Source organism: Cricetulus griseus, chromosome 2, assembly GCF_003668045.3.
Source record: "Cricetulus griseus strain 17A/GY chromosome 2, alternate assembly CriGri-PICRH-1.0, whole genome shotgun sequence".
NCBI classification, from domain to species: domain Eukaryota; kingdom Metazoa; phylum Chordata; class Mammalia; order Rodentia; family Cricetidae; genus Cricetulus; species Cricetulus griseus.
In genome coordinates this window covers 199,584,136-200,142,947 of record NC_048595.1, presented here as the reverse complement: position 1 = coordinate 200,142,947, position 558,812 = coordinate 199,584,136, and the positions used below count along the sequence as shown (strand labels likewise).

At 43.6% G+C, this 558,812-nt stretch overlaps 27 protein-coding genes, 1 long non-coding RNA gene and 1 pseudogene across 60 annotated transcripts; 23 read left to right on the top strand and 6 right to left on the bottom strand.

Annotated features, from left to right (window-relative positions):
• Positions 1-4,280: 4,280 nt before the first annotated feature.
• On the top strand, positions 4,281-6,742 carry LOC107977069 (protocadherin beta-18-like). The gene has a single exon (XM_027398078.2). It carries the CDS (start codon positions 4,358-4,360, stop codon positions 6,740-6,742), a length of 2,385 nt encoding a protein of 794 aa, XP_027253879.1. The 5' UTR covers positions 4,281-4,357.
• Positions 6,743-8,947: 2,205 nt separating this feature from the next.
• LOC113833704 (protocadherin beta-15-like) lies at positions 8,948-12,974 on the top strand. Its single transcript, XM_027398080.2, has one exon. The coding sequence runs from the start codon at positions 9,070-9,072 to the stop codon at positions 11,398-11,400; it is 2,331 nt and encodes a 776-aa protein (XP_027253881.1). The 5' UTR covers positions 8,948-9,069; the 3' UTR covers positions 11,401-12,974.
• A 113,920-nt stretch (positions 12,975-126,894) lies between these two features.
• Positions 126,895-127,707, bottom strand: LOC100758204 (mitochondrial ornithine transporter 2). Its single transcript, XM_027397979.2, has one exon. The coding sequence runs from the start codon at positions 127,702-127,704 to the stop codon at positions 126,895-126,897; it is 810 nt and encodes a 269-aa protein (XP_027253780.1). The 5' UTR covers positions 127,705-127,707.
• A 4,926-nt stretch (positions 127,708-132,633) lies between these two features.
• Taf7 (TATA-box binding protein associated factor 7) lies at positions 132,634-134,510 on the bottom strand. The gene is given in 2 exon segments (NM_001246724.1): positions 132,634-133,717; positions 134,283-134,510. A coding segment is annotated over 1 exon segment (1,026 nt). The 5' UTR covers positions 133,660-133,717; positions 134,283-134,510.
• A 10,682-nt stretch (positions 134,511-145,192) lies between these two features.
• On the top strand, positions 145,193-151,205 carry LOC113833703 (protocadherin gamma-A1-like). The gene has a single exon (XM_027398077.2). It carries the CDS (start codon positions 148,400-148,402, stop codon positions 150,830-150,832), a length of 2,433 nt encoding a protein of 810 aa, XP_027253878.1. The 5' UTR covers positions 145,193-148,399; the 3' UTR covers positions 150,833-151,205.
• Positions 151,206-156,211: 5,006 nt separating this feature from the next.
• LOC100757622 (protocadherin gamma-A2-like) lies at positions 156,212-158,688 on the top strand. The gene has a single exon (XM_027398076.2). It carries the CDS (start codon positions 156,212-156,214, stop codon positions 158,669-158,671), a length of 2,460 nt encoding a protein of 819 aa, XP_027253877.1. The 3' UTR covers positions 158,672-158,688.
• A 2,658-nt stretch (positions 158,689-161,346) lies between these two features.
• On the top strand, positions 161,347-163,785 carry LOC107976989 (protocadherin gamma-A3-like). Its single transcript, XM_027398075.2, has one exon. It carries the CDS (start codon positions 161,347-161,349, stop codon positions 163,783-163,785), a length of 2,439 nt encoding a protein of 812 aa, XP_027253876.1.
• A 3,918-nt stretch (positions 163,786-167,703) lies between these two features.
• On the top strand, positions 167,704-170,199 carry LOC100757337 (protocadherin gamma-B1-like). The gene has a single exon (XM_027398074.2). It carries the CDS (start codon positions 167,791-167,793, stop codon positions 170,197-170,199), a length of 2,409 nt encoding a protein of 802 aa, XP_027253875.1. The 5' UTR covers positions 167,704-167,790.
• Positions 170,200-172,693: 2,494 nt separating this feature from the next.
• Positions 172,694-175,147, top strand: LOC100757045 (protocadherin gamma-A4). Its single transcript, XM_027398073.2, has one exon. It carries the CDS (start codon positions 172,709-172,711, stop codon positions 175,145-175,147), a length of 2,439 nt encoding a protein of 812 aa, XP_027253874.1. The 5' UTR covers positions 172,694-172,708.
• Positions 175,148-178,209: 3,062 nt separating this feature from the next.
• On the top strand, positions 178,210-339,976 carry LOC100753238 (protocadherin gamma-C5). 5 transcript variants are annotated; one of them, XM_035440175.1, is made up of 4 exons: positions 178,210-180,621; positions 322,650-322,708; positions 331,672-331,760; positions 338,029-339,976. In XM_035440175.1, exons 1-4 carry the CDS (start codon positions 178,210-178,212, stop codon positions 338,253-338,255), a joined length of 2,787 nt encoding a protein of 928 aa, XP_035296066.1. In that variant the 3' UTR covers positions 338,256-339,976. The 5 variants fall into 5 exon arrangements, with proteins under 5 accessions (XP_035296066.1, XP_027253860.1, XP_035296065.1 ...); XM_027398059.2 differs by lacking the exon at positions 178,210-180,621 and adding an exon at positions 246,734-249,178; XM_035440174.1 differs by lacking the exon at positions 178,210-180,621 and adding an exon at positions 251,453-254,318.
• On the top strand, positions 182,769-185,213 carry LOC100756758 (protocadherin gamma-A5-like). Its single transcript, XM_027398070.2, has one exon. It carries the CDS (start codon positions 182,769-182,771, stop codon positions 185,211-185,213), a length of 2,445 nt encoding a protein of 814 aa, XP_027253871.1.
• On the top strand, positions 200,098-205,874 carry LOC100756460 (protocadherin gamma-A6). Its single transcript, XM_027398069.2, has 2 exons — positions 200,098-202,521; positions 205,863-205,874. The coding sequence occupies exons 1-2, from the start codon at positions 200,098-200,100 to the stop codon at positions 205,872-205,874; spliced, it is 2,436 nt and encodes an 811-aa protein (XP_027253870.2).
• On the top strand, positions 206,122-211,865 carry LOC100756169 (protocadherin gamma-A7). Its single transcript, XM_035439552.1, has 3 exons — positions 206,122-208,545; positions 208,769-208,848; positions 211,682-211,865. The coding sequence occupies exons 1-3, from the start codon at positions 206,122-206,124 to the stop codon at positions 211,863-211,865; spliced, it is 2,688 nt and encodes an 895-aa protein (XP_035295443.1).
• LOC100755880 (protocadherin gamma-B4) lies at positions 211,911-214,301 on the top strand. The gene has a single exon (XM_027398072.2). The coding sequence runs from the start codon at positions 211,911-211,913 to the stop codon at positions 214,299-214,301; it is 2,391 nt and encodes a 796-aa protein (XP_027253873.1).
• On the top strand, positions 217,318-222,482 carry LOC100755587 (protocadherin gamma-A8). Its single transcript, XM_027398071.2, has 2 exons — positions 217,318-219,741; positions 222,303-222,482. The coding sequence occupies exons 1-2, from the start codon at positions 217,318-217,320 to the stop codon at positions 222,480-222,482; spliced, it is 2,604 nt and encodes an 867-aa protein (XP_027253872.2).
• LOC100755294 (protocadherin gamma-B5-like) lies at positions 222,528-228,017 on the top strand. Its single transcript, XM_035439516.1, has 2 exons — positions 222,528-224,933; positions 227,817-228,017. Exons 1-2 carry the CDS (start codon positions 222,528-222,530, stop codon positions 228,015-228,017), a joined length of 2,607 nt encoding a protein of 868 aa, XP_035295407.1.
• On the top strand, positions 228,069-233,289 carry LOC100755009 (protocadherin gamma-A9). The gene is made up of 2 exons (XM_035439507.1): positions 228,069-230,480; positions 233,161-233,289. The coding sequence occupies exons 1-2, from the start codon at positions 228,069-228,071 to the stop codon at positions 233,287-233,289; spliced, it is 2,541 nt and encodes an 846-aa protein (XP_035295398.1).
• LOC118238284 (protocadherin gamma-B6-like) lies at positions 233,412-235,964 on the top strand. Its single transcript, XM_035439502.1, has one exon. It carries the CDS (start codon positions 233,412-233,414, stop codon positions 235,962-235,964), a length of 2,553 nt encoding a protein of 850 aa, XP_035295393.1.
• On the top strand, positions 238,431-240,902 carry LOC103164182 (protocadherin gamma-A10-like). The gene has a single exon (XM_035439476.1). It carries the CDS (start codon positions 238,431-238,433, stop codon positions 240,900-240,902), a length of 2,472 nt encoding a protein of 823 aa, XP_035295367.1.
• LOC118238281 (protocadherin gamma-B7-like) lies at positions 242,772-246,678 on the top strand. Its single transcript, XM_035439454.1, has 3 exons — positions 242,772-245,289; positions 246,381-246,417; positions 246,512-246,678. The coding sequence occupies exons 1-3, from the start codon at positions 242,863-242,865 to the stop codon at positions 246,676-246,678; spliced, it is 2,631 nt and encodes an 876-aa protein (XP_035295345.1). The 5' UTR covers positions 242,772-242,862.
• Positions 254,589-260,010, top strand: LOC118238342 (protocadherin gamma-A12-like). Its single transcript, XM_035440178.1, has one exon. The coding sequence runs from the start codon at positions 256,214-256,216 to the stop codon at positions 258,650-258,652; it is 2,439 nt and encodes an 812-aa protein (XP_035296069.1). The 5' UTR covers positions 254,589-256,213; the 3' UTR covers positions 258,653-260,010.
• Positions 311,543-317,144, top strand: Pcdhgc4 (protocadherin gamma subfamily C, 4). Its single transcript, XM_035440176.1, has one exon. It carries the CDS (start codon positions 313,406-313,408, stop codon positions 316,004-316,006), a length of 2,601 nt encoding a protein of 866 aa, XP_035296067.1. The 5' UTR covers positions 311,543-313,405; the 3' UTR covers positions 316,007-317,144.
• A 1,802-nt stretch (positions 339,977-341,778) lies between the features above and the next one.
• Positions 341,779-434,751, bottom strand: Diaph1 (diaphanous related formin 1). 4 transcript variants are annotated; one of them, XM_027398054.1, is made up of 28 exons: positions 434,509-434,625; positions 403,048-403,074; positions 401,413-401,568; positions 400,190-400,291; positions 399,723-399,853; positions 399,462-399,548; positions 398,432-398,495; positions 397,146-397,285; positions 394,259-394,367; positions 392,978-393,088; positions 392,700-392,818; positions 391,871-391,987; positions 390,880-390,995; positions 389,766-389,830; positions 387,879-388,058; positions 386,593-387,243; positions 385,806-385,920; positions 385,378-385,386; positions 358,655-358,753; positions 354,650-354,744; positions 354,282-354,383; positions 353,795-354,034; positions 353,554-353,683; positions 352,408-352,532; positions 351,695-351,859; positions 351,459-351,594; positions 349,507-349,593; positions 341,779-343,683 (listed from the first exon to the last, which is right to left on the bottom strand). In XM_027398054.1, the coding sequence occupies exons 1-28, from the start codon at positions 434,623-434,625 to the stop codon at positions 343,526-343,528; spliced, it is 3,753 nt and encodes a 1,250-aa protein (XP_027253855.1). In that variant the 3' UTR covers positions 341,779-343,525. The 4 variants fall into 4 exon arrangements, with proteins under 4 accessions (XP_027253855.1, XP_035296063.1, XP_027253856.1 ...); XM_035440172.1 differs by lacking the exon at positions 434,509-434,625 and adding an exon at positions 407,480-407,498 and having other exon boundaries at positions 343,526-343,683; XM_035440173.1 differs by lacking the exon at positions 341,779-343,683 and adding an exon at positions 347,244-347,384.
• On the top strand, positions 363,559-365,949 carry LOC118238280 (annotated as a pseudogene).
• A 1,909-nt stretch (positions 434,752-436,660) lies between the features above and the next one.
• Hdac3 (histone deacetylase 3) lies at positions 436,661-453,296 on the bottom strand. The gene is made up of 15 exons (XM_027398050.2): positions 453,136-453,296; positions 452,958-453,040; positions 450,671-450,813; positions 446,988-447,069; positions 446,796-446,852; positions 446,630-446,685; positions 446,121-446,254; positions 444,660-444,740; positions 444,208-444,281; positions 443,996-444,060; positions 441,627-441,716; positions 441,480-441,538; positions 441,146-441,225; positions 440,720-440,877; positions 436,661-437,275 (listed from the first exon to the last, which is right to left on the bottom strand). The coding sequence occupies exons 1-15, from the start codon at positions 453,188-453,190 to the stop codon at positions 437,206-437,208; spliced, it is 1,287 nt and encodes a 428-aa protein (XP_027253851.1). The 5' UTR covers positions 453,191-453,296; the 3' UTR covers positions 436,661-437,205.
• A 66-nt stretch (positions 453,297-453,362) lies between these two features.
• Rell2 (RELT like 2) lies at positions 453,363-457,458 on the top strand. 3 transcript variants are annotated; one of them, XM_027398051.2, is made up of 8 exons: positions 453,363-454,201; positions 454,616-454,855; positions 455,216-455,281; positions 455,377-455,443; positions 455,860-456,045; positions 456,296-456,671; positions 456,789-456,848; positions 457,052-457,458. In XM_027398051.2, the coding sequence occupies exons 2-7, from the start codon at positions 454,672-454,674 to the stop codon at positions 456,819-456,821; spliced, it is 912 nt and encodes a 303-aa protein (XP_027253852.1). In that variant the 5' UTR covers positions 453,363-454,201; positions 454,616-454,671; the 3' UTR covers positions 456,822-456,848; positions 457,052-457,458. The 3 variants fall into 3 exon arrangements, with proteins under 3 accessions (XP_027253852.1, XP_027253854.1, XP_027253853.1); XM_027398053.2 differs by having other exon boundaries at positions 456,931-457,458; XM_027398052.2 differs by having other exon boundaries at positions 453,363-454,208.
• Positions 455,702-467,982, bottom strand: Fchsd1 (FCH and double SH3 domains 1). 5 transcript variants are annotated; one of them, XM_035440170.1, is made up of 20 exons: positions 467,896-467,982; positions 467,551-467,648; positions 466,958-467,003; positions 466,418-466,485; positions 465,967-466,123; positions 465,740-465,876; positions 465,567-465,630; positions 464,636-464,764; positions 464,093-464,215; positions 463,853-463,948; positions 462,921-463,040; positions 462,462-462,566; positions 462,164-462,325; positions 461,314-461,442; positions 461,148-461,231; positions 460,877-460,994; positions 460,523-460,743; positions 459,682-459,769; positions 458,085-458,140; positions 455,702-457,950 (listed from the first exon to the last, which is right to left on the bottom strand). In XM_035440170.1, exons 1-20 carry the CDS (start codon positions 467,914-467,916, stop codon positions 457,885-457,887), a joined length of 2,088 nt encoding a protein of 695 aa, XP_035296061.1. In that variant the 5' UTR covers positions 467,917-467,982; the 3' UTR covers positions 455,702-457,884. The 5 variants fall into 5 exon arrangements, 4 of the variants coding, with proteins under 4 accessions (XP_035296061.1, XP_027253850.1, XP_027253849.1 ...); XM_027398049.2 differs by having other exon boundaries at positions 465,967-466,108; XM_027398048.2 differs by having other exon boundaries at positions 465,967-466,102.
• Positions 467,983-470,750: 2,768 nt separating this feature from the next.
• Positions 470,751-499,874, bottom strand: Arap3 (ArfGAP with RhoGAP domain, ankyrin repeat and PH domain 3). 16 transcript variants are annotated; one of them, XM_027398045.2, is made up of 33 exons: positions 499,759-499,837; positions 497,398-497,900; positions 497,232-497,293; positions 497,021-497,132; positions 492,106-492,300; positions 491,864-491,933; positions 491,504-491,624; positions 491,230-491,414; positions 491,040-491,146; positions 490,364-490,563; positions 490,175-490,260; positions 489,870-490,052; positions 489,572-489,707; positions 488,844-488,960; positions 488,257-488,404; positions 488,058-488,160; positions 484,903-485,122; positions 484,203-484,266; positions 483,834-483,997; positions 480,535-480,747; positions 479,623-479,728; positions 478,416-478,563; positions 478,066-478,134; positions 476,553-476,627; positions 476,348-476,462; positions 474,002-474,130; positions 473,788-473,921; positions 473,472-473,554; positions 473,343-473,378; positions 472,622-472,685; positions 472,378-472,515; positions 472,117-472,155; positions 470,751-471,696 (listed from the first exon to the last, which is right to left on the bottom strand). In XM_027398045.2, exons 2-33 carry the CDS (start codon positions 497,682-497,684, stop codon positions 471,223-471,225), a joined length of 4,383 nt encoding a protein of 1,460 aa, XP_027253846.1. In that variant the 5' UTR covers positions 497,685-497,900; positions 499,759-499,837; the 3' UTR covers positions 470,751-471,222. The 16 variants fall into 16 exon arrangements, 15 of the variants coding, with proteins under 15 accessions (XP_027253846.1, XP_027253845.1, XP_027253840.1 ...); XM_027398044.2 differs by having other exon boundaries at positions 492,106-492,303; positions 499,759-499,836; XM_027398039.2 differs by lacking the exon at positions 499,759-499,837 and adding an exon at positions 499,045-499,506 and having other exon boundaries at positions 492,106-492,303; positions 497,398-497,932.
• Positions 499,763-508,490, top strand: LOC103162550. Of its 5 annotated transcripts, none has more exons than XR_004768353.1 (5): positions 499,763-499,920; positions 500,969-501,060; positions 501,534-501,707; positions 502,074-502,217; positions 508,071-508,490. It is a non-coding gene; the product is annotated as an uncharacterized LOC103162550 (long non-coding RNA). The 5 variants fall into 5 exon arrangements; XR_004768350.1 differs by having other exon boundaries at positions 499,884-500,187; XR_004768351.1 differs by having other exon boundaries at positions 499,885-500,058.
• The last annotated feature ends 50,322 nt before the right edge of the window (positions 508,491-558,812 follow it).

The following is a 558,812-nucleotide window of genomic DNA, read 5'->3' as shown; positions in this document are numbered from 1 at the left end:
CTATTGCTTTGCATTTTAATACTTGACAACTGCTTATCCTAGGAAACATGAAACCATGAATGAGAGTCATCAGGAAACAAAACAACGATAAAGATACCTGGAAAGAATGTAAAATTATTATCATTATCAGGCAATCTATAATATACTAAGCATGTTAACTGAAATAGAAGTTAACCCTGAAAATGTACAGGTAACAAAAAATCCTGTAAAATATGACAGATAGGGAGGCTAGAGAGATTGACTCTAGCACTAAGAGTGGAAATTCCATTCCCACTACCCATGCCTGGTTGCTCAACTGCAACTCTAGCTCCAGGGAAACTGACCCCCTTTCCTTACTTCTGCCAGCACCTGTGCTCACACACATCAACACTAACATGACATGTTTGATAAGGACAAAATTAAATTTCCATAACATAAAACACATTAGTCAAAAAAATTAAAGCAGTATAGAAAACAATAAAAGCACAGCAAAATGTTTAGCCACATAAAAAATGTTCAAATACAATTCATACATTATGTAGCTCAGAAAGTTAATACAATGAAAACACAAGAAGAGATTTTTAAAAACATGAGATAGAGTAAAAAGGACATACAAAGGGAGAGATGCAGTTTTCTTTCTTTTTTGTTTTTTTTTTTTTTTTGAGACATAATTTCTCTGTGAAGACCAAGTCATCCTGGAATTCAGTCTATAGACCAGGCTGGCCTTGAACTCAGAGATCTGCCCGCCTCAGCCTTCTGAGTACTGAGGTTAAAGTTGTCTACTATCACTGCCCAGCAAGACAGATGAGCAAATTTTAGCCAGAACAGTATTTGAAGAAATAAAGTCTGGGGGACTTCTAGAATTAGTGAAACATCAGCAAACAAATCTAAGAGATTGCTGTAAATCTAAAAGAAAACATTACAGAGATACTTGTGTGTATAAATATCATAGTGGAATTTCATAAAAACAAAGAAAAAGAGAAATTTTATTTAGAAAAAAACACAGGAAAGAGAAATTTAACTTCAATACATGACAATTACACTGTCTAATCTGATCCATGTTTCTCGGTAGAATCAATGGAAAATAAGAAATCTTAAATGTGCTAACTGAAATTAGCAAAACATTCTATCTGGTCTTTTTATAGAGTCATCAAAGGAGAAAAATCAAACAAACTTGATATCATTTTAGTTTTAACTAATAAAGATCACAGGAAAGAAGTAGTATAAATACATTTCCTTTTTATTGACGCATACCTAGTCACAATTGTGGTCTAGAAATTTGACCTTCTCTCTTTTTAGCCTCTAGTCACATTCTTTCTCTCCTCTTCTCTGGATAAAGAGAAGTGTGGTCTAGACCAGCTACAAACTGGTTATTCCCATGCCTCAGCTTCTCCAGTACAAGAATTATGTGTGGTGATATCTTGCTTGTACAAATAAAGCCTGTCTGAAGGTCAGAGAATGGAGCTTGCTACTAGCTAACCATAGAGGTCTGGAGGTCTGTACAGACAGACAGGAAGTGAGCTTCCTGGTCATAAACAGGATAGAAACAGGAGGAAACAGGAACTCTCTTCTCTGCTGAGATTCAAAGGCCGTAAAGTGTGGAGGTGGCTTGCTCCTTCTCTCTGATCTCTCAGTATTTTTCTCTTTATCTAAATATTGGCTTTTATTATCTAGACCAATTAAAAACTCCATTTACAATTATGAGTATCATCATGCCTGATTCCACATTCATTTCTACTCTAGAATGTCACCACAGGACCACAAGTACATTCCGGAAGTGGTAGTCTCTTATGGCTGGATAGTCTCTCCTCTCTTCCTTCTCACGGCCCCACTCCACCAATAGGTCTTTCCAGATGTGAGCACAAGTACAACAAAAGGCCTTTGTACTTGCAAAGAACGTGCAGTGCCACAGCAATACATCCCCCAAATCAGAAATTCAATCATCCTTAAGTTGTGTTTTATTATTTTTCTTGGAGGGTTTCAAGCACTATTTATGTCAATAAATCCCAAATTTGTCTCTTGTGTTGATACATTATTTATGATTTATTAAAGCTTGCCTGAGGATTCAGAAAGCAAAGTCAGCCACAAGCCGTAGAAGCTAGACAACACCTTTAATCTCAGCAGCCAGAAGCTAAGAAGTGGTGGTACATACCTTTAATCCTAGGGTTTGGGATTAAGAGGTAGTTGGATCTCTCTGAGTTCAAAGTCACCCAGGGATACATGAGACTGAATAAGTCTAAAAGAGTAACAGACCACATGCCTTTAATCCCAGCACTAGATGGGTATAAAAACATAGAAGCAGAGTCATTAGTACTCAGTGGGGGCATTCATGCTTCAGTCACATTGAGAATTGAGAATAGGAGTGCCCCAGCCCTGTTAGAGGTAAGAGCTCTAGGTAGTTTGGCTACTTTGCTTTTCTGTTCTTCAGCTTGAAGTTTGAACCCCAATATCAGTCTCTGGGTCTTTTATTTTTTTCTGTTTTAGTCACTGAAGCTCACTTCTTTCCTCGGTGTTGTTTATATGATGGAAGATCATGTATGTGACTGTAGGTATGTTCCATGGTCAACTTAAAATTTTTAATACCCTACATAGGTTTTAAGTTAAAATTTCCCCTTCCCCTAAACTGAAAGAGTATTTCCCCTCTAGCTCCATGAATATCCCTCTTCCTTGTCTTCTTTCTGTGTTAACACCATCAGTTAACAGCACTAATATCATTTAATACTTAAATCTTGTAAATGGAATAATTTTCCTTATTATAACACCCCCATATGAGTTATCTATCACTTCATCCCATATTATCTCCTAGTTTGGGTGCAATTGAGGCCAGTATCATCATCTACCTCTATTATTGAAACCAGCTCTTACCTGTGCCCAGTTTTTATATTATTCTTTCCTAGTTTATTCACACATGTTTTTCTTAAAAATAAAATTTGATTATATTATATTACTTTTCTGGTCGGAACTCTTTAACAGTCTTGTATTTCTACTGACATGCCTTATAAACTCTTTGCTTGCTTTTCTAATTTCAGCTTTTACCAAACCTGTCTTGCTCTGTGCCATTGCCATGATCTTATTTCAGTTCTTTTGAAACAAGCCTCTCAGTTTAGATTTGCAGCATCGTGTTTCTACTTTCCTAGAGACCAGGGCTTCACTGCTGTCTTAACCACTGAGCTATGCCTCCAGCCCTCATTTTTTTTCAGATTGCTTCCATTTATTTTGCATGTATCAGTTAGATAGAATATACTTTCTCCAGAAAGCCTTTCTCCACCTCCAAATTTTGGTTAGTTGATCCTCAACTATAATCTTATATTAGCATGAGCCTTTCTCATCAAGGCAGCCATTCTGCTTCATGTTAAGTGTTCATTTTATTTCTCCCCTTTTCAGGGCAGAAACCGTTTCTTCCTGATTAGCATTCATTCTCTAATTCTTACCACCAATACTAGCTCAAGTATATGCTTAATAAACATTCACTGAGCAAATCAGGAAATGGATAAATAAAATACTCAGAACCATGCCTTTGGAAACCCTGGATTGCAAAATAGTGAAGGTCAGTCTACAGCTTATTGTTGTAAGAATCTGAACACATCATACACTATTCTCTAGTGAGCATTTACTTTCTACTGCAGCCAGGGAAGTCTCCTATGGAGTGTTCCTATGGAAATGGTACTATTACCCAGCCCCAAATATCCAACTTCCACCAAACAACTATTTGCACATACAGACTCAACTTCAAGGGCATTAAAACACCCTTCCAGCCTTCTCTGAGAGCATGTAATAATGGCTAGGGGAGAGCTCTATGTTTCCATTTTCAATTTTCCTAAGAATCTCTTGCTCATCTTTGTAAAAATCAATGGCATGTGGGCCCTTTGACCTATCTTTAGTTTTGCAGTTGTCTTCAAGGAGAGACCATGAACTGTTAGAAACAAGGATTCTCTTGTAAACCATTTCGCCAACTCAGCTCTATCATATAGCAATTTATTGTGTTACTCACAAAAGCTACAACTCAGAAATGGAGATGGGAATAAAAGAGAAAATATAATTCTGGCTCATTAACAAATGCATTCGATAAATTAGTGTTTTGTCTCAAACTTACTCCGCTTTGTCTGAAACCTGACAACCTGCATAGTCACATGGTGGCGCTGCAGGATAAGATGGGAAACTGTTTTCCTAATAGCAGCTCAGTGTTCCCTTAACCAGCGGAAGGGAAAGCACCAGATCAAACAGCATTCAGGCTGTCTGAAAAGGCAGGGCACTGACAAGACCCTCCAGAAAGGAGTGCAAATCTATCAATTCCTAAAGGTCCAGACGAGCGGAGCCACTCTCTGAGCTGCCAGAGACTGAGTTGAAACAGAACAGCAGAAAGCCTCTAGTCTAGCGAATGATGGAGCCAGGAGTGACAGCTGCCCAGCAAATAAGGCAAGTGCTGATCTTTCTTGCTTTTCTGGGAGGGCCTTCGGTTCTTTCTGAGACCTGGAACTATTCTGTGGCAGAAGAAATGGAGACTGGCTCCTCTATAGCCAATATAATTAAAGATATGGGTGTGGGTGACCTGACTGCACGGGGTGCCAGAGTTATATTTGATGACTATCAGCCTTATTTGCGGTTAGAACTTGAGACTGGCAACTTGCTCTTGAACAAAAAACTGGACAGGGAGGAACTTTGTGGCACCAGGGAACCCTGTATATTGCATTTCCAGGTGTTACTGGAAAATCCTCTGCAATTTTTTCAGGCTGAGCTTTTGGTTGAAGACATAAATGACCATCCTCCCACATTCCTAGAGAAACTCATATTTCTAAATATCTCAGAAGGTGCTACTCCAGGGACCTCATTCCAAATGGATAATGCTCAGGACTTAGATGTAGGAATTAATGGGGTCCAAAACTATACAATAAGCCCCAACCCCTATTTCTACCTTAAGTTAAAAGATGGTGGTAAAGGAAGGAAATACCCAGAGTTGGTACTGGATGGACCTCTGGACAGAGAAAGGGAGCCTTCAGTTAGCTTGATACTAACAGCCACAGATGGTGGGTCCCTGCCCAGGTCAGCAACTGCACTGATTCAAGTTGTGGTTGTAGATGTCAATGACAATGCTCCTAAGTTTGAAAGAACGCTGTATGAGGTTCAAGTTCCAGAGAACAGCCCTGTGGACTCGCTGGTGATCAAGGTGTCTGCTACAGATTTGGACACAGGGATGAATGGAGAAATATCATACTCATTTTCTCATGTCTCTAGAGATGTACGGAAAACATTCAAAATCCATCCAACTTCTGGTGAAGTCCATTTGAAAGCACCCCTAGATTTTGAGGTAATTCAGTCTTATACAATAAATGTTCAAGCCGTTGATGGTGGGAGTCTCTCTGGAAAATCAGCCATTATTGTTCAAGTTACAGATGTGAATGACAACCCACCAGAAATAGTCTTTACCTCTGTTATTAGTCCTATCCCAGAAAACGGCTTGTCGGAAATGGTGGTTGCTGTTTTCAGTGTACGAGACCAAGACTCAGGAGACAACAGCAGAATGATGTGCTCAATTCCAGACAACCTTCCTTTTCTCTTGAAACCCACTTTCAAAAATTTCTACACTCTAGTAACAGAGAGTTCACTGGACAGAGAGAGCAGAGCTGAGTACAACATCACCATCACAGTCACCGACCTGGGCACACCCAGGCTCACAACCCAGCACACCATAACAGTGCAGGTCTCAGACGTCAACGACAACGCCCCCGCCTTCACACAAACCTCCTACACCCTGTTTGTCCAGGAGAACAACAGCCCCGCCCTGCACATAGGCACCATCAGCGCCACAGACTCAGACTCAGGCTCCAATGCCCACATCACCTACTCGCTGCTGCCCACCCACGACCCGCAGCTGGCCCTCTCCTCGCTCATCTCCATCAATGCAGACAATGGGCAGCTGTTCGCGCTCAGGGCGCTGGACTATGAGGCCCTGCAGACCTTCGAGTTCCGCGTGGGCGCCACAGATCAAGGCTTGCCCGCGCTCAGCAGCCAGGCTCTGGTGCGCGTGCTCGTGCTGGATGCCAATGACAATGATCCCTTCGTGCTCTACCCGACGCAGAACGCGTCTGCTCCCTGTACAGAGCTGCTGCCCAGGGCGGCAGAGCCAGGCTACCTGGTCACCAAGGTGGTGGCAGTGGACCGCGACTCAGGCCAGAATGCCTGGCTGTCCTTCCAGCTGCTCAAGGCCACGGAGCCTGGGCTGTTCACCGTGTGGGCTCACAATGGCGAGGTGCGCACCTCCAGGCTGCTGAGTGAGCGCGATGCTCCCAAGCACAGGCTGCTGCTGCTGGTCAAGGACAATGGCGACCCTCCTAGGTCTGCCAGTGTCACTCTGCATGTGCTGGTGGTGGATGGCTTCTCTCAGCCCTACCTGCCTCTGCCCGAGGTGGGACAGGAACCTGCACAAGACGAGGATGCACTTACGCTGTACCTGGTCATCGCCTTGGCATCTGTGTCTTCGCTTTTCTTTTTGTCTGTGCTGCTGTTTGTGGGGGTGAGGCTGTGCAGGAGGGCTAGGGCGGCCTCTTTGGGTGGCTGCTCTGTGCCTGAGGCACACTTTCCTGGCCACCTGATGGACTTCAGTGGCAGGGAAACCTTGTCCCAGAGCTACCAGTATGAGGTGTGTCTGACTGGAGTATCAGATACCAAAGATTTTCAGTTCCTAAAGCCTGTGTCTCCCGACCATCAGGTTGTGACTTGCGTGGAGGAGAATTCCACCTCTATGAATGGTTTTGGATACAATTAACAATTTGTTGACTTTTCGGATGGTTCCAGATAAACGTTTATTCTTTCTAAACATTCTTGTTTTCCGTTGATTTATCTTCGTAAGGAATTTCTAACTTTTTGCCTTTATTTTCCTAATTCAAGAGATGATAAATTCTGTGCATACCCTTACAGCGTAGTCTCTTTTAAAAAATCACTTTTTGATGAAGACAGAGAGCATTACTCATTCATGACAAGTGAGTATTTTTTTCAACTTGCCAGATTGTCAAAATGAATCATCATTGATTTGGAAATACCTTCATTTTATTGATTGTTGTCCAGAAACATTATCGAAAAGTTTGAAATGTTACAGATGTCATGAATTATCAGTGTATCTTCTGTCCAATATTGTGCTTTCCTGTCTCAGAGTATCTGAAAAATGCATGATTTTGTTGTATAGCAGTATTAATTGGGAAAGACAATTTCTCTGAATTTCTAAGGCTTTTATTGTCTTCATAGGAACATCCAGCATGTAATAATATGAATATTGTTAAAACGTTTTAGATTATCTCAAAACTTCTAAAAAACCAGATCCCTCCTGTGATATCTGGCTAGCCAGATATCTGAAAATAACTCTCTTCTGCATAGGTACAGGATCAAAGCTTTGTACAACTCAGGTCCCTCTATGATTTCAGACAATTGGACCTAGTGATGGGTATTGCTAACCTAAGCTGAGCCAGTCTGATCCTGTTTACTTTTAAAATCACCATAGAAACCAAATGTATTCTGGTCTTTCTGTTAGGATTGCTACAAGTAATTGATGCCATCTCAGACCTCTGAGAGAGGAAAGGAAAGATAACATATGAGTGGTCCTATAGAGGACATTCTTGTCAGTAATCCCTGAGTCACTATTGGGTGGGACTGGGAACAGAGAACTAAAATGTGTTCTTGTAACCGTTCCTAGTCCAGCTCAGTAATGGTTGGTTTGCTTGTTTTCATTAAAAGCATGCTTAGATATTCTTGCCTAGAATGATGAATTATTCCTGTTAATTTCATATTTTCATTAAACCATTCATGCTACTATAACACAAATCAAAAGGTTTGTAAACTACTGCATTAACATGGGAAGGAACTGTGAACCTTTTGTCTAAATGGGTAATTTTGAAGACAGGAGTGATGGTAATCTCAGGCAGCTGAGGTGAGATCTTGAGTTCAAGGCTAGGCCTCAAGACCCTCTTTAGTTAGGACAAGGCACAGTGTTTTTTCCTTTAATGAAAAGATGGTTTAGACACTCCATATTATTTCAAGTGACTACTGAAGAAGTATAGAGAACTGCTACCTAGGGAAATACCATCTTGTTTATCCAGCTTATTATAAAAAATGAGTTAGGATTCCAACAAAACAAGAAGCATCTACAATAGGAGGAAAATGCACACAATTTTGTGTTTTATTCTATGATGGATTAAGCAAATATTTACTGAGCATCTTCTCTGTCCCAATGATTATTTGAGATATTGGGGTGCAGCAGTGACGCAAACAACACTGAAGTACTTTACAGGTTACACAAATACATATGTTCATCTATGGTACATGTGATGAAAAACACCAGAGAGAAAATATGGGATAATAGGTGCTTTCATATGAGTTCTCCCACGGGTGAAAACTTTTATAAAATTTTAAGTTCCTGACCATATATATGTACAATGTGTATCATAAACTGGAACCTACATGTAGAATATTTTCCCTTATGAAACTCAACCAATGGGCACCACAACCTGGAAGACATAAAATTATAAAGAAGCCCCAGAAGTATTGACCCCACTTTATGCTGAATTTTAAATTGCATGGATACGTGTCTCTAATTTTACAAGATGACTGGTCAATCAGTCCTATGTCTTCTTTCATTTCTCGGTTTCCCCTAGAGTGCCCCCAACACAGACTGCAGGCACTCTGGTAGGCAGCTGGTCTGGGTTGTTTTCTTGTGTATTTTTCACACATAAACAACAAGAATTCTCATTTTTAAATGAGAGACTATATATAATCAGAATTCAAAGTAGCGTTGTTTCGTGATTGGATTTATTTCCAAACCCTAACAACCAAATAGACAAAAAAGAATGCAATCAAGTAGCGATCTGTTGTGAAGCAAAATCAACGCATGGTGGCGCTGCAGGCTAAGGCTTAAAAAGCGATGACCGCAGAAAGAAAGAAAAAAAAAAGGCTTCTTCAGATCTCCGGCTAGAAAAGACCTGAGACAGAGCTCAAACCATTAAATCTCCAGAAACTGCTGCTAACCTACACTTCGAAACAGGCTATAAACCGACAGATCGACCATTGTCTGGGTGCCCTTGCATCCTGGGTGTGGAAGCAAAGATGAAGACTGGAAGGGAGCGCAGACCAAGGCAAGTTCTTTTTATCTTTTTTTTACTGGGAGTGGCTGGGGCGGGCTGGGAGCCCCGCCGCCGTTACTTTGTGTTGGAGGAAACACCTGGAGGCACGGTTTTGGCTGATCTAGTCAAGGACCTCGGGCTGGGAGTTGCAGAGCTAGCTGCTCGAGGAGCCCAGGTGGTCTCTGAGGATAATGAATCACGATTGCAGCTTGATCCTCAGACTGGGAAGCTAATAGTAAATGAAAAACTGGATCGGGAGGAGCTGTGTGGCCCCACTGAGCCCTGTGTCACTCATTTCCAAGTGTTACTGAAAAAACCACTGGAAATATTTCGAGCTGAGCTACGAGTGGGAGACATAAATGATCATTCTCCCGAGTTTGCTGAAAGAGAAATGACCGTGAAAATCATAGAGAACAGCCCTGTTGGTGCCGTGTTTCTACTTAAAAGCGCTCAGGACTTGGATGTGGGCAACAACAGCATTCAGAACTATAGCCTTAGTTCCAATTCTCATTTCCACGTTTCCTTCCGCAACCGAGGTGATGGGAGGAAATACCCAGAGCTCGTGCTGGACAAAGAGCTTGATCGCGAGGAGCAGGCAGAGTTCAGGCTGACTCTGACAGCGCTGGATGGCGGTTCTCCGCCCAGGACTGGCACCTCGCAAATACGGATTATTCTCGTGGATGTCAATGACAACGCCCCTGAGTTTGTGCAGGCGCTCTATCAGGTGCAAATTCTAGAGAACAGCCCGGTGGGTTCCCTGGTTGCTAAGGTCTGGGCCAAGGATTTAGACACTGGGACAAACGGAGAAGTATCATACTCTCTTTTACGTAGCTCTCAGGAGATGAGCAAAACTTTTGAGCTAAATGCCATGTCAGGAGAAATTCGGCTGATTAAAACACTCGACTTTGAGACAGCATCTTCATATGAAGTAGACATAGAGGCATCAGATGGCGGGGGACTTTCTGGAAAATGCTCTGTTTATATTCAGGTGGTGGATGTCAATGATAATTACCCAGAACTAACTATTTCATCGCTCACCAATCCCATCCCAGAAAATTCACCAGAGACAGAAGTGGCTCTGTTTCGGATTAGAGACCGAGATTCTGGGGAAAATGGAAGGACAGTTTGTTCCATCCAGGATGGTGTTCCCTTCACACTGGAACCTTCTGTTGAGAACTTCTATAGACTGATGACTGAAGGTGCGCTGGACAGGGAGAGCAGAGCTGAGTACAATATCACCATCACAGTCACCGACCTGGGCACACCCAGACTTAAAACCCAGCACACCTTAACAGTGCAGGTCTCTGACGTCAACGACAATGCTCCAGCCTTCACACAAACCTCCTACACCCTGTTTGTCCAGGAGAACAACAGCCCGGCCCTGCACATAGGCACCATCAGCGCCACAGACTCAGACTCAGGCTCCAATGCCCACATCACCTACTCGCTGCTGCCCACCCACGACCCGCAGCTGGCCCTCTCCTCGATCATCTCCATCAATGCAGACAACGGGCAGCTGTTCGCGCTCAGGGCGCTGGACTATGAGGCCCTGCAGACCTTCGAGTTCCGCGTGGGCGCCACAGACCAAGGCTCGCCTGCGCTCAGCAGTCAGGCGCTGGTGCGCGTGCGCGTACTGGACTCCAATGACAATGCGCCCTTCGTGCTCTACCCTCTGCAGAACGCGTCTGCGCCCTACACAGAGCTGCTGCCCAGGGCGGCGGAGCCAGGCTACCTGGTCACCAAGGTGGTGGCTGTGGACCGCGACTCAGGCCAGAATGCCTGGCTGTCCTTCCAGCTGCTCAAGGCCACAGAGCCAGGGCTGTTCACCGTGTGGGCTCACAATGGCGAGGTGCGCACCTCCAGGCTGCTGAGTGAGCGCGATGCTCCCAAGCACAGGCTGCTGCTGCTGGTCAAGGACAATGGTGATCCTCCTAGGTCTGCCAGTGTCACTCTTCAAGTGCTGGTGGTGGATGGCTTCTCTCAACCCTACCTGCCTCTGCCCGAGGAGGAGCGTGAACCTGCACAAGAGGAGGACACTCTTACTCTGTACCTGGTCATCGCCTTGGCGTCTGTGTCTTCGCTTTTCCTCTTATCTGTGCTGCTGTTCGTGGGGGTGAGACTGTGCAGGAGGGCCAGGGCATCCTCTCTGGGTGGCTGCTCTGTGCCTGAGGGCCACTTTCCTGGCCACCTGGTCGATGTCAGTGGGGCGGGAACCCTGTCTCAGAGCTACCAGTATGAGGTGTGTCTATCCGGAGACTCTCAAAGTAATGAGTTCAGATTCTTGAAGCCCATGTTTTCCAATATTCTAGACTAAAACTGTGGTGGGCAGTCAGGAGATAATCCATTCTTCCCAAGTATTTTAGAATGTGAAATTTCACTTGATGTGTAATTCTGACTCTTTAGATTTTGTGGGGGTGTTTTCAAAAATTGGTAGCAATGTTTACTTGTATTTGTTTTTCCTTTTCTCTACTAGTTTAAATAGTATTGTTTGTTTAGTAGTTTGCTAACTGTAAAAGTATTTTTCCAGTTCTGTTCTTACTGAACTGTTACATTAGGAAGCTCCATGTTCCTGATTGAATTTGCAGTACTCTCTCCCAAAGAATATGAATTTTTTCTAATGCACCCAATTCTAATTTGAAAAGTACATTTCCTGGTCTACGGGAACAGATAAAGTTTATAGAGTGCTGTGTTGTTTGGAGGCCCTAGTTTGGGTCACCCTGTAATTCCAGAACTTAGAGATGGAGGCAGGCTATCAGGAATTCAAGATTATCAACTACAATAGAGAATTCAAGCTTAGTCTGGGCTATATGATGAAAAGAGCATATTTTCTCAACAAAAAGATACATTCTTGAATGTGTAATGCCACACAAGAATTTCTGATTTCTTTTCAATCACACTTCATTTTAGAATTGGAAGCCCTTAGTTTTGTTTTCTTTTTTGTTTTTGTTTTCGTTGTTTTGCACAGCTAAGACTTTGGTCGCTGTGTGTGTGTGTGTGTGTGTGTGTGTGTGTGTGTGTGTGTGTTTGGAAGCATTTCATATTCATTAATTCCAAGTTTCTTCCAGATTATGTTTTCTATTTTCCAACAGGAAGTAACAAAGTAATTTCAATCTTTTCAAAGATATCACTGTAAGTATTGTCTCATGAAAAATATATCCACATCACCTATTCTTCCTTGTCTAAATTAACATAGAAAATAATAAAAATCTTCTTCATTGTCTTTAGTTGATGGGAGTGCTTGGCATGTTGCTTCAAGACTGTGTTCAAGAAGCTTCTGTAAAGCCAGTACAGTCCAGGAACAATGATATATTTTTTGTTGTTATCACTTATTGCAGTGAATAAATCTTGACGTAAACCCCAACTTCTGGACTCAGATTAGCTTCTGGTGGTATAGCATGCCAATATCTACTTGTTTTGGTTGATGGCATTGCTCTGATTGATAAGGAATTTGGAAGAAAGTGCATTATAGAATTAACATTAATTATCCAAATTTTAATAGTGGTTACATTAATGTAATATTGAATGATTTGGAGAAATTGTTCAGAAAAAAAATGTTGACCTCAAAGATGTTCAGTCCTGTTTCCTAGCACCTATAAATATTCCGTTAGATTGGAAAGATAAACTACAAATTAAAGTTGTCAATAAACTAAATTTAAAGTAGAGAGTATATCCTAAATCATTTGAATGGGTCTGATAGGAGCAGTGAAAGACTTTAAAAGCAAAGGTGAGTCTACCTTGAGATGAACAGCCAGGCATTGTGGCACATGCTTTTAATCCTGGCACTTGGAAGACAGAGTTAGGCAGAGTCCAAGGCAAACCTTGTCTAGTGAGTTCTAGGACAGCCAAAGCTATATAGTGAGACCCTGTGTTGAGAGAGAGAGAGAGAGAGAGAGAGAGAGAGAGAGAGAGAGAGAGAAGAAGAAGAGAAGAAGAAGAAGAAGAAGAAGAGGAAGAAGAGGAAGAAGAGGAAGAAGAGGAAGAAGAAGAAGAAGAAGAAGAAGAAGAAGAAGAAGAAGAAGAAGAAGAAGAAGAAGAAGAAGAAGAAGAAGAAGAAGAAGAAATTTCCTAAGGACTGTAGATGTAACTGCAACAGATGCAACTGAAGGAAAGATTTTAAAATTATGGAAGTGGGGCCATCAGTGGTGTCACACATCTTTTAATCCCAACACTGGTGAGGCAGAGACAGGCAGATCTCTGAGTTCAAGGCCAGCCTTGTCTACAGAGTGAGTTCTAGGACAGCCACGGCTATGTAGAGAAACACTGTGTCAAAGAGAAAGCAAATATATCATATTTGGCTGTGGTCAGATGACAGAAGTCATCTGTGTCTTGCAGACACAGAATAGAAAAAGTGCAGATAATTTCTAAGTACAAACTTGATAGAAATGCAATAGTAACAAGTCTATTAATGAAGATACAAAAGGAAGTGAGAAATGTGGTGCTTATAGGAACATATTGGCTTATAGAACTTATAAATCATTTAAAGCAAACTATGGTGAAAATATGGGCATTAAAGTTACTAATAGAAACATTCTACACAAGGAGAACACTATTGAAAATTAGAGGAAAATTAATACTTTCATTGTTATATAGTGACAGAAACCTTAGCTGGATTGTGACCTGTTATATGAGGAAAAGAATTAATGCATTTGGATGTTTGGCTGAGGGAATTTCCAGGAAAAGTATTGAAAGTACAGCCTGATTTCTTCTCACTGTTTGTGGTAAAATATGAGATGAATGGATGGAGGAAATTTTCTTCCTGATTGCATTGTAATGTATGTTAAAATCAGGATATTCACTGCCAGGGATGCATGTGTTGGAGGGAAAATCATAGGTTCAACAGGGAAGCCTTTCATTAGTGCCTGGGAAATTCCAGAGTAGTTATAATGTAAGAGGTTTTCTATTAACATGTTTTAATGACTTTTCTCTCATGTACATAGATAGCTATAATGTGACACAGATTGCAGTGATTGCATTTTCCATACTCCGTGACTTACAGAACTTTCAGAAAGTTGGTCTCATCTTTCCCATCTCCATTATGCCTGGTAATGGGTTAGAAAATAGGAAGTATTATTTTTCTCCAGATTACTGTTATTAACAGCTAATCAGTAGGAGTATTTTCTTTCCTTTGGAAACACTTATGACAAATTTCAAAATAATGTTGATTTGAATACAAAATGAGAGAAGGAAGTTTATTAGTGTTCATTTAGATTTGGTCTTTCTCTTGATCTTTCTAACTATCACTCTTGGGTTAATCCTGACAGTCTTCTCTAACAATCCTCACATCTTTTTACATAGGCCCAGAATACCTATTCAAACTTGTTAGGTCAGTTCATTCAAGTTTCCTTTGTCTCACAAATTGTTTAGCAATTGTTTCTTCCTCTTCTTTATAATGAAGGTTTATATGAGTTATTTGTGTTGGTTTAAATTAAACTTGTCTCCTGCAGGCTCATATGTTCAAACACTTGGTGCCCAGCTGGGGAGACAGTGTGGGACTGCTGGAGAAAGTACCTCATAGGGTTGGGCTTCGAGAGTTCGTAGTATTGTCTAACATCCAGTTGCCTCTATCTGCTTGATTTTTGTGGTTGAAGATGTGATTTGTCAGCTTTTTGCTCTGGTGGCTGCTTCCATAACTCCCCAACTATTATGGTCTTCCCCTCTGGAAACAAGCAAAAATAAACTCTTTCTTCCCTCAGTCTCATTTGGGTATGATATTTTATCACATGAAGAAAAGAATAACAAACAAAGTTTTATTATTTTTCTTTATTTTATGAAATTGATATAATTTAACATTAAAATAATTCCATGGGTAATTTTTTCATCTGGGAAGACGACATTGCAATCTCAACTTCTTATGTCAAAATTTATTCAAGGTATGGAATATTGGAAAGATATTATTTATAATATGATGGGGGATGTCCTTCTGTATATATGTTTCTCTTATTGGTTGATGAATAAAACACTGATTGGCCAGTATCCAGGCAGGAAGCATAGGTGGGACTACCACACCAGGAGAAGGCTGGGAAGAGGAAGGCAGAGAGGAGCCACCAAGAGTTGCCATGCAGTCAATGAAGGAATAACATGCTGGAGCCTTCTCTGGTAAGACCACGTGGTAATACTTAGATTAATAGAAATTGGTTAATAATTAAGACAGAGCTACCCAGAAAGAAGCCCTAGCCATTAGCCAAACAATTTATAAAATAATATATATCTTTGTGTGTTTATTTGGAGCTAATCAGTTGTGGGACCAAGAGGAACAGAAACTCCAGCTACAATAATATTTATCTTTTCATGTATTTAGGCTATATAATTATGCCCTTCTTTTCATTCTAGATATTAGCAATATGTGTTTTGTCCCATCTTATCATGAACATTAATATGAGGATAACACCTTCATTAATTTTAAAAGTAAGTCAGCATTCCCTTTGATACATTGCCTATTTCTATTTTCTGTTTCATGTAATTCTACTATCATGTCATAATTACTCATATCTCCTTTGTGTTTAACTTTCTCTTTTGTTAGCTTTCTTATTTACTCTATTCCTGACTTTTCTAATTTAAATCAAAGCACATAAAATATAAATAAGTTGTACATTTTTCCCTGTGTGGTACTCTTGTTTTTAAGGATATTCAATTGAATTTGTCATTTGCCATCTTCTTTGACAGGTAGGCCAATTATAAGGGTATTGCTTGATTTGAGAATATATTATGTGTAACTGCAGCCCTTGAAAACTGTTTGAATTATTTTATCCAAAGTATCCAATATATTGGTAAAAATCCCATGTCCATTTGAAAGAAATGCATATTCTATAGTTGGTTGGAATGAAGATTCATAAATATTAGTTAAAAGTTGCTTAAGAAATTTAAATGTTAGTTATGCATAATTTCCTATATGTCTAATAATTTACTAGGAGAATGTGCTAATTTCTTAAAGTTTGATAGCATATTTATTTGCCTGTCTCTCTGTTCAAGTCTAGTATTTTAAAACTTTATCACTTTGAATCAGTTATTTGATTCACACAGGTAGGGAGTTTTTGTTATCTGTTTTGTTTTAGTGTGATGAGTTTACATTTGTCATTGTGAAATATGCCTTTTTTGGTTTCTAGTTAATATGTGTCTGATGTAGCTTCCCATAGCTATATTTTTTGAGTTACAAATATTTCTTTACTAAACTATACAAAAGTGGGAAGATAATGGGCTAAGTTGTCAGGCTTGCTGAACCATGGTCCCAACTTGCCCAGCACTGTCTGAGAGGAGGAGGCCTGAGGGAGACTGAAGAGTCAAGCAAGAGCTGGGTGGGACAGGACAAGAGACTTGGGTACAGACTGTGTTATGGGATGGCTAACGTAGGAGTGCCAGGAAAATGTAACTGTGGAGGGAGGCAAGAAGGAAGCAAAGAAGTGGAAAGGGGCAAGTAGAGGCAGCTGGGGAGCTCAGATGGAGCAGGTCATGAGTTGGAACAATGGCGATGAGGGTAGAGGGGCTGTTTCTGGAGACATGTAATTGGCAAGTCAGGGAGGAGCAAGACGGCATCAGCTCTGGGGCAGGGCGATAGCAGATACCCAGGAAAGGTGGCTATACTCATCTGTTCCCACACTAACTCCAGACCCCAAGGGGCCCCACAACTAGCCCAATAGCACTCAACCTAAAGCCACACTGTTCTACTTTGCTCCACTGATGCTATGTTAAAAGACTGATCAATAATAACTTGGGAAGGAAATAATTAACTCTAGCTCCTGAGTCACAACCCAGAATTGAGGGAATCAAAGGAACAGGGCTGCAAGACCTGAAGCAGAGACCATGGAGGAACATTAGGCTGGCTTTTCTTTTGATTGCTCAACTACTTTTCTTACACAACCCAGACCCTCCGGCCTAGGGATGGCAACACCTCCTATATCACCTATTAATAAAGAAAATATCTCAAAGATTGAGCACAAGTCAGTCCAATGAAAGCTTTCCTCAATATAGGCTTTGAGGGACTCCGGTTTGTGTCAAGATGACAAACTGTCTTCTGATGCTTAGAATCTGCAATGTTCTCCACTTTATAGCACAATCTCTTTGTTTCCTCTTCTTCCTCCTCCTCATCTTCGTCACCTTCAAACTCCCTTCTACATATTCATTTATCTTCCTCCTGAGGTATGGTCTCCTCCTCCAATCCCTTTCTTTCTTTCCAGTTTGCCATCTCCATTTTCTTCTTCTCATTTAGGTCCTTGCCATTCAACATACCCATTGCTTCAATGCTCTCCTCCAACTTTGCTCTGGAGCTAGAGCCAGACTATGGCTGCTGGGGAACTGAGTTCCTACGGCTGAGATGGAGAGATCCTAGACAGTGGAAAGTTGTCATAACCAGAACCTGTTGTAATAGGTGCTAGGTAAGGTGGTTCTCTTGAGGATGTGGCAAGAGTATAAGGGGTAAGACAGGAGTTAGTCCAGATCAGAGACCTGCAGAGCTCAAGTCGTATGAAGGGTGGACAGAAAGGCAATAGGGCAGTGGCTGGTGGGCCCAGTTTGCAGTGCTAGGTCCTCGGCTTTCTGCCCTAGTGCCAAGCACTCAGTTTCATAGTTCTTATAATTTTGGTTTTGCATGATATATCTTCTCCATAATTTTATGTTCAACCTGCATTTATACTTAATGGAAATATTATGTAAACAACAGAGTTGCTTTTTAAATTCAACATTATTGGTTCTGTCTTAAAATTGAAAAGATCACTCCATTTATATGTAATATGCAATACTTCTATGACTGGGTCTATTTATTTTGTATTCAAACCATCTGTTTTCAGTCCTCTGTTTATAATTTCTGTTTCCGTTTGCTTATGAATTTTTAGTATTCACTTATAGCTTCAGTTGCTTTTAGCTATAAAATTGATATGGGTATTTACTTAAATGATCAAAATAATCATTCCTTACACAACTTATGTTAAGGTTACATTAGACTAATTCACATAAAATAAAAAATGACTTTAACTATTTGATCTTCATCTATTTTTCATGGCACAGAAGATCAATACAAGACAGGGAAATTTGAGAATTCATATGGTAGAAAAACTCTGTGTATATAATCAAATTGGAAAATTCTCAAAAAGACTTTTATATCTATTATATAGAGTATATTTTAACTGGAAAGAAGTAAAATGAAAGTAATAAAAAGAAATGGGCCTTCATCCAGCTTCCGTGCCAAAATGTTTACTAGAGAACTCATACTGGAGAGAAATTAATAGAAAATCAATGAATGTCAGAATGCATTTATTGACTTCTCAATTAAGACACATAAGAGATAACACATTTGTCATAAACACAATCAATATGAGGTTTACAGGGAACCTTTAAGATATCACTTGAATCTTAGGACTCATGTAGAGAACACATTAGAGGCAAATGCTGTGAGGATACAAAATGTAGAAAGCATTACTATTTCACCCACCATATGTTACAACCACAGTGAAGAAAGTTCTCATGAATATATGAATAGTGAAGATTCCTTCCAAAATTTTTAATGCCAATTAAATTCTGAGTGTAAAAATTGGGAGGAAACTTTATTTGTTAAATTTCTATTAGGGTATAAGTGAGAACTCATATCGACTTTCTAACCCATAGATGTAATACAGTGTGATAACGTATTTATTTCTTATATTTGAATGCGCATGTAAGAATTATCATTGAAGTGAAGACTTATGGATATGAATGTGAGAAAATCTTCATTTAATCTTCCTTGAAATTTGTACAAGTGAGAAAAATTGAAGCATTCTACAATTATAAAAATATGTAGGTTCTGGTCTTCCATTCATAACTATGTAGGTACAAATATGAAGCAAGTCTCTATGATTTGAACAATATGAAAAGTCTTTCAGTTATTCTTCATATTTTATTACATATTATATTATACATTTGTGTATTTAAGAGCCAACTTGACTGGATTAAGGAATATATAAAGAGCTGATAAAGCATTATTACTGGGTGTGTCCAGATACAGAAGAGCCACTTTCACCCAAGAGAAACAGGTACCAGCTGTCTTCTGCATCTGTAACACCAACTTTCTCCTGCCTCTGAATAACAAAACTCCAGTTTGGATTCCAGGAATTTCAAAAGCCAGATCACATAGTCTCAGGCTTTTGAATTAGAATGTAGGTTTACTAGTAGTTTAGCTGTCACCCCATTGATTGCCAGGGTTGATTTGGCTCATCTGACTGGCAATGCAGGTGTCCCCCTTCCTCCCTCACTGTTCCATGTGTATCCCTAAAAGAGGACGACTCTCCACAAATAGAGTAGAAGCAGTCTTTGTTCAAGGGTATATGAGTAACTACTAGTTTAGCTGGTTTCCTAGATCGCATGTAACATATTGTTGGGCTTCACAATATCCATAATCATGTGAAAGAAATAAATACTCTTTCTTCCTGTCTCTTTTACTCTCTTTTTATTTGTATGGGTGCTCTACCTGTATGTATTTCTGTGTGCCATATAAAGTAAGTGCTGCCAACAGAAGCCAAAGGGAATCAGATCGCATGCAACTGAAGTTACAGATGATTGTGAGCTGCCATGTGGGTAGAAGGAATAGAACCCAGGTCCTCTGGAAAAGAAGACAGGCACTGATAAATCTCCTCAGACCCTCTATCTGTTTCTCAATAGAGAGAAAAAACATGGAAAAAATATCATAAGAACTCACACTACATGGAAATAATTTTAATATAATATATATACACATATATACAGATATATGTAATTATCTTGTAGCTATATGAAGGTACATGCTACAGAGAAGTTATATAATCATAAGAAATGTGATGAAGTGTGTTTGCTCTTTAATACATATGTGAGAACTCATACAAACAGGAAACATGTAAAACTTTAAATGTTTCATATTCTTTAGTCATAGAGTAAGAATCAATAGTCAAATACCTACCAAGATTATGCAAAATCCTCCAGCCAAACCTGGGCCTGAATTGGAAATGGATACAGAGAGTGCCCTTCTAAGACTCTCAGGTCTGCAGAGGCACATTCAAACAGGAGGCACCACCAACCTAGGCCTAAATAGGTAATAGACAGAACACAGCTGAGTGGGCGCACAGGATCCTAACCCTGGCCTGTAGTGGAACTCCAGTCAAGTTCCCACCCCATACCATGTGGGTAGGGTGCTTGGAACATAGCTTTGCCATAAGTGCTAGGTGGTTGGGCACTATAATGATCTCCTTGTGATGGCTCATTCCTGTGTCACAGTGACCTGAGTGAGACAGGAAGGCATACACACACAAGCCTGGGCCTGCCCACCCCAAGCTCTAAAGAGAAAATATGGGCCCACCCAGTACCTAGCAGCACCATCCAGAAGGCTGAGATATGATATGGTGTGTGTGGGGAGGAGAGAATGGTTCAGGTTTTGTGGACAGAGGCAAACCTCAAGAGATGATAGAGGAAGAGAGTACACTGAGATGTTGAGGGAGCTGACCTCCTTGACCAGCAGCAGCACACAGGAAAGTGAGCCCTACACTTTGCCTGGACAGCACAGCAGAGATCACTGTTGATGAAAGCACAGGTGATCCATCCCTGAGGATGGGAGTATGAGAGACTGAGTCCCATCCCTCATCTGCCACATAATGACATGGGCTGGAGAGAGATTCCCTTTCCCCCATCAATGTCTAGGACAGATGGTAGAGCTGGCCCAGTGGTCATAAGAACAGGAAAGCTGTTCCTAGTCCAAACCAGCTGCAACACTCGGAAGAACAGGCCCTGCACCTTACCGAGGCAGCACAATAGAGACAACTCTGTTAATGCATGTGTGGTTTCATGTTTGTGACAGCATAGGCGAGGAAAAGATGACCCCCCTCCACTCAGCTGCCACACCCACTCCAGTGGAGTCTGTGTGACATGAAGCAAATATCACTAAAGACATGTCCAGGCCTGAGACATGTGCTTGCTGTAGCCAAGTCTCCTGGAGGTCACTGGCAGGATCCCAAAAGAACAAGATGGTCTCTGTGTCTCACCATCTGTGGGAGGTTGTTTTCTGCTTTTTCCTTTTTCCTATGGCTGGTCTGACTTTCTCAGCATCAGCAGATTATCAGATGTTGGTTACTTTGGAGAAAGATTGAGTACCTCTAGATATTTTGGTTCCAGGAACTGAAAGCACCTCACCAGCAATTTCTGTACAAAATGCTACCACTGAAGTTCTGTTTGTGCCCACCACTCCTTTGGATGTGGTTCCTTGTTAGGGCCGCTCAGGATATAAACATATCTACTGGAAGGCCCCGTTAATAAAAACTCTATTTGAAATGTTTAAAACAGAAAATAAAAGGTTCAGATCAATTATGAATCAATTCCAGCAAGCAGAGTTTTCTTACCAGATGTCTAGGAAAAGTAAAAGAGAAGCTCAAGGAGATGATTCAGAAAACTTAGGGGAACTTGGAATTCCTATAAAGGTTAAATCAGTCAAAACTTATTACAAGACTGATGGTGATGGCAACCCCTAAGGTACAAAGGTCCATATTTTTATAAGACAACAGCTGCCCCTTTGTTGTACATAGGAGCTCATGATAAAGAGTTTAATCACTGGGTTGTCATTGGGGATGAAAAGAGATTTTATATATCATTAAGCTGGTGGCAGAGACCAAAAAGAGCAAGGCCACCTTGGTGTGCCATGCCTTTAGTTGATAAAAGAGATATTTTATGGCAAGTGTATGGATATTTACATTACCAATCAGAAGACTTTGCATGGAGACATGCAGGGGATAAAAAGGATTTTATTAATTGCTTCATGAAGTTTATAAATTGGCCTGAAGGACCTTGAAGTTCAGCAAGTTCAAATTCTCAAAATCGCAGCCAGCTCAGTCTGACAACTTAACCACGGTCTGGGGCCAAGATAATTCTGACTTTTAACATTTACTTAGAGCTAATAATATCTATGATACACATCTTTCGTATTCAAGCTAAAAAATGAAGTTCCTGTATTGCTTGTGTAAATCACAGTGATGAAGTAAAGATTTTTGCAGCAGCATCAAACCTCTCGTATGTTTGTGTCTGTCTGTCACGCCGAATCTGTCCCTACCTGAGTACCAAGACCCTGATTCTCCCGCAGTGTGGTTCTCTCCCTGAGCAGTCTGTGGCACTCAGCAACACCTGAGGCAAGTGAGAGAGTTGGCCCTGAGGTCACAAGAGCAAGAGAGTTGTCTACTTCCCCTCACCAGCTGCAGCACTGGGGAGAGCAGGCCCTACTGCAACACAACAGAGCCAACTCTGTTGGTGGAAGTGTGGGTAAACCAGGCCCGAATCAGCAAACAAGGAAAAGCTGTCCCATTACTCATCTATTATGAGATGGCATGTGCAGCGTAGGATTGCCCTCTCCCCCTGCGGATCAAAGCCTGGGGCAGATAAAAGAGCTGGCCTGTGATCATAAGAACAGGAGGGCTGTCTCTAACCCCTAGTAGCTGCAACATTCAAGACAGCAAGCCCTGCACCTTACTAGGGCAGCAAAATAGAGCCAATCCTGTTAGCAGAGGTGTGGGTGAGCCAGCCCTGAAATCATGAGCATGGGGCAGCTGCGGAGGCATGGGCAGAGGAGTGTTGCCTCCTGCCCATCAGTACCTGGGGCAGGTGGGAGAACTGGCCCTGTGGTCATAAGTGTGGGAGATCCATCCCTGGACCTTACCAACTGCAGCACCTGGGAGAGCAGGCCCTGCATCTTGCCATGAAGCACAATTGAACCACCACTGTTAGCACAGGGGTGGGAGAGCCAGCCCCAAAACTGTGCCCATGGGAGAGCTGCCCTCATTTCCTGTCTGGCAGACCATCCCTACAGCTACCCAGGCACGGACCCTGGATTATGACTTGGTCTGCTCCAGTATACACCCCATCTATGATCTGCTGGAGCACATGAAGGGATCTGACATGCAGACCCAAAGCTGCAGAATCTCCACAACACACGGCAGCATTGGGATGGCCAGGAAGAGTCCTAGTGGAGACCCAGCTTTGAATGTGTAGAGGAGACCAGGGACCTTGAACCAGACCAACGACACTTTGCAATGAACACGTGCAAGCAGAAATGTATGAACAAAGAGGTATATGGTATGACTTGTTGGGTTGCACTGAAGCTTCCACGAAGAGATTTTTAATTCCTTCCCTTTTTTATTTTTCTCATTTTATTTTGTTCCTTTTTTCTCTTGAATTTTGTTTTATTTGGAGGGAGTGTAGGAGCAGAGGGAAGATAAGAACAGACAGGGAATGGATAGGACCAAGATACATGATGTGAAAAACACATAAAATAAATAATAAATAAATATTTTAAAATGTTATGGAAGAAGGAGCTCCCTGCTCCCTGAATCTGCTAGCACCCCACTCTTCAATCCTTTCCGAGACCGACCCAGGAACTAGGTGAGTGAGTCTCTGCCCTTACCCAACCTCAGCCCAAACCATCATTCACCTCGACCACCCCCACCCGCCTGTGCCTGCAGGCTTGGAGTAGACATGTCCAGGCAGGGAGGACCTCCTTGCTCCCTGAATCTGGTAGCACCCCACTCTTCTTTGTTAGATATTAGGATTGCTACCCCATCTTGTTTCTTGAGCCCATTTGATTGGAAAATCTTTTCCCATCCTTTTACTCTGAGGTATCGCCTGTCTTTGAAGTTGAGGTGTGTTTCTTGTAAACAGCAGAAGGATGGATTCTGTCTTCGTATCCATTCTGTTAGCCTATATCTTTTTATGGGTAAGTTAAGACCATTGACATTTAGGGATATTAATGTCCATTGTTCATTGGTTCTTCTTTGTTTGGGATTTATTGTTGGTGGTATCATTGTGTGTGGATTTTGCCCTCCTGTTTCTTTTTTGTGTTTGGTAAAATTAAATTATCTATTGCCAGTGTTTTTGTGAGTGTAGTTATGTTCGTTGGGTTGGAGTTTTCCTTCCAGAACCTTCTGTAATGCTGGATTTGTGGATATGTATTGTTTAAATCTATTTTTGTCGTGGAATATCTTGTTTTCTCCATCTATAGTGATTGAAAGTTTTGCTGGGTACAGTAGTCTGGGTTGACATCCATGCTCCCTTAGTGCTTGTAGGGTATCTATCCAAGACCTTCTGGCTTTCAGAGTTTCCATTGAGAAGTCGGGTGTGATTCTGATTGGTTTGCCTTTATATGTTACTTGGCCTTTTTCCTTTGCTGCTCTTAATATTTTCTCTTTATTCTGTAGATTTGGTGTTTTGATTATTATGTGTCTGGGGGACTTCTTTTTGTGGTCCAGTCTGTTTGGTGTCCTGTAAGCTTCTTGTACTTTCATAGGCATATCCTTCTGTAGGTTGGGGAAGTTTTCTTCTATGATTTTGTTGAATATGTTTTCTGTACCTTTGAGCAGTGTTTCTTCACCTTCTTCTACACCTATTATTCTTAGGTTTGGCCTTTTTACGTATTTCCTGGATATTTTGTGTTAGGGATTTGTTGGACTTGAGGTTTTCTTTGGTTGATGAATGTATATCCTCTAACGAGTCTTCAGTAGCTGAGATTCTCTCTTCCATCTCTTGAATTCTATTGGATATACTCACATCTTTAGTTCCTGATCATTTATCCAGCCTTTTCATTTCCAGCATGGTCTCATTCTGTGTTTTCTTTATTGTGTGTATTTCAGCTTTCATGCTTTGAACTGTTTCAAGAGCTTCCTTCACTTGTTTGGATGTTTTTTCTTGGCTTTCTTTAGATTCTTTAAGAGATTTATTTATTTCTTGAATTTTTTGGTTTGTCTTTTCCTCCAATTCATTTAATTTTTTGTTTGCTTTTTCTTCTATTTCTTTAAGGGATTTTTTTGTTTCCTCTTTAAAGGTCTCTATCATCTTGCTGAGATAATTTTTGAGGTCCATCTCATCTTCATTCTCTGGGTTGGGCTTTTCAGATCCTGCTGGAGTGGTGTCCCTAGGTTCTTGTGGTGTCATATTGGTCTTTCTGTTGTTGAGTGAAATCTTATTCTACCTTCTTCCCATATCTTCTTTTAGTGGGTGCAGGTGGGGTCTCTCTATCGCCTCTTGTGACTCAGTGGTGTGTGGGGGCCAGGAATTCAATGTCCGCAACTCTGGATGGTCTTGACGTTCCTGGTAGTCTCCTCACTAGTTCCTAGTTCCTCTGTCGGTCGGCGGTGATCGGGGTGTATGATGTTTTGGGCTGGAGTCGGGAGCGGGCAGAGACTCACTTACCTAGTTCCTGGGTCAGTCGGTGGTGGAATGGAAGATTGGGGTGCTAGCAGATTCGGGGCGCAGGGAGCTCCTCCCTGCCTGGGCGTGTCTAGCCCAAGCCCGCAGGCACAGGCGGGGGTGGGGCGTGGGGGTGGTTGGGGTGTATGGTGTTTTGGGCTGGAGTCAGGAGCGGGCAGAGACTCACTCACCTAGTTCCTTGGTCGGTTGGCGCCGGAATGGAAGAGTGGGGTGCTAGCAGATTCAGGGTGCAGGGAGCTCCTCCCTCGGGTCATAACTTCTGTTAGTTCTTTTGTTTCTCTGTTAAGTGTCTGTCTGGTGATCCTGTCTCATGGTGAGAGTGTGGTGTTAAAGTTTCCTACTATAAGTGTGTGAGGTTTTATGTGTGATTTGAGTCTTAATAATGTTTCTTTTATGAACATTGGTGCCTTTGTATTTGGAGCATAGATGTTCAGAATTGAGACTTCATCTTGATGGATTTTTCCTGTGATGAACCTTCTTCATCTCTTTTGATTGATTTTAAAGTCTAATTTTTAGATATTAGGATAGCTACACCACCTTGTTTCTTGCATCCATTTGATTGGAAAATCTTATCCCAACCCTTTACTCTGAGGTAACATCTGCTTTTGAAGTTGATGTATGTTTCTTTTTTGCAGCAGAAGGATGGATTTTGACTTCATATCCATTCTGTTAGCCTGTGTCTTTTTATACGTGAGTTAAAAACATTAATGTTGAGGGAAATTAAGGACCATTAAATGTTAATTCTTGTTTGTTTTGGATTTGTTGTTGGTGTTGTTGTGTGTGGATTTACCCCACTTTTTCTTTTGGATTTTGGTAAAGTGGGATTATCTATTGTCTATGTTTTTGTGAGTGTAGTTAACTTACTTAGGTTGGAGTTTTCCTTCCAGAATTTTCTGTAGGGATGTATTAGTGGATATGTATTGCATAAATCTGGTTTTGTCATGGAATATCTTGCTTTCTCTATCTATAGTGATTGAAAGCTTTGCTGGGTAGAGTAGTCTTGACTGGCATCCATGGTCTCTTAGTGTTTGTAGAATATGTATCCAGAACCTTCTGGCTTTCAGAGTTTCCATGGAAAAGTCAGGTGTAATTCTGATAGCATTGACTTTATACGTTACTTGGCCTTTTTACTTTGCTGCTCTTAATATTCTTTATTCTGTATATTTGGGCTTTTGATTATTATGTGCCAGGGTACTTTTTGTGGTCCACTCTATTTGGTGCTCTGTAGGCTTCTTGTATTTTCATTGCCATGTCTTTCTTTAGGTTGGGAAAGTTTTCCTCTATGATTTTGTTGAATATGTTTTCTGCACCTTTGAGTTGGGTTTCTTCACCTACTTCTATACCTATTATTCTTAGGTTTGGTCTTTACATGGTGTTCCATATTTCCTGGATATTTTTGTTAGGGATTGATGGACTTTAGATTTTCTTTGGTCGATGAATCTATTTCTCCTCATGTATCTTCAATGCCTGAGATTCTGTCTTCCATCTCTTATATCCTGTTGGTTATGCTTGCATCTGTAGTTCCTGGTTGTTTACCCAGCTTTTCTAATTCATGCATTCCCTCAGACTGTGTTTTTTTTTTATTGTCTGTATTTCAGATTTCAAACCTTCCACTGTTTTAATTGTTTCTTGCAATTTGTGGTTTGTCTTTTCCTCCATTTCTTGATATTTTTGTTTGTTTTTTCTTCCATTTCTTTAAAGGATTTTTCTCATTTTCTCTTTTAGGGTCTCTATCATCTTCATGAAGTTGTTTTTAAGGTCATTCTCTTCTGCTTCATCTGTGTTGGGATGTTCAGGTCTTGCTGGTGTAGAGTTCCTAGATTGTGGTGGCATCATATTGGTTTTTCTGTTGTTGAATGTATTCTTATATTGTCATCTTCCCATCCCTTCTTGCAGTGGGTGCAGGTGCGGTCTCCTCCTCTCCTGGTAGGTACTGGTCCAAGGTTCTCTTCCAGTGAGTGCAAGCAGGTCCAATACTCAAATGGGTCTCACAATGGGTGCAGGCAGTTCTAAGACACTCCCTCTCCTGGTGGGTGGAGGTCGGACTAGCAACTCGATGTCAGCAAATTCTGCATGGCTTGGTTTGCCTGGGACCAGTCAACCTGCCTGCAGTCCCCAGGCCAGGAGATCCCAAAGAGGACAATCAGAAGTCCCAAGCTATCATTCTTAATAAGAAGTTGCCCTGTCATTATTTGGGGGCTGGTGGTTCAAAGAATGACCCTTTACAAATGGGATGTAAAAAGACACCAATAACATCTGCTATATTGGTATGGTCACTTCTATCTCTTGACAAAGAATGGTGCACAATATATATTAAGATGGAGCTATAAATTCTTAATATTTCAATTCTAGTAGGACCAACAGCTAGATATAGTGACCCAAAATCAAGGCACAATGCTTTGGGTTCTGAGAAATGTCAATAGCAATAGTGGCCTACCAACACCTATATCATAGACATATATGTGTTCTTGAAAACCAATATCCTCTAAAGTCCCACTTGTCTACACCACCCAATGATGTTGCAAATATCTAATCATGTATATTAAGTACTTTTTTGCCTTACCTATCTTGAGTTGCTTCTGTTATGTACTCTGTCTGGGCCCAGAAAAAGTGTGGCTTGAGTGAGAAGAGTTTGCAAGCAATGGATATTCAACAATGGAATTTAGTCTATATTGTATCATCTGACTAGATTTGAAGGCAATAATCATCTCATGTCCTGAAGAAATTGGGACATTGGTAGTCCATAGCAAGCAAAAAACAAAATTGTTTACTCTGTTGTTCACCTATAGTGAATTTATTGTGGAAAGTCAGTCTCTATTAAGAAAAGTAGATAGTTGCTAACCCATTGTGAAAATGAGGAAGATACATATGGGAAGTCACTACGTGTAACTGTGCTGTAAAGTTTAAATAAAATAACAAATGAAGTTTTAAAATTATCAGTTTAGTGCATAATCTGAAAAGCAACCATTCTTAGGATTTCTCTAAAAAGTTTTCTTAATCCTAGATCTATCAACAAGATCTACAGATAATACTCCAATACAGAAATCTAATTCGTTAGATTGACTAATTATTGCAGCTATTAGATTTATAATTACTGTATTTTTAAAATGTTAGAGTTTGGGTTAAGAAAAGTACATATCTTTGAAATTAGAATGAGAATATTTAAGCTTATTCAAACCTAACTATATCATAGATTTTCATACTAAGTCTTTTTTCCAGAAAAAAGAAAATTCACCTTCTTTCTTAGTGGTATTGTTCCAACATTTGTACTCTGTAATGACCTTAACCAATACAACTGCACTGTGAAAGGATAGACTCCACCTACCAACTCTTCATGCTACTAATCATATAAAGTCATATATTAGTATGTCCTGCTTTAGAAGATATCCATATTAAAACAATTGCAAGAACTTATTGAACACATCACCAAGACTTTAGAAATATTTTAAAATATACAAATGGCCAATAAATAGATGAAAGAAAAGTTTAGTGTCATCAGAGAAGTGTAAATGAAAACCATTTTGAGATCCCATATTATCCCAATTACAATGGCTGTCATCAATAATAAATCTGATCAAATATTTGGTGGAAAGTAACTGCTATACACTGTTGGAGGGAAGGTAAGCTAGAGAAGCTGCAATAGAAAGCAGTCGAAAGATTCCTCCCCAAAATTAAAACCAGAACTGTCAGACTCTCCAGCTATATCTTTATTAGGCTTATACCCAAAGAAATCAAAGGCATTCTGCAATGGATATATCTATATACTCATGTTTACTTCTGAACTATTCACAATATCTGTGATGTTTTGAATGAGAATGGCCCTAATATGCTCATGTGTTTTAATACTTGGTCCCCAGTTGACAGAGCTATCTGGGAAGGATTAGAAGATGTGACCTTACTTGAGGAGATATGTCACTGGGGAAAGCTTCAAGGTTTTAAATACCCATGTCATTACCAATGTTACCCTCTCTCTGCCTCCTGGTTGTGGACCAAGATGTAAGCTCTCACCAACTGCTTCAGTGCCATAACTACCTGCTGTCATGTTTCAAACCATAATGGTCATGGAATGCAACTGTGAGTCCTAAATCAGACACTTTCTTTTATAAGTTGTCTTGGTGATGTTGTCTTATTACAACAATAAACCATAACTAAGACAATATCTGCACTGACTGACTGTGTGTCAACTTGACATAAACTATAGTCATCAGAGAAGAAGGATCTTCAACTGAGGATATGCCTCCATGAGATCCAGTTGTAAGACATTTTCTCAATTGTTGATCAATTAGGGAAGGCCCAGCCCATTGCGATTAGTGCCATCCCTGGACTGATGGACCTGGGTTCAATAATAAAGCAGGCAGAGCAAGCCATAGGAAGCAAGCCAGTAAGTAGCACCCTCCATGGCCTTTGCATCAGCTCCTGCCTCCAGGATTCTGTACTGTTTGAGTTCCTGTTCTGACCTCCTTCAGTGATGAACAATGCTGTAGAAGTGTAACCTGAATACACCCTTTTCTTCCCAACATGCTTTTTGGTCATGGTGCTTCATTGAAACAATAAAAACCCCAACTAAGACAATATCCAAGTCATGAAATCATTGTAGTTACCTATCAGTGGATGAATAGACCAAAAACATGTGGTAACAGTTACTAAGCCTGCCTGCTCTTCTGAGTTCTAACTTATAAAGGATAAGTTTTACACATTTCTTTCTTTGGATACAGACAAAAATCCTCACTGTGGTTGTCCAGACACTCTGAGCACTCTTCCTTGTACTCTGAACCACACTATGGCATACAGCTACTCACACATCTTTATTGGGGAACCTACTTGCTCTCTTAGACCCTAACTACAAAGGTGTGGCCACATTTTCTTCTCCATGTCCTTCTTCCCAGTATTTATTAACCTTTTCTCATAGCAATAAGGATTCCACACTAACCTAACACAGGAGCCTTTCATTAAAAAGGAGTGACTACACTTGGGTGATATTTCTGGGTATCCTTATTGCTATGTGATATGGTTATTGGCTTTTGTGTATGAGAAATCCATAATGGTTTCCTTGTTCTTGAGACAAATTTCACCAAATGTACTAACTAACTGATCTCTCAGGGGAACATGGAGTTTCTCCTCCAGGCATGAGCCTCCAACACATTGCCAACAAAAAGCAGTTCTTTCTTTTTGGATTTTCTTCTGATCACTACAGATCTCTACATGAAGGAAATTAATGCTATATCCAAGACAGACAATTGCATATTTACTATGTAAAATAAAGGAGGGGAATTTAAGGTCAATCCCAATCAATCAAGCAACCTTTCAGTCTTGGCCTTTGCCAGCCAGGAAACGTAGTTCCTACCAACCAAGGTAAATCTTTGAATTCCCAGGAACATGTTGAGCCTTGGTTCTCCTCAACCAAAGTGGACATGGAATTGATAAAGTCATATTCCTTATTTCCAGGTAGTGTGTTGGCCCTGACCTCCATCAACTAAGGTAACTCCCAATTCCTAGGCTTCTTATCATATCTCACCTTTGGTTACTACTAATTTGCCTCTCATATATAGTCCCCATAATTAAGGTGAATTATATTCCTAAGTCTTAAAAAGAGGTTAAATTGGCCTTTTACAGTGTTGCCAGAAAGGTTAAGTACTCGTTAGAATGACCCATTTAAGCTTTAGTACCATCCTTCAAATAGATCTGGTTTATAAAAAGTAAAAAGTAAGTAGATATGTTCTATATCTAAGGTTTTTCAAGACTGATGTAACTGACTATCTTAGTTACTGTTTCATTGCTGTGAAAAGACGAAATGACCAAAGCAACTTGCAGAAGACAGCACATAATTGGGGGATTTCCTATAGCTTCAGAGGGTTGTCACAGCAAGGAGCATGGTAACAAGCAGTCAGACATGGTCCTGGAGAAGTAGCTGAGAATTGCATCCTGATTCACAGAGAGCAAGTGCAGAGAGAGAGGGGGAAGGAGAGAGAGACTTTGCTTGGCAGGGGTTTTGAAACCTTAAAGCACACCCTCAGTGGCACACCTCCAACAAGGTCCCACCTCCTAATTCTTGCAAAACAGTTCCACTAACTGGGGACCAAGCATTCAGACATATGAGCCTATGAGGGCTTTCCTCATTCGAATCACCACACTGACCTTCTAAATTGAGTAAGTTGAGTAAGCATACCTGGAGGTAAAATCCAGTAAGGATATAGTGTCTAAAACAGCAGCCAACACTTTGACTAGTGCTTTCATGCCAGCCAGGCCTCAGAGGATGATAGGGCACCTCTGTCAGAATCTTAAAGCTCTGAAAGGTCACTTGTCCTCTTGATCACAAAGACCACAAAGATCCTAAATATAGCCAGTGTACATTCCAAATGAGGTGGACCAATTACAGAAGGAAATGTCTCAATCTGTCCAAGAGAAGTCGAATAGCAAATAACTTTGACCCTTCCCAACAGAGTGCACAGTGGGTTAGGAAAGCACTGAAGAGAGGCAGGCATAGTGAAGCACACACTTAATCCTGGCACTTGAAAGTTGGAGAGTGCCTTTCTGAGAGCTTGAAGCCAGCCAGATCTACAAACACAGCAAGATCCCAGACAGCAGGAGCTATACAATGAGACCCGACATCAAAAGAAAGAGGAAAGAAGGAATGAATGAAGGAAGGAAGGAAGGAAGGAAGGAGAGAGGGAAGACAGGAAGAAGAGAAGGAAGAAGCAAGAAGAGGCTCCTTTGAAGACTCTAAAAGTAACACCTAAAGAACCCAAATTGATTTTTCCAACAAAAAGGAAAATGGTAAACTTTTGGCCACCTAAATTACCTTAAACACACAATAGGAAAGTACAACCAAAAAGTGAAGTAATAGATAACAGTACAAAATAAAAAGAACTAGGCTCTACTTTTTAAAAGAATAAAAAATGATTCAGGTTATACAGGTTTCCTCATTAACCCACAAGTATTTATTGCTAACATGTCATATAGGATACTCACAGATACCCAGCTCCAACAAGGTCAAAGAACTCATGGTTTTCCTCACTGTTTCATGGACTGGGATGTGTGTGTGTGTGTGTGTGTGTGTGTGTGTGTGTGTGTGTGTGTGTGTGTGTGTGTGTGGTCACACTTCAACACTTCAGCTATGTCAGACAGTACCGTCCCTTTTGACAAACTGTTTTGGAACTGAATGACTCTCTGGATCTTTTGGGGGGAAATGAATTACACCTTTATAATATTAGTAGCAATTCTATTAACCATAAAACATGTGTGCTTAGCTGCTCTCTTAATTTTATTTTTTCTCTTACAATGGATTCACCCTTTGATGGTCTTGCCACAATCTAACTCAAGCTCTCTTGTTGATCATTCTCCAAGGCTAGAAAGTCAACAAAAGTAGAGACCTTATAGTTGTCTATACCCCCATTTTAGCCATAAGTGGCCACATTACCTTGGATTGGTACTCATATTCTAAAGTATCTTAAGGTCTCAACTCTTGAGAAATGATGTTAAGCAGCAAGTCAGTCATTAGTGGGCTTGGGTCATTGAGGATAGGCTCCTCTATCATAATTAGTTTTGGAATCCACCTTGTGTTTCCATAGTAGCACATAAGAAAAGAAAGTAACGTAAGTCCTATTCCTTGGGATTTAAAATACTATAAAGACAAAGTGTAATGGTGGACACTTTTAATCTCAACACTCAGAAGACAGAGGCAGGTAGATCTTTATTAGTTCAAGGCTAGCCTGGTCTACATAGTGGCTTCTAGGTTAGCCAAGGGTACATAGTAAGACCCTGTCTCAGAAAATATTGCATAACAGGAAGATGGTATCTATGATTTACTGAGGTCCATTAAGAGAAAACTACTTCCTCTTAGTCAAAAGAATGGACTTTGAAATCCACATCTAGAGACATAACAGTCTAAACTATCCAATGTGTCTAACATTACATATTATTAGTCTCTTCCTTAAGAGTTTATCCAACTGGGCTTGTTTACCAGCTGGCCTCAGCAAAATCGATCCACCTTAACATATGTTTAGGAAGCGAGAGGAATAATTTTCCTGTTCATGAGTCCTAACCCAAAAAGCACTACTTTTCCTTTTCTACATCTCCATCTCTCTTTTGAATGCTGGCCAGAGTCCTAAGAATGCTTGGGTTAGCGCTTAGTATTCTCTTTATTTGTGTACCATTCTACATAAAGGTGCTTGTAGTCTTCCATTGCTGAATCTTCCTGCTTTGGCTTCTAACTCAAAAATTGCTTCCATTCTCCAACTCCCTCCCCCCAGTAGATGCCAAGATTTATAACTTACCTTCTCTGTTTTGTTTTTTATCTAATGTTATTCAAAAGTCAACACAGAAGGCCAGTATGATACTTCATCCAGTAAAGTGCTCGCCTTATAAACATGAGAACCTGAAAACAATTGCTCAGAATCTTAGTTTAAAAGAGAAATCTGAGTGTGGTGATGGCGTCACTTGTAACCCCAGCACTGAGGAAGCAGAAACATAGATTAATGTGATTTGCTGAACAGCCAGCCTAGCTTACTTGGTGAGTTCCAGGCAACTGAATGACCCTGTCCGAAGAAAATAAAATAAGTAATATCTGATCAATGACAACTGAGGTTGTCCCCTCACCTCCAATATTCATACAAAGGCATGGGTATATTCATCTGCACACATGTGCACTTACACAAACACATATACACAGTAAGGGGAGCGAGGGAGAAAATCTGGTTCTGGACAGATGACTCACTAGTTAAGAACGCTAGATGCTCTTCCAGAAAAACCCAGGTTCAGTTACCAGTACTCACATGGAGGCTAACAGTTCATAACTCCAATTACAGGTGATGTGATATGATATATGATATGACAGGCCCTCCTCTGTCCTGCACAGCACACAGATGCTGTACAGGCATACATGCAGACAAAATACCAATACATATAAAATGCACATCCATGAACAAAAGCAGAGGTATAAAAGGAGAAAGAAGACCAAATGGGAACATGTCAACTGAACTAAGGATATGTGAGAAACTTTACAAAAACCCACTATGTTCTAAACTAATTAAAACAAATTTAAGACAGCAATGCATGGTGACACACACCTTTAATCCCAGCACTTGGGAGGCAGAGGCAAGTGGATCTCTGAGTTCTAGGCCAACTTGATTGACAGGGTAAGTTCCAGAACAGTCAGGCTACACAAAGAAACCCTGATTCAAAAAAGATGTTAAGGCATTTTGACTGGAGGTAGCCTGCATGGGCGGGTAATATGCCACCAGAAGCCATGAAAATACACATGCCAGATGTATGATACTTCCTTATGAGTGATTGGTCATGGAAGGGTCAGAGACATACAACACAAGGCAGACCATTTCCATTGCTCTTGGTTGCCTACCAGAACTAAATAGTAAGACCCTATTGCTGAAGACACCCTTGTAATTTGATTGAAGCACACAGAACAATCGATATGGACTGACTTGGAAACTTCCTTCCTGATGGATAGCTCTCATTGTGCCAGAAGTTACCAAGGAAGCTACAGTAGAGGAAAACTCACCACTGGTACATTCAAAACTGGGCCCTACATAGTACATCACTGACTAGCTGAGTAAGATACACATACTGGTGCAATTATGACAATCCACTCTATTGTAGGATTTGAGGCATGCTACAAAAGAAGGAATTCATGTCTAGTACTGTAAACCTTGTCAAAAGCCTATGTATAGGGAAGCACTTGGTGCTCAGGGGAGAACTACTATTATTATTTTGCTGAGTGGACATGTTTTCAACCTGCCCTCTGAATATTTATGGGTATGCCCATTGACTAGTGATGCTCTCAATCTATGTGAGAGAAGCTTCTTTGTGCAGGGAGCAGGAGTTAATACAGAGACTCAGATCTGGCCAAAGTGATGAGAATAAATAGCTGTTGGGCTCAGGCTTGAAAGGGGCATAAATCTTTACCTGTATAATTCCCTCCCTCTTACGAAAGAATTGAAATAACCCCCTGTATCTTATCAGATCTCCATGCTTTAAAGCTAGAATTCAACAGCAATTCAAATTGCAGAAAACCTGCACATTCATGGAAATTGAATAACACCCAATTGCACCATTCCTGGGTTGAGGAAGAAATAAAAAAGAAATTAAAGACTTCCTAGAATTTAATGAGAATGTAGACACAACATACCCAAACTTATGGGACACTCTGAAAGCAGTGCTAAGAGGGAAGTTCATAGCACTAAGTGCCCACATGAAGAAACTGGAGAAAAGTCACATTAGAGAATTGACAGAATAACTGAAAGCTTTAGAGCAAAAAGAAGCAAACACATGAAGGAGGAGTAGACACCAGGAAATAATCAAACTGAGAGCTGAAATCAATCAAGTAGAAACTAGGAAAACAGTACAAAGAATCAATGAAACAAAGAGTTGGTTCTTTGACAAGATCAACAAGATAGACAAACCTCTAGCCAAACTAACCAAAAGGCAGAGAGAGAGAGCATGCTAATTAACAAAATCAGAAATGAAAAGGGGATATAACAATGGACACTGAGGAAATCCAAAGAATCTTCAGGTCATACTTTGAAAACCTGTACTCCACAAAATTGGAAAATCTAAAAGAAATGGACAGTTTTCTGGATAGATATCACTTACCAAAATTAAAGCAAGAACAAATAAGCAGTTTAAATCGACCTATAACACCTAATGAAATAGAAGCAGTCATCAAAAGCCTCCCAACCAAAAAAAAAGCCCAGGGCCAGATGGCTTCACTGCAGAATTCTACCAGAAATTCAAACAAGAGCTAATACCAGTACTCCTCAAACTGTTCCACACAATAGAAGCAGATGGGTTATTGCCAAACTCTTTCTATGAGGCTACAATCACTTTGATACCCAAGCCACACAAAGATATGACTAAGAAAGAAAATTACAGACCGATATCACTCATGAACATCTATGCTAAAATACTCAATAAAATATTGGCAAATAGAATCCAAGAACACATCAGAAAAATCATCCACCATGATCAAGTAGGCTTCATCCCAGGGATGCAAGGATGGTTCAACATACGAAAATTCATCCATGTAATCCACCATATAAACAATCTGAAAAAGAAAAACCACATGATCATCTCACTAGACACTGAAAAAGCCTTTGACAAAATCCAACATCCCTTCTTGATAAAGATCTTGGAGAGATCAGGAATAACAGGAACATATCTAAACATGATAAACGCAATATACATCAAACCAAAGCCAACATCAAACTAAATGGAAAGAAACTCAAAGCATTTCCTCTAAAACCAGGAACAAGACAAGGCTGTCCACTCTCTCCATACCTCTTCAATATTGTCCTTGAAGTTCTAGCTAGAGCAATAAGACAAGAAAAGGGAATCAAAGAGATACAAATTGGAAAGGAAAAAGTCAAACTTTCACTATTTGCAGACGACATGATAGTCTACATTAGTGACCCAAAAAACTCTACCAGGGATAAACACCTTCAGCAAGGTAGCAGGATACAAAATTAACTCAAAAAATCAGTAACCCTACTATATACAGATGATAATCCAATGAGAAAGAAATCATGGAAACATCACCTTTCACAATATCCACAAGCAACATAAAATATCTTGGGGTAACACTAACCAAAACAGTGAAAGACCTGTACAATAAGAACTTTGAGACTTTAAAGAAAGAAATGAAAGAAGATACCAGAAAATGGAAAGATCTCCCATGCTCTTGGATAGGTAGAATCAACATAGTAAAAATGGCAATCATGCCAAAAGCAATCTACAGATTCAATGCAATCCCCATCAAAATCCCAACACAGTTCTTCACAGACATTGAAAGAACAATACTCAACTTTATATGGAAAAATAAAAAACCCAAACAACTCTTTACAATAAAGGATCTTCTGGGGGCATCACCATCCCTGACTTCAAGCTCTACTATAGAGCCATAGTTCTGAAAACAGCTTGGTATTGGCACAAAATAGACAGATAGACCAATGGAATAGAATTGAAAACCCTGATATTAACCCACACACCTACGAACATCTTATTTTTGACAAAGGTGCTAAATCTATACAATGGGAAAAAAAGATAGCATCTTCAACAAATGGTGCTGGCACAATTGGATTTGGACATGCAGAAGATTGCAGATTGATCCATATCTGTCACCATGCACGAAACTTAAGTGAAAATGGATCAAAGATCTCACCATAAATCCAGCCACACTGAATCTTCTAGAAGAGAAAGTGGGAATTACCCTTGAACAAATTGGCAGAGGAGACCGCTTCCTAAACATTATGCCAGTAGCACAGACATTGAGGTCTGCAATTAATAAATGGGACCTCCTGAACCTGAGAAGCTTCTGCAAGGCAAAGGACACAGTCAGTAAGACAAAACAACCACCCACAGAATAGGAAAAGATCTTCACCGACCCCACATCTGACAGAGGACTGATTTCCGAAATATACAATGAACTCAAGAAGCTAGCCACCGAAACACCAAACAATGAATTAAAAAGTGGGGTGCAGAACTAAATAGAGAATTCTCAACAGAGGAATCTGAAATGGCTGAAAGACACTTAAGAAAGTGATCAAAATCCTTGGCCATCAGAGAAATGTAACTCAAAACAACTCTGAGATACCACCTCACACCTGTCAGAATGGCTAAAATCAAAAATACCAATGACAATCTTTGCTGGAGAGGATGTGGAGAAAAAAAGAACACTCCTCCATTGCTGGTGGGAGTGAGAACTTGTAAGACCACTCTGGAAATCAGTATGGCGGTTGCTCAGAAAAATGGAAATCAGTCTACCTCAAGATACAGCCATTCCTCTCTTGGGTATATACCCAAAAAGTGCATGTTCACACAACAAGGACATATGTTCAACCATGTTCATAGCAGCATTGTTTGTAATAGCTAGAACCTGGAAGCAGCATAGATGCCCCTCAACTGAAGAATGGATTGAGAAAATATGGTACATTTATACAATGGTGTACTACTCAGCGGAAAAAAAGCAATGAAATCTTGAAATTTGCAAGCTAATGGATGGAACTAGAAGAAACCATCCTGAGTGAGGTAACCCAATCACAAAAAGACAAACATTGTATGTACTCACTGATATATGAATTTTAGACATAGAGCAAAGGTTTACCAGCCTATAATTCTCTTCACCAAAGAAACTAGGAAACATAAAGGACTCTAAGGGATAAATGGTCCCCAGAAATGGAAATGGCATGAACTCCTGAGCTAATTTTGAGCATGAGGGTAGGGGAGAGGAAGCTGCCAGAATGAGAGCAGGAGAAGAGGAGTAGAGGAGAGGAAATGGAGGGGCAGAAATATTGAGTTGGGGGAAGAATAGATGAGAGAGCAGGATGAGAGATACCATATCAGAGGGAGCCACTATATGTCCGAGGAGAGATCTGGAACCAGGGAGATTTCCAGAGACCTACAAGGATGACACAATCTGACAATCCAGGCAATGGTGGAGAGGATACCCTAAACGCCCTTCCCCTAAAATGAGATTGATGACTTCTCTTTATGCCACCCTAGAGCCTTCATCCAGTGGCTGATGGAAGCAGAGACAGACATCCATGGATATACACTGAGCTGAAATCGGGAATTTAGTTGAAGAGAGGGAGGAATAAAGATCTAAGGGGTTGGTTCCAGGTTGGAGAAACCCACACAAACAGTTGGCCTGAACAAGGGGAAACACATCGACCCCAGATGCTGTCTGGGAGGCCAGTACAGAACTGATCCAGACCCCTGAACATGGATGTCAATGAGGAGGCCTCTGCACTCCAGGGAGCCACTGGTAGTGGATTAGTAATTTTCCCTGGTGTAAGAAGTGACTTTGAGAGCCCATCCCACATGAAGGGATGCACTCTTGTCCTGGACACATAGGGAAAGGCCCAGGCCCAGTCCAGGAAGATTTGGTGGACTTTGCAGAGCCCCTGTTGAGGGCCCTACCCTGCCTGGGGAGTGGAGGGTGGATGGGGTGAGGAGTAGGTCGGGGGTGGGGGAGGAGATATGGGGGTGAGGGGAGGGAGAGGGAGAAGAGATTAACATGTGAAACAAGCTTGTTCCTAACTTGAACTAATAAAAAAAAACAGAAAAAAATTCCCTCCCTCCTCAGAATCCCAGGAAACATCATGGAAGAAGAGACAGAAAGGGTGTACATGATCAAAATGCACTGTGTGTGTATGAATTTGTAAAACTCATTATATAAAGATAAAAATATTGAAAGTTTCTTTAGACACTAAAGAGAATACAATAGAACAACAACTGGTTATTAGTATGTTAGGCCAGAAAGAAATGAATAAATCTTTAGATAAGGCTGAATTTAGATGAATACATGACAGAGATTCTAAATTTGATGTTCAGACTTTAATGCCATTGATACAGATGATTTAAGTTCAACAAAATTAAGAGAAATATAAATGCTATTAATACCTTAGAAGAATCTAAACAAAAACTAATAACAAAACACTCCAGGCAAGGAAGCAACTGGACTAATTGCAGACCACCCACCTCTCCTTCTGCTCATTTATATCAAATCCCCCAGTCTCAGTCTCTGCTCTGCAGCAGCCTCCCCTCACACTCCCATCTCTAGTGAACCCCACAAATCTTCCCCTCCTAATGTCTCCCCCCATTTGTTGCTTTATCCTAGCACCCATCTCCAGCAGGCACAAACCCACAGGCTACTCCTGCCAGGGAAGCAAGCAGACTACAGATCTTCACACCTCCTTCCATTTCTCCAAAGCCAATCCCCCAGGCTTATCCTCAGCTCTGTAGAAGACCTGATGTTGTGCCTTCTTCTCAATACCTACTCCCATTCCCGGAGGACTAACTAAGCAGATCCTAGTGAAACACCCAGCTTACCTCTCTTCCAAAGGCCCTCCACTGCCTCCATCCTATCTCCCTTCCTGACTCACAGATCCCAATACGCAGAAACATATTTTGTCTGGAACCCCCAGTAGCCACACCTATGAATACCCCAGAAGATTTTCATACCAGACAACACACAGCCAACACAACCCCCTAATAACCAGAAAGGAAACTGAAACCAAAGAACAAAACACCTATTCAGCAAAGATAAAAACAGATATCAGCACCTAGAATTATAATCTTCCCAATCTCAGATGCTATGTATGCCAACATAAAATACACAATCAATGACAGCCAGAATAGTATGTCTCCACTAGAGCCCAGCAACTCTACCAGAGCATGCTCTGAGTGTGCAAACATATTTGAAGCACAGGTAAAAGGCAATAAAACAGCCTTTATGAATATGACTGAGGTCCTTAACAAGGACATGACTAAATCCCTTAAAGAAATCTATGTAAACACAAACAAAAATTGGAAGGAAATAACACCATTCAAAACATGAAAAATGGAATTGAATCAATAAAAACAAAAATAAGGGAAATCTGGTAAAGAAAAGTTTAGGAATTTAAACAACCACAGAGTTAAGCTTCGCCAACAAAAAATAAGAGATGGAAGAATCTCAGGCCTTGAAGATGTGATGGAAGAAATGTATGCATCAGCCAAAGAAAATGTTACATCTAGAAAATTCCTGGCACAAAACTTCTAGGAAATCCGAGACATTATGAAAAGACCAAATCTAAGAATAATAGGAATGAAGGAAGTGGGATAAACACAAGACAAAGGCACAGAAAATATTTTCAGCAAAATAATACAAGAAAATTTTCCTAACCTAGAGGAGTTGCCTATCAAAGTATAAGAAGCATACAGAATACCAACTAGACTAAACAAGAAAAGAAAGTCCCCTCAGCACATAATAATCAAACTCTAAAAGTACAAAACAAAGAAAGAGAATTAAAATCTACAAGGGGAAAAAGTCCACGTAACATATATAGGCAGACCTATCAGAATCACAACTGACTTCTCAATGGAGACTCTAAAAGCCAGAAAGCCTGAAAACATGTGTAGCAGACTCTAAGAGACCATCAATACCAGAACAGATTACTATAATCAGAAAAACTTTCAATCACAATAATGGGGAAATAAGATATTCTATAATAAAAACAAATTTAAACATCTACCTAAAAATCCAGCCCTACAGAAGGTGCTAGAGGGTAAACTCTAACCTAAAGAGGTTAACTGCATACAGGAAAACAAACTAAGGGAATAAATAATCTGAGACCAACAAAGTCAAAAGAGAGACTGTCTCTCTAACACACACACACACAAACAACAACAAAAGGACAGGAACCAACAATCATCAGTCATTGATATCTCTCTACATCAGTGATCTCAATTTCCCAATAAAAAGGTAAAGACTAACACAATTGGTGAAAAACAGGACCCATCCCTCTGCTGCATCTAAAAAACATATCTTAACATCAATGATTGATGTCACCTCAGAGTAGAGGGTTGGAAAAAGATGTTCTAAAAAAATGAATCTAAAAAACAAGCTGTTGTGGCCATTTTAATATCTGACAAAAATACAGATAAACCCAAACAGAAGAGATATAGAAGAACACTGCATCCTTTTTAAAGGAAAAAATCCATCAAAATGGCATTTCAATTCTTAACATCTATGCTCCAAACACAAGAACACCCAAGTTTGTAAAAGAAACACCACTACATCTTAAATCACATATTAACTCTCACACACTGATAGTGAGATGCTTCAACACCCACACACACTAATAGACAGGTCATCCAGAAAAAAAGATAAAAACTAAACAGAGAGATGTGAGAGCTAACTGAAGTTTTAAACCAAATGGACCTGGGAGATATTTACAAAACATCTCACCCAAACACAAAAGAATGAACCTTCTCCTTAGAACTTCATGGCGACAGCCACCTTGGAAGTCATTTAGTGGTTTCTCAGAAAACTGGGACTCAATCTACAGGAACACCCAGCTATACCACCCTTGGGTATATACCCAAAAGATGCTCAATCATATCCCAAAAACACTTGCTCAACTATGTTCATGGCAGCTTTATTTGTAATAGCCAGAACCTAGAAACAATTTAGACATCCTTTAACCAAGGGATGGATAAAGAAAATGTGGTACATTTACACAATGGATTAGTATCCAGCTGTTAAAAACAAAGACACTAAGAAATTTGAAGGCAAATGGATGGAACTACAAAAAATCATCCTGAGTGAGGTAACCCAGACACAGAAAAACAAACATGGTATGTACTCACTCATCAGTGGATATGAGCTGTAAAATAAAGGATAACTATGCTACAGTCCACAGACCCAGACAGATTAGTTAATAAGCAGGGTTTAATGGAGGGGGGACAGCTGGCTCTCCCTGGAAAGGGGAAATAGAAGAGATTTTGTGAACAGACTGTGCTCAGGTGGGGATGGGATCGTGGGTGATCAGCTTGGGGTGAGGGCATATGGGAAGAGTACTGAAAGGACTACTGGCAAGGGGGAATATTTTGGGGTCAGATAAAAACATGCTTCAAGGGAATCTCCCAGGAATCTAAATTGATGATCCCAGCTGACTCCTAGAAATAGGGGATATGTAACCTGAAATTGTCATCTTCTGTGACCAGATTATTGCCTAGCCCAATTGTCACCAGAGAGGCTTCATCCAGCAACTCACAGAAACAGATGCAGACCCACAGCCAACATTAGGCAGAGTTCAGGAAATCCTACAGAAGACGAGGACAACTCCTTGTAGGAGCCAGAAGGGTCGAGAACACCACAAGAAAACCCACAGAATCAACTAACCTGGGCTTACAGGGGGTCACAGGTACTGAACCAACAACCAGAGAGCCTGCATGGGGCTGACCTAGGCACTCTGCATATATGTTACAATTGTGTAACTTAGTCCTCTTATGGAACTCCTAAAAAATGGGAGCAGGGGTTGTCTCTGACTCTTTTACTGGCTTTGGGAACCCTGTTCCTCATAATGGGTCACCTTGCCCAGCCTTAATACAAGTAGAGATGTTTCCTCTTACTGCAACCTGATATGCCATGTTTGGTTGACATTCGTGGGAGGCCTGCCCTTTTCTGAAAGGAAATGGAAGAGGAGTGGATTGGGGGGACAGATGGGAGGTAGGGGAGAGAATAGAAGGAGAGAAAGGAAGGCAAACTCTGGTCAGGATATAAAATAAATAAATTTATTTTACAAATAAAGAAATAACTTATTCTCAAAGCATCTTTCTGTATTTTGCACAGGTTTTGTTATATTTATTAATTATATAACAGAAAGAGTAACTTTACAATGAAGACAAAGTCTTGTTCAAATCAAGATTAGTATTGACAGCATTGAAACATTAATAGTTACATTTTCTGATACTAAACACAGAAAATCATTTCTGTAATTGCCAAATGTGTACAACCAAAAGTTAATCTTGAGGAAGTATCTAGACAAATGAAAATTAAGAGACATTTAAATAACAAACCAGTGCTCTTTTTATTAGATCACATAAAATAAAGACTTGATAATCACCCCAGGTTGGAAGAAATAAAGGCGATGTGTCAACTAGAAGCAATGTAGAATTCTGGCTTGATTTCCAAACCATATGAAAGAGCTCAGCAGAACAAAATCTGAGTTACCAATGTAGATTTGACTTAAAAGTGTCAGTAGTTTAGTGACTTGGTAATGTCAGTTTCCTTTCCCATGGTAACATAAAATGTTAACATTTGAAGAAGTTAAATAAATGATTAATGGAACCTCTTTGTACTATACGTATAAATGTTTTGTGTCAGAAGTTACTTCACAATAAAACACATTTAAAATATTTTTAATGAGCTTTAGAGACGTGTTGCTCCATTTGCTTTCAAGGATTACCTTTTCAGCTTGGGTCCTGAGCAAACAAGGTTCAACTGCAAGACCCTCAGGGTTTTACTCAGTTCTACATATGTCATGCTCTTCATGCAATATCCCACTTTAATGTTAGACCAAAATATAAAGTCTGAACCATGTGTGGCCAAAGGTGAAATAACTCTGAAGGTCAAGTTTAGTTTCTGAACTGTTGTTGGTGGGGTTAGCTAGTCTATTGTAAAGATCATGTCATAGTTGTGTTTTCTCCTCCTTCTACTTCACAGATAGAAATCCCAAGATCACAACCTAACAAACATCCTTCACCAAAGTCCATCTCAGAGTTTGGATCCCAGAAACATACATGATGATGGTACTCTTGTGAAACTGATGATAATATACAGTTCTCAAACTGGATCACTATTTGCCAAGCAGGTGAATAAAGTAGCATGATAGGAAGAATACAGATCCTGACCCAATGCAAGAAAAGTCAATTGTTAAGGTGCCCAAAGGCCATGCTATTGCCCAGGCCATGCTGATCTGGGCTGCCTATGCTGCCACCCGGAGCCATGATCATGCCCATGCCTGAGCTGCTTGCCTAGAGCCATGTTTGTGTCTGTGGCCATGCAGCAGCCAGGGTCTCGGTTTATGTCCATGGCTGTGTTACCATAGTGGTCCATAGGAACCATGTGGGTTGAAGTCTGAGGGCTATGGTGAGCCCAACCCTCCCTTTGCTAGCCTTGGGATAGCTGTTCTTGCCCCTCTCTGGACACTGCAGCAAGAGTGCTTGTTCCTGCACTTGGGAGAAATAGCCCCCATCCCTTACCATGGGTGTGGAAGAGCTGACCCCAATAGCCCCAATGGACTCTACAGTATTGCTTCCACTGCCATTAGTGAGCCTAATTCTATAATGGAGTCTCTTACTGTCAACCCTGATCAATGGATTCCTTGATAATATCTTTGCCCTTATTATATTGGCCTTACTTACTGATATGGGACTAGCTGACCCTTGGGTCATCTAATGGGTCATAATCATCTGGCAGACCTTCTTGTTACATACAAGTGATGATTCATCTTACCTATTAACTTTTTAAAGCTAGAGGTTGACAAAAGTTGGCAAGATATGATTTGGGGGCATGCATATGAGATGTTTCTGGAAAATGTCAGCATTTTGATCAGTAGATCGAGTAAAGAGAATCTATACTCACCAATGTGGGTAAGCATTCTGTTATCTGAGGGTTGGTACAGAACAAAAAGGTAGAGGAAGAATGAATTCTCTGTCTCTGTCATACATATACACATTCTATTTTCTGCTGTTGGACAGACATCAGAACCTCTAATTTTGGGGACTTAGAAATCTAGGACTTACATCACTGGCTTCCTTGTGTCTTAGCTGGCACATCAGGAAATGGAACTTTTCAGCTCCTATAATTGCATTGTTGTAAATATATGTAGGATGTTGATTATGAGGCTATGTACTTATGCTGGATAGTTTTATGCCAACTCGGCACAAGCTAAAGTCATCTGAGAGGAGGGAACCACAATTAAGAAAATGCCTCCATAAGATCAAGCTGTAGCCGGGCGTTGGTGGTGCACGCCATAAGCAGCATCCCTCCATGGTCTCTGCATCAGCTCCTCCAGGTTCCTGCTCTGTTTGTGGTCCTGTCCTGACTTCCTTCAGCGATGAAATATAATGTGTAAATACAATAAACTAAATAAATAAGCCAAATAAGCCCTTTGTGTCTATGTTGCTTTGGTCATATTGTTTCATCATGAAAATAGCACCCTTAACTAAGATAATATTTCTAGAATTTTTGATAGATTGAAATAGTTAATATATTCTTTTCCAGTATCAGAAATTACAATTTGAATTTATCACTAGTTAAAGTTTTAACAATTGATTTTTTTAAGATTCTAATTTTTATCCATATTATGATTACAAAACAATGTTTTAAATTAATTTCCTCTATGTTAGGAAGATTCATATATCTACTTTTATTACATAACTATTTATTGATTCTTTGGAAATTTCACATCATGCACTCTAATCCCACTCACTTGCCAGTCCCTCCAAATCCACCCCTAGCCCCCGAAACATCCCTCCCCCAAGAAACCCCAAAAAGAAAAAAATTAATTAAAAGCAAAAGAAACAAAAAAATCCACTTCACTTCTCCATCTTCCCCAAGTCTTCAACACTTCTTCATTCATCCTAGTGGCATTGAGAGCTGCAGTGTGTCAAATGCTGACATTTTCCAGAAACATCTCATGTGCATGCCTGCAACTTTTGTCAACCCCTAGCTTACAAAAGTTAATAGGTAAGATGAACCATCACTTCTATATAACAAGAAGGTCTGCCAGATGATTATGACCCATTAGATGACTCAAGGGTCAGCTAGTCCCAAATCAGTAAGTAAGGCAAATATAAAAAGGGCAAAGATATTATCAAGGAATCCATAGATCAGGGTTGACAGTAAGAGACTCCATTATAGAATTAGGCTCACTGATGGCAGTGGAAACAATATTGTAGAGTCAAGTAACAGCAATCATCAAAACTCAGAGTTCAGGTGACATCTATGGGTTCTTTAATTTTAGTGGATTATAGAGATCATTATGTCTTATGAGAGTTGTGTAATAGACAACTTGAACTCTTAAACAGAAGAAAGAAAATGGATAATTTTTAGGCTTAAAGGTTACTGTAACAAAAGTCATATCTGCTTTCCCAGTTTCCTTCTTTCAGCTTGTTTTCATATCAAAACCCATCTTTTGAAGAGGGACTATACTTTAAGAAAATGGTGTCTATTAACTATAGACATTATGATGAGTGAACATACAAAAAAGTCCCTTAGTCTTTCCTGCCAAAGAACCTAAAACAATTTACTTTTGAAAAAAATCCACAAAGAAAAATGGAATATCTAAACATTTCAAGGACTATTAGACATAAAGCCAATTAACACTGAGATAGACGTCTAAAGTTTCTTAGATCCTTTTATAAGAGTCATCACAGATCAGGCAAAAAGTGAATTTCTATTCAAAGTCCGGTTCATAGTATATCCAGAGAGTATAAGGCTTGCATAATAGCCATTTTCTTGATCTCCAAAACTGTAATTTTAATATCCATTCTTTCTTAATATATCTATTTTTAATTTGTGTATGAGTGCTTAGCTGCATGTATTTTGTGTACTGTACAAATGTCTGATACACATAAAGCTAGAAGAAGGCATCAGAACCTCTGGAATTATAGTTACAGATAGTTGTGAACCACCATATAGATGCTGAGAACCAAATTCAGGTCCCCTGTAAGAACAGTAAGTGCTCTTAACTGCTGATCCATCTCTCTGCGCCCTGGAGTAGACATTCCTTGTGGGAGGTACAGAGGTTCTTGTGCCCACAGATAAGAACTACAGCAACCAAGCTTGTTAAATACACGGTGTTGCACTTTCAAAGAGAGCTGTGTATAACCTGTTATCCACCCAAGGGGCTGGGAGCCAATTTGTTTAATGGCCTGGTGACTTTTGCACTATCCATGTGGCAAAGACCATAACAGCTCATCCCCCAGATCTTTATCATGAGTTAGTCAACCTATAGAAATCATCTTTATGGAAGATGTCACATGTACTTTAAAAAATTTCAATGTAGTCACTCTGAAGTTTATTGTACACATGAGATTGAGTTAATTATCACCAGGAACGTTTTCACCATACTGTGCTATGCTTAAATATGCAAATAAACTACTTGGGGTCAGATTCCCAAAGTTTGAACCAAATCTGGCTTCTGAGTCCTGTTGAATCAAAGTACCTTCTTGCCCCCCACTTTTTTAATCATTTTTCTGCTTAGCATGGCAGTCATAGAGACACTCATAAATCTTAACAAACAAAAATACTCCACTTGTCTAAATTAAAAGCTTTCATGATGGGGGGCAAATAGAAGTCTCTGAAATCTCCTCAACTGGAAAAAATAGTAAATAAAAATTGATATTATGTTAGACATAGAGCAAAGGATTACCAGGCTATAATCCTCTTCACCAAAGAAACTAAGAAATATGAAGGACTCTAAGGGATAAATGGTCCCCAGGAATGGAAGTGGCATGAAATCCTGAACTAATTGGGAGCATGAGGGTAGGAGGGAGGGAGCTGCTACAATAAGAGCAAGAGAAGAGGAGTAGAGGAGAGGAAATGGAGGAGCAGCAATATTGAGTTGGGGGAAGAATAGAGGAGAGAGAGCAGGATGAGTGATACCATATCAGAGGGAGCCACTATAGGTCCAAGAAGAGATCTGGAACCAGGGAGATCTCCAGAGACCTACAAGGAGGGCACGATCTGACAATCCAGGCAATGGTGGAGAGGATAACCTAAAAGCCCTTCCCCTAAAATGAGATTGATGACTTCTCTTTATGCCATCCTAGAGCCCTCATCCAGTGGCTGATGGAAGCAGAGACAGACATCCACAGATATACACTGAGCTGAAATCGAGAATTTAGTTGAAGAGAGGGAGGAATGAAGAGCGAAGGGGTCTGTACCAGGTTGGAGAAACCCACAGGAACAGTTGGCCTGAACAAAGGAGAGAACATCGACCCCAGATGCTGTCAGGGAGGCCAGTACAAGACTGATCCAGACCCCTGAACATGGATGTCAATAAGGAGGCCTCTGCACTCCAGGGAGCCTCTGGTGGTGGATTAGTACTTTTCCCTGGTTGCAAGAAGGGACTTTGAGAGCCCATCCCATGTGAGGGGTTACACTCTGGCCCTGGACACATGAGGAAGGGCCCAGGACCAGCACAGGAAGATTTGGTGAACTTTGCAGAGCCCCTGTTGAAGGCCCTACCCTGCCTGGGGAGTGGTGGGTGGATGGGGTGGGGGGTGGCTGGGGGTGGGGGATGAGGGATGGGGTTGAGGGGAGGGAGAGGGAGGAGGGACTTAAATGTAAAACAAGCTTGTTCCCTAAATAGAACTAATAAATAAATTAAAAAATGAAATGCTCCTGGAAGCAGATGGGAGGTGGGGTGACTGGGAGGAGGGGAGGGATGGGGAACTTGGATTGATGTGTAAAAAAATAAATTTAAAAAAAGAAAGCTTTGTCCTGCCTGAATGAGATGATGGGACAGACTTAGTAGACTTCCTAGAAGATGACTTACCCTCTCCGAGGAGCAGATGGGAGGTGAGGGAGGACATGGGAGGAGAGGAAGGAGGGGGAACTGGGATTGGAATGTAAAAAATAAATTAATAAAAAAAAATGAGGACTCATCACAGACCAGGTGAGTGACCACCTGCTTTTACCCAACTCCTGTCCAAAGCGCCATTCACCCAGATCTCCCCCGCCCCGGGCTTGTCCCTGCTTGAAATAGACACGCCCAGGCAGGGAGGAGCTCCCTGTATCTGGGTACAGGCCACTCTTTCTTCCCTTCCCGGCGACCGATCTGCCAGGAGGTGAGTGATCCACCGCTCTTACCCAACTACCTATCAAAGCCCCATTCATCCTGATCTCCCCGGGCCTGCTTCAGCTTGGGGTAGACCTGCCCAGGCAGTGAGGAACCCCCAGAGCCTGGAAACTCCCCACTCTTACATCATGTCCCATCCACACACACCCGATCCCTATGGAGGCCTAACTCCTTCAGAGTGAGGAGACCACAAGGAGAGGCAAGACCATCCAGAGCTTCAGACATTGAATTCCTGGCCCATACACACTTCAGCATAACAAGAGGAGATAGAGAAATCCTACCTGCACTCTCTGGAATAAGATATGGGAAGAAGACAGGATAAGAACTCGCTCAACAACAGAAAGACCAATATGACACCACCAAAATCTAGGGACTCCACTCCAGCAAGATCTGAAAAGCCCAACATAGTGCATGAAGAAGAGATGGACCTCAAAAATTATCTCAGCAAGATGATAGAGACCTTCAAAGAGGAAACAAGAAAATCCCTTAAAGAAATAGAAGAAAAAGCAAGCAAAAAATTACACGAAATGGAGGAAAAGACAAACCAAAAAATTCAAGAAATAAACAAATCTCTTAAAGAAGCTAAAGAAACCCAAGATAAAACAACCAAACAAGTGAAGGAAGCTCTTGAAACAGTTCAAAGCATGAAAGCTGAATTAGACACAATAAAGAAAACACAGAATGAGGCGATGCTGGAAATGGAAAGACTGGATAAACGATCAGGATCTAAAGACGTGAGTATAACTAATAGAATCCAAGAGACAGAAGAGAGAATCTCAGCTATTGAAGACTCACTAGAGGATATACATTCATCAACCAAAGAAAACCTCAAGTCCAACAAATCCCTAACACAAAATATCCAGGAAATATGGGACACCGTGAAAAGACCAAACCTAAGAATAATAGGTGTAGAAGAAGGTGAAGAAACACTGCTCAAAGGTACAGAAAACATATTCAACAAAATCATAGAAGAAAACTTCCCCAACCTACAGAAAGATATGCCTATGAAAGTACAAGAAGCTTATAGGACACCAAACAGACTGGACCACAAAAAAAGTCCCCCTGACACATAATAATCAAAACTCCAAATCTACAGAATAAAGAGAAAATATTAAGAGCTGCAAAGGAAAAAGGCCAAGTAACATATAAAGGCAAACCAATCAGAATCACACCCGACTTCTCAATGGAAACTCTGAAAGCCAGAAGGTCTTGGATAGATACCCTACAAGCACTAAGGGAGCATGGATGTCAACCCAGACTACTGTACCCAGCAAAACTTTCAATCACTATAGATGGAGAAAACAAGATTTTCCATGACAAAAACAGATTTAAACAATACATATCCACAAATCCAGCACTACAGAAGGTTCTGGAAGGAAAACTCCAACTCAAGGAACATAACTACATGCACAAAAACACAGGCAATAGATAATCTAATATTGCCAAACACAAAAAGAAGCAGGAGAGCAAAATCCACACACAATGACACCACCAACAATAAATCCAAACCAAGCAAGAACCAACGAACAATGGACATTAATATCCCTAAATGTCAATGGCCTTAACTTACCCGTAAAAAGATATAGGCTAACAGAATGGATACGAAGACAGAATCCATCTTTCTGCTGTTTACAAGAAACACACCTCAACTTCAAAGACAGGCGATACCTCAGAGTAAAAGGATGGGAAAAGATTTTCCAATCAAATGGCCTCAAGAAACAAGCAGGTGTAGCAATCCTAATATCTAACAAAATGGACTTTAAACTAAAATCAATCAAAAGAGATGAAGAAGGGCATTTCATACTCATCACAGGAAAAGTCCATCAAGATGAAATCTCAATCCTGAACATCTATGCTCCAAATACGAAGGCACCCACATTTGTGAAAGAAACATTACTAAAGCTCAAACCACACATAAAACCACGCACACTTATAGGAGACTTCAACACCCCCCTTACGCCACTAGACAGGACCACCAGACAGAAACTTAACAAAGAAACAAAGCATCTGAAAGAAGTTATGACCCAACTGGGGTTAACGGATATCTATAGAGCATTCCATCCAAACTCTAAAGAATATACCTTCTTCTCAGCACCACATGGCACCTTCTCTAAAATTGACCACATAGTAGGCAACAAAGCAAACCTCCATAGTTACAAAAGAATTGAAATAACCCCCTGTATCTTATCAGACCACCATGCATTAAAGCTAGAATTCAGAAAACCTGCAAACCTTTGAAAATGAATAACACCCAATTGCACCATTCCTGGGTTGAGGAAGAAATAAAAAAACAAATTAAGGACTCCCTAGAATCTAATGAGAATGCAGACACAACATACCTAAACTTATGGGACACTCTGAAAGCAGTGCTAAGAGGGAAGTTCATAGCACTAAGTGCCCACATGAAGAAACTAGAGAAAAGTCACATTAGAGAACTGACAGAACAACTGAAAGCACTAGAGCAAAAATAAGCAAACTCACCAAGGAGGAGTAGACGCCAGGAAATAATCAACCTGAGAGCTGAAATCAATAAAGTAGAAACTAGGAAAACATTACAAAGAATCAATGAAACAGAGTTGGTTCTTTGAGAACCAACCTCTAGCCAAACTAACCAAAAGGCAGAGAGGGAGCATGCTAATTAACAAAATCAGAAATGAAAAGGGGGATATAACAACGGACACTGTGGAAATCTAGAGAATTTTTAGGTCATACTTTGAAAATCTGTACTCCACAAAATTCGAAAACCTAATGGAAATGGACAGTTTCTTGGATAAATATCACTTACCAAAATTAAATCAAGATCAGATAAACAGTTTAAATCGACCCATAACCCCTAATGAAATAGAAGCAGTCATCAAAAGCCTCCCAACCAAAAAAAGCCCAGGGCCAGATGGCTTCACTGCAGAATTCTACCAGAAATTCAAACAAGAGCTGATACCAGTACTCCTCAAACTGTTCCGCACAATAGAAGCAGATGGGTTATTGCCAAACTCTTTCTACAAGGCTACAATAACTTTGATACCCAAGCCACACAAAGATAAGACTAAGAAAGAGAACTACAGACCGATATCCCTCATGAACATCGATCCTAAAATACTCAATAAAATATTGGCAAACCGAATCCAAGAACATATCAGAAAAATCATCCACCACGATCAAGTAGGCTTCATCCCAGGGATGCAAGGATGGTTCAACATACAAAAAACCATCAATCTAATCCACCATATAAACAAACTGAAAAAGAAAAACCACATGATCATCTCACTAGATGCTGAAAAAGCCTTTGACAAAATCTAACATCCCTTCATGATAAAGATCTTGGAGAGAACAGGAATAACAGGAACATATCTAAACATGATAAACACGATATACACCAAACCAATAGCCAACATCAAACTAAATGGAGAGAAACTCGAAGCGTTTCCACTAAAATCAGGAACAAGACAAGGCTGTCCACTCTCTCCATACCCCTTCAATATTGTACTTGAAGTTCTAGCTAGAGCAATAAGACAAGAAAAGGGGATCAAAGGGATACAAATTGGAAAGGACGAAGTCAAACTTTCACTATTTGCAGATGACATGATAGTCTACATAAGTGACCTGAAAAACTCTACCAGGAAACTCCTACAGCTGATAAACACCTTCAGCAAGGTAGCAGGATACAAAATTAACTCAAAAAAATCTGTAGCCCTACTGTATACAGATGATAAACTCAATGAGAAAGAAATCATGGAAACATCACCTTTCACAATATCCACAAGCAACATAAAATATCTGGGGGTAACACTAACCAAAACAGTGAAAGACCTGTACAATAAGAACTTTGAGACTTTAAAGAAAGAAATGAAAGAAGATACCAGAAAGTGGAAAGATCTCCCAAGCTCTTGGATAGGCAGAATTAACATAGTAAAAATGGCAATCCTACCAAAAGCAATCTACAGATTCAACGCAATCCCCATCAAAATCCCAACAAAGTTTTTCACAGACATTGAAAGAACAATACTCAACTTTATACGGAAAAATAAAAAACCCAGGATAGCCAAAACAACTCTTTACAATAAAAGATCTTCTGGAGGCATCAGCATCCCTGACTTCAAGCTCTACTCTAGAGCCATAGTTCTGAAAACACCTTGGTATTGGCACAAGAATAGACAGATAGACCAATGGAATCGAATTGAAGACCCAGATATTAATCCACGCACCTACGAACACCTTATTTTTGACAAAGGTGATAAATCTATACAATGGAAAAAAGATAGCATCTTCAACAAATGGTGCCAGCACAATTGGATTCGGACATGCAGAAAATTGCAGATTGATCCATACCTGTCACCATGCACGAAACTTAAGTGCAAATGGATCAAAGATCTCTCCATAAATCCAGCCACACTGAATCTTCTAGAAGAGAAAGTGGGAATAACCCTTGAACAAATTGGCACAGGAGAACGATTCCTGAACATCACGGCAGAAGCACAGACACTGAGGTCTGCAATTAATAAATGGGATCTCCTGAAACTGAGAAGCTTCTGCAAGGCAAAGGACACAGTCAGTAAGACAAAATGACCACCCACAGAATGGGAAAAGATCTTCACTGATCCCACATCTGACAGAGGACTGATTTCCAAAATATATAAGGAGCTCAAGAAGCTAGCCACCAAAACACCAAACAATGAAATTAAAAAGTGGGGTGCAGAACTAAATAGAGAATTCTCAACAGAGGAATCTGAAATGGCTGAAAGACACTTAAGAAAGTGCTCAAAATCTTGGCCATCAGAGAAATGCAACTCAAAACAACTCTGAGATACCACCTCACACCTGTCAGAATGGCTAAAATCAAAAATACCAATGACAATCTATGCTGGAGAGGATGTGGAGAAGAAGGAACACTCCTCCATTGCTGGTGGGAGTGTGAACTTGTAAGACCACTCTGGAAATCAGTATGGCGGTTGCTCAGAAAAATGGGAATCAATCTACCTCAAGATACAGCCATTCCTCTTTTGGGTATATACCCAAAAAGTGCATGTTCATACAACAAGGACATATGTTTAACCATGTTCATAGCAGCATTGTTTGTAATAGCCAGAACCTGGAAGCAACCTAGATGCCCCTCAACTGAAGAATGGAAAGAGAAAATGTGGTACATTTATACAATGGAGTACTACTCAGCAGAAAAAAGCAATGGAATCTTGAAATTCGCAGGCAAATGGATGGAACTAGAAGAAACCATCCTGAGTGAGGTAACCCAATCACAAAAAGACAAACATGGTATGTACTCACTCATATATGAATTTTAGACATAGAGCAAAGGTTTACCAGCCTATAATCCTCTTCCCCAAAGAAACTAGAAATCATGAATGACTCTGAATGACTCTAAGGGATAAATAGACCCCAGGAATGGGAAGTAGCATGAACTCCCGAGCTAATTGAGAGCATGAGGGTAGGGGAGTGGGTGCTGCCACAATAAGAGCACAAGAAGAAGAGTAGAGGAGAAGAAATGGAGAAGCAGAGATATTGAGTTGAGGGAAGAATAGAGGAGAGTGAGCAGGATGAGAGATACCATATCAGAGGGAGCCACTATAGGTCCGAGAAGAGATCTGGAACTAGGGAGATCTCCGGAGACCTACAAGGATGGCACGATCTGACAATCCGGGCAGTGGAGGAGAGGATGGCCTAGAAGCCCTTCCCCTAAAATGAGATTGATGACTACTCTCTATGCTATCCTAGAGTCCTCATCCAATGGCTGATGGAAGCAGAGACAGACATCCACAGAAATACACTGAGCTGAAATCTGGAACCTAGTTGAAGAGAGGGAGGAATGAAGAAGGAAGGGGTCTGTACCAGGTTGGAGAAACCCACAGAAACAGTTGGCCTGAAAAAGGGAAAGCATATCGACCCCAGACGCTCTTTGTGAGGCCAGTGCGGGACTGATCCAGCCCCCTGATCATGGATGCCAATGGGGAGGCCCCTGCACTCCTGGGAGCCTCCGGAGGTAGACTGGCGTTTTGCCCTGGTGTGTGGGGGGGACTTTGAGAGCCCATCCCACTTGAAGGGATGCGCTCTGTCTCTGGACACATGGGGAGGGGCCTAGGCCCAGCACAGGAAGATTTGGTGGACTTGGTGGAGCCCCTGTTGGGGGCCCTACCCTGCCTGGGGAGTGGTGGGTGGATGGGGTGGGGGGTAGGTTGGAGGTGGAGGAGGAGGGATGGGGGTGAGGGGAGGGAGAGGGGACTTACATGTGAAACAAGCCTGTTCCCTATCTTGAATTAATAATAATAATAAAAAGAGAAAAAATAGAAGCTATAATATCTAGCCCTTAGTTAGTTCAGTTCAGTTTCTCCTAAAAATATATTGTATATTGAAGGTGGTGAGTTGTCAGTTTAAGTCTTCCATTGTGTTTTTGTACTCTTGCATCATATCTTGGCTCCCAAAGCTTGCAGAAAGGAGAAATACATTTCCAGTACTAACATGAAATGTGACCCTATTTGCTTCTCCAGGTAATAATTTCCTGGCTAGCTCTTAGTCTCTGGTACACTAGTTGAACTAGAATTTACTTATCAGTGTAAGATTGAAAAAATACAAATGGTTAATAAAACGAATGATAAAATAAAAAATGAAAAAAAAGAAAAAAAAACAAACTGCTACAAACTGAACTGAGTGTTAGCCCCAACACAGCTTTCAGGGCATATATAGTACCTTTGCTAGTTATATGGTACATAGCCACTGACTTGGGAGATGAATTATTTTCCTATCAGAAATGAGGATCAAAATCAGCTTGCATCTACATGAAATGAACAATAGTACACAATCCCAATTTGCCTGTTACTGTCTTTTCCCTTTAGTAATTACCATCCAAAGATATCTGGATATTATTAAGATTAATTTATTGTTACAATTATCAGCAAGTGATAATTGGTCTAGATAAACGGGTGTAGTTAGCATATTAGATGTCTTGGGAAGATACAGGAATTTGTGATAAAGAGCTGTATTAGTTTTCTGTCACTGGGATAAAATACCGTGATCAAGAGCAACTTGTAGAAAAAATAAAAGTTTACTTTGGTTTGTGGTTAGAGAGGGTTAGATTCCATTATGGCAGTGAAGCAAGAGCAAGAATTGAGTGATCACATCTCAACTGCACATAGGAATCAGAGAGAACAAACTAGAAGCGGGGTAAGATTAGGAACTCAAAGTCCATCCCCAATGTTGCACTTCCTCTAGCAAGACTACACCACCTCCCCCAAATAGCACCACCAACTGAGTACTGAGTTTTCAAACACGTGGGCTCATGAGGGACATTTTTATTAAAACCACCACAAGAGTTAAGTGCATTAATAACCAGGAGCATACCATAATGGCAATTTCTAGGGATCCAGTGATTAAAAGTAGGATTCAAAGTAAAGTATCAATTTTGCTGAAATTTTTCATTTTCCAACAAAAATGGAAGCATACTACTTGATAATAGTGTTCTTCACCCGAAAATGCTCTGTGGCCCTTTATATCATGTGTCACAAAAGGCTGCCAATTTTGGAAGGGTCTCAAGTAGTACAGGGCTCTGAGGAAGATCCAGACTGTGAGGTAAGCATCCTTCTCCCTTGGAATTATCAGTGTTAGTCCTAAGAGTTGTGAGAAAAGACGCTGTGTTAAGCTTATGGGAATTCCTAGGAGAAAATTTAGAATTCAGATCCTGATGTATTAAATCAAGACCATTCCAAAGCAGAAACAAAGTGTGGTGTATTATTTGCCTGCTAAAGACAAAGCCTGATCAGGAGACACCAAACAGCTACGGGAGTAAAATTACCTACCATGACCTGGGTTTAGTCAGAACTGTCAAGTCATAAGATTGGTCAAGAAACAATCCAATGTATGTATGGTACAAGTGGAATTGAGCACAGAAGAAGCAAAGGACACAATAAGGTCATTGTATTGTTGCACTGGCACTTTTCCTCGGCCCATCCCTTACCTCATATCTCCCTGTGTAAGGGAACCTTTGTGACCAGATGACATTGAAGAGGAGAACAATTAAATTTATGAGTGGATCAGTTGTGTGTGTGAGTACAAACTGAAAATTTCACTGGCTGGTAAATCCCCATGAAGCTGAGCAGAACCCCATGAAGCTGGGCAGAGTCCATGATGAGCTTGTGTGGACCAAAGCATATGGGGTTGCAATGTAAGTAGTGGTAAGTGACTTCAGTGCCTGGTAAAGGCTCTAGAATGCTGGAAATATGTCTTATATTCCAGTTTAGAAATGTGTTAGTCAACATGAGTATCAATACAAAACACGAGGACATTTATATGGTAAATTAATGTCCACTAGAAGTTATACATGTAACACTAACCAAAGTGGACATGATGGCTTGTTTAGTTGGAGTTGGATTAAACAGACCACTAATGGTTTGATGAATATGTGAACAAAGAGTGCACAGTGAAGAAACAGAAGCTATGTGCATGCCTGGCTTACCACAGTTGAGCCAGCTGCTTCCTCTGTCATGAAGGGTGAGATGCCTTTGCAGCATCTTTAAGAGCACTCCAACTCAACTAGAAAAATTATACAAGGAAATGTATATGCATTACATTATTTAATATGCTCAGGGGTTCTAAAAAGAAAGGTACAGAGTTACATGAAGGACACCAAAAGGAGTGCTGAAGGGACATGTTTGCAATGCTTTTATTGGCGGTCAGAGAGGAGCATACGAGCAACACGTGGGAAAGGATTTCACTGGGGTGTTTGTAACTAAGTCACATACAGAGGGGAGCAAGAAGGGTAGCTTGTAACATGGACTAGCCTTATACTAAAGTACCTGATAGTATGGCAGGGTGCACAGAGTCTGTGTACTGGGATGTTGAAGCAAAGAATTTTTGGAATTCTGAAAAGACGCAATACATTCCCATAGCCAGGTGTCGATCCTGTCAGCAGTAGAAAAGGGTATTAAACCCTTCAAATGGCAGGAATGGCCCCCATTGCCTATAATCCCAATGACGCATTTGAGGAAGTTGTGAATTTTATCTCTGCAACTCTTCACAGAATTAGAAATCTTAACTCCTAAAGGAAAACAGTTTTCATGGAGACAGCCAAATACCCAATATAGGATGAGCTAATGCAGTGACCTCAGTTCTTTGGGATTCACATAGTTAGAGTGGCAGGAGAAAAAAGGACTCAGCATTTTGGCAGGAGGACTGATCTTGATTATCAGGAAGAAGTAGGGCTGCCATTAAACAAATAGAAGTATAACATTCAACTGACCCACCTAGCAAATGCTTGCCACTTGGTTCACAAACGGATGAATGTAACAACCCCAAATTGAGAAGGGCATAACACATGATAGCCAGGACTCAGGTCTCTCAACAATGAAGGTGTTGGCTGCAAAATCAGATAAGCCACTCTGTCCAGAAGACTTGCTAAGGAACATTAAGAAGAAATAGACTAGGTGACAGAAAGAGAATTGTTGGTTTTAACGCTGAGACCAGTGGGGGTGTCCTAACCACACTATTTCTTCTAAGTTTCTCCAGGAAGGAAGATCAATGAGAATCATGATGAAATTGTTTCCTGAATAGATATGAAGAGGATGAGTGTCAGGGAATGTGGACATGGAGATGCACCACTTAGATCTTCCTCCAATGCCGAGCCGTTTCAGAGAGGGCAGTTAAAAGTACCAGCAGTACTGTCAGCATGCACCATTCAGCTGCTGACTGTGGGATCTCTCAAATCACATCCTTCTTAGGGGCAGACCACACCCAATAGCTGTTATAGTAGAAATATAAAGAGTGAGCTGATGATGGGATATTGCCAAACTCTTACTACAAGGCTAAAATCAATTTGATACCCAAGCCACACAAAGATATGACTAAGAAAGAGAACTACAGACCGATATCCCTCATGAACATCGATCCTAAAATACTCAATAAAATATTGGCGAACCGAATCCAAGAACATATCAGAAAAATCATCCACCATGATCAAGTAGGCTTCATCCCAGGGATGCAAGGATGGTTCAACATACGAAAATCCATCAATGTAATCCACCATATAAACAAACTGAAAAAGAAAAAACACATGATCATCTCACTAGACACTGAAAAAGCCTTTGACAAAATCCAACATCCCTTCATGATAAAGATCTTGGAGAGAACAGGAATAACAGGAACATATCTAAACATGATAAACGCAGTATACATCAAACCAATAGCCAACATCAAACTAAATGGAGAGAAACTCAAAGCATTTCCTCTAAAATCAGGAACAAGTCAAGGCTGTCCACTCTCTCCATATCTCTTCAATATTGTACTTGAAGTTCTGGCTATAGCAATAAGACAAGAAAAGGGGATCAAAGGGATACAAATTGGAAAGGATGAAGTTAAACTTTCACTATTTGCAGACGACATGATAGTCTACATTAGTGACCTGAAAAACTCTACCAGGGAACTCCTACGGCTGATAAACACCTTCAGCAAGGTAGCAGGATACAAAATTAACTCAAAAAATCAGTAGCCCTACTATATACAGATGATAAATCCAATGAGAAAGAAATCATGGAAACATCACCTTTCACAATATCCACAAGCAACATAAAATATCTTGGGGTAACACTAACAAAAACAGTGAAAGACCTGTACAATAAGAACTTTGAGACTTTAAAGAAAGAAATGAAAGAAGATACCAGAAAATGGAAAGATCTCCCATGCTCTTGAGTAGGTAGAATTCACATAGTAAAAATGGCAATCTTGCCAAAAGCAATCTACAGATTCAATGCAATCCCCATCAAAATCCCAACACAGTTTTTCACAGACATTGAAAGAACAATACTCAACTTTATATGGAAAAATAAAAAACCCAGGATAGCCAAAACAACACTTTACAATAAAGGATCTTCTGGAGGCATCACCATCCCTGACTTCAAGCTCTACTATAGAGCCATAGTTCTGAAAACAGCTTGGTATTGGCATAAAAATAGACAGATAGGCCAATGGAATCAAATTGAAAACCCTGATATTGACCCACGCACCTACGAATACCTTATTTTTGACAAAGGTGCAAAATCTATACAATGGAAAAAAGATAGCATCTTCAACAAATGGTGCTGGTACAATAGGATTCGGACATGCAGAAAATTGCAGATAGATCCATACCTGTCACCATGCACAAAACTTAAGTGAAAATGGATCAAAGATCTCAGCATAAATCCAGCCACACTGAATCTTCTAGAAGAGAAAGTGGGAATAACCCTTGAACAAATTGGAACAGGAGACTGCTTACATTACGCCAGTAGCACAGACATTGAGGTCTGCAATTAATAAATGGGACCTCCTGAAACTGAGAAGCTTCTGCAAGGCAAAGGAAACAGTCAGTAGGACAAAACAACCACCCACAGAATGGGAAAAGATCTTCACTGATCCCACATCTGACAGAGGACTGATTTCCAAAATATATAAGGAGCTCAAGAAGCTAGCCACCAAAACACCAAACAATGAAATTAAAAAGTGGGGTGCAGAACTAAATAGAGAATTCTCAACAGAGGAATCTGAAATGGCTGAAAGACACTTAAGAAAGTGCTCAAAATCCTTGGCCATCAGAGAAATGCAACTCAAAACAACTCTGAGATACCACCTCACACCTGTCAGAATGGCTAAAATCAAAAATACCAATGACAATCTATGCTGGAGAGGATGTGGAGAAAAAGGAACACTCCTCCATTGCTGGTGGGAGTGTGAACTTGTAAGACCACTCTGGAAATCAGTATGGCGGTTGCTCAGAAAAATGGGAATCAGTCTACCTCAAGATCCAGCCATTCCTCTCTTGGGTATATACCCAAATAGTGCATGTTCATACAACAAGGACATATGTTCAACCATGTTCATAGCAGCATTGTTTGTAATAGCCAGAACCTGGAAGCAACCTAGATGCCCCTCAACTGAAGAATGGATTGAGAAAATGTGGTACATTTATACAATGGAGTACTACTCAGCAGAAAAAAGCAATGGAATCTTGAAATTCGCAGGCAAATGGATGGAACTAGAAGAAACCATCCTGAGTGAGGTAACCCAGTCACAAAAAGACAAACATGGTATGTACTCACTCATATATGAATTTTAGACATAGAGCAAAGGATTACCAGCCTATAATCCTCTTCACCAAAGAAACTAGGAAACATGAAGGACTCTAAGGGATAAATGGTCCCCAGGAATGGAAGTGGCATGAACTCCTGAACTAATTGGGAGCATGAGGGTAGGGGGAGGGAGCTGCTACAATAAGAGCAAGAGAAGAGGAGGAGAGGAGAGGAAATGGAGGGGCAGAAATATTGAGTTGGGGGAAGAATAGAGGAGAGAGAGTAGGATGAGAGATACCATATCAGAGGGAGCCACTATAGGTCCAAGAAGAGATCTGGAACCAGGGAGATCTCCAGAGACCTACAAGGAGGGCACGATCTGACAATCCAGGCAATGGTGGAGAGGATACCCTAAAAGCCCTTCCCCTAAAATGAGATTGATGACTTCTCTTTATGCCATCCTAGAGTCCTCATCCAGTGGCTGAAGGAAGCAGAGACAGACATCCACAGATATACACTGAGCTGAAATCGGGAATTTAGTTGAAGAGAGGGAGGAATGAAGAGTGAAGGGGTCTGTACCAGGTTGGAGAAACCCACAGGAACAATTGGCCTGAACAAAGGAGAGAACATCGACCCCAGATGCTGTCGGGGAGGCCAGTACAAGACTGATCCAGACTCCTGAACATGGATGTCAATAAGGAGGCCTCTGCACTCCAGGGAGCCTCTGGTAGTGGATTAGTACTTTTCCCTGGTGCAAGAAGGGACTTTGAGAGCCCATCCCATGTGAAGGGTTACACTCTGGCCCTGGACACATGGGGAAGGGCCCAGGACCAGCACAGGAAGATTTGGTGGACTTTGCAGAGCCCCTGTTGAGGGCCCTACCCTGCCTGGGGAGTGGTGGGTGGATGGTGGGGGGTAGGCTGGGTGGGGGAGGAGGGATGGGGGTGAGGGAGGGAGAGGGAGAAGGGACTTACATGTGAAACAAGCTTGTTCCCTAACTAGAACTAATAAATAAATTTAATAATAATAATAATAATAATAATAATAATAATAATAATAATGTAAAAAAAAGAGTGAGCTGCTCTTACAGTCTCATGCAACACAAATCAAGGGATCACTTTTGCTCTAGAGTGCCCACTGCTGTCTGGCTGAATGTTGTCTGTCACATCCAAACCACAAAAGTTCTTGATATATTTTCGTTGCTGTGTTAAAAAAAAAAATCCTGACAAAAAGCCACTCGGAGAGAAAGAGCTTCTTTGGATTATAATTCTAGGTTACATCCCATTGTTGAATGGAAGTCAAGGTGAGAGCATAAAGCATTACATCCACAGGCAAGAGTGTACAGGGAATAAATGCATAGATCCTAGCTTGCTTACTCTACTTATTCTCAGATTCCACCCTCACTCTTATACAGTTCAGTGCCCAGCCCATAAAACGGTACTACCCACATTCAGAGTGGGTCTCCATATCTCAGGCAACAATCAAAATAACCCCCATAGACATGCCTGCAGGCCAATATGATATAGACAATTCTTCAGTAAGACTCTCTTCCACAGGGCCAGAGAAATGACTTGGTGGTTAGGAGTACGTGTTACTCTTGCAGAAAACCAAGGTTCTATCCCCAGAACCCACATTTAATTCCAGTTCTAGTGGATCCAATGCTTCCTTCTGACCATTGGAGACATCAAGCATGTACATGGTGCACATACATATATTCAGGCAAAACACTCACACATAAAATAAACGGAATACATATAATTTTTAAAAAAAATGTAAATAATCTCTTCCAAGGGAATTCTAGGGTGTATCAAGTTGACAGTTAAATACCCTATATATTATCTCAGAATTTGCTTCCTGGAGATAGGAGCCCTATGACATAGCCCCTGGCTTAATATTGGGCCATGGTGGAGCTTGAACATCTGATTATGGAAAGCCAAATGATCATATGATCTGAGCTACCTGCAAGGCTCTAGATGTTATATGACTCATCTAAACTTGATTGTGTGGCAGATACTTCATCTTCAACTAGAAATAACTGTGTTATAAGGTCTGAAAAACCTAAGAATGTTATCTACATGACTGGGTAGTTTACATGCTAGCAATATTCCTGCTGCTGATGCATTATTGTCTTTCTTGAGTTGTGACTAAACTCACTAAGTTTCTTGGGAGCAGATAATGAAATAAAGAAAACTAGATCCTGATTGAGAAACAGTATCCCATGAAAACTCTAGCATACATCATAAAGAGTCTGCTAGTTTATGGCATCCCACAGCACTGGCACAGAACAGAAGGGAGAAAGGCCCCTCTGACAGAAAATAACACATTGTCCATGTTTCCTGGAAGGAAGCTATGCCACAAGAGTTCATTTACTAAAGTTGCCTTACAGAGCACCACAAACTGAGTTACTGCATGAGTTAAACAACAGAAATCATCTCACAGGTCTATAGTTAGAAATCCAAAATCCAAGCATTGGCACAATTCATTCTTTTTGAAGGCTATGAAGAGGACTCTGTCCTGGGCCTCTGTCCTTGGGTCATAGGTGGCCATCATCTCCCTGTGTACCTTTGCATAATCTCTCCTCTATTCACGTAGGTCTGGGTGCCCAAACTTCCTGTTGTGGTTTGTTATTTTAAGTCAGGCTCTCACTATGTAGCTCTCACTGGCCTGGAACTCACTTAAACATATAGCAATCCTCGTGCTTTTGCCTCCTTAGTGTTGGGTTAGGCATGCGCCACCATGCCTGGCTCCCAGTTTTCTTTCCCCACTCAATCAAACTAGACTAAGTCCCATCTCAATGATCTCAGTTTAACTTGGTTATTTCTATTAAGGCTCTCACCCACTGCTAACATCACATGTTGAGATACTGGGAAGTTAGAACAACATTACTTATTTGGGGAGATCACATTTCCTTGCAAAGACTTGTTTATTCTTGAACAGTTGCTAATTGTTTGTCTTATTAGTCATGTAATTAAAAGGCAAAACAAGGCCAAGTGTGGTGGCACATTCCTTAAATCCCAGCACTCTCAAGAGATAGAAGCAAGCTCATATCTGTGAGGTCAAGGCTGTCCTGATCATCATAGCTCCAAATAGGCCAGGACTACATAATGAGACCCTGTCTCAGACAAACAAAGGAACAGACAAACAAGGAAATTAACTAAAAATTATGTTACCATGTATGGAAGACAAAGAAACAAAATATCATTTAATAAGCCATGTTTCATTTATTTGGGCTTCGTTTTCTCATTCAGGAGTTTCCCTGATCCTTTGCTTGCACAATAAAGCTCTTTCCCTACAGAAGACTTTGTGTCCTGTCTCTTTGTTCAGAACACTAAAACAGGAAAATTGCCATAATCCTTTTCAAGGGTATGCCCCCTAATAACCTAACTTTCTCCTAGCAGACTCTTTTTAGAGATTCCATTCCAAATAACACTATCAGCGAATAACAAAGACTTCAACAGAAAGATCTAAACCACCAGACCATGGGAAACTTCAAGATGAAGGAATGTGGTGGTTTGAATAAGATGTACCCAATATTATTGGGCATTTGAATGCTTGACCCCCTGACTGAATAGGCTTAGGATGTATGATTTTGCTGAACTGGATATGTTCCTGGGTGCAGGCTTTGAGGTTTCAAAAGACTTGAGACATTTACAGTTTTGCTTTTTCTGTTGCCTGCTTGAGATTTAAAATACGTACTCTCAGCCTGTTGTTCCAGCTGTCAGACTTCCCCACCATAATGGCAATGGACTCAACTCTCTGGATCTGTAAGCCCAAATAAACCCTTCCTTCTGTAAGTTTCCTTGGCCATGGAGTTTTAATACAGCAAGAGAAAATTAAATAAGTCAGGGAGGGTGCATCACAGAAGCTGTGATCACTCTACCTAGTCCTGACAGACCAGACTCTGCTGAGACAGACATCCAGCTCCATAAACTGAATAATTACTGGATTCTTGACCTTCCCACCAGGAGACAGTTCTGTTGGACTAGCAAGAAGACAACCTTTAAGCCATACTAATAAATACCATTTTAATGTATATAGATTCATTCTGCCAGTTTTGTTCCTCTAAAGAACCCTGACTAATACATCTTATCACATTAGACACCTTTTCTAACCCAAAGTTCCAAACTGTTAATTTCTTCTATAAAACCAGTTCTTAAGGCCTAAGAATGTGGTCAGATTTATCACAGCAGTGGCCTCACTTTTCTGTACCAATTCCCCATGTTAGTTATATCTCTAGTTGCTGTGAAAAAAACACCTGACAATAAACAACTTAATAAAGAAACAGTATGCTTAGGCTTAGAGTTTGAAGGGATACAGTTCATCACAGGAGAGAAAGAATGACTGCAGCATGGGAGAAAACTGGCCACCATGAATTTCCAGGCAGGAAGCAGAGGATGAACAGGAATTATGTCTGGGCTACAAAGTATCAAACCCATGCCTACTTACCCACTTCTTCCATTAAGGCTCTGCTTCAAGGTTCCACAAATTCCCAAATGGTGCCAGCAGCTACAGATCAAATACTCAAGCACAGGAACCCACCAGGCACATTTCACATTCAACCCACAACACAAGGGTCTACCGGGCTCCATCACAGTGAGGAAGTCATGGCAGCAGTAACTTCAGCCAGCTGATAACTTGTGCTCAGCTGTCTCTCGCATTTTTTCAACCCGGGACCCCAGGCCATGGAATGTGCCAACCACATCTACAGTTTGTCTACACACCACAATTAACCTGACATAGAAACTCTTAAATACACTCTCAGATGTTTCCATAGTGGTTCAAATTCCCATAATTTGACAATCATTCTTGACCTTCACATGATCTGATCACTTCTGAAAAGTTTATAACCAGCCACGTAAGTTTTAAACACATGACAGCTTTATGGAAACACTGACATCAAAGCTCCATAATAGGGGTCAGAGAGATGTTTCAGAGGTGAAGAGCATTTTATGTTCTTGAAAATGGCTCAGTATTGGTTCCCAACTCCACATTATGGCTAACTATTGCCCATAACTCCAGCTCTGGGGCTTCTTATCTCCACAAGCACCAGGCATGTATATAGTACACATGCACATAAATATAACCAAAATACTCATATAGCGTTATATATGAGTCCCGTGACATGAGGGCTGAAGAAGTGGTCCAGCAGTTAAGAGTATTTGCTACAACCAGTCGATGAATGACTCACCTGCCAGCTGGACTGCCACCACCTCCTGGATTTTGATCCCCCAAGACCCACTCTGCCACCCAACCCCTCCCATCTCATTATCCTCCCCACAACTCCAGTAGACTCAATAGGCCCAGGTACAGTTCACACCAGTCAGGTAAATGACCTATCTCCCAGCAGAGTTGCCCCACTCTCCAGAACCTGATCCCCAGGGCTCATTCTCTGGCCCTCTCCCTCCCATCTCAGTCTCTGCTGGGCCCTAGCCCTAATTCCAGTGGCATTCCACTGCTCTGGTACAGTCTTCACCAGTCAACACAAGAAAGCAAGTGACCTGCCTTCCAGCTGGACTGCCACAACCCTCTGGATTCTGTTCACAAGACCCATTCCATTGCCCAACCCCTATTACCTCGTCATACTCCCCATGGCCAGCCCTTCCCCACAACCCCAGCAGGCTCCATGGGCCTAAGTACAGTCCACAGATCTGTCAGAAGAACAGGTAAGTGACCTACATCCCAGCTGAGCTGCCCACTCCCTATACCCTGGTCCCCAGGGTACATCCTGGGGCCCACACCATTGCCCATAGCACCAGCCAGGCAACTCCTAGGTACCCCAGGTAAAACACTGCCCACTGCTGGCTAACATTCCTTAAAACCCACCCAACAACCCTAGACTGCACCCACTCCTCTGGGCCTCATATTCCTGCCTACAACTTCAGAGAAGAATCAGGCTTTACTAGAGGCCAGGTTGGATCTAGAGACCCAAGAAGACTTTGATTTTACTGGCATTACCAGAGACCAGACAGGATCCAGGGACCCAAGGCCTCCCAAACCCCAGAAGAGAGGCCTACTGAACCTGAAGAATTGCCAGTCACAAGAACCCTTGGCCACTTAGGACAGAAGACCAGAGAGAAAACAGAAACCAAGAAAAAAAATACCTATCCAACAAAGAAAAATACAGGGATTAACACCTATACCTATAATCGCCCCATATACAGATGCCCAAATGTCACTATAAGAATGCAATCAAGCCAGGAAGTGGTAGTGCACACCTTTAATCCCAGCACTTGCAAGGCAGAGGCAGATGGGTCTCTGTGAGTTCGAGACCAGCCTGGTCTACAAGAGTGAGTTTCAGGAAAGGCTCTAAAGCTACAGAGAAACCGTGTCTCAGAAAAACAAAAACAAAACACAAAAAACAAAAAGAGACTATAATCAATAACAGAAAAGGTAATGTGGCACCACCAGGACCCAGCTATCCTATGACAGCAAGACCTGAACATTCCAATGCAGATGTAGCACAGGAAAATGACCTTAAAATGACTTTATAAAGATGACAGAGATCCTTAAAGAGGAAATAAAAACATCCCTTAAAGAAATTGAGGAAAGGGTGGGAAAGATGGTTCGAGGTTAAGAGCACTGGCTGCTCTTCCAGAGGACTTGGGCTAAATTCCCAGCACCTACATGGCAGCTCACAACTGTCTGTAACTCCAACTCTAAGGGTTCCAACACCCTCACACAGATATACATGCAGACAAAAAAACAAATGCACACAAAAATGAATAAATCTTTTAAAAATAAATTGAAGAAAAGACAAACAAAAAATGGAGAAAATCAATAAATCTCTTAAAGAATGCTAAGAAAGTGAAGAAAAATCAAAGAGGTGAAGGAAGCAGTTCAAGACTTGAAAATTGAAATAGAAACAATAAAGGGTGCCACATTACCTTTTCTGTTGCAGGGCTATTTAAACACAACCTGGGGGAATTCTGGAAGTGGAAAATCTGGGTAAGGATGCAGGAACTATAGATGCAATCATCACCAAAGAATACAAGAAAGAATCTTAGGCATTGAAAGTACAATAGAGGAAATAGACTTATCAGTCAAAGAAAATTTTAAATTTAAAAAATTCCTAACACAAAACATCCAGGAAATCTTGGACACTATATAAAGACTAAACCTAAGAATAACAGGAATAGGAGAAGGAGAAAATTCCCAGCTCAAAAGCCAAGAAAATATATTGAACAAAATCATAGGAGAAAAATGTCATAACCTATAGAAGGACATGCCTATAAAAGGATAAGAAGCTTATAGAACACCAAATAGACTAGACTAGAAAAAAAAGGGAAGATTCTCTCACCGCATAATAATCAAACACTAAACATGCAGAATAAAGAAAATAAAAACTTCAAAAGAAAAGGGTCAAATAGCATACAAAGGCAGACCTATTAGAATTACACCCAAATTCTCAGTGGACTTTCTAAAAGCCAGATGAGCCTGAACAGACATCTTGCATACTCTAAGAGACCATGGGTACCAGCCCAAACCACTATAGCCAGAAAATCTTTCAGTCACCCTAAGTGGAGGAAACAAGATATTTCATCACAAAGTCAAATTTAAACAATACCTATCCACAAATGCAGCACTATAGAAGGTACTAGAAGGAAAACTCCACCCAAAGGAAATTAGCTACACCCAAGAAAACAGAAGTACTAGATGATCTCAAACCAGCAATTCCCACAAAAGGGAAACACACACACACTACTGTAAGGGGCCGTGGGCCCAAAACTATGCGGCTTAAAGCCCACCTTTGTAAGACTTTTAATGACCTTTAAATTTGCGGCTTAAAGCCAGCTCTGTGAGCCTCCTGTAACCTGTAATTAGATACGGTTTGGCCAAGCGGAACTGCTAACTGCTTCTGTTCCAAGAAAGGGTCTGGAGCTTTTCTGTTCGCTGTTCCAAGGAAGACCACTAGATGTTCCAGCTGACAAGAAGAATGTTCCAGTCCCAGCAAATACCTGATGTTCCTTCTATTATTCCCCCCAATTCTATTGTTGCAGGGCTATTTAAGCCCACTCTAAGCCCCAGTAAATCGAGACCTTGACATTGCACAGAGGACTCTTGTCCTTTCTTGCGCCGCTTGGTCTCCTTTTCTCTCTCGCCCCCATCGACCCCCTTAGGTGACAACCCCCTCGAGACCCGCAAATAACCTGGCCTGCTGGACGGGTCAAGTGGCGCCAAACGTGAGGCTCGAGGTACGGTGGTCGCCGGACAGCACCAACAGAAAAAGAGACTAGTCGACCCAAAGTGGAGACGCCCTACATCGCTCGTGCACCGGTCCGTCTCGAGGTAAGTACTGCTGTCCATTATAGTCATGAGCAAAACAGCCTCTAAGGAGGCCCTCTTTATCAGAGAAGTAAAGAGTAGTCTTAGGGAGAGAGGAATAAGAGTTAAAAAGAAAGATTTAGTTCATTTTTTGTTTTATTAATAAAGCTTGTCTATGTTTGATTTTAATGGGACCAGACATAGCTCCCCAGACCTGGGAAAAGGTTGGGAGAGATTTAGTTAAGATGTATGAGTTAACCCCCCAAAAAAAATGTTCCTGAAGTTATTCTTAATTATTGGGCTCTTCTGAGGGATGTCATTCAGAGCCTTGAGCTCGTTGGTGAGAGGTCTTGCCTCTTGCTGACTGTTAAGGACTTCCTTCAGAAGTCGCGACTATTGTCATGTACAGAAGCCAATGACTGACCTTCCCCTATTCCCTCAGCCTGTGCTCTCACCCTCCCAGGGCTCTGCATACTTGCAAGCCACGGAGGACTCACTGGTCTGCTCGTTGCTGGCAGCATTTCTTAGAGGCGGTCAAGCTTGGAGGCTGCAACTTACAGCCTTGGGAGATACCACCATGGTTGATGGCTAATTAATGTATATAAATGCTATTGATACAGCCAGACAGAAACTGTTTTTGAAACTTATAGAAAAGGCAACATATTTAAGCTTAGAATTGTTCAAATTTTGGATGCTCATATTTCAATGATTGACTATAAGCTACTATGTTAAAAATTTCAATTAGGGATTTTTCTTTTCTACAAGCTGATCATAGCCTAGGCAAAAGGAGAAATGTGAGACGTATGCAAGTTATGAATGAACGGTGTGGCCACACCTGGATGCGTGATGTGATTGTGAATTTATGAATGCGGATGAATGGAAATGCCTAAATTGCCTTGGATATGATTAGAGATATTTACATTGCCTTGGATATTGTTTAAAAAATATCAAAATCACTTTAATAGAGTCAAAAAGAGCATCCAGTTAATGAGTCAATGTCTTAACAGGAAAAATTATGATTTGAGCCCTAGGAGATAGTCAATTAAAAAGTTAGCAAAAGTTTATAGAACTAGCTTGGAGATATGAGGAATCTATGATACTATAAAATTTGGCAGATGAGAGGATGTAGGTCTTACTAAAATTTTATGGTTAAAAAAGGACATCTAGAAAATAAGGGTTGATACATGATTTTGAGAAGGATTTATGAGAAGCCTCAAAAAAGAGCCAACCTGTTAGATTCACAGCTTGGCAGGTCAGCTAACATGCAAGTGAGGTCTTTCTTATCAGCTTGTCAGCCTCAAAGATTAGATTAGAAAAGGCTACTCAGAAACTCTAAATAAATCTAGAGAACTGTTAAAGACATATGTTATATTCTAAAGAAATTAGGGCTTAATAGATAACAATTAGAAAAGATAATTTAAAAATCTTTTAAATGAGTTTTTAAAAATTATTATAAAATATTCATTGGTTAAGTATTTTTTTTGGACTTCTAATGATGATTTAAATCCTTTGAGTAAAATTCTATAAGGAGATAATGATCCAGATATACCTAAACAACTAACTAGAAAGGTAGACAAGTTCATATCTCTCACTCCCTGATGGGGACGCTGGAGAGACAACAATTCCATGATTACTCTATGCTGCCCTAAAAGAGGAGTGCTGTTTCTATGTTAACCATTCTGGAGTTATTAGGAATTCCATGGCCAAGCTCAGAGAAAGACTCAACCATCGGTGAAAGGAACGGGAGTTCCAACAAGGCTGGTTTAAAGGAATCTCCACCCTCTTAGGACCCCTACTTATTCTTTTACTGCTGCTTACTTTTGGGCTATATATTCTTAATCACCTACTCCGATTTATTAAAGAATGCTTATCCATAACCCAAGCCCTAGTTCTTAATCAGCAATATCAGGCTCTCAGGCAATAAGCAGGACCATGGGTTTTAGGAATAAAACCTCACAAAAAAAGATGGGGGAATAAAATATTTTAGTTTACTGAGAAAAAAAAGTTTTAAAAGATTTTAGTTCACAGAGAGAAAAGGTTTCCCACAGGCCTTGGCCCATTACAAGGGGGTTGGCCCCAACCACGGACACATCCTATGGTTTAGACAGGGGCAATCGCCAAGACAATCCTCTTTGGGTCACACCTGGCTGGCCAACAGACAATCAAGGACTTTCCAGGGTACATTCTATGGTTTTTCCTTTGTAGAAAAGCAAGTCACACCTGGGTGACCACTCTAACATGAGATCATACTTTGTAATCAATCACTTTATGCCCCTTGCCTGTATGCTGATCTGTGGTTTTTTTCTGTATAAGGAGCCTGTAACCCTTGCTGGGGTGTGCAGCTTCCCCAATATTGCTGACACCCGAATGCGCATTCGTTCAATGTTTTAGAAAGTATTTTAAAAGAGAACCAAGTATGATACATGTCTCCTACTCTAAGCAACAGTTTAATTGATGGTTTCAGAAGAATGATTTATGGGCGATTGTCTTTGCTCAGTTTTCAGGAATAATTAATAATCAGTTTCTAGCTCATGAACTGTTACAATTTGCACTAATGCATTTTTGTATTTCCAAAATTGTAAAAAGCAGTCCTATAAAAATATGCTATGTTAATTTTTTACCAATGGTTCTATTGGGAGAGTCACTTATATAGGTTATTAATAGAAAATAGAAAGAAATAGATAGAGCAGACAGCTCTGGCTTCAGCTCAAATAATTAAATTGCAAGCTGTTATAATGGTCTTTTAAATCCTGGTAAATAATTCATTTAATTTATATACTGACAGTCATTATGTCTTCAAGGATCTTATGGCAATAGAGACAATTCCATACATAGGATCCAATATTAGATTAATTTAAGCAAATTCAAAATGTTATTCACCTAAGAGAATTATCATGTTTATGGGTCACAATGGGAACCTATTAAATAGGCCTTTCACTGATTACTGGCCAAATGGAATGAATCAACTGATTAACAAAAATCAGCTGATTTGCCTCAAATAGAAAAAGCTCAACAGGCTTGTAACTTTCTTCATAATAGCAAAAGTCTAAGTAAGAAATTTGGCTTAACCAGAGAGACTGCTGGTCAAATCATCAAACAATGTAAAATAGGTCCACAATATGGCTATGGCTAATTTAAGGATGAATCCTCAAGGCCTGCTCCCCAACCATTTATGGCTAATAGATGTGACTCACATTACAGAGTTTGGCAAGTTAAAAATGTGCCACTCCACAAACAGGAGAAGCCACCAGGCATGTTATAAGTCACTGTTTAAGATGTTTTGCTTACATGGGAATGCCAAAAGTTATAAAAACAGATAATGGGTCTGGATATACTAACAAAGCTTTCCAGCAATTTTGTGCTTAATTCCCGAGACCGGTGCTACCGGGACAGCCCATGTGGTCCCACCCAGCATGTGTGGATCTGCCTGCCGAGCCCGTAGCAGCAGGGATGGCTGGGCCTTTGGGGACGCAGCATGCCGCTGACTTGGGGGAGTGAAACGCCTGCCTCCGTGCTTCTGTAGCAGCGGCCAGACATGAGGCTAGCCCACAAGCCAGGCAGTGGTGGGGCATGCCTTAATCAGCCGAGGATAGCCTCTGGCATCCATCAATGGCTCAAAATTATACTCAAGCTTTATGGAAAGATCCCCTAACTTACAAATGGCACAGACCAGATCCAGTCCTCATTTGGGGAAAAGGACATCCATGGATTTTTGATACTCAGGCCAATAATGCTAGATGATTGCCTAAATGCCTTTTAAAACTAAATAATCCACCCAGGGGAAGCCCCTGAGAAGCCTTCTAATTCTGCTTAATTCTAGATAAAAGATGCTGTCTTTTTGGCTACTTGTGTTTCCCACCTTCAATTGCCATTGCCGTTGGAAGCCCTTATCAGATCTACAACTAAACCTGGATGATCCTCAACCAAGCCAGTGATGCTGCCAATGCTTCCACAACTATTACGACCACCCCCTCCTATTCCCCTTGATAGTTGATTTATATGCTTTAGCCCTAGGGGCCTCTCTAGACTAGGGAACCCATGACCATTTTCCCCCCCAGGACCTCCCTCCTCCGATGACCTTCTTCTCTCCTTAATTAACCCTACTGTTCAGGCCCTTCATCAAGCCAACCACTCCCTTATAGAGGACTGTTGGGTCTGTTATTCTTCCACCCCTCCCCTTTATCAGGGAATTGCAGGCACTTACTAATTCCTACCTTGCCTGTTCTACTAGATTAACTACTTAAATTGTCACCTCTACCTTTTCAAAAACTAACCAGATTCATTAAGTCTCAGATTGATGCCATCCTCAAAAAACTGGTTTTGGTCCTCTACCATCTCCTAGAGGCATTAGATTCTGAGCTGCCTGACGACTATAAAAACCCCCACAGTCCTAAAGGACTGGAATTCTCAGGCCTTAAATCCATGGTAAATGCTTCTGCTTTAGCCTTACAGTCCCTTAATAATTCTCGCTATCAGGAATGCTGGATTTGCTTTTCCCCTCGGCCACCCTTCTATGAGGACATGCTAACTTTCAAAAATCTTCTCTTCACTAATGAGACTTCCTCACTAAGATGGCATTCCGTGAATCATGAGGGCTTGACCTTAAGTCAGGTCTCAGGCAAAGGCCTCTGTATTAGAGGACCGGAACTCCATTTCCCAGAACCCTTACAGCCAATGTGCAGCCAAACTATCACTATTGGCCAGTCATCTACATATGTAGCTGCACCTGATGGAACTTATTTTGCTTGCTCTCAGCGACTCACCACCTTTTTTCCACCTTTCAGTTTCTAGAGAATAAAGATTATTGCGTTTTGGTATGGCTTTTGCCCCGCCTAACAGTACATGCCCCGGAGGAGCTGCTCCCTAGCTGGGAGGAGAGGCCCTGTCACAAGAGAGAGTCAATTTCAGCCATCACCTTAGCTGTCATGCTGGGCTTAGGGGCAGCTGGAGCCGGAATAGGAATAGCTTCCCTAATAACTTCCCTAAAACAGCAATATGCACATTTGACTCAATTGTCCCAAGCAGTAGATAAAGATATAAAAGAACTACAAACAGGACTCCAAAATCTAAGGGACTCTCTGGACTCCCTGTCAGAAGTGGTACTGCAAAACAGGAGAGGACTGGATTTAATTTTCCTCAAAGAAGGTGAACTCTGTGCAGCTCTCAAAGAAGAGTGCTGTTTTTACAAAGATAAAACTGGGTTAGTACAAGATAGTATAGAAAAAATAAAGAAAAATCTGGAGGATAGAAAGAAACAAAGAGAGCAACAAGAGTCCTGGTATAAAAATTGGTTTTCAACCTCCCCCTGGCTTTCTACTTTGCTACCATCTCTCCTGGGACCTCTTATAGGACTATTGCTGCTGATTTCTTTTGGCCCGTGGGCCCTCCAAAGAATGATTCACTTTATAAAAAGTCAGATAGATTCACTTCTCCCTAAAGATTTTGTCTCCGTACAGTATCACCAGATCCAGAACCCAGGTGATGAGCAACGTAACGAGCAGAGCGAATCAGGCAACCCCTTGGGCCATCAAGAGAGGCTTAATTTTTCTAAACTGTTAAAGGTCTAGTCACAGGCTTTAGAGCCATACTTGCCATCCCTAGGCATGCAACACTGGTAGCCCCAGGTACAAATGGCCGCCTCAACGACGGGCAACTTCCTTCCCTCCTTGACTAACCTAAGACATGGGACCCCTGGATGGCGGGTTTTTATCACCCGAAGATGGGTAAAGTCAGTGAGGTGGCAAGGTCGAACTAACCTAAGACAGAGACGGTCATGAACAAAGACCCCCTAAGAATGCTACCTGTGGCCTAGTCCTCACCTCCCTCCTTTGTAAAGGAAAAAATAAGGGGGAGATGTAAGGGGCTGTGGGCCCAAAACTATGCAGCTTAAAGCCCACCTTTGTAAGACTTTTAATGACCTTTAAGTTTGTGGCTTAAAGCCAGCTCTGTGAGCCTCCTGTAACCTGTAATTAGATACGGTTTGGCCAAGCGGAACTGCTAACTGCTTCTGTTCCAAGAAAGGGTCTGGAGCTTTTCTGTTCACTGTTCCAAGGAAGACCACTAGATGTTCCAGCTGACAAGAAGAATGTTCCAGTCCCAGCAAATACCTGATGTTCCTTCTATTATTCCCCCCAATTCTATTGTTGCAGGGCTATTTAAGCCCACTCTAAGCCCCAGTAAATCGAGACCTTGACATTGCACAGATGGACTCTTGTCCTTTCTTGCGCCGCTTGGTCTCCTTTTCTCTCTCGCCCCCATCGACCCCCTTAGGTGACAACCCCCTTGAGACCCGAAAATAACCTGGCCTGCTGGACGGGTCACACTACCACCACTACCAATAACAACAAAATAACACAAATTAACAACCACTAGCCATTAATCTCCCTAAATAGAAATGGACTCAGCTTGCCAATAAAAAGACACAGACTAGCAGAATGGATATGAAAACAGCATCCATCCTTCTGCTGCATACAAGAAACACACCTCAGCATCAAAGACAGATATTACCTCAGAGTAAAGTGTTGTAAAAAGATTTTTCCAATCAAATGAACCTAAGAGGCAAGCTAGTGTAGCTATCCTAATATATAAGATAGACCTCAAACCAAAATTAATCAAAAGAGATGCAGAAGGAAATTACATATTTATCAAAGGAAAAGTCCACCAAGATGATATCTCAATTCTAAATATCTATGCCCCAAATCAACAGCAATATTATGGACTGTCTGTATTAGCCCCATGTTAGGGAGCCATTTATTATAGACTGATGTCTTTGGGGCTGTGATCAGAACCAGCCGAACAACCCTGGGTCCAATCCTGAGTCGGGGAGTGTGGATGCGGGAAAGCTAACTATTGAATGGTGTTAAAGACAAGACAGAGACACCTGGCCATCAGGAGGGCAATCAGTTAATACTGAAGGCCATGGTTTATTGTTCCATCATCTTAAGTAACTATCTAAAGGTGGGGACAATGGCAGAAGACATCTATTATCATGTATAAAGGGCTGATAGCAAATATTTCCCTTAGTCCTAGAGACACTCCTTTGCTTCACGTACTCAAGCCCTCAGGCACTCCACACCAGCACGTCTCACTAGCCTTCAGGTAGGTGTACACTAGCTCTGGTCCAAGGTTATCGTTATTTAGAATGGGATCCATTCTCCACCAGAGGCCAGGCTGTCCAGCTGCTATCAGACAACACCTAAAAGACAATAGAAATTCTGGGCTCTCCAGAATTCATGGCCAGGTGAAATAGATTTCCAAAATATACAGGCCCGACAATTCCCCCTTCTTAATTTAATAAAATAATATCTGTGCTTCTGCCTCGGGACAGAAGGCTGTGCTTGCCTTAGTTTGTCCTCTTCAACCTACCAGTGTTTGTCCATCCTTGAATCATGCATTCTTAGGTTTCCTGGAGGCAAGAAGACTTTACCCGTCTCTGGTGAACAGCCTCAGTAACAAAGAACTTTAGGGGGTGGAGCATAGCCCAATGCCACGAATCTCTAAGCCAATTTTTCAACAAGAGCTCACCAGCAAGCTTGATAATGTCAAGCAACATTTGTGCTTTCATGGCTGAACAATTTCCTGCAAAGGGAGCAGATGAACCAAGTTAAAATGGCCTTTTGAAAATGGTGTGGGAATGTCTCGAGTGCCTTTGGCTGTAACAAAGGTTACGAACATTAGCAATTCCAGTATGAATAGTAACAATAAACATATAAATTGGCTGGGTTATAATTTTCATAATTTCAATTCAATCAAAGGACAATAAAATGTTCTAATGACGGGTGTAGTACGAATGAGTCCACCCACAAGGCAAAACTTTTTCCTTTTCCCCGGCCAATGCTCTGCTGCTTGTAAAGTTCAAGAATCAAGTTTGAGGTATCACAGTCCTTGAATTTTAACTGCAAAACTTTTTGTCCATGTCCTGTTCAAATACTGAGGAGGGGCTTTTGCCTCACATCCAGTTTGTAATCGTGTTCAATTGTTCTAAATGAGTCCTTTTTCCCCAAAGGGAAAAACTGGCAATGTGAGTTCTGTGTTTCAAGGTTTGGCAAGGCCAAACTATTAGTCATCTAGTCCTTTGTCAGCTCCAGGATGAAAACTCACTGGTCTGGGAAGTCGATGTAGCAAGCCTGTTGAGAAACTGGAAATCTCAAACCGACTGTTTCCTTTCTTTCTCAGACTGTAAATGTGATGGCATCAAGGGTCAGGAACACAGGTTCAGCAGGTCTCACTCAAACTGGCTTGGTCAGGCTCCCAAGGTTTCACATCTGGTTTTTCTCTGCTCCGTGCATTTCACCTAACCGTCTGGCAGCCACGGAGCTTCATTCTCTTCCTTCGAGAAAACACAAACATGACCTCAACCCCAAATTAGAACAGGATCTGGCCCTCTGCATTGTCTAGTGCATGGATCTCTCCATTTGACCTGCTCAAAAGAGTTCCTTCATGCCAGAATCTGTCTGCAGCAGATTGCTCACCGGCTTCTACATTCAAAAATTTTAAATGAAGAGTGCATGATTTAATGCATCATGTGGAGACCGGAGTGTAGGGAGCTGCAGAAAACCGCACCCAAAAGATGGCGCCGGTTTCTGCCCTCCGCCAGCCCGACGGCGAGCGCTCTCTGTGGTAAACAACTCCAAATTAGGCAAAGGTCATGTATCCTCTTAATTCTGCTTGGAGACAACCTATCCTGGCGCGCCACGTAGGGTTAGGTGATTGGTAGATGTAGACTATATCAGGCCCCGTCTCCCTCGGCCCGGGGCCGCCGCCGCCACCGCCATTATACATTGTACAAAGCAAAGAGGTTCCCGATTAAACTGTGTTTGAAGAAGATTCCTCGGTGTGGCGTCTTTCTTGCTGGTCAAGGGTGGACGCCGCAAGTGGTGGCCCGTACGGGGACGCCGCCACCGCCGCGAGTGGTGGCCCGTACGGGGAATCAGAACTTCTCACAGTCGGGGGTAAGTTCCCAAGGTAAGTGGAACTGTAAAGTCCGCGGTGAATGCGGAGATAGGTCTCCGGTAAAGGAGCACCAAGGTCCTCGGGAAAGAGGCGATAAAGTCTCCGGTAAAGGAGCAACAAAGCCCTCAGGAAAGAGGCGATAAAGTCTCCGGTAAAGGAGCAACAAAGCCCTCGGGAAAGAGGCGATAAAGTCTCCGGAAAGGAGCAACACTGTTTGCGACAAAAAGCGAACCAAAAGTAAAAAACCTCGCTTCTGCTTTAATTTGCAGAGTGAGAGTAAGTTAATGGACCCCGCTATTATAGTGGTGATTTGGCTGCTTTTTAACATCGCAGCCTCGGGCAATCTCACTGTGGATAGTTGGGATAAGCTTGGAGAAGATCTAGATTTTGCCTGGGCACAGGGAATGCTGAAGCCAGGGACGAGACCTATTTGGAAAATGGTTCGCAGCTGTCTAGAGGATCAAAGATGCCGCAAGGCTGTAGAAAAGGGGCAGGAGGTGTTAGAACAGCTGAAGGAAATAAATAGATGCAAGTCATGGGGCCTGTGCAGCGTGGTTTACCATTGCTGTCAGCCCTACCCAATCATGAAGAACCTGATTTGTGATGTGTGCAGGATAGTGTTAGGTTTGCTTTTACTTTACCTTCTATTCTCCATACCATTATATGAGTGGGTGGTTTTACCCCAGGGTATGGTCAATAGCCCCACTATGTGTCAGATTTTTGTGTGTCATGCTATTGCTCCTATTAGAGAGAAATACCCTGCTGTGAGATGTGTCCACTATATGGATGACATTCTCTTAACTAGTAAGGAGTTGAAATTGCTGCACTTAGCATATGGAGATTGCATTGGATATCCAATCTACCCTTAATGCTCAATTGAAAGGTGGCATTATGGTTTTGAATCAACACATTGATCTATTGAAGGAACAATTGGATACTTTATGACAACTGGCACAGTTGGGATGTGAATGGAGAATGCCTGGTTTGTGTGTAACAGCTGTTTCCTATCAGAATTATTCCTTAGCAGCAAACATGTCTAAACAACCTTCATAGTATCTTCTAGGCAACTGGTCTGGGGATTTTGACAAGCTGATGCAGGAGCTGAGACTCTCCATAGTGCATGTGAATTCCACCAGGGTCGACATCTTGGTTGCGGAAGGACTGTCTGCGTGGATCACTCAAGCCATGAATCATCTGAAAGAGTGGGCAGGAATGGGTGCCCTGGGAGGAATGCTTATCCTAGTTAGTTTCATAGCGTTATGGTGTATCTGCAGGATGAGGGTCACACAGCAGAGAAGTAATACCATGATTGCACAAGCCTTTAGTTTAGTTAAGGAATGGGCTGGAATAGGGGTTATGTTTTCCATGATGCTGTTAGCCATTTTTGTTTGCTTGTGGTGCCTATGCAGGATCAGGAAGTCGCAAAAATCCCAAGCTGCTATGTTGGTACAGGCCTTTGCTGCTGTGGAAGCAGGACAGTCCCCTCAAGCATGGTTATCCATGCTGACAGACAAATAGATGTCTGTCTCGCCCTTGCTGAGTGAGTGATGCGTATCTGAATCAGTCATGCTCAATGACGGGCACCTACCCTCATGCTGAGCGAATAAGCATACATGTGTTCCCTTCAACCTAAGACATGAGCCTGTGAGGGCGACACAGTGACTCTTTGACGGGTAAGATAGGGACACTGGGGTTGAACCTAAGACAGAGATGACTGAAATCTGACAACAGATAGATACTGCTACTCCTATAATATTAAAACAAAAAGGGGGAACTGTAGGGAGCTGCAGAAAACCGCACCCAAAAGATGGCGCCGGTTTCTGCCCTCCGCCAGCCCGACGGCGAGCGCTCTCTGTGGTAAACAACTCCAAATTAGGCAAAGGTCATGTATCCTCTTAATTCTGCTTGGAGACAACCTATCCTGGCGCGCCACGTAGGGTTAGGTGATTGGTAGATGTAGACTATATCAGGCCCCGTCTCCCTCGGCCCGGGGCCGCCGCCGCGCTGCCGCCGCCCGCCGCCGCCCCACCGCCATTATACATTGTACAAAGCAAAGAGGTTCCCGATTAAACTGTGTTTGAAGAAGATTCCTTGGTGTGGCGTCATTCTTGCTGGTCAAGGGTGGACGCTGCACCGGAGGACATAACTCCCCTCTCTTTATTTTTTGAAGTTGCATTTTCAAGGAGCCATGAGCACACTCCACAATTCCTTGTCCTTGAGGATTATAAGGAATGCCTTTTTGTGATCAATTTTCCATTGAGAACAAAATTGCTGAAATGTTTACTAGTATATCCAGATCCATTATCTGTTTTTATTACTTTTGGAACTCCCATGTGAGCAAAGCATTTTAAACAATGACTTGTCACATGCTTAGTGGCTTCTCCAGTTTGTGCAGTGGCCATTAAGCAGCCTCAATATGTATCAACTGTCACGTGCATATATTTTAACTTGTCAAATTCTGCAATATGAGTAATATCCATTTGCCATAGATGATTAGGAAGTAGGCCTCAAGGGTTTACTCTTAAATTAGTTACAGGTAAATATTTTGGACACACCTCACACTGTTTGACAATTTGACGAGAAGTCCCTCTGGTTAAACCAAATTGCTTTCTTAGATTTCTGCTATTCTGATGATGAACGGTATTCAACTGCTGAGCTCTTTCTACCTGAGACAAAGCGACCAATTTTATTAATCTATCTGCTGACTCTTCAGCCAGTGGGCTGGGAAGGTTTGAATGAGCTCTTATGTGACCCACAAAGCATGGCAATTTTCTTAGATGAATTTCATCTTGAATTTGTTCAAACAATATCCTAACCTGATCATTACTAGTTCCAAAGCAGGGAACTAGCTCTATCCTTGAAGAGCTTTAAAAGCATAATGACTGTCAATATACAAATTAAACGAATCATTTACTAGAAGCTGAAAGACCCTTGCAACAGCTCATAACTTGACTATCTGAGCTGAAGCTGGAGCTGTTTGTTCTACATATTCTTTGCCATCAATAACATAAACTGCTCTCTCTTTAGAGGAACCATCAGTAAAAACTAACATAGCATTTTTTACAGAATTACTCCTTACAGTTTGGGGGAATATAAACACAATGATGCATTAACACAAATTGTAACCATCTGTGAGTTGGAAACTGCTTATCATTTTTTCCCGAAAATTGAGCAAAAGTGATTGCCCATGAATCAGTTTTGAAACAACCAATCAACTTGCTGTTTGGTATAAGGAACATGTATTATACTTGGTTCTCTGCCAAAATATCCCCTAGATTCCATACGGCACTTCTGCACCCTACAGGCTACTGCTTCAAAACAATGATTTAACACTTTATCTGGGGAAACAGATAGGTGCAACCATAGTAATGGTCCCTCCTGCCACAAAACAGAAGTCAGACTACGCTGCGTGGGAAGTATATAAACTTCCCATGGTTTTATGTAGTCAATATAGCATGTCTGCTGATGCTGGATTGCATTCTCCACCTGTAGGAGAATCTGTCTACCCTCTTGAGTTAACTGTCAAGGTGAATTGGGATCAGTATCTCCTTTTAGAATATGACTTAAAGGTTTCAAATCACCATAGGTGTACTTTAAAAAAAAAAAAAAAAGGACGTAACCACTGAATATCTCCCAACAACTTCTGGAAATTATTCAAAGATTGCAAGCTACCTTGTCTAATTTCTAATTTTTTGAGGCTTAATTTCTTTAGGATATAACATATGTCCCAAATAACTTTTGAAAATTATTTAAAGTTCATGAGTAATCTCTTCTAATCCAGCCTGTAAACCATTCACTAGTTGACAAGGTCTCATTTGCATCTACAATGACACCTTTTTGGGCAGGGCATAACAACGTGGCAGCTCCCTGAGTCTCTCTCTCAATAACTTTTTTCAAATATTATATCAACCTCCATTTCCCTGATTTCTTTTTTTAACCACAAAATTAGGAGGATCTCTGTATCTTCTCCTCTGCTAAAGGCAATTGAATTATCCATACAGATTCCTTTGGCTCTCAGGCCATGCTGCAGGCTTTTGCCATTTTCCACCAACTGCTGAGGGCACAGATCGCCAACCTTTCCTGTTAAGACACCGTCTGACCTGACGCCCTCTTTGACTACATCCAAAGCAATTCAAGTAGGTGCTTTTGTTAAGATTCGTGCATTCACAATCACTTCACACACACGCGTGTGTCCACACCATACATACAGAACATACATACATCTTTCAGCTCTCCTGTTCCCTAGGCCAGAATTAGTTTGTTGGAATGAAACTTCTTTAACTGAAATCTCTTGTAATACAGCACCTATAGCTAATCCTTGAGTATATAAGCATCCAAAATCTGAACAAATACAAATTTATCTAAGTCACCTTTCTTTCTATAATGTTTTAAAACAGTTTCTGACTGTCGGCATTAATTTTTCCATACATTTGTCTGGGCGTCAGCCACGGAAGCAGCTCCTAAAGCTGAGGGCTTCCTAGGTTTGGCCTTGACCTTATCTTATCTTGCCTTTGTCCTCTTGGCCTGGGTTGGCACACTGCATTAGCATTTTCATAGGCTAGCTGTTTTGTGATCAGAAGTCCAGCCTCTCTATCTCCCATTATTCTGGATGATGCCTGCATTAGCCTAGAGACAAAATTCTGAAACAATTCATTGGGTCGCTGCCTGATCTTTGTTAAATCTTTACTCTGTGCCCCAGCAACTGGAAGCTTGTTCCAGGCTCTTTTGGCAGCTTCACCAATCTGTGTATGCACTGCTACCTCAAAACCTAACTGCTGATCTATATCCTTGTATTGCCCTTCACCATCTAACGTCTCATAAGAAACGTGAAGGTTTTGGAATCTATTCTCAGCTACAATCTGACACTTCTCTGTAAATTCTGTTTTTCATAACAGATAGGCCCCTCCTGATAGGCAGGCCTTGGCTCTCTGTTTCCAGTCCCCTGGGGGTAAAGCTTCTACAGCAATATTCTCTATTAGCATCTGGGTAAAAACTGCTGTTGGTCCATACTGAACATAAGTCACTTTTAGTTCCTTAAGCTGTTTAAATAGACACATAACCCCTAAGAAGCATTCTTTGAAAGTCTCCCAACTTCCCCCACTACCCCCTAAAATGCTCAGGGACACATGGTTTCAGTGCAGAATTCTACCAGACTTTCAAAGTAGAGCTAATACTAATACTCCTCAAATTGTTCCACACAATAGAAACAGAAGGAACAGTGCCAAATTCTTCTTATGAAGCCAGTCACCCTGATATCCAAAACACATAGAGATTCAATAAAGAAAGAGAATTACAGACCAATCTTCCTCATGAACATTGATGCAAAAATATTCAATAAAATAAAGCCAAACTGGCCTCTACCCTGCTTGGAGACACCTGAGGCCTGGGACTGTGAACTACTGATCCGAATATGGCAGGATCCAGCCCACCCAGAGACTGACAAGGCCCTGATACCAGTCCTGCCTCCATCCACAGGAAGAGGAAAGATGACAGAGTATTGGACCTGTTTACACCCACCAGAAGGGAAGCTTGGTCCGGTACCCACCAGGAGAGGAAGAGATTCCTTCTACACCCACTGGAAGAAGGGATGAGAAGAAGACAATATAAAAACATATTCAACAACAGAAAATCAGTATGACACCACCAGAGCCTGGGCACTCTAGACCAGCACTACCTGAACATCACAACGCAGATGAAGCAGAAGAGAATGATCTTAAAAACATCTTCATAAAAATGATAGAGGACCCTCAAAGAGGATATGAGAAAATCCCTTAAAGAAATGGAAGAAAAAACCAAAAAATGCAAGAAATGAACAATTCTCTTAAGGAAACAGTTCAAGACCTAAAAACTGAAATAGAAACAATAAAGAAAGCACAATCTGAGGGAATGCTGGAAATAGAAAAGCTGAGTAAATAACCAGGAACTACAGATGCAAGCATAACCAACAGAATACAAGAGATGCAAGAGAGAATCTCAGGTGTTGAAGATACACTAGGAGAAATACCCTAGTGTATTTCAACTAAAGAAAATATTTTTCCTTTTCTTTTTTTTTATTAGTTCAAATTAGGAACAAGCTTGCTTCACATGTCAAGCCCTTCTCCCTCTCCCTCTCCTCCTCCCTCTCTCTCTCTCTTTCTCCCTTTCCCCCAAACACCCCACATCTCCCCATCCCATCCTCCTCCACCCCCAGAGAGGGTAGGGCCCTCCAAGGGGGCTCCCCAAAGTCCACATCATCCTGAGCTGGGCCTAGGCCCTCCCCCATGTGTCCAGGCCAAGAGTGCATCCCTTCACGTGGGATGGGCTCTCAAAATCCCTTCTTACACCAGGGAAAAATACTGATCCACAACCAGAGGCCCCCTAGAGTGTCAAGGCCTCCTCATTGACATCCATGTTCAGGGGTCTGGATCAGTCCCATGCTGGCCTCCCAGACAGCAGTCTGGGGTCCGTGTGTTCCCCCTTGTTCAGGCCAGCTGTTTCTGTGGGTTTCACCAGCCTGATCCTGACCCCTTTGATCTTCTTTCCTCCCTCTCTGCAGCTGGGTTCCAGAGTTCAGTTCAGTGTACAGCTGTGGGTGTCTGCCTCTGCTTCCATCAGCCACTGGATGAGGGGGCTCTAGGATGGCATATAAAGTAGTTATCAGTCTCATTATAGGGGAAGGACATTTAGGGCATCCTCTCCACCATTGCCTGGATTGTCAGATTGTGTCATCCTTGTAGATCTCTGGAAATATCCCTAGTGCCAGATTTCTCCTCGGACCTATAATGGCTCCCTCTGTTATGGTATCTCTCATCCTGCTCTCCTCTATTCTTCCCCACTCAATATTTCTGCTCTTCCATTTCCTCCTCTCTCCTCCTCTTCTCCTCCTCTAATTCAGCCAGCTCCATCTTCCCTACCCTCATGCTCCCAGTTAGCTCAGGAGTCCCTGCCCCTTGCCATTCTCCGAGGTCCATGCATTTTTCTATTAGAGTCCTTCTTGTTTCCTAGTCTCTTTGATGAAGAGGATTGTAGGCTGGTAATCCTTTGCTCTATGTCTAAAATTCATATATGAGTGAATACATACCATGTTTGTCTTTTTGTGACTGGGTTACCTCACTCAGGATGGTTTCTTCTAGTTCCATCCATTTGCCTGCGAATTTCAAGATTCCATTGCTTTTTTCTGCTGAGTAGTACTCCATTGTGTAAACGTACCACATTTTCTCTATCTATTCTTCAGTTGAGGGGCATCTAGGTTGTTTCCAGATTCTGGCTATTACAAACAATGCTGCTATGAACATGTTTGAACATATGTCCTTGTTGTATGAACGTGCATTATTTGGGTATATACCCAAGAGAGGAATTGCTGGATCTTGAGGTAGACTGATTCCCATTTTTCTGAGCAACCGCCATACTGATTTCCAAAGTGGTCTTACAAGTTTGCACTCCCACCAGCAATGGAGGAGTGTTCCTTTTTCTCCACATCCTCTCCAGCATAGATTGTCATTGGTATTTTTGATTTTAGCCATTCTGGCCAGTGTAAGATGGTATCTCAGAGTTGTTTTGAGTTGCATTTCTCTGATGGCCAAGGATTTTGAGCACTTTCTTAAGTGTCTTTCAGCCATTTCAGATTCCTCTGTTGAGAATTCTCTATTTAGTTCTGCACCCCACTTTTTAATTTCATTGTTTGGTGTTTTGGTGGCTAGCTTCTTGAGCTCCTTGTATATTTTGGAAATCAGCCCTCTGTCAGATGTGGGATTGGTGAAGAACTTTTCATATTCAGTGGGCTGCCATTTTGTCTTGATGACTGTGTCCTTTGCCTTACAGAAGCTTCTCAGTTTCAGGAGGTCCCATTTATTAATTGAAGATCTCATTGTCTATGCTACTGATGTAATGTTCAGGAAGTGGTCTACTGTGCAAATTCGTTCAAGGGTATCTCCCACTTTCTCTTCTGGAAGATTCAGTGTGTCTGGATATATGTTGAGATCTTTGATCCACTTGGACTTAAGTTTGTGCGTGGTGACAGATATGGATCTATCCGCAATGGTCTGCATGTCTGAATCCAGTTGTACCAGTACCATTTGTTGAAAATGCTTTCTTTTTTCCATTGTATAGATGTAGATTCTTTGTCAAAAATCAGGTATTCATACATGTGTGGGTTAATATCAGGGTTTTCAATTTGATTCTATTGATATATCTGTCTATTTTTGTGCCAGTACCAAGCTGTTTTCAGAACTATGACTCTATAGTAGAACTTGAAATCAGGGATGGTGATGCCTTCAGAAGATCCTTTATTATACAGAGTTGTTTTGGCTATCTTGGGTTTTTTGTTTTTCCATATAAAGTTGAGTATTGGTCTTTCAAGGTCTGTGAAAAACTGTGTTGGGATTTTGATGGGGATTGTGTTGAATCTGCAGATTGCTTTTGGCAAGATTGCCATTTTTACTATGTTGATTCTACCTATCCAAGAGCATGGGAGATCTTTCCATTTTCTGGTATCTTTTTTAATTTCTTTCTTTAAAGACTCAAGTTCTTACTGTACAGGTCTTTTTTGGTTAGCATTGCCCCAAGTTATTTTATGTTGCTTGTGAATATTGTGAAGAGTGATGTTTCTCTGATTTCTTTCTCATTGCATTTATCATCTGTATATAGTAGGGCTACTGATTTTTTGAGTTAATTTTGTAACCTGCTACTTTGCTGAAGGTGTTTATCAGCTGTAGGAGTTCCCTGGTAGAATTTTTCGGGTCACTTATATAGACTATCATATCATCTGTAAACAGTGAAAGTTTGACTTCTTCCTTTCCAATTTGTATCCCTTTGATCTCCTTTTGTTGTCTTATTGCTCTAGCTAGAACTTCAAGGTCAATATTGAAGAGATATGGAGAGAGTGGACAGCCTTGTCTTATTCCTGATTTTAGAGGAATCACTTTGAGTTTCTCTCCATTTAGTTTGATGTTGGCTGTTGGTTTGGTGTATATTGTTTTTATCATGTTTAGATATGTTCCTGTTATTCCTGTTCTCTCCAAGATCTTTATCATGAAGGGATGTTGGATTTTGTCAAAGGCTTTTTCAGCATCTAGTGAGATGATCATGTGATTTTTCTTTTTCAGTTTGTTTATATTGTGGATTACATTGATGGTTTTCATATGTTGAACCATCCTTGCATCCCTGGGATGAAGCTTACTTGATCATGGTGGATGATTTTTCTGATGTGTTCTTGATTTGATTCGCCAATATTTTGTTGAGTATTTTTGCGGCAATGTTCACGAGGGTTATTGGTCTGTAGTTCTCTTTTTTAGTTATATCTTTGTGTGGCTTGGGTGTGATTGTAGCCTAGTAAGAAAGAGTTTGGCAATGTCCCTTCTGCTGCTATTATGTGGAACAATTTGAGGAGTACTGGTATTAGCTTGTTTGAATTTCTGGTAGAATTCTGTAGTGAAGCCATCTGGCCCTGGGCTTTTTTGGTTGGAAGGTTTCTGATGACTGCTTCTATTTCACTAGGGGTATAGGTTGATTTAAACTGCTTATCTGTTCTTGGTTTAATTTTGGTAAGTGATTTCTATCCTGAAAATTGTCCATTTCCTTTAGATTTTCGAATTTTGTGGAGTACAGGTTTTCAAAGTATGACCTGATGATTCTCTGGATTTCCTCAGTGTCCGTTGTTACATCCCCATTTTCGTTTCTGATTATGTTAATTAGCATGCTCTCTCTCTCTGAATTTTACTTAGTTTGGATAGAGGTGTGTCTATCTTGTTGATCTTCTCAAAGAACCAACTCTTTTGTTGATTCTTTGTAATGTTTTCTTAGTTTCTACTTTATTGATTTCTGCCCTCAGTTTGATTATTTCCTGGTGTCTACTCCTCTTTGGTGAGTTTGCTTCTTTTTGCTGTAAAGCTTTCAGTTGTTCTGTCAATTCTCTAGTGTGACTATTCTCCAGTTTCTTTATGGGGACACTTAATGCTATGAACTCTACTCTTAGCACTACTTTCAGAGTGTCCCATAAGTGGGGGTATGTTGTGTCTATATTCTCATTAAATTCTAGGAAGTCTTTAATTTCTTTTTTTATTTCTTCCTCAACCCAGGAATGGTGCAATTGGGTGTTATGCAATTTCCATGAGTTTGTAGGTTTTCTGCAATTTGTATTGCTGTTGAATTCTAATTTTAAAGCATGGTGATCTGATAAGATACAGGGGGTTATTTCAAATTTTTGTATCTGTGGAGGTTTATATCTGTGGTCAATTTTAGAGAAGGTTCCACGTGGTGCTGAGAAGAAGGTGTATTCTTTTTGTGTTTGGATGGAATGTTCTCTCAATTGGATCATAACTTCTGTTAGAACCTTTGTTTCTTTGTTAAGTATCTGTCTGGTGGTCCTGTCTGGTGAAAGCAGGGTGTTGAAGGCTCCTACTATAAGTGTGGGGGGTGTGTGTGTTTTGAGCTTTAGTAATGTTTCTTTTACAAATGTGGGTGCATTCGTATTTGGGGCATAGATGTTCAGGATTGAGACTTCATCTTGATGGACTTTTCCTGTGATGAGTATGAAATGCCCTTCTTCATATCTTTTGATTGATTTTAGTTTGAAATCTAATCTGTTATATATTAGGATTGCTACACCAGCTTGTTTCTTGGGCCCATTTGGTTGGGAAGTGTTTTCCCAACCCTTTACTCTGAGGTAACTCCTGTCTTTGAAGTTGAGGTGTGTTTCTTGTAAACAGCAAAAGGATGGATTCTGTTTTCATTACCATTTTGTTAGCCCATATCTTTTTATAGGCAGTTTAAGACCATTGGCATTGAGGGATATTAATGTCCATTGATTGTTGGTTCTTGTTTGTTTTGGATTTATTGTTGGTGGTGTCATTGTGTGTGGATTTTGCCCTCCTGTTTCTTTTCGTGTTTGGTAAAATTGGATTATCTATTGCCTATGTTCTTGTGATTGTAGTTATCTTCGGTGGGTTGGAGTTTTCCTTCTAGAACTGTCTGTAGTGCTGGATTTGTGGATATGTATTGCTTAAGTCTGGTTTTGTCATGGAATATCTTTTTTTCTCCATCTATAGTAATTAAAAGTTTTGCTGGATACAGTAGTCTGGGCTGTCATCCATGTTCCCTTAGCATTTGTAGAACATCTATCCAGAATCTTCTGGCTTTCAAAGTTTCCACTGAGAATTTGGGTGTGATTCTGATAGGTCTGCCTTTATATGTTACTTGACCTTTTTCTTTCGCTGCTCTTAATATTTTCTCTTTATTCTGGAGGTTTGGTGTTTTGATTATTATGTGTTGAGGGTTCTTGTTTTTGTGGTCCAGTCTGTTTGGTGTTCTAAAAGCTTCTTGTACTTTCATAGGCATATCCTTCTTTAGGTTGGGGAAATTTTCTTCTATGATTCTGTTGAATATGTTTTCTGTACCTTTGAGCGGTATTTCTTCACCTTCTTCTATACCTATTATTCTTAGGTTCGGCCTTTTCATGGTGTCCCATATTTCCTGGTTATTTTGTGTTAGGAATTTGTTGGACTTGAGATTTTCTTTCGTCAGTGACTGTATATCCTCTAGCGAGTCTTCAACAACTGAGATCCTCTCTTCCATCTCTTGTATTCTATTGGTTATACTCACATCTTTAGTTCCCGATCATTTATCCAGCCTTTCTATTTCCAGCATCCCCCCCATTCTGTGTTTTCTTTATTATTTCTATTACAGCTTTCATGCCTTGAACTGTTTCAAGTGCTTCTTTCACTTGTTTGGTTGTTTTTTTCTTGGCTTTCTTTAGATTCTTTAAGAGATTTGTTAACTTCTTGAATTCTTTGGGTTGTCCTTTCCTCCATTTAATGTAATTTTTGCTTATTTTTTCTTCTATTTCTTGAAGGGATTTTCTTGTTTTCTCTTTAAAGGACTCTATCATCTTCCTAAGATAATGTTTGAGGTCCATCTCTTCTTCATCCTCTACGTTGGGCTTCTCAGATCTTGCTGGTGTGGAGTCCCTAGATTCTGGTGGTGTCATATTGGTCTTTCTGTTGTTGAGTGTGTTCTTATTCTGTCTTTTTCCCATCTCTTCTTCCAGTGGGTGCATGTGGGGTGTCTCTATCTCCTCTTGTCACCCGGTGGTGTGTGAGGGCCAAGATTTCAATGTCTGCAGCTCTGGATGGTCTTGCCTCTCCTGGTAGTCTCCTCACTCAGTAGAGGTCAGGCCAGCAGAGGGAGAAGGAAGAGTGAGGTATTTCCAGACTCAGGGAGCCCTCCCTGTCTGGGCAGGTCCACTCTATGCAGGCACAGGCCCAGAGAGATCCGGGGTAGAGGGGCAGGAGTAGGGCAGGAGCAGAGGGTACACTCACTTTGGTAGGGGACGGGCCAGTGAGGGGACCAAAGAAAATCTTAAATCCAACAAATCCATAACACAAAATATCCAGGAAATATGGGATATCGTGAAAAGACCAAACCTAAGAATAATAGGTATAGAAGAAGGCAAAGAAGCCAACTCAAAGGTGCAGAAAACATATTCAAAAAATCATAGAAGAAAATTTTCCCAACCTAAAGAAAGACATGCCAATGAAAGTACAAGCCTACAGAACACCAAATAGAGTGGAGCACAAAAAAGTCTCCTCAGCACATAATAATCAAAACCCAAACATACAGAATAAAGAAAGAATATTAAGAGCAGCAAAGGAAAAAGATCAAGTAACATATGAAGGCAAACCTATCAGAACTACAACTGACTTTTTCATGGAAACTCTGAAAGCCAGAAGGTTCTGGATAGATATTCTACCTACACTAAGAGACCACAGATGCCCGCCCAGACTACTATACCCAGCAAAGCTTTCAATCAATATAGATGGAGAAAACAAGACATTCCATGACAAAACCAGATTTAAACAATACATATCCATGAATCCAGTCCAACAGAAAGTTCTGGAAGGAAAACTTCAACCCAAGGAAGTTAACTACAACCAGAAAAACATAGGCAATAGATAATCCCACTACACCAACAGCCAAAAGAAAAATGGGGTGGAAATCCACACACAATTCCACCACCACCACCAAATCCAAAACAAACAAGAATGAACAATAAATGGTCATTAATATCCCTAAATATTAATGTTCTTAGCTCATCTATAAAAATACACAGGGTAGCAGAATGGATACAAAGACAGAATCCATCCTTCTGCTGCATACAAGAAACACATCTCAACTTCAAAGACAGAAGTTACTTCAGAGTAAATGGTTGGGTAAAGATTTTCCAATCAAATGGACCCAAGAAACAAGCAGAGGTAGCAATCCTAATATCTAACAAATTAGACTTTAAACTAAAATCAATCAAAAGAGATGAAGGAGGTCAGTCTCATCACAGGAGAAACCCATCAGGATGAAGTCTCAATTCTGAACATCTATTCCCCAAATACAAAGGCATCCACATTCCTAAAAGAAACATTTCTAAAACTCAAATCAAACATAAAACCTCACACACATACAGTGGGAGACTTCAACACCCCATTCTCACTATTAGACAGGAACAACAGACAGAAACTTAACAAAGAAACAAAGGAACTAATAGGAGTTATGGCCCATTTGGGCTTAACAGACATCTATAGAACATTCCATCCAAACACAAAAGAATATACCTTCTTCTCAGCATCACATGGAACCTTCTCTAAAATTAACCACATGCTTGGCAACATAGCAAACCTCAACAGGTACAAAAAAATTAAAACAATCCCCTCTATCTTATCAGACCACCATGCTTTAAAGCTAGAATTCAACAACACAAATTACAGGAAACATACAAACTCATGGATATTGAATAATGACCTATTGCACCATCCCTGGGTCAAGGAAGAAATTTAAAAATTAAAGATTTCCTAAAATTCAATGAGAATGAGGACACAACATACCCAAACTTATGGGATGCTTTGAAAAGTGCTAAGAGGAAAGTTCATAGCGCTAAATGTCCACATGAAAAAGCTGGAGAATAGTCACACTAGAGAATTAACAGCACAACTGAAAGCTCTAGAAGAAAAAGAAGCCAATGCACCCCAGAGGAGTAGATGCCAGGAAATAATCAAATTGAGAGCGAAATCAATAAAGTAGAAACAAAGAAAACAATACAAGAATCAATGTAAAAAAAAGAGTTGGTTCTTCAAGAAAATCAACAAGATAGACAAACTTTTATGAAAACTTACCAAATGGACATAGTGAACATGCAAATTAACAAAATCAGAAATGAAAAGGGGGACATAACAACAGACACTGAGAAAATCCAGAGAATCTTCAGGTAATACTTTGAAAACCTGTACTCCACAAAATTGGAAAATTTAAAGGAAATGGACAATTTTCTGGACAGTTATCACTTACCAAAATTGAATCAAGAAGAGATAAGCAACTTAAACAGACCTATAACCTCTAAGGAAATAGAAGCAGTCATCAAAAGTCTCCCAACCAAAAAAAGCCCAGGGCCAGATGGATTCACTGCACAATTCTACCAGAAATTCAAAGAAGTGCTAATACCAATACTCCTCAAATTGTTCCACACAATAGAAGCAGAAGGGGCATTGCCAAACTCTTTTTATGAGGCTACAATAACCTTGATACCCAAGCCACAGAAAGACACAACTAAGAATGAGAACTACAGACCAATATCACTCATGAACATTGATGCAAAAATTCTCAATAAAATACTGGCAAATCGAATACAAGAACACATCAGAGAAATCATCCACCATGATCAAGTAGGCTTCATCCTAGGGACACAAGGATAGTTCAACACACGAAAATCCATCAATGTAATCCACCATATAAACAGACTGAGGAAAAAAAACCACATGATCATCTCACTAGATGCCGAAAAAGCCTTTGACAAAATCCAACACCCCTCATGATAAAGGTCTTGGAGAAATCAGGGATAACAAGAACATACATCAACATAATAAAAGCAATATACAGCAAGCCAACAGCCAACATCAAATTAAATGGAGAGAAACTCGATCCAATCCCTCTAAAATCGGGGACAAGACAAGGCTGTCCACTCTCTCCATACCTCTTCAATATTGTCCTTGAAGTTCTCGCTAGAGCAATAAGACAACAAAAGGAGATCAAGGGAATACAAATCGGAAAGGAAGAAGTCAAACTCTCACTATTTGCAGATGATATGATAGTCTACATAAGTGACCTGAAGAATTCTACCAGAGAACTCCTACAGCTGATAAACACCTTCAGCAAAATGGCAGGATACAAGATTAACTCAAAAAATTCTGTAGCCCTGATAGGGAATATACTGTGTATGTTTATCTTATTGATTGTTAAATAAAATACTGTTTGGCCTATGAGACAGCAAGTAGACAGGACTAGGAGTCACAAAGGATTCTGGGAAATGTAGTAGAGAAGTGCTGATCCAGGCAGGAAGTGACATAGCAAGGAGACTCATATTTAAGCGAAGGAGAACCAGGAAGGGCCCTTTCTCCTGTTTGCCTGCTCCAGTGGCACGATGTGATCCACCAACAAGGAGGGACACCAATAAGGTGTCCGATAAGATAAGTCTTATAAAATATATAGATGTATGATTGAGACTGAGCTAACAGATGAGGAATTCTAGTCATTGGCCAAATAGCATTAAACCTAATACAAGTTTCTGTGTATTCATTTGGGCTTAACTCGGGCAGGTGGCTGTCGTAAAGCACACATGTGGTGGTGGGGCTCAGGCAGCTTTTGGCAGAAATATTTATCATAACATAGCCCTACTATATACTGATGACACATTGGTGGAGATAGAAATCAGAGAAACATCACCCTTTACAATTGCCACAAACAACATAAAATACCTTGGGGTAACACTAACCAAAAAAGTGAAAGACCTGTACCATAAGAATTTTGAGTCTCTAAAGAAAGAAATTAAAGAAGATACCAGAAAATGGAAAGATCTCCCATGCTCTTGGATAGGTAGGATCAACATAGTAAAATTGGCAGTCTTGCCAAAAGCAATCTGCAGATTAAATGCAATCCCCATCAAAATCCCAACACAGTTCTTCACAGACCTTGAAAGAACAATTCTCAACTTTATATGGAGAAACAAAAGACCCAGGATAGCCAAAACATCCCCGTACAATAAAGGATCTTCTGGAGGCATCACCATCCCTGACTTCAAGCTCTATTACAGAGCTATAGTCCTGAAAACAGCTTGGTATTGGCACAAAAATAGACAGGTAGACCAATGGAATAGAATTGAAAACCCTGATATTAACCCACTCACCTATGAACACCTGATTTTTGATAAACAATCCAAATTTATATGCTGGAACAAAGAGAAGATCTTCAACAAATGGTGCTGGCATAACTGGTTGCAGACATGTAGAAGACTGCAGTTAGACACAAGCCTATCGTCTTGCACAAAACTTAAGTCAAAATGGATAAAAGATCTCAGCATAAATCCAGCTACATGGAACCTATTAGAAGACAAAGTGGGAAATACCCTTGAATTAATTGGTACAGGAGACCGATTCCTGAACATTACACCAGTAGCACAGACACTGAGATCAACAATTGATAAATGGGACCTCCTGAAACTGAGAAGCTTCTGTAAGGCAAAGGAGACAGTCAGCAAGACAAAATGGCATCCCACAGACTGGGAAAAGATATTCACCAACCCCACATCTGACAGAGGGCTGATCTCCAAAATATACAAGGAATTCAAGAAGCTAGTCTCCAAAACACCAAACAACCCAATTAAAAAGTGGGGTACAGAACTAAATAGACGATTCTCAATAGAGGAATCTAAAATGGCTGAAAGACACATAAGAAAGTGTTCAATATCCTTAGCCATCAGGAAATGCAAATCAAAACAACTCTGAGATACCATCTTACTCCTGTCAGAATGGCCAAAATCAAAAACACCAATGACAGTTCATGTTGGAGAGGATGTGGAGAAAGGGGAACACTTCTCCACTGCTGTGGGAGTGCCAACTTGTACAGCCACTTTGGAAATCAGTATGGCGACTCCTCAAGAAAATGGGAATCAATCTACCATAAGATCCAGCAATTCCACTCTTAAGCATATACCCAAAAAAAAGCACATTCATGCAACAAGGACATCTGTTCAACGATGTTCATAGCAGCACTATTTGTAATAGCCAGAAACTAGAAGCAGCCTAGATGTCCCTCGACTGAAGAATGGATAGAGAAAATGTGGTGCATTTACACAATGGAGTACTACTCAGCGGAAAAAAAACAATGGAATCTTGAAATTTGCCAGAAAATGGATGGATCTAGAAGAAACCATTCTGAGTGAGGTAACCCAATCGCAAAAAGACAAACATGGTATGTACTCACTCATATGTGGATTTTAGACATAGAGTAAGATTACCAGTCTACAATCCACACTGTCAAAGAAGCTAATAAACAAGGAGGACCCTAAGAGTAACATACATGGTCCCCTGGAGAAGGGGAGAGGGTCAAGATCTGCTGAGCAAATTGGGAGCAGGGGAAGAGGGAGGGAGCCAGGAGAATGAGAAGGGGAGAAGAGGAGGGATGCAGAGGACATGAGGGAGCAGAAAGTTTGAGTCAGGGGAACAATAGATGATAACAAGAATGGAAATATCATAATGGAGGGAGACATTTTTAGTTTACAGAGAAATTAGGCACTAGGGAAATATCTGGAGATCTACAAAGATGACACCAGCTAACAATCTAAGCAATGAAGGAGAGGCTACCTTAAATGCCCTCCCCTGATTATGAGATTGATAACTAACTTATATGCCATTCTATAGCCTTCATCCAGCAGCTGGTGGAAGTAGAAGCAGACACCCACAACTAATCACTGAACTGAACTAGAACCCAGATGCAGAGAAGGATGAGTGAAGAGTAAAGGGGTCCAGACCAGGCTGGTGAAACCCACAGAAACAGCTGAACTGAACATCCGGGAACTCTTGCTCCCCAGACTGATAGCTGGAATACCAGCATGGGACTGATCCAGACCCCAGGAACATGGGTTTCTGTGAGGAAACCTCGGAAATCTACGGGACTTCCTGTAGAAGTTCAGCACTTATCCCTAGCATAGGTGTGGAATTTGGGAGCCCATTCCATATAGAGGAGTACTCCCTGAGTCAAGACACACGGGAGTGGGCCTAGGCCCTACCCCCCGAAGGATACAATAGACACTGATGACACCCTATGGAAGGCCTCACCATCCAAGGGGAGCAGAAAGGATTTGTGATAGATAAGGTTTTAGATGAGGGGGATAGATAGGGGAGGACGGGTGGGAGAAGGGAACTGGGATTGTCATGTAAAACAATCCTGTTTCTAATTCAAATTTTAAAAGTTGGGAAAAAAAGAATCAATGTAACAAAGAGTTGGTTCTTCAAGAAAATCAACAAGATAGACAAACTTTTATGCAAACTTACTAAATGGCACATAGTGAACATGCAAATAACAAAATCAGAAATGAAAAGGGGGACATAACAACAGACACTGAGAAAATCCAAATTTTCAGGTCATACTTTGAAAACCTGTACTCCACAAAATTGGAAAATTTAAAGGAAATGGACAAGTTTCTGGATAGATACCACTTGCCAAAATTAAATCAAGAACAGATAAGCAATTTAAGCAGACCTAAAACCCCTAATGAAATAGAAGCAGTCATCAAAAGTATCCCAAATAAAAAAAGCCCAGGGACAGATGGCTTCAGTGCAGAATTCTACCAGAATTCAAAGAACAGCTAATACCAATTCTCTTCAAAGTATTCCACACAATAGAAGCAGGAGGGTCTTTGCCAAACTGTTTTCATGAGGCTTCAATAACCTTGGTACCCAAGCCACACATAGACACAACTAAGAATGAGAACTACAGACCAATATCCCTCATGAACATTTATGCAAAAATACTCAATAATATACTGGGCAAATCAAATCCAAGAACACATCAGAGAAATCTTCCAACGTGGTCAAGTAGGCTTCATCCCAGGGATGCAAGGATAGCTTAACATACAAAAATCCATCAATGTAATCCACCATATAAACAGACTGAGAAAGAAAAACCACATGGTCATCTCACTAGATGCTGAAAAAAAGCCTTTGACAACCAAAAAGGTGAGAGATCTGTATTGTAAGAATTATGACTCCTGGGCTGGAGAGATGGCTCAGAGGTTAAGAGCACTGACTGCTCTTCCAGAGGTCCTGAGTTCAATTCCCAGCAACCACATGGTGGCTCACAACCATCTGTTATGAGATCTGGTGCCCTCTTCTGGTGTGCAGATATACATGGAAGCAGAATGTTGTATACATAATAAATAAATAAAATCTTAAAAAAAGAATTATGACTCTTTAAAGAAAGAAATTAAAGTTACCAGAAAATGGAAGGATCTCCCATGATCTTGGATAGGTAGGATCAACATAGTAAAAATGGAAATCTTGCCAAAAGCAACTCTACAGATTCAATGCAATCCCCATTGCATTGTGCTTCCTAAAATACCAACACAATTCTTCACAGAACTTGAAAGAAAAATTCTCAACTTCATGTGGAAAAGCAAAAGACCCAGGATAGCCAAAACAACCCTGTACAATAATGGAACTTCCGGAGGCATCACCATCCCTGACTTCAAGCTCTATTATAGAGCTATAGTCCTGAAAACAGCTTGGTATTGGCACAAAAATAGACAGGTAGACCAATGGAATCAAATTGAAAACTCTAATATTAACCCACACACCCACGAATACCTGATTTTTGACAAAGTAGCCAAAGCTATACAATGGAAAAAAAGAAAGCATCTGGAACAAATGGTGTTGGCATAACTGGATCCTGGAGTGTAGAAGACTGCAGATAGATCCATATCTATCGCCATGCACAAACCTTAAGTCAAAATGGATCAAAGACCTAAACATAAATCCAGCCACACTAAACCTGTTAGAAGAGAAGGTAGGTTGTACCCTGGAACAAATTGGTACAGGACACCACTTCCTAAACATAACACCAGTAGCACAGACACTGAGATTGACAATTAATAAATGGGACCTCCTGAAACTGAGAAGATTCTGTAAGGCAAAGGAGACAGTCAGCAAGACAAAATGGCAGCCTACAGAATGGGAAAAGATACTCGTCAACCTCACATTTGACAGTGGGCTGATTTCCAAAATATAAAAAAGAACTCAAGAAGATAGTCTCCAATACACCAACTAATCCAATTAAAAAGTGGGGTACAGAACTAAATAGATAATTCTCAAAAGAGGAATCTAAAATGGCTGAAAGACACATAAGAAAGTGTTCAACATCCTTAGCCATCAGGGGAATGCAAATCAAAACAACTCTGAGATACCATCTTACTCCTGTCAGAATGGCTGAAATCAAAAACAGTTTATGTTGGAGAGGATATGGAGAAACAGGATCATTCCTCCACTGCTGATGGGAGTGCCAACCGGTACAGTCACTTTGGAAATCAATATGGCAATTCCTCAGGAAAAGGGGAATCAATCTACCACAAGATCTAGTAATTCCACTCTTAGGCATATACCCAAAGGATGCACATTCATACAGCAAGGACACCTGTTCAACCAAGTTCATAGCAGCATTATTTGTAATAGCCAGAAACTGGAAGCAGCCTAGATGCCCCTAAACAAAAGAATGGATGGAGAAAATGTGGTACATTTTCACAATGGGGTACTACTCAGCGGGGGTGGGGGGAGTGGGGGGGGACAATGGAATCTTGAAATTCACAGGCAAATTGATGGAACTAGAAGAAACCATCCTGAGTGAGGTAATCCAGTCACAAAAAGACAAAAATGGTAAGTACTCAGTCATATATGGATTTTAGATCTAGAACAAAAAGTAGCAGCCTACAATCCACACTGCCAGAGAAGCTAGGAAACAAGGAGGACCCTAAGAGAGACATGATCCCCGAGGGAAGGGGAAAGGGACAGGATCTCCTAAGCTAATGGGGATTATGGGGGAAGTGAGAGGGAAAAAAAGAGAAGGGGAGAAGGGGAGGACATGAGGGAATAGAAAGATCTAGTCAGGGGAAGAATAGAGTAGAGCAAGAAAAGAGACATCATAGAGGGAGCCATTACAGGTTTAAAGAGAAATCTGGCACTAGGGAAATGTCCAGAGACCTACAAGGTTGACCTCAACTAAATATCTAAGCAATAGTTGAGGGGCTACCTTAAAAGCCCTTCTCCAATAATGAGATTGATGACTGCCTTAAATGCCATCCTAGTGCCTTTATCCAGTAGCTGATGGAAGCAGAAGCAGACATCCACAGCTAAACTCTGAGCTGAACTCTGGAATCCAGCTGCAGAGAGGGAGGAGTGATAGCAAATGGGTCAAGACCAGGCTGAAGAAACCCACAGAAACAGCTGACCTGAACAAGGGGTTGCTCATGAACCCCAGACTGATAGCTTGGAAACCAGCATAAGACTGTTCCAGACCCCCTGAAGGAGGAAGTCAGTTTGGAGGTCTGGACAATCTATGGGGCCACTAGTAGTGGATCAGTATTTACCCCTAGTACACAAATGCAATTTGGGATCCCGTTCCACTTAGAGGGATACTCTCTCAGCCTAGTCACACTGGGGAGGGTCTAGGCCCTTATCCAAATGATATGACACTTTGAAAATCCCCCATAGAAGGCCTCATCCTCCCTGGGGACCAGAAAGGGGTTGGAATAGGGGGTTGGTGGGGGCAGAGGAGGAGGAGAGGGAGAGGGAACTGAGATTGACATGTAAAAGAAGCTTGTTTCTAGTTTAAATTTAAAAAATGAAAAATAGAAATGATATGTTTGTGGCAAAAGGTCAATTGTGATAGCTGATTTTATATCAAGTTGACACAAGCCAGAGTCATCTGAGAGGAGCTAACCTCACTTGAGAAAATGTATTCATAAGATCTGGCTGTAGACAAGCTTGTAGGGCATTTTCTTAATTAATAACTAATGGGGGAGGGCCAAGCCCATCATGAGTGGCGCTATCCCTGAACTGGTGGTCCTAGGTTCTATAAGTAAGCAGGCTGAGCAAGCCTTCGGAGAAAGACAGTAAACAGCATCCTCCATGGCCTCTGCTTCAGGTCCTACCTCTGGGTTTCTGCCCTGTCTGAAGTCCTGTCATGATTTCCTTCCTGATAAACAGAGATGTGGATGTATAAGCCAAATAAACCCTTCCCTTACCAAGTTGGTTTTGGTTACTGTGTTTCATCACAGCAGTAAAAACCCTAACAAAGACACCCTCTGAAACTGTAAGCAAGCCCTCAATTAAATGCTTTCTTTTATAACCTGCTTTAATCATGATGTCTCTTCACAGCAACTAAGTTAGAAACCTTTAGTTCCATGACTCTAGCTCAGCATACAAGGTATTCAAATAAGCTTTGACTTACTGACCACAGTAGTGCTTGTGTGGGTGTCTTAGACAAAGTTCAAAAAGTTTACTTCAAAACTGGAGAACTACACCTAGTTTTCTAAGAAAGATCTTCACAGTTGCTGGGATTTGTTGTAACTTGACGAATGTAGAACCAATGGTGGGAATAACTAACGCCAGTGCTTCATGTTGGTCTCCTCATGCTCTATGAAGTTCTACTGGTGATAATGTTGTCATAAAGACACATCATCAAAGGGCCAAATAATAGACTGTGCATGGAATAAGTAGCATATTGAGCCTGAGTCTGCAACCTCTAGCTGGCATTGAAACTCAGATTCTGGATGTGATCCCACCACCAATTCCTAACTAAAAGGGCTGATTTCTTTAACATGTGGCTTGTAAAGGGGTCAAAATGAGTTGGAGAAACCCACAGAAACAGCTGACCTGACCAAGTGAGAGCACACAGACCCCAGTCGTAAATCTGGGGAACCAGCATTGGACTGAACCTGAATGTGGGTGCCAGTTAGGAGGCCTGGGCAGTCTATGGGACTTCTAACATTAGAGTCAGTATTTATCCCTAGTGCACAAATGGACTTTGGGAGCCCATTCCCTGTGGAGGGATACTATTGCAGCCCAGATACACGGGGGAGGGCCTAGGCCCTGCCCCAAATGATGTGACAGATGTTGGTGATTCCTCATGGAAGGCCTCATCCGCACAGGGGAGTGCATGGGGAATGAGATGGGGGCCAGTGGGGGGGGGGTGGGAGGATGAGAGGCAGAGGGAACTTGGATAAATACATAAAATAAGATTGTTTCTAAATAATTTTTTAAAATAAAAACATGTGGCTTGTGCAGAAACAGCTACTCACCTTCTGTAGTGTAGAATTCTATATGAGGAAGATGCCCAAAGATTACTCATACTAATTCCTGGATCCAAGTTAGCTTCTCTGGCAGACAGGGCTTTACTAGTGTTATGTTTTGATACCGGAAGAATTAAGCACATCCTGTGGAACTCCAATGTTAAAGTGCCATTGGAATCCTGCACCTGATTTCTTTCTCAATTTCATTGTATGCACTGGTTTTCTTTACTGGTTCTGCTCTGTATCTTTTGTTCTGAAAAATTAAGGTTGTGCTGAATTCTATGAGCTCTTCTAGTGAATTTCCAAAATGGACTGAGTAAATTCCTCGATGAGACTGGCCTAGTCATGCATTTTCTTGATTAATGATTGATGTGGGGGCCCAGCCCACTAAGAGTGATGCCATCCCAGGGCATGTATAAGAAAACAAGTTTAGCAAGACATAGGGAGCAAGCCAATAAGCAGCATTCTTCCATGGTCTCTCCTTCAATTTCTGCCTCCAGAATCCTGCCTTGATTCCTAGGTTTTGGCCATTATGAATAACACAGCTCTGAACATAGTTGGGCAAGTGTCCTTGTGGTCCGAATGACCAACCTTTGTGTATATATGCCCAAGATTGGTGTAGCTAGGTCTTGGAGTAGATTGGTTCCCAATTTTCTGAGAAAACGCCATATTGATTTCCAAAGTTGCTGTACAATTTTGCACTCCTACCAGCAATGGAGGAGTATTCCTCTTAATCCACATCCTCTCCAACATAGGCTGTCATTAAGGTTTTTGATCTTAGCCATTCTGATAGGTGTAAGATGGTATTTCAGAGTCATTTTGACTTGCATTTCCCTGATAGCTAAGGATGTGTAATAATTCTTTGTTTCTCGGCCATTTAAGATTATTCTGTTAAGAATTCTCTGTTTAAGCCCATCCCACGTGAAGGGATGCACTCTTGGCCTAGATACATGGGAGAGGGCCTAGGCCCAGCCCAGGATGATGTGGTGGACTTTGGGGAGCCCTGTCGAGGGCCCTACCCTGCCTGGGGAGTGGAGGGTGGATACGGTGGGGGGCGGGAGGGGAGTTGGGGGAGGGCTTGGGTTGAGGGGAGGGGAGGGATAAGGGATTGACATGTGAAGCAAGCCTGTTCCTAATTTGAACTAAAAATTAATTACAAAAAAATAAAATAAAAAATAAAAAAAGAATCTGCAGAACTAAGGATACAGCTCAGCTGAAAGAGAGCTAGCATGCATAAAACCTCAGTTTTGATACCCCAACACTACATAAACATGGCATACCAACCCATCCTTGTAATCCTAGCATTTGGAAAATGGAGGCAGGAGGATCAGAAGTTCAAAGTCACCCTCAGCTACCAGGTGAAGGCCAGCCTGGGATGCATGTCTCAAAAACAAAATGTCCATACTGAACATATATGAACATCTTCGTTGTCATTATTCCCTTAGACAATAAAGTGTAACAACTATTTACATAAAAAAGAATTCTCTGTTAAAGCTGGGCGGTGGTTGTGCATGCCTTTAATCCCAGCACTTGGGAGGCAGAGGCAGGTGGATCTCTGTGACTTTGAAACTGATCTACAAGAGCCAGTTTCAGGACAGCTAGGGCTACACAGAGAAACCCTGTCTTGAAAAACCAAAAAAGAATTTTTCTGTTTAAATCTGTATCCCATTTTTAATTGGATCATTGGTATTTTGATGTCTAGCTTCTTGTGTTCTTTATATATTTTGGAGGTAACTCTGTTGCATCTCTGTGTGGTTTGGATATCAGGGTGACTGTGACCTCATAAAAAGAATTTGACAATGTTCCTTCTGTTTCTATTGTGTGGACTAATTTGAGGAGTATTGATATTAGCTCTTCCTTAAAATTCTAATAGAATTCTGCACTTAAACCATCTGTCCCTGGACTTTTTTTGATTGGGAGACTTTTAATGGCTGTTTCTATTTCCTTAGCAGTTATAGGTCTATTTAAATAAAGGTTATTTGGTCTTGATTTAATTTTTGGTATGTGGTACCTATCAAGGAAATTGTCAGTTTCTGTTAGATTTTTCCATTTTGTAGAGTACAGGTCTTTGAAGTGTGACCTCAAGATCCTCTGGATTTCCTCGGCGTCTACTGTTATGTTCCCCTTTTCATTTCTGATTTTGTTAATTTGTATATTCTCTCTCTGACTTTTTGGTTAGTTTTGGTGTTTGTCTATTTTTGGTGATTTTCTCAAAGAGCTAACTCTTTGTTTCATTGGTTCTTTGTATTGTTTCCTGTTTCTATTTTATGGATTTCTTCTCAGAGTATTATTTCCTGCCATTTACTCCTACTGATTGATTTTGCTTCTTTTTGTTCTAGAGCTTTCAGGTGAACTGCTAAGTTGCTAGTGTGAGATTTCTTCAAATTCTTTATGTAGACATTAGTGTTATGAACTCTCCTCTTAGCACTGCTTTCATAGTGTTCCATAAGTTTGGGTATGTTGTGGATTCATTTTCATTGAATTCTAGCAAGTCTTTAATTTCTTTATTTCTTCCTTGACCCAGTGGTAACTCAGATTCTTGTTCAGTTGTCCAATGAGTTGTTCCATTCCCATGACTTTGTAGGCTTTCTGTAATTTGTGTTGAACTCTTAACTTTAACCCACAGTGATCCAATAAGAAACAGGGGGTTATTATATTTTTTTAGATTTGAGGTTTAATTCTGAACAGTTTCCAATAAAACTTTGTGGTTATAGTGGGCAAAAACCACTAGATGGATCAGAGAATAATTCTCTCATAACTTAGACATTTTCTTACATTTACAGACACCATTATGCCATGTAACCCAGAGCATACCTCTTCTGAATCTATATCCATTTCTTTAAGGGACTGTCACCAAATATTGCTAACATGAATACCTTTTCTTAAGGCCTGTGCTGAGCTAAGAATTATTTCACATGATCTAGAGGAATCAAGATAGAACTTTTCCTGATAGCATTACTCTTATCATGAGAAGCAAACTAGTTTTTAAAACATACCTTCACAGTGGAGTCTGAAATGGAGAGCCTTTAAATAGACTTGAAATTCTTCTTACATTTCTTGGTACTAAACATCAAAGATGGCTACAGCAGTTGGCATCTGAAACCTGAGGATTCTTTAGTAGTCAGGGTGACAGACAACTGTGATGTCAAGATTCTAAGGCTCATGCCATAACTGACACTGACCCATACATTTCATTTTCTTCAACATTTTGGCAATGGAAAATTATTTTTGAGCAATTTTAGAACCACAAGTGATTGTAAGTAGTAATTTTCTCAACATATATTATGCATTATTTATATTATAGTGTATAATATAACAAACATATATAATATAGATACAATACAATTACAAATAATATAGTAAATATGTAGTTATATAAGATACATATTTGCTGACTCAAATCCTACTTCAATATTAAAGTTTTTGCTTCAGCTTATATTTTGCTTTGTTGTGTTTGGTTTGTCATCCCTTAGAGGCCTCTTCTTTTCTAATGAGAATCAGAAAGGGAGTGGTGTGGGAGGTAGTGGGGTTTTGGGAGGACTAGATACAGTAGAGGAAGGGGAAAATGTAATCAGGACATATTCTATTAGAAGAGAATCCTATTCTAATGAAGGAAAAACTGGGAAAATCAAGAGTGATATGCTTCCCCAATTTCTACTATGATACCATTACCAGGCAAAGAGTATTTTCTGCTACTCACTGTTTTTAAAAGACAAAGGGCTCAAATCTTATCATTCTGTCCTCTGGTCATGGCAACCTTGTAATGTCACATAGTAGCAAATAGCATCATGAATGGGAGGGATATTTAGGAGAGAGCACATGGTGTGACAAGAAGTCAGACGGAGTGAAGAGGGGGTATTTTTACTCTGTGACAACAATCCTGATGCAAGGACTAACAAGGGTCCCTGTAAAACAACATTAACACCTTCAGAGGGTAGTACCCCCGGTGGTAGCATGACCTCATTATAGGCCTTGCCTCTCAAATGTGTCACTACCTATCCATACTGCTAGAGATTATCCCATGAAATCCAAATCACATCCAACCCAAAAACAAGACTATGTATTCTGACACAATTAAGAATAGGAAATTGTCACTACTAAAATGTTCCTTTATATTTCCCTGCAACAGAAAACCATTTGACACTCCATGCTGAGCATCTTTTAAGAACTAGAACTTTCCAGATCTCACTTTCTGCAGTCTTTTTGTAGGATGGGTGTTTTTTTGTTTTGTTTTTAAAAAAATATGCTCAGGAATGTATATGGTCTTCAAAATTTTTGGATTTTATACCAATCAACCTGACAGGAGTGTCTTTCAATCATCATATTACACTGGATTTGAGGCTCAGTCATAGTATAGAACATACTTTTATAGTGCATAGAGGTCTTCTCTTTAAACCATTACAAGTTTTTTGTAATCTGTTGAGATTTGCTTTATGGCCGAGTATGTGGTCAGCTTTAGAGACATTTCCACGAGGTGCTGAAAAGAAGGTATATTTTTTGTGTTTTGGTGAAGTATTCTGTAGATGTCTGTTCTGTCTGTTTGAGTCATAACTGCTAGTTCCCTTGTTTCTCTGTTAAGTTTCTGTCTGGAAGACCTGTCTATTGGTGAGAGTGGAATGTTGAAATCTCCCACTATTAATGTGATGGATTTGATAAGTTATTTAAGCTTTAATAATGTTTCTTTTACAAATATTGGTGCCCTTGTATTGGAGGCATAAATGATCAGAATTGAGACTTCATCTTGATGGATTTTTCCTTCAATGAATATGAAATGTCCTTCTCCATCTTTTTGATTAATTTTAGTTTGAAGTCTATTTTGTTAAATATTAGGATAACTACACCTGCTTGTTTCTTAGGTCCATTGATTGGAATATCATTTCCCAACCCTTTAATCGGAGGTAATGTCTGTCTTTGAAGTTGAGGTGTGTTTCTTCTGTGCAGCAGGAGGATGGATTCTGTTTTCATATCCATTCTTTTAGCCTGTGTCTTTTTATTGGTGAAGTGAGTTCTTTCATATTAAGATATGTTGTTGACAAATGATTGCTAATTCATTTTATTTTTGGTTTAGTTATTGGTTGTGGCAGTGTGTGTGTTCCCCTTCTTTGGGGTTTGTTGGTTTGAGGTTATCTATTGCCTGTGTTTTTATGGGCATAGCTAACATCCTTGGGTTGGAGTTTTCCTTCTAGTACTATAGGGCTTTCCTTCACCTATAGGGCTTGATTTGTCGATAGGTATTGTTTAAATCTGTTTTGTCATGGAATATCTTGTTTCCTTTGTCTATGGTGATTGAAAGTTTTGCTGGATGTAGTACTCTGCACTGGCATCTGTGGTCCCTTAGTAACTACACAATGTCTGTCCAGGACCTTCTGGTTTTTAGAGTCTCCATGGAGAAGTCGGGTGTAATTCTGATAAGTCTGCCTTTACATGTCACTTGGACACTTTTCCTTTGTGACTTTAAATATTTTTTATTCTGAATGCTTAGCATTTTGATTATTATGTGGAAAGAGGAATTTTTTATCCAGTCTTTTTGACATTCTGTAAGCTTCTTGTACCTTGATAGGCAAACCCTTCTATCACCTGGGAAAGTTTTCTCTTTTTTTGTATGTAACTTGTTTTCTTTTTTTCCAACTTTTTTATTTGAATTAGAAACAGGATTGTTTTACATGACAATCCCATTCTATGATTTTGTTTAATATGTTTTTCTGTGCCTCTGAACCGGGATTTTTCTTTTTTTATAAATTTTATTTAAATTAGGAACAATCTTATTTTACATATCAATCCTAGTTCCCTCTCCCTCCCATCCTACCATACCCCCTAACAACCCCCCATCCCATCCCCCATCCACTCCCTAGGGAGAGTGAGACCTTCCATGAGGGATCATCAAAATTTGTCAAGTCATTTGGGGCAGGGTCTAGACCCTCCCCTGTGTGTCTAGGCTAAGAGTATCCCTTAATGGAAATGGGCTCCCAAAGTCCGTTTGTGAACTAGGGATACATCCTGGTTCCACTGCCAGAGGCCACACAGACTTCCCAGTGATCCTAGCTGACACCCACACTCGGGGCCTGGTTTGGTCCTATGCTGGTTCCTCAGCTGTCAGACTGGGGTCTATGAGCTCCCACTTGCTCAGGTCAGCTGTTTCTGTGGGTTTTCCCAGCGTGGTCTTGAACCCTTTGTTGGTCACTCCTCCCTTTCTGAAACTGGATTCCAGGAGTTTGGCTCAGTGCTTAGCTGTGGACCTCTGTTTCTGCTTCCATCAGCTACTGGATGAAGGCTCAGAGATGACACTTAAGGTAGTCATCATTCTCATTATAGGGAAAGGGTTTTTAAGGTAGCCTCTCCACTATTGCTTAGGTTCCTAGTTGGGGTCATTTTTGTGGATCTCTGTACAATTCCCTAGTGCCAGATTTCTCTTTAAGCCTATAGTGGCTCCCTCTATTGATGTCCCTTTTCTTGCTCTCCTCTATTCATCTCCCCACTCAATCGTCCTGATCCCTCAGGTTATGCTCCCCCTCCTCTTCTCTCCTCCTCTCTCTACTCCCTTCCCCTCACCCCCATGCTCCAATTTGTTCAGGGGCTCTTGTCCCTTTCCTCTTCACTGGGGAACCATGTATGTCTCTCTTACAGTCCTCCTTGTTTCCTAGCTTCTCTGGAGGTATGGATTGTGGGCTGGTAATCCTTTACTATAAGTCTGAAATCCATATATGAGTGAGTATATACTATGCTTGTCTTTCTGTGACCAAATTACCTCACTTTGAATAGTTTCTTCTAGTTCCATCCATTTGCCTGAAAATTTCAATATTCCTTTGATTTTTTCCACTAAGTAATACTCCATTGTGTAAATGTACCATATTTTCTGTATCCATTCTTTGGTTGAGGGGCAACTAGGTTGCTTCCAGGTTCTGGCTATTACAAATAATGCGGCTATGAACATAGTTGAACAGATGTCCTTGTTGTATAAGTGTGCCTCTTTTGGATATATGCTTAAGAGTGGAATTGCTGAATCTTCAGGTAGACTGGTTCCCATTTTCCAGAGAAACCTCCATAATGATTTCCAAAGTGGCTGTACAAGTTTGCATTCCCACCAGCAATGGAGAAGTGTTCTCCTTCTCCACATCCTCTCCAGCATAAATTGTCCTTGATGTTTTTTTTTTTATTTTAGCCATTCTGGCTGGTGTAAGATGGTATCTCAGAGTTGTTTTGATTTCATTTTCCTGATGGCTAAAGATGTTGAGCACTTCCTTATGTGTCTTTCAGCCATTTAGATTACTATGTTGAGAATTCACTATTTAGTTCTGTTCTCCACTTTTCAATTGGATTGTTTGGTGTTTTGGTGGATAGCTTTTTGAGTTCATTGTATATTTTGGAAATCAGTCCTCTGTCAGATGTGGGGTTGGTGAAGATCTTTTTCTGTGGACTGCCATTTTGTCTTGTTGACTGTGTCCATTGCCTTATAGAAGCTTCTCAGTTTCAAGAGGTCCCATTTATTAATTGTCAATTTCAGTGTCTGTGCTATTGGTGTTATGTTCAGGAAGTGGTCTCCTGTGCAAATTCATCAAGGGTACCTCCCACTCTCTCTTCTGAGAAGTTCAGTGTGGCTGGATTTATGTTGAGGTCTTTGATCTCTTTGGACTTAAGTTTTGTGCATGGCAATAGATATGGATTTATCTGCAGTCTTCTTCATTCCAGCATCCGGCTATGCCAGCACCATTTGTTGAAGATACTTTCTTTTTTCCATTGTATAATTTTAGCTTCTTTGTCAAAAATCAGGTGTTCGTGTGTGGGGGTTAATATTCCACTGGTCTACCTGTCTGTTTTGTGACAATACCAAGCTGTTTTCATTACTATGGCTCTATAGTAGAGCTTGAAGTCACTCCCTTCAGCCTACCAGCTGATTGTACCAGCCTACAATCCACACCTCCAGAGAAGCTAGGAAACAAGGAGAACTGTAAGAGAGACAAACATGGTTCCCCAGTGAAGAGGAAAGGGATAAGAGCCCCTGAACAAATTGGGAGCATGGGAGTGAGGGGAAGGGAGTAGAGAGAGGAGGAGGATGTTGGTGCCTCCGGAAGTTCCCTTTTTGTACAGGGTTGTTTTGGCTATCCTGGGTTTTCTGTTTTTCCATATAAAGTTTAGTATTTTCCTTTTAAGGTCTGTGAAGAATTGTGCTGGAATTTGATGGGGATTGCATTGAATCTATAGATTGCTTTTGGTAAGATTGCCATTTTTACTATATTGATTCTACCTATCCAAGAATATGGGAGATCCTTCCATTTTCTGGTATCTTCTTTAATTTCTTTCTTTAAAGACTCAAAGTTCTTGTCACACAGGTCTTTCACCTGTTTGGTTGGAGTTACCCCAATATATTTTATATTGTTTGTTGCTACTGTAAAGGATGATGTTTCTCTTATTTCTTTCTCAGTCCCTTTATTGTCTATATATAGTAGGGCTACTGATTTTTTTAGTTAATCTTGTATCCGGCCACTTTGCTGAAGGTGTTTATCAGCTGTAGGAGTTTCCTGGTAGAATTCTTCCAGTCACTTATTTAAACTATCACATCATCTGCAAATACTGAAAGTTTGACTTCTTCCTTTCCAGTTTGTATCCCCTTAATCTCCTTTTGTTGTCTTATTGCTCTAGCAAGAACTTCAAATAAAATATTAAAGAGATATGGGGAGAGTGGACAACCTTGTCTTGTTCCTGATTTTAGAGGAATCATATTGAGTTTCTCTCCATTTAGTTTGATGTTGGCTGTCAGTTTGCTGTATATTGCCTTTATTATGTTTAGATATGTTCCTCTTATCCCTGATGTCTCCAAGACCATTATCATGAAGGGGTGTTGAATTGTGTTGAAGTCTTTTTCAGCATCTAGTGAGATGATGCTGAGATGTGTTTTTTTTTTCTTTTTCAGTTTGTTTCTGTGGTGGATTACATTTATGGATTTTTTCATATGTTGAACCATCCCTGCATCTCTGGAATGAAACATAGTTGATCATTATGGATGATTTTTCTGATGTGCTCTTGGATTACTTTGTCAGTATTTTATTGAGTATTTTTGCATCAATGTGCATGGGGGATAATGGTCTGTAGTTCTCTATCTTGGCTGTGTGTTTGTGTGGTTTGGGTACCAAGGTAATTGTAGCCTTGTAGAGAGTTTGGCAATGATCCTTCTGCTTATATTGTGTGGAACAATTTGAGGAGTATTGGTATTAGCGTTTCTTTGAATTTCTGGTAGAATTATGCACTGAAGCCAACTGGCCTGGCCTTTTTTTGGTTGGGAGACTTTTTTTGGTTTTTCGAAACAGGGTTTCTCTGTGGCTTTGGAGGCTGTCCTGCAACTAGCTCTTGTAGACCAGGCTGGTCTCGAACTCACAGAGATCCTCCTGCCTCTGCCTCCCGAGTGCTGGGATTAAAGGCTTGCGCCACCACTGCCCGGCCGTGGTTGGGAGATATTTGATGACTGCTTCTATTTCATTAGGGGTTATAGGTCTATTTAAATCACTTATCTGTTCTTGATTTAATTTTGGTAAGTAATATCTATCCTGAAAATTGTCCATTTCCTTTAAATTTTTGAATTTTGTGGAGTACAGGTTTTCAAAGTATGACCTGATGATTCTCTGGATTTCCCCAGTGTGTGTTGTTATGTCCACCTTTTCATTTCTGATTTTGTTAATTTGCGTGTTCTCTCTCTCTCTGTCTTTTGGTTAGCTTGAATAAAGGTTTGTCTATCTTGCTGATTTTCTCAAAGAACCAACTCTTTGTTTCATTGATTCTTTGTATTGTTTTCTTTGTTTCTACTTTATTGATTTCAGCTCTTAATTTGATTATCTCCTGGCATCTACTCCTCCTGGGTGAGTTTGCTTCTTTTTGTTCCAGAGCTTTCAGGTGTTCTGTAAATTTTCTAATGTGACTATTCTCCAGTTTTTTCAAGTGGGCACTTAGTGATATGAACTTTCCTCTTAGCACTGCTTTCAGAGTTTCCCATAAGTTTTGGTATATTGTGCCTCCATTTTCATTGAATTCTAGGAAGTCTCTGATTCCATTCTTTATTTCTTCCTTTACCCAGGAGTGATACAGTTGAGCATTGTGCAGTTTCCACGAGTTTGTAAGGTTTCTGCAATTTGAGTTGTTGCTAAATTCTAATTTTAAATCATGGTGATCCAATAAGATATAGGGAGTTATTCCAATTGTTTTGTATCTGTTGAGGTTTGCTTTATTGCCAAACACTAGGTCGATTTTAGAGAAGGTTCCATGTGGCGCTGAGAAGAAGGTATGTTCTTTTGTGTTTGGATGGAATGTTCTATAAATGTCTGTTAAACCCAATTGGGTCATAACTTCTGTTAGTTCCTTTATTTCTTTGTTAAGTTTCTGTCTGGTGTTCCTGTCCAGTTGTGAGAGTGGGGTGTTGAAATCTCCCACTATAAGTATGTGGGGTTTAATGTGTGATTGGCATTTTAGTAGTGTTTCTTTTACAAATGTGGGTACCTTTGTATTTGGTGCATAGATGTTCAGAATTGAGACTTCATCTTGATGGACTTTTCCTGTGACGAATATGAAATGACGTTCTTTATTTCTTTTGATTAATTTTAGTTTGAATCTAATTTGTTAGATATTAGGATAGCTACACCAGCTTGCTTCTTAGGGCCATTTGATTGGAAAATCTTTTTCCAACCCTTAACTCTGAGGTAATGTCTGTCTTTGAAGTTGAAGTGTGTTTCTTGTATGCAGCAAAAGGATGGATTCTGTCTTCCTATCCATTCTGTTAGCCTGTGTCTTTTTATAGGTGAGTTAAGACCATTGATATTAAGGGATATTAATGACCATTTGTTGTTGATTCTGGTTTGTTTTGTATTTGTTATTGGTGGTGGTATTGTGAATTTTCCCCCTTTTCTGGCTTTTGGTAAAGTAGGATTATCTATTGCCTATGTTTTTTTGAGTGTGGTAACTTCCTTAGGTTGGCGTTTTCCTTCTAGTAATTTCTGTAGGACTGGATTTGTGGATATGTATTGTATAGATCTGATTTTGTCATGGAATAACTTATTTTCTCCATCTATAGTGATTGAGAGTTTTACTGGGTATAGTAGTCTGGGCTGGCATCCATTGTCTCTTACTGTTGGTAAAATATCTATCCAGGACCTTCTGGCTTTCAGAGTTTCCATGGAGAAGTCAGTTGTAATTTTGATAGATCCTCCTTTGTATGTTACTTGCCTTTTTCCTTTGTTACTCTTAATATTCTTTCTTCATTCTGTATGTTTGGTATTTTGATTATTATTAGGCAAGGGGACTTTTTTGGTCCAGTCTATTTTGTGTTCGGTAAGCTTCTTGTACTTTCCATAGGCATGTCCTTCTTCAGGTTGGGAAAGTTTTTTTCTATGATTTTGTTGACTATATTTTCTGTACCTTTGAACTTGGCTTCTTTGCTTTCTTCTATACCTATTATTCTTAGGTTTGGTCTTTTCATGGTGTCCCATATTTCCTGGATACTTTGTGTTAAGGATTTATTAGATTCAAGATTTTCTTTGGTGGATGAATCTGTTTCCTCTAGTTTATCTTCAGCACCTGAGATTCTCTCTTCCATCTCTTGTATTCTGTTAGTTATGCTTGCATCTGTAGTTCCTGATTATTTATCCAGCTTTTCTATTTCCAGCATTCCCTCGGTTTGTGTTTTCTTTATTGTGTTTTCTTTGTTTCAATTTTCAGGTCTTGAACTGTTTGAATTGTTTCCTTCATCTGTTTGATTGTTTTCTCTTGGCTTTCCTTGCTTTCTTTAAAAGATTTGTTGATGTCTTGCATTTTTATTTGTTTTTCCTTCCATTTCTTTAAGGGATTTTCTCATCAAAGTTCTCTTTGATGGACTCTATCATTTTCATGAAGTTGTTTTAAGGTATAAACTCATAGAGACTGAGGCAGCATGAACAGATTCTGCATGGGTCTACACCAGGATATTCCAATTTAGTATTCTTACAGGATTCCTGAGAGTGTGAAAAATTCTTGTACCTTCTTTTGGGCTATTTTCCTTCTATTTGTTTTGTCCAATTCCAGTGTGTTAAGTTTTTATTTTGTGTTATTATATTTTATTATTTGAAAAGAAAATCTGCCTTATATTGCATAGATAAAGCTATAAGAAAGAGAAATATATAAGCGGTGAGAGTTGAAGCTTGATAAAATCCTGATTTTATTTCCATTGGTTTTCTAAATCAAGATTGAAGGAGTTTGAAACATCTTAAGTCAGAGTCAGCTGCTAGATGGGTTTTCTACAAGAGATTGTCTTCACCACTGTTAACTTCATGTTATTTTTCTTCTTGTACAAAATACAGCTTTCCTGCATAAGAAAAAATAGAAGATACCAGTATCTTTGAATTGCAATCTAGGAAGTATTTCCTCATAGTCAGCACCCAGAACTGTGGGCCAGAGGGTGCCAAGACTGCGTCTCATGCTGGCAGCCGAATTTGGTAGTATGCAAGATCTTCCAAATGGGTGACAGTAAAGCATCAATTGCAGAAGAAACCCCACAATTGAAGGGGTCATGGAGAGAAGCTGAAGCTTGTGCCATATATCAGGATGGAAGTTCCTGAAGAGTTCCCAGGGGAAGCTACTAGTAAAGTTGCAGTGGAGAGCTTATAATATTGGAGATACCAGGACCATGAACTGACGATCAAGGACAGCAGCAAGAGTGGAGGGTGGATGGTGGAATCTGTAAGACAGATACATGTGATGTGGGTGGCAGAGCTGGAGAAGAGGAATTGCATGAGCCCTTTGGAACCCCTAAGATCTTGAGTCCCAGACATCAGGTGATTAAGCTATTGGAGTTTGGTTTTTGCTTTGCTTTGATTCTAACAGTGCCCTGGTTCTTCTCTCTTGTAGTAGGAAAGTATTATTTATTTTTTAATTTTCTAGGAGTCAACAATTAAGAAACTTTAGATATTTTAAAGGTTGATCTTTTTATTTAATATTTATTTATTTCATTATCTGTACTTGTGCATGTCCTAGTGGATTATGTGAACCATATGAGACCAGAAGAGATGTCAGATCCTCTGGAACTGGAGTTACAGACAGTTATGAGATATCATTTATGTGCTAGGAACTGAACCCAGGTCCTCTTCAAGTGCATTTAACCATTGCACCAACTCTCCAGCTCAGAGACTAAATTTTCAGAGTATTTGAATTTTTAAAGATTATGGGGCTTTTAAAAGTTGGAATGTTTTATATTGTGAAATTAATATTAATATGAGATCTTGAGAATAAAACAAGAAATGAAAAGTTATTTAATAGTGTTGTATTGGTATGTCAGGTTGACAAGGGGTCAATTGTCTTTGTTAGTTTTTTGTCAATTTGAACATGCTAGAGTCATCTGGGAAGAGGGACCTCTATTTAGAAAATGCCTCCATAACATTTCTTGTAGGCAAGTCTGTGGAACATTTTTTTTAAATTAATGATTGATGTGAAAGGGCCCAGCTCATTGGGGTCAATGTCACCCTTGGGCAGATAGCCCTGGGTTGTATAAGAAAGCAAGCTAAGTGAGCCATGGGTAGCAAACCAGTAAGCAGCAATCTTCCATGGTTTCTGCTTCAGCTCCTGTTTGAGTTGCTGCCCTGACTTCCCTTCATGATGGACTATGTGATGTAAGGTAAAATAAACCCTTTCTCCCACTGCCCCAAAGTTTCACACGTTTACTCATTTTACATAATTTAAACACTACTGTATGTGCCTGTCTATCTGTCTATGTCTATATGGGGACATATAAATGCAATAGTCGAACGGAGTATTGCAAAGGTCAGAAGACAGATTGTGGGATACAGTTCTCTACTTCTACTATGTGGATTCCAGAAATCAAACTCAGATTGTCAGGCTTGACAGCAACCACTTTACCTACTAAGCCATCTCACAATCCCTATTTGGGGGTAGGGGCTTTGAGACAGGGTTTCTCTGTATAACAGCCCTGGATATACTGGAATTCACTCTGTAGACAAGGCTGGCCTCAAACTCATAGAGATCTTCCTTCCTCCAAATCCTGAGTCCTGCAATTAAGGGAGTGCACCACCACTGCCTGGCCTCTATTTTATAAAATTGCATTGATATATTTACTTTGGGAAGGGGGTTCATGCCAAGGCACACTTGTGGAAGTCACAGGACAATTTGCAGGAATCTATTTTCTCTTTCCACTGTATGGATCCTGTAGATAAAACTCGGGTCATCAGGCTTGGTGTCAAGGACCTTTACTAGCTCAGCCACCTCACTGGTCCTTTATTTAAATAAACATTGCTGGTTCTGACTTTCTGTGTGTCTTTTAAAAATCTTCCTAGGGACAGTGCAAATCCATGGGAAGCTTCATAACAAGACCATGTCTCAAAGAAGAAAGGAACAAAAGGTAAATCATGTCATTTGTAAAACTGAAAATCATGTTAAACAAAATAAACCAGATTCAGAAAGACACAAGTCACATTTTTCTCTTTTATAAATGTGCTGATTAGTTTTTGTCAATTTGACACAACTAGAGTCACCTAATAGGAGGGAACTTCAACTATTGCCTCAATCAGATTATCTAGTGGACATGTCTTCCTGACATTTTTTGATTGATGTGGGGAGGCCCAGCCCATAGTGGGCAGACCTTATCACACCTTATCAGGTAGTCCTGGAGACTATAAGAAAGGTATCTGAATGTAAGCCTGAGAACAAACCAATAAGCTGCACCTCTCTGGTTTCTGTTTTGTGCTCCCACCATGACTTCCTTTGATGAGTGATAATGCAAGAAACCTTTCCTCTTAAGTTGCTTTTGGTCAGAATATTTAATCACAGCAGCAAAACCCATATCAATATAATGAGGAATATAGATAAATGTGAATATGTGTGGCATTTTTAAACATACGTTGCCATTGTAGTTTGCTCATGTTCACCCCCCACCACTATTCTCTCCTGTGTGTGCAGGAGGAAACTATGCAGGAAGGGAGATTCTGAGAGCAGGGAAAGGTAGAACAAAAGAGTATGTGGGGGAGAACAAAACATCGTTTTCTCTCATATGCAATCTAAACTTAACCGTGTGTGTGTGTGTGTGTGTGTGTGTGTGTGTGTGTGTAAGAGAGAGAGAGAGAGAGAGAGAGAGAGAGAGAGAGAGAGAGATGAAAACATAAGGACAACTATTTGAGGGAGGAAGAAGGCTAATGGGAAGGGATAAGAACAGTCGTATGGGGGGTGGTATGGGTGGAGGGGAGGGAGAGGGAACTGGGATTGTCATGTAAAACAATCTTGTTTCTAATTCAAATTAAAAAATCTGCAAGAAAAAAAGAATAAGAACATAAAAAAGAACAGTAGTATATTGGGGGTGGAGAAAATATGAACAAACTATGATAGACATGTATGAAAATGTTATGATGAAGCCATTATTCTGTACACTAACTAAAACAATTTAAAAGAAACAAAAGGAGAAAAGACCATATGTGATGGATTACAAAGCACACAGAATGACAAAGAATTCTCATGAAACAGTTAACTTACCCAATCCTTTAGATCTCTCATAGAGAGCTCAGAACCCAGGAGCCTACCAACATGGTACCGCTGATTGACCAGAATAAGAAAACCTAAGGAAGATGTGAGTGTACTGAAGAGCTTATGAAGACAGATCTGCTTCTACTGCCAATGCCAAAGTAAAGAGGGAAGGCAAACACAAAAATAGAAACAGAAAACCAACAATCGCCATGTGCTAAAAATTTATATGACATCATATGACAGTAATGGCACAGTGGGAGGCTTTGACCTCAGAACCAAGGTCTACATCCTTCCATGCCACCTCTTAAAAGTCCCAGACTGTCCCTCAGGTTGGGTGGCATGGATGTTAAAGCCTTTTTGTAACACCAGCAATAAAATAGAACATGAGCCCCTAAGGAGGAATTCTCCATTTTTCCAAAAGTGCAAAAGTGATTACCTCACAGCATGAAAGCTGCATTTGTGAATCAATGAGTGAGATGTGCAGCATCTGCTCCTGGAGTCCAGGCTGCTGAGGAAGATAAGTGCATGCACGATCGTCTGGCCTTTCCCAGCAGAGGAAATGCTAATACCCTTTTTCTGGGGACATTAATTTTCTGTTTATGCTTTCCTATTGGATATGGCCAAAATTAAACAGTCTTTACTACTAAAGCAAGGCAAGTCTCCCTATTGGCTACTCTTAGGGACTTAAGAAGAACCTCTTAACTCCTTTAATTTTTATCCTAAAAGGCATCTGTTTCCCTGAAGGATTAGGAGAAGCTACTAAATGGTTACTTTCCCTAAAAGACCAAAGGAGGAGAGATCAACAGAAAGAATCCAGTGGTACAGGTTAGATCTGGAGCTTTGTCATCCTTACAATGTTGTCAGAGCATTAGCTACAGGTGGGTAGGATTGTTCCCTAGTTACCATCATCTGCAGTTCTGAGGCCTCAGCCTTTTCTGGAACTTGGGTCCTAGGACTGGCCTCTCAGACTTAGTGTCTGTTCAATAATTTCTGTGATGGTTTGAAAAAACGGCCTCCAAAGGGAGTGGCACTATTAGGAGGTGTAGCTTTGTTAGAGGAAGTGTGTCATTGTAGAGACAAGGGTTTGGGGTACCATGAATGCTCGAACCACACCCAATGTCTCAAACCACTTTCTGTTGCCTTGGAATCAAGATATAGGGCTCCCAGCTACTTCTCTAGCACCATGTCTGCCTACACACGACCATGTCACACCATGATAATAATAAGCTAAAGCTATGAAAATGTTAAGCCACATCAATTAAATGTTTTTCTTTGTAAGAGTTGCCTTGGTCATGGTGTCTCTTCACGGCAATAGAAACCCTAACTCAGACATTTTGTCTTCCAGAAGTTTCATTTTCTCCTTTGAAAAAACAGCTTTCTTAGCCAGAGAAGAAAAATCTACCTGAAAGACATGATTTTGAAAAGCCATCCTTGGAAATTTATTTATAACTTTCAATTATCTAATTGTTTTCATTCTACCTTGCTGCAGTTTGAAGCAGTGAAAAGTATATAAATGGTAAAGAAGACTTCCCCAGAGGAATAAATCATCTACAACAGGACATACTTGAGTCTTTCTGGAGCTAGGTGCAGTCTCTGAAGAGGGGTCCCTGGATATAGGGAAAATCTTCCCACCTTCAGTGCTGAGGCCGTATTGTAAAAGAAAATAATTTTCCTTAAAGTTTGAGAATGAAAATGATTCTAGTTTCTCAGTATGTGTCCACTGCTATAAAGAGCTGTTTGGGAGTCTCTTCAAGAAAGTAGGAGTAAAGAGCCCTGGATCCCTGAGAGACACAACTATCTTCTTGGGGTGCCTTCAGTTTTCATTGTGAGTTGAATGTCACCATCACAAACAGAAAACCGGCTCCCCTGTAATTTGTGTGTCCCCCATCTGAAACAGAGATTCAATTCTCCCTGTGAGTTAATGTCACCTTCTCTAACAGCTGTCCCTAAGATAACACACCTGGGGCCTCAGTGTTTTTAGCCTCAATGATCAGGTGTAGCCAATCTGCCCTATCTTTGATCTCCTTAACAATTTTCCCATCCAACTATTAATCAGACTTGTCTTGGCTTAGTTTGGGCCATGTTCAGGACTGTGTGGCTATAGACACTTTGTGAGTTCTTTATTGAATTCCCCTTTATGACGCAGAAACCACTTAAAATTCTTTTTTTAATTCTACATCCAGGGACTGGGGAAATGGGAAAGTGGGCCTTCACATCCTCAGTTCCACATAAATTTGGTAGGTCCCATGTTGAACCAAGGAAAGGGATTGGGAATAAAGTTAAGGACTGGGATCCATAAATAAATAAATAAATAAATAAATAAATAAATAAATAAATAGGCAGCCAACAGATGGTATCATGTTAACCAACCAGGAAAAGAAAAGTAATCTTACAAAGAGTCCCCATAGTAAATGACTTCTGGGATCCTCTTGGCAGTGTGAACAATGAAGTGGGTTTCTGGCATCCAACACTGGAGGCTTAAAATCCACATAGGGCCTGAGAAAGTGGTGTCTCAGGTAGGCTCCGTGGGCATTCAGAGGTGCAGCTCTTTTAAGAGACACTGCTGTACAGCTGAGCACTTGAGCAGCCAGCACTAGATACAAACTCCTGCTTCAGGCAAACACAACCAATTCTCAGAGCTGGGGTGGGTAAATGTGGCTCTGGGATGGTACCACCAACCTGAGACTAGGCTCTCACAGAACCAAGGGGAGTGGAGCCAGTCACCAGTGAGCCATATGCTAAACACAGCCACGCAGTGGTAGCCTAGCAGTTATCTATTTGGCTCATGTAGTCAGAGGAGATTACATGCAAATTACATGCAAAAAAGCCAGGTCCAAGCCATCAAAACCTCTAAACAGGTTAAAGTGTTTAAAATTTACTTAGATGCTAAATAAAGAAAATGGGTATAGAGAGAGTCATAGAAAAAAAATAGTTTAAAAATAATAAAGTCTTTAAAGAAAGAGTAAAGTAATATTTTTTAAAAACCACATAAAGTTGGGAAATACACAGGGTGTATGGTGCTTTGTTGACTTTGAATTACAAAAAAACATAGCTGCTGAGAGATATTGGATTATGGAAAGTGCTAAATACAACCAATCTATATATTTTAATAATGTCTTAACTTCAAAATGGAAGTCAGAAAATATGTTGCATTGGGGGATGTTATGCCTTTTTTTCCATAGGAAACAAAAAGTCATGGTTCTCTTCAAAATTAATGAAGATCAGATTTGATTGGGGAGATCTCCTGAAAATCTTGGCTACGGACATGAAAAAAGAAACCAAAAAGGACTACAGGACAGGTGGTGTATATGCTGATCTCTCTACTAAGGGTACAGCTGTGAGACTGGATGAGACATGATAAATCTTGTTGGCTACAGAATCCTCATGACTTATGGTTATATAGTCCCAACAGACTTATATAGATGACATGCCTTTTACCGGCTCAAAAAAAAACAAAAAAATAAACCAAAAAAATCTTTAGCTGACTTGTGCATACTGCATATTCCATACTTGTATTAATACAGATAAATGATACCTTCAGAAGCTTGTGTGTTTTCAGAAATAAAGGACCAGACACCAATAAAGGCAAGTAACCTAGGTGATCCAACCCTCAGAATGCATCTGTCACAGTTTCCTCAAAATTCTTCATCCAGAACAACTTCAAAGTGGCTAAGATGGCCCAGCCTCACAGACTATCCAGCCAAGACTTCAGATAAGCTCTACACTTTCCCATCACACAGAGACTAAACAAAAAATAACACATCTAGCTCTCCTAGGACTTGACCATTTTCCCAATTTTCTCAGGGTTCCCTAAAGATGCAATAACCGCCAGACAACAGGAAGCAGTCTAGAGACCATGACACCCACATTCCCAAGAGGTGGAGTGGATAGTTTTTGGTCATTTGGTGAATTGTGGATGTTTGTCATTGTTTAAGGGGGTTAGTTAAAGGTTATTATTGGTCATGGTCAGTAAAAAAACTGAACAAAGGAAACTATATTGAGGGATCTCTTTCTGAAGGAAAAAATGGGGGATATAGTATAGAAATGACGGGATAAAGGAGTGAATTGTTGAGTCTACTTTCGAAAATCACTAGTCTCAAATATTTTACATTGGTAGAGATTTTTGTATAGTGATTCAAATTTAAGGTTATTTTTATCATACTGTATATGTATTTCTATTCTTGATTAAGGTATTGTAACTGTGCAGCTCATTTAAAAATGTAATGTAAAGTTCTAGTCCTTGAAAGCTATTGGGGATAATACAGGTTAGTAGTTAGTCATCTATAACAATCAAACTTATATTTATGTTTAGATATTTTTCAAAGTCAAACAGAGATATATTTTAAATAGATATATGGCCTTCAAACACTTCAAAGACCTACAGAATGTGGCATATAAAAGGTTTTTAATAACATATGGCTTTTCATGATAGTGAGACATGTCTGCTCCTAGCAACACCAATTTACTTTTTAAAAAAAGATAATGGGCATCAAAGAAGCTCCAGATGGAGTTTGCTTTCAATGTGGAAAAGTTAGCCATTTGAGCAAAAAACTGCCCTTGCCTCAACTGCTGACAGTATGCTGTCCAAATTGAACAAGCAGAACATAAAAGATGGCAACGGGAACTTTGCCAAGACAAGGTAAGAGAGTCCTTCAAAATTCCTGTTTCACAGAAATGTCCATAAGATATTCTAGTCCTGTAAGCCAAAGATGAATGTCCCAATATTACAGAGAAACCTTGGGTGACTCTCCAGGCAGCCAGCTCTCTCTGTCATTTCTATAGCTTTGGAAATTGTTTGCTCTGCACTTCATGTTTACCCGGGTAATATTTTATCTTCCTTGTGTCTCTGATGGATATTGGAGTCTAGATAGTTATAAAATTTTCCTTGTTACCAAATTCAGAAAAAAAATTACATAAAAGATGCAAAGTTTATAGGTTGAAAAACATAAAAGCTTTGGTTCTTTATCTAAGATAATGTTTTAAGGCCTAAAACAATGTTTAGGTTAGTAATACAAGTTATGATAGAAAATGTTTTAGGTATAAAACTTTGGACTCACAAAGATAATAGATCAATTTCTCCAAATTTGACAAATACAAATAGACTGGGCATTGTGAATGTAATTCTTATTTGGTAATTATTCTTATTGTATATAATTTTATTTTATTAGAGTTCAAACTTTTTCTTTTTATTTAAACAATGGGGGGACTGTACAATGGGATATTTGTACACTGTGTGAAAATGTTGCTGTGATTGGTGGAGTCACCAGACAAACACAGAGGAAGCACCACGGGCAATATGTAGAGATGAGGTAATAACTCATTTGACATAATGTAGATTAAAATAAATGGGTTAACTTAAGTAATAAGAGCTAGTGGGACAAGCATAAGCTAAGGCCAAGCTTTCATAATTAATAATAAGTCTCCATATCATTATTTGTGAGCTGCTTGCCCAAAGAAATATGTCTACAGGTTTTACTTTCTGTAAATGGTAATAATTTGTCCAGCAGTATAGTCCTTTAATAATTGCCTCAGATTAATTAAAGACCATTCAGGAGCTTGATTCAAACTGAAAGTGGAAAGTTTGACCATTTCCAAATGTTGTGGTATACATCCTGACACAGAACAAAAGAAGTTCTTGCTATTTGCAGCCATCATCAACAGAACAAAAGCAAGGAGCCTGGATAATAGGGAGGAATGTGCTGTTCCCAAAGCTGTTTCATGCAGCAGAAAAGAGTCCTGACATTGAGTTTAGAGGGGAGAGAAAAAATGGAAACCTTTGCCCTCATATTCACAAATAGAGAAAGTACTTAAGAGAGGAAGCACATGTAAAAGCAATTGCCAGACACCTGCAGAAACAGAGTTCATAGGAAAGTGGAGGGCTAAGGGCCAAGGTGAGATGAAAGGGGATGAGAAAGAGAATATTCTGCACATTGGCATCTGAGTGTCCATTCTAAGGCAGACAAAGAAGAAAATGTAAAGTGGGAAGTACCCACAGGCATTGAGAAATAGCACAGATGATAAATGGTAGAGATGTTGTTCCTGTTACATTTTAGATCCATGCACACCTTGGAAATGAAAGGGAGATGTTATAAAAGGTAGAAAAGGGAAGAAAGAATGGAGAAGAAAGTTGTTAAAGTCAGGAGATTTTTTTTACTGAAAATTGTCAAACTCCCTTCTCCTTAGTCTTCATGTCCTAGTAAAAAGTTGCCTTGGCCCAGGAAGGAAGGCAGTTTACACTGGGATGCTTGTGGACAGCCTGGGGCTTTCATCCATAGGGAAAGGAGGTATGATAGGGAAAAGAAAAGCAAGATAGATTTCTCCCATTTGTGCAGAGCAGAGTGACATCTGAGAAGGTTTAGAGTAGACCTCTACTCATGGGAAAGGAGGACAATGTTACCTTACTCTTAAGGGATTTTTCTTTGGGTCACCAGCTCACAAAAAAAAACAAAAAACGATTTTTAATTATGAAAGATTGGCTTATAGCTTAGGCTTCTACCCCTCATTTATATTAATCTGCATTTTGCTCCATGGCTTTTTACATCTTTTCCATCTTGCACCTCCTGTTTCCTCTCTGCATCCTCTGACATCTCTTGAGCATCTAGATTCATCTCCTCTCCTTCTCTCTCTGCCCAGAAGTCCCACCCAACTTCTTCCTGCTTAGCTATTAGCCATTCAGCCCTTTATTAAACCAGTCAGAGGGCATCTTGGCAAAGACACATCTTCACAGTATAAAAAAAGATTATCCCACAACACCTTACCCCCAGATCTGAGTCCCATTACAGGAGTCTTTAGTTCTTACATTCTCACTGGGGTTGCAACACAATGCACATACAGCCTCAGCAAGCCAAGTTCATTGCAAATAAATAAAGTTTATTAGGTTAAATACCTTCTCTCAAAGATATGAGAGGAGTGTCTGAGGATAGGATCTCAGGTTGTGGTATCATATCTTTTTCTATGTCACCCAGTCACATAACCCATCCCTCATCCTTTTGATTGGTGGAAGGTTTGTCTCTCCCCATGTAGATTAACTGCAGGATTTCCCAATATCATCTGGCATGAGCTCAAGAGATCTCATGACCTGGTTTTGTAACGGCTTGTTGGCTCAGGTATTCTGTTGCCCCAGATCTAAGATTAGACAACAGAGCTTGTCCCCAACCACTTCCACTGCTCATATCTTACTTCAGTCTAACCTAGAGATCTGAAATGATAAAGATGTGCCCAGATGTTAAACCAAGGGTTATAAAATTAAATTGGAAATTTTTCCTCTTAAGCTTATTTTCCTTCTACTCCCATTCACTCTTGCTTGCCTTGTATGACTTCTATTGAAGGCATTTGAAGTTTTAATGGATAGCATGTGAGAAGCAAGCTTGCTGAAAGCAGAGCTACCAGGCTAGCTCATGGATGCTGTGCTGGAGGACCACATAGACTACAAAAGTCTACCCCTGCCAGAAGCCAGTCCCATTTTCTACCCTGCTTTAAAATAGGCCTACTTAGATGAAGCACTGCTCGGTAGGTACTGGCTACTCAAGTATGGCGTGTGTAACTTAAACTCATAAACAACTTAAAAGTAAAATAGCAAATGGTTTCAACTAGAAGCAAATAAATGAAAAAACAACCATAAGTCCTGAGCAAACTAGGCATAATATTGAGCCAAACTTTTTGCCGACTCTCCCCAGCCACCCTTATCTGTCAGTGTCTCATTTCCCTGGATCTTGCTTCTGGAACTAGAGTTTGTAATTACCATAACTACTTAATGGATTTTTAAAAGGAAGTTGGAGATCTGGCACAAGAAACACCTTCTTTCAGCTTTAAAAGTATTTAACGCCTGTTATTGAAAAGACCCTGCTGGTCTTATAGCAAGACGGAAAGATGAACTTACTTTAGTGGTATAAAGAATGACTTCTAAGCCAGGAAGTGGCATTGCACACCTTTAATCCTGACACATGGGGGCAGGCAGATCTCAGAGTTCGAGGTCAGCCTGATCTACAGAGTAAGTTCCAGGACAGCCAGGGCTACACAGAGAAACCCTGTCTCAAAAAAATGAAAAAACTGAAAAGAACGACTTTCTAAAATCATATGGCCCATAACAACTGCTTAATTCCAAGTCTGTTGAGGGCAAGTTGAATCATGATTTGGAGAAGGGGTTTTCCTCTCATTTTGATGTATTTAGGAGTTTTGTTGGGAGATACTTACTGCCTGTGCTTAAATGCCTACATGTATTAGTAAAACTACATTTCTTACAGTTCATTGTTTCATATTGTGACATCTAGTCATTAAAGTTCACTGACCATGTGGCACTGAGAGTACTGCAAACAGTTATGGACCCAAGGTGACCTTCAAGAGTGAGTCACCTCTTTCACATTGCTTACTGTGGAATGATAGCACAAAGTGCACACTGGTCCTGCCTAAGACATAACATCACCCATGGGGACTCTTACTCTGTCACCAAATAGAACAAAATCTTTTCTTGGCTTCTGTACTTTGTTTTCCTGGAAGAATGGGAGACAGTACAGACCTAAAGTGACCTAACGTGAATCAATAACCCCTAAGTGAGCCAACACAACACTCAACTCCTGCCCAGGCTAGGACCCAGAGACTGGAAGCAAATTAGAACTGTCTTCAACTACATCAGTGGTTCTCAACTTCCTAATGCTGTGACCCTTTAATACAGCTCCTCATGTCATGATGACCCCCAACCATAAAATTATTTTTGTGACTACTTCCTAACTGTAATTTTGATACTATTATGAATTGTAATGCAAATATCTGATATGCAACCCCTATGAAAAGGTTGTTCAACTCCCCCCACAAGGGTCCAGTGGCCCACAGGTTGGAAACTGCTGATATCATGGCTCATCAAAGTCCAGTATCATAACCCCAGGTCTTTATCTCTTTCCTCAATCTAAAGTGTGGCTTCTTTGGAAGAGGAGAAAGGGAATGAGTACACGTAAAGGCCACACCACTTTCCAAAGTCCTGATACACAAGGCCCCACCTAACAATACTATTACAGTGTAGACTATAACTATACTTTGAAAATGAACCACACTATTTAAGAATAGAGTAGAAAATCTAGGGTGCCTACTCCGAAATTTTACTCAAGAATGTGGAAGCCTTCTGGAAGAGGACAGGTACATCCTCTTCTCAGAAATCAACTTGAATGATCTGGTTGTCACATAAAGACTTTAACTTGAACAGCTTAGCATGGTGCACATTAAACTACAACCCACATCTTGAATGGATTAAGCAATACCTATATTCATGAAATATGATCAACTCTAGATGTTTTGATGATACTTGAGACTAAAAAGGGAACTAAATTATGTTTCACTCACAACATATAACCCTTCAAGATACGTATATAGGTTTATGAAGCAGCCCTGATAACCTTTAAGATTAAGTACATAGGGTCTCGGGTTCACCCTGTAGATTCCACCACCAGCAAAAACAGTGATTTTTCTATTTCAGTATAATTGTGAGAAGAAACCATTGATATAAAGATTTCCCCACTGAGTTTGAGATTTGGAGGAAGGGAAGACAAACCCGAAATTCCCAGTCAAAGATAACTCCATGTTGGTCTTGAACTCTTTGATATCTAGAGCCGTGCTCAGACAGGGTTCATCAAGACACTTCAGTATTCTTCCACCATGCTCATCATCACCTTCCTGCTGTATTCATAGGCCAAAAATAGAGCAGCATTGGAAGGGATGGCTCGAATCATAGTGGCTTTCATTCCAGAATACAAGGCTAATATTCCTTCATTTCTCACAATATATACAAAGGTTGAGATTAATCCTGCTGGCTGCCCAGACATAGAAAGAACCTGGATTCTGGATTTAATACAGTCCACTGGGAATATGATAAGCCAGAGGCAGATCCCAGCAAAGCCTCCACTTAACATCAAAGGGACAGGGCCTAGTTCATTCTTTGGTCTCCCTGATGCAAAAAACGATCGACTGAGTTCATAACCCCCAAAGAAGAAGAAATAGCCAGGTATTTCCTGGACGAGAGTGGTGGGGAGTCCACGATAGAAGCCTAAGAGACCCTCCTTCATGAAGATACTCTTAACCATAGACCAAACTGTGTTATGGCTTTGTGCTGTCTTCCCTGACATCTTCATTTCATGCGTGGTCTGCAGCCGGCACTTCACGAGCTCAGTGGGGCAGAGGGCCAGCGAAGCAAATGCGGAGGCCAGAGACCCAGCAGTGGCAGTCTGAAAATCGTTCAGCTCTGCGTTCTGGTCCACTCTGGCCACTTTCCTGACAAACTGTTGGCAGAAGCCATAGCACATGAATAGGACAGAGCTCTGGGCGACGTAGGCTAGCAGTGCAGGACTGGTTCCCCTGTATAAGCCCTGGAAGCCCACTTGGTTGTAGGTTTTTAGGAAGCAGTCGGTGAGGCCCTTGTACAGGTTGGGAAATGTCTGCATCTTCACTTTCATGGTGTCGAAGGGCTGCCCAGTCAGCACACACGCTGCGCCCCCAACGGCGCCCGCTGTGAGATCTATGGCGGCTTGGATGGCAGGGTGGACTTCATGTTCGTCCACCCCCTCCCGGGAGTCGTTGGAAGGCAAGTCTCGGTGGGCTATCACGGCCAGCTGCCGCGGGCCCTCTATCTCTGTTTCCCAGCCAAGGCCACGCAACCCAGAGCCTCGGGCCGCCACACTCCCCAGCCGCTTGGGAATAACCCCCCTCCACGCGCATCCACGAGTGCCCCCACTGTCCCCGTGAGCATTGGCAGAATGCTTTCAGAGTCACTTCTCCCATAAATACGTACAAGGAAACGCTTTACTGGAGCTGGGGGTGAGGTCAGTGGCAGAGGTGTGCCTAGTTCGGTGGACCATGGCTGTTAACATCCCCAGTACCACTGCAAGTTGAGAATGGAAGAATGCTTATCCCTTTAGGGGCCAGATTTCCTGGTTTCTTACCATGCAAAATGACACCAGGGAGTACTCTCAGCTAATCTAGTCTGGATTTAAAGGGCACAACCTACCGAAAAAGAGCTAAAATAGAGAACACAGGCCATGCGTGGGGGACCACATCTTTAACTCCAACATTCAGGAAGCAGAGGCAAGTTTTTTAAGTTGGAAGCCAGCCAAGGATACATAACAAAACTCTGCCTCAAAAATGAATAAATGAGAAGACAAACACTTGGAAACCGCTGCTTTTGAGTTGACAGCACAAAACAAAACACCTCTAGCCAGAGAGATGAGAATCTGAGTTGCACAGACAAACTACTTTGGAGGTAAAACCAAATCTGGTGTCAGACTGTGCTGAAAAGCTTTTCATTCAGCTTTCCTGAACTGTACTTAAAAGTGAAGCTTTAGCCAGGTTTAACAGCACACGCCTTTAATCCCAAGCAGAGACAGGCAATTCAGAGTTCAAGGCCAGCCTGGTGTAAAGAGCCAGTTCCATTCCAAAAGAGCCAGGGCTAGCTACATAGAGACCTTGTCTCAAAAACCGAAAAACAGTGAGGCATTAAAATTCAGATTTGCATGGTAAGAGGTGCAAGTGCAACACGGTAAGAGGTAGGCTTCTTTTTTTCTGGCAGATGATGACCTGGCCTTTTCTTTGGAAAAAGCCAGCTGTGGACACTGGGAATTCTTTTCTCTGAGATAACTTTTCTTTAGAGATAATCATCTAGGGCTTTTTAAAGATTTATGAATGCTTCCCTGCATGTATGTGCACCACAGCGTGCCTAGTGCCCATGGAAATCAGAAGAGGGTTGGATCCCATAGAACTGAACTTGCAATTGGCTGTAAGCCACCACTGGGAACCAACCTGGGTCTGCAAGAGCACTAAGTGCTCTTCACCACGAGCCATCTCTCCAGCTCTAATCATCTAATCTCAAATGTGTGTATACCTAAACACCGATTTAACAGGGTCCTTACAGTGAATACACATAGGCTTGCACACAAATTCCTTTTCAGCTGCTGTCTACCTCATTCACACCTAATGTATGCCTGTTTTGAGATGGGGCCTTCATTGATTCAATTTATACAGAAAAATAAACTTCCTATTCTCTGTGAGATGGGGGAAGTTACCAGATTTCATAGGATAGGGATCGTGGATATCAATAACTCTGAGCACAGACTTTAATGAGTTCCTATCTTCACTGCTAATAACCATCAGTAGTAGGTAACATTAGGAACTCTACTGTGAGAAAGATACTGATTCACACATTGATAAGGTTACTCATATTTTTACACAAGTTTCTAAAGGGTCTAGATAACAAAACCATAATTTTTGCATTCAAAAAACTACCCAAATGTAAATCTGTTGTGTACACACAAAATAAAGGTATGGGATAATATATCCTAGGAAGTTGGTATGAGAGGGTGCTTTTTTGTACAATCTCTACATTACTTGTTTATAGGGAATCTTCCTTAGTATTTTAAAACATTATTTCTTTAAAAGGTCTTCAAAACTTGTTCATTGGAATAAGACCTGTATGTAGTTCAGTGATACAGCAACTGCTTAGCATTCCCAAGGCCCAGCATGAGCACACTAGTGAACACACACAAAAAAAGCACTTGTTCACGAATCCAGAAACCCTGAAAAATGTTCAGCTCTATACCATACCAATGCAAGATTTAAATCCCAATTTTCAGTTGTCTTTATCTTTTAAATTTTGCATGACAATCATTCATTATGCCACTTTTTAATATTAATACAAAGGTACCCAGAAACAAACAGTAAAGCTACAGGAATTAGCTGAGTCAACTTCTATGCTGCAGATATTTGAAGCAAACTTTCCAAATGATAAGTTTTGATTTAGAATCTTTGTTGAATCTGAAGCAAACCCTAATTAAAACAGCTGTTCCTAAGCCAGGCCTGGTTATGCACACATGTAATCACAGCACTTGAAAGTAACAGAATTGAGTTCAAGGCCAGCCTAGGCTACACAGTGAGTCAAAAAAGAAAAAAAAATCTTTTTTTTTTTTTCCCCAAGACAGGATTTCTCTGTGGCTTTGGAGGCTGTCCTAGAACTAGCTCTTGTAGACTAGGCTGGTCTCAAACTCACAGAGAGCCACCCGCCTCGGCCTCCAGAGTGCTGGGATTAAAGGCGTCCGCCACCAAAAGTTTCTTTATAAACACTCTATCATTTCAATCCTCTTTAATTCAAGACTGTTTAACACTTATTATGATGCAGTCCAGTGAATGGGAATGTTTCTTTGTTCACTGTTCACTCTCCATATTCCAATTACTGTTCTAAGTACTTCTGTGATATGATTTAAGTCACTAACAGGGCTATTGGAATACCTCCATTTCAGAGATAAGAAAATTGAAGCAAACACAGGAATGCCATAACCTAGAGCAGTTAAGTTTCTGTATTTGGGCTTCAGCAGCTGGTAGTAGAAAAACAGAAGGGCAAATTCTCAATGAAAGGGGCTGGGTGACTTCCATGTTGAACACATATATTTGGCTTGCCAGGGGGGTGCTTTTAAGTATTTCCAGAACACAGTTAAATATATTAAATCTGAAGTTCACATCAGGGTAAAATTATAGATTTGAGAATACAAGTAGAGATAATAATTGAACCAGGACAAGACCAGTGGGTTATTTTATTAAGAAAAAGATGTGCATCCAACATCCTTCCCTTCAAATACTGATGGTCTCCAGGCTTCCCCTGTATCCAAATGTTAGTAAAAACTGGCCAAATATTCTTATCTTCTCCAGTGTCAACTCTTTAACCATGGTAAAATACCTCAGATATATTTAGAGTTTTTCACCTGCCCCTTCCTTAAGAAAACATCACCTTAAGAAACACACTATGGCACAAACCTTTAATCCAAGCCTTCGGGAGGCAGAGGCAGGTGGATCTGAGTTCCAGGCCAGACCGGACTAGATTGAGGTCCAAGACAGCCAGGGCTACCCAGAGAAAAACTGTCTTGAAATTAAAAAAAAAAAAAAAAAAAAAAAAAAAGATTCTAAAGCCACATATTAAGGGAATCTTTCTTAAGCTGCACTGCAGTCATGAGCTTATAAAAACATTTTGGTAAAGGATACATGGCCAGATGTAAGGGGGATTGCCTTCGGAAGCCTGTAAGTATTAAGAAATTTGATTCTGGGCTTGAAGTCTAAATACTTGACTTTACTACACTTTACCACTAATGTTTCCTGACAAACAGAAAATTTAAGTGAGCTTTGCTTTATGAAGCAAGTACTTACAAACCTATCTGGCACAAATTAATTTGAACTATGCTCCTTATCAGTCTGTTTTTTTTTTTTTCTAAAAAACACCCCTCAATTGTGAAACAGCAAATGCTTCAGAGAAAGTGAAAATTATGTATACAAAATTTTAAAATACCAGACCAGGATACAGGCTTTTATAATGGAAATACTAATGAAATAACATGAACAAGCATCAGTCTATTAAATAACTGTAGCAAGGGCTGGAGAGATAGCTCAGTGCTAAAGAGCACTGACTGCTCCTCCAAAGGACCTGGGTTCAATTCCCAGCACCCGCATGGCAGGTCACAACTGTCTGTAATTCCAGTTCCAGGGGACCCAACACCCATGGCAAAACACCAATGCACATAAAATAAATTCATTAAAAAAAAATAATAACTGTAGCAATTAAACTGGCAATAGTTAAGAATGTAACCTTAATCCAAAACAAGTACTTTACAGACAACCTTAGAGCTTAGTAAAACTAGGATAGTTTAGGGAGGCTCTGGACCCAGTGTCTTCAAACTTCTAGGTGGATCTGAACTTAATATAACACAAAGATGAATTTCTCCATCTCCCTACCCCTATGCATTCCTTTTTCTGAAAACACAAAAGAACAGAAAGTATCTTTAGCTACAAAACATGACCACACCATTCAGTCATTAAACTCCACGAATCCACCTCAACTCTCATTATTCATTGAAGAACAAGATAAACATTATATGAAAATTAGTAGCTTTTATTGTTCAAGAAACAACTTTATGCAATAATGTACATTTATATACACGGAAACTTGCTGGACTTGCTGAGTAGCTAATAAAATAGCTAGTGTATACGTCTATTTCAAAAACTAAAAAAAAAAAAAAAATTTAAAAATAAACTAACTTCACTGCCGTAGGCTAGCTTCTTACTGATCTTAGCACCAAAGAAAAGGAATAAAAGCGTCTGCAAAAGAGACAAATATAAAGTCCTACAGTGAAGTGATTAAAGCTCCACTGTTCATTTCACTAATCTTTCTTACAACTTAGCAACATATGTAATCCTACTTCCTAAAGAATGAAAACCTGGCACAACAGTTTTGAAAACAACAAAATCCAACACAATTCCTAGCATTCTAGGGAATAAGAACGACTTTAAGATCTTACTATGAAAATAAATCTTTCTCAAGCTGGCCAGTCTAAGGACCGAAATCAACATTCTCACTTCTCTAGAAGTGATTCTAGCTCTTCTTGCAAAGAGCTAAGCTGCTCTTTTTCCCTGTCTTCCTTTTGTTTGAGCTCATCCAGAACAGCCTGAAACCTGTTCTTGAGAGCCAGGTTTTCTACTTTCATGATGAGGTCCTCCTGGCGTTTTGCCCTGTCTTGGGTCTCTTGAAGCTTGCCTTTCATGTTATCGATCTGTTTCTGGATTCCCATAACCAGTTGGTTGGTTCCTTCATTTTCTTGGTGCTGTTCATCGGATTCGTTGAGCTTGTCTTGCAGCTGTCTCTCCAGATCTTCCTCGGTGTCGATGACGTTCACGTCTTCTTCATCTTCGCTGCTGCTGCTGAGGTCATTGAATATCTCTCGAAGTTCATCATGTTCTAGGGAGTCGTGGCCCTGCCTGTGGCCAGACATTCCTGGGGAGGATATATCGAGGCCTTGATTTTCTGTCTCCTTTGTTTCATCCTCAGCAATTATCTCCCAGCGAGTGCTGACAGCTTCTGCATCAGTACTCAGCAACCGCTTCACTTCTTTCTCCACATCGGGAGATTCAATATACTTCTTCTTTGCTGTCTTCCGGAACCTTCTCTTTCTGACATTTTTTAAAGGTAGAGTAATCCCATGGTTCCAAACAAACTTTTTCTCTTTGTCCTTATCTTTTTTCTTGCTTGCTTTGGGATCTGCAGGGGCAACTGGCTCCTCCACAGGAGGGTAGAGGTCACCATCTACCGTGGATACAAGCATCTGACAGATATCCGCTGTCTTGTAAAAGGTTTTTTTATCAATGGTTTTCAAGCTTTCCATAACACACGGCAGATCTACCAACTTTGCGGCCAAGGGAACTCGATCCACTCTGACAATTCCATGACGCCCATCGGGGTGTAACTCAATGGTCAGTCTGTCTTTCAGGTTAACGTGTCCAGACTGCACGGCTCTCCTCACAGTAGAGGCATATTCTGGGGGCAGTCGCAAGATAAACTGGCTCTCTAGTTCATGAGGTGCATCATCTTTGCTCTTACTCATCTTTAATTCCTTGTGAGTTACTCCTCCAATAAATACTTGGGGCACTAAAAAGTTTCAGCTCCTACAACAGTTAAAAAAGGGCGCTGTTGTTAGTATGATTGCAAATTCTTAACGAGGTCTAAGGAAAACAGCAACTAAGTGGAACACCAGCTAGTGTCTATTTTATCTTTATTTTTATTTTACTTATTTATTTATTTATTTTGGGTTTTTCGAGACAGGGTTTCTCTGTGGCTTTGGAGGCTGTCCTGCAACTAGCTCTTGTAGACCAGGCTGGTCTCGAATTCACAGAGATCCGCCTGCCTCTGCCTCCCGAGTGATGGGATTAAAGGCGTGCGCCACCAACGCCGGCTAGTCCTAATTTTTAAATTAAGTCTCCATTCTTATCTCTAAGCATGCTGCATGCTGCCCCTGTGGCATTTTTCCCCGTTAAATTCACTGTCTACTAAGTGCAACACCAAGTGGGAGTCTCTAAGTGCCGCTGCCGCGCAAAACAAACAGCAGAGGCCACGGGCGCCTGAGGAGGGGTTTTAGGCACAGACGTTATGTCTGGCAGACAGACCCAATCCGTCCACGAATTCTCTCCCATGAGATATTTAAGAAGCAGAGTGCAGTGAACTCTTCGCTTCGGGTACTTACGGTGCTCTGGCGACTATAACCGGCTTCTCGCGGGCGGAGCAAAGCGGAGCGCAGCGGCGCGTCTGCTTTCGGTTTCTCCGCGCTTTCCGTCCCGCCCCGCCCCTCCCCACACGGCGACCTGCGCGCTACGCACGAGAGGGCTCAGGCCCCGCGGCGCGAGACCTCGCCGGCCGCCGCTCTAAGCACCGGTCTCCAGAGCTGACCTCCGCCGTTCTCCCACCACCAACGCCGACAACAAGCACAAAAACAAAGCGCTGCGTCACAACCGGAAGTAGACGCGGTGCGCTGACGGCCTCTCGGCCGGAAGTGCTAGCGTCAGGGCGCGCGCAGGCGCAGTCTCGCAGAGGAAGGCGCAGTCTCGCAGGCAGTTACGTTGTCGTCTCGTGAGAACTGTACAGAATTGAAATTAGCCTTCTCAGGAAAGTTTTGGCTTGGAAATGAAAATTAAGGATCCCAAGGAGAAAGACACAAGTTTGTCCCCTAAGACATTTTTATGGAGTCGTGGGGCGGGACAGTTTCTAGTCTAACGAGAGATTTATTAGGACGTCCTTGCAGAAAGCATCTTTATTTCCCAGGGCGTACCTAGTCTGCCTCCACAGCTTTGGGAGCTAATCACAAACTAAAATGTAACGTGCCCACCAGCAGAGTGAGACGATGTTTCTTTTCACTATATAATGCTAAGTGTATAATCGTGTTAATTATGAAGATAACTTGAGGGAAACTAAGCCTTTGGATTCATTTGTATTTTGTAGGACTCCAAAGAACCAAGGGTGATTCTTTTTGGTAATATGTTTGATAAATATAAATGTAAACAAATGCTTTTCTGATGGCAAGAATTCATTTAGAACAGAATTGCCTGAAACACAAATGGTCTGATTATATTGAGGGGTGTCCTCCAGAAAAGACATAGATTTAAACCAGTAGAAACTCTTTATTAGCTGGCCAGTGACTACACTGGGTGTATGGGATGCCCCAAGCCTTTCTCAGGGTGAGCTTTTAAGCACAAAAACTATGTCCTGAGTTGACACACTTCAATTAACAAGAACAGGTAGCCAGAAGCCAAAAACCTAGGTTAGCACATTTAGAGACTGTCCCAGAACCTTGGGCATCAATGGATTACGTCGTCGTGTTCACTTTAGCAGGCAGTACTCTCTTTGTGCCGAGTTTTATGGCCTGAATGGTACTTCCATCATGGAGTCAGTTGTGCTAAGGTCTGGGGGCCTGTTAAATTGAAGTGTAATATGGAAGCCTTTCTTATCTTTTTTGATACATTATCTCTGAGGCCCTACCTAGGTGTAACCTTAAACTGCTAGGGCTCCTTCTTACCCAGTCTTCTAAATGCTAGGATAACAGCCACCATCCCCAACACGCCCTGGCTCCTACTGGCAAGTAACTATTTTTTTTAATTGTTATAGAATTTATTTCACTTCTTTACTGTCTTACTGTTTGACCTGTTTGTACTATTGACAGTTGGGTGTTCATCAGCATGTGATATAGGACTTTGGAATAAATGATAATTCCCACTGATTTTTTTTTTGAGATAGGATCTCACTATGCTGCCCTGGCCAGCCTCAACCTCACTCAAAACCACATGCCTCTGCCTCCTGTGATGATATATTATTTATGATTTATTAAAGCTTGCCTGAGGATTCAGAAAGCAAAGCAGCATCAAGCTATAAAGATCAGACAATGGTGATATACACCTTTAATCCCAGCACTAGGAAGGTGGAGACAGGAGTGATATGGCTTGGAGGAGAAAGGAATATATAAGGAAGAGGAGACAGGAATTAAGAGCCTTTTGTAACTTGAAAATTAAAGGACTTAGAGACTGATATTGGTGTTCAGACTTGAAGCTGAAGATCAGAAAAGCAAAACAGCCAAGCCATTAGCTTTTACCTCTACCTCAGGCTGAAAGGGCTGATCCTGTCTCCACAAACTCCCACCAAGCCTCAGTCTGCTCCCTCTCCTCAATGTGGCTGATGAATATATGCCTTCCTATCCTCCATGTGACTGGAGAATGAATGCCAGCCCTGAGACCCTGTTCCTGTCTAAAATACATCTCGTGAGTCCTGGGATTAAAGGTTATGTGATCTCAAGTACTGAGATCTTTGTGTGAGCTGTTTCTCTTTAGGACTGAATATATTTCATGTAGTTCAGTGTGGCCTTGAACTAACAGAGACCCATCTACCTCTTAGTCCTGAGACCTGGGACTAACAGTGTGCCACCACCATCTAGCTCTATGACTGACTAGTGTGACTGCTTCGATATTTTGATCTCCAGCGGTTTTAATAAATCATAAACAATGTATCACCACAGCCTCCTGATACTGGGTTCAAATAAGTGCTCCATCACACATTGCTGTTTCCATTTCTTTACTTTTCTATTTTTTTTTTTTGGTTTTTTGAAACAGGGTTTCGCTGTAGCTTTGGTGCCTGTCCTGGAACTAGCTCTGTAGACCAGACTGGCCTTGAGCTCACAAAGATCCGCCTGCCTCTGCCTCCTGAGTGCTGGGATTAAAGGTGTGTGCCACCAACACCCAGTGCTGTTTCCATTTCTTGATATCCATTTTCACTTATTGTTTTAGTTGGATCTCTTTGGCACCAAAATCCTTGTGATTTATGTCTTCTAAAATACTAACCATATTTAAATTAAAATTACCCTCTTAAAATGTGACTAGCATTTCCAAAATTCACTTTATTTTTTTACATACTGAATTGACTTCAGGGTATAAAGCTTTGTCTTGTTTATTGTGTTCCAGTGATTAATACAAGAACATAGGAGCCAGGCTTGGTGATCAGCACCTTTAATCCCAGTACTTTTGAGGCAGAGGCAACTAAGACTCTGTGAGTAGGAGGGCAGCCTTATCTGCACAGAAATTTCTAGGCCAGTCAGGACTACATCGTGGGGCCCTGTCCAAAATAGAAAAAAGAAAAAAACAGAAGGAACACACAATTGCTAATTGAAAAATTGAATAAAGTGGTTGATCTATTTTTAAAGAAAATGTAGTATAAATCCTATAAAATTTTATGAGATTAAAAACTGTTCTGTCACCTTGAAATTCGATACAGCCGTTTACTGCATAGTACCTTCCTAGTTAAGTGCAGTGTTGATTGTAAAGTGGGGAGGTTTACTGTCAGTGTGTCTTGCTTGAGTAGCAAATGTCCCCCAACAGGCACTGGTATTTTGGTTGCCAGTTGATGTGCTTTGTGGAAGTGATTGAATGCTGAGGACTCTGATCTAATCAATGTGTTTAATCTCTTGATGAAGAATGTGAAATTATTGGGATGTGGCGAAAAGTAGGTGGTTGGTCTAATTGAAGAACAATGGGCAGTTGGGTCATGCCTTGGGAAGAGATCTCTTATCCTTGTTTCATCTCTCTTTGCTTCTTGACTACTTTTGCTGTCACATACCCTTCTGGCTTTAGGCTGTGCTTCTTTGGGCCCAGAAACATAGAACCTGGCAGCCTGTGAATGAAAACACTGATACCAGCAGGCAAATAGTGTTTTCTTCCATTAGTTTATGTCAGATATCTTGTCAAACAGACTGTCTTACAAAGGGTTTCTATTGTGTGATCAAACACCAAGACCAAAGACCAAGTTGTGTGGGGCAGATTAAGGTTGCATTTCAACATTGTTGTTCATCAGTGAAGGAAGTCAGGACAGGAACTCAAAACAAGGTAAGATTCAGGAAGCAGGAGCTGATGAAGAGGCCATGGAGTTGGGGGGGTGGTGAGAGACTGCTTATTGGCTTGCTTTCCCTAACATACTCAGCCCACCTTCTTATAGAACCCAGGACCAACAAAACCCAGGGGTGGCACCACCCACCATGAGCTGGGCCCTTCCCCCATTGATTACTAAATGAGAAAACACCTTACAGCTGGATCTCAAGGAGGCATTTCCTCAGCTGAGGTTTCTTGCTCTGATGACTCTAACTTGTGTCAAGTTGACACAAAAAAACAACCTAATACAAGGACTAAAAACTACCAGAAAGTGATCGAACACTCCTTTAATCCCAACACTAAGGAGGCAGAGGCGGTCCTCTATGAATTAGAGGCCAGCCTATTTTACAGAGAGAGTTCCAGGACAGCTAGGGCTACACAGAGAAGCCCTATCTTGAAAAACCAAAATAATGGAGTTGGGGACTAAAGTCTAACTCATTGTGTTTGAATATTTTTAAGTAGACTGTCATGCTTTATCATAAGAGGAAATTAAATGGTCTGTACCCATATCTATGCAGATTTTAAGAAAACATCATGCCCTTTCAGGTACATCATTTTTCTTCGTTTTTAATGTGTTTTAAGAATAGTATGATTCATTTATAATCTCCAGTTGTCTTAGTTACTTTTCTACTGCTGTGTTCAGATACCATGACCAAGTCAATTTATAGAAAAAACTGTTTATCGGATCTTACATTTCCTGAGGCTGAATCCGTGACAACCATAGTAGAGAGCAGGGCAGCAAGAAGGGAGGCATGCTGCTGGAGTGGTAGCTGAGAGCTTACATCCTTTTCCACAAGCAAGAGGAATAAAGTAACTAAGAATGGCTTGGGCTTTTGAAACCTCATAGTCTACCCCCAGTGACACACCTACCTATGCCAACATGACCTTGCCTCCTAATCCTTCCCAAAATGTTTAACAGGGAACAAAACATTCAAACATGCAAGCCCACAGGAGCCATCCCCAGTCAAAGAACCGCAGCATATAATCCACTCACCCCTTTTTAATAAAAAGGTTTTAAAATAACTCTTAATTACACTTATATCTATAGATATAAGAGTTTCCCATGCTGACCTCTGGACAATGCTTTATCTCACCATAGAAACTGTGAGACCCTGGTTATATATCATGGTTATATATAAAAAAGAACCCAAATACTAGTTTTCATTTCATTCACTGTGAGCTTGATAATGCTCAAATATTCTTGTCACAAAATATAACTTGAAATAAATTCATGAAGTTTTCATTGACCAAAATTTGGGTGTGTTTTAGTTAAACTTCAGGGATAACTGGCTCATTTAAACGTTTCCCCCATATCTGCCTCCTTCTGTCCTGAAATGTATTATCTGGTTTTGAGTGTTGCATGTTTTCTAAATGCTGTTCTTTAGAGGGAAACTATATTGACCTTAAAACTAAGGATTTTTACCACATTACCATTAACTTGATAATGGCAATTCTAAGTTTCTTTACCCCAAATCTAATGGATAACTGGGAAATCTGAATGCACAAAAAAGTTACACTTGTGTGATTGTTCCATTCTATATTTGTAATGCTGGTGAAACAAAGGTTTGAAGAAAGCAGTTAATTCCCTAGTGTAGAAACAAGCTTTCATAGGGCTTCCTTTCTGTGATTAAAGAGAATAACAAGCAACTGCTAATCCCATATTATTTGAAAATGTCATTTAAAAACTTTAGAATTATTTTAGGGGGATACTTATACTTTAGAAGTTTAAAAAATCTGTCAGTAATGAGAACATATGTCTGTATTTTGTAAATTAGATTTTTAGGAGTGAGTGTATTAGTTGAGGTTCTCTAGAGTAACAAGACTTATCGAATGAATCTCTGTCTCTCTCCCATATATATAAAGGGGATTTATTAGAATGACTTACAGGCTGTGGTTCAGTTAATCCGACAATGGCTGTCTGTGAAAGAAAGATCCAAAAATCAAGTAGTTGTTCAGTTCACATGGCTGGTCTTCAGTATACACTTTAATCCAGAAGAAGTAGGCTCTAATACCAATGAAGCAATGGATTTGCCAGCAGGAGAGAGCAAGAAGTCAACATCAAGAGCTTCCTTCTTCTGTGTAATCATATAGGCTGCCAGCAGAAAGTGTGGCCCAGATTAAAAGTGTTACAGGATTCTTGCCTGGGTCCTATTGCTGCTTCAGAACCCCCTAACACAGAGAGACTCTATTAGTTACAATGCTGCTGGCCAATGTCTAGGGCTAACTCTGTCTTAAGTATTAACCAATAACCACTAATATATGTATTTTTACAAGGTCTTATCTTACCAAGAACACCAGACTCATGTGTCCTCTCCTCCTGGGATCACATGGGGACTCCCGCCTACCTTTCCCAGAATCATCCTTCTCTCCTAGTCCTGCCTATCTTGCTTCCCTATTGGCCAACAGTGTTTTTCTCTTCTGATTTTGAAGAGTCTGTGCCTTTTCAACTGTTCTTTCAGCTCTGCTCCTTGTGCTTGTAAACTTCCACAAGCTATTGTCACCAGTTACCTTCCATTGTCAGTGGAAAACTTCTGCCCTTGTTCATGAGTTGAGGGAGTAACTCTTCCAAAGTCTTATTTACTTACAGTATTGATCGGGATTGACTAATGGAACAGAACTCTGTGTGTGTGTGTGTGTGTGTGTGTGTGTGTGTGTGTGTGTGTGTGTGTGTGTGTTTTAAAGTGGAATTTATTAAATGGAATTGTAGGATGTGGTTAGAGTAACCTAACAATGGCTGTCTCACACCAGAGAGGCCAAATAATCTAATCCAAACTATCTCTCAGAAAACATCCCAGCAGTTTGGGTTTTATTGGAGTCCAGATGCAACCAAGTTGAATATCAAGATTAATCATCTCACTAACTTGTTTTTTTTAGTTGTTTAGTTGTTTAGTTAGTTGCATTTGTTGTGGTTCTTGGGATTGAACTCAGGGGAGAGTCTGCCTTTTGATTTCACTTGACTAAAATGGTCATATGCCTATCCTCAATAGTACTCTACTCATAAATACAGTAAACCTATGTTTCTGGCAGTGGCTGAAAGAAGGTGATCTTCATTAATGTCCAGACATTTTGTTTGTCACAGTTGTGAAAGTAGGATTTACTGACATGTAGTGAGAGAAGGTGGGAAATAATGTTCAACGTGGCACAGAACAGCTCCCCTCCCACATAATAAAGAATTATCTAGCTATCCAGGCCGTGGTGGCGCACACCCTTAATCCTAGCCCTTGGGAGACAGAGGTAGGCAGATCTCTGTAAGTTTGAGGCCAGCCTGGTCTATAGAGCTACACAGAGAAATCCTGTTTTAGAAATAAAAGAATTATCTAGCTCAAAATAATACCAAGATTGAGAAACTACCCCAGGGTTATAATTTTAAGCCTATAATCCTAAGAATTATTTTTAAAAAATAAGTTTCTAACTATTGCTTTAGATTTATCAGAACCAACACATTGTAAATGGGTTCATCTTCCCTTTGGGTATGTAACAGGACCCCAGACCTTCGCACAACCGACTCCATAATGGGAGTACCATTCAGGCAGTAAAACTCAGCACACAGACATCACCACCTGCACAAATGAAAACAAAGACCTAATCCATCAAAGCCATAGTTCTGGGAAAGTCTCTAAATGTACTAACCTTGCTTTTAGGCGTCTGTAGTTCTGCTTCTTGCTAACTGTTCTTGTTAACTGAAGTGTGTCAACCAGAATGTATTTTTGTGCTTAAAAGCTCTCCCTGAGAAAGGCTCGGGTTTACACTGGGATCCAGAATACCCATGTGGTTGTTGGCCAGCTAATAAAGACTTTATATTGGCCTAAACCCATGTCTAAGCACTCTTCACTGGTGGATACCCCACAACAGGGTATATTGACAGTTGACATCTAAAGTATATCTTTTAGAAAAGGGATATGAGTAATAATATCCATGAAAGAGCTTAGATTATTTGGAGAATTTTAAAAGTGCATGTATATTGGAAGCATTGGGATAGACATCTAAGGTAAATTTGAAATTAATGCAATTCTAGGTAGTTTTAATTTTTATAAGTATTTTCAATGTTTTATACAGAAAATTGTTTACTTGAATTTACACTAAGAATTTATTTTATTTCATGTGTATGTGTCAGTGTTTGCAGGCCCTCACCTGACCGTGCACATGCATGTGAAGGCCAGAAGAAGTTGCACAATATTCTATCCTATTGCTCTCCCTGTTCCACCCTGAGTCAGGATCTGTCAAAGAACCTGGAGCTTGGCTGTCAGGTAGGAAGCCCAAGTGATCTCCTCTCTCCAAGTGATCTCCGGCACAGTGCCGAGGTTGCAGGAGCCAGTGTGGCCATCAGCTTTTTACATGGCTGCTAGCTATTTAGACTAAGGTCCTCATCCTTGCCCGGCAAGCTGTTTTACCCTCTGAGCCATCTCCTCGACTCTAGAAATTACATTTTAACAATGGATAATTTCTCTAGTGAAGAGAACTTTTTTGTTAAGATAATGTCTCTTTATGTCACCCTGACTAACTTGGAATTCTCTGTGTAGACCTGGCTAATTTTGAACTTGTCGGTTTCATATCTCCTGAGTGCTGGGTTACAGGTATGACCTGCCATACCTAGCAAGTAGCCCCCCCCCGCCTTTTTCTTCAAAGAAAAGTATTTCATTAGTGTATCATCTTCAAAAATGAGTGCCAAGGGCAGGATATGATACAGCTGTATGTACACCGCTTGTCTAGACAAGCGCAAGGTCCTGGCTTTGATCCTCAGCACCACAAGAAAACAAAATCAAGGGAAAAAATGTATGAAGGTTCTTAAGTCGAACTGCAATAGATTAGATTACTTCATTTAAATTTTGTGAAAAGACAGTTTTATTAATATTTTGCCTAAAACTACAATCTATACTCTTCACATTAATGTAGCTGGTATTCTAAAACAAGTCCAGGAAATGAAGCAAAGTGGTGTCTTCTGAGGAATTTCGGAAGCAATTTGCGATAGGTACTGCGCTCAACCTCTGGGTGCCGCTGTCGTCCTGGGCCATTCTGACCCAGTGATTCCCCGCGGACTTTCGCAAACACGTCCGAAAAATGCTCAGCCTCCCTGCGCTCTGTTTGAACCTCTTGGTTTTAGTCGCCCTTTCTCCTGCTCTCCGCTGCAGTATTCTGGTCATCATCATCAAGATGTTTAATAACTCCGAATGCGGTGCTGCCTTTCCCTTCCTGGAAAGCTGGGAGCAACTACAGGGAGTGAATTCACATCTCAACAGCTGCGTGGAAAGGAAGTCAGGAAGTCGTCCACGGGGTGGGCGCGCAGAGCGCAGGAAGCACCGCCTCCCTTCCTGCAGTCTTTGTTCTGTTCTGAGAGCAGAACACTGCACTGCACTGCGGGATTCGAAAAGAAGGCTGAGCAAACGTTTAAGTGTGGGGAATCTGAGGGTGAGTGCCAAAAACTACTCCATCTAGCCAAGACAGTAGAGACCAGCTTGAGAATGATCGAATCAATGCCTCAGATCCACCAGAGAAATTACGTAAGCCACTCGAATTTGAAAATTACATCTACCGAAAATCGTATAGACAGAACCATCTTGGACTTAAGTGACAACAGCATGCAGCATAGACCGTTATGGGAATTCTAGAGAGCATCTTAATAGCAGTGTCTAGAGACTCGGATGCTGAAAATAACTCTACAAATGTGTCGCATAACTGTCAGTGACCATCTTGCCTGACTCCAGAAATGAATACAGCAGTAATTATTGGGAACTACTACTAAAGAAACCCCGGACCAGAGGAGCAGGACTGCCATTCCTCAGTGACGTTCACGGGGCAGGACAGCACTAGACAAGCCTAGAGCTATTGTCAGAACTTGGATGTTGAACCACAGCTGTTCAGCTGGGCCATCCTGCAGAAGAACCCATCCTCGCCTGTATCGCATTCCAGGTGATCCTCGTTGGCATTCTTAAGGTAGAGTTTGCCTTTTACTTCCACACAATCTCACAACTCATACAGAATAGATCTACTGCCTCCAGATTGCAGCAATGCTTGATTTTGATATTAAAAAAAACAGTAATCACATGGAATAGAAGATTGGAAGTAGTCTGAAGACCCATTTTCAAAGTCCCAGCTGGAATGGAGCCAAGAACTACAGCACAGCACAGGTCACTATAAGCCAGGCATCTGCAGGTAAGAACTGCTATTGGTAACCAAACAGCAGAATGGAGAGCTTTGCTTAAATGGAGAGGTGAAAATTGTTGCAGAAGGAATGATCCCACTGACAGTTCACCTCCAAGAACTACTATATAATTGTCACCCACTGACAGATGGAATCCTAAATGGGAGCAGACCCTAAAGTACGCTCTTGCCACCAGTGCCTTCACAGGGGTGACCCATCCCTTTTCTCCAGCACAAGCATCACTCAAGCATTTTCACCAACAAAAATGCTCTGCTTGCAGGAAGTGATGGTGCATGCCTGTCACCTCAGTATCCAGGAGGCTGAGCAAGAAGACCGAGCACTTAAGGCCAGTCTGGACTACAAAGTGAAATGCTGTCAAAACCAAAAAGCAATCAAAGTGGTTCTTCTCAGACAAGCCATTGTTTCTTTTTCTCCCTTTTCTTTGTGTGGTGCTGAGGTTTGGACTTGGAGCCTTTTTGTGTGTGGCAAGTGTTTCATACTGCATCACATCCTGATCCTTATTTTTCTCTGAGACAGGGTCTTGCTGTGTAGCACAGCCTGGCTCAAATTTATAATCCTTCTTCTGTCTCTGCCTCCTGAGTGCGGATTACAGATATGGACCATTGTGCCTTGTGCCAAGGGACTGGGAACATTCACCCAAGCCCCCATTGAATACTTTAACACTTCTGAGCAGAGCTTGGGAGTCTTTCATAATTCCTGTTTCTTCCTGACCTTGCACCAAGAAAATGCTATTGCTGTGTCAGCAAGTGTAGGTTTCGGAAGTATTCTGGGAGACTTCCTTTAAATTGATTCTCAGCGTGATAACCAGGGTTTGACTGGCTCAATGCCATCCTAGCCTCTCTGTGATGGTGAGTGACTGTCACAAAAATACAAGGAGGATGCTTTGCCAAGAGCTTCACCTAGGTAAGGCACTGCAATGCGCATTATGGAGCCTATCTACCCGCTAACAAAACCAGACGCCAACTTCAAGCACAAGAGTTAAGTGTCCTATCATATGTTTCAAACCAACTAATGTGGTTCTTCAACCTAGGGGCTCACACAACTAAGTGTATACAGCACTTTTCACTGTCTCAGAGACAGAACCTACCAGGGCCTATGAGGTAGACAGTCACTACACTGTACCTGGTCCATGTCATGAGTTTTTGGGAGTTGCTGCCAAACCCCAGTGTACCCAGCATAGCACTACCAGGCAGATGGAGGTTCAGTTTGGGGAGCCCTGTCTTAGTTTCTGTACTCGACCTCCTCGAAGGGATTCTAGCCATCATCCTGGGCTTGTGATATTGTTCTATCCCCAACACTAGGAACTTCTGTCACCCTGTTCTCTAAAGCAGGGTTTTGGAGTTGCTCCCAACTTCAGAGAAACAGACTCTTATAGTCCAGGCTGACCTCAAACCCACTTTGTAAGCCAAGGATGAGTTCAAACTTCTTATTCTTTTGATACTAACTTCCTGCTAAGATTACAGGCATGCACAATTGTAATTGGATTTCTGCATTGCTATGGATTAAACCTGGAGCTTCAAGCATGCTAGACAAGCACTCTACCAACTGAGCCACACCTCCATCCAAAGCTCAGCCTTTATGAAGTACAATACCTAAGAAATCATAAAATTAACATATATTTATAAGAAAAAACTTATCTCTAATGAAAAGATCCCTATTATATTTATATATCCAAATAATTTATACTAGTGTTTCACAGAAAATACCATTTTACTACTGAAATCCCAAAGTCAAAGTTTCTGCACTGACAATTTGCTTTTTTAATAGAATTAACCACTATAAAACAAAAAATTGTAACTGTTGTGACCTTGGAATGCACTTCTTAGTGTAAGTATTTCATAGATCAGCTGAGCACCATGGAGTGTCATGCCACTGTGGTATGTGGGTCAGGACTCAGAATGTGATAAGATCACAGCAAATGTGTATATATGTACATGTATAATTTATAACATACATACTTGTCTATTCATGTGGTTTTAAATGATTTACTATGGACTTCATCACAACAAACAAAAGCAGTGACTTCACAGGAAAACTCTTATTAGGCTGCACCGTTGGCTTTGGAAGGAGTGACTCCCATTATCCTCTCAGCCTTTACCATGGGCAAACTAAGGATTCCAAGTAGTTGGTGGCAACAGCTTTTTAAATCGTCCCTCTCAGATTTTCACCTCTCTCAAAATCGTTTTCTCCTTGTGCTTTCACCTCTCACTCTTTGATTTCATTTTAGGTTGTTGTGTTTAAATTGATGTGCTATCAACCACCATTCTCCCATTTCATGTTTTTTGAACAAAATAATAAGCATTTTTCCATATCTGCCAGCATTTCACTTAACTGACGAACATATCTTTCACTGAATGTAATCCCTTAGTAGTTCAGAATTTGTGAAGGTCAGCAAAAGTTTGCCCTTACTCCAACTGATCTGAAAGCTGAGACGATGCTCAGGATAAAGGAGACTGGTTCACAGAAGGACCTTCTGCCTGTTATCAGAAGGAACTGTTATCAGAAGGAACGGTGTTAGCTGGAAGTTCTTTTCTGTAATGAACCAAGTCTTCAGAACTGGCATGAAGTTGGGAAGTTATATCTCCGTATTCTCAGATTGTTCTTGCTTTTCTTCAAACTGAGATCCAATTCATTCATCTAGGTTGTCAGTTGTTGACCGCATCTTCAGCCTTGCTCACCATTCTAAATATTCCAGCTCTACTCCAAGCTCTAAAGAGCTCTGAACCTTCCAAGAACTCCATTCCACCAGGATCTGGTAGCAGAGCAAATGTCTTACTGTTCTATAGAAGGCCCTTCTCGGGAGCTGCTGTCCATTTCTGCAGACTCAGTGGATAACATATCTTCCTTGCCTACTTTGACCTTAGTCATACCACTACTGTTCCATTATTCTCTTCATAATTAAAGGACCAGGTGCCATGCCCCTGCTTCAGCGGGTCTGCCAGCCAGCCTGAAATGAGCCAAGGTGGGCAACTGCCACAACATCTCCAAACAATGAATAAAAGTGACATTCACATTGTCCTAGTTAAAAGATACAACTATTTAAGAAGGCCACCTTCTCTAGGAGAATATAATGCATGATTGTAGAACAACTATTATTCCTACAGCCTCCCTAAAAATAAAGATGTGGCTCTTTTCATCTATGAAGAATAAAATCACAACTTCTCTCTTTTTTGAGTTTGAAGTTTAAATTATAGATTCATGTGATATTTGTAATAAGATTTCAAGATCTCAATTTTATTCTATTCAAAATATATTGGGGGAATTTTAAATCTTTCTTAACAAGCTCCTTCGGGAAAGAGGGGAATAAGGATATGATTTAAAATAGTCTTCAAGCCGGGCATTGGTGGCGCACGCCTTTAATCCCAGCGCTCAGGAGGCAGAGGTAGGTGGATCTCTGTGAGTTTGTGACCAGCCTGGTCTACAAGAGCTAGCTCCAGGTCAGCCTCAGCCTCCAAAGCCACAGAGAAACCCTGTCTCAAAAAACCAAAACAAACAAACAAACAAATAAAATGATCTTCAAAATCCCAGGTTTCTGAAAATATTCAAAGGAAACTGGAGTGATCCAGATTCTGAAACTCTACCCTGCAGTCTGAAAGTTGATTTTTTCACCCCCCAAACTTCTCTTTGTGGCCCAAGAAATTATCAGATGGTCAAGCTATACAACAAAATAAATGGAAGACTGATTTTTCTTCTCTTTATGGTTAGAGAGCTCTTTCATTTCTTCAATAGCACACAGGGAAAGCAGATAATTTGGACTTCTGAGTTCTCCAGCACAATGCAATTTAACAAATTATCTATAAGGAAGTGAACGTTGTTTCTTCTTTACATATAATACATATGTGTATGCACATAAGTACGTGCATGCATACATACTATTGTAAAAAGAAAAAAAGTTAACTATTTCCCTGGCAGTAAACCAGGACTTAAAAAAAGATACTTGATTACATTTCGAAGGAGTGCAGTAACTCGATAGGACTCTGGGCGCCGCTGTTCACCAACCTAGGGGATACATGCTCTAACTACCCGCCCAATTTGAGAAAAAAACGTGTGACTCTTAGACTCTCCACCATACCAGACTAAAAATGTCTGCCTGCGACTGCTCAGCATATTTCCGGACATCTCTCTACTGCAATTATTTTAAATATTAAGGTAAAGAAGACCCTGGAAAAGCAGAAGAACAGTACCCTTGATAACAGATTGATAGTAAAGTAGGAAGCCAGAGAGCAATGGCGATTCCAAAGAAGCTAACCGGCTGGAGCCGGCTGATACTGCTGTGCCTTTCTCTGGAGCTGCTATTGGAAGCGGGCGCAGGAAACATCCGCTACTCTGTGCCAGAAGAAACCGACAAAGGCTCCTTCGTGGGCAGCATCGCCAAGGACCTGGGGCTGGAGCCCAGCGAGCTGGCACAGCACGGGATCCGCATCGTTACCAGAGGTAGGTCGCAGCTTTTCTCCCTGAACCCCCGAAGCGGCAGCTTGGTCACTGCCGGCAGAATAGACCGGGAGGAGCTCTGCGCCCAGAGCGCGCCCTGTCTCGTGAGCTTTAACATCCTGGTGGAAGATGAAATGAGGCTTTTCCCTGTCGAAGTAGAGATAATTGATATTAACGACAACACCCCCCAATTCCAGTTAGAAGAGCTGGAATTAAAAATGAGTGAAATAACGACTCCAGGTACCAGGATCCCCCTGCCCCTTGGGCAAGACCTTGATGTGGGAATAAACTCACTTCAGAGCTACCAGCTAAGCGCCAACCCTCACTTCTTCCTGGATGTGCAACAGGGACCTGAAGGACCACAACAGCCAGAGATGGTACTGCAGAGCCCCCTAGACAGAGAAAAAGATGCTATCCACTACCTTGTCCTCACTGCCTCTGATGGGGGTAACCCAGTACACTCGGGAACTCTGCAAATTCGTGTTCAGGTGGTAGATGTGAACGACAACCCACCTTCATTTACTCAGGCAGAGTACCACGTGAGTGTCCCTGAGAACGTCCCATTAGGCACTCGGCTGCTCAAGGTGAATGCTACTGACCCGGATGAGGGAGCTAATGGCAAAGTAACATACTCTTTTCATAACGTAGACCACAGTGTGGCCGGGAAATTTCATTTGGATTCTTACACAGGAGAAATAACAAATGAAGAACCACTAGATTTTGAGGAATACAAAGTTTATCCGATGGAAATTCAAGCACAGGATGGTGCTGGACTCATGGCTAGAGCTAAGGTGCTGGTCACTGTTTTGGATGTTAATGATAATTCCCCAGAAGTTGGGATCACCTCTGTCACTACCGAAGTGCCAGAAAACTTTCCTCCTGGGACCATAATTGCTCTTATCAGTGTGCACGATCAAGATGCCGGTAACAATGGTCACACCACATGTTCCATTCCTGGAAACCTACCCTTTAAACTGGAAAAGTTAGTCGACAATTATTACCGCTTGGTAACAGAAAGAACACTGGACAGGGAACATAGCTCTGGACACAACATCACAATAACAGCAACAGATCAGGGAACTCCGCCCCTATCTACCCAAGCTCACATCTCACTGCTAGTGACAGATATCAATGACAACCCTCCAGTTTTTGAACAGGACTCCTACTCTGTCTACATTCCCGAAAATAACCCCAGAGGGGCTTCCATCTTCTCTGTAAAGGCCCAGGATGCTGACCACAATGAGAATGCACTAGTGACTTACTCCCTGGTGGAAGACACTATTCAGGGAGTGCCTTTGTCTTCTTACTTCTCCATCAACTCTGACACTGGAGTTGTCTATGCATTGCAATCCTTTGACTATGAGCAGTTTCGAGATTTGCAGCTAAGAGTGATGGCTCGTGACAGTGGGAACCCACAACTCAGCAGCAATGTATCCTTGAGTCTGTTCATGATAGATCAGAATGACAATGCCCCAGAAATCCTGTACCCTGTCCTCCCCAAAGATGGCTCCACTGGTGTGGAACTAGCACCACGGTCTGCCGAACCTGGTTACCTGGTGACCAAGGTGGTAGCAGTGGACAAAGACTCGGGACAGAATGCCTGGCTATCTTACCGTCTGCTCAAGGCCAGTGAACCAGGTCTCTTCTCAGTGGGACTGCACACAGGCGAGGTTCGCACTGCCCGGGCCCTGCTGGACAGAGATGCTCTGAAACAGAGCCTAGTGGTAACTGTACAGGACCACGGCCAGCCTCCTCTGTCTACCACAGTCACATTCACCATAGCAGTGGCTGACAGCATTCCTGAACTCCTGGCTGACCTGGGCAGCACTGGGACCACTGCCGATCCCCAGGGTTCAGATCTCACACTCTACCTGGTGGTGGCAGTGGCTGCAGTCTCCTGCATCTTCCTAGCCTTTGTCATCATACTCTTGACGCTCAAACTGCGACAGTGGTACTCTTCACGCTTGCTCCAGACTTCGGCAAACAGATTGACTGACATTCCTGCCTCAAACTTTATAGGTGTTGATGGGGTACATGCATTTCTACAGACCTATTCCCACGAGATCTCACTCACTGCTGACTCTCAAAAGAGCCACCTGATCTTCCCACAGCCCAACTATGCAGACACACTCATCAGCCAAGAGAGCTGTGAGAAAAGGGAATTTCTGTCGGCACCCCAGTCTCTGCTTGAAGATAAAGAGGAAATATTTTCTCAGGTAAACTTGTAATGACCTTATAAGTTATATTGATGATGAAAATAATTCATGTCTGTACATACTTGCTTTCTCTATTTTCTGTAAAAGGTATATTCCATTATACCCCAGGAGTGGTTAGGTGTGTTTATTTTTGCTTCATGCTGCTGGGGATTAAACATAAAGGCTTATGAATACTAGGTGAGTGCTACCATTTTGAGACAAGGTCTTGATAAGATACCTGGGCTGGCTTTGAACTCACTTTGTAGCCCAGCATGGTTTTAAATTAATAATCCTCCTGCCTCAGACTATTGGAGGGCTGTGATCTCAGGCATGTAGCCTCAACATAGGTGACCTACCCTTTTAGATTTCTATAGGCATTCCATGTGTAACATGAATAATAAATTACCCAGAGATATATTGGGGTTCAAGCTTCAAGCTGAATATCAGAAAAGCAAAGCAGCCTAGCCAGTAGATCTTACCTCTACCAAGTTGAAATGGCAATCCTGTCTCCATGAATCCTCAGAGGCAAGAATCTCTGAATTCCTATCTCCTCCTTATATTCCTTTCTCTGCTCGGCCATATCCTCCTGTCTCCACCTCCCTAGTGCTGGGATTAAAGGCATATGATCCCAAGTGCTGGTATCAAAGACATGAGCTCTGTTACTCTTCACTTTTGTACAGTCCAGGGTGGCCTCAAACTCAGAGATATCCATCTGCCTGCCTCCTGAGTCCTGGAATTAAAGGTGTGTGCCACCACTGCCTAGCTTCTATAGCTAACCAGTATGGCTTTGCTTTCTGATACTTCAGGCAATCTTTACTAAATCATAAATAATGTATCATCACATCATGATTGGGTAACATACCTAGAATCCCAGTACTCTGTCTCAATAAAGGGTGGAGAGTGGAAGCTCCTATCGTGGAAAGGATGCCTTAGTTAAACTGTGAGTGGTGAGGATAGAGAGAGAAGGCCTAGCTCCTTTGGGAAAGAGAACTGCATCAGAAATGAATGTGTCTTCTATTTCTCACTTATGTCTGTCTAATTTATTTTATTGTTCTGAGTTGACTACCCACATATTCAGAAGTGATAGTTATGAAAATCATCAAAAGCCATAATTTTATTTGTGTTACTATAAAATGATAATAATCTATATAAGCTCTGATTTTGTTGCTAAACTTCTTAGTTCTATAATCTCTCACCAAGAGATAGTTATGTGTGCTTAAGAATAGATCTCTAAGTAACTTATTAAATGGAGGGTAATGGATAGAAATTTTGTCATACAACTTGAGAAACTGTTTTAAAGCTTACACACACACACACACACACACACACACACACACACACACACACACGGTGAAAATGACAAAATCAATATTAGTACTATGGAGTCAGTCTAGAGCTATTTAAATGGGGATTGAAGGCCAGCAATGCAACATAGACAAAACTACTTCCTTCTAAATAAGTGGCCTAGGATTGGCTTATTGATTGAAACCAATATGAGCAATAAGAACCCTCAGTTACTTAAAATCCAGGAGTTTCGTTAAATCTTCCCTGCCTGTTCCTGTGCTTGTCCTTTGTTGCAAGCTGAAGACCAAGGGAGATGAACATAGATGCACTGAACAGTAAGTCTGCTCATTGAGCTGTGTTCTCCAGATTAACACTGCCACACAGCCTTTGAAGCACTTCAAAGACCTAGTTATTGCCTGGAACCTGAGCAATATTTTTAACAGGCTCTCACTGTACTCATCAGTTGGACTGAAACTTGCTACATAGCCCAGACTGACCTCTAATTTGTGATTTTCTTATCTGGGTTTTCTGAGTGCTGGGATTGCAGATATGAACTGCCACCATATGTGGCTGATAAATAACTCCAGAACCAATAGAAGATAGGCATGGTCACACGTGCTTATAATCCCAGTACTGAAGAAACTGAGGAGAGAGGGGTCATTGTTAGCTACATATCCAGTTTGAAGCTATTCTGGGCTACATGCGACCTTGTGTCAAGCAAGGACCTCAGGAGAGAAAAACAATAATGAAGAAGAATAGGTGAGAGCAATTTTTTAAAACCATTTCTCTACTTAAAATAAATGTATAAGCCTAGATTTCAAAATATATTGTCTTCCTAGAATTTATCATTATTACAAATGAGAACTCTTCTGTCATCAGGTTGTCATTTTTTAAGTAATCTGTTTCTTCTCTGATGGCTTTTAAAGGAATTTCATTCTTGCTGTATGTCTTCTGGAGTTTTAATTTCTTCTTGGGTACCAAACTGCACTCTCAACTAATCAATTGTTTCATCTCTGCATTTTCTTAGCTCTTATAATTTAAAGACAGATTGATGGATTGGTTGGTTTTTAAAAGCCTATATTCTACTGACAAGATATATTCTTCAATACTGAAATATTGAAGTTAAAGATTCATGTGCACACATGCACAAAAGAAAGCAGATGTTGTAGACCATTAATACAAAAACAAAGTCATGTTTAAGGCAACAAGCACTAGTTGTGGTGTTTAAGAAATTCATTTAAAGAGGCAGGCAGATCTCTGTGAGTTCGAGACCAGCCTGGTCTACAAGAGCTAGTTCCAGGACAGCCTCCAAAGCCACAGAGAAACCCTGTCTCGGAAAAAAAACCAAAAAAAAAAAAAAAAAGAAATGACTTGGTCATGATTATCAAAAAGAAGAAAGTGTTGTTAAACTGGTAGAAAATTATGAATTCCTATCACCTAAAAGCACAACTTTGAAAATAATACACGATTTCAACATAATTCCAAAAGAAAGCATATATCAAACAAACAGAAAGGCTCAAAAGGTTCTCAACTGCCTGTTGCTCCAGCTTCAGTGGATCTGATGCCCTCTTCTTGCCTCCATAGGCTTTCCCTCTACATACATAATAACAGTCAAAATGTAAAAAATAATAAAATAAAATACACAGAATTAATTAAAACAATCTACCTATTCACTGAAATCCATATCAAAACTCTAATAATGAGATTTGTGGCAGAAATGAAAATGAAAAAAATCCCATCCTAAAATTCATATAGAATCTCAAGGAACCCCTCCAAAAAGAAAAAAAACAATATTGAAATGAAGGTTGGAAGTTTCATAATCATTAATTTCAAAAAACTTACTACAAAAGGGCCACAAGAAACCACAAATTAAGAAAGAGTGAAAGATAGAAGAAAAGCAAAAACCGGATTAGACAAGTTAATTATTAATCAATAAATAATAATTGTAAGTTTACAATAGAGAAAACTACAAATAACTAGAAAATTTCTAGAATGTTACCAGTGATTAAAGTTAACAAAAACAGTACTGGGACAAAGACACATATGGCTCCCAAGAAAATGCACTGAGAAGGAGATAACATCAGTCCTATATCTTCCCACCAGAACTGCACAATCTGAACCTAAGAAGAGATCTAACATACCCCAACAAGGGAGAATGTTTTACAGTAGAGCTGGCCAAATCTTCAAGTCCAGAGTCATGAAGTGTAAAGCCTAGGGAACTGATCAGATTCTACCCACTGCAGAAACTTTGTGAAGTACAACATAAGATCCTGGGCTGGATCCTAAGCCTGAAAACTATTTTATTTTGCTATAAAAAAGGCATTGTAGCAATGGGCAAAGTATTACTAAGAGCTATAGGCTAGATAATGAAACTGCATCAATGCCAAGTTGATTTTATAGTTTGATAATAAAGAAATCCAAAAAAAGTAAAGGTGTATCATGTCTGCAACTTACATAGAGTAAATGGGGAGCATTAAAATAAATTGTTCACATTTGGGGTAATGTGGGTATAGAATACAGTGAACTTTATATGTAAAGCGTATAAGTCCAATAGCATGAACCTGCATCTATATCGCAAATTGGAAGAATATGGGAAACTTAGCATGTTTAATTGTGAGATGACAAACTACCCAGAAGAATGTACACAGATCATTTGCATATTCTACATCATTTTGCACAAGGGACTCCAGCATCCTCAGATACAGAGCCAAGCCCCCTCAGCTACCAAGGGACTGCTACATATGAGATTTATTTGTACTATTTTTACAACCATTCTGAAATTATTCAAAAGAAAAGGTATAAACATCTAAATACGATATGATGTTAAAATTAAATAAAGCCTACTGGTATGTACACAGAGTTTGGTTATGTTACTTCCTATAGTGATCTATGTGCTTGAAATATTTCAGTGTGTTTTTAAATACGTACATTCTATATAGATATCTTTGCATATGTAAGCCAAACAGGAGTAAGGATACATCCATGGCATCATCCAGGCAACACTAAATACAGAAAGGAAAAGAGCACTTAACAATCTCAAACAACTTTGAGTGACAGATTCTTAACGCAAAGTACCCTGTCTGCCCAAGCTTTATTCAGCTATAGCCACCTTCTGTTTCCATGTTTTTCCTGGCTGTCTCCCAGCCCAAGCATTGGTTCTGCGTTTCTACGGTGCCACTCCAGCCTCTTTCTTAATCCATTCTACCTGTCAGGATCCAAATGAAGTAGCATTCAGGAAAGGCCTTTTGTGAATCCCCAACATAAGTTGGGTCCCGTTCCTCTGCATGTCCCCAGGGCTCAGTGCTTTTCTCCAAATTTGGCATCCATACTCTTTAATAATATCTGCTTTACTTTCCTACATCTTCCTCACCCTAAAACGTTTCTGAGAACTGGTTTCCAACTAAGATTCAATCAAACCTTGTGTTGGACACACATGCTGTTAAGTGTCTGGTGATCAACAATTTAAATATCAAGTTTTGTAGTCAAATGCTAAGCAACAGAGCACAAAAATTCAAAAACTTACCTTGTAAGAAAATGTAGCCAGTGTTTTAATGTTGATCTTTTTGTCTGAGCATAAGTGAGAAAAAAGCGGGCGACAGTGTGATGCAGCAAGGCCAAAGCACTTGGTTCTATTGTAGAATGCCTTAAAGGTTCTACAACACTTTCACAGCAACCACTCTCAGGTTACATATATTTATACCATTCTTACTAGTCCTGAAAAAGTCCCTCCCTTTAATACTTACTTCTACTGTGAATAATACAGTCAATAATAGTGTAAATAATACAATATAAGAGTCATTCTTGAGAGTGAGCATGAAATGGGTTTGCCTGCGCGAGTGCAGAAACTGGCAAAGCCTCTGAGCGTCGCTGTTGACCACCTAAGGAGCAAAAGGCAGTCAACCAATCCCACTGAAGGGCTGGCACAACACAAAGGGCTGGCGGTTTGTCCGCAGCTTCCGGTCGGAGAGGATGCAAGGAAATTCAACCCAGCCGCCCGTTACTTCTCTCTCCTCGGTGACCTGGAACCGGTGAATACTGGAAGTCTCAGACCCTGGAGGATAAGGACTGGACTCCTTCACAGTGCTGGAAGCTGGTTCGGAGGAAACTCGGCTGCAGAAAAAAAGGGCAATGGCGACGCTGCAGAAGCTGCCCGGGTGCAGAATGCTGGTCCTGCTGTGCGCCCTTTGGGCCTCCCTGTGGGAGGCCAGAGCTGGACAGATCCGCTACTCCGTGCCAGAGGAAATCGATAAAGGCTCCTTCGTGGGCAGCATCGCCAAGGACTTGGGGCTGGAGCCCCAGGTTCTGGCAGAACGAGGGGTCCGCATCGTCTCCAGAGGTAGGTCGCAGCTTTTTGCTCTGAACCCACGAAGCGGCAGCTTGGTTACCTCAGGCAGGATAGACCGAGAGGAGCTGTGCGCCCAGAGCACACCCTGTCTGATGAACTTCAACCTACTACTGGAAGATAAATTGACTATTTATTCCGTAGAGGTGGAGGTAACAGATGTTAATGACAATGCTCCTCGCTTTGGAGTAGAGGAACCGGAACTAAAGATAAGTGAAACGACTACACCAGGATTCAGGATTCCTCTTAAGAGTGCGCATGATGTGGACGTGGGCGAGAACACCCTCCAGAAGTATGAACTCAACTCAAATGACCACTTCTCTCTGGATGTGCGAACTGGGGCCGATGGCAACAAGTACCCAGAGCTGGTACTGGAGCGTGCCTTGGACCGCGAGGAAGAGGCAGTTCACCACCTTGTTCTAGTCGCCTTGGACGGGGGCAGTCCAGTGCGATCTGGCACCTGCCGTATCCGTGTGAAGGTCCTGGACGTGAACGACAACGCTCCTGTTTTTACACAACCCGAGTACCGTGTGAGCGTTCCTGAGAATGTGCCTGTAGGTACCCGGATACTCACGGTGACAGCCACTGACCCTGATGAGGGATACAATGCTCAAGTGACTTATTTTCAGGAGCAAGCCCCTGGAGAAGCTGCAGATGTATTTGAGCTAAAGACAACATCTGGAGATATAACAATCACAAAAAGTCTGGATTATGAGAAAGCTAAATTCCATGAAATTGATATTGAAGCTCAGGATGGCCCAGGCCTTCTAACCAGAACAAAGGTTGTTGTCACCGTTCTAGATGTCAATGACAATGCCCCAGAATTTTACATGACATCTGCCACTGCTTCTGTTCCTGAAGACTCTCCTCCAGGAACGGTAATTGCACTTTTCAATGTACATGATAGGGACTCTGGACAGAATGCTGTTGTCACGTGTTCACTTCCTGAGATGTTTCCTTTCAAGTTAGAACGGTCAGTGGACAATTACTACCGACTGGTTACAACCAGAGCCCTTGACAGGGAAGAGTTCTCCTTTTACAATATCACTCTAAGTGCTAAAGATGGAGGGAACCCATCTCTGTCCACAGATACCCACCTTTTGCTGCAAGTGGCAGATATCAACGACAACCCACCCTCCTTTCCACGGGGGTCCTACTCTGCCTACATTTCTGAAAATAACCCCAGAGGCACCTCCATCTTTTCAGTGCTGGCCTATGACCCTGACATTAATGACAATGCCCATGTAACCTACTCTTTAGCTGAAGATACCTTTCAAGGGGCACCCCTGTCCTCCTACATCTCCATCAACTCTGACACTGGAGTCCTCTATGCTCTCCGCTCCTTTGACTATGAGCAGTTCCAAGACTTGCAGCTGTGGGTGATAGCAGTAGACAGTGGGAACCCTCCACTGAGTAGCAATGTGTCCTTGAGCCTGTTCCTGGTGGACCAAAATGACAACATGCCTGAGATCCTTTATCCTGCCCTCCCCACAGATGGGTCCACTGGTGTGGAACTAGCACCTAGATCTGCAGAACCCGGATACCTGGTAACCAAAGTGGTGGCAGTAGACAAAGACTCAGGACAGAATGCCTGGTTGTCCTACCGTCTGCTCAAGGCCAGCGAGCCAGGGCTCTTCTCAGTGGGACTGCACACGGGTGAGGTGCGCACTGCTCGGGCCCTTCTGGACAGAGATGCTCTGAAGCAGAGTCTGGTAGTGTCTGTGCAAGACCATGGCCAGCCCCCTCTGTCAGCTACTGTCACACTCACCATAGCAATAGCTGACAACATCCCTGAGGTCCTAGCTGACCTGGGCAGCATCAGGACCCCTGCCAACTCTGATGATTCAGAACTTACACTCTACCTGGTGGTGGCAGTGGCTGTGGTCTCCTGTGTCTTCTTGGCCTTTGTCATTGCACTGCTGGCACTCAGGCTGCGGCGCTGGCATATGTCTCGAATGCTTCATGCTTCAAGAGATGGTTTAGGAGTTATCCCTGCCTCACACTTTGTGGGGGTGGATGGGGTACGTGCTTTCCTGCAGACCTATTCCCATGAAGTCTCACTCACTGCAGACTCAGGGAAAAGCCACATCATCTTCCCTCAGCCAAACTATGCAGATACTCTCATCAGCCACGAGAGCTGTGACAAAACTGACATGCTTTCAGCACCTCAATCCCTGCTTGATGATAAAAGAGAAGAAACCTCTCAGGTAATTCGTTTTTGCCATATGCTCATGCTATTTTGCTAAATTTGCCCATTTATTTAGTTGCCCAGGTATTTAATGTTTACATGTTTTAGTCCCCTGTTTCCTTGAAACTGTGTTGAAGTTTAAGTGAATTCAGGTGAACTATTTCTAGGTAGTTTTGGGTGCTCATGGGATGTAAGGGAAGTTAAAATCTTTGTGGAATGAATGAAAATCATGGCTTAGTAGTTGATGGTGACATTTAGATCATCAAAAGAATACTGTTAGAAACTGGGCTGGTTTCTTAACTTTTCCATCCATGGGACAACCATTTCATGTACTTGGATCAGTGGTTCTTTTTAAAAACAGAAAGGCTGGTGATCTGTACATGCATGCATGCACTGGGTCCTGGGATGGGTTCCCAGTACTGTGATATGTGTGTGTGTGTGTGTGTGTGTGTGTGTGTAATGCATACATAAGATTTTATATTAATTGAAGACTTCCTTTAAAATGTTGCTTTACATTTGAATCTGTGTATGAATTATAAAACATTTAGTTGATTCTTTCTCACTTTACTCTTAATATTTCTCCTTCAGATTTCAGAGAAGTTACCTATTTTCCTCAATTTGCATACCCATACCTGTTTAAATAAAGAAATTTTATCCAGGCATGGTGGCACACATCTTTAACCACTGTGCTTGGGAGACAGAGGCAGGCAGATTTCTCATCTGCATAGCAAGCTCCAGCCAAGACTACAAAAATGAGACTGTCTCAAAGACAAAATAATTATAGAAATATAAATTTTTCAATGTTAGGAATCAAACTCATGGCCTTGTACCATAGTTAGGCACTCTCACACTGAGCTATATCTCAAGCCAATATGTGTTTGTGTGTAAGTGCTGTATATTGAAACCAAGGCCTCATTTTGCATGCACTTTGCCATTGAGTCTTGCCTCCATCCCTTAGAGTTTCAATATGCCATAGTGTCTCTGATTAGCTGCAAACAGCAGTCTCTGGAGGCAGCTCCGTGCTCCTTGAGAGTTTATTGTGCTCTCGACAACAGTAAGCAGGTTTCTCTTCATTAAAACTTTATTTTTCTCATATCTGGAAATCATACTGACTTTTTAATCTTAAAAATAATTCTTATTCTCAGTATACCTTGCTCATATAAAAGATATAAGGGATTCAGAGACCATATCATACAATTGCTGTTTTCTCCAAGTTCCTATTCATTCAGATACCAAAAAATGTTCCCATTCATAAACAGGTGGTTTTTCTTCTCCATTCCTCCTGTGTTGGTTTTAGTGTGTTGACCATGCACTTAGTAACAGTAGGTGTGCTAATACTAAGAGTCAGTTTGTTTTTATTTGGAAATAACCATGTACTAATTGGAACTTGTACTAGGTAGAGTCACATCTCCCATGGTGCTTGGGTTCTTATTACATCTACGAGTCTCTGATGGAACAATTGGGGCAGTGTATCAAATATTCCATGTGTTTGTTGGTACAGCATAAGTCTCTATGAGATAAAATCAGAATTCACTTTGGAACAGTGTGTCACAATATCTTTACATGTAAGTGTATAGTAAATAGTAAAGTATGAACAGAAGAAAATCAAAGATGGAGTTCCTTTTAAGGAGTTAATAACCTGTGAGAATAAATACCTTATAGAAACATATGAAATGCACCATGATTGAAATGACATTTTAAAATTTTATTTCCATTTGCTTTGTTTTGAGACAAGACCTTACTGTGTAGCCCTGGCTGGTCTGTAACTCACTCTGTAGACCAGGCTGGCCTTAAACTCATAGAGATTCACCTGCCTCTGCCTCTGCCTCCAAGTGCCAGGATTAAAGGCGTGCACCACCACACCTCTGCACTTGGGTGAGGTAAACATCTTCACTATCCCGAGGTTTGTAATTTCTCTCACACCCAAGCCTTTTTCCTGGTTCATTCTTCTCATGCTTCTCAATAAGGCCTTCAATAAACTCCACAGCCAGGTTGGAGACCTTCCCATCCTCCTTGGCCTCTCTCAGTGTGATAGTTATTTCAGTGCCCTGTAAGCCCCAAGTGGTTTTCCACCCTCATAGACTCTGTGACAGAACTGGTTGTGTCTATATATATTCCACATTAAATCTCAAAAAAAATATTGTCTGACACCCAATCGTGTGTTTAACGAATCAGTTAAGTGAAAAATATTAAAAACGAATATGTCAGGATATCAAAGGCCAACTTCAAGAATTACAATCTATAAATACGACGGATGCTTCTGTGTAGGTATTAAACTGAACCTTTGGGAAACGGTAATTATACTTGAAGCAATATTGGTGGAGTTAAGGTTAGAGTGCGACATCCCAAAGAAAAATAACTTGAAGCCACACCCCTTGACAAATATCAGTTCAGTTGTGTGAAATCAGTACGAGTCCTCTTGCCTTCAGCGAAAAGAAGTAAAGAAGCTAGGAACAAAGGGTTACTTGGGTTTACCTGGGAGTGTGCAGTGAACAATTAGGCCTCTGGGTGTCGCTGTTGACCATACAAGAAGAAAAGGCGCTGCTGAAACGCAGTCCACCATTTCCCTGCTGCATAGAAACGCCAAGAACAGTCTGAGAAGAGAGAAGTAGCTCATCATATCATCATCCAGGTCTGTAGTGTGTGAATTAAATCCACGAAAGATTTATCTCCTTGAGGGTGTAAGCCTGGGACCCATCGTGGGCATTCAGAGGGGGGAAAACAAGAAAGGAAATGATGCGTCTGGGACTAGAAACCGCAGGAGCCCTGGCTTTGCTGTGCGCGCTCCTGGGGACGCAGTGTGCGGATGGCTTCAGGAAGATCCGCTACTCGGTGCCAGAGGAGCTGGACAAAGGCTCCTTCGTGGGCAACATCTCCAAGGACCTGGGTCTGGAGCCCCGCGAGCTGGCAGAGCGCGGGGTCCGCATCGTCTCCAGAGGTAGGTCGCAGCTTTTCTCCCTGAACCCGCGAAGTGGTAGCTTGGTTACCGCAGGCAGGATAGACCGGGAGGAGCTGTGCGCCCAGAGCGCGCCCTGTCTTGTGAGCTTTAACATCCTTGTGGAGGATAAGCTGAAAATATTTGAGGTAGAAGTCGCTATCAGCGATATTAATGATAATGCACCTAGCTTTCCAACAGAGGAATTGGAAATAAAAATTGGTGAATTAACAGATCCTGGAACTCGATTTCCACTTAAAACTGCATTTGACCCAGATGTGGGCACGAACTCTCTGCAGAACTATAAGCTCAACCCCAGTGATTATTTCTCCTTGGCTGTGAACAGTGTCACAGATGACGCCAAGTACCCAGAGCTAGTGCTGGAGCAAGCCTTGGATCGTGAGAAAATAGCAGTTCATCAGCTTGATCTCATTGCCTCTGATGGTGGAGACCCTGTCCACTCCGGCAAATTGTGCATCAAGGTGATAGTCTTAGATGCAAATGACAACCCGCCCGTGTTTACTAAGCCAGAGTACCATGTCAGTGTTCTGGAAAATGTGCCAGTGGGCACCCGGCTGATCACAGTGAATGCCACTGATCCTGATGAGGGATTCAATGCTCAAGTGTCCTATATTCTAGACAAAATGCCTGGGAAAATTGCTCAGGTTTTCCATCTCAATTCGGTGACTGGAGATATATCAATACTAAAAAGTCTCGATTATGAGGATGCTGTGTTCTATGAAATCAAAATTGAAGCACAAGATGGACCAGGTCTTTTTTCAAGAGCCAAGCTTCTTGTCAAGGTTCTGGATGTGAATGACAATGCCCCAGAAGTTTCAATCACTTCTCTCACAGGCTCAGTCCCAGAAGAAGCCCCTGCTGGACGAGAAATCGCTCTTATCAGTGTGCATGACCGAGATTCTGGCCAAAATGGGCAAGTCACGGTTTTTGTCCTAGGAAACCTTCCCTTTACTTTAGAAAAATCAATAGACCAATACTACCGCTTAGTGACAGCTAAGTCTCTGGATCGTGAACAAGTGTCTCAATATAATATCAGTCTAAAAGCCACGGACCAGGGAAACCCACCACTGTCCACAGAAACTCATATCACTCTGCATGTGTCAGACATCAATGACAACCCTCCTACCTTCACACACACCTCCTATTCAGCCTATGTTCCAGAAAACAATCCTAGGGGAGCCTCCATCTTCTCTGTTACAGCACAGGACCCGGACACTGACAAGAATGCACAAATCACTTACTCATTGGCTGAGGACACACTTCAGGGGGTGCCACTGTCATCCTACATCTCCATCAACTCCAATACTGGTGTCCTGTATGCTCTTTGCTCCTTTGATTATGAGCAGTTTAGGGACCTGCAGTTGCAGGTGACAGCTAGTGACAGTGGGAACCCTCCACTCAGCAGCAACATGACACTGAGCCTATTTGTGCTAGACCAGAATGACAACATGCCTGAAATCCTGTATCCTGCCCTCCCAATAGATGGTTCTACTGGTGTTGAGTTGGCACCCCGCTCTGCAGATCCTGGATACCTGGTGACCAAGGTGGTGGCAGTAGACAAAGACTCAGGACAGAATGCCTGGCTCTCCTACCGCCTGCTCAAGGCCAGTGAGCCAGGACTTTTCTCAGTGGGGCTGCACACGGGTGAAGTACGCACTGCACGGGCCCTGCTTGACAGAGATGCCCTCAAGCAGAGCCTAGTGGTGGCTGTGCAGGACCATGGCCAGCCCCCTCTCTCAGCCACTGTCACACTCACCATAGCAGTGGCTGATAGCATCCCTGATGTCCTTGGGGACCTGGAAAGCATCCATACCCCTGCTAATCCCAAAGATTCAGACCTCACACTCTACCTGGTGGTGGCAGTGGCTGTGGTCTCCTGCATCTTCCTGGCCTTTGTCATTGTGCTGCTGGCACTTAGACTACGGCGCTGGCACTCATCACGCCTGCTACAGACTTCAGGAAATGGATTGGCTGACATACCAGCCTCTCACTTTGTGGGTCTGGATGGGGTGCAAGCTTTCCTGCAGACCTATTCCCAGGAAGTTTCCCTTACCTCAGGCTCAAGGAAGAGTCACCTGATCTTTCCACAACCCAACTATGCAGACACGCTCATCAGCCAGGAGAGCTGTGGGAAAAGCGAGCCTCTTATAATACCTCAAGATTTACTTGAAACAAAAGAAGACCCCAACCTGCTTGAGGTAAGTTTATTTCTTTGAGTGTTATGAATGTTCGTGCCAGTATGGTTCTTACAAAACCTTAACACATATTTGAGAAGTAAAGCAACAATGTAATTGTACATTCTATTTTCTCTACCTGTGCCCACTTGCCTATGAGAAGGCTGTACCTCCTGACCTTGTTATGGCTGAATGGGACTAGGTAGCTATTTCTGGCCAATACATTGTGAGTATTGGCAATAATATGGCACTTCTGGAAGCAACTCTAAGTGTCATTTTGAAAATTCTAGTTCTCTCCTTTACCCTTAGAAATTATGGTTGTCCTTCTACCTATATTCTTGAGTAACTGTAATAAGATCCTTGTAGTTGACCCAAAAGTGGTCCATACACCTGTGATAAATGGACCATTCACAATTTCATTCTCATTGTTCAATTGCTGGGGTGGAACCCAGGATCTTGGCACATGTTGACCCTCTGTTGGACCACTGAGCTGTACCTCAGTCTGCCCTTTCACCCCTGAAATTTGAACTTTGTCACTCCTCCCACTAACCTATCCTGACTGACACAAACAAGTGGGGAGAAAGGATAAATACAAAGTATTTTATGCTTTCATAACATTTTGTCTGAACCTTTCCAAGTCACACCACAGTCTTTACATCATTTGTTTGTTTTTTTGTTTTTTTGTTTCGTTTTGTTTTGAGACAGGGTTTCTCTATGTAACAGCTCTGGCTGTTCTGAAACTCAATTTGTAAACCAGGCTGGCCTCGAACTCTCAGAAATCCTACTTTTTGCCTCCCCAGTGCTGGGATTAAAGGTGTGTGCTACCACCACCCGTCCAGTCTTTACATCTCAAGGATCCAAAGGGGAAGGGAGGGGGAACTGGAGTTGGTATATAAAATGAAAAAAATTAAGAGAAATGAAGGATATAGCAGTGTGCTTGTAGTTGCAGTTACCTTGGAAACTATGAAGGTGGGATCACTCAAGCCTAGAGTTCAAGACCAACCTGGACAACATAGCAAGAGCTGTCTCAAAAAGAAAAGCAGAGATTAGTCGGATGATTAAACCATTGTGCCTAAAGTGTGTGTGTGTTTGTGTGTGTGTGTGTGTGTGTGTGTGTGTGTGTGTGTGTGTGTGTGTGGTGATTTTATTTTTTGTCTGAATGTGGAAATTTCACTGACCTAAACCATTTTGTGTCATGAACTGGTATTTATCACCCTTTAAGATTTTTTTTAAAAAACCTGGAATGTAGCTGTACCACTCCTGGATATTTACTCAAAGGGCTGTTAAGTCAACATATCAGAAATATTTGCACATCAATGCTAATTGCAGAACTGTTCACAATGACTGAGTAACCTAGATATCCATCAATAGAGGAATGAATAAAGAAAATGTGGTGTGCATGTATACACAATGAAACTTTTCAGCCATAAAGAAAAATGAAGCTTTGTTGTTTGTAGGAAATTGAATGCAACCGTAGATGATTAAGTTGCATTAGTTAATATTAAACAAGTTAAGTCAATCTCAGAACGACAAATACTATGTCTTCTCTCATTTGTAGACCCTAAGTTTTATATAGATACATAAAATGATATATGTGTGTATGGTATTCAAGGAAAAGTGAAACTGCTAGGGAAAGGAGGACTAACAGGAGGGAAGCGAAGAGGAAAAGGAGGCTATGGGGGCACAGGGGCCCAGTGTACAATATATATGTATAAAAATGTCCTGTGAAACCCAGTTTTATATACAGTGAATAAATGCCAACACAAGAATATTTCAAAATAGGAGGAAAATATTTCTGTCTCTGCAAGAGATCCCCAGACCATTCATTACAGCAATGAAATATGAATCCTGAGTGTGTTCTATCTAGAATTTTCTTTGGTCAGAAGTTATAGGTCCATTCTCAAATCTATGAAATTATTTTACTCCTGTAGCTGCAAAAGAGGGTTATCCAAGAATGAACCAAAATGTTTTTCATTGTGTCTCAAAGGAATAAATTTTCCCTTAATATGTTAGAAAATATAGCATTAAAATGTGTGAGTCAATAGACCCTGAAGACAATATCTATAAGCATATAAAACTATATTTTCATTCAAGATCCATAAATGTGATGGAATCTTGTGGAATGGAATGTAAAGGCAGGAAATAAAATAATAAAAATGGAATCTTGTGGGAAATATAATGTTGTGTTTCTACTGGAGATGATTGAACTTCAAAATAATAAAACGGTGAGCTGACGATTTTCCATTCATTTCTGCTGCTCTAAGAAAATACTTGAGACTTGGAAATTGATCTTTAAAATAAAGATTTGTTTATCTGGTTAATGGGACCTATGAAGTCCAAGAACATGGCACTCTCATCTGCTCCACATCTGCTTGGAGCCTTTTCTTTCAGGGTCATCACATGTAAAAAACAAAGCAAGTATCTCAGAGACTGTTATTTTTACAACAAAGCCACTTAAATGATAATTCAGTGACCAATCATTGATTCAGCAATGAAGGCAAAGCCTTCCTGGCTAAAATGTTTCCTAAAGATCCTGCCTCCAAGCCTGGCGTTGGTGGTGAACACCTTTAATCCCAGCACTCGGGAAGCAGAGGCAGGTGGATCTCCGTGAGTTCGAGACCAGCCTGGTCTACAAAAGCTAGTTCCAGGACAGCCTCCAAAGCCACAGAGAAACCCTGTCTCAAAAAAACCAAAAAAAAGAAAAAAAAGATCCTGCCTCCAGATACCATTATACCATGGATTGGGAGATGGAGGTTCTAACACATGAAATTTAGGAGGTGCATTTAAGCCATTGTCATCTGATTTGTTGGTACATTAGAAATAAAGGGATTGCTTATTTGAGTTACCCAAATCCAGGATCAAGTCCTAAAATGGAGCACTTATGTCAAGTGAGATGCCTCAGTAGTAAGGCTGCTTGCTTCCAAGACTAACAGCCTGAGTTCCATCCCTAGCACCTACATGATGAAAGGAGAAAACCAACTCCAGTATATTGTCCTCTGACCTCCACATGAGTGCACTGCATACACACACACACACACATAAACACAAAAATAAATAAATTTAATAAATGGTAAATAATAAAATTAAATGTTTAAGACTGTCAATGTCTCACCAAGAGTTACTGGCAATCAATAACTTTATTAATTAGTGGCATTAGACTGGTTGAAGTTAAGAATCTGGTATATAGGGTATTGCACATTTAGAAATAATTTGTTTCATAAAATAAATATGGTTTACACAAGGTTCACAATTATAAAAGCCCAAATACTACATCAATATTTTTAATAGGCTATCAGGCTCTGATGTACTTAACTGAAAATAGCATGGTTTGCAAAGACTATCAATACATTAAAATATCTCTGGAGACACCACTCCTCTCTTTTGCAAAGACTATCTTTAAAAACTTTTGCCGAATTGATGAAACATACATAGAAATTAAAATACCAAAAAACGAATTTACTTCAATAAACTTGCAGAAAGGTAAAGACCAGGGTCCACTGAATAATGAGGGTGAAAATACATCCACTCACTTATTGGAATACAACAGTCAGGCCTGAGTTCTGTAGTGCCAGATGTCATTGATGACATTTTTCTCCAAAACTGGGAAAAGGAAAAACACACGCCTTGTGAAATGGAGAAGGTGAATGTATAATGAAAGCATTCATGAAATAATGATAAACAAGAAAATGTCAAAACTAAAGGGAAATGTGAATATCTGGTTCTTTTAAGCAAATCAAAAGTCAAAAGAGCTTTGAGGATCAACAGCTACACGATACGCAGTTTTACAATACAACCTCTAGGCGCCGCTATTGACCAAAGAGAAGAGAAGGGTTTCCCGCAGGGTCCAGCTAGGGCTTGCCTGCTTTTTCTTGCACCTATGAGAACATCCGTCCGTCTCCTGTGCACCCTTCAAGCGCCTGACAAATCCTGCCTTCAAGTCACAAACATCCGAGGCACAGACTGTCTTTTTTAAAATCCCAGAAAACCTCGAAAAGAAGCTTCCCTGCGAGCTCAGAACGGCAGAGCAACCCCAGAGGCTTTGGAACGATGGCAAATCAGGTACTGCTTCACTTCCTGGTGCCTTTGTTCTGTGGCGCCATCTCCCAGCCCATCCACTACTCCATTCCGGAGGAGCTGGCCAAGGGCTCTCCGGTGGGGAACCTCGCCCAGGATCTAGGGCTCAGTGTCCAGGAACTGCCAGCCAGAAAACTGAGAGTTAGTGCAGAGGATTATTTCAGCGTGAGTGCAGAGAGTGGAGATTTGTTAGTGAGTGGCAGGATAGACCGAGAGAAGATTTGCGGGAGGAAATCTGAGTGTGCACTGGAGTTTGAATCGGTTACTGAAAATCCGATGAATATTTTCCACGTAACTGTTGCCATCCAAGATATCAATGATAATGCACCACATTTCTTTGGGAAAAGCATTGAATTGGAGATCTGTGAATCAGCCTTACCAGGAGTAAAATTCCCTCTGGACTCTGCACGAGATGCAGATGTGGGAAGCAACTCACTAAAGATGTACACTATCAGCCCCAACTCACACTTCTCCTTGTCGACGAAGGAAAGTCCCGATGGAAGTAAATACCCAGAACTACTGCTGGAAAAACTTCTAGACAGGGAACACCAGAGCTCCCATCACTTAATCCTGACTGCCATCGATGGTGGAGACCCACCCCTAAGCAGTACCACCCAGATCTGGATCAGAGTCACCGATGCCAATGATAATGCTCCAGTGTTTAGCCAGGACATTTACAAAGCTAGCCTCCGTGAAAACATGCCCCGGGGAACCTTCGTACTGCAAGTGACAGCCACCGACCAGGATGAGAGTGTTAATGGAGAGATCACCTATGCCTTCCTTAATGGCCCTGCAAGTACTAACCTCGTCTTCAGTCTCGATCCAAATACTGGAGCTATCACAACTAATGGTACGTTGGATTTTGAAGAAAAGAGCAGATACGTGTTGGGTGTAGAAGCCAGGGACGGAGGAGTGCACACGGCTCACTGTAATGTTCAGATTGAAATTCTTGATGAGAATGACAATGCCCCAGAGGTGACATTCATGTCCTTTTCTAACCAAATTCCAGAGGACTCGGTCCTTGGAACAGTAATAGCCCTCATTAAAGTCCGAGACAAGGATTCTGGACAAAATGGTCTGGTGATATGCCATATTCAGGAAGAACTTCCCTTCAAATTGCAACCCACCTCCAAGAATTATTACAAGCTAGTAATAGACAAGGCCCTGAACCGGGAACGGACCTCAGAGTACAACGTCACTATCATGGCTACCGACAGTGGCAAGCCATCCCTTTCATCCAAGACATGTGTTACTGTGCACATCACAGATATCAACGACAATGCACCGGTTTTCCACCAGGCCTCCTACTTGGTCCACGTGGCTGAGAACAACCCACCTGGAGCCTCCATCGCCCAAGTCAGCGCCTCAGACCCGGATTTGGGATCCAATGGTCACATCTCCTACTCCATCATAACCAGCGACCTGGAGACAAGGGCGCTGTCCTCCTACGTGTCCGTGAACCAGGACAGCGGAGTGGTGTTCGCTCAGCGCGCCTTCGACCACGAGCAGCTGCGCTCCTTCCAGCTGACACTGCAGGCGCGCGACCAGGGCTCGCCCCCGCTCAGCGCCAACGTGAGCATGCGCGTGCTGGTAGACGACCGCAACGACAACGCCCCACGCGTGCTGTACCCCGCGCTCGAGCCCGACGGCTCTGCTCTCTTCGACATGGTGCCGCGCGCCGCCGAGCCCGGATACCTGGTCACTAAGGTGGTGGCTGTGGACGCGGACTCGGGACACAATGCCTGGCTGTCGTACCACGTGCTGCAGGCCAGCGATCCCGGGCTCTTCAGCCTGGGCCTGCGCACTGGCGAGGTGCGCACAGCCCGTGCCTTGGGTGAAAGAGACACGGCCCGGCAGCGCCTTCTGGTCGCTGTGCGTGATGGTGGACAACCGCCTCTCTCGGCTACAGCCACGCTGCACCTGATCTTCGCTGACAGCCTGCAGGAGGTCCTGCCAGACCTCAGCGATGACCCTCTGCCATCTGACTCCCAGAGTGAGCTGCAGTTTTACCTGGTGGCGGCCTTGGCCCTGATCTCAGTACTCTTCCTCCTGGCGGTGATTTTGGCTATTGCCCTGCGCCTGCGACACTCCTCCAATTCAGCAGCCTGGAGCTGCTTTCAGCCTGGTCTCAGTTGGAAGTCTCAGTCTGTGATTCCTCCCAACTGCAGCGAGGGAACGTTGCCCTATTCCTATAATCTGTGTGTTGCCTCGCATTCTACGACTGCAGCGGGGTTTAATTTTCTCCATATGGCACCAGAGATTGCTCCCCCTCAGGATCTCCTGTGTGATGATCCTTCTGTGGCTGTAGATGGCAATAATGAAGATCCCAAAATCTCATACGACCCTTCTTCTCTTGGGGTAAGTTTCTGTAGAGCTATTTAAATATTATCTCCTGTATTTGCTTCTAGGTCAGGCACAAATTAATCGGTTTAGTCATTCTTTCATAGTTTGGGGACGATTTACTGAGAGAAGTGTTGTGGATGCATTAGTTCTTTGTTGCTCAGTCATCTTGTGAATGACTTGATTGCCAACTTCGGTCTTTACTGTTGGTGTTTCTGTGTGACTAGCAAATCTTGCTCGACACTGTTTCCTATAAGTCAACATCCTTAATAATATTAGTGCCCTTTCTTACTTGAGTTGTGAAGACAGATATTTTTAAATAATCTTTAACTCTTTATAAGCATATTAATATTTCTTTCTGCCTAAATTAAAAACTATGGTCATCTTCACGAATTCCCTTTCTCACCTGAACAACTTTTTATTGCAATGTATCCGTTTAACATGACCTTCCAATAACTAGCACTTATTTGTCTTCCCACGAGTACCGAAGATTGCCACATTTTATATTGGAAACGCTAACTTTGGGCCAATATTACTCTTACTTATAATCTCCAAGTTTCTCTTTTCAACATTTATTTGTGGGGAGTGAGGCATACATGTGCCATAGGGAGCATGTGGAGGTTAAGAGACAATATGGAGTCAGTTTGCTCCTTTCACTCATGGGACCTGTCAGGATCAAACCCCTGAAATTGCTGCGCTTGGCTGCAAGAGCTTTTACCACCTGAGCCATCTTGTCAACCCCCCCTGTGGATCTTCTGATGTTCTTTAATCATTTATTTTATGGCCTTTCTACTTTGTCACCAGTATAGTAAGGACTGTGATGATCTTTCTATTTATGAAACATTTTATATCTTTCTTGTTATTCTAATATAATTTCTGTGAGTCAAATCTACAAACATTTTGAGGTACTTATGCTATTTTCAGTTATTTCCAAGACATCATTTTAATCTCCAACTCCTGAGCATGTAATATATCTTTTAAAGATTATAAAACTCACATTTAAACTACTCTTTCAAAGACTAAAGAGTTTTAATTATGCATAATTAATAGGATTTTATGACTCCTTAAAAGTTTGGTCATTTGCACATGCTAATTGTTAACTAAGAAATAATTTAAATAGTGTGTGGCTTTTTGACTTGTCTCAAAATTTCTCAGATTTCCCAAGAAAGCTGTGACATGGGATGATAGTGATGCATACACAACTGTTGAAATAACTCCTTTTTTGGCTATTTCTGAAATCAGTGGTAAAGCAATTTAAAACAGTGGTAAAAAGAAATAATAGACACATCCTGATATGAAAAAAACTGAAATATCTTTTGTGGGATTGAGACAGAGTCTCTCCACAAAGCTCTGTCTGTCCTGGAACTCACAAAGAACCTCCTGCCTCTGCTTCCTGAGTGCTGAGATAAAGGGGTGCACCACCACACCTGGCTGAAATATCTTCAGCCTAACTTTTCTGCTTTGGTGCTATCATTTATTTTAATATTTGCCCATCATTTGAGTTTGATTTGCACTTGACTCATTAAATATTGAAAATGTTTTAGTCTATGAAAGTTGCTGTTGGTCAGGCATTGGTGGCACACGCCTTTAATCCCAAAACTCGGGAGGCAGAGGCAGCCAAAATCTCTGTGAGTTTAAGGCCAGCCTGGTCTACAGAGGGAGTTCTGGGACAGGCAGGGCTGTAACAAAGAGAAATCCTTTCTTGAAAATAAAAAAGAAGTTGATGTAAAGACTGAGGTCACGCTGTGAATATGACAGTGATGACATAGTGTATGACCTGGAGTGTCCTGTACATAACAGCAGCTATTTTATCCCACACCTAGAATCTCTCCTCTTACCCAAGGATAAGATTATCTCTTGAGCAGCCGGCACCTTTCTTGCAATGAAATTGAAAAATTATCCCAGAATCCAGAGGGTGAATCATGTGAAGAAATTTGCTTCTGTATATGTTGTAACTGGAGCTGGATCTCCAGGCTCCATGGGCCACTGTCTTCTCACTGTTACCTTTTCTCCACTCTTCACATCCACTCCTGTTCCTGGAAGGAATTGCCTGTGACCCTCATAAAGTACTGAAAATGATGTAGAGAGATGAACAATGCAGCAACTAAAAAGAGGTAGAAAACAATCCTTTCCCCAAAACCACTATATTATTCTAACATTAATTAACTTAGTTTGATATATAGGAAGCTTTGAGTAGCTCGTAGATTTTGGCTGCAAATTAAACAACAGGATTTTGCCCTTTCTGCCCCTTTAGATTAGGAAAGGGGAAAGTGTGCGGTGGTGTTTTAGCAAGAATTTGTTGCAGTAGCAGATTAGTACTCTGGGTGTCGCTGTTCACCACTCAGGGGTGAAAATCGGGTATTTAATAAAAGCAAGATTTCCGGAGCACAAAGGACTGGTTCTGGTCCTAAGGAAAGCATCAATCTGGACTCCCCGGAGAGCCAGCGTCCAAAGGTGCAAGCACATTATCTTGAAACCCAAAGATTGTGGAACTCCTCAGGCCTGCACAGACTCAACGCCCAAGCTCAGGACTCTCTGCGGCGGGACTGCAATGGCGGCTCCTTGCGGATCAGACCGCAGGGGACTAGTCTGGATCTGCATTTTCCTTGGATCCCTACGCGACATCCGCGCGGAACAGATCCGGTACTCTGTGCCAGAGGAGCTGGAAAGGGGCTCTGCGGTGGGCAACCTCGCCGAGGACCTGGGACTGGAGCCGGGGAAGCTGACGGAACGCGGAGTCCGCATCGTCTCCAGAGGTAAGACCCAGCTCTTTGCTCTGAACCCGCGAAGCGGCAGCTTGGTGACAGCAGGGAGGATCGACAGGGAAGGGCTCTGTGACAAATCCCCAAAGTGTACCGCAAATCTAGAGATTCTCCTGGAGGATAAAGTGAGGATTCTTGCTGTAGAAGTGGAAATTATCGATGTTAATGATAATGCTCCCAGCTTTGGAGCACAGCAGAGGGAAATAAAAGTCGCTGAAAATGAAATTCCTGGGACAAGATTTCCTCTTCCTGAAGCTTTTGATCCGGATATAGGGGTGAACGCCTTGCAAGGTTACCAGCTCAGCTCGAATGCTCACTTCTCCCTGGACGTGCAAAGTGGGGCCGATGGGAGTAAGTACCCAGAGCTGGTGCTGGAGAACGCCTTAGATCGCGAGGAAGAAGCAGTTCATCACCTGGTTCTCACTGCCTTCGATGGAGGCGACCCGGTTCGCTCTGGCACAGCCACAATTCAAATAACACTGGTGGACACCAATGACAACGCTCCTGTATTCACTCAGCCAGAGTACCTCGTTAGTGTGAAGGAGAATTTGCCTGTAGGCACCCGGCTACTTACCATAAAAGCCACTGACCCAGATGAAGGAGCCAACGGAGAAGTGACATATTCTTTCCGGAACGTAAGAGACAAAATATCCCAGCTCTTCCGGTTGAATTCTCTGAGTGGTGACATAACAGTGTTGGGGGAGCTGGATTATGAGGACTCCGGATTCTATGATGTTGACGTAGAAGCCCATGATGGGCCTGGTCTTCGAGCCAGAAGTAAGGTACTGGTGACAGTTCTGGATGTAAATGACAATGCTCCAGAAGTCACCATCACCTCCCTCACCAGCTCTGTCCAGGAAGCTTCCTCCCCAGGCACAGTGATTGCACTTTTCAATGTGCATGACAGTGACTCTGGAGAGAATGGCCTTGTCACTTGCTCTATTCCAGATAACCTTCCATTCAGGCTTGAAAAGACCTATGGAAATTATCATCGGCTGTTGATACACAGAACTCTGGACAGGGAAGAAGTCTCTGAATATAACATTACAATAACTGCCACCGACCAGGGAACTCCACCGCTGTCTACAGAGACTTATATCTCACTGCAGGTGGTGGACATCAATGACAACCCACCCACCTTCACCCATGCCTCCTATGCTGCCTACATTCCAGAAAACAACCCTAGAGGGGCTTCTATCTTATCCATAACAGCCCAGGACCCAGACAGTGGTGAGAATGCCCAGGTAATCTACTCTCTGTCAGAGGACACTATCCAGGGGGCACCTCTGTCGTCCTACATCTCCATCAACTCTAACACTGGGGTCCTGTATGCACTGCGTTCCTTTGATTATGAGCAGTTTCAAGACTTGAAGCTACTAGTGACCGCCAGGGACAGTGGGAATCCTCCACTTAGTAGCAACGCGTCTCTGAGCTTGTTTGTGCTGGATCAAAATGACAATACTCCTGAGATCCTGTACCCCACCCTCCCCACTGATGGCTCCACTGGTGTAGAGCTGACACCTCGTTCTGCAGAGCCTGGATACCTGGTGACCAAGGTGGTAGCAGTGGACAGAGACTCAGGACAGAACGCCTGGCTCTCCTACCGTCTGCTCAAGGCCAGTGAGCCAGGGCTCTTCTCAGTAGGGCTGCACACAGGCGAGGTGCGCACTACACGGGCCCTGCTGGACAGAGACGCCCTCAAGCAGAGCCTAGCGGTGGCTGTGCAGGACCACGGTCAGCCTCCTCTCTCTGCCACAGTCACGCTCACCATAGCAGTGTCAGACAACATTCCAGACATCCTGGCGGATCTGGGCAGCATCAACACTCACACTGACCAGGAAGATTCAGACCTCACACTGTACCTGGTGGTAGCTGTGGCTGTGGTCTCTTGCGTCTTCTTAGCCTTTGTCATTGTGCTGATGATACACAAGCTCCGTCACTGGCATGCAACTCGCCTGCTTCGGGCTGCAGGTAATGGGTTGTCATCCATGCCTGCATCACATTTTGTGGGCGTGGATGGTGTACATGCTTTCCTACAGACCTATTCTCATGAGGTCTCCCTCACAGCAGACTCTGGGAAGAGCCACCTGATCTTCCCACAACCCAATTATGCAGACACACTCATCAGCCAGGAGAGCTGTGGGAAGAGCGATCCTCTCCTGGTGTCTCAAGACTTGCTTGAAATAAAAGGAGACTCCAGTCTTCAGGTGAGTGAGCCACTCCCGTAATGGATCGTACCTTACTAAAACTCAGATATGGGCTTCATAAAGTGCCTCCAGTTGTATGTGTGTTGTGTCAAATATATGCACTTCTTTATTAATAGCCCCTTGCTTTTGCTACATAAAAAGTCGTTTGTTGATTAACGAGCTTATTTTCTTTTTGAGTCAAATACAGGCTTTTGGGTATATGAAGCATGTTCTCTGTCACTGAGTTACACCCCAAACCATGGTTACCTATTATTTATCCTTCATAGTCTTCATTCAGCAGTGATTTTTGATAAGAATCCCTTAATTTAGCTGGGGGGTGATAGCCCATGCCTTTAGTCCCAGCATTTGTGAGGCAGAAGCAAGCAGATCTCTGTGAGTTTGAAGCCAGCCTGGTCTACAGAGTGAGGTCCAGGACAGCCACAGATACACAGAGAAATCCTCAAAACAATTCTTAATTTTATAACTCTAATCCCTTGGATTTCTAAATGCCATTTTCCTATGTACATTTGAAGGCTAGAACTGACTTGTGAATAGAAGGAAATGGCACAAGCTTCTATTTACATCTTCTTTCTTGTGATGTTAATGGTGAATCTAGGCTGTTTTAAAATATTTAAACACAGTTTTACTTACTTTATGTGTATCTATATGTTGAGGAACAACTTTGGGGAATCAGTTCTCTCCTTCCACTATGTGGGTCCAAGGGATCAATTTCAGGTTGACAAGTGTGGTGCCCAGGGCTTTTAGCCATCTTTCATGCCATAATCTGAATTTTTAAATTTCCCTTTATGACATTCAACTACTCTTGAATGTCATAAGGAGTTTACTTCTTTTTCCTTGAAAGGGTTTTTTCTACTATAATTATATAATGATCATTTGTAGCAAGTCTTTCTCTGTCCCACCAGCCAGCTCCCAAACAATGACACAGAGAGACTTCTTATTAGTTATGAAAGCTTGGCTTTAGCTTAGGCTTGTTTCTATCTAGCTCTTTTTTTGAGACAGGGTTTCTTTGTGTAGCTTGAGCCTATGCTGGCACTCACTCTGGAGACCAGGCTGGCCTCGAACTCACAGAGATCTGCCTGCCTCTGCCTTCTGAGTACTGGGATTAAAGGCGTGTGCCACCAACGCCTGGCTCTATCTAGCTCTTATAACTATGTAATTTATAACCCATTCCTATTCATCCACGTGTTGTCACATGGCTTATGACTTCTACCTCTCCTGCATGTCCTGCCTCCTCTGCATCCAGCTGGTGACTCCAACTTTCTTCCTCTCTTAGTCCTCTTTATCCCCAGAAGTTCCACTTAACCTCAACAACCATTCATTGTAATGAGGAAAATACTTCGCCGTTAGCTTTAACATTAACTTCTCCATGAACTGTTATATTTCAAATAATTTTTAAGCAAGTTCTGGCTGCCTAGCTTAGGTTGGCCTTTAACTCACTATGTAGCCTATCCAAGATGACCTGCAATACACAATCCTCTTTAAGAGCTAGAATTACAGGTGTGTGCCACTATGCCCAACTCAAATATTTTGTTGTTGCTAATGCAAAGTACACCAGAATTTCTGATTCCTTTGATACAATTTGGTTATTATAAAAATATTAAAAATTTCATTCATATAAATAAACTATAAGAGTAATTTTCATAATTTCGAAATTCCCTGTCATGACATGACCATTAAGTCTCAACAAAACAGACTTTTCTTAAATCTTTCTGGTTTTCATCAGGTGAGGTTGGGTGACTTGGATTCTGGACTGATTATTCTTAGTACTTAGGCAATTGACTTCATTCCCATGTGTCAGAATCCCTGCAAGCTACTCTTGGAAGATTTGCCACTATGTGACCCAGGATGAGAAAAGCATCTCCTGACATGACATAAAGTATTTTGTGTGTCAGAGATATGCAACACCTTTATTTCCTAAGCTTCCACATAGTGCTATGAGTCAATCCAGAATTAATGAAAATCTATTCACAAATTCATGGGGTTTTTCTAAGTGGGGATTGTAGTAAGATAGTGGGATGTGGCTCAATGTGATTTAGAAAAGCAAGTTGATTCTATGTGGTTTTGTGTTAGTGTGAAGCTGTGTACACAGAGTGGGGGGAAATGAGATGTATGGTGACAAGCTGACCCTGAACAAGGGAAGAGCTAACACATGAATGCTGGGAGAGTCTAAGGAAGAGCTAACACATCTCAGGACACATTATTCCAAACACTGTGGGGATAAAATATAACTCAGAGGTGCTTGTTCAGTTGGCCTAAAATTGGGTAAAAACACATTCAGGCATCAGCATTAAGAATATATTCTGCCAGAGCAATATATGCCAATGAAATAATTTATAAGTTGCTATCACAAGTTATAGTAGAAAATATTTTTGTATAAATGAGTACTGGGCTTCCTTAAGGAAACAGAATTTCTCATTGGACAAGTTAATGTTCATCCATATGGTGGACTACTGCATGAGAAATAAATGCAGAGCTGCATGTACTAGTACAAAACAAAATGTTTTACTGAAAGTTGAGAGGGAGTGCATATGTGGGTGTATTACTGTATGAAAGAATTGTGACAGAGAACATTACGGTGTAATGCTTCCATTTGAATAAAAGGAGGGGGGAACAACATTTATTTAAAGGTCATCTATGCTACTCAAAACGTACACAAGAAACCTAGGACTCATTCCACTTGACAGAGATGTGCTACACGATTCATATATGATAATAAGGACTTATACCATATGTAGCTTCTGAATTTGGAACAAGTTCAATATATTACCCATTTTAAAACAAATAAATACACTATAAATCTAAACCAACAACAACAAAAATGCTAACGTTTGCAAGCTTCGGTGCAATTTCTAAGAAGACCTCTGGGCGTCGCTGTAGGTCAAAAGAAGAGAAAGACCATTTCCCAGACGCATTTGAGAGACTAGGAGAGTAACTTCCTGTGCAAACCAACCATAGAAGAGAAGCCAGTACACATCTGGATACAGCAAACAGCCCCAAGAGAAGTGGCGCTAGCTGGATTCAGCCACTAAGCGGGTGCTTATCCACACCGATCAAGGAGCACCGCAGCAGCGCGAGCCAGGAAGATGAGGCGGGGCTCTGGAAGCGGAATGGCCCGGTGGCTGCAGGTACTGTCGCCCTTCCTTCTGCCATTGTTTCCCGGAGCTCTCCCCGATCAGATCCGCTACTCCATTCCTGAGGAGCTGGCCAAGAACTCTATGGTAGGAAACCTCGCCAAGGATCTGGGCCTAGGTGTCCAGGATCTGCCCACCCGGAAGCTGAGGGTCAGCGCAGAGAAGGAATATTTTATTGTAAACCCAGAAAGCGGGGATTTACTTGTGGGTGACAGGATAGACAGAGAGCAGGTTTGCGGGAAACAGCCTCTGTGTGTTCTGGAATTCGATATTGTCGCTGAGAAGCCATTAAATATTTTCCATGTAGCTGTAATTCTTCAGGATATAAATGACAACGCTCCTCAGTTCAAACAGAGTGAGGTAGATTTAAACATTGGAGAATCCACCAGACCAGGCAAAGCATTTCCACTGGATCCAGCCCTCGACTCAGATGCTGGTTCTAATTCACTGCAAAAATACTACCTCGGTGACAATGAATACTTTGAAGTCACAGAGAAAGAGAGCCCAGATGGACGTAAGTATCCTGAGTTGATTCTAAAACGTTTTCTGGACAGAGAAGAGCATAATTTTCACCAGCTGGTCCTCACTGCTGTGGATGGGGGGGATCCTCCCCGAAGTGGCACTGCCCAGATCCGAATCCAAGTCACAGATGTCAATGATAACCCTCCACTGTTCAGCCAGGATGTGTACAGGGTCACCCTTCGGGAGGATGTGCCACCAGGCTTCTCCGTGCTTCAGGTGACAGCCACCGACCAGGACGAGGGCATCAATGCAGAGATCACTTACTCTTTTCACAATGTGGATGAACAAGTGGAGCATTTTTTCAATTTAGACAAGCAAACAGGGGAAATCACAACAAAGGGTCGTTTGGATTTTGAGACTGCTAAAAGTTACTCCCTGAATGTAGAAGCAAAAGATCCCGGAGACCTAGCATCCCATTGCAGTATCCAAGTGGAAATTCTGGATGAGAACGATTGTGCACCCGAAGTAATTGTGACTTCAGTATTTACCCCCCTACCAGAAGATTCTCCACTAGGAACAGTCGTCGCCTTGATAAAAACGAGGGACAAAGACTCTGGAAGAAATGGAGACGTCTACTGCAACGTCTTAGGAAATGCAGAGTTTGTGTTGAAATCTTCTTCAAAGAATTATTACAAACTAGTGACAGACAGAACTCTAGACCGGGAAGAGATTCCAGAATACAACGTCACCATCATAGCTACCGACAGGGGTAAGCCGCCGCTCTCCTCTAAGATAATCATCACACTCCATATCTCAGACGTCAACGACAATGCACCCGTTTTCCACCAGGCCTCCTACTTGGTCCACGTGGCTGAGAATAACCCACCTGGAGCCTCCATCGCCCAAGTCAGCGCCTCAGACCCGGATTTGGGATCCAATGGTCACATCTCCTACTCCATCATAGCCAGCGACCTGGAGACAAGGGCGCTGTCCTCCTACGTGTCCGTGAACCAGGACAGCGGAGTGGTGTTCGCTCAGCGCGCCTTCGACCACGAGCAGCTGCGCTCCTTCCAGCTGACACTGCAGGCGCGCGACCAGGGCTCGCCCCCGCTCAGCGCCAACGTGAGCATGCGCGTGCTGGTAGACGACCGCAACGACAACGCCCCACGCGTGCTGTACCCCGCGCTCGAGCCCGACGGCTCTGCTCTCTTCGACATGGTGCCGCGCGCCGCCGAGCCCGGATACCTGGTCACTAAGGTGGTGGCTGTGGACGCGGACTCGGGACACAATGCCTGGCTGTCGTACCACGTGCTGCAGGCCAGCGATCCCGGGCTCTTCAGCCTGGGCCTGCGCACTGGCGAGGTGCGCACAGCCCGTGCCTTGGGTGAAAGAGACACGGCCCGGCAGCGCCTTCTGGTCGCTGTGCGTGATGGTGGACAACCGCCTCTCTCGGCTACAGCCACGCTGCACCTGATCTTCGCTGACAGCCTGCAGGAGGTCCTGCCAGACCTCAGCGATGACCCTCTGCCATCTGACTCCCAGAGTGAGCTGCAGTTTTACCTGGTGGCGGCCTTGGCCCTGATCTCAGTACTCTTCCTCCTGGCGGTGATTTTGGCTATTGCCCTGCGCCTGCGACACTCCTCCAGTTCAGCAGCCTGGAGTTGCTTTCAGCCTGGTCTCAGCTCCAACCCCACGACTGGAGTGCTCCCCAGTTACGGTGAGGGAACATTGCCTTATTCCTACAATGTATGCATTGCCTCACAGTCAGCTAAGACAGAGTTTAATTTTCTCAATGTAACTCCGGAAGTGGCTCCTCAAGACCTCCTCTGTGACGACACCTCTTGGATGCCAAATACTCTAGGAGACACTGAGGTTCCTTTTGTCTCGGATTCTGTCTCAAAGGTGAGCTTCAATTTAATTCGTTTTATACTTAGAGTTTCAGTGTTTGTTAATAAATCATTAATGGTTTTGGTGGTTTCGTTGCATATTTCATTGTCTTGTGAGTCAGCCTTAAACAATGTTCTGCCTTAAGTGCGTTAACCTTTTCCAATCACATCTTACAGAGGAGTTCTACCTTGGGTGTGCTTTTACTTGCCTATAGGTACAAGTGTTCACAGCATTGGGGTACTTCTTTTTCTTCACCTTTACATTCTTCGCCACCCCCCAAAGCTCATCACTACTAGAAACTTAAAAGGTTCTTTTCATGACAGATCTCTAATACTCAAATTTCGGTTCTGCTTCCTCTTACATTCATAGTGATTCAGAGTAAACGTGGTCCTCATCTTACTAGACCATGAAAATTGAGTATGAAAGAAACACATCACCAACGGTGGTGGTTTGTTATCAACAAAGCATGGTGCATAGGGTACTGTTCAGCTTACTTGTTGACAAACATTGTGAGTGTCCTACAAGCAGAGTGCCTTGGGGTTCCTGGAAGGTTTTTCTAATTTTTGTTTTTGTTTTATGTGTATGGGTGTTTTCCCGCATGTATGTCTGTGTACCCGTGTGCCTGGTACCCCCCCACCCCCGGGAGCTAGAAGAAGGTACTGAATCTTCAGGAACTGGAGTTTCAGATAGTTGTGAACCAACGTGTGGGGGCTGGGAATCGAACCCAGGTTCTCTGGAAGAGCAGCCAGTGTTCTTAACTGCTAAGCCATCTTTCAACCTACCCCCAGTTTTCTTTTTACAGGATGGGTAAATTATGAAGCCTGAAGTATTTATTATGAAGTGTGAATTCTAATAATAAATGTGAGATGTCTTCATAAATAACTTACTCTTAAGAAAAAATACACACTGAGGAAAAGGTTGCAACCTGTGCGTGTGTCAGTTGCTACAGAAATATCTAAAATGGTATGATTTGTATTATTTTCTTACTTATTGGTGTATTTACTTATTGATGGTGCTAAGGTTCAAATGAGGAGTCCCATTTGAACATTGCTCTACCAACTGAACCATATCTCAAGCTCTAGAATGTAAAATTATAGGTATCAATCCTGCCTTGATAAACAAAGAAAACTACAAATGTCAATTAAAATCTTTCCTTAATTGATGAGTTATTAGGTAAAATTTGTCGTTTCCTCACAGTAGGGGCTTTTTGAACTGTCTCTTGTTTTCTGCCATGCTTTCTCTTTTCATCTGTTATTCTCCAAGAGTGATGACATTAAATATCTGCCTCAAAACAAATAGACCATTCGCTCCTGCTAACTAATTACCTATGATTTCCTCCGTGAGATAAACAAAGCCCCATCTCCCACCCTCACTATACTGGTTGCTACCAAGACCCTGTCACAGTGAAATGTCTACAGGTATTTTGAATATAGTAATGAGAAGACATAAATAATGCAGGTAACCCAACTGTCTGAGACAGTGAAACTGCTTATAGCCTTAGGTTGGAAATTTGAAAACTTCCTCAAAAACTTCACGAGTACCCCATCTATTTTTCTGCCCATGAAAGCAGATGTGGGCCATTTGCAAAGATACATTGAGAGGTGGGTTTGTTCCCTGGCACAGTAATGCACTGTTAGGCAGATCTTCGTAAACTTATCCTGATAAAAATGAAATCTTGACATCAAAAAAGATAAGAATTTCAATTTCTTGGTTAAGTAGATTCGATGTGGGTAAGACATAAGGACTCAGTGGTAGAGAAAATCAAACTTTTCTGGAGAAGTAAAATAAAACTAATTATATTGATCTCAGGTTGTGGAGGGCTTACTGTCAGAATTAAAACTTAATTAAATATAAACGCTGCTACACAATAATATATTAAATACACAGCAAAAACCTAAAAAACGAAAATAACAGAACTGGGGGAGGCAAAAAAATAGAATTGGTGTAGTAACTGGTTAGGACTCTGGGTGTCGCTGTTCACCAGACTGGAAAAGAAGCGGCCATAGAAACGACTGGCTCCCAGCTTCCTCCGCACTAAACAGAGACCAGACAAGCTCCTGGGGAAAGCAACCCATCCCAACTTCCGCTCTCCTCGGCTTTAGAGAAATAAGGAACTAGCGGGCTGAACCAGGACTAAGAGGAAAGCAAAGGAAGAAAAGACAATGGCGGATCCACCGAGGCGCTGGAGCTGCAGCGACCTGCTGAAGCTCTTCATGCTCCTGGGGACGCTGTGCGCGCCAGGAAAAGGGCAGATCCGCTACTCCGTGCGGGAGGAACTGGACAAAGGCTCCTTCGTGGGCAACATCTCCAAGGACCTGGGGCTCGAGCCCCGCGAGCTGGCGGAGCGCAGGGTCCGCATCGTCTCCAGAGGTAGGTCGCAGCTTTTCTCGCTGAGCCCGCGAGGCGGCAGCTTGGTCACCGCGGGCAGGATAGACCGGGAGGAGCTGTGCGCCCAGAGCGCGCCCTGTCTCGTCAGCTTTAACATCTTGGTTGAAAACAAAATGAAAATTTATGGAGTAGAAGTGGAAATCCTTGATATTAATGATAACTTCCCCCGGTTCCGCGATGAGGAGTTAAAAGTAAAAGTCAACGAAAACGCAGCTGCAGGAACACGGTTGGTGCTCCCCTTAGCGAGAGATGGGGATGTGGGTGTGAATTCCCTCCAGAGTTACCAGCTCAGCTCCAACCCGCACTTCTCTCTGGATGTGAAGAGCGGATCTGACGGGCAAAAGCATCCAGAGCTGGTGTTGGAACAGCCCCTGGACCGTGAGAAAGAGTCTGTTCACGACCTGATCCTCACAGCCTTGGACGGCGGAAACCCAATACATTCTAGCACTGTCCATATCAGCGTGATCGTCCTCGACGCAAACGATAATGCACCCCTGTTCACCCAAAGTGAATACAGAGTGAGTGTTCCAGAGAACACGCCTGTGGGCGCTCGAATCCTCACACTCACCGCCACGGATGCCGACGAAGGAATCAACGCGAAACTGACCTTCTCTTTTCGCAACGAGGAAGACAAAATTTCCAAGACTTTCCAACTCGATTCTAATCTGGGGGAAATCACAACTATTCAATCCCTGGACTATGAAGAATCCAGATTCTATCTCATGGAGGTGGTAGCCCAAGACGGAGGCGCTCTTCTTGCCAGCGCTAAGGTGTTGGTCACAGTCCAGGACGTCAATGACAATGCCCCAGAAGTGATACTCACCTCCCTCACCAGTTCCGTTTCTGAAGACTGCCTACCGGGAACCATAATTGCGCTCTTTAGCGTACATGATGCCGATTCTGGGGAGAATGGAGAGATTTCATGTTCCATCCCCAGGGACTTGCCCTTCAAACTGGAGAAGTCAGTTGATAATTACTACCACCTATTAACAACAAGAGCACTGGATAGAGAAGAGACTTCGGATTATAACATCACAGTGACCGTTACTGACCATGGAACTCCTCCCCTGTCTACAGAAAACCACATCTCTCTGAAAGTAGAAGACATAAATGACAACCCACCCACCTTCTCTCGCTCCTTTTATTCCACTTCCATCTCAGAAAATAACCCCAGAGGTGTCTCCATTTTTTCGGTGATTGCCTATGACGCTGACAGTGGTGATAATGCTCGGGTCACTTATGCCCTGGCTGAATATACATTTCAGGGAGCTCCTGTGTCCTCCTATGTCTCCATTAACTCTGACACTGGTGTCCTGTACGCATTGCAGTCCTTTGACTACGAGCACTTGAGAGACCTGCAGCTACTGGTGACAGCTAAGGACAGCGGAAATCCTCCACTCAGTAGCAATGTGTCACTGAGCTTGTTCGTGCTGGACCAGAATGACAACATTCCTGAGATCCTATATCCAGTTATTCCTACTGATGGTTCCACTGGTGTGGAACTCGTACCCCGCTCTGCAGAGCCTGGATATTTAGTAACCAAAGTAGTGGCAGTGGACAGAGACTCCGGACAGAACTCCTGGTTGTCCTACCGTCTGCTCAAGGCCAGTGAGCCAGGACTCTTCTCAATTGGGCTTCACACAGGTGAGGTGTGCACAGCAAGGGCTCTATTAGATAGAGATGCTCTCAAGCAGAGCCTGGTGGTGTCTGTCCAGGACCATGGCCAGCCCCCTCTCTCAGCCACAGTCACACTCACTGTTGCTGTAGGGGACAGCATCCCGGATGTACTGACAGACTTAGGCAGCAACAACTCTCCTTCTGAGCCCCAGGATTCAGACCTCACACTGTACCTGGTAATATCAGTGGCAGTGGTCTCCTGTGTCTTTCTAGGATTTGTTACTGTGCTGTTGGCCCTCAGGCTTAGGCACTGGCACACGTCACGCCTGCTTCAGACTTCCGCAGGCAGATTGGCCAGCATGCCTACCTCTCATTTTGTGGGCATGGATGGAGTACAGGCTTACCTGCAGACCTATTCCCATGAAATCTCCCTCACTACAGACTCCAAAAAAAGCCACCTGATCTTCCCCCAGCCCAATTATGCTGACAGGCTCATTAGTGAAGAGAGCTGTGAAAAGAGTGAGCCGCTCCTGATACCTGATAATATACAGGCAAACAAAGGAGAGCCCGGAGCTGTTCAGGTTGGTTTCCTCTTTCACTAAGAACTAGAGTGTCTCCTTCATTTGTTTTCTTACTTATTTTTTCTGGTAGAGTCAAAATCAGGTAGTTACATAGTGTATTGGAGTTTAACTCAATTTTGTTCAGCAGTGGATAATTTTCAAATTGTATTTGGGACTGAATATCTTTTCTCAGTGTGTGGATATGTTAGAAAACCTAGCTGATGGCAGTAGGCCTACCTTAAAATAAATCACTTTCCTTTAAAATGTTGCTAGTTTAAGGATAGCTATTCTGTTACTAGAAGAGTTGTTGTATCAATTCAAATTGTTATGTTACTGTTCCTTTTGAGATATTTGTCAACACACCATTAGTGGACATATTTTGTAGGGGTGGTGGTTTGAATGAAAATGACCCTCATAGGCTCACATATTTGAGTTCTTTGTCACAGGGAGTGGAACTATTTGGGAAGGAATAAGAGGTGTGGCTTTGTTGGAGTAGGTTTGACACTGGGAGTGGGCTTTGAGATTTCAAAAGCTCACACCAGGCCCAGTCTCCTTTCTCTCCTCTCCCCCTCTCCCCCCTCTCTACCTGTGGATCAGGATGTCAGGATACAAAGCTCTCAGCTACTGCTCTAGCACTATACCTGTGTTTTCAATCATGATGATCATGGTCTAAAATTCTAAAAGTGTAAGCAAGCCACCCCCAATTAAATGCTTTCTTTTAGCTGGGCAGTGATAGCACATGCCTTTAATCCCAGAACTTGGGAGGCAGAGGTAGTTGAATCTGTGAGTTCAAGGCCAGACTGTTCTACAGAGTGAGTTCCAGGATATCCAGGGCTACAGAGAGAAACCCTGACTCAAAAAAAAAAGTTTTCTTTTATAAGAGTTGCCTTAGTCATAGTGTCTCTTCACAGCAATATAACAGTAACTAAGACAGTAGAAAATATTGCATGTGCTTTAGATTTTAGTATACATGTAGATAACAAATTACAATACTTCCACAATTCAGTAGACAGTAAGGAAAGCTTTTGCTCAATTCCTACCAGAAATGTAGATTAGGCTGGATGGTGGTGGTGCACTCCTTAAATCCCAGCATTTGGGAGGTAGAGGTAGGCAGATCTCCATGAGTTGGAGGCTAACCTGGTCTACAGAGCTAGTTCCAGGATAGCCAAGGCTACACAATGAAATCTCTCAAAACAAAAAAGGTAAAGAAAGAAAGAAAAGAAAAGAAAAATAAGTGTAGATTAGATTTATACTGATAATAAGATCACCAACTTTTCTAGAATTAGAAAAGTCTGTTAACTAACCTATGTAATTATTGCATATGTGTCGTCATTAGGAGAATAAATCAGTGAAAGGTAACCTTAGAATTCCATTTTATTCTGTGACATAGTTAAGGTCTCCAAAGAGTTATATGCTGCTATTTTCAACCAGTATAAATGTGTCATGACAGAGGCATCTGCTGGTTTCTGCCAATTCATTTATCAAAATCAACATCTCTCAGAATGTTTGCATCTCTCCCATGTGTCAACTCAAGTCTGATTTGTTCAAGGGTATCAGAATTGTATTCAAGAAAGTCTAGATGATGTCAGAATGGTTTACATTTTAAAATTCATTTCTTAGGGATGACCTTATTTTAGGTCAATAAACTTTCCTTAAAGAAACTCTTGTTTATGAGTGTCAAATCTCAGGCACATGGGTCATGTAAGGTAATAGCTACTCAGTTCATTTTCTGCACCTTTTCATATGCCCTTTGCTAACTTACCCTTCAATTAGGAATAAACGGTAGAAATTAAAGTAGATTTAGTGGTGGGATTGTGAGTTGTTATTTCAAACACATGAAAGGTTTATTAACACACTTAAAACTAAGGAACACTTGATTTTTATTTTTTAAACATTTAAAGGACAGACGGTATACATGTATTCATTCTGATAACATATCAACTATTATATAACAGATAACAGTAGGGACTTCAAACTTGCTACAGAGCTAATGCATTTGAAAAGAAGAGAATCTTAGATTGTAACTGATCTTTTTTGGACCACCAGCTCCCAAAAGATGACATGCAGACTTTTTATTATGAAAGCTTGGCCTTAGCTTAGGCTTGTTACCAACTAGCTCTTAAAACTTAAATTAACCTAATCTATGTTCTGCCACGTGGCTCGTTACCTCTCTTCAGTACCTAAGGTTCGACTTCCTCCACATCTAGCTGGCAAATCTCTGACACCTCTGATTCTTTCCCAGAGTTCCTATCTTTCCCCAGAAGTGCCCTCCCCCACCTAGCTTTTGCCTGTTCAGCTCTTTATTAAACCAATCAGAAGGTGCCTTAGGCAGATGATGTTAAACAGACATGTCTTCATGCAGTGTACAAAAAGGTTATCCCAACACATACAGGCATAGATATTGATATCATTTACTTCTTCATGGAAATATGCCTTTCTAGTGTGTGTGTTTGCCTGTGAGTGTGTGTGTGTGTGTGTGTGTGTGTGTGTGTGTGTGTGTGTGTGTGTGTGTGTCAGTGTGTGTGCAGATGCTTGTGGAAGTCAAGGACAACTTCAGGTGTTGTTCTCCAGGCACCATCCACCTTATTATTGAGATAGGGTCTCTCATTGGCCGGAACCTCACCAGGTAGGCTAGGTTGTCTGGCCAGGAAGCCCCAGATATCTCCTGTCTCTGCCTCTCCAGTACTAGGATTGCAAGCACTTGCCAGCATGCCAGCTTTTAAAAAACTAGGCTTATTGGGACCAAACTCAGGTCCTCCTACTTGTAAACCAAGCACTTCATTAACTGAGCTATCTCCCCAACCCCCTTTCCATTACTTTTAAAGAAAAATTTTGTGTTTGGTATCCTGAACCAAGCTTTGTACAATGGAGAAACATCCTTTAAATCTCTATTAACCAATAATAGGTGTTATATTATAAAATGCTTGTTCTATAAGTTGTAGGTATATGTACCCTATATACATTATATTCTTTTAAATATTAGTTTTATGTGTGTTAGAAAAGGTAGGTTTCCCCTAAGAGTGAGGTACTCATTCAGTGATGGGAAGGCAACTCTCTTTCATATGTTTTGAAAGTCTTGTTTCATTTATTTTTTTTAACGTTTGGAAAGTGCAGATGCTGAGGCAGGGGAGATGGCTCAGTAGAGTCCTTGCTGTATGAACATTTGCCAAGGCTTGAAAGATGGGTCAGCAGTTAAGAGCACTTGCTGCTCTTGCAGAGGACTTCATTTCAGTTCCCAGCACCCATATGGCAGCTCACATATAACTCCAATTTCAGGGGATCTGATACCCTCCTCTGGCTTTCATGGGTTCCAGGCATGCACTTGGTACACATATGAGCAGACAATACAGCTATACACATAAAATAAAAATAAATATTTTTAAAAGAACCCGTGCCCAGAACCCATGTACAAACAAAATAGCTGGGTACATGGCTATAACGCCAGTACTTGGAAAGCGGGGGTGATGGTGACAGGAAGGTCCCTTGGACTTGCTGTTCAGTCAGACTGGCCAATCAGTGAGCTCCAGGCTCAATGAAAGACCCTGTCTCAAAAAATAAGCAAGTGATAGAAGACACCTGACAACAGCCTCTAGCCTCTGCATACCACCACCCAATTAACAATGATAATAGTAAAATGGCAGTGAATGTCTAGAGTCCTGGACATAATGAACAGTCTAACGTTTGCTCTAATGCTTTGTGCTATAAATTGGGATCATATTGTTGTATACCTGACAAGAATAACAATATATTACATAAGTATTTTTCTTTATGTAGGTTTTCTAGTTTGGAAATGTAATTAAAACTATAAGATACTAGCTGGATGTTGGTGTTGCTCACTTTTAATCCCAGAACTCTGGAGGCAGAAGCAGGCAGATCTCTGAGTTTGAGGTCAGCTTGGTCTCAGAGCGAATTCCATGGCAGGCAGGAATACACAGAGAAACCCTTTTTAGAAAAAAACTGTAAGACACATGTCATGACTATTGAAATCAGCATATTTATTGACTAACAAAGAATATCAGTTAAAAATGCTTAAATGGGCTGGGTATTACAGTGCACGCCTCTAATCCCTGCACTCAGGAAGCACAATCAGGAAGATCTGTGTGACTTCAAGGATAGCCTTGTCTACACAGTGAGTTCCAGGACAGTCAGAATTATGTGAGAGACTCTGTCTCAAAAAATGTTTAAATGATTATATGGTAAACTGAGGGCCAAGGAAAAACAAATATTAATATCTTTCTTTCATTTATTCAGCTATAAGGATTCATATCTCACCTTCCAAGTTCAAATAATTTACCATTATTAATCTATTTTGGAAAAAAACAAAAATTGAGGACAACTGTAATGAGGTCATGAATGGTACTACTTGTGAATTTTTTCACTTTTTTAAATTTATTTTTTAATTTTATTTTGCATTCCAACCGCAGTTTTTACTTTTTTGAGTTTATTTTTTTAATTTCATTTTACTTTTTATTGCATGAGAACTCATACATGCATATGAGTTTTGACCAACACCCCATTTCTCTTCTTCCAAGTCCTCTTCTAATCACCCCCACTTTTTCCTCCTAACTTTATGTGATCTTTTAAAAAAATAACTGCACTGAGTCTGTGTAGTACTGCCTGCAATGCACGGGTATACAGAGTAATCTACTGGAGAATGGGTGGCCTCTCAGAGCCCACATCCCTGAAGAAAACTGACTCTCTTTCACCCAGCAACCATCAATCGAAGCAATTATCTAAATGGTTCTATTATTAAGAAAAACTTGGGGGTAGTGTTTCTCGATTGGCTTGATCTTGTGCCGGTCTTGTGCATGCAGGCTCTGCTACTGTGAGTTCATGTGTGCAATGGCACTGACATGTCCAGCAAATACTGTTTTGTGACAGAAGTCTACTCCATCTATTACATTATTTCTATATGCTCTACTGTGATGACACCTGGAGGGAGAGGTGTAGTGTAGATGTCCCATTTGTAGCTGAACTCTCCATGGTCTCTTATTCTCTGCTTGTTAACTATTATGGGTGTCTGTGTTATTCACTATCTACTACAAAAAGAAGCTTCTCAGGGCTGGAGAGATGGCTCAGAGGTTAAGAGCACTGACTGCTCTTCCAGAGGACCCAAGTTTAATTCCCAGCAACCACATGGTGGCTCACAACCATCTGTAATGAGATCTTGTGCCCTCTTCTGGTGTGCAAGCATGCATGCAGATAACTGTATACATAATAAATAAAAAAATCTTTCAAAAAATTTTAAAAAGCAGCATCTCTGATGAAGACTGAGGGATGCACTAATAGATGCGTATAAAGATAAACAGTTGAGGGGCAGTTAATTACTATGTCCTTTAGTGCCAATGACCTTAGCCAGCCATAGAGTTCTGTCTTAGTGGTACCAGGAGTGAATTCTTTCTTGTGAGCAGGCTTTAAATCCAATCAGGAAGTGGTTGGTAACCCCCATAGTTTTCATGCCACTATTGCACCAGTGATAGACTCTTGCCAGGCATGCTGTTTTTGTAGCTCATAGGGTTCATAGCTGGTGAAGGCTGTTGATGACTTTTCTCCCTTGGTAGTGTGCACAGAACCTTCCATCCCTTCCACCTTACAACTAGACAGTAGGGATGAAGTTTCCGAGTAGGTTCCAGCTTGATTTTGTCATGTCATATGACTCAAATGTATGGAATCTTCAGCAGTAGGTCTTATGCTCAAGTTCTGGTAAATTCATTTTTAAATCATACTTATTTAATTAAAAGCAAATACTTGGAATCCTTTGCTTCTTACTATACAGTTTTATTTTTAAAAATCCCCAATCTTTTTTTGCTTACTTTTTGGGAGGAAGATGAGATGAGAAAGATAATATTTTATTCATGCCTGCAAGCTAAGCACTGAGGAGGCTAAGGCAAGAGGAGGATGGCAAATTCTAGGCCAACTTGGGCCAATATCAAGTTCTAGTTTCAGGTCAGCCTGAGCTATAGAATGAGACCCTATCCACCCCCCCTCTCTCTGTATGTGTGTGTGCGTGTGTATGTGTGTGTGTGTGTGTATGTGTGTGTGTGTGTGTGTGTGTGTGTGTGTCTTCAGAAATAAAGCAGGACAAAAACTAAGAGCCATGGGATTTAGAAGTTTTGTAAATTTAAAATAAATGGGAATAAAATGAAATTTTTATAGAATCCACCAAACTGGTATTTCAAGAAAATTTGTGCTATGTCTTTTGCAGTCACCAACACTTTCATTCATTTGCATACTTTTCATACTGTTGGTCCCTCAGATCTACTAAAATAAACAGGGAAGGTGTCATTATGACCATTTTATGAAAATAGAAGTCAACATTATAGCAATGCCAGTAAATATTATTACAAGGTAACCTCTGCTATTTGAGAATTTGTGAATGAAGCACTTAATTTGGAGGGATATAAAATTCCAATTTGAAGAAATGATAGCCATAAAGCGTAGGTAACATTTAAAATATTCTATGCTGATAATGAAGATGTTGCTTTCAGCATCAGTATACAGTAAAAGATATTACTCTAACTGGGTCTTTATTTGGAGCCATTAGTGCAGCTCCTCTGCCCAAATGCAAAGTGCCACCATTGGCTAGTGATGAGCAAAGTATCAACTCCTGTAGCCACAGTGGTATTATCTGAGAACCCTGAATTTGTCTGCAAAGCTGTCCATTAGTCAGAGAACCTACCACAAAGACAAAGCATGTGCTCTAGAATCCCAGTGTCACCCAGAGGGTCATAAGAGACATCTCTGTATCCAGGCCTGACAAGGCTGCAGCTATGACATTTCTTCTCTTCTGTCTGTGTTCTGCCTGATGGTCTCAGAAATTTAGTAGTTTATTCCAGAAAAGCCAGCTGTGGGCTTGATGCTAAGGAACCTTACCAAAGATCGGGAGTGCAGAATTTGCTCACCCATAGCCAGCGGCTAATGCTGAGAAAATACTTCACCATGAACACGCAGTAGGGGAATTTACCGGTGAGTGACCTTTCAGATCAAGATCAGGCTTGTGGTCAGAAGTCGACCTGTATACTGGAATTCCAAATGATTGAAAAGCTGTTAAAGTTTTATAGTATGCGAGGGGTGATCAAGGATATTAACAAAAACCAACTGGCATTAACAGAAATAACACCGAGCTGGAAATTATCAAAGTAGAGCTACCTAGGCCCACCTTTGTCCCAAAATCCTTGCAAGATACTGGCATAGAGGTCGGTCCATTGCAATAGTACTGCCTGTCTTAGTTACTTTTCTATTGCTGTGAAGAGACTCCATAGCCCAGATAGCTTATTGGAGATTTACGGTTTCGAGGGTGAGTCCATGACCATCATGGTGAGGAGAATGGCAGCAGGCAGGTGGGCAGGCAGGCTGACATGGTGCTGGTGCAGTAGCTGAGAACTTACATGTTGAGACAACAGCTATGAGGCAGAGAGAGAGAGCCAACTGGGAATGGCATGAACTTTTGAAACCTTAAAGCTGATCCCCAGCAATTCCAACAAGGCCACACCTCCTCCAACAAGGCCATAGTTGCTCCTAATCCTTTCAAACAATTCTACCAACTCCCCAAGCATTTGTACATGAGCCTATGGGGTTCATTCCCATTCAAACCACCACACTCTGCCTCAGTCTTGGTTACACTTCACTATTTTCAAAAGGAGAACCCAGACAGCAGATGTTACTTGTACAGAAAGTGCCCCTGAACAGAGATGGACATTCTTGCCACTACCTGCTCATCATCACTGTGGACAGGGGCAGGCCATCCAGATAAGTGTCTCCAAGAACCCCTTTGCTAATTCCTGGATACCAAGAGTGATGGCTGCTGCCCCAGATGAGATCAGCAATGAGTAGATCACCTACTCCTTTACCAGTACTGATAAGGTGGTTAGACAACTGTTCAAGCTGGACAGTAAAGGGGGAAACCCACCACTGATGGATAATTGGTCTTTGAAGGAAGGAAGAGATGCATAATTGGGGTGCAAGAAAATGGTTGTGGGGGCTGGAGAGATGGCTCAGCGGTTAAGAGCACTGACTGTTCTTCCAGAGGTCCTGAGTTCAATTCCCAGCAACCGCATGGTGGCTCACAACCACCTTGAATGAGATCTGGTGCCCCCTGCTGGCATGCAGGCAAGAGAGTGTATACATAATAAATAAATAAAATCTTTTAAAAAATAATAGTCATAAAAAATCTGGTTAAAAAAGAAAAAAGAAAATGATGGTGGAAGTCACACTGTACATTGCAAAATATAATGGGAAAATTCTGTGCTGAATAAAAGGAAAATTCCACTCATAATATTTCAGGATTCAAAACACCTATATGGGTAGGTAACAATTGGGGCCTTAAACCAGAAAGAAGCAGATTCTGGAGTACAGGGGCATTATCACACTGAACAGATGCAATCTGTTCCATTCTTCCAGCACAAACTTCATTCTGTCAACTGTCAGTGTTGACACTCTGTTTTCTGCTAGGCCTCCTATATGGTCCATATGACCAAGAACAATCCCCTTCTAGATCCTCCATCATGCAAGTAAGTGGTTCACATCCTGATTTGGGGCATATCGGCCATGTAGCCTACTCCATCTTAGTCAGTGACCTAGAGCTAAGGTCATTACCCTATATGCCCCCAGTGGGGTTTGTACAACCACAAGAAGCTACATTCTTTCAGGCTGACACTGTAGTCCCACATTCAGGATTCTCTAGTCCTCAGAGTCAATGTGGGTATTGCATGCTGGTGGGCCACCTCAGTGACAGCACCCAAGAAATGCTGTACCCTGCTCTAGGACACAACAGTCCTGCGCTCTTCTACAAAGAGTCTGGCTACCTGATCATCAAAGTAGTGATTATAGACATGGTCTCTGAACACAATACCAGGCTCTCCTGCCTTGTGGGACTCTATAGCCTAGGATTCTTCATGGAAGAAATTGTACTGTGCATACTTTGAGAGACAAGATGAAGTCCATCACCGATTTCTGATTCTCATAAAAAATGACAGTCAGCTACCCTGTTCAGTCTCTGTTACACTGTGTGTCATCTTTGTAAACAGTTTGCAAGAGATACCTCTGGACCTTAGTGCCTACCCATTCCCCTCTAACCCCTAAGCAGGCCCCAGCTTTACCTGGTAGTAGTCTTAGCCTTGATCTTTGTATTCTTTCTCCTTGCCATGGTCATAACTATTGCCCTACATTTGTGACACTCCCATAGACACAACACTGGAGTGTTTTGAGCTTGATCTCTGCTCCAAGACTACATAGTTTTACTGTTCCCCAACTATGACTAGGAATTTTGCCATATTCCTACAATGGATTGGATGCACTGCCTAATATTCTTCAGGCACTAAGTTTAATTTTCTCAGTACAAAGCCCAAAGATGTTCTACCACAAGACTGAAGCCTTTTGGGTTGAAAGTGCCAGCCACTAACAACGATCCAAACAGGACTTTGATTCAATCAACTTGCAAATGGTTCCTTCAAGTCTTTCCTATGTGTAATTAGGAGGGAACTCATTAACTTAGAGGTGAAACACTGCAGATGAAGTACTCTTTGATTCTGATGTGTTTTATTAATTTTTCTGGGTGTGGAGTATGCAGTAATGAAGCTTATCTGTGTTGCAATTGCTCTTCTGTAAAAAGTCTCCTGATGGTCTTAAATTTTTTGTTGATTCTAAAACAATACAATCAAAAGCATTTCAAGAAAGTAATACATTGCATTATCATTATGACACATTATCTACCTCTTTTGTAGTGCTTTGTTATGGAATATTCATTTACACTGTGTGAAAATGTGTCATTGTGATTGGGATAAAGAGCTGAATAGCCAATAGCTAGGCAGGAAGAGTTTAGGCAGGACTTCTGGGGACAGAGAGGTCTCAGGGAAGAAGAAAGGCAGAGTCACCAGCCAGAAGCAGGGTAAGCAAGACATACAGGAGGAGGGGTAAAAGCCATGAGCCATAGACAACATATAGATCAATAGAAATTGGTTAATTTAAGTTAAAACAGTTAATTAGAAACAAGCCTAAGCTAAGGCCACGTTTCCATAATTAATAATAAGTCTCTGTATCATGATTTGGGGCTGACGATCCAAAAAAAAAAAGACTGCTGCACTTGGCACCCAATGTGGGGCCACACATATCCACATAAGGCCTGAGAAATCTTTTTCTTAAAAAGTTCAGGACAAAGAGTCAAACACGACTTCCTTAGTGATCATGGTCTCACAGGTAGGCTCAGTAGCATACAGAGACACAGCTACTGGCTGCTGCCTGTGGGCTGGAGCCAGACACCAGCTCTATTCACTAAGCTGATCTGTGTAACAGCTGACATAGAAGTTTAATATTTGTCTCACACAGTCAGATAATGCTACAAGTACTCAGTAAGGACAGATCCAAATGGAAAAAAAAGAACTTTAAACAGGTTACAGTATGTTTTGTTTTTAAAATGTATATAGGCTTAAAAACTAAAAGAAAATGGATAGACAGTCATAAAAACAGTTTATGAATAATGAGATAAATCTCTAAAGAGAATAAAATAATATAAAAAGGATAGACCATGTAAAGATGAAAATGCACAAGGAGTCTGGATCCTATATGGTGTCTTGTTGACTTTAAATTTTTTCACTGCTGATGAGAAAACAACAAATGCTGAGAGACATGAGATTGTAAGAGGGACTGCTGAATTAAACCAGCCTGGATACTTTAGCAGTGTCTCAACTTTAAAATGAAATTCAAAAAATGTATTGTGTTGGGGAAGAGGCTTTTGTTTCCTTAGGAAATGAAAGGCTGTAGATTCATTCAAGGTTAAACAGAATCGGGTTTGATCTGCTGGGGGGGGGGGCTCCTGAAAAATCTTGACTATAGATATAAAGAAATAAACCTACAAAGACAACAAGACAGGTGATGTACCTGTTCAAACATGAAACAAAAAATCAACTGTGGCTGGATTGTGTACAATGCACAGTCCATACTTGTGTAATGCAGATAATATGTATGTTACCTTTAAAAATTTGTGTGTTTTCAGAGCAAGGGGACAAGATATCAATAAAAATAGGTGGCCCAGGTGATCCAGCCTCTCAGAGTGCCTCAGTTGCAGTTTCCTCTGAGTTCTACATCCAGGACAGCTTCAAGTCTGCTGGCTGAGATGGTCTAGCCACACAGACTATTTTAGCTGGGACTGCAGATAAGCCTTGCACTTTCCCATTGCATAGAGAATGAAAAACAAATGTTATGGTTAGTGTTTCCATGACTTGGCCATTATCTCAATGTTCTAAGGGTTCCCTAAAGATTCCATCACCTCCAGACAACAGGGAACAGTCTAGAGAACACAATGTCCACATTCCCAAGAGGTGGGGTGCATGATTTTTGGTCATTTTGTGGATTATGGATGTTTGTCATCATTGAGGGTGGTTAGTTACAAGTTGTTTTTGGTCATGGTAAGGAAAATGGTTGAACAAATGAGATTAGATTCAGGGATCTCTTTATGAAGGGAAAAGGTAGGGATATACTATAAAAAGGAAGGGATAAACAGGTGAATTGTTGAGTCTACTTTTGAACAACCACTAGTCTCAAATATTTTACATTGGTTTGGATTTTTGTATATTGATACAAATTTATGGCTGTTTTGTTATATGTTTCTATTCTTGTTTATGGTATTATACCTATGCAGCTCATTTTAAAATGTAATGTTAAGTTTTAGTCCTTGAAAGCTATTTAGGATAATAAAAAATACAGGTTAATAGTCATCTATAACAATCAAACTTATAGTCATGTTAGGTAAGTTTTCAAGGTTATATAGAGATGTATTTTAGATAAATAGTTGATTTTTAAACACTCCAAAGACCTACAGGATATAGCACTTTAAATGTCATAATAACATAAGGCTTTTCATGACAGTGAGACATGTCTGTTCATGACAGCACCAATCTACTTCAAAAAAGGATGATGGCCATCAAGGGACCTCCATATAGAGTTTGCTTTCTTCTTGGCAGAAGCTAGCCAAGAAATTTCCCTTGCCTAGACTTCTGACAGTATTCTGGCCAAATTGGACCAGCAGTACCCCAAAAAAAGGCAACTGCAGAACTTTGCCAAGACAGGGTAGGAAGTCCTTCAAAAACTCCCTGCTTTTAAAAAAAAAAAAAAAGTCTGTCACTCTTAAGACCCCCCCCCCCGATGGAAGGCCTCATCCTCCCTGGGGAGCAGAAACTGTAGGTAGGGTGTTAGTTGAGGGGGGGGCAGGAGAGGTGGGAGGGAGATGGAACTGGATTGACATGTAAAACAATCTTGTTTCTAATTCAAATAAAAAAAATTTTTAAAAGTCTGTCAGGCCTGTAAACCAAAAATGGATGCCTCAACATTACAGAAGAATCTTGGGGTGACTGGCCAGGCATTTAGATGTATCTGTCGTGTCTTAGTTTTGGAAGTTACTGGCTCTGTACTTTCTGTTTACTAGGGTAATATTATACCCTTCTCGGATCTTTGATGTTATTGAAGACTAGTTATAGTTACAGTTTCCCTTAGTCATGATAGAAACTAAATTAGGTACAAAATTTTGGACTCATCAGGAGAGGATAGATAATGGAGTTTTCTCTAAATTTGCCAAATACAAATGGACTGTACATGGTAAATGTAATTGTAACCTGATAATTGTTCTGATTGTATATAGTTTGATTATGTTAGAGTTAGAACATTTCCTTTTTATTTAGACAAAAAGGGGAAATGTTGCAGAATATTCCCTTACACTATGTGATGATGAGTCACTGTGATTGGATTAATAAAGAGCTGAAAGGTCAATAGCTAGGCAGGAAGAGGTTAGGCAGTACTTCTGGGGACAGAGAGGTCTCAGGAAAGAAGAAAGGCAGAGTCACCAGCCAGAAACAGAGGAAGCAAGACATGCAGGAGGAGAGGAAAAAGCCAGAAGCCACATAACAGCACATAGATTAATAGAAATGGGTTAATTTAAGTTAAAAGAGCTAGTTAGAAACAAGCCTAAGCTAAGGCCAAGTTTCCATAATTGACAATAAGTCTCCGTGTCATGATTTGGGGGCTGGAGGTCCAAAAAAGGCCTGCTATAGTGCTTGGCATTGAATTCAAAGCTTGTGACATCCCAAACAATACTGGGTTATATTCCTGTCTTGGTCACTGTTCTGTTGCTGTGAAGAGACCCATGACTATGGCAACTCTTATAAAAGAAAACATTTAATTGGGCTTGATTACAGTTTCAGAGGTAAAGTCCATTATTCTGGTGGGAGCATGATATTATGCAGGCAGACTTGGTACTAGAGGAAGAGCTAAGGATTCTACATCAAGATCCACAAGCAGCAGGAAAAGACAGACTCTGGGACTGGCTTGGGCTGAAACCTAAAAAGCCCACCCCCATGACATATTTCCTTAAATAAGACCACACCTACAACAAGGCCACACCTCTTAATCCTTTCAAATAGTGCCACAATTCCCAACCCCAGACATTCTCTCCTGAATTAAATACAACTCTATACAATTAAATGATCCACTGTCTTCGCATGCAGTCAATCACAAATATCTTGTGTGCAATATAATAAATAAATGTATTAGAATGTTTTATGTAGCATGGAAGACAGGTACTCATCAGTATGGGTGTTGATGCATACAAGAAGGGTTATGAAACACAAAACAGCTCAAAGGGATCAAGGCGTGGATAATGAGGAGTGTTTTGAGCATGAGGTCTGTGTTAAAAACACCTGTGAAGGGATGTTTGCCTCAGTGTATAGCACTGGCATCTCCACACACAAATCAGTGTTATGAGAGTGCTAGGAACAAATATGATCTGAATTTGCTCCTAACCGATGTTGAGTGTCAGCACATGTGAGGCAGATTTGCCTTAAAACAGTTCCTAAAGTGAGTTGTTTGATAACTCACTTCTCCTAAAGTGAGCAGTTGCCAGAGATCTGCCAGTGGACAATGTTTTAGCTGTCATGAGTATGTGTTTTTAATTCAAGGAGAGATGACAGAATTGAGGGCTGATACCACAACTGGATTAAGCATCTTTCTTGAGAAAGGGAATTTTCAGAAGTCTTGAACTTAGTGACCTCGATGGACAGTGAAGGGAATCACATGTGAAATCCCTTAAATAAAAATTTATTGGTGGGCAGTGATGGTGTATGCCTTTAATCCCAGCATTCCGGGGTAAGGGGCAGGTGGATCTCTGAGTTCTAGGCCAGCCTGGTCTACAGAGTGAGTTCCAGGACAGTCAGAGCTACACAGAGAAGCCCTGTCTCAAAAAAAAAGTATTGACTTTCCAAAGAAATGTTTTATGTAGCCTATACATTTTCACTTCCTGTACATTTTTGAAGAAAGCACACACAAATGTAGCCTATGTTACAGCCTTTCTTTAAATGTTAAAAGAAACAGATAATGATATCTATACATGGAAGCTCTTTTACTTGCTGACACTGTAGTAGAATCGTTCAAAATGTGTTTGTGGTTATCGGTGACCTTACTAAAAGTGGGCAAACGCAGGTGATGATTTAAGGTCTCCAGAAAAGTGTGACACCATTTCTATTCCACAAGATTCTAAGAAATAGTCCCACAAAAAATAAGTATTTTTCAGGGAACATTCAAGATTATTTTAAATTGAACATATTATTTTTCTGTTTGATTCACTCTCTTATTGAAAGAAATATAAACCTCATAACTGCAAATTTGACAGAAATAAAATCCTCTACAAATGTCACAAAACGGATGCAGTATGAAGTTAAGACTCTAAGTGTCGCTGTTCCCTAACCCGAGCAAGACAATCAGTGGGAACTGGGTTGTGTCCTGTTGAGATACCAAAGCTGGGCAGGAATTCTAATCTGAAACGGTTCTCAGCAGGTCTCTGTTAATTATTTAAAGGTCTTTATCTCTAATTTTGTGCATTACAAAGTGGGGTGGAGCTGTTCGTCCTACCAGTTATCACTGGGAAGTCTTTAACAAGTCAGTCATGGCGACTCAGCAGAGGCTCCCGCCCTGCTGCGAGCTGCTCCTGCTTTTCAATCTCCTGTGGTGCTTGTGGGGTTCCGAAGCTGGGCAGATCCGCTACTCTATTCCTGAGGAACTAGACAAAGGTTCCTTCGTGGGCAGCATCTCCAAGGACCTGGGTCTGGAGCCCCGCCAGCTGGCGGAGCGCGGGGTCCGCATCGTCTCCAGAGGTAGGTCGCAGCTTTTCTCCCTGAACCCGCGGAGCGGCAGCTTGGTCACCGCGGGCAGGATAGACCGGGAGGAGCTGTGCGCCCAGAGCGCGCCCTGCCTCGTGAGCTTTAACATCCTTGTGGAGGATAAACTAAATCTTTATCCCGTGGAAGTGGAAATAGTAGACATTAATGACAATGCACCACGATTCTTAAAGGAAGACTTGGAAGTAAAAATTCTCGAAAATGCGGCTCCATCCTCTCGTTTTCTACTAATGGGTGTCTATGATCCCGATGTGGGAGTGAACTCCATTCAGAGCTTCAAGCTCAGCGGCAGTAGTCACTTCTCAGTACATGTGCAAAGCCAAGCCCACGGGCCCAAGTACCCGGAGCTGGTGCTGGAGCACACCCTGGACAGGGAGGCAGAAGCGGTTCACCATCTGGCCCTTATTGCCATGGATGGTGGTGACCCTGTCCGAACAGGCATGGCACGAATTCTGGTAACTGTCGTGGATGCGAATGACAATGCTCCAGTATTTACTCAGCCTATCTATCGTGTGAGTGTTCCTGAAAATCTGCCAGTGGGTACACGAGTGTTAACAGTTAATGCCACTGACCAGGATGAAGGGGTCCACGCAGAAATAACATACTCCTTTGTGACGATCACAGAAGAGATCTCACAGATTTTCTGCTTAGATCGTGTAACTGGAGAAATTTCCACTTCTGAAACTCTAGACTATGAGGATTCAAAATTTTATGAGCTGGATGTTGAAGCCCGGGATCAGCCAGGTCTGCAAGACAGAGCAAAAGTTCTAATAACCATCTTGGACGTGAACGACAATGCTCCAGAAGTGGTTGTTACATCTGGTAGCAGAGCAATCGCTGAAAACGCACCTCCAGGGACAGTAATTGCTCTTTTTCAAGTTTATGATAAAGACTCTGAACAGAATGGCCTGGTAACATGCTCCGTCTCAGAAAGTCTCCCATTTAAACTGGAAGAATCACTAGACAATTATTTTCGATTGGTGACAACTACAGAACTGGATCGGGAACAGGTGTCCTCATATAACATCACTGTGACAGCCACTGACAGAGGAATACCACCTCTGTCTACAGCAAAGTTCATCTCCTTGGATGTGTCAGACATTAATGACAACCCACCAGTTTTCTCCCGTTCCTCCTATTCTGTTTATGTCCCTGAGAATAACCCTAAAGGTATCTCCATCTTCTCTTTGAAGGCAGTGGACTCTGACAGCGAAGAGAATGCCGAGATTATCTACTCTCTGACCAAAGAAACCCTCCAGGGTACACCTCTATCCTCTTTCCTCTCTATCAACTCCAACACTGGTGTCCTGTATGCACTGTGTTCCTTTGACTATGAACAGTTTAGAGAACTAAATCTACTGGTGTCAGCCAGTGACAGAGGGAAACCCCCACTTAGCAGCATTGTGTCACTAAACTTGTTTGTGCTGGACCAGAATGACAATGTACCTGAGATCCTGTACCCTGTCCTACCCACTGATGGTTCTACTGGTGTGGAATTGGCTCCCCGCTCTGCAGAGCCTGGGTACCTAGTGACGAAGGTGGTGGCGGTGGACAAAGACTCAGGGCAGAATGCCTGGCTGTCCTACCGTCTGTTCAAGGCCAGTGAACCAGGGCTCTTCTCAGTGGGACTGCACACGGGTGAGGTGCGCACTGCTCGGGCCCTTCTGGACAGAGATGCTCTGAAGCAGAGCCTGGTGGTGTCTGTGCAAGACCATGGCCAGCCCTCACTCTCAGCTACTGTCACACTCACTGTGGCTGTGGCCAGCAGCATTCCGGACATCCTGGCTGACTTGGGCAGCCTTGATCTTCCACACAAATCTGATGACTCAAGCCTTACAATCTACCTGGTGGTGGCAGTGGCCACTGTCTCTTGCATCTTCTTTGCTTTTGTGATGGGGCTGCTGGTGCTCAGGCTGTGGCACTGGCATAAGTCAAGACCACTGAAGGCCACAAGGAAAGATGTGTCAAATATGTCCACTTCACACTTTGTGGGTATTGATGGGGTGCAGGCTTTTCTGCAGACCTATTCCCATGAGGTCTCCCTCACAGCAGACTCCAGGAAGAGTCATCTGATCTTTCCCCAGCCCAACTATGCCCACACCCTCATCAGTCAGGAGGGCTGTGAGAAAAATGAGCCTTTATTAACACAGGAAGACTCAACTTTTTGTAAAGAGGAAGACTCTCTTGACCAGGTAAGGTTATTGCTTTTATTTTAAAAAAAACAGTAAATTGTAATGTTCTCTTTGAACATCACTAAGTCTTTTCTCTTTGCCGTTAATGAATCACATTTGTCATTGTTTGTATATGAAATGTCTCCCAGAGATCCAAAGCTTGGTCTCCAATAAAAGTAGTGAGAGGTGAACTTTTGGAAAGATGTTGTACTGTGAGGATCCTGACCCTCAGGGGTGTGCACTACCACACCTGGTTTACAAAGTGCTGAGAATCAAACCCAGGCCTTTATGCATACTAGGGGAGCATTCTACAAACTTTCGCCAGTTCTTAGTGAAAGTTATGTGCACATTCTTTGTCTCTGCATCTTGGTTGTTTCTTCCCATATTTGCCCATTTCCTGTCCTATTTGGCAAGAGTTGGCTTTCTGTTCCAGAATCTTTTGTGACCTTTGTCTAACTTTGGCCTGGTGATAAACCAATTGCTGGGGTAAGTGCCAATAGACCATTGTGCCATTGTCATTTTCCTGCTGTGCGTGTTAAGTATAGATTATGTTTAAAGCTGGGTTGCTTTGCTGATCTGCCATCCTGTATAGTGTCATCCTTTCACAAGGACATAGACTGAATATCAGGTTTGTCTCAGTTCTCAGAGGAAAACACATAACCTTCTGAATGTTGAAAGGTGCATGAAAAGCTCTTTATGGGTCTTGCTTCGGTCAGAGGTCACAAATGCACTGAACTTCATTTTGACTGCTACCACTCCAATGATAGCAAAAAAACAGCACTTTTCACTTCTTATGAATTAAATTTTAAAAATCACTGATGCCTGTGGAAGGGACTACCTAATCTTGGTGCTTTAAAAAACTCAATAATATGCTTAGAACCACTTGTCACTCATTTATGCCAATGAAAATCTCTATGGTCTTCCAATTGATACTAAATTTTTTTTGATACTACAATTTTTAAACCTTGATTTAACTGCCTCACACAATTCTGGAAGAGGAAATAAAACAACTTTGTGAAATATTTTCCCAGTAATAAAGTAGCATAGTAAACAAGTGTTTGTTGACATCACCATTATTATAATTGTTATATTTAATTACAATGACGTGTATTAGGTACTTGATAGTATTTAATAATAAAAATGAGTTTTAATATAAATCACTTAAAGAAAATATCTCTAAAAGTACTGAGTGACTGGCAAATTGGAGGAGGAAGATGTAATAGATACAAGGGAATTTATGTAACTTAGCAATTAAAGAAAATAAGCTTCTGTCATATGGAAACTAGAGTTTAATACATAGGAACTCTGTATTTAAGTATTTGAAGGAAATAAAGATTCTTATTTAGAGGAATTGGTTTTATTATTTATTGTCAAAGATACAAATGGATTACCAAGCAGAAAATGGTGAATTTTTTAATTGTCAAAGTGATTCTAGCATGAATAACAAGAAAGAGACTCCTAATGAGTGGGAGAGTCTATGATTGACCCTCCTCAAATGTACACTGACAATGATTAGGTAGGTGTGGTAGTGCACATCTTAATTCCAGAACTTAGAGGACTGAAGCAGAAGTCTGAAGCTAGCCTGTGCTACATAGTGAGAAGCTGCCTCAAAGTAGGAGGGTGTAAAATTGATAGCCAAGGAATTAATAAAATTCAGAAGATTCGATAATTTGCTGAATGGTTGAACATTTAAGTTATTCCCCATCCTAAGAAGATTCCATGATCTGACAATAGAACAGTCGGACTACTTATATGAATTTGGTGTGCATGTGTAATAACAACCCAGCTTTGAATACATATTGAAAATGTATAAGGCTCTCCTTTGTAACCTGATGCTGACAGTAACAATAAATGAAGAGTCTGGAATTCAGCTCTGTGGTACAGTTCTTGCCAGCACAAAGCCCCATTTCAGTCCTAGTACCACAAAGCTGGGTAACAAGGAGCTTGCCTTGCTTTTCTCGTGCCTTGGTTTAAACATTGCCACGAGGAAGGAAGGAAAAGGGGGGAGAAAGAGGTAAAAAGAAAATAAGATGAACAGGAAAAGAAGGGAGAGAGAGAGAAGAAGAAAAACAACATTATTAAAATAGTTTTTTAGACAAGATCTTGTTGTGTAGCACAGTGTAGTTTAGAAATCCCTGTGTGATCCAGGCTGGCCTTAAAGTTGTGATCCTCCTGCCTCCAGCTCCCAAGTGCTAGACTACCACCATACTTGCCTAGTTTGTGATTTTAAATAAAAGGATAGGCATAATACATGTTTTCCCAAACCAATAATGGGCCATTTACATGTTTGTAGTTACTATGGAAGAGTTTGTTTCCAATCTTGAGTTTTCAAATTGGTTTGTTTGAACACTGGTTGGTTTGTTTGAACACTGGTAATATGATTCTTTGATTTTGTTTTAATTCAATATTAATTCTAAACAATCTATAGCCTATGTATTAGTCATGTGGACTAAATAGCCTTCTACACAAATAAGATTATCTGTTTTATAAGCTCTGAGAGGACCAGGTCTACTTTACTGTATCACCAATTTTGAGTGATTTTAAACTATATCTTGAATATCCATCAACATCGCCAAAGCTAGCTAACTGGGTTTCATGAGTAAATGGCTGGTTTATTTTAGTCTTTCACCTGAGTTTCCTGTGGCCATATAGTTTGAGCAAATAAAACATTTCCCTGTAGAAAATCTACCAGATTCTACTCGCACAGTAGCCATTTATTCATGTGAACTGATCGACTGTTAAACATCAGGACATCGTGAACTAAAAGAAACTTTCTGATCAACTTGCCATGCAAATGATTAATACCAAGCTAAGCTGTCAGAGAGTTTGACCATATACTGGGTTTTGAATCCTCGTGGGAACAAATCTGCAAGATCACCTGCCTTTTTATCATCTGCCCAAATCATCCATTTCTAGTCAAACAGTTGTCGAGGTGACAGTTGTCAAGGGGAAAGAATAAACTAGCATAGAGAGTCATTGTAAAATACCTACATTTTAAATAAGAAATAAACTAAACAGAGCTCCAAACAAATGGTTCATCAACAGAAAATTTCAAATAGAAGGTAAAATATTATATAGAGATGCATTTGCAGTGTCGATTTACCATATTGAATTAAATAACGTTTGCATGTTTGCTGCATAATCTTAATTTTCTCTAAAATGTGAATCGATGCTCAAGAACGTAACTTCAAAGTTGCTTCGTGAAAGATATTTTTTAAAAGTTTTTTGATTTATCAAGTAGCCTATACCTTAAAATGTATCTTTAAAGTATATCCGTAGTGTCTGGAATGAAGAAATTTAAGTAAACAGAAGTTTTGAAGAATTAAACAGCTTTCTGAAAACTCAGTTCATTTTGCTTCAAGATGGTGCAGTAACTGAGTAAGGACTCTGCGTGCCGCTGTTCACCAACCAAGAGAAGATGGTGCCTGTAAACTCAGAACCACCGAGTTTACAGCACAAAGAAAGGACATAATAGCCCTCTTCCGAGCTGCGCCAGACTCAAGCCTTTATTCGGCTGGATTCCTAGCTTTTCTTTCATACCCTGGGTCCGCGTGGACACAACTGGGTCCTGAAGCACATTACGAGACCTCTCAGGGTCTGAGTAAGATCCGCAAGACAGCAATGGCGACTGGGCAGAGGGGCGCCGGCTACAGAGGATTCGTGCTGCTCTCCATCTTTCTGGGGACCCGATGGGAAGCCAGGGCAGGACAGATTCTCTACTCTGTGTCTGAAGAGACTGACAAAGGGTCTTTTGTGGGAAATATCACCAAGGACCTGGGACTGCAGCCTCGGGAGCTGGCGGAGCGCGGAGTCCGCATCATCTCCAAAGGTAAGACCCAGCTTTTTTCTCTGAACCCGCGAAGCGGCAGCTTAGTTACAGCGGGCAGGATAGACCGGGAGGAGATGTGCGCCCAGAGCCCGCGGTGTCTCATAAGCTTTAACATTTTGATAGAAGACAAAATGAATCTTTACCCTATAGAAGTGGAAATAATGGATGTTAATGACAATGCCCCCAGATTCTTAACGGAAGAAATAAACGTAAAAATAATGGAGAATGCAGCTCCTGGGATGAGGTTTCCACTAACTGAGGCTACAGATTCAGACGTGGGCACGAACTCCCTCCAAAAATACCAGCTCAGCCCCAATCGCCACTTCTCCCTGGCTATGCAAAGTGGAGATGATGGAACTAAGTACCCGGAACTGGTACTGGAGAAAGTTCTTGATCGGGAAGAAGAGGGGATTCACCATCTGGTTCTCACGGCCTATGATGGCGGAGACCCACCCAGATCTGGCACTGCCAGCATCCGCGTGACAGTGGTGGATGTGAATGATCACGCGCCAGTCTTCTCTCTGCCCCGGTATCAAGCTACGGTCCCTGAAAACGTGCCGGTGGGCACAAGACTTCTCACAGTAAATGCTATCGACTTGGATGAGGGAGTCTACGGGGAAGTGACATACTCTTTCCGGAAAGTAACTCCAGAACTTCTACAAATATTCCATCTGAGTTCCCTTACAGGAGAACTGTCGACTTTAAAAGATCTGGATTATGAAGAATCCAGCTTCTATGAACTAGAAGTTCAGGCTCAAGATGGTGCTGGTAGTCTGACCAAGGCAAAAGTACTGATCACGATTTTAGACGTGAATGACAATGCCCCAGAAGTGACTGTCACATCTGTGAGCAGCCCAGTCCCTGAAGATACACCACCTGGAACAGTGGTCGCTCTTTTCTACCTCCAGGACAAAGATTCAGGAAAGAATGGTGAGGTGACCTGCTCTTTTCCAGAAAACCTGCCTTTTAAGTTAGAACGATCTATTGATAATTATTACAGATTGGTCACTGCACAAAACCTGGACCGGGAAAAGATGTCAATGTACAACATCACGCTGAAAGCCACAGACGGTGGAATTCCTCCTCTGTCCACAGAAACTCACTTACCCATTCATGTGTCAGACACCAATGACAACCCACCAGCCTTCTCTGACTCCTCTTACTCCATCTACATCCCTGAGAACAATCTCAGAGGTGCCTCCATCTTCTCAGTGACTGCACAAGACCCTGACGGTGACAAGAATGCCCAAATCACTTATGCTTTAGCCGAGGACACCATCCAGGGGGTACCAGTGTCCTCCTATATCTCCATCAACTCTGACACTGGTGTGCTCTATGCACTTGGATCCTTTGACTATGAGCAGTTTCAGAATCTACAACTAAGAGTGACTGCACGTGACAGCGGGGACCCACCTCTCAGCAGTAATGTGTCAGTGAACCTCTTTGTGCTGGACAAGAACGACAATGCCCCTGAGATCCTGTACCCCGCCCTCCCCACTGATGGTTCCACGGGGGTGGAGCTGGCTCCCCGCTCTGCAGAGCCCGGATACCTAGTGACCAAGGTGGTGGCTGTGGACAAAGACTCAGGACCAAATGCTTGGCTGTCCTACCGCCTTCTCAAAGCCAGTGAACCAGGGCTTTTCTCAGTAGGGCTACACACAGGTGAGGTGCGCACAGCAAGGGCCCTTCTGGACAGAGATGCACTTAAACAGAGCCTTGTGGTAGCTGTTCAGGATCATGGCCAACCCCCACTCTCAGCCACGGTGACACTCACTGTGGCTGTGGCCAACAGCATTCCTGATGTTCTGGCAGACCTTGGCAGCATCAAGACCCCCAGTGAACCTGATGATTCAGACATCACTCTCTACCTGGTGGTGGCAGTGGCCACTGTTTCCTGTGTTTTCCTTGTCTTTGTCACTGTGCTATTGGCTCTCAGACTGTGGCGTTGGCACAAGTCACACATGCTACAGGCTACAGGTGGTGGGCTGGAAGATGTGCCTGCCTCACACTTTGTAGGTTTGGATGGGGTTCAGGCTTTCCTACAAACTTATTCCCATGAGGTTTCACTCACTGCAGACTCTCGAAAGAGCCACATTATCTTCCCTCAGCCCAACTACGTGGATACACTTATCAGCCAAGACAGCTGTGAGAAAAGAGATTCTTTGTTAACATCCATAGATTTTCAACAATGTAAGGGTGAAACCCCAAGTAACCAGGTGAGTTCACTTCTTTTCTTTTTCTGTGTGCCTGTGTATATGCAGTGTTCTTATGTCAGGTGTCATCTTCTACTGCTTTCCACCTTGTCTATTGAGGTAGGGTCTCTTATCTAAATCCAGAGCTGGCCAATTTGACTAATATGGTTAGTCAGCTTGCTCTGAGATTCCCTGTCTCCATCTCTTGTGCGGTGGAATCACAGGTGGGCCACCATGCCTACCTGGTACTTCCATGGGTTCTGGGGATCCAAACTGTGATTCTCACACTTTCGAGTCAAACAATTTATCCATGAGCCATCTCCAAAGGCCTGTCTTACTTTATTTCCACAAGAATTCTATTTTGCCTGAAATATCTCTGTCATTTTGCAAAACCAATAACTTGGAAAGTGTATAATTAAAACAATTAACATGTTGCAGAAAAGTCTACCATTTTTTCAGTGGTTGCACTTTAGCAAGAAGCACATAGGTTGTGATGTCTTCTAATTAAAGCCTGTGGACGAGAATGTGAATAAGTAGACTAACATATTTTTGTGCTATCTACCAACTTCCCACCTCATTTTCTTAGCTCAAATATTATCTAAGTGAAAATGAATTGTTGATGGCTACCTTCCTTGGATTCTTCTTAGAAGTCAAATCAGTAAAAGAGTATCAACGATCTTTTCAAACTGAAGCATTTCTCTGCTTTGCTTCTATCTTCATGTAATTCAACTTAGTGACCTTAAGCAGAGGGCTTACTTGTTCAACTATGTAAAGCATCATCTACTAAAGTTGGGTTGCTCATAGAATATTAGATAGATGCTTCAAGATGAAATGTGTCCAGCTGGGTAGATACCTTACTCAGTATGAATACTTACTTACTGCACTTACTTACTGCACTTACTTACTGCACAGCATGAATCCCTGATCAGTTCTCAATACTCATGTAAAAAATGCAGATATGGTGATGCATTTTTAACCCAGTACTGGGGAGACAGAGACAGGCATCTCTGGGATTAGTTGGGCCAGCCTATCCTAACTGGTGAAGCCCAAGTCCCAGTGAGAGACCCTGACTCAAAAATAAGCTGGATGATTCCCAAGAAACAATGCCTGGAATTCACCTCTGGTTTACACACACACACACACACACACAGAGAGAGAGAGAGAGAGAGAGAGAGAGAGAGAGAGAGAGAGAGAGAGAGATCACACAAAAGAATGAAATGTGTCAAGCCTCACTACTATCTGCATAAAAATAGACATGGTGCCTAATACCACACTAAAGTTAATTGGTCAAATAGATTAAATATGTCAAATAAGATGATGGCTGCAACACAAGGGAGATAGAAGCAAGACCTCTAGGCCAGCTTCTTCTTCTATTACAACCCCCAGCATCTTTTCAAGTATTGGAACTCATTTGGGAAATGGACAGCTGCATGTCTTCACACACAACTCCAACATATTCTGTTTGGTGGTACTCCAGTGTCTGAGAAAATACTGGGAAAGTTGGTTCTAAGAAATAACCACCTCATATTCTCAACCCCAGACTAATATTCACTTCCTTTATCCATTCTTCTGGGGTACAAAAGATTAGAAATAAGTGAGCTTGGGGATTGACTACTTTCATACTCTTCCACAGAGTGTTTTTTGTACCACACTTATTCATAAGAGGCATATGACAAGGTGATAATGATTACTGGGACCCTCTGAGTGCTAATTAAAGGGGTTTTCTAGTGTGATATTGTATTTTTCTGGTATTTTCCATATAAGCAAGCATTTAGTAGCATGAGAGAATATTTCACTCCTGTGGCGTTCTGATATGTAGTCATTTAGGAAGAGGACAATATTACATTTTTGAAGAAAGGTACACTGGTGCAAATAGGGTTTCCAAATATAATGAGAAGAAACTGCCCTAATCAACACATATTAAATTCTCAAATACGTTTTTAAACAAAGAGGATAAGTCATCGTTAAACTCAGGGAGCTGTTGAAAGCAAGCTTGCCGGGAAGGTTTCCCTCCAATTCTGAAGTTATCTTGAAATATAAAGCAAGTGCATAGGAAGGGGCCAGTACTGGAGTTCTGTAGACTTTAGTCCCTTTATAAACTATTGTTTCCTTGGTGATTTGAATTTTGAGTTTATAGTTTAAAATGAGAATAACTGTAATGGGAAATGGGTGGCCTAACAGTTCAGCCTGTATCATTTCCTTACTTGAGATAGTGGAAGTAAGAATCACATAATACCGCTGTAAGGCAATTGTTCAAAGTATTTTGCAAAATGAAATGAGTAGGATGATGAGTATGATTGCACCTTTGAAAAAAACACACTTCATCCAGGCATGGTGGTGCACACACACCTTCAATCCCAGCATTTGGGAGGCAGAAGCAGGTGGATCTCTGTAATTCAAGGCCAGCCTGGTGGACATACTTCCAGGACAGCCACACTATGTAGATAGGCCCTATATCCAAAGAAGAAAAAAAGAGTAGGGAATGAAGAAGGCAGAGGAGAAGGAGGAGAAAAAGAGAAGGAGGGGGAGAAGAGGAAAGGATGAGGAGGAGGAGGGAGGAGGGGGAGGAAGAAGAAGAAGAAGAAGAAGAAGAAGAAGAAGAAGAAGAAGAAGAAGAAGAAGAAGAAGAAGAAGAAGAAGAAGAAGAAGAAGAAGAAGAAGAAGAAGAAGAAGAAGAAGAAGAAGAAGAAGAAGAAGAAGAAGGAAGAAGAAGAAGAAGAAGAAGAAGAAGAAGAAGAAGAAGAAGAAGAAGAAGAAACATTACTTACACTCAGGGATTGAAGTAGTAAAGCATGAGCTAAATAAGATTGGATGTGTCTAAAAATGATATAAGGCTTAGGGATAAGAAAACAGAAAAAGAAAAATTATCCCACCGTATTGCTGCTCAATAAATATGCAGTGTTATTGCTCCTTGAGATTATTTAGGCCGAGACTGTGTTACAGCCATGACTGGCTCACTAGTTGAGTATTAAAGATTAAAGCATACTTATGTTGACAGATATTATGTCTTTAAAAACATAACCCTGGAAATTTGTGGTAAAAAGCATTTCTGACAATAGATTGTGAACGTTATTAAATATGTGGAAATTACTGATTAAAAACTCCAAACAACAGAGGCTGTTGTTTCCAACTGTGGACTTTGGGTGCCGCTGTTGGCCAGACTGGAGAGCCTGGAGCTCCACTTCCCGCGCAGCCGCAGAGCACTGCTTTCCAAGGAGCCCTTTCTCTGCTTATCCTTTAAATACCGCTTCTTCCAAGCAAAAGAAGGATCGTTTCATAGACTAGAACTGGCATCAAAGTCCATTTGGAACCCGGAGTATCCGCAGCACGGAGCTTCCTTATAACCCAGAGTCTCCAGACTGGTGAGCAAGCAAAGGGAAACGAGAAGGATGCGGGAGGGCGCTCCCGAGAGGCACCCGGTGCAGAGGCGGCCAATGCTCCTTCTCTTCCTGCTGCCTTTGTTCTGCCCCGCGCTCTGCGAGCAGATCCGCTACAAGATCCCCGAGGAAATGCCCACCGGCTCCGTAGTGGGGAACCTCGCCAAGGACCTGGGCTTTACTGTCCAGGAGCTACCGACGCGAAAGCTACGTATCAGTTCTTACTTCAGTGTGAGTGCAACCAGCGGGGATTTGTTAGTGAGCAGCAGGCTGGACAGGGAGCAGATTTGCGGGAAGAAGCCTGTGTGTGTTCTGGAATTTGAGGCTGTTGCTGAAAATCCGTTGAACTTTTATCACGTGAGCGTGGAGCTTGAGGACATTAATGACCACATGCCAAAATTCATGCACACATCCTTTGAATTGCAAATAAGTGAGTCCACAAAACCAGGGACACGATTTATCTTAGGATCCGCCCATGATGCTGATATTGGAACCAATTCTCTGCAGAATTACCAGCTGAGTCCCAATGATCATTTTTCCCTGGTGAATAAAGAGAAGTCAGACGGTAGTAAATACCCTGAAATGGTATTGAAGACACCTCTAGACCGGGAACAGCAGAAATCCTACCACTTGATCTTGACTGCTTTGGACTTTGGGCATCCACCCCTAAACAGCACTGCAAAGATACAAATCCTAGTGACTGATGCCAATGATAACCCACCAGTGTTCAGTCAAGATGTATACAGGGTGAGCCTTCCAGAAAATGTGCACCCAGGAACCACCGTGCTTCGGGTGGTTGCCACAGACCAGGACGAGGGTGTCAATTCCGAGATTACATTCTCTTTTAGCGAAGCTGACCACATCACCCAATTTAACCTGGATTCTAATACCGGGGAAATTACTACTCTGGATACACTAGACTTCGAAGAAATCAAAGAATATTCCCTTGTTTTGGAAGCAAAGGATGGTGGAGGGATGATTGCACAATGTACGGTGGAGATAGAAGTCCTGGATGAAAACGACCATGTCCCTGAAGTGTTATTCCAGTCTCTACCAGACCTCGTAATGGAGGACGCCGAGCCAGGAACACATGTCGCTCTGCTTAAAACCCGAGACAAAGATTCTGGACGCAACGGAGAAGTTATCTGCAAATTAGAAGGCGGTGCTCCGTTTAAAATACTCACTTCTTCAAGAAACACTTATAAATTAGTGACTGGCGGGGTTCTAGACCGCGAGCAGAATCCAGAGTACAATATTACAATCAGAGCCACTGACAAGGGTGACCCACCCCTCTCTTCCAGCTCTAGTGTCACCTTACGCATTGGTGATGTGAATGATAACGCTCCAGTTTTCACAAAGGTTTTATACGAGGTCCATGTTGCAGAAAACAATCCTCCTGGAGCCTCCATCGCTCAAGTCAGCGCCTCAGATCCGGATTTGGGGCCCAATGGCCATGTATCCTATTCAATCATAGCCAGCGACCTGGAGCCTCAATCGCTGTGGTCCTACGTGACCATGAACGCTCAGAGCGGAGTGGTGTTCGCTCAGCGCGCCTTCGACCACGAGCAGCTGCGCTCCTTCCAGCTGACACTGCAGGCGCGCGACCAGGGCTCGCCCCCGCTCAGCGCCAACGTGAGCATGCGCGTGCTGGTGGGCGACCGCAACGACAACGCCCCACGCGTGCTGTACCCCGCGCTCGAGCCCGACGGCTCTGCTCTCTTCGACATGGTGCCGCGCGCCGCCGAGCCCGGATACCTGGTCACTAAGGTGGTGGCTGTGGACGCGGACTCGGGACACAATGCCTGGCTGTCTTACCACGTGCTGCAGGCCAGCGATCCCGGGCTCTTCAGCCTGGGCCTGCGCACTGGCGAGGTGCGCACAGCGCGTGCCTTGGGCGACAGGGACGCGGCCCGGCAGCGCCTTCTGGTTGGTGTGCGTGATGGTGGACAGCCGCCGCTCTCGGCTACAGCCACGCTGCACCTGATCTTCGCTGACAGCCTGCAGGAGGTCCTGCCAGACCTCAGCGATGACCCTCTGCCCACTGACTCTCAAGCTCAGCTGCAGTTCTACTTAGTGGTGGCCTTGGCCTTGATTTCTGTGCTTTTCCTCCTGGCTGTGATTCTAGCCATCATGCTTCGACTGCGACACTCCTCCAGCAGCAAGGCTTGGGGCTGCTTTCAGTCAGAAGTTGTGATTCCCCCCAACTACAATGATGGGACTTTGTCGTATTCCTACAACCTGTGTGCTGCATCCACAGGGAAGGCAGAATTTAACTCAATATCTTGTAACGATCAGATGAATTCAGGACAAGATATATTGTTCGGAGATTCAGCGGGGGCCTTGTTTCCACTTTGTAATTCCAGTGAGTCAACCTCCCATCAGGTGAGTTTCCTAGGAGCATAATGTACTCCTTTCTGCTCATTTCTCCGTTGACTCAGGAAACACGTGCTTTTCAGATAGAGCCAGTTCTTAGGGCGCTTATAGTGAAGAGTTAATGGTGTGATTAAGTGTTAGAGAGCCTGACTAATATGCTGACTCAGTCCCTAAGACCACCATGAAAAGTTTTAGTGGGTTAAAAAGTGCTCACGGGTACTGGAGAGAGACTGCAGTTAAGAGCACTGGCTGCTCTTCCACAGGACTCAGGTTTAATTCCAAGCACTGACAGTTGTCTGTTACTCCAGTCCCAAGGGATCTGACGCCCTCTTCTGGCCTCTGAGGGTACCAGGCACACACAGTGCACAGACACACATGCAGACAAAGCTTATACACATTTAATAAATAATTCTGAAAAGTGACTATATAATCTTTAAATAATAAAGTATGAACATTTCTGTGCCTTGTAAGAATGAAGTACCAACCTCAGATGTTCAGCAAGTGGTCTTACCTACAGTGTGAAAATGTACTGATTCTCCTTAGAATTTAATGACATTTTTTCCATGAATTTTCTTCCTGTTGCTCAATGCAATATAAGATGAATACTTTTTGTAGCTTGGACATAGTATAAATATAAAAGAGGTCATTGGGCTGGCTGTAGTGGCTCATGTCTTTAATCGAGCATTCGGGAGGCAAAGGCTGATGGATCTCTGAGTTTGAGGCCAGCCTGGTCTACACAGAGAGTTCCAAGACAGTCAGGGCTACACAGAGAAACTCTATGTAGAAAAACCAAAACCAAAACAAACAAAAATTCATTGGGGCTCAGCAGTTAAGAACGCTGGCTGCTCTTTCAGAAGACCTGGGTTCAAATCCCAGAACCCACATGGCAGGCTCATAACTGTCTGTAACTCCTCTTCTGGTCTCCAAGGGCACCAGACATGAGATCGGTGCACAGACATACATGCAAACAAAATACTATACACAAAAAGTCACTGAAACAATCCTTAAAGAAAAGAAATCACCAAGATAGATATTTTCTATTGATGTAGCTGTTATAGCTTCTATAATCTGTTGTTTTGTTTCTTGTGATTAATTTCTTTCCCACCAAATGCTCCCAAAATAAGATCTCGTAAGCTTATATTCATGGCCCCTTGTAATTTTATGTGACATATTCTGTGTGGTCAGTTACTTAACAGGAGGTTCAGTATTCACCAGAAGATCAAAAGTTTTGATAATACATGTATATAATGCCAGCATTGGTGAAGCTAGCCTGGGCTAAATGAGACCCTTTCTAAACAAACAACCCCAAACCCAGAAGGTCAAAAGCAGACTGTTACTGAAGCGTAAGTTTTTGAGAGTTTCTTTGTATTGAAGCTCATTCAATAGGCTTCCCCATTGAAGAAGAGAGACGAACAATACTTTTTCTCTGTTTCTCCCTGACACACTCCAACATATAATTTTAAAAACCATTACATTGTCTTGTGTAAATGATGTGGAGGCAGATATGCAAGCCAGAGGACAACTCTGTAGATTTCCTTTCCTTCCACCTTTTATTGGATTGATAGAACTCATGTCCAAGGTTTAGGAGGCAAGTGCTTCTGTCCACTGAACCATCTGGATGGACTCTAGCAGAAAATTCAATTGTCTTTTCATTGTTTTCCTAAACCAAAATATGTAAACATCTTCTACAAATTAGACTACCTCTGGGAGAGAAATAGTCTTGAAACTTTCAAATTTTTAGACAAAGTTGCCAATCTGATGTGCATATGAAAAATAATAATATATTACAAAATGTCATAGTACATCAAGTCACTCTTGCTGGGCACCTGCTCAGATACTGACTACTTCATACTATTGATGGAAAGTGCTTTTGTAGTGGCATTTACTGGTTGGCTTCTTTTGATAATTGTGTTTCTCACTTTTTATTGTTCTTTGGATGAAAGTTATAGGAGTGGAGCTAACTCTCTCTCTCTCTCTCTCTCTCTCTGTGTGTGTGTGTGTGTGTGTGTATTTAAGACAACCCTTAAATAGTTGTCTGATTTAAATTGTAATTATTGCTAGGCTTCATGGTGCACACTTTTAATCCCAGCACAGGAAGGCAGAGACAAATGGAGCTCTATGAGTTCGAGGCCAGCCTAGTCTACAGAGGGAGTACCAGGAGACTTAGAGCTACATAGTTAGATCCTTTCTCAAAAAAAAAAAAACTATCTCCCCAAAAGGGGGATGGAGTATTGCTTTTAACTGTATCTTTATCTGTTCCTTTCAAGTATTTTTCAACTAGGAAGAAATCAGTGATTTAAATAAAACAACAAGTCAATATAATCTCTGATTTTAAAAAAGTCGAATCATAAAGTATTTGTTCTGTTAAAATTTCACAAGGTTAATCTGAAAAATGATCAGTGTGTAATTAAAATAACATATAGAAAAGAATTATAAAACCATCAACTCTGTGGAAAACTACTACAATGGTTAGTTTAAACCAGATAAAACAATCTCCAAATGATCATCTCTAATGGATCTATTTTCGTCTAAAAGTAGAGTTCTTAATTAGGCCGTATATATTGAAAACATTCACACAAAGCTAGAAAACAATGGGAAATAAAACTGCTCTGTTTACTTTTAGGAGGGAATGTACACCAGTCATTTGATGTAATGCTAACACAGAGATCCAATAATTAATATAATCACACATTTGCACTTTCTTCTAAAATATATGTTTAGGACAAATATAAACTTAAAGTAACGAAAAGCGCCTAACTTGTAAGGCTTAAGTAACTGCATCTAGGTGCAGTAACAATTTAGGACTCTAGGCGCCGCTGTTCACCTGATGACGGAGAAATGCACTCAAAAAGCCATCGAATTCTTAGCACTGACAAAATCAGACTGGCGGATTCCAGAGTCCAACTGCGGGACCGCGGTGAAATTCCGTCCCTGGGTTTGTGGCTCTCCAGCTTTCCGTAAGATTACCGTTTCCATCACCACAACCAAAGGTAAACCAGCCGCCTATGCCCGGTGAAGACAAAGGGGATTCTTTTGCAAACCAACAATGGCCGCTTCCAAGAACATACACCGGCATGGAGGGCTGGTCCTGTTGTGTACGATGATGGGGACGCTGTGCCAGATCGGGGAAGGACAGATTCGCTACTCGGTGCCAGAGGAGACAGACAAAGGCACGGTCGTGGGTAACGTCTCCAAGGACCTGGGACTGGAGTCGCGCGAGCTGGCGGACCGCGGGGTCCGCATCGTCTCCAGAGGTAGGTCGCAGCTTTTCTCCCTGAACCCGCGGAGCGGCAGCTTGGTCACCGCTGGCAGGATAGACCGGGAGGAGCTGTGCGCCCAGAGCGCGCCCTGTCTTGTAAATATTAACATCCTAGTTGAGGACAAAGGAAAACTCTTTGGAGTAGAAATCGAAATAACTGATATTAACGACAATAATCCGAAGTTTCATGTTGAAGATCTGGAAGTGAAAATTAACGAAATCGCTGCCCCTGGAGCACGGTATCCACTCCCAGAAGCTGTTGATCCAGATGTGGGCATAAACTCCCTCCAGAGTTACCAGCTCAGCCCCAACCAACACTTCTCTCTACACCTGCAAACCGGAGATGATGGAACTATAAACCCAGAGCTGGTGCTGGAGCGCACCCTGGACCGAGAGGAAGAGCCCACTCACCACCTGGTCCTCACTGCCTCCGATGGCGGCAACCCGCGCCGCTCCAGCACAGCGCTCATCCAGGTCACAGTGTTGGATACAAACGACAATGCCCCTGTTTTCGACCAACCGGTTTACCGCGTGAAAGTCCTCGAGAACGTGGCCCCTGGCACTTTGCTGCTCACGGTGAGAGCTAGCGACCCGGATGAGGGTGCCAATGGGAAAGTGACATATAAATTCCGAAAAGTTAATGAAAAACAGTCCCTGTTATTCCATCTTCATGAGAACACCGGGGAATTGACAGTAGCGAAAAATCTAGACTATGAAGAATGTTCATTATATGAAATGGAAATACAGGCTGAAGATGTGGGGGCGCTTCTAGGGAGGAGCAAAGTGATAATTATGGTAGAAGATGTAAACGACAATCGGCCAGAAGTGACCATTACATCCTTGTTTAACCCAGTGATGGAAAATTCTCTTCCTGGTACAGTAATTGCCTTCTTAAATGTGCATGATCGGGACTCTGGAAAGAACGGTCAAGTTGTCTGCTCCATACATGAGAACTTACCTTTTAAATTAGAAAAGTCAATAGATAATTATTATAGATTGGTGACATGGAAATATTTGGACCGAGAAAAGGTCTCTATGTACAATATCACAGTGATAGCTTCAGATCTAGGAGTCCCACCTCTGTCTACCGAAACTTGCATTGCCCTGATTGTGGCAGACACTAATGACAACCCTCCTCGTTTTCCTCATACCTCCTACACAGCCTATATCCCAGAAAACAACCTGAGAGGAGCCTCCATCTTCTCCTTGACTGCACATGACCCTGACAGCCAGGAAAATGCACAGGTCACTTACTCTGTGTCTGAGGACACCATACAGGGAGTGCCTTTGTCCTCTTACATCTCCATCAACTCAGACACTGGTGTCCTGTATGCACTGCAATCTTTTGACTTTGAGAAGATCCAAGACTTGCAGTTATTGGTTGTTGCCAGTGACAGTGGAAGCCCACCACTCAGCAGCAATGTGTCACTGAGCTTGTTTGTGTTGGACCAGAACGACAATGCACCCGAGATTCTATACCCTGGCCTTCCCACAGATGGCTCCACTGGTGTGGAACTGGCTCCCCGCACTGCAGAGCCTGGATACCTGGTGACCAAGGTGGTGGCGGTGGACAGAGACTCAGGACAGAACGCCTGGCTGTCCTATCGCCTGCTCAAGGCTAGCGAACCCGGGCTCTTCTCTGTAGGGCTTCATACGGGTGAGGTGCGCACAGCCAGGACCCTGCTGGACAGAGATGCACTCAAGCAGAACCTGGTGATGGCGGTCCAGGACCACGGTCAGCCTCCACTCTCTGCCACTGTAACTCTCACTGTGGCGGTGGCTAACAGCATCCCTGAAGTGTTGGCTGACTTGAGCAGCATTAGTACCCCTGGGACCCCAGAGGATTCTGATCTCACGCTCTACCTGGTGGTGGCAGTGGCTGTTGTCTCCTGCGTCTTCCTTGTCTTTGTCATTGTCCTCCTAGCACTCAGACTTCAGCGCTGGCACAAGTCTCGCCAGTTCCAGGGCTCCAGAGGTGGTTTGACCCCTGCTCCTCCCTCACATTTTGTGGGCATTGACGGGGTACAAGCCTTTCTGCAAACTTATTCTCATGAAGTCTCCCTCACTTCAGGCTCCCAGACAAGCCACATTATCTTTCCTCAGCCCAACTACGCAGACATGCTCATTAACCAAGAAAGCAGTGAGAGAAATGATTCTTTATTAACATCCATAGATTTCCATGAGAGTAAGGATGAAGACGCTTGTGCTCAGGTAAGTTCGGTTGTCTGATTCTCAGCGAGATTTTGAGACATGTCAAACCTTTTATGTGCATTTAAATGATGGTAATGGAAAACCGAACACTGAAAAGTCATAGGGTGTTCAGTTTGTTTTCAAGGAGGTTGACAGGCCTGGGAATGTAAGTTAGTGTTGAGAGTACTTGCCTCTTGTACGGATCCTGAATTTGAGCCCCAGCACCAGATAAACTGGGCAGGGTAGCAAATGCCTATAATCCTAGCACATTCGGCTGGGGTAACAGCAGGAGGATCAGAAGTTCAAGGTCATCCTCTGGTACCATATTAAGTTCAAGGCTAGCTTGGATTCTGTGAGACTCTGTCTGAAAACACACTGTAAAAAAGGCCCATGCAAGAAGCTCAGATGAGACATTGTTCAACCTTTAGACATCTCATTGTTTTTATCACTCATTCAGTTAAGAACTAAGTACTTACCACACACAGTAAGTTTTCTACTTGAGCACATTTATATTGTAAGTTAGGACTATAGAAAAGTAATTGAGATTTCCAAATCATTAATAATTACCTTAGTAACCATCAAAGATGTCACAATTATATTAGTCTACAAGTAGGCACTGCAAGATCTCTCCAGTTCAAACATCTTTTGAGGCCTGCTTCTCCATCAGGATTCACCAATTCAATACTGCTTACTATATTTCAAATGGCAAGCACATTTTAAAATATGGAACTTGGTAGGAGATAAAAGCCGGTGTGTGAATGTTGAGTGTGTGTCTGTGTATATAGACCATCTCTGACTCTATACAAATGGGAATATGGAATCTAAATCCTCAACTAGTAATTAGTCTTCCCTCCAAAAGAAAAGCAACAAAATCTCAACTTAAATAAACATTCGCCCAGGTGGTGGTGGTGCACGCCTTTAATCGCAGCATGCAGGAGACAGAGGCAGGTGGATTTCTGTGAGTTCGAGACCAACCTGGTCTCCAGATCGAGTGCCAAGATGGGTTCCAAAGCTACACAGAGAAACCCTGTCTCGAAAAACCAAAAAAAAAAAAAGAAAAGAAAAGAAAAAGAAAAAGTTTTGTAAAATACTGAACAATCTATTTCTGTAGACTTACCATGAGCATTTTAGGCTGTACATCCATCTGAAATGGTGAGCGCTCAAGGATGATACACAAATTCCACATAAATTAACCAATTCCAAAAAATATTTAAACTATAAACATTATCTGTATTCTTTCTTGTAACATTTAAATAAAGCTAACTCCCAGTTTATCACTAGTCAAAAATGAAAGACAAGATAAATCTTTTGTGATGGTTGAGAAGGGTATTTCCCAAGGACTGTTGACATGCCCCACCCCATGTTGCATATACAGTGGAGTAGAAATTAACTCCCTACTTTCTGTAACATCTGGGTGCACAATCAAGAGACAACTATATCATTGGCACTTTGTCATTTTGTTAGGGATAAAGAAAATTGTCTCTTGCCTACTATGTGCAGGGTACTGGTTTGATTTCCATCACCTCAAAAACTAATTAATGGAGTATAAAGTTAAACCAAATGTCATTATATTCAGTAACTTTATGTAATGGGCTTATTAAAAGGCAGATTTCTCCAATTTCCAGGTTATTGCATGGTAATAGTGTAGTGCATAGGTAAAGAAATATTTGTGTTGCAAATAGCTGATAATTTACCTGGTAATTTTTTAGAATGAATTAATGTAATATAAAAAGTAGGATAGAAGTCATGTGTGGTGGTGCACACCTTTAATCCCAGAACCCAGGAGGCAGAGGCAGAAGGATCTCAGTGAGTTCAAGACCAGCCTGGTCTACAAAGTGAGTTCCAGGACAGCCAGAGCTGTTACACTGAGAAACCCTGTCTTAAAACAAAAACAAAACAAAAACAAAAACAAAAAAGTGGGATAGAAACTACATAAGTTGGAAATTTAAAAAAGGATGATTTAGCAAACTACTATATCTGGGCCACATTACTGAAACAGTCTTCTCAAATGAGCATCTCCTAAAGAAGCAATAAAGATTCTCTTTGTTTTTAAAAAGATAATATGGGCATTACCAGGAAGAAAGGACATCTGAGGAATGGGACAGATATGCCCAAGCACAAAAATATAATAATTTGCAACAGTACTGGTGTTTCCAAACATTATAAAACAGAGTTGATTACCTAGAAATATGGAAGAATTATAGAAATAAACAAGAGTAAAAGTAGTTTCAACATAACATAGCCAACAAAAATATAAATTTGTGAAATTAATAATCCAATAGACTCCGGGGGTAGGACTAATGTCACATTAGTTATTAAATTCTCACTCAAAAGGTTTGCATAAAACAATGTGGTGTTTCCAACAATCTTGAGAGAATAAAAAGATATGTGAAAGAGGTGTTTAAAATTGTTGTTCAATGGGTTAATATTAAAATATGACTTATTTAGTTGGGCACAATTGTTGTATTCTTAGTCGAGAAAAGAAAAGGAAAGGAAAAAAAGAAAACAAAAAACAAAAAAATCCTCCAAATAGCAGAGGCTGCAGTTTCCTACTATTGACTCTGGGCGCCGCTGTTGGCCAGACTGGAGAGCCTGGAGCTCCACGTCTCGCGCAGCCGCAGAGCGCTTTCCGAGGCTCTCTTTCTCCGCCTTATCCTTTACACCGCTACATCCAAGGAAAAGAAGGATCGTTTCATAGACTAGAACTGGCATCAAAGTCCATTTGGAACCCGGAGTATCCGCAGCACGGAGCTTCCTTATAACCCGGAGTCTCCAGACTGGTGAGCAAGCAAAGGGAAACGAGAAGGATGCGGGAGGGCGCTCCCGAGAGGCACCCGGTGCAGAGGCGGCCAATGCTCCTTCTCTTCCTGCTGCCTTTGTTCTGCCCCGCGCTCTGCGAGCAGATCCGCTACAAGATCCCCGAGGAAATGCCCACCGGCTCCGTAGTGGGGAACCTCGCCAAGGACCTGGGCTTTACTGTCCAGGAGCTACCGACGCGAAAGCTGCGTATCAGTTCCAAGAAGCCTTACTTCAGTGTGAGTGCAACCAGCGGGGATTTGTTAGTGAGCAGCAGGCTGGACAGGGAGCAGATTTGCGGGAAGAAGCCTGTGTGTGTTCTGGAATTTGAGACTGTTGCTGAAAATCCGTTGAACTTTTATCACGTGAGCGTGGAGCTTGAGGACATTAATGACCACATGCCAAAATTCCCGCACACATCCTCAGAGCTGCAAATAAGTGAATCTGCACAACCAGGCACCCGATTTATATTAGAGGTAGCAGAAGATGCAGACATTGCCTTAAACTCGCTACAGAATTACAAACTCTCTCTTAGCCCTAGTTTCTCACTAGTGAATAAAGAAAAACAAGATGGTCGTAAATACCCGGAATTGGTATTGGAGAACACCTTAGACCGCGAGCAGCAGAATTTCTACCGATTAGTCCTGACTGCCTTAGACGGCGGGAATCCTCCCCTAAGTGGCACCACTGAGCTTCGCATCCAGGTCACTGATGCCAACGACAATCCTCCGGTGTTCAACCAGGAAGTGTACAAAGTCCGCCTTCCGGAAAACGTGCCCCCAGGCACAACTGTGCTACAGGTGACAGCTACCGACAAGGATGAGGGCATGAATTCGGAGATTAGTTATTCCTTCTACAGAGCTGGGCAAGTGTTCGGTCTAGACTCAAAGACTGGAGAAATTACGACACGGAGAACACTGGACTTTGAAGAAATCAAAGAATATTCTATAGTAGTGGAAGCGCGGGACGGTGGAGGCCTGGTTGCACAGTGTACAGTTGAAATCAACATTCAAGATGAAAATGACAACAGCCCAGAAGTTACAATAGATTCCCTACTCGAAACGATTCTAGAAAATGCAGCGCCAGGAACACTAATTGCTTTGATCAAAATCCACGACGGAGATTCTGGGGAGAACGGAGAGGTTAATTGTCGACTCGACGGTGAAGTGCCCTTTAAAATTATCTCTTCTTCCAAAAACTCCTATAAATTAGTAACAGATAGAACCTTAGACCGAGAGCTGACTCCAGAATACAACGTCACCATCACCGCCACTGATAGAGGCAAGCCACCCCTCTCCTCCAGCACAAAAGTCACCCTACACATTGGTGATGTCAATGACAACCCTCCACTTTTCCAGCAGGCATCCTACTTGGTGTATGTAGCCGAGAACAACCCACCTGGAGCCTCCATCGCGCAAGTCAGCGCCTCTGATCCGGATTTGGGATCCAATGGTCACATCTCCTACTCCATCATAGCCAGCGACCTGGAGCCTCAATCGCTGTGGTCCTATGTGACCGTGAACGCTCAGAGCGGAGTGGTGTTCGCTCAGCGCGCCTTCGACCACGAGCAGCTGCGCTCCTTCCAGCTGACACTGCAGGCGCGCGACCAGGGCTCGCCCCCGCTCAGCGCCAACGTGAGCATGCGCGTGCTGGTGGGCGACCGCAACGACAACGCCCCACGCGTGCTGTACCCAGCGCTCGAGCCCGACGGCTCTGCGCTCTTCGACATGGTGCCACGCGCCGCCGAGCCCGGATACCTGGTCACTAAGGTGGTGGCTGTGGACGCGGACTCGGGACACAATGCCTGGCTGTCGTACCACGTGCTGCAGGCCAGCGATCCCGGGCTCTTCAACCTGGGCCTGCGCACTGGCGAGGTGCGCACAGCGCGTGCCTTGGGCGACAAGGACGCGGCCAGGCAGCGCCTGTTGGTTGGTGTGCGCGATGGTGGACAGCCGCCGCTCTCCGCTACAGCCACGCTGCTTCTTGTATTCGCTGACAGCCTGCAGGAGGCCCTGCCAGACCTCAGTGACCGTCCACTATCCCCTGACCCCCAAGCCGAGCTGCAATTCTACTTGGTGGTGGCCTTGGCCTTAATTTCTGTGCTTTTCCTCCTGGCTGTGATTCTAGCCATAGCACTTCGACTGCGACACTCCTCCAGTTCCTCTGTCTGGGGCTGCTTTCAGCCTGGATTTTGTTCTGAGTCTAGACCTGTGGTTCCTCCCAACTACTACGAAGGTACTTTGCCGTATTCCTATAATTTGTACGGTGCACATGCCACAAAGACAGAGTGTGATTTCCTAAAATGTAGTGAGCCATTGAGTTCAGGACAAGGCCTTCTTTGCCCTGAGTCATCGGGGGCCTTGTTTCCACTTGGTGATGCCAGTGAACCGACTTCCCACCCGGAACCTCTGACAGCGGTGAGTTCCTTTCAAACTTTTGCTTCTTTCTCTCATACTGAACCACACAATTTATCAATAGTTCCCATGGCAATTCATCATGTGTTCTGGTCTTGTGAGTCCTCTTCAAAAAAAAAAAAGTTAAAATGGCTCAGAATTGTGATATAAAGTAAGTTCCAGAAAGAAATTTAAAAGGTTACAGATTTACAGTGTAGTGAAATATCCACACAGTACTGAGAGTGTGTGCTATTAGCTTCACAACAAAATAAGTGGGCAATTTTTCCAAAGTGATTGAAATTTTCCGTTGATTTTCACGGTTTTTGAGGCAGAGTCTTGCTAGGTAGTTTATAAGGTGGCCTTGATTGGTAACTCACGGTTTCCCAGGCTGGCCTGGAAGTTATTATACTGTGTTGGCAGAGGCCAGCCTAGAGCTGGAGATTCTCCTGTCTCAGTATCCTGGATGCTGAATTATAGGTTGAACCACTATTCTTTCTAGTTTTAAAATACATAGGCAAGCATTAAATTTAGAGTACATAATAAATTTGCTACCCAGTGGTGGCACACGCCTTTAATCCCAGAACTCAGGAGGCAGAGGCAGGTGGATCTGTTCCAAGCCAGCCTGGTCTACAGAGGGAGTCCAGGACAGCCACAGTCGTGTTACACAGAGAACCCCTGTCTCAAAATACAAAACACACAACCCAAAAAAATTACTTCATCCTTTAGGCAGGAAGCTACTCATTGTTCTCTCCCTTCACTGACTTCACTAATGGCTCCCTTTCTTGAGTTTATTATTCATGGTTAGCTTCTTAGACTTAACAAAGTCATGGCTTTTTTATTCCCCCATCCCCCCCAAAAAAACATGCAAATTACTGTGTGTGTTTGTGGCATGAAAGAGACTTGCTGAATTCTTCAGACTGGTTTCACTGAGTTCTATCAGTTGGGGGAACTGTGAAATCCTTCAGGAAAGGAAAGATTGGGGCTGGGATCCAGTGGTGGAGCACTACTTACAGGATGGGATGCAGTGGTGGAGCACTACTTACAGGATGGGAGGCAGTGGTGGAGCACTACTTACAGGATGGGAGGCAGTGGTGGAGCACTACTTACAGGATGGGAGGCAGTGGTGGAGCACTACTTACAGGATGGGATGCAGTGGTGGAGCACTACTTACAGGATGGGATGCAGTGGTGGAGCACTACTTACAGGATGCTCTAGGCCCTAAGTTGATGCCCAGACTAGAAGGAGAAGATGGATGAGGGAAGAAAAAGAAGAGAGGATGCTAACACTCTCATCTATTTTGTTCTTGTTCTCTCTCTCTCTCTCTCTCTCTCTCTCTCTCTCTCTCTCTCTCTCTCTCACACACACACACACACACACACACACAATCTTGATGAAGGACTGAAATTGAAACTTGCTTTTTTTCCAAATGTTAATTTTTATTTTCCCAATACCTGTACATGCATCATGTATTCACATCAAAACCTAAACCCTGAGATGGCTCAGAGGTTAAGAGCACTGGCTGCTCTTCTAGAGGTCATGAGTTTAATTCCCAGCAATCACATGGTGGTTCACAACCATCTGTTATGAGATCTGGTGCCCTCTTCTGGCGCGCAGGCATACATGGAGGCAGACTGTTGTATACATAATAAATAAATAAAATCTTTTTTAAAAAAAAGTTAAACCCTTTGTAAACTCATGGAAAATTTTAAATGGTCACGTAAATATGAACTTTAAACCCTTAACCCTGTCTGACCCTTGTAACAGCACATCTTTTGTCCCAACACTGAGAGACAGAGGCAGGTAGGATCTCTGTGAGTTTCAGACCAGCCTGGTCTACAAGAGCAAGTGCCAGGACAGCCTCCAAAGCCACAGAGAAACCCTGTCTCAAAAAAACAAAAAAAAGCGCGCGCGCACACACACACACACACACACACACACACACACACACACACACACACACACGCCTCTATCTTGTTAAGATTTTAACATTAATAGGTAAGACAAGAAAATGTACAAATATTGCCCAAGTGAAATTATTTGGATAGCACAGAAGTTTTAAACAAACTATGAATTTTATCATTAAAATGAATAAATATTATGTCTTCAAAGTAGATAATCCATCTATATACTCATTCAGTGTAATTATGAGCCATGCTTGGTGGTGTATGCCTTTAATCCCAGCATGCTGGAGGCAGAGACAGGAGGCTCTCTGTGAATTTGAGGCCAGTCTAGTCTATATAGCAGCTCCAAAACAGTCAGGGATATAAAACAAGATCCTGCCAGGGAATAAAGGAACCAATGTAATTATGAAATGAACACACATATCGTACAAATATAAAGGAGATATGAGTATTACATATCTTTCATATCAAAAATACTTCTAAAAGTTGTAAAGACGTATGCAAAACAAAGCACCATAAAAATGAAATTATAACAATTTATAAAGTGTGTACAACCCAAAATTTAAAGGGAATTATGTCAACACTAAGCAAACTGGAGAGTTAATGCAGAAATATCACCCCACTTCATTTACAACTCAGATATCCACAAATGGTCATTGCTTTTGGAGTATAAATGCAAGAAAATGCTTAGACAAACTGAAATCACAATAATAAGCAAATACTATTGTCATTATCAATCATCTATAATCAAATATTTCATCGGGGAGCACACAAGTACTCTGGAGGCTGAGGCAGGAGGATTGCTTGAGTACAAGCTTCAAGAGCAGCCTAAGCAACTCCATTTCTGTAAGACACTTTCTAGAAAGGAGGAGGGAGGGAGGGAGGAGTGGAGGAAAAAAGAAAGAAACAAAGAAAGAAAAATGGGAAAGAAGGGGGAAGGAAGGAGAGGGGGGTTGAGGAAGGAAGGAGAGGATGTCAAGTCTCGGATGGTGTAGTAACGATTTAGGACTCTGAGCGCCGCTGTTCACCAACTGAAAGAAAAACTCAGGGTTCCATCCGGATTTTCTCGGCAGCAACCACACAAAGCCTTGCGTATCCTACAGACTGGCTCCCGGACTATAGCAAAATTCATCCTTTTAACTTGGAGCGCTCTGGCTTTCTCCTGAGGGATAAGTACCATCGGACAGTTGTAGGAAGAAGAGCCTAGGGACTAAGTGAGCACAAAGCATTCTGAGAAAATTCCGTAGCAAAAGCAACAATGGCTGCCAGGACCCGAGGCCAGCACTGCAGAAGACTGGTCCTCCTTTGCGTGCTGCTAGGGATGCTGCCCGGGGCCAGGGCCAGACAGATCCGCTATTCGGTGCCGGAAGAGACGGAAAAGGGCTATATAGTGGGAAATATCTCTAAGGACCTGGGACTGGAGCCCCGCGAGCTGGCGCAGCATGGAGTCCGCATCATCTCCAAAGGTAAGATCCAGCTTTTCTCTCTGAGCCCGCGAGGTGGCAGCTTGGTCACCGCAGGCAGAATAGACCGGGAGGAGCTGTGCACTCAGAGTGTGCCCTGTCTCCTAAGCTTTAAAGTCCTAGTTGAAGACAGAGTGAAACTTTATGGGGTGGAAGTAGAGGTCCTTGATATCAACGACAATGCGCCGAAATTTGAGGCTGAAAATTTAGTAGTAAAAATCAGTGAAATCGCTGCCCCTGGAGCACGGTATCCACTCCCAGAAGCTGTTGATCCAGATGTGGGCATAAACTCCCTCCAGAGTTACCAGCTCAGCCCCAACCAACACTTCTCTCTACACCTGCAAACCGGAGATGATGGAACTATAAACCCAGAGCTGGTGCTGGAGCGCACCCTGGACCGAGAGGAAGAGCCCACTCACCACCTGGTCCTCACCGCCTCCGATGGCGGCAACCCGCGCCGCTCCAGCACAGCGCTCATCCAGGTCACCGTGTTGGATACAAACGACAATGCCCCTGTTTTCGACCAACCAGTTTACCGCGTGAAAGTCCTCGAGAACGTGGCCCCTGGCACTTTGCTGCTCACGGTGAGAGCTAGCGACCCGGATAAGGGTGCCAATGGGAAAGTGACATATAAATTCCGAAAAGTTAATGAAAAACAGTCCCTGTTATTCCATCTTCAAGAAAACACAGGGGAAATATCAGTAGCGAAAAATCTAGACTATGAAGAATGCTCATTATATGAAATGGAAATACAGGCTGAAGATGGTGGGGGACTGAAAGGGCGGACCAAAGTGATAATTATGGTAGAAGATGTAAATGACAATCGACCAGAAGTGACCATTACATCTCTGTTTAGCCCAGTGAGGGAAGATGCGCCCCCAGGGACAGTACTCATCCTTTTCAATGCTCATGACCAAGACTCGGGGAAGAATGGTCAAGTTGTCTGTTCCATCCAGGAGAACCCATCTTTTAAATTAGAAAATTCAGTAGATGACTACTATAGGTTGCTGACAGTCCAGACTCTCGATCGCGAAAAGGTTTCTGAGTATAATATCACAGTGGCAGCAACAGACAGAGGAACCCCACCCATGTCCACAGAAATTCAAATCACCCTGTACATAGCTGACATCAATGACAATCCGCCTGCCTTTTCTCAAAACTCGTACTCAGTCTATCTCCCTGAAAACAACCCCAGGGGCACCTCCATCTTCTCAGTTACTGCCCATGACCCCGATGACAATGAGAATGCTAAGATCACTTACTCTTTGGTGGAAAACACTATCCAGGGAGCACCACTCTCCTCCTATGTCTCAATTAACTCTGACACAGGTGTGCTCTATGCTCTGCAATCCTTTGACTATGAGCAGTTTCGAAATCTGCCGATGCAGGTGAGGGCAAGTGACAGTGGGCATCCCCCACTCAGCAGCAACGTGTCCCTGACTGTGTTTCTAGTGGATCAGAATGACAACGCTCCCCGGATCCTGTACCCCTCTCTCCCAACTGACGGTTCCACTGGTGTGGAGCTGGCTCCCCGCTCAGCAGAGGCCGGATATCTAGTGACCAAGGTGGTGGCAGTGGACAAAGACTCTGGACAGAATGCCTGGTTGTCTTACCGTCTGCTCAAGGCCAGCGAGCCTGGACTTTTCACAGTGGGACTCCGCTCAGGTGAAGTCCGCACAACCAGGGCCCTGCTAGACAGAGATGCTCTCAAGCAAAGCCTTGTGGTGGCTGTTCAGGATCATGGTCAACCCCCTCTTTCTGCTACCATCACTCTCACGGTGGCTATGGCAGACAGCATCCCCGACATCCTGGCTGGCTTGGGCAGTATCAACACTCCTGCCAACCCTGATTCTGATATCACACTCTACCTGGTAGTGGCAGTTGCTGTGGTCTCCTGTGTCTTCCTAGCCTTTGTCCTTGCCCTGCTGGCCCTTAGGCTGAGGCGTTGGCACGCTTCTCATCTGCTGCAGGGTGAATTGACTGGGGTACCACCATCACATGTTGTGGGCGTGCATGGGGTTCAAGCTTTCCTACAGACCTATTCTCAAGAGTTCTCCCTCACACCTGACTCTGGGAAGAGCCACCTGATCTTCCCACAGCCCAACTATGCAGACACACTCATCAGCCAGGAGAGCTGTGGGAAGAGCGAGCCTTTGTGTGGTCCAGCTGAGTCCAGGTTTCCTGTTGATGACACTCCCTTGGTTCCTGTGAGTTTGGGCTCTTTCCCCTTATTATTTATGATAATTAGCTCTCTACTTTAGTGTTTCTTATATTGATATTTATATATTTGTAAGCACTCAAGTTTTACCTGAGTCTTGTCTTTCAGTTTATTGGTCAAACATCACTGATATATATGGCTTTCACTTTCTCATTATGAAACTCTTGTCAATGGGGGCAGTTCTTACTACCCTGCATGGATAGAGCTACTTGGTTGTTCACAGTGGCTCTCTACTATCTCTCCAGCTGGAGTTCTCTTCCTGAAATTAACGGGTCATTATTCCTAATGCCCCTCATTGTAGCTCTTGCTCTTAAAACAGTTTCTGGTGTGACACTTTTCTAAGGGTGGACTAATAAGTTCCCCTTTCTTGGAGAAACAACTGAAAACCCACAGTCTCTGCCCCCACATTTCTGTTTCTAGGACAGGAAAATGCCTCAATGAACTATTTTTTTCAGACCATAAGTTTGTAGAAACTATTTGTGCTTAAAGATCCTTTTTGAGGGTAAGTCAAACTTCAGCTATCATTTCCAAACCCCATCAAAGCCTTTTTGTCTTTTCTTCTTTCAATGGTGAAAATTGTAGCACCCTATATGGTAATAGCATTGCATGCTTGGGTTACCTAACGCTGTCGTATCAAGTTATGAAAAATAGCTTGACACTCTTCTTTCAAGTGTATGCTTGCTCAAGAGAAGTTGCTAATATAGGGAATTAAAAGTTTGTCAACTATAGGGAATTAAAATTTTGGCTCTAGCTCAATTCTCCAATCTCAGGGTGTAGATAGGATATAAGTTAGAAACTGGTCTCAGGGCATGCTGCAGGAGATTCTAAAAAGATTTTCCTGGACTTTAGCTATTAGGAAAAATATGCATTATTTGGTTTTTAAACAATGCCAGCATTCAAGTAACAGATGGCATGCAGGAGAACACTTGAACATGACTTTGGAGATAAGAGTATTGCTCAGTGGTGAAGTACTTGCCTATCCTATGTGAGACATCCAGTTTAATCTGTATCTGAAAGAAGAAAGAGAAAGAAATGAAAGTTCCAAATGTCTGTTCTACAGCCTGGTGCACACCATTAATCCCTGCACTCAGGAGGCATAGATAGGTGGATCTCTGTGAGTTTAAGGCCAGTCCCATCTACAGAGCGAGCTCCAGGACAGTCAGGTCTATATAGAGAGACCCCTGTCTAAAAAAGGTGTTTTTCTGCTCTAAACTTGTGTTGCATAGATATGTTGGTGACTGCTGGTGTTTCTATGAACTTACAGTAGTTTATACATAATAAGGAGTTTAATATCTGGACATTGACATTATGATATATTATGGACATCTAATATGATACACAGGCATCTTACTTTCCTCAAGCATTCTTTCAGTGCCACAGGTGTGGCTCAGAGGTAGAGTTGTGCACAGCTCCAGGTTCAGTCCACCTTAAAAGCAAAGTAGAAGAAACAACTCTTTCTTCTGTATGCTAATAGGAGAAAATAAGAGTTCTTTGGGAATCTTATTTTCTAATCACTCAGTATGGAAAATTTTCAATTTCTCTTCTGAGGAGGCACATGCGTATTTTAATTCATGAGTATAAATGCATGTTAATTTGGGGAAACATAAGATATTCGTGGTGAGCTGGGCGTTGGTGGCACACCACACCTTTAATCCCAGCACTCGGAAGGCAGAGGCAGGCGGATCTCTGTGAGTTCGAGGCCAGCCTGGTCTCCAGAGCAAGTGCCAGGATAGGCTCCAAAGCTACACAGAGAAACCCTGTCTCGAAAAACCAAAAAAAAAAAAAAAAAAAAAAAAGGATATTCGTGGTGAGGTAGCTATGACATGGTAAGCAGATAACAGTCTACCAAAACATCACTTCTCAATATTTATTAGCATATATTAATCATGGCATTTTCACACATGTGTGCAATGTATTTCAGTCACGAACTCTCCCATTGCTACCCCTTACCTCCACCCCACCCTTCCCCTTTCCCTTCCTCTTCCCAAGTAGTCCTGCTCCTACATTCATGACTTCTTATCACGTTTTTTTAATCAGGGTGGTTTACAGGAGCACAGGTGAGGATTTTTGTTGTTGTTGTTTTGAATTGGTTTGGTTTGGTTGGCTTTTTGGATCCAGGGTCCTGTTGTACCTCCCAGGGTAATCTTGGACTCTTTCACCTTGCAGACACATGATGTCACACCCAACTGTCCCTTAGCATAAACCACAACATAAGTAACTGGATTGATGACTGTGGGAAATAATTGGTTCTAGTGCTCTTAAACTAATGTGTGTAGATAAAAGATTGTAGAACATAAATAGACTGGAAATGAAATTACTGGTATTTCTGTTCCCTTGAAAAAGGAAGTTTTAAATAACACTATATATTTTGGATATTATCTTGACTATCCAGAAAGCTCAATATATACTAAACAAAGATTGGTCTTATGTTCCTCACTGTTGATTGGTTGGTTTGATCTGTGTGTGAAGATTCACGACATAATACATAATATTCATAGTATGGTATAAGTTTCCAATCATATATAATTTTCTTTAAAACATTAAATACATAAGTAGCCACTGTAATACCATAGATTAAAATTTGCGACTATTTCATAGCTGCGTTTTCAGAACAAGACATACATTTTGGAAAAGGATTTCTAAATAAGATAGATTGCAATTCCACTCAGAGCCTCTGGGAGCCGCTGTCGGCCAGTGCAGCGCAAGCACCAATGCCCGGCATCCCTCAGTCTCTAGGCTGGAATTTCCTGCGCAGAAACGAATACACTCCAAAGGGAACTCTCACTCACAGAAACTAAGACACCAATTCCCAGCCCCAAACTGGGGTCCTGCTGTCCAGGGACCAATGCATCTCTGCCTCGGAAGACTGCACTCTCTCCTACTGTGAAGATCCAAGACCTAGAGAGAACCCGAGCCAGCAATGGGAGGGAGCTGCGCGCAGAGGCAGCGCCCCGGCCGCCGCCCGCAGGTACTGTTTACCCTGCTGCTGCCTTTGTTCTGTCCCGCGCTGGGCCAGCCGGTCCGCTACTCCATCCCGGAGGAGCTGGACCGCGGCTCTGTGGTGGGGAACCTCGCCAAGGATCTGGGGCTCGGCGTTCTGGAAGTGTCTGCTCGGAAGCTGCGGGTTAGCGCTGAGAAGCTGCACTTTAGCGTGGACTCGGAGAGCGGGGACTTACTGGTGAAGGACCGCATAGACCGCGAGCAGATATGCAAAGGGAGAAGAAGGTGTGAGCTGGAGTTGGAAGCCGTGCTAGAAAATCCCTTGAATATTTTTCATGTCGTTGTGGAGATTGAGGACATTAATGATCACGCTCCTCAATTCGAGAAGAGAGAGACGCGTTTAGAAATTCTAGAATCTGTGTCGGTTGGTACACGAATACCCCTTGAGCCTGCCACTGACCCCGACATAAATTCGAACTCAATTAAAGATTACCAGATAAGCTCCACCCCTTATTTCTCATTAATGGTTAGAGTTAATCCTGATGGCAGCAAAACCCCTGAGCTGTCTCTAGAGAAACTCCTAGACAGGGAAGAAAAGAGGTCTCATCGCTTGATACTGACTGCCTTGGATGGAGGGGACCCGCCTCGCAGTGCTACCACTCAAATAGAAATATCTGTAAAGGACATCAATGACAACTCTCCAGTGTTCAGCAAAGAGGAATACAGGATCAGTGTTAGTGAAAATCTGTCCCCAGGATCCCCCGTGTTGCAAGTGACAGCCACTGATGAGGATGAGGGCGTCAATGCTGAGATAAGTTACTACTTTCGGAGCACTGCCCAGAGCACAAGGCACGTGTTCTCTCTAGATGAGAAGACAGGTACGGTTAGGAATAACCAGCCATTGGATTTTGAAGAAGTAGAAAGCTACACCATGGAAGTGGAAGCGAAGGATGGAGGTGGTCTCTCTACACAGTGTAAAATCATCATAGAAGTCCAAGATGAAAACGACAACAGTCCAGAAATACTCATCACCTCTCTTTCTGAACGTATCTTGGAGAATTCTCCTCCGGGAGTGGTGGTTGCCATCTTCAAAACGCGAGATCCGGATTTTGGAGGCAACGGAGAAGTGAGGTGTGACATAAGCAAAGGGCTGCCTTTCAAGATCCATGCTTCTTCTAGCAACTACTACAAGTTAGTAACAGATGGAGCCATAGACCGAGAACAAAACCCACAGTATAATGTCACCATCACCGCCACGGACAGGGGCAAGCCACCCCTTTCTTCCAGTACAACCGTCACTCTGCACATCACTGACGTAAACGATAACGCTCCAGCTTTCCAGAAGTCGTCTTACATAGTCCATGTGTCGGAGAACAACCCACCCGGAGCCTCCATCGCGCAAGTCAGCGCCTCTGATCCGGATTTGGGATCCAATGGTCACATCTCCTACTCCATCATAGCCAGCGACCTGGAGCCTCAATCGCTGTGGTCCTATGTAACCGTGAACGCTCAGAGCGGAGTGGTGTTCGCTCAGCGCGCCTTCGACCACGAGCAGCTGCGCTCCTTCCAGCTGACACTGCAGGCGCGCGACCAGGGCTCGCCCCCGCTCAGCGCCAACGTGAGCTTGCGCGTGCTGGTGGGCGACTGCAACGACAACGCCCCACGCGTGCTGTACCCAGCGCTCGAGCCCGACGGCTCTGCGCTCTTCGACATGGTGCCGCGCGCCGCCGAGCCCGGATACCTGGTCACTAAGGTGGTGGCTGTGGACGCAGACTCGGGACACAATGCCTGGCTGTCGTACCACGTGCTGCAGGCCAGCGATCCCGGGCTCTTCAGCCTGGGCCTGCGCACTGGCGAGGTGCGCACAGCGCGTGCCTTGGGCGACAAGGACGCGGCCAGGCAGCGCCTGTTGGTTGGTGTGCGCGATGGTGGACAGCCGCCGCTCTCCGCTACAGCCACGCTGCTTCTTGTATTCGCTGACAGCCTGCAGGAGGCCCTGCCAGACCTCAGTGACCGCCCACTACCCCCTGACCCCCAAGCCGAGCTGCAATTCTACTTGGTGGTGGCCTTGGCCTTAATTTCTGTGCTTTTCCTCCTGGCTGTGATTCTAGCCATAGCACTTCGACTGCGACACTCCTCCAGTTCCTCTGTCTGGGGCTGCTTTCAGCCAGGATTTTGTTCTAAGACTAGGCCAGGAGTTTCTCTCAACTATAGCGAGGGAACTCTGCCCTATTCCTACAATCTGTGCATTGGGCAGACGGGAAAGACAGAGTTAAATTTCCTGAAATGTAGTGCACCTTTGCCTTCTGCTGAAGACATAGTTTGCAGTGGTTCTCCTGGGGCTTCAATTCCGCTTCACATTGGGGATGATTTGATAACACATCCCGAGACTCTAATATCGGTAAGTTTCGTTTTATTCTTTAATAATCCTAGTTTCTTGTATATCCGCCATAGCAATTTCGTTTTCTTATCTAGGTTCATATTTGAAAATCGATTTAACTGTCTTCTCAACGACGAAATGACTTTTCGTTAATTTATCCTTAAGTGAAAAAAAAAAGTTAACTAACTGGAGATATCTTGGTTTTTTGTTTCTTTTGTTATGGTTTTTTGAGATAACTTATAAAGCTCTGGTTGACGAACAAAAGCAGTAACTTGGGGCTGGGGCTGGGGCTGGAGAGGTGGCTCAAGGGTAAAAAGGCTCTGGTTCTTGCAGAGGGCATGCATTCGGTTCCCAGCACCCATAGTGGCTCACAACCATCCATTACTGTAGTTCCAGGGGATTGGGGGATCTGACAGTCTTCTGCCTCCCTTCGGCTCCAGCCTTGCAAAGAGGTGCACATACGTATATGAGGACCAAACACTTAAAGCAGTAGTCTTGACGTCTAAACAAATAAATTAGTAACCTATCCAAACTTGTTACTTAAATTAATTTATGCATCTAATTTATATGTTTTAGTCTAGAGTGTTTAAGCATGCTGCACTATCAGATCAGTGTTCCCTTCCAGGAAAACGTTCATTTTTAAATTATGTCTGCCTCCCCTTGGTGTCTCCATTCTATTTCTACCCATGAGCACTTGGGAGGTAATTAGACAACAGGTAACAGATCTTCCTACTTCTGTTCAGTGATAGATGTTTCTCTTGGGAGGTGACTTGAAGTTTTATTCACATTCCTAAGGTTTGGTGGTCCCCAAAAGCCAATATAACTTCCCTAGAGGGATTTTCTCCCTCTGGTTCTTCTAGCTTTCTTCCATATCATTCTCTCGCCTCTTCTTGGAACTGTGTTTGTGCCTTTTCTCAAGCTCTTCCTCTACATCGAAAGAAACGATTTCCAAGAAAACCATAAGATGCTCTTATCTTTTTGCTTTCAGTCTCTGTGGCTTAAGATCTTTGAAAGAAAAAAGATAAATTTATGGTTGGGTCTGGCCAGTACCTACCTAAAACTCCAATGCTCCTAGGGTAAGACCTGCCTCTCAAAACTATAACACAATATCTGAAGAATGCCACAATGACTGAAACACCTAATACAACCTGTTTTCTCTATAAACGAAGTAAGCCTGTGACTCCTGGATGTGGGTGGACGGGTGGCAAAATTATCAATTCTTGGTCCACCTTCTTCACACTACCAGATAAACTGCCTAGAAGATATTATTAATATTGGTTTCATCAACGCTCTGATACAATAAGATACCTGGAATAAAAAATTACTTATTAAGCTGGGCATTGGTGGCGCATGCCTTTAATCCCAGCACTTGGGAGGCAGAGGCAGGAGGATCTCTGTGAGTTTGAGACCAACCTGGTCTACAAGAGCTAGTTCTAGGACAGCCTCCAAAGCCACAGAGTAACCCTGTCTTGAAAAACCAAAAAAAAAATAATACTTATTCAAAATTCTAAATCGGGGTTAGGGGTTTAGCTCAAATGTATTTGCCTCACATCGTTTGATTCCCTACACTCAAAACATATTCACACCACTGCATCTTTGGTTTTGTTCCTGGTACCTGAAATGCTTGCACATATTTGTCTTCCCATTACAACACATTTTAGTAGGCAACTATTCAATTCATCCCTTTTACTTTCTAATTATCTGACGAATTCATTTCTAAATAGCCTAATTAAAATTTAAGTAACAAGCCTATATAAGAAAAAGTACATGTTTTAAAAATTGTCATGTAATAACAGACTGTCTTGCCAGCCTCTTACATGATTATAAACTAAACAACATAATCAAATTAAAGAAAATAAAATCTTTCAAAGTAGATTTTATCAAAAGGAGTATAATTGTATCCACATGAATGAACACCAAAGTTGTGAGACGTTTTTCAACACAAAAATAAACATTTATGTTTTAAGTGGGTATGTTCCTGTTGGAAATAAGTTGCAAATATTATCAATTTAACTTGTTACATTCCCCAGTAACCTACGAGTTGAGAGGCTCAGACATGACTCAGTGATGGAGAACTTTTCTAGCATGTGTGAAGCCCTGATTTCAATCTTACGCCCTCTCAAAATACAGAATGAACAGATAAATCAAAGGATCAATGTAAAATAAAACAACTCAAAACAGTTGATTTCTGAATTGGAGGACAGCCTGGTCTACGTAACAAGTTCTAGGGTAGCAAAGGCTACATAATGAAACCCTGAGTCAATAAAAAGCCAAACAACAACGGGAAAAACCCAAAACAAAAACTCAACAGAAAGATGCATTTGCGTGAATATTGTAGTGGGTGCAGTACCTTCTTCCGACTCTGAGCGCCGCTGTTCACCTACCAGGAGCAAAGAGCCGCCCGCGCTCAGTTGGGATTCTCAGGGTCCAAAGGCTTAAAGCCTCTCTCAGATCCTGCAAACCCGCCCCTGGGCTGCAACGAAAATCACTCCAGAATTTAAGGTGCTACATCTGCGGGAAACCCCTGAGGCCACAGAAAGAAGAAAAGAACGAGGTGAAACGCACAGAGCGCCCAGCGGGTCGGGGAGAGCTTTGCGAGAACTCGGTGGTCAGGAGACAATGGCCGCTCAAAGGAATCTCTCAGAGCGCACCAAACTGGTCCTCCTTTTCCTGTGGTTGCCCTGGGAGTCCGCAGCCCGGCAGATCCGCTACTCGGTTCCTGAAGAACTAGAGAAAGGCTCTTTTGTGGGCAACATCTCCAAGGACCTAGGGATAGAGCCCCGGGAGCTGGTGGAGCGCGGGGTCCGCATCGTCTCCAGAGGTAGGTCTCAGCTTTTCTCTCTGAACCCGCGGAGCGGCAGCTTGGTCACCGCGGGCAGGATAGACCGGGAGGAGCTGTGCGCCCAGAGCGCGCCCTGTCTCCTGAGCTTTAACATCCTTGTGGAAGACAGGGTGAAACTTTTCGGGATAGAGATAGAGGTAACGGATGTCAATGACAATGCACCAAAATTCCAAGCAGAAACTCTGGATGTGAAAATTAATGAAAATGTCGCAGCGGGGATGCGTTTTCCTCTCCCGGAAGCTATTGATCCGGATGTGGGCGTGAACTCTCTGCAGAGCTACCAGCTCAGCCCTAATAAACACTTCTCCCTAGTCGTTCAGAGCGGTGCTAATGGCATCAAGTACCCGGAGCTAGTGCTGGAGCACACCCTAGATCGTGAGGAAGAGGCGATTCACCACCTGGTCCTCGTGGCCTCTGACGGAGGTAACCCTCCCAGATCAGGCACCGTCCTCATCACCGTGACTGTATTTGATACAAATGACAATGCTCCAATCTTCACCTCTCCTGAGTACCGAGTGAATATTCCAGAGAACTTGCCTGTGGGCACTCAGCTGCTAAAGGTAACTGCCACCGACAAAGACGAAGGCGCCAATGGAGAAGTGACATATTCATTTAGAAAGTTACTGGATACACAATTGTTGAAATTCCAACTAGACAAAAATACTGGAGAAATAAAGATATCTGAAAATCTGGATTATGAAGAAATGGGTTTCTATAAAATAGAAATCCAAGCTGAAGATGGAGGGGCCTATCTTGCAACTGCAAAGGTGTTGATTACAGTAGAGGATGTAAATGACAACAGCCCAGAGGTGACCATCACATCGCTGTTTAGTCCAGTGGCTGAAGATTCGCCTGCGGGGACTGTCATAGCCCTTTTAAACGTGCATGATTTAGACTCTGGGCAGAATGGAGAGGTAACCTGTTCCATCTCGGGGAACCTACCATTTAAATTAGAAAAGTCCATTGACAGTTACTATAGACTAGTGACACAAAGAGCTCTTGATAGGGAACAGGTATCCTCTTACAACATCACAGTAACAGCCACTGATGGGGGAAACCCACCTTTGTCAAGCAAAGTTCACTTCACTCTGCAAGTGGCAGACATCAACGACAACCCGCCCACCTTCTCTCAAGTCTCCTACTTTACCTATATCCCAGAAAACAACCCCAGGGGCGCCTCCATCTTCTCGGTGACCGCCCTGGACCCGGACAGCAAAGAAAACGCCCAGATAGTTTACTCTCTGGCTGAAGACACCATTGAGGGGGCACCACTTTCTTCCTACATCTCCATCAACTCAGACACTGGCATCCTGTATGCCCTCTGCTCCTTTGACTATGAGCAGTTCCGTGAACTGAGGGTCCAGGTGACTGCCAGAGATAGCGGGAAGCCTCCCCTCAGCAGTAACGTGACATTGACCCTGTTCGTGCTGGATCAGAATGACAACTCTCCAGAAATCTTGTACCCCACTCCACCCACCGATGGCTCCACTGGGGTAGAGCTTGCTCCCCGCTCAGCAGAGCTGGGCTACCTGGTGACGAAGGTGGTGGCGGTGGACAGAGACTCAGGACAGAACGCCTGGCTGTCCTACCGCCTACTCAAGGCCAGCGAGCCAGGGCTCTTCTCCGTGGGGCTGCACACCGGGGAGGTGCGAACAGCGCGGGCCTTGCTGGAGAGAGATGCACTCAAGCAAAGTCTGGTGGTGGCTGTGCAGGACCACGGCCAGCCTCCTCTCTCCGCCACGGTCACTTTGACCGTGGCAGTCGCTGACAGCATCCCTGATGTTCTGGCAGACTTGGGCAACCTGGAGCCACCTCAGGACTCTGAAGCCTCAAGCCTCACCCTCTACCTAGTAGTGGCAGTGGCAGCTGTCTCCTGTGTTTTTCTCGCCTTTGTCATTGTGTTGCTGGCACTCAAACTTCGGCGCTGGCACAAGTCTCATGCGCTTCAGTCTTCCAGGGATGGATTGGGCGGCGCGCCTGCCTCTCACTATGTGGGCGTGGATGGTGTGCGTGCTTTCTTGCAGACCTATTCGCACGAGGTTTCTCTCACTGCTGATTCACGGAAGAGTCACCTGATCTTTCCGCAGCCCAACTATGCAGACACGCTCATTAGCCAGGAGAGCTGCGAGAAAAAAGATCCTTTGTCTCTGTTAGATGATTCGAAGTGCCCTGTAGAAGATGCCCCTCTGGTGCCAGTGAGTGCTGATTCTACCTTTTCTTTATACAGTTATGGTCAGATTTACATTTAGGCTTGAATCCAGGTGATGGAAATATTAGAACTCTACTTTAAAACCACTCGGTTCCGGCGAAACTTTCCTCTCGATAAAACATTAAAGAGTAGAATCTGGTGTTTAAGATTGTTTTGGAAACTGTCATGGAATCACCCAGATTTTGCCATAAGGTTGTTATGTGTAGCCTTGCAGAATCTTGTGCCTTGCGTTGCTGAATACTTAAAGCGTATTTCATACGGAAGTGTCTGCTGAGTTATGTGTCCTCCTTTATGGGCCAGGTGCTGCAATCCTACCACTTAGGCAGCTCGTTTGAAGGCAAGTTTGTCAAAATTAGGTAAATGTCAGAAACAAATGAATTAGCCCTGCCAGATGCACAAGCCAAGTCCAAGTCTGTTCATTGTAGTTCTTTAAGGACAGAGTCATTATGCCTTTGCAGTTATATTTTCCAAATGGAACCTAAATATACTCCTTGGGGATTTTAAGTTATTGATATTCAATCAACAATTCATAACTACGTGCTTAGAATCTTTATAACCATAGGCATTCCCATTATCCCAGTGGCGTTCCTTTTGCATACAATTAAGTAACATCTTGCTATATGAGAGATACAGCTTTTTAATTTGACTTTCCTTGCCCAATGAGGATTCCAAGAATTTATACTGTTAAATCGAGGAGATTTTGGATTCTCTTTGTTTTTTCTTTTCATTCAAAGTAAACATGCCAGTAATTTAGGCTAAAATGTCAATATGGATTGGGGATGAATAATGCTGTGTATTCCCAAGAACAGAAACTAAACACATGTGATAAGAACATTTCCTCTTTAATGCAGAAGAAAACTCAGAGGAAACCCAAAAGTTCTGGGACTGAACTTAAAAATAAACTAAGAGCTAAGAGCTAAGAGCAAAGAAAGAAATGGCAGTTCTGGAGGGACTCAGAATTTAAGCAAAGATATACATGAAACCCTCCTAAATCAATGAGTAGTGGAGGTATTGGTGAGCACATTTAATTCAAGAAAACAGTGATAATTTCGGTTTGATCTTTGCATTTATTATTACTCTGCAGAAGTTACTAGAATCTGAGACCATGACGGTTTTTATGTCAACACTTGGTTAGCTGTAGGTCCATGGAGGTAAGTTAAGCGCTGGAGTTATAATACTATTTACTCATGGAAACCATTGGTCTACATCTTTGTCCCACAACAGTTAATAGTTTTATGTATATATTTCAGCTCCATTATTTGAAAAAAGCAAGCTTCAACAACACTTTTTGGTCACTGCAAATATTCTATTAAAAATCTTAAGAGCAATGCTGAGCATCCTAGATGATTGAATAGAGCCAGGGCTGCATTCTAAATATGGATGAAAGGGTATTTACTTTTTAACTGACAAAGGTTGGGTTGATGACAAAAGATAATTATCCTCAAAAGGAGTGATGGCCATTTGCTGTGGATGGATGCTTTGGGTAACAGTGGGTGAGACATGGGTTAGGATCTGTGTAACTTCCCTTTACTTTCTTTCATGCCTTTTTATTTGAAGGAAATAGTCTTTCAAACTACCCAAAATGAGTATGTTTTTTCACAAATTAAACATATTTAATATTAAAATTTTCCATGATGAAAACAAAACCAGTGAGAAACAAAATTCAAATATTTCAGCTATCAACTTGCTCTTACATAAAATAAAAAAATATCCTCAAAATATGAAACGTCAGACTGCAATTCCACTCAGAGCCTCTGGGCGCCGCTGTCGGCCAGTGCAGCGCAAGCACCAATGCCCGGCATCCCTCAGTCTCTAGGCTGGAATTTCCTGCGCAGAAACGAATACACTCCAAAGGGAACTCTCACTCACAGAAACTAAGACACCAATTCCCAGCCCCAAACTGGGGTCCTGCTGTCCAGGGACCAACGCATCTCTGCCTCGGAAGACTGCACTCTCTCCTACTGTGAAGATCCAAGACCTAGAGAGAACCCGAGCCAGCAATGGGAAGGAGCTGCGCGCAGAGGCAGCGCCCCGGCCGCCGCCCGCAGGTACTGTTTACCCTGCTGCTGCCTTTGTTCTGTCCCGCGCTGGGCCAGCCGGTCCGCTACTCCATCCCGGAGGAGCTGGACCGCGGCTCTGTGGTGGGGAACCTCGCCAAGGATCTGGGGCTCGGCGTTCTGGAAGTGTCTGCTCGGAAGCTGCGGGTTAGCGCTGAGAAGCTGCACTTCAGCGTGGACGCGGAGAGCGGGGACTTACTGGTGAAGGACCGCATAGACCGCGAGCAGATATGCAAAGGGAGAAGAAGGTGTGAGCTGGAGTTGGAAGCCGTGCTAGAAAACCCCTTGAATATTTTTCATGTCGTTGTGGAGATTGAGGACGTTAACGACCACGCTCCTCAATTCCCAAAAGATGAAATAAACCTAGAAATAAGTGAATCCGTCAACCCAGGGATGAGAACAATTCTGGAGTCTGCGAAAGATCCTGATATTGGTGTGAATTCACTGAGCAAATATCAGCTAAGTCCTAACGAGTATTTCTCATTGTTGGTGAAAGACAATCCTGATGGAAGCAAATACCCAGAATTAGAATTGCAAAAGACACTGGACCGAGAAACAGAGAGCACACACCACTTGGTGCTGACAGCTGTAGATGGTGGAGACCCGCCCCGAAGTGGTACTGCTCAGCTCCGAATCCGAGTAGTGGACGCCAACGATAACCCCCCAGTGTTCAGTCAAGATGTGTACAGAGTCCGCCTTCGGGAAGATGTGTCTCCGGGGACTTCTGTCCTAAGGCTAAGAGCCACGGATCAGGACGAGGGCATCAATGCAGAGTTCACATACTCCTTCCTGGGTGTGGCTAACAAAGCCCAGCACGTGTTCTCTCTGGATTCCATAACCGGAGACATTGTAACTCAACAGCCTTTGGATTTTGAAGAAGCAGAAACATACACGATTGATGTGGAGGTAAAGGACCGAGGATCTCTTTCTTCACAGTGTAAAGTAATTATAGAAGTTCTAGACGAGAACGACAACCGCCCAGAACTAATCATCACTTCCCTCTCTGATCAGATTTTGGAGGATTCCCCTTCTGGGACGGTTGTGGCCCTCTTCAAAATAAGGGATCGAGATTCCGGGGAAAACGCAGAAGTCACGTGCAGTTTAAGTGGAGACAGTCCATTTAAGATTCATTCTTCTTCCAACAATTATTACTATAAATTAGTAACAGATAGCATCCTAGACCGGGAACAGACCCCGGGGTACAACATCACTATCACAGCCACAGATAGGGGCAAGCCGCCCCTTTCCTCCAGCACAACCATTACTCTGCACGTTGCTGATGTCAACGACAATGCACCTGTTTTCCAACAGCCCGCTTATCTGGTAAATGTACCAGAAAACAACCAGCCCGGTACCTCCATAACACAAGTGAAAGCATGGGATCCAGATCTGGGACCTAATGGCCTTGTCTCCTACTCCATCATAACCAGCGACCTAGAACCCAAGGCGCTGTCCTCCTACGTGTCCGTGAACCAGGACAGCGGAGTGGTGTTCGCTCAGCGCGCCTTCGACCACGAGCAGCTGCGCTCCTTCCAGCTGACACTGCAGGCGCGCGACCAGGGCTCGCCCCCGCTCAGCGCCAACGTGAGCTTGCGCGTGCTGGTGGACGACCGCAACGACAACGCCCCACGCGTGCTGTACCCCGCGCTCGAGCCCGACGGCTCTGCACTCTTCGACATGGTGCCGCGCGCCGCTGAGCCCGGATACCTGGTCACTAAGGTGGTGGCTGTGGACGCGGACTCGGGACACAATGCCTGGCTGTCGTACCACGTGCTGCAGGCCAGCGATCCCGGGCTCTTCAACCTGGGCCTGCGCACTGGCGAGGTGCGCACAGCCCGTGCCTTGGGCGACAGGGACGCATCGCGGCAGCGCCTTCTGGTCGCTGTGCGCGATGGTGGACAACCGCCGCTCTCTGCCACCGCTACATTGCTCCTAGTTTTCGCAGACAGCCTGCAAGAAGCGTTGCCGGACCTCGTTGATCATCCCGACACTTCCGACCCCCAAAGTGAGCTTCAGTTTTACTTGGTGGTAGCCTTGGCCTTGATCTCAGTGCTTTTCCTCCTGGCAATAATTTTGGCCATTGCTTTGCGCTTGCGGCAGTCTTCCAGCCCTTCGACCACTGGCTGCTTGGGGTCGGTTCTCGGCTCCAAGTCTCGACCTGTACTTCCACCTAACTACAGTGAAGGGACATTGCCCTATGCCTATAATTTGTGTGTGCCGGGAGATCAAGCTAAACCAGACCTTAATTTTCTCACATCTGATGGTAATTATCCAGCCATACAAGATATTCTCAACAAAGATAGCTCCTCGGCACTGTTGGCTAGTATTTTATCTCCTGGTGTTGAAGCAGATGAGAAGACCTTTAACCAGGTATTTAATATTATGCTTCTTATATGTCGGTATGCCAATATACTCCGATACAGTACTGATATTTTAAGGGTTTTGTTTTGTTTTGTTTTGAGAGAGAAGTCTATAGTCCTGGCTGTCCTGGGATTCACTGTGTAGACCAGGCTGGCCTAGAATTCACGGAGATCTACCTGCCTCTGCTTCCTGAGTGCTGGGGATAAGAGGCAAGCCACCTGACTGGCTCTATTTTGGAGCTTAAAGCTCCTATGAGTAATCTAGGCCAAACTCATGGTTATCGCTGTGTTTGGAAGGGATGTGGAAGTGTGACTCAGTGACAAAACGCATGAGCATCTGGAATATGCCCAGTTCTATCCAGCATACACAACAAATGGTTGGCAGTAGTTAAATGTGCTACGGTGTAGTATGCTCTAGGTCCTGGCTTTGATTGTTTCTTCTCTCCTCTCTCTTCTCCTGCCTCCAACACACACAATTATATGAAAATCTCACGTGAGTTTTTCAATAAAAGGCTTTGCAGTTATGGGTATGAAATACTTATATTTTATTATCTTTTAAAATGGGAGCCATAATGCTATTTAAAATTTGAACAAAACATTCTGTCTTTATTTTACTTGTTTAAAAAAAACGAAACTCATTTTTAAACAGCATTGGTGGGGACAGGAGAGATGGCTTAGTGGTTAAGAGCACCGCTGTTCTTTGGGAGGACCCAAGTTCAGTTCCCAGCACCCACAACTGGTAGCTCACTGCCTGGATCCAGTTCCGCCTTCTTATGGGCTTCACAGGAGCCCACGTTCACTTGTGCACATACTCATAAAGAAATGCACACACATAATTAAAACAATAAAATAAATACTTTGGGAAATGTAACAAGAATAATAGCCATGCATCCTACCTGGGGATTTGGGGGACCATGCTGTTTTCACATCCACAAATGTCATGTCTCTTCCATCAGTAAAATCAGTTGGCACCACAACTAATCTGGGAATTTTCCATTCCAGTAGTATTTTAAAACTTTTTAGTTAAACAATTCCATTTAATACCTACCCTTTTCATAAGTGCGCTCGATAAATTTTACATCACATAACTATTGTTGGCAGTTTTCCACTTTACAAGCGTGTATGATCTACGGAAAAGGTGAGTGTGACAATTTCCTCTGCAACAGACACCAGGTTTTTCTTGGTGTTGCAATAATAAGATTGGGCTCTAGGCGCCGCTGTTGACCAAACAGGGAATGGGAGGACAAAGCTCGTGAGCCCTTCTCCCGAACCTCTACCACACAAAGCTGAAAGGGATGGATACTCGCACATCCCAATTCTGAAAATAAGAACACCTCCGTTCGCTTTGGAATATATTTTGGATGCGGACGGCCTGGAACATCGTAGACACAAAAGCTGACTCAGGAAAAAATAAATAAACTAAAACAAACCGGCGCCAAGACCCCACGGAACTGCGCTCACACTGGGACATGGCGAATCAGCCTCAGAGCCTGGACCGCAGCGCGCTGGTCCGGTTATGCATCTTCCTGGGAACCTTGCTGACGTTTGGGACCGGGCAGATCCGATACTCGGTGCCAGAAGAAACAGATAAAGGCTTCTTCGTGGGCAACATCTCCAAAGACCTGGGGCTGGAGCCCTGGGAGGTCGCGGAACGCGGAGTCCGCCTCGTCTCCAGAGGCGAAACGCAGCTTTTCGCTCTGAGTCCGCGAGGCGGCAGCTTAGTCACAGCGGGTAGGATTGACCGTGAGGAGCTGTGTGAAACATTGCCCTCCTGCTTGCTAAATTTGGAGATTCTCGTGGAGGACACCCTGAAAATTTATGGAGTGGAGGTGGAAATAACGGACATTAATGATAACGCCCCCAGCTTCCGGGAAGAGGCAGTGGAGATCAAAGTCAGCGAGCATACTAGTCCTGGGTCGCGATTTCCTCTTCCTAACGCTAGGGATCCTGATGTGGGAATGAACTCTCTCCAGAGCTACCAGCTCAGCCCTAGTAGTTACTTTTCCTTGCAGGTGAGAGGCGGAACTGACGGGGACAAGAATCCAGAGCTTGTGCTGGAGGAAGGCCTGGATCGGGAGAAAGAGGCATCTCACCACCTCCTCCTTGCAGCCTTGGATGGGGGAGATCCCATCCGAAAGGGCACGGTTCCCATTCGTGTGGTGGTCCTCGATGTAAATGACCACATCCCAAAGTTTACACAGTCTGTATATAGAGTGAGTATTCCTGAAAACCTCAGCTCTGGAACTCGGGTGCTCGTGGTAAACGCCACAGACCCAGACGAAGGTATCAACGGGGAAGTGATGTACTCATTCCGGAAAATGAAAAGCAAAGATTCTGAAATCTTTCAGTTGAATTCTCAAACCGGAGAAGTTCTAGTCGCAAAGCCTCTGGATTTTGAAAAATACAGATTCTATGAGATGGAAGTTCAAGGCCAAGATGGTGGAGGACTGTTAAGCACTGCCACGCTGTTGATCACAGTTGTGGATGTGAACGATAATACTCCAGAGATAACTGTCACCTCTTCCATTAACTCAGTGCTGGAAAATTCTCCTTCAGGTACAGTAATCGCTCTTGTAAACGTTCAAGATCAAGACTCTGGAGAAAATGGTCAAGTCACTTGCTTCATTCCTAATGGTCTTCCTTTCAAGTTAGAAAAGACGTATGGAAATTATTATAAGTTAATAACAGATAGTGAACTGGACCGGGAGCAGGTGGAGAGCTACAATATTACATTAACCGCCAAAGATCAGGGGAATCCACCCTTGTCTACAGAAACTCACCTCCTGCTCCAAGTGGCAGATGCCAACGACAACCCTCCAGTTTTCACTCACCTCTCTTACTCCGCCTACATTCCTGAAAACAACCCCAGAGGCTCGTCCATCTTCTCAGTGACCGCAGTTGATAGGGATAGCAGAGAAAATGCTCAGGTCACTTACTCTCTGGCTGAGGACACCATCCAAGGAACACCTCTCTCCTCTTATGTTTCTATCAACTCAGACACCGGTGTGCTGTATGCCCTACAATCCTTCGACTATGAGCAGTTCCAAACCCTACAACTGGGAGTAACTGCTAGTGACAGTGGAGACCCACCATTAAGCAGCAATATTTCACTGACCCTGTATGTGCTGGACCAGAACGACAACACTCCAGAGATCCTGTACCCCTCTCTCCCTACAGATGGCTCCACGGGTGTGGAATTGGCCCCTCGCTCTGCGGAGCCTGGTTATTTGGTGACCAAGGTGGTGGCGGTGGACAGAGACTCAGGGCAGAACGCCTGGTTGTCCTACCGCCTGCTCAAAGCCAGCGAGCCAGGACTCTTCTCCGTTGGGCTGCACACAGGGGAGGTTCGCACTGCCCGCGCCATGATGGACAAAGATGCTCTCAAGCAGAGCCTCGTGGTGACTGTGCAGGATCACGGTCAACCGCCCCTCTCCGCCACTGTCAGGCTCACTGTGGCGGTGGCTGACAGCATCCCAGACGTTCTGGAGGACTTGGTTAGTCTGGAGTCTCCCGCCAACCCGGATGAGTCAGGTATCACTCTCTACCTAGTGGTGGCCATCACTGCAGTCTCTTGCATCTTCCTCATCTTTGTCATGGTACTTCTGGCTCTCAAGCTTCGGCGCTGGCACTCCTCGCGTCTGCTCCAGGCTGCCAGCAGATTGGCTGGCATGCCTCCTCCTTCGCATTTTGTGGGCGTGGACGGGGTGCGCGCTTTTCTCCAGACCTATTCCCATGAGGTTTCGCTCACTGCAGACTCCAGGAAGAGTCACCTCATCTTTCCGCAGCCCAACTACGCAGACACGCTCATTAGCCAGGAGAGTTGTGGCAAAAGCGAGCCTCTTCTAATCGCTGAAGGCTCAGCTACCGGTTTAGGCAAATGTGACCCGACAGATACTCAGGTGAGATGTATTTTTTGGCCTCCCAATTGTTGCTGTTTTGGTACAAGTCTTGAAAGGACTTTTGCTGAGCTGGTTATGAAAATTAGACTTGGGCGGGCATAGTTAGTCCATACATATTTAGAACATTTGCAGTTGGTTTGTGTACCTTACCATCATCAGAGTCATATTTTTTTCAGAAGGGCCTTATCAACGTCATTTTGAGGTACTTGCATATTTTCTTTCATTTTTAAAAGGCTAGGTCAATTAGCTTCACTTGCTTTGTAGCTTTGTAGCGCGCAAACTTGTCTATCATCATGATCGGTGGCTCTCAATGTAAACTAATTGTGATTCAATTTGACGATTCACAAACAGATTTTATTTCAACTTCGCAGCGTCTCTATAGTCTACTGTCATTTGCTTTTAATGGTTTTTTTAAGGGGGGGTTGGGGAGTTGGAGACAGGGTGTCTCCGTGGCTTTGGAGGCTGTCCTGGAACTAGCTCTTGTAGGCCAGATCCTCCTGCCTCTGCCTCCTGAGTGCTGAGATTAAAGGAGTGCGCCACCACGGTTGGGCCTGCTTCTAATGTTTAAATTTAACTTAACTCAGGAGCATGCTCTCTGCAGCTTTTCCTCGTTTATCCACACACTACTTGTAGTGAGATTTTTCTTCTGAGTACAGAATAGTTCTGCTTTGCTTTTTGATGGTTGGTGTATTTGAAAGTTATATTTGGATCCTGTTGACCATTTCAATTTTGTGTTGTTGCTTCATCCTTTCAAAACAGAGGTGACTTCATTGGGAGAGGGAATGCAGGACCATTTTCTTAGGCTCCTTATTTATCCTACTGTGAATTCATTAGATTGTTCTGAGAATAACCGGACTGTTGAGTGGATGTTGCTTTCTTTTATTCTTTTACTGTAGTGTTATGTGTAATGCATTTTCTTTCTTTCTGTTTTTTCTTTTCTTGTTCTTTTTTCCTTTTGAATGCTTTTAATGTAACAAATTCACATATAGAAATTATTTTTATCTTATGCTCAAAAAGTTTCTAATTCAGATTTGTTTATATCACTTGTGAACCTTAGAGATGGGAGTGGGTATTTGGGTTGTATAAGTGATTGACTTAGGGGCTGGGATATAGCTCAGTGCTTACTGATATACATGTGCTTAGCATGTACAAGACCCTTGGTGAAATCCTTAGCATGGGTGGAGAGACTACTACTACTTCTCCTCCTCCTCCTCCTCCTCTTAACTTCAGAAAGCATGCTCTCTGAAGCTTTTCCTCATTTATCCACACACTACTTGTAGTGATATTTTCTTCTGAGTATGGAACAGTTCTGTTTTGCTTCTCTTCTTCTTCTATCTTCAGCTAGGAGTCTTGGATTCCTTTTTCTTTTCCTTATGTTCTTTTGCACTACAATTTAAGCATATCCAATTGCTATAATCAGAAAGAAAAAAAAAACTTGCTATTGAAGCCTTGATACTTATCCAATAACTCGAAGAAGCAAAGACAAACAAGGAAAGGAGAATTATCTAGAAGATCTGATCATAGGAATCACTTCCATAATCAAACTCCAAATTCCTATGTCACATCTGGAGATTTGAGTCCAGTTACTTACACATTAATATTTCCTTTCAAGTTTATGTTTTTCGCTTAGGAGTTTGGTCTTAATATAATGCATTGTAAATTTCATGATAGGACATAATTCTTCAATGGTTAGAAGGGGAATTCTTCTGAACAGATACCTAAATTTGTCTTGAAGCCAAGAAAAATATTTTAGTATTTTGAGTAGTATTTATGCTTATGGAATCCCAAACTCAGAAGGAGAGGGCACTTAAGGCACTACACTTGAACTAGAATTAAATTATTGAAAATGCCATGAGGCATTTGATTGGTAGGGAGAGGTTTCTCTGTATTTTTAAGCACAATCTAAACTAGTTGGGTTCTGAAAGTTGATTTTCAAGTCACTGGAGATTCAGTTAGGAAGCAACATATAATTCATTTAGATAAAAGGATACAAAGAAAATGAGCTCACATCTCATGTCATTAAATTCTTAAGAGTGGATGAAAATTTAACAATCTTTGTAATTCATCTATAACTAAAAATAATTTATGGCATTGGTCATGGTTATTTCAAACGTACCCTAGATAGTGCCCCTTCTCTGGCAATATGCGTTGTGTCCAGCAGAAGATAATACTTGGTGTTATTTTGCCACTGTCAAGTTTTCCTATACCACTTGGTGGGGCTATTTTTCCACGTGGTCTTGAGAAAAGACTTGCCTGGTTCTTTCAATGTGTTCGTTTCCTCTGATAGGAAAGGCAAGCCTTTTAGTCTCTCCTTACTGGGTTAATAGTTATGCTGCAGATCCCATCACTTGGGGCTCTGTTCAATAGAATTTGTCTGGAAAACAGACAAATTCCAAGTTCATAAACTCCTTTGTTGCTCATGTCCCGACATAGCTCTGTGTACCTAATCCCATTGAGTCTGCAAAAGCTTCTGGTTGCAATTTTGTAAGTGAACTCTGGGCGCCGCTGCTGTCCAATTCGCTGCAAGAGCTGACTCTCAGACTCTACCAGTTGAAATTATGAACGTTCACTGAAGGCTTAAAGAGTAAGGGGGCTTGGATTTTCTGCTAAGCAAGTCGAATTAGGGACTGTGATATCCTCAAACTTGGAGGGAACGTTTGGTTTTTCTTCGTGGTGGAAGTAATTCGTGAAGTCTCTTCCCTTCACCTGGGAGGCTGTGAGAAGGATGGAGCCCAGCGTGAAGCTAGGAAGCCGGACCCAGTGGAGGCAAGTACTCTTTCCGTTCTTGCTGCCTTTGTTCTGCGCGGGGCTTTCGGAGCAAGTCCGGTATTCTATTCCGGAAGAAATGGCTATGGGATCCGTTGTGGGAAACCTCGCTGAGGACCTGGGGGTGCCTGTTCGGGATTTACTGACTCGAAACCTCAGAGTCATAGCAGAGAAACCGTGTCTTACTGTGAACCCCGAGAACGGGAACATAGTTGTGAGCGACAGAATCGATCGAGAGCTGCTGTGCTTCCAAAGCCCACTGTGTGTGCTGCCCTTAGAGATTGTGGCGGAAAATCCCCTCAACGTCTTTCACGTCAGCGTGGTGATAGAAGATATAAATGATAACCCGCCCCACTTCCTCCAAAATAGTATTGTTTTACAAATCAATGAATTTGCAATCCCAGGCACTAGGTTTGGCCTAGAATCTGCCATAGATGAAGATGTAGGACCGCACTCTCTGCAGAGTTACCAGCTCAGTTTGAACGAGCATTTCTCTCTGGTGGTGAAGGACAAGGCTGAAGGCAAGGATGCCCCAGAATTAGTGTTAGAGAAGCCACTAGACAGGGAAAAGCAGAGCTCCCAGCTCTTGGTCCTGACAGCAATGGATGGGGGAGAACCAGCACTAACTGGCACGGCTCAAATTCAAATCGAGGTCACTGATGCCAACGATAACCCCCCAGTGTTCAGCCAAAATATGTACAAAGCCAGTCTTAGAGAGAACATGCCCTCAGGCACCTCTGTGCTAAAGGTGATGGCCACCGACCAGGATGAGGGTGTCAATGCAGAGGTCACCTACTCCTTCAAATCACTAGGAGACGATATTAGATATAAGTTTATCCTAGATCATCAAAATGGAGAAATTAGATCTGAAGGCCCTATAGACTTTGAAACCAAGAGGACTTACACCATGAGTGTAGAGGCCAAGGATGGTGGAGGCATGGCCACAGAATGTAAAGTTATAATTGAAATTCTCGATGAAAACGACAATGCCCCGGAAGTGGTTTTTACTTCGGTGTCCAATTCTATACCCGAGGACGCTGAACCTGGGACAGTGGTGGCTCTGTTCAAAACATATGATAAAGATTCGGAAGAAAATGGAAGAGTGACATGCTTCGTAAGAGAAAGTGTTCCTTTTAGAATTGAATCTTCGGCCAATAATTACTATAAGCTTGTAACAGATGGGGTCCTGGACCGGGAACAGACTCCAGCGTACAACGTCTCCATCATCGCGACTGATAGAGGCAAGCCACCCCTCTCCTCCAGCACAAGTGTCACCCTGCAAGTTGGGGACATCAATGACAATACTCCAGTTTTCCTCCGGACCTCCTACTTGATCCAAGTGGCTGAAAATAACCCGCCTGGTGCTTCCATTGCTCAAGTCAGCGCCTTTGATCCGGATTTGGGATCCAATGGTCACGTCTCCTACTCCATCATAGCCAGCGACCTGGAGCCTCAATCGCTGTGGTCCTATGTGACCGTGAACGCTCAGAGCGGAGTGGTGTTCGCTCAGCGCGCCTTCGACCATGAGCAGCTGCGCTCCTTCCAGCTGACACTGCAGGCGCGCGACCAGGGCTCGCCCCCGCTCAGCGCCAACGTGAGCGTGCACGTGCTGGTGGGTGACCGCAACGACAACGCCCCACGCGTGCTGTACCCCGCGCTCGAGCCCGACGGCTCTGCGCTCTTCGACATGGTGCCGCGCGCCGCTGAGCCCGGATACCTGGTCACTAAGGTGGTGGCTGTGGACGCGGACTCGGGACACAATGCCTGGCTGTCGTACCACGTGCTGCAGGCCAGCGATCCGGGGCTCTTCAGCCTTGGGCTGCGCACTGGCGAGGTGCGCACAGCGCGTGCTTTGGGTGACAGGGACGCGGCCCGGCAGCGCCTTCTGGTCGCTGTGCGTGATGGTGGACAGCCGCCGCTCTCGGCTACAGCCACGCTGCACCTGATCTTCGCTGACAGCCTGCAGGAAGCCCTGCCAGACGTCAGCGAAGACCCTCTGCCGTCCGACCCCCAGAGTGAGCTGCAGTTTTACCTGGTGGTGGCCTTGGCTTTGATCTCAGTGATCTTTCTTTTCGTTGTGATTCTAGCCCTCGCCCTTCGCCTTCGACATTCCCACAGTCCTGCAGTCTCTGGCTGCTTTCAGTCTGGCCTCTGCTGTAAGACTAGACCAGAGGTTTCTCTCAACTACGGCGAGGGGACTCTGCCTTATTCCTACAATCTCTATGTTGCCTCCAATTGTCAAAAAACTTCTCATTTTCTTACCTTAACGCCAGAAATGGTCCCTCCGCAAGACCTTTCTATGGAAGCTTCTGTGGAAGTGAGTGCCACTGAAGAGAATAACAAGACAGTCTCTGATTCTCTGGCTTCTACTCACGTGAGTCTCAATGAGCCTTTCATTGGCAAATTGTTTAATTTCCAAATCCTTTTGGAATGGTCTTTTTTTTTTTAAACAGGGTCTGGTTGTCTTGGAACTCGCTGTGTTTACCAGACTGGCATTGAAAACACAGAGATCCTCCTTCCTCTGCTTCCCAAGTGCTGGAATTAAAGGTGTGCACTGCCCCCTTTGAAAAGAATATCTTGTGTTTTGGTTTTTTTGGTTTGTTTTTCGAGACAGGGTTTCTCTGTGGTTTTGGAGGCTGTCCTGGACCTCGCTCTGTAGACCAAGCTGGCCTGGAACTCACAGAGATCCGCTTGCCTCTGCCTCCCGAGTGCCGGGATTAAAGGCATGCGCCACCAACGCCCGGCCTAGTTCTGTCCCGACTTTTCTCAATAGGCTTCAGGATTTTATTTTATCAAAACTCAAAACGTAGAAGTATTTTGATGCACTGCCATCCAAGTAATTTTGAAGGTTATGCGTTCGTGCTTGTGTGTGTCTGTGGTATATGGGCCATGAGTAGATCATAGGATAATTTTTGAAGTCAGTTCTCTATTTCTAGCATGTGGGTCCCAGGAATTTAACTCAGATTCAATTAGGTTTGGCAGCAAGCTCCTTTACCTGCTGAGCCATCTCTTTCTAGATCTAGAAAAATATTTTAAAGTGAACTATACTTTTTTCTTTGGTTGTCTTTTGAGAGATCAATAACTTGAGCTTATAAGGCTTTTCTTTAGTAATATAAATTGAGAAATACTATGTCCAAAAAAGGTTCTAAAATATGATATGGTAATAACTTGGTAATAGTGTTCAGATATACTAGGGGTTCTTCTAATCTCACTTTTATGTCTGGTCTTTTCTCAAAGTATCTGCATGTTTCCTTCCAATTTCATTTTATTTTATGGCTACCAGAGGCTGGAGGCTAGCTCAGTTAGAGTTCATACTTATGCAATGGTGACATTGAAGGTCTATTGTCCGGAAGTCATCACCAAAAAGTGCTTGTTCTCAAATACAGTTTCTAGACACATGAAATATGCAGCCGTCTCCTAGAATCTTTTCTACATTCTGATGTGCTTCTCAATGTACGGCCAATAATTCTCAGTTATTAAAATTATGTCAGTTACCCAGGAAAAGGTCATTTATAGTTTCTTCGGATTCCTAATTTTCTTTTACTAAGTCTTGCTCAACACCAAAGGTCTTCTTGCAATGCATGCACCTGTAGAATTGTATAGTACTGTCTCCAGTTCCAGGTTGGAATCCTTCCACTTACTAGGAAAGTGCTGATACATCTTTGTCATTTGACTAGCTGTCACATATGAATCTGATCATGTGCACTACAACATTTCTCAGTTTGGGTTTCCATATTATCGAGATATTTTGTGGGGTTTTTTTCAGTATTAAATTCCTTTAGGGAAGTTTCCAGAAATCTACTGAAATTCTGTCTTATTGGGAAAAAATAAGAAAACACAAACAGCTACTGAAAATAATTTCAAGGCAGTTGGTTTGTAGGAAAAATTTAGAGAACTAAAATGCTCACTGAACTGTCCACTACTGTGGAGTCTTTCCGTTTCCATCTCCACTTGAAGAACAGTAGATGGAGCTATTTAAGGTACACAATCAAAAATAATCCTCTCCCAGAGTTCAGGACTGTGCAGTAATTGGTTCAGACTCTGAGCGCCGCTGTTCACCAACAAGGGAGGAAAAGACAGCGAAGCCCTGCTCGCTGGCTTTGCGTGCGCCAGAAGCACAATGCAGATAGATTGAGACAAAACACCTCTCCGAGGAAATTGGCCAGAGGAGCTGGTCCCACCTCCTGACTGTCGGGTTCCAAGACCTAAAAAGCGAATTCTGGTTTAAGCAGCCAAAGGCAGGACTGGAAATAAAATCCTCAAGTGACAATGATCCCTGCGCAATGGTTCGAGAACTGCAAAGTGCTGGTCTTACTGGGAATCCTCCTCGGGATCCTGGGGGAGGCCGGATCCACCCAGATACGCTATTCAGTTTCGGAGGAGCTGGAAAAAGGATCTAGGGTGGGTAACATCTCCAAGGATCTGGGGCTGGAGCCCCGCGAGCTGGCGGAGCGTGGGGTCCGCATCGTCTCCAGAGGTAGGTCTCAACTTTTCGCTCTGAACCCGCGGAGCGGCAGCTTGGTCACCGCGGGCAGGATAGACCGGGAGGAGCTGTGTATGGGGTCCATCAAGTGTCAGTTGAATCTAGAGATTCTGATGGAAGACATAGGGAAAATATACGGAGTGGAAGTAGAAGTGCGGGACATTAACGACAACGCTCCCTACTTCCGTGAAAGTGAATTAGAAATAAAAATGAGTGAAAACGCCGCCGCTGGGATGCGGTTCCCTCTCCCCCACGCTTGGGATCCAGATATCGGGAAGAACTCTCTTCAGAGCTACCAGCTCAGCCCGAATGCTCACTTCTCGCTGGAGGTGCAGAACGGAGCTGATGGTAACAAGTACCCGGAATTGGTGCTGGAGCGCGCGCTGGACCGCGAGGAAAAGGCTGAGCACCTCCTGGTCCTCACCGCTTCCGATGCCGGGGACCCGGTTCGCACCGGCACAGCGCGCATCCGCGTGATGGTTGTGGATGTGAATGACAACGCACCTGTGTTTGCTCGGTCCGAGTACCGCGTGAGTGTGCGGGAGAACGTGGCTGTGGGCACTCAGCTGCTGCTAGTCAATGCCACCGACCCGGACGAAGGAGCCAATGCGGAAGTGATGTATTCCTTCCGGTACGTGGACGACAAGGCAGCTAAAGTTTTCAAGCTGGACAGTAATTTGGGGACAATATCAACAACAGGGGAGCTGAACCATGAAGAATCGGGTTTCTATGAGATGGAAGTGCAAGCAACCGATAACGCGGGATATTCTGCACGGGCCAAAGTCCTCGTCACAGTTCTGGATGTGAACGACAATGCCCCTGAAGTAGCCATCACCTCCCTCACCAATTCAGTTCCAGAAAACTCTCCCCGAGGGACATTAATAGCCCTGATAAATGTAAATGACCAAGACTCAGGGGAAAATGGACAGGTAATCTGTTCCATCCAAGAAAATCTGCCCTTTAAATTAGAGAAATCTTACGGAAACTACTATAGATTAGTCACAGACACAGTCCTAGACCGAGAACAGGTTCCTGGCTACAACATCACAGTGACCGCCACTGACAGGGGAAGTCCGCCCCTGTCAACAGAAACTCACCTCTCGCTGAATGTAGCTGACACGAACGACAACCCGCCCGTTTTTCCTCAGGCCTCCTACTGGGCCTACATCCCGGAGAACAATCCCAGAGGGGCCTCCATCGCGTCCGTGACCGCCCACGACCCCGACAGTGACAAGAATGCCCAAGTCACTTACTCCCTAGCTGAGGACACCTACCAGGGCGTGCCCCTGTCCTCTTACGTCTCCATCAACTCGGACACTGGTGTCCTGTACGCACTGCACTCCTTTGACTATGAGCAGTTCCGAGACCTACAGCTGCAAGTGATGGCTCGCGACAGTGGGGACCCGCCGCTCAGCAGCAACGTGTCACTGAACCTGTTCGTGCTGGATCAGAATGACAATGCCCCCGAAATCTTGTACCCCTCTCTCCCTACGGACGGTTCCACTGGAGTGGAGCTGGCGCCCCGCTCAGCAGAGCCTGGCTATCTGGTGACCAAGGTGGTGGCGGTGGACAGAGACTCAGGACAGAACGCCTGGCTGTCCTACCGTCTGCTCAAGGCCAGCGAGCCAGGGCTCTTCTTGGTGGGGCTGCACACGGGCGAGGTAAGCACGGCTCGGGCCCTGCTGGACAGAGACGCACTCAGGCAGAGCCTCGTAGTGACTGTGCAGGACCACGGCCAGCCTCCTCTCTCCGCCACCGTCACGCTCACTGTGGCGATCGCCGACAGTATCCCCGACGTCCTGGCGGATCTGGACAATCTAGAATCTCCTTCCTCTTCTGAAAGCTCGGGGCTCACGCTCTATCTGGTGGTGGCCGTGGCGGCGGTCTCCAGCGTCTTCCTGGTCTTTGTTCTGGTGCTGCTGGCGCTCAGGCTGCGGCGCTGGCACTCACTGCGCCTGCTCGGGGCTGCGGGACCCGGATTGGCTGACGTCCCAGCCTCTCACTTTGTGGGCGTGGACGGGGTGCAAGCTTTCCTGCAGACCTATTCGCACGAGGTCTCGCTCACTGCGGGCTCCCGAAAGAGTCACTTGATTTTCCCGCAGCCCAACTATGCAGACACACTCCTCAGCCAGGAGAGCTGCGAGAAAAGCGAGCCTCTTTTGCTATCGGGAGATTCAGTATTTTCTAAAGATAACCATACGTTAATTCAGGTGAGTCCATTCTGAGCGTGGAGCCAACTATCTTCGTAGTATAGATGATTCATGGGTGTTTGGAATTGATAAAGCAGCCACCAACAACAACCTGTTCACCTTGTTGGGCTTAAAAGATAGCTAAGCATGATATTGTCACATGTAACTATTGCATGATACAGAAACAAAGTCTACTTTATATTACTCTGTGCCCTATAATGTGTTAGCTTTTAGTTCACCAACGATAATGCTCTTTACACTTTTAATTCTTTTTTTCCTGTTGACCATGAAGCAGATTCGTGTCAATCACCTCATGCCGATTTATCTGTTAAGACTGCAGGAGTTGTGGCTGTAACTCAGAACTCAGAGGTAGAATACTTGCCTAGCATGTATGGAGACCAGACCCTGGATTCAATCCCCAGGGAGGGCTGAGGGAACACTAATTCCGCTAGAGTGAAGAAACAGAATTTAATGGAAAGTACACTTGCTTTTTATTTTTTCTTTTAACCTCCTTTTCCGGGGATTGAACCAAGATCTGAACTAAACAATTTCCCCCAGGGCTACATTCCTAGCCCCAAATAGAGTGGCCTTTAATTGCAGTTGAATCTGCTAGTAAATTCATACACTGCATTCAATGTCTTCTAAACAATATTATGTCTGGACATTAGGGATACATACATGTATTCCTTGTAAAAGTTGCTTGTACATGTGTGTCTGTGTCTGTATGAGTGTATGTACACATACAGAAGCCGAATGAAGGAACTGGGTATTCTCTGTCACTGTCTGCCTAATCATCTGAGGCAAGGTCTTTCCCTGATCCCAGGACACACATTTTCTACTAGGCTGGAAGTCAGCAAGCGCCAGAAGTCTGACTGTTCCTGACCTCCATGTGTAGTCCTCTGTGCCACACACACACACACACACACACACACACACACACACACACACACACACACCAAGCTGCTTTCATGGCTGCTGAGACCCAAACTCCCAGCACTCACGATTGCACAGCAAGCACTGTAACTCCCCTGCATCGCCTCAGCTCTGTCCTTAGACTTTTTTGATGTAATTTCATGTTTTTAAATTGTTTGACTTCCAAGTATGGTGGACTTTATTTCCTACAGGCTTGAAATTTTACTCAAATATACAATTTGTGTTGTAATGAGGAAGAACTGTAATGGTATTTCACCTGCTAGACATTTCAGTAGTGCAGTATGTATATAATAATAAAGTTAAACATCTCTCCTATCATTTTTACCTGCACCGATGATATAAGATACCCAGAATTCACCAGTGTAGCACAAGCATGAGTTATTTTTTGCCATATACACAGTGAAGAATTTCTTGAGGAAATATTTTCAAATTTTAAATGGTTTGAACATATTTTTGTTCTGAAGAAGTTTTCTGGTAATATAGTCTTCACTAAATTTCCCCTTTCATAAATAGAAAATTTTATGGAAAGTGTAGGTCCTAAGTGTTAACTTATAACTTGTTTTTTTCTATCTATGTGTTGCCTATCTATTAAAAACATAATAATTGGAATCCAAATTTATAAAAAAAATTAGTGATTCTTAGAGAAGGAAGAGTAACCCAATGTCCCCCCCAATAAAATATGATTCAAATGTCACCTTATGCATCTTGATAACCAAAAATATGCATAGATTATATTGTTCTACTTGTGTAATTTTTAGAGGAAATATTTGAGCCTGTATAAAAATGTTCAATTTAGCCAGGGCAGAATGATAGCGAATTTAAGTTCATCTTAGTGAGGCCTCCCCCATCTCAAAATAAAAACCTAAAAGAGTATTTAGCTCAGTGAAAAACTCTTGCCTTGCATGTGCAAGACCCTGACCCTAGTACTGCAGTAATAAATAGATACATAAATAAATGAATAACATGTATTTGCATTAAGTTGTAAATAGAATTACATAGTATGGTGTTCTGTAATTAATACGGAGGAAAACAGGGCAGTGCTCCCTCTATGGTGGAAACTCAAAAGTGATTACAGCTCTAATGAAAGGTGTAACTGGAAAACAATTAAATTTTTATTTTATGTATTTAAGATTTATTTTTGCCAGGTAGTGATGGTGAAAACCTTTAATCCTTACACTTGGGAGGCAGAGGCAGGTAGATCTCAGTGAGTTCCAGGCCAGGTTGGTCTACAAAGCGAGTTACAGGACAGCCAGGAGTGTTGCACAGAGAAACTCTAACTTACAACCCACCCCCAAAAAACATTTTTATTTTTATTTTATGTACATTGGTGTTTTGCCTGCATTTATGTCTGTGTTAGGGTGTCAGGTCCCCTGGAACTGGAGTTACAGAGAGTTGTGAGCTGCCATGTGGGTGCTGGGAATTGAACCTGGGTTCTCTGGAAAAGCAGCCAGTGCTCTTAACTGCTGAGCCATCTCTCTAGTTCCAAAAATTATTTTAAAACTTTAGCTAACAATTATTGGGTGTTGCATCATAAGTAGTAATGACTTTTAGACAGTATCCCAAAAATCAGCCCTAAGGGGGCTCCCAGTTTGAGCTGGTTCATTAAGTAGCTGAGAGACTGGAGGCTGCAGAGATGACTCACTCTTGCAGAGAACTCATGTTTGGGTCTGGGCACCCCCACAGTGGTTCACAACCATCTGTAACTCAGTTCCAGAGGATCAGATGCCTTCTGCCTTCTTCTGACCTCCATGGGCACCAGGCACTCATGTAGTACACAGACATAATATGCAAGTGAAACAAACACTCATACGCATAACATAAATCCTTAAAAAGTGCTTTAAGATTCCATGATACCAAGCATCCTCAGGTGTACCATAGGACATGGTAGGGTTTCATGTGCTGTGGTGGTAGGGATCGAACATAGACTTGCACAAACGTGTTTCCACTGAGATATTTCTTCAGCCATAAATATATATATTTTACTTTTTACTCTGAGACCTGGTCTTGATAAGTCACCCAGTCTGGCCTTGAATCTGTGACCTTTCTGCCTCTGCCTTCTGAGTAGCTGGGATTACAGTGCCCACCAGGGCCACCAACCGTACTTTTCAATTAGATAACTTCCTGAGTCAGCTTTAGCACTTTATTTAATATTTGGGGCTTCAGCAAAATAGGGATGATAAGATCTGATTTGAAATATTGCGATAAGGATTTAGAACAATATATAAACCATCTGGCTCATAACCTTTCATTAATTAATAATAGCTGTTTATTTTGTGGTTGACTGAAGGAAACACAGCCTACTTAGAATTCTTTTGGGGAAAGTAATGATGATGTGATGATGTATCCTTCAGAATATATATATATATATATATATATATATATATTACAAACAATAGCCTGTGGTTAGGAACAAAACTTTTTATGAAATTTTGTGAAGCTAATTTAAAATCTTTAGTTGAATTGATGGCACATGCCTGTAATCCCACCAGCTGGGAGGTGAAAGCAAGATTGCCATAAAATCAAGGTCATCCTCTGCTATGTGAGAATGGGCCTCAAAAGAGAAAATTTATTGTGCCTAAGCACACTCTTGATTGAGAAACAGTATTTTAGACCATAAAATGAGGGAGAAAATTGTTTTGTATGAGACAGTTTTGTGAATGTTAGCTTTTGTCTGTCTAAATTGTATAATTTAAACAAGGAGGTTGTGGAATGGTGTGGTTGGTTTATTTGTTTGTTTGTTTGTGTTTGTTTTTGTTTTTCGAGACACAGTTTCTCTGTAGCTTTTAGAGCCTGTCCTTAAACTCAATTTGTAAACCAGGCTGACCTTGAACTCACAGAGATCTACCTACCTCAGCCTCCCAAGTGCTGGGATTAAATGTGTGCACCACCATTCCCCAGCCTGAGATTGGATTTCTCTGTGTAAACTTGGCTGACCTGCAATGATCCCCCAGTCTCTGCCTCCCCAGTGCTGTAATTAAAGGGAAATGTATTTTAAGAGAGTTCACTCCAATGGAATCTTGGGTGTCTTTACTAGAAAACGATGACTAAAAACTGGACATTGAAGTTTTTTGTTTTGGCAATAGGAAAATGGAACCTGATGGAGGTACAGAATAACAGCTGTAGCATTAGATTACAGTGGGTGGTTGTTGATATTTAGCTACCTGTTGGTTGTTTTCTTAGAGTAACTGCCACTGGTTTGGATATTCATATTTCTTCTAGTTCTGGTAATGAAAGTATGTCAGGAACTCATCTTTCTGTGTGTTGTGGAGGTTGGTATACATTCATTCCACCTCTAAATTGAAGGGTTCAGCTATAACTTAAAAGTTGTAGTTCTACTGAAAATTACCGTGTAATCTGGCAGTAGAAATTCTTCCATCACTTTTCTTTTGTGGGGAGGTACTAAAGCTGCCACAGCCTACACATTCACTAGAACTACACATCCAGCTGTTGGATGAAGTCTCTCTGATGACCACTGTGCTAGGCACCAATTTCCGAGTATAGCAGAATATTGTTAGGCATCGTTACATTGACTTTTTTTTCTCCAGTCATGTTTGGTTTTATCCTAGGTCTCTGGGCCATCCAGCTTCTGGGTCCTGGCCCTCCAGCCAGTGTCAGGCATGGACTCATTCTCATGATATGAGGCTTAGGCTGGACCAGTCATTGGTTGGCCACTCCCACCAATTCTGTGCCACATTTACCCCAGCACATTCTCTAGGCAGGACAGAAGTTTATATGGCTGGATTGGTGTCTAAATCCCTCCACTGGTAGTTTTGCCTGGTTATGGGAGATGGCCAGTTCAGGCTGTGTATCTCCTATTGCTGGGAGTCTTAGCTGGAGTCATCCTTGTAGATTTCTGGGAGTTTCCCTTGCATGAGGTTTCTACCTGACCCTGAAATGCTCCCCCTTTCCAGTCAGACCTTTCAGTACTCTCCCCCATACCCACCCTCTCCTGACCCCTCATGTTCCCATCCCCACCCACCCACAGTCCACCCTCAAAATCTCTTCTATTTCCCCTTACCAGGGAGATCTGAATGTCCCCTTGAGCCCTTCCTGTTACCTAGCCTCTCTGGACCTGTGTATTGTAGCATGTATATCCTTTATTTTACAGCTAATATCCACTTATAAGTGAGTATGTATTGTGTTTGTCATTCTGGGTCTGGGTTACCTCACTTAGGATGACTTTTTTCTAGTTCTATTCATTTTCCTTATTTCATGATGCCATTGTTTTTAACAGCTGAGCAATACTCCACTGTATAAATTACCACATTTTCTTTACCCATTCTTCAGTTGAGGGACATCTAGGTTGTTTCCTAGAATAAAGCTGCTATGAACATGGATGAACAATCATCTTTTTGGTATGATTGAGCATTCTTTGGGTATATGTCCAGGAGTGGTGTAGCTGGGTCTTGAGGTAGATGGATTCCCAATTTTATATTCATAGTAAATGATGGCCTATGACAAAGGTAACTGGAAGCGAATAAAAGCCATTTCTGAATACCATCTGGGAAAGGATATTGTAAGCAGAGGCAGAGTTTTCTTTTGTCTTAACTACTGGTCCCAAGTAAACACACAAAAGCTTATATTAATTACAAAATGCTCAACCGATAGCTCAAGCTCATTACTAACTAGCTCTTACAACTAAAATTGACCCATTTCTATTAGTCTATGTTTTCTTCATGGCTTGTGACTTTACCTGTCCTCCAGCATCTTGCTTCTCCAGCAGCTGTATCTCTCTCTGACTCCACCCTTCTTCCTCTCTATATTTTCAGTTTGGCTTTCCCACCTAGCCTTATTCTGTCTTACTATAGGCCAAATCAGCTTTATTATCAATCAATAAGAGTAATATATCCGGGCAGTGGTGGCACATGCCTTTAATCCCAGCACTCGGGAGGCAGAGGCAGGCGGATCTCTGTGAGTTCTAGACCAGCCTAGTCTTCAAAGAGAGTTCCAAAACAGTCTCAAACCTACAGAGAAACCCTGTCTCTAAAAACCAAAAAAAAAAAAGAGAGTAATATATATTCATAGCATACAGAAGGATTACCCCACAGCAGGATATGGTTTAAGAAAAGGTCAAGAAATTGTCACTGGATAAACCACTGAATCAAAGAAGTTGTTAAAGGAAGTTAGTACCCATTATAATTTTTCTTAGAGAAGTCATACAAAACTGTGCCGCTGCTTCATTCCAGTGAGGCAGGTATAAGGTCATAGTCCACCAAAGTCTCTGAAACATTATGCAGTGGTGTCCACATCTAACCATTCAACAAAGTGGGTTGAGTGATTAAAAAATGATATCTTGGGAAAGAATCACAGTGCAAAATATGTAATAAAGGACAGCTTTCTGTCCTACCTCCAAAGCAATGGCCAAGATAATGGTCAAATTTCCAAAATAGAGGGCTCAAGTCACAAAATTTTCATATTGTGAAGCACCTTAGAGGCTTCCTTCATATTTTCAGCTTAATATTCAGCTAACAGTTTATACTGAAACTATGTTATATTTAAAAAATAGTCTTGGGAAAACATAAAAATAGAAAAAAAGAAGAGTATTGTCTAGTTTCAGGGTTGAAGATATAGCTCAGTGGCAGAGATCTTGTTTAGTGTTCAAGAGACCCCAGGTTTACTCCCTAATGCAGGGGGAAAGAAACCACCCAACGTCAAGAAGATATAAAGGAGGCCATCACTTGTCCTATATGCTCAAGTCACCAGTGTTACACATGACCAGAGATATTTAAACACACTAGCAAGACTTTTCTACAAAGTCAGCAAAAATCAGATCAAAACAAACAAACAAAAAAACCCTCCAACTCTTCTTTTACTTTGTCCTCAACTCTCAAGAAGCTTGCATTTTGATTTCTTTCACTGCAGTTCTAGAGTGAGACCAGAGTCTCACTACTGACCTACAGGGAAACAGGAAAGTGAGCTGATCTTTTATCATTCCTGCTTGAAGGCTTTCTAGTCAGACTGAGTAAGAAGATCTGGAAGCAGGTCAAAAATCTGACCACAAATGTAGGTGAAAGTTTCTGTCCCTTAGGCCTCTCCCAAGTAACCACACAGAGGCTTAATATTAATTATAAATGTTCAGCTAGTAGCTCAGACTTGTTAGTATCTAACTCTTACATTTATGTTAACCCATATTTCTTATCTATGTTTTGTCGTGTGGCTTGGTACCTTTTCTCAGCACGGCATCCCCATCTTGCTTCTTTCTGTGTCTGCTGGTGACTCTTAAGACTCCACCCTTCTTCCTTCCAGAATTCTCAGTTTGGCTCTCCTGCCTAACTTTATCCTGTTCATCGATGGGCCCAGTCAGCTTCTTTATTAAACCAATCACAGTGGCATATATTCACACAGTGTAAATGACTATTCCACACAGAAACGTTCCCCTCTCTGCAGATCTCTTGAAGGAGCACATAGATGCAAGCTCCGCCTCTTTTTTGGCTGGAGACTGTAATTCAGAGATAGTCAGGAAAGGGCCTTGTCTGGGACGGAGCCATGGTGATTCTAACTGTGCAAGAGATTGGGGATAGAACTTAGATGCAACTAAGGGAAGTATTAGTTCTTTCCCACTGGTTTTTGTCACCAAAGATTCTCTTTGCTGATGTTATGGAATATCACTTTAACCATGTAAAAATGTGTTACATTTGTTATGTTGAGGTATATTACTTTAATTATGCAAAGATGTATTACATTTGTTTATGATTCATTTGTTTAACCATGTAAAGACGTGTTGCTTTGCCTGCCTAAGGCACCTAATTGGTCTGATTAAAAGCTGAACAGCCAATAGCCAGGCAGTAGAAGAATAGGCGGGACTGGCAGGCAGACAGAGTGAGTAGGAGGAGAAGAGAAGAGAGAACAAAGGAGAAAGAGAGGGAGACGCCTGAAGCCAGCCAGGCAGCTGTCAGCCAGCCAGACATGGAAGAAGCAGTGGAAGCAGGGCATACAAATGAAAGAAAGGTAAAAAGCCCGGAGGCAATACATAGATGAAGAGAAACAAGTTAATTTAAGTTTTAAACAGCTAGCCAGAAACAAACCTAAACTAAGGCCGCTCGAGCATTCATAACTAATAATAAGTCTCTGTGTTATGATTTGAAGGCTGGATGTCCGAGAAAGCCTACTACAAGTAGATCTGCACTTCCACCCCTGTGTGGAGCTGGGCAAGGGTTCCATGATGGAACACCTTGTCGAGGTTCTAGGTCTCAGTGTCTAAAATATATATATATATATATATATATATATATATATATATATATATATGCACTTAGAAATTTGGGGTCCATACCCAAAAAAGTATACTTCACTCTGTGAAGAAAATTGAGACTTACTGTGAATTATATGATGGCTCAGGAGAAAATATGCCCCAACATAGAAACTAAAGTTTATTTTTTAAAAATCTATTAAATGACCAGGCATAGAGACCATACCTGCCTTTAATCCCTTTATTCAGAAGACAGAGGCAGGCAGATATCTGTGAGTTCAAGGCCAGTCTGGTTGGTATAGAAAGTTCTAGGCCAGTTCCTGGGGATGACAACTTCCTCTTTTAGCACCAAGGGTACCTGCAATACTCACACAAACAAATGCACATAATTAAAAAGAAAATAAGCCCACTCCACATAGAGGGATACTCTCTCAGTCTAGACACATGGGGAAGGTCTAGGCCCTGCTTCAAAGGCTATGACAGACTTTGAAGATCCCCCATGGAGGGCCTCACCCTCCCTGGGGAGCAGAAAGGGGATAGGATAGGGGGTCGGTGGGGGGCATGGGAGGAGGGGAGGGAGAGGGAACTGGGATTGACAAGTAAAACAAGTTTGTTTCTAATTTAAATTAAAAATAAAAATAAGAAACAAACAAAAACCCAAAGCAAAAAAATAAATAAATAAAAAGAAAATAAAAACAGACGATCTTGCTGATAAAGTTCTCCAACCATAAATTTAAGAATAAGCTTCATGGAAGTTGGTAGACCCAAACCTTAAAAATTGTCACTCCCTTGGTGAGGGTCATCTGACAAGTGTTCCAGATTGCTTTTCACACTGAGTTGTTTTTCAAACCGGATTATCAACATCGCTGCAAGCCTGGCAGCTTTATGCACTCCCATGCATACTCGTTCCATCGTTCTCTGATAGGAAGATCTTCTCTCCCTGCTACCCGTTTGAGGGTTGGGAACTGGAACAATTCCAATACTTTAAGTAAATTTGAGCCAGCACTTGCTTCTGGGTATAGTCCGTTCCTCGAAATGAGGTGGTATGAGCTTGGTATTTCATTGAACTAGTGCTTCAGAAAGTCTTAAGAAAAAGACTATAGACTGAACACTTGCAAATAAAATTCCATCAGATAAGTATTTTACTACCAGTCAGTTGTAAAGGTGTAAAGATGTAACCTAAACTATGATGGAAAGGGAGTTACCTTTAGAGAACTAAACTAGGTAAAGTATATAAAATGCAAGCTCTGGGTTTTTTGGTTTGGTTTTGGTTTGGTTTGGGGGGGAGTTTGAGGCAGGGTCTCTCTACATAGCTCTGGCTGTTCTGGAACTCACTCTGTAGGCCAATCTGGCCTCAAACTCGTGCCTCTGTTTCTTGAGCACTGGGTGTAAAGGCATAGGGTACCTTGCCCAGCAAAATGCAAACTCTGAAAAGTGTGAAAGGAGAATTACTGGTAATTCAAGTATGAAATAACGCTAGTAGTAGGGTTTTCGTATGTGCAACATGTATGTGCCTACTGCCCATAGATGCCCGAAGAGGGCATTAGATCCCCTGTGATTGGAGTTACAGATGGCTGTAAGCCACCATGTGGGTTCTGGGAACTAAACCTCAGTCCCCAAAAGAGCAGTCACTGCTCTTAACTACTAAGTCATTTCTCCAGCCCCCTCAACTTTTATTTTTAAATAATATATAATAACATAAGATGTGGACACAATACTGAGGGAATTGATATATTCACACTGTGAGATATTCAAATCAGGCCAAAAGTGCCTATCTCCTTAAATATCGTTTCTCTCCATAAAACTTCCAAAATCCTTCCTTCTATATTTTTGAAACATTGCATTATTGTTAGCTGTTGTTTCCCTACTATGGAATAGCACCACCAAACTTCTAGTTGCCGTCTAGCTAAAATTTAGTAGTCATTAATCAGCCTTTCTCTGCCTTACCACCACTCTTTCCAGGAAATACAACACTTCCACCCCTTTTTGAGACAGGATTTCACTGTGTATCCTGACTAGTCTGGAACTTGCTACATAGACCAGGCTGGCCTTGAACTCACTGAGATCCCCTTTCCTCTGTCTCTAAGAGTGCTGGAATTAAAAGTTTAAACCACCATGCCTGGCACAATTCCACTATTAACCCCTATGGTCAACTACTTTAGATCCAAATATGAGTGAGATGATATGGTACTTGTCTTTTTGTCTATAGCTTATTTCATTTAACATAGTTATTCCCAGTTCCATCCTTGTTGCCACAAATGACAAGATTTCATCCTTTTGTAGTTGAGTAGCATTCCATTGTGTATATGTGACATATTCTCTTTATCCATCAGGCGATGAATATTTATACTGTGTCCATGTCTTCACTAAGAAAAGCTTCAGGGTCTTATATATTTTTTTATTAAACTGTCTAACTATGTGGTTTTTTTGTTACCATAATTAGTATTGTGTCTTTTAAATTGATATTCTTTTTTCTTGTATTTAGTTTACAGAAAACTGCCAGTTTTGTTATTGTAGATGTTCAAGACAGAGTTTCACTGTGTAGCCCAGACTGCCCTTGAATTTGCTATATAGCCCAACCAAGCTGGCTTAGAACTCAGGATCATCTTGCCTCTTCTTCCCAAGTTCAGGAATTGCATGCATATACACCACCATGCTTGGATAATGCTGTAAACATTTTACATGATTTCAAAAACAGTTTGTGCAGGATACTATAGCCTCATGCTATATTATACAAGCCTGAACTATCTCTGCTTCGATTCCCTATAGTGTGCAGGTTACAAGGCACACACAGAAACAGTAAACATTGGTGTCTGCCCAAGTCTAGCAGTGGATAGTTTATTAATTAATTTATGTTATAAATATTTATTGATTCCCTAACACTAGCAAAACGCTGTCCTAAATGACAATGATGCAAGAAGGTGTACGACCTGATTCCTGCTTTAGTGAGTGCCGTTCTTTTTACATGGACTTTACAGGTGTGTTAAATGCCATCAATTAGAAATACAAAAGCAGCAATCTTATAATGCAGCCAGACCTATTTTCTCAAGGTCAGGGAAGGATTGGGGAATGACTTAGAGAGAGGTCTGAAGGATCAGTAGAATTTATTGAGGCAACAAGAAGAGTGAAAAGAGGTTGCTAGGCAGCAGGACTAGCATGTGTCAGGGCCCTAAAACAAGAAGAGGTGTGTGACTCATGCCATGAAAAAGTTAAGGATGCTGGAAATGGAACATGAGGTGAGACTGACAAAATGGACCAAGCCTAGTGAATCTTATTGAAGATTCTGGGTTTTGTTTTAAGTTCTTTTGTATTTAGTTGTTGTTAAATAGTTCTTAAATAAGACAGTTTGTCATTTGGCAAAATATGATTCAAAATGTAAAGATAACTCTGGTTCCTGTGTGGAGATGTGATCTATGAGGGTTGTAACTAGACACTGGGAGGCTACATAGGAAAATATGGCAATGTTACTAGTAAGAAATAGCACTGGAGGGCCGAGGAGATGATTCAGAGCTAAAAGCCCTAACCAAAAAAAAAATGTGATTTCCCAAGTTGAAACCCTGGAACTCACTTGGAAGACCATACTCAGTAGTGTGCATCTGTAACCCCAGAACTCCTACAGTGAGACTAGAGACAGAGAGAGGAGAACAGCCTGGAAGACTGAGGGTCCATTAACCTGGAGTGTGCAGTGAAATAGCAGAGACAAAGGTGACATCTGCCTCAACAAGATGGAGGGTGAGAACAGATTCCCCAAAGTTGTCCTCTGATCTCCACCCATGCAACATAACACATGCATGCCTACACACACACACATACACACACACACACACATACACACACACACACACACACACACACACCACATACGTACACATGCATGCACAAATGCACAACACACTCATGCCTACACACACACACACACACACACACACACACACACACACACACACACACACACCACATGACATGATGCTGGCTTATATGAAAAGGGAAGAGCAGTAGATATGAAAATAAAATGAATGAACTGGGCATGGTGGTGCGCACCTTTAATCCTAACACTAGGAAGGTAGAGGCAAGCAGATCTCTTGAGTTCAAGCCAACCTGGTCTACAGAGTGAGTTCCAGGACAGCCAGAGCTACACAGAGAAACTCTGCCTTAGAGGGGAAAAAGGTGGATTGGGAACATATTTAGAAAGTAGTGTTTAGAAAGTATATTAAATGAGACAATGTTGGAATAGTTATAAACTCCACAGGGGCAGGGATTATTTTATTACTATATTCTACAGTGTCTGGAAATATTGTTGGCTGACTAGTGGTAGATCCTCAGGTGGTAGTGTATGCCTTTATTCCCAGCACTTGGGAGGCGGAGGCAGGTGGTGATCTGTGAGTTTAAGGCCAGCCTGATCTACAGAGTGAATTCTAAAACAGCCAGAACTGTTACACAGAGAAACCCTGTCCCCCTACCAAAATAATTGACTCAATAAAGACAATGAGTGAAAGGGGACTGAGTGATTCTCAGATGTGCTAGTCACTGTTTTATTGCTGTCAGGAGACTTCATGTCCAAAATAACTTAGAAGAGAAAGCATTTAATTGGGGGCTGCTTACAGTTTCAGAGGGTTAGTCCATAACTGTCATGGCAGGGATCATGATGGCAGGCAAGCACCGTGCCAGAGAAGTGGCTGAGAACTTGCATACAGCCTGATATGCCAGAGGCAGCAGGCAGAAAAAGACTGGTCCTGGGGTCAGTTCTTAAAACCTCAAAGCCCACCCTGCAATGACACAACTCCTTCAACAAGGCCACACTTCCCAATTCTTTCCAAACAGTCCCACTAATGGTGGACCTAGCATTCAAACATATGAGCCTATGGGGCATCCTCATTCAAACTCTTCATCAGGTTTCCAGAGTAAGCAATTAGATGGATAAAGGTACCATATAGCTATATGTAGAAGACTGGAGAATGGATTTAAAAGCAATCAAGAGAGTATGTCCAGGTTGAATTCTGAGAAACAGCAAGTGTAGATATCAAGTGAGTTGTTGGACATTTGATCACCATTTCATTAATGAACACATGGTTTCTTCTACTGTGGGTATCTGTCCAGGTGGGTGGGCCCTCATAAGCTTGAGCAAGATGAGTTTTCTGATAGCCTTGCACCAGTATGTTTTGGGAGTCCCTGGATAACCTACCCCATATTTATTCTTCTTCTTGATCTATAAGACCATAGAAGTACCCTGTACCTCTCACCCAACTGTGTGTGATTTATAATGTCCATTTTCCACACTAGTCCTGGTGTTCAGGTATTTTCTGCTTTGATATTCTGCTTAGGCTGTAACTTAGTTGGCTGGTATAGTATTTGGTTAAATAAAAACAATAGATGTAAGGATCTTGCTATGACGTCCATGCTGGCCTTAAACTTGCCATCCTCCTGCCTTCACTTTCTAGGTTCTAAGATTATGGAGAGCATACCATGACCAGACCTTTGAGGGTTTTTTTGCTGTTTTTGTTCCCACATGTCAAATGTTAGTTCCATTAGTTCCATTAGTTTCCAGTTAAGTGCTGAACACAAATTCATAGTTCTGCATACTACTGAATACTGAACTACAGGTTTTCATGGAAATTTTGAATGTTTTTCTTTATCATCTGTTAAATTTTACAAATCGTAAAATCTAGGAGGAATGCATAGGCTAAAGGATGCTTATCATTCACACAAAAATCATTGAACTTTAATATTAAGCATGCATAGAGTACTCAGCATTGTAAAGTAGACATCAAATAATTTAGGCCAGGTATGGTGGCACATGCCTTTAATCCCAGTGCTTGGGAGGCAGAGGCAGGAGGATCTCTGAGTTTGAGGCCAGCCTGGTTTACATAGTGAGTTCCAGGACAGCCAGGGCTGCTATACAGAGAAACCCTGTCTCAAAAATTAATGATATGACTTTTCTTCCCCAGGAAGATAGAAATATTTTATATCTTGATAGACAAGAGAATAAGTGCGTTTTCTGAAACTCATTGAATCTGATTCTTGCATTTTGATTGTATGTAATTAACAGTTCAATTTTAAAACAAATTTATGAAAATAAGGCATAGTGTTTGTCTTTCTGTGTCTGGATTACCTCACTCAGAATGGTTTCTTCTAGTTCCATCTGTTTGCCTGCGAATTTCAAGATTCCAGATTCCATTTTTTTTTCTGCTGAGTAGTACTCCATTGTGTAAATGTACCACATTTTCTTTATCCATTCTTCAGTTGAGGGCATCTAGGTTGCTTTCAGGTTCTGGCTATTACAAATAATGCTGCTATGAACATAGTTCTTGTGGTATGAATGTGCATACTTTGGGTATATACCTAAAAGTGGAATTGCTGGATCGTGTTGTAGACTGATTTCCATTTTCCTGAGAAACCACCATACTGATTTCCAAAGTGGCTGTACAAGTTTGCACTCCCACCAGCAATGGATGAGTGTTCCCCTTTCTCCACATCCTCTCCAGCATAAGCTGTCATTGGGTTTTTTTTTATTTTAGCCATTCTGACAGGTGTAAGATGATAAACATGGTATGTACTTACTTATAAGTGGTTATTAGACATAGCGCAAAGGATAGCCGGCCTACAATCCATAACCCCAGAGAAGCTAGGAAACAAGGAGGACCCTAAGAAAGACACACATGGACTCTCAAGAAGGAGAAATGGACAAGATCTCCTGAGTTAGTTGGGATCACCAGAGGAGGGGGAGGGAGGAGAACGAGGAGGGGAGAAGGGGATGGGGGATCTGGAAGGTCAAGTTGGGAGAAGAAAGAAGGAGAGCAAGGAAGAGATACCTTAATAGAGGGAGCCAGTATGGGCTTAATGAGAAATCTGGCACTAGGGGGATCTCCAGGGAACCATGACCCCAACTAAGAATGACCCCAACTAAGAATCTAAGCAATAGTGGAGAGGCTACCTTAAATGCCATCATAGGGCCTTCATCCAGTAGCTGATGGAAGCAGAAGCAGAGATTCACAGCTAAGCACTGAGCTGAACTCCTGGAATCCAGTTGTAGAGAGGGAGGAGTGATGAGCAAAGGGGTCAAGACCATGCTGGGGAAACACACAGAAACAGCTACCTGAGCAATTAGGAGCTCACAGATCCCAGACTGACAGCTGGGGAACTAACATAAGACTGAACCAGGCCTCCTGGACGTGGATGTCAGTTGGGGGGCTTGAACAGTCTATGGGGCCTCTGGCAGTAGAACCAGTATCTATCAATAGTGCACGAATGGGATTTGGGATCCCATTCCCTATGGAGGGATAATCTTTCAGCCTAGATACATGGGAGGGGGCCTAGGTTCTGACCCAAATGATGTGATAGACTTTGATGATCCTCCATCGGAGGCCTCACCCTCCCTGAGGAGTGGATGGGGGCTGGGATGGAGGGGGTGGTAGGAGGAATGACAGGACAGGAAGGAGAGGGAACTAGGATTGGTATGTAAAATAACGTTGTTTTTAATTTAAATAAAATTAATAAAAAAGAAAAGAAAACATCATATTCTTCTTCTAAGCCTCAGAGTTCCCTCAAAGAGAGCATTACTTTTAATGTCTAGTTATGTATATTTAGAAACGTGTTCTGTGTGCAAGTGTATATGTGGTTTTTGTTTAAACAGAGACCATTTTATAGTATATACTGTATACTATCCTACAAGTTTATATATTTATTTACTAATGCTAGGAATAAAATCCAGGGCATGTACATAAGTTAATGCTTTTTCATTGAGTAGTATACCCTGTCCCTATCTTCAGTAATTAAATAAAATTTACGTGTGTGTGTGTGTGTGTGTGTGTGTGTGTGTGTGTGTGTGTGTGTGTGTGTGTGTGAATGTGTACACACATTCATAGTACATGTGTGGAGGTCAGAGGACATCTTTCAGGAGTCAGTTCTCTCCTCCCACTATGTGGGTTCTAGGGATCAAACTCAAGTTATCAGGCTGGGTGGCAAGCCCTTTTATCCACTGAGCCATTTTGCTGACCCATATAATTTCACTTGTTTATTTGTTTAGGAGACAGGGTCCCATGACCACATCTGGCCTCAAACCCTAAGCATAACTAAGGATGGCCTTCAGCTCCTCATCCAACTGCCTCTACCTCCCAAGCGCTGGGGTTATGGAAATGTATCCCCATGTCCAGCTAGTAATTTTTCTAATTTCATTATTTGACAGGAAACCTATCTATCAATCCTCACCATCACCACCACCACCATCACATAAGCCATATGTGCTTGTAATTTCAGCATTCAGAGAGTGGAGGCAGGATGATCAAAAAGTTAAGCCCATCCTTGACTACACAGAGATTTTCAAGGCCAGCCTGGTTTAAATGAAGCCCTGTCTCAAAAACAAAACAAAATAAATAAATAAAACAAAAACTAATGAAAAGGGGGAGCTGGAGAGATGGCTCAGAGGTTAAGAGCATTGACTGCTTTTCCATAGGTCCTGAGTTCAATTCCCAGCAACCACATGGTGGCTCACAACCATCCGTTATGAGACCTGGTGCCCTCTTCTAGTGTGCAGATATACATGGAAGCAGAATGTTGTATACATAATAAATAAATAAAATATTAAAAAAAGAAAAAGGGGGGACTGAATGGGTAAAGAGGAATCAGAGCAGAATAGTGAACCATGTCTATGGAGAACTTCCACTCTTCACTCATTGTCTCACTCCCACTTTTATTTCCTCCTGTCTGCAACAGACAAGAATTTCATTCATTTATTTAGTATCCTTCAGCATTCCCTTATGTGGAAGTCTGTATGTTATACCCACACACACAAGGCTTCAAACATGCTAAGCATGTCCTATACCCCTGAATTATACCTTAGATCCCCCACCCTCTCTCTCTCTTTAGAGACAGAGTATCTTTTAGCCCAGGCTGGCATGACTTTGAACTTATGATCCTTCTGCCTCCACCTCCCAGTTGATAAGATCACAAGCATGGGCCACCCATGCAGTTTATGTGGTGCTGGGATCACACCTAGAGGCTTTGTGTGTGGTAGGTGTGATGGTTAGTTTTAGTTGTCACGTTGACAAAATCTAGAATCTAGAGAATATTAATTAGGAATTACTGGATCAGGTTGGCCTGTGGGCATGTCTGTGGGAAATTATCTTATGTTAATTTAGGTAATAAGAACCCACCCTCCAGGATTGGTGACATTTCCTAGAGCAGTGGTTCTCAACCTTCCTAATGCCCTTTAATACAGTTCCTCACTTTGTGGTGACCCCTGACCATAAAATTATTTCTGTTTCTACTTCATAACTATAAGTTTGCTGCTGTTGTGAATAGTAATTTAAGTATCTGATATGTGACCCCTATGAAAGGGTCATTCAACTCCCCATTGGGTTGAAACCCACAGGTTGAGAACCACTGCCCCGGATAGAGGTCCCTGAGCTATGTTAAGAGTGGAGAAAGTGAGCTGATGCAAAGAATGAACGAATTGCTTCATCCCTCTCTACCTTGACTGTGGGTAAATGGTGACCAGTAACCTCAAACTCCTCCTGCTGTGAATTGTCTTCTATGACAGACTGGAACTTGAAACTGTGAGCTAGCATGACCTTTGCCCTCTAATTGCATTGTCAGGATGTTCTACCACAGCGACAGAAACAAAACTAAGAACCAGGCAAGCACTCTACCAACTGAGCTATATTCGAAGTCCATTGTTTTAGAAATATTTCTTGATTTGCAGTTGATTGACCTTGCATATAGAGAGCCTCAGAGATTCAGGCAGCCAGCTGTATACGAAGGGGGTGTATGTATAGACGTGTCTGTATGTATGTGTGCTTGCATATGCATATATACATGCACATGGATGTGTGTATATGTACTTTTTTTATTTTCCAAACTGGGTTTCTCTATGTAGCAGCCAGCTAGTCCTGGAACTCACTTTGTAGATGAAGTTGGCCTTGAACTCACAGAGATCCACCTTCCTCTGCCTCCTGAGTGCTGGGAATAAAGACGTGTGCCACCACCATGTACATCATTTTGTGAGTCTTTTGAGAGTATGTTGTAGATATTGTGCTTTGTTATTTCTAAGCATTTTGTTATGTATTTCTGAAGAACAAACTTATGCTTTTAAATCATTGCATTTCAATAAGTCAGAAAATGACATTGATACAATAATTACCTCATCTACAACCTACATTGAAATCATTGAAATTTTACCATTATTATTTGTTTTCTTTTCTTTTTTTTTTTTTTTTTTTGGTTTTCAACACAGAGTTTCTCTGTGGCTTTGGAGGCTATCCTGGAACTAGCTCTCATAGACCAGGCTGGCCTCAAACTCACAGAGATCCGCCTGCCTCTGCCTCCCGAGTGCTGGGACTAAAGACATGTGTCACCACTGCCTGGCTGTTTTTACTTTTTAAGATTTATTTTATTTTATGTGTTTTGCCTGCATATATGTAATGCATCATGTGCTTGATGCTGGAGGAGGTCTGACAAAGGTGTTGTATCCCCTGGAACTGAAATCACAGTTGTGATTGGTCATATGGGTGCTAAGAATTGAATTAGGTTCCCTGCAAGAGCAACAAATGCTCTTACCTGCTGAGCCATCTCTGCAGCCCTACATTTATTTACTTTTAGTATGGTATGTTTGTATATGTGGAGGGAGTGTGTTCCTTAGTCACTTTCCACCTGATTTTTTAAGAGTCACTGGACCTGGAGCTCATCATTTTTGACAAGACTAGGAGCCAGCAAGCCTTCAGGATTGCCTATCTCTGCCCACAAAGGGTAGGGTTATTTCTTCTTTATAAACCTCATAGATGATGGGAGCCCAGATGTACAGAAAATAGTTTACCTGAGGTGGAATGGATGGCTCAACAGATAAAAGCACTTGAAACACAAGCCTCATAAACTAAATTTGAGCTTCAGCACCCACATTAAAAGCCAGGTGGGGACCACAGCTGTAAACCCAGCAGTCTATGATGAGATGGGAGACACTCACAGGAAAACAAGCTGGAAGCTCCCAGGCCAACAAGCCTGGGGTACACTGTGCAATGGTAGAAACAATGTGGAAGGGCAAGTTCTCTCTTAACCTCAAACACACACATTCAACACACACACACACACACACACACACACACAGAGAGAGAGAGAGAGAGAGAGAGAGAGAGAGAGAGAGAGAGAAATTTAATTAAAACTGCAAAAAGTATATTTAAAAGAAAGTACTGTATCTACCAAGCCATTTCCCCAGCCCTTTGCCGTGATTTTTATGCTGTTATTTTTTTTGTTTGAGCCCAGGATTATATGTTACATTTAGTCATTGTGTGTCTTTAGTCCACTTTAATCTGAAATAGTTCCTAAGCTTTCCTTTGGTATACGAAACCAAGATTCTAAAGCCTATACACCATTTGTTTTACAGGATGCCTTTGTGTTTGTCAAGTGTTTCCTTGTGGTTATATTTAAACTAGGCATTAGGAGAAGTTTATTAGTTATCCATTGACCTGTCACAAAGTATGTAAACCAAGCATCTTAAAACATTTACTGTTTCATTAGCTTTGTGGGCCAGGGACCAAGGTTTGCCTCTGCCTCAATTAACAAGGAAGCAATCAAGACATCACTTTGGGCAATTTCCTCACATAGTTACCAACAAACTTTAGTTCCCTGCAGGTTGTTGGAATGAGGCCCCCAACTTCCTTGTTGCCCCAAGGTAGCTGGAGTTCTGCCTTGGTTTTTTGTTATGTGGACAGTGTGTGAAGCAGCTCCATTGTGACAGCTAGCTTCCATCAGAACAGATAAAGGAAGGACCAGAGGAGGAAAATGTGACAGGTGCCATATCTTTATGTAAACCCCAATTTGAAAGGGACATGTGTTACTTTAAATATATTCAGGTCATTAAAACAAAGTCACTTAGTCCAGCCCACACTCAGGAGAGCTGATTTTTGCTCCTTTTACAGTCATTTTCTGTATTTTAGCATTATATTGTAAGAAGGAACTTTTGTTTATTCGTGTGTGGTTGTGTGTTTGTTCAGTGATATGTATTCCATTTCTGCTGTTTTTTTTTTATTTTGATCTCAAATTGCTCTAGATTTTGCCCCTAAGAACCTCCTCAAGCTGGTCCCTGTGTCCCTTTGTCACACTGGCATCATTTTTCTTGAGTCATTTCTTACTTTCAGATATAAGAAGATATTCCAGGCTCATTTTGTACTTTGTTCCAGCCCTGAGAGATGGTTTTACCTGTATCTGAGAGTTCCTGCCTCTTTTTAGTGGGGAATAGTACTTAGGACCTAAGATCTGGGTGCTGCATACTCACTGGTACTCTCTGCCTTTTCAGCAGATGGGGCTAAAAAACACACAGAAACAGGACCACATCTCCATCTGCCCATATACATACCCTTGAGATCATAGTGTCGTATTGTTGCCTGTCATTCAGGTTCTTCTTGCCCTTCTTCCTTTCCTCCAAATTTTCTTTCCCAACAGTGAAAGCACAACTGCCAACAAGATGAACACAATCACTCTTTTGCTCAATCTTAATAGATATGCAAAGTAATATCTGAATGGCCACACCCGTGCCAATGAGAAAAATCATCCTCTAAGGTTGAAGTTTGCTTGTAATTGATTGCCTTTAAATGGAGGATATATGTGCAGAGTCCTATGTTAAAAGACTGCTTGTAGCTTTGTTTTATGATTCCTTTGAAGTTAAGGTTATCTATTTAGTTTATATGCAGTTTTAGAGTCTTTCTACATCCTTATTGATGTGCTTTGTTGTTCACATTGTTGCAGCTGATGTTTGAGGTTTTGGGGTTTGTTTTTGGGTTTTTTTCAATAATCTTTTTTAACCTTTTATTTTTATTCTATCTGAATTGGTGTTCTGTCTACACGTGTGTCTGTACATCATGTCTGTGTTGGATCCCCTGGGACTGGAGTTGCAGACAGTTGTAAACCACCATGTGGATGCTGGGGCTTTAACTCAGGCCCTCCAGAAGAGCAGCAGTCAGTGCTCTTAAGCCCCAAGCCATCTCTCCAGGCCCCTTGTTTTTTGTTTTTGCTAAACAAAGTTTCTTGTGGCCTAGACCATCCTCAGACTTGGCTCATAATCAAGTATGACCTTGAACTTCTGATCCTCCTGCCTCTGCCTGAGTGCTGGGATCCCAGATGTTTGCTGCCTGCCACAGGGATACAAACTAGGGCTCCCTGTGCACTAGACAAGCTCTGTACAAACTGGACCACATCCCCAGCCCCAATTTGTATTTTTTGACTATGTAAGATGTTAATTTAGTTAAAGTCAATGAGTGAAAATAAGAATACAGATGCAGGAGAGATAGATGGCTTAGTGGTTAAGAGCACTGGCTGCTCTTCCAGAAGACAGGAGTTCAATTCCCAGTACTCACATTGTGCTCACAATGGCCCCAGGGCATCTGATACACTCTTCTGGCCTCCATGGGCACTGCACACATGTGATGCACAGCCATATATTCAGGTAAACTTAAAATAAAGATAAATCTTAAAATAAAAGAGTTCACAGGAAATGATCACTCCTTCCTTATTTCTTCTGCCTTGTATGTACCACACACTGTAAATGACTCCATTCGATTCTGATTTACTTCCCCGTATTTCTCTTTTTAAAAAAAAAACACATGTGTTTACATTTTTTGCTTCCTCTGGTTGTATAAAGACAGCAGTCCTGGCTTTGAAGTAATAAAAAAAATACTTGCTACAGTTTAAATAGCACCAGCCCCCTAAACATAGTTCAGAGATACATTTATTAGCCCTGAGAAACTGCATAAAGCTCTGAGTCGGCTGGTAGCCCTTCCTTGTATGACCACTTTGTAGATTACAGACGAGTTAAGAGATGCATGCTAATTAATTCATGTGCATGCTAATTGATTCATGCACAGGCAACACAGCATCTAACTGTGGTGCCTCTTTGTCTCCCAGTGACAAACTCACATGGTACTAAATTTGGGTGGGGATTTTATTTATTTTTATTGGTATGAGTGTGTAGCTGAATGGATGTCTGCACACCATATGCCTGCAGTGCCCACAGTAGCTGGAAAAGGTGTTGGATTCCCCTGGGATTGGGGAATCCAATGCAGAGGAACCCCTATGCAGGTGCTGGAAATCAATACCTTGTCATCTAGAAAGGCAGTCAGTGCTCTTAAGCGCCATCTCTCCAGCCTCGGTACCCCTACATGGCATTTTTACAATACTGTATAAAGGGAGTTAGTCAATAAAGAAAGTTGATGGCTATCAGTGAAGATGGAGCTGGATGTGATGGAGTTATAGAGGAAGGAGCTGGCTGTGGGAACATCACCGTGCTGGCTTTGAGTATCTCTAGCCACGGTGTTGGTAGGAATAGTGTAATGATGACAACTGGTGCTGAGCATTACTGTTTGCTATGCAGAAGACATGTGGATGTGGCAAATCACCAGTCATGGTTGTATTTTAAAATGTTGGGGTGGAGAGATGGCTCTGTGGTTAAGAGCTTTTGAGGTGAGTGTGAGGACCTGAGTTCAGATCCCAGTACCTATGTAACTAGCAAGGTCACTCAGGTGGTTGTAATTCCAGTGCTGGAGATATGGTCATGCAGGAAACTGACTGGGATTTAACATACCTAACACCAGCATATCCCTAGGTTCAGTGAGAAAGCCTACCTCAAAGGAGTAACACAGAGTTGCAGAACAAGACACCTGACATTCTCTGGTTTCTAAGAGTGTGTGCATGCTCAGAGGCACACACACATACACACACACACACACACACACACACACACACACACACACACACACAGAGAGAGAGAGAGAGAGAGAGAGAGAGAGAGAGAGAGAGAGAGAGAGAGAGAGAGAGAGAGGTGGTGGCTTAGTAAAGCTGAATGTATAAACCTGAATGGGGGAAGCAGCTGGAACAGGAAGGGTGAAGTTACTCCCAGGGAAGTCCCACCAGCAGAAACCTTCACATTAAAGGGGCTCTCAGAGAAAGCTCACAGCATTGAAAGCTAAATGGATAAATGATGGAAGTTAATCCAAATGCAGAAAGAATATGGCAGTGTGCCTTAGAAAACATTCTCCTTCCTTATTATAGCCTTTTAATATTCAATAGCCTTAATTTTAAAATGTTGCACCATATTAAATAAATATCCATTTTGCTTTTAAATTTCCATATAAATTTATAACCAGCAATAAGAGTTTTTAATGTTTTAGCAAAAAAATGTTACAAGGTTACAGAACAATCTTACATTTCCCATTGATTGTTAAGATTAATTTCTACAGTTTCAGCTCACACAGATATGTTTAAAGTCCTGTGGTGTTGTGTAAAGTGAGGACAGCCAGTGTGGACTGTTGTGTACTTTGCCTTTAAGATTCACTGGCTTTATTGAAGCATAACTTATGTACATTAAGCCACCTCTTAAAATCGCACAGTTCACTGAGCTGTGTAATTTTATACATCTGTGTAACCACTGCCACAATAAACACAGAGTCCATTTCTGTAACCTTCACAAGTCCCCTTCCAGCCCCTCATCCCCACCTTCATCCCCAGCTCCTGACAATGACTGATAGGCCACTATAAATCAGCTCTGCCTCTTTTGGAATTTCCTCTAAATGGGATTCCACAGCACGTGCTGCTTTTGTGTGCAGCGTCCTTTGCTCAGTGACTTTGAAATTCATATGTGGTGTTGTGTGTATCAGCAGTCTGCTTCCTTACATTCCTGTGCAGTATCGTGTCATGTGGAAACACAGTAACCGTTATGTCCATTCCCCTGGTAATAACCTCTGTGCTCTCCCCACTTCGGTGCTTTGTGCATTAAAGCAGTATTGACACTTATGTGCAGATACCTGTGTATATGTGTGTATGTATTATATACATTACGCATATGTTATATATTATATATTGTGTATATATAGGTATACAAATATATCAATAATAACAATATATTAATATAATAATTATAAAATTTAATGTAAATGTTTTTATAATAATTAACAATAATGTAATAATCATATTAAATATTAATGTAATAATTATTAAATTAATATGTTGTGTTAATATGTATTTGTAATGTACAATATAATTATTATATTAATCTATTATATTATAATGTATTATTACATATATAATGTATATGTCCTCTCAGCAGGATTTAAGCTGAGTACAGTGGTACATGCCAATAATACCAGCACTTGGGTGGTGAAGGCAGGAGAATAGGGTTGAAGGTTATTCTTAGTAATACAGCAAGTTTGAGGCCAGCCTGTGCTACAGGAACATCTCTCAAAAATAATAGCAATTGGGGCTGGCTCAGCAGTTAAGAGCACTGGCTGCCTTTCCAGAGGTCCTGAGTTCAATTCCCAGCAACCACATGGTGTCTCACAACCATCTATAATGAGACTTGATGCCCTTTTCTGTCTGATGGATGCCCTCTTGTGTGGTGCAGGCATACATGCAAATAGAGCACTCATATACATAAATAATAAATAAATCTTTAAAAATAATAGCAACAATGACAAAAGCAGGATTGCCTACTGATATGAGATGAGAAGTATGCACTTAGCTTTATAAGAAACTGTAAAGTTATTTTCAAAGCTGTAGAATCACTTTGCATTCCTACTGAAAAATGTACAAAGAATTCTGCTTCATGCTATCACTTGCGTGTCCTGTTGCCATAATCTTACTTTGTATCCATTCTAGTAAATATATAGTGGTATCTCATGTGTTTTCAATTAGTGTTTCCTTATTGACTAAAGGCACTAAGTGCATTTTCATGTTATTTTTCTTGAGCTATCAGCTCAAAACTTTCATTTTCCTTTAACTTGGTTGTCTATTTAAAAGTGAATTATGGCAGTTTTGTTTTGTTTTGTTTTGTTTTGTTTTGTTTTGTTTGAGACAAGTTTTCTCTGTGTGGCCTTGGCTGTCCTGAACTTGCTCCTTGTAAACCAGGCTGGCCTCAAACTCATATCCATCTGCCTCTGCCTCCCGAGTGCTGGGATTAAAGTCGTGTACCCCACCACCGTCTAGCAAACCATGAAAGTTTTTAAAAATGCATTCCGTGTGTGACTTCATTTGCTCATCTGAGTTTTGTGGGTCTTCTCCCAGATGGAGACTTGGATTTTTACTCCCTTAGTTGTACTGGAAAGAGAAGCTGTAGTTTTGATAAAGCCCCAGCCTACTCAAATGTTCATTTATGAATGAAATAAGAGCTGGGAATCAAACCCAGGGCCTCATTCATGACAGAAAAGTGTCTGCCCCAAGCTGCACTCCCAGACCCTTTAGTTTGTGTTTCTCGTATCCTGTTTAAGGAGTCTATGCATGTGGAAAACACAGTTTTCATCTATATCCTCTTCTAGGAGTTTTATAGTGTTACTGTTTATAGTATGGTATCTGAACAGTTTTGAGTTGATGTTTGTGTTAGGTATGGACTATGAATAAAAGTTCATTTTTCTGAAGGAAAAGAATCCACATTTTAAAAAAAGAGAATATGACTTTTGGAGGGTATGAGAGGATAGGAGGCAAGTATGGGAGGAGTTAGAGGGAGGAGGGGTTAAAATTCTAAAAGAATTAATTAAACATGCATTTTAAAGGAGAAATATAATTGTTTTACAAACCTTTTGTCTTAGTTTACTGTTTGTTGTTGTGATAAAACACTGACCAAAAGCAATTTGGGGAGGAAAGGGTTTATTTCTGCTTATAGGTTACAGTTCATCATCGAGGGAAACCAAGGTAGGGACTGGAGTAGAAGCCACTGAGGGATGCAGCTAACTGGCTGGCTCTTCATGCCTTGCTCAGCTTGCTTTTTATAAACCCAGGACCTGCCTAGGGGTGGCACCGTCCATAGTGAGCTGGCCCTCCCACATCAACCATTAATAAAGAAAATGCTCTCATAGACTTACCTATATACTAACCTGGTGGGGGCATGTCCTCAATTAAAATTCCCTCTTCCCAGATGACTATAGGTTTGTGACAAGTTGACAATAATTAACCAGCATATTTTGGAACCTGGACTCTTAATAAAATACAGAATTACCCTAGTTGCATTTTTGGTAGATGTGGTAGTTTGAATGAGAATGGCCCTCATGGGCTATTTGGTCCCTGGTTGGATTAGGAGTTGTGTCCTTATTGGAGTAGGTGTTGTCGCTGGGGGTAGGCTTTGAGTTTTCAAAAGCCCATACCAGGCCAGCTATCTCTGTCTCTGTCTCTGTCTCTCCTCTCTCCTCTCTCTCTCTCTCTCTCTCTCTCTCTCTCTCTGTCTCTCTCTGTCTCTGCTGATCAGGGTGTAAAGCTCTCAGCTACTGCTCTAGTGCCATGCGAGTCTGATTCCTGCCACGATGAAAATGGATTACTCTCTGAAGTGTAAGAAAGCTCCCAGTTAAAGACTTTCTTTTGTAAGAGCTGCCTTGGTCATGGTGCCTCTTCACAGGAATAGAACTGTGACTAAGACAGGTTTCTGTGGTGGTTTGAAAGAAAATGGCCCCCAAAGGGCGTGGCATTACTGAGAAGCATGACCTTGTGGAGTAGCCATGGCCTTGTTGGAGGAAGAATGACACTGTGGAGGTGGGCTTTGAGATCTCATATATACTCAAGATACTTAGACCAGTGAGACAGACTGCAAGATGTAGGACTCTCAGCTACTTCTCCAGCACCATGTCTGCCTGCATGCCACCATGTCTCATTCATATGGACTAAACCTCTGAGCTGTAATCGAGCCACCCCAATTAAATGTTTTCCTTTCCAAGAGTTGCCATGGTCATGGTGTGGCTTCACAGCAACAGAAACCCCAGCCAAGGCAGTTTCTTAGGACTTCTAAACACCCAAACACAGTCTCTTACCCTTTTCTTTTTCTTGTCCTATTGGGTTAGCTAGGAGTTTCAGGACAGAATTAGGTATAAAAGGTATGAGTGGTCCTCCTTCCTTTGTTTCTGATCTTGCCTAAAAGAAAGCATTTGGTTTTTTATCCATAGATAGCTTTTAGCTGATTGGAGTCATTTCACCATTCAGTTTGCTGAGAGTTTTTTTGTAATGAACAAATGAATATTAACTTTTGGCAAAGGCTTTTGTTAGATGCTCATATCACTTCTTTATTTTACTTTGTGACAGATTACATACTGGGCGGGTATGGCGGCCCTCCTATAAGTAGAGCTTCACAAAATGGACAGGAGATCCTCAGAGAAAACTGGCTAGCAAGACCATAGACATTATCAGCGAACTTGGGATTCAGCTGAGAGATCATGCAACTAAGAACAATTCCCTTATCACCCTTAGACCTACACACGCACACATGCACACGCATGCACACGCACACAACATACATACATATATGCACAACACACACACATAAAAAAGGGAAAAATATAACTTGAAATTTTGTTGGGGCCTGAGGACTGGTTCGGTGGTTAAGAGCATTTGTTGCATTTGCAGAGGCCTTGAACCCTCACATTGGCTCACACCCATCTGTAACACCAGTCACTGGGAGTCTGGTGCCCTTCCCTGGCCTCTGTGCCAGGAAAGCACGTATGCATGTAAAAAACTCATACACATGAAATAAAAATAAATTTTTATTTAATTTGAAAAATTTACAAAACATTTGTCTGACAAAAAATTCATCTCTAGCATATCTAAACACCTCTAAAACTTCAAACTTTGTAATTTCTAAAATTCAGTTAGAAGTGCATTCTATGTGTATGAAAAGTGATAATAAAACCCTTTACTTTGTCGTTCCAATAAAAAATAAAACCAAATTAGAAAATTGTCAAAGATAATACTTCTTTGAAGAAAATACGTGGATGACAAACCATATGCTCATTGTCACCAGCTTATTATAAAAATACAAATTAAAACTGCAGTGAAGATTCACAGGGCTCTTTAAGACCTGGTGGACAATTTCAGACACTGATGAGAAGGTGGAGAAAAGGGATCTTCCAGACACAGCTGGTAGGAATCCCAAGTCTGCTGATTCCTATAAAACTGTAAATGTGTGTGTGTGCATGTGTGTAATCTATAGCTTAACTTTTCATTCTTTTAACCAGGACTTTTGCAGAATAGTTTTTCGTTTCAATGATATCCAATTTGTGATGTGTTTCTCTTATGGATCTATTCTCCATAGATCATGTTTTTGGTGAGAACTGCTCAAGTGTCTCAAGTCCTAAAGATTTTTCTTCTGTATTTCCTTCTAAAAGTTTCATCATCTTTAGACTTCCTAAATTTCATTGCAGTATGTTGTGATGACTTGCTTTTCATCTCCGATTTTAATAGTTTGAGTGACCTCTTCTTTCTTTGGATTAGTTTGGCTAAGGATTTGTTTATCTTTTCAAAGAACCAACGCTTTGTTTCACTGATTCTTTGTGTTCTGTCCATTTCATTTCCATCATTTCTGCCCTGATTATAATTATTTCTTTCTGTCCAGTAATTTGAGGTCTGGGTTGTTTTTCCAACGCCCCAAAGTGTCGCATTAAATTTTTCACTTGAGAGTTCTCTGATATTTTTTTAAAGGTTGACCGTTCTTAATTGCACTTTAATTATGTTTAGATATGTGAGCTTCTGCAGAGGCCGATGCTTCAGATCCCCTGGAGCAGGAGTCAAAGATGGTTTCAAGCTGCCTGACATAGGGGCTGGGAACCAAACTCAGGTCCCCCGAAAGAGCAGCAATTGGTCTTACCTGGTGAGCCATCTTTCCAGCCCCTATTTGATTTTTTTTAACGCAGGCACTTACAACTACAAACTTCCTTGTAAGACTCCTTTCATTGTATTTCATAGGTTATGTTTGTGTTGTGTTTCCTTTTCACTTGATTCTAGGATTTTTTTGTTTGTTTATTTGTTTGTAAGTTGTCTAACTTAGTCTAGGCTAATTCTAGGTAAGGTTTCTTGTTTGGTTTCTTTGATGGCCCATTTGTCATTCAGTAGTGTGCTGTTTGATCTCTATGAGTTTGTGCATGTTCAATTGTTCCTCTTGGTGCTGATTCTGGAGGGTAGGTTTTTAACTTTTATCTTTATTACTAATGTGTTTGTGTGTGTGCTGCATGTGCACATATGTTTGAAGATGCCTGCAGATGCCAGAAGGGAAAGTTGGATCCCCTAAATCTTGGGTAGCCGGTGATTATGAGCTGCCCAGTGTGGGTGCTGAGAATCAAACTCAGGTCCTCTGTAAGAATAACAAATGCTCCTAATTGCTGAGTCATCTCTCCAGTCCCTTGATTTCTAATTTTATCCACTGTGGTCAGATAGAGTGCAAGAATGTATTTCAGTTTCTCGAAAATCTTCTTTATGGGGCTGGAGAAATGGTTCAGCAGTTAAGAGCACTGGCTGTTCTTCCAAAGGAACCAGGTTCAATTCCCAGCATGTACATGGCTGCTCACACCTGTCCGTAACTCCAAGGACTGACACCCTCACACAGATATACATGCAGGCAAAATACCAATTCAAATTAAATAAAAATAAATTAAAATTATGCTTTATGTCCTGGTATATGATCCATTTTAGAGAAAATTCCATGAGCACTTGAGAAGAAAGTATATATGGCCAGAACATTCTATGGATGGCTGTGTTAGATCCATTTGCTCTGAAATCGTCTGTGGTGGTTTGAATAGGAATGGCCCCCACAGACTTATGTGTTTGAATGTTTGGTGCACAGAGAGTGCCACAATTAGGAGATGTGGCCTTGTTGGAGTAGGTATGGTCCTGTTAGAGGAAGTGTGTCACTGTGGAGGTGGGCTTTGAGGTCAAGATATAGAACTCTCAGCTCCTGCCTGCATGCTACCATATCCTGCCATGATGATAATGGACTGAAACTCTGAAACGTTGAGCCAGCTCCAATTAAATGTTTTCCTTTATAAGAATTGCCATGGTCATGGTGTCTCTTCACAGCCATAGAAACCCTAACCAAGACATCATCTAACTCAGATACTCCCCTGTTTTTGTCAGTGTGACCTGTCTATTGGTGAGAGTTGAGTATTGGGGTCACATATTATAGTGTTGGGGTTAATCTGTAACTTTATATCTAGTAGTACTTGTTTTACAAAGTTGGGTATATTTGTATTCAGTGTGTATATCTAAAAAAGTAATGTATTCTTGATTGGTTGTTTCCTTGACCCATGTGAAATGCACTTTATTTTCCTGACTAGCTTTGGTTTGAAATGCTTTGTCAGATATAAAAACAACAGCATCTCCTTGTTTCCTAGTGTCACTTTCTTGGGACACCTTTTTCCATTCTTTCACCCTGTGGTAGTATCTGTCTTTGATGACGAGGTATGTTTCTCGGCGGCAACAAACAGATGAATTCCATTTTTTAATCCAGTTTGTTAGCTAGTGCCTTTTCATTGGCCAATTGAGACCAGTAATAGTCAAAGTTACCAAAAGGGTGTACCAACTCCTGTTGTTTTATTGCTTTTGGTAGTTTGGTGTTTTTCTTTCCTCTATTGCTTAACTACTCTTCTAGGGTGGCTTATTCTTTCCTGTGGCCTCATGCATGTTAGTTCAAAGGGTTCATCCTTGTACATTCTGTAAAGCTGGCTAAATGGTCAATAATTCTTTAGTTTTTATATCATGGGAAATTTTTCTTTCTCTTACAATTGACAGATAGCTTTGCTTATCATAGTAATCTGTGTTGTGGCTCTTGTTGACTTGCAGGACTTAAAACACATTTCAAGACTTCCTAGCTGCTGGGGTCCAGCCTCAGCTCGGGGTTCAGGTCCTGAGGCAGGGAAGGGGCATGGGCACAAGGAAAAATTCCGATGACCAGGTGGATTGCACTCAAGTGACCCAGAATAGCTTGAACCATCTTCATTTATACTTAAACAGAGTTTTTCTTACCAGGGTTACATGAACAGCTTAGTTATTGGCTCCTCTTTTTTACTTTAAGAAATACATCATATTTTTAACAGATTTATTTATTTATTATGAATACAACATTCTGCCTGCATGTATATCTGCACACCAGACGAGAGCACCAAATCTCATTATGGATGGTTGTGAGCCACCACGTGGTTGCTGGGATTGAACTCAGGACCTCTAGAAGAACAGCCAGTGCTCTTAACCTCTGAGCCATCTCTCCAGCCCCCAATACATCATATTTTTAAGGAATACATTCTAACCATTATTAAAGCCCCCATTGTTGTTCTTTATGCTTCCCCAAATACACTTTCCCACCCCCTACATAACCTTATTCTAGACATAGAGTTCAGCATTTTTGCAGGCTTAAGTAAATATCAAGCCTGACATATCCTGCTCTTGCAGCACTTATGGGTACATGGGTACAATGATTTAAGGACAACAATATTCAAATCCAAACAGTTTTTCATGTCTGCAAGATATGTATTTATACAGTTCCCTTTTCTACAAGAGGGTCCCATGTCTCAATCTCTCTGTAAAAGACAAACTTTGATAAGGCACTGTTTTCCCATCTCACTATACTATACTTCTTCCACCAATATAAGCACTTGTATATGGTAAAAATGGATCTATACATCTCGTATTTTGCATTACATCTTTGCCTCTTGGAGCATACCAGATCCTACCACTGATTCTATATGTTTGGGGTCCAGGGAACTTACTCTCAACAGTTGGCACTCTGTGTGTTCCTGGGGCTTTTTCCCTATTCTGTGTATACATGCCTTACTCTCCTTTCCAGAACTGTGAGACATGGCTGATGTTCCAAGTGTTGTTTTCTCATTGAGTCAGTAAAGTTCCCAGGATTAGGAATTGTATTAGTAATTCCAGATAAGATATTTGGGAAACATTAGCCCCCTGCTGATCTTAGGGGGAAATATTCAAGAAAGAACAATTTTCAGGGAAAATTACAGCTGTTGCATGTGTGACTGACAAAGTAAAACTAAAAACCGCCAAAGAATCACCAGTATAATGAGAAAAGAGCCCGCAAGATGCATGAATTTTGCAAATTCCTATGCTGTCTCATGGACTACTGGTCTTTGCCAAGTGAGAGTCCATTGCCACAGATGCCGTGCCCTGAGGAAACCTATTGAACATGTAGTTATATGCTGATCCGAGACTAGGCCTCACAGCTCCCGACACCTAACTTCTTAAGTTTCTATTGAGAAATCTGCTGTTACTCTGTTGGGCCTGTCTTTATGTGCGGCTTGGTGTTTCTCTCTTGCAGCTTCCCTTGTGCTTTCGTTGCTCTACATATTTAGCATCTGAACCATATTATAGTATAAGGATGTGCCTTTATATCTTGTCTCTTTCATTTTTTAAGTGCCTTCCTGCACCAGAATGGTCACTTTCCCCCCTAGATTTGGGGAATGTTTCTACTATGATATTTTTCCATGCCTTTAACGAGAAATTCTTCTCCCCTTTCTTTGCCTTTGGTCCCTAGATTTTGGCCTTTTCATTCTATCCCCATAGCTCAATGCTCCACTTAAACTTTTTATCATCTTATGTTTGTCAGTGTCTGAATTCTAATCCCTGTACCCTGTCTTGGAGCCCTCCCGTTCTCCCTCCCTTCATCTTTTCCATTGGCGAGGCTTTCCATGGAACATTTTTGACTTAATGAATTTTGCGTCTCTAGTATTTCAGTGTGGTTTTTGTTCAGTATTTCTCTTTATTAAATTCCAGTTTCATGTCCTGTAATGACTTCCTTATTTCATTCAGCTATTCATTTGTGTTCCCTAGAATTCATGCCGCGGTTTATTTTTGTTCTCTTTGTACATACTTACAATCATTCCTTTGAATTCTTTGAGATTTCATTTAACTCACTGTCATTGGAAGCCATTACAGTGGGGTTGGTACTCTTTGGAGAGGTCATGTTGCCTTGATCTTTCTTGTTTCTTGTGTTTCTGTTTTGGGACTTAAACATTACCATTCTTATTCTTTTATTGAAAGTGTTTTCAATGTTCAAGAGGGACTAGGTTGTGGTGGGTTGAGGTAACGTTTTCATCAGATAAAACTGGTGTTTGGGGCTTGATCCCCAGTACTCTCCTGAGCATAGAATACCATCTGCAAAGGCAGTCATTCTCAAAAGACTCACCCACTATGACCATACAGTAATAGTCAAATTTTTAAAATCACTTCTGAGCCAGCAAAATGGCTCAATGAGTAAATGTGCCTGCCACCTAGCCTGATAACCTGAGTTTGTACCTGGGACCCACATGGTGGAAGGAGAGAACTGACTCCTGCAAGTTGTCCTCTGAGTTCAATTTGCACATTGTAGCACACACACTCACAAATGCACACATGTGCACACACACACATACATCAATAAGTGTAAAAACCCACCAATTCTGAAGGGCCAGTTATTTTTGGAAGTAAATTTATAGAACTGTATTTATCAGTGGAAAGAGGAAAAAGCAAGGTGGACTAGTGAATAGTATTGGGTTGATAGAGAAAAGGATAGAAATTAAATAGCTAAGTGTAACAAGTTCTTTTTCGTCCCTCAGCCAGCTCCCAAATAATGACATGGAGACTTACTAATTGTGAAAGCTCAGCCTTAACTTAGGTTTGTCCCACCAGCTCTTATAATTTAAATTAACCTGCTTTATTGATCTATGTTTTACCATGTGGCTTTTACCTGTCTTTCATTCTGTAAGTCCAACTCCACCGTCTCTCATCTGCACCTCCTCTGTGCCTTGATTATCTCCTCCTACTACTTCTCTCTGTCCAGAAGTCCCACCTATACCTCCTGCCTAGCTATTGGTCCTTCAACTCTTTATTAAACCCCAAACAGCAATATAGCCTCACACAGTGTACGAATATCCCACAACAGATAAGAAAATAGGCCAGGTAGTGGTGGCACTCTACTTTAATCCCAGTACTCAGGAGGCAGAGGCAGGCAGATCTCTGTGAGTTCAAGGCCAGCCCGGTCTACAGAATGAGTTCCAGGGCAGCCAGGGCTACACAGAGAAACCCTGTCTTGAAAACCAAAAGAAGGAAGAGGAGGAAGAAGAAAACAAAAGAGAAAAAAGAAAAGAAAATAGAAGAGGTGGGGGAAGGAAAGTTATATGATTTAGGCTAAAGATAAAATTCAGAGAGGTAAATAAATGCAATCAGGTAGCCTGAAATATTCCTGTGGTTCTTAACCGGTGGGCCATGACCCCCTTGGGAGGCACATATCCTGCATATAAGATATTTACACCACAATTCATAACAGTAGCAAAGTTACAGTTTTGAAGTAGCAATGAAATAATTTTATGGTTGGGAGTTACTACAATTGAGGAACTGTATTAAAGGGTCTCAGCATTAGGAAGGTTGAGAACCACTGCCTTAGGAGGATAAGACAGAAGAGACCCCATAAACAAGACCAGCCTATGATCTTTGGAAAAGTTTATAAAAAGTAAGGTTTTTTTTTTTTTTTAAGATTAAGGTAAGATAGACACTGGGTGAGGTGGTACACACCTTTAAGGGAGGAAGAAGCAGGCTGATCTCTGTGAGTTCCAGGCCTGCCAGGGCTGTGTAATGCGATCCTGTCTCAAAAGAGAGAAAGGGGGTGAGAGCAAAAACAGAGCAGGGCCCGGTGGTGGTGGCACATGCCTTTAATCTCAGCACTCAAGGCAGAGACAGGTGGATCTCTCTAAGTTCGAGGTCACCCTCGCCTACATAGTAAGTTCCAGGATAGCCAGAGCTACACAGAGAAACCCTGTCTCGAATAAACCAGCCAATCAACCAACCAACCAACAACCAACAGAGGAGTAGCAGGAAGGACTAGCCTACTAAATCAGCCCTGGGTTTTAAATAAAGGAGGGATAAATATGAAGAGAAAGGGATTAGATGGGGAGACAGTGGATGAAGTTTGGCCTCATGCGAGAGCCAGTCTCTAATCTCTCAGCATGCCTCCCCTGCCTCCCAGATTCTTATCACACCCTGGGCATTCCTGTCAGAGATCAGTGCTCCATGCTGGTCACACTTCCGGGTGATCCCAGGGTGGGGTTGGCAATGCTGTTCTCACTTCCAGACTCTCCTTTGGGAGACCGTGACAGATGCTGATCTGGTCAGTGGGTGACATAGATTGTAAATGTTAGACTGCCGGGTATTTGGACTTACTATCTCTTAAGAAAGAGTAAAGTTTGCTTTGAGAAGCAATTTTCTTTCCAGATCGGGTTTATGTTTAAAAGGTTTCTTAGGATTAGTCTATGGCAGCTTTTGCCTTGAGCTGACTTAACCCAACTACTTAAGTTTGGCCTTTTTTTGTTGATCTGAGTGTTGAGCAGGAACTCTGTTCTACCATAGATGGAAGCTATACGTTCATTCCAAGCCCTCAAGATCTCCAAGGATTCTTCAGTTTATATCCCTGGTGTTTGCTCGTGTGTGTGTGTGTGTGTGTGTGTGTGTGTGTGTGTGTGTGTGTGTGTGTGTGTGTGGTGTATTTGTGAAATTCAGAGGATTATCTGCAAAAGTTGGCTCTTTCCTTGCCTAGCCATTTCACATTTATTTTCATCTTTCTTCTTGTTATTTATAAAGATATGGTTTGTTCCACATGATCAAAAGCAAAAATTATATATCCTAGAAATTATTCTGCTTCAACTTAGAAGGATCTTCATTTTTAAAATAGTTTCACAAATCCCATTGTATATGTACATACTTTAGTCTGTTCAGCTATCTATAATTTGTCATTTAGGTGGTTTCCAATATTTTGCAATTGAAATTAATTCTGAGCCAGGTGTGACACTCTGGAGGCAGAGGTAGGAGGATCTCTGTGAGTTCAAGCCCAGCCTTATCTGTAGAGTGAGTTCCAGGGCATCCAGAGCTGTTACATAGAGAAAACCTGTTTTAAAAAACCAAATTAGCTGGGCGTTAGTGGTGCATGCCTTTAATCCCGGTACTCGGGAGGCAGAGACAAGCGGATCTCTGTGAGTTCAAGGCCAGCCTGGTCTCCAGAGCAGTGCCAGGATAGACTCCAAAGCTACACAGAGAAACCCTGTCTCGAAAAACCAAAAAAAAAACCCAAATTTATAGTAAATAATAATAATAATAATTCTAAAATGAATAACTTGGTACTCATATATGTTTGTCTTTTTAAAGATTTTCATTTTTTATTTATTTTGAGACAGGGTATGTATCTCTGAGTGTTCTGGAACTCACTGTATAAACCAGGCTGGCCTCAGACTCACAGAGATCTTTCTCCAGAGTGTGAGATTAAAGGCATGCACCACCAAGCTTGCTTATTTTTATTATTTTTAATTATGCATGCATGATTATATGCACTTGAATGCAGTGTGCTTTTAGACACTAAAAGGGAGTGTCAGATCCCTTGGAGCTAGAGTTACAGATGGTTGGTTGTGAGACAACTGTGCCTCTGCAAAAGCAGTAGGTGCTTTTGCCTGCTAAGCCACCTCTCTAACTTTTATTTTAATTTTGGGATGTATATTTAGGTTAAATTCCTCTTAGCGTGGTTTCTGGGCTAAGCGGCAAATGTATATGAAATTTTTGCAGTAGATATAATATTTTACTCCGTACTGGCCACACCATTTTACAGCCTTACACTAAATTAAACTGCCTATTATCTCTTAGTCTCATCCACACAATGTGTCATCAAACTTTGTAAATGTTTATCAATCTGGTTATAAGAAGACATCTCAAAATAATTTTAATTAGTATCTTTGATAATATGAATCCAATTAGCTTTTCATATTTTTAAGAGTCTGCATATTTTTTTTTTCTTGCCAGATATGATGGTACATACCTCTTATCCCAGCACTTACATAGAGGCAAGAGAATTAGGAGTTCAAGGCACACAACAAATAAATAAATGAATGAATAAATAAATAATTGTAAGAAGCTTTAATTACATCAAATAGCAACTTTCATGTACTAAAACTTCTATAGTACAGAGAGATTTTTAATAACTAGAAAAATACACTTGCTTGTTCCTTAGAGCTAACAATATATAATGAAGTGAATTACTTGGAAGATATAAAGAGGAAGATCAAGAGCCTAAGGTCTTCCAGGCATGTTGGTGCACACCTTTAATCCTGGCACTTAGGAGGCAGTCTGGAAAAAAATAGAACTCAAGGTTATCGTCAGCTGTATAGTGAATTCTAGACTAGCCTGGGCCGCAGGAGACCTGTTTCAAAACAAGGAAGCAGACAAAGTCATTGACTTCTAAAACCATTGTTTGTTATTCCAACATGTTTTTAGATTTATTTTAAAGTGTGTGTGTGTGTGTGTGTGTGTGTGTGTGTGTGTGTGTGTGTGTGTGTGTGATGAGTGGTGTGAACCATCAAGTGAGTGCTGGGATCTGAGCTCTGGTCCTCTGACAAGCAGAACAAGCTCCTGAGACAGCCCTCCTCCCCCCACAGTATTTATGAGATTTTTTTTCTTGTTCTAAGAGTAGAAAGAATGAAGATATTATGAAATGTATTTAAATTTGCAGATCATCTTTTCCATCTAAAATATTCAGGTAGACGTGAGGTAATTATTAATGTTAGCCCATTCAGATTTCCTACCAAATCCTTGAATATCCTCCTGTGTAAATCGGGATACATGTATGGTTGAAAAAAGATGACCTATTTTTATTGTGATTCTCCTCAAATCATCTCTTCATTTGACCTTATAGCATGTTGTCCAATGGATAAATTAGACTGAATTGAAAGATTACTAGTTGATATTTAGAATTTTATTAATAATATACACACACATAAAATATCACACACACACACACACACACACACACACACACACACACACTGGTTCTGTTATTTGGGGTTTTGTTCTTGAGACAGGGTCTCATTCAGTAGCTCAGGGTGACCTGGAACTTGGGCATTCTTGGATTCACATTGGTCCTGCTTTACAGCCTCCTAAGTGCTGGGACTACCAGGTGTGAGCCATCAGGACTGACTAGAAATACTTTTTATCTTGAATGCAATAATTTTATTTAAAAACTTCCTGAATGGGATATTCTCATATAACTGACAGTCTTGGTAATAATAGATAATTAGATAGTTGCTAAAGATTTAAAATATCATCAGGTAATCCTTTTTTCTTTTCTTTGAGACAGGGTCTCTATGGTGCACACCTTTAATCCCAGCACTCAGGAGGCAGAGGTAGGTAGATTTCTGTGAGTTCCAGGCCAGCCTGGTCTACAGAGTGAGTTCCAGGACAGGCTCCAAAGCAATACAGAGAAACCCTGTCTCAAAAAACTAAAATAAATAAATAAATAAATAGTGGCTTTGAGTGAGGTGGTGATAGTAGGCAGAGAAAGTGGTTAGCAGTTTTAAAATATACATTGGAGGCCTGGAGAAATAGCTCAGTAGTTAAGTACACTGGCTGTTCTTCCAGAGGACAGGGGTTCAATTACAAGCACCTATAAATCAGCTAACAATTGTCTGTAATGGTAGTTTCAGAGGATCAAATACCTCCTTCTGACCTCCTTGGATACCAGAACACTTGTGGTGTACAAACATACATGAGGCAAGACACCCATACACATAAAATAAAAATAAATATCAAAATTTAAAAAACAAGCTGGGCCTTGGTGGTGCACGCCTTTAATCCCAGCACTCGGGAGGCAGAGACAGGTGGATCACTGTGAGTTTGAGACTAGCCTGGTCTACAAGAGCTAGTTCCAGGACAACCTCCAAAGCCACAGGGAAACCCTGTCTCGAAAAACCAAAAAAAATAAAATAAAATAAAAAGCAAAATATAGGCCGGGCATTGGTGGTGCACACCTTTAATCCCAGCACTCGGGAGGCAGAGGCAGGCAGATCTGTGAGTTCGAGACCAGCCTTGTCTACAAGAGCTAGTTCCAGGACAGCCTCCAAAGCCACAGAGAAACCCTATCTCTAAAAGAAAAAGAAAATCACTTAATATGTGTATATATATATATATATATATATATATATATATATATACACACACACACTTTGGAAGCTGAATGTGGTGGTATACATATATATATTTCTCTCTCTCTCTCTCTCTCTCTCTCTCTCTCTCTCTCTCTCTCTCTGTAGGAATTTGGCTCCATCTTAGTGATAGATTGCTTGCTTAGCATGCACAAGGCCCTGAATTCAATTCCTAGGACTGTGAAACAAAACATACAGAGAGAGACAGAGGCACACACACACACACACACACACACACACACACACACACACACACACACACACACACACTTTGGAGGCAGTAGCATTGGTATGGATTGGTTATTGGATGCAGTGATGCAGGGAATGGTAAAAGGTGACTTCTGAATCTCTGACCCCTCTAGAAGTGCCACTTCCTAAGTGAGAAAGTTTAGAGAAGAATAGAATTGAGGAAGAAATCAACACAGGATCAGGCATTATTCTCAAGAAGCCAGATACAAGAGAGTACATATTTTCATAATTACTTTCCTTCTGATAAAAAAACATTTTGCATAGAAACATTCAGAATGTCAACAAAACAGCTGATGCTGAAGTTTTCTTTTCAATTATAGTGATACTGACCTAAAAGAACAGTTACTTCATATGAACATCATCAGAGAACACAGAAAACTACCATCCCCAAGTAATTTTGGCTGCTTTAAACTCTTATGCCAATTTTCAACCCTTATATTATAGCAGGCAGGGTTAGTGGTTATTGTGAAAGCTAGGATAGGTATTGAGAAAAACACACATACACACATTTGTTTAGGAAAAAAGAGACATCGAAGCCGGGTGCCTTTCCAATCTCTGTGATTTTGAGGCCAACCTAGTCTATATAGTGAGTTCCAGGCCAATGAGGGCTGCATAGTGATACTCTGTCTCAAGAGGGAGTGGAGAGATTGCAGCTTGGAAACAAGTTTGACACAGCTTCATACTTCAGATTCTTTTCTTTAAAAGGTTGTGTTGGCTGATTGATGGTGGCACACACCTTTAATCCTAGAACTAGGGAAGCAAAGCCAGGTGGATCTGTGAGTTCCAGGCCCGCCTGGTCTACAGAGAGAGTTTCAGGACAGCCAGGGCTACACAGAGAAACCCTGTTTCAAAAAAGAAAATAATAATAATAATAATAATTTAATAAGTAAATAAAAATATTGTGGTTTATCTGGCAAAGGGGGGAAGGATTGCTAAATGCTTCTATACAAGAAACAAACAAAAAACCTGTACTGGAACCAATTTATTTATAATCATCATCTCCCTTCTCTCCATCTTCTTTACCCTCATTTTTCTTGCTATTTTTATCCCTGATGGCTTCCCTTTTTCCTGTATCAAGCTTTCATCTTTAGTGCAGGGCATTTGTTGCCTTTCATAAAGCCGCTGACACTCTCCTCCCCCCCCCCACCCCTCCTCATTCCTCTGTGACGTCACCAATGGCCAGGATGTTCCACTTTTATTTATCTGTCCTCATTGAAGCCCAGTTTCCCAGGGCTCTTTCTATGGAGATCAATGTACTGCAGTGTTGTCTGTTATTCCTTTTTAATAAAAATTCTGTAAAACAAAACTGTGGAGCTAAGGTGTGGTTCAGTAATAGAGAACTAGCCTAACATGCCCCTGGGTTTAATCTCTTTTTTCTTTAAAAAAAAAAAAAAGGCAAAAACCACAGAGACAGAAAATGGATATGTGGTGACTGGAAGTTAAGAGTAGGAGAAAAGACTGACTGTGTACAACCACAAGGGGAAATTTGGGGGGTGAGGGTAGTATTTTAAAACAGGATATTGGTTGAATGGATGTATGAATTTACTAAAATCCTTGAGCTGTCTGTGAGTGCTAAAATACCATGTGAGTAACCATGTAAGGTTACTGAAAAAATTTCAAGTTGATTCAGGTCCCTGTGGTTATTCAGCAGGCACTATTATTATTTCTGGTTTAAAGATAAAGAAAAGGGAAGTTAAAGTTTTGTGGTTAAAGTTTGTAGCTTAGTGGTAGAGTGCTTGTCTAGGGCGTTCAACGCCCCATAGTCAATCCCCAGCATGAGTTCCAGGCCAGCCTGGTCTACAGAGTGAGTTCTAGGATAGCCAGGGTGGTTACACAGAGAAGCCCTGTCTCAGAGGAAAAATAAAATAAAATAAAACCAAACAACAAAGAGAGAGAGAATAAAACATACTAAAAATAAAAGTAACTAGAACTTTCTTGTTTAAGTAACTTTGAAGGTGATATCTAGAATTAGAAGCCCAGTCCTTTTGACACTGAAGTTTCACTGTTTACTGTACCTGTACTTGTTTTAACATTATTTTTTGCTATATCTCATGGGTCAGAAGATGTCTTGAAATTATAAAAGAGTAATGATAAAAGATAAAGACTAGAAAATTATGATGATGGGTTGGTCTCCAGAACTGGGGTGGGGGGTGGAGGAAGGGGAGGGGCTCCCTAGAGAAAATGGCTGCACACAAATGTGTGTGTGTATAAGTGTGTACTTGTTAGTCACTATGAAATTAACATGAAAGTTGTTACATTTTAAAGTATCTGAGGGGCCTCTAGAGATGGCTCAGAGATTAAGAGCACTTGCTGTTCTTACAGAGGACCTGGGTTCTGTTCCTAGCACCTACATGGCAGTTCATTCCCATCGGCAACTCCAATTCAGAGGATCCAATGTCTTCTGGTCTCTAAGGGCACTAGACATGCACACAGTGTGCCTACATATATGCACGCAAAAATATTCATGCACATAAAATAAAAATAAACATTTAAGAAAAAATATTTAGGGCTGGAGAGATGGCTCAGTGGTTAAGAGCACTGACTGGTCTTTCAAAGGACATGGGTTCAAAACCCAGCACCCACATGGCAGTTTAAAACTGCCTGTAACCCTGGTTCTAGAGGATCTGTGACACATTCATACCAATGCACATAAAATAAAAATGATAAGTTATTTTAAAAAAGAAAGAAGGAAAGAAAGAAAGGAAGGAAGGAAGAAAAACTATTTAGGTCCTGGCATTGTGGGCTCAGAAATAGAACACTTGCCCAGCTAGTGTGAAGATATTGCACCAGGGGTCAGGGGCTCCACTGGGGGTTTCCAGGGTTTTAGCTTCTTATTCAAGAATGAAATAAAAACTTGCACAGACTGAAAAGTAGCCAGGAAACTTTATTCAAAAGCGAAGGAATAGTACAGGTTAGAAAACAATATATTATCAAGATTGACGGCAGGCTACAACAGTGGAAGTACTCAAGGGCACCAGGTTATTGCCTGGGGCTTCTTTGTCTGGGGAGCCTAATGGAAGGAGCTGGCTACTAAGTGGTGGTGTTTGGATGGTTCTCTATGTTGATTGATAGATTAGGTCATAACTGTTTATACTGTGTATGTCCTTTCCTATAATGCAACTGATTTTAATCATGTGCCTGCCTGGTTATGCATAGTGGTGAGATGTTAAATAGGGAAGTATCCCTAAAAGTTCATTTAGGAACACAGTTTTGCCTTATTGCACACACACACACACCTAGCCTTTCCATTCATGAACACTGACATAAGTGGAGTGCAATTGAAGAGAATCCATCCAAGTTGATGGTATTTAAGAAGAGGAAAAATTTACTCCATTGTCCAAAATGAGGCATGTGAGCAGCTGGATGCAGGTAGAGGTTCCATGCTAGGAGGCAGGTACATTGTACGGGTTGCTAGAGAGAGGTGTTTGTGAATAGTGTGTGCAGGTGTGTGCTGCCAAGCACATTGTTATTACTGTGTGCACATCCCGACCAACTAGAGTCTCAGGTTACTAAATTATTTCTGTGCTTGCCTTCTGAAAGGCCCCTGGGCCTGATTCCTAACACACACACACACACACACACACACACACACACACACACACACACACAGCATGAAGTGACTACTGTACTAGAAGGGTTGGGAGAGACTATAAGTCACCATCAGAAGTGGTTTGGTTCCTGTCCCAGGACTCTCTTTTCCTTTTCATTTCTTTTGGGATGGGAAAGGTATGCATGTTTAGAAAATAATTTAATGCAATCTCATTTGTCAATTCTTGCTATTATTTTTACATAGCTTCACAAAAACAAGTATCACGTATTTTCTCTCACAAGTGCTACCTGGAGATGGAGAGGAAAGGATATAAAAATAAAAGGGGGACTGCTGGGGAGGTGGACGAGAGAAGGGGAGGAGAGGATAAAAATAGCAGAGGGGAAACATGATAAACGTCCATTCACGTGCATGTACAGAAATGACACGGTGAAACCCTCTACTTTGTACAGTTAATATAAGCTAATAAAAATCAATGAAATCTTAAGTTGTGCTAAGTTCAATGGAAAAAAGTAAGGTATCCCAACAAAGGATCCTGCTTTTAAGCAAAACCTGAAATTTTTAACTTGTTTTGTTTTGAGATAGGGTCTCATATAGCTCAGGCTGGTCTCAAATTCTTTGTAGCCAAGGATGAACTCTTGACTTGCATGCTTCCACTTTCCCAGAGTTAGGATTATAAGCAGACACTACCATGCCTAACTTGTGTGTGTGTGTGTGTGTGTGTGTGTGTGTGTGTGTGTGTGTGTGTGTGTCTGCACGCCCTGAGACTCAAACCCAAAGCTTAATGAACTATACCAATTGAGCTACACCCCCAGCCCATTTGTTTGTTTGTTTGGTTAGTTGGTATTTTGTTTTCTGAGACATAAAAGATTTGGGATATAAGAAAGCAAAGGGGAAAAAAATACTTTCCTGAGAGAAAAACAGGCTGGGTGAAGGTCCTGAGGCACAAAGGGTCTTGCTTGGATAATGACTGCATTGAAAGCAATGTAATGGAGAGAGAGAGAGAGAGAGAGAGAGAGAGAGAGAGAGAGAGAGAGAGAGAGGTGAGGATATGGATTCTATACAAAAGGTCTGGTATTGTATTTCAAAAGAAACACTGAAGTCAAGGAGTAGCTGTGAGAAATATATGACCTAATTGAATTTAGAGAAGTTTATCCTGCCTACTGTGGAGAGGAATAGCAGAGACGTCTGCTGCTTTGTGAAGAGGCCCTAGAAGTATAAGAATGGTGTGCATTTTAAAAGCCAGTTTTCTGGTTTCTGGAATGTGTAACTCAGCTATAAACACTTGCTTTGTCTTATATCCATAAGACCTTGGGTTCAACTCCCAATACCCTCCCCCTCAAAAGCTTTCAGAATCCAAATTATGATTCATGTGATAGTGAACAGACAAAAACAAATTAAATCGGCATGTCTCTGAATAATCAACCAAATTTAGCTGTTATCAAACTTCAGTGTGTCTTCACACCAGTCAGGTATTTTGGTAAAGTGCAAATTCTTCACTTCTGACAAGCTCCCAGTGCCTGCCTATGATATTGGTGCTCACACTTTGACTAGCAAGCAGCTGGACTGTAGTCCAAATTCTAAATTCTATTGTATCCGTCTCCTAATGTCTATCACAATTCTTGGTGGTCTAGCCAACTGTCATCTTAAGTATTTAAATCTGGTTTTGTTTTAATTGGGGGGGAGGGTCTCATTGTATAGCCCAAGCTGGCCTGGAACTCATGGCAATCATCCTGCCTCAGGATTACAAGCATGAGCCACCTGATCTGACTTTAAAACTGTGGAGTGGGGGATGGGGTTAGTGCTAAGGGCATGGCTTTTCATTAAACCAGAAAAATCCTATGTGCATTTTCTATTTCTATCTTCTCTGGCTACCTCACTGCCTGCAATCAAGGCTTAGTTACACTTCAGAAAGGACAAGGTATTCACTTGAAAGAGCTTCATGTCTAGCACCTAGCGGATTGCTTCCCATCATTAGTGGAGGTTTACTTTGTACCAAGCACTTTCCTCTGCTCATGGACAGGATAGGATTCTGGAAACCTTTAGGTTAGTTTCTTGTCCAAGACATATAACCAAGCCCTGCCTCATTTCATAGCTAACTTGTATTCCTTGTTCTAACCATTGCCATTTTTTGTTTGGTAACTACAATGTAGAACTTTTCATTCTGTGGCTAAAGCTTTGTATTTCTCTAATGAATTTATTGAGTGTGTCCACCCATCATTTCAATCATTTTATGAGAGGTCCTGGATACCGTAAGGCCTGCCCCTCCACCCCCACTTCCCTTCTCTTTCTGAGGTAGATTTATTACCAGTGTGAACTCGGAACCTTAAGAAAATGTTTAATCCCATAAGAGAGAGTGTTAGAGATCATGTTCTAGCCAACTGAGATTACACGGTTGGGAAAAAAAAAAACAAGTAGGGAAATTTCACGTTGCTTTTTTTTCTTTTTCTTTAAAAAGTATCCTTGAAAACAATGATGATATCCAATTTAAAGGAAATAAAATCTTAATCTTATTAAGATGTCAGGACAGAGTTAAAACAACAAATAGTAGCCCTGTTGGTTTGCTTTCCTGAGGAGATAACGAATTCTAGTCTCCTTTGGAGAAAGATAAAACTGTGGGTTTATGGGGAGGTGCTGTTCGGTGGAGAGGAAACCCACACACACATGCAAAGGCAGAATCTACCTCTAAGATACATACATCCCACAGCCCATAAAAGTAATATTAATTTCCCCAGAAATACGTATTTCTCCTTCCAAGCCGAGTCCGGCTGCTTCTCCGCCCTCCAACAAACCCAATTTGCTGGCGTCTTTCCAGTTTTCTGTTTGGGTCGCTCCCCTTTCTTGTGATCAAAGACTAATCTGATTAAAGTGTTTAACGGGCCTGGTCGGGCTGGGAGGTGGGCAGATCAGCTCGAAGATTGGTGTTTGCTCTCCTGGAGCTGCCGGAGCGCTGGACAGGAAGCTCTGGAAGGCAGCCAGAGGAAAGTGAAGTTCCTGGCGCGAGCGCGTGTCCTGCTCAAAGAACCCGGCGCTAGCGCATTCTTCGTGCAGTTATTGGCTGGGACTCTGTGTGCCGCTGTCGGCCAATGAAGACGCTGGAGATCTGGCCCGGGCCCGTCCCCTTTCGGCGCCCCGGGATGAGACAGAGACTGAACAGCGGGCGAACAAATCAGCGGCGCCCAGAAAGCCATGTCGGACTCGGCGCCCAGCGCCCAAGCGCTAACCCGCTGAAAGTTTCTCTGCGAAACCTCCGGGACCACCTGGACCCCGCCCAGAGGAGCCGCTTTTGAGTGAGATGGTCGCAGAGGCCCGGAGCAGCGGACTGGTAAGCCCCGGGAGAACGGTGGGAGTTTTGCTTCTGCTAGCTGCCTTGACCAAGGCTTCCACCATCATTCACTATGAGATCCTGGAGGAGAGAGAGAAGGGGTTCCCCGTGGGTAACGTGGTCACGGATCTTGGTTTGGATCTCGGCAGCCTGTCGGCCCGCAGGCTCCGGGTGGTGTCCGGAGCTAGCCGTAGGTTCTTTGAGGTGAACTGGGAGACTGGAGAAATGTTCGTCAACGATCGTCTGGACCGAGAGGAGCTGTGTGGGACGCTGCCCTCCTGCACTGTAACTCTGGAGTTGGTGGTGGAGAACCCACTGGAGCTGTTCAGCGCGGAAGTGGTGGTGCAGGACATCAACGACAACAATCCCTCTTTCCCCACCGGGGAAATGAAATTGGAGATTAGCGAGGCCATGGCGCCGGGGACGCGCTTTCCGCTCGAGAGCGCGCACGATCCCGATGTGGGAAGCAACTCTTTACAAACCTATGAGCTGAGCCACAACGAATACTTTGCGCTCCGTGTGCAGACTCGAGAGGATGGCACGAAATACGCAGAGCTGGTCCTGGAGCGCGCCCTAGATTGGGAACGGGAGCCAAATGTCCAGTTGGTGCTGACTGCGGTGGACGGAGGAACCCCAGCTCGCTCCGCCAGCCTTCCAATTCGTATCACAGTGCTGGACGCGAATGACAATGCGCCCACCTTCAATCAGTCTTTGTATCGGGCGCGCGTCCGGGAGGATGCACCCCCCGGCACGCGCGTCGCCCAGGTTCGTGCAACTGATCTGGATGAAGGCCTCAACGGAGAAATCGTTTACTCCTTCGGCAGCCACAATCGTGCCGGGGTGCGGGAGTTATTCGCCTTAGACCTTGTAACCGGGGTGCTGACAATCAAGGGTCGCCTGGACTTCGAAGACACCAAACTCTACGAGATTTACATCCAGGCCAAAGACAAGGGTGCCAATCCCGAAGGAGCGCATTGCAAAGTACTGGTAGAGGTTGTGGACGTGAATGACAATGCCCCGGAGATCACAGTCACCTCTGTGTACAGCCCAGTCCCTGAGGATGCCCCTCTGGGGACTGTCATCGCTTTGCTCAGTGTGACTGATCTGGATGCTGGCGAGAACGGCTTGGTGACCTGTGAGGTTCCACCGGGTCTCCCCTTCAGCCTGACTTCTTCCCTCAAGAATTACTTCACTTTAAAAACCAGCGCAGCCCTGGATCGCGAGACCATGCCAGAATACAACCTCAGCATCACAGCTCGAGACTCGGGAACTCCCTCTCTCTCAGCTCTTACAACGGTGCGGGTCCAAGTGTCCGACGTCAACGACAATCCTCCTCAGTCTTCCCAATCTTCCTACGATGTGTATGTTGAGGAAAATACCCCCCCTGGAGTTCCTATATTAAACCTAAGTGTCTGGGACCCAGATGCCCCGCACAATGCCCGCCTTTCCTTCTTTCTCTTGGAGCCAGGAGCGGAAACTGGGCTCGTGGGTCGCTATTTCACAATAAATCGTGACAGTGGAGTCTTGACAACCTTAGTACCCCTGGACTACGAGGGTCAGCGAGAGTTCCAACTAACGGCTCACATAAACGACGGGGGTACCCCCGTCTTGGCCACCAACGTTAGCGTGAACATATTTGTTACAGACCGCAATGATAACGCCCCCCAGGTCCTGTATCCCCGGCCTGGCCAGAGTTCGGTGGAGATGCTGCCTCGAGGTACAGCTGCGGGCCACGTGGTCTCACGGGTGGTAGGCTGGGACGCTGATGCAGGGCACAATGCCTGGCTCTCCTACAGCCTCTTGGGAGCCCCCAACCAGAGCCTTTTTGCCGTGGGACTACACACCGGTCAGATCAGCACTGCTCGCCCAGTCCAGGACACGGATTCACCCAGGCAGATTCTCACAGTCTTGATCTCAGACAATGGAGAACCATTGCTCTCCACAACCGCCACCCTGACTGTGTCAGTAACTGAGGAGACTCCAGAAGCCCGGGCTGAGTTCCCCTCCGGCTCTGCTCCCCGAGAACAGAATAAAAATCTCACCTTTTACCTACTTCTTTCTCTAATCTTGGTCTCTGTGGGGTTCGCAGTCACAGTGTTGGGAGTGATCATTTTCAAAGTTTACAAGTGGAAGCGGTCTAGGGACCTGTACCGAGCCCCAGTGAGCTCCCTGTACCGAACACCAGGGCCCTCCTTGCACGCAGACGCGGTGCGAGGAGGCCTGATGCCGCCGCACCTGTACCATCAGGTGTACCTCACCACGGACTCGCGCCGCAGCGACCCGCTGCTGAAGAAACCTGGTGCCGCCAGCCCACTGGCCAGTCGCCAGAACACGCTGCGAAGCTGCGATCCGGTGTTTTATAGACAGGTGTTGGGTGCAGAGAGCGCCCCCCCTGGACAGGTAAGAGTTAGCAAGTCCTCTCTGAAATGCTTTTATGCTCTTCGATTCTTTCACCACATTCAAGGGAGGCATGGATCTGCTTTGTTGTTGCTGTTGTTTTGAACGATAGCAATGGTTTTTCGGAGCATGCTTCCAGACTTTGGCCTTAGCCTACCTAGATCAAGCAATGCTTGTGGGGGGAAGTGGCTGGCTAGAGTGTGCTTTGTGGTCCTGTGTCAAGATGACGGTACTTGTTTGACTCATTCATGGACTCAGTTCACACCCTCAGCACTCTTGCCATCACACCCAACCATTCATGCTAAGGGCACTTGATCTCAGCGCCCAGAGCTCAGCAAGGTTTGCTTTGGAAATGAGCTTCCGGACACCTCTAACCGGTGTCAGCAGAAAAACTTCTTTTTCTGTCCACCTTTTAAGTGCTTGCTACATCTTCTGCATTAAAACTAATGTGATGAAGGTGGGGTAGGGGTTGTTGGTTTGTTTCTTTGTTTGAGGCTGGCCTAGAACTCACTATGTAGACCAGGCTGGCCTCAAACTCAGAGATCCTCCTGCCTCTAAAACTAATGTTTTTTTTTTAAATATAACCTGTACAATAAGCCTGCACAATCTTATACATCCTCCTCAGATAATTTATACAGCTCTAGACATCCTTTAAAATTTGTTTCAAGCACATTACTGGAAATAATGGACATGTTACCAAATATAACATTAATAATGAGCATTGCAGGAAACCTGAGAAAATACATAAAAATATAAAGACAAAAAATTAACTATAATACCCAAAGCTAATCATTTCAACTCCAAAAATAAAATTCATCTTGAAAATAAATCTAGATGGCCCACAAGAACATCAAGTGGAAAGTCTCTAGTGTTCCTTCCTGATCTTTCTCCAGCACTGTGTGAGCTAGGTGTGGTCCCATTGGGAAAAGGAGCTACATTCTTTTCCATGGGAAGGTAAAGCATTCATTCATGCATGAGGGAATGCTGGTGACTACGAAGGCTTCCCATTGACACAGGCTACACACACACTCAATTGTAGGAGAATCGCTGGTATCCAGTAACTAAGTACATTACTGATGGCAATTCTTGGGGGGGGGGGCTTTGTTTCTGCTTGTTTGTTCTGTTTTGTTTCTCAAGACGGGGTTTCTCTGTGTAGCCCTGGCTGTCCTGGAACTCACTCTATAGACCAGGCTGGCCTCGAACTCAGAGATTCTCCTACCTCTACTTCCAGATTGCTGGGATCAAAGGTATGCACCACCACAGCCCAGCTATTGCTGACAATTCTTGGTTTTGGCAGTTAAACAAAAGAGGATCTCAGTGAGTCTTGGACCACATGCTGCTCAGTCTCCATTTCAAAGTCTCTTAGATGCAAAGAGGGAACAATAATGGCTTTGTTGGACCGATTGATGCTATTCTGCATGTGCCTGGTTGTCATGGTGGTTAAATGTTATTAGTTATTATTATTACGACTAGTCTGTCTTTGTCCAAAAGCTTGAACACGCTTTGGAAATGAGCAAACATGAAGACAGCCTAAGCTGGCAAAGAAGGGGCACATAGAAAAGACTGAGGAAGGTGACAGCCACACGGAAGAAGCTGCTCTTCTGTCAGCCTAGAAGCAACTACCTTTTTCCTAGAACAATATTCTCAAACTTGGGTGACCCTTAGAATCACCCGTGAGCCTTTTGAAAATTCCAATACAGAGACAACATCTCAAATCAGTTAAAGTGCAGCTTCTGAGTGTGAAAGAGGCCCAGGTGATTCCACTATGCAGACATACAGCTGAAAACGTTTGCCCTGGAACCTGGTAGCCCATCATGTATTGTATGAAGGAGAGAGTCACTGTCATTCTGATGTTCACAGAACATCAGAATGTTGTTCTGTGGCAATAAAGTTGCCACGAGCCAACTTTATTGAACCAAGCCTAAATAAAAACAAAAATACTATCACGTCACTTTCCAGCTTTAAAATTTAAAATAGAAGAGAATAATTCCAGAAGAATTGTGTGTATGGCCTACTATGGCATTTCAGTCACCTAAAGAGACAATCTCCTAAATCATTAGCATCTAAGCTTGTGTGTGTGTGTGTGTGTGTGTGTGTGTGTGTGTGTGTGTGTGTGTGTGTGTGTGTATCTGTCTGTCTGTCTCTGTCTGTCTGTCTGTTTAAGCAGCCCAAACTGGCCTGATCCTCCTGTCTCCACCTCCTGAGTACTGGGACCATACATATGCTGCACTATGGCTTATTCTTTGAAACTAGAACTGAGCAATAGGAACTGGGTCTTTGGGGGTGGCACAAATACATTTCAAAATTAGACTGTGGTGATAGTTCCCTCAATTTAGGGTGGATGGACATACAAAAGGCCATTGAGGTATAGGTAAATAGGTAAATTGTGTGGTATATCAATTATATTGCAATAAAGCTATTTTTTAAAGCATAGAAGTAAAGGGGCTGAAGACACAGCTCAGTGGTTAAGAGCACTTAGTGCTTTTGCAGAGGACCTGGTTTGGGTTTCACTCCCAGCACACATATCAGGCAGCTAGCAGGTTCCCATAACTATAGTTCCAAGGCATCTGAAGCCCCCGACACCCTTGGACACCTGCATGCATGTGGTGCATATTAACTCATACCAGCACACACACATACACTCATAAATAAATAGAATCTTTTTGGGGGGAGCAGTTCAAGGCAGCGTTTCTCCATGGCTTTGGAGGCTGTCCTGGAACTAGTTCTTGTAGACCAGGCTGGTCTCGAACTCACAGAGATCTACCTGCCTCTGCCTCCCAAGTGCTGGATTAAAGGTGTGTGCCATCACCACCCTGCCTAATAGAATCTTTAAAAAAACAAAACTAAACTAAAAAAAATAGCAGGAGATTCAGGTATGGTAACATACACCTTTAATCCCAGCATTTGGAAGGAAGATGTAGATGCCTATAAGTTCAAAGTCAAAGTGGACCATCAAAAGTTCCAGGAGAGTCAAAGCTACATAGTGAAACCCTGAAAAAAAAAAAAAAAACCTAGAAGTAGGATAATACCTGGCATAAAAGGTCAAATCAAGGATATGTAAAATTGGGGCTTTATGATGCTCCAATTCTAGTAAGCAGACTGTGTTTGTTTTAGTGTGAATTTGCAATACCATATAATATTACATGTATTGTTCTTTCAGCTTTCAATAGTTTCTTTTCCAGGCTGAACTTCAAGTCCTCCATCAAAAAAATAAATATAAGGGGCTGGAGAGATGGCTCAGTGGTTAAGAGCACTGGCCACTCTTCCATAGGACCCAGGTTCAATTCCCAGCACCTACATGGCAGCTCACAACTGTCTGCAACTCCAGTTGCAGGGGATTCAACACACTGACATGCAGGCAAAACACCAATGCACATGAAATAATTTTTTAGAAAAAAAGAAATAAATATAATACTATTTTGTAAGTCTTTGAGCAGCAGTTGTTGAGGTAATAAATGATATGAATGTCCATGGTGTATTAGCCCTACATTGCTAGACGCTGAAAGGTTGAGAAGTCACACTCTCTTCTTATGGTACACAGGCTAACAGAAGAGATAGATACACATACACAAAAATAAATAAATAAATAAACAGATAATGGATTGGGGCATGGTTGTACCTTTGTTTGTAGCAGTTGAGAAACAGATCTCTGAGTTCAAGGCCAACCAGGACAAGTCATAGTAAGACCCTGTTTTAGGGTTACTACTGCTGTGATGAAATACCATAACCAAAGCAACTTGTGGAGCAAAGGATCAATGTGGCTTAAGCTTCCACATCACAGTTCATCATCAAAGGAATTCAAGACTCAAGTAGGGCAAGAACCTGGAGGCAGGAGTTGATGCAAAGGCCATGGATAATGCTGCTTACTTGCTCCCCATGGTGCTTATTCAGCAGGCTTTTTTCCCCCCAAAACCCAAGACTACCATCCCAGGGGTGGTCCCATCTATAATGGGCTGGGCTCTCTCTTATCAATCACTAATTAAGAAAATGCTCTACAGGTTTGTCTATCTTATGGAGGCATTTTCTCAATTAAGACTCCCTCCTCTCTGATGACTCTAGCTTGTGTCAAGTGACATAAAACTAGCCAGCACCCTGTCTAAAGGAAGAAAGGGAGGTAGGTAGATGATGTACTTTGCATTCTATAGGAAATGGTGGAGGGAAAGGGGAAGGAGCACCTAAGTAAGCCTGGAGAAGACAAGACTTTATAGAGGTGGTGGTGATGGCTTAGTTAAGAGCTAAAATTTAAATTGTCAGATAGGAAAGAGACCAAGGAGTGACTTTGTAGGAAATCCCTTGCAGAGGGATAAAGGTAGTTCATTACTGCTGGGCCATAAAGTGTGTGTAAATCAGTCTGTATGGATAATCGAGTAAGGCAAGTGGTGCGTCTTAGATCCTGAATGACCTGTAGGTCATGTCAAAGAGTGTTGGTGGTAGTTTTTTACTTTCTAATCCCATACAAAATAATCATTGCAGAAAAACTGCCTCTTCAAGGCTGGCCTATAATGAGGCCACAGACCACACACCCCCCCACCCCCACACCCACCCACCCACCCCCCACACACACTATGCCATTGTCCTGGTCTGGAGATTAATTTTCTTGTTCTGGAGATTATTCTGGCAGCCTTAAGAAAAATGGATGGGAGATATTAGGGTTGTCGGCTGGGACCAGTTAAACAGCTATAGCAATCAATACTGGAGACTATTGGTAGATGCTGGAACCAGCACAAAGGCAGTGCCGATGGGGGAAGGTGACTACATAAAGTCTTCAGGCTTGTTGATGGACTTAAGAAACAAGGGGCAGGAATAAGTCAATGGTGGAAACTCCCCACCCTCACACCCAGGCAACTGAGTAGATGATTCACTAAGATAGTGGTTTCTGACATCAACACTTTTGTGGACCAGGCTGATTCACTCAGACCACCATTGCTCCCATGGGAGGAGGTGCAGCGGCTTTGTTGTTGTTTTTGTGTTTTGGGTTTGAGGGGCTTTTTTTTCTTTTTTATAAGAACACAGGATAGCCAGATCTCTCCCTGTGAGATTTCAATGTTTGTTGCTGACCTCAGCACAGTCAAGAAGATCATGGGGGCAGGGACGATGCATGGGGATAAGAACACTTCTATCTGCCGCTCGTTTTGGTAGCTATTGGTAATCTAGGCAAGGATTTGAATGCATTAACATATCTCATACTTGAGATCTGTCTGAGTTTGTCTTTCTCTGGTGTGTTTACTGTCAGAGTACAGCTTTCAGGGACCTCTGATGTAAAAATGTGCTGTTTATGGGCTTGTGGCAAGATAGTAGGGCAGGCTGCTAAGAGGTCTGAATGAGGGTGGGGGTGGGGTGAGATTAAGTCTCCAGCTACAAGAGGTCCCCTGGGGCCAAGTGAAAGGCTTGTTCTTTTGAAATGGTCTCTGTTGGTAATTAACAACATATCATGAATACTGTGGTGTCAAATAGTGAGGATTTGTAGGCACAACGTTGGTGGTAGCTGATCCCTATCATTCAAGAAAGTTGTACAATCTGTGAACATTAGCATTCTGTCAGGTAATGAGATCTAGCCCTGAGGAAGTCCCAGACAGTGATTCTTACCGTTTTGGAACGGCTCCCAATTCTGGCTTCCACCACCTACTTGCATACTGTCCTTGAAATCAATGAATGGTAGCTTCCTGTTGTAGCAAATGTCTGAATAAGAGGTTTGGTTTCTGTTGTGCCTTCTGTTACAATAAAAATGTGTGCTGTATAAATTTAATTTCCTTCATTAACGCATAAGCCTCTCTGCAAAGAGAGGTAGTCTGGGGAGGAGCAGAATTTTGAGAATATGCAGTGCTTCTATAGCTTTAACACGACCAGCCTGAGATGGAAGCTACTCATTTAGAATATTGGTTGATGACAACACTGGCTTGAACAAAGTGACCAGTCTCGAACGGCCACTCGTTTTCCAGGGATGCAGGTTGCTAGGGCTCAGGAGGTAGCTGTTTTCCCCGCGAAAAGGGGCGGGGTGAATCGATGTGTTGGGGGAAAATTCATAAATGTTTTCTGCCTCTCCACGATGGTAACGATCCTTGGACACAAATGCGAGTTGAGCAGGAGGAAGGTCGAAAGAAACGTTGGTATTTATTATATTTAGGGGTTTGTTTTTTTGGGGTGTGTGTGTGTGTTTCCTCCCAATGCTGCGACGCATTAACCCTGCTGCTATTGGGACATTCTCTGCTCAGCCTATTGGCTGAGCCCAGGAGCTGCTGCCTGCCAATCGGATAGTGAAAGGCAGACAAATCTACCCCGCCACCAGCAAAAAACGGCGCGTAACCCTTGCTGCGCCGGCGGAGCCGCGCCAGACCTGGCGCGGGGAAGGAGATAGGTGTCTCCAGCTGCTGTGGCTGTTAGGGGCGGGTCAGCTTCTTTGGCTTCTCCGGACCAAGTAAAGCATTAGCGGATGGCAGCAATGCCCAGCAAGGTGAGAAGCTGGGTAGAAATTTGGTGGGGGGCTACCCTTTTGTTCCTCTTTTGCCACCTGGGCTACGTTTCTGGGCAGATTCGCTACCCGGTCCCAGAGGAGTCACAGGAAGGGACTTTTGTAGGGAATGTCGCCCAAGATTTTCTGCTGGATACAGAGAGTCTATCAGCTCGCAGGCTGCAGGTCGCTGGAGAGGTGAACCAAAGACACTTCCGTGTGGATTTGGACAGCGGAGCCCTGCTCATCAAAAATCCAATCGATCGAGAGGCACTGTGTGGGCTCAGTGCCAGCTGCATCGTGCCCCTGGAGTTTGTAACCGAAGGGCCCTTGGAAATGTACCGAGCAGAGGTTGAGATCGTAGATGTGAATGATCACGCCCCCCGATTTCCGCGGCAGCAGTTGGACTTGGAAATCGGGGAAGCAGCTCCGCCAGGACAGCGTTTCCCCTTGGAAAAGGCTCAGGATGCAGATGTGGGGAGCAATTCCATTAGCAGCTACAGACTAAGCTCCAATGAACACTTTGCCCTGGATGTCAAGAAGCGCAGCGACGGCAGCCTGGTCCCAGAGCTTCTTCTGGAGAAGCCTTTGGATCGGGAGAAGCAATCGGACTACCGCCTGGTGCTGACTGCTGTGGATGGAGGGAACCCCCCTAGATCTGGCACCGCGGAGCTCCGGGTGTCAGTGCTGGACGTGAATGACAACGCCCCAGCCTTCCAGCAATCCAGTTACAGGATCAGCGTGTTGGAGAGTGCACCAGCGGGCATGGTGCTCATCCAGCTCAATGCCTCTGACCCAGACCTGGGACCTAGTGGTAACGTCACCTTTTCTTTCAGTGGTCACACCCCTGATCGTGTGAGAAACCTCTTTAGCCTTCATCCCACGACTGGAAAGCTTACCCTTCAGGGGCCTCTAGACTTTGAGAGTGAGAATTACTATGAATTTGATGTGAGGGCTCGCGATGGGGGTTCTCCAGCCATGGAGCAACACTGCAGCCTTAGGGTGGATCTCCTAGATGTAAATGACAATGCCCCCCACATCACAGTGACCTCAGAGCTGGGAACTCTACCAGAGAGTGCAGAACCTGGCACTGTGGTGGCACTCATCAGTGTGCAGGACCCTGACTCTGGGTCAAATGGAGATGTGAGCCTCCGCATTCCTGACCACTTACCCTTTGCCCTCAAGTCTGCCTTCAGGAACCAGTTCTCCCTGGTGACAGCTGGACCCTTGGACCGAGAGGCTAGGTCGAGTTATGACATCATGGTTACTGCTTCTGATGCTGGGAACCCTCCCCTGAGTACTCACAGGACTATTTTCCTCAATATTTCAGATGTGAATGATAACCCACCCTCATTCTTCCAGAGGTCACATGAGGTGTTCGTTCCTGAGAACAATCGCCCAGGGGACCTGCTCTGCTCCCTTGCAGCCTCTGATCCCGACTCTGGCTTAAATGCACTAATCTCATACTCTCTCTTAGAGCCCAGAAATAGAGATGTGTCAGCTTCTTCCTTCATTTCTTTGAACCCCCAGACAGGAGCTGTTCATGCTACTAGGTCATTTGACTATGAACAAACACAAACACTGCAGTTTGAGGTACAGGCCAGGGACAGAGGCAGCCCACCTCTCAGCAGCACTGTGACAGTGCGCCTGTTTGTGCTGGACCTCAATGACAATGCCCCAGCTGTGCTACGCCCTAGGGCCAGACCCGGTTCCTTATGTCCCCAAGCATTGCCTCCATCAGTTGGTGCTGGCCACCTAGTCACAAAGGTGACAGCTGTGGACTTGGATTCAGGTTACAATGCTTGGGTTTCCTATCAGCTCTTGGAGGCCCCAGATCCCAGTCTCTTTGCAGTCTCCAGATATGCAGGGGAAGTCCGGACAGCTGTTCCCATCCCAGCTGATCTCCCCCCTCAGAAGCTGGTCATTGTGGTGAAGGACAGTGGTACCCCACCACTCTCTACCTCTGTTACTCTCCTGGTGTCTTTAGAGGAAGACACTCATCCAGTTGTCCCCGATCTTCGAGAATCTTCAGCTCCCAGGGAAGGAGAATCCCGCCTAACCCTCTATTTGGCTGTGTCCTTAGTGGCAATCTGCTTTGTCTCCTTTGGTTCTTTTGTGGCACTGCTCTCTAAGTGTCTTCGTGGGGCTGCCTGTGGAGTGACATGCTTTCCTGCTGGCACCTGTGCCTGTCTCACCAGATCTCGGAGGAGGGAGGGGCTTCCTCCTTCCAATGGGATCCTCCGAATCCAGCTAGGGTCGGAAGATCCTATCAAGTTTGTGGATGTGGGAGGCCACTCTCATGGCTGTACACCATTGGCTTCCGCACCCACTCGGAGTGACAGCTTCATGATGGTGAAGTCACCCAGTGCACCTATGGCAGGGGAGCCTGTGCGCCCAAGCTGTCCACCCTCTGATCTTCTCTATGGGCTAGAGGTGAGACCTTTACAGGCTCAGCCAATGCTTGGGGGTTATTGTGATCCAGACATATGGCTGGGCCAAGTGCCAGAGAGTACTGGCCTCCCTGGAAGAGCCCATAGTGGCTACATTGTAAATGCTATGTTCTACAAGTGTTTTCTGAATTGACTGATGATTAGAACTTGGGGTGAGTAATGCACATATATTAGAACTTGGGGTGCATAGTGCCCACATTTGAGAGTAAGAAATAAATTAACTAGTTATCAATAACCAAGATGTTGTAGAAGCATGCCAATAGAACTTAGGAGATCAAAGTATCATGCACAGGTTCGGGCTGGGCCAGGAAATCACCTAACCCTAAGTACTTCTTCCTCTGTTCTTTCTGAATGGGAGGGTTGTGTGCTGGAGAATGTTAACTCTGTTACCATTTCCAATTGGTTTGGTGGTAGACTAAAAATCTTTGCCCCTTTGTCTAGTGTTCTCTAGCCCAATGTGGGCTGTGGATGTACCAAGGGAGGAGAACGGTGCAGACCAAAGTGACAGCAGAGATCCTTCTCTGGGACTCCTGCTATTCCCCTCCCCCGACCCCCATGGTGAGCTAGATGCAGTAAACTGGGAACAGGGTGGGGGGTGGGGTGCGTCTGTTACCTCCTGGGGAGAAGCAGTAGGTAAAGTCCCTCAATGTCAGAAAATTGATTCGTGGTTAAGGAATTCACAGAGATGGACATTCTGGAAATCTCTAGGGAGGGTTTGAATTCAGTGAAACTATAAAGCCTAGAGGCCATTTTTAGCCTCTGGTCACCCTCCAGGGTCACCTAGATCAGCCTGGAAGTGTTCCCTTTCCTATCAGCTATGGGGCTCTGCTCACACTCTTGAGTTTGGGGCCTGGGAAAGCTAAGTTCTTTAATCATCAGCAGGCATTTCTGGGGAGCAGGGCAAGACTTTAGAAGGTTCTGACAAAGCTTTAGGAGTATTTAGGGGTGGTGTGGCAGGGGACGAAGGACGGAGGGACACCACGTGGACTTTACATCTCCACAAGGTTCGGGCAAAACAGTAGAAGCTTGTGAAGTCATGCAGGAAGTTGGTGGGACAGAACACTAAGGAGTCTTGTGCCATTTTAATCTTCCCCGTTGAGCGCTGTCTGAGCCACCAAACTTCACTGCCAAGGGGGCTGAATCAACCTGCCGCCCGAATGAGTGGGGAGGTAGGAGGCTTCCGTGACAGATTTTTCAGTGACTGTTCCCAAGGTTTCCAGGACCGAGGAGACTTCATAATTGGTTGAGAGCAGACAGACTTTTTGGCCAATCAAACTTAGAGCTGAGGTGGGAGATCTGCTCTTCCTGCCTGCCTCTCCTCCCCCTCCTCCAGTTCCCTAGCTCCACTTACATCTAGCTCCCCTCCCCCGCCCACCCCCGCCGGTTGGTGACTAAGACAGGCTGCAGGCAGGCAAAGCTCAGAGCAGGTTTTAAGAGGCTGGAAGGAGACATAAGAGACTTCAGCTCCTGCATTCCAAGCGCTTGGTTTACCTTGGAGACAGGACAGCACAGTATTCTCCAAGAAAGGACTTCTGGGTCACGGGGTCTATGGCATCCCCACAGCTCGCGGGGAAATGGCAAGTGCTGTCTATGTTGTCCTTGTGCTGCTGTGGCTGGGTGTCTGGGCAGCTTCGTTATTCAGTGGTGGAGGAATCTGAGCCGGGGACTTTGGTGGGAAATGTTGCTCAGGATCTGGGCTTAAAGGTGACAGATCTGTTGAGTCGCAGGCTGCGATTGGGCTCTGAGGAGAATGGGCGCTATTTTTCCCTGAGCTTGACGAGTGGTGCTTTGGCAGTGAATCTAAAGATTGACCGAGAGAGCCTGTGTGGAGCCAGCAGTAGCTGCCTGCTGCCTGTACAGGTGGTGACCGAACACCCCCTGGAGCTCATCCGTGTAGAGGTAGAGGTCCTGGATCTGAATGACAACTCTCCTAGCTTTGCCACTCCTGAGAGAGAGATGCGAATCTCAGAATCTGCTGCACCAGGGGCCAGATTCCCACTGGATAGTGCTCAAGATCCAGATGTGGGCACCAACACTGTGAGCTTTTATACTCTAACCCCCAACAGTCACTTCTCTCTGAATGTGAAGACCCTGAAAGATGGCAAGCTATTCCCAGAGCTAGTGCTAGAGCAGCAGCTAGACCGTGAAGCCCAGGCAAGACATCAGCTGGTGCTCACTGCTATGGATGGGGGAACCCCAGCCCGCTCAGGGACCAGCCTTATCTCTGTCATTGTGCTGGACATCAATGATAATGCTCCAGCCTTCCAGTCCTCAGTTCTACGTGTGGGACTCCCAGAGAACACACCCCCAGGGACACTGCTGCTCCGTCTCAATGCCACTGATCCAGATGAGGGTACCAATGGCCAACTAGACTACTCTTTTGGAGACCATACATCTGAAGCAGTAAAAAATCTCTTTGGCTTGGATCCTAGCAGTGGAGCAATCCATGTGTTGGGTCCAGTAGATTTTGAGGAGTCAAATTTCTATGAAATTCATGCAAGAGCCCGAGATCAGGGACAGCCGGCCATGGAGGGCCACTGTGTGATTCAAGTGGATGTAGGGGATGCTAATGACAATCCCCCTGAGGTGCTACTGGCATCTTTGGTCAACCCTGTGCTAGAGAGCACACCAGTGGGCACAGTAGTGGGGTTGTTTAATGTGCGGGATCGAGACTCGGGTAGAAATGGCGAGGTGAACCTGGATATATCTCCAGACCTGCCATTTCAGATCAAACCTTCTGAAAACCACTACTCACTGCTCACCAGCCAGCCTTTGGACCGAGAAGCCACACCCCATTATATCATCGACCTGCTGGCCAGTGATGCTGGATCACCTCCCCTACACACACATCTCACCATCAGGCTGAACATTTCAGACGCTAATGACAACGCACCCCACTTCACCCATCAGCTCTACACTGCTTATATCCCAGAAAATCGGCCACCAGGCTCTCTCCTCTGCACTGTGGCTGCCTCGGATCCAGACATGGGGGATAATGCCCGCCTCGCCTACTCTATTGTAGGAAGTCAAATTCAGGGAGCCCCAGCCTCCTCCTTTGTGTATGTCAACCCTGAGGATGGACGAGTCTTTGCCCAGCGGACCTTTGACTATGAATTGCTCCAGATGCTGCAAATTGTAGTGGGGGTTCGAGATTCTGGCTCTCCCCCATTGCATGCTAACACATCCCTCCATGTGTTTGTCCTTGACCAGAACGATAATGCCCCCACTGTGCTGCACCCAAGACCTGGCAGGGAGCTCTCAGCCCCTCAACGTCTCCCTCGCTCTGCTCCTCCTGGTTCTTTGGTCACCAAGGTGACAGCTGTGGATGCTGATGCAGGCCACAATGCATGGCTCTCTTACTCTCTGTTACCACAGTCCACAGCCCCTGGACTGTTCCTTGTGTCTGCACACACTGGTGAGGTGCGCACTGCCCGGGCCTTATTGGAGGAAGACTCTGATACTCAACAGGTGGTGGTCCTGGTGAGGGACAATGGTGACCCTTCACTGTCCTCCACAGCAACAGTACTGTTGGTTCTGGAGGATGAGGACGCTGAGGAAATGCCTAAATCCAATGACTTCCTCACACACCCTCCTGAGCGGTCAGACCTCACCCTTTACCTTATTGTGGCTTTAGCTGCTGTCAGCCTCTTATCCTTAGTTACCTTCACTTTCATGTCAGCTAAGTGTCTGAAGGGACATGAAGATGGTGACCGGGGTGGGGGTCAGTGCTGTAGGGGCCAGGACTCACCCTCCAGGGAGTTCTATAAGCAGTCCAGCCCCAACCTGCAGGTGAGCTCCGATGGCACACTAAAGTATATGGAGGTGACCCTGCGGCCCACAGACTCGCAGAGCCATTGCTACAGGACGTGCTTTTCACCAGCCTCCGACGGAAGTGACTTCACTTTCCTCAGGCCCCTCAGCGTTCAGCAGCCCTCAGCCCTGGCTCTGGAAGCTGAGGCCTTGCGTTCCTGCTCTAGTACGCTGAGGGAGCGGAGCCAGGTGAGGGCTGGATGGGTGCTCCATGCAACCCTGGGGTGGGGGGGTCACATCGAAGAAACTGCCAGGATCCACCTAAGGGATTTTTTTTTTTTTATCTTGCACTCTTTGTATTTGAGCTGGCTGTATCTGATCGTGGACAATCAAGGGACCGAGTCAGAGATGGGGTCCTGAGCATCCAGGGGTGGTGGCATATATGGGCCAGGGGAAGTAAGCTCAATTCCTGTCCTGCATACAGAAAAGGGTGGCTCCCCGCACCGCTGCTGTTGAATTCACACTGATCTGGCAGATAGATGTTGGGGTCCTGCGTGGGGGTCACCACAGACCCACGCTGCCAGCCTTCTGGGCGCAGGCTCCACTGCAGTCTGCCACTCTTGAAGTTTCCTCCTGGGTTTCTCCCTACTCTTACAGCCGCCGTGACTTTGTCCTTAACTTTAACTCTACTTATTCCAGCTCCAGCCAACCACAGTGGCCCAGGTGTTCAGCTAGGGCTGGCTGGTGTGCTTGGGGCTCATCATACCCTCCCTAACTCACCCCCTGGGACACCCTGAAAGGTGCTTGCAGTTGACTGATACCTGGTGAGGTTCCCAGGTCGCTCCTGCCCAGGATCAAGCCAGGACTCAGGAGTTTCTCCCAAAGCCTCCCATCATGCCCGCCCCCCCCCCCCGAGGACAGGGTGGCATCACTAATGTCCCAAGCTGAGTGCTGAGTCTGATTTCCACAAAATCAGAAGTGACCCTCAAGGGTCGGGACAGGTGGAACCTGCTAGCCCTAGTTTTGGCTGGGCCTGGGGCTCCATACCCAGTCCCTCACTATCAGCCCCTCTTGTAAGGCAGGACCTCGGTTGGCCAATAAACAGTCCTAGTGCCCTGGTGGTAACAGCAACCCTTTCCTCCCCCTGCAACTGGGAGTCTGGAGAGACCCTGCTCTGGGGATTCAAAACCAGGTTTTGGGTCTGTCATAAATGTGCTCAGAGATCTAGGGTTAGGATTTGGGGAGAATGATCAGAGTGCCTGAGACTCTTAGCAAATCTGCCCTCCTCTGACTGATGGAAAACCACAACCTGAGGTAGCCCTCATATTCGGGGAAAACAGACATGGTGTGAAAGCATGTCGCCACAAACTCAGAAGCTGCCTCTGCTGTACAGAGTTTATATTTTTTAAAACATCTCCAGAATCTTCTGATAGTTGATTGAAAGAGCCCTAACTCACACCTCCTTAGAGACAGTGGCACTCAGGAGGCAGAGACAGGAGGATTTCTGTGAGTTTTACTGATCTACAGAGCAAGTCCCAGGTCAGCCAGGGCTGCACAAAGAGACCCTGTCTTGAAAAATAAAACAAAATAGAAACATATTTCCTTTGCCCCTCCTACGTTCCTGGATCCTTATTAACCTAATAGTAGTTACTTTCACAGAGGTCAAGTAAGTCGCTCAAATTCAGAATAAATGATGATAAAGAGTCTAACCCAGGTCTGTTTAACTTCAGTGTGTGCTTTGAATAGCTTGGCACTTGGACTTTGTAAAGCTGGACAAGAGATGGTTGGCATTTTATAGGGTGAGACAGGATGGAGTTCCTTTCCTCCCTAGGACATCAACTGTGGAAGAAAGTTTTGGGGGCTCCCCTATCTCAGAAGCACTCACTGAGCAAACCTGTTCCTGTGCTTTTCATATGAGTATAGACTTTTGCTAGACTTCCTGGGAGTTCACAATCCTGCATCCTTGTGTACATTCTACTGTCAAAGGGTACATTAGCTAAGGGTCTGCACCCTTCTCCATGGCAGCCCCAGGATGGTTCTCATGGCACCCCATGCATTCTTAGGATCCAGGTTCCACTTGTGAATCTCAGTGTGAGTCATTGGCAAGTCCTGGGTCTTCCTTCTCCCCAGTGTAATATGAGATGCTCACACTCTATTCTCCTGGGAGCCTGTGTGAGAATTAATTACCAGCACATCCCAGGAACTGGTAAAGACTTGACTGCAGGAGAATGTGTGGTGGGATACCACACCCCCTGGACAGACCTGAGGAACTTGGAAATTAAGTGATGGCTGGCAGAGCCCTGCACATGGAGCTGAAGACTTACTTGGCTCTGCTTGGAGACCATAGAATGTGGTCCTTCTGGACTTCATCCCAGCCATTTTCCCTGACTTGGACAGAGCTGCCTTGTTCTTAGTCACAGGCCATTGTGTGGCGTGAAGTTCTGGGGTTGAGAGGCATCCTGGGGCTTGGATGCCCTGTAAAGGCCCAGGCTGGCATGACTCCTAAATTAATAATGTATTTAGCTGTGGGAAGAGGTCTTTGAGAGAGCGAGAGCCTGGAGGAGGTGTTCCTCTGAATGTGTCATTGCACAACTTGGCACGAAAAGGGTTACCCAGAGCAGCAGCCATCTTGCTACAGCCGATGCTTTGTTCCCAGCTGAGGAGCTGAATGGCTCCTTTCTAGGGCTGGGGGATTTTATCTAAAAGCCTCTCTGCTTTTTGAGGAGGGGGCACTTTCCTGCACTCTTTCCCCAGTTCCACAGAGGACACTTTAGTTCTTGAATTTTGGCTCAGAAGTTCTGAGTCTAGGACAAGAAAAAGGGAGCCATTTCTTCAGCAAAGAAATCTGTGCTTGTTCACAGATGAAATATTCTGTTAGTCTCTGGGTTGGTTCTCTCCACCCCCACATTTGGAGATGTGTCTACCCTCCCCTGCCTTGTCCCGTTTCCCCCACTCCGACCCCCAGGGTCTGTAACATGTCACTGCTGTTGGGTACTCAGCCACTTTTCCCTCTGTTTTCTCCACAGCAAGCCCCGCCCAACACCGACTGGCGTTTCTCTCAAGCCCAGAGACCCGGCACAAGCGGGTAGGTGACAGAATCTCCAGCCCACCCCCTTCTCTGCGGCATTTTCTCAGTGATGACGTGGGAGGAGACGAGGGGAGGGCTCGGCATTTTCTACAAATGGCTGCTTTCCTCGTTTCATGATTTCAAGGAGGCTTTTGTGTCCTGGGGTCTGCGTACAGACCCCAGGAAGAAGAGATGCCTTCTGTGCCAGTTTCGGAAGCAAAATTCACCCACTCACCCCCTTCCTTCTCCCAGCCACAAGCACATTTTCCTATCTCCTGAAGGCGCTGTGGGACCCAGGGATAGACGGGTGGGGGTGGGGTGAGGAGGATTTTGCGTCCTATCCATTGTTTACATTCTCCATGTTTACATTCTCCTATCGCAGTCGAGCGGCTCTATCCTGACCTGCGACTAAAGTAGAGGAAATGGGGCAGGAAAAAAGTCCCAGTCAGAACCTTCCCTGCACCATGGAGGAAAGAAAATGGAGAGGAGAGAGAGAGGAGAGAGGAGAGAGGGGGGGGAGAGAGAGGGAGAGGAAGGGAGGGAGGGGATGGGAGGGAGGGAGAGGAAGGGAGGGGAGGGGAGGGACAGAGAGACACACACACAGACAGAGACACAGACAGAGAGACAGACAGAGAGAGCATGCTCGGCCGTGGGAAAAGGAAACAGCACAGCTGGAGGTGCACTGCTTATAAAATGATACATTCTCATGACAACATGAGAAATAGAAAGCTGCTCTAGGGAGGACTAAGGCAGGGCTCCCTCACCCTGCTTCTCCAGCTGCCCCCTGACCCCACAGGTCCCGCCCTGTCTGCTTACCAGATTTTGACTCTGCCTCCCCTTTCTCCAGCCTGCATCTCCCCCACTTTCTTACCTCAGCATCCTCCCCAAAGTCTGTCTGCCTCTCCCTCTCTCCATCCCTGACACCTGTGTCACCTTGCAGTAGTTGGCAACTCTCCTGTACTGTGCCTGCCGTGGCTGGTGCTCAATAAAAGTGGAAGGAAGGAAGACATTCAACTCTTCCTAGTGCCAAACTGGACTGTTTTTCCTTCCTCTGTGTCCCTTTACTTGTCCTCTTTTGTTTTGTCTCCTGTTCCAGTCATTTTCCTGTGTCACTGTGGTCTTCTATCCATGCTCCAAATTCCTCTTTTTCTCTCTTTCTGCTTCCCTGTTCCTTTCTAAGGCTCACTGTGTCATTCAGTCTCTGTCTATTCTGCTTCTCAGAGTCTGTTTCTCTCTCTCTGTCTCTGTGTCTGAGTCTCTCTCTCTCTCTCTCTCTCTCTCTCTCTCTCTCTCTCTCTCTCACACACACACACACACACACACACACACACACACACACACACACACACATCCCTGTCCCTCTTGGCATTTGTGAGCAAGCCAGCACCCAGGCGCCTCCTTCTCCCTCCCCTCATACTTAGAGCCTTTGATAGCTGCCCTCCCCCACTACCCCTTCTACCCTGTCTGCCCCAGCTGTTCATTTCATTCCGGTATAAATGCCTGCTGAGACAGGAACCCCCTATGGGGGCGGGGAGGAGGATGAACTTCAGTTGGTGTGGGGGGCGTGAGTGGGATCTGGGCCAGCCTGCCAGGAGCAGGGTAGAGGCAGTCCAGGGAGGGAAGCAGGGCTTGGGCTTGCTCCCTTTCTATGTTTGCCTACACGCTAAGATGGTGAGTTTTGCATCTTCCATTCTGCTTTTTCTTCAGGGGGCCAAGCCCTAGCTACAATAAGAATCCAGAAGCCTTGAGTCCAGGCAGATTCCAGCTCGTAGGCATGCACAGGCTTGTCTGCAGCATCAGGAATGCAAAGCACTTCCTAGAAGGCCCCTAAAAGGCAGCCAGAAAAGTCTGGGGCTGCCATTGCCCCTGCTTTGACCCCAGCTGTTTCCTTTTTCCTTGCTGGCCTTGCCAACCTTCAGTAGGTTGTTCTTAGACTCACTCATTGAGCTTTTATTGAGCATCTACTGTAAGTCAGGCACTGTGCTAACATGCCTGTGAGAATGAACAAGCAGACACCATCCCCAAACTCTGAAGTTTCCAGTGTAGTGGAGGAAAGAAAATGGACAACAAATCACACTACACAAACAAAAACCTGTAGTCACAAATCATTAAAGCCCATCGAAGGAGAGGATGAGTGTAATAGGGAAATAAAGAAATGTTTCCAGGAAGGTGACATTTGAGTTGCAGAAGCTTGATGCTGTGCAGTTCTTTTTCCCTCTACCCTGGTCAGCCAAGACCCTGGTCCAGAAGCCACAGTTGTTGGTAGTCTTGAAAGCCCCAACAATTGTTTCTCACGTACCCAGGGAGCACCTTTCCCCCTGCTGCAGGTCCCTTCTCATCAGTGAGAGAGAGGCTCTGGTGGCCTGGAGTCCATGGGAGCTCTTAGGGAGAGGAAAAGGCTCGGGAGAGTCCCCCTTCCTTAGCTAACTTGCTAAGGACCTATTTGACTGGGCCCCAAAGTGTCCACAATGCAGCAAAAGCATCAGGTTGTAATCCGGAAGCACCAGCTTCCCTCCTTCATTTAGCCCTTAGCCAGGGTCTGCTGCAGTCCATACACCGCACGATAGATAAAGCTGGCCCCCAACCCCAAGGATTTGTGGAGGGCAGCATGCCATGGGGATCTGACCTAGTGAGAGAGCAGGAAGGCATCAGAAGGCAATGAGATGGGTGAAATCTGAAGCATTAGTGCAAGTGAACACACTGAAGACAAGGAAGAACATTCTAGATGCAGGAAGAACCTATGCAAAGGCCCTGTGGTGAGGCCTCTCATGATTGAAGAGAATAACAGGTGTTCTCTCTTGGCCGCCTTTTTGATGAGCATACTGGAGTGAGGGAATAGAGAAAGGCAATTTCTCTTATTCAGTGTAACCCTGGTAACAGCCCTCCACTGCTTCTCTGCCCACTATCTGGCCCACTGTCTGCCAGCCCTTCTGACCAAGCATATCAAGTTTAGAGCAGGGCCACTGTTAAACTCTTTAGTAACCCAGGGTGAAGTTTAAGACAACAGTAGGTCACACTGACCGGACAAAAGGGCAAGAGTCACACCCCAAAGTTCTTTGCTGATTCCATGTTTCTCCTTCCCACACCCACACTGTGCCTTCCCAGGTCATCCCTCTGGCTTCTGATCCTAACACAACCACTGTTCCAAGCCTTGAGCCCAACAAGCTATTTCTCTCTTTTAAGCTGTAACCTGGACTGGGCCTTGCTCTGAAGCTGTTCCCAGAGTCTCTGGTACCACCTTGTTCTCCTTTGTGGCTCCATGTTATAGTCTTCTCCAACCTGGGAGCCTCCTATTCCTCCTCTATGACACCACCCCACTGTCTCTTAGATTGGGCAGTTGTTCAACAAATAAATAATTAAATCATAATTTTTTTCTTTCTCACAAAATAGTACATTCTTGGAGCTCGAGCTCTGAGGTTTAGAGTACTTACTGCTCTGTCAGAGTTCAGTTCCCAGCACATATGTTTGGGTAGCTCAAGAGAGATAGAAAAACAGGAGATATAGAGAATGAGAGAGAGAGAGAGAGAGAGAGAGAGAGAGAGAGAGAGAGAGAGAGAGAGAAGACAGGTGTTGATGGCTCATACCTTTAATTCCAGCACTCAGGAGGTAGAGGCAGGCAGATCTCTGTGAGTTTGAGGCCAGCCTGGTCTACAGAGTGAATTCCAGGACAACCTCCAAAACAATACAGAGAAACCCTGTCTTAAAAAACAACAAAAACAAACAAACAAACAGAGGAAAAACAGAGAAACTTCCCCCATAATCTAGAAAGAGTGCCTAACATTTTGTTTTGTTTTGTTTTTGTTTTATGAGATGGTGTTTCATTGTGTGGCCTTGGCTGTCCTGGAACTGGGATTAAAGGTGTTCGCCACCATCACCCAGCTACTGATACAGAAAAAAGTATATATATATATATATATATATGGAAATAGACAATGTGCTGACACTCCCAGGTCCTGCCATTCAGCCCTAACTGTTGTCTTGTGCTGTTGAGATCCCCACCCATGTGCCCTCTTGGATGATTTCAAAGCAAATCTCAAACACTACATAATTTCATATGGGATTTTCCTGTCTTTTTTTTTTTTTTTTTAAATCAGGTGTGGTGGTGAATGTCTTTAATCTCAGTTCTCTGAAGACAGAGAAGGCAGGTGGATCTCTGTGAGTTTGAGGCCAGCCTGGTCTACAGAAAAGGTTCCAGCCAGTACAGCCAGGGCTGTTACACAGATAAACCATGTCTCAATATATCCCCTTAGTCTCTCAATCCTTTTTAGTATAAATGTTTCTGTTCCACCATTTTTGTATTTTGGTTGCAATTTATTCATTGTGAGTCATGAACATGCTCATTATGTATCTTTCTAAGCATTTTTATTTCTATAGTCAAGCAGCATGCATAAGCTTCTTTTTTAAAAAGTCTGAGAAACTTGTTCACTATAAGAATTTTCATTACTAGTCAACTGTTATTTTCTTACCATTTTTTAAAAATAGGAATCGAGGTCATCTTTTCAGTATTACTGTAGCCTATTTTTTTCTTCTTTATAACATGTCAGATGAATTCTCCATATCAAAAGAAATTCTTCAAAAGTCTTTTAAGTATTGCGTAACAACACCTCATATGGATAGAAATGTATATTTTCAGTTGCTAATAGAGTCTTGCTATGCTAACTAAATAAACATTCGTTCACATTTTAACACAATTAAGTACAGGCTATTGTCAGTGTGGCTTTCCCTGGTTTCTCACTTTTTCTTAGCTTAACACAGGGAATATTTTATCACAGCTCATCCCATATATACTCCTCCCCAGCCTCCACACACAGGGATAGCCAGAACACAGGGGTGCTTGGGAAATAGGCTCTTAAACACAGGCCACCTCCTTCATACTTACTTTCATCTTCAGATCTTGGAAGGGTCCCCTGAATCTGCTCCTAGGAATCCAGAGTCGCCTTGTTGAAGCCAAGTTTCTCTGCGTGAGATCATCATGGGCTTTAGGGTCATATTAGGACAGTGGGGAGTTGCAATTCTGTCACTTAAGTAGCTGTGTGTGACTTTGAGAAGGCCTTCAAGCCCTTCTTTCATCTGCCGGAAATCAGGGATAATCATAACCCTTTTGGGCAGAGCGTCTCAAAGGATGAAATAGATGATGAACCAACACAAGGCCCAGTGGGTCCAGGGCTCAGAACCACCCCGCCCCCACCCCTTCATTTCTTGCCCAGCTGCAGAAAGCTGGCAGCCGGCCCACCTGTTTGGCCTCTAGCCTCTGAGCATTTTCCTGACAGTCCACCAATCATGGTTCCAGGCCACTCTTGCACTCACCTTTATTCCCTAGGCAGCACGCCCACTGCCAGGGCACCCTGAGTTACCTCCTTCTGTGTTCTCCCTGCACTCTCATCACCCTCTAAGATCACCCCAGATGAGACGGAAGGTTCCTGGGTTTCATGCAGACAAGGGTTTTCCTGTCCTCTAAGGGGACCCTCACACCTTCCATCCTTGCCCAAGAGCAAGCAAGAATGGGTTTCATATAGTTAAATCTCACCATGGCAACCTTTTTTTTGTTTGTTTGTTTGGTTTCTCTGTGTAACAGTAGTTTTGGCTATCATGGAACTTTTTCTGTAGACCAGGATGGCCTCAAACTCACTGAGATCCACCTGCCTCTGCCTTCAGAGTTCTGGGACTGAAGGCGTGTGCCACCACCACCTGGCTGGCAACCTAGCTTCTAAGCACCTCAGGAGCTTTCCAGAACTCTGAGGAAGAAGCCAAAATGTTTTTGCTTCCCCAGCCAGTGTACCCCCACTCAAGTTCCTGAAGACATGGACATGCCCCTGCCCTGCCTTGAGAGCTGAGGACATAGCCAACCCCACCTCCCAGACTCCCCCCCCCCCAGTGCCTTGTGAGCTGTCATCTATACCCCTCTGTCTCCTAGGTGACTCGATTTTACCTCTCAGGGTGGGGGGCTGTTTTTTCAAGACAGGGTTTCTCTGTGTATCCCTGACTATCCTGGTACTCACTCTATATATAGACCAGGCTAGCCTCAAACTCAGAGATCTGCCTGCCTCTGTCTCCCGAGTGCAGGGATTAAGACGTGTGCCACCAATGCCCGGCTTAGGTTTTTAATCTTAAAATGTCTCAAATCTATCCAAAAGTTGAAAGGATAGTATGCTAAAGTACACATATTCTTGTGTTTAAAAAAAAAAAAAAACAACCTAAATTAACTATTCACTTGCACAGGAAGGCGCCCACACACAAGTCCTTTCCTTCAGGAACCATGTAGAAGAACCACAGGCGTCACAACCTTTGACACAGTGTTTGCCTGTAAGGACTCCTATAAAATCACAAAAATAACAGTCATATTTGAGGAATTTAACATTAATATTGTAAGACACAGTCCACTAGCAAACCTTCCCAAATGCTCTCAGTATGTCCTTTTAATCTGCTTTTTAAACTAAATTTAGAATTTGACCAAGGAGCATGAATTGCCTTTGTCATGTCTCGTCCTTCTGCTTTAATCAGCACAGCCCCCTTGGGCCTTTCTTTCTTTTTTTTTTTTTTTAAATAACATCGATACTTTTAAGACATACAGACTAGTAGTCTTTTAAATGCCCATAGTCTGGGTTCCTTGATTCTTTTGGCAAAATATCAACATAATCCCACAGTCTCAGCAGGAACATTCCATGGGTGGTCATTTGAACTTTCCACATCAGGAAGCACTTAATGTCAGTTTGTCCTGTTAGCGGCTTTTGACATCTGTTTGCCTTGTTATCAGAACTGCTGTCTGTTCACTTGGTAACAGTTGTGTCCCCAGGTTCCTTCATTATGGTTTATTTTCAATTTTGTTTACTTATCTCTTTTGAAACAAGCTCTCTCTGTGTAGCCCAGGCTTCTTACCTCTGAACTTTGGGGCTCAACTCATTAACCCACCTGGGCCTCCATAGTGCTGGCACTGCAGATGTCCATCACAGTGTCCAGCCTTATAAAGCTATTTTTATCCATTTGTCTTCTGAGAGGTTAGACATAGAGCCCCAAACCTTTGATATGCTAGGCAAGCACTCTACCACCAAGCCAGTCTTGCTTTTTCTTTTTTTTTTTATAAATTTCTGTTTAAATTAGAAACAATCTTATTTTACATTTCAATCCCAGTTCCCTCCCATCCTCCCACGTCTCCCTGCCCCCATCCATCCCTCCAGGGAGAGCGAGGCCTTCCATGGGGGATCATCACAGTCTGTCACATCATTTGGGGTAGGGCCTAGGCCCTCCCCCCATGTCAGTCTTACTTTTTTGAGACTGGGTCTTTCTAGATAACAGGGCTGGCCTTAAACTCGCACTCTTTTCCCTCAGCCTCCAGGGTTACACACACATGCACACATGAACATAATTTCTTCCACTCTTCCAGGTCTGTCCTGAAACCCTTTTCTTTGATACCAAATTCTTCTTTTTACTTCATAGGGACCTAACTCTCCCTTAGCTCTCCTCATTCATTTAAGCAACTTTTATTTATTTACTTGTTTAAAGCAACTTTATCTCTATGCAGCCCAGACTGATCTTAAACTCTGAAAAATCTTCCTGTCCCCTGGGGAGCAGAAAGAGTATGGGATAGGTAGGGTGTTAGTTGGGGAGGCAGGGGAGGAGGGGAGGGAGAGGGAACTGGGATTGTCATGTAAAACAAGCTTGTTTCTAATTCAAATAAAAAAAATGGAGGAAAAAATAAATCTTCCTGTCTCAGCCTCTGAGTGCTGGGATTATTGGCATGCACCACCAGGCCTAGCCTGGCAGCAATTGTTTATCAGGGGATCTTCTCTGTGCCAGATGGTGCCAATGTGTGGCAGGATGTATGTGGGGCCAGATGGGTGTCATGTTTCTTCCCTCAGCCCTGCAAACTAGAATAATTTGATCCTTGAAAATCCATATGATGGCTAGGTATGGTTGTGTATACTTTTAATCCCAGCACTCACAAGACTTGAGACAGGAGAATTACTATGACTTTGAGGCCCACATGGGTTGTACGAGTTGTAGGCCAGGCTGGCCTACAGAGTGAGACTGTCACGAAAACAAACAAAAAACAAAGACAGACAGAGACAGAGAGGAAGGAAGGAAAGAGACACGGAAATTGTCACCCTGGGAAAGGTCCACACTGAGCATGATGAGTTACAATCTCTTAGCATTCTTATTAGTTTAAAAAACATGAGTCACTTCATGTTTTCAATGCACAGTGCTTCAAAGTGACCTGATGAAGCCAGGTGCCCAGGCTTCCTACCAAGTGCTTCAGTAGGAGACTGACACTTGTTCCTGAGGCACTTGAAGGAGCAGATGGGACACCAGTAGTTCCAGGACCACACAGGGCCCCGCCCAGCCCTGGTAAATTTTAGAAACCCCAGGACATATTTTATTTACATCACAAAAACAAAGGCTGTGGTTTCACATTCTGGGGATCAGCAAGAGGGAGCTTATAGGGGAAGTTACTGGGAAACTGGTGATAGCCTTAGAGTGTGTGTGTGTGTGTGTGTGTGTGTGTGTGTGTGTGTGTGTGTGTGTGTGTGTGTGTGTGTGTGAAGCAGGATGGACAGCTTGGTGAGACTGTAGACTACATGGAGGACTTAGGAAAACACTGAGCAGATCTGAACTTGGGAAACTGCTGGTGGCTGCTGGGTGGTTACTTAGGGCCTCCCGAGTTCCCTGTTATTTTCTCTCTTGTTTCTGGCCCTTCCTCATTGTTTCTTCCACTGTCCTCAGGCTGTGACAGTAGGTCACAACCTATCTTGAAGGATGGAGGAATGGCATTCACTTAATGCACCCAGGCGAGACAGCAGCAAGTTGGCCCAGGGAATGGACTCATTGGGGTCTGGCTTCTGAAGGATTATATAAACTCCCCTACTCCATTCGGAAACTGGTCTTGGGTATGGGGTAGGGATAGATCTGTGAACCCTGGTAAGAGGCTGAGGGAGAATGAGCAGGGCTGGCCTGGGATACTGGTGACCATGTCACTGTCTCCACAGCTCTCAAAATGGTGATGAAACCGGCACCTGGCCCAACAACCAGTTTGATACAGAGATGCTGCAAGCCATGATCTTGGCCTCTGCCAGTGGTAAGTGGTACCCATGGGTATGAAAGGATGGGAGACTGAGGGAGGGGTGTTGCCATCATAGCTATGGATGGGGTATAAGTCTGTGTGACTTCTCTGAAAGATCAAGTGATCTCCCATGACCTAGCTCCAGGTTGAGAAATAACAAAGGGATTGAGAGGTCCTAAAAGCCCAGTGCAGAGTGAGCAAGTAATCTACCAAGGAGATGTAAAGGGAGCAGTTATAAGTCTAACTGTGAGGTGGACATGGAGGCATATGCCTGTAATCTCAGCATTGCATAGGCTAAGGCAGGAGGATTTCCAGAATTTGAGACCAGTCTGGGTTACAAAGCAAGACCTTGCCTCAAAAAACAGACAGACAAGTCTGACTCTGAGAAGGGTCAGCACAGGTCACACCAGAGCTCTACCACTTACTGACCTTGTGACTTGGAGTAGTTTGTTTGTTCTCTTTAAACTTAAGCTTCCTCAGCCAAGAAAATGGCTAACAACCCCACCAGGTTACTGTGAGGACTGAAGGAGCTGTGAGTACTGGGCCCGGCACATGTTAGACTCGGTTAGTGGGTGTGGATGTTCCCAACAGATGACATCAGGCCACTCTTTTCTGCTCCCCTTTGTCTCCAGGTCATAACTGTAGTTTTCTTAGCCACAAGGTTAATAAAGAGCCTCAGTTGTAACATTGATTCAGGCCATAGTTGTCCATGAAGAGTCACACGGTCCTTCCACTGCTTGGGCAAGCAGAATCAGTTCACGAACACTTAAGAGCACAGGCTTTGGAAGCAGGCCAATCTGGGTTCAAATCCTGCTGTCTCCACTTAGGGCTAAGGCATTAGGTAAACAATTAAGCCCCTCTGGGCCTCACTTTCACTTATGAAATATTTATAGGTCTCATTGTACTGTTTGAAGGTCAAATATGATTCCCCAACATAGGCTTGGTAGACAGTGGTTATAGTAACAGTGCTATAATTGATTAGTCATTATCTTTATTGACCGGTAGGGATAAAAGAGAGAGAGAGAGAAAAAAAAATAAAAGAAGCAGCAGCATTTTTCTTTCAAGACAGGGGCAAATGTAGCCAGGCTGATTTCCAACTCCAAAGTGTCTGAGGATGACCTTGAACTTCTGATCCTCTTGTCTCCCTCTCCTGAATGCTGGGATAATAGCTGTGTGATACTATCTATGCCTGGTTTATAAGGTGCTGGGGATCAAATCCCCAGGACTTTGTACATGCCAGAGAAGCACACCCCAGAATCAGAATCTAACTTCTATTACACATGAGTAAAGGTACCACCATAAAACTCATTACTTTGTATTCTAATCCAAAAAAATTAAAATGGAATAAGTTACAAGAAAAAGAACCTAGCACCTGTTGACAAGGACTAACTTCCGGCCCAGAAAAAGTGGAATCTATGGGAAGTTTACAGAAGATTAAGGCCCTGGACTCACACCTTGAGTGTAGCTGAGGGACTGATAGACCTATCATCATGGCAAACTTTTAGGACTTTGTTTCAACTAATCCTCTCTACAATGGTGAGACGTAAGGCAAGCTCTGATGCTCTGTGCTTGGCAGAGGGATGTGAAATGCCACCCACCTGGAGCGCCCCAGTATTCAGCAGAGCTGGGATTCTAACTCAGCTCTGCTCCCAGGGCCATGCTCTTTCTTCCACAGTCACCTTTGACCTTTAGGTCTAGCCTGTTGCCCTCTTAGCTGACTGGACCTAGAGGCTGGATTCTCCTGGTGTGCCCTGCATTATTCTCCCTAATTAGAGTTGCCCAATAAAATCTAGAGTTGCCAGTTAAATCTGCTTTTCAGATGCATATATAATTTGGGTGGTTTTGTTGTTGTTGTTTTTTCTAGACAGGATTTCTCTGTGTAGCTCTGGCTGTTCTGGAACTCATCCTATTGACCAGGCTGATCTCAGAGGTCTGCTTTCCTCTGCCTCTGGGATTAACTACTGCCACCTATTATACAGTTTTAGTATAATCCATCTTATACTGTTCCACAAGGCAAACTATATTAAAAATTTTAATCATCTACCCAAAGTTCAGAGATAGCTGGAAACCATATATTTTTTACTTATTATGATTTATTAATCTAACCCTCCATGTCTGTGAGAGTGAATGATGCCTGGCCTTTGGATGACCAAAGGGCAGAGGATGGGGAAACATGATGGGGCTTCAACCTCTTGGGACAGGGCTGAGATCCTTGAGCTCCAGCTGCAGGCACTGGGCCTGGGGAGGTGCCAGGTCCAGCTCTTGAGGGAAGTAAACAGGTCTCTTTAGCTGTTGTGGCCCTGAGCCCTAAGGCCAAAAAGCAGGCTTTTCAGCCCAAATCCAGATGCTAAAAACAGACATGGAAGCAGTATTTATGGCCCAAAACCTTCCCAGAAGGTCTCCCTGGAATAGTGCCATGGCCACATGCATGCTCCCCTGTCAAGGCCCCACCCATCCAGCCCACACAGGACCTGACCCAAGGCTGAGCCTGGGGCTCTGGGGGAGCAGACTCCCGGGGTGGAGGTGGCAGGGTCAAGCCCTGCTCTTGCTTTCACACCTACTTCCTAGTCTCAAAGCCTGAGAGGCTCCTGGAGCCCAGCCCAGTGAGGGGAGATGGGAGGGACCCTTGAGAGTGCTCTTAAATAAACACACGGGGGAGGTGCACCCAAAAGGAGGCTGCGGTTTTGCAGCTGTGCCAGCTTTCAGCTCGGTTCCTTGGCTATCTATCTCTGGCTATTGCTATTGTGGGGTCTTTGTCTAACTTGCGCTGGCAACATTAAGGGGACAGTAGAGGGGGTGTGGGGGGTGGTAATGAGTTTGGAGCTGGAGGGAAGCCAGCACTCCTCTTCCAGCTAGAAGAGATCCTGTCTCTTTGCATTTCTAAGTCCCTGTACTCTGGGACTAAGAGAAAACCCTAGTTCTAGACCAGGCCAAGTCTTGGGGGTAGGATTATAACCAGGAAGGCCACTGGAGTCTCTGAATCAGAAGGTCAGAGTTGGCAATCTAGCTTCTTCCCCCACAGATTCAGAGAGGGGTGGCTGAGGTGTATAGGCCCTCAGACAAGATCAGACAGCCCTAAGGCCGACCTGGCAGGGCAGGACTCCAATGTTCGGCTGTTGACTTCAGCATCTCCATCTCTCCCTCCTGATCCACTTCAGACTCTCCAGTCATTCAATTAAGCACTTCCTGTCTTTCAGTCTCCCTTCTCTGTACACACACACACACACACACACACACACACACACACACACACACAACACACACCACACACACACACACACACACACACAACACCTACCTTCTTAAGCCCCTAAATCACTTTGGAATCCTGGCTCTTTGAAATTGGATCTGAGCCCTTCCCCCTTCCATTCCCAGGCTGGCGGAGTCTGTGAGCTTGAGGGGAGGGGTGGGGCACGGAGGACTGCTACCTCCTGGAGTTAATTAGGGAAATGTCAGCAAATGAAAGGGTTGAGGGGGATGGGTGGAGGCAGCTGCTCCCTCCTACCAGGCCTGCTCCCAGAAGGCCCTCAGCTCCAGGACTTTGGGGACTGGAACTAGGGGGCTGTGAAAAGCCGGACACTGGAGTGCAGAGGCAGAGACACTCTGGCACATCTCTGACCTTCCTTTCTCTTGCCTTCCCCTCTTACCCGAACTGGAAATATTTCCTGTCTCCATTTCTCAATCCTTGGTTGATGTCCCAGAATTACTCAGCCTCTCTGGCTTTAGTCTCCCTCTCCACTAGCTCCAAGGTCTAGGGTGGAGGCAGCAGCTAGGTGGTAAACTCTCCAGCTTTTGGTCAGGCTGGGCAGGGCCTTCCTGGGGCTTTAACTCTCTGTGTCAGAGGGTTTCAGAGCTCTCAACTGGGAATCTGGGATTCAAACTCCCATTTCTCTTCCACCACCAGCTCCAGTCAGAGAGTATAGTGGAACAGCTATCACACTGGATGAAGAGGGTGACGAGGAGGGGGCAGCTGTGCCTAGCATTTACCGAACACTTGTCAAGTGCCAGAGCACTGAGTGTCGGTCTCATTTAATCCTCACGGAACCCCCCATGATGGGTATTTCTGGGTTTCAGCTGCTCATGTGGACTCAAGTCTTCCGGAGATCACTTTACCATGCAAATCAGGGACCTGCATTTTAAGCACGTGTGCCACTCTGAGCTCCAGTTTCTTCCTCTGGTCAGTGGGAAGTTGGCCTAAGTGTCACTGAGTCACCTGCCTCAGGCACTGAACCCCAAAACTGTACATCATCTCCTGGAGTGAGGGGTGTAAGAACAATACACCTGGATGACCCTGACCCCACCCCCTAACAACGGGGCACGCACCCGCCATGCATTGCGACCTGTGAGGACTCTTGTGCAGGTGCAAAACCCCAGTGCGCATACTGCGTACACAACCTCCCCTTTAAAAGGTCCTGCCGTCCATCTCTTTTCCCTTCTTTTTGGCTACTCTTGGGTTGGCTGACTAACCATCCGCCTCTCCACCCCTTTCTGGTAAATAAACTCCCACATGGGTTGTTCATCCGTTGTTCCTTTCTTTCTTTCTTTCTTTCTTTCTTTCTTTCTTTTTTAAGATTTTATTTATTTATTATGTATACAACATTCTGCTTCCATGGATATCTGCACACCAGAAGAGGGCACCAGCTCTCATAACGGATGGTTGTGAGCCACCATGTGGTTGCTGGGAATTGAACTCAGGACCTCTGGAAGAACAGTCGGCGCTCTTAACCTCTGAGCCATCTCTCCAGCCCCGTTGTTCCTTTCTTTATATCAGCAGCTGCTGCTTAAACAAAAGAATAACAAAGGGCAACCCTCCTTTGCCCATTTCTTTGCCCCCAGAGCAGGGATACAGTCCAAGCGGGTGGTAGTGGTAAAGGTACCCATTTCTGCCACTTAGACATACTTAAGATGGAGTCTCACTATAACACATACTATCTGGTACTGCCCTTCTCTCAGCCTTGCCCCCCTATTTTGTAAAATAAGGACAGAGCCCCATGCCTGAGTGCTGTGTTGAGGTTGAAGTGACCATACATGTGCTTGCCCCTGAGTCGGCTGTCCAATATACTTTCAAGAAGTGGAGGCAGCCAGGCCTGGTGTGGCCAGTACCTATAACCTCAGCTTTCAGGAGATGGAAGCTGGAGGATTTCTGGTTTGAGCTATCCACTCTGGACTTCTCCCCCCAGCTCCTTATGCAAGGAGGCTGCCTTGGTGACCACTGTATGCCCAGTGGTCAGGTTCCAGTGGGCAAGACCTTTTTTTTTTTTTTTTTTTTTTTCAAAAACAAAAAACAAGGGCTGAGGATGTAGCTCAGTGCTAGAGTACTTGTGCAAGGCCCACAGTTGAATCCTTGGCACCAGGGTTTGGGAGTGGTGGAGGACAGAAAAAGAAAGGAATAAGTCTGTTGGGCTGGCATGTGAACACACTCAGCACTCAGGAGGCAGAGAGTCTGGTCTAAACAGTGTCAGGCCAGCCCAGTGCTACACAGTGAGACCCTGTCTTTTTGTTTTTGTTTTTGTTTTTGAAGAAAGGGTTTCTCTGTATATCCCTGGCTGTCTTAGAACTTGCTCTGTAGATCAGGCTGGCTGGCCTTGAACTCAGAGATATGTCTGCCTCAGGCTCTGGAGTGTTGGGATTAATGGCAATGGCATGCCCCATCATCAACTGCCCATATCTTAACAACAACAAGAACTAACTGCCTGGCAGTGGTAGAACATGCCTTTAAACCCAGCACTTGTGAGGCAGAGGCAGGCAGATCAATGTGTACAAAGAAACCTTGTCTCAACACACACACACACACACACACACACACACACACACACACACACACACACACACACACACACACACACACACACAGAGGACTAGGCTGGGTATGTAGTTCAGCTTGGGGAGTGTTTGCCTAGCATGTGCAAAGACATGAGTTCAATTCCCAGCACCACACAGAGAAATGCTAGTTAGTATGTTTTGAGCACTTACCACACACCAAGGTATTCTAGGCACATTACAAGCATCTTCTCATTTAATTCTCACCCAAAGTGGATACTCCCTATTACCTTCATCTTACGGATTAGAAAAGAGATGGTATAGGGAGGCTAGGCCAACTTGCTGAAGATCATGGGAAGAAAGAGAGCTGGGAATCAAACCTGATTTTCATCCCTCCTTGCACATCGAAGAGACTGTCTTGGTGGTCGGGTCCCAGTGTGTTACAGGCATCCACTAACTGCTATGTAAGGGAGTTGGAGAGTCACTGCCCGCATCTGACCATGTCTCTGTCCTGTCTCTGCAGAAGCTGCTGATGGGAGCTCCACTCTGGGAGGGGGCGCTGGCACCATGGGTTTGAGCGCTCGATATGGACCCCAGTTCACCCTACAGCACGTGCCTGACTACCGCCAGAATGTGTACATCCCCGGCAGCAATGCCACACTGACCAATGCAGCTGGCAAACGAGATGGCAAGGCTCCAGCAGGCGGTAACGGCAACAAGAAGAAGTCGGGAAAGAAAGAGAAGAAGTAATATGGAGGCCAGGCCTTGAGCCACAGGGCAGCCTCCCTCCCCAGCCAGTCCAGCTTGTCCTTACTTGTACCCAGGCCTCAGAATTTTAGGGCTCACCCCAGGATACTGGTAGGAGCCAAGGCCATGCTCCCCGTTGGGAAACAGAAATAAGTGCCCAAGTCAACACTCCCTCTCTGTGCCCTAGGGGGTTGAATATGCAAAGAGAGTTCTGCTGGGAACCCCTATCCAATCACTGATCATACCCCCAAGGGTAGTAGGGTTAGCGTGGACACACAAAAAAAAAACCATACCACGGTCCCTTAGTTACAGCTGAACTCCTCCACCTTCCAACTCAGTCAGGCTCATCCATCTCCTGCTTCCCTCTCCTCACCCAACCCACCCCCTTCAGTCCCTCTCTTGAGCAAGGTGGTTGGGCTGTTGTGGGGACAGGTGACCCAAGCAGGCTCCTAGTTCTGGAGAGTTGGGCGAGTGTTATAACCTTTTGGCCTCTCCATCAGTTCAGCTTTCCCCCAAAGCATGGTTTGGTACCAGTCTTCTCATTTCCTTCTAGAGCCTGAGACCAATGCTTAAGTTTGGGGGACACAGTCACCATCCCCCTGGTACTGATGCTTGCTGGATTTTCGGGAAGGCATTTTGCTACCCAGTCTCTTTTCACTGCCTGGGGATCAGTCTTTTGTTTTTCATTGTTTGATGTTCCCATGTTCCCACTGCATGCTATGACTTCCCTACTCCTCAAAGAAGAGACTCCTTTGCATGTCTGGAGACAGTAGGGGGTGGTAAGCTAAAGGGAAGCGGCCAATGGACAAAACAGCTCATTAACGGGGTCTTGCAAGGGGCTCTGTATGTACCCAGGGTACTGGCCCAACCCCCCAATTCTAGCCATAGACAAACTCCAGGCCAGACCCCTCCACCCTGGTTCAGCCTGGGCAGCTTGGGCTGAGCCACCAGGACCAATAGATTTAAGCTGGCATTTCAGTCCAAGAAGGCTTCTAAGTGGATTTAGGACCTGAGAGGAAGAGGGGCCTCTGTGGGTGCTGGGTACTCCAGAGGTGCCCCTGGTGGAAGGGTGGGTCAGTGGTCCTAGCAGGAAGGGAGACCCAGCAAGGCCATTCTTGCTGGGTTGAGTCAAGGAGCTAGAACAAGGGACCAAGTGGCTGTAAAGTCTCAAGCCAATGATGGGGCTTCTCCACTGGGCTCCTGTAGTCCTCAAGTCCCTGGCCTCCACCTTACCAGGTGCCACTTCTCAGAAGGCCACTGCCCAGGCCCCCAGGCCGCCCCTTCGTGGCCAGAGACTGGTTAAAGCCCCCCAGTGCCTCCTTGTGCATAGAACTTCCTCTGTCCACCCTCCTCTGCCCCAGCCCTTACAGTAGTGTAGAAGCCCCCGCCCCGCCCCCCCCCCCCCCCCCCGCCTCGGCTGGTGTAGAATAGCCAATAGTGTAGTGTGGTGTGCTTTTATGTGATGGCGAGTGGGCAACGGGCGGTGGGCTGTGCCGTCTGTCCTTGAATCTCAATCTGCCTGCGCGGCCCGTGCTGTGTTTCGTGCTGTGTCCACAACGCTGCGACGACCCCTCCCTGTACTGACTCCTCTATAAAAGCTTCTCTTCGCATAGTCACGTAGCTCCTGCCTATCCCCCTTCTGATATCTCTTGCAAGTTTTATACTCTAATATTTATATGGCTTTTTTCTTCGAAAATTAAAAATAAAAAAGGTTTCTTCTGAAAGGCTGACTGCGTCTGTTTATGAAATGGAGCACGCACGTGTGGATGGAGTCAAGGGGTTTGTACTGAATAATAGAATCAAAGGGTCATAGTTGTGTCTGGATTTTGTGTCACTAATTGCTTGAGTGCACAGTCCTCAGATGACTGCCCAATATGGCGTGCATGCTTCCAATACCCTGGTGTCTCTAATATGTGACGGACTGTAAATGGTGCATGTGGATCTGTATGCAGTGGTGTCGCTGGAGAGTCCAATGTGGGGGTGGGGAGTTTGAGTGCATGTGCGCAGATTTATGCTTAGTACTGTCTCTAGGCAGAAAAGGAGACCCTGTGTGGGAGGGGGAGCAGGAGCAGGAGTTGGGGCGGGAACTGAAATGCTGCCGGGAGGGTGCTGGGGACTTTTCTGTAGTTCCCGCCCCTTCCCCACTAGCTACCTCCCCTCCAGCCTCCGGAGGGGGCTCATCCAGAGGAGGGCGGGTTCTCCTTTGCCTTCCCTCCTCCAAAGCAGCAGCCTTGAAGTTTGAGAAAACAGTGGGCGTCAATGCCCAGGGGGCAATTCTCTAAAGATTTGATTCCATAACTTGGGCCTCAGTTTCTCTGCCTGGACAATGCCTACTTATTCTTTTTAGGCACCAAAACCTAACAGGAGGGTCCATCCCTATCTTGATGGTGTCAAAGGAACTGCACTAGGAGATGGCCCTGAAACCCAGACCCCGCCCCCCCTTCCAACACTACTAATCCGATTCCCGGGTTGCAGCAGCTGGGGTACCTACCATGCGGGAGTCGGGAAGGTTGACACAAAGAACGACAGAAAGAGACGGGTTTTCAGGAGGGTCAGTGAGGCCATGACCATCGAACGAGCCCTAAGAATATTTTCTGGGCTTCCTTTTCTGGGCTTCCTCCCTTGGATTCTGGTTACCAGTTCTGCCGCCTCCTGGTCTGTTGCCATGGAAACCAAACCTTCCAGGCGACTTTGACTTTGCGTGGGAAGGGTGGTGGTGTGTGAGGTTGCTGAGAGCAGGGTGGTTTTTTCAGAGCACAGTGTTGGGGAGGGTGGGGTGCTGGGTGCCTGGATTCTATTCCAGGTAAGGCAGCAGAAGGCAGGGCGATGAGCAGCTGTGGTTGGTCCCCTAATTGATGTGTAGGCCCAAAAAGGTGAGATGAAGTGCACAGCCTCTAGGGTTTAGAGACAGCCACCCCCACATCTCCGGCCACTGCCACTTGAGGGTGGCAGCTACACAGGCCCATGGGCTATTTAAAAGGTTTTTATTTCTAGTAAAGGGCTGTCCAAGGTCTCTTGGACAGGCTGTGCCCTGTCTATCACTGGTCTGCTCACGGTAAGGTGTCTGTGTGGGGGTTATAACCTGCTTGGGCAAGCATAGCTTAGTAGCAAGTCCTCTAGTGGCCTGGAGCTTCTGACCCAGGCTGGGTAGACTCAGGATCCCCGTCTCAGGGCTGAGTCCCACTAACTTGGTGAGCATGGAGGACATAGGTACTGGTAAGAAAACTGGCACCTAGAGGTGCTGAGAAAGTGGGGAGTTGGACATGAAGTCAAAATTAGGGCTCCAATCCAAAGGGTCACAGTGTGGCAAGAAGCTGGAAGCAAACAAAGGAAAACAGCCCTGAAAGGGGGGGCTTGGCCCACAGAAAACACATGCATTCACCAGGCCCAAGCTCATGTCTGCCAGACTGGTTAGCTTTTGCCTGATCTGTCAGGTCATCAACAGTGGGAAGCCACCGAAGAGAAGTGTAGACCACTACAGTGAAGAGAACCAGTCCAGAGGTTTACAAAGGAGGCTGGAGGGAGGTTCTGTTTCAATGCTTTATTGACAGTTGGAAACAAACCCATCAAACTGGAGGTGATGACATCCCAGAAACCCAAGCGGCAAGGGGTTTGCATTTTGTCCCCTGTACTTAAAAAATTTTTAATTAAATGCATTTTAGCAAAAGTGATTAAAAAAGAAAAGGGTCAAAACCCCAGATGTCAGCTTGCAAGGTGGCGGCTCAGGGAAAAACAGGACCTTGCATCAGTTTTCACAGGAAGTAGCCCTGGAGCTGCCACTGCTCCTTCAGACACAAGCTCTAGCAACCCAAACCATCCTCCCTGGCCACGAGGGCCCCTGTACTGACTGCCCCTTGCATTTCCTAAACCCCCCCCCCCCCATGCTCTGGCAACTCTAATTCTGTGTCAAGCCTGGACAGTATCATTCCTTCTCTGTAGCCTCAGAGAGGAAGCTGAAAGGGGCTAAGGAGGACAAGAAAGTGACCCTAAGCCAGAGAATCTGAGCTTACTGAGGGTTGGGCCACCCAGTCTGACTCACTGCTTGCGGGGGGGTGGGGAGGCAACCCTGTGCCCACTTCTCAGAATCTACTTAGCAACTGCAGGTTTGGCTTGATAATTTAATACATTCATGAAAACACAGGATTGGAGCTCTTGCTACCCTAAGGTGTGGCCCAGCCCAACCAGAGAAATTCTCTTGCCCCAGAACTGATGCTAGGGAAGGGTCTGCCTTGGCCTCAGGGTTTAGTCTTTAAGGGATGGGGCCAACAGCTAGGCCATGTTCAGAACTGACCCCAGGAATGCTTGAACCTACCATCAAAGCTTCTTTTAATATGGAAGGGGAAGGGGACCAAAGTTATTTTTCTTAAAAAATTTTTTTCATATAAAAATAGATCCATTTGCAAAACAATTTCTTAGCCAGGAGGCTCCACCTCCCATTTCCTTGGATGGAGGGGGTGAGGTGTTGGGATGGTCACACTACAGCCCACACTCCAAATGAGATGCACCAAAGCTCTGGGGAAGGCAATGGGGTAGGGGGGCTCAGTTGCAGGGTGGAGGGGGGGCTGGTGCAGAGAGTCCAGGGAGACAAGGGCATAAAGCATGGCAGCGGGCAGGGGGCGGGCCCCACACTGTCACTATGCCCTACTACCTGCCTATGGCTCAGACCTGGGCCACAGTGGAAGGAGGAGAGTGGTTGAGACCCTTTGCCTGGGAGACTTCCCAGGAAAGTGGGGTAAGGGTGGGAGCTGCTTCTTGCTTTTGCAGACACAGCTCCCAATGCCACAGCACTAGTAATAAATAACTGCCAGGAGGAAAAGCAGAGGTGACAGCAGTAAAAGGATCTAGCCCAGAGGTTCATAAGTCCCATGCTATTCTCAGGGCCAGAGAAACCACAAAAGAAAAGCACAAATCCAGCAAGATTGACCTAGGGGAAGGCCCACTAGAAAGTGGGGCTGAGAAAGCAGGCTGGGTTTTGTCTGAGACCAGGACCTCTGGATAACATGGAGGAGACAGGGTTAAGGCAGCAAACACGGACCCTGCTTTGGTAATACCACACAGCCAGGGGTGGCTGGGCTGGGCTCAGGCCACCCCTGCACTGCCCTTTCCTTCTGGCCTCCAGGCAGCTGAAGCTGTATGTGATGTTCAGACAGCAGCAGGCCAGACACAAAGGCAGGGTCAGGTGGTGGAGTGGCCACTGCATGACCATTTAGGCACATGCTGCAGGTAGGCAGTCTGGGCTTCACTTAGGAGCAGCAATGGCCTTAGAGCCCAGCTTAGCTTGCACGGCCAACCAGCTCCTTGGCTTCCTCAAGGATTGTGGGGACTCCTTCACTTTTCTTGGGCACCTTAGCAGGACCAGCAGACATGGCATCATCCTTGGTCAGCTCCGAGGCTAGCAGAGATGTGACTGCACACCCAGCTTTCCTGTTGACTGCAAGAGAAGACATGAGATCCTGTCCACTGAAGGTCCAGTTTCTAATCTCTTTACAACTTTGCAGCAGGTGTTAAACCAGAAGCCATGCAACTGTGGCTGCCTTGTCTGGTTCAGAGGTCTTTACAGAAAGAATAGAGAATCAATGTAAAATATACCTCCGGGTACAAGTATGAAGGTTTGGATACAGCTAGACAAAATAGGACTTGAGGGGCTGGGGAGATGGCCCAGCAGTTAAGAACTCTGGGTGTTCTTGAAGAGGACTTGGGTTTGGTTCCCAGCACCTGTATGACAACTCACTACCATTTGTAACTTCAGTTCCAGGGGACCCAATGCCCTTTTCTGGCCTCCATGGGCAGCAGGCATGCATGGGATACATACACATAAATGTATGCAAAACACTCATACACATAAAAATGAAAATAATAAGTGTTGGCTATGTCATGTAACAAGAGAAACAGTACTCGAAGTCCACTTTGAGTGGACTTTGGAATTAAATATGTTGAAGCTTAATACACAGTATTATTTTTCTAGGCACTCCACAGAGAGCTTGTGGGTAAAACTATAAGGCTGCTTCAGGGGGCTTGTTCTAGCAAGAGGCAGCTTTTAGCTGGCTTGTGAGGGTTTCTTGCAGGAGTCCGGTCACTTGCTGTTATCACATGCACACCACACTCCCATGCATTTCTCCAACAACCAAGGTCCACATGCCTGGCTCTTCCCTACCTCGTCAAGCTGTAATACATGTGTGTGCATGCACACACTGAGGGGTAAAATGATAAAATGTATGCCAGAAAAGGCCAAGGATGACCAAAAGGGGAATGCTAGAAAGAAATCGCAGTCCAAGTCTCTCCTGCTCATTTATAAATCCATCCTTGGGACTCCAGTATCCTCAACAGGAAGACAGCTTGTTGGGACCATGCCCATCACATGACGAGTACCTAGTTCCATGCCCTTTTAAGCAGTCTGTATAGGCTGCATATATACTGAGCAACCTGGGGCTTTAAAACTCAAACAAAAAATGCTATATTATTAGTTCCTGTGAATGGCCAGCTTAGGAAAAATCCACAGAGATAGGAGGTAGAATAACAGGAAAAGATGGCATGGTATCTCAAACCTATAATTCCAGTACTTGGGAGGCTAAGGCAAGAGAATTCTTAGTTGAAGGTCTGCATAGTCTAGTCTCAGCTATGAGACCCTGTCTCAAAATTTCTAAATCAGCAACTAGAGACAGGGGACAAGCATCCCTTGCTGGTGAGATGGCTCGGTAAGTAAAGGTACTGGACTCCAAGCATGGTATCAAGCCACAGCCATGTGTATGCATGTATGAACGCACATACACACACTTTTTAAATAAGCAAAAAGTTTGTCAGTACCTGGAACAACAACAACAACAAAAAAGTCAATACCAGGGACTGGTGAAGGAAGAACCCAAAGTTCCTGCTACACACCAGAGAAAGAAGGGTTTGCACATGCACTGAAACAACAGTGGATACTCCATAAAAATATGCAACTTTTATGAATAAGTTAAAAAGTAAATTGCTAATGGATCTGGGGGTTTCTTATGGAGATGAAAAAGTATTCTGAAATATAACAATGATGACAGCTGCACAGTCTTTTGACAGTCTCATCAAAACTGTATACTTAAGAATGGTGACAAAAAATAAAAAAGCTGGGTATGGTTGACTACACCTTTAGTCTCAACACTTGGGAGTCTGAAGCAGACAGATCTCTGTGAGTTCCAGGCCAATCTAGTCTACATAGAGTTCTAGAAAAAAGCCAGGGCTACACAGTGAGACCATCTAAAAGAATATCCAAAACCCTTGCTGAGACTTAGGGAAAACTGGAGTGGAGAAAGCTGTGACAAAGCCTGAAAGAACCGGTGACAAACGCAGCACTCCCTAATGAAGGCTGCAGGACAGGGCCATGAGCAGGAAGAGTGCAGAGGGGCCACAAACAAGGTATCTGCTGTGGATTAGCAAAAAGCTTTAAGTAGGTGGAAGCCAAACCAGGTAAGAGAGCCCAAGCCTTGTCCAGTACTGGCAGTCTCAGGGCAGAGCCAACCCAAAGCTACTGTTTACACACGCAGAGGCTGCCCACAGGTTGGGCAGGGAGCACACAATTTGCCCACAGATTACCAACTTAGAGGTCTCTTCCTCCTCCTCCTCCTCCTCCCAAGGGCACAAAGGGTTGTCTACCAAGGGGAGAAAGAGCAGTAAAAATCCTGCTGACAGCATATGGGGGCTATCTAGGTGCAGATCACAGGTGTGTGTATGTGTAAGAGACCTACAACCGCAGGGGCCTCACCAAGTTAGATGTTGGATTGTGGAAACAAACCATTGCGCCTCAGTAACTGATGTATGAGAATGTGTGTGGGCTTTTCCTACTCTTCTTCCTGTCTCTCCTCATATGTGTTTCTTTTCCACTCATTTCTGAAGCACTCAATTCTCCAGGATGCCACTGTCATGCCCAGAAAAGTGGTGGTTCAGTATCTCTTCACTGCAACTACGTATGTGTGTGTATACACCGTGCACGTCCACCTACCTCAGTGAACTGAAGCAACTGCTGACTCTAGACTCTGTGAATACCTGCCCTGGAGCAACATAGAGCTAAGAGTTCCAGGGCAGCAAGCCCTAAGCTGCTGCTTTCTTTGGCTGCTTCTTCTAAGATTCCCTGTTGTATCCAATCCAACAGTTTCAGGATATTTCTATACTCACTAGACTCTTGATTCATTATATATGTTGTAAGAACCAGGAGAACATGGCAGACAGACAAAACAGAACAATTTCCTCTTTAAGTCTTGAAAGTAGGTACACTAGGGATGGACACAAAGTGATCCAAGGTTAAGAATAAGAAAGCTCTTGTTCCAACTGATGAAAGGAACCAAGGGAATCCCAGAACCCCAAATTCTGATCTAGCTCCATGGTCACTGTTATGCTGAGCAGACTAAACAATCAGAAAAATACAGAGTCCTTACAGTAGTCACAGAGCCAGGTCAGTGTTTATGCAGGATCCGGGACAATTACTAACTAGAATAGGCCCACAGCTTTGGGTGTAGAGTTAAAAAGTCTGAGAAAATGGTCAAAGCTGGAATCCTAGAAGGTAGAGTAAACAAGATAAACACATAAGTAAAAAACCTGCTGAGTAATACTAAGAGCACATCTCGATTAGAAAAAGTTTAATGGTTCAGGAAAAAACATCTGAAACACAGCTATGAACTACTGCTAAAGAGGAAGTGCTCTTGTTAATCAGCTTCCTCAGGGAAGAGGAAACTAGGACAGATGGGGAAGTTATTATCACCCTAATAACTCATCATTGTCTGAAACTATCCTAATTATACCTCTTGTCCTACTTTTACAAAATTAGGGAGAGTAGTGATACAGGAACACTCTTTCCAGACAAGGGGGTCATCAGAAAATCTCCCCGGTACAATTTTACCATCCCAAGAACTCTCTTTGCAATATCCTATGCCAGAGTTTTCTGGCCTAAATAGAGATCACTGTCATTTCCTGTCTAATAATGCAGGCTTAGTAGGAAGAGCCCCAGACTTGGATCCACAAAAGCAGGATATCGTTCTGGCTTTATTATTAGGTTTGGAATCATAATTTATTTATTTATTGTTTGTGACAGGGTTTCTCTGTGTAGCCCTGGCTGTCCTGGAACTGGCTCTGTAGATCAGGCTGGCCTTGAACTCGGAGATCCACCTGGGATTAAATGAGTAGGGTGGATACTGCTCAATAGAAGGGCCTTTAGTCTTCTCAAGACCTCGATTAGCATAAGTGGAGCTTACACTAACCTAGGAGATGGCAGAGGGAAGACTCCCAGATATATATATATATACACACACACACACACGTATATGTGTATATATATATTTTACTCTATTTAGTATGTAAGTGGCCTTACATTCAGGCCTGGAGATAAAGTTGAGTCATTAAAACCACAAGCTGACTCAATCACAGCTGGAAATAGCAGCTGTAATACAATCACAAGGATTCTTCCTCTTGACACTTAAGCCATTGTTCTCCCACACCATGCAGACCAAAGCAATTTACATGTTACTTTTAATGAACCAGCCCTGATAGTGACTCTCCTCTTCCAACTCCTCAATGGGTCTTTGTATCCAGGTCATTCCATGTCTCTAGACACTGGAAGATTGTAACATTCCTGGAGGCTCTAGGGAAAAGCTAGTGACTTTGAATAGAGACAGCTGCCTCTGGGAATGGGAAAGACTGTGAGGCAGATAAGCATGACAATTTTCTGGTTCTTTGGCTCCCAGCACTTGGTCATGAGCAGTAGTTCTCAACCTGTGGGTCTTAACCCATTTAGGGGTCACATGTCAGATACCCTCCATGTCAGATATTAACATTAAAATTTGTAACAGTAGCAAAACTGCAGCTATGAGGTAGCAACAAAATAATTTTAGGGTTGGGGTCACCATAACATGAGGAACCATGTTAAAGGGCTGGCTGCAACATTAGGAAGGCTGAGAACCACTGCTCATGAGGTCAGTCAAGAGGCAGCTAGACAAAGAGTACATTAGCTGGGTCCAGCAGCCCTGGAGGGAGCTTGCGACCCCTGGTGCCTCTGCACTTTGAGAACGGGGGGCCTTCAAAACTTCAGCCTTTTTCTGTAAAGATCCTAACTCCTTGGGCAAGCCACTCTGATGCTGCTTTCTGTTATGCCTGATAGGAGGCCACACCCTTTAGACGATGTGGAAGTACCCAAGTCTTAAAAAGCTCACAGAGTAACTACAACTGTCTTAGAGAGTCCCCCAGATGTTTGGTGAGCTTAGTAAACCTTATCAGAAAGAGACGATTATAAGCTGGGGCTGACTTAAACTATGCAGTCCTTGTTTTCACTTCTTAATTTCAGCGTTTTCTGTAAGTCCCCTAGAATTGTCTTTCTAACTGGGAGACAGTACCCTAACTCAGATTCTCTACTGGAAAGGTAGTTCTGACAAAATCCCTTTTTTTTTTATTTACAAGGAAGTCCTGGCTTTTCACAAGGAAAGCAGTAGAGAATGGGGCATCCCCAGGACAGGGAAGTCACTGATGCCTGGCTGCTTGTACAGGAAGCATCTGGGTCTCTAGTACAATTCCTCAGGAAAAGGCTGCAAAGGGAATTCCCCACCAAAGTCTGGAGCAGGTTGGGCTTAATTGATAGGGTCATGGAATACAGCACAGTGAGATGCATGATACTTCTGGTGGGCCGGAAACAGTGCTGTGACAACCTCTAGAAAAACTAAGTATCAAAGGAGTACTGCTAGCTGTACTCTCCATACAAAAGACTATCTGTAAAACTGGGTGCCTAATCAGAGTTCTACACGCTTCTTCATTCCCACTTCCCCACCCTTTGAGACCCTGTACTCAGAAAACCATTCCAGGCAGGACGCTGAATTTTACTGTGCTAGTACAATCTGCATTCTTGCTAGGGTACTCCTTCCAATGTGTCAGGTACTACAGGTGCCAGAGATATCACTGTATCCGCCACCTCTCTCTAGCAGGTTCCAAGTGAAAGTCCTATCAAACTTGTCTACAAAGCTCCAACAAAGGGGGGCCAGGCTTTAACTCTGCACAAAGATGCTTTTGCTGCAGCTCTTACCCTCTGATAGAAAGAAGCTATCACATCTAGGCCTTCAAAAGGTCCTAGTGAGGACTTGCTAATGTGGGAGGAAGAGGCCTAGATAATCCATTCTTAGTGCATGGAAATGGGAGGTTTCTGGACCCTGCAACACCACTTTGGTCTTCAGCCCCCCCGCTAGCATGACCAGGAAAAGAGACCCCACACCTCCAACACCCAATTGGGTTCCATTTGTTTACTTACCTTGACGGGGCCCTCTCTTTCGTCGGAATGCTGCCCCTGACTGCAGAGCTTCTAGAAGACTGTCCATCACTCCTGTCTCATCTCCCTCTGTCATGAACAAAGACAGAGGTTAAATTCTTCAGCCAGACAGCATAGCAAATACCAAAAGCTGCACATGAAATACATGGCTGCTACCTGGCTTTCTCTCCCTCATACTGGCTGACGACTAAAACAGACAAGAAAGGCTCAGCCTCTCAAGTCTCACAGACCCATTTACCTCACTTGTGTTTTGTTTAAAAATGCCTGAAAACGCACTGTCTGTTAGTGCAAACCCTGAGGTATTCATTGCAAAGTCATCCTACCCACACAAATCAGGATCAGCACACAGACTCCTAGGACTGCCTAACTCCAAGACCTGAGTAAGCAGAGACCACAGGTATAAACCAAAGGCAGCTACACCAGGGAGGGTGACTATGCCTGCAATCCCAGGATTTGGGAAGTTGAAGCAAGAAGATGTGGAGTCTGGAGCTAGGCTGGGCTATGTAGGAAGAATTTTGTGTGTGTGTGTGTGTGTGTGTGTGTGTGTGTGTGTGTGTGTGTGTGTGTGTGTGTTACAAAACAACTACTGAAACTGTTATCAGTCCCAGTTTTCTCTCCAGTTTTCATTTAATACTGAGGGCTTAGGCCTCAGAGGGTGGTTAAGGAAATGAGCCCACACTGGTCAAGACTGTATTTCATATAACTACTGTTTACAGTGGTTGCATCTTCCTTAAGACAGCTCTGCATGTAAAAGCTGAAAGCAGCCTGGCTGGAATGCAAAGAGTTAACGCAGAATCCCAGTTCTAGCCAGGCTCAGTTTCCATGGTAACAGCTCAGGATAGTGAAATCTGAAACTGAAATCCCAAGGAACTGGTTGGCTACTAGCTAAAGGCTAGGGATCATTACTGCCAGCGCCACCTGCTGTCTGGACATCACAAATGCAGCTGACCTATATTGAATTTCATTTGCTTGACCCAGGCACTCAGAATAGGGTAAGGTCCACTACGCCACCTGCTGGCTGGGCTATAGCCCTTATCCCAAACGCTATTTGGGACTCCACCTTGCTCCCATTACATCCTACACAATGTAGAAGGGGAAAAGCCCTGGAGGCCCAGGGAGAACAGGGAGGGAAGTGATGGATACTTGGTATGAATTTTAACAGTGTTACCGGAACAAAGTTGTTGGCTTAAATACAACTGAGGTAAGGTCAAGGAACTACTCTGAAGCTCTCTGGGCTCAAACCTTGTTAGTCTCTACTGTTTGTGCTCAGCAAATTTTTAAAACTTATCAACCCAACAGCCCCTCACTTCAGAAGCTCACAGACCTTCAGAGCAGCACTGGGCCATGTGCTACATTGGCTGTATTTACTGTATTTCCGCTGCCCACAGGAGTAGTGGGGGCAGGGAATCCTCCACAGGAAAAAAGCAGAGACAGGAAACAGAGGGCCAGTAATTGAGACCATATGCTCAAACAAAGACATGTTTCTGCTGGAGAAACAGAGTGGCCAGCTTTTCACCCCCTTCCAGAAGTTCAATCCATTTATGATCTCAGACATGCATACAACATGCTAAGAGGTAATAGGAACACAGTACTGGTGAAATACAGAGCTACAAGAAGGGGGGAGTCGGGGAAACATTTTTGGGAACCCAAAAGCAGCAGGAATGAGAGCAGGTCAGGGAACATTTTGCATAGGCAGAGGAAAGACTAGGTGTGACAGCAATTCCCAAATCACAAGGGTGATGGGACATACATAATCCAAGAGCCAGCAAAGGAGAGGAAAAAAAAATTAAACATGTTGAAATCCAGCACCAGGAGCTTGGAGGCAGAAGGTTGCCAAAAACCATTTGCCAGGAGCCACATTTAGACCCAAGCTCTCCTGTGTAGCTCTAGGTTCTAGACAAAGATGCCTTCCAATGTCCCCTTCACATTCCCACCTGCATTCATGTCTATGAGCTGCTCTCGCTTCTGCTGCTTCTCCAGTCGCTCCTTTTCTGCCTTCTCCTTGGCTAGTTTTGCTCTCCGCATCTTTTCTTCTGTTTCCCGGCGCTTCTGATTCTCCTTGACTGCTTGCTGAAGCACAGATTGGGGGAAGGTGGATATGTGGGCACATGTAAACCCACCAATAACCATTAGGAACCCCATGAAAAATTAGCAGTTTACCCTTGCTCACCAAAAACATATTCCTAAAGTTGTGCAGATCCATAAAGAATTCTTCCACAGACAATTTTTTAGGGTCAAAGATGAAGTAGTCACCTAGCTCCTTATATAGAGTCTCCATGTTGGAGTGCATCATCCGTAGCTTGTTATACTGCTCTTGTGCATCTTTCACAAAACTGTGCGCCAAAGAGTAAAGGACCACGACCAAGACCAGAGACCCACTCAAAGATGAAAAGTGGGCTGTGCAGCAACCACCGTATAGTGCTGCTCATGACAGAACAGAAGCACTCTAATTATTCAGAGTGACAAACCATAAGCTATGGCTTACCTATACAATAGAAGCTGCAAAGACTACTATAGACACAAGACTGAGACATATGCAGATAAAGCTACATGATGCAGTTTCTGTGTAAAACAACAATGAGGTATAAATCAGAAAGTGGTGGTGAAAGGGTCTGTCTGTGACAGCAATGGGGCGCACAGAGTAGGGACTCGGGGGTTTTTAGTGAAGGTGGGTACGTTTATAACGGGAATGGGACACAGAGTAGGCACTCAGGGATTTGTAGTTTATCTGCAAGGTTTGCTTTCCCTTCTACGTTAAGTTTAAAAATTGTGTATTTAGTGGAAAAAAAAACCAATTCAAAGGTGAAAACTGAAAATTGCCATCATCTATTTTCCCCAGAGATTTTCCCTTCCCAGGGATCAAGTCCTCCAAAGAAAGGATATAGTCATTTTCTCAACAAACTTGTCCTTTTCGTCTGTGGCAGCTGGGAAATTCTGAACATCACGTTCCACGTCAGCGATCTGTTTCTTCATCTGATCTAAGTTCTTCTGTAAGTTCTCAGCAGAAACTACAGGAGAGAAACGGAAGACCTTACTAATAACCATCAAGAGCCCACCCAGCCTCACCTGCTTACATACTTCCCTTTCTTCTCTATGTATGCTCCTCTAGCCTACATATGCTCCTCTCTCTGATTCATGTTGGTTTTGATCTCTGCAGCAAAAGCATAATTATTTGCTAATTGAACTTCCAACCTTCATACACTGTACAATACTAACAGAAGCAGACTTCATGTCATTTAAAAAGAACCGATGGGATCCCCTGAGACCTTGGTCTCATTTATTTCAGATTACAGGGTTTCAGAAGTAGGAGATGTAGGTAGGAACCCAGAAGCAGGGTAGAGATCTGTCCCATTTCAACCCAGTGTTTTGCCTACTTCCCAACAATGAGGCCCACTGCTTGTTAATCCAGTCTGTCTTTCAGAATGACAAAAGCCATGGACCTAGACTAAAAGCACCTGCCTTTCCAGCATCTGTGCGTGTGTGAGTGCCTGCGTGCGTGCGTGCGTGTGTGCCTATGCACGCAGTATTTCAAGAAAGGGAAAAAGTACTTCCACTTGTATACAGGCTGTCTTCAACCTCACACTCCTCCCTGAATCTTAGACACCTAACTACTTAAATTCTCCTTTATTCTCACTTAAAATGGTCTGAACCAAAAATGATTTACGTCTACACAGTGTCCTATTTCTTTCCTCATGGAGAAACTTTTTGGGCTCAGTACACACCTTTTTAAGAAAAATTTTCAAATTACACTTATTTGTGTGTGTTTCAGTGAGAGAGAGAGAGGGGGGAGGGGGGGGAGGGAGGAGGGAGAGAGAGAGAGAGAGAGAGAGAGAGAGAGAGAGAGAGAGAGAGAGAGAGAGAGAATGTGTGTGTGTGTGTGTTTAGGTCATAGAGAGCTAGTTTTCTCCTTCCACTATGTTGGTCCCAGGGACTGAATTCAGGTTGGAGGTTTGGCAGCAAGCATCTTTACCCACCGAGTCATCTTGCTGGCCCAGAACAATCTTCTAGCTTTGCCCTACACTGCCTTACCTCGGCTGGCTTTCTCTACATGGGCAAGCTCATCAGGAAACTTGAGGACATCAGGGTAGTCATTCTCACATAACTCAGCCAGAAAATGCAACAAAGTCATCTTCTGATCTGCAGACTTGGTGTCTCGGAGCTTGGGGTGAGAGGAGAAACTGTTAGTCCTGACTTGTCCCAAATGATCTTAAGCCAATACTGGGCTCAAGGTAGCCTTCCCTCTGTCCTCCTGTCTAATTCCATGGTTCACCTTACAGAGGAAGCTGATATTAAAGCCAAAAGCACCAGCATTCCTGGAGCCAGCATTCATGTAGTTTCCAACAAGCAGTGTGATCTCCAGGAGGCTGGAGAAGCTCTCGCTCTTACGCAGCTCCTCACACGCAGCAGTGACAGACACAATCTCTGGCTTGATATTCTCAACTTGCTCACTGAATTGTAGCTTGAAGAGAATGGCATTGAGGCGAGGCCGAAGGCGGGGCACTGTGCCCATCTAGTGAGGAAGGCAACAAGTTCCATTATGGAGCTAATGGAGAGAGACGTCAAAAGATACAGGCCGAGCCTCCTCTGTGAGACTGGAGCTTCAGAGCAAAGGAGTGGGGGGTGGGGGAGACAGAGAAATTGATTAACTTAAAAGGTTCAAAACAGATCAGAGGCAAGGAGCAAGTGACCAGGCTGGTCTCCAGAGGGAAGGGTATAAGGGAGTTGGAAAACAGCCAACTGCTACAGGCCTCACTCACCACCACGCCAAACTGCTCTGACTCAGCCAGATCATCATACTCGTCCTTCAGTTCAGAAAGCATTTTTAATTGCTCTGGTTCTGGCATCTGTTTAATGAGGTTCTGGAAAAGAGAGTAAATGTGGGGTGAGCTGTAAGTCTGAGTATCACGACTGTGACTCTAAATTCCACACTCTGACCAGTGATAACGAAGGAAGCATGAGGGCGGGGCAGCTTGTGAGATGGGGGATTCCTGAGTCTGCTGAGGTACCCTGCCCACAGCAGCTTCTTCAGCCAGCATTTTGAGTCAAAACTGGGGAAGGAGCTCCTGCTCACCGAGTGAGGCGGTGAGGCTGCTGTGCAGCTGTGCAGAGCCTCCTTGTTGCTTACCTGGATCATAGATTCCGTGAGAACAGCCTCATTCACCTCCAGGATAACACTCTTAATCTCTTGATAGGGCATTCGGAAGGAGCCCAAAAAGATGGCTGCCAGGAGAACGAGATAGAAAGACAGGTTCACATCTTCTTCCCTGTTCCAGACCATCCTGAAAGGCCACTCTGCCTATGTAGTTGAAATCAGAACCCTAGTCCAGTGTTCGAGCTTCTGCTGTCACCTATTCCCACACACAAGCCACACCATAGCACATAACAACTCTACTGCTTAGCACTTTTGACAAATTCCATGCCTGTGGTAACAGGAATATCAGAACCACTTACCTCCTCTCCCACAAAGCTTCCATTGCCTTGACCATTCTTAACACAGCCAAGTTCCACTCCTAAGAAGCATACCCTATCCTTCCAGTTCCCCCATGTTCTAATGTGACTCCTCAGTCTATCAAGAGTCTTCTCTCAGGGCTGGAGAGATGGCTCAGTGGTTAAGAGCACTGGCTACTCTAGCAGAGGGTCTGAGTTAGTTCCCAACATCTAGGTTGCAGCTCACAACGATCTGTAACACCAGTTCCTACAGATCCATCATTCTCTTCAGGCCTCCTTGGGCTCTAGGTACACATACATACATGCAAGTAAAACACTTAACACATATCAAATAAAGTCTATAAAAGCAGCTCTTTCTCTTGATGACCCACCCCGGCTTCTCCATCTGACCCCATGTAGCCCCGGCTGTCCTGGAACTCGCTCTGTAGATTAGCTTGGCCTCCTGAATGCTGGGATTAAAGGTGTGTGTCACCATATCTGGCCCTTAAGGTGACACTAAGGTCCTTTTCCTTCAGCATATGCAGTCAAGTCTATTGTAAAAGTCTTCGACTCAATGTTCCCCTCTACTACCAACATCTGCTTCCTTTCCTTTATGGAATTTTGAAAACACAGTAATCTATTTTTCTTTTTTTCACTACTAGAGCTTTCATCCATTATATCCTCACAAAGCCAATGAAAAGGCAGCAATCAGCTAATGAACTCTATAAAAGGTCCTATCTCGTCACCCTTGACTCAAATCTACTAGCCACTCTGTTCTTAGTGAACTTGCCTCATTCAGTGTATTGTTTCCACCTTCACTCAAGTGTCACTGTCCTTCATCTCCTCAACCACTTAAGTCCCAGGAATTCTGTCTTTCTATCCTGTACCTTGCCTTTTCATCCTTATCACCTTAGTCTTAGGTCCTGATCAACTCATTAGTTTAAAACAGCTCATCTTCCTTCCTACTCTTCTCCTACTCAGAAACTGAGCCTGAAAATCACCTGCCAAAGCAGCCTGATTAAAATTTCCACAGTAACTTCCACAGCTGTAATGACCTGCAGTTCTGACTGTACCAAGCCATCTCGTACACATGGGCTCACCCCTCCTGAAGTGAGCTAGTCCTTCTCTTCACTTAACTCCTTCTAGACAGTCTTCAACCCATTTTAAACAGCACCTTCTTGAGAATACTCTTGGTCTCCCTTCAACACTCACCATGTGTGTAGATGCCTTCTTGCTAGTGCTTGCCTAGGTATTCTAGCACACCCTTATGGCAGTTAGTCACCCTCAGTCATTGTTTTATTTCCCTGTTTCCACCAGACACTAAGTCAAGAGGACAGAGACTGTCTGACTTGGCTTTGTATTTTTAGGACAAAACAGGTACTTCTGACTCCTAGACTATTCTACTCTAGAACAATCTAATTCTATGCCCTCCTCCTCTAGTTCTGAGGAACTGAAACAGGGCCTGGGATGTGCTAGGCTAATGCTCTATCTACTGCTAACAACACTCCTAACCCCCCAATTCCTTGTTTGTTTTTTGTTTTCTTCCATTTTGCAGAGTGAACATAGATTTATTATGGAAAAGTGAGAGAGAACTCACAGGAGTGAAAGGGGTCATAAAGGAGACATAATGATCCAGATTCCTTTCTAAACTGTTTCCCATTTTAATATCATCCCACTGAGAAGAATAATGTACTACATTATAGTCTTCTCTCGTTTTTCTAAAATAATTACTCATATTTTATGTTCCTAGACACATTCTTAGGAACAGAAATTAACATTAACAGTCTCTCTCTTTTTTTTTTAAGATTTTATTTATTTATTATGTATACAACATTCTGCTTCCATGTATATCTGCACACTAGAAGAGGGCACCAGATCTCATAACGGATGGTTGTAAGTCACCATGTGGTTGCTGGGATTAAAGTCAGGACTTTAGTCTCTTTAAAAAAAAAAAAAAAAAAAAAAGAGGCACGCTTTTAATCCCAGTACTCGGGAGGCAGAGGCAGAGGCAAGCGGGTCTCTGAGTTCAAGGCCAGCCTGGTCTACAGAGCAAGTTCCTGAACAGCCAGGGCTACAAAGAGAAACCCTTTCTCCAAAAACCAAAACAAACCACCCACAAATACATACCACAGTCTTTCATTTAGCAATATCTATGAATATTAACCTAAGGTTATACGGTCAAGCATAATATAAAAGCCATGCTTGCTTTGAAGCATACACTACAACTGGAATGATGAGCATGGTCCTGTGTGGGAAAGGCCTGCACATTTATGGAGCATTACTTAATTCCTAGTGTGAAACTTTAGGTTATTTTTTATTTTGTTTATTTTGTTTTTTGAAACAGGGTCTCTGTGTAGCACTGGCTGTCTTGAAACTAGCTCTGTAGAACTGGCAGGCCTCGAAACTCAAAGAGATCCATTTGCCTCTGCCTCCCAGAGCAAAGATTTACTGTCTTACTATATCACTCTGAATGTATCTATGGGTATGTGTACTAGTTTGGGTAATTTTGGACAAGTCTTAACATTTGAACTTTAGTTTTCTCATGTGGAAAAATAAAGACAGTAACTATAAGATTATGAATGAGCTTATGGAATATATACTCTTTCATTTATACAACACATGACTAGCATGTACCTAATAAAGCCTGGTCACATGCCAGACTCTCAAATATCTGTTGACCAAAAAGTGAGTATTGTATTACCCAGCATAAAAGAGGTGCAGATCGCTGCCAGGCGTTGGTGGTGCACGCCTTTAATTCCAGCACTCGGGAGACAGAGGCAGGTGGATCTCTGTGAGTTCAAGGCCAGCCTAGTCTACAGAGTGAGTGCCAGGACAGCCTCCAAAGCTACACAGAGAAACCCTGTCTCGAAAAACCAAAAAGAGGTGCAGATTGCTAGCTGAGATGAACAACAAGAAGGACAACACTGATCCTAACCACAAATCAGACAGTAACTACATCACCTGTGTGACATGCTGAAGTGAACGTGTGGAAGGCTCTCTAACCTGAAATTTTTACTAATTGGAGTTCTCAGTCCAGGTGGCAAGTCAGAACAGAAGAAATATGGTACTAAATGCTTAACTTTCTGGGGTTACTGATCCTATTCTGACAAGTACAAGATTTACCTCACTTATTTTAAATATAAAGAATTTTAGTTTAACTGAAGCCACAACAGCAGCTACATTCCTTCTTAGAAAACAGAAAGAAATGCATGGAGGCTGAAATCCTGGGGAAGATGATTTCCTGTTGACATAAGGAAAAGTAGGACTTTGAAAGAAGTGTGGCAGGCATGGTGGCATCCACCAGTAACCCCCGCACTCAGAGGCTGAAGGATGAGGGCTGTCAGCTCAAGGACAGCCAGGCTACGTACCAAGGTCACATCTCAACCCCTCCCCAACCCTCAGTAAAATAAGATAAGTAAGGGAACTCTGAATTTAAAACCTGATACTTGCATCCTCTTAGCTCTATAACTAGATATATTCCTAAAGCCTTTACCTGTTTCCTTGACATAAAGTGGGACACTTGCCAACCCTGCTGTGCTACTGAAGGGTCTGATGAGACATTGTTGCCTCACCATGCACTGCCTGGCACAGAGCAGGAGTTTAATAGGAGGTTTCATATGGAGGGACCTTGGACACGGAGACATCACGTTCTTATAGGAACACGTTCGCAATATTAGATGTTGGGATCACAAGAATTACTCACAGAGATTCTGGGCTGTCTTTGAGTCCAATACTTTTAGCTCTTTTACTTTTTTCTTTTGTACAGATTTCTTTTCTTCTCCACCTTCTTGATCCTTCTTGGCTAGCGAGGGAAATTAGAAAAACACAATTAAGGATAAACCACCTTTATACGTTAGTGAATTACAACTGTCCTGGCAGAATGGCCTTTACTTCCTCTCTGTCTCTCCATTATATTCCTTCAAGGCTAATCTCATTAGCCACTCTTCTATAGCTGAATGCCCCCACAAGAATATCTGCTTCCCATTTCTTCAATAGTCATCAGTAATGCTTTCATCTTTAAATAGAATCTACCTACAGGGAACAGCTAATTCTCTATGAAGAGCCAAGAGTAAATAAATATTTTAGGTATTATAAGCCATATATGGTCCATCTCAACTTAAAGTTTATTTTCATTTTATGTGTACCAGTGTTTTACCTATATGTCTGTCTGTGCACCATCTGTGTGCACTGACCTTGGAGGCCAGAAAAGGGTGTCAGATCTTCTGGAACTGGAGTTACAGACAATTGTGAGCTGCCCTATGGATGCTGGGAATCAAACCCAGGTCCTCTGAAAGAACAGTCAAGTGCTCTTAGCTGCTGAGCCATCCCTCCAGCTTGCCATCCCCATCTCAAATTTTCAGTCCCACTACTGTAGCATGAATATAGTACATAAATAAATGGCATGGCCATACTCTAATAAAACTTCGTTCAAAAACATTTTTGTGATATAGCTTTCTGACCCCTATACTAAGGGTCTCCTACAGTTACTCTTAGGCCTACTAAAAAGCTTCATTATCTTTCAAAGTCCACACTGAACATGGCTTTTCCCTATAAAAAATGGTTTTAGTTTCGCCAACTGCTTATGATCTCTCTCATTCACTGGTGAATCTGAGCAAAAAAAAAAAAAAAAAAAAGTATAATAAACTCCTTTCCTTCCACACCCCTCTTCACTATGCAAGCAGCGTATTCACCCCGTTCCACAAGTCTTCCTCAATAAATGTACCCAGTTCTCTGCTTTGATAAACTAATCCTCACTCCATTTGTGATCTGTTTCTTACTCAATATTTTTCAATGCTTCATGACATATATGTATCATCCTGATTTTTTTTTAAAGCCTGTGTTCCTTTAAGTGTGGATGTTTTCTCATTCAAATTCTCATCTCAATTTTGAGCTTCAAGGACACAGGAAAAATATTTCATTACCATTTCTCCAACAGTTAACTATAGCAAAATTCACTAAAAAACGATCAGCACTAGTTCTTGAGGAGGGCTGAGCAGTGCTCAGAAAAGGAAAAAAGGACTGTACTGGGCAGACATAACTCTATAATGTAAAGTGGTGTCAGCTTAGCCATATAGCAATAGCCCTGAAAGTCGAGAAACTAACAAAATCAACTGCTTTTGAGGAATGGAATGCTTGAATACAAGGAGTGGGAAAATACTTTTGAATATACTTTTGATTATTTTTGAGTCAAGATTTTTACTAAATAGCTCTGGCTAACCCAGAACCCTTACTCTTTAGATCCGACTGGTCTCAAGTTTTCAACAATCTTCCTACCTCTGCCTTCCAAGTAGTGCGATAACAGACATGTACACTAATGCCTGGCTTAACATAGGCCATTTTTATAACATTTGATAGTGAGACCACATATAAAATATTTGGCAAAAACAGTAAGTTATATGACAAAAGGTACACGAAACTATTAAAAAGTCATCCTTGGGCTGGGTATATAGGTCAGTAGTAGAGACAATGCCTAGTACCACAGGGTAAATGTCATTTATCCCTTTGACCTAGGAGTTCCACTTTAAGAAATGAAACTGTTAAATACATGAAGAGTCATTACTAATGACTTATTGAGACATTAACTTGTGGAGGGTTGTGTTGGGCAATGAAAATAAGACAAATTAACAAAATACAAGAACATGCTTCGTTTTAATAAAATGAAACAGACTACGCCTTCCCAAGTGATGAGATAACTATGTTATATGACAGTAAGTGTTGTGAAAAGAAAAATCAAGCAGGGAAGAGAATCAGAGACTTGGCAGGGAGATGGATTAAAACCTTAGGTGGGTGGGGAATGGCTGACTGAAAAGATCATGTTTAAGTAAAGGCCATTAGAAGGTAGGGGAATGAGCCTGTGTCAGCTAATCTTGGTTGTCAACTTGACTACCATCTATAATCAACAAAAATCAAGCTGCTGGGCATGTTTGTGCGGGAACTTCTCTCCTCTCCCACACTCTTCATTTGTTTTTTGAGACAGCCTGGCTGTCCTGAAACTCAACTCTACAGACTAGACTGGCCTGAAACTCAGACATACACTTGCCTCTGCCTCCCAAGTGCTGGGATTAAATGTGTGTGCTACCATGCCTGGAAAGTTTACATTTGTTTCCAATTTATTATGTGTAGAGATCTGTGTAATTTGATATAGGTACCATGTAAGTACTAAAAAGTCAACAAAAGCCGGGTGTTGGTGGCGCACACCTTTAATCCTAACACTTGGGAGGCAGAGGCAGGCAGATTTCTGAGTTCGAGGCCAGCCTGGTCTCCAGAGAGTGCCAGGATAGGCTCCAAAGCTACCCAGAGAAACCCTGTCTCGAAAAACAACAACGACAACAAAAAAGAGTCAACAAAATACAGTAAGTAGAGTAAAGCTAAAATAGAGTGCTACTATGGAAACATGTCAAATGACTACAGAAATAGAAAAAATTTCATGAACAGGTGCAAACCAACTCACATCAATGAACAAAGGAAGATCTAATCAGGGACTGGCTAACTTCTGACTGAAGTACTATACATGATGTGCTGGCTACTTTTATGTCTCCTTGACATAAGCTGGAAGTGAGAGTCACTGGGGAAAAGGAAGTCTCAGCTAAGAAAATGCCCCTACCAGATTGGTCAACCTTGTGGTGCATTTTCTTGATTGATGACTGATATGGAAGAGCCCAGCTCACTGTGTGCAGTGCCACCCTCGGGCTGATGGTCCCGAGTGCCGCAAGAAAGCAGGTTAAGCCAGCCATGAAGAGCCAGCAGTGTCCCTTCATGGCTTCTGTTCCAGCTCTTGCCTCCGCATTCCTTCCCTGGCTTCCCTCTTCCCTCTTATAAGCTGGAAGGTAAAATAAGCCCTTTCTTTCCCAAGCAGCTTTTGGTCATGGTGTTTCATGTCAGCAGAAATCCTAACTAAGGCAGACAATAAATAATTTAGGTTAGCACATCCACTTAGTTCTGCTGGTAAAATATGAAAGCAGTGATCCATAATGACTATTTGAATAGATGGCTGTGATCCAAGAAAAAACCTTAATAACAAGATGGACTGGCTACAATTGCTGATTTCTGATCTAATCCACAGTGCTACAACAACTGGCTCTCCACTTCAATGATTAAGGGAAAAAAAAAAGAGGCCATGAATTTTAGAGATCAAGGTGGGAAAGTTTACAGGGAAAAAAGGGAAGAGGAAAATGATGTAATAATATTATAATTATATTTATATATAATTATATATATTATATTTATATATTATATTATAATCCCCCCAAACCCTGTCCAGTCATAACAAGAAATTAAGATGGTATGAAAGACAGTCTGGGGCTGGTGAGATGGCCCCAGAGGTAAAGGCACTTGCCTCCTGGATGGAACCCACACAGTGGAAGGAGAAAATGGATTCTTACAAGCTGTTCTCTGGTCTCCATGTGTGTGCCATGGAACATGTGCACTCCTCTACCACACATGATCAATGTTTTAAACAAAAGATAGTCTGGTTTGGTCCCATGACATTAAAAATATTCCAATATAATGAAAATAGTCTAATAAATATAGAAAAAAATGACAACTTAAAGGAAAATGATCTAAAAATGCTGGTTTAATGTTCAGAAAACCACCCTGAACACATGGAACAGTTGCTATGAAATGGTAAATTGATCTGCCCAAAGTAAGGAGTACAGCGTGGCTCTCCTCATTAAGTTGGGAACTCAAAAGGACTCATCTTGAGTGTGAATGTGAACCTGGAAATGGTAAACCATGGGGCTCCCCCAGACAGTTCCAAAACAACAGACAAGCCCTGGCACAGCTCAACCCCAAATACTGCAAGAAATTTTCCAGACAATGTTAACATCATCTGGAGTTGCTATAAGTTTTTATGTACAATATCTAGCCTTAAAACAGATTTATAAAACATACCCCCCCCAAAAAGAACCTTTATCCAAATTTCAAGGGAAAAAAATCTAATTAACATACACAATACTACTCAGCTAATGGAGCAAGTGCAAAAGGATTTACAGCCATAATTAGTCATTCGTGGTGTAGGTTCATATCTTGTACTTGTTGGTTTTTATCAACTTGACACAAACTTTGACACATCTGGTATCAACAGAGAAATGCCTTCATCAGATCACCTGTAGGCAAGTCTGCAAAGCATTTTCTTGATTAATGATTGCTGTGTCTGGCTCACTGTGTGTGGTATACCACCTCTGGGTAGGTGGTATTGGGTTGTGTAAGAAAGCTGGCTAAGCAAGCTATGGAAGGCAAACTATAAGGAGCAAAGCAGTAACCAGTGTTCCTCCATGGTCTCTGCTTCAGTTCATGCCTCCCGGTTCCTGCCCTGAATTCCCTTCATGAAGGATTGTAAGATAACATAACGCCTTTCCTCCCCAAGGCGCTTTGTGGTCATCTTTTATCACAGCAACAGAAACCAAAGTAAGACACATAAGCCCTATAATCCTCCATTAGAGGGGTTGAGACAGAACTACCACCATGAGAGCTCAAGGTCAGCCAGAGCTACAAAATTGAGATTCTTTAAATAAACAAATATTTAAAAATAAAGAAACAAAAAACTGTAGGTAATATGTTCAAGAAAATTGGGGTGGTGGAAAAGAAAGAAAAACAAAGAAGGAAAGCATGACGTAAGTAGTCAAAACTAAGTTCTGGTGTTGTGCTGGTCAGTCAACCTGACACGAACATTGGAAAGAAGGGAACCTTAACTGAAGGATCATCTACCTCATCAGATTGCCTGCAGGTAAGTCTGTGGGCATTTTAATTACTGATGTGGGAAGGCCCACATCAGTTCACTGTAGGTGGTATCACCCCTAGGCAGTATAAGAAAGCAGGCTGAGCAAGCAATGGAGAGCCGTTAGTAGACAGCATTCCTCCATGGCCTCTGCTTCCTACCTTGAGTTCCTGCCCTGACTTCCCTTCATGATGGACTCTAAGCTGTAAAATGAAATAAACCCTTTCCTCAAGTTAGTTTTGGTATTTTGGCAATAGAAAACTGGTTGGTGGTGGTGCACTCCTTTAATCCCAGCACTCAGGAGACACAGGCAGGTGGATCAAGGCCAGCCTGGTCTACAAAGCAAGCTCCACAGAATGGCCTAGGCTACTAAGAGAAACTCTATCTTGAAAAATTAAAAAAAAAAAAAAAAAAAAGCAACTAGAGAAGAAATTGGTGCCAGAAAAGTGGGATTACTGTGACGGAGCTGGCCATGTTACATTAGGAGAATGGTGGGAGGGTTTTAGAGCTAAGGGCTGGAAAATCCACTGAGTGCAGAGAGAAATGCAGATTACAGAGACCTGACTTGTGACGTTTTGAGGTAAGAGTGGAAGTCCCTCAAAACTCTATAGTGGTTATTCCTGTGCTATTTTGTATTAAGAATCTGTGGTTTGGGACTGGAAAAATGGCTCAGAGGTTAAGAGCACTGGCTGTTCTTCCAGAGGTCCTGAGTTTAATTCCCAGCAACCACATGGTGGCTCACAACCATCTATAATGAGGTCTGGTGTCTTCTTCTGGCGTGCAGGCATGCATACAGGCAGACTGGTGTATACATAATAAATACATCTTAAAAAAAAAAAAAAGAATCTGGAGTTCCCCATCCACTTTCCAGCTGCTGGCAAACAAGAAGTCTGCTAAAAGATGAAGCCTTGGCTATTGCTGCTCTGAAGAACCTGCCCACGGAACTCTTCCCACCACTATTCAAAGGCGCCTTTGATGGCCAACAATCGAACATCCTGAGGGTGATGGTGGCAGCCTGGCCCTTCCTATGCCTTCCTGTGAGAGCCCTGATGAAGACCCGACCTGGAGACCTTGAAGGCTGTGCTTGATGGCCTTGATTTGCTTATTAAGCAGAAGGATGGACCTAGGAGTTGCAAATTAAAAGTGCTTGATCTTCGGTATGCTCAACATAACTTTTGGAAGGCGTGGGCTGGAATAGAAGATGGTGTCTGCTCTACAGATCTCATTAGTGAGACCCAACCAGTGGGGGGTCATCCCATACAACAGGGAAAACAGGTTGTGACTGTAATGATGAACCTTTCCCTCAAGTCCAGTCATCTCTGTAAATACCAAAAGTATTTCCACTGGTGGGCAAAGCAGAGAAAAGATGTGCTGCAGGTGATCTGTGAAAAGCTGGAGTTTGGGGCTATCCCTGTCTATAAGTCCCTAAAGCTGCTGGAGGGATCTGAGCCAAGCTCTATACAGGAGTTGTAAGTAAATGCATGCTGGGACCTGAGAACACTTGCAATGTTTGCCCCTGGCCTGGGCATGATGAGAAACCTTCAGAAACTCTTTATCAATGAAGTCTTCACGCCTTTGGAATGGATTATGACCCGAGAGATGAAAGAATGGTGTTTTGCAGAGATCATTTCCCAGTTCTCCCAACTCAGCAAGCTCTAGCATCTCTATTTGAATAACGTCTTCTTCCTGAAAGAAAGACTGGACCAAGTGCTCAGGTCCTTGGAGAGTCCCTTAGAGACCCTTGCAATCACTCACTGCATGCTGTCAGAATCAGACATGAGGTATCTGTGCCAGTGTTCAAGCATCCATCAGCTCAGACATCTGGACCTGAGTGGTGTCAGCTTTATAAATTTAAGTCATGCACTTTTAAGAAGACTGCTAGAGAGGCTGACAGCTACTCTGCAGACATTAAAATTTAAGGGCTGTATGTTCATGGACTTTCAAGTAGGTGTCCTCCTCCCTGCTCTGAGCCAATGTTCCAGGCTGGTTGAGGTGAATTTTGTGAAGAACTTCTTATCTCTGTCAAGCCTTAATAAGCTGCTGCAGCACACTGCCAACCTGAGACTTCTGACTCTGGAGATGTACCCTGCCCCTGATGAAGTCTATAATGACATTGGTGATGTCCTGCCAGACAGATTTGCCCAACATTGTTCTGAGCTCTTGGAAACAGTAAGGGATGTAAGAGAGCCACAACAGGTCTACTTTGTGAGTAGGAGATGTCTAGATGCCATGAATTCTGTGACTATAACCTGGAAGCCTCACTATGTTCATGTTGGAAATGAATGATGAGAGATTACTTTTGGGCTCTGGGAAATGAAAGCCAGGACTCAAGTGACTCATTAGAGACACAGAACATGTCTGTTCAAGGGTTTTGGAATTATTTGAAAATGATATATTTTCATTGATTCAGGTGAGAGAAGCATTTTTGAACACTAACATTGACTGAAGAAAGAAATGGTGTTGAGCATACAATATTCTCATTATTCAGCTGTGATCTGTCTTCTATGGATATTATTTCCCCCATTATCCTTAGCATTATAGCCTCCAATAAGTTCAATAAAACACTTTTGAATGAGAGAGAGAGAAAAAAAGAATCTGTGGTTTCCGGTTAGTTGGAGCTGAAGAATCAGGTGTGATTAACAAGAAACCAGCATCAGTAAAGTAAAACCTTTGCTTTACTGGGACAATTACTGCTGGTTAGCCAGGACTGAAAAAATCATCTGTGATTAAAGAGAGCAGAATCACTGAGGTGAAATCCAGGAAGTTATTTCCTCAGGGTCAACACACAGAAGCTGTGGTCCAGAGGAGACCAAGGCTGCATCTCAAACTAGCAGCTGAACTGGCAATGTGTAAGAGTCTCCTAAGTGGTGGTTTGGAAAGCATGAGGTACCATGAAGAGCAGCTGATGCTTAGCACTGTGAGAAGCCAGGAGAGGCATTGGTCAAGGTGCAGCCTCACAGCTGCAGTGAGACTCAGAATTTGAGATACCAGGACTGTGGGTTGAGCACCAAGGACAGCAGCGGGTGTGGCATGGAGCCAGCTTGAGGCTAAGAAACAAGCTATATGTGCTGTGCATGGCAGAGCTGGAGAGATGAGGCTACTCAAGCCCTTTGGAGCTCAGAAATGCACAAGTGAGTCCCAAATGTCAGACACTGAGCTATTTACACAGTTGAATTTTGGTTTTGCTTTGATCTTATGTAACTGTACCCTGGTTCATATTTTGAAACTAAATTGGTTAATGCACTCAATTTAGAATTATGCTGTTTTCCTTGTGGATTTGCCCTGTATGGTTATAAAATGAGTCTGTTCACAGTTATTAGAGAAGACATTTCTGTCTGATACTGGTCTAGCTTCAGCAGTTTTCTTTTTTGCTAGTATTTCTTATAACTGGCATTTCTTCTGCCTGTTTCACCATTGGTATATATTTCTGTCTTTAATGTGTCTCTTGTAAGACATGTTATACTTACTATGTTTGGTTAATTTTCATCTCTTCATAGGAATGTATTTAATTCTTTTGAGCTGGTCTATTCTGCATCACTGCTTGTTTTCTGTTTGATTTTCCTGTTTCAGGTCCTTTTTTTCAGATAGTGAAAGAATTAACATCCTTATTATAGTAACTATCAAAACAAGTAACTCTTTGGAAATGCTGGCACATGCTGGCAATTCAAGCATTCTAAAGGCTAAGGTAAAAGGATTGTGAGATCAAGGTCAGCCCAGCCCAAAACAAACTGTCTTAGGGTTACTATTGCTGTGATGAAACAACATGACCAAAAGCAAATTGGGAAGGAAAGGGTTATATGGAACACCATATTAACAGTTCATCATTGAAAGCAGTGAGGGCAGAAACCTAGAGGCAGAAGCTGATGCAGAGGCCATGGAGGGATGCTGACACTGGCTTACTCAGCCTGCTTTCTTATGGAAGCCAGGATCACCAATCCAGGGACAGTACCACCCACAATGGTACCATCAATCACTAATTAAGAAAATGCATTACAATCAGATTTTTATGGAGATATTTTCTCAAGTGAGGCTCCCTCCTTTCTAATGACTCTAGATTGTGTCAAGTTGACATAAAACTATCCAACACACCAAGAAATAAAACCAAACCAAACAAAAAAACAAACAAAATATGAACACATTTAATAAACTTGATCTAATTTATAAAATACATCAAAAAATGACAAAATACTTTGTGTGTATGTAGCATATAGCACAAAATTTAAAACATGCTAGGTGAGTATCAATCCTGAACAAATGTCAAAGGATAACTATCACAGCAATACCGAGCTAAAATTCAGTTAAAGGTAACTACAAAATTCCTAACTATTTGGACATTGAACAAAAATTAAATAACTCTGGAGTCAAGTGGGATATCAAATCAGACACCAGAAAATATTTTAAGTGGGATGAAATCAACACATGACATGGAACAATAGAACACATGGAAAACAAAAACACAATGGTAGATTTAAGCCCAGAGTTTCAAATAAGTATGTTAGACAAAAACAGGCAGAGACAGGAGAATCATCACAAGTTTACAGGCCAGTTAGTCAGTCTGGTGTAAGCAGCAGTGAACAAGAGACCCTGTCTCAAACAGGGTGGAAGACGAGGTTGGATATGTAAAGTTGTTTGAAGCCCTGGATTCAGTCCCCAGGATTTCTAAACTATTCATTTAACTGTGCTGTGAAGATTGATAACCCCAAGCTCTTTACAAGAACATCTGTTCATAAAGACATGATTAAAAAAAATACCACACAAATCAATGAAACAAAGAAGATACCTGAAATAGACATAACTGACAACACATTAATATTTGGAATATATAAGAATTCCTTTTATTTGTAATCATCACAATTACACAATCCTATGTATACCAGTAACAGCTGCTAACAACACAGAAGGGAAAACCAGATACTATGTGCCTCCTGAAGAGAAGGATTTATAGAACCTAGTATCCATTAAGAAGATAACTTGGCAAGAACCAACAAAATAAATACAGCCTGAATCTGATTAATTCTTCAGCTCCAATTACTACTTTAAGCAGATGCAGCAAACAAGAGCACACACTATGTGAAACAAGTACAAAATCCAGAAGACAGGACTCCACAAACCAAGGACAGACGGTTATAGCAAATGAATCCTGAGAAGAGAAAAGCCTGCAGAGTAAGGGGACAACTGGAAACCACAGGCTAACAGAAGAAAGAAATCCTGTCGTTTTCAGGGAAACAGAAGGAACTAGAGGACATACTGAATGGAATAAGCCAGACACAAAAAGACAAATAAGAGTTTTTCTTTAAGGAATAGCTTTTAAAAATAAAAAAAAGAATCAATCTGAAAATAGAAGGCAGTCTATTATAGGGACTGGAGAGGAGGGAGGGGAGAGGGGAGAGAGGGGATGAAATTGGGTGAACATTATAAGTGCACAATATATATGTATGGAAATGCCACAATGAATCCACTAATACATATAATAAATGCTAACAAAAGAGGAAAAACATAGGCAAACCACAGTGTTCGTAAATGCAAACTTCAGTGATTATTATACAAATCACGGTGGCTGTTTTTCCTGGGAAGGTTAGTCATAGTTCTAAGGGCCTCCAGAAAGTAACTGAAATGTAGTTTAAAACAATCTTCACTGTATGGCAGTTCCTTAAATTGTACCATCTTGTGTGTGTGTGTGTGTGTGTGTGTGTGTGTGTGTGTGTGTGTGTGTGTGTGTGTGTCTGTGTCTGTGTCTGTGTGTGTGTGTGTGTGTGTCTGTGTCTGTTTCTGTGTGTGTTTTCCGTTTTGTTCTATTTAGTAGCAAGAAACTAAACATTAAAAGAACCCAAACATCATCTGAAGGAAAGAAAGGGAAGGGTGGTAGGAACATGAGTAACACCTTCACTTTCATTAGCTGAAGTATCAATGTACAACAATGGCTGTCAGTGAGGCTTAAAAAAATAAGAGGGGAGGAGAGTTCCAGGTAAGGGATGGAGGCATGGCCTAAGGTTACACCTGGGTTACAGACAGCACAGACAGACTTGAGAAGTATGGAACAAATAATATAATTAAGCAGCCTTGGTGCAGACAGGTGTTCAATTGTAGTTAGTGGTCTGCTTTTTCAGAGTGGTGCTGAGCAAGTGATTCTAAAGATGATAATTAATAGATACTGTCAGAGGAACAAACAGGAACATAGACTATAGAAATAGAAGCCATGGAAAAGGAACCTGTGATGTTAGTGTTAAGGATGATGGGTACTCTGGGTTGGGGGTAGGTGATCAATTATCAATGAAAGAGGGTTTGTGGAGCACATAGACCTTGGTATTGCTCTGGTTCTTCATCTAGGTATTGACTACATAGATTTAAATTTCAGTTTAAAAAATTTATTGACCCATACACATGATTTTTACACTTCAACAAAGATATACCCCCACTTCGCCAACATGCTATATATTTAGCACAGGCAAAGACAACAAGGGAACACAGATAAAAACCGTTTGATTTGTAGAATGATACCATTATGTAAATTCTCAAACTGTTAGGCACCAGGATGCTGTGAGAAAGGCATGGCTCTAGGCATTATGTACCATTCCCATGCTCACATCCTTAGCTAGTTCTGGTTCAGCTTTGACACTGCTTGACAACCTGAATTAAATCGTCACAATACACAAGAACCCACAGGATGCTCTCATATGCCACCTTCCCAGCTCTGCTACAAAAATTCAGCATTAATTAAGTACACAGGTATTATAGCATCTAACATAAAACCTTGCCAGGACTTGTGGGTCCTAGCCTTACTCGATCTATGTAAGCATGGAAGCCCATGATAATCAAACCTCCTACTAAATCAGCTCAGCAAAGAAAGAGGGGAAAAGGAGAATCTTCTTTGCAAAAGAGCATGCGTGTGTGTGAGCACCCACACCCATCCATCCCCCCACCCCCCCCCACAGACTGCTACCATTTAGCTGACTCCTTGTTTTTATGTTCCCAGCTGTTGCAACACTGACCTCTTTAGTTGATTCTAAGTCCTTTCAGAGTGAGACCTACAGCTTCCAAGCAAGGTACAGGGCTAATATGGTCTCCAAATATTGGAGACACCCTGCTGGCTCTGCCAATAAGCCACAACCTACAACTTCTGTGCTGTGCTCTTTCCTACAGCAAAGGGATGGGCTGTTAACTATGGTTGCATAAGTGTCACTCGTTTCAAAAACCGAGAACAAGCATATCAAGCAAGAGGTTTTATCTTATCATTTACCTTTGACTTAGTCTCAGAAATCACCAAAAAGAACATGGGGGTGGAGTGGAAATGCAGTCCAAAAACTATGAAAAAGCCATGACAAACACACAGAATTACTATGTGCTGTCTGTAAAATAGCCCATCAAGTACTATTAGCTCTTTAGGTCTTTTCAAGCAGATATTTAAATACAAGCAGCATCTGGGAGAATACGCTAAAGGTGTGGAATCATCCATCCCAGGGAGACAGTGACTAACAGTGGGTACATACACACTCCCAAAGTTTAAAAGGTCTGCTTGAATTCAAAGGAAAATCATGGTTCATCTCCATGGCATGGTCTGTGTTGAGAGCAGTCTGCAAACTTTACTTTAGGTGATAATAGGCTAAACTCTTGCCAGGAGAAAACAGAGTCTAGCTCCATCTCCTTCTGCAGGTGGGAGAGAATTACTCTGTTGTATTGTGAATCTCCTTGGGAAACCCTTCAGTTCAAAAGCTCTGCTCTGTGAAAAAGGCAAGTCTAGCTGTGCACATTTTCAATCTCAGCCTAAGACAGCCTCCATCTTTCCTTTAAAAGTCTGTAAGTAAATTATAAAGGCAAAAATTAAAAGATGGCACAAGATATATGAAAATAGATCTAGTGACATATGCATTGAATATTCACTATTTAAAAAGAAGGCAGCAACAGCACTCAGGAGGCATAGGTAAGGCAGAGATCTGTGAGTTTGAGGCAGCCTGGTCTACAGGGTAAGATTCGGGATAGCCAGGGCCACAGAACACAGTGAAACTCTGTCTTGAAAAACCAAACCAGCCAAACAAAAAAAACCAACAACAAAAAGGCAGCAAAGCTGAAAAGGAACCTGCATCTACCAACTACATAGTTTGTAGGCTTTTGTGTATTGTTTGCCTTCGATTCAAATAAACAATTGATAAAAACTACTATAAGGTTAACAGAAATTTAAATGCCAGACAGTTGATGATAGAAATTTTGTTTTGTTTTGTTTTGGTAGTAGAACCCAAGAAGAAAAGTCTGGCTTTATTATCAATCAGCAGCCACTGAAGGCCCCTGGTAAAATAAAAACTAGCTTCAAGAAGGGGGAAACAGTAGGGGAGGGTGACAATGAAGAGTAAGTGAAAGCAAAATATAATATACACACATATACAAGAAAATGTTAAGATGAAACTCATTTTGTACAATAAGCAAAAATGTGTATGTGTGATCCTATGTGTAATGGTGGGTACCAAGCACAGAGTCATTACTCAGGGATTAGCCATCTTTTTTTTTTTGAGTCAAGGCTTCTTACTTGGCCTGGAACTCACCAATCAGGCTAGGCTATCTGTCTAATGAACACCAAGGATCCATCTCTCTCCACTTCCCTAGGTCTGCAATTCATGTCACCATGATGACCAGCTTTGTTTTCAAATGTGAGTCATGATTATCAACTACATATAACATGAGAAGTGCATATTTCTCTGACGTGCATGCTAAACTACTTAAGGTTAAATGAAAGCTCAGCGCGTGTTCACTAGTAATAAGTGGCAAAGAAGGGGTTGATACAGGTTGGTAAAGCAAGACTGATTTAAACTGGGTGGTGGATATATAAGAGTGTTTGCATTTTTCCTTTTAAATAAAAGATTTCACTTATTTTTAATTATGTGAGTGCTGGTACCTAAGGAGGCCAGAGGATTCCAATCCCTCTGGAGCTGGAATTACAGGCAGCTGTGAGCTACCTGACATGGATGTTGGGAACGAATTTGGGTCCTCTGCAAGAACAGTAAGTTGCTGAGCCATTTCTCTAGCCCACATTTTTGATTTCTAAAAATTATCAAGAATGTTTTACATGGCTCTTTTATACATATGTGCACATTCATTTAAAAACATTTTTAAATAAAATTGATTCCTAGATTTATGAGGATAATTGCTTCTTTCCAGGCAACTATCAAAAACATATAAGTGCAGACCTAAGAGTCTAGATGAAGAGGGACTATGCTGTCTCAACAACCAGCATCCTCCTACTGCTAGCAGGCATCCACTTTGTTCTTCGCTCAGCTGGCAGGGATTTGCCGCATCCATTGCTCAAGATGCAGGCGAGCAGCCTGCAGCAAGGTGTGTCCCTGGTGAGCAATTGCTGAGTAACGGATTCAGCCTATAGCTGTGCCTCAGCCTGTCTTTCTCCCTCCCAGTCAAACTCCTCCTTTCCTAACCTTTTTTATTCTCCTGCGTCACCAACACAAAATGGAGCTAGCTGGGGGCAAAAACAATCTGTCTAAAATGGCTGAATGCAGTAGGGAGTGCCGGGCAGTGACAAGAAGAGAAAGGGCACCCCTGCTGTCCAACATAGGGACCCCATTTTTTCTCTTTAACTATTTTGCATCAAAACAAACCTAAGATGACAGACCATTTCTGTTATAATCCTGGATATCTATGTTAGGCTCAAGTTTCAAGGAGCAGAAATTAAGGCACAAAAGGGGTAAATATTTTATTTTTTTCAGTATCTAAAGACAGAGTTAAGGCACAAAGTGAGCAGCCCTGGGTCACAGTTACTGCTCAGTCATCGCTAGTAATAGTTTCTAAGAGCTCACAGAAAGGAAGTCCTTCTATAGCACACTATTCCCCAACTTCAGCAATGAGCTAATGGCCCCCAGAGTCCCACAGTTACAGCCATCACTTCCCCAGGAATTCCTGTTCTGAGCCTCTCTCAAAGAAGAACACAAACAGGAAATGGAGGAGTGGGAGTTGCCCGACATCTGGGAAACTAGGTTCTTAAGAATTGCAGGTGGGAATGAGTAAGTGAGACAGAACAAGCAACTCTGGGAAAACACCCTTGATAAACTGGCTGGAGAACCAGTAACATCCACAAAACTAGAAGGTGCAGGCTGTCACAAAGCAACTCTACCCAACAGTCATCTTCACTCTCTAACCCAGGAGGAAACACTACTCTCTGCCCAAGATAAGGTGCTGGTTCTATTCCACAGACAACTCTCCCTTGTACGTCAGATATTCTATGACTAAAAGAGAACAAACATGAAAGGAGGAAAAAGTTCAAATGTCTTCAAACACTGGTGAACCTCCATCACTAGTGAACATGCTGTTTGTCTAATGCCTAGTGTGAGATAATGGTAGTACACAAACACATTAGCACAGAGGTACCACAGGCATTTTTTTAAAAGGCAAGTAGAGTCAAGCATGAAATTTGGGGCCTAACATATTTGAGGCTCTGGATGTGATCACAAGCACTGGGACAAAAATTATATAAAAACTCAGGTAGAGAGCCAGATGTGTGATTATACACTTTTAATCCCAGCACTCAGGAGACAGAGGCAGAAAGTTCACCACAAGCTCAAGGATACCCTGGTAAACACAGCAAGACAGGTGGACTTTGTAACTACTATAATCTCTTTCATAAAATAGGATCTTTGTAAAAGAATCATAATGTCTCAGGGGTATTTGAAAAACAAGAATATCTTACGATACCCATGAGAAACAATAACAAAATTCCTCTGATGGTAACACAGACATTGAATCACTAAGTACACACACCACATTACAGGCCACCTATCAGGCTCCACATGAACTGTTTCTGAAAAAAGATGAGGAGAGTCCAGTCATGAGATACTGTCCATGTAGATAATTTTCAGTTTGTATTCCTTACAGTTAAAACTACATAGAAAAAAAACCCCTAACACTTTAAAGCTATTTATAAGTATGCACCACAGCAGGGGAAAACAGCATGCCCAGGGTGACCATATTGTCATCACTGACCTCTTGACCCAAAACATATACTCATTTGTTGAACCCCACAGAGATAGGTCATTACAGAAGTGCAAGCTCTAAGAATGGGTTCAGACAAACCAGCAGAAATGAATAAACTCAAAGGACAAAGATAAAGCCAGTCAGAACACCTAAGAACCAGATGCTGACAGCTGGGCAGAAAGAAGGGGCAGAGAAAATGTGAGGGAGAAGCATTAAAGCAGTTAGGAGTCTGGGCACTTCACAAATACCTTGGTCACTCAGACACTTTAGTCACTAAGCATCTCACAGATCCTTTCCCATCACACCCAGAACAGTGACTCAGGGAGTGTAGAGAAAAGCTCTGCTTGGGTGTGGGTGGGCAGGGACAGGAAGGACGGGCACCTCCCCACGCAAGGGTTCTGCATGGCAGTGAAGGAACAGGCTGGGACACTGCAAGGGAACAGTGGGCTAGGGTGAGTAAAAAGACAGAAACAAGGTATTAGGTGCAAAGCACATTTCCTTTCTCAAAAGATGAATTATGAGAAAAATAAATATCCCCAAATAGAGTAGGATAATAAGGCTACTCCAACAATGATAAATCACTGTTCCAATTCTTTTTTACTAATGCCCCTGGCCCACTTAGAAATCCCAGTTATAAATATCTGTAAACAATTCAGTATGTAGTTCTAAAAGGCTGGCTTTCAAAATACCCAACATACCTTCATCACAATAATTTTGTCTTAAATGTCAAGCATTTTATAGTTTGAACCAGGATTTTTAAGTCCATAGACAGTACTGATTGACCTATTTCTAAATTCTATTTTAACCTATATACTGCCCTACATCTCATTTTTCCCTTGGCATGTATTTGAGAAGAAACCAGGACCCTGCTAAATGGTGAAAAGCCAAGGACAGTGAAACAGCAGCAGCACAGCCATCCCTAGAAGACATGCTGCCTGCCTTCTTGCCACTTACTCCCTCTCAGCAAGTGCTAGATCTGAACGCAGCAGTCACAGGCCACAGTGTGGTATTCACTTGCTATGAGATTTTAATAAGCAAAGGATATCTTAATCCTTGTGCTAACACACACAAGGCATTACAGAAATGGTTAATTCTGTGGTTAGGCATAAATTAAGCTAGCATGCACAAGGCACTGCAGAAATGGTAAGGTGCCCTATCTGACAGTAAATAGGCAGCCTGCCTAAAACAGAACAAGGAGGGCACACAGCCGCATCTTTTTTTAGATGCTCCAGGGTAATTCCATCTCTGCCATTTTCACCTACACACACCTAAATATGGAACAAACTGCAGATTTCTACACCACTCTGAAACAAAGGATTCTAGAAATATTCTGGTTTATTCTGGCCTCAGGGGGAAGGGAAGTAACAGGATAGGAACAAAACAAAGAGACAGATGGAGTAAACACCCAGCCCCCAGCCTGAGTCTGCAGCAGCAGCTGCTGGTTTTCATCATATTGCTGTTTTTTTTCCTTCTTTGTTCCAGAGCTGGGAGCCAGGAAAGGGTGGAGAAGGGGAGGGGATGAGAGGCAGGACCGTCATCAGCTTACTGAAAGTCATCTGATCATCTCCTCCAATCCCTAGTCTCTGACCTCACAATATGGAACCTGAGCCAAAATAGCTCAACTGCGCACACACCGTGGCGAAAATGAAAATTGCAAGCAGAATAGAAAAAAAACCGGAGACGAGCTTTTTGTAAACTTTTTTTTTTGCACGTTTTCTTGACAATAGGAACACACACACACACACACACACACACACACACACACACACACACACACACACACACACCCTTAATTTAACAGATTTAAAAGAAAACACACTGGTTTTTATAATAGAGTTGGAATTACAATAGGATCAGGAGGGAAAAATGGTTCCATTCCACTCCACAGAAAAGGGTCCCTTCATTTAAATGGGATTCCCTTGCCCCCAGGGGTCTTCAAGAAAAAGAAAGCTTGTTAATGTTGTAATCTGATTCTTTCAAAGAGAAGCTAACTTAAACCAGGATCAGTATAGACAATGAAGCAAATGCTGTTGCTTGTTTTGCTCAGCTCTGACAGTAACTGGACCCAAGCAATTTTAGAAATTCCTTGTTCAAGTATCCTGAACAATAGTCAATTTTCCTTAAAATTCTTTTCTCCTTATTATAAAAATGTTACCACATTATAGTAAATTTACAAGGAAAACATCAAGTTAGAACACTTAACAAAAGTCTAGAATTTTTCACACCTTTAATCCCAGCACTGGGAGATAGAGGCTAGTAGGTGCCTGGTCTACAACAGTCAGAGCTGTTACACAGAGAAACTCTGTCTCAAAACAACAAACAAACAAACAAAATAAAAAATCTCTAGTTTTTAATGGTATTCTGGCACCTGCCCTTCTTTTATTTCTACATATTCTCCTGTAAAACAGTTGTAAAGAAAGGTATTCATCATTTGCTTCTTGCTTCTCTAGGAATCACAGGTCACAAACATTCTTCTTGATTATGAGTAAGAGTTTCAAGGTGTTACAATTACAGGACACTTATATTCTAGAGCAATTAATCTTAAGGACAAACATTCACATGGGGAACTCTAATTAAATGCATTGGGTCACAAACAGAAAGACATGAAAACAGAAGGGGGTTGCTGGGAAGGAGGAGGAAGAATTCAGCAGGAAGGGATAAGAAAGGGTAATGCAGGAGAACATAATCAAAGCGCATTATCTTAGATATGTGTAATGGAATTCTAAGAGTAGCTTTTTTAAAGGAAACAAAAAAAGAGATGATAAAAGCAAGAAAACAATGAGATGTACTAGACTGTTCCTTTGGAGTGCCACATTACACCATGGAGTGGTGTCCCTGTGCCAGCGATACAAAGCTCTGTCCCTGCCTCAGTATCATGCCCAGGTGATAATATGTAAGTCTTCCCTCCCTGCAGAAAATTTTGGTCTCTTGTTTCCATCCCATGAGTTGTTGTACATTTATATACTTGGTGTGGGCAGCTACTCAGAAGACAGTGTGTTATATAAATGGATATACAGAGAACAAGAGGCCAAACACAAGCCGGAACAATTGGGATAACATCACCAGCATTTCAAAAAACCAAAGCTTAAAATAAGTCTTCTAATTTTTGCTACATTCTTGTGTTTACAATAATACTTAGGATTTAAGTGACTAAAATTTTTACATAAAGAATCCTGAAGACATGGCATCAAGGTATAGGACAGCATAGACAGAATGTTATCCCTCCTGGTTAATGCAAGAAGGACAAAATTCATATTTGTATTAGCTTATAATTGTATTTTTAAATCCTGAGATAGAATTAAGAATAAAAACATGATTATTTCTAGAGGTGGGAATGGGAGAATAGGGTAAAAAGGTTGAGTAGGAATGAGATTGTCCTACCGGGTCTTCAGTACAGAAATGCCTGTGCTACCCATGCTGACAAACAAAAGCCGCAGAGCAAACATTCAATAGAAACACTCTCTGAACTTATTGCTGAAAGCCTCGTCCAATAACAGCAAAGAATCTGCTTCAGACTTAAGAATTCATAAAAGAGCATATAAGGGTCCTTCAGATCAGTGTGTTTTCCCAAAGCATCAGCTTTGGGCTCCAATAGGTAACAAGAATGCCTCACATTACTCTCTTTCACAGGCCAGTTCTGCTACCACGCTTACTGGAGATACTATTCTTTCTCATGATTACATCTCTGCACTCCAGCTCTAGGTCTCCACAGCAACAGAGTAACCAAACTTGTATAGGAGTTATGCCTGCAGAGCCCCAGAGCACTCCCCATCCTGATTTCCCCGTTTCACAAAGGTGATGACACCCACCTCTCTCCAACCTAGTCAATCTCTGAAAGTTTCCAGCTAATTCACTGACCCCGGAACGTCAAAACATCCTTCTACAATGATGCTATTGAGATCTGAATGGAAGGATGGCAAGAAAAGAATTTTTTAAAAACAAGTACTTCTGAAATAATGCCTCTAGACAAACTGTTTTCTAATTAATTTCATACCATTCCCTTAAGAACAAGGATAACACTTGTACAGCTATTCTGACACAGGCAATGAAATGCTCCTAAAAGACAAAGTAGAAAGCAGCTTCTAGACTGTAGGAGTGAGAAGACAGAGCAGAAAATGAAATAAACATGCACTAACGAACCAACCTAGACACAGTGTGTGTTAGAATGCATGCTCTGCAGTGCTTATTACATTCTCTGGAACTAGAGCAAGGAGTTATAACTTCAACATGCCCTTATGAAATCTTTATGCACACCAAAGCTGGAGACTGAATAGTACAAGAGAAAATTTAAATACAGAACAATGGCGTCAAGATGGCAGAAGGGTATATTGAGTCTCAAACTAGATGATCAATAAATACATTTAAAAGGCCTTTAATTTTTTTTGAAATCCATATGTCAGATGATAACCCGGGTTTAAATATAGGCACATACCAGAGTTTAAATGGTTAGAAGCACTATAAAGATGGAATTACCTTGAAACAGAGGAGTTTTTAAAAATGCAATGTGTAACCAGTAGGTCAGTTTTAACATGTTTGAAGTAGCTCTTCAATAGAAACAGTGACAGAAATCTACTATGAATATGTTATAATATACACACACATATCTACAGAACTACCAAATTCACTAAAACAAGCCTCCCTTTAAGTCCTCTGCAAGAAAGGCAATGATTTCATGAAGCTATCAGACTAAAAAGCAAACTCTGTCCAGCCTCAGGACCCCCAAAGAAACAATGCTATTACTCTTAAAAATAATACCTTCAAAATTCAAAAGACCAAGATACTAACTGCACCAGGAGACAAGACCCCTGTGCAACACAGTAAAATCTGACAGGCAGCATCTTGCTCTAATTTTACTGATCAGACTGCCAAACAAACCTCCTGACCGGTAGAGGGCAGTATCATAAAAAGTTTGTATCTGACAACAGCGGCAAGGCCGCTCCCTAACGTGACTGCATCACAACCTGCATCACAGCCGGGCGTAACAATGACACATCAAAAATAAGAGAGATCCATGTGCCATCTGGTGGCGAAAAGGAGAAGGGCATGGCTGCTGACAGATTCTCAGAGCCCTGTACTTTAGCAAGAATTAAAAGTTAAATTATCTTTATCTGATGTCACCTTCCTTTAAATCTCTACCTGTAAGTGTTCCCTGGAACTACAACAGCAGACCTCAAGCAAAAGTTACAAAATTCTCTCCTAGTCTGGCTCTTAATCCCTGAAGTACTAGCTGTAAGAAAGCAGCAGGTCCTCTTTGTCTGGTATTGGTATCTGAGGAGGATAAAACATAACTCAACCAAAAACAGCAGCAAAAGATCATAAAAAGTTGTCAAAATAAGAATCAGAGGTTATGATAGACTGTGCCAAACAAAGAAAGCGATTTCAAATAAAGCAGAGGAAAGTAAGAGAACCAGAAGTTTCAGGACAAAAGGCATCTTTGTGTTCATCAATCTCACTGAACAGATGAGGAAAGAGCTAGTGTACGAGGGAAAACCTTAGGTGCAATTATGAGTAAACAGACTAAAACAATATATATTTTTCCTCGTCAGAAATTTTGATAACTTATTTTTGGTGGGAGAAATGAATTGGTATGATCTTATAATCCCAGTGATTTGAGGTAAAAAAAAAAGTCACCTTTCAGAAACCACTGTGCAGAATTATAAAGTATACAAAGATAAATAGGATTTCTCCTGTAGTAATGTTTGCAAAACAAATTACTGAAACAAAATTCTCAATTAGGGATTAGTTATGTATAAAGCTTGTATTATTCATGACAGAATACAACTGTCCATTTGAAATAATCCAATAAACATGAAACTTTAAAAAAAAAGAAATAAGGTAAATTTATATAATAACATCAAGAGGTGGTAAAGGATATTATACAAAAACAAAACAAAAAATGCAGAATAGTATTTACCATGTGGAAACAATTTGCTGTACTAAAAAGTACACATATGCTATGACTATAATTGCTCCTTAATTTTCCAATAAAGTTCTGTTTGATGTTCCCTGTTTTTTTTTTCATATGAACTAAATCTAAATTAATTATGTGAATAACATATGCATATAAAAGGCATCATCAACTGTGGTCACCACAGGGAAGAAGGAAGATTGTTTTGTTTTATATTTTTAGAGTATTTTACACATTATGGCAATGATGGTGAATCATTCAGGAACTGCTTTTAGATAGGACCACAGTAACAGAAAAGACAGAGAATAAGGAACTCAGTGGTATAAGCTTTGGAAGTTCACATTCTGACTGTTTCAATTTTCTCTATGGAGTGCTGAGCCTTTGAGAGAAAAGTGTGAAGATAGCAATTTAGAAAAGGACAAAACTGAGTACACTAGAAATGCTTTAAGGGAACTGGTGGGATGGCTCAGTGGCTAACTGTGCTTGCCACCAAGCCTAGAGACTGAGTTTGATCCTTCCTGATCCACATGGTGATGAGAATCAACTCTTACAGGATGTCCTCTGATTTCCAAAGGTGTACCATGGTACCTGTGTGCTCTACCTCTACCCATACTACATGAATGTAATAAAAAAAAATTCAAATTAAAGAAACAAACCCCAGAAATGCTGAAAGGTCAGTGTGGTAGCGCTTGCCAACGAGGAAAAGAAAAAAAGATTTTATGTTTGAGGTCAATCTGGTCTGCAGTGTAAGGCTAGACTGAACTACGTTACTGAGTTCTAGGTCAACAAGGGAAACATGAGACTCTTATCAAAAACCAACTAAATCAAACCAAAAATACTTAAAATACAACTGTCTAGAAGTATCAAAGGCCAAGCAATGTAACAGACAGATTTGCGGAAAATGGGCAAGAACAGACAATGAGATAAAAATAAGAATACTTACTATCTGGGATGCTAAGAGAAGAAAGCATACCCAGGAAGGAAAGGGTAGTGTAATAAGTCAGAGATACACAGCTACAGAGACAATGTAGACAATGTCGACAATGTAGAATGAATAAGAATCATGGTTTTGCCAACTAATCATGATGAAATGAGAGAGAACCTCAATGGAAGAAAAACACCAGAGGAATGATTATTATAAGGTTCAGTCATGGAGTTTTAGGTGAGGAGTGAAGTCACTGAGGAGGTGAGACAAGCTGGAAGTTCCAGTGTGTCTGGAGGACTGCTGGGGTCACAATACTGAAGAGAAGAGAATGGGCTGGAGATGTGCTGGTGGTGGCAAACACTTAACTAGCTGCCTGAGGCCCCAGTTTTGATCTTCAGTATTGTAAATGTGGGTTGGGGAGGCACACAGGACCGGCATAGATGTTAAAACACCACGCTAATGGAAGAGCCGCAATTATTTATAATGAGTACAGGGAGGAAAAGTGAGAAAGAGGGGAGGAATTGAGAGACTTGTGCAGCAAGAATCTTATTAGAATCATGACCCTTTATATAAGAACTGGGGAAAATCAGGGCTGGGAGATGGTGCAGTGGGTAGAGCACTCTCCACCAAGCCTGATGACCTGAGTTTGATAAGGAACCTATATGATGGAAGAAGAGACCTGTCTCCTGAAAGTCCTGTGACCTCCACATGTGCACACATCCATGCACTCACTAAATAAGTTTTTAACAAAGAATGATACGGTGGAAAGTTAGATTAGAAGTAGCATGGAAGAATAGTCAGGAACTCAGTTTGTGGAGAACTCAAGAATAATTTTCAGGGTCAATAGATGGTAATACAAAGGGACGTGGGTGACATAAACTGGTCTCAGATTCCAAATTGCTGGTTTCTAGTAGAGAAAAGCAGAAGGGTCTGAAAGTGATGAAAGAGAAGAAAGTCAGCACTACCCCATCTCCAGGTCTACTGGGGTGAGGATGACACAAGAAAACAGGAGAGACTAAAAGACAAAGCAGTGTTGAGGGAAGTCAAGTGTAACACACAATGCTGTGCTAGGAACGGACCATCAATTCTAGAGAGTACAATAAAATATTTTTGAAAACTTAGTTGGAAGACAGAATAAAAAACACACAGGCTCTTAAGAGACTGAAAAATGGGAGATGGAAAAGATTGGAGGCTGGTGCTTTCTGTGGCAATAAAAACATGGCATAATATTGCATTCTGTAGACCCTCAATATGTCAAGTCATGAAAAAGGATACTTACAAGCTCATTTTACACCACTGGAGAGAGAGGTAACAACACAAAATATACACATTACCATATAAGCTAGATCCCTTAAAACTCAGATAATGGGTAGATTTATGGTTTTAGATCACAAGGAACTTCACAAATGCTTTATGCTAATAGTTTCGCCCTCCTCAAAATCTAACACGCTAATAAGGACAGGCAAACAACCCCAGCAGGTGTGTGAACAGTCCCTCTGGCTCTAATACACATTTGGAAATAGAACAGACATCTTTCTGCCAAGAAACTCATTGACGAGGGGAAGTAGGTTGAGCTCTTACAATCTTGTTTCTAGAAGTTTAAGTGGCAGAAGCTGTGAACTTTCCTAACATTAGCTGGGCATAGTGTTGCACACCTGTAATCCCAGCACTCAGGACAGAGAGGCAAAACTTCCCTGTGAGGTCCAGGCCAGCCAGTGCTAAAACCCTGTCTCAAAAAAACAGCAACAGCAAAAGATTTGTGAATACTAATAAAGAAACCATTGGGTGAGTGCCACCTAGTGGTGGCACAGAAGAAAGTCACAGGGAAATGACAAATACCCTCTGTTCTTGCTGGGGTAGGGGTTATTGCCCCCTCCAAAGCCTCCTCCTGAAGCCTAAAGTCAAAATACAGTTATGCAGGAGCAGCAGAGGAGCCAGCTACCTACTGTTGCCCACACCCTGACTCCTGTATCAACAGCAACAAGCTGTAGAATAAAGCTGGATGTGGTCTAACTAACTAGAATACTGCTTCTTTTAATAAAGATGAAAATAAAATTTAACTACTGGATTATGTTCTCAAGGAGTTAAAAGGCAGGATCAACAGAGTCCATGATAAATGACTCTTGGCTGATCACAACAAACAAGGTGAGAATGTGGAAGAGTGACACCTTCCCAAACCTGAATTTCATACATGCCTTGCAAGGAATGAACTATGTAAATTCCCAATTTATAGAAAGAAAAGAGCTCAGCAACAAGAAAGTAAGTCTGAAAGAGAACCAGCCACATCCGCCTCTGGATAAGTTTCTGTCTCTTAGTAAGAGATGCATACACTCTTCCTCTTTTCTCTCCTCTCCCTTCACTTTCTTTGAGGTACAAGGATGGAGCCCAGGGCAAGTGCCCTACCACTTAGCCTCCCCTGCCCTTTTTTAAGTGCCTATTAGACTTGAACTGCAATTCTCCTGCTTCATCCTCCTGAGAAACTGGGATTATAGGTGTCATGCCAAAATGCTCAGCAGAAACAGATATTTTTGAACTTCAATAGAGCAGTGGCTGGAGGCATCTTTGACTACAGGAAGCAGGGTTGTAGATTTTTTTCTTCACTGCCTATTCTTAGAGGAGCTGATAGGTATAAAAGAATTTTTAAGTATCAGTACAACATATAGGGTATACAGACACATTTAACAAACAGCATAAAGAAAGTCAGGTTTAGAGTGTAAGGAAGTAATATAAAGAAAATTTAATGCCCACAAACTTCCCTATCAATACTGGCCATCTGGCAGATGGAACACCTCAGCAGGTTCTCTACTATAGTAGACAAGCATGACTTATTTCTCTACCTGGACTAGTTTTGCTAGAGTTGAACACATTACCATCAGAACATAGCTCTTCCCTAACCCTATACACACACAGCAACTAATCAGCTTTCCCTGATCTAATGTTTCTGCTTACACTCACAAGACATCACTGCCAACCAAAGGATGAAGTTATGCTAAAGCAGCTGCAGTCTCTGGGTATTTAAACTTTCCAAGGTCCCTAGGAAAAGCAGACTTCTGGCAAGCAAAGGTCTAGAACAAAACTCAAAAGTCATAGTTTGAACTCACTATGTGGTTTAGAATGCTATTTAAACCACATCTCCATGTCACTTGTGAGGTGGAATATTGAGAGCACAATAATGAGTACTTATCTCCTCACTTGTATAATTAGTATTAAGACTGAAATTTGGAAACTAACACTTGTTTCGGTGTTGGAATTAAATTGGGGGCTGGAAATGTAGCTCAGTGGAAAGTACTTTGCATAAAACCCTGGGTTCAACTTCCAGCACCACAGAAAACCCCTCTAACACAGCATACTGAACTGAGTCAATATTCAGTCTGGTACTCAAAACTAATTCTGAAAGGATTAAGGACCAAGGTCTTTTACTGATGTCTCTGTACATCACTAGAAACAAAGTAAACATGGTGTTATATAGTAGAGATCTAGGTCCTCCTTCTGTCTCAAAATTTAAGAGCTCAAGTCTCTTCCCTGATAAAAATCTAAAAGTCCTAAAATAAAGGCAAGCATACTGAAGGTAAAAAAAAAAAAAAAAAAAAGAATGTATTAGAAACCATGGACTAGAAGTCACAGCACTGGGGGTTTGGTAATATAACCCCAGAAAAGACCTCTAACTGTTCAGTCTGTACTTGCTATAGCAGAGAAGAAACACAATCTACTGTTTCATAAGATTTCACTGTGGACCAAACAGGGAACTCATATATGAAGCTTCTACTTGAACCAACTTGTTAGCACTATCACTGTGGGTCTGTGTGTGTGTGTGTGGGGGGGGGTAGCAAATTTCCATCCTTTACATTTATTTAATCCTTTTCTCTAATACTCAACAGATCCAGATAAAAGGCTCTTTTGCATTCTTACCTTTGGAAGCTGCAGGAACCAAGAAGGGCCAGGAGGGAAAAGCATCAGATATTGGAAAGAAACAGAACAGGAATCACACATGGATCTTGGTTATTGTAGACAGTTGCAGCTCAGCCACCCAACTTGTCCAAACTACTCGATAACCTTACTAATTAAATACTCTGGTCTGGAGACAATATTTTAAGACAGAACCATAATCCATTCAAGTTAACTATCAAAATGGGCCTAAGCTTTTAGTACCTTGTATCCCTGTTAGGATACTGGCACAAAACAGCAATTCTCTTTCCTAGCCCCAGGAACCCCATAATACAAAAATATTCTCATTTCCTTGGAATGGGAAACTGAATGTCTCTTCTTCCCAACCCCATTCTACCCTCTCCAGGGAAGGAAAAAAATTCTCCCTGTCTGGAACTAAAGAGAGCACTCACTCTTGGTCTGGGCAGAGAAGGCAAGGGTAAGTTTGGCAAAAAGCTCGTTGTTCTCAAAGCGGTCCTCCTTCACCTTTGTCCAGAAGCAGTCCTGGGAAAGGTCCTCAGCCATGAACTATATAAACAGACAGGTGATAAGAGCTATTGGGCTGAACTCTGAACTCCCTGTGCTAGAAAAATGTCTCCAATTATTAGCAATGTTGACCAGCCTATGACTAACTCAGGACACAGACAGTAGCTGGCAGTGCCCTTCATGGGAGATCTGGAGATAATGTTTCTGGTTTGTTTACTGGTAACTAGTCAAGAATCAAAATCAGTTACACTGATCTTCCTCCTAATTCCAAATCTTCTATTTCCACAAGCATTAAAGCCTTTTTTCCAATGTTCCTTGCTTGATGTTTTCCCCATCAATCTGGCTACATTTAACTTAGTTTCTAGAAGCAAAAGATTGACCCAACCAACCACAGGGGCCACACACGCATCATGGGCTGTACAAGCGTAATTTCAGTCATTTGCACCCGAGTGAAGTGACAACTGTCAACTACCATAGTACTCATTTTATCAGAGTAAAGGCCAAATATATTAAGATAGGTTAAGTTTAATTAAAATATATTCCCATTGGGCCCACAGATCATTCTGTGGTAATAACTGAAATAGAGATGTTATATAAACATAAACACAAGTACAACTTGAAGGACAGATATAAGCCCTAAAGTGGGTAGCCTACGCACACACAAAAATAAGTCAAGAAAAGTAGTTTAAGATCTAATGTTGGAGAAAAACTTACCTTGGACCAATTTGGCCTCCGGAGCTGCACCTCTGGCTTATAAACTTTTTTAGGTGTTAATCCAAATGGCAGAACGGGGACTGCAGGAACCCCAAATCCAAAGGGGGGAGGTGGAGGCATGCCCATTCCAGGTGGAGGTGGAGGTGGAGGCATGCCAGGGCCTCCAGGCAAAGGGGGAGGTGGGGGAGGCAGTCCCGGTCCTCCTGGCAAGGGAGGAGGTGGGGGGGGCCCGGGAATCCCAGCGGAAGGAGGGAGAGCTGGTACACTAGCACTGCCAGGCAAGGGAGGAGGAGGGGGGATAACACAACCTCCAGGCAGAGGAGGGGGAGGGGGGATAACACAACCCCCAGGCAGAGGCGGCGGCGGGGGAATAGCAGTACTGCCAGGCAGAGGAGGGGGAGGGGGTACAGAAGCACCCCCAGGCACAGGAGGAGGCGGGGAGATGGCAGCGACCCCAGGCAGAGGAGGGGCAGGAGGTGGAAAGGTACCTCCAGGAAGAGGAGGTGGGGGTGGGGGTGGTGGAATAACAGTGCCAGGGCCGCCAGGCAGAGGAGGGGCAGGGGGAACAGCAGCACTGCTAGAAACAACCACAGCAGAGAGAGAAGCCATTTCCTTCTTGGCATCTTCTAGTTCTTTTGACAGCTTGGCAACCTAAAGAAGCAACACAGAAGAAGCACTTCTCACCCCACTTCAAAGACTACTGGAGCTGAAAAGGACCGAAGAAACCACTTAGTCCAAATTTCTGTTCAACCATAGATGGACTGAGTGACTGATCACACGATTCTTCTTAAAGTCACACTGACACTTAGTAGGAGAGTAAAACTAGACCTCAAGTCTTTGTGTTCTTGGTTTTAGTGTGTTTTGAGTTTGACAATAAAACTGAAGTATGTGCTATGCAGGTATTCCCACAGCTGTGCAAATGATCAAGTTAGCAGTATTACAGTATTACTAAGCATTTGTACCTGCAGAGAAAGGAGAATGAAGGTGTCATAGAAGCATAAACTAAGTTGGATGGGCAAATAAGCCAATAGTTTACTGTTTACTCCCAAATGCATTATTTCTGGATTCTGCCATAAGTAACTTTTACCATTCTTTATTGTTTTCTAAATGTTTTGTCTTATATACTATCCTCCCAAACAAGACTAAAACCAGTAAATGACTGTTACAACACTCAACCATCTACCTGATGATCCAGCTGCTCTTCCCTAGCATAGGGAACCTATGACCAGCACAGCTGAGCTATGGAGGGCAGCTGCAGGCACACCGCTGTCCTGCTCAGACATTACCTCTCCCGTCAGCTTGGACACCTCCACTTCCAGATCTTGTTTTTGTGTAGCAATCTGCTGTTTCTCAGAATCCAATGCATCCTTTTCTCCTTGAAGATCCAGAAGTTTCTGCTCAAAGTCATTTTCCATCTTCTTCATTTCTACTTGTAACTCATGCCGGGCTGTTAACTCAGAGTCCAACTAAAGAAGGAAAAAAAAATAAAAAAAAAAAATCAGGCTTCCAGTGATCTTTCTGTCATCACCTCAGCTGTCAACACAACACAAACCTACAGTCAACTGGGAAGAGGAAACCTCAACTGAAGAATTGCTCATATCAGACTGGCCTACGGTCATGTCTGTTAGCATCTTCCTAACTGCTAACTGATGCAGAAGGGTTCAGTCCACTGTGGGCTGTGACATCCCTAGGCAGGTAGAACTGGGATGTGTAACAAAGATAGCTAGCTGATCAAGCCAATGGTAAGAGGCCTGTAAGCAGCATCCCTTAGTGTCTACTTCAAGATCCCGTCTTTGCTTCCCTTGATGACAGACTATCAATCGGAAGATGAAATACACCCTTTCCTCTCCAAGTTGCTTTAGGTCACAGTGTTGACCACAGCGAAAGCAAACTAGGATACTATTCATCTTAGTTAGGAGCATACGGGCTAGTTCCTATAATTTACTATTGTGTCTCAACACCACTCTATACAGCTTACTGATTCACCTAAGTTAATACTTGGAAAAGAAGAGACCAATATGATCTTGACTTTAACATCAAAGTTAAAGGGGGAGGAGACAAGAGATCATGTTCATAGTCTTCCTAGTCTTATGGCTAGACAACAAAGCCAGCTAATCTCTGAAAGACCTTTAACCATGTCCTGGTTAGTTTTATGTCAACTTGACACAAGCAAGAGTCATCAAAGAGGAGGAGCCTCAATTGAGAAAATGTCCCTATAGATAGACAGTGGTAGGGCAGCACTCAGGAGGCAAAGAAAGGCAGAGTTCGAGGCCAGTCTGGTCCAAAGAGTGAGTTCCAAGACAGCCAAGGCTACAGACAGAAATCCTATCTCAAAAGACCAAAAAAAAAAAAGAAAAAAAAAAAAGAAAAAAAGAAAGGGCCCCTGTAAAATTGGGCTATAGTCAAGCCTGTGGGACATTTTCTTAATTAGTGACTGATGTGGAAGGCTCAGTCCATTTTTAGGCAGGATCACCTCTGTAGGCTGGTGTTTCTGGCTTCTTTTAAGAATGCAGGCTAAGCAAGCCATGTAAGTAGCAAGCCTCATGGCCTCTGCATTAGCTCCTGCCTCCAGATTCCTGTCCTGCATGAGTCCCTGTCCTGGCTGCCTTTGATGATGAACTGTTACATGGAACCGTGAGTGAAACAAACCCTTTCCTCCCTAAGTTGCTTTTGGTCATGGTGTTTCAGTAAAGCAACAGTAACCCTAACTAAGACAAACCAGGACAGCTGCCTTGCCCAATTCCAGCCACAGCAGGAATCCTTAATTACTACAGAGATGAAAGGAATTGAGAAATATTCCAGTTCCTACCACTCCTAGAGTAAGACTTAAGATGCACACTTACACAGAGTATCATCTGTCTTTGCTGACTTGCCTGGTAGCCCAAGAATGTTGTAAGATCTCCTCTAGTTTCTCATTTCATATCAACACCCTCTTTCCCACTAACAAGATTTCCTCACAGGAACTTTAGATTCTGAATGCTTTCAAAATATCACAGACAATTCTGTCTCACAATTCTGTCAAAAAACAATTATCTTCAAAGAAAAATATATACCCCAAGTTTACTTGTGTGTGTGTTTTTCATATAAGCATACTCGGGGATAACATTAAAAACTGAACTGAAGTTTTCTCACATGATAAGCAAGCACTCTAGCACTGATCCCCTCATACACACCTTTTTTTCCAGCTCTGTAGCTTTGGCCTCGGATTTTTCCACCTTTGTTTTATCAATCATTTGATCTGAAAAGAAAAAACAATTTGATCTGAAAACAACTCAGTAAGTAAAGTTCTCAGTTTCCCAAGCCTGCACCTCTGCTCCTAAGCCTCCAATATACTCAAGGGCAGTTATCTATCCTTTTTTGTTTGTATGTTTGTTGAAACAGGGTTTCTCTGTGTAACATTTCTAGCTGTCCTGGAACTCGCTTTGTAGACCAGGCTGGCCTCGAACTCACAGCAGGATCCATCTGCCTGTGCCTCCCGAGTACTGGCATTAAAGGTGTGTGCCACCACTTCCTGGCTTAGTTACTTGTCTGTTCTTTTGTTGCTGTTACTCTTAATGTTCTACACTAGAACAAGAAATGCAAGTTTCAATTAAATTCAATTTACACTTTTAAATTTTCTGTATATAGCTGTTTTATTTATTTTTTGGTTTTTCGAGACAGGGTTTCTCTGTGTAGCTTTGGAGCCTATCCTGGCACTCTCTCTGGAGACCAGGCTGGCCTCGAACTCAGAGATCCGCCTGCCTCTGCCTCCCGAGTGCTGGGATTAAAGGTGTGCGCCACCAACGCCCAGCAGTTGTTTTACTTTTTGTGTGTACATGAGTGTATATGTATGTGTTGAGTATAGGCATGTGTAAGTAATATGTGTGGAAGTCAGATGACAACTATCAAGAGTGGTTCTTGCCACTATATGGAATCTGGGGCAAACTCAGGTCCTCAGGCTTGCATGCAAGTACCTCTACTTACTGCCGCCTTGGTGGCCCTCAAGCTATGATTTCTAAATGCAAGGTAAGGAAATTACATGAAGAATGCCTGTGTGACATTTGTGATTCTGAAACTGTTTCCGGGTCAGAGAACAGCTGAAGTCTCTGCAAAAAAACAGTGTATAAGAAAGGGCAAGATTTTCAATTTGTGTAGAAATAAACTAAAGAGACTACATAATACTAGCAAAGAGAGTACTGAGAAAGAACATAAGTAGGGACAAGAGTGATTTCTTCTTTCATCGAAAGAAGAAAACAAAGGGTAGAAGCACTGAGTGTTTTGACAAGCCAAGTAGGAAAGCATGCTTACCAATCAATCCCTCAATATCAATCTGGAGGTGCCGGCACTTGAAGTCAGGATCCGTCCCATTCTTATGTAGAACTATCTGAGAAACACATTCTTCAATCAATTTATAGTACTGTGGCCTATTAAAGAAACAAAACAGACTTATCAAAAGGAAATCAAAGTGTAACTTCCAGAAGTATTCTGGATCAAGAAAGGTAACTGCTTTGACAATCAAAAGAATTAATAAGTATTCTAAAAAGAGCTTTGGTGAAGCTAGTAGAAGCACCACTGCTGTGCTAGGGAATTCTCCTATTCCAGATAGGCTTTTATTCTTTCTACTTCAGATATTCAACAGCCCCTACAGGCTGGAACTGTAGTACAGTGGTAAAACATGAATGCCAACGTGTGTGTGTGTGTGTGTGTGTGTGTGTGTGTGTGTGTGTGTGTGTGCGCGCGCGTGCGTGCGCGCGCACGCGCGCGCGCACATGTATAAAAGTGCCCAAAGAGGTCACAAGTGTCAGATGAATTACAGGTGGTTTGTGAAGCTGATGTGAGTGCTAGGAACTGCTGGGTCCTCCACAAGAACAGTGTGCATGTTTAACTACTGAGCTGTCCCTCCATCCCAACATGCTTTCTTAACATCTGCTTCCCAGTGCCAATACTTTCACATCTAAATAAGCAGTCAGACTTGATTCTTATGATCCTTCTTGTGCTACTACTGATCTCTACTTCCAGGAAACCAGGAAGAATTTTAGGTTACCATCTCTCTTTACTGTCATCCTTACCCACTCCTTTCTAAGGGTATTTTACTTGATACACAATGACCTATTGTATAGAGGCGCCTTTCAGCTGAATTAAAACAGTTGATGTGGATCAAACAGTTGACAACTTCCTTTAGATCTGTGACTAGCAAACCTAACCCACAGACTTTTTAAACTTTCTAGAACAATCTTTGAACTTAAAGATGATGCTTTTCCACTTAGACTCAAAATTTCCCACAGGTATATCGGCTTACCTAGCTTCATAATCATTTCGGACCAATAAGAGATGCTGCAGGATAGACAGGAAGTGTGGCTCTGCCTTTGAATCTTTCACTGTATTTAAAAGAATCTGGAAGACTTCACCAAAGTCAGTAGAAAGGACAGGCTAAGGAAATCAAACATTTAGAAGCTGTTTGATAGGTGACTTACTCGAGGAAAAGTTGCAAGATGCCACTTCCACTCTAAGAGCTGTTCCTAAAACATCACTAGTTCCTTTAACCAAGAGCGCTAACTATCCATAGACACAGGGTTCCTAGTACTTAGCTTGAAGATTTAAGACAAAAACTAAAAATAGAACCACCTCAAAGTTACCTGTGGCAGATAATCAAATACTAATAGTAATATTGCTCATCAGTCCAAAGAGTTCTACATAGCACCCATCTCGGCAAGTTATCATGTTCTAGGAAACATACAGATTTGGATGGATGCTTTAGGATGTGAGGGCAATCTTGTTGTAACATCTGTTACTTTATCACTTCACTGACTGCCAGGTTAATGGATGCTTTCATGTTAAAAAGATCACTTTTACTGGTTTTTTTGATTTATGCTGGACAACAATATGAAGACACCAGCTTTATTTATTAAAAATTAAAAAACAATATTTTTTGAGACAGGGTCTCTCTATGTAGCCCAAGATGCTCTGGAGCTCGCTATGCACACCAGGCTGTCCTCAAACTCAAGATACCTCCTAAGTGCTCAGGGACAAATGCAAGGCATGTGCCAACACACCCAGCCTTATGCCCTATTCTAGGTCATCATTTCCCACACTATTTCATAATTCAGTCATCAGTCATAAAAGGATATTCCATCTCCATGCGGATATCATCCAGTCGTCCCTTCAGGTCAAAGAAATCTTCCTCCGCTTGTTCATCAAACACAGATAGCTGTACTCTCATATCATCATTTTCAATCTCCCGAAGCTCCTGGCAACGATAGAAGAAATCAGGGAATCCTATGTGCCTAGAAATCCAAACCTTCCAACCTAGTGCTTAAGCTGAAAATCAGAATCACCTCAGGGATGATCGGGGCTGTGTGGGCAGGAAGGAACAATCCAGCCTTTCTAATGCAACATTTTATCTTACCTGCAACACCTGATGCAGCCCCAAACGCATCAGTTCACTTCGAATGTGAACTCGGAAGTCAAGTTCTTCTGCGGGAGTGATGAGAGCATTGATCAGCTGTAGGCATCCCACCTGAAATAAGCAAATCCAGCTGCTATGTCAACATTAAGTCTTATAGATAGGGATTCCATTATTTATATACATTCTGAAGCTCCATAAAAGATACATAATAAAAACTATATAGGAAAGACCATTTTACTAGAGCAACAAAACATTGTTGAGTGCAAGTCTAGAGTACTTAGCATATAAATGAATCCAAGGATCTAACCTTGACTTTCCTAAGGTGCTAATAAATAACTGGTTTATCCCCCCAATATCACAAGGAGGAAAAAGTAGTTCTTTGTTTTTTAGAGAAAAAAAATCATTTTCTTCAGAGGAGGGAAAAAAAAACACTAAAATATGAAAAACATAGTTGAGAACAACTATTATTTTTATTAAAATCTTTTTTTCAATTATGTGTGCATTAATGTGTGTTTGTGAATGCACACATGAATGCCAGTGTTCAAAGAGGCCAGAGCGCCAGTTGGTGGTAGCAGCACACCCCTTTAATCCCAGCACTTGGAAAAGCAGAGACAGGTGGACCTCTGTGAGTTCAAGGCCAGACTGGTCTACAAAGCAAGTTCTAGGACAGCCAGAACTGTGACACAGAGAAATTCTGTCTCAAAAAGCAAAAAAAAAAAAAAAAAGGCCAAAGTTGTCAAATACCCCTGGAGCTGGAGTTACAGGCAGTTGTGACAAGGGTACTGGGAACTGAACTTGAACATGGGCCTCTGGAAGAGCAATATATGCTCTTAACTGATGAACCATCTCTCTAGCCCCTATATAGTCTATTAAAAGACCAAATGATACTAGACATGGTGGTACAGACCCCATGCTTCAGGAGTCAGGAAGATCACCAATGCCTGCCTGGGTAATTAACACATGTGTAATCCCAGGACTTGGGAGGTAAGAGGATCAGATATGTCTAGCCTAGACCATATAATGAGCCTGAAGCCAGTCCAGACTATAATACAAAATAAAAATATCTTAAAATAAAAAAAATAAAATTAAAAAAATAAAATAAAAAAATAAAAAGGAGCTCCTTGTTCAGTGGTAGTTCAGAAGTAGGGGACTTACCCAACACAAGCAAAAACCTAGGTTCAATTTCCCATACCACAGAAAAATGAACAACAAACCAATTCTGGTCTTTGCATTTTGAATTCTATTCTATGTTCACCAAGTTTTAAGGGTGTATATACATACTTTGAGTGCAATTGAGGTCCCACTTTTTAATCCATCCAGCAGTGGCTGGAAGCGTTCAACCTCATCCATTTCAGCTCTCTCTGTCATTGCCTCCAAAACTCGTTCATTCCTGTCCAAGATAAAGGAAAGCGAATTGCCCAGGTACACTGACACAGACATGGATAGATTTGACAGGAAATAAACCAATTAGGAAACAAGACATTATCAATGCTTCAGGTTTCTGAAATTATTCTCTTAATTCCCCTAGACACTAGAATCTGATAATAGAAATGGACTATCTTTTAAGAAAATAATTTCCTAAAACCCTTCCTAGACTCCTAACCATGAATACAAAATTAAGACCTCTGAGCTACGAAATATAAATTAATCTTTTTAAGGACCATTTAATATTAAGAGTACTGATCAATTTCTAATACACATTACAAGTGGTCCACTTCTAGTAATCTATCCAAAATAAATACATAAATGCAGTAGAAACTATGTATAGAGATGTTTGTTATGGCATCATTGGTAATGGAAAAAAATCTTATCTACAAATTCAGAATCTGCTTAAGTATACTTAAAGTCTAGAAATAGAAGAAATGTTAAATAAATGAGAAAGAGGGCAGAAATCAGTTTGTAGTATTTTATATACATACAAACCAAATGCTACATGACCACAAAAAATAGTAAAGTAAGTTTATTAAGTACCATTAAAGAATGATGTCCAAGCTGGGCGTTGGTGGTGCTTGCTTTTAATCCCAGCACTCGGGAGGCAGAGGCAGGTGAATCTCTGTGTGCTCAAGGCCAGCCTGGTCTACAGAGTGAGTGCCAGGATAGGCTCCAAAACAGTACAGAGAAACCAAACATACAAACAAGCAAAAGAATGATGTCCAAAATCTACTGTTAAATAATCAAGCTGAGGCTGAATATGGTGGCGCACACGTGTAACTCCAGGACTCGGGAGGCTGAGACTAGAGGATCATACATGTCTAGTCTGGACTATATATATAATGAGTTTGTGGCCAGCCCATACTACAGAACAATTCTGCCTTAAAATACCTAAAAGAGAAGTGGGGGGAGCTGGGAAAAAAGAGGGGCTATGATTTTACTTTTGTTAAACCAACACTTCCAAATAAAGAAAAATCTGTTTTATACATGTAATAGTTTATGGGCATAAACTATCATTTCTCAGCTCTAAGACCGCAAAATTTCTAAGAATCAAGGAAACAATGTTTATTCAAGACATTAGCAATGGTTCTTTTCAAAGCAGGATTTGGGGAAGGAATGGGCTGTTAAAACTTTACTTCATATACTTTTAATACTGTTGGATTATTGAGATAATGAGATGCTTCTAAAATTAAATATACATATGACAATAAAAAAACAAACTTTTGTTCCAGGTGAAACAGATGAAGATGTAGCAAATAAGCTATACTGACTGGTTTTTTATGTCAACCTGACATAAGCAAAATTCATGTGAGAGGAAGGAACTTCAATTGAGAAACACTTCCATAAGATGGGCTGTGGGCAAGCCTGTTAGGCATTTTCTTAATTAGTGATTGATATGGGAAGGCCCAACCCATAGTAGGTGGGACCACCCCTGGGCTGGTGGTGCTGGGTTCTGTAAGAAAGTAGGCTGGGCAAGCCTCTGCATCAGCTCCTGCCTGCAAGGTTCCTGCCCTGGCTTCTGTCAATGGACTCTAAATTGGGGTATGTAAGCCAAATAAATCCTTTCCTCCCCAAGTTGCTTCTGGTCATGGGGTTCCATCACAGTAACAGTAACCCTATTTAACATATAAGCCTGTTTGCTACTCCTTGTTTTAAAATTTATTACTTTATGTGAGTGTTCTGCCTGTGTGTATGCCTGTGTATTATGTGCATGCCTGGTGCCCAGATATGAGAAGAGGACACTGGATTTCCTGGAAATGAAGTAACAGGTAGTTGTAAGCCATCATGTGGGTGCTGGGAATAGAACCTGGGTCCTCTAGAAGAATAACCAGTGTTCTTAACCCCTGAGCCATCTCTCTGTCCCCTTATTACACTTCAATGGACACTCACATCAGTCATCATCATTTAGGAAGCTTAATTTTTTTACATGTGTGTGTGTGCGCACATGTGTGTGTGTGTGTGTGTACATAGGCATGTGCATGCACATGCATAAATCAGAGGACAACTTATGGGAGTCAGTTTTTGAATTTGCCATGTAGACCCCTGGGATTAAACTCAAGTCATCATGCTTAGCAGCAGGTGCCTTTACCCTCTGAGTCATTTCACTAGCCTTTTCTCTTTTTAATTAAAGAATTACATTTGTATTTGTGTATATGTGTGTACATGTATGTGCATTTGTGTACCTGTGTGTGTTATGACATGCGTCATGGTGTGTTCATGGAAGTCAGAGTTACTAGGATTTATTCTCTCCTACTACGGTGGGTCCTAAAGTGCCTTTATTCAGAGTTATCTTGCCAGCTACAATCTTTTCTTAAATCAGCTTGACTATTTTTGTTCAAAATGCTTTAAATCATGTCTTATAGTTAAAAGATACTTTGGAATATTTGCATATACAAAATGAGTTTATCTGGGGATGATATTCAAGCCTTAACATGAAACTCCCACCTTATAGCCCAAAGGTAATTTTATACAGTATTGCTACTATTACTGTACACATAACCAAGTTTCACAGTATGGAATTTTCTACTTGTAGTATCATGATGGTATCAAAAGTTTCTGTTTGAAGTATTATGGATCTTCAAATACTCTACCTGCACCAAGATCCTAACATTCACTTCTGAGAAGAAATATGGCCTTACTACTTAGCCTCTAAGACCAAGAGGACACTGAAATAACTTTCCTCTATGCTACAAGAAGATAGTAAAATGAAAATGCAGAAATAATTCAGGTCACATACATGTCCTCTGGCTGTGGTAGGATACAAAGAGCAGACAGCAACTTAGCTGCATCAATCATCATATTGGGAACAGCAGGATCCATGGCTCTGACCAGCAGTAGGATTCCTTCTTCTGTCTCCAACATGGTTTTGATTCCAAACTGGTAAGACAAGAACAAAGGAGGGAGGCTTAACAACAACACACATAAACAAGGACATGTTCAGAACTTTTTAATGAGTAGAGTGTTATCTCCTTAAATACATGTAAGAATCTTAACTCCCGAGAACCCTAGAATGTATCCTCTTGGGATATAGTCATTGCAGATAAGATAGGCTAAATGACAATGAAGTCACATTAGAGTAAGGCAGGTTCTTAATCCAGTATGCCTGGTCCCTATATAAGGGAGGAAATCTATACCCCCCCCCACACACACACAGAGACAGAGAGAGAAAACACATCACAAGAACATGAAGCAGAAATAAGAATATGCATCCATAAAGCAGTGCCAATAAGCTATTAGAAAACAGGAGAGAAACACAGAACACACTCTCCTCCCAGACTCAGAAAGAACCTGCTCTGGCTGACATAGGATCTAGGACTTCCATTCTTCAGAACTGAGACAACAAATTTTTGTTGTTTAACACACCCACTTTGTGGACTCTAGAAACTACCATAGTAGTAGAGAATATTTTCCCAATAATAGCTGAACAGAGAAGATTACAACAAAGTAAATTTCCTAAGACACACAACAAAATTTCGTGTCTACATAGTGAGTTCCAGTATAGCCAGGGCTGTATAGCGAGACCAGAACCTGCCTTTGAAATAAATAAATAAATAAATAAATAAATAAATAAATAAATAAATAAAAATTCTAAAGTAGGAATGAATATTCTGGAAGAAATAGCATACACCTGTAATCCCAGCACTTGGGAGGTGGAAGCAGGAGCAACAAGAGTCCAAATAAACTTAAGGGAAACTTGGACTTCCTAAGATTGGGACAGATTTAATGTAGGAAATCGAGAAGGAAATAAAGTAACCATTTCCAAACAATAACTACAGGTCAAATAACAAGATTAGTAAAAGAACGTAAAGTACACAAACACTCAGCCTACCCTATGAAACAAAAATTAGAACTAGGGGAAAGAATTCCATGGAAGTTCATACCCGTGGCAGTAAAGTACAGTTAAAGTATGGAAAGGAGAGTCAAAGCCTTGAGCCTCAGTTTCTCCATCTGGCAGACTGCTAACCAAGGATAAATAATGAAGATCTAGATGGTGGCTGGCGTCAAAATAGGGAAAAATCTCACCTTGTTGTTCATGAAAGCTTTCAAGCAGCGGATAATCTCATGCTGGTTCCGGCTGTCGTAGCTTCTGCACACAGAAAACATCACCAGTGAAGTTCTTTTATTTTATAACACATCCTCTTTCCATATAATTGTTCAATCTTGCACACAAAGACATTAGGAACATCTTCAACTAGCAGCTAAGTAGAATCTAACAGTTATGAATACAGCCCAGCATATTCATAGATGACAGCATTATGCTGTGATGTCAAAAGGCAGTACAGCTCTACATCACAAAGACTTGACCCAGAAACACTAACAAAAGTAATCAACTGGCTAATACACTTGCAATTTGAGGATTTAGTATTAAATTAAAACCTGCCAATTTGAGGTTGGGCATAACTCAATAGTACAACACTTGCCTAGTAAGTCCAAGGCCCTAAGTTTGAGTCCTAACACTATTAAAAAGTGTGTTAAGTGTGTAAATAAAACTCCATCCGTTAACTCCCTTTAGGCAGCTAGGTACTAAATTCTATCAAGATACTATCCTATCTATTACTCCTTGCCTAATAATTGAAAGGCTTCATATCGGAGAAAGTATACACAGACCCAATCCCTGGACTATTTGTCTCAGAAAAGATTCCCGAAGTATTGGGCACTTTGGATGGCAGCATAGCAGCCTAAAATGGTTTATGGTATTAAAGAATGTATCCTAATCCTGAAGACTACTGTAAAGCTAAACCCAAATTAATAAAGTATACTCCAAGAAAGACCAACAAGAGTAATGTGGCCCAAACCAGATCACATTACAGCTGAGATGAAATCAGACCCTCTTTCCAGACAGAAAAAGAACTGGAGACTAATAATCTTTATTGGTATAGATCTTCCTCCCGCTATACTCTCATCCTCTAATCTCCTCCACAATAAACTTCATTTTCATCTAACAGCATATTCCCCTAGTCCATGACTCTGAATTCAACTGATGTTATTTCCCTTAATGCAAACCCCATTCTGGCCCTCAATCTAGAAAATATAAAAACCCCAAATTTCTTACCCAGAAGTTTCCTCTTTCTCATCATGGAGTCGTTTGAGGATGTCCAATAAAGAGGCTAGGCCCTCAGCACCAAATGTCTGCACCCAACTGTAAGGAATCGATGAGAGGCAATGTAGTATCAACTTAAATCAATAAAGGCTCTTTGACAAATCTATCCTAGAAACCCTTTACTCCCAATCCAGACCTTTCTCATACTTCTCTACCTCCTTTGATTGTGAACTACAGCATAAGTTTCTGGAACTGTTACCTCAGAATTCTCACCTGACAGGGTTATTGTTGAGAGAGACTCGAAGGGACTCAAGGCAACTAAGCAGATGCATATCCCGCAAGCCTGACCTCAGCTCCTGTATGTACATCATGGCAGACCGAGAGCTCTCTTTCTGGTTCATGCCCTGGAAAGAGGCATATATAGAGAGAGGTCAGTAAACCCTGAGCGCCGTCATAAGTTTTGAGCTAATATTCATCAACACAGTTTAAAAAAAATACCAGGACAGACACAAACTACCAAATTATGTGAGATTCATAAACAGTTCATGAACTTAAGTATAAGTTGGAAAAAAAAGTATAGAAAGGTGGCAACTCAAATCAGAGTAACTCAAGAGTACGTTTATCTAACAGGGTTAGGCAGAACTAACTGATAGAGACACAGAACAGTCTATAAAACTAGCAGAATAAGCAGGTCCGGGGTAAGGATGCAGCCTCCTGTCAACAACTGCCCTAGAGCTTACAGCACTGGAAGTGTGCAAATACTGGGACACCATCTCCCTCTTGATGACAATGTCCTTCTCTCTCAAAGGCTGCTGTTTCTCCTCATTCAAGTTCATATCCACCTACAAAGGGAGGGAACAGGGAGACAAAGAGAAAAAATAAAGTTTTAAGTTTTTTTGGTTTTTTGGCAACACTATGTAGCCCAAGATGGCCTGAAGCGCACTATGCAGACCAGGTGTTATCTTAAACTCACAGAGATCCTCCTGCCTCTTGTAAGTTTTTAGTGTTTGATAAAGTATATTTATTATACTTAGTAATAAGTTGAACACATTAAACCATTAGGGAAAAAATGTGTTTTCTTCACTCCTAGAGGTTTAAGTTATGGTAACCAATAAAAAATTCCTCAGGGATAAAATCTAATTCATTTCAGTACAGATCCCCACAGACACCAACCTTGGTATGATACCTAAATGCTGGCATACATACATTCAACACTTTAAAATACACACACTTCTGATAGTTCCCCGGGAAACAACAGACTCTTGATACATTTTCTTTTGTATTACTGAGAGGAAACCATATATAATATTTTCTGCATTAAAGGCAGACCTTCATCTCTCCAGGACTGGAGAGCTGCTGTCATCAAAAAAAAAAAAAAAACCACTAACAAAATCTGCCCAAACTCTGAGGACTATTGCCTTATACTGGTTATTGCAGAATGTCTGCTCAAAGTGTACCTCTTCTGGAGACAGCAAAGTCACAACCATGCATAGCAAACAACTAAACCAACTTCAAAGGCCTTCTATTTGTAAGCTGGCTTTAGCATTCTCTTTCCAAACTCTCCACTAAACAGAGGACCTGGGCAAATGCTGCCTTTGTATTCTTCAGTTTCTTCTTTGTACAGAGCTCCCTGTGAATGTTTCCGCACTTCATCGTCTCTGACTTAGCCTCAAAGCGGTCACCACACTACCACAGGGCTTGGTCTACTCAGACTACATTTTTGTGGCTAGAGTAGTATCTCAGATATCAGTAACCAGATATTCCGAAGTTTAATGAACTGGAATTTACATATTTAGTCATTATTTCAAGGGATTAATATTAAAACATTTCACATTAAGCCTAGAATCCTTCATAGTAAACATCAACTTAGAGACCATACATTTAAAAACTACCAACCACAGTCAGACAAATGCCCATCAGTGCATGCTGAGAAGGCAGCGACATCACTTGGAAGGTGACTTACCAGCATCTGCTCAAAGAAGACGAGGACTTGTTCATCAGTAATGTCGTGCAATGGCTGCACAGTGGGGTCATCTCCATACATTGCAGAAGAGTTTCTGTGAGCAGAATTGGGCTTTTCCTTCTCCTTCTTAATCCTCATGCTGGTAAATCTCTCCAGCTAAGAAACAGAAAGAAGTATTAGCAGCTATCCACATTCCTCATCTAACAAACCAAACACCAAGTAGCCAACACTTTATCCTCGTACACCGGCTTAGTATTTTTAGTTTATGCAGTCAAGATTTATATGACTTAAAAAGGAAAAGTCATTTTTCCTCAGATCTAACACAGCATACTGACTTTATTCTCATATATAATAAAGTATAAGGGACAGAAAATGCTGCATTAAGGCTTCAAACCTCTCTAGGCTGGTGTAATGGCATAACCTTTAATCCCAGCACTCAAGAGGCAGAGCAGGTGGATCTCTGAGAGTTCAAGGCCAGGCTGGTCTACAGAGTGAGTTCCAGGACAGCCAGGGCTATGTAGAGAGACCCTGTCTCAAAAAAACCAAACAAACAAAAATTTAAAAGCTCTCTAAAAAGAAAACTGTTCTAAATTTCCCCTGCTATTTCTAAGCCTTCTATTTTGTATATTGTTCTATTTGTATTTTGTTCTATAAGGTATAGAACCAAAAGTATCTCATGTACAATTTTATCTCCATAAAATGTTCTTCGTGTCCTTCTAGCCACACAATAATAAATGTGGCTAGGGTCCATGAGGATATTTCCCTTCAAGAGGTATCTGTAACCACAGAATTTAAGATAAATAAGCCATATGGGATAAAGAAGCAGATGTCTTAAAAATCAAGAAGTATTCCTTACTCTCCCTTTTGTTCCATGGCACTTCAGATATGAAAATCGCCAGAGTTCAAAACATATTCATTCAAATCTCTTTGCATGACATCTACTCAGCAAAGAATACATTCTACTTTAGAGGTACATATGCTATTTCCCTGCTAAACAAATACTAATGAACCATCCTCAAACCTTAAATATAAATGCTCACAGTAAAAAGAGCCACCAAGGAGTGCAGCATTGGTGGGATAATGGTGAGCAGAACTGTCTTCTAAAAAGAGCCACTGAGTCAAGTATGGTGGCACACACCTGTAATCCCAGCATTCCAGAGGCTAAAACTGAAAAGTTCAGGCAGCCAGTGCCAATATCAAGTTCAAGGCTAACATGGGTTACATAATAAGGGACCCTATCTGATGGGGGTGGAAGAAGCAGTAAGCTTCAGCTTATCAGCTCAACACACCGAAAATATCAGTAACTGTATGCAAAAACAAAAACAAAAACCACTGTGGGGCTTCAAATGATGCCAGTGGCATCTAGAATGCAGATAGAATGCAGAAAGAGTTCTAGTTTAAAAACAACAAAAAAAAAAAAAAAAAAAAAAAAAAAAAACAAAAAACTGCCCAACTGTGGAAGGAAAACAAACAAAAAACCCACCAAGAAAAGCATGCAATGGGTTAAACAAGGTTAGAAAAGATCTGGGATATTCTGACCATGCTCCATTACAAGTAAAGTTACAGAAACTGGCCATTGTTAGGAGTAGAGGAAACGAGCCAGAACATGCACATGCCCAATACGTATTTCCTTACCTCATCTGCCATGAGCCGCTTCAAAGTCTAGGAAACAGAGAAAAAAGGAGGAGAAGAAAGACAGATCAGTGAAATATCAAGGAATCTCCCAACACCAGAGTGGTTGAAGGGAGAAAGGAAAAGAAAATAAACAGAAAGGCCTTAAGCTACCATCCACACACTAACAGATTTCTGCCAAATCTGCCAAATCTGTGGCTTAGTACAGGCTCTGGTAAGGGGCAAGAGAAGTTATAAGCACAGTAACATAAGATTTAGGTGGGAGGGGGAGAAGGGGGGTGGAGAATTGAACAGATCCTAAAACCATGCCCAACCAACTCATGAGATGTGTTCAATTTCATTAGTAAACAAGGAAACACAACATAGAATCACACTGAAGCCTGGCCTAGTTGTGCAAACCTGTACCACTACTTCCTAGCTACTTGGTTGGCTAAGGCAGGGATATTGTGAGTTCAAAATCTGTGTGGGCTACAAAGTGAATCCAAGGCAGACCCAAGAAACATAGTAAGTCAAAACTTGAAAAGGGAGGGAGATGAGGCTGGGTTAAAAGCTCAGTGGTGGGGCCTGGAGAGATGGTTCAGCAGTTAAGAGCACTGACTGCTCTTCCAGAGGTCCTGAGTTCAATTCCCAGGAACCACATGGTGGCTCACAACTACCTTGAATGAGATCTGGTGCCCTCTGCTGGCATGCAGACAGAAGACTGTATACATAAATAAATAAACAAATAAATACATAAATAAATAAATAGCTCAGTGGTGGCCGGGTGGTGGTGGCGCACACCTTTAATCCCAGCACTCAAGAGGCAAACGGATCTTTGTGAGTTCAAGGCCAGCCTGGTCTACAGAGCGAGTTCAGGACAGGTTCCAAAGCTAACAGAGAAACCTGTCTCAAGAAAACCACCAAACAAACAAACAAACAAAAAAAGCTCAGTGGTAGAGTCCTTGCCTAGCATGCAAAAGCCCTAGGTTTGATTCCAAGCATCGCAAATAGATCATAATAATGAAATTATCAGCTCATATTCTCAAGGCTGACAGAAACACAGCTGGTATGTAAGATTTGGGGTCTGATCCCTAGCTTTTTTTATCTGTCTAGTTTTAGAGGAACAACAGCTCTCTCGTACTTTGCTGGGGTTAGCACAAACCCCTGGGCCAACATTCTCACATGAAATCTAATGAATGTACATTATAATTCAACATAGCAATTTGTAAGCATCTGCCCTGCTGAAGTGTGCACTTAAGTAACAAAAGCATGTACAGACATATTGTAATACTTGAAACAGGAAGTCTAAATAGTCAGCAAAATGACATTAGTCCAATAGAAAACAGCTATTCAAAGAAAGTGAATATACTTCCAGCTACTCACAAATACACAGAACCATCAGTTCACTGACACTAACATTAAGAACATGTAAAACCATATTACTTGGGATGTAAGATTATAAAGGGTGCCGGACATACAAGTTGTCCTGCCTACAAGAAGAGCTGGGGTAAAGATGGCACAGAAATTATGGGAGTGACTGGCACAGCTGGAAGGAGACTGATACCGAGGGCCACGACTCAGAGGCAGGATACCCCAGAAATAGAATAGAACCAAACACAAAAGGCAAAAATAGATAGATAGATAGATAGATAGATAGATAGATAGATAGATAGATGTCAGTGAAGTGATTCCTAATGATACTATGCTATACCCATGGATTGCTTCCTAGCCCACCTGTCAGAGAGGCTTCACCCAGCAACTGATAGAAACAAATGCACAGACCCATTAGGCAGATCTCAGGGAATCCTGCAGAAGAAGTGGGGGAGGGGATTGTAGGAGACAGTGGTATCAAGGGCTCCCAAGAAAACACAGAGTCAAATAATCTGGGCTCATAGGGGCTCAAAGAGATTTAACCCCAAACCAGAAGGGTTTGCATGGGACAGACCTAGACCCATGTTATAGTTGTGTAACTTCGTCTTTGTGTGAGACTCTCAACAGTGAGAGCAGGGGCTATCTCTGACTGTGTTGCCACCTTCTTGGGACCCATTTCTCCTACTGGATTGCCTCATCCAGCCTTAACAGAAGAGGAGATGCCTAGTCTCACTAAACTTGATATACCTTGGGCTGGATGGTATCCATGCCCCACCCCCTTGAAACAGTGGAAGAGGAGTGGATGGGGTCAGGGTGAAGAGGAACTGGGAAGAGGGGAAGGGGGGGGAACTTTAACTGGGATGTAAAAAGAGAGAGAGGGAGGGAGGGAGGGAGGGAGGGAGGGAAGAAAAGAAAGAAAGAAAACAAAAAGAGTGCCAGGTGTGGTGGCACACACCTTTAATCCCAGAACTCTCTGAGTTTGAGGCCAGCCTGCTCTACAGAGTGAGTTCTAGGACAGCTGGGGCTATACAAAGAGAAACCCTGTCTCAGAAAAAAAAAAAAAAAAAACAAAAAGAAAAAATTATATAGGGCATGATTATCTCAAATGCCCAACAGTGATTAACTGTGACAACTATATGTTATGACCAAGGAATAGGACAAAAAGGTTTCTGGAGTATTTATGATTTTCTATTGCTTGACATGGACAGTAATAATATAGGTGTTAAGTTTATAATTACTCAATGATTTCTATTTTCTTCTACATGTAAACACACCGCCCCCCCCACACACACACAGGTACTTTAAAGTTTGGATACTTTAAGTCTAGGAAGGTGGGAAGTTTTCTTCACCCTATTCAACTTTAACCATATTTTTGTTATTGTTACTATCCATAAAAGGATAGGGTAAATGCCTCTTGACTAACTTATTCAACTAATGAAAACCAATTCTGTCTTCACCACAGAGCTATTTATCTAGCCTTTTGATGACAAGAAGATATACACTTCTATGATCGTGGTCCCCATATCACAATTCAATTAGGTCCAATGTAAACTAAGAATATTTACTTTGCCCCCCAGAGGTCCAGAGGAGGTCAAGTTTCCACTGGCTGAGCATTAACCACTTGTCTAAGAACATAGGAACCTTGCTCAGCACCCATGGAACTTCACATGTACTGTTTATTGGGAGTACAAACAGGAGGATGACAAAGCACTACTCAATCTTGTATCCCAAAGTCATCTGGCACACAGAGGTGGCTGCGCACACCTGTAATTCCAGCATTCCAGAGGCTAAGACAGAAGGATTCAAGAGTCAAGGAAGCCAGGGCTACATACCAACCCGAGCTGACACAGAAAAAGTTCCTGTCTGATGGTGTGGGAAGCAGCAATAAGCTGCAGGTTCATAGGTCAACACACTGAAATTGACAGTAACTGTATACAAGCACTGTAGGGCTTAAGTGATATAAGTGGCATCTAGAAACAAGCCACAAAGGGGACTCGACTTTCCTGAAGCTTAAGTTGTCATAGCCAAGGTTCATCTTTTCTCAACATTGGTCCCCAAATTAAGAATGTTCTCTTTAAAACCAAGAACTAGCTAAGGAACTCTGGGGTGAATGTGATATAAGTAATAGAACCCAGACCTAGACAATCAAAAGGAACTAGCACCTTGTTCTTTCTGTGTACAGACTCTGGGTTCATCTCTCTTCCATCCATTTCCACTACTCTGGGTCCCTGCTTGCTCCATTGCAATGGCCTCTTAAACTATCAGGTGCCTTTAGTTGTCTGCCCTACACCATATCCATTCTCCAAATTGGATCCAAGAAAGAGTACTCTTTCTAAAGCTGGTGTGGTGGACCACACCTGTAGTCCCAGCATTTGAGAAGAGATAAAAGGATAATGAATTCAAAGTCATCCTCAGCTACAGAGTTAAGTCCCACCAGCCTGGGTTACAAAAGATTGTCTCCAAAACAAACAAATCCAAATTCCTTACCATGGTATATGACTCTGCTACCCTTCCCCGCAAGGCTTGCCCCTGAACAAACCTTCTTCCCTCAAATGCTTATTTTTTGGCCATGCTGATCTAGTTGCAGGCCCAAACAGCTCACACTGCCTCACCATCCCAGCCTTTCCCTAGACTGCTGCCTCCCTCTGCTTACACTGTACTAACTCTTGTAGGCCTGGCAGGATGACTGCTCCTCTTGGATAGGCGCTTTTCCTGATGTTTCCAAGATAATAGCTACCTGTCTGACTCACAGTATTGAGTGGGCTACAATTTTCTTTTGATTGCCTGCTCTACTTACTTCCAGATTAAAAAGTTCCTTGAGTGTAGAGCCAGGGACCTAAAAAGCCAATCCCTGGAAAGCCCTCAACGTCGATTCCACCTCTTCATGCCAGCACTGAAGAAAGCAACACCCAGACAGGTAAAGTGAATCATCAGTCACAATTACAAGTCTTCAGATCCCAAAGGTCCCAGTCTGTGTCCCCACATTCTTCTGCCTTATTCCCATTTCATTAGCAGTGTTCTGTCATAGATAAGTAAACACACACAAACATTTCAAAGAAAGAAAATGCCCATTTCCCTTGTTTACCTGGAGCACCATTAGAGATATATCTGATCCTTAAAAATAATTTTTAGAGGCCTGGGATGTGCTCATTTGGTAAAAAGCTTGCCAAGCATATAGGAGGGTTCTGGGTTTGCTGTCAACACCACATAAATCTTACACGGTGATGTACATCTATAATGGAGAGATGAAGGCAGGAGAATCAGTTCAACATCATCCTTGGTTACATAGTAATATCAAGGAAAGACTGGGATATATGAGACCTTGTTTCAATATATATATTCAATATATATATAATTAAAACAAATAAACAAAATAAAATAATCCGTGTTTCAGTGCTCAAGAAAAGCTGCAGTTTCCAAGAAATTCCAACAGAGGGCAGCAACACCCAACAAAGCAAATAGCAGCACAGACCGAATTCTATTTCCGAATCCAATAAAATACCCAAACAAACAGCAAGCTCAGCCACTGAAATGGAAACCTGTTACTACAGGATCCTGAGAATATGGCTTACTCACTCAATGCTGCATGTATTACCTTACATATTCTATACACAGTATTTGAAATGGCTTTGTTTATGTTTGTTTAAAATAGTTTTAATTTTTTTCTATATTACGTGTATGGTGAATGTCTACACATGTGTGCCTGGTGTCCAGGGAAGGTAGAAGAGGCATTAGATTCTGTGGTGTCATAGGTGGTTGTGAGCCTTCTTGTGGATATTAGGAACTGAATGGCCCCTCCAAGTGCTTTTAACTGCTGAGTCACCTCTCCAATACCCACCCAAATCATTCATTTTTTTAATGGAGTCTAAGATGAAGATAAAGACGTCTCTAGATCACAAGAAATGAAAGAACTGAAAGCAATGCACTCCAAGGAGACAAATGCTACTGAAGTACACTTGCTCGGTGCCTCGACAACTCTCCACCTTTTAAGACTCTCCAATCATCTACCCACTCTAAGCACTTCTACTCTTAGTGATGTGCAAATCCTTACTGTCCCACCTGAATGCTACATCGTACTTGCCATCTCTCCAATGGAGTCCACTACACACTACCACTCAAACCTTCAACTACAAAAACAGAGGATGAAGAAAACAAATACTGAACTAAATAAAATCTTAAGATAGCAAAGCAGATCTGGTTCATGATCAGATTAATAACTTCTAGGTAAAAGATAATAAACAAGCCAGTCGATGGTGGCACATGCTGATCTGAGTTCAAGGCCAGCCTGGTCTACAGAGTGAGTTTCAGGACAGCCAGCACTACACAGAGAAATCCTGTCTTGAAAAACCAAAAAAAAAAAAAAAAAAAAAAAAAAAAAAAAAAAACAGAAAGAAGGAAGGGAGGGAGAAACGGTAGGTGCTAACCCAAGACTAGGAGAAAGCTACTCCAGTAGTTAAATCCCTAGGTACCCCTCAGTGCCACTGGAAAACTACCCACCAACAGCAATCTACAAGCTTACTCTCAGGAAAGGGTAAACAGATGTCCTCTGGATTGGAAGCACAGTTGTGGCAAACACTCAGCACACTTCCCCTGATACCCTCAGAGTCCCACCAAACTGGCCTTTTACATAAGGTAGAAGGCCGGAAGAATCTTCTCTAAGGTGGGGGTCCTAAAGCTACTGAGCAAGTCTAAGAAGATCACCTAGAGTACTACTGTCCACGACCAGAGCCACTAGGCATATGTAGTGTCAAATATGGCTAGCTACTGCAAATGAATAATTACAATTTTAACCTAAAAATAAACATTTTACTATGTTTAGAATACCTGACACTCTATACCTACCTTTCCATTTGTTTATAGACTCTAAATACAGAGTAAACATCTCCTGAGAAAATTATCAACAGCCCCAGAAATACAGAGCTTCTTCAACTTGATAGGTATCTACCAAAAACAAACAAACAAAACAAAACAACAAAAAAACCCACAAAACCCTACAGTCAGCATTACAATTAATTATGACAGCCTAAAGATTGCATCGAAGATCAGGAAAAGGGTAAGGATGTTCCCCACAAGAGTCCTTTCCAACTAAGGGACTAAAATAAGGTTCAGGGGATCCAAGGCACTCTAGCCTATACAGTCACCAGGCATATACGCACATGCAGGCAAAGCATTTATACACATAAAATAATCTAAAAATTAAAAAGCAATGAAGAAATTCAACATGATATTTCAAACATAAAACCATTCCCATCAGCACTGCCTAAAATAAAATCCCTAGGTATAAATCTTACAAAGTATGTACAAATCTAAAAATCATAAAATCAAAGAAATAGATAAATAAAGGGATGTTATATACTCATGAACAAGAAGACTCAATTACTTTAGGATCAATTTCTCCAAATTTGATCTACAGATTAAAAACAATCCTACTGCAAGGTGATGGCGATGCAAGCCTTTAATCCCAGCATTTGGGAAGTCGGATCTCTGAGTTCAAGGCCAGGCTGAACTACAGATTGTGTTCCAGGACAGTCAGGGCTGTTACACAGAGAAACACTATCTCAAAAACCCAAACCAAAACAAAAAAACAAACAAACTAAACTAAAACTAAAGTCTCAAGTTATGTTGTGATTAACAACAAATGGATTCTAAAGTTTGATATATATGTATATGTATATGTATATACATATAGTTTGTTTTGTTTTTCGAGACAGGGTTTCTCTGTGGCTTTGGAGGCTGTCCCAGAACTAGCTCTTTGAGACCAGACTGGTCTCAAACTCACAGAGATCCGCCTGCCTCTGCCTCGGGAGTGCTGGGATTAAAGGCATGAGCCACCAGCGCCAAGCAACATACAGATCTTACACCAAGGTAAGATTCAAATTGGGAATGATGGTACATGCCTGTATCCCAACACTAAGGAGGCTGAGAGTTATGAGTTTGAAGCCAGCCTAGGCTAAATGAGTGAGAGTCTCCATTTCAAAAACTAAAACAGGGCTGAGGAGGTGACTCATGAGTGAAGATGCTTGCTACCACACCTTATAACCTGAGTCCCCAGAGAGTAGAAAAACCCAATTCCTGCACCCCAAACACCCCACTCATTTAAAAACGAAGGGGGGGGGAAGGAAGCAAACAACTAAAAAACTACAATGTATATAATGTATTCTGTACAGACTGAACTGAAGTGAACATCACCAAAAGCTTTTACTCCAAGCCCCAGCTGGTAGCATTTTGGACGGGTTGTAGACCCTTAGAAGGTGGGGTCTAGGTGAGGGAAGAAGGCGCAGGGAGGGGAGGTGTCTTGGGGGTACATTATCCCTGACAACTTGTTTCACCCCCTAGTTTGGGATAAACCATAAAGTGAACGGCTCTCATCTGTTACATGTTTCTATATGGTGCCAAGCTTCCATGGACTGAACTATCTTGAGCCCTAACAGATTCAAGCTGGTGTCACAGCAAATGCCTATAATCTCACAGAGCAAGGCAGAGAGTTCCAAGTTCCTTCTTTAAGTGGTTTCTGTAAGGCATTTTGGTTACAGGGACAATATAAAATACATCCCTGGATGCCCAGGACAACAAGGAAATATCCTGACACTGCATTCCTAATGGAGAACGTAAAGTGTAAAAATTTGTGTTAAGGCTTTTAATATCAAAGGACAATTAATACACTTAACTAATTTTTTGTCCTAAGAGCAGAATGGACAAACTTTAAAATAAATTCAAGTCATTTTTATCCTTTTTTAAAATGGGAAATAACCACCCTTTATTGGATCCTCCTACTTTGACATTCTCTACATTGTATCTGACAGTGACAAAGTATAGAAGCAAACACACCTGATATTTGCTGCTTCAATATTACAACTTAAGTGTAAATATTTGTAAGTTAAATTAAAGCCTGCTTTTTATTAAAAGTGTGCTCTAGAAGTTGGATATCACACTGTATACTTATAATCCCATATTCAGGAGGCTATGACAAGGTAATGGGAATTTTGAGGCCAGCAAGACCCTGTGTCAAAACAAAAATAAACAAAAAATTCTAATCTAGAAACTGGAATATCAAATGATATGTTTTCTTTGATATTTTCATTTATGTGTATGGGTATTTTGCCTGCATGTATCTCTGTGAAACACATGCATGCCAGGTGGCTGTAGAATTCAGAAGGTCATCAGATCCACATGAACTGGAATTACAACATGGTGTTAGCCTCCTTGTGAGTGCTGGTAATTGAACCCAAGTCTTCTAGAAGAGCAGTTATTTATTTTAGCAACCGAACCATCTCTTCAGCCACTCAATGATTATTTCTTTTAGAAAAATCAGTTAGAATTAAATAAAGCATCCTTTAGATAATTATGAATCTCTCCTCATATTTATGGGAGGCCCACTGTTCATCTTTTAATCTTTAGAACTTACATTTTAAATATTTTTTCTAAAATAATGACGTTGTTATGTAGCTAACATATATACATGTTATGTACCAAAGGTTTAAAAAAATGTCCCCATGCAATATTGTTTTTTTTTTTGAAACAGGTTCTCATTGTATAGCCTTGGGTGACCTGGAATTCACTATGTAGAACAGAGTAGCTCCAAACTCAGAGCTCTGCCTCCCAAGTGCTGGAATTAAATAAAGCATGTGTCACTTTGCCCAATGTATGAGTATACTATATACCACAGTGGGTATTTTGTATTTTATATCTAGAGAGAAATAAAAGTTAATTTATGCCCATACTGGAAAACTCTTTTAAAGATACTTATTTATGGCTCAATGTTTAACAGTGTGTACTGCTGTTGTACAGTCCCTGATACTGTAAAACTGGAATTTCTAGAAATCCTGGTTTAAATTCAGTTAAAACGATAAAATAGTTGCAACACAGTTCAGAGACTGATATTCTAAAATAATACACTTAAAATTAAAAGTATTAAACAAGACAGTGCTCAATTTGTTTCAATTTTAACTATTCTGGGCTCCAGGGTCTTGCTGGTAACCTGGCCCTACTACTTTGACTGTGGGGCTGGAGAAATAGCTCAGCAGTTAAGAACACTTGGTTGCTCTTCCAGAGGTCATGAGTTCTGTTCCCGGAGCCCATGCAGCAGCTCACAGATGTCTACAGCTTCAGTTTCAGAGATCCAATCCATTCTTCTGAACTCCAAGGGAACTCACACATATACACCCTAGTAAAATAAACTTTTAAAAATTAAAAAAAATTAACTACTTGTTTACTCTAAAAGTCTCTTCAAGCAAACTGATGTTGACTTTCAGTAGAGCTACTAAATGTGTGTCTCTCAGCGAAAATGCTTTTTAAACTACTCTGTAAACAATGCCAAGAAAATAAGACAATTATACTAGAAGAAAATGCATATGGGAAGATACATCTAATAAAGGACTATTATCTAAAATATACCAACAACTCAAAACTCAACAGTAAGAGCCAGCTTACCAACCAGAAAAGAAGACACACATGTAACAACAACAACAAAAAGCTCATGAGAAGCTGCTCTACAGCCTATGTCAAATCCCAAAATACAACTATAAATCCACAGCAACGGCCAAAAGGCAGAACCCTAGTGAAGCCCAATGCTGTGAGGCTGTGGAACAGCTTGGCAGCTTCTTACAAAGCTGCACACTCCTACCACACTACCCAGCAACAAAGCTCCTTGGTGCGCAGTGGTGTTTGTTTTGTTTTGGAAAGAGTCTTATGTAAGCCACACTAACGTCAAACTCATGATAATCCTCCTGCCTCTGTTTTTTTGAGTACAGGGATTATAGGTATGCACTACCATTCTTAGCTTTCCTTGACACTCATTTATCCCAGAGTTAAAAACTTATGTCTACTCAAAAATGTGCACACAAAGTTTCATAATAGCTGCATACAATAACTGCTAAAATATGGAAATAACCAAGATGTCTTCCTATTTATATGCCTTTGTGTTTGTATGTGTAGTTGTACTAGAGGCAAGAAGAGGATATCTAATCCTTTGGAGCTGGAATAACAGGCCTGATGTGGGTGCTGGGATAAACTTCAATACATAAAAGTCAGTGAAGGCTGAGAAGACAGTTCAATTGGTCATAAGGACTACAGTTTAACTGCTAGTACCAATCTTAAAAACAAACAAAGCAAGCTAGGTGTGATGGCTGGCTCTTACAAACCCAACGCAAGGGAGGCAGAGCAGGTAGGACCCCTAGGACTCCCTGACTAACCAATCAGCTAAGCCAACTTAATGAGAGACCCTTTCTCAAAAAAAGATAGATGAGCCCTGAGGAATGACAGCCAAGGTTGTCCTATAGTATGTGTGCATAGCTGTATACTTGCATATACATGTCAGAGCACATGGTCATCATAAATGTATGGTCCAGACAAGCCAAGAATCTGGGCCAGGGTTAGACATATATTATCAGTTTCAAAAGCCAAAACAGAAACATGTTGATGATGAGTCTTTAAGGATCTGATGCATTTTTCATCACTCCATTTTGTATAATTTGTTTGTTGTTTGCTTTCTTAAGCAAATATATGTCCTCAATATATGTCCAGGTGGCCTTAAACTCACTTTGTAGCTCAGGCTGATCTTGGAACTTATGGTCTTCCTGCCGCTTCAGCCAATGCTGGAATTACAGGCCAATGTCCCCACAAATGGCTTCATTGCTCCACTACAGCCGGCTTCTCTCTGTGCCAGGCATAGAACAATTATTCTTGGGGCTTCTTTGACCTCTCAGCTCTGCTAGAGTTCCTGTTTATTGTATTTCAGTCTTTCACTTGGTTCATTCCTTCATTTTGATGGAGCATATCCTACAACAGCTTCCTAGAACAAATGGGGATAAACTTTTTTTTTAATATTTTATTTATTTATTATGTATACAACATTCTGCTTCCATGTATATCTGCACACTAGAAGAGGGCACCAGATCTCATAACGGATGGTTGTGAGCCACCACGTGGTTGCTGGGACTTGAACTCAGGACCTCTGGAAGAACAGCCCATCTCTTAAACTCTGAGCCATCTCTCCAGCCCGGGGTTAAACTTTTAAAGCTTAAATATGTAACAATGTCAAATTTGAAGCTATATTTGATTAACTGTTGTGTTTGGGTATGGACTTGTGAGTTGAAAATTGTTTTCTTCAGGTTTTTAAAGGCCATTATTGTCAGGAAACGTGGGGCTGCTCTGGTTCCTGCGTATAACCCATTTCTATCCTTCTGTTGAATTTTGTAGGATTTTCTTATGGATATTTTAAAATTTAACCATGTTTATAGTCTTTGTACAATCTATTTTTATCCTCACTTTCAGTGCTGGGAAATTTACTTTATTTCCTTGGTAACTTGTTCTTCTGTTTGTTGTTCTTTCTCTCATTTGGATACTGCGTCTCCCATACTCTCTGAGCTTTGTTTTCACTTTCTTTTCTATCTCTATACTCTTCAGTTCTTTTATTCAGCTTTAATTTCAGCTTTCATATTTTCTTTCTTTAGTTTTTCAAGACAGGGCTTCTCTGTGCAGCCCTGGTGTCCTGGAACTCGCACCGTACACCACACTGGCCTTGAACTTACAGAGATCCACCTGTCTCTACCTTCCAAAGGCTGGGATTAAAGGTGTGTGCCACCAGCTCCTGGCCAGCTTTCATATTCTCAACTCCTAAAGATTCTTTTGCACCAGACAGTGGTGGTACACACCTTTAATCCCAGCAATAGGGAGGCAGAGGCAGGCAGATCTCTGGGAGTTCGAGACCAGCCTGGTCTACGAGAGCCAATTCCAGGACAACCTCCAAAGCCACAGAGAAACCCTGTCTTGAAAAACCAAAAAAGATTCTTTTGCTTTCAAATTTTTCTCTAGTAGATGTTAATGATTTTTGTTTTTAAATCTTCCCCTCTATATAGTAATTTACTTCCACTTTCCCCTTAGGAACTTTCCTCAAGTATCTGTTTAGTCATATGTTATCTGCTCACAGAAAACAAGGCTCTAAACAGCAGTTAGAAACTCTGGATGGGCAAACTCAGATCAGAGTCCCTACCTCTGCCTCCTAAGTGCTGGGATCAAGGGTGTGCACCACCACCACCACCACCACCACCACCACCATCATCATCACCATCATATGTGCACCATTATCATCATAGGTCTATATGATGTATATCCAAAGCATACATGACCCAGTGCACATTTGACCATCAGAGGACACCTCTGTGGAATCAGTTCTCTCCTTTCACTTCTGCATGAGTTCCAGGGATCAAACTCAAGATGCCAGTCTTGATTAGCAGGCACCTGTACCTGCTGGGCCATCTCACCTGCCCTTGTTGCATATGCTATCGTAGAAGACACCACCATAATCTCTACAGAACATTCCTGTATGTCCCTGTCCCAGTACCCGCATAGCTTCCATCTTTATTAACATTCTGCATTCAAATGACACATCTGTTATACAATTGTATAACAAATGACCCTCACTGAGATACCATAATCATCCAAATATCAAATTTACAAGGCTCATTCTTGGTATTTTGTTTTATGGATTTAAGCAAATATAGCCATTGCAACCATTTCATTGCTATGAAAGTTCTGTCAACTATGCCTTTTCATCACCTTCCTCCTGAAGCCACTGGCCTTTTTTTCATAGTTCGTCTTTTCTAAAATGCCATACAGTTTGCAGCTTCTTTCACCTAGTACACACTTAATGTTCTTCTTTGTTTTCCTATCTTGATTGCTTATTTCATTTTAACACTGAATGGTATTCATTATTATGTGTATGTGTGTTCTGCCCTTCTTCTGTCTTTTGCTTCGCTAACCGAACTGTCAAAAACATTCACTCCATCCCACACAATTTTTTTCTCTGCTCTGATTTATTCAGGAAAGCTAATGCAGGTCACGGTGGGCTTAGGCACACAAAATCTACAACAGCTTACTTCCCTAAGCATATTCTGGCTTGATGCCTAAGGAGCTGGCTTTTACTGCAGCCTTGAAAAATACTTACCTATTTACCAGGCCCCACTCTTGACCTGCTGGCCCCCTGATGCCCTTTCTCACATCTTCAGATTCTGACAATCTAAAGTTGAGTTATGACTTCAACATACTATGCAGTGTATCTCCTGGGGTCTCACACTGACAGTGGTAACACTGCCTTTTCTGCACAGTCTGGATTTTTGCTTATTGCTCAATTTTCATAATATTTCATTTACATGCAAATAATTACAAATAAAAGTACAGCACTTAGTCTATAAGACTCTTGCCAGAATTGAATGAGTAGATAAATATTTACAGGTCATTAGCTGGTTAAGAGAACTGTATTTACTAAGAGAAGCTTTATCTTTTCTGAAAACTATTTCATTAAGCCTTACATCAATATGAATTGCTCACGGTGTACTGCATCAACAGTAACACCAACAAATACAATACAGTTGACAACATACAGCAACACAATAATCAATCAAAGCAGAAATGAAAACCTGCTCCCTTACTCTCCACTTCCAGACGTAATTCAGTTCCTGATTCAGTCACCACATCCTAATGTATTATGCGGTAAGATAAATCTTTTGGCTACCATCTACAAGAAATCAGGAACTTCCTTGGGACTAGAGGTGGCTCAGTTAAAAAAGCTTACTGTCCTTCCAGTGGACCTCAGTCTGGTTCCTAGGACCCATGTCAAGGTGTTCATAACCACCTATAACTCCAGTTTGAGATCCAATACTTTCTGGTCTCTGTGGGCACCTGCACATACATTGTGTACATAAAACCACACAGGGACATATACACAAACATAAAAATAAGCAAATCTTTAAAAAGGAAATTAGAAACTAGACAATTCATTCTTCATAAGAAAACAGAACAGAAACTGTCAAAGGACCCAAAAGGAAAGCCCTGTAAGGCCCCATAAGGCCTTAAACTAAGTGATATAAAAGACTCTGAAATATACCCTGATAACTATTTATATAATTAATATAAATTAACTTTAATATTTCTTTTATATACCTGCATTTGTTATTGTGGTGGCTTTATGTATGAGTATCATGAATACTTTAGTTTTTAAGGTTCTATTTTTAATTATGTGTGTGTGCACTTCTACATTTGTATACGAGAATGAGTACAGGGCCTGCAGAGGCCCCAGAGCTGGAGCTATAGGTGGTTATAAGTCCCATGAGGTGGGTACTGGGAACTAAACGGGTCCTCTACAAGAATAGTTGGGCCATTTCTCCAGCCCCAATATTCTGGGCTTATGGAATAAAATTTGTCAGTCACACAAACAGGAGTTCTCTTATATGCCTAGCAACACAACTGTGCCTACTGTAAACTCAAAGATGTAAGAAACTTCAGTTTTATCTCTAAATGACTCTTTGAATTCTGGAATTTTAATCTAAATCAGAAAGGGGGCAAAGAATACTAAAAATAATTAAGGACCATCTCTTGACACAGACTGTTTATATAGCCAAGCAAAAGGTAGTTTACATGGTGTTCTTAGCAATTCTAATAAGAGAATATAACTAAATATTACTCTGAACAAAGTAAATTACATAGGAAAAAGTGACTCCAATTCCTAGGACTATGCCCCTATTGCTAATCATGGATAGTTACTGCATGAACCAATGTGGCCAGCAAAGGGGAAATATAAATCCACAAGTGCAAACCCACATTTAGTACTTTCTAAAGATTCAGTTCAGGCTAATGGAACCTGTAACTTTATGCCTGGGCTCTTGGCTAAGTGACTACCACAATTGCACAGCTGAACATCGGTTGGACCCATACTGTATGATGAACCTGGGCAGACCTGGATCCCCCCGAAGTCGAGTTTTCTAATCACTGCAGTCAAAATGCATTCACTACCAGCTTCAGTCTATGCAACACCTTTTTGTTGCTGTTGTTGGTTTTTGAAGACACAGTCTCTCTACGTATCCCTACCTGTCCTGGAATTCAGTATTTAGACCAGTGTGCTAGTTAGTTTGTATGTCAACTTGACACAAGATAAGAGTCATTATGGAAGAAGGAACCTCAACTGAGAAAACTCCCAGCACTCAGGAGGCAGAAGCAGGTGGATCTCTTAAGTTTGAGGCCAGCCTGGTTTACAGAGAGTTCCAAGACAGTCAGGGCCACACAGAGAAACCCTGTCTCAAAAAACAAAACAACAAAACAATTTTGCAGGCTGAGCAAGCCATGAGAACCAAGTCAGTAAAAGCCCGAACTCCTCCATGGCCTCTGCTCCAGTTCTTGCCTCCAGGATCTTGCCCTGACTTCCCTGGGTGCTGCTGTAAGCTGTAAGGTGAAAGAAACCCTTTCACAGCAATAGAAACCCTAACTTAAACAACTAGGCTGGCCCAGAAAATCAGAGATCTGCTTGCCTCTGCTTCTAAAGAATGGGCTTAAAGACATGCAGCACTTTCCTATCTACCTTTGGGCTAATTAAAAACAAGGAACATACTAGTGTGATAGACTTCTAAGATGTGATCCCAAATCCAAACTATCACAGACTGTCCTGTGATTATGTCACTAACAACAGAGAAAGATACAAACTGACTTCCAAAGGATACCAAGTAGGCCTGACCCAACCACACAAGTGCTTCAAATCTAGACGTCACAACACATAGATTCAGTGTGCCATTCTTGGCTTGAAGATGAAGAAGGACAAAGCACAAGAATTATAGGCAGCCTCCGGGTGTGGAAAGCTAGCAAAGAAACAGAGCCCCACAATTGTGAGGGACTGAATTCTTCAATACTAGTCTGAAAAGACTTTCCACAGAGCTCAGCTGACATCTTGATTTCAGCCCTGTCACACTCTGAGAACACACCCACACTGTCCACATCATGCTTTAAGTTGAGTGATAATTACACAGCAATAGGAAATTCATACATTATTCCAACTACTGCAATCCAGAATTATCTAGATCTAGTTCTAAAAGAAAGAGACTTTGAGTTCTGAGTTTTATTTCCAACATGCTATAAGTAATTTTAACTGTTTGTGCTTCATTTTTACTAAAAACAAAACAATGGCCAGCTGTGGTGGGCCTGGCAATAATTCCAGAGCTTAAGAGGCAGAAGCAGGAAGATTGTGAGTTTGAGGCCAGCCAGGTTTTATAGCTATTTTAAGACCATCCTATGCTATATAGGAAAACCCAGTCTCAAAAGTGAATGAGAAGGGGGGTACCAGGTTCAAAAGTAGAAATCACATACACACACACACACCTACACACACCTACCTGCCTCTTAAGATCACTGATATCATAAGTAAACAGATGGTAAAAGATCATTCTATGAAAGTGACTTCTGTCTTACTACAGAAAGGCTTCTAGTAAAATAACCCCCTGAAGACTAATCAGGCAACCCTGGACTTCAGTAACATGCTGTGAGAAAACAAAGCCCAATGTCTGTAAATTTACCCTTAGCCATCATCTAAACTGGGTTCTTATTATTTTATATGTCAGATCCTTCTTAACATAAGCTTGTTGCAAGGCTTTCTGTGGCTGTTAAGTGGTGCAAGGGCAAAAGCTGTGTTTTACTCATGTGATATATCTTAAACTGTATTTTAAAATTAATACCACTATAGATTTTGAAGCACCATCATAAGCACAGCATAGTATATTCATTAATACTAAAGGTTTGAGTTCTATGACAAAAAAGTAGGATTATTACATACAGTAAACCATCAGACTAAGTGTGAATGAGACTGGAGACTATGCTTAGTGCTTCAGCCCACAAGATATATTTATGAATTGCACTTGGGGAAATATTCAATTGTGGAACGCAAGGTGCCATTTAGGAGTGCTTCCATCTTCTTTGAAAAGTAGTAAGTTCTCGATAATGACAAAGGTCACTACCTACAGGCAAAATGGGAAATAAGTGTCACCAACAACTTCCTTTCAAATCCTATGTATCTCCCGGGAAAGGAAAGGTAGAACTTGGCATTCAGAATCTATAGGGTTTGCCTCTGATTCACTTCTTTATTCTATCACAGAACTGATACTAAGTTCTTTAGAATGATGAGGCAACAGGGATTTACAACACAAACTTGAACTCAATTACCAGGGAACCTTAATATAGCTTTGCCTCAAAAATTTACATTTCCAAAGGACAGTAAGGAAGAGTTAAGGAGTTTATTTGCTGTTTGAAATCTACCACAGCTTTAATATTTCTATATTTAGTACTATATATGTTATCTCATTAGACTAATGATAAAGAATAAATAATAAAGTAAAATGATAAGAATCAAAGTGTCTTGTAAAAATTAAATAATGCATGATAACAGAACCACAGAAACTAGCTGGACTCCCTTCTCTACTTCCGACTTACACAAAAGTCAGTCAGAACTGGAGAGAAAGAAACAATGTGTAACTTTTAATACAAAGAACTTTCCCTTCTATTTTCCACCAATGGCCCAAGGAGAATGGCAAATGAATCCACATCTCATCTCCATGTACAAAAAAAAAAAAATAAAAAAAAAAAAACACAAATTCTGACGTCACAATTATTGGTACCTGTTAGCCTAAATGGGAGTGGTGCAGAGTTGCAACAATCACCCCAAATAAGAAAAAGTATACCCCAGAAAAAGTAAATCTAAATGGGGGGAAGGGTTTAGAACTGAAAAACATGGACTATAAAGTTCTAAGTCAATTGCGAAGCCATGCATAGCATACACTAGTATTTGGGAGGCTGAGGCAGAGATTCAGAGTTCAAAGCCACCCTAGCAACAAGACTGTCTCAAAAGCCTAAGTATCTCCTGGCATTGGTGCCCCACGCCTTTAATCCCAGCGGATCTCTGTGAGTTCGAGACCAGCCTGGTCTAAAAGAGCTAGTTCCAGGACAGCCTCCAAAGTCACAGAGAAACCCTGTCTCGAAAAACAAAACAAACAAAAAACAAAGACAAAAAAAGCCTAAGTATCAGACCAGTAATATGGCTCAGTGGATGAAGGTACTTCACACACACACACACACACACACACACACACACACACACACACACACACACACACACACACACGATCCCAGAAATGGAAGATAGGCCTATGGTCCCTAGGATGGCTAGTAGTAGTAAGTCCCAAAGGAGCAGTTCATCCAACCAGGTCCAGAATTCCCCAACACATTCACACATGCCGCAAATAGGCACAACTTTTCGGTCAACTATACCTCAATATATTTGAGTGGAGCAAACATTTTTCCTCTGTCTAAAACTACCTCAGCCCTTGGGAGACAGAGGCAGATGGATCTCAGGAGTTTCAGGCCCGTCTGTCCTATACAACATTACAGGACATTCAAAGATACACAGACAAGAAACTCTTTCAAAAAGCCAAATAAAGAGAAATAAAATTATTGGAGGACATTGGCCAGCTGTAGTGACACACATTAGCATGGGGGGGGGGTAATTTTTTTTAATTAAATTTTTACTCTTTGCAAATTTCATACACGAGTACTGTATTATTTTTACTCCTCTTTCCTCCTAACTCTTCCTGTGTCTCCCCACTCAATGTCAAATTACTGACTTCTTTTATTACTAGTTACCTGTATACATATACTTATATATTGTTATATACACGCCACACACACACAAGACCTGAGTCCATTTAGTGTTGTTTCTATATACTGACTTTGGGATTGGATACCCCATCAGTGGACTCTCTAGAAAAGACAGACTCTCCCTTCTATCCATTATTGCCTATAGCTCTTCATCTAAGAGAACCTTATGAGATTTCCAGAGGACAGAGCCTTCTAATAAGTTTCATTTTCCATCTAAAATTAAAATAGAAGGGGGGCGGGGAGGCTTGGAATTGAAAAATATGAATTACAAAGCTCTAAGCCAATTGTGAAGCCAGACATGGCATACATTTAAAGTCCTAGTACTTGGGGAGGGAGGCAGAGAGATTGAGACTTCAAAGCCAAAGTGGGATAGAAGAAAGAGTAACTTCTTGCCTCCAGTGCAGCTCATCTTGAAGCACTGGGATTGGCTAACGTGTCACAGATAGCTGAGAGCCTGGAAACATGAAGAAAAGGCCACTCTGGTTTCACTATTCTTGCACAGAAAAGCAGGTGGAAGCCAGGACACCACATTCCTCTTACAAGTCTACAGTGCCAACACCTTACACTGTAAGACACTCTGGGGTCTGGAAAACAAAACTGCCAACAGACAAGTGCTCAAAGATGGGAATAAGTATCTGGCAGACATGCCCTTCTTCTCCGCTGTGGGAAAGTGGTAAAAGGCACAAGAAATGAATAATCTGTCATTTGCAGACAGCTACATACAAAGCTTCCCTCTTCTCAAACACTTAAAAGTTCCGATAAAACTTGAACACATATCATAAAACATGTATTATAACAGATTTCTTCCAAATTTTCAAATACTATGCTTGTTCTTCCTCATTTTCTTGTTGAGCCTTCTGAGTTCAGGGAAGATTATCATTGTTCCTTTAAAAAAGGGGTGTTGACCATTCATTTAGAAAGAGTCAGTGACTCAGGAATGCTGTTTCTCAATCACCGTAGCAACTCTGTCTCCTCCCTTGTGATGTGAGCAGCAGGACATCTTCTCCTCTAGGGGAGGCACATGTGACACACCCAAGGCCCAGCAGACAGGAAGTTTCTACAATTGCCATCTATCACTTCTACATTCAGGCACCAAGTATGAAGACACCTGTATTAAATCCTATCCCCAATTGCTTTTAATTCAAAATAATAGTTACATTTTTGTTTTCTCCTCACATCATCATTGAATAGCCAGAAATAATCATCTACCAATAATAAAGCAAATAATCCAAAAATTACACTGCTACTCAAAAAGTCAGGCTTGAGCTAATGAAACCAAAGCAAACTTTCCAGCCTTTTATGAACCTAGAAACAAGGTTTCAGAGGACTCAGAGAGAGCAGAAACACAGTTTCTAAGTTCTCATGACTGTTCACCAGAAATCTAAGCCAAAGTTAAAGTCATTTTGGTCCTTCTAAGAAATCAAACTATGTTCAACTATGTTATGACACAATCACACAATTTCATACCAGAGTACTTAAAACCCAAAGATTTCCAAATAGGAAGCACTTCTCTCTTTAATCCCATTTTAAATAACTTCAATTTCTGAAAAACAAAGGGATTGTTCTAATCTATACATATCTGTACTTCTTTAGAAAAAATTACATATTGCTACATTTATAATAAAAATGCATTTCCATTTCAAATAAAAATAATTTTTAGGGGCTGGAGAGATGGCCCAGCATTAAGAACACTGTCTCCTGTCCCAGAGGATCCCTGGTTCAATTCCCACCACCACTTGACAGCTCACAGCTGTCTCTAACTCCTGTTCCAGGGGATCCCATGCTCTCTCACAGACACACCTGCAACAAAACACCAATGTACCTAAAACAAAAATAAATTATGTTTAAAAATAATAATTTTTAAAGCTTGAAGAAATGGAAATGTTTAGGATATTTTAAAAAATAAGTAGAAAATGTATAAACCATAATTATAATTCTATCAATAAACATGGGCAAAGATAATAACTAGAGCATCTATCATATGAAATAAAAACAAAAATCAGAAACTCCGGTTTCTTGGATACTGATGTTTTGAAAATATATAAAAAGTTTTCATAAACTTAGCACAGCATTTAAAGCAAAACATCCCCCAACACCCATATTCAAAATGTTCAATACATTCTCTTCTTCTGTATACCGTAGTAAATATTCTGGCAAAGAGCACTAGTAGAATTTAAGAGTAATAACAAAGTGAGAGAGCGTATTGCATAGACTCTAAAACCTAGCTCATCTAATTAAGGCAAACAAAACAGCTGTAGGCGTCCATGTCCTCCTCTTTAAAAGGAAACTGGGTCAAATCATTTCTAGGGTCTCTTTGGGTACCTTAAATACTGTAATTGGTTACTACTGCTCTCTTTAAGGGGTGCCCATTGCCTGCTGCTTGTCTGATAATATATATCCTACAGTGGTTTCTCACCACTTCTTCTTGTGGTTTCAATCACAGGAAACAGACGTCACCCATGGCCTACAAGTAACGAACAAGCCGTAGCAGAGGCTAAGAGCTGCCAAGCAGGACCAACTCCCATCCTTTAAAAAATACAAGGATCAAGAAATCATTAGAAAAGCCTGCAAATGAGGAGCTTTGACATATATCTCACACAAAAACAAAACTAAAAATACATCTAAAAGTCCAACAAGATGGAACAGTTTTACAACAGTCCAAAGCTAACAGCTTCTAGGCCAAATAAAGGAACTAAAGAAATTCTACAGCTGACTGAGTGTATGTTAAGAAAGAATGGTATGGGGTTAGAGAGATGGCTCAAAGGCTAAAAGCACTTGTTCCTCTTGCAGAGGACCCAGGTTCAGTTCCCAGTATCCACACAGCAGCTCACAACCATCTGTTAACTACAGTTTCAGGGAATCCAGTGCTGGCTCCATGAGGACCAAGCATTCCTGTGTTGCACATGGCATACAAACATGCAGGCAAAACACTCATACACATAATTTGTTTTTGGTTTTTGGTTTTTTGGGGGAAGGATTGTTGTTGGTTTTTGTTTTTTGTTGTTGTTGTTTTGTTTTGTTTTTGAGACAGGATTTCTCTGTGTAGCCCTGGCTGTCCTGGAACTCCCTTCTAAGTGCTAGGATTGAAGGTTGCACCACCACCTGCCCGGCAATAACTATTTTTTAAAACCTAAAGGAATGGTACACTATGACTATTACCATTTACTATGGACACCCAGACATATCCTGTAGACTACTCGTCTCATTATCCTCTTTAATGGTCTCTGAAAGTCTTTCTATGGCCACAAAAGACTATGGTATTAATAGATTCAAATACCATGGGAACTTGCACTTACCCATTTTAGATAAGCACTGGGCCAAACACTGATCTCACTTATAGTGGTAAAAGTCAGCAACCTTGCACTTTGTAAAATAACTCAGAGATGTTTAATCATACATAATGTTCCTTCATTAAACACAAGTCAGAACTGTAAGACAGTATCTCCAGAGATAGTGATCATTTTTTCTTTGTAGCACTCTTCTGGTTAGGGTAGTTATGTTAGTGGTTCTCTAGCTCAGTTACCTTGGTGAGAGTTAACTGTTTTCAGAACTGTCAATCTCTTATATTAGACCACAAAAGGAGGAATTCTTGAAGCAAGACTCCTGAACCAAGCACAGAAAAGGCTATAGAGAACAAGAGTACTGTTACTGCTTTTAGGAACCTTAAAAGCTAGCTGGATAAAAGGTAAGACCCTAGAACAGGACAAATATTTTCACATTCAAGGAAGAGTGAAAGCATGCAACCAAAGGTGGCACCACACAGTCAAGAAGAACATTTAGAAGAAACAACTGGGCCCAAGCACGGTTCTCACACAGCCTTAGGTTCCAACTGAAAAGCCACTTTTTTTTTTGGGGGGGGGTGGGGGAGTTGAGACAGGGTTTCTCTGTGTAGCTTTGGAGCCTGTCCTGGCACTCGCTCTGGAGACCAGGCTGGCCTCGAACTCACATAGATCCGCCTGCCTCTGCCTCCTGGGATTAAAGGCATGTGTCACCACCCATCGAAAAGCCACATTTTTAAGATACAAATAATCTCTGAAAAGATGAATGCATTACAAGAGATAAAAAATTTAAACTACCTAAACACCATCAAAGGTAGCAAAAAATATTTGCTGGGGGCTAGACAGATGGCTCAATGATTAAGAGTACTAACTACTTTTCCAGAGGACCAGGGTTCAATTCCCAGGAACCATATGTAGGTGTACCCACACAAATAAAATAAAAATAAATATTCCCTGGACCTTAACACAAAATCTGAGTTCTTAGATATAGATATCCTGACTACATAATGTCACCACCATTCATATATCGCCCCAAACTGTAACAATGTGTATCACATGCTAAAAGTGCCAATTTTCAGTCCTTTTTTTCTAAAGTTTTTTTTTTTTTTTTTCCCAGAAAGGGAACCTAAAGTCTCTGCCAAGGAAAATACCCCTTGATGTGGCATTAGCTTTTCCAATGGTCTACTCCCCATCACTCTCTGTGACCCCTGTGACAGTGGAATTTCCCTTCACTTCCAACACCCATTCCCACACCTGAGCCTCTGTTTGCACTTTTCCCCACCTTAGAAAATTCCTTCCCTCTCTGTTCTACCAATCAGCTTTCTTTCCAGGGCCAGCCATAGTCCTCATCTCCTATGAAACAAACACTGCCCATTACTGTACTGGATTATTTACAGAATCTAAGACACCAGCACATTGGCACAGACCTTAGGAAGGACCCTCAGGTTCTTTTAAGAAAAGACCAAGCAAACTGAAGTGACTTGTCCAAAATTCACATGACTGATTAGTAGTGGTAAGGTCATAACCATGCAGCAATACATGGAAACAGCAAATCATCTAGACTATGTATTGGTCAAATCACTGGTTCAAGATAACCTTTCTTATCTAAAAAACAAAGGGTTAGTTAAACTCTATCATTTTAAGGTTCTGAAACTTAGCTCTTCTCTCAGTTCAATAACACTTCCATTTAATTTTCCACATGCCTTAAATTTGGACACCATTTAAAGTTTATGTGGAGCTCAAAGTGTAGCTCAAGGGTAGAGCACTTGCTTACCATACACAAAGCCACAGGTATGATCCCCAGCACATGTATGCACGTACGCACGCACGCACGCACGCACGCACGCACGCACGCACGCACGCACGCACGCACGCACGCACGCACAAATATATGTTCATAGTCTTGGAGAGAGCCTTTCCTTCCTAGTTGGGTGTGTATGTATATATGGCTGAGATTATAATCTCTTAAAAATCAAGGCTGAAATTTGATACAATAAACCATACGACATTACAGTTAATTTTTGGATCCGAGGTAGAGCTATTTAGACACAGGCAAAAAGAGAAACTCTTATTCTCTACTTTTTACCACCAATCATATAGAAAATTATAGTTCATGTACTTAGATCTCTGTGGCAATGTCTTAATTATTAACTACAGGCAAATAACTGCCAGAAAGAGCAAAGTCAGCAGTTCTCAGTCGAAGAAGAGACCCCTGGAATCAGTAGTCATTTGCAATCCTTAAGTTTCAGGATAGTAAGTGTTTAGGAATGCCAAACATCGAATTCAAACATAAAAAGTTACCTATGAAGACCATCTTGAGTCTTAGCCTCGCCTTACTTTCTCTCTGTCACCACTACTTGCTGCTCTGAACAAGTGAAACTCTCCACGGATGATGCTGTTAAAGCAGGTCTACTTAGAAAGGAAATCAGGCTACTCTAAAAAAATGCTTTGCACAACTGAGTAATAACTCCTGAGCCAGAGGGAAGATGGAGTTTGCATTCTCAATAACAGCTACCTTTTCATGTCTAAGATAACTTTAATTATGATTCTCCCAATCGCTTCAAAGTCTAAATTACTAAATGCACAAAGCATTTAGGCACTTCGCCAATGCACTTTGTACAACTAACCCCTGTACTACTTTCCCACTAATTGGACTCTAGGAGAATCCAGTTTTAATAGACTGCAGATGACCAAAGGACTCTAAGGGGATACCACCAAAATTTTCTAGGAAATTTCTAGAAGTGAACACTCTTACAGAGCAGATGTGAAAGGCTGATTACACATGAACCGACATTACAAAATAATGAATCAGCTAGACCTACTTTGAATCCTAGCTCTGCTACTTTCTACTTCTATGTCCTCAAGCAGGTTGCCCAATCTCAATGGATTCTAACCAATCACCTATAAAACGAAAATAATAGGAGTGCCTATTTTATAAGGCCAGTGTAGAGACTACTGAGTCACTGACTCCAAAACTTTTTAGTGCATTGCCAGGCACACAGGAAGTATTCATTCAAACTGTTAGTACTGCCACAGTTATAATTACTCTTTATCCTGGAATTAATCTATCATCCTCATATAAAAATTCTAAATATTCACTAACAGTTACGCATTGTACGACTGATATTATACAACCTGTAGTACACTGAGTGCAAGAAAACATAAGTTAGCACTATCAGACTGCCTGTGTGTATGTGTGTGTGTGTGAGAGAGAGAGAAATAGAGAGAGAGAGAGAGAGAGGGAGGGAGGGAGGGAGGGGAGGGGAAGGGAGGGGAGGGAGGAAGGGAAGAAAAGAGATAAATGGAATCTCAAAAGATGCCTGATGCTAAAAGTTTAAAAAATGACCCATGTTGCCTACAAGTGAAAATTCCAATTCAAAAACAACACGTAGAACCAAAACATTGAAAAGTGACATTGCTTTTAGCAAAAATGTTGAAATACAAATAACAAAAGTGGGAAGAAAGGGACTTCTTCAAAATTAAACATCCCCCCCTTTTTTTAAATATACTATTAAGAAATGTAAATGGGGAGGGGTGTGAAGCCATGGCTCAGTGGTTAAGAGCACTGGCTGCTCTTCCAGAGGTCCTAGGTTCAATTCCCAGGAACCACATGGCAGCTTACAACTGTCTGTAACGCCAGTTCTAGGAGATCTGACAACCTCACACAGGGGTACATGCAGGCAAAACACCAATGCACATAAAATAAATAAATCTTAAAAGAAATTTAAATGGTTAAACAAGAATAAAATACATGCAAAGACTTGTACGTAAACTAAAACAAAAACAAAAATTTAATAAACAAAACCTTAAATAGATTCTTCAAGGGAGACAAGAACAGGTAAGGACACATCATCAGGGCCTCCACATGGAGGAAGCACCACATACACACTAGAACATCAACATTTCTGGATGGCTCTATCAGGAGCGACAAGGGACTCCAACTCCAGTAAGGTTTGGTCTGTAGCACTAAGATCCAGGGTCTCCATATGCTAAGAGACACTGAGCTATACTTCTTCTAGTTCAGTTCCATTACAATTATATTCCTCAGTATTCTCTGTCTATTCTGTCCTCTACTTGGAAAAAAAGAAATACAAACAATGTTTAAAAAGCAAATGACACTCCCTAATTGTCACAGAGCCAAGCAATAGAGAACTAGCTTCTTTTCACTCTTGCACCTTTTCCCCTTAAGTCCATTCCTATGTTACTCCTTAAGAAAACAAAGGAGGGCAGGGCATTGGTGGCACACGCCTTTAATCCCAGCACTCAGGAGGCAGAGGCAGGTGGATCTCTGTGAGTTCAAGACCAGCCTGGTCTACAAGTCTACAAGAGCTAGTTCCAGGACAGCCTCCAAAGCCACAGAGAAACCCTGTCTCAAAAAAACAAAAGAAAAAAAAAGAAAAAGAAAGAAAGAAAAAAAAAGAATACAAAGGAGGGCTGGAAAAATGGCTCATCGGTTAAGAGCACTACCTGCTCTTCCAGAGGCCCTGAGTTCAATTCCCAGCAACCACATGGTGGCTCACAACCATCTGTAATGAGATTTGGTGGCCTCTTCTGGCCTATAGGCATGCATGCAGATGGAACACTGTATACATAATAAATAAATAAATCTTAAAAAAAAAAAGAAAACAAAGGAACCAAAATTTCTGCTTCCCTTCCATTTACTCATCCAACTTTTATCTTTCAGCTCTTTAATGGTGCCAGCACATACTGCAAGAAGTGACTGATAACTGTGTTGCACTTGATGACATTTGATACTATTTTAGCACTAAAGTTTTTTATTTCCCTTTAACAATTGCATGTGTGAATTTGTGTGTGTGTGTGTGTGTGTGCACACACACGTGAGCGCGTGCACACGAGCGCTGAATGGTTGCCCACATGGAAGTGTCAGTTCTTTTCTTCCACATGTGGGTCCTGGGGTTCAAACACATCTTTAGACTTAGCAGCAAATGCCTTTATCCTCTGAGCCATCTCACCAGCCCCCAGCTCTCAAGTTTGAAGGATGCCATTCATAACAAGCTTTAATAATGAATAGAAGTAAAATAAAAGTCTCAAAACTGAAAGAATAACTTACCCACTTATCCTATAATGAAGAAATTCATTAAAATATTCTCAATATTTGTCTTTTTTTCACAGTAAACTTTTTATGTTCTTAAAAAGGAGTTAATGATTCTAAAACCTGTTTTTTGTTGTTGTTGTTTGTTTTTTTTCTTTAAGAGAAAATAGGTTTGCATAGTGATTATGGTATTTTTTACTTTTCAATTTCTGCTTCCAGAAAATTTAGCATTCCCTCCAGCTCCCACCCCATTCTTGAAACAGGGTTTCTATGTAGCCCTGGCTGTCCTAGAACTCACTGCATAGACCAGGCTAGCCTCAGAGATCCACCTGACTGAGATTAAACGAATTTTTGGTCTTATTTTGTTTTTAACTGCCTGGATGCCTAAAACCCTGGCTATGCTCAAACCAGCCACCAGAAGAACACCAAAGGGATGAAGACAGATAACAAGCAGCTGGCTACAGGGAAGTGTCATCTAACAGTAACTGGCAAATACCTAGCTGCTTTGCTAAGATGCTAGTGTCCCTATTATTGAGAAACAAGTGATTAAAAGCAGAAGGCCCAACACAAAAAAAAGAAAAAAAAATCTTAATATAAATTAGTTTCAAAATGAGGATGGTTTTTGTAATTATGAATGTTTTCAACAAACAGAGTAGAAGGAACCACTTCCATATTGTTCCTCTACTACCATGTCTCATATTTCCTGTTAATAAACATGATTTTAACCTTTTCTTCTGAATCACATGTGGTATACAACTGTATCTTTTGGGTCTCTATTACATTCTATTGAAGCGAATCCTTCCCTAGAATCCACGTGCAAACTATAGCGCAGACCAATAAGGATAACAAAAGGTTATCATACAGAATATACAATAGGTCTGTTTTGGTTCACGTGCTTATCAGAGTTATATTGTTCTCATCACAAATACTACTACTTCCTTAGGTTTTATAATAAACAATTTACAGTCCATAAAATTTTCAGCTCTTTATGGTTAGAGAGATGGCTCTGTAGTTAAGAGCACTTGTTTCTAGTACCTATATGGTAGTTCACAACCATCTCTAACTCTAGTTCCAGGGATCCAATGCCATCCTCAGACCTCCTTAAGCACCAAGCATACATGGTGCTCACACACACATGCAGGCAAAACACTCCTATACATAAAATAAAAACATCTTTTAACAAATTATTTCCAGCCAGGTGGTGGTGGTACATGAGTTTAATCGCAAAACTTGGGAGGCAGAGGCAGGCAGATCTCTGTGAGTTCGACACCAGCCTGATCTACAGAGCAAGTTCCAGGACAGGCTCCAAAGCTACAGAGAAACCCTGTCTCAAAAAAATAATAAAAATAAAATAAAATTTATTTTCAGTTGTTTTTGTTTTAAGTACTGAAACATTTACCAACTCGCCTTGCTTTTTGAACATATTATGTTCCTCACTGCATCAGGAATCACTGTTCTTAGAATGTCTTAATTTCTCAACTATGTGAGCAGACATGTAATCTACTAAATGCAGGGATACTCTACAGCCTCCTAACACCCTGGTTGTACTGACTCTCCTTACATATATTTCAGAAATGAGTATATCTGACATGCACATTCGTCCCTGCTGCAAAGTCAGAAACACTCTGTTCACTTGGAATTTTTATTTTCCTTCCTTTGAAAGGATTTGGAAAGGAACTGGAATAACACTGTAGAAGGGAAATGCTCATGGCCCAGAAGACAGGTAAAACTAGGCAGCCTGCCTTCAGTCATTCACATCAACACTTGCAGCAGCCAAGCCTTTAAAAGATGTGGCCTATCTACTTTTTATATCAGCTGCTCTCCACACACAGCAAGACTCAGTGGGTGAAGAAGGTCTCAGGCAATTTATGAGCTCTGCTTTCTATTTTCAGTCTATTTGTACTTAGAATCTGTATAAGCCAGAAAGGTACGAACTGCAGTCCTTCAAATGCAAACAACCTGCTCAGAAAGGTGTAACAGCAGCCTAAGGACTACAAACACTCAAATGCAAACCTTCAAGCACACTTAGTCCAGGCCACATTTGTACAGTACATTCAGAATGGGAGTTCTGGCGGATACCACACTTAAGAAAAGGTGGAGTAGGCGAAATAGTTTTGAGATTGGTCTTAGCCAGTAGTTCAAGAAAACTGAGCCCTGGGTGACAAAAGCACCCCAGCAATCTCACCCACTCCACCCACTCACACACACTTATATATACAGAGACAAAGAGAAGTGGATTGCAATGCTCCTTGTCTCTCATTTTCATAGTTCTCATAAAAAGCAGTAAGAATATCCTGATGCCTTAAGGTAGATTATATTTAGCAATTAGGATGTGAAGAAGCCTGCTTCCCTGGAAACCTTCCAATCCTCACTACTTGCAATACCCAGTTCTTAAAATTCAGTAATGTAAGGGTTAAAACCAGAACCTCAGTAAAAGAGAAGTAGGTTCAGCTCCACCCTCTATAAAGCAAATTATCAACAACTCTGGGCCAAATCCACTCAGCGAACACAAAACTGTGCCAAAAAAACAGGTGGAAAGAAGTTGAGGTTCCTGGGATTTCTCACCTAACCACACACACCAGTAGATTTCACCAATTTTATGAGACACGGTATTAGAAAAAATAAAAAAGCACACATGAAACTTTAAAAAGAAACAGTAATAAGAGGTCACTACAAATCAGCAAAAATAGCCAGTATGGACGAAGGTCAAACAGTATCCATGGTAACAAAATCAAAACAAAAAGACACGGAAATAGAATACAGGCCCTAAAACTTACATTTTGGAAGGAAAGTTCTCAAACTGGAGGGTCAATTCCTACCTTTAAAGAAAGAACCTAAGGATATATTGCTGTGGTCACCTAGGATCCTATTTCTACAAAGGTATTTGCCAGATCAAACAGTTACTGACACCCTGTATGTCACTAGAAAGGACAGAACAGGAGCACCTGGTCTTGCCAGAAATAGGAAGAGATGAGTCAGTCACTCTTTTAATTCAACCCTCCAGGTCACAAAACATATTCTTCCCACTTCCATCACTTCATCAGTTTAATTCCCAAACTCGGGGACTTGGATCAGAATGCTGGGGGTGGGGGTGCGTGAAAGAAAGCAAGAGTTAAGAAGAATTCAAGCCATTTAGCTTCAGAGATTACTGGTGCTACCTGGAAGAGCAAACTAAGTATCTAGTTATTAACTGGCAACAACTGAGCAGAAACTCCCTTTTTGACTGCTCAGTATCTTTCAAAGTTTTTACAGGAAGAAGCAAAGTAGCTCCCTGGAGACAGAAGAGGATTTAGTTAGGAAAGGCAACAGGTAGTAAAATACCGCGTTACATGAACCTCGAAAGTCCCAATAACCGGCACCTAAGGAAAGATACATACTCTCCTACAGATAGGAAAGGGGATGTCAGGAACCTAGAGACACAGAAGATGGCCAAAGGCGAGTTAAGGAGATGGTTGTTATTTTTTAAAAGTATAAAAAGCAAATTACTCACAAACTTATTGGACTTGAAGTCTAACTCGTTCAAGAGGGAGATTAATCATCATCTCGGGTCATGAAGGGCATAGTATCGTGAAAAAAAGTTCTAAACCTCTGAAGTGATAAGCAACAGGGCAGTAAGAAACAGGTTTGTGGATAGGGAAATACTGGGAAGTCATATACTGCCATGCCCCAGTGACCACAGGACCTGGGCAGAACCCGTAATCACAAGGACAAACGTCCAAAGGAGGAGGGAAGACAGGACTCAAGTCAGGTAACATTCCTGCGGGGAAGCATTACCAGGTGACACCGGGCTGAGAGCCCTGGAAGGGGACAGGGCGGGAGGAAAGTTAGCAGGTGAAAGGGATCACTAGTAAGGAAGGAAATGACCTTTTAGAAGAAAGGGAATAACCCAAACGGGGTGTGAGTGAGAAGAGAAAATGGACCCAAAACAGCTTACAGGGAATCAAAAAGAAAAAAAAAAAAAGAAAAGAAATTTAGAGAAAAAAAAAAAGATGTGTGGGGGTACTAGAGGCAGAAGAAAGGAAGTGAGGCTGCGAGCCCGCGGGCCACGGGGGCGGGAGCGCAGAGCCGGCGGACTCCAGAGCGAGGGAAGCTCCAAGGTGGCCGAGGCGAGGGCCAGGTGGGACTCCCGGGCTTCCCGAGGTCCGGGAGGAGGAGAATGTGGGACCGCGAAGCCCAGGATTCAGCGAAACCAGGAAGAGAGGCGCGGGGGCGGCTCCCCAGCGGCAGGCAGACGCCCCCGGAGGGCAGCGAGGGTCGCCCGAGTTCAGAGGGCGGCCACCCCGCCAGGCTGAGGAGCAGGGTGGGAGGGACACTCACAAATTTCTTGGGTTTGCCGCCGTCGCCGCCCGTCGCGGGCAGCTCATCCGGGCTCCGACCCTTCTTCTTGTCCCGGGTCCCGCGGCCGGGCCCCAGGCCCCCGCCGGACGGCTCCATGTTCTGGTTAGCTCCGGCCAGGGACCCCTGGTCTACGCCACTCGCGCCCGGCTAGCCCGAGCCAGCAACCACCGCCGCCGCCCAGCAGCCTTCTTAGCCGGCCGCCGCGCCCCGCCTCATTAACATGCTGGGCTGCGCGCGCCTCATGAATATACAACGGTGACGCCTCGCTCCCGCCCGCCTGCCCCACTTCCGCCCGGACCCGCAGCCCCTACCAATGGGGCAGGGGAGGGGGGTGGAGGGACGCCGCGGAAGCGCGCTACCTGCCCGGCGGGCCTAACCATTCGGACCCACGTGGAGGGGGGGACGGAGAGTGGGCGGTGCTGCTCTTCCACACCGCAGCGGGGAGTGCTGCCCCCTGGCGGTTGGAACAGAGGAAGCCTTTGGGCTCCCACGCAGAGCTAGACCACCTCACACCCCAGGCCGAATTTCATTGTCTGAACCAAGACTCTTATCGTAGGAACACTGTTATTTTGGTTGAAAATTTAAGGCTAAGTTTTGTGGGATAATGCAACTTGTATGTATATGACACCAAGCAGTAAGTGCATTAAAAAATAATGTAAAAAATGAGTTACTTGATATAGAAACTATGTGCCAAGAACTGAGTTCAAGCCAGCGCCAATCTAGACCAGCTATGGAGTTACAATACTCAGCATTGAATCCTAGATTAGCTTTCTAGTTGTTTATGTAGACAGACTAATTATTGCCAATAGCCTAAGCAGCAATTAAATAGTTACTACATACCCAGCACAAACTATAGGACAGGTTATATGTTAAACATAACATCTTTCCTCACTGATTCCTCACAATTTCATGATAGACTCTACTGGTATCACCATTTAAGAAATTTGCACTCTGGACATTGAAGTGACTTGTAACATAATTGATAGAAAATTTACACACAGATTAATCTGACAGCCACACCATATTTTTAACCAAGATTCCCCCACAGGCATAAACCAAACGTGCCTGCATGAGTTCTCTGGTTATGGTCTTTACATGATCTCTCTCATTCTCCTGGCTATATCTACCTGACATGGCATCTTTAGAGAGGGACTGACTACCCCTTAAGAGTAAAGAAAAGGATTTCAAGTGTATATTCCCGAGTGTTGGGCCCCAGCCCCCATGGGGTCTCTGTGAGTTGCTTGTCAGCCAATAACCACAGGTACATCCTGTTTTCTAGTCCTGGCCTTGCCCTACTGGCATCAACCACACCTGGGAAAACATGAGCTCTTACACCTTGGGTTCTTCCACTGTGCTGTACATCTGTATATAAGGCTGTTCCCTCCCTGTAATAAAGAGACACACACACACATTCTCTTAGCACAAACGACTAGACATCTTGTCTTTCATTTAAATCTCCAGGCTTTTGGCTGATAATTTGACTTGCTGGTGGTGCAGGAGCCACACCTAACGACAGGTTCAGTAACTTTTTGAAATCTCCAGATCTTAGATGTAATACCAGGGTCTCTACTAACTTTGCTGTCTCCTAAATACAGCCTTCACCTCCTCTATGTTTCCAACCTTCCCATGCTGGATTAGAAGTTGCACAGAGGTGTCCAGCTCTCCTGCAGGCTGTCCAGAAGAATTTCAATGCTACTTACTCCTAAACTAAAGTGAAAAAGATAGCATGAGGGGCCCATCTTGCACCACTGTCAACACCTACATTCACCATGCCCCTGATTGTAAAGTCTTCCAGAAAAGGGTCTGTGTTTGTAGTGCATACAGGATCCAGCACAGCTGAGCACTCAGTGTGCTTCTGTCAGGATATCTTTGCCACCTAACGTCCTCATCTCAAACACCATGCTCACATACCTAAAGCCATCTTTTATACCTTCTCAGGCCAGTAATCTGCCTAGGTTAATCTAACTCTTCAGCAGAAATGTTCTATTAATTCCCCATTTGAATAAAAGCATCCATGGAGAATGCACACACAGGGCCTAACATAAAGTACTGAACGAACATTAACAACTTTATTATGCACATCATCAAATCTCTATTTCCTTCCCCATCATACACAGGGAGCTAACAAAAATTAAAATTCCAAGAAAGGTACAAAAAAATACCAATTGGTTTATTAGATTAAAAACAGTGGTCAAATGGACATAACGCCAGTTAGAGCAGGACATCTTCACATCCTCCCCCTACTTCATCTTCAGTGAAGGTTTCAGAGAGCCAGGCCCTCCTTCCTCCCCTTCACTGTTCACCTGCCATAGAAGCAAGAACTGCAGTAGAAGAACCCAGGAAGAAATCAGAGGTGACTCTAGTACTGTCAAAAATCTCATCCCTAAAAGTCTCTGAGTTAGAAGCAGGGAGGGAACAAGTACAGGACCAGAGGGGCTCATTACCCATCATGTTCCAGAGACCTTTGTCCTTGTCTCATCCCTAATAGGGACCATCAGGCTATGAGAGTTTGAGGAAAGGGGGTAGATGATTCTAAAACCACATGTGGTTTCCAAACCCTTCACCAGAGTTCGTAAAAGCACTGGGGGTACCCAGTTCAGGACTGGGTGACCCATACTTTCCTTCCCACCCAAGGGATGAAAAAGAGTTCCTGGGGACACAACATCCATGCTGTTCTTAAATCTCCACATCACTTTCTTTGTCATTGTCATGGTCTCCGTCATAGAATTCATTTGGTGCCTCTGGCCTGCAAAGCAAGGGACAAGAGATTAGGAACCCACTCTTGAAGTTCCAGACTCCTCCCAGCACCCTCCTCAGAGCCAATTCTCTGTTAGTCTTCTCAAAAGCCAGTTCTTCTCCTTTTGCTGACAGGGACTTACTGAAATCCAAGTATCCAATAAATGGAGACTTCTGTGTGCTAGGTAGTGTTGTAGGCCTTAGCAAAACAGCAGAGAATCATCCAGACAAAGTTTTCATACAATGTCTCAAAGCTTACCTCATGAGACCAGCAATAACAAAGCAAATGCATGAATACAATAATTTCAAAAGGTGGAGTATTCTACACTATGAGTCTGATGAACAAGAAGGTGGATGACCTTTTATCTACAATTGTAAGGAGAGACTGTTCTGAGAATGAAAGACCTGAATTTTGTGAAGAAGCTGGCCAGGCAAAGATCTCAGGAAGGTTGCATCAAGCCACAAGAAAACCAAGTACAGAAATCACAAGAGCAAAGGAAACTGAGCTATTCCAGAATGACAAGGAGGCCAGGACTGTTGGGGATTATGTGGGCAGACAAAAGTAGTTTCAGGAGATGAGGTAAGGGATCTGTGTGCAGGAGTCTTCAAGCTGTTGCTTCTAAGTTCAAGCAGAAGGAAAAGTTTGGGGGGGAGACTAGCACAGGGAAAGGTTTGGGGGGAGACTAGCACAGGGAAAGGTTTGGGGGGAGACTAGCACAGGGAAAGGTTTGGGGGGAGACTAGCACAGGGAAAGGTTTGGAGCGAGACTAGCACAGGGAAAGGTTTAGGGGGAGACTAGCACAGGGAAAGGTTTGGAGCGAGACTAGCACAGGGAAAGGTTTGGGGGAGACTGGCACAGGGAAAGGTTTGGAGCGAGATTAGCACAGGGAAAGGTATGAGCGGAGACTGACATGATGTTAAAACTACCGAGAGAAGGGAAGTGATAGCAACACAGGGCTTAGTAAGCACTCAACACCAGCTTCCTTCTTTTTAAAAAACTGTCTGAAAGAGAGAATTAAGCAGGTCACTGAAGACAAGCTAAGGAACTAAGGCAGGCAAGATCTTGTCTACTCAGGAAGCCCATCTCTATCACCTCTAAATGTAGGATTGAGTCTCATCCCTGATATTAGCTGCAGAGCCCTAAGAAAAGTTACTTAATCTCTCTGAGCCTCGGATTCCTCCTCTGGTCATCTGAGGATAAGAGCCTCCTCTTAGGGTGTCTGATGGCAATAGAATGACAACATGAAGTACTTAATGTGAAGCCAGAACTCACTGTGGCCACTCTGCAAGTCATATGTCAGCAGAAGCTATGGCAGCAGGTGGCCTGACAGTGAGGTAAGGCTTAGAATCAGGAAGGAGTTCCTGCTGGCTGTTCAGAAGGCTGAATAATGCAGAGGGGTGAGAACCAGGTGTGAGCATGTGACTACAGAAGAAAATGGCAAACCTAGACAAAAGGGTGTTGCTGAACAACTAAAGACAGTGAAAATGAGTTTCTGGAAGTCAGGCTTAGAATCAGGAAGGAGTTCCTGCTGGCTGTTCAGAAGGCTGAATAATGCAGAGGGGTGAGAACCAGGTGTGAGCATGTGACTACAGAAGAAAATGGCAAACCTAGACAAAAGGGTGTTGCTGAACAACTAAAGACAGTGAAAATGAGTTTCTGGAAGTCAGGCTTTAGAGACCGGGAGATGCAAGGAGACGACAGCTGGAAGGTGCTTGAGCCAGATGATTGATACTTCCTTACCCAAGCCAGGGAGAAAGGAGTTACCCGTGGGGGATGGTGACTGGAGAAGTTCAAGGGCCAAAGTGGTCAAGACCAAATCCAGAGAGAGCCATTTACATCTGCATCAGAGTCAACATCAACTCAGGTGGTCTCAGTCCTATAAGGAGATCTGTTTCCCACTAAGCCTCCCCCACCTCTCTCCAGCCCTTCTGGGTTCTGTTGTCCTTTCTCTTCATTTTCCAGAAATTTCTTCAAGGATTAACAAACAGAAAAAAAAAAAAAAAAAACCTTTCCCCTTCCTATTTCATTCTAGCTACAAATATTGCAACATAGATCTAAGAAAGATAAAGATTATTTACATACACACCTCACTCAATAGAAGTCTCAAACCTGGAGAAGACAGCTGAACCCCTATAACACAGAATGTGGGCAGTGACCTGTCTGGTTCAGTGACCTGTCTGGCTCAGTGCTCAGAAGGACTGACTGAGTAAAACGCTGGAAAGAATGTAAAGAGGGAGCTAGAGAGATGGCTCAGCAGTTATGAGTACTCCTGTCACTGCAAAGGACCCAGGTTCCCTTCCCGGCACCCACATGGCAGCTCACAACCACCCTGAACGCCAGTTTCAGGGGATCTGACAGCCTCTTCTGATCTTAGCAGGCACCAGTACACAGCAGTTCACATAAATACATGCAGGTGAAACACTGTACACATAAAATAAATGAATCTAAAATGAATTTTTTAAAAAAACAGCATAAACCACTGAAGACTTTCTGGAAGGCAATTTGGCAGCAAATATAAAAAGTTTTACTACATACGGCCTTTGCCCTAATATCGACAATTCTGAAAATCAGACCCCTCAAACAAGCATGCAAAGAGGTATCCTATGGGGACTCAGTGCCATATTTACTACTTTAATAGCCACAGAAAAGGAGGTGGAGTAGAGTAGGGATAATATAAATATCCATGAGTGCTACTAAGTGATTCCATTATGCTATCCCCACATAATGATGATACAACTGAGAAAACACAGAACTGAATCACATACTGACAGGAAAATACCTTTTTAAAAGAAAAAACAGACAAACGTAAGCCAGAGAGCAACATATAGTGAATACTTTTTTTATATTAACAAAACAAGTATAAACAAACTGGGTAGGGCAGTACATGCCTTTAACCTAGCATTTAGGAAGCTGAGGCAGGGAATTATTACAAACTCAAGGCCAGCTTGGGCTATGATAGTGAAACACAATCTCAAAAGCATCAGGGAAGACCCAGGCATGGTGGCGCATGCCTCTAATCCCAGTACTCAAAAGGCAGAGGCAGGAGGATCTCCGGTTTCGAGACCAGCCTGGTCTACACAGTAAAAACCCTGTCTCAAAAAGGAACAACAAAAAAGCATCAAGGGAAAAAAAACTACATATATAAAATTCTGAATGTTTCCATGTGCATGTAGAAGTATTCTTATAAAGTACAGAAAATGATCTAAAACAGACATAAGTCAAACCATTAATAGTGGTTCCTTTCATGTGATGATTCTGGGACTGTGTAAAAACAACCTATTTTGATGCTATTTAAAATATTTTCAATATGTTGTTTTTTTATTGAAAGTGTCAAAAAGGTAGAAAACTTGCAGCCTAAAGGAGATAAGCCAGGGCCAGATGAACTAACTAGTCCACTGAGAAACCTCCTCTGTAAACCTGAGGAACCACTTGCTCTCAAGCCCCTGCCCAGACCTGCTGTAGTTCTCCTCAGGACCTCGCTCTTCTGCATCAGCCTCATCAGTCCTGTCATATGTCAGGAGGTCTGCAGGGACATCATGAATCTGGACACTAGGTGCATGGTTTAGCATCTTCAAGTTTTCAAAGATTGTCTGGCGAATCTGGTCCAGATACTAGTTGAGAGGAAAGAAAAGTCAGCAGCTCCTGGGTGATTCCCAGAGTACATACCCTTCTCTCTACCTTCTACCCTGACTGCCCTGGTTTTAAGTAGTATTTCAGTTTCAGATCCCCAGTTGATAAGTGTCCCTACTTTATCCCAGGCTGCCCCAAGATAGTAAAACCAACAGTGACAGCCTAAACTTCCTTCTCCTACTTCCCACCTCCCGGACCTCTCCTGAGTCCTCTTCTCATCGCTGTGTCCAGCTTCTCCAAGCTGCTAACCTGGCGTGAGTTCTGATTTTCGATTCGGGTGCTGACATCTGGATGAAGCGTGAAGTCCGGAGCAAAGTACTCGAAGTATTCTTTAGAGATGGGAAGGGATTGGGAGAGGGATGAACCAGAAGTATAGATGAGATACAAAAAGGTAAGACCCATCTCCCATCTCCTCTCCCCATCCTAGTTCCCAAATATAAAAGTTATTTGCTCTGCTCTGAGCCTAGGGGTTTAGTCTGAAGAGCTCCCAGAATGTGCCATTTCCAATTTGCCTTCAAACAAGGTTATTCTGGGGATTGGTGCGAAGGGTCCCCCTTGTGGGGCATCACGAGGTACACCTTACCACTATAGGGAAGTTCCTCACTAATGGCCTCTTCTACCAGCAGAGACGTCTCGTATGTCCTGGAACAAGCAAGCAGAGGGGGTTGGTCTGACCATCCCTCCAATTTCAGAATCCACAGTGAACCACAAAGGAGAATAGAGTACTCACCAGCACCGGGCAACATTTCGGACAGTGTAGCCACCACCACCCAGCACCAGGAGCGGGATATTAAAGCTCTTGACATATTCAACACATTCCCTGTTGGAAGCAATCAGAGGACTGGGTGAATCCAAGACATGTGACCCCAGGTATCACCTGAAATGTTGGGCAGAGACTGACAAATACATGTTCTCTATGTTGTTCCAGGTAGTAGAATTCACAGTGGCATTCTTTTGTGTGTGACTGCTTGTGTAGATGTGTGTGTGTGAGTCTTCATGTGTATGTCAATACATGTATTGACACCTGCATGTGTGTGTTGGGGATGTGTGTGCATGTGTGTGTACACATGTACACTGGGGCTAGAAGGCATCCTCAAGTGTTGTTCTAAAGGTACTAACCACCTTTTTTTTTTTGCCTGGAACTTCCAAGTAAGCTAAAAAGCCCTATGAATCTTCCTGTCTACCTCACTGGGGCTGGGATTATGAATCATAAATGCATGCCACTGGGCCTGACATTCTTACAAGGATTCTAGGGATCAAATTCAAGTCTTCATGCCTGTGTTATTTACCCTGCCCCCACCAGATGTCCTTCTGCCTCTGAGCTGTATGTTCAAGATTAGTGTACTCTAGGGGCTGGAGAGTTGATGCAGCAGTTAAGTGTGTTTACCGCTCTTCCTGAGGACCAGAGTTTCAGTTCCCAGAACATACACTGGGCAGCCCACAATCACCTGTAACTCTAGTTCCAGGAGATCCAATGCACACTTCTGGTGCTCGTGCACACACACACACACACACACACACACACACACACACACACACACACACACGAATGAATAAACAAGTAAAAAAAGTTCTTTAAAAACATTAGTATGCTTTAATATTTTGCGTCTCAATAAATATTTTAAAGTAAAGCACATGCTCAGTCTTGCTTACTACTCTGCCTGGCACCTTACCTGCTATTCAACTACTCTCATCAGTGTCTCAGCCAGACTGTCCATTCTAGTCTTCAGCATACATTTTCAAACCCCCTACTTCTCTCCGTCACCACATCCCCTGTCTAAACAATGTTAATGGCTTCCTAACTGGCTTCTCACTACCGTCCTGTGCCCCAATTCTCACCCCAAAACTTTTTTCCATTTAGCAGTCAGAACAATCAATCACCTTCAAACTCACCGGTCCATGTCACTTCCCTGTTTAAACTCCTTCCACAGTTTTCCACCACCCATGGAATGATAGGGTCTAATAGTTCTGCACAAACTCAATCTGGCCAGCTTTCAGCACTTCCCTGTGTTCTGACCTCACTGCTTTTATTTCCTCATCAAGACAGCAGCTCCTTTTCATCTTAGGGCTTTCCACTAGCCCTTCTCACTGCTTGGAGCAGGATTCTCTGTTTTTCTTTTATGGCTCATCCTCTTAGTCTCCAGGTCTCAGCTCTCATTTGACCCTTTCAGAAAACCCTTCCCAAAGCATGCTGCCTATAGTAAATTCCCAAGCCAGGTGTGGTGACCTGAGCTTGTAATTTAGGAGGCTAAGACAGAAAGATCACAAGTTCAAAGTCAGCCCATGCCACACATCGAGATCTTAAAAAAAAAAAAAAAAGTATAATCAAAAAGTAGATTCCCTGTTATTACCTTGTCTTGTTATTTTTCCTTCATTGGACTTTTGTTATGTTTTGTTTGTATGTGTATTTATGTATGGTCAAGGATGTACACATACACGCATAATAATTAATAGTGATGATGATGAAATACAACTTTAAGTAAAAACAACAAGAACTGAAGGAACCGGCTTCCCTTTTGGCAGCCATAACAGCCGAACACGTGCTTGCCATAAACCTGCCTTGGTCACTTAGAGGTCAGATGCCTGTCTCGTGACAAGGAATCTTAGTCAATTAGAGGTCAGATGCCTGTCTTGTGACAAGGAACCAATCAGAAGTTAGCTGGTGGCGCTATGCTTTACGACCCTGGGTGTGCTTTACGGACAAGCGCACGACAATGACGTAGAGAGCATAGCAACTACCCTGGGAGGGCCTATGGGCCATAATTGACCAACACAGGGCAAGCCCTCCAAGCCTGGAAGCACACCAATCGTGAGCCTGTGCGTAAGCCTGTGCGTACCCCTAGACACTCCCCTTACGCTGCCCTATAAGATCTTTTGGGAGACCCAAGGAGCCGTCTTTTCTAGCCGTCCGCCATGGCGGGTGGGTGAAAGACCCGAGCTAACATGGGGTTAGTTCGTTAAATTACAATAAAGCCTCGTGCAGTTTGCAGCAAGCTCTCGAATCCGCCTGGTGATTGGGGTGACCGCGAACCTGGCCTGGGACCCCGGATACTTGAGTTTTCGGGGGTCTGACAGAACAAGAAGGAAGGCAGTTCTCACCCATGTCCTCGTATGCTGAGATTAAAACAGCCTAATCGATCACAGCCTAGGGAATCAGCTCCACACTGAAAAAAAGAAAAACCCAGATGCTGCGGTAACATGGAAGATCAGAAAACCACTGTCCCTCCCTCACCAATTTGGGGAACTTATTCTTCCCTGATCTCTTTCCTCAAGCCCAGGTAAGCCCTCCAGGGAGGTGCTAACACTGTTACCTGAAGCACGATGCATGTAGGTTGGTAGAAGTCCACCACCTGGCTGATGACTGGCTGGAAGAGGTGCTTGTAACCTGGGAGAGGGCCAAAGATGGGCAACCTGGCACCCCAAGGAGATGGGGAGACAGGGAACAAAAGGAAAAAGGGGTTTGAGAGAGCATGTAGCCCAGGAAAGGGGAAAACTACAGAACCAACCATTGGTTCTGAACTTCTGGAAGGTATCACAACCTGCTATGATGAACACTAACAAACTTCTTCCCAGAAAAACTAATAAATAAATAAAAACACAGATGCGCATAATATATTGCATACAAATTCCAGGGGTTCATGGTCCCTCTGAAGGACATTCATCCTTAAGGACACCTGGCCCAACAATAGACAATACCAGGTAGAAGAGGTTAATGAAAGTGAAAAAGGGGGAAAGTGAGCATGGGGAAGTCATCAGTACTTACTCTGGTCATCGATGCCATCCCGTAAGGGCACATTGAGACAATAGTAGCGGCCACTCTCTGCTCCAACTTCATACATGTCACCTATAGATAAGTGGGTCCAGCAGTCATAAACAGTAACACAACTGTTCCTTCTGTGCCCTCTACCACATGCTCTCTAAGGCTCCAGCAACTTGCATTCATTCAATACAGGGTAACACCTATATAACCCAGGCTGGCTAGGAACCTATGTTGCTCAGGCTAGCTTTGAACTCTCATTCCCCCCTGCCTCAGCCTGCTGAATGCTGGGATTACAGGTATGTGTCTTCCTGCCTGGTTCATGCCTGGTGTCCATGGAGGTCAGAAGAGGGCATCAGATCTCCTGGAATTGGGAGTTACAGACAGTGAGCTGCCATGTGGGTGCTGGGAACAGAACCTGATTCCTCTGCAAGGGTAGGAAATGCTCATAACAGCTGAGTCATCTCTCCAGTCATCCCACCCCCCACCTTCCTTCCTTCCTCCCTTCTTTCTTTCCTTTTTTTTTCCCCTTTGAGACAGAATCTAGCTATATATCCAAGACTGGCCTCAAACTTAAAACAACCGTCCCACCTGAGCCTGCCTACTGGGAAAACAGGCATATGCCATCACATTCATTTCAACAAATATTTCTGAGGAAGTACTGTGTGCTAAGATGTGTAGAAGGCATAGGGGATATAGCAATGAATAGACCTAATGAAATTCCACCAAGCCCATACTTTTGGGATACATGATAAAGAAGGAGAATGTAGTGGTTTGAATAAGAATGACCCTCGTAGGCAATTTGAATGCTTAGTCATCAGTGAGTGGCACTGCTGGAGAAGGATTAGGAAGTAGCCTTGTTTGAGACATCACAGGGGAGGAGGTGGGTGGGCTCTGAGATTCCAAAAGTCCAAGCCAAGTCCAGAGTGTCTCTGCCTATGGTCAGGATGTAGCTCTTCACTACTGCGGCACAGCCTGCCTGCAGGCTGCCATGCTAGCCATTATGATGACAATGGACTAAACCTCTGAAACTGTAAGCCAGCCCCCATTTAAATACTTTCTTTCATAAGAGTTGCCTTGGCTGTGGTTTCTTGTCACACATAGAATAGTGACTAAGACAAAGAATGAACAAAAAAACACAATAAATGTAACTAGCAGTGAGTAAGTACTCTTGAGAAAAAGAGACAGGGCTTGGTACCTGTTTATTTAACTTAATGGAGTGATCAGAAAGGCTTCTCTGAGGAGAGCACATAATACTTAAGAACAGAAGGCTAAGGAGTCAGTCATGGCAAAAAGAAAAAGGACAGCCAAGTACAGTGGCACATACCTGTAATCCCATCATTCAGGATGCTGATTATAGAGGATTCTGAGTTGAAGGCTAGCCTGGGCTATAGAGCAAGACCCTGTCTCAAAGCACACACAAAAAGCTAAGGGGGGTACAAAAAGCACAGTGATCCTATGCCCTACCAGTTCCAGGAAAGAAGTAATTTCCATATTTGTGGAATGACACAGTCATGACCCGGTCAGTGAGGTAGAAGGCTTCCTGGACCCCATCACCATGGTGGATGTCGATATCAATGTAGAGCACCCGAGGGTGGTACCTGGTGTGAGAACAAAGCCATGGTATGGGAAGGAGTGAATTCCCCATCTTCTCCCCAACACAAGCTCTGGAATTGTTTAGAGTCTACTTCTGGCAGAGTCATTTGAAGACTCATCCCACCAAGTTTCCTCCAGGCAACCCAGGCCTTCACCCTAAAGGCCAGAGATAAAGAAAAGGGTTATGCAGAGGAAGCTGGAATGTGAGCGGGCAGCAGGGGACAAACTGTGGGGCCTAGCCTGTGGGGCCTAGAAGCCATCTGAGAAAAGCATCACAGACTTGGAGAAGCCGGTGGAGAAGGAGGGCAGGGCTGGGGCCAGGGCCTGAGGGACTTCATCCCAGTCTCCAAAGTCTCCCCTTTTCCTCCTGGAGTACTTACTTGAGCAGCTCCAGGATACCAATTACAATGTCATTAACATAGCAGAAACCAGAGGCCTGTGGGAGATAGTTTTATAAGCAGAGGAACAATTCTTCCACCCAGCTACCCCAACAGTCATTCTGACCACCTAACCTATGGTAGCCAGTCTTCCCCACTGCAGACTTACCTCAAACTTCTTGGCATGGTGTAGACCACCAGCCCAGTTGATGGCAATATCACAGATCTGAAAGACAAATACCCATTCAATCTTCTTCCTGCCTACCACTGAAGCCAGATTCCATGTCAAGGTTATATATGGTCCTGAATCTAGAGAACCACAGGAAACAGGACCAGGACTACTGACTAGGAGCTACATTACCTTGTTGTTCAGCTGTGTTGCTCCTTGAAGAGATGCGCCTGTGTAACGGGAGCAGAACTCAAAGAGCCCGGGAAACACTGGGCTGCAGGAAAGAGAGTGGGGTTACACCCCTCTTGCTATTGTCCACCTCCTTCCCCACTCAAACTCCAATTACCGCCCTCTAAAAGCTTCCTTCTCGTCCTCCACATCTGAGCCATCTTCAGATTTGTTCAACAAAGATTTTGGGCCAACTCTTGTGCAAAGCCTCATACAAAACATGATACAGGAATCATAAAAATGTTCAACTGCAGGGAGTTTGTATCCTACCTGGCAAGCAAAGCACACTGCTTCTAGGTTCTTGGGCAGACAAGATGTTTAACCATCTGTATCTTGATACCCTTATCTGTACAAAAGAGCCTATAGTAAACCCTGTTTGATAAGGGGTTGTTGCTATTGAGAAAATGGCAGCAAAGGATTTAAAACAGTACTTAGCACATAGTAGGTATTATCTAAATATTACAGATTAGTAGAAATAGCAACAGTAATTTTATTAATTTGAAATGTAAGGATAAACACCATAGCTGGGCATGGTGGCACATGCCTTTCATACTAGCACATGTAAGGCAGAGGCAGATGAATCTCTGAGTTCTCAGTCCAGTCTGGTCTATAGAGCTAGTTCTATATTCAGGGCTAGACAGAGAAACCCTGTCTCAAAAAAGAAAACAAACAAAAAAAACAAACAAACAAACAAAACAAACAAAAAAGATAAACACCAGAATAGGTAAAGGATAAAGTGGGAAGAGAGATTTATAGATGGAATTGCTTCTTTCCCAAAATATAATTTAGATGTGAAAATTAGATTACTTATTTTAAAACCAGTTTTTGTCCTTTGAGATGGAGCCTCAAATGGAATAACCCAGGCTGGTCTGGAACTTACTATGTAGCAAGACTAGCCTCAAACTTATGGCAAGCCTCCTGCCCCAGCCTTCTCAGCTGGTATAATAGGCTTAGCCATCATGTCAGGAAGCAACTTGAAATTAATTTTAAAACAGAAGGGGGGAGCAAACCCTGATTCTCATCTGAAACACAGAACACGGATAAACATAGCTATCACTTGATGGAACAACTGGTGGATCTAAATGAAGAGAGGGAGTGTTCCCTTATTTCACTGGAACATTTCAGATTAAGACCTGACTCTGCATTCTCAGATCTAGGAAGTGAACTCAGAAGCAGCAACAGAAACGATTTTAAAAAAGAAGCTAACCCCAAATGAGCAGCACACTATGTACAGGACAGAACTATAGCCAATACTGTCAAGAAAAGCTTCATGGGAAGTCAAGCACTGTGACTTGAGAGAGAGAGAGAAGGTCTGATGACTCAGTTGTTAAGGCATTTGTTACTCTACCAGAGGATCTGAGTTCAGTTGCCAGCACCCACATCAGGAGACATACAACTACCTGGAACTCCACCTCTAGGATTCAGTGGCCTCTTCTAGCCTCCTCAGGTACCCACACATGACATACATATATATATATATACAAACACAGTAAAATTTTTAAAAGATTTTTCAAAGAAAGGGAAAGTGATGGGAGTGCTGAGCAAAGGCTGAGAAGGCTGTGAAAAGGCTCAATGGAGAGCCACGAAGATTCCCATACTGTGGGAGTAAGGTGTGGGCATCAGGGGGAAAGCTACTCACAGCAGTCTAAGGAACTTTGTCTTTATCCAACAGCCCCAACTGCTTGTCATCCAGCTCTTTCAGTGAAACAGATTAGGAAATTGGGTTACAAATCTGGGCCCTGAGCTGGAGTAAGACTTATTCTAACACGAAGGAGCCTGTAGCAGATTCTATTTTAGTCAGCTTTTCAGGATCACAAGTTCAAGGCCAGCTTGGGGCCATGTGGCAAGACCTTGTCCCAAAACAAACAAAACACCTGGGTTCTGCATCAGAGTCCTACCACATCCATTCGTCAGTTAGGTGACTCATGTTAAACTACCAAATTGACCCATACCTCCCTTTACTTTAGATGCAAGTAAAGGACTATTACAGCCCAGTGTTGCTATCTATGAGAATTAACTAAATGTAATTGTAACCCTTGACATGACGCATAATGGGGTAGGGACTTATTAAACAATAAGTTTATAGGAAACAACACAAAGGATCAACAACTCCCTTTCTTCAAGAAATAAATTCAAAGTGGGGGGGGTGTCGGACATACTTAAATACTGACTGCATACTTCATTAAAGAATTAGTTTAAAAAATTACTGTTGACTTTTTAGGTGTTATATTGATTTTTTTTGAATATCACTTAGAGACATATAATAAATACATTTACAGATAAAAGTATGTGACATCTGGGATTTGCTTTAAAATCATGTAACATGAAGGGATACAAGTGAATTATGATTGTCCAGTTATGGAAGAATGTGCTGGAACCCCAGCTCTCAGGAGGCTAAAGCAGGAGGATTTCCAGTTCAAGGCCAGCATTTACTAAATAATAAGGTCTGTCTCACCTGGAAAGAAAAAAAAAACTAGTCATTTACTTCTAAGTGTTGAAGCTGAGTAAAGAATGTATGTAGAGTCACTATTCTACTTTCAAGAATGTTGAAAATGTTACTGAAAATGTTACTGGTATGTTGGTGTACACCTTTAATCACAGAATTGGAGAGGCAGGTGGATCTCTGTGAGTTTGAAGCCAGCCTGGTCTACATAATGAGGTCTAGACCAGCCAGGTCTGGATAGTGAGGTTCCTGTCTTACAAGTAAATAAATAAGAAAATAAAACCAACAGTATTAAGTACTCTGTAGCTACTATGCTTATTATTTTTCATTAACATTCCCCAGAGTTATCAGTAAAGCTCATGGCTCATTTTTGCTGTCCATTCTCTAGAGTCCCAACCCTGAGTCTTCTGCCTACAATACAAACTCAGTGTTAACCTGGTCTGATTAGGGATGTAGCTTAGCTAGCAGAAAGCCCAAGTAACATGCATAAACAACTGGATTCAATTCCTAGTATCATTAAAAAAATTTTTTTTAATTGAAAACTAGACACATCATCCCCTAGTTTTAATGACCTTCATCTACTATAGGAAGGAAATCACTGATTTACAATGTAACTGTTTACTTTAAAAACTAACAAAAATAGGGTCTACTCCATAGCATAGGCTTTCTTGCCTCTGCCCCTTAGGACCCACCACATCTCTTCCCCTCACCCTCCAGTCATCTTTCAGACCTCAACTCAATCTCTTATTATTTCAGCTAAGACCAGCCCTATCCTAAAGCTAGATAATTCTGCAAGTATACACACTTACAGTCAGTCATGTATTCCCTCACAGGACTTACTAAGCAAAGGTACAATATTAAAATTTTGTCATTTTTCTTCACCATTGTATCCCTCATACTTAGCACAGGGCATGGCCTACATAGAGGAAATGCCTAGTAAGTATTTTGTTTGTTTGTTTGTTTGTTTGTTTTTCCAAGATAGAGTTTCTCTGTGTAGCCCTGACTGTCCTGGAACTCACTCTGTAGATCAGGCTGGCCTCAAACTCAGAGATCTGCCTGCTGCTGCCTCCTGAGTGCTGGCTCAAAGGCGTGCATATTTACTGAACAATCAAATGAGTGAATGATAATTTATTGACTAGTAGGCTCCTTCTACTGCTGCCACAAGGCCTCATTGAAGAGCCTGGCCTCGAGGTGCTTCCCTCACCAGTCATCACCCACGTTGAAGGCATTAAGGCTCTTGGTGAAACCCTGCATATTGGTGGGGCTGACTCTCTGCAGGAAGTCGATGTAGTCCTCAGAATGGAAGCGGCACATGTCATGCTGGGAGGCCTGGTAAGGCTTGAAGACCTGGAGAATGGAGACAAAAGTGAAGTTGTTACCTTGAGCACTGCCTAGATGCTAGCTGAATTTCTACACTACCCTGATCTTACCCTTGAAGGCAGGATGCCTATAAGGCAGAAATTCCTCTCAGGGAGGCCAGCCAAACAGGATCAGCCCAAGAAGGCTACCAGAGTGACCAACTAGACAAGACCTCACTTAATTATAATCCCACCAAAACACTGAATGATACTCCCAATTCCATGACAGGGAACAACTGCCATGGTAACAACTGGAAAGCAAAAAGAGAGAGAAGAGTGCCTGAATTCCCAGAAATTTTCTGCCCAGTCTCAGGGAAAAAAAAAAATCCTTTTCTTTATCAGTCTATTTCTCTTACCTCCTTTTTCACTCTATACAAATTCTTTTTTAATTAAAATTGATTTACATTATTTCACTGGGGTGCGGCAGGGGAGGGGGGTAGGTAGGTATGCATGCCACAGTGAAGCCAGGGATAACTTAGATGTCAATTCTCTCCTTTCACCATGTGGGTTTCAGAGTTCAGACTGAGGTCACCAGGCTTGGAGCCAGGTACCTTGACCCACTGAATCATCACTCTAACCCCCATACCTGTAACCTCTTGATTCCTAAGAGTTGTAAAGTTTATCTCTCATTTATATTCTTGACCAAGAATAAAAGTCCCTTTCACTGTTCATTTGACACATGGTCTTGTTACTGGTTCCAGAATTCCAGGAAGGGGTCGGGGGCCGGGAGGCCCAGTTTGAATGCAAAACCTAACAATAAACCCAGGCATTACTATGCCAGCCCCAGGCTGAGACCACTTACACTGAACCCAGCCATGGAGACTGTCCAAAACATATATAACAATCTCCCTACCCCCATCCCTTAGTGAAGAAGAGATGCTATTAGCCAGGCAAGCTACTTTTATCAAGACCCCTGAGGATCATTTCGTCTAATTCCTCTCTTCAGCCCAGTCTCTATCTTCCCAGCCCACTTCTCCTGGCCCACATGCCTGTTCCTAGCTTCCTCAGTCCTGGTTCCCTCTATACTTATCTCCTCTCTTAAACTCAGGTTCTGGTCTCTTCTCTGGGTTTTTCACCATGGGATCAAATCCATGAGATATATGACAATCTAACTGAAATCCAAAGTCCTAAACCAAAGATTTATTATCCTCGGTGGGGGTAGAGGTGGAAGTTCAAACAATGATTTGAAAATTGGGCAAGAAACACTTTTTTTCCTCTCCTAGAAAACGGATAAATGGACACAGACAATTTTAGGGGATTCAGACTTGCACTAATACCACCTCAGTCTACTGTACACCCAAACCACTGCCTGCGCCTAAACACACCAATGACATGTTGAATACCTTCATGGTACACAAGGGCCAGGCTTGCTACATGAGAGATGGGAGAGTTGAGCAGAACCATATAGATACATTCTATATTAAAAAGTAAATTCCTGCCAGGCAGTGGTGGTGTACACCTTTAATCCCAGCACTGGGGAGGCAGAGGCAGGCGATCTGAGTTCAGAGACCAGCCTGGTCTATATAGAGTGAGTTCCAGGAAAGCCAGGGCTACAGAGAAACCCTGTCTCAAAACAACAATAACAACGACAAAAAAAGTAAATTCCCATATTCTCTACACATACACACCACAAAGGAGTGCAGAGTTGTCCTAGCTCCTTTCAGGTAAATGGAGGAGGAGAAGGCGAAGGAATTATGGGTGAAATGTCATTAGAAAATAGACCCTCATCCTTGGTCCTGAACCACTATCCCCTCTACAAAGAAGAGGGGCTAGAGGTGTAGTTCAGTGGCAAAGTACTCACTTAACGTGTGAAACCCTGGATTCTATTCACTAACACTTAAATAAATGAAGTGAAGGGATGAGCCTGTCGCCCTAACCCTAGGCCAGAGGCTGGTCTCCCCTCAAGTTAAAAGGAAGTCCCATCTAAGGTCAAAAATGTATGTCCCATTACGAAAGGGGACACCCCCGACTCAGTACCACCACCACCACCGCCATGCATATAGGAAACGTTCACGGTGCCTTCTATCCTGCTCCCCCTCTAGCGGCAGGTTGCACCTGGTATATCCAGCCCACCTAGCCTAAGGCCGCAGCTTGCTCCCAGGCCCAAACCCCCACAGAAGTGTCAGGACTCACGATCATCTTCTTATAGAGACCATAATGCAAGACTAGGCTATGAGTCAACGCCAGGCGATGGGGCTTCATCGGGTGCCCAGCTCCTGGGGATAGGGAAGGAAAGAGTTGGTCAGTTCCCACCCCTAGAGTTGCAGCCCTTCCCGGGAAACCTCTCCTCCCGCACAACTCTGTGCCCTACCGTAGTGGAAGTTGCCCACATCGGGGTCGTAGAAATACGCCACGGTCTTGGCCATGATGTTGGGGGACCAGGCCCCGAGCCTCAGCCGCCCGACCGCCGCCGGCCGCCAGCCCCACCCCCGCCGTGCGTGCTGCGCAAGCACGCAGCCTACCGCTGCGGAAAAGAGCCCTCGGCCCCGCCTCCCAAGATCACATCCAGACCACGCCCCTAGTGGGAGTCCCGCCCCTTGTGGGAGCTCCGCCCCTTCCCTTGCTGTCCCGGTCCGGATTCTGAGGCTTGAGACTCCGTGCTTGGGCGGGACCCGCGGCGTTATTCATAGGACACAAGGGCCGTTTCTTTCTGGACGAGGGTCATATCCTCGGGAAACCGAGTCATTCTGTCCACCCACTAGCCCCAAACGGGTCTTGGGGCAGCGTTCCCTCTCTAGGAACCTCGGAAGGTCTGGGCATCCTGCCTCTCTCAGGTGTAGAAAGCCAGATTTTCCCAGGCGCTAGGAAGATTGCTGGCTTTCCACTCATCCGGGGAATGTGAGGGCAGGACCTGTGCCAGACATGAGGGCTAGACCAGTGGCCAGAGCCCCGCCTGACCTCCCGACCACCCACGAGGACCCAGACTCACGCCGCACATTCCTCCTGGGGGAGGGGGCGGCGCAGTCACGCGCACATCTCACTTGCGTTCACACACGCGTAAGGCTCACGCTCTCCGCCCCGCACACCTGTGCTCCGCCCCTTGGTCCCGGGCCCGTGACACGATAGGCATTTGGGAACCCAAGACAGTTTCAGAGGCGCTCCCCCATCTCCTCCATTTCCCGGGCAGGAGTGGTCCGGAGCCTGCCGCGGCTCCCAACCAACCGGTCCACATCTTCCGCCATCCTTCCCTCCCCCCGTCTGCCGCGGCACCGGTATCCGCAGCCACCAGCCCGGAGCCGGTGAGGCGGCATAGGGGGGAGGGGGAGGAAGCAAGGGATGAGCTCCGGGAGGGCGTCGGGGGCCCTGAGCCGGACGAGGACGCCCCTGGAACCGGGACCCGAGCCAGAACCGGAGCGGGAGACAGAACCAAACCACCGGTACCGGGTGGGCCAGGTGGCCAGGGTGGGAGGAACGAAAAAGAGGGGACCCAGGAATGCAAGGAGGGGAGGGGGCTGTACGAGGCCTGACTCAGGCCGGTGTAGAGGAGGTATCAACACTGACTCCAGCGTGTTTTCTGAGCTCGCTGTTTGAGAATTTCGTCCCACCTTGTGCTGCAGTGTCCTTGGAAGGGACGGGGGCGCGGGATGAGCTGTAAAAAATAGCGGTCTGGATGTCAGAAAAGTGGGGCTGGGTCGTGGCAGAGGGCTTTCGTAGATGCCATCTGGCCTCCAGCCTGTGGCGGTCTTGGCCGACCAGCACCCTCAGTCTGGACAGCTCCTAGGTTCGGTCGGGGGTGGGGCGGACCTCTTATTGCGGATCCTAAGATACCTTCCTACTCTGCGGGTACCCAGCTGCAGCCCACTAAACCCAGGAGGCGCCCTGGCCCGCGCTCGCCCCCCAGGGCCTCATGTCGGAACCACAGCCTGGCCTGGAGCCGCCCCAACATGGGCTGTACATGCTCTTCCTGCTTGTGCTGGTCTTCTTCCTCATGGGCCTTGTAGGCTTCATGATCTGCCACGTGCTCAAGAAGAAAGGTTACCGCTGCCGCACATCTAGGGGCTCAGAGCCTGATGATGCCCAGCTCCAGCCCCGTGAGTGAGGAGCCTAGAACCCTGATTAAAGCACCTTCCTCCCTTACCCTTCTCCCCAAACTTTTTTCTACCTCCCTGGCTGACAGACCCAGCCCAAATCCTGATGAAACCCAAAGACAGCTTATGGTGGTTTTTTGAGTCTGCATGTAAAGTGACACCACCCCGAAATCGAGGCTAGAGAAGGGGGTCCATTCATGGTAGCCCTGGGAGCCCATTTCTTCTACCTTTTCTGGCCCGATGCATGAAGGCACATAGGTAAAGGGATACTCTTTATAGCCATCACCCATGGGGCCATCAGGTCATATTCCCCCCAAAGCTGACTCATTTCCCACTTCCTTGCCAACCTCTTTAATCCTTCAGCTGAAGACGATGACGTGAATGAGGACACGGTAGAGAGGATTGTTCGCTGCATCATCCAAAATGAAGGTGGGTATAGGCCAAAAGCTTGCTCCTTCACAAACTGACTTTCTCTTGCCCTGTCCTCCACCTCTACTGACTCCTTCTTCTCCCTCTTCCATCAGCCAATGCTGAGGCCTTGAAGGAGATGCTAGGGGACAGTGAAGGAGAAGGGACAGTGCAGCTCTCCAGGTAGAAACAAGAGCCAGCATGACTTAGCTTACCTTTGAGTACCCTCTCCTCTAATACAGTCTTCCCAAGTACCATGGGAGTTGAAGGGGGAGGGGTGGACAAGGCTAGCTAACCTATGGAAGAAGTTTTGTAGAAACCCTTTATCCTTTATCTCCCATCTAGATACCATCCAGCCTAACAATCACCTCTGGTGTTGCTTTCTTTGGTTAAGCATTGCTCCCTTTAGTAAACAGGGTGGAAAGGAATTCACATGGCCACTCATGGCTTAACACTGAATTTACTAAAGACAAAAGGATGCTGGAACCTAGGGAAGGTGGGGTTTGGGGAGGCTTAAAGAGCCTATGGAGAGAACAGAAGGAAATGGCAGGAAGGGAAATGAAAATATCATTTCTGCTCCCTTTCTTCCTGTGCTCCAGTGTGGATGCCACCTCCAGCCTGCAGGACGGAGCCCCTTCCCATCATCACACAGTGCATCTTGGCTCTGCAGCTCCTTGTATTCACTGTAGCCGCAACAAGAGGCCCCCGCTTGTCCGTCAGGGTCGCTCTAAGGAAGGAAAAGGCCGCCCCAGGCCTGGAGAGACCACTGTATTCTCAGTGGGCAGGTGGGAATACAGTGGTTCAAGAAAATGGAGGCTAAGTTGGTCCCCAATAATCCTGTCCCCCAAAGGTGGGGCCCGATCTCTCCTCTGAATGACTGAGCAACTGCAGCAGGGGTCAAGCTGCATTAAGTGTCCCACAATCTCAGATGGCCCCCCTACCCCAGGCCAGAGAAGCTGCCATCAACCCCAGGGAGGGAGGTTTAGGTGACATTTGAGCTGTAGTGCTAAATTGCAATGTTCTCTTCCCATCCAGATTCCGAGTGACACACATTGAGAAACGCTATGGCCTACATGAACACCGTGATGGTTCCCCTACAGACAGAAGCTGGGGCTCTGGTGGGGGGCAGGAACCAGGGGCCAGTCAGGTGGCTGGAGGAGGGCAGCCTAGGACAGGGACAGCTGCTATTGAGAGGCTGCTCCCTGAGCCACCATCCTCCCAGGCTGTAGCCACCCACTCAGTGCAGAATGGAGGAATCAAGGATGATAGCCTAGTCCCTAGTACACTTGAGGCAACTCCTGGAACCTCTGCAGAACTGACCTTGGGCACTAGAGGAAGAGGCCCAAGCCCAGGGCTGCCTCGTCAAGAGGCAAATGGACAGCCAAACAAACTGGACACCTCAGGTCAGCAGGTATGAAGACATGGCCAGGGCTTCACTGGGCAGTGGTGGACTCATATTACTGTCCCTATGCTAGGCAACACTGATAATCCACCTCCTGCTCCCACTGAATACTTCCCCTTCTCTCAGGAGTCTCTACCACCAGAAGCAGGGGGTATGTGAGGCAAGTCTCCCTGAGCTCGAGACCAGGTAATCTCATCCTCTTACCCTCTACCTAAACTACCCAAGCCTATCAACTCCCTGAACCCTACAAGTTTAGTGTGTGTTACAGATTCCTTGCTGGCGGTGGGGAGTGGGCTTAGAGGTCCTGCAGGAGTAAGATACAATCTGGATAATAGGAGGATCAGAGCTTGAAGAGGAAGCAACACTGTTCCCCCCTCCTTTCTTCCAAGCCTCAGTCTTCACTGTGCTGATGGATTACCAGCAGGCATTGCCAGGGTATGGACAGCCATGAAGGCTCTCCCCTCCACTGGACAGCCTGCTCCTCAGTTGAGGGACCAGCTCTACTTCTATCTGGAGTGACATGGTCCCAGGCTGAGGGACCTCAGGAGGAGCGCCTCCCAACTCCCAACCCCTCATTCTTTTTCCTTTCCCTACCTGCCAACAGGTTGCCTGGCCTGCCTTCCCCAAAACCTCGCTCCACATGCAGGAGTGTGGCAGCTGGGACCAGGCCCTGCCCGTGGTGGGACCCTAAAGCAATAGCACCTTAGGCTCCCTGCCCTCTTGATGCAAGAGGCCCAGGCCCTAGCTTGGACTTCATGCCCTTTATTCACTGTCAATAAATCTGCTCAGACCATTACAGTTGCTTTGTATCCTGGCTCAAGCTCCTTCTGACTCCTAAGATCTGCTCCTCTCCTGGCTCCAGACCTCATAACCCCAGCATTCAGGGTGGGGCTGCCCACAGAGACAGGGTAAAGACAGAGATGAGACAGAGCCATACAAGGCTTTAAGGAATGGGTTCCAGCCCCAGAGATTTTGGGGTTATTTTACCACCCTAGATATGGGGTGATGGCAAAAAGTCAAAGGGATAGTTCCAGCCCAGAGATACAGGGGAACAATGGGGGAAAGGAGTGGGCTCAAATCCCAGAAATGGGAACAGGGTCAGTTTCTACCCCGGAGGTGAACATGGACATGAGAGAAGATTGCAGCTTTTGCCTATGTCGCTCCAGATCATTGAGGGGTTGGTTTCTGTCAGCATCACTGGGGGGTAGTGACCCCCTGGCCTTCACGTGAGAGGATCTAGATGGCCAGGATCCGGAGCTTTGGCTGGTGGGGGAGGTGGTGGACGCATCTGCAGGGGATATACAAAATTAGTGCTCCAGAGTCCTTGGGAATATCCCTGTCCATTCCCTCAGCCCAGCAAACTAAACAGGACCCATAGGAATGACCCTTCTGTACAGTCTTCTCCAAGGCAGAGGCCCTTACCGGCCTGAGTCGTGGCACCATCATGTCCAGGGGGCCTGGGCAGTCTAGGACTTTGTCTAGAAATATAAACCAGAAGTCAATTCTCAAGCTTTGCTGGGCTCCATGCTGCATCTCCAGCGCTTAGGATAGTGACACTTTATAAGTACTTGCTGACTTAGCAAAAATAAATAAATAAATAAATAAAAATAAATCACCAGCCTGAGCTATAAAATCCATTAGTCCATCCATCCTCAAATACTTAATGAACAACTGCTCTGGACAAACGACCAAAGAAAGGAGGTGAAGTACAATGTTCCCCTCAAAATGGCTATTGAGAATGCCATAGCGCTCTCTCTCTCTCTCTCTCTCTCTCTCTCTCTCTCTCTCTCTCTCACACACACACACACACACACACACACACACACACACACACACACGGGGGGGGGGGGGGGGAGAGGGAGGGAGAGACTGTCCAAGTACTACATCATTCAAAGTCAAGCAGGAGTGTTGGAGGAGATGACAGTGACTCTAGGATCAGGGACCACAACTTGGAGAAGGTAGACACACTAGAACATATTAGAAAAGCTCAGTATTTTATGGTGAAAAATAGGGGGCTGAGGACATAACTTAGGGGTAAATAGGCTTGCCTAGTATGAGCAAGATCCTAGTTTGGTCTCCAGCACCTCCAAATATATAGAGAGAAATTAATCCAAAGATGGGTATTATATTTCAGAGTTCAAGGACAGTAAGAGAAAAGGGTACATTTTTGGAAGAATGTAAGAATGCCGTGAGAAAAGACAACTAATTTTTAAAACAATAATGATCTAAAAGAGCCATGTTTACTGAATGCTAAGTACAATGTTGTATATTCTACTTTTTTTCTTGGTTTTTCGAGATGAGGGTTTCTCTGTGTAATAATGGCCTTGGCTGTCCTGGAACTCTCTTTGAAGACCAGGCTGGTCTTGAACTCACAGAGATCCGCCTGTCTCTGCTTCCAAGTGCTGGGATTAAAGGCCCCCCATTGCCCATCGATGTTGTATATTCTTAACAGACAACTTAGTTAACTCTTTTTTTCCTTATGTGTACAAGTGTTTTGCTTGCATGTATGTCTGTGTCAGAAGAGAGTGTCAGATCCCTTGGGACTAGAGTTATTGATGAATGTGAGCTCCCATGTGGGTATGAGGAATCAAACTTGAGTCCTCTGCAAGAGCAACAAGTGTTCTTAACCATTCGATAAACCAGTGCCTTTTCCTTCCTTCACTTTATAAAGAATGTAAAGCAAGCCAGGCTGGTGACTCATACTTCTAATCCCAACACATAGGAAAAGTTGGGGCAGGAGGAGTGCTAGTTCAAAGCCAGCCCTCTCTCCAAAGATTAAAGCATAACAACAGAAAACCTAGACCAAGGACCAGACAGGTTAAGCCTTCCACCTCAAGTCATACAACAGAAAGGAGCAGAGGAGTTTGAACCTGGCTCCAAATCCACGCTCTCCTCCCCACCAATGTGCCATGGGCCTTACTGCAAGGTGCACCAGGGGCACACAAGGGCAGGTAAGGCAGAGTCCAAGCTTCTTCCTTATCTTTGCTTATGCTCCAAGGCTCCAATTCTCCCTACTCACCTGCAGGCAGAGCAGGTGCCGAAGATCCTTCCAAGGCACAGGTGGGTGCAGGAGGAGAAAAACTGGGAGGAGAAGGGGATGGCAGCGTCTGGAGATAGGGTAAGCATACAGTCATTCCTGGTCTGTGGGAAGGCTAACAAGCATTTCCTCTCACCCCACTTTGTTTCTCTCCTATTTCTTCTCAATACCAAAGCAAAATGAGAGTTGTAACTGACACATATTTCAACAGTCAATGTGTACTGAATAGTTACTATGTGTCAGGTATTCTGCTAACATGGCACATACACAAACTTATTCAACCTTCATCACCACCCTGTGAGCCATGTATTTCGATGGCTGCTACAGCAGAAGTGAGATTCAGACTGAGCCATTCGTCAGAATCATGGTCAACTTAGTGGCAGAGTACTGGCTAGAACTGGTGTGTTCTGACTTTCCTATATGATCCCTGCTGTAGTCATGACAAGGCAACACAAATTCAAACACTTCTTGTGTACCATGGGGCTAAGGAGTTTACCTCTATCATCTCTAGTCATGTCAGTAAGCCTGCTAAAGCAGCTATTGTTGTTTCTATTGTACACGTGAAGAAGGCAGCTCAGTAACCACTCAATGTCATGCTATAGCAATTTGTATTCAGGCCTATCTGGCCCTAAAGTTCCCAAACTCCTATGAAGGGTGCCTTGGTTTCTCTTTTCTCTTCCCATCCAAAGCACACAGGAAGGCCAAAGCTACCATGGAGTCAAACCTGGGGAGGAAACAGGGCTTTAAGGTTAATATGGAGCATTGTTGAGGTGAAAGGGCCAAACCAGAGGTACTTGGGAAGTACAGGAGAAAAAAGCTTCACCTGTTCAGGGTCAGAGAGTTCAGGTGGCCCTGGGGGGGCAAGCAGTTCTTCTACCAGTAGGGATGGGAAGACTCCAACATGGCCCCCAAACTCTCCCCTCCAGAAGCCATCATCCACACCGTCTTGAGCCCTGGGCAGCAGGCGGATGAGTGCCCCTTCAGGGAAGCTTAGCTCCTCTTCACTCTGTCCAGTATAGCTGTACAGGGCACGGGCCAGGAATGCTACAGGAGCCCAGGAGAGAGTATGAAATAAGACAGTGGGTTGTGGTACAATAGTGCCAGCCACTCTACAACATCCAGTAAGCTGTATCTATCTATACTCATGGTCCCTGAGTCCATAACTTCCTTTTCTTACCTGTGGGCTCTGCTCCTGAGGGATTGTGGCTGCCATGGCTGCTCTCAGGAAGGGAGAGATCCGGGAAGTTGAGATATCGCTCAGGGACAAAGCCTGCCTCGCCATGCTGGTTCCGAGCCTGCTCACCGAGCAATGTGAACAGGTATCAGACTTGCTCAGGAGTCTATGACCTTGGCTTTTCTCCACTCAAGTTTCTGGCATTACCTGGATGAGGCCTTGGGAGCCACACACAAGTCCTCCCACTGCCCCCAACCCAGGGTCCCATACTCACCTTAACCCATTCATCAGCATCTCCTTCCTCTATGACCTCCAGCCACTCACCCTCTGTGATAGTCAGCTCATCCTCACGTCCTGCCTAAGCCCCACAAGGAAGGAGTCAAGATTTGCCCCACCCCCACCCCTGTTCACCCATCTGAAACTTCCATACCCATTCACACCTGGTAGCCAAACACCACATGTGCAGGGCAGGGGAGGGATCTGGTAGCCAGGGCTGGGGGGGCAGGCTCTTCAAAGAGCTCCCCAGCCTCCTCACATTCATCGAAGTCAGAAAGCTCAGCATCCTCAGTCTGGCAGGGGTAGAGGACAGACAAAGTCTCAAGTACTGCATGGATCTCCCACGCCCCCTCTTAGCTCTAAGGGACACTGGGAATCCTCCTTCAAGACAGTACCCCATAACTAATCACCCACCTTATCTCACAACCAAATAGGGCAGGATGATACTAAATAATAGTAATTACAATTAAGTGTAAGATACAAAATATCTTACATATATATTGTTTCATTTAAACTTCAGTATAACCCAGTGTTATTTTGCTATATTAACCTCACTTTACTTTTGGAAACTGAGGCTCCCAAAGGTTAAGTAATTTTCCAAGGTCACATGGCTATTAAGTGGAGTGGATGGCACTCAAGTAACTTCCAGACTGCTCCCAGAACTGTGGTGGGTTGGGGGGGGGGGGTTTCGAGAGAGGGCAGCCCTGGCTAACCTGGAACTCACTCTGTCGATCAGGCTGGCCTTAAACTCACACAGATCCGCCTGCCTCTTCCTCCCAAGTTCTGGGATTAAAGGCATATCATATACCAGTGTGCCCAGCAGAACCATGGTTCATAATCACCACATTACAAGTTTACTGAGGATTCTCCACATCAGAAACTATGCAGTATCATTTAAGCCTCACGGCAACCATCTGAATTAGATATTGTGATCCCCATATTAGAAGCTCTACCTCTAATAAGGCATTTCAGCCTTTCCCAGGTGTGCATCGTTAGGGACAAGGAAGAACTCACCGTGGGAGAGAGGTCCCTCTGGGACAGCCGAGCCTCACTAAGCCGTCTCTCCTGCTCCACCTCATCCTGGGCTTGGGTCATGGCGGGCTTCAGCCAGCGCTGCACATCTAGTCCAGCCTCCTGTAGCAGGGCCAGCCGGGCAGCCCCTTTCACCTGGCTCACCTGGTGTGAGAAGAAAGAGATAATATCCTGGCGAGCTGTGTCTACCCTCTGCTTCCCTCTTTTTCTCTACCATAATGTAGGTGGGTGCCTGAGGAGGCAGGATTTCAGTGGCTCTTGGACCAGGTCTGTGGCTCACCTGTGCCCGTCGGATGTTCTCCCTCACTTCCTGTAGCCGCTGTTCTAAGCCTGGGGCTTCTCGGTCTGGAGCCTGCTGACGCCTCTGCTCCAGTCGCTGCAGCACCTGGTGAGGATGGCAGAGGTGGATGGAGATGCTATGGCTTACTCTGAACCTGGCCCTTTGCTAGTTGCATCACTTGCATTGTGTCATCTATCTTCCCTATGAGGTAGGTATTATTATTGGCTCCATTTTTAGTGATGAGGAAACCAAAGTCCAGAGAGATGAAGTCATTCCTTAGCCAGGGCTAGAGAACTCACAAGCAATAGGGGAGAATACAAACCCTAGTCTGTCTAGTTCTGAAAGCTGTACTCTTAACTGCTGAATCATACCGCTGTGTTAAAATTTCTTTCCCTCCCTTCCAATGGTCTCCATTTCTCGGCTTTTCTTGCACCCCCGATACCTGTACCCCCCCCTCACCCTATGCCCATGATGCTGGATCTTGTAGTCCCGGGCAGCCCTACTAGTCCAGCGCTGAACCTCTTTCTCCAGGCCACTCTCTCCAGCCATGCCTTCTGCTCCCCGTTCCAGGGCAAACACCTGAAAAAGACAAAGAATACTTGAGAAAAAAAATTCTAGCCTTCTTGGGGCTGGAGAGATGGCTCAGTGGTTAAAAGTACTGACTATTTTTCCAGAGGTTCTGAGTTCAATTCCCGACAACCACATGGTGGCTCCCAACCACCTTGAGTAAGATCTGGTGCCCTCTGCTGGCATGCAGGCAGAAGATTTATACATAATAAGTAAATAAAATCTTAAAAAAAAAAAAGAATCCCATGCAGGTTTAAAAAAAAAATTCTAACCTTCTCATTAGTTCCTTTTCCTTTTTCATCTTTTAAAAATTCTCTTTTAGATTTATCTTATTTATTTTGTGTGTATGAATGCTTTGCCTGCATGTATGTCTGTCTGTACACATTTGTGCCTGGAGCCCGAGGAGGTGATGAGTCTCCAAGTGCATGCTGGGAATCAAACCCCGAGTCATTTGCAGGAACAAAGGGGACTCTTAACCACTGAGCCAACTCTCCAGCCCCTTCCTTCTTCATCTTGACCTCCAGTGTCAGGGACAAAGAGAACGGAGTGAATGCCTTTGCCTGTAGACACAAGTATGTACTCATGTAGACACAGGCCCAGGAATGGAATCAGAGTTGAGCTACAGAGGTGGAATGAGGAGAACAGGGACTGAACTTTGGTCTGAGGTTTGTTTGTGTTCAGATGGAGGTGAATGGGATTTTGAAACCCCCATCCAAGGCTAAACAGTCACCAGATCAATATTAGGATAAGGACAATGAGACAAGGGGTCTAAAACCATACTTATGTTTAGATTTGGCCTGTTTCCACAAGCAGGGTGATCTCACCTGATCGGTCCCTGCTGGTTGGAACTGCTGAGGTGGGGTGGGGGAAAAGACTCCAGGCCCCTGAAGAAACAGCTTCACATCTTGTTCCCAGTTTACCTACAGTTGGATGATGCACAGTCACTCACTTGCTAGCCACCCAACCCTGTTCCCAGAGTGAGCTGCACTGGGTGAGGGAGGGGCCGTATTTGAAGAAAAAGACATAAAACATCACTGGGGAGCACTCACACCTCCAGCCCTCACCTGAGAAGTTGCCTGCCCCCCATGGCGGGCGTGTTCCAGGGCCATCTCTGCAGCTTCCAGCTCCGCGTGGCTTAATAATGTGAGGGGGTCCCTCAAGTATTCTGACAGCTCACTTACCAGGACCTGGAGAGAACCCAAGGTACCATAATACATTAGGTACATAGAACCATTCTCCCAGGCCTCTAGTGCAGATTATCCATCCATGGATGGGGCATGGACATGAGGGATAGGAGACAAGGAATATGACATTACTTCCTCTAATCATAGTCCATCATGTTTAAACCACTGCATGGTTTAAGAACTTCCACACCCGTTCCCTTTGAACCTCATTAGTGTTCTGATGTGGGGAAACTGGGATTAACTCTGATGAGGAATGTAGAGTCAGATGTCTTGTATGACACAGCCATCAAGAATAAGAACCAGAACCCACACATGCATCTTCCATTCACACTAAGCACTAGCACTGGCCAGCCTGGGAAGAAGTAGGAAACAGGGATGGTGTCTGCATTCACTGAGGCAGGCGCAATCTGGAAGAGTACTGGCCTTGAGCAGGGCTGGCAGTTCCTCTTGGTAGTAGTGGGCAAGGTGAGCATTGGTGGCCACCAAATTTAGCAGGTACTCATTTCGGGCTGTTCTCAACTGCTGGGAATACTGGGCTGACTGGGCCGACAGCTAGGAAATGGAAAGAAGAGTCAACAGGTTGCCCTGAACCCTGGGAGTCCTTCCAAGGCCAACCTCAAACCCACAACCAGAATGGATCTTACATTACTGAGTGTTTACTGCATGCCTCACACTACACTAACACCTTCACATGTAACACTGGCTTAAAACCCTCTCATGGCATCTGCATGTATCTAAATACAAACCGTGCCTTACTATCGTTTACCTGATCTCACATGAGCGGCCCCTGAAACTCTCTGACCCTCTCCATGTGCACGTGTCTTGTTCTCTCAGACCTTTGAACCAAAGTGACTCTCTGTCCTCAGCTTCTGCCCTCACCATGCCCTCTCTTCAGAATGTTCCTCCCCCAAATCCCGGCATGGCCACCTCCTTGACACTACTCAGGCTTCCTGTTCAGCGAGGTCTCCCTTCTAAATCTCATCCAACTGTTACCCTTGATCATAGCACTTTTATTTACATCTTTATCTGATTATTCAATACTCTCATCTCAACCAGGCGGGGAGGATGGAACTCCATGAGTCCTGTTCTCACTGCATCCCCAGGGGTGGAATACTGCCTAGCATGTAGAGGTACTCAAAAAGCACATATAAAGAACAAAAAAGAAAGGTACTGTTTCCACTATACAGATGAAGAAAATGAGGCTCAGAGAAACTAAGGAGCCACATTACTGAGTGCTTACTATGTGCCTGGCAATGAACCACTGGGAAATTTGGAAGCCTAGGTTCCACCCACTCTTACTTCTATGTCACTGGACCCCAAACCACTAGGCAAGGTATGCCTTTGTCCTCCAAACCTTGGTACTCAGTTTCTGGAGGCTGGTCCGAGAGTGGAAGATCCCATGGTCACTTCGATTCAGTCTGTGCAGGCAAAATGTATTCAGGAGTCAGGCAGATGTGAAATTTTGATTCTACCCCATAGGCCTTGCATCACACTTTGTGTGTCCTACTGGGTCATCCAAGAGCCCACCTGGCCTGGACGTCAGCTGCCTTCTCCTGTGCCAAGGCCCATACTCGTTCTCGCTGCCCATAGAGTTTCCGACTTCGGCTCAGTTCCCGGACAGACTGTAGCACCTCAGCCTGTGCCTGCTGGAGACTCTCTGTCCCCTAGTGGCAAAGATACACAGAATCCTGACCAAAAGAAACCACGTCTAATCCTGAGCGGGAGGTTCCTTTACCCCATCCACTGAGACATACCTTCCTAAGCACCTGCTCCTTGGCACTCCTCCCAGTGCCCCCGGCTAGGTCACGGTATCTGTCAGACGCCTGGAGCCGGGTTTGGCCTCCAGCCACAGTGGCATCCAGTAGGCAGCGCCAGGCACCAAACACTGTCCTGCCCCTCCCCAGAGAAGGTCTGTGTTGAAGACAGAAACACTCCACCGGTTCATGAGACCCCCCCCCACCCCAACACCACAAGAGACAGAGTGCCCCCCCATCTAGGAACCCATCAATCGATCAGCCCATTAGCTCAGCCACAGGATCACTCCTGCCCTCCACCCCCACCCACAGTGTCCTTGCTGGGTCAGTTCCTCTGCCGCTGCTGTGTCAGCTCTACCTGCAGCTCCCGTGCCTTCCCCTGCTCATTAGGTCCTCATCTCCAGAGATCTCTGGGGCTGAGCTCCCCATCATTTCCAACTCTGCAACTCACCTGCTGTCGACCTCCCCACTCCGTTGCCCTTCTCTCTTCAGGAATGGCCCAGCCAGCTTCTGGAGTGCCTGGCGAGAAAACCACAAGTGCAGATCTTTTATGAAGACCCACCCCAAAAGGAGGAGAATCTGGAACCGGGGTCTATGATACATTCTTCGGCTATACAACCTATACATTCCCCAAATGCCTTGCATTCACTAATTCATTCAATCCTTATAACCATATGTGGAGTTTGGGTATTATTATTACTATTCCCATTTTACAGAGAAAAAAAGTTGAGGCCAAAAATACCAAATAACTTGCCCAAGATCGCACAGCTAAGTAAGTAGTAGAGCAGGGTTTTGACACAAATCTAGCAGATTCTAAATATTTGTTCTTTTTAAAAAAATTTATAAAATCATCTTATTCCAATTAACTCACAAATAAAAGCATCACACAGTTAGGTTATTTGTCTTGACCACAATAAGGTGGGGGTGGGGCACTGCTGCCTGTGTCAAGGAAGCTAGAACAAGAGGGAAGGTTCAGACAGGAGTCCCATACCTGGCCATACTCTCGTTCAATGGCCGCCCTCTGCTTGCTGTAGGATCTGTGGAGGTTGAGAGTAGAACGGGGGGTTACTGTTTGCTGCTGTTCTCCCACACTCAATTCTCCCCTCAACTTGAGCGGGTGGAAGAGGGAACCAGCCCAGAGGGTGACTACATCCAGAGGGAATAGGTCTGAACGATGAGAGTCCTTGAGATCACCTCCGGCAGCTGCAACACAGGTCAGCCTCACCTTATTGCTCAGAGCCCCAGCAGGATCCTCCCACCCCTGTAGGACCATCTGTGGGCCTGGAGGTGAGAGAACCGACAGGGTTTGGTGTCCGCCAGACTTACAACAGGTCTGGGAGAGGGAGGGGACTGTGCTCTAAGCTTGATTGTGGGGGTGAGGAGAGTGGTGTGGGGTTTGAGGAAGGGGCTCTCTGTTTATGAATATAGAGCCCCAGCATCTGAAGAGGCAGGCCTAAGATGAGGGCCATAAAAGAATAGGCCAGAAAGATCATCCTGACAACGCCCAACCCTGACAGACTGAGGAAGGAGTGGTGCTAGCTCCTGTGAAGATGGTGTATGTGAAGGTGAGGGGTCTGGAGCTACCTGATGTCCTCCAGCAGATCCGCCTCTCTCTGTTGCCGGGTCTGAAGGATGCTCAGCTGCTCCAAGAAGCGAAGTTTCACCTCCTGGGCTGGCTTCACCTGTAAGATTATAAGAGATTAAGATCCCCAGCCTTGTACCCCATTCCGGCGTGGGGACCTACAAAACACCTCACAGGGAGCGGTGAGGGGGCGGGGCCCGAGAGAGGCTGGGCTGTTTCCTCGGTTTCTTCTGTGTTGGGCTTTGACCTCCTTGCCACTCCCTGTGTTCCACCCTGAGCCCAGTGCCCATAGGCTCCCTCCGATCCCCAAGACCTCCAGGCATTCCCCTTTCCCGGGCAAATCTCACTTTTCGGGGCGGCGGCTGCATCTCGGATCCAGCAAAGGCTGCCAGACACTCCACTCCGGAACTCGAGGAGGCCCCGCCCACGGCAAGGCCCCGCCCCAGAGTTGGCCCGCCCCGCCCACGCTCGTCAAGCTGCGCGCCGGGCGCGGAAGCACACAGGGGCAGCAGAGGAACTGAACCTGTTACTGCTACAAATACCCCGGAAGGCTCCCGGCCGCGGGACGGACGCAGCGTGCGCCTGGCGGGAGGGAGAACCTCGGGCTTCTGAGTCGAGACGCCTGGCTTCTATTTCTAGTATAGCCACTGATTCAGCCTGTAATTATTTCTGGTCATTTATTTACATATGCATATCACCAGTCCCGATACTAAGTGCAGAAGACCAGGTGACTAGGGAAACTGAGTCACTGGACACCTGAGCGAAGATGCCTCTGACAAAGGGAAACACCTTTTCCTAATCCCTGCAGAACTGGAAATGCTAGCGTGAGAGGGGTAAGAAATATGCCTGGAGCCCGCAGAAACCAGTCCAGAGGAAAAGACGGGTACATCCTGGGCTCCAGTAGGCCCTACTGGTATCAGTGAAGGGGTGTGTGGCCTGGAAAGCCTCTGTCATCATTTTGGGTCTTTGTGCCCCAATTTACGAATTTTAGAGTGGTGCGTGCGTGCGTGCGTGTGTGTGTGTGTGTGTGTGTGTGTGTGTGTGTGTACACATGTGTGCCGGCATAGGTCAGCGAACAGGGTCTCCATTGTTTTTCTGCTGTGTATGCCAGAGTAGCCAGTTTACAAACTGCGGAGGATTCCACTAGCCCTGGAATTTCAGGCGCTGGCACTACAGTAAGTCCAGCTTTTTTATGGTGCTAGGAATTTGAACTCAAGTCAACACACTTACATAGCAAGTGCCTTTATCCCCTGATCCATCTCCCTAGCCCCTCAGTGTGCTTTAAATTTATTTTGTCCTACAACCCTTCCATCAGTAAGATACAAGTTGTATTGCTGAACACACACGGGGGTGGAGTGGGCGTGGCATTCCTAGTGATCTGTTTCCCTCAAATTCCAAGACCACCACTCCACTCGGATACTTAATTATCAGTTTCCAGGGTTAACATCCAGTCTTCTTACTTCCAGCTTCTTCCCACAACCCACTGTTCCTACAGTGGTCAGTGACTGAAAAGAGAGCTAAGATAACAGCCTTTTATGCTTCGAATGTAATTGTTTTCAAGGAAAACCCAAATGCCTAAAATCCAAATAGAATACAGGCTACAAGGATATGATGATTGGGCCCCTGCAAAAAGCATTTTCTTCTTGTCATTCTTGAAAGGACAGGGACAAGGCTCCACATTGTCACCACCCACAAAACCTGAGTACCCCCCCTAGACTTTTGTTTGTTTTTGTGTTTTGAGACAGGGTTTTTCTGTGTAACTTTGGCTGTCCTGGAACTGGCCTCAAACTCACAGAAATCTGCCACCTCTGACTCCCAAGTGCTGGGATTAAAGGCAAGTCTCCTAGATCTCAACTCAGTCCAAACTGGGATCTGTGGCATTGATACTGAAAGGAGTTTCAAGACTGGCTGGTATAACAAAACAGAGTTGGAAATTTTATTAAAGATATGTTAATATTGATTAAAGCACAAGAATGAAGAGAAAGACCAATCAGAAGAAAGTAAGACACATCAAAGTAGGAGTGTATCCCAAGGGAGCATAGGGAAAGTATGTTTGTTCCCAGGTGTGGGTATGGGCTCCTTAAGGGAGTGCAAGCAATTAATTTGTCTTAGCACTAGCCATGTATATTCTGTTGGTGGTTCTCAGATTACATCCTTTTGTTTTTTGTTTTTCAAGGCAGGGTTTCTCATTATAACTGCAGTGGCTGTCTTAGAAGTCACCCTGTGGACCAAACTGACCTCAAACTCACAGAGATCCATCTACCTCTGCCTCCCAAGTTCTGGGATCAGAGGGTGCACTACCATGCCCAGCTCTCAGATTACATTTTAAAGTGTTGCTAAAACATCTTTTTTTTTTCTTCTTTTGATAAGAGAGATGTATGTGGTAGCTCAGGAGGCAGAATTCTAATACAGTAAACCCAAAGGCCACTAGAGTTGCACAAGGGGTTTATTACATATTCTACCCTTGTCCATGGGATTTCTAGTGAAATTCCTAGAAAACTGCAGGTTTACAGCTGGTAAGGGAGAAAGGCCTCAAGCAATTAATGATACTGGAATTCTTGCTGTGCCACTGGCAAAGGCTTTAGCCAGAAGCTCTGAAGGGTCTCTCTGCCTTCTCATGTCCTCCAAATTTTCCCTATTTTTTAAAATGTTTTTTGAGACAGTATATTGCCTTGTAGCCTTGGCTATCCTGGAACTCACTCTGTAGACCAGATTGGCTTTGAACTCGATGATCCACCTGCCTCTGCTCCTGAGTTCTGGGATTAAATGTTTTTGTCACCATTCTCAGCGCTTCGATATCTTTCTATCTTGCCTCTCCCACTGGCCAGTGTCTGCTCCAGCTGCTGTCACCCTCCCACCAGGCCATCCCACAGCACTGCTCAGCTTTCATGCCTGTTGCCTGCCTTGCCCTGCACTCCTGCTCCTCAAATTCCCCTTATCCAGCTCCTTGCCTTTGTTTCTGCTCCTCAGAGACTTGCATGCCCACCCACCCAGTGTAAAGGCCACACCCACATTCACTCTCAAGCTGTCACTTAGTTTCTTTGAAGTACTAAACTCTCCTGTGTATATTTTCTGTTTCCTTTCTTCTGGCTCTATAAGAGCAAGGACCCCATTTGTTTTGTTCATATTGTATCATTGGACTTGGCATCAATTAGGTGTTCAGTACATATTTGTTGAATGAATGAATGTTGTTGAAAAATGAGCCTTTTGGTTCCAAAGTTTATTAATAGAGACCCATTCTTTTTTGGCTCCCCTTTGCCCCAGTTCCCAACCTCAATCGATCACCCCACTCTAGGGCCTGAGGGTAGTTCCAGTACATGGGAAGCAGAATAAGAAGATCTGAACCGCATGCATATCTCTAGCTTCCAAATTTATGCTTTTCTTTAATGCAGTACAACATCCTTATCCCCCAGACCTCTCACTGAAACACTTTATCAAATATATAAAGCAGGAGCTGCTCTTATTGAGGAAAAATGTTAGGACTTCTAGCTCAGAAGCAAAGTTTGCTGTTTGCTCCTCTCCTTATTTTAGTGACTTCATAGTATAGACAAATGGGCTGGGTCCCTGAGACACACAGTCTCCAGGGCTCTCAGTCCAGTGCTCCTTCCATGGTACCATACTGGATTCCAGAGTCGTCCATCTAGGGCAAAAGCAGCTCCCAGTGGTGCCTGGGGTCATGTGAGAGGCTGGCTGGAGGCTAGGTTGGAAGTGTTGGGAGTTTGGGTAGGTAAACTGGGTGCCTGTGTTGAAATGCTGGTGGCGCTGGGGGCTTGGGGACTGGTGGGCTGGGAAGGACTTTCTGGACATGTGGCAGGCTCTCCCTTCCTCAGGATGAGGTTGTTGAGCTCCTGGAGCAGCTGTTCCTCCAGGGACCCCCGTGCCTGAGGACCGCTCTTTGAAGGGGGGCCTGGAGAATAGTCTGGTGTCTTCTCCTCCTGGCTTGCTTTGGAGACAGGGGTTTGATCAAAGGACCTGTGGCTGGCAAGGGGTGTCTTTGACTTGGCTGTCCACTCCCATGTGGAAGAGAAGGCGGCCGTGTCCTTGGTAAGCTCAGGGAAAGCCCCGACCTCCTCATACACTGGCTCTTCATACACAGGCTCCTCCAGCTCATCTTGCTCCTCCACAGACCCCTGGGGTGACTTCATTGGCTGGATGAGAATGGGGCACCAGAGGATGGGCAAAATGTTAGAGTCATGGTATTATTAATCCTTAACCAAGTTCTTCCTTGAGTCAGACTCTACAAATATTTGGATGCCAGAACAATCCCATGCAAGTGGGTCATGCTGCAGGAAAATGAGATGCAGAGGGGTTAAGTTGCCCTGGATCACATAGTAAGGAAATAGTTGGTGAGGCTTGAATTCAGATCTTTCCAGTTCCAGAATGCGCTCACTTAAACCCTTTTCCTTCTGTTTCTGAGATTTGTAACTAATTTCTCCTTTCCTCATCATATCACCCCTCACTGTCCTCTGTTACATAACAGTGATGGCCTTCATCAGAACAGACATGGAGTGCACCAGGACAGAGGCAGCACAGAACACACGCAAAGCTAGAGCAGGCACAATACTCACAAAGAACATGGATAAGGTCCTCCGGTTGTGTAGCCGCCGCTGGACACAGATAAGTGGGGAAGAGGGGAGGGAGAGACGGAGACAAAGTGAGACAACGGGAGATGGCGGCAGGAAGGGAGGGGACAGAGAATAGGAATGTGGACAAGAGGGCCATAGTGAGTGGGAGATCTTACACCAAGGCACGTGCTGTTTCCTCCTGCAGCGCGACAAAGGTAAGGGCAGGGATCATACGTTTAGGACATGCTGGGGGCAGAGTCTCACCAGGGTCTGATTGGCAGAGAGAAGAGTGGCTCCACTATCATCCCCTCGGATGGGCAGCAAGGGCATAGTGCCAAACTTCTGACGAGCAAGGTCAGAGGAGGAATGACGACGTAAAACCACCGACTGCTGGTCATCATGCTGAGGAGACAGTGACCGGTTGGCACTAGTGGACCTGGGAGGTATGGCTGGTCCCCAGAGGTACCAGAAGCCCATCCTGCTCCATCAGCCTCTTGCTCCTCCTCACCTGGGCTTTAAGAATGCTTGTGGTCCAGTCCCACATCTCATCCTCATCAGTGCAGGACAGACAGCTGTGGGTGAACAGTGATTCAGGAAATGGAAGGAGTCCTAGCACTAGGCATGGAGGAATGGAAAAGGGAACAGGGGAGGAAAAAGGACAGGGCAGGGCTAAGGAGAGCTCTCAGTTGGTGTAAAGTGCTTGCCATTCAAGAATAGGGACTGGAGTTGGATCCCCAGTACCATGTCAAAAAACGAGGTTAGAGAGATGGCTCAGTGGTTAAGAGCACTTGCTGCTCTCCCAGAGGACCTGGTCAACTCGAAGCACCTATGTGGTGGCTCATAACCATCTGTAATCCCAGTTCCAGGGGGTCTGAGGCCCTTCTCTGGCCTCTGTGGACCCCAGACATGCACATGGTGCACAGATATAAATTCAGGCAAAATGACACAATACACATAAGTTTTCTTGATTAAAAAAAAGCTGACGCTGAGATGGTGGCTAGTGCCTGTTAGCCCAGAGCTGGGGAGTTGGAGACAGGCAGCCTTTTGGGGCTTCCAGCCTAGCCTAACTGGCAAGCCTCAGGTCCTAATGAATGACACATGAAGTTGACCTCTGATCTCTGCACACATGAACACACACATACACTTGCTCGCACACATACACACACGCATGCACGGACAGGAAACAGGATGGAGTCAGAGAAGATGCTAGCAAGCTAGGAGATACTCACAGGTGCATCTTATCCAGTATCAAAGTGAAGCCCCACCTGAAAGGCAAAGGGGACCAATGATAGGGTAACCAAAAACCAGAGAGGTAATGGCAGGAAAGCCCTAGGTCAGGACCAGGGACAACCACTTACGGTGTTGGAGGTTTTAACTTCTTGCGGATTCCCAGGTAGACCTTGGCACCTTCCAGAGACCACTCCCGTTCTGGTTTAGAGCTCTGAGAACATGAACAAAGGTGGTAAGATTGATAGGTACAAGAACACCAGGGATAGGAAGATCAAGAAGTCATGGGTGCATTGGGACATGTGATCATGGAGTCAGAAAGGTCAAGGTCAGGGAAGCAATGAGATTGGTGAGGATATGGGCTGCGGAATCAGGGGTTGGTACAGTTAGAGACCCCGCTGCCTGGCTGGCCACCCAGTGTCCCACCCCTCTAGCCTGGAGCATCACCTTCTTTTCTTTGAGCAGCAGCAGGCAGTGGCCACGCACCAAAAAGAACCTCTCCTGGAAGCGGCTTCCCAACAAGCGAGGTGGCTCCTCACGACACCGTAGCAACCCCACCCGTGGGCTCTCACGCCGGACTCCTGGGCACAGAAGAGCAATGCTGGGTGGAGGCGCCTTTGTGAGAGGTCTAAGGAATGCTGGGCTGAGGAAGGAGACTCACCTGTGAAAAGGCAGCCAGCGTGTGCCATGGAGACTTTTCTCAGAAGCAGAGAGGCTGAGCAGGGCTCTGGAAGCTGGCACCATTGCAGGGCCTGCTCTAGGACCTTTTCTTTGGGGTGCAGTGGCCTCTCTGAAGGGGAATGTTGAGGTAGGCAGTAATCACGAAAACTACCCAAAGTTTGGAGCCTCCACCTCATCTTCTACTAGTTATTCATCCATTCATCCACTTATCTAACCACAGACATTTATTTTAATCCTGTTGCTATTATGCCAGGTACCATGCAGGATACATATAAGAATGATACATATGGCCCACTTTCTTGAAGCTGCAACCTAATGAAGGAGCCAACAATAAACTGATAATCAAGCAAAATAGAGACCATTAATGACTCAAAAGATTTAAAGATGTATTTTCAGTGTGTGTATGTTTCTGGAAGCTAGATTACAGGCAGTTGCAAGCTACCCAACGTACGAACTTGGAACCAACTTCTGGTCCTCTGTGGCACTCTCAACCACTGAGCCATTCCTCCAGACCCCAGTAATCACTTTGAAATAAAGAATATTGAAGAGACACATAGAGAAACAAAGGGACAAAGAGAAAAGCAGGTGAGCAAGTGAGGTAGACTAGTCAGGCAAGGCCTGTTAGAAATTGCATTTTTAGATGAGGCTCATCAATCTGTGAAAGATTAATCATTAACCTTTGAAAGATTAAGCAAAGCAAACTATCTAAGAGCATGGATGACCTTTTTCATTTATTTGTTTGATTTGGGTTTGGGGCATTTCTTTGTTTTGAAACAATGTCTCACTATGTAGCCCTGTCTGGCCTGGAAGCTATATAGAACAGACAGTCCTCCAACTGCCACTGCCTCCCTACTGCTGGGATTACAGGTGTAGACCACCACAGCTTCAGGTAGGATCTTATAGGATGAAATGTAAGAACAAATGTCATGAGTCAAGAAACTCTTCTTGGGAGAACCAAACAGCCAGTGTGGCCAGATGAGGGATGTATGTAACCCAGTGGCTGCATGCTTGCCTTTCATTCTCGAATACCTATGTTCACCCGTCAACATGGTAGAGAGAGGGCACACCATGTTCTGGCAAAGAGACAGATTAGAGAATGGCTGATGTGAGGTGATATATGAGAAATAACAACAGCCACACATTGGAGGGTTTGCAGGCCATGATAAGGACTTTGGAGTTTTATTCCGAATTCATTAGGAACCTGTCAGAGGTTTTAACCATAGGAATAGTGTGATCTTGTTTATACTTGGCCACTCTTCAGAAAATAGATTGTAGAGAGGCAAAAACAGGACACTGTCCAGCTGTTCCCAGTCTGGAACTATGCATTTCTTTCAGTGGGTCATACTGGGAGACAGAAAGATAATGGTGACTATGATTAGAGTGGTGGAAACAACAGAGATGGAGAAAAGCGATAGATTTTAATGCAATCAGTAGAACTAATTAATTGGTGGATTGAGTATGAAGATGAAAAAGGGTGGGCTTAGGACCCTTAGGCTTCTGGATTTGATAACTGAGTGAACTATGGTACTGTTTGCTGAAAACGAAAAACCAGAAAATAGTTTGGGCTTTATACTGGAAGAGGGGCCAAGGAAGGGAAGAAATGTCTGTCTTGGGTACTGAAATGCCTGGGGGAAGTGGAGGTGTCAGGTAGGCAATTGGGTTTCTTAAGTCTGTAGCACAGAGGAGAGTTCTGAACCAGAGATAAAAATGTGAGCTGTCAGCCAGGCACGCTAGTGTGTATGTGTCATCCCAGCACTTGAGCGAAAGAAGCAGGAGAATTTCCATATGTTCAAGGCCAACTTGATCTACACAGTGAATTTTCAGCCCCCCTGAATTAATTTGGATGTCAGTCAGTTAAGGGTTTTTTGTTTTTTGTTTTTTCGAGACAGGGTTTCTCTGTGGCTTTGGAGGTTGTCCTGGAACTAGCTCTTGTAGACCAGACTGGTCTTGAACTCACAGAGATCCCCCTGCCTCTGCCTCCCCAGTGCTGGGATTAAAGGCGTGTGCCACCACCGCCTGGCCAGTTAAGGGTATTTAAAGTCATGGCGAAGAATATAGGTAGAAAAGAAGAAATGGCCCAGTATTGATTCCTGGCCCTTCTAACACTTCAGTCAGGACAAAGGAGGAAAAGGAACTTCCTTTGAGATAGAGAGGAAAACTTTGCTGAAGCCAAGAGAAGAAGATTGAGAAAAGGAAGCATCTACCTCGTGAACACCTTCTCTTGTGGATGAGTTGACTAGTAAAATGGCCATTACATTTGGCAACAGAGAAATCACTGATGACCTTGGCCATGTGTCCACACACAAAAATGTGTGATCATGCTCACCAAGCTCTCCGTGTTCAAGAATTTCAAATGTCACCCACAAGTCTGTCCCTGATGTTGTCCCTCGCATCTCCAGCACCTGGTTACTCAGTTCCTCAGCAGTCAGTGTTGGGGACACCTAGCATACAGACAAGAGAGCCCATGCTGATTAAACCATTGCACCCACCCCTCTCCATCCTCCTCTCCCCTCCAGTCCCTAAAGACTGACCTTTAGGGTGACACAATTATCCGGGAGCTGCTGTTCTATATAAACCTCCATGATGAGGTCTCCAGCCTGGGACAACTGGGGGAGGGGCAATAAAGGAGGACAGAGAGGTTACAAAAATACCCACATGGAAGAAGGCCTTCTATGTACCTCCCCCAGCAAAGGTCTCCCCCAGATCTCCTTCCCAACATGCCTTGGGCCTTTGATTGGGGAACTGTGTATTTAGCCTCACATGGTGTCACCTCAGGTTGTGTGATACAGTGGCTTCAAGAAGAGGTTTGCAGTCAAGACTACTTACTTTCCTTCTCTACCATTCACCTACCATGACCTTGAAGAAGTGACTCCAGAGCCTCAATTCTTTATTTGAAAAAAAAAAAAAAATGAGACTACCTACTTAAAGGAATTGTGTGGTGCTAAAATGAGATTAGAGATGCCTGGAATTTAGGATGTCCTCAGCAGTACTTGCTATTGTATTTTAAACAATATTCTTCCTGCCCCACCCTAAATCTCCCAAGGTCCCACGATGGCCTTCAACTCTGAGATAGGTCTCATATAGACCCAGGCTGGGCCTACTTGGTATGTAGCTGAGGGTGATCGTAAACTTTTGATCTTCCTGTTTCTACCTTCTGAGTGCTGGGATTACAGGAATGTGCCACCTGTTAGGATAAAGTGCGTGGGGAACCCTGGCGGATTCCGTGCCAGGCAAGGTTGACAGAGGCAGAGGGACAAACATGCCAGGCAGACAGAGCTTAAGTGAGAAGTTTGAAAGGGAAAGAGGAGAAGGAAAGAGAAAAGAGGTAAAGAGACACAGAGACAGATAGGACAGAAGAGAAGAGGGAGACAGGAAAAGTCCAGTCTGCCCCCAAGGAAACAGAGCAGGAAAGACAGCGTAAGTGGGCAGGGTCTGTCTTTTAAAGGAATCCTCTGCACCTTCATGCAGACTATGTAATCATAGAACCCTGGGCTGACCAGGGTACTGCCTGAGTGCATTCTGCCAGGTGACAGGGACAGGCAAGCATAATGCCTGAATCCTTACCCACCACCATGCCAGGTTTTTTTGTGGTGTTGGGGAGCCAACTGAGGGCTTCCTTCATGCATGCCAGGCAAGCGTGTCATCTGAGCTACATTTCCATCCCTGGCCTGCAGATATCTATGTGGCTGAACTCTTGATCCTCCAACCTCCACAACTCAAGTGCTAGGATTACAGACAGGACTACCACACTTAGAAGGTGGATGCTGGGATATATTTCAGTGAGAGAACGCTTGCCTAGGCTATGTGAGGCCCTTGGTTTTAATACTCAGTATCATGAAGAAAGTGAGGTACTGAAGAATCCTCATGATGGCGTAAATGGAATAAACACACTACCCAAAGCACTTCCCTCCTGGGACTCCCCATCTATGGAAGAGCCAAGGGTCAATGTGCAGAAAGACAGACTGAAAGGAAGCTTTCTTCAGTGAACAGAGGCTCATTTCCTATGATGCTGTCCACTCAGTAGTCTAAGGTGGGGCAGGTTACCTGCACATCCTTCCAGGTGGTGATGAGACTGACCTCCAAGTCGATCTGAGCTGCCTGGTCAGAGTCAATCTGCAAAAGGGCCAAACGTTATTTCAGAGGTTGCTAGGAAAGGAGGGAAGCGGGGCACATATCAAGGTCAGAGGGGAACTGGATAAGAGTGTCGGAGACCTGAAGAGCCAGGAATCAATGGTCAGAGGATGTTGGGGTTGAAACTATGGGAAAGGCAGCCTGGGACTCTGGGAGGAGGTTGCCAATGCAAGGGTAGGCGAGGGTTTGGGAATATGGGCTCAGACTCTGAGTCCACAGGGGTAGGGCAGAGGGGTTGTATGGCAGGGTTAGGAAAGCCTTACATCAAAGACAGAGATGTAGCCGTCGATGAGCTCCTGTAGTATCCGCACCTCATGCTCTCCCCGCCCATCCGTCTGGAACACACTAGGTGCAAACAGCAGGGCCAGGTTTCGTGTGCACATCTGGTTTAGAGCAGCACACTTCTGTACCCTGCAGAGAGACAGGCACCAGAGTCAGGAGGCCAGCCCATGTTCACCCCTTCACCAACACATCCATTAATCTGGCAGACACTTACTGTCCCCTACTGTATGCCAGGGTGCTGGGGATACGTCAATGAATAATACAGCACAGGTCTTAAGGGGCTTTGAATATCTCAGAGACATAGTAAAGGGATGGGTGGTTGTTAGTCGAGCAGGTATCCACAGTTTTTTTTTTTTTTTTTTTTTTTGGTAAAGGACTGGAATAAATACTTTAGGCCCTCAGGCCATATACTATCTGTTGTAACTTCTCAGTTTCACTGCTGTACTGCAAGAGAAGCCATGGGACTCAGAAATGAATGGGTGTGACTTTATACCTTACAGAGTTTTATTTGGAAACCCAGGCAAGGGACTGGATTTACTAATGGTACTGTAGCTGGCAAATCTCTGTAATATTGCCCAATCAATGCAATGTAGCCTGGGATTCACCCCCTTCACAAACCTTTTCTCCTAATAGCCTAGTAAAGGTAGATCTGCATCTTAATAATCTTCCCACCATCATGATGATGGACTAAACCTCTGAACTGTAAGTGAGGCACTACAATTAAATGTTTTCCTTTATAAGAGTTGCCATGGTCATGGTGTCTTTTTTTTTTTTTTTTTAGATTTTATTTATTTATTATATATACAACATTCTGCTTCCATGTATATCCGTACACCAGAAGAGGGCACCAGATCCTATAATGGATGGTTGTGAGCCACCATGTGGTTGCTGGGAATTGAACTCAGGACCTTTGGAAGAGCAGTCAGTGCTCTTAACCTCTGAGCCATCTCTCCAGCTCCGGTCATGGTGTCTTTTCACAGCAATAGAAACCCTAAAATCACATGGCTAGAATGGGAGAACCTAGTTAAAACCTAAGTCTTCATAGTCCCTAAATCCATTCTCTGAACCTTTAGCTGTTACCATCATGTAACAGCTATTGGTGAAATTAATTAATAGATGAAACTGTGGCATTGGTTTGAAGTGTTGAAGGCTCGAGACAGGACGCTGGGAGGGCCTGACTGTACTAACCGATAGAGATGCCCGATGAGGGTGGCCAGTGTTCGGCGGTTTACTCGAGGCAGGCAGCCAATCACTTCTTTGTATTTCTCCAGGCGCTGATTCTTCTGGGGAAGCTCTAGGGAGAGAGGAGAGGAGAGTTGGAGAGGAACCAGGAAGAGAGGATGGAGGCTGAGGGCAGAGATCTTCTGAGAAACAAACCCAGGATGAATGTATCTCTCTCTGCCTCCTTCCTCACTGTGTTGGTTAGTTTTTGCCAACTTGACATAAAACTAGAGTCACCAGGGAAGACAGAATCTCAGCTGAGGAATTGTCTCCATCAGATTGGCCTCTGGGCATGTTTGTGGGGGCTTTTTTCTTAATTAATTATTTTTCTTGATTAATTATTGATGTGGAAGGGCCAAGTACACTATGGGTACTTTCTGACAGGTGTCAGAAAGAAGGTTGAGCAAGTCATGGGGAGCAAGCCAGTAAGCAGTTTTCCTCCATGGTTCCTACTTGAGTTTCTGCCCTGGCTTTTCTTGGCAATGGTGGATTGTGATGCAGAAATGTTAAGACAAAAAAAATCTTTTCCTCCCCTGCTTATCACATCATTAGAAAGCACACTATGAAGCCCGGGCGTTTGTGGTGCATGCCTTTAATCCCAGTACTCAGGAGGCAGAGGCAGGTGGATCTCTGTGAGTTCAAGGCCAGCCTGGTCTACAGAGAGAGTGCCAGGACAGGCTCAAAACAATACAGAGAAACCCTGTCTAAATCCCCACCCCACCCCCCACCAAAAAAAGAAAGCACACTAGGACATTCCCCAAGCCATGTGACTGCATGATCACCCAGGGGAATGTTGAGAAGGGGTTTCATTCTCCAGTTCCACAAGAGAGCTTTGTGGATGATAGAAGACAGGAGTTCTCAGTTGAGTCTTGGAGGTACCTGCAGCCTCCCTCCAGCGAGGCAGCAACCTAGCAGAGGTCACAGGGTCATCAAGCTCTCGAAAGAAGCGTTTGAGTGTGTCAGTAACATCTTCTACAAAGTGTTCCCGTGGTCGGAGCTTCACTGACCGGGCATCCCTCCTAAATTCAGCCAAGAGTCGCAGGCTACGGGCCCGAGCACCCCCTTTCCGATATACACCTTCCAGCCGAAGCCCTGAAAACAGCCAGAAGTCTCTGTTGGATTTTGTGTGAAGACACAACACCACCCACCCAGCAGCCCCTCTATGACCCCCATGCTATGTGGCTGCTTGGTCTCAGCTACTTGCTAGACCAGTCTTGGTTCCCAACTCCCTAGTGGAAAGTCCTAACCCATCATCATGCATGGCATAACCACTGTGCTGTAGCTCCCACTTCTATTTTTATGAAATACTCTCTGAAATCACTATTAGGTTGACCTTCATTGTCCACACACTCTAAAATTAAGCATTCATATGATCAACAGAATTTATTTGTAACCCTAATATCAGCAAGTCATTGTTTAGTATTCATGGGTGATTGGATCCAGCAGCCCTTCCCTCAAATGACAAAAATCTATGGATTCAGAGCTGGAGAGATGGCTCAGCAACTAAGAGCACTGGCTGTTCTTCCAGAGGACCCAGGTAAAGGGTGAATTACCAAAACGGAGTCAGGTAAAGATTTTAGGGTATTTATTAGGGAGATGCCTTACTTACTCAAAGCAACCTAGCCAGCCAGCAGGGACCAAGGTAAGTAGAGCAAGCCGATGAAGAAAGGGAAGAAGGGGCTACCATGTGCGTGCCCCTCACTCTTAAACCTTCCCCAAATCACCCAGGCACACCTGTAGCTAGCCCGGAGGAGGCATGGTTAGGGTGTTCCCAACACCCAGTTTCAATTCTCAGCACTCACATGGCAGCTCACAACTGTCTGTAACTCCAGTTACAGGAGATCCAACACCCTCACACAGATATACATGTATGCAAGACACCAATGTACATAAAATACATAAATAAATAATAAAGAAAATCTATGGACATTTAAGTTTCTTATATATAGTGGTGCATTTACATATAATCCTACATAAATCATCTCTGGATTACTTGTAATACCTAATACAAAGTAAAGAATTAAAAAAAAAACGTATACACAGTCACTATAATTTCTTTCAAATGTAGAAACTGTGGCTACAGAAAGCCACGTGTATTTCTGGTTAACTTGTAACATACACAGAGTAAATAAAAAGTCAATTCTTTCTCCCACACACATGTTCCTAGCTAAGGTCTCTGGGTATAAATAAATATCTTTTTTTTTTCTTTTTTGAGGAACTAGGGATAGAAACCAGGGCCTCACACATACAAAGCAAATACTCTGCCACTGAGCTGTGGCCCCAGCCACATCCCTTTTATGAAATATTTAGTTGTGTGTTCCTTTTCTGTTGATGATTTTGCTGTTTAAAAATGCCCCCTCCATTGGGCTGGAGCGATGGCTCAGCAGTTCTTCCAGAGGTCCTGAGTTCAATTCCCAGCAACCACATGGTGGCTCACAACCACCTTGAATGAGATCTGGTGCCGTCTGCCTGCATGCAGGCAGAAGACTGTATACATAATAAATAAATAAAATCTAAAAAAAAAAAAAAATGCCCCCTCCACAGTATGTAGAATATTGGCACGCTGGGTAGTGTTACAAAGTATGAGAATCTTATGATGTGGCTTACAGAGAACATTAAATAAGCTTCATTCAGGTATAAGTTTGTGCTGATCTTGACCTTGAATTGAATGTCAATGAATCAACCATATATAGTAAATAAACTGTCTTTACACGACAAAATGTACCAAACAAGGGTTTTTAAGGATTGGTTGTTAAAAATCTTGTGCCCAGAAGTTCAGAGGACTCCCATCCTGCCTCTCCCTTGGGACTGAGATTCAGTATTCAAGTTAATTAAGTGTTTGCAGTGGCTTTGTAGAACATAACTCATGCAAATAACAAAAGCTGATGGTGTTTGTTTTCTTAATACCCATCTTCCCCAGCAGTCTATGAGCCTGGTTCCCCAACCTTCTCACTGACAGACACATGGTAGCACCTGAGTGTGGCAATACAGAGACCTTAGAGGGAAAGGCGTGGCCACTCCACTTGGGGCCTCAGACTGAATTCCTCATATGAATACTAGTGAAGCTTAGAAAAAGAGCAAGGAGGGCTGGAGAGATGGCTCAGAGGTTAAGAGCACTGACGGCTCTTCCAGAGGTCCTGAGTTCAATTCCTAGCAACCACATGGTGGCTCACAACCATCTGTAATGAGATCTGGTGCCCTCTTCTAGTATGCAGATATACATGGAAGCAGAATGTTGTATACGTAATAAATTTTTTTTAAAAAAAGAAAAAGAAAAACAGCAAGGAGACTGGTGAACGTGAGATTACTAGACGAGGTTACTGCCAAAGTAGGGAGAATGTCATTAGCCACTGACTATCCATTGCCCATGATTGGTAAAATACAAGCCTGTGTATGGTCATAAAGATATCTTTTCCCTCTCTTCAATATTGAGGATTAACCTAGGGCTTTTTCCATGCCAGGTAAGAACCTTATCCATAATCAATACCTTCAGCCCTTTTTGTATTTTTAATTTTGAGATAAGCTCTCATTAAGTTGCTTATGCTGCCCTTGAACTTGCTTCCTAACCAAATGCCTTGAACTTAGAATCCTTCTGCCTCAAATTACTGAATAGTTGTAATTACAGGCCTATGCTAGCAGGCCCAGATGTTTTGTTTGGTTCTTTGGTTGGTTTTGGTGCTGGGGAATTGAACCCAGGACCTGTACCTCTTTGGTTTCTTATGAATTTTTCTTTTTCAATATCCAGCCTCCTAAAAAGAGTTCATATGGAATGTGAATTCATCGGGCCAGACTCCACAAAGACCCAGAGTCCTAGACACTCTCTCTCCCATAAAATCATTCTGTTCAGACCATCAGGGATTTTTGTCCTGCCCAGCTTAGCTCTTGCCTCATAGGTGCCTCCACTCGGTCCACCACATCTCTGAATCCTTACATTTCTTGTGTTCTTCTCACCTCTGAACCAGTGCCACTTCTGAGCAGGGACAGCCTGCCAGGACCTGTACTCATTGCTGGACACTCACCATCTCACTGTCACGCTAGACTGGAAAGTGAGGACCATTGGTTCCATTTTACAGATGAGGGAACTAAGGACAGCCGGTGTCATGTTTCAGGTAACACACACACACCCTGGCTTCTCCCAACCCCTCCCACTGGCTCATTGTTGATCAGTGCCCACTCACCATGCTGTGTTACAAAACTGATGCAAGCATCCACAATGATAGGGATGTCTCCCCGGCTCATCTGCTGCTCCTGCAGCCCTGTGCCACCCCCTCCAGCAGCACCCCCAATGGCTGTATTCCATGCTGCAAAGTCTAGCCGACCTTCCCCCTGCAAATACAGGGTCCTGAGACCCAAGAAGCATGAGTTAGAGCCAGCTTGAGAGATCAGACAGAAGTTGAGGAGCACGTGGGGATGACTTCCCAGAGCTGCCAGCAGGGGGCAACAACACCAAGCCCAGATAGTCGTAAAAGGGAAGCAACTTTGAGGAAGCAGGAAGGAAGGGTTGAGAGGAAGTTGGTTCAAAGGGTCACAGATAAGTAGAACATTACCTTCCTGTCTCTACCAGGACCAAATGCTCCTTTTTGTCTGGAGTTTCAGCTGCAGAGACCACACCTATAGAAGAATCCTTAAACATTATCATCAACATCATCATAGGTCGTTAAGGTATGTAGGCACCAGATTAGCAGCCTTACAAACAATGCTCCACTACACACTACTACACCCATGTTACATATGAGTGCGCAGATGTTAAACATTTGCCTTACACTGTTTGCTATAAAATGACAAAGCTGAGCTAAAACCCAGGTCTCTTGTTCCCAGAGTCCTACAGCATTATTCTAGCATGTTCCTCTTTCGGAAGACAACAGTGAAGACGCATAGTCCCTCATCCTAGTCCCCAACCAGCAAATAATACTTATTGAGTACTTACAGGTTGCCTCCTGCCAGTTTTATCCTGTGATAAAAGTTTTATGTATTCCCTTATTTGAACCTTACTCTAGCCCTTGGAGGAAGGTCTTTCTTTTGTCAATTTTAAGATTAGGAAACCAAGGCATAGAAAAGTTGAGTAACTCTTCCAATGCACAAGCTAGGAATTGATGGGAATGGGGTCTAAATCTAGGTAGTTTGACTTCAGAACTTGTATCTGAGCTATTGCATTCTGCTCTTTCCCATACGAATCCCCAAATAAAAAAGATTCAGTCTCAAACTTGCCCGTGGCCACCCTTTAGCCCTGTCCACACCCCTACTCACTGATCTCCTGTAGACGCCGTAAATGCACCATGTCCTCAGGGGCTGGGGGACCAGGGCCCGGCGCGGGACACAGGAAGAGGTGGTCACCACGAAGGAGGCCGAACCCTGACAGCCAGAGTCCCGGGGCCGGCCCTGAGTGGGAGGGGGACCGTAGCCACAGGCGTCCCATCCGAAGTAACCCAGGACCCAGCAGCTGGTGACAGCTGAGTGGGGAGAACCACTGTTGAGGAGAAGGTGGACATGGGTGGGAAGGGAAAGTAGAGAAAAGACAAGGGGTTGGGGAAGCAAATAAGAGTCAGAAACCATGAAGGAAAGGGGGAAGAAGTGTGATGGGGAGACAGCAAATGAGAGACCGGGGAGAGGAACAGAAGACAGGGAAGAAATTCATTCAGTATATATTCAGCTCCAGCATCCTGAAGATCCTGTGTGGCTGTCTTGCTCCCCCCACCCCCACCCCCCCCACACACACACCCAAACACCTTGTGTTTTGTCTTTTGCGATGGGTTTTCTCTGTGTAGCAGCTCTGACTGCCCTGGAACTTGCTCTGTATACCAGGCTAGCCTTTAACTTACAGAGATCTGCCTGCCTCTTCCTCCTGAGTGCTGGGATTAAAGGTGTGTGATAACCCCACCCAGCTTGTTTTGCTCCCTAAGTTTGGTGGGAGAGTAAGAGTGAGTAGCCAGCATGCTCTACTGAAGAATCACTATGCTTTGGGCAACCCTCCTTGCAGGACACTACAGGGAGGGGTCATGGAAAAAGGGATGTTTTGAGGTCCCACTCAAAGCAATTCTGTTCCAGCTGCATGGGTAAAAAACCTAGGAGGTGCTATTTTTTTTTTTTAAGAGTTTCAATCTGTCACTGCCATTTTCATTAAAAATAGTAAAAATTAACTGCTAGAAAATTAAGATGAGCCGGGCGTTGGTGGCACACGCCTTTAATCCCAGCACTCGGGAGGCAGAGGCAGGCAGAGCTCTGTGAGTTCGAGGCCAGCCTGGTCTCCAGAGTGAGTGCCAGGATAGGCTCCAAAGCTACACAGAGAAACCCTGTCTTGAGAAACAAAAACAAAACAAAACAAAACAAAAAAGAAAATTAAGATGAAGAAGCAAAGATGGGCTGGAGAGATGACTCTGGTTTTTAGAGCACTTGTTACTCTTGCAGAGGACTGAGTTTCAATTCTTAGCACCCACATGGTGGCTCACAACCATCCTCAATGCCAGTTCCAGGGGGTCTGATGCCCTCTTCTGACCTCTGTGGGCACTATGCATACTGTGCATGCACACTGTATACATACATACACACAGACCAAACATTCATATATATATTAAAATATATATTCATATATATTATATATAATATATTATATATCATATATATTATATATTCATATATATTAAAATAAATAAATGTAAAAACTATTTTTTAAAAAAGAAAGGAAAGCTGGGAAGTGGCGACACACCCCTTTAATCTCAGCACTTAGGAGGTAGAGGCAGGTGAGTTGGAGGCCAGCCTGTTCTACAGAGCAAGTTCCAGAACAGGCTCCAAAGCTGTCTTAACTTGTATAATTAGATTCAACAAATAAAATCATTATGCCAAACTGCTATGAAAGATTCAAAATGCTTCCTCCTGAGTTCTGTGCATATCCTATCATGGATTGGAACAAATGATCAGGAAACCATAGCCTGGAGTGTCAGCTGCCGCAGAGATGATAAAGGGAGGTCAGAAAATGGCTCCTGGCCTCTGGACATGAGAAGTCGCAGGTGACATTCAGGGTAGCAGTTTTAGAGAGTCTAGGCAGAGGAAGGCAGCCATAAGAGGTTAAGGAGGAACAGCAGGCTGCACACAACTTTCTGAAAAGTTGTCAGGAGGAAAGGAAGGCACAAGGGTGAAAAGTTGAAGGTGAACAGAACTCAGGGAAAAGCTGTTTTAGGGTGGGAGAGACTGTCGTCATCAGCAGCATCACCACCACCATTATTTCAACGCCCACAGTTAGAGGCTTACTGTGTGTGGGCCTCGAATGTCACTTAATCCTCATCCCTAGGGGTGAATTGTTACACCCACTCTGCAGACACGGAAGAGCTCCTGGGGCTAAGTTGTAGGACTCAGATCTCAGGGTGTCTGGCTCTGAGCCTAAACCTTTTACTTCCAGGAAAGGAGGCTAAGACACAGAGACTGACGATTTCTGAAAGTAGTTTACAGCTGACCATGATGGCATATGCTTGATATTCCAGTGCTCAGGAGGCAGAAGCAGGATTACTTAAAGTCTAAGTCCGGGCTGATCGATGTAGCAAGTTCCATGTTCACCAGGATACATAGCAAGACCCTATTTCATAAGAAAAGAAAAGAAGAGAGAGAGAGAGAGAGAGAGAGAGAGAGAGAGAGAGAGAGAGAGAGAGAGAGAGAAGGAAAGAAGGAAAGGAAGAAAGAAAAGGGAGCTTTTGCCTGTTGGAAAATTTGAGGGCAGAAGATGGCAGCAAGGGAGGGGCGGCTGCCCTGGAGAAGAGGCCAAAACGCAGGGAGGATGGGGCATGAGCTCTAGAGACGTGGGCTTGAATTTTAGTGTTGTGCTTCCTAGCTCTCTGTCCTTGACCAAAAGTATTCCTAACCTCTAAGACTGTGCTTCCTGGGAGCCGGACAGATGGCTCAGAGGTTAAGAGCACTGGCTACTCTTCCAAAGGTCCTGAGTTCAATTCCCACAGCAACCACATGGTGGTTCACAACCATCTGTAATGAGATCTGATGCCCCCTTCTGGTGTGCAAGCATACATGCAGGCATAAAAAAAAAATAAAGCCTGTTTCCTGTTGGGCAGGGTGGTGCACCACATGCCTTTAATCCCAGCACTCCAGAGGATGGGTTATTTGTGATTGAGTTCAGGACAGGCTCCAAAGCTATAAAGAGGAAACCCTGTCTCAAAAAAAACAAAACAAAACAAATAAACCAACAAAAAAGACTGTATTTCCTTCCATAAAATATATTATTAAAAATACCTCCAAAGGTTATAAAAATTAAATGAGATATTGAGTGGCCACTTCTGAAAACTCAGGGCTTGGCACACAGGGCTTTGGCCTGGCAACTTTACCTGTTCGAAGAGAGCAGGGTGGGAGTGGGTGGGGATGGAGATGTTGTTAGATGTTGGAGAGGTGTCTTGCTACCTCACCTTGCCCACTGCACTGATCCAGGCCTCCAGACTGTCTGCTCCATCTGTGGCAAAATGCTGGATTCTTCCCCCAGTGAGGATGAGTTCAAAGGAAAATGGAAACCTGCAGAGAAGATGAGGTCAGGAGGACAGCAGGGGACAATGAGAGTGCTGCCAGGCTGGTCACAGATAAGAGCAGGGGTGGAGAGAGGAGTGTCACCTGTCAAGGTCACCTGGATCAGCAGGTGGGGGGCTTACACCCAGACATACAACATCCTGGGGCTGGAGAAGGCTGAGGGGTTCAGGGCTGCTCTCTGATGCAAACATTTCCAGGGCGGCTCCCAGGACACACCACAGGCGGGGAGGAGCTAAGTGGAAGAGAGATGGAGGAGCTGTCATCGTACCCATCGTACCCATCATCACAGTCTCCATCCCCACGTACTCATTTCACGTCAAGCCTTCTTCCTACGGTGGATACTACAGAATGGTCACAGTCACGCTAGCAAGTGGGTTTGTATTTAAGTATTGTTCTGCAGATGGGAAAACTGAGGCTTGCCATCTGTGCAGCACGCCTGAGTCACACAAGTAGGAAAGAGATAGTTGACCCAGACAGTCTGACTTCAGAGAAGAATCTCTTAACTGTCATCTAGTGCTGTGGCCTGACCTGGTCCCTCTCTCACCCCCAGCATCCCAGCCCACTCCAGGGCACTTTCCTAGCCCAGATCTGGCCTCCTGTCTCTCAGCAGCACATTCATACCTAACCCCCTCTCTACCCCTGTTTCTTCCCACCCCCTGGCTCCTGCTCACCATCCCGGCCCCTGCGTAGGGGTGGGGCTCCAGCCTTGTTGCTGATGGGACCACAGTACAGGAAATTTCTGTAAGTGGCAGGCACTACCACCTCGTTGTATACTCCAGGGGAGGAGTCTGCAGGGGGAAGAAGTGAGAAGGTGAGGACAGTGCAGGGATGGCATGATCCCTTTAGAGAATGCATCCAATGGGACCAGACCATGGGACCCAACTCCACTAACAGCATGGAGTGCAGCCCAATGGGAGTGAGTCCCTCACTACCCAGATTGGAAGAGTGAGACAGGGGACAAGGACATAGACAGGCCTCTGGCCTTGTATTTGACTACTTCTTTCCCCACAGCCACCCAACCAGGCAGGCACTTCAGAGCATGACTATTTTTTAAGTGTCTTGACCTATCTGGCCTGATGAATGTAAGCCAAAAATCATTAAACCAACTACTTATTCAAGCAAGAGGAATGTCCCCAGGAAGACGAGACCCGTCTGGCAGGCTGATGCTGTCAAAATGGCAGGGTACTAACACCTGGATACATCCTGACTATTATAGGCAGTGACTTCGGGCTCTCGTTAGTCATCCCTTGACTTCAGGAAGTCTGGGAGGTTGGGAAACTGCCAAGTCTGCCATTGAGATAGATAGGGGAATGAGGTAATGCCCCCCCCCCAAAGAAACAAGTCATAAGTTGGGTGTGAGGACTCCTAGGGAGAGAGATGAGTTACTTGAGAGGATGACCTGATGGTAGAAGGCTATGCAAGCTGCCATTGAGGGCTGAAGGGGACCAGGGCTCCTCTCCCTCAGTGGCTTCTACACAGAGGAGCTGGGTCATGTTCTTTAGCAAGTTGGGTCCCGCCATAGCTGCACACAGTGCCTACAGGGAAGGAAGGTCTCTGTCAGCCTCATATACAATCCAAGAGCTCCTTCAGGAACTGTCTTTCATCACCAAAAGCAGCCTTTATCACTCAGGTCTAGGCATTCCAATACAGACTGCACCCTGAACCCCCCCCCCACAACACCAACCTGTCCCTTCTACCTGTAGAAGCTGGCTATGATCCGGATGCTGAGGATGGGGCTTCCGGAAGAGACCCAGCTTATACTTTCTGGAGATGAACTCTCCCCGAGGCCCAGGGGCTGATTCTGGGTGCAGCCCTTCACCTGGGGGTAGTGCCCCTGCCCAGAAGCTGTTGGCACGATCATTTCCCAGGACAATGAACAACTACAGGATGACAAGAGGCAAAGATGAGTGACCAGAACTCTCTAGTCCCCAAGCTGGACCCAAAGTCTGCTTTTGGATGCCTCCTTCTGTGCCTCCCCAGACTCTTTCCTCAGACTCCTCACCTGAACTATCTCATTACTCCAGACACTCGTGTCCAGCTTTAGGCTCTGCACCTTGGAGATCCCAGAGCCCAGGGCCCGGTGCTGACCTGCAAGTATGCGAAAGCCATGTGGTAGAGTATTTAGAGTCCTGCCCAAGTTCCCCTGACCCAGTCCCTCTCCTCCCATCTGTGCTTGAGGCCCACCTCTCACCTGCACACTGCTTGCAGATCACCACCCCCAGGTTGACAGCAGCCCAATCTGGGCGGGAGGCCCCGCAATCTGCACAGTGTCGGTTTGCCCGATTTGACCAGACCTTCTCAGCCACCTCGTAGTCAGACAGGGTCTCGGTTACTGCTTCTTGCAGAGCGGCCGCCCAGCTCTGTCGAGCCCCCCCAGACTCGGCTGTGAAGCTGAGGGGTGGACAGCCAGTCCATGGGCATGGACCTCCCTCCACACCCTATCCCAATGGCCATACCTACAGGAGCTACCAGAGGCCACTTCTGGGACAGAAATATTATTTTTATTTCATTTTTGCCAGGGTCTCATCTATCTAAGGTTAGCTCAAACTTACTATATGGTTGAAAATGACTTTGAACTTCTGATCCCCTGGCTCCCAGGGCTGGGCTTAGAGGCATGCACTATCATACCTGATTTATGCTATGCTAGGGATCAGACTCAGGGTTTTGTGCATGCTAGGCAAGCAGCTCAAGCAATGAGCTACATCCCCTTCTTCCTTCCCTGACACCTTGACCTTGCTCATTGAACTCTCATCACCTTATCATTTATAACCCATTGATAATCTTTTGAGGAGGCCTCCAACCCTCTGCACCTTTGTGATCTCCCTTGAAAAGAGCCTAGCCTCGCCTTTCACCAGTCTAGGCCCCACCTGAAGCAACGATGGGGTGTGAGCAGATCGAAGCTTCGACTCTTGGTCTCTCGGACACTGCAGCCTTGCAGTTCAATGAAGCAGATCCCAATGCCCAGAGAGAAGGCCTAGCAGGGTCAGGGGCACACAACACCGTTAGATTCCCAAATGAGCTAGCCAAGCTCATCAGCTCCTGCCCAGCCCTCTTTACCTGCTCACTCTTGTACAATGCCAACTCTCCAGGGATCAAAGCAGCAAACACCTTGGCCTTGTGTCCACGCAACTCCAACATGCCAGTACGGAGGGGTCGTGGTGGGTGAGGGGGGCGGGGATGGCCCAGGAGGCGCTGCTCCTTTAGGCAGGATTGCAATGTGGAGCACCATATGTCACGTTGAGCTGGTGGGAGTGGGGAAGGGGGACAGGAAATGAGATGTGTGCTAACCTAGCCTTCCACGTACCCTAACCCAGTGGGCTCTGGCTCTCACCTTCACTCTCTGTGCGGAACACAAATACTCTCTGACCGGTAACGACCTGGAATTTGTTGTCTTTGCTGCTTCGGGTCATCTCGATGGCAGTCAGAGGGATCACACCTTTGGGGAAGGGGTCCTGGAGAGAAAGCCCAGTGATTCAGGTGAACAAGACCTGAGCTACATGAACTGAACTTTCATGAGATCAGCATTCAATCCACATGGTTATGGCTGCTGAGCCAGCTACCTCAGATGCTAACACCAAGCAGCTGTGGCCGTCCTTCCACCATGGGCTTCCCATCATTCCAGTTCTCAGCTTCTCTCAGCCTTCCCTATCCTTCTCTCGATAGTATCCATGCAGCAGCTCCAGTCCCCTACCTTGTCACTGCCAAAGTACATCAGACTCCTTCCGTTGAACTGCACAAAACGTCTCTGGAACACATAATTTCTGAAGAAGGAAGAGGCCGAGTTTAGTTAAGTGTTTGGGAACCCATGCTGTGGGTGATCTCATGGCCTAGAACCTGTCCCCTAACTCTCAGCCCTCATCTTCTTCCTTCCCTTCCCTTCCCTTCCCTTCCCTTCCCTTTCCTTCCCTTCCCTTCCCTTCCCTGAAGCCCTACCCCTGAGGCGAGAGCTTGTCCAGCCAGCCGCTGAGTAGAGGCATGGGACGATCCGCTGTGGAGGAGAAGCTGGCATAGGGTGAAATGAGGTCATCACTGGTCTCTTCTGCATCCTGGGTGGGTAGTGAAAGGACGGAGTCCCCAGGTAGTTCGAGGCTGGCATACCCAGCATCTTCCCGTGTCTCCAGATCCTGCCTGCTGAGCATTGTGGGTGCAAGAAGAAGGAATGCAAGTCAAACCAGGTGCCCTTGACAATCTCTTGGTAAGGTCTCCAGTCCTGCCCATAGTACATATAGCATATCTGGCAGGTGGGAGGTCTGCTTTGTAACCAAATAGTGTAAAGAAGCTGGCAACCCAAAAGGTTGCCATGAAGCTTCCTCCTGAGTGTACTTGGAGGGAAATGTTAGTCTCTCTCCTCTGGAAGTGGGAAAGACACACAAGTGCCATCCTGCCATGGTTGTTCACAGCTCATCAACATATATTACTGTTATTTCTCCAAACCGTTCTTGGCTTTCGACTCCTGAATTAGTTTCCATCAGTTCTCACTGGCATGAAGCAAATTGCCCAACTGGTCACCTACTTTCATTCTTGTCCTCCTTCCCACAGCCCCTTCTCTCAAAGCCTCGTGCTCTTTGAGAAATGCAAATGAGATCACTGCATTCCTCTACATGAAACTGTTCAATAATGCCCCATTCATAGTTAACATAAACTCGAATTTCTAGGCATTGGCTGCAAGAACTTGCAAAACGAAAGCCCTGGCTTCATCTATCCCACCTTGCCTTTGCTTGCTATAGTCCAGTCACACTCTCCAGGGCCTTTGCACATTTTCCTGCCTAGAACACATTTGCCGTACTTTCTGAGCTTTCTCTCATCCTCCGGGTCTTTGGTTATGCCATCTTCTTGCAAAGGACAGATTTCTCTACTAATCCGATGGTTCTCAGCCTCAGCAGTACAAAGCTTGGGAAACTTTAAAAGAATATCAATACATGGATTTTATTATTTAATTTACATTTACAATTTCATCTCTGGGAGTTAGGCCCAGGCACCTGTGGTTTTAAAAGTTCCCAGGCTATGGTACAACTAAGGTAGAGAACCACTGCTCTCTACCCTGTTTGTTTCCTATTGCACTGAGAAACTGAAGCAATCAGACAAGAACCTCGCAGACTCACAGCACCACATCAATCCAATTTCACACAATACTCCGCCTACCTCCTGTGACTGTAATAAACACCTGTCTAAAACCACACTGTCCCCCATGCACTTGATTCCACAGCTCTCGACTACACCAAGACATCACTGAGGATTTTCTCACCTTCCTCTCCACCAAATTGTTCTTATTCACTTGCAGACACATACAACATTCCATATAAAAACTGTTTTCTTCACTTCACTTCCACCATTAACAGTCATTCCAAATCTTTGTTCTTTGCAGAAAAGTGCAGTAACATTGTCTGTTGTTTCTAATCCTCTCTATTTATTCTTTCGCTTTTCTTTTCTTATTTATTTATTTATTTATTTATTTATTTATTTATTTTGAGATAGGGTTTCTCTGTGTAACCCTGGCTGTCCTGGAACTCGCTCTGTAGACCAGGCTGGCCTCAAACTCAGAGATCAGCCTGACTCTGCCTAGCTAGTGCTGGGATTAAAGGTGTGCGCCACCACCAACTGGCTTCTCTCTATTCTTTCTTAAATGCATTTGTCAGGCTCTCACCCTTTCCGCTCCTTGTCTGAGTCCCCAGTGACCCCAGTGACCTCCATGATTCCAGAGGTCAATCAGTCCCAGCTTACTAGCAGCAGCCGACTTAGCAGCCCGACACAGTTGGCTTTTCCCTCCTCCTTATGCCCTCCCTTTGGCTCTGATGACATCATCTTCTCCTAGCTTTCCTTCTCCTTCTCTGGCTATTTCGGTTCAATCTGTTTAATGATTCTTCCTCTTCCCCAAGCCTCTGGATGTAGGAGGGCATTGAGGCTCTGGACTGAGTCTCTTCTCCCTCACCCTCTCTCTAAATGCCGACAGTTTCCATATTGAAGTCTCTGACTCAGATGGCCCACCCAAATGATAGACAGACATGGTCTGCAGTCTTATCTGTCATTGCCTCTTAGATGTACTAAACACCTCAGATCCCATGTCTGAAGCAGAGTTCTCCTCCCTCTTGCTTGATACACAGTCTTCCGGTCTTAGACCACAACCCCATGAACTCTTAGGTTCCCAGAACCTCATTATCCAACAGAAATCAACAAGGACTACATCTTAAAAAAAAACAAAAAAAGAAAAAGAAATATTGGGTTTGGAGAGATGAGTCAGCACAGCCAAGAGGACTGGCTGCTCTTGCAGAGGACCCAGGTTTGATCCCAGCCCCTACATGATGGCTCACAACCATCCACAGCACCAGTTCCAGCGGATCCAACATCCTCTTTTGGCTTCTGAGAGCAACAGGCATGCAAGTGGTACACAAATATGCATGCAGCCAAGCACCGATGTACATGCAACCAAAACACACATACACATAAAATAATTTTTAAATGTTTTAAAAATAGTTAATTTTAGTAGTCCATATTTTATATAACCCAATATATCCAAAACATAATATTTTAGTGTGCAATCAAGATAAACATCACTAAGATAGAGGCTGGGGAGATGGCTCAGTGGATAAAGTTCTTGGTACATGAACTTGACAACATGAGTTTTGATCCCCAGCACACATGAAAAGCTAGGCACCATGCTGGATGTCTGTAGCCCAGCAATGAGCAGCAGAGGTAGGTAACTCCCCATGGTTCAATTGCTGGCCAGCCTAGCCACTAAACTCCAGGTTCAGTGAGAGACCCATCTCAAAAAAAAAAAAAAAAAGGTCATTCTCTGGCCTTCACACATGCATGCATGGGCCAGTGCACTTGTGAACACACATATGCACACATAAACATATTCCCCACATGCACTAAAAATTACTAAGATATTTCTTTCTGTATATGCTGTATTCATCTAATACAATTTTTTGACAGTAAGTTCTGTCAGATGTCTTACATCTCTGGCTCTTCTCAATTCAGACGAGCGTGTTTCACATGCTTGGCAATCACATGTGGTTAGTGGTTACCATATAGGACAGCAGAGGCTCATAATGAGGCCCTCAAAGTTAATGCTTGACTGCTATCTTCCTCTCATACACCAACGTAGCATGACACTTCACCCTCAAAATGCAACCACTTCTCATCATCTCTACTCCCAACCCTGCACTCTGAGATCCCTCACCTAGATTACTGCAAAAAACAAACAAACAAACAAACAAACAAAACAAAACAAAAACCCGCTCCTAACAGGCTCTGCCACTTTTGCCTCCTCCACGTCATTCCCAGCAAAGCAAACAGAGGGGTCCTGTCACAATCTAAGTCGAAACTCTCCAGTGGCTTCCCACGTCACTAAGTGTGACAGTGACCACCCCTTTACTTCTATCATCACCGCTTTTCAGTCAGACGAACCTGACCCAACCACTGCACTACCTTCCTGTTGCACCTGCACCCCCAAGCTGTATTCTCACCGTTCCCTCTGCCTAGGACACACCACCTTCAGAACTCTTCATAGCCAATTCTTCAATTCAAGTCCTTCAACTTTTTGCTTAAATATTATCCTCTATTCCCCTCCCGTCCCCATCCCTCCCTCCCCTCCCTGTTGTATACCTGTGTACCTCTCTCTCTCTCTCTCTCTCTCTCTCTCTCTCTCTCTCTCTCTCTCTCTCTATCTGTGTGTGTGTGTGTGTGTGTTTGTATGCATGTATGCTCTCAAACGCATGTGCAGGCCAGAGACTAATGTTGGGTGTCTTCTTGAGTTGCTCTTCACCTTACTTTTAAAAACAGGCTCTCTCGCTGAAGCTTGAGTTCATCAATTCACCTAGAGAGACGGTCACAGAGCTTGCAGGGAGGGATCTGCCTGCTCACCCTTGCGGCGCTGAGGTTGTAAATGTTTGCTGCTGTCTGGCTCCTGGAGATCTGAACTCCGCCCTCATGCTTATGCACAAGCACTTTATCCCCGGAGGGGAGCGGTCTCTGCGGCTCAGGGGACTTTTTTTTTTTTTTTTATGGTCCAATAACTCACTGAAAAGCTATGGTCTTTTCGAACTCCCTGACCCCTAGGTCCCTAAACCTGTTTTACTACATTGTATTAAAAAAATAATAATAACATGTTAGATGGGTGTGGTGAAAGCCTTTAATCCCAGCACTTAGGAGGCAGAGGCAGATGGATGTCCAAGTTTGAGGCCAGCCTGGCCTGACAGTGAGTTTCAGGGCATCCAGGGATACACAGAGAAACCGTCTCTTGAAAAACAAACAAAAATACTATCTTCCTGTAAGAACAGGATGACTCAACTCCTGGGAGCACTGACTGCTCTTCCAGGGAACCTGGGTTCAATTCCAGTATCCACAGGGTGGCTCACAACTGTCTATAGCTCCAGTCTCAGGCAATTTGACACCCTTTTCTGACCTCCCAGACACCAGGCATGCTCATGCCACAGAGACATATACGCAGGCAAAACACCCATATATGACATTAAATAAAAATACATCTTAACAACAACAACAAAAAGACTTATAAAAAAGGGATTTCTACATCATATAATACTGATCTCCCTAAGTGTCTTTATCTGACACGTAACAGTGCTCAGTGTTTGCTGAATAGGAGCAGTACTTTTGAATTTTAATTATGTATCTATTTGCGCATGTACTTCTCTCATGGTCTGATCTGTCTACCCCCGTTGATTCACAAGCTGCCTGGGAGCAAACTTGAGTCAGTTGTATATGTCCTGCATCTTTAGTGCTTGCTTGCCACCGAGGGAATGCTCAATGCACATCTGATGAGTAACTGGACACATGGCCCCCATGGCTAACTCAACTTCCTCTTCCCACCACTGCCCCTCTGAGTACTCACCTGTGTTCAGCTCTATCCTGACAGACACCTCTGCCCTCTCTCCTGTCAGGGGCTCCTGGGACCCCCACAGGCTGAACACCGTAGTACAGGCAACCAGGATCCATGATGTGCACTGTCAGGGTGATGAGAGGGGTAGTGAAAAGGAGGAGGGGATTAAGCGAGAGTGTCTGAGATTCAGGGGGATGAGATTACTCTCTAGCAACCTGCCTACCTGTGCCTACTGTGGGCCTGAAGGCGGGGGTTGGGACAGCTGCCTGGGAACTGTCTGGAGTCCTGGAAAGAATTTTGTTGGTTATTAAGGAAAAAGGACAGCCCCCATGCCCTGCTGATCTCTTCCTCTACTCAGGATCAAATTCTTAGGTAGCAAACCAACTCACACGTCCTGAGCTGCCTGTGCACTGCCTCTTAAGTCCAGGCCAAAGTAGATGGCATTGGGCATCATCTCCATGGGTTTCAGGACTGAAGGTTGTTCAGAGGAGGAAGGAACAAGAGGAGAGGACCTCTGGCTGCACCCTGAGTCCCTGGATGCTTCCGGATCCCAGAAGGTTGGGCTTAGTCCAGGCCTCTGGGCAGTGGCAGGGCCACTGAGCCCAAACACTGTCCTGGGCTTGGGCACAGGCTTGGGGGGTTGGTCATCTGGGCCTGGGCTTGGAGATGACTCCATGGTACTATCCACCTGGGAATCCAGGGAACCCTCAGAGCCCGCCTGCAACAGGCGCAGGATGCGTTTCCGGTGTCCAGTAGCACTGATGCCCAAATGCCTCAGCTCCTCGTGGCCCAGGCGTTGGGCTGCACCAGCTGTAGTTAGGCCATGCTGTCGGAAAGTGTCCGCGTACTGCTCCAGATGCACCTCAGCCAGCCACACAGCGATGTCCAGGTCCTGAGGGGCAGCCATGGGCTCTCAGGCCATTACTGGGGGGAGGTGCAGGGTGAAGGGAGGGCTCAGGCTGAGATCCCCCCTCCCGACCCCAAAGTCTGAGGCCTGGGTGGGGGTCCCAGGCTCCAGTGTTCTTTCAAAGAAGAGTGCCCAAAGGCTGTGATCTGGGGACAGAGCCATCTCAGGACAAGAACACACTTTCGCCTTACAGGGATTGAGGAAAATGAGGCCCATTCTCACAGCAAGTGGTGCTAGTGTTGGTCCCCAAGTGCCTGCCTCATAGCTGTTCCTGCTTTCTGTGCACTCAGCTGAGTAAGCATAACAAGATGCTGGAGTGCTGCAGGGCAAGACAGAGTGAGGAGGTGGAGAAGCAGAGGCCACTGAGGGGGCCAGATCCAGCTGCTGAGGGAGACAGGAGAGGGGCAGGCCAGAGAGGGAGAAGGAGAAATGGACTCCACTCACACTGGTTTCCAGAGCTGAGCTTCAGGGTGGACATCCTAATCCTGGCCATTCCCAGTTCCTCCTCCCCTTCCACCTATTGTCTCTCCTCAGACTTCCTTCCTGTCCCTCTAGCCTGGCCACCCCCACATCCTGCCTGCTGTGGTCAGGCTGCCCAGAGGGCCCCAATTAATCCCAGTGTGTGGGGTCCTGGCCCAGGCAGAGGCCACCTAGCAAACAGAGATGGGTGGAGAACCTGGCTGTACAAATGAGTGACCAAGGGGGAGAGGTAATCCAAGGTATTCTTTGTTCTCCACCCATGTATATGCATGTACACACGCACAGAGACTCAGCTGTGTGAACACACACAGAGAGACACACAACTCTAACTCAGCAGTGTGAAAACACATACACACACAGACTCAGCAGTGTGAAAACACACACACACACAGACTCAGCTGTGTGAACACACACACACACAATCAGTAATGTGAAAACACACACAGAAACACCCAAACTAACTCAGCAATGTGAGCTCTCCTCTCTCTCTCTCTCTCTCTCTCTCTCTCTCTCTCTCTCTCTCTCTGCCCCCACTCCTCCCTCCCCCCCCCCCCCCCCCCCCCCGCTCCAAATCTTTCTTTTCTGAGCCTGCCTTTTCCCTACCCTTGTGATAGGGTCTCTACAGCCCTGCCCCATTGGGCCAACCTACCCTTTATCCTGCTGCATACCCTGTATCCATTTCAGCTTCAGTTCTCCCAGAGTTTTAGGTTCTGTCCTGTCCTTGTCCCTACCTGGCTCTACCTCCACCTACATCTCTCAAAATTTAGCTTTGTCCCCCTCCTCTGCATTTTACTCTGTATTATAAAGCTTGTCAGGTCCCGGTATTCTAACCAAGTCTTAAGTTCTGTGTGTCTGGCCACCTCTGACCCTTGCCTGGCCTCTGCTGTTGGGCCCTATTCCCGCTGCTCCCATCCCAGCTGCTCTCCTACTGGGTTCTGGTCCAGGGTCCCCGCTGCTCCTCTCCGTCTCAGGGTCAGTTCTGGCTTCTCTACGCTTGGGTCCCATCCCCAGGATAGGCTAGGGTGTGGGGTGTTAAACCTCGGGCCCTGAGTCAGATTCCACTCTCTTGGTGACTCAGTCTGGGCTCAAGGGCATTTGGGCACTGTCTGGGAGCCAGGAGGTGTTTGTGGGATGAAGGTGGCAGGTGCGGGCGTGCCCCCCGCGGGGTAGCGCGGGCTTGGGGGAGGGCAAGGAGGGAGGGGGCAGAGGCCTGGCAACAAGGAGGGGCGGGTCACGGCAGGGAGGAAGGAGAGGAGGAGGAGAAGGGAGCCGACACTGAGGGGCTCTGGGAGCCCACGGAGGTCCCGGAGGAGGTGATGGGGTGGAGTCTGAGAAGCTGGGCCCGAGGGATCGGGGTCCTCACCTCGCTGTGGCCTTCGTCAGCTCCCGGGTGCCGGCCGCGCTGTCCGAGGCAGGGGGGTCCGGCCGCACCAGCACCGCCTCCCCGCAGCCCTCCCCCGACAGCCCCGCCCCGCCCCGACAGCTCGAGTGCTTAGCTGCTCCTTGTGCAAGCACCCGCCTTCAGGTGGTTTGGGCCCCTTACCCAACCGCCTTGCTTATCGGGGGTCCGCGCTCTGCTTTCTCCCAGAACAAAAAGTGGGGACTCAGAAACTTCTGGGAAAGGGACTAAGATCGAGGGCCAGGTCAGAGATGGAGGTGGAGAGTAAGTAGAAGCCGGGAGAAAGAGCAATGCAGAGGACTGTTGCACCCGGTCCCCCCAAGGGGGAGAAAGTGTGGGGTCTGAAGCCTTATGGGCCCCTCTCCTGCCCCCAGCAGAGTGGGCTGGACTCAGGTACCCAGTTAAATGGGGGATGAGAGCATAATGGGCAGTGCCTTCGGAATTGTGGACCCCTCTCTCTGCTGGGCCTCCCCCTTGTGTGCTAGGCCCAGCAGAGGAGGCTCAACGGCTTCTGTTGCCCTAAGCACTCGGCCTAGGTTTCTTTTCCTGGGTCTTCCAAATCGAGGCTGCCTTTCTCGGGCAGGCACGGTGACCATACTACATGCTTGGACCTTTTCATTCTTGAGAGAAGCTTCTTCCTAACACTTGCTGGGGCAGGGTGGGTGGTGGGAGGGTGTGCCTCTCTCCTCCCTGCAGCATTTGCAAGAGCTCCAGCACTGAAGCCTGTCCCCCAGCGTCCGCCCTCGATACTTCCCCCTCAGAGCAGGGCCAGTGTTCAGTATGTGTGGTGTTGGAGGGTTGGGGGTGTGCTGGCCAGTGTGTTTTCCTGTTTGTATTATGAGAGGAAGTTGGCTGTGAGTCAGCAGACACAGGAACTGTCAGTAGCTAGAATAAGACCCCAGCATGGGGGGGGGGGCAGGGGATTGTCCCTGCTGTCCCAGCTTAGGGACGATTGCCATCCTCAGCCTTCCACAGCCCCACTTCCCCAAAGCCTTCCCTTTTAGAAAAAGGGCGATAATAATAATAATTAATAATTAAGATGCCCATAATAATAGCTACCAATTATTGAGAGCTGCCGGTGCCCCAGGCCCTGTGCAAGCACTGCTTTACAAACTTCAATTACTCATCACGATACTCATATGAAATAGGACATTTTACAACCTTTGCTTTATAGATAAGGAAACAGGACCCTTAAACGACTTGATCAACTAGAAAGCAACAGATTCTCCAAGTTATCTACAATCCCGAATGGGACCCCAAGAACAGGTGCCTATGCGGGAAGACTCCCTTCTTCCCCCCCCCCCAGGGTGGTGACAGTACTCCTCATGGATCTTCCACTATAAGGAGTGAAATTAATCAAGGCCCCAGCTGCTTCCCTCTGAAAAAGGAACTCCTGATCTAAGACCAGCCGATGGCAGGGCTTAGTAAGAGATTTGGGGACTTAAACTGTGTGATGAAAATGACTCCTCCTTCCAACTGCCTTTCTCTCTCTCTCTCTCTCTCTCTCTCTCTCTCTCTCTCTCTCTCATTTATTTATTTATTTATTTGTTGTTGTTGTTGCTGTTTCAAGACAGGGTTTCTCTGTAGATTTAGAGCCTATCTTGGAACTTGCTTTGTAGACCAGGCTGGCCTTGAACTTACAGAGATCCACCTCTCTCTGCCTCCTGAGTGCTGGGGTTAAAGGCATGTGCCACCACTGCCTGGATCCAACCTCCTTTCTTGATCTTGCTCTCTGATAGCTCTCCCAGATCCAGGCCACTGCCCCTCTCACAGGCATGTCCCCTTATCAAATCCCTGCCCAAGTCAACCACCTTCTGGTTGGAGGTCAGGCTGAGCCTGCAAGAGAGGGAAATTACAAACAAACAAGAAACCCACAGTGCCGGAGGAATGTGCCTGTGCTAAAGGGTATCCTGGTAAGGCGAAGGAATTCCATTCCTTTTTATTTTGTTTCCTTTTGGCAGCTGGGTAGAGGATGTGAACCCCATTTCACACTAATGTTTTAAAATGCATAAAATAAAATATATAGGAGTCTAAAGGAAACCAATTGTATTGCAATAAAGTTATAAAACTATTTTAATGTGATATAGTAATGTATGTGCATTTTATTAATGCTTTAAATAAGATCAAGTGTTAGGTTGATACCTCACATAATTTTAAAACAGTAATGAACATAAATGCTGTTTTAAAGATCTGCAATACTATGGCATGGAAATGTGATCCCCACCCCTCACAAAACTATAACTATGGCTAATATGGCTGGCTTGTTATCCCTTTTGCAGCTGAAGGAAATGGTAAATATCACCATTTTTTCTCCTATGGAGTTCCAAATTCAGGGCACCAGAGTCAGGGTGGAGCCACAAGAGAACAAGACCTGGCTTCCTCACTCAGGCTCCACCCTCTCTTCCTCAGGCCGGTGAGATGAGGTGGGTAGAAAGCTCCTGGCCCTTGCACTGTGTTTCCTTCTCCCTTTTCCCTGACTCTTTCTCTCCGCTCCCTCCTACCTTTCTTCTCCTCTTTCCCTCGCTTCCTCTTTTCTTTAATTTTTTTTTTTTAAAGTTTATTTCCTGTGTGTGGATACTTTGATTGTGTCTGTGCTCTAATTGCATGCAGTGTCTGCAGAGTCCGGAAGAGGGCACCAGATCCTCTGGAACTGGAATTACAGACAGTTAAGAGTTGCCATGTGGGTGCTTGGTATCAAACCCAAGTCCTCTGGAAGAACAATGGGTGCTCTTAACCGCCAAGCCATCCCCTTAGTGCCCTCTGTTCTTTCTATACCTCAATTTCTGTCTCTCTCGCTGCTCTGTTCTCCACACCCTCCTCTCTGGACATTTCTGTCTTTCCCTGTCTCTGGATCTGTCTATATTTTCTGTCTGTCTGTCCTGGCTTCTGCCTCTCTGCACACCTGGGTTCTCATAACCTATCCCTAAGGGAGTAGAGCAGATTCAAGGGGATTTCTGTAGCCTGGACTCAGTGAGACCAGGAAAAGTCTTTGACTCTAGAATAGTGGTTCTCAACCTGTGGGTCGTGACCTCTTTGGGGTCAAATGATACTTTTACAGGAGTTACCTATGACCGTCATAAATCACAGATATTTGCATTAGAGTTCACAACAATAGCAAAATTACAGTTATGAAATAAGTGTATGGTTGAGTGTCACCACAGCATGAGGAACTGTACCAAAAGGTCACAGCATTAGGAAGGTTGAGAACCACTATGCTAGAATCCCTGGAAGTGGAGTATCCCAGGGCCTCAGGCTGTCAGGCTCCCTTTTCATTCTTAGCCTCTGTAAAGTAGAAGAGGGAGATGAGAGTGACGGCGGGAGTGGGTGGTGAGCCCATTGGTTAGAAGCTCCTGAGCAGCTGACTGCGGGCACATCAGATTGTTGTCCCCACACTCTTCCCCATGCAGCTGCAATTCAGAGCTCTGAGTGGTGAGGCCCCCCTTGTCCTCTTCCACCCTCTGAGCATGCTCAGGTCTCATGTGAGGCTCAGGGACTGGCTTGGTTCAGAGCAGCTGCAGAGAGATGAATGAGTCACAGGAAGGAAAGGGCCTGGGTAAGTGGGTGGCTAGCATCCCTTGGAAAGTCCTCTTCATTTCCAAGAGGCCAGCTTGGGTCCCTACTAGGCCCTGAATCAGATTCTCCAACTTTTCAATGGTCAAGATCACTACTACCATCCTCATTGCAAGAACAACAGGACCCAGCTAGCCGAAGAGATAACTGATGGGGATTTGTTTCCCTGTTGGGGTATCTTCTGTGGTTTTCCCCAGGGCCCAGTAGACAAAAGGCACTATGTAGGGGATCCCTCCAAACAGTAACTCTGAAATGCCAGACTCTGTTCACCCTGGCTAAAATGCTGCATTATTGAACAGCTCCAATCTGCCCAATCTATGAAACCCAAATAGAAGCTGTAGGACCCACAAGAACCAAAGTCTTGAGACAAACATAAAATATGAACGGTTCTTCAAAGCTGTACCTCATAGAAGGTCTTAGAACCCACTACAGCCCTTCTGAGCCACAGCAAACTTTAGTCATTGGGTATGTGCCCAACCATGTCATCTCTCCAAGGCTCTCCCCAGCCCAGCCCAGTCTTTTTCTGTCCCATGCTCTTCATGGTGTGGCTTGATTTGGTCTCTGACATTTTGCAGGCAGGGAGGAAGGAACATAGCATTGGGAAATCCTAGATCTTAACTCTACCATAAGGGACAAAAGGGGCATTAATAGGCAGGGGGAGGGGCAGAACATCTCCTGCCATGATGACAACATCTCTCTTTTTCTCAGTACCAAACAGTAGACTACTACCCTCATTACCGCTCTGGAAGTCACTTTGGTCACAAAAAGCAGGTGCCACATAGTGATTAAGAACAAAGTCTCTACAATGGAATCCTGGCACTAGCTCAGCCAGCTGTGTGACCTGAGCAAGCAAACTACCTTTCTTTGCCTCAGTATCCTTTTCTGGGGGAAAAGAAAAAAAAAGAGAGAGAAGAAAAGAAATGTAGCAGGATGTTGTGGAGATCAGTCCATGGAAATTCATGAGTAATGTATGGAACGGATCTGATTCACAGATGCTTACTAAGTGTTCCCATTCCTTGCTAGTGTCCTTACCAGCTGCTCACCTGGTAACTCTGGAAATATATTCTGTTTGCCTGCTTAGTACCTCATCACTCTGGCACATCCCAGTGGCTGTTTAAATCAGTTTGCTTGTTGCTTTTTATTGAGGCAGGATAGAAAGACAGGAAAAATTAAGGGGCTATGAGAAGGGGAAGTTAAAACTTTTCACCAGCTAAAAGTCAAGAATTGCAGCACAATTGTCGTTTGCTGAAGATTGTCTATATAGAGACAGCATTCCCTTTATATAGAGATATTTCAAATAAGAATGTTAAAATAGCAACGAACCATGCTTAAGGCCTAAATATACATGGGCTTTGAGTATTGCCTGTCTCCTTTCCCAGCTGTAAGCCTGCAATTTTCTAAGAAAATTTTTAAGAAACCCCATGTACAAGGAGTATCTTAACCCCCTTGTTCAACTTTTCAGAGCCATAGTTTTATTTTATCAGATTGCAAGCCTACCCAAGGCATCCTAGGAACTACCCTGTGATTTCACTTACCAAAAAGAGTGATGATGGTGGCAGTATGTGGGTTTCTTAGCAACCCTTTGAGATGTAACTTGAGAGGCCACCAAAACAGCATAATATAGCTGCTGCTAAGACACTTAAGTGGAGTCTTCTAAGCTCAAGCTTGGGTGAATACTATCCATTCCCTGAGAACCATTTTTCTACTACCACCCTGTTCATATCTGTGTGAAAAATCTCTCCTTAGTGAGTTCCACCATTGCTTCACACTAGGTAGAGCGGAAATTCTTTACTGAGGTCCTTTCAAAGCTTCTGGCTTTACCAGTCTCCAAAATACTCTCCACAGGCTGCTCTAGGTGGCAGTGTGGAACTGCGTTTTTAGCCCCCACCTCATTGCTGCTGACAATATGGCCCAATGAGTCCATTAACACGCCCTGTTGTATTTTCTACCATCTCCCCAATTCTCAGCCATCTTCTTGTCAGTTTCACCATTTCTGCTACTTTTTGTCATATTCCCTTGTCACCTCCAAGTGTCCTCTATGGTGACCCCTAGCTCTCACCCTCACACTTCACCCTCCCCATGGATGAGGACACAGCCATCACATGCATGTGATCCTGATAAGATGGACCAGTGTGGAGGAGGGGACACTGAGGAACATGTACTCCTATTCAATTCTTTCTTAATTGCTTTTTAAATTTTATATGTATGTATGTGTGTAGTGTATTGTGAGGGCATTTGTGCATGTATGCATTTATGTGCATGTGGGAGCCTTGGAGGCCAAGGTCCATAACAGGTGCCTTTCACCGTCACTCTCCATCTAATTTATGTTAATGACATAAGGCCTCTCATTAAGCTCAGAGCTTACTAATTGACTAAGCTGACTGGCCATGTAGCTCTGGGGATTCTCCAGGCATGATCACCAGCTTTTATGTGGGTGCTGGGGATCTGTTATACCCTTATACTGGCCCAGCAGGCATGTTACCAACTGTGCCACCCCTTGTCTCTTTTTCTCATATTTTCACTGAGCTTCTCTGGGCTAGCCACTACTCCAAGGTTAAGAGACAAAATATCACTGGGTGGTGATGGTGCATGCCTTTAATCCCAGCACTCAAGGCTGGGGGATTTCTGAAAATTCAAGACCAGCCTGATAAACAGAGTGAGTTCTAGGTAGGCTAGGGCTACACAGAGAAATCCTGTCTGCTGGCAAAGGGAAACTTTCACCTAAGACCCCATCCCCACCCCCAGCCTCCCAGCAGTCGCTCTATCAGAACAGTGATAGAGGCAGCTCCCTGGCCTGAGGGTCTGAAGAAGTGTTCTATAAAGCTCTGCCTGACTTGAGGTCAGAACAAGAGGTAATCAAGTGGACTGGGTGAAGAGAGTGTCCCAAGTAGAAAAGTCTCAAGTGCAAAGGCCCCAGGGTAGAAGCAAGCCAGGAGAGTACAGAAGAACAAAGAGAAGGAACTTGGGGTCCCTCTGGGAATGAAGGAACTTCAGGAGCTAAATTATGCAGGCCGCTATAGTTCTTGGCTGGGATTTACTCTCCAACCCATGAGCTGTGGGGAGCCACGAGTTTAGGTACAAGGCAGTTGGGTTTGAATTTTAAGAAATAGTGGAGGCTGGCTAGGGTCAGCACGGCCCTCCTCAATACCAATTCCTCTGGCTTGAAGCCTGGTCCATTTCCCTCAGTCCCCGAGTTACCCTCTATCCAGCCCTCGTACACTGCCTTCCTAGCATTTATTTATTTTTTTGTGACAATGAGGTCATCATGTGGGAGGAGAGAGAGTTCCAGGCCTCTAAGCCTCCTTTATCTTGGTGAACTGGGATAGTGAAGGGGGGAGGAGAGGAACAGGCATGAAACACCTCCCTTCCCCCATCCCCACCCCCACATCTGGGCCCAGCTCCTGCCTCCCTAGGCTGTTGGCAGCATAGGTTGTATTATATACACATATTTTATGCAGTTTTATTGCAAGACATTTTATGAAGGTCATGTAGTACCACAGTCACAACAGAATCCCTCTGGGGCCTTGGGCAAGTCTCTTTCTGGGACTCAGCTTCTCTGTGCAGAAGTTACTGTTCAATAGAACTTTGTGCAGTGTGGGGCACATTTCATATCTGTGTTGTCCAATGTGAGAGCAGGGGCCACATGTGGCCGGGAGGCATCGCAATGTGGCTGATGAGCCAGAAGAACAGAGTCTGTGATCTAATTGTGACTAAAGAGGTTCTTGTGGTCACTGGCTACCGTGAGGGACAGCACAGGCTCTTAAATGTTTCAAGAATCTATAACACATGTGGAGTATCTCCAGACCCTAGAAAAACACACTGAACCCAGCCTCCTCCAGCCCTAGTCCTGTATCCCAGGCAGGTAGGATATAAGGCAAATTGGCTGCCTCATCCCCATCTTCTCTTCCCTTCTTTCTGTCTTGAACATGCAGAAATGGGACTTTCCCCAGAGGCAGAGGAATGTTGGTTATGACCTCAGGAAATAGTTTGTAGTCAGAACTTGTACCCAGCATAGTACATATCCAATAAGGCAAGATGACTGGGTGGGTGCAGAGTGGTCTCAGGAATGTTTGGAATCTGCTCAGTTCCCTGTTCTTCCTCCATACAAACCACTGTCCTGTCCCTGGGCCAGTACTTACTGGGGCACAGACTCTACAGAAACACGAAGCTTGCTTTGGAGTTGTGCCCTGGGCTTGAACTGTTTAAGAACCAGGGATTTGGGAGTAGCTGGAAGATGGGTGACTGTTTTCATCTGTTTGTGCTGCTATAACAAAACACCTTAGACTAAGTAATTTATGAACTATAGAAATGCATTTCTCATAGCTCTAGACACTGAGAAGTCCACCAAGGTCCTGGCAGGTTTGGTGTCTTGTGAGGACTTCTCTCTGCACACAAGATAGCGTCTTGGTACTGCATCTGCTGAGGGAAAGAAATGCTTGACTAAATGTGAAAAATGGGGCAAACTTGACAAGCCCTTTATACAACACAGATCCACTCCTAACCACTCTGGAAGACCCACTTCCTAATGTGATTGGTTAAGTTCAATTAGAATTTTGAAGACAGCACATTCAGACTATAGCAGAGACTAGGTTAGGAAGGCGGTTTCCCTCAGCCTCCGCTCAGGCCCTCCCTTGGGTCTTCAACTGTGGACAATCCAGTGACTGTCCTGCTCATTGAACCTACCTTCTGCCTGTCTCTTATCCCAGTGTCAGTTACTCATGCTGTCATTGTCTGAAGCATCTAAGGGACAGACTTTGGCCTCAGTCAGGAACACACAGGCCCAAGGATGCCCAGAGGATCCCACATCAAGGAAAGAAGCAGCAGTGTCCTTCTCACCATCAAGATCCAACTGCTCGGGACTGGTGAGATGGCTCAGAGGTTAAGAGCACCGACTGCTCTTCCAGAGGTCCTGAGTTCAATTCCCAGCAACCACATGGTGGCTCACAAGCATTCGTTATGAGACCTGGTGCCCTCTTCTGGTGTGCAGATATACATGGAAGCAGAATGTTGTATACATAATAAATAAATAAAATCTTTAAACAAACAAACAAAAAGATCCAACTGCTCCCTCTCAGGAAACTGTCACTGACCCTGCTACAGGGACAACTTTCCCTAAGAGTCATTTTTTACCCCAGATATCTGACTCTCCTCTCCTGTCCCCACCTGTCCCCTGCTCCCTGGTGTCTCAGCACCAGATCCCTTCCCCTCCATATCAAACAGCATCAGACTGCCTCCTGCCCTCTCTGGCTCCAGCAGAGAAACAGGACAGGTCAGATTCAGGTTCCCACGGCGACCAGATGGTGGAACACAGCAGGGGAACAGCCCATGGAAAACATCTTTTCTTAGACAATTCTTCTAGAGGTAGATAGAGTCTATGGCCAAAATTTAGGTGGAATCCCCATGGAAGATAGAGTTGAGGAAAAGGAAATAATGGCAAGGGAGGATGTCACACCGTGCAGTCTGGAGTATGGCTTCCATGAGCCCCAGAGGCTCCAAGTTCGCTCCCTGGAGCTCTGGATGAGACTTCTCCCTCCACAGGAAGCAAGGAAACACCTTGTGGTGCTCACATCTCTCACCCACCCTTTGCCTTCTGAGAGCAGTGCTTCCCACACAGTGAATGTCCCACGCTTCTGGGTTCTAGTGTATGGATTTTGGTATGCTTGGAAAACAAATTCTGCTCTTTGCTATAGCAACATTTCAGCTGATCCTGAAAGTGGACTGTGAAGATGTTTTGTTTTGTTTTCCCCCAGCTGGAAAGTCATCTGGAAAGAAGGGACCACCAAACTGGTCAGCAGGCAAGTCTATGGGGCAATTTCTTGACTAATGATTGATGTGGGAGGGTTGAGCCCTCTATGGGCAGTACCTCCCTGGTCAGGTGGTTCTGGGTGGTCTAAGAAAAGTAGCTGAGCAAGCCATGAGGAGCCAGCCCGTAAGCAAGACTCCTCTATGGCCCTGTTTTCCTTTATGATGACTGTAAGTTGTAAGATAAAATCAGCCCTTTCCTTCCTAAGTTGCTTTTGGCCACTGTGCTGCATAGTTTTATGTCAGCTTGACACAAGCTACAGTCATCTGAGAGGAGGGAACCTTAATTAAGAAAATGCCTCCATCATACCCAGCTGCAAGCCATTTTCCTTTCTTTCTTTTACTTACTTATTTTTTTATTATTATTTTTAAAGATCTTATTTATTATGTATACAGTCTTCTGCCTGCATGCCAGCAGAGGGCACCAGATCTCATTCAAGGTGGTTGTGAGCCACCATGTGGTTCCTGGGAATTGAATTCAGGACCTCTGGAAGAACAGTTAGTGCTCTCTTAACCGCTGAGCCATCTCTCCAGCCCACACTTTTTTTTTTTTTTTTTTTTTTTTTTTTTTTCTTTTTGAGACAGGGCTTTGGAGGCTGTCCTGGAACTAGCTCTTGTAGACCAGGCTGGTCTCGAACTCACAGAGATCGGCCTGCCTCTGCCTCCCGAGTACTGGGATTAAAGGTGTGTGCCACCAACGCCTGGCTGTTGTTTTGCTTTTTGAGACAGGGTTTCTCTATATTGCTTTGGAGCCTGTCCTGGCACTCGCTCTGTAGACCAGGCTGGTCTTGAACTCACAGAGATTCACCTGCCTCTGCCTCCCAAGTGCTGGAACTAAAGGCGTGCGCCATCAAAGCCCAGACCATTTTCTTTTCTTTCTTTCTTTTTAAAACAATTTTTTATTGATTCTTTGGGAATTTCATCTCATGTACCTGATTCCACTCATTTTCCAGTCCCTCCAAGTCTGTGCCTCACCCTTGTAGATTCCCCACAAAAAGAATTTTTTTAATTAATTAAAAATAATACAAAGGGGCTGGAGAGATGGCTCAGAGGTTAAGAGCACTGGCTGCTCTTCCAGAGGTCCTGCGTTCAATTCCCAGCATCCCACAACTGTCTTGAATTCCAGTTCCAGGGGATCTGATGCCCTCTTCTGAACTCTGTGGGAACCAGACATGCACATAGTATACAGACATACATTCAGGGAAAACACCTATACACAGAAAAATTAAAATAAATAAATACATAGAATTTAAAAAAGAAACACTGTAGCTTTTCAAGAAAGTTTATTTTTAAACATTTTTAATTTACTCTTGGACACTGTATCTTGTTTATATCCATCCCAACTCTCCCCTCCCACACCCAATACATGCCCTTCCTACCCTTATGTCCTAAAAAAAAATGGGGGGCTGGAGAGATGGCTCAGTGGTTAAGAGCACTGGCTGCTCTTCCAGAGGTCTCAGGTTCAATTCCCAGCACCCACATGGCAGCTCACAATTGTCTGTAACTCCAGTTCCAGGGCTTCTGACACCTTCACACAGGCATACATGCAGGCAAAACACCAACCCACATAAAATAAAATAAATTTAAAAAATTAACGCCCTGAGTTCAATTGACGATGCCTGCATGCCTCTGGGCAACCTATCAGCTGCCACACTTTCAAGGAAAAATGACGCCCCCCCCCCCATAGCAATCATCAGTTGCCAATCACAGCTCAGAGTGAAGCATCATAAGACCTTCCCATAAGGGCCTGAGGTTTCTGAATAGAGAGACCACATACCAGAAGCTCCTCAGAGGCCAAAACTACAGGGATTGTGTTCCTGCCATCATCTTCCTTGAGTGACCCAAGGGCAGCATGACCCCCATGCTGGCTGTTTCTAGGTCATGAGAGTACACTGGAGGAAGGGTGATGAATCTGTCAGTCATCATCCATTGCTCCATCACACCACTTATAAAAATTAGTGGATCAAAGTCACAAGTGTAAGCTGAAACTATAAAAGTCTTAGCCGACCTCACCATGTTTGTTTTTTTGCTTTTTGGGCCAGCATTTCACTATATGGCGCTGGCTGGCCTTGAACTCATAGAGATCTATGTGCCTCTGCCTCCTGAGTGCTGGGATTAAAGGCATATGCCATCTTGACTAGCTATCATTCATCTTCTTTGATGGAAGCACCATGGACAAGCAAGGTGAGCCCAAGTCTGGAGACAGCACTGACTTTTATTAAGAAAAAAAAATCATTGTTCTCTTCAGAGTAAAGAAAGTGGTTCAATGCAGTCAGCCTGCTGCCTGAGGTCTGGGTTTCCTTCGCTCTCCCAGATTGCGGCATCTGTCTAAAGTCAGGCTCAGCACCCAGATTGGTAGAACCCAGTCAGGCTGGTGCGAGGCGATTGCACAGCTTCAAACCCTGGCTCCCAGACCTCTCTCTTTAAGAACTGTCGTGCAGATATTCTGGGTGGATGGAGAGATGCTCACTCAGCAGTTACATCATTCTGTCTCCTTGAAGAGAAGCTCCTGGCAGCAGATACTGTGCAGTGGTGTACTTGAGACCCAGAGGTTTACATGTTCAGTGACCACCCCCAAGTATCCAGCTTTGTCACTGACTTGTTCTTAGGAAGCAGGCTCCTGAGCAACTAAACCTTTACACCCTAGAGGTCAAGGAATACCCACACTTCTTCCACTTTTGTGGAGATAAAGCTAATGCCTGGGACCACTGCTCTGTGCGTTGTGTACATGCTGGCACTTCCCTTTGCCATTGTCCTTTCAGACTGTCCTGGCAGTGGCAACAGTCTCCTTCTGATGCACTAACAAAGCATACTGAACCTCTGAGCATCAGGCTGAAGTTTCTTTCTTAACTATTGGTTGGCCACAGATAAATCTAAGATGGCTCTTCAATGTTTCCCTTGGGAAGTGGCCCCTCTCCTACAGCTCCTTACCTTTTACATTCTAGCCAGACCCTGCCAGATGGGAGCAGGTTGGAGTACTACTTTCCTAAGGTTTGATACCCCTCCAGTACTCATAAGCAGATGGCTGCTGGTCTTGCTGAGGGAGTGCCCTTCATGTGCCTGGTATTGTGCTAAAAGCTGGGCCAGCACCAGGATGGAGAAAGAGGGAGGCATAAGAGGCAGGGGTACAAATTTCAAGGAAGTCTCAAGGTTATGCAATTCTCAAGTCTTAAATGTTATACCTTATGCCCTCCCAATAAGAGTGTCACACGTACCATATCCTTTCATTCTTACAAGCCGGTCTTATCGCTCCCCCATTGTAAGGATAAGGAAACTGACTGAGGTCAATTTTCCAAGGTCATTCTTTGGGATTGACATAGCCACGTTTTTCTAACTTTCTACAATTAAGATGTACGACTTCTATGATCTTCTAGATGATCTCAAATCCCCAGGCCCGCTTCGGCTCCGTTCCACTGTAAACACCTGTGGGCACAGGCAAGAGGGCACATATCTCTTGCAGACAGCTGCAGGAAGGGGCTGCGGCCAAGAAAGCACATTTCCGTGCATGTCCACCAGATGGTGCTCTAATACCGAGCACTGACCTCCGGCGGCCAGTGGGCGGCCCCCCAGGCGGAGACGCTGTGCGAAGCCCAACGCGTGGTCCACTGGCCGGGGTCCCCAGCTTTCCTTCGCTCTCCCAGATTGCGGCATCCCTTGAGTCATTTCCTGTTGTGCCCAATAGTTAGATATGGACTAGGAGAAATGAACCTTTCTTGTGGGCACTTGGGAGGTCTCTTCCTGTCCTGTAGAAACTATCTTGACAGTGCCCGGTGACTCGCAGGACCTCAAAGCACTGCCTGTTCCCTCTTTTCTTTCTTGAATTCCCAAGGCCCTCCCTGTCACTCCCACCCTCTCCGCTTCTGCCAGTCTTCAGAAACAGGGACCATTAAGACCGATTCTACAGATTTGGTGATGCAAATATATGCAAATATATGCAAATCGCCATGTAAAGGAGGCTTGCCACTGTGGTTCTAAGTGGCTGTCACAGCTTCTCTGACACCTGTTCTGAGACAGCTGCCCTGCCCCCTCCTGCTCATGTGTCTATCTGCATTTTGCCGCCACCCCCCCTTCACTTACACACACACACACACACACACACACTGGAGTTTCTGAGTTCTGGTCTCCTTTCCCCCAAGGACCCAGGCTGACTTCTTTCTGGTCACCAAGAATTCCTCTGGTCTTCTCTACAAACTCGTTAGAGGGGATGAAGAGGGAAGGACATCTCTACTGTGCACAGACTTGCCATATGGTAATTTCACCATTTCCTGGCTGTGTGACCTTGGGAAAGAAGTTTTAACTTCTCTGTGCCTCAGTTTCATTATCAGCACAATGGGATTAGTGACGGCTTTCTGTGGTCAAGAGTCCGTGCTGTTATGTCAAAGCTCAGCACACTGCCTTAAAACACGAAACTGTTCATCTTTTGTTTCTTGTTGGCCTTTTGGGCCGTCACAGTGGTCAGGACTTGGGCCTGGAGACAGATTTACAGATGGACACAGCTCAGACATGTGCCTGAGTGGGTTCCTGTCTGTGCATGCACACACGAGCACACACACAGCTAACAGCTTCACACACTGACAGGCGCACGCGCCGGTACACACATTCAGAAACACACACAGGAGGAGGCTGTGGGAGGTGGAATCTGAGTCATCGAGACCAGAGATGTGGGTGGTGCTTTTGTCCTGATTTCCGGGGCTCGGTGCTCCATTTCGAACTAGGAAATGTTTGGAGGGAGGCAAAGCTAGCTCAACAGCTAAAGGCCCCTTTTCATGACTTCTTTCCCAGGCCAGCTGTCCTTCTGTTTCCACCCAGCTCAGTGTCATCTGGACTCTTTCCGTCCCTACCCCCACTGCACTGGGCCACAGTAGGCAGGGCACGGAAGCTTGTGGGAGGTGACGTCACAGCAAGCTTGGGATGACGTCACAGCAGGTGGGCCTGCTGCAGCTCCTCCCTGGAAAAAGGCGTGGATGGCCTTGTTAGGGAGGCATAAAGCAGCAGCACAGGGCGGTGGGCCCTGCATTAAGGGGGGAGTCAATTCATGTTCAGGTCCTGGCTCTGTCTCTGTGGCTGCTTTAACCTCTTTGGCAGTAGAAGGAAGCTAGTCACACCTAAGTCATGGGGGCAGGGGCGGGGGGGGGGGAGCTTGTGACTGTCCAATGACGTCATGTACATTGACAAGTGCTTTGTCCGGTGTGCTAAGGTTTGGAATGACAATGATGGAGGGATACAGTACATTCCCTGTGCAGCTTCACCCCAGCAGTCAGTTTTCTCTCCCTACAATCCTGCCCCTGTCCACGCCATCAAGCCAGGGGAAAGAAGAGGGAAAATGCCACCAGAGATCTGGAGCCTTGGGGGTCACTCCATGCCTGTGTGTGACAGGCTCGGCTTTGTCCAGCTTTTCCTCTGACTGGAAGATCATTGAGTCACAACCTTGCCAAACGGGAAGGAAGGACATCACTGCTTGCCTGCACCTACTGTATGCTGGGAGCTGCCTCCATGAACTCCATGCTCTCCCAAAGCTCTGTGATGCCATTGATCCCAGAATCTTCTGTCTACAAGGCAATAAGAAATGCAACCCCTTTGCCCAGGACACACAGTCAACCCCATTCCTGTCATCTCTCTCTATTGTCCTCAGTGGTTTTGACTAGTCTGAGTGGAGCCTGGGAACATAGTACCAGGGGAACATCGGCTTCTCCTGAAGCAGCCCAGTTCTGTGAGGCCTTAGATGTCGACGGGGTCTGTTTGTCAGGTTGGTCTCTTGTGAGCCTGAGGGCAACAGTAGAGCTGGTATGAGCTAGTTAATCCATGGGAAGTGTCCCCAGGTGCACGCACTTGGCTTCTAGCCCAGGGACCGTGACATCAGGGAAGGGACCCAGGTGCAAGGGACACAGGTGCATAGAAGTAGGGGTGGAGTAGGGGCAGCCTCGACACCTGCTGAAGGCTCAGGCCAGTCTCAGTGGGTGGGAGAGTGGGGTAAGCAGCAGATGGATAGGGTCAAATGGGGAAGGATGCTGAATCAACTCTGCAGCCCAAGGTGACTGAAAAGCTGCATGGAAGCAGGAAGTATAGAGGAGAATAGGAAAGCGGGGAGGAGATCCACAGAGAGGAAAAACCAAGGAAGCCAAGGCCAAGGACAGGGGTTGTGGTGTTTGATGAGAATGATTAGCTGTGCAGACTCTAGGGTCAGAGGACAGGGGCTCTTAGCTCAACTCTGCTACTCCATGCTATGTGGCTGAAGGCAAAAGCTGTCCTTTAGTTCCCTGCTCAGTCGTGAGCAGGGAATAGTCAGTGTCTAACCCCTGAGCCTCTGATTCTCCCCCAGAGATCTTAAACTTTATCTAGGCATGCAGCCATAGGCCTTCAATCACTGTTGGGGCCAGGAATGGTCTCCACAGTAGATCCCAGGGGCCAGTTTCCACCCCAGCCTGATCTCTCTTTGTGTGAGACTCTCTCTTTTAATATTTATCCCAAGCTATGGTTATTTCTTCCTCTGGGCCAGGTCTGCAGGCCTGTCATGTTAATTGGCTGGGCACCTAGCACACAGTAGGTGCTTCTAGAATGTTTGTTGAAAAGACAGTATGTCAGGTGGCTGCTTCATTCATTGCTTGCTAATTGTTCCGTAGCTGATTTCTGGTGGACAGATATTTCTAGACAAAGAAGGTCCAAGCTCTACCCTTGGGACTTCGTAGAGCTGTGGGTGAAGGTTCTAAAGTGACAGTATCACTGAGGTGACTTCAGGGACATCTGCAAACCAAGGCCAATGCTTGGGGAAAAAATGTTTGTGTGGTTAGGCTGGGCTGGGGAGCTGGCCCCTGGAGTGCTTCGCAGCAGTCCTCCTTGGCCCCAACAGTGATTAAGGTCCTTGTGGCTGGTTATTCAGCAGCCAGGCCGGAAGAGAAAGCCAGTAATTAACAAGCTGGCACTCACACAACCACATGTCAGCACGCCCAAGTGCAGGGATAGCTGTCTGTCAGTCGTAGCTGCTGGTGGAATTTTTTAGACAGCTGGGCTCAAGCCGGGAAATGAATATAAGTTACATTTCTATGCATCGTTGTTCGTGGTGGTAAAAAAAAATTAATCAGTGACATAGCTGTGACACATACTCATTTAAGAGTCTACAGAGAAATGTTCATTTGTCAGAGGCAGCAAAGAAGAGATTATGTGTCAGCTGGGGAGGGGTGAAATATTTATACAATGGCTAATAAACACCGGTGTTTGAGGGGGGTCAATTGATTGTGTCACTGGCCACATGACAAATACGCCATTGAGCGGCCATGGGCACTGCCCCTGTGCCCAGGGGCTCCATTCTGATGACAAATACAAAACGTGTCACTGTTAATGCTCCTGTCGACCACCCGTGTAGGCCTCTTGCTGGCTGCCCGACTGAGATCCTAGGAAGCAAAACTCCCCTGGAAGCTGCCTACCCCAACTTCATTAACTTGGACTTGAAGTTGGTAAATTACTCCCCAAATGCCAAAACAACTGCAGAAAACCATTTCTCTCTCAGTGTGTGTGTGTGTGTGTGTGTGTGTGTGTGTGTGTGTGTTTAACTTCATGCTTCCAAAATTCAGCAAAATGATTGGTTTCACTCTGACTCCACCAAGACCTGGTCACCAGCGTGTTCCCCGAAGAACCCATCCTACTCGAGCTCTGACACCCATGCAGTGCTCAGAGGCAGCAAAAGAAGGGCTTATGGGACCTCATTGTGGGTATGTTTGCTCCCAACTTACAGTCCCCTCCTAGTTTCTTGGCCCTGTGGTACCTGGGTGCCCACCTGTTGTTGCCTAAAGTGACAGTAGTCTCCTGGGATATCCATCATCCCAGGATTCTCTCCTATCCTCAATTAGTTGAACTTTCCAAAGGGGAGGGTCACATAGGGCTGATGACTGCTAGCACCCAAGCCCCAAGTATATGCAGGGCCCTGTGCAAGCATTATCTCCATGAGTCTTCACACAGTCCTTGAGATGGCGTAGGGGAAGCCATCAAAACCCTGGCAAGGAGCCTGCCGTGCTGCACAGATGAGGCAGGAGCAGACCTGGCCCATGGAATTCCTGAGTATAACCTCCTTGGTCTCCTGCCTGACCTGTTGGAGCCTTGTGACAGGTGACTAATTCCCAAGTTAAGTCAGCTTCTAAGAGACTGACCCACAACCCAGAGAACTGTGAGTGTTTAAAGCCCTGAGTATTCCAGGCTCTGCTTGGAGCATTTACTCTAGCAAAGTCTAGCTGACTCCATCTTTCATCTTACCTGGGCCAGGTAGAGTTGTTTCTGAAGGCTGAAGGGTCCCCATCATCCCAGACACACAGAGGCCTCTGCCAGGAGCCTGCTGCTGGTTGCTGTACCACTCCTGTCATTTCTGTGACATCCAACATCCGTCATTTGATTTGGGATGGGATGACACACTGAGCAAACAGTTGCAGATGAAATTTCACACGTCTCTGTGAATGTGGAGATTACAGATAAGCACACGCCACAACTTGTTTTTACTTTTTCAAAATGAGATTCCTGCCTTCTGAGGTTGCTCTTCACCTTAGACATCCCACTAGGAGGCTGTTGGTAACCTCAGTGATGGCGATAATGATACAGCTGGGATAGAGTGCTCGCTACATGCTGGGTGCTTCATGTATTTTGGTTAATACTCATAATCCCATTTTACATATGAGAAAACTCTGAGTCAAAGAGATAGTAATTTACCCATGAATGTAGCAGGAGTTTGGAACTGAACTCAGGGGTCACAGCTGAAGAGCCCCTATCTAGACTCTTGCCCACTAAAGTATTCGTTCAATCTTCCTGTAGTCATGGAGGCACCCATGTTGGAGCCTGGCTTCCACCAAGTCAAACTCTATTAGATTCCCGGCAGGTCTTGCTCTCTTTTGTCTCTGGAACATTCCAGATTCTCTTCCTGCTATCTGAAATATCCTTCCTGCTGCCTGCTGTTGAGTGGGTGCCTCACTGAGGGCTGCTGATGGTATACTTTGGATCTCCCAGTGTCTATCCAGTCCACATTCACAAGCCTCCAGAGGCAGTCCAACTGTGCTCTGGTAGATGGCTTTCCCATAGCCCCATGGCCTATAGAACTGGCTCCAAGGTGCTAGCAGCAGAGGCGACTTGAAAATCTTGAACTAAATAGGGCAGTGCCCCAGTGTCCATCCCTAGACTCCACAGCATCCTTGTCACAGCTCTGACTAGATCACTCTCCACCCCCAAATAATACCACACAAGCCTTACTCTCTTCTCTACTTTGTTTGACTCACGCCATCACCCCTGGCTCTCTCTCTCTCTCCTCTCTCTCTCTCTCCTCTCCTCTCTCTCTCCTTTCTTGAATGTTTGGTGTACCCCACTGCTCCCTGACTCTTATCCATCCTGTAGGATTCATCCTCCATGTCTTTCCAGGAAGCCCTTCTGGATTTCACCAGCCTGGACACAAATACTCCAGAATGTGAAACTGAGCCACTGTACTCTTAATAAACTTCTTTTTCTAAATTTTAGTTTGTGTGTGTGTGTTCTTGCGTGCTTGTCTATATGTACCACATGCACACAGTACCCACAGATCCTGGAACCGGAATTACAGGTGGTTGTAAGACATTTAGTGTAGGCAACAAACCTGAGTCCCCCACAAGAGCAGAAAGTGTTCTTAACTGCTGAGGCCATATCTCCAACCGTGTCTTAAGTATTCTTAATGGCAGACCCAGAGGAAGTCCTCATGAATATTTGTCAAGTGAGTTGGTGAATATACGCAAGACCAGGGAGTATGGATGGATATCTACAGAAAGAGAATGCCCAATGACACTAAGTTTGGAGTTTGTTCAGTTAAGCTAGGGATAGACTTACAGCTAGCGGTTAAGGTCTCAGTCTGTTCAAACAGACTAAGGGTTGTCCCGAATCTAAATAGCCTGTGTGGCTCCAAGCAAGTTACTTAACTGCTCTGTGCTTGGCCACCTCATCAGTACCATGGGGGCTAATAATATCATTTATTAAATTAAATAATTTGAGTTGCATAAATGTGCTCAACACCTATTTATTTCTGTGAAGAGACCAAAACAGGCAGAAGAACGAGGAGGAATTGTACTGTGCAGGCCATTTCAGGCATGGGCCTCAGAATCTTGGGCAAGGATACAGATGACAGCTCTAAACTGCCAGGAACCTGTGTCCTGGTGCCAACTCTGGCCCCATACATTGTGTGACCTCGGATAAGTCTTTCCTCCCCAAGTCTTGGTTTTCTCCTCTTCAAAATAAGGACAGTGATTCCCTTCCCAGAACTACCCAATAGGATTATTATGGGAGATGACACAAGATAATATATATGAAGACGCCTCCAAATGTGCTCAGGGCTGTATAAATACAAGGGATTACGGTTATCTGCAGGCGGTTTGTAGGGGCTTAATTATTAGCGTTCACAGGCACTGCAGCTGACGCAGCCCAGCAAATGTGCCCTTGGCAGATCCTTAGCAGGAAGGGCCCCAGGCAGAAACTGAGGCTGGGTTTGCCAGCATGCTTCTAGAGGGGATGGGCACAGGAGGGGCTGGCACTGGGCAGCACAGGGGCTTTAGCCCAGCCTTGCTCTCCTCGTGTGAATCTGCAATGGTGGTGCAATGGCAAGAGTGCAGGAGAGGAGGCAGACACCCTTGGCTTCAGGTGTACCAACTTTTGGATGCTTCCAGAAGCAGGTCTTTCTTCTGGGTTCTATCCTGGCAGCTCCTCCTCTGGCTAGAGGAGATGGGGACTGGCACCAACTGACAATGACTCGGCATTTGCTAGACCCAGCTGGGTGGTGGGGAAAGACTCGCCCAGCCTCATAGTGTCTGAAGACCCAGAGCTGTGCGTTTTGGAAACGGAAGGAGGAAGCCAGAGCAGGGCAGCAGCGGTTCAGTGCCTCATGCAGAAGGGCAAAGGGGCTGAGGGGACCTGGAACCAGGAGCTTGGGAATGAATGACAATGGAAGACAGAGCTGTGGTGGAGGTGGGGGTGGGGGCCGAGGGAGGGAGTGCTGAGGCATGAAAAGGCATTTCCAGATGTAAACAGGAGATGTGGCTTCTAATGCTGCCAGCTGTTTACTTATTCAAATTATTCCTAGCTGATAGCACATACCTGTAATCCCCACACTTGGGAGACTGAGGCAAGAAGATTGCTCTAAATTCCAGGCTAGCCCTGGCTACATAGTAAGACCATATCTCAAAAAACAAACCATTATTCATCTTTTGTAAGCAACCCTAATGAAACTCACTGGATCCAAGAAGAAAAGGAGGAGCAGGAGGAGGAGGGAGAAAAAGAGGAGGAAGAAAAAGAAGAGGGAGAGGAGGGGGAGGCATGAAAGCAGAAGGGGATCTGGTTGAGAAAAGAATGAGGATCACTGAAGGTGGAGTGGACAAGAAACGGTAACGGACTGTGAATATAAGAATATGCTAAGTACAGGCATGAAAACATTATAATGAAACTCATCATTATGTATAATTAATATATGTTAATGAGGAAAATATCATTTACCTTTGTTTTAAAACTTAGAAAAATCGTTCTGGAGCACAACGGTCAACTGGGGTAGTGGCAACTCAGTTTAATAAATATTTATCTATCATCTACTATTGATGACTCAGTAGACAAAGTCACTCTTCCCCAAAAGGTTAGAGTTTGTGCAGACACAAAGACAGAGTCTAAAGAGACCAGGGTAGAATGGGTAGACAGCCCCCAGCCATGCAGAGAGAAGAGTCGGGCTGAGATTGTACACTTCAGAGGCCAGACTCAAGTGTCCACTAGCACCATAGAAAAAGAACTGGCAAGTGGAAACCTGTGTCCCACATTCTCCACTCTCTGGCAGTGCTGAAGGCAGGGGAGGGTTACCTCAGTTGCAAGCCTGAACAGCTGTCAGTATGTCTATCCCTGACCAAATGTGGGAGCAGCTAGGTATGTGTGTCTACAGCCTCACACCTTTATTAGCATCTGTGAGCTGGCTGTGACTCAACAATAATGGCCCTTCACATGGGCCTGGCACCTTTGTCCACTCAAGTTTCATAACGATCTCTCTAGGGAGTAGAGCCCAGGCCTCCTCCTCCTCCTCCTCCTCCTTCTATACCACAGACATCTGTACCTGACATGTCTACACTGTGAAGTGCTGTGCAGAGACCAACTGGCTGAGCAGATGCAGCAGCTACCATTTTACGAGTGAGAGGGACCAGTGACCCTTGGGCATCTAGACTGTAAACCACAGATTTAGAACTAGCATACTTTCCTATTCTGGTTTTTGAGACAGGGTTTCACTATGTAGCCCTGGCTGGCCTGGAACTCATTATGTAGACAAGGCTGGCCTCAAACTTGCATTGATCCCCCTGCTTCTGGTCCCCTGGGTGCTGGGATTACAGGCATCTGCTAGCCTACTGTGCTCCTCCTTTCACCTCTCTGCTTGGAGCTGCAAAGCTGCCCAAACAGTTGACCCGGTTCTTCCAGCAGAGCCCAGTGTTCTGAGCTTATTTGTAGACTATAGGTCTGGCCCCATCACACCCCGATCCCACACTCTGACTGAAGCCCAGCCCTGAAGGCAGGGCTGAAATCCTGGTTTACGTTGCCCGAATGCTCCAGGCTTCTGCCCACATCAAGCCTTGGTGTTCCCATAATTTTTTTACAGAATGGGGGCCCCTCCCGTCTCCATCTCAGAACCTGCTTGGTTAGAGCAGCCAGGATCAATGTACAGAAAACCCAGTAATAACCCCAGCGCAGGCAGCTGGGCTGCTGTATAAAGACAGATTAAAACCTCATCGGGTTGGGATGAGGAAATAATTCAGCTGCTCGGCCACAGTGGAAGAGCCAGAGGTTGCAGGTGCAAGTGGCGGAACATGGGAGGGACACAGGGATGGGAGTGTTCTGGCCTTGGGGGTCTGCATCCTTTTACCTTACTTCCACCCTCAGCGCCACCTTCCTTTGTTGTCAGCCTTGAAACCAAGGCTGACACATCCTGGTCCCCTAGGGAGCGGTGAGGGGGAGGCAGGCTGAGGGAAGCTAGTCCCTGCTAGCACCACAGCGGGCTCATTTACTCCTCAGCGGGACATTATTTTGCTCATTTGTTGTCTAGGTCTCCTCACCTAGACTATAAGCCCCCAGGAAGCCGAGGACCTGTTCATTTATGCCCTGCATTGTATCTCCTGCATGCAAGAGGCTCGGTTTACACGTAGATACATTGATTAGAACCCCGTTTCTTTTAGATCAGCCTTTTTGACCTCGCCGGACTCGATTCTCTGCTCTGTAAAGTGGGCTGGGGGCCTCTGGAAGGGCGATCTCAGTCCAGCGGGGGCTTGTATCTGATTAAATTTAAACCGCGTGTGGTACCATACACCTGGAGCCCAAGCACTGCGGTGGTGGAGGCCAGAAGATCAAAGTTCAAAGTCATCCCTGGGGGCGGGGCAGAGAGAGAGAGAGAGGGAGAGAGAGAGGAGGAGGAGGAGGAGGAGGAGGAGGAGGAGGAGGAGGAGGAGGAGGGAGAGAGAGAGAGAGAGAGAGAGAGAGAGAGAGAGAGAGAGAGAGAGAGAGAGAGAGAGAGAGAGAGAGAGAGAGAGAGAGTTTTGCTAAACTGATTTTTTCAGAAAATAGAAACCGCGTCTGACTCCTGAGGCGCCATCAGGGGGCGCCCTTGTGCAAGGCGCTGGGCGCCAGGCGCCTTCTCAGGCTCCAGGGTGAGTTCGGCCGTGGCCGCTCCCACTCCCCGCCTCCACCTTTGGGGGTTACATCTCTTCCCCTCTGTCCGGTTCACACGCCTACCCCCACTCCCAGCGCGTGTCCCGGCTCCAAGGGCTGTCTCCGCAGCCCAGCGCTCCTCCATCCATCCCCCGCCCGGCCCAGACTCCTTCCACCCACGCAGCCCCATATGCTGGGAAAAGCCTCCCACTCCCCATCTGTCAAGCCGCTTCCTTACCCCCATTCCCCCGCTCCGCCGCCATCCCTTCCTCCGGGAAGTCCTTCCTGATTGACAGGACGGGGGACCAACATTGCGGGACGCTCGCCCCAGCTCCACTGTCCTAAGCAGAGGGTTGTGTTGGGCGAGGGATGAGCTCAACCTTCGAGCTATGTCTGGGGACAGATGCTCGAACTCTGAGCTTCAGATCATGGAAAAACCTGCCGACGTTCAGCACCTGGGAGGGACCCCCCTTTTTTGTCCCGCCCCAGAGGCCAGGAGAATGGGGCGCAGGTCCCGCCCCCACCCCCGCAGGTGCGGGATCGTGGGAGGGAAGCGACTCAGGGCCTGGGGAGCTTGGTGCGGAGGAGCAGGGTCTGCTTTTCTAGCCTGAAGGACCTGGTTTCATTTCGCAGATTGATTATGGCTGCATGTGTGGATGTGCACGCGCGCGCGTTGGGCGTTGTTAGCTTTTTCTTAAATGTACCTTGCTTGTCTAATGAATGTTTGATTGCCCCTACATCCGGAGGCTGTTTTAATGAAAGGTGAAGGCTCCTAGAGGGAAATAAATAAATAAAAGATTGTTCCCCATCCCTTGCATTTCCTTCTCCCACAACTCTCCGTCCCCAGCTGTCTTCTGAAGCCCGTGCCTTGAGGACGAATTCTAAGCCCGTTTGAATGTTCTTGTGTAAAGGATGCTTCTCTCACGGGGAAATCAGCCCCCTCCATCGGTCAATCTCCGGGCTTTTATTAAGGGTGCGAAGGGGAGATGAATGAAGAGAGAGGGCTGAGAAGCGAGGAGAGGAGCACTTTCTCTCCCGCCCGCACCCAGGATAGCTGCTTTGTTCACTTGTTGACGTGTGGGTTCTGTGTCAGGCTTTGCCGATGGTCAAGTTCAATTCATCAGAATGGAATTAGCAACCCACAACTGCATTCTGACTAGGAATTCGCTGAATTTAAGAAAGCCTCGGTTTCTTTACCTGTAAAATGGAGATTATCATATTCTTGTTGTGGATGGCCGGGTGATGGTGCATTATGCAAAAAAATGTCATTAAGCGCAAAGTAAAGCGCCCAGCCAAAGAGACTGTAAGTATCTACTATTAAGGGAACAAGGGTGACATACAGATCCTGGACACTGGCAGAGGTGGTGTGAATACACACAGACCCAGGACACTGGCAGAGGCTGTGTGATCTTGCCTTAAGAGGTGTAATGTCTGAGGCTATGTTGGGGTCTTCAAATCTCAGGTCACTACCAGGGCCTGTGTGGCAGGCTCTGTTCTTCCATCTGGATTCGCCTGTGAGATCAGAGATGGTCTCACTTTCCATATGTAATCTACCACCTGGCCGTAAGAGCTGAGATGGAGCAAGTAGGACAACTTCAGAGCACATAGATGGGGACCCCCACTCCACCTGGCTTTTCAGAAGAAGGCAATTTCATGAGGCAAAGATGAGGTGGATCTGGGTATTTGCCTACTAGAGGATGTTGAATTTGAGAGTGAAATCATGGTTGGTAGTGGAACTAAATACCGGTCTCTGTGAGTTTAGATGGCCCATGTGTTTAATCCCAGCACTGGAAGGCAGAGGCAGGTAGATCTCTGAGTCTCAAGCCAGCCTGGTTTACATAGCAAACTCAAGAGCTTCCAGGTCTCAACCCCAACCCCCAAAACAAGAAATAAAAGAGGAAAAATAGTCCTGGGCTCAAACCCTAAGTTTCCTATTTTCTGTCTTTGTGACCAGATCTAATTGGCCTTTCTGTGTCTTGTTTTCCTTTTCTGTTTAATGGGTATATTAATAACAAAAGGCTAATGACAGCATTCTTTTCATTGGATTTTTTTTTTTTCGAGATAGGGTTTCTCTGTGTAACAGTCCTAGGTATCCTGGAACTTGTTCTGTAGACCAGGCTGGCCTCGAACTCACAGAGATCCACCAGCCTCCTGAATGCTGGGGTTAAAGGTATGTGCCACACTGCCCGGCTCCTTTCATTAGATTTTTCTGGAGAATGAATGAGAGAGCATTCACCAAGTGCTCAGTACAGGCTGGGCATGAGGTTAACATTCGATAACCGTTAAATAGTATTAATACTCATTGGTGCTGGAAGACCTTGGGATGGGGAATGGATCAGGAGGTACCTTATGATCCTTGGCAAAGGGTTTGGACCTACCTAAGCACAGTAGTGAATAGGGGAGCTGTCAAATCCTCATCATCCTTGATGTCATTTCTGGTTCTTCATTTTACACCCAACAAGCAGCTCAGCAGCAGCCATTGTCAGCATCTGACCATTCCTTGCCACTTCCACAGTCAGCACCCTGGTCCCTGCGTTACCATCTCTCTTCTGCATTGCTACAATGGCCACCTGGCTTGTCTCCCCTGCTGTGTACTCTCCACACTGAAGGCAGAGGGATCCTGCGAAATGTGAGGTAGATTGCATCACTGTTCTGTCCAGTGACTTCACCTCTACCTCGGGGGAGGCAAAGCCAATGCTTTCACTGAGGTGAGGCCCATTGCCAAATCTCTCCCCTCCCCGCTCTAAAAACAATCACAACTATTTATTTATTTATTCAGTGAGCTTGTGAGAGCACACTATGGTATGCCTATAGAGCTCAGAGATTAACTTGTGGGAATTGGTCCTCTCTTTTGACCTTGTGGTTCCTGGGGTTAATCTCAAATTACCAGGCTTGATGGCAAGTGTCTTAAGCTGCTAATACATTTCAATGGCTCCCCTTTTGGTTTTTTACCTTATCCTGTAGCTCAGGCTGGCCTAGACTATGTAGCTTGAGCTAGCCTAAAACTAGATGGTAATTCTTCTACCTCAGCTGAGTACTAGGATTACAGGTGTGTCCCACTATGGCCCACCCCGTCTTTTCTCATTCCTCTAGCCTTTCAGAACTCTGCATCCTTCCTTAAGAGCGAGTTTGCGAAGCTCTGTTCTTTCTCAGGATTTGCTCTTTGTGTTCTAGCTGCCTGGTCCAGCCGCAGGTGTCAGTGAGATGATGCTCTCCTATTCAGGCATAGGAGCATCAATGAGGCCTTCCTTTCCTCCCCTGTATATCAAGTCTACCTCCTGCCTGAGCGCTCTCTGGTTTCTTCCTTTGCTATGTTCCTTTCAAGAGTAGTTACCACCATGGAACAATGCAAATTTACTTGAGTTCTTACCACTGGTTCCTCACCACCTCGTCTGGAGTGCAAGCTGCATGAAGACAATGGTTTTGTTTGTTTCATTGTTATACCCTGTATTCAGGGCAGTGCCTGGCACACAGTAACCTCTCAATAACCATTTGTTAAATGAGTAGGTTGAATGAATATGTGCCAGAGAAACACAAGTGGTGCAATGTACTGAGTGGGTGGGGCCGTAATGAAGGCAGAGAGGGAGACCTTGACAAGCATCGGGGGAGGGGCATACTCAACTCACATGGACCAAGGAGATATTGCTGGAGAAGGGTAAGCTGCCTGGGAAGTGATTCAGTCTGTCTGAGTGGTTGGGAACCACTCGGCTATGGAAGAAAGGATGAGGTGAAGATGGTGGGGACTAGTGATGTTTGTTTCCAGCGTCTTGCTGGTACCAATTGCTGAGTTGGAAGGAGGAATGGCATTGGTTGACTGTTACCGATATCAAGCATCTCTCTGCCTTAGTCGCTTCATCTGCATAGTGGGGAGGTTGAGTCCTGCCACTGCCTGGGGTGATTATGAAGACAAAGAGTGAGATGAAAGAAATGGCAAGCCCTTGTAGGAGTACCTAGTGGGTTCGACTGATGTTGGTTTGGGAAGATCTGGCAGGTGGGTGAAATAGTGACCTGCAGTAGAATTTAATTTAATTTCCTTCCAGAAGGAAGGAAATGCCAGGAAAATTGATTTGGTCTTTATATGTAGGAGATAGGGAAGAGAGAGAACAATATGACATGAGGTGTCACTGGCTGTGTGGAGATGGGCTTAGTTGATTCTGGAGTGAGAATGGGGAACTAGAGCAATGGTTGAGGTTTAGACGGAGGTTTTCAAGCTGAGAGATCACAGGGTAGCTTGACTAGCATATGGACATAGGTAGCATATAGACTGACTGCCATAGACATCCTTCTCCACCCCCACCTATCACATGAGAGAAACATGGTGATGCTGAGGATGGAGAAGTCAAATCTGAGTTACCAGACAGAAAGCCTCAGAGCACAGCCACTGGGTGTCTTCCTTTCCACATTATTCCGTGTTTGTGTTTATGTTGGGGGCCAGGTAGAGTAGGATATCAAAAATTCGCTATACGATGTTTTCGTTTCCTCAATTATTTTCATAGTTCTGGGAAGTGTGCATGCTAGACGAGTGATCTGATACGAAGCTACAGCCCAGGATTCACTTTTTGGTTTTTGAGACCTCTGGAATGTGCTGGGTGGTGGACTGAGAACTTGCAGGCTGTCCCTGCCCTCCGAGAGGTCAGGCTGTGGGGAGCAGAACCTTCCCTAGGTCCATTGCAAGCTGTGCCAGCACTCTTAGTTTGCAGAAGAGGCTTTCCAATGTCAATGTCCCCCTTGTAGTAAGAGGTAAAACTGGGCTTTGAACCCACAGGCTTAGTGTCCAGAGCCCTGGCTTTTAACCACAGATTAATCTGACCAGGGTTATTGAGTCTGATGGAGGTTTACATATCAGAGGACAGACATGTGGTTGTGGACACCTGGAGAGATCACCAAAGAGAAGCAAGGTCCCTAAAAGTAAAATGGCTTTTAGAAGGAGCCAGCTGGTAGATACAGCTCCATTCATTCCTTCTTTCACTCATTCATTTTATACTAATTCCATCTCCTGGGTTCCAGCCTGGGTAAGATAGAAACAGTTGAATACCTGTGGTGTGTGGTGTGCCAGACATCCTAAGCTGTTGGCTACTGTAGGAACTAAGCAGTTTGAACAAAAGAAACAAGGTGTGTGTGTGTGTGTGTGTGTGTGTGTGTGTGTGTGTGTGTGTGTGTGATAAGTAATAAATACCAAGAAGGAAAAATGGGCTGGAGAGATGGCTCAGTGATTAAGAACACTGACTGCTCTTCCAAAGGACTTGGATTCAATTCCTAGCACCCACATGACAGCTCACAACTGTCTGTAACTCCAAGATCTGATATTCCTACATAGACATTCATGCAGGCAAAACACCAATGTACATAAAATAAAAATAAATGAATTTTTTTTAAAAAAAAGAAGGAAAAACAGGGAGTGATATGAAGTTGAGATTTCAAACAACGTGAAGGACAGGGAAATGCAGGAGATGAGAAATATGGGAAAGAGTCAGAGTACACCAGGCCTTTCTAGTATTAAACATATGCATATTTGCCAGATATTATTGTGCACACCAATTATCCTAGCATTCAGGAGGCTGAGGCCAGCCTGGGTGACATAGTGAAACCTTGTCTCAAAAAGCCAAAATAAGGCTAATGATGTAGCTACACAGTGAAACCTAACACACACCAGGCCTTGGTTTGGGTCCCCAGAACCATATAAATTTGGGTTGGAGGCAAATGCCTGTAGTCCCAGCCCCATAGAGGAGGTGGCAGGAGGGTTATAAATTCAAGGTTATCCTTTACTGCTTATGAGTTCCAGGTTATCCTGGGTTACAAGAAACCTTCTTTCAATGTATGTATTTTATAAATACATATTTATAGTTGGGCATGGTGGATTGTTCCCATAAGGGAGGTTGAGGTAAAAGCCACAAGTTTGAGGCCAACCTCAACTACATAGTGAGTTCAGGACCAGCCATGGGGAGACCCTGTCAAAAAATAAAATTAAGAAAATATACATTTGTATTTGTAAAATATTCATTCCCACTGCTGAAGAAGGCCAATGTTTTGTGTGGAATTGCTGAAGTGGAATGTTTTATGTTGTGTACTTGGTTTTTCTTTTGTGCATGGAATCGGTTTAGGTGTTCTTTGGGTTCAGTCCCTGTGCAAGAGGGACGGAAGCAGGAGTGTGCATAGCAGGGATCTGGTGTCCAGGTCTAGCATCAGACTTTGTTGTCCCATGGGGCACTCTAGAGCTAGAACATCCTTCAGGGGTGTCTGGAGCTGGGCAGCTGGCTGCTCTTTCCTGTCAGTTGTGGATATGGAAACCTAGGGAGCCATCGCCTTGGATGACATCATGTTCTGAGGCTGATATAATTTTGACCTCAGAGGAGGTTGTCAGCCAATAGTACTGCAACACCTGGGGCAGTAAGCCTGAATGGGGGCTGAGTCAGGTTATGTTGTTCACTTATGTATTTAGAATCAGGTCCTCCCCCTACCCCACTATAGTCTTTATAGGGGATTAAAAACAGCAACAAAGATATAAGTGCTATAATCTTGTTTGTGTAAATCTTAAGTCACTTTGATTTCCATGTCTGAAGAGATAGAGGATAAGGTAGGAAGGCAAGGTGAAGACAGAGAAAAGTTTGAAGACTGAGACATCTGGGAGTCCTAGAAGATCCCTGGAAAGCAGGGGAAAGGTTTACTGGGGCTCCGCTGAGCCTGGGCTGTACGTCCTGCACTCATCTCCAAGACAATGTCTAACACAGGTATCAGTCCCACAAGATCACTATGTCTCGAGCCATAGAATGGACAAAGCAGACAGGTGGGGTCCTCAGGCCAGTTCTTTCATTTAAACTCTCTTACCCATGGGTGGTGGTGGTGTAGGTCTTTAATTCAGCTCTTAGGAGGCAGAGGCAGGTGGATCTCTGTAAGTTCAAGGCCAGCCTCATCTACAGAATGAGTTCCAGAGCAGCCAAGTCTACATAGAGAGATCGTGTCTCAAAAAACCAAACTAAACCAAACCAAAAATTACAAACAAAACACATTAAAAAATCTCTTACCAAAGCTGGAAGGTGGGGAAAATTCCTGTGCTATGTTGTCTTCTTCTTTCTTTTCTTTTGAGACGGGGTTTCTCTGTATAGCCCTGGCTGTCCTGAAATTTACTCTATAGACCAGGCTGGCCTTGAACACAGAGATCCACCTATATCTGCCTCCCAAGAGCTGGGTTAAAGACATGAGTCACCACTGCCAACTGACCAAGCCAACGAATAAAAGCATTTAATTTGAAGCTTACAGTTTCAGAGGGTTGGAGTCGATGATGGCAAAGCAAGGGCAGGGGGTCAGGAATAGCTGAGAGCTCACATCTTGATCCTCAAGTAGGAGGTGGAGAGAAAGAGATGCTGGGAACTGCAGAAGTATTTTGAAACCTCTAGGCACACTTTAGTAAACCACCTCCTCCAACAAAGCCACAGCACTTAATTTTTCCCAAATAGTTCCACCAACTGGGCGCCAAACATTCAAACATATTAGCCTTGGGGGGGGTGCATTCTCATCAAGCCACCACATTCTACTCCCTGAACCTCCCCTCATAGGCTCATGGCCATGTCATAATGCAAAATACATGTAGTCTAACTTCAACAGTCCCCATAGCTTCAGTCTCAACAAAGTTTAAAAGTCCAAAGTCTGAGGCTTAAGGCAATCAATCTCTTAATTATAACCTCCCCTCATAAAGTCAAAAAGCAAACCACACACTTCAACATACAGTGGCACAGAATATATGTTACCATTCCAAAAGTGAGGAAAGGGAGCCAAGTGAGGAAATACTGGCCCATGGCAAGATCAAAAGCCAACAGGGCAAACTCCAAATCCTGTAGCTCCATGTCTGGTGGATGTTAAAGGGCTTAAGTGGCTCTGGCCTTCTGGATTTGTTGGCTACAACACACTTCTCTCTCTAGGGCTCTTTCCACTCGCTGTGTGTAGCTCCCCTTGGCAGATATCCCATGACTCTGACATCTCCAATATCTTGGGGCCTCCAATGAAATCTAGGCTTCATTTTCATGGCTTCACAAAATGGCTTATCAGGGCCTCCATGCAGGGACTCCCTTGGCACATGCCTGGCCTCAGCAGTGCTCCTTAACCATGGAAGAAGATTCCATAGACATTTTACTCATGTATCCTTTAAGTCTTTGAAAACCAGAACCACCCAGCAGTTGCAGCCCAGTTCAGCTGCCTGCTTGGGCTGGAGCCTGCCTCTACCCCTCACCACCTTGAATCACATTTGCAGCAGCTTTTCTTTGTTGTTGCTCTTTAGGAGCAAAGAACAAAATTCCTCACACCTTTCCTTTTTACCCTTTTTATTTTATTTTATTTTATTAAATTTATTTTATGTGCACAGTTGTAAAGGTATCAGATCCCTTGGAACTGGAGTTACAGACAATTGTGAGCTGCCATGTGCGCACTGGGAATTGAACCTAGGTCTAAAGATCAGCCAGTGCTCTTAATCACTGAGCCATCACACCAGCCTCCTGGGCCTTTCCTTTTAACAAGTTGGAAGCTTAGTTGGGTAGGGTCTCACCCTGAGAGTACCTTTCCTTGGGTTCCATTTCAGAATGGGTCTTATTTCTTTAATCTTCTCACCTCTTTTAGCATAAATCTTGGTTCCAATATTAAATTTCATGATGATCTTTTTTTAAAGGGGGGGTCTTCATTTTGTATTTCTTTTAGTCCTGCTTGCTCTTTTTAATTGTACCCCTGCGTAAGAGTGGTTACTAATAACCACACGACCAAGTCAATATTAGGATGTCTTGAAATCTCCTCTGCCAAGAGCATTAATCCAATACCTTTCAATTTAGCTTCAGGCACATTCCTAGGACAAGACCAGAAACCTAGAATGTGAAAATATCACAAGAATAGTCTCTATCCCAATTGTTAGTATTTTTCCCACTCTGAAATCTCTTGAGCTGGGCCTCCATAGTCCACATTGCTGTCTATTATCTTTCAAGTTTGTACAGAATGGTCTATTAAGCCTCCATCAAAGCATTCAACTCTCCAAAGACCCCAAATCTTCTATATTCCTCCAAAATCCAGCATGGTCAAGCCTGTTACCCTGGAACAAACTCTGCCTTAGTTACTCCCTGAGTCTGGTCAAAGTTCAGCCTCTTTGGGGGAGCAAAACATAGAGAGGGGAAGGAGACCTGTGGAGCCTTTGCAAGGATACTGGGTGTGGGTGCGCAACCAAGGATGACCACATCAACCCTGCAATTTTCAGCCAGTTTGAATGCTGGCTGCCCCTCCTACCAGGAAAGTGTCAGCAGTGAAGAGGGGGAATTTTTCTATCAAGTGTGACCTGGGGTTGGTGATGAATACCAGAGATGGTAGGATCAGCTAGAATAACATGTCACACGGTAGGCTGCGTGCAGAAATGCTGGATTGGGTAACTGGCAAATTGAAAGGCTCCTTCATACTATAATGGTTAAAGAAAAAGGGAATTATCTCATGCCTTTCTTTTCGTCTATCAAGGTGTCAGCGTATGCTAATTACCTGGCAGAGGCTTCAACGGGAAGAGGAAAGAACAACTATTATATTTCGGAGGAAAGATTTATCTTGTGTGGTTGGCGCCAGTTGGAGGAGGAGGTGGGGTGGTAGGGGGGTCAGAAAGGCGAAGTGAGAGCTGCTGCTTGACTTGAATGGAGTAGGAAATGGCTTTGAACTCAGCTTTCTCTCCTAAGATTAGGAATAATAAGCTCTGTTGAGAGAGGCTTTGCTGCATCGTGGGTGAGGGAAGGATGCAGCATGGGCAGAGACCTAAGCACCCAATAACTGTGGGGAGGGCTCAGGTGGCACAGCAAACCTGGAGGCCTGTACAGGCTTCTCCACCCACCCACTGGTTGCACTAAGGGGCTATATGGGGTGGGGGTAAGTAAGGGGCACAGGCTAAGGACCAGGGAGTCCTGGCTTTGGCATCCAGGCTCCACTTCTGACTGTGATCTGTATCACATGACACCATCTTCCAGATCCTCATTTGCCTGTCATGGGGAGGTGTGTAATCCCTCCTTTCTGTGATGATTGTCAGAGCTGAGTGGGATCGTGTAAATGAAAGGCTCAGGACAGCTCAACCAACAGTAGCATCCACCCATGGTTATAGTTATTTGACACAGATTTTTGTAGAACCCACAGGAGCCCAGAATGCAAAAGGGAACAGGACACTGAGCTCTCTGTCTGCAAGGGAATCACCACAAATGGAAGCCCTGCATGTTCTTTGCTTCCACACTCTCAGGGTCCCAGAACTTGGAGAAAGGGGACACAAATAGGCAAAGGCCCTTAAACCTTACACAGACCATGTTTGTACCTGTCATGGTGATAGTGACAGTGGCCTTGAACTGACTGCTTGATATGCATGAACTCAAAGCGGAACTTGTCCCTGGAAGTGATGGGGGCCAAAGGGTGACCTCAGGAAGGGACTCGGAGGAACCAAGCTACTGTTGCTGATGGTGAACAAGGGACTGCCTTTGAGAGGAGGCTGAGATTTGGAGGCCAGCCTTGATTGATTGCACATCTGAGGGGTTCTTCTCCTAGGGTGTGATGAAGTCCCAGGGTCTGATGAGCTGGCTTCCATATATCTACCCAGCTGCCTATGCTGAATCCCAGCTGTCTCAAATTCTTTTTTTCAGGATCAGCTGGGTGGGGAACCAGTGGGCTGGAGAGAGAGGCAGTCTGGTCTGGGAGCAAGTGTACAGACTGTAATGACAGAGATCTGAGTTCAAATCTTACCCTTCAGGAACACTCGTCAGTTAAGTGAACTTGGTCCAGCTCTCAGTGAAATTCAATGAGCACTTTGAGGCTGTCCAGTAGACTGAAATCAAAGCTCCCAGCACACGGTAGCGTCTTCTGGAGGTGATATCTAAACTTTGTCCATCTTTCTCAGCTGGAGTTCATTCTATCCTGTCCCTTGGCCTGAAGTAGAATTAACTACTATAGGGACGGCTAAGAGAGGAAGGAACAGGGTGCTACCAGGTGGGCTGTGTGGCAGCAGAGGTTTTGAGCGAGTTAGTGGCTGTCAGAAACCAACAAATCACAGGTGTCTTGGAAAACAACAAGAGTTACACTCAGATACCAAAGAACAAACACACAGCACAAGATGCCTTGCCAAAGCGAAGCTGTTTTGATCTTCCTGGATGTGACATGTGTCACATGACAAAGGTGAGCCTCTTGCACCGAGACTCCTTAATTGATAGCTGGCGGTTCCTGGAAAAGCAGCACCCAGCTTCAAGGGACTGGGCCTAGAGCAGCCCCCTCATACTGCCCATCTCTCACTTGGCCCCGGCAAGCTTTCATCAAGCCAGGCACCCACAGTGGCACTGTGTAATGGTTGAGGGAGGCTCACTACTCCAGATGCCCTGAGGTCCAGTCTCGGCCTCTACCTTTCCAGGCCCTATTTGCCTTTGTTCCTGGAACCCAGGCTGTGTGCCAGTCTAATTGAGCTTCTTGACTTTGCCAAATGCGCCAGGCCCTGTCTGGCCTCCAGGCCTTTGCATATGCCGTCCTCTCAGCCTTGGATCCCTCTCCCATCCTCCCTCCCATCCACCTGGCCAGCAATGAAAACTGCTACTTAATAACAAAAATAATAGCAGCTTATCTTTATTGAGCACTTACTCTGAGCTAAGTGCTTCCCAAATGTTTTTCAGTATCTAAGCCTTACAACTTATGGGGTAAAAGTAATGACAGCTGACACGTTATAAATTCTACTGTTGACCGGGCACTATTCTAAGTGCTTTGTGGGAATTAACTCAGTCCTTACAGCCCCAAGGGGAAAGTTACCATCATTATTCTGATTTTACCCATAAGGAAACAGAGTCACAGAGAGGCCAAGCAACTTGTCCAAAGTCACCAGCTCAAAATAGAAGAGCCCACACTGCAGCTTGATCCCAGAGCTGATGTTTGTCATGGCCATCTCATCTGCCTCTGCTGCCACCTCTGGCACTTCAGCTTCAGATCCTAGCCCAGCACCTGGCATGCAGCCAGGCTCATCTATGCTGAAAGTCTGTCTGAATCCTGCAGGAGAAGTCTTTCTCTGGGTTTCCATTTTCAAACACAGGACTGTGAATTGAAAAAAAAGAATGCAATTGTATGAAATCTCAGTCCTCATTTTTGCATTTATCTGAGTTTTGTTGTTGTTTTGAGACAAGATCTCACTATGTATCTCTGGCTGGCTTGAAGCTTTATCTTCCAAGGGATGAGATTATAGTTATGTGTCAACATACTCAGATTTTTTGTTTGTTTCTTTTGTGTTTTTGGTGGGTTTTTGGTGGGTTTTTGCTGTTGTTGTCTTTTTTGATGTATCCATCTAAAAACATTGAGACAGAAAGTGCAGATGAGAAAACTTTTGCAGAACGAGATCAGTCCTATAACAAAATGAAGAAGTGCCAGTGTGCAGGCAGTGGCTTCCTGGCACTCCTGCTCCCTTTTGAGATGTGGTCTTGAGTGCAGAATAGGGGCCATGCATCAACTCTCTGTTATGGCAGATCTGAGCTAAGGGTTCTTGTGGGGAACATTTAGAAGGGTGTCACCACATTTATTCTCTGCCCAACCTTGACCACATGTTCAATGGGTCAAGTTCTGGTCAGAGGAGCTGGGAGCCAGAGGTGCCAGAGGCACTAGAAGAGTGTGGCCAGCTCTGGTCTCCTTCCACACACGGTTTCTGTGCTTAAACCATCACACTTTTGCTTCTTAAGCAAGCTCTTTTTTGGTTTGCTCTGTTTTGTGTTCTTGAAACAGAGTCTTGCTATGTAACCTTGGCTGGCCCAGAGCTCACTACATAGCTCATATTAGCCCCTAACTTGCAGCAATCCTCCTGTCTCTGCCTTCAGATTGCTGGGATGACAAGCGTGAGCCACCATGCTTGGCTTCAGCTTAATTAAACTCTTCCACCAGAGTTGATTTTCCCACTGCCAGATGCAGTTGGCCAGTGCCTCTGCTTTCTACAGTGCACAAACAATGAGGAGCTGCCAAAAGAATGGGCAGCTCAAAGGGGAGTGAGGGTCTGGCCCCATAGGCCACTGTGTTCTCACTGTCTCTCTGGAAGAGGTGGCCTTTGGGGGGCAGGGCTATGCCCCTGCTGGCCTTTCCCCTGTGGTTATAACAAGCTCCAGCCTTAGCCTGTACTCACCCTGTGAGCCAGTGACAATTGGGTGAGAGGTTCTGACAGCTTTCATCACTGCACCACTGTCCCCCGCCCCACCCCCCAGGTGCACAGCCTGCCTGCTCAGGCTGGGAGGTGTGAGTGTCTTCCTTTCCTCACCAATAAAATGTAGATAAAGATAATACCTTCCTCGCAGGCCTGCGGTGAGGATCAGACCAGAGAATGCAGGGAAAAGCGACTTACATGCCATGAAAGACTCTGACAAATGCTCGTTATTTCGTGTTATTTTTTTCTCCTGGAATTTATCAAATACTTTATGGGCCCTGGAGGTGTAGTTCCCCCTACCCCTTCTATCATGCATGGATTTCTATGCCCACAACTCTCTTGTCCTCTCCGGCTGTACCATAGGGAGGAGGCGTAGTGCAGTGGTTAGGGAATGACAGGCCTACGTTTGAATCCTGGCTTGATAACTTTCTAGGCACGATGCAGAGCAGGGAACACAGCCTCTATGAGCTCTGTTAGCTTTCCCCTCTATAAAATGGACATAAAAATCGAGCTTTGGCATAGAGTTGATATGAGGAATGGGACGATTTGTGTAAAACTCAGGACTGTGCCTGCAACAAGTTCAGGCAATGTCTGCTGTGCTGTTGTGTCATTTATTCTCTCCAGCAGTCATGCCTACCCTCTTTGAGTGTTAGGACCAATGGACAGAATTTTCACAGGTTTCCTTGTCTGTTCATGCAGATGGGGCAAGTCGTTCATTCAGCAAATCCTTTCTGAGTATCTTCTTGGTGCTGGGTATTCCTGGGCCAATAGGAAGACTAAATTATAGTCTCTTGCACTTCATTCATTCATTCATTCATTCAGTGCTCAATTCTCATCCTCTTGCAGGGCCTATAAAGCTCTGTGATGAACTTTGAAATACAAAACTGTGATTGACACAGGGAAGGAGAGAAGCAAGATCTGGTTAAGGTCCCTTGAAGTCTTGGCTCTCCATGACATGTCTTCCCATTTCCTGTCACTTGGCCTCAGTCTCCCCATTTGGACGTTAATGGGTCACTCAAGCTGATCCCTAATCTCCTGGCCCACACCAACATTCCAGGTTTCTGAGCCAGTATGGACAAATGCCGAGTGACACCCCGTCTCTGCTCCAGGCCCACGCGCTCACTTGGGTCTCAGGCATCGATCGGCTAGGAGCTCATTAGCGGCCGCACAGCCATCGCCGCATGTCACAGGCTCTTAAAGTCTCCATTACTGAGGGACCTCACTCCTCTGTATTTTTAGCCTGCATCTGGAGGAGATGGCTGGCATCTCCTGCAGTTATACACATCAGGTTCAGTGCTTTGGACAGCTTCTCAGGCCTCTGGGCACCTGGATGGAGGTGGGGGCCCCAGATCTGCTCCTGGAAAACATAGTGGGAGGTGGGGAGTCGGGTCCTTTCCTCTACCATAACTCCCCAGCCTACTCCTGTGGAACCACCTTCCATATATAACAGAGTAGAGACGACCCCCACACTTCCAGGATACTGACAGCTCTTTGGATGACACAAGAATGAGGGCAGGTGATGTCAACTTAGGAAAAAAACCAGTCAGATGTCCCCAAGGATCAGCCACCATCTCTAGTAACAGACAGGTAGAGGAAAGCTTGCAGAAGCCACCCAGCGTGTTGTCATGTCTAACAGTCAGATCAGGGTTCTGTCTGCCAGTGGGGGACCGTGCCAGGTTGAGCAGCTACCCAGCCCAGAGAGCTCGGGTCCCTCTGTCATTATGTAAGGACTGTAATTCCCAGACCTCAGAGTGCAGGAAAGGATGCTCTTGTAAGCAATGACTGAGAACAGTGGTACTCTGAGAGAGACAGAGCATTGCTTGATCAGGAAGACAAGGAGATTAGGAGGTACCACAAAGAGGAGATCCCTCCTTCAGCTGAGGGGGGGCCAGACCCCAGCTTGAGATAGGAATGGAGCTGTGACCATGTTGAGTCTGGACTTCAGGAAGAACACAGACTGTGTCAGAGACTAGATGCCACCCCGCCCCCATTAGCCATGTAACTGACTTGCTGGCAAAATAAGATAATAGTACCAGACTTTTGTGCCCCAGCCCCAGTGTACCAGATACACTCTTTGTGTTTCCTCACTATATTAGTGATTTTAGAGTGAAGGTGGGAGCTATGATAACTATTCTCATCTTACAGAGGAAGGCAGTGGATCTCAGAGAGGCTAAGCAAGTCACCCATGTTCATACAGCTGAAAAGCACCAGAGTTTCTATCCAGAGGGCCAGCGCATCCTTTGCCATACCAAAGCCAAGGAAAGGGATGAGGTGAGTTACCCAGCATTGGTGTTTTGCTGATGATAAAGTGGAAAGACCATAACATCGTGAGAGGTGTGGAGTTCCTGCCTGAGGTAGATTATGTACTTTCCTTGGGGCTTCAATTAGGGGCCAGATTGAAATGGGGAGGAGTTGGCCTGGCATGATGGCACTAGCCTTTAATCCCAGCACTTACCAGGCAGAGGCAGGAGAATCTTTGAGTTCGAGCCCAGCCTGGTCTACAGAAGTGAATTGTAGAAGAGCCAGGACTACACAGAGAAACCCTGTCTCACCAAAAACAAAGAAACATGCAAATAAACAAAAGGAGAAAGAAAAAGAAAGGAAAGAAAAAAGAAAGAAGTGGAGAGGGATGGCATCCCATCACACACTTGTTCTGAACTCCGTTTGACTGACAAGATGATGAGGAATAACAGCAGCAAACATTGCTGGAACATTCCCCCAGTGCCAGGGGTATTGCCTGTGTTGTCCTCACCCCTCCTCTGTGAGGTCTGTCCTTAATCAAAAATGGAAATGAAGCTCAGAATGGCCAAGCAATCTGCCTAAAGCTGCACAGCTAATAGCGAATGAAGCTGGGATTTGAAATGTAGTATGCCTGCCTTTGGGGTGTCAGTCCTACAGACCTGTTTGGAGAAGTAGGAACTTTGGAGGCCCCTTAGTCAGGCAGGGTAGAGGAGGAGTTTCATACTTTCTGGAAGCACTTAGCATTTTCCTGCCATCACAATGATGCTAGTAGTTTTCTGATATTCAGGTCTGGGGAACTGCTTGCCTCTCATGGTGCCTTTTCTCTCCATCCATCATAGTTCACACACACACACACACACACACACACACACACACACACACACACACACACACACACTCACACTCCTCCCCTCCCCACTACCCTCTCCCCAGTGCCCTAGAACTTCAGCGTGGAATACCTCCCAAAGGAGGAGGGAAAAAGCCTGCTAACCCTTTGTCCATATGGAGAGGCCAAGAACAGCAATGGAGGTCATCAAGCACAGACACCTGGGAACTTCTGAGCCTGAGCCCTGGCATCATCTATGTAAGCACCAGATGTACACTGTGTGCCTATTTGGTATCAGACATCATCAAGGGCAGGGTTGCTAGAGAAGTGGCTCGATGATTAAGAGCTCTGGCCGCTCTTTCAGAGGACCTGAGTTCAATTCCCAGCAGCCACATGTCAGTTTGGAACTGTCTATAACTCCAGTTCCAGGGGATCTAACACCCTTTTCTGACCTCCGTGGGCACCAGGCTTGCATGTGGTACACAGATGTATATGGGCGCAATAAATCTAAACAAAACAAGACAAAATGCCTGAACAAGGACGCTTGGAGACTTTTCTCACTTCATCAACCCATTTCTCTTAAGCAGATGGAGAGTATACTTATGCCTGGAACTTCCACCTGGAGGGGGACCCAGGAACTGGGCCTTGAAGGATGAGTAAGAGCTTTCTGGGGAGAGAAGAAGGAAAGGACCATGCAAAGGATATGGCTGGAGATTTGATTGGATGCTAGCCCTGGGCTAGTTTTCTGTCTCTCTAGCTAACCTTGATATTTTATATTTTTTGAGCATGTCTCATCTGTTAATAAGGGTTCAGATAGGGGTGCAGAGGTCAATGGGTGGCTGAGGACCCTTTGAGATACTATCTGGAGCAAATGCTGGGTTGTGCAGTTCCTTATTTCTTCAGTTTGTTTCTCACTCATGTGCTTTCCTGGTGATGCCTCCTCCCAAGATGTGAAGGATCCTTAGAGAGTCCAGGTGGCCTGCAGTCAGTCCACATTGTCTGGGTTGATTGTGACAGGAGGTACCTATGGGCCCCACCGACCCCACTTTCTGCAGCTGTGACATACTGGGGGTGTGGGTCCTCCTTGGTTTGAGGAACAGGGTCTCTGGCCTCCCTAGAGCAGAGCCCCAGCCCTAAGGTCATCTGTGTGATCACTGAACATGAAGCCTGAAGTTTGCCTTTGTGGGTTGATTGGATTAGCATTTTGGAAGAGTCAGTCCACTTCTAGGGAAGTGTATTAACGGTTCATTCCGGCCGGTCTCTCACCCAGGGCGGGCTCTTTGTAAAGTGCCTCAGATTCCCTAGGAATCCTCAGAGACACTTTGACATTCTGATTGTCACTGCCAACGTGGGCTGCGAGGAAATTAATTGACATGGATGAAACCCTCAATTTCCAAAGGCTGTGTAATAAAATAGAGGTTATTGTATTATTGCAGATTCCACTACTAATTAAAAAGGGCCAAAGACCATAATCACAATATGGCATGTTTAGTGGGGCTTTGATTTCCACAGGCAGCCATCCTGAACCATAGAGACTAAAAAGTGTGATAGCAATTGTTTATTGAAAAGTTATATCTGCCAGGCACTTTACCAGCTGATCTGTAGGTTATCTATGCCCACAAAGACAGTGAAGGGATGGCTGCCCATCCTTGAGGCCTGGAGAAGCAAAATGAATGTGGCAGGGAGGTATAGGCTGAGCACGGACAAAGCACTCTGCTCTCAGAGGTGGGAGGATATTGAAAGACCCAAGTATTAGCCAATTAGCCAAGTGTAGGGTAGCAAAGTGCGAGGCAAGTTTGTGTATATTTTCTTTACTTGAGAGACCATCTTATCTTTCCCCCTTAGATCCCAAGAATTTCATTTAAGTGTCTCCTCACCCATCCACACACAAGAGACCCATCCGTTCATCATCCACCCGTGTACCCATCTGTTTATCTATCTATAAATCCACTTGTCCATTTATCTGTCATCTACTCATCTATTAATGCACCCATTCATTTAGTTATGCATTTGTGTATTCATTTACTTAGTCAAATCAACAGTGTCTCTGATTAATTAATTGTAGAATTTCTCCATCTTTCTTATCTCTAGTCTCCCTGTATGGATAATGGGGATAACATTTGCAGGACATTGTGAATTAAAAGGCAACAGATATAGAAAATGCTTTGCATATGTTTATGCATCATCATCATCATCACCGTCATCACTATCACTACCACCATCATCACCATCATAACCACCATCACTATCAGCATCACCATCAATCACCACCATCATCATCACCATCATCACCACCATCACCATCAGCATCACCACCAACCCTACTAATGCAGGATATTCTGGAAACTGAAATATCCTTAAGTATGACAAATTACATCTATCACAGAAATCCTGAATATGTTCAAATATGGAACTTGCTAAGATGAAATTACTGTACTTAAGATCATGAGAGTGCTCAATTTTACAACAGTCACATCTATTTCATATGCTCTTGGTGCTACAGTGTTGGGCAGTAGAACTAGAAAAGGCCTTGGTAGGAGGACTACTCCATCATGACATGCCAGGCCTGTCATTTCCAGGTTAGTGGATAGAACTCTCCAATGTGTCAACGTGATTGTTCAAGGGCTAGTCCCTGCTGGTTGCAAGGACAGATGAGCAGATAGTGTTTGTAAATGTGCTTCTGGAAACTCAGAAAAGGTGGACAATGCATTTCCAGAATGAGCAGGATCTACAAGAAGTACAGGCTGTGAAGACAATGTGCCTACCTGGTGAGTTTATGCTGTGGTAGCATAAGATCCCTTAACCTCAAAACCCTTTGACTAGGTTATGTCTCCTCTGTGTGTCTCTCTTGGGTCAGCAGCAGCCATGATCCAAATTTTCTTTAGTTTGAAACCCAGGCCAAAGAAGAACATATCAGCCTTTTGCAATGTTTATTATTTTTAATTTTTGTTTATTTATTTTGTGTGCATAGGTGTGGGGGGTTGTACACATGGCACAGCATGCATATGGAGGTCAGAGGACAATTTCCAGGAGGGGTTTTCTTTTTCCACCAAGTGGATGATGGGGTCAAATTCAGATAGTCAGGCTTGGTAGCAAGCACCTTTACCTGCTGGGCCATCTCACCAACCCTAGCTAGTCTGGAACTTGAAACAACCCTCCAGTATCAGCCTCCTGAGTGCTGGGATTACAGTGTCCAGCTGGAATGCATAGACCAAGCTTGAATTCATGATCTCCTGCCTCATCCTCTTTGCAATTTTCTTTTTAAAATATTTTTTAAGATTTTATTTATTTATTATGTATGCAACATTCTGCTTCCATGTATATCTGCACACCAGAAGAGGGCACCAGATCTCATAATGGACGGTTGTGAGCCACCATGTGGTTGCTGGGAATTGAACTCAGGACCTCTGGAAAAGCAGTCAGTGCTCTTAACCTCTGAGCCATCTCTCCAGCCCCCTCTTTTTAAAATATTTTTTAATTGAAATTAGAAACAATCTTATTTTACATATCAATCCCAGTTCCCTGTCCCTCCCAACCTCCCATGCCCCTCACTGACCCCCGTCCCACCCACCCCCATCCACGTCCCAGGGAGAGTGAGACCTTCCATGGGGAATCATCAAAGTCTGTCACATCATTTGGGGCAGGGCCTAGGCCCTCTCCCGGTATTTAGGCTGAGAGAGTATCCCTCCATGGGGAATGGGCTCCCAAATTCCATTTGTCCACTAGGGATGAATACTGGTTCCATCGCAAGAGGCTCTCCTCTTTGCAATTTTCATATTGGTGTTTTACTTTTGATGTATCTACCAGGGCTAGCCACAGCATTTTGCTTATTTGTTTATTTTGAAAGAGGGTCTCACTGTTCAGCCCTGGTTGGACTGGAACTTGCTATGTAGACCAGGCTGGCTTTGAACTCACAGAGATCCATCTTCCTCTGCCTCTGGAGAGCTGGCCAAACCTAAACACATGGCCAAGTCTGACACCATGGGAGCAGTACTCCACCCACATTTACAGAGGACACCAAAGGAGAGACAGTGAATGTTTTGAATACTGATCCAATTGCCTTTAGACTGTAACTGCATGAGATGTCGTTTAGAATGGCAGAATGGCTTAGAGGAAGGACCTTCGCAGGCAGAGGCAGCCGCTCAGGGCACTCAGCTTCCCTGTGCATTTGCTTCCTCTCCATCACCACCCACTGGTTCTGGGTATATTTCTGTCTGAGGATTCTGCTTTTCTGTTTGCAATTGCCTCAGCTCGCTAGTTCCTTATGACTCTATCTTCCTCTTTACAGTATTTTTGCCTCTTTTTTTCCCTTTTGCATGTGTATATGTATGTGGTGTGCATGTGCGTGTGTGTGTGTGTGTGTGTGTGTGTGTGTGTGTGTGTGTGTGTGTGTGTGTGTGTTTCTGAGGTTAATGTCAAGTGTTTTCCTCAATTGCTTTTCAAGCCGTATATTGAGGGATGATCTCTCTTTAAATTGTTTATTTTATTGTGTATGTCTGCATGTATGTATGTATACCGTGTGTGTGTGTGTGTGTGTGTGTGTGTGTGTGTGTGTGTGTGTGTGTGTTGTCCTCGGAAGCCAGAGGTGTTGGATGTGACAGTTGTGAGCCATTTGATGTGGGTGCTGGGACCTAAATCCAGTCTTCTGCGAAAGCAGGGCTTCTAAGCTAAACCCAGAGCTTGCTCTTTCAGTTAGTCTGGCTAGTTAGCTTGACCCAGGGATTGCTTTATTGCCACCTCTCCTATTGGGATTATAGCTGTCTGCCATGCCCCCTAGCTTTATAGGTGAATCCATATTCTAGTTCTCATGGTTGCCAGGCAAGCACATCACCCACTGTGTCCTTTCTCCAGTCCCTCTTTTTTCTTATAACCATTTATCTATGACCTATGACCTATGTTATGAATTCAGCAGAACTCTTTAGTTCAGGTACTAGAAGTTCAAATCAATCCTATGTAAAGAAAGAAGATGAGTCCATCATATTTCTCATTGCTGCCACCACACGTGATAGGAACCAACTTAATGGAGGAGGGGTTTATTTGGCTCTTGGTTTGAAAGGACAGTTCATTACATCAGGCAGGTAGAGCTTGACAATGACAGCAGGACCATGAGGCTAATTGCTCACAACTGGGTGGATCAGAAAACAGACAGGACAGAAAGTTGGGCTGGCTATAAAACCTGTGGGAAGCTGTCTTCACGGCGCTGCAGTCAGAGCCAGCTGACTTGCCCATGGTTCGTTCCTGAGAGGGGGAGTGTAGACTAAAGAAAGGCTAGCTAAAGATATTAAAGGAAAAAACGAAGACACAGGATAGATGTCAGGAGGGCCATTCAGTCGATACTGAATGCCCCAGTTTATTCTTCATTATTCTTAAATACCTTAACCAAAAAGGGGAACACGGTATACCATGTATACAGCACAAACAGACTTTTCTTCCTCATTTCTCCAATGATTTGGTAACTAGACCTTATATTTAATTGCTCGTTATCTGGCCTTGAGGGTCAGGAGTAACCACACCTTATATCAAGTCTGTTGTTATTTAGATAAGACACCCAAGGCCAAGATCAAACATCCTACTGTAGCTACACCTTTGACCTTTAGGTCTTACGACTTACTAAGGACAGTTTTGAACTCTCTGACCTTCAGTCAAGATGAAGTGGAGCCAAATTTATGGGCCCGGACAAAAACCTCAAGGCCTGTTCCTGTGACCCACTTCCTCCAGTGAGGCTCTACCCCTCAAAGGCCCTACACCCCCTCCACACAGCACCGCCAGCTTGAGACAAGTGTTGAGACATTTCTCGGGGGCATCTCATATTCAAACCAGAACAGAAAGTTCTGGCCTATATGAAGAGTCACAGGTAGATGAGATGAGCCACAAAGCAGAAGGCACCTGAGCTCCTCAAACTTGAGTAGAGCAGAGCTACCACACACACTTGGGAGAAAAGAACAACTTTATCTTGCCTAAAGTACTGCTGTCTGGATCTTTGTTATAGTAGCCCGACCAGAAAGAATCTCAATGAATTTAGTCTCCCTTGCAAGCCCATCATGGCAGTCTAGGGATAACATTTGCCAACTGAGTCCAGTGTAGTGGTGCAGGCCTATAATCCCAGGTCACAAGGCTAGGTGAGATTGCAGGTTCACAGGTAGCCTGATCTACAAGGAAGATTGTATCTCAAAAAACAAAACAAAAAAATCAGCTGACTGTCTGGCCTTAGATTGGGGCCCTATGTCAGAATTTTCTTCAACGAAAGAGGTGAAAAAATTATTCCTACAGAGTGCTGGGGCGCTACTACCAGAAAAAAGGGGGCTTGCCCTCGGGGCAGCAAAGTCTCTTTAAGGACCTCCTTCCCCTTATGTTTGCCTGATGAGGTCCCTAAAGAGAGAGTCTAACTTCTGATTGTCAAAACTTGGCTTTTTCTTCTCAGTAGGCACCAGAGGAGGCCTCTGGCCTGTGCATTATCTGCTTGGTGTCCGGAATGATGGAGATGGTGGCTGTGGTGGGCAGAGCCCTGTGTGGTTGAGTGTCTTCAGAGCCTTGTGTGTCCCTGCTGCCATGAATGCATTTTGTGAGGTCTAGAGGAGCCAGTGTTTTAGTCCATTTGGGTTACTATAACAAAACAGCATAACCCAAGAGGTTTATAAACAACAAAGTTGATTCTTCACAGTTCTGAAAACTCGGGAAAGTGAGATCAAGATGTTGATAAATTCAATATCTCCATAATGTTCCTTTTGCCAGAGTCTGTTTTCATGGTTCTGGAGTATATCTTCTCACTGTCCTCACTTGAAAGAAGGGCCAAAGAAGCTTTTTGGAGCCTCGTTTAAGGGGCACCAATCCCATTTAAGAGGCTGAATCTCTGTGATCTAATTACACCAAAAATCCTGCCTCTAAACATCACTGCATAGATTTTTGTTGTTGTTGTTCATTTGTTTTGTTTTTGAGATAAGATCTCATGCAGCCCAGACTGGCATCAAACTCCCTCTGGAGTTGAGAATTATTCCGAACTTCTGATCCATGCCCCTGTCTCCACCTCCCTGGTTTAACGTAGTGCTAAGGATTGAACATGGGGCTTTACACATGCTAGGCAAGCACTATAAAGATGGATATAACTTCTTAGTTCTAATTAGGATTTGACACAACCTAGAGTCACCTAGGAAGAAAGCTGCATTGAAGAATTATTTAGATTTGGTTGACCTGCTGTTGTGTCTGTTGGGAGGATTGTCTTGTTAATTGTTGTACAATGATCTAGACCATTGGGAGGTCCTGAACTATATAAGACAGGAGAAAGCTAGATGGGAATGGCAAACAGGCAGCATGGGTGCATTCTTGACTGCTCATGTATGTGACAGCTGTATAAATCCCTGACTTGACTTCCCTGAAATGATGGACTGGAATTTGAGATTGTAAGTCAAATAAGCCCTTCCTCCCCAGTGTTGCTTTAGGTCAGGGCATTTGTCATAGCAACGTCTGAACAGCAACAGGAGGGAAACAAACATTTAGACAATAGCAACTGGGGAATGGCTGAGGGCAAAGTGGGTCTGGTTGGTGGCATCTGTATCTGTGCCCTCTGCTTGCATCCTCAGTCTGTCTCTGCCAGCGATCATCTCTGCAAAATGACACAAGGATCCTAGTTGGGTCATCTTTTCTGTGCCAAAGGCAAGACAAGTCCTTTAAATTTACTGCAAACACTCATTGGGGATGGACTAGAGAGTTTGTTAGCTGCAAACGCCAGTAAGTGTTGATAAATAAAGCCATTAAAAATGTGTTATGGCTCTGACACTTGGCGTAACATCTTTCCTCCTACTTTTCCCCATGTAACATTTACTTTAAATGGCCCCAGCCAAAAGCCAAGCACCAATAAAACTGGCCCATGTCTCCCAGAACATCTTCACTTGTGAAACACTCAAAGGTTTTGCACTCGGGGGGAAAAACCACCCGGAGGCCCCTCTGTTGTGTAAACTGCAGATGTTGTAGTTCCTGTGGTTGAGGCCTAACTGTACATCACATTTGCAATTTGGAAGCTTCAATTGCTTAAAAACATTGTGACTGTTCCTCAAACAGGAAAATTGCATTTAGATTTCCCTCTGTGTTTAACCCCAGACTAGCAAGAAATGGTCTTCACATTTCCCCTGAAAATGAAATCACTTTTGGATTGAGATTGCTTATGAATGGTTCCTATCATAAGAAAAAGAAAATCTAGGAACAAATGCAGCCATACATTCTGTGAAGGCCTATAATGCGGATAATAGATGATCATTTTTGTCCTATACTCCTTGGCATGAAGGATTTAGGACAAAGACAGGAAAGACAGTTTTGAATATGAGGTTTAATCACATTTGAACTGTTGCTGAGGGACTTGTAGCCTCCTGCACTCAATTTTTGTAGGGCCAGCCTCCTGCAAAATTGGCATTCCTTTGGCACTTTTCATATCAAAAATCCCTTCTTCCTGTAGAGGCTCAAAGGCTTTTAAACTATATCTTTCCCCTCAATCAGGCTTATAACCCATTCACACCAAAGTATGATTGCATACATCTTAAAGGCAACCAATGGAAATTGGGAAATGTTTTACTTAAAGGAAATAAGTGACATTGGAGAGATCCTATACACGAATAGTCTATTAGTGACTGTTAAATGGGAGTCCTTTTCTGTCTACTCATAAGTCTGGTGATTGTTTTGCTTTGTTTTTTTGAGGCAGGGTCTCATGTAGCCCAGGCTGACCTCAAACTCAATATGTAGCCAGGGATGACCTTGCTTTCACCTTCTGAGTGCTGGGATTACAGGCATGCACCACCACTTCCAGTTTATGTGCCACTCTGGATCAAACCGAGAGCCTCCTGCATGCCAGGCAAGCACTTTACCAATAGAGCTACAGTGCTACCCAGCCCTTGAGACTAGTTTTAACTATGGCAAGTTTGCCTTTTCTCCCTTCCTTTTATCCCCTCAGCAAACCTCACTGAGGAGCCTTTGTTTAGAACAAGAGCTTCCTATAATAGAAAGGATGGAGCCCAAGAAGTAGCCGTCACAAGCATGGAGCCGCTGTGGTGTGTACCGCAGGAGTGCCTGCTGCATGCCAGGGGCAGACCGCCATGGACAGCATTTTCTTCCCAGCACCCCAGCCAGGTAGGTAGCACAGTTCCAAAGACAGAGGCAGCAATTTTTTCTCTTACAGGTCACACATAGGAAGGCACGGTACAGGGCTATCAGCACAGGCAGTTTGATTTCAGAGCCTTCTGTTCCAAGTGAGATTAGATTAAAATAAGCATATAGGGCAGGCTTTGAGGAGACTGTCTTTAATGTGCTCTGCACTACCAAAGAAGCTGTGATGAGGGGCAGGAAAAAGGGCCAGCCTCTTGCTGAGCAAGAGGAGCCTCTGGTGAGGGCAGCTGCAGTGGGTCACCCCACTCTTGCCCCCTTCCTCCTCAAACTCCCCCTCCCCTTACCAGTAGACACCAGAAGCCAGAAGGCTGGCTGTGCCCCAGGCATGCTCTGGTCAGGAAGAGGGAATCTTTTGTGGGCTGCAGGCATGGTCTCTGTTAATGCCAATTAGCGTTTCTGCCTGCTTGGAGCTGCAGGGCCAGCAGGCTTCTGTGATCCTGGTGGCGAGGGGTTCTGGCCTAGAAACACTCCCAATGTGGGACGAAAGTCAGAGAGTCCGAGGGGAGGGACTTAGTCATTGAAAGGAGAGGAAATGGGGTTTCACAGAAGCTCCACAGGGCCCTGCAGCCTCAAGAGCACAGCTCCCTGGGGCCAGAAAAAAAGAGAGAGGAGAGAAAACAGCAGGCCTGCCTCCAGCTGCCCTACTTGGCCTCTCTGTGAACCAGGGTCTGGCTCCTGAGAGAGAAGCTAGAAAGAGGGTTCCCATGCCCCTGGACTTGCAGGAGACCCTGGGCAAAGCTCTTCTAGGACTTCATCTGTCTAACTAAGTTCATGGGTGCAAGAAGCATCCATGTCAGAGTCCCCAGTCCTCAAGATCTGTGGTAGTCTGTGTGGGTCAGTGTGAATAAGTGACAACACACGACAGCTTGAGTGCTTAGGAAGTGCTGGGCCAAGCTACATCCTACCTGTTAACAGGCTACCACTGGGATTCCATGAGGGCATGGCTGAGGGACCCTAGGTTTCTGAGGTCCTGGTTTTGGCCCCATGTCATCTTCTCCTGTCCTTTCCTAACTACCTGTCCCCTAAACGGCTCTCCTATACCTTCTGTACCCTTCCTGTTACCCTACTACCTGTCCTTTTTGCCCACTATGGTTTCTTCTTGCCCTTTGCTTTCCAGAGGCTCCCTGGCTGGCAAGGCCTCCATTAGGGTTGTTCTTTCTCCTATTCCCACCCCTCACTGAGCTGGATCACATTGCCCTCTGCCTTCAGTGGGAGGGCTATCCCTTGTGTCACTGACAAAGCAAGCAGACACAGACAGCCCGGATCTGGTTGCTGTCTGTCCCTTCTCTCTCTGATGGCTTCAGCTCTAGGTAGTTTATGAGTTGTTTTTCAGTGAGTCACCCAGGTGTTCCAAGGGAATAGTTTTCCAAAACCTTGTCACTCCAGCTTCAAGGAAACCACTTGACCTAGCCAGCACCAAGTTTGTCCTACTTTTATCCCTAGGGGTGTTCCTCCTCTCTGCACCCCCTCTCTAGGGGTGTGTGCGTGTGTGCAGGCCAGAGGACAACCTTGGATGTCATCTTATTAAAGGATGTCATCCACCCACTGAGACAGAGTCTCTCATTATCCTAGAGCTCACTGAGCAGGCTAGGCTGACCAGCCAAAGAAGTCCAAAGATTAGTCTGTTACTACTTCTCCAGTGTTGCTGGGATTACAAGTGTGCACCACTGCATTTGTATGGATACTGGGGATCATACATGGCTCTTGACGCTCAAGAGGCTAGCACTTCATGAAGAGACATTCCTCAAACCCGTTCTCTCCCTTTCTTGAGATATACTCTTACTATGTAGCCCAGGCTGCCTTCGAACTGTCAATATTCCTGCTTTTGCCTCCTAAATTCTGGAATTAGAGTGGTACCCAATCACACTCAACTCTAGCAAAGTCTTTCCAAGAAACACATGTAGGGACAGGGACAAGGGGGTGGTGTCTGCAGCTGGAAACCATCAGGCTTGATCCATTTCTTGACCCAGACCTTTTTCTTTTTCTTGCACACCTTACTCTCTTCTTGGGAATTTCTCAAAACTCTCAAGGCTTCCTAACTGAGGAAATGGACAATATCAAGGCTAGAGAGGACCCAAAGAGTGATAGAGGGCTCACACTGGCTTCCTATGTCCCAGTCATAGCCTCCTCTGACACTTCAGGACAATACCTCAACCTAGAGGATCGATAACTGCTTTTTTCTTTTCTTTTCCTTTTTCTTGGGACAGAGTCTCACTGTGTGGCTCTAGCTGTCCTGAAATTCACTATGTAGAGCAGGCTGGCCTCAAACTCACAGAAACCCACCTGCCTCTGCCTCCTGAGGGCTGGGATTAAAGGCATGCGCCACTACATCCCACTCAAATGATTATTTCCAACAAAACTGAATAAAAAACTTTGCTCCCTCCCTCCCCAGAGCCGGAGGTGGGTAAGCAACTGACACTTGCCACTTCATTCTGTGTTGGCCACCTGCTGGCCAGCCATTGAAGTCCAAAGTCCATAAAACTGGTGACTGTTTTGTTTTGGAGGCAGGGTCTCCCTTGGCCCAGGCTGACCTCAAACTCAATATGTAGGCAGGGATGACCCTGAACTTCTGATCCTCCTGCTTCCAAGTTCTGAGTGCTGGGATTACAGGCATGCATCACCACTTTCAGTTTATGTGCCACTCTGGATCAAACCCAGGGCCTCTTGCAAGCACTTTACCAATAGAGCTACAGTGCTACCCAGCCCGTGAGACGAGTCCTAACTATGGTAAGCTTGCCTTTTCTCCTTTTTCCTTCCTTACATCCTGAAATCAGTAAACTTCACTAAGGAGCAAACTTCACACAGGGGGATTTGGGGTCACTGCTGTGCTTTGTGGCAAGAGCCGAGAAAGGCCCTCAGGCTGCCACACTGAGTGGCTCATCTGCAGAAGAGGTTTTTCTGCTTGGGTTGAGATTGGATATCCTGGGCTCTGATTGTACTTCATCCAGAAATATGAACACAGTTGGAGCCGGTGAATTTAGACTGTCACATACAGCTCCCATTTGTTGAATAGAGTCACTGAAATCATGTAGCCTTTATGGACAGTGCTACAATTATTGCAGCTGAGGAAATGGGTGCTCAGAGGGGCTAAGTACTTGACCAAGAAAACACAGCAAGAACAGAGCTAAGGTTCGAGTGGAAATCTCTCTGGTTCTGGAGCTTGAGATAGTACAATACTTCATGGGCATGACTCTTAAGTCCTTTCCTCCCCACCCCCTCACCCCTAGAATATCACCATTGCTTCAGCTGAACAGGGCCACTGCTGAGGTTCTGAGAGCAGGTAGCTAGAGTCCTTGAAGACTGTCCCAAGGGGCCTTATGATATCGGAGCATTAAGGGTAGGAAGGATCCATGGAGCTTTCTTCCCATCCATTAGCCATTTCTTTGCCATTGGAACCTGGCAGAGGATGTTTTGCCAACAAAGGTATCACAAAAGCTTTTTGTGGGCTGGAGAGATGGCTCAGAGGTTAAGAACACTGACTGCTCTTCCAGAGGTCCTGAGTTCAATTCCCAGCAACCACATGGTGGCTCACAACCATCCCTTATGAGATCTGGTGCCCTCTTCTGGTGTGCAGATATACATGGAAGCAGAATGTTGTATGCATAATAAATAAATAGAATCTCTAATAGCAAAACAAAAAACCAAAAGCTTTTTGTAAGCCTGTCACCTATCACTCCCTGGGAAAGATCAAAGAACAACAGTCTAAAGTCCCAGGGGCGAGCTAGGTCATGGGACCAATCACTGGGTTTAACCCTACCCTCTAGCAGATACTTGAGCTCTGCACTTGTCCCCACATCCTGAGGCACATAGGAAGGTGGATGGTACTCAGTGATTCCTTGGGGCAGCCCCTGACTGCTCCAGACAGCAAGAGCTCTAGCTTCCTGCCCTTGTGGCTTAAACAATAGAACTGGACTCTGAAGATCTATTGTCATATATTAGTTCTGTTTTTCCAATAACCTCATCAGCCTCTTGAGAGCAGGTGACCCCCTCCTTGTCTCTCCCACTGCACTTGGTGAAGGGCTGTGCTTTCTTGGAACTCGGCCAATCCTAGTTTGTTACTTGGAACCCTCTATCTAGTTCATGTTCAAGGACTGGCATGCACAAGTGTATACATTTACTTGTGTACATGTGTATGTATGATATACACATCTGATACATATATAGGATACATGTGCATCAAAATGGCTCACATGCTTGTGCCATGTTCCTATGTAATGTGATTCACCAGATATTAAGGATAAATTGAGTATTAAATAGACTGTTCTGATATGTGTAATGTATCAGGAACAAATTCCGAAGCCTCAATGTGTAAGACTGTCCAACCCCAGGAAAGAGACCATTAGAGGAGTGGTAGTAACAGCAACATGTGGCAACATGCATCTGTAATCCCATCCCATGGAGCTAGAATAAGGCTAGCCTGGGCTACGTATCAAAATCCTATCTGAAAATTAACAGTCTCCGGCAAATTAAAGCAGATGAAGTACCACGATTAGGGAATACATATCGGAATCACAGCTTAGTCAGTATGTGGAGACAGACCAGGGAAGGGCTAGTGAAGAAAGGAAAAACTGGCCAAGACTTGGAGTCTGATTGAACTCCCCTCTGCCAAGATGTGTTCATCTGACTCCTAATGTGTGTGAACATGACCTTGTTTAGAATTTGAGCCTTTGCAAATACCATCAACTTAAGAAGTCATGCTGGATGGGACAATTGTAATGATTAGTCTTTACTCCATCTGCCCGAGCCCCGCCACCACGTGGGCACCCAGAATAACACACAGAGTCTTATATTGGTTTACAATGCTGCTGGCCAATTGGGTAGGATTTCTTATATGCTAGCTCATATGCTAGCTTAATTATCATAAATCTATATATTTTATAAGACTTATCAAGGATGCCTTCTGTTGGCGTCCTCTTCCCGGGATCACATGGCGTCTCCATAGAGAAGAAAGCAGTTGGAAGAGGAAGAACAAGAGAGTGATTTCCTGCTTATATTCTGAGTCTGCCTGCTATGTCACTTCCTGCCTGGATTACAAGACTTATCTTTACTACATTTCCCAGAATCCTCCTTGACTCCTAATCCCACCTAACTTGCTTCTTCATTGGCCAACAGTACTTTATTCAACAACCAATAGGATAAACATACACAGAAGGACATTCCCCATCAGACAATATCCTAATCCAACAACCAGTGTGCTTCTGGAAGGACATCTGGTTACAGACACAGAGTGACAAGAATGCCACATGACCAGAGAAGCAAGACTGGGGTGATGGTTCACCAGCTAAGGACATCCTGCATTGCAGTCTGCAGAAAGTCCTGAAGGTTGTGGGCCTTGGGTGACTGTTCCAGCCGCCCCCTTGCCCCCCCCTGCACTTAGACAAGAGCTAGAACTTTCCCAAGACTCAGAGGCATGGAACAAACTCTTTCTCCAAAGCTCTCAGAAAGGAACTTACCCTGCTGACATGACTTGAGAGTTCTGACCTCCAGAACTGTCAGTGAATAAATTCCCATTGCCTTAATACCACCTGATCGTGGTAATTTGTTATGGCAGCCCTGGGAAATGAACCCAGCGACTAACCACGAATCCACTGGGTGAGGAAAAAGAGGAAAGAATGATTCTGTCACAAAGAACCAGCTGCAGCACTGGGGCATGGAGGAGTGAGAACACACTGCAGAGAGTAACAGAAAGCTCAGTAGATTCAGAAAGTTCCCTGGGAGGTACAGAAAGAGAGTTACATGTTAGAGCATATTTGCGTGTATGTTTTATAGGACTGTGTGATTATGTGAATGTGTGCCCCCATGCATGAACTTCCTAGAATTCCACTCTGCTTTTATGATTTCTGGTTTAGTATGTTCCTCCATGGTTGGTGTGTGCCTTGACCCGTACATGTAACTTCTATGCCAGGGCATTAATGAGAATAGTCTACAAGTCTGTGTATTGAATTCAAAGCAGTCATAGGAAGACCTGAACAGGGACAGCCCTGTTTACACTCTTGCACACTGTAAATACACCTGGTTAGAGTATACAATGATAGGCAGAAAGCAGGGTCTGGGACTTAGTTGTCCTGGTTCAGGAAGACAAGATAGGGCAGGAGGCCTGCAAGGGACAGAAATGCTCTGTTCTTGGGCTGGAAAAATGGCCCATCAGTTAAATGCATGCAAAGGATCTCTTGCAAAGGGCCAGGGTTCAGTTCCCATATATGCTTGCAACAGCCTTCAACTCCAGTTCTAGAGGATCCAATTCCTTCTTCTCACCTCCTTGGGCTCCTGCATGTGTGTAGTGCACATATACTCATGCAAGTTCACACACATACACACATTTAGAACAAAACAAAAAGAAACTTCTTTCTTTTAAAAAAGTGCTTAGTTCTCGAGATTGAGAACTATAGGTGGCTCTAAGTACAGTCATGGTCCCTTTTGTACTTTGGTGCAGCCACATTGGCACAGCTCCTGAAGAGTCCTCAAAACTCAGTTTTCTTTTCTTTTTCTTTTTTCTTTTGTTTGTTTTTTGAGACAGGGTTTCTCTGTGTGTAACTTTGGCTGTCCTGGAACTCACTTTGTAGACCAGGCTGGCCTTGAACTCACAGAGATCCTCCTGCCTCTGCCTCCCAAGTGCTAGGATTAAAGGTGTGCACCACCACTGCCCAGCCAAAACTCAGTTTTCCTAGGGAGAGATTGCTCAGTGGTAAAAGCATATACTGCTCTTGCAGAGAATCTGAGTTTTGTTCCTAGCACCCACATCAGGCAGCACACATTTGCCTGTAGTTCCAGCCACAGGAAGATAGGAGGACAATTTTTGGGGGAGTTTTGGGCACTTGTGCACAAGTGAGCATGTGTGCACACACTATAAGTAATTAAAAATAAAATAATCTTTAAGAATAACCTAATTTATAAAAGCACACTATGGTGTGATCAAATCCCCACCTGCCTGGGAATCTCTTAGAAGAGCCCCTCTCCTTGGAGAAAGATTACAGCTGAGGATAGGAACCACAGGAAGGACCATCCCATCCCAGCTCCTGAAGGTTGCATATGTTTATGCTTTCTTTCTGGAGACATCCCATCCAGAGATTTTTATGAAATCTAAGAACCACTTCTGTGCTCCAGGCTGACATTGAGAGCTTGCGTGTGTACATGGTGTGTGCAGGTGTGTGCAAGCATGCAGAACTTCCAACCTGCTTCCTCTTCGAGAATATGGTTAGATCAGGATGTCAAGTGCAGCCCCAGGCCCTGCCAGCTGCTGCATGGTCAGGTTGCAAGGGGCTGTCCTTGATGTGGCCCTGTAGAACAGACAAAGCCTGTGGTAAGGACAGGAAGAAAAGAGAGGTGGAGGCGGCTGCTTTGAGGGGAGGGGCGGCTCTCCTGGCTTGGAGCTCCCTGAAATCAGACTTTGACAGACCCTTAGACTTAGATGGTTTGGGGTAGGAGCCAAGCCTTGAATTTGGAGCTGGAGTGGACAGGTTGAGGATGAGAGGAGAGTGCACATAGTGCTGTGAAGAAGAGCTAGGACTTTTCAGTACCTTGGCCAGTACCCTTGGGCCAGTTCCTGAGGCACCAAGGTTGTCTGCCAGTTTCCAGATGCCTGATCTGTGGCAGGCCTCTGGGTGCAGCGGAAATGCTGAGGACAGAGAAGGGTACAACCAAAATTTGAGACTTCCATGGGGCCTTCATTGGGGTTACAGAAGCTCTTGAGAAGCTGGGTGTGGGACAGGGCCCTTTATAAGTAACTAGAGGTAAGCCGCCCCCCCCCCTGCCCCCAGAGTAAGGAAAGAGGATCTTCTGGGGCTCATGTTGGGAAAGGAAGAAAAGCAGCTTGCAGGGAGGGGAGCCATCCAGGCTGGGTCTTTATTTCTTTGCCCTCTTGTGCCACACATGGGGCCAAGCATTCTGGACCTTAGTCCTTTCCACCCTTGAATAACCAAAGTCTATTGTTCCTTTGGGAAGCAGTCCAGTCCAGGAGTGAGGTGAGGGCGCTTCTGTAGCTATTCCTTGAGGCCTCTCCCTTGTCATTTCTTGCTGCTGCCTGCTGCTTTCCTGTGCCTGCCTGCTGCTGCCACAGCCCTGCCCTTTGTAGCCCATCACAGCCAGCAAGACTTTGCTGCTGCTACTGCAGGGTTGTTCCTCTGCCTCCCAGACCCCATGGCTCTCTTCCTTCCAAAGAACTTTTTAAGAGCAATTAATCAACCTTATCACATCCTTTCTATGGAATCCTGCACAAGGAAGGATGGAGAAAGCGTACCCTGCTCCTACAAGCTAGTCATGTGGCTATGTGGAGACCCAGGCAGCTGACTGACTAATTCTTCCCTGGGGACAGCCACCTCTTCCAACTTTGGAACTGGTTGCAGTATGAGCCTAACCCAGGAGGAAGAGTGGGGACTCCCAGCTTTCTCTCAGACTCATTTTATAACTGCCTTACACATTCTTTCCCTTCGGTTACTTCTTACTTCATTGTTCTCCAAATCCTTCCCTACACCACTTCTTGGGACAAGGCTCACGTGCAAAGGATTTGGGGATGAATATCCATGCATGTAGAGAGGTATGACCTCCATGAATGACAACCTTTCCCTTGCACATAGGGCCCACCATTTTGCAGCAGCCGATTATATGGATAGTGTGTCTGAATACAAATATGTCCAGCCAGTCCGGCAGCACAGAGTCCTTGGAACAATCTAATCTAGGTTCTGATGTTTTGATTTCCAGAGGGTAACACATCAAATAATGGAGCCCTGGGAGAGGGGAGTCCTAGGGCCACCTTAGCAGGTCCTGATGCCAGTAGATGGAGCCCCACCACCACTCTGCTCTAGAATCCCAGCTGGGTCTGGGGATGTCCCTAGTGGGTGATATGGTAGCTAGGGAGAAGTAGAGCCTAGGCTGGAACCTAGATAAAGACGACCAGGACAAAATAAGACGTTAACTATGCACCAACTGGTGACAGACCCTGCCCTACATACCCTATAAAAATGAACTCACACTACCCACGAGCTCTTTTTTTAAATAAACATTTATTTTTATTTACTATGTGTGTGCCATGTGTTCTGTTGCTCATGGAAGCCAGAAGAGAGTATTGGAGTTTACAGGCAGTTGTGAGCTACCTGTTGAGGGTGCTGGGAGTTGAACTCAGGTTCCCTGGAAGAGCAGCAAGCATTCTTAACCACAGAGCCATCTTTCCAACCCCACCCCTCCAGAGTGTTCTTAAGGGAACTGAAGTTTAACATAATGAAACTTACAAAGTAAAGAAGTCACAAAGCCAGTCCTGTGGTGGTGGTGGTGGTTGGGGCTTGGTTGTTGGTTTGTTTTTAATCTTGGCAAATTTTAAAAATGTAAGTCAAATAACACCATTCCCTGCTTACATCACTCACACAGTTTCCTGGTGCCCTTAATAAGAATTCTTTTCCTTTCCATGCTCAGCAAGTCCTGCACCTATGTAGCCTCAGCCCCTCCTATTCCATCATCCACTCCACATGATGGTGGCCTCCTTTCAGATCCCGAGAACACATGCTCCCTCTCCTCTCAAGGCTCTTGCCCTCACTACTCCGCTACCTTGGGCACTTTTTCCTCCAAATCTCCATGGGGCAGCTTCTCATTTTTCAGGCCAAATGCCACCTCCTCAGAGAGGCCTTCCTCTCCAGCCTCAGCACCAGTGGCCTCCCTCCATTCGTCCCAATTTATTTTCTTCACAGCAATTAAAATTATGTATTCTTCACCTAAATCATCAGCTGTCTTGTAGCTAGAACAGGAGTTCCTTCAGGGAAGAAACCTTGTTTGTTCACTGTGATATTCCCAGGGATTAATAAGTGTGTAGTAACTGTTTGATAAGTGAGTGGTCTCTGAAAAGCTCCAGCCTCCCCTGCGCGCCCCCCCCCCCCGCAGCCAAGAGGTATATAACGATGGGAGCAAGAAACATGGTATGGAGAGAACTCAGCCAATGGGCTGCAGAATACACTGCAGCCTGATCACTGGGCAGCTGAGCTGTCTGTCTGTCCATGAGGTAGCCTGACCTCTCTTGCTGAATGGAAAATGTATGTGGACACATTTCCTCAGATGTTGCATGAAGTCAGGTAGAATGGATGAAATTGCCTGGTGTTGCTGAATCAAAGATGAGTGCCCTTGGGCCCCCTGGGCGTCCCCTGGCCTTTCCAGATTTGGGGTGAGGTTCAGGGAAGCTCTAGAGTCCGCTTTGCCTGCCCTCAGGGTTGCAGCAGGCATTGCCTGGAGGAGGGGGAGGCTGCTGCTCAAGGAACCTGATCTTTTGCATTTGCTGACATTCTTAGATTTGGCATTTACAACCTCAGGGTTCTATTCCGAGGAGGCCTTTTGCATTTGATGTAAATATTATGGTGATGAGAGGTGACACAGAGAAACCCTGTAGGAAATCGAAATCCACCCCCACCAGGCTGGGAGCCTCTCCCGCTGCCTCTTTGGGTTGGTATGCAGTGGACTGATTCCTCCCAGGTCTTGTGTTAACCCAGAAGAGCCCCCTCCACCCATAGGCAGCAGGGTCTGGGAGCTGCACATTAGTTATTTTTCCAATTTGTAGAACCACATTCATCCATCAATGTGGGAAGCAATCAGGGCAAGTCTTGAAGCCAAGTGGTGCTACAGCTATTCTTGGGGTGGGGGCAGTGGTGGTGT

Coding starts and splice junctions, on each gene's coding strand:
- LOC100756460 (XM_027398069.2), top strand. CDS start 200,098: ATGGCGACTCAGCAGAGGCTCCCGCCCTGCTGCGAGCTGCTCCTGCTT.
- LOC118238342 (XM_035440178.1), top strand. CDS start 256,214: ATGATCCCTGCGCAATGGTTCGAGAACTGCAAAGTGCTGGTCTTACTG.
- LOC100757622 (XM_027398076.2), top strand. CDS start 156,212: ATGGCGACGCTGCAGAAGCTGCCCGGGTGCAGAATGCTGGTCCTGCTG.
- LOC100755294 (XM_035439516.1), top strand. CDS start 222,528: ATGCGGGAGGGCGCTCCCGAGAGGCACCCGGTGCAGAGGCGGCCAATG. Junction 224,934..227,816: donor ACCCGGAACCTCTGACAGCG/GTGAGTTCCTTT, acceptor GTAACGATTTAG/GACTCTGAGCGCCGCTGTTC.
- Fchsd1 (XM_035440170.1), bottom strand. CDS start 467,916: ATGCAGCCGCCGCCCCGAAAA. Junction 462,326..462,461: donor AGAACATCCGACGGGCACAG/GTGAGCCACAGA, acceptor TTCTCACACCAG/GTGAGCCAGGTGAAAGGGGC. Junction 461,232..461,313: donor ATGTGGTGTTTGGCTACCAG/GTGTGAATGGGT, acceptor TGTGGGGCTTAG/GCAGGACGTGAGGATGAGCT.
- LOC107976989 (XM_027398075.2), top strand. CDS start 161,347: ATGATGCGTCTGGGACTAGAAACCGCAGGAGCCCTGGCTTTGCTGTGC.
- LOC100755587 (XM_027398071.2), top strand. CDS start 217,318: ATGGCCGCTTCCAAGAACATACACCGGCATGGAGGGCTGGTCCTGTTG. Junction 219,742..222,302: donor ATGAAGACGCTTGTGCTCAG/GTAAGTTCGGTT, acceptor GCTGTTGGCCAG/ACTGGAGAGCCTGGAGCTCC.
- LOC100758204 (XM_027397979.2), bottom strand. CDS start 127,704: ATGAAAGTGAAGATGCAGACATTTCCCAACCTGTACAAGGGCCTCACC.
- LOC107977069 (XM_027398078.2), top strand. CDS start 4,358: ATGATGGAGCCAGGAGTGACAGCTGCCCAGCAAATAAGGCAAGTGCTG.
- LOC100757337 (XM_027398074.2), top strand. CDS start 167,791: ATGGCAAATCAGGTACTGCTTCACTTCCTGGTGCCTTTGTTCTGTGGC.
- LOC100756758 (XM_027398070.2), top strand. CDS start 182,769: ATGGCGGATCCACCGAGGCGCTGGAGCTGCAGCGACCTGCTGAAGCTC.
- LOC100755009 (XM_035439507.1), top strand. CDS start 228,069: ATGGCTGCCAGGACCCGAGGCCAGCACTGCAGAAGACTGGTCCTCCTT. Junction 230,481..233,160: donor ATGACACTCCCTTGGTTCCT/GTGAGTTTGGGC, acceptor AATTCCACTCAG/AGCCTCTGGGAGCCGCTGTC.
- Arap3 (XM_027398038.2), bottom strand. CDS start 497,915: ATGGCTGCCCCTCAGGACCTGGACATCGCTGTGTGGCTGGCTGAGGTG. Junction 488,961..489,571: donor GCATAGCCTTCTACCATCAG/GTCATCCTCTCA, acceptor TTCCCCCTGCAG/ACTCCTCCCCTGGAGTATAC. Junction 472,686..473,342: donor ATACTGGATAAGATGCACCT/GTGAGTATCTCC, acceptor GTTCACCCACAG/CTGTCTGTCCTGCACTGATG.
- LOC113833703 (XM_027398077.2), top strand. CDS start 148,400: ATGGCGATTCCAAAGAAGCTAACCGGCTGGAGCCGGCTGATACTGCTG.
- LOC113833704 (XM_027398080.2), top strand. CDS start 9,070: ATGAAGACTGGAAGGGAGCGCAGACCAAGGCAAGTTCTTTTTATCTTT.
- LOC100756169 (XM_035439552.1), top strand. CDS start 206,122: ATGGCGACTGGGCAGAGGGGCGCCGGCTACAGAGGATTCGTGCTGCTC. Junction 208,546..208,768: donor GTGAAACCCCAAGTAACCAG/GTGAGTTCACTT, acceptor TGCCTACCTGGT/ACTTCCATGGGTTCTGGGGA. Junction 208,849..211,681: donor TCCATGAGCCATCTCCAAAG/GCCTGTCTTACT, acceptor GCTGTTGGCCAG/ACTGGAGAGCCTGGAGCTCC.
- LOC100755880 (XM_027398072.2), top strand. CDS start 211,911: ATGCGGGAGGGCGCTCCCGAGAGGCACCCGGTGCAGAGGCGGCCAATG.
- LOC118238284 (XM_035439502.1), top strand. CDS start 233,412: ATGGGAGGGAGCTGCGCGCAGAGGCAGCGCCCCGGCCGCCGCCCGCAG.
- Diaph1 (XM_027398054.1), bottom strand. CDS start 434,625: ATGGAGCCGTCCGGCGGGGGCCTGGGGCCCGGCCGCGGGACCCGGGAC. Junction 400,292..401,412: donor TCTTCTTTGAGCAGATGCTG/GTAAGTCACCTT, acceptor CTCCCTTTGTAG/GTGGATATGAACTTGAATGA. Junction 398,496..399,461: donor GAGAAAGAGGAAACTTCTGG/GTAAGAAATTTG, acceptor TTCTGTGTGCAG/AAGCTACGACAGCCGGAACC.
- Pcdhgc4 (XM_035440176.1), top strand. CDS start 313,406: ATGGCAGCAATGCCCAGCAAGGTGAGAAGCTGGGTAGAAATTTGGTGG.
- LOC100753238 (XM_027398056.2), top strand. CDS start 317,422: ATGGCATCCCCACAGCTCGCGGGGAAATGGCAAGTGCTGTCTATGTTG. Junction 322,709..331,671: donor CAGAGACCCGGCACAAGCGG/GTAGGTGACAGA, acceptor CTGTCTCCACAG/CTCTCAAAATGGTGATGAAA. Junction 331,761..338,028: donor GATCTTGGCCTCTGCCAGTG/GTAAGTGGTACC, acceptor CTGTCTCTGCAG/AAGCTGCTGATGGGAGCTCC.
- Hdac3 (XM_027398050.2), bottom strand. CDS start 453,190: ATGGCCAAGACCGTGGCGTATTTCTACGACCCCGATGTGGGCAACTTC. Junction 453,041..453,135: donor TGTGGGCAACTTCCACTACG/GTAGGGCACAGA, acceptor CCCTATCCCCAG/GAGCTGGGCACCCGATGAAG. Junction 450,814..452,957: donor GTCTCTATAAGAAGATGATC/GTGAGTCCTGAC, acceptor TCCATTCTCCAG/GTCTTCAAGCCTTACCAGGC.
- LOC100757045 (XM_027398073.2), top strand. CDS start 172,709: ATGGCGGCTCCTTGCGGATCAGACCGCAGGGGACTAGTCTGGATCTGC.
- Rell2 (XM_027398051.2), top strand. CDS start 454,672: ATGTCGGAACCACAGCCTGGCCTGGAGCCGCCCCAACATGGGCTGTAC. Junction 456,046..456,295: donor ACTGTATTCTCAGTGGGCAG/GTGGGAATACAG, acceptor CTTCCCATCCAG/ATTCCGAGTGACACACATTG. Junction 456,672..456,788: donor TGGACACCTCAGGTCAGCAG/GTATGAAGACAT, acceptor CCCTTCTCTCAG/GAGTCTCTACCACCAGAAGC.
- LOC103164182 (XM_035439476.1), top strand. CDS start 238,431: ATGGCCGCTCAAAGGAATCTCTCAGAGCGCACCAAACTGGTCCTCCTT.
- LOC118238281 (XM_035439454.1), top strand. CDS start 242,863: ATGGGAAGGAGCTGCGCGCAGAGGCAGCGCCCCGGCCGCCGCCCGCAG. Junction 245,290..246,380: donor ATGAGAAGACCTTTAACCAG/GTATTTAATATT, acceptor TATTGTTGGCAG/TTTTCCACTTTACAAGCGTG. Junction 246,418..246,511: donor GTGTATGATCTACGGAAAAG/GTGAGTGTGACA, acceptor TTGACCAAACAG/GGAATGGGAGGACAAAGCTC.